We start from the raw sequence: 576,716 nt of genomic DNA on the forward strand, positions 1-576,716 counted from the left end.
TACATCTGTTTAAAAAATTATTTATTTATTTATTTTATTTTTGGTCGTGGTGTGTTTTTATTAATAACTGTGTGGACTTTTCACTAGTTGTGGAGTGTAGGGGCTACTTCCTAGTTACAGTGCATGGGCTTCTCATTGTGGTGACTTCTCTTGTTGCGAAGCATGGGTACATGGTCTCCAGTAGTTGTAGCACATGGGTTCAATAGCTGTGGCCCCAGGGCTCTAGAGCACAGGCTCAGTAGTTGTGGTGCATGGGCTTAGTTGTTCTACAGCATGTGGGATCTTTTCAGACCAGAGATGGAATCCATGTCTCCTGTGTTGGCAGGTGGATTCTTTACCATTGAGCCAACAGGGAAGCCGTTAGTACATACTTCTAAGTAAAACAAAATAAAGCAATCTCTCTGTCTGCATCTTTCAGTTATTACCATTTAGCTCTCAGATCAGTTCAGTTCAGTCTCTCAGTCATGTCCGACTCTTTGCAACCCCATGAATTGCAGCACACCAGGCCTCCCTGTCCATCACCAACTCCCAGAGTTCACTCAAACTCACGTCCATCGAGTCAGTAATGCCATCCAGCCATCTCATCCTCTGTTGTCCCCTTCTCCTCCTGCCCCCAATCCCTCCCAGCATCAGACTCTTTTCCAATGAGTCAACTCTTTGCATCAGGTGGCCAAAGTACTGGAGTTTCAGCTTTAACATCATTCCTTCCAAAGAACACCCAGGGCTGATCTCCTTTAGAATGGATTGGTTGGATCTCCTTGCAATTCAAGGGACTCTCAAGAGTCGTCTCCAACACCACAGTTCAAAAGCATCAATTCTTTGGCGCTCAGCGTTCTTCACAGTCCAACTATCACATCCATACATGACCACAGGAAAAACCATAGCCTTGACTAGACGGACCTTTGTTGGCAAAGTAATGTCTCTGCTTTTCAATATGCTATCTAGGTTGGTCATAACTTTCCTTCCAAGGAGTAAGCGTCTTTTAATTTCATGGCTGCAATCACCATCTGCAGTGAGTTTTGAGCCCCAAAAAAGAAAGTCTGACATTGTTTCTACTGTTTCCCCATCTACTTGCCATGAAGTGATGGGACCAGATGCCATGATCTTAGTTTTCTGAATGTTGATCTTTAAGCCAGCTTTTTCACTCTCCTCTTTCACTTTCATCAAGAGGTGTTTTATTTCCCCTTCACTTTCTGCCATAAGCGTGGTGTCATCTGCATATCTGAGGTTATTGATATTTCTCCCGGCAGTCTTGATTCCAGCATGTGATTCTTCCAGTCCAGCGTTTCTCATGATGTACTCTGCATATAAGTTAAATAAGCAGGGTGACAATATACAGCCTTGACGTACTCCTTTTCCTATTTGGAACCAGTGTGTTGTTCCATGTCCAGTTCTAACTGTTGCTTCCTGACCTGCATATAGATTTCTGCAGAGGCAGGTCGAGTGGTCTGGTATTCCCATCTCTTTCAGAAGTTTCCACAGTTTATTGTGATCCACACAGTCAAAGGCTTTGGTATAGTCAATAAAGCGGAAATAGATGTTTTTCTGGAACTCTCTTGCTTCTTAGATGATCCCTCGGATGTTGGCAATTTGATCTCTGGTTCCTCTGCCTTTTCTAAAACCAGCTTGAACATCTGGATGTTCACGGTTCACGTACTGCTGAAGTCTGGCTTGGAGAATTTTGAGCATTACTTTACCAGCGTGTGAGATGAGTGTAATTGTGCGGTAGTTTGAGCATTCTTTGGCACTGCCTTTCTTTGGGATTTGTCTTACTAATACATAGTCAATCTTTTGAGAGTATTTTATACTTGCTGACTTTCTCATACTCATTTGTTATTCAATTCATAATACACTGCATTTTTCTCTCCTTAATCTATACAACCTGTCTTTATCACAGACATTAATTCTCTGTCTTGCCTAATCCTAGTGTGAATGACAGCCTTGATTTTAATTGAAATCCATAGAATCTTCCATTGTGGATTAACTCTTCATCATCAAAACTTTCCTTTTACTCATCTTTCAAGACAATCCATTCTCTTCCTTTTCCAATCAGAATACCACACCTCAATAGGTATCCTCTGTCTGTCTGTCTTTTTCTCTCTCTCCCTTTATGATTTTGCCCCTCTCCATAATTCAGGAATCATTTTTATGGCCATGATCATTATATCTCTACTTGTATCTTGGCAAAGCCTGAGATGATATCATTGAGATTCATGATGGACCTCTGTAAACCCGTTATACGGCAACTGTTGTAAATTCCGTATGAAGCATGTTGAAAGCAAAAAGTGATCCCATTTGTTATGAAAGAAACATTGGAGATGGAATGACACATTAGTGGTGGCCTAAGGGAAGAGGACTTTTTTTGGTAAAACTAATTTGGGGGCAAAAGCAGAGAAATTTTCCATGTGTATACTTGCATTGACCTTTTTGATATGATTTTCCACAACCTTTCTATCATACTATAAAAGCACAACACCACCTTATAGAACAACTTCACTAAAGAGCCTCTGATATGGGAACAGATTAAACAGTGTGCAAAAGCAACTGGCTGCTCTCTAATGTATTTTTTTTCTTTCTTAAATTTGGCCTTTTGAAACACTGCCTTATTTTTGATGAACTTGTAAGCAGGTGCATATGTGAAGCAGAATCCAAATGAACAGTAGTTAGTTAAAAAAAAAAAAAAGTTACACATTCAAGGGTTTGATAATCAATATGTGCCTGTATACTCTGTTGCTTCAATGGTGTTGGACTCTTTGTGACCCCATGGACTAACCCACAAAGCTCCTCTGTCCTTGAGAGTCTCCAGGCAAGAATACTGGAGTGGGTTGCCGTGCTCTCCTCTAGGGGAGCTCCCCGACCCAGGGTTTGAATCTGCATCTCCTGCATTGCAGGAAAATTCTTTACTAATGAGCTACCGCAGAAGCCCAATAAATCAATATATGTTGCATCTATTTATGAATAAAGTGAAAGAAAGAGTTGAGAATTAAATCTAGAAATCCAGAACCACATCCTGTGACAGAGATTTATAGAACTTGAGAACTAGAATGGATCATTTAATAGAGAATAAGATTGAGGGTTCTGATCTTGCCAACTTCACACTTAAACTGAAGGAACACTGAAATTTATATCCCTTGGACCCCATTTTTAAAAATCTTATTAATCAATGATTGTATTCAATTATTCTCCTTTACTTTATCAAGATAAACACAATGCAATGGGAACAAAATTCCTGAAAAAATTCCATTAGCAAATTTTATCTTATGTGAAGGGACTATATAGATCCAATTATAAGATTTCAGAAATTTCAATAGTTATCAAAACAACGAAAAACTTGAGGGACTTGGCATGCTTTGAATTGTTGGTTTCATGTAACACATTTTACTGTACAAGCTGTAATGAATGTTGATTCTATTTTTTTTTTTCAAATTAGGTATTGGTACCGCTAAAATGTAATAGTAAGCTAGTAAGGAAAAGTGTGATAATTTTATCATAATATAACATATAATTTTATAAGTTGCTATACACTGACAGGTTATATGTGGATTCTATTGAAAAAGAAGTATAATACAAAAGAGAACTGTATGACTGCTTTGAACAGTTGCATTCCAGAATCTTGTACATATTTTCATTTGTAACTTGAACATAATTGAAATAGCATTAGCATATATAAAGAATCTGATGCGATCTCTTTCTTTCTCCTTCTCTCCCTTTTTTATAAATGCCACTTTTATCTTGGAGTCATTATAGTTAGAGTGAAATTACAGCCTTATGACATAGCAACAAATATTTCCTATATCCCCAAATATTATTTCGCTATTGATTTTGCCACCTCATATGTATTATAATTGCATCTCATTTACCAAAGATAATTCTAAATAATTGATCTAAATGTTCCTCTCAACTTTAGGCAATACCATGTTGGCATATTTGTAAAAATGTGCAAAACAAGACAACAGAATTGTCTGAAATAATGTAAAATTCAAGAAGCTTACAGCTTGTTACAACCTACATACTTATTTAAAGTTCAGCTGGTTCCCAGAAAGAAAGAAAAAAAGTGCATGCCAAGTCTGTAGGTTATAAAGCATGTCTAGAAATAGTAAAATAAATCACCACAGGAAGATGAATTGTTGCATGAAAGGTGAAAGAACTTTTCCTTGTACAACAATCAGGAATCCACTGAACAAAACAAATTATCCCCTGTGAACCATTTGAAGAGTGGCCTCAGAGAAATAAAAGGATTTTAAATATAAAAGACTCCTGTGAATGTGTATAGGTAACTGCTTTGCACATGAGACTGCATGATAATAAATTCACATTCCTTAAGCTTATTTTAAATAATGTTTCAATTTTATTAAAATAAAAATGCACTACAGGTTTTTTATAGGAGAACATTTCCTTAAATTTTATTTATTCTTGAATAAATAAATCAAATAGATCTGGAAGAAAGAACTGTTTATGTTGCAAAGGTAATAGTAAGATGAACTAACTCTGAATTCCACCTAACACAAAGTAGTATAATTTTTACTATACCTTATGTTTCTTGTAGTTAAAATAAATTTGGCTAGATCACCTAAAATCATGGAGTTTGAATTTATTAACTATGACCTAGAAATATACTGCAGTTTTAAAATGAATGTAGTAAAATTAGAATTTCTATGAAGGATGAAACATAAGTTTGCAAAAACCTTTGAATTGAAACATGAATGGTCTTTTGTTTATTTCCATTTTTGACCAGTTACTAACAAGTACCTTCTTTTTTATTTTTTCAATTAAACCACATTTTGTCACCTCTGGGAAAAGTAAAATGTTATTTTGTGCACCATTAAAAGATATAAGTTGTACTTGATTCATAAATTAAGCTCACTCATCTCACAGATTCTCCCATATGGGTTTGAATAAGCCTGGACTGTGCAAGCATTCTGTTACTGCACAATAGATCAGGGTTTTCTGCCTTAGATTTAGACTGACCTTGATTTCTACAGGACTCCTGAATAGACGAATCAATTATAGTGCTCTAAAATCACCTTGGCTCCGTCCCACACAATCTTCCTTTCTCTCTTGTTTATGCCCACATATACACAGGCAGCTAGACGGTATACCTTGAGAAGCCAGACACAGGATGTCAGCCAGCCATGGCTCTTTTGAGCTAAGCAGAGAGAGAAGATACATCTCCTGAATACTATGTTAGTCTTGCCAAAAACCTCTTTTATCTTCCTTCTGTCCTGAAATCCATAATCATGTTTCCTTTTTTGGACTTTCCATATTTGTTGCCAGGCCTATCCTTCTCAGCATTTGTACTATCAAAAAACACATATTACGCATATGGAACAATAGGATAAATGGAGGGGCCCTGGCTTTCCTGATTCTTAGAGATTACTATCTCACACTTTGAGAAGCTCTGACTTAGAAAAATGATAAAACAAAAAAATGCAACATATGTATAGATTATTTCACACATAGTGCTCCAATATATTTTTTGAGAGCATCCTCCATATTTTGTTTTTTCCCATATTCACCTATACACTGCTGGTTCCAAAGTAAACAGAGAGAGATTAAATGAACTCCTTTAGTAACTATAACTGGTTCTGCTTCATGGGCACATTATAAATGTTCATTGCTTCCCACAGTTAACACCTGCACTATAAATTTAGAAATCATATTTTTGCATTTATTTTATATCATAATTGGAAAATATAATTTTAATGAATTTTAGTTCGGCTTTATGTAGTCTTAAGAGAAGATTAAGTGCATAGTCTGTATTCAAGTAATACAGATATTACTACACATCAGTATGCTGAATAGGATGATTTCACTGTAAATTGTTATCCTCCCTACCTCTGTCCTCCCCAGTAAGGCTTCTGATAAATGTTTTCACTGAGTTTTCATGGAATTTACACCTTTGATCCTTCTATCAAAACTGATTATATAGTGTGTAATACTCAGAACAATTTTCGTCTGATTATTACAATGACATTTATCAGAATAATGTCCCTTGACATTTACTACAAATTGTACTATTTAAATTCTGTACCATGGATTTTTTTTCAAATAACCCTGAAGTATTTGCTGTCATAGTAAATTGTACATACTGCACATGTACTTTGATTAGTTTTGTAATTTCTTTCTTTTTATTTGGTAACTTTCTATAGGAACCATGGTATAAGATTAGGTAGAATTTTTATTGAAATGAGTATTTCTCTGATAAGCTTCTCTATTACTTAGAATGTGGCCAGCTTTCTTATATACACTAATTGTAAAATGTCTATGAACTGATCTTGCAAGTGTAAAATACAGACAAGATGAAATGTCAAAATTCTCTCTTAAAAGCTATCAAGGAGGAATAATGAGAACCATTTCAGTAGTCCATTCGTTCCATGGCATGATTTCAGAGCTCGTTGCATTTGGCTGTGCTGCTGATTTTCAAAATTTACGATAAAGCTCTGCTTTATTGACAATAAAGGATTTTTATTACATAGCCTTTTATCTCAGCAGTGTACACAGTACGGTGGCATTTTGAACACTTTTGCAAACTTTGACAACAGAGTTTCCCTAAGAGACTCTTAAACATTAAAAATGTTTTCTAGCTAATAATTAATGGCCTGGGCAAGTGACAGTCAACGGGATACAAGAGGAAGAAAAAAGATGAGATCATAAGATATGAACTCCAGATATAGGACTACTTCACTAAATCTTGCAATTTTATCTGAAAAATAGGACTTGGTCACGTGGTCTCCACATTCCTGAAAATCATAAAATTACTTTTCTCCAGAAGACGAAAAAACCTGAACAAATAAAATATATCCTATATATTCTTTCTGCTTAAAGAAAAATGAACAAGTAACTATTCCAGGATGAATAAACAGTTTGTTTCATGGATCTAGGAAGAGCATTCAATTGAGCACATGCCAATTTATAACCTCGTATGCTTAGTGCAGTCAAAGGCATGATATTGGTCTAAGATGCTATTCCAGGGTCCTGGGAAAACTGATCATTCTACTATAAACCTTGTGGATGATTTTAAATAACAGCACCCCCTCCTTTTTTTTTTTTTTCCTGATTTCACTTTTGAAGGATAACGGGAACAATATCAGCTTCTATTTACTCCATAGGAACTGTATGAAAATTCAATAAAGTGGCATGGAAATAAATTTTTAAATGCATTTTGAAGCAATCTGAAATATCCTGTAGAAAAGTAACACTTTTGCTCTGCATACAAATTTTTAAAATTCTCATAATTTTTCCCCAACATTATGGACAAATCATATTTGGATAAAAAAATTAATCAAAGTCCCAAGCTCTTCCCTTACTAGTTGTATGATCTTTGATAATCTGTTTAATTTCTCTGAGCCTCATTTCCTACATCTGTAATAAAAGCTAATGAAAATGTACTCACCACATGGGTGGCCATAAAATATAAGTGCATAAAGCTTTTTATACTTAGTAAATAGCTAGTAAAAGTTCCATCCTCTTTTCCCTTGACTTAAAATTATATGAAAATGGTGAAGGATTCTTTCATTTGTCTCAATTTCAAAGCAGTGTTGGGTAGGCTATTCCACGCCCATTATAGTTTTAGTGACTCCCAGGGGATGTTTACACTCATTTATAGTCACTTGTTTCAGTTTACCAAATCCGAGAAGTAAGCAGTTCTTTTTTTTGCCTAGAATTTAGTGAGTATGCAATAAGAAGAACATACTATTTTTTGGCATTGCCCTCAGGTTGTCAGGTCACACTTTATAATATCTGGTGTTTATTCACCAAGGGATACATTCATACACAATCGTTTTAGTACAGAGTCAGTTTTTGAGGTGGAAGAAAAAAAAAAACAGTAATGAGATAACAGCATCTATATTTGATTTTGGATTCCATTGGCGTTTGCTTTTCTTCAGATTTACATTCTTAATTATATTTTGCTCAGGCTAATATTCAAATTAGGTTGATTCCCTGAGCATAATTATCAAGGGTAGGGAAAGACAGTTTAGGAGAGTACAGGGTGACTGAAAAACATCTATTTTTTCACTAATAATGCAAACATGAAAGAAATGCAATTGCAGGTAACAAACATTAGATAGTCCACATGTAGTGAATGAAAGGTGAATAAATCATCCTTCAAAATGCCGGGCTTCCCAGGTGGTGCTAGTGGTAAAGAACCTGACTGTCAATGTACTTGAGAGACATGGGTTCAATCCCTGGGTCGGGAAGATCCCCTGGAGGAGAGCATTGCAACCCACTCCTGGGAAATCCCATGGACAAAAGAGTCTAGTGGGCTACAGCCCTTGGGGTTTCAGAGTCAGACACAACTGAGCACACACAACACATACACATACACATCAAAATGCCAATAAAATATACATTTCCTCACTTAATTACTCCTAAGAACTCAGAATTCATCTCATGTGATGCTGCAATTATTCCATTATAACAAAAATCCCAAATCTTGGAGATAAACTGTTTATTTGTGCCAGGGGAAAGAAAGATTATCACAGATATATATGTTTCTCTCATATCTGTGGTTGTCTCATACCAACCAATCATATCATAGCTGGTACATCAGAATCAAGCTTTCAACTCACAAGTCCTTGGGCTGCTTCAGAAAAAGCATTTTGGTAGGGGACAAGAAAAGAACTTAAGTTCTGAGACGGGACAGAAAAATAGAAAAGAATGAATGGTTTAAATATTTAAATTGTTTTCTGCATGGCAGATTTTGTTTTGAAAAATTGGCAATGTGTTATGTAGGCAGTAACTAACGGTCACATTGCTGCTCAATAGCCTTTGATCCTAATCAACTAAAAATCTGTCCAATAGGAGAAATGTGATACAGCAAAACACATTTAAAATTTCAGGATCCTGAAAGTCATGTCACACTTAGCTACCATTCCTCTTCTCAGAGTACAAAATGACTGTGCAGCTCCCCTGTCAGTTTGCATTGTTTCTCACTGAATTACTTTGTTTCTCTATGTCCTTGAATGCTTATTCTTTGGACTCCTGCTCTTATCTTAATTGTTCTCTAATGCACTGCAATAAATAATTACAAACAGATAAAAGCAGAAAACTAAGAATTAATCTCACAGTGAAAAGCTGAAGTTGACAGCACAGCCAGGAAAATACTTTGGTCTTTGGAAAGGGACGTCTTAGCTTTTGTCCTAAGGGTAGAGTTCGAATTTCAACCGTATCTTGGCCAGTTGCTTTGACTGCATCACTAATGGTAGGCAAGGGTTGAAGTTTGGTTTCACAAACAGTGAGGTTCAAAAAATTCAAGTGGGCAAAAGCATAATTTTATTTTTCTATAAAGTACACTTAACCTCACTCTTAACATTCTGCACTTGGTCTACTCACAAGTAAATTCAGTCCAAAGGGGCATGACCCACTAAATTTTGTCCTAGGTTAGTCATGAGGTCACAAAGGATTGGACACAACGGGGCATGCATGCAGATGGGTGTTATCAAGATACTGATTCCTTTGGACACTAAGGCCTCTGGAGAAGGTCTGAGGTAAGCTCTGGAGTTACTTGTCTCACCTATGTGCAGTCTTCTCCATTTATATTGGTAAACTGTACAGGTATTATTGTCTTCTACCTGTGATTGATATAATAATATTCTAGAAAGCTCAGGAGAAGGTTTTTTGTTGCTGTTGTTCTAGCAAGATATAATGTCAAGGTTCACTCGCCACAAGGTCAGTGTAAGGTTTGTGTTAAGCTTTTGAAGTTCTTAGCAACTCACATGATCAAGTGAGTTAAATTTGTGTTCCATTAATCACTTGGTAGTCAGTTTAAAGAACTAGATCCAAAAGTCCATGATTTCAAATTGGCTGCAGCCAGCTTTATGAATATTGAACAAAGTAAATCTATTTTAGCACTTCTTTTTCCTCATAGTTCTGGAAGCTGGAAGGCCATGATGATGGTACCAGGAGCGCTGGCTTCCAGTCAGGCCTCTCTCCTTGGCTTACAGACAGTGGCTTCTCACTATATCCTCACATGACTTTTCTTTGTATGCTCAGTAGTTTCAGTCGTGTCTGAGCCTTGCAACTCCATGGACTGCAGCATGCCAGGCTTCCCTACCCTGCACTGTCTCCTGGAAGTTGCTCAAACTCATGTCCATTGAGTTGATGATGCCACTGAACCCTTTACTCCCTTATATTTCTAAGTTACACCCGTAACACACTATATTGATTAGTGTAGCTTTATAATATGTCTTGAAATCACGTAAGGCCAATCTTCAAATTTTGTTACTGTTTTGACTACTTAAATTCCTGTGCCTCACCAAATAAATTAGAGTTAGCAGATAAATTTCTTTAAAAAGCTTAAGATTTTGATAAGCTTTACATTAAATTTATGGATGAATTTGAAGAAAACTGACAAATAATATTGAATTTTTTAAAAGCATGAACATGGTGTATTTCTTGAATTATTAGTTTTCTTTAGTTTTCCTTGACAAGGTTTTGATATATTAAGTGTACATTTCTTGCAAATTTTCCATAAATTCATGTCTAGTTTTTTTATGTTGATAATATAAATGGAATTCTTGTATCCATACTTGTTAATATTATAGAGAAATATAATAGAATTTTAGATATTGACTATGTATCCTGAAAACTTACTAATTTCACTTTTAAGATTTATCAGTGATTTTATAGTTTTACATTTTTCTAAATATACAATCATCATTTATAAATAAAGGCTATTTTTCTTCATGTGTCTAAACTTTACGTAATTTTCTTGTATTGTTCACGGACAAGTCCAGCAGTACAATGTTGCATCAAATGATAAGACTAATCAACTATGCTTTGATCCTCATCTTAGAAAGCAGTCTTTTCCCACTGATCATAATGTTGGCTATAATTTTTCATAGTAGCCTTTTATCAAGAGGCATAAATCTCACTTATTACTAGTTTTTTGAGAATTTTTATCATTAATGGGTTCTGCCTTTTATCAAAAGTCATATACATAAAATAGATTCTTAATTAGTTTTTGATCTTTGAATCTATTAATATGGCAAATTTCAATGACTGATAATATAGATATAAAACGAGTATTTCTTTCTAAAATAAACTTTACTTACTCATTATATATTATCATTTTCATACATTGTTCAACTATATTTCATATTGTACTTTAAGATTATTGCATTTTTGTATAAGGATATTAGTTTATAGTCTTCTCCTTAGGATTAGTGTATAAATTTGGGGGATCAGAGTAACAAAAAGATGTTGATAATATTGCCTTAATATATTTTTCAGGTCTGTAAAATTTGCAGTGATGTTTTTGGCAAATGTTTATTTAGTATTGCTGTGGTTACCTGTTGAATTAACCCTTACAGCATTATGAAGTTCTCCTATTTTCCTCTAATAATACTTTTTAATTTGAAATATTTTTATCTAAAATTAATATACTACTTAGGCTTTCTTATATTTACTTATACTTACTGCTTATATGGTGTGTGTGCTTGTGTGCTAAGTTACTTCAGTCATGTGCAAGTCTGTGCGACACTATGCCCTGCAGCCTGCCAGGCTCCTCTGTCCATGAAGTTTTCCTAGCAAGAATACTGGAGTGGGACGCCACGCCCTCTTTCAGGGGATCTTCTCGACCCTCGGTCCCAGGGATGGAAGTCACATCTCTTGTCTCCTGCATTGGCAGGTGGATACACTAAAAACATGGGAAGTTATTACATAGTGTACCATTTTGTAAATTCTACTTTAATTTTTTTGCCAGCAGAGGATATATTATCTAATATTTCAATAATTTAAAATATTGGATTTATTGAGGATTATATTACAGACATGTTTATGACCTATCTTATTAAATGTCCAGGTATGCTTTAAAATAGTCTGCACTTTTTGGACTTTGTATGTAATATCTTACAGAATTCACTAGTTCACTGAGATTGCTCAAATGTTCTATACACATAGTGATTTTTTTGCCTGTGCATTTTATCCACATATATAAATTAAGAGGATTACATTAAAAAACACTAATAGATCTTGAATCTACTCTTTCTAAGAATATAAACACAACTGAAGGAAGAGGAACAAAGATGGCGACATTCGTTTTTACATGACATTGCGAAGGATCTAGATGTGAGAACACCTCTGCAAATGGAGAGTAGAGGCATTTTGAAGAATTCATTGGGGTACAAGGCTGAGGAATTGATGAAGGTGACATAGCATCTTATTTTTTTGGTAAACTTTACTTATTTTCTCAGATTTATTTAATCTATAACTTAAAAATAGAGTGAGCTCCAAAGCAGGCTGGTGTTGGAGATATGGAGAAGACCGACTAGCTGGGGAGAGACAGCAAAGGGACATTGTTTGTCACCATCACCTAAGGCAGGAATTGGTGATGATGAAAGTCGGTAAAGATAAGGGCCAAAGTGGATTCCTAGTCAGAGTGAGAGTCACTACCTGCTAACAGCTGCTCCACAGATAGGTACCACCTTGTACCAGAACAAACTAAAGGCAAGAAAGACAATGATATAGAATTTCTTATATGGTAGCAAAAAACATACTTTCAAAATGAATAATAGATTCTTCCATCACTTAAACAAATGGGATTAAACTTAAAAGCTTTTGTTCAGAGAAAGAAACCAATGCCAAAATGGAAAGGCAATCTATTGAATGGGGAAAAAAAAATACTTGCAAAAGATACAGCCAATAAGCAGTCAATCCAAAATATATAAATAGCTCATACAACTCAATATCAATAAAACAAACTGATTAAGAAATATGCAGAAGATTTGAATAGACATTTTTCCAAAGAAGACATAGCGAAGGCAATCAGGCACATGATAAGATGCTTAACATCATTAATCATCAGAGAAATACAAATCAAAACCACAATGGGTTATCATCTCTCATCTGTCAGAACGGCTATCATCAAAAAGACCACAAATAACAAGTGTTGACAAGGATGTGGAGAAAAGGAAATCCTCATACACTGCTAGTGGGATTGTAAATTGGTTCAGTCACTGTGGAAAACAGTATGAAGGTGGAAGCATTAGTTGCTCAGTTGTGTCTGACTCTTTGCAACTCAATGGACTGAATTTAGGCCACCAGGCAACTCTGTCTATGGAATTCTCCAGGCAAGAATATTGGAGTGGGTAGTCATTTCCTTCTCCAGGGAATCTTCCCAACCTAGGGATTAAACCTGGGTATCCTACATTGCAGGCAGACTCTTTACCATCTGAGCCACCAGGGAAGCCCTAGAACTAGCCATTCCATATGATCTAGAAATTCCAATCCTGGGTGTGTGTGTATATGTATATATAAATATATAAAGAAAATTCAAACATTAATTTGAGAAGATATACACACCCCAATGTTCATAGCAGCATTATTTATAATAGTCAAGATATGAAAGTGCCCATCAACAGATCAATTGATAAACAAAAGCAAACACATAAACAAACATATATATATATATATATATAAACAAACATACACACATATACGTAATGGAATACTACTCAGCCATAAAAAATAAAGAAATTTTGCCATTTACAACACCATGGATGGACTTAGAGGTTATTACACTTAGTGGCTTAGTAAAATAAGTCAGAGAGAGATAAATACTGTATGATATCACCTCTATCTAAAAAATCTAAATGAGTGAATATAACAAAAAGAAACAGACTCACAGATATAGAGAACCAACTAGAGGTTACCAGTGGGGAGAGAGAAATGGGAAGGGGTCATATAGGGGTTGAGTGTTAAAAGCTGCAAACTGCTATATGTAAAATATATAAGCTATAAGTGTGTATTGTACAGCACAGAAAATAGATAGAGCTAATATTTTATAACTTTTAAATGGAGTATAACCTTTAAAAAGGTATATGATGTACATCTGAAACTCATATATATATATATACTATAAATCAACTACACCTCAAAAATGCTTACAGTTTTAAAAAATATTAATGAGATTCTTCCATATTTAAGTTGTTCCTGTTACTGCATTTAATTCTCAGAAAAAGTATATTAACTGTGTATTTTCAATAACTTATAGAAAAGAAATCCAGAATTCAAGAAGGTTAAGTGCATTAATGTCTATAGCTATTAAATATCAGCACCGAATTTTTTACTTGAACAATGTCAGAGTCCATATTTCATATTTCTTATATAATAAAAAGAATAGCCTTGTAGGCAAAGATCCAAAATGCATTCTACTTCCCAATAATGTTTAACTGTAGAACTAGATCATACTTTGTATCTGTTAACAATCAGTATCATTTCATTAATTATACTTAATAAATTGACAAAATAAAGACAGATTCTTAAGTACGTGATCAATTCTGCCTTAAACAAATGGCACCATTGTCTGTTTTTTTTTTTTTTTAACAGAACATGTAAACAATTGTACATATAAAGTCAAGTAGAGTTAGGTCAGAATAATTCACATGGCAGTATTTGAAGTCTTGGTTTCTTTTCTAAATCAGAAACCTTCTGAAATATCCTTTCAAAAATATTTTATCCACGTATGATTGATATGTAAAAATATTTCATGTATAATACATGATGAATTGGGGGATAAGTATACATCCATGAAATCATCACCGTCATTAAGAACCCAAACATATCCAGCACTTCTCAGACATTCCCACCACCCATTTTCTTCTTCTCCTTCCCCCATCCCCTTTTTCTCTTGCTCTTATTATTTTGCATTAAAAACACTTAAGTTTATGTTTTCTTCAGACATTCTATGTGTAATCAAGCATTTTTAGCTACAGACATTATTTTGTATAGTAGATATCCAGAACTTTTCTATGTTGCACAATTGACCGTACTTTCAGACGATTTACCTCCCCATTTCCTCCCCTCCTCCAGCCCCTGGCAACCACCATTCTACTCTCTGTTTCTATGACTTTGACTACTTTAGATTTCACATATAACTTTCCTGTATATCAATTAAAAAAATTAGGAATTTGAAGGATTATAGGATCAAATTTACAGTAAAGAATTTGCCTGCAATGTGGGAGACCTGGGTTTGACCCTTGGGTTGGGAAGATCCCTTGGAGAAGGGAATGGCTACCCACTCTAGTATTCTTGCCTGGGGAACTCCATGGACAGAGGAGCCTGGTGAGGTACAGTCCATGGGGTCACAAAGAGTCTGACATGACTGAGTGACTAACACTTTCACTTTCTGGTTTCAAAATATTTTAACTGTATTACAAATGTGTGAAGTAATGTCACTATAAGTTGTGTAGCTGGAAAATGCTGAAGTAAGTATGTTAGGAAATTAAGTTCAAATGCCAAAGAATGTATATAAACATTGTATTCTGGCTGACAAACTATCTTCCATAAGGATTTATCTTAATTCTGATACCATTCTACATATATACTGGTTTGAATAATTAAGTAAATGGTGAATGACGGGAACCAGGTTTCTTATTACTGGGGAGGGGCGTGTACAGATAAGCAAGGGGAGAAAACAATAATGATCCATGTAGTAATGGATTAGAGTTAGAGACCTCAGGGTGAACTCATGTTTAAGTTAATATAGATACAGTAGGTTACATATAAAAAATACAGATTTTATATATATATATATATATGTATCCATCTGTTAGCTGAGGGGATCCAGAAGCAACAATATGTCATTAACAATGAATATCCTTGGCAATCAGATTTTGGTTTCTCGTAGTATTCTTCAGTGGGCTTCCCTCATGGCTCAAACAGTAAAGAATCTGCCTTCAATGCCAGGTTTCAATCCCTGGGTCAGGAAGATACTCTGGAGAAGGGCATGGCAACCCACTCCAGTATTCTTGCCTGAAGAATCCCATCTTCAATAAAAGAAGCCAGGACTATTTGGAAATGTGGCTGATTCTAAAAATGGGGCAAGAAATACACAATTTGAGGCCAGAGTTTTTTTCAGCAGCAGAAAGTAAGAAAGTGCTCAAACAAACAAACAAACAAAAACAACCCTCAATGACGAGAAGGTATCAAATGGTCCCAGGATCCAAATGAAAGAGCTTCAGTGGCCAAGGCTGGAAAACTGTAAGCAACCAAATAAATATATTTGGATCATAAAACAAAATATAAATAAATATCCCTGAATCCATAATTATACATAAAAATATAAACCATAATTTTATCATATAATTATAAATTATAAGTATATAAGAAAACATTATTATAAATAAATACTGAATAAATAAATATTCAGCATGTATTCAAATAACAACTATTTTATTATTCAGTATAAATAAATACTGAATAAATGAGTAAACAAATGAAGAAGAAGAGACAAAAATCTTGTGGAAAGTCATCTCCCCCAAAAAATATTTAGAAGTTTCACTCTCAAAGAGTTAGGACATACTCGTGATTCATACAAATGGCTGTACATAGTGAATTTATTCCACAGACTACAGATAAAAGCAGGGTAAAAAGAGAACATTTAGACTAGAGAAACCTGACAAATTATCACTTCAACCAAGAGTTCAAGGTTAACATCCACAGTAATGTCATCTTGACACTATGTGTACTTGCTGTGATTGTGTTCACTTTACTTCTGAGAAATTCCTTCCCAAAACCCACACCCCACCCCACCCCCAATCTGGTCACGAGATAAATAACAGACAAATCTCAACTGAAGCGAAGTGTATGATATACCTGACCAATATCCCCAAACAGTCAAGATCATTAAAAACTAAGAAAGACTGAGAAATAGCACAGCCAAGCAAAACCTAAGGAGACTAGGCTACCACATGTAAAGTGTTCTGTCTAGGATCCTGGAGTAGAAATAAGATGATTAAAAATGTGAAAATCTGTAAAAAGTACTGACTATAGTCAATAATAATTGTCTCATTAATTGTAACAGATTTACATACCAATGAGACAGGCTGGAACCTGGGACCCTTTGCTGCAGTACTGAAATGCTTACACCTGGACAAAGCTCTCCTCCAGCAACAAAATACAAAGACACCACAAGGGATTAAAAATAACTGTACAAAAAAAAAACCAAAAACTGTACACATGGGAGGTTGGGGCAAATGCTGGACAATATAAAAGACCAACTTCCAACCCCCAGGGAGTGAGGCTGGGGCAAATGCTGGACAATATAAAAGACCAACTTCCAACCCCCAGGGAGTGAGCAGCAAGGGAATCTGCTGTCTATTCTCACTCCTCCCTACTGCAGCAGTTGTTCAGTTACTGTGGTGGCCCAACTCTTTCGTGACCCCACGGGCTATAGCCTTCCAGGATCCTCTGTCCAGGGGATTTTCCAGGCAAGAATACTGAAGTGGGTTGACATTTCCTTCTCCAAGGAATCTTCCTGACCCAGGGAACAAACCTGGCAGACGTATTTTTTACCACTAAGTCACCAGGGAAACAGGGATGAATTTCTCGTCTGGCCTCCAGTTGATTTCTATAGACTGGAGAAGGTGGTTGTCCCTAGCATATGATTTGCTAACATGAAAAACTGTATGGGGTATAAAAAACTTTTCTCTTTCTATTATTTTATCCATTTTTCTGTAAATTTAAAACAAACAAAAAAAACTGAAGTAAAATATAATTTATTTAAAAGGAAAGAAGAAGGAAAGAGGGAAGGAAAGAAAAGGCAGGATGGAGGGAAAGTGGCAGAAAGGAAGAAAAATGAGAGAGAGAGAGAGGTTTGGGGAGGCAAAGAATCCCTTTTTTATATCAAGTCTCTTCCTGGGTCTCTTTATAGCACAAGTTCTGGAAGAGTTGCCTATAAATCACTATGTCGATGTCTTAATCTCCCATTTGTTTTTTTAACTTTCTCTAGTTGAGTCCCTTCTTGTCACTACAGTAAATTTTATCTATGGTGTGAGTAACTTGGACTTGACCCTTGGACTGCAAGGAGAGTCCCCTGAGAGTCCCTGGACAGCAAGGATATCAAACCAGTCAATCCTAAAGGAAATCAATCCTGAATATTCATTGGAAGGACTGATGCTGAAGCCGAAGCTCCAATACTTTGGCCACCTGGTGTGAAGAGGCAACTCCTTAGAAAAGATCTTGATGCTGGGAAAGATTGAAGGCAGGAGGAGAAGGGGATGACAGAGGATGAGATGGTTGGATGGCATCACTGACTCGATGGACATGAGTTTGATCAAGCTCTGGGAGATGGTGAAGGATAGGGAAGCCTGGAGTGCTGCAGACTATGGGGTCACAAAGAGTTGGACATGACTGAGCAATAGAACAACAATGAGTACCTTGCATCTGTCCTAAAGGTGTGGGTCCTAAAGGTATGGTTTCTGTCCTTATTGCATTCTTTTGCTGAGCAGCCTTTTGCACTGTTGACTTCTCCCTCCTGGAAGTAGTTTCGTTTGTTTGTTTCCTTGTTCTCATAATCTTTACTTATTTTTGTTCCCCTTTTCAGTGGCCACTCCTTTTGTGTTGTTTTGCAAAATGTATTTTTTTTCCTGCTGGACCAATAACTAGAATCTTCAAACCTCATCTCTTTTATTCATATATGCCCATATTTTCTTTAGATGGGTATTTCCAAATCATATTTATCTCAAGCCCAGATATTTGTCTTGTGCTCCAGAATCTTAGATAAATGTCACCTCTTCAGAAAGATTTTCCCTGACCACCCAATCTGAATGCTTTCCTCAGTATTTCTACTCTATCATGCTATTTTTCTCATTTTTCTTTTAATTTCTCTTTTGACCATACTACATGTTATGTGGGATCTTAGTTGCTCAACAGGGATCCAACCTGTGGTCCCACATTGGAAGCTCAGAGTCTTAACCAATGAAATGCCAGGGAAGCCCCCTCTATTTTTATTGTTTTAAATAGCACTTAACACTGTCTAAAGATGCCTTGTTCCTATATTTCTTATAATGTCTGTCGCCCTCCTTCCTGACACTCCCTCTATCAGTTCCTCACTAACCGTAAACTTCAGATTGCTACAACTTTGTTCATTTCATTCGTAATTGAATTCTTAGGACTAGTGCAATACAAAAAAAGACAATACACTAAGATAAAAAGATAATTAATACACTGAATATACAAGTTTTATATTATTAATATAAATATTTGTGAGCTAAATAAACATTTATTATCAGTAGATATTGATTGAGATAAATTGAGACAAACATATTTATCTATCATATTCTAATTTTCCAAAACTGACTTTTCCAATTAGTAAAATAGTATATTCATTACATTAAAGCTCTTGGTATGGTTTCTAGTATCTGAACTATATCTCACAGACTTTGAATTCTGATGACTATTCTTAGTAGAAATGGAAAAATGTTTGAAAAAGGAATTTAGCTTTGGAGTCAGATACATCACATCAGGTTTATTTTCTGTTAATTCTATGACATGATAGAAAAATAAAATTCTATTTTGTTTAAATCATTGACATTTTTTGGTGTGTTTGGTTGGTTGGTTATAGCATTTTAAAATGTATCATGAACAATATAGAAGGGACAATTCAAAGGATATAAAAAAAGTGGCACACTACTGTTCCAAAATTGAACACCAGGGCCCAAATTTGGAGATGAGAAGATAACAAATACTCCTATGTTCCTAAGGGGTATTTGAAGAAAGCTGTCTAACAATTGGAGTTAGATGTTTCTTCTAGAGTCTATAAAGAAGTAGTATCATAGGGATGCAAAGAGTTGGACAAGACTGAAGCAGCTTAGAATAGCACCACACAGTACTATTGTAATCGTGTACCACTGCTCTAAAGAATCTTAGAGTTTAAACAAAACTGAGAAATAGAGAGGGAGTCAAAGTTTGCTAGCATTGTAGATGATAAGTCTTTTTCTGCCCTGTCTCACAGATTATCCTCACTGAAGCCACAAGAAGATAGAGGCCACCACCCCCGCCCCCTGGCCAAAAAAAAAATTTTTTGGTGTAGGTGAGCCCACTGTAAAAGGTAAAGTTATTATTCTCTGTTGGAATCTGCATAAGGCAGGACACCTGCTTATTTATCTTTAATCTGTCTGAACACAAGTAATCAAACCAATTGTTCACATATACATATTCACAGGAAGCAGAATTTTACCCTAAAAGCATGCTTGTGATTTGCTGTAGACAGTCTTAACTATTTTAATACCTGAAAGTGAAAGTTTCCCAGTCGTGTCCAACTCTTTGCGACCCCATGGACTATACAACCCGTGGAATTCTCCAGGCTAGAATACTGGAGTGGGTAGCCTTTCCCTTCTCCAGGGGACTTTTCCAACCCAGGGATTGAACCCAGGTCTCCCACATTGCCAGTGGATTCTTTACCAGCTGAGCCACACGGGACGCCCAAGAATACTGCAGTGGGTAGCCTATCCTTTCTCCAGTGGATCTTTCTGACCCAGGAATTGAACCAGGGTCACCAGATTGCAAATTCATAAAGTAAATGCAAGGCCTGCATTTTATGGTTGTTTTAAAGTTTGGAAATTTTTTGATCTTATCACATTTCCATATTTTAAAATAAGCCACAAATTAAAGTGTTAAATAACTCAATATTATAAGGATGAAGTTCAAAGAGTTATGCAATGTTTTGTTTGGTAGTTTATTTAAAATTGGAGACTAATTTACACTAAGATTATTGTAAGAGTATTGGTGAGCAAGGTCAATTTAAAAACTACTATTTATTTTAAGAAAATATAAAGGCTAGCATCTTCTTGATTTTAGAGAAAATTAGCAAATATGTTTGCTTTCTGAATTCTGTTTATGATAAAATCATTTCAAGTAGAGAGATAAAAGGTGCTAAAATTTTGGCCCACATCAAAATAAATTGCCCTTGTTTAATTTATTTGGAAATTTAATAGTTGAATTGTATTTATAACCTCAACTTTATTAGTTTCTTCAAAACATTATACAAATTTGCTAAGGTTTTAAAGTACTTTTGAAAATTGATGGTGCATCAAAAAGTATCCACAATGAACAGAAAACATTATTAATTGGCATACACTTGAGAAAAAAGTAATTTAAATGCTGAAGAGAAGAACTTTGAGCAATTAAAAGGCACACAACTAAAATGTTTTATTTCTGTTTAACACATAAACCCTATTTTACTTTGTATTGTATTAATTTATTAAATTTGGGATTTGTTTAATAGTCATTTTGAGCAGTGTTAAAGATTTAAATTTTCTTATCAAACAATTTTAGTGGATATGTGGATATGTGAGCATATCTTAAAACAACAAAAATATTATTAAACATAATGGCTGGCATATACTGGTGTATTTCCACAGCTACCTAAATCTAGAGTGATGTGACTCAGAGAATGTTTGAAAATAAAGTAGGAAATTCTTTCCTCCAGTGATCTATTCTGAGATTTCTGTATTTAAAATCATCAGTGATTTAAGAACAGAGATTTAAAAAACTTATATTTTTACATTTCCACATAAGTTAATCAAAGCCACTGGTATGTTCTTAAATGGAAACTGACAATACAGAATTGAAAGTTGCTCAATTGTGTCTGATTCTTTGTGACCTCATGCACTATACAGTCCATGGAATTCTCCAGGACAGAATACTGGAATGGGTAGCCTTTTCCTTTTCTAGGGGATCTTCCTAACCCAGGAATTGAACCAGGGTCTCCTGCATTGCAGGCGGATTCTTACCAGCTGAGCTACCAGGGAAGCTGGCATTAAAACCTGCTATGAACGAACTTTGCTAGTAAAAATGCACAATGAAGGTGAAGTCGCTCAGTCGTGTCCGACTCTTTGCGACCCCGTGGACTGTAACCTACTAGGCTTCTCCGTCCATGGGATTCTCCAGGCAAGAATACTGGAATGGATTGCCATTTCCTTCTCCAGGGGATCTTCCCGACCCAGGGATTGAACCCGGGTCTCCCGCATTGGAGGTGAACTCTTTAACCTCTGAGTCACCAGGGAAGCCCCAAAAAAGATGCACAATGGAGTACTAAATAAAGAAATTAAGGTTTAAAATCATAGCAAAATGCTTAGTACATCTTTGAATATCAGTAAATAATAAAGAATTCAATGATATTGATCATGTCTTTATATAAACCTTCTCTGATCCAAAGAAGTGTCAGCTTAATTTGGAATAAGCCCATTTTGTGTAGTATATATGAAACCTGTACATTCAATCAGGAAACCCATCATCATCTTTGAAAATATCTGTAGCTATTTCTCTTCATTAGAAATTATACCCTCTGATTACAGCTTTTAAGAGATCCTCTCAGAATTCATCTTGACTAGGACCCAAGAAAAGGCTGAGAAAAACGTGATTCTTTTTCTTTATTTTCATTGTCACTCAGAAATGTATATACATTCTATCTCCCAAAAGGGAGAAAAATATACACTAATTTATATGACTCTGATTTGATACTTACAAATTGATTCCCATTTTATAACCTATATCTTGTATTCTGGGTTCATAATAAACACTGAAAATAAGTCAATGACATTTACTTGAAATCTTCAGTAGGTAAAATAGGACTCCAAATGATAACAACAATTTAATTCAGTGGATATTTAAATAATTACTATAGTAAATGAATATAATATTAATATTAATTAGTTGAAAATTACAACTATATTCATTTATCTTGTTGTTCCTGTTACTACAGGCATTAAGTGTTGATGTTCCATAACCTGAAGAATTTATCTGTTGAAGATCTAAATTGATGGCTGAGACTAGTTTCCATTTATCAATTCCCATTTTCATTATGTTTTGTTTTCAGACAAATTTGATTCAAGATCAGTAGCCTATGGCAATCTCACTGAAATGAAGGTAGATGAAAATAGAAAGATGAAAAATTGAACTGACAATGTTGTATGAAAAGTTTGTGATGCACAGTCACTAAACCCTCTATCAGTGCATTTCCACAAATAGCTCACAGAGAGGTATACAATAGAAGACAAGCAACATTGTTTACTTGGTAGATTATCATATTTAACTTGTACCTTATAATGTTACATTTCAATTCATTTATTAAGTGATCTCACTTCAGAATATTTTGATTATATATAAAACAAATTTGCATTGGAGAAGACAATCAAAGGAAATGTACATCGTCACTAAAGCATTAAATGCTAAATTGCATCTGGAAAGGATAATAACTAGAAATCATAATATGTCAGCACCAGGTTAAAATAAAATCTAGTTAGGAAAGGGTGTGTGTGTGTGTGTGTGTGTGTGTGTGTGTGTGTGTGCATGCATGCATGCACAATTATTTAAGAAATTTCAAAGGAAATACTATATTAACTATTTAGAAAACAAACGAGCATAATTTATTCATTAATTTATTTATTCACTTAACCAATATTTAGAGAGTGCCTAAGACATAAGAAATACTTGGATACCTGGGTTTAGTGGTGTACAAAACTGATGCTGCCCTTGCCACAGTGAACTTGCAGTCCAATGATTGTTACAGAAAGTAAACTATAAATCATGGCCAAGTAGGATAAGTAAAAGGAGAAAAAGAAAGTCATGGTTCAATTTGGGGTGCTCTTCCAGCACCCCATAATCATGGATCATTCCCCCATGATTCAAGTGGAAGGGGGAGGGTTAAGGATATTACCTTGATGAAAATCTGATACTGAAGCTCCAATACTTTGGCCACCTGATATAAAGAGCCAACTCATTGGAAAAGACCCTAATGCTGTAAAAGTTTGAGAACACGAGGGGAAGGGGCAACAGAGGATGAGATGGTTGTATGGTATCACCAACTCAATATACATGAGTTTGAGCAAACTCCAGGAGATAATCAAGGACAGGGAAGCCTGGCGTGCTACAGTCCATGGGTTCACAAAGAGTCAGACATGACTTAGCGACTCAACAACAACATCTGATGAAAACAATTTCTAAATTAAGACTTGAATAGAAGTAAATGTTGACTAGACAAAGTGAGAGGATCCAGTATTTCAAGCATAGCAAAGAAATTGTAGAGCGAGAGCCCAGGGTAAACAAAACCTGACCCAGTGGGAAAAACTGAACCATGCCTTTCTTTTTTGAGAATAAAGGGAGCCAATGGGACCCAGTAGGGGAGACGTAAGAGAAGCACATTTGATCTGTGGGTCAGGAAGATCCCCTGGAGAGGGCATGGCAACTCAGTCCAATATTCTTGCCTGAAGAATCCTACGGCCAGAGAAGCCTGGCAGGCTATGGTCCATATAGTCACAAAGAGTTGGACACGACTGAAGCGACTTAGCTTTCATGCACACATGGGAAAACAAGAAGTTGGAGAATAAGATGAACTAGATCATAAGGGACAAAATTATATTTATTACTTCTGTACTTCTGCTAGAGAGCACATCCACTGAAGTGTTAAAAATTGAGACATACAAATATTTTATTAAAATTATTTTGGTTGCAGTTCAAAAAAGGGACAGGAAATGATATACTCTGATGTCAGGGATATGGGTTGAAAAGTTGTGAAAATTTAAAAGATGATAGCTATCTGACTTTGGCACACTTTATCTGACACACACAAAGAATCGGACACAACTTGGCTACTGACAACATCTAACTTTAAAAAAAAAAGAGAGAGATGGAGAAGCATAAACACATTTAAATGATATGCATTACAATAGATAAGACTTGATAATTTGGTAGACCTGTATGGGATTGAGACAAAATAAGTGAGTGGGTGGCAGAATATAGCCCAGGTTTCCTAGCTAAAAACAACTATAAGATTGTCCTACTGATAATGAACTCTGGATAAAAAGTGGATTAGGGAGGGAAGATGAGAAATCGATTTTTGTGCATATTTTAAGAGGGCCTGTTATGTAGTCTTTCTGGGGCAATGTTGATGAAGATGAAGACATATACAGAGGCCATCAGCCTCAGAAGGTGCCAGGCGGGACAAGAGCCAAGGCAAGGTGGCTTTATCTCATAGTCACAGTTCCCAAAGGGAACCTGATGCTCTCTTCATGTTTCTTTCCTGCTTGCCACTCAAGTTAAGTCAGGCTGGAGAAAAGCAACATAGAATATAGGCTCAGAACAAGCCACGTTCCATTTTCCAAAACCCTACTCCCACCCTATACCCACATACACCCTACTCCCAACACATGCACTCTCCTTTAAGCTGCTTAAGTCTTTGTTGAAGGAAGGGAAAAGATAAAGCCCTGGAACAATCTGAAAACTTACACTTTGAAAATAAACCAGAATATGTCTTAATATAATCTAAAATTGTTCTTCTGTGTATTCTTGAACAATCTTCGTTTATAGGAAGAAAAGCTATGAAAAACCTAGACAGTATATTAAAAAACAGAGACATCACCTTGCTGACAAACGTCTCTATTATCAAAGCAATTATCCAGTAGTCATCAATGGATGTGAGAGTTGGACCATAAAGAAGGCTGAGCACTGAAGAATTGATGCTTTCAAATTTCGGTGCTGGAGAAGAATCTTGAGTGTCCCTTAGACTGCAAGGAGATCAAACCAGTCAATCTTAAAGGAAATCAACCCTGACTTTTCATTGGAAGAACTGATTCTGAAGCTGAATCCCCAATAACTTAGCCAAACTGATGTGAAGAGCTGACTTACTGGAAAAGACCCTGATGCTGGGAAAGATTGAAGGCAGGAGTAGAAGAGGGCAACAGAGGATGAGATGATTGGATGGCATCACTGACTCAATGGACATGAGTCTGAGCAAACTCCAGGAGATAGTGAAATACAGGGAACCCTGGCACCCTGCAGTCCATGGTGTCACAAAGAGTCAGACATGACCGAGCAATTGAACAACAAACAACAAAAACGAACAGTTCTGACTGCCAGAAATTACGTGAAAATAATGGAATTAGACCAATATATAATTTAAGTGGTTGCTACCCTATTGGAAAGGGGAAAGTTCAATAGGGAATAGATGAATAAAATAAACAACAAGGACCTGTTGTATAGCACAGGGAACTATATTAAGTATCTTGTAATAACCTACAAAAAATATGAATAATAGATATTTAATATATATTTGTATATGTGTATCTATCTGCTGCTGTAGCTGCTGCTGCTAAGTCACTTCAGTCGTGTCCGACTCTGTGCAACCCCATAGACGGCAGCCCATGAGGCTCCCCCGTCCCTGGGATTCTCCAGGCAAGAACACTGGAGTGGGTTGCCATTTCCTTCTCCAGTGTATCTATCTATCTATCTATATCTAAATCACTTTGTTGTACATCTGAAACAGTGGATTCCTTACTGTTGAGCCACCATGGAAGCCTGTTCTACATCTGAAACATTATAACTCAACTGTATGTCCATAAAAATAAATGCATAATAAAATTTAAAAAGATTTTAAAAAATGAGCAGATGACAGCAGTATTTAGAGTCAAATGAAACAAGTATTCTTGACTTCATAGAACTTACTGCTTCTCTTCAAAATATATTTTATTTTTTTTAAAAGGAATTCCCTGGTTGTTCAGTGGTTAGAACTTGGCTCTTTCACTGCTATGGACCTGGGTTCAATCCCTGGTAAGGGAATTAAGACACCATGAACCCCAGGGTATGCCCAAAAATAAAATAAAATAAACATATAGTTGAAAATGTTTGTGTTTAGAGATTATAATATTTTTAGATTTGGTAGATTAATCCAATGAAAATGAGAGGAATAAAAACTTGAATTTATACAGCTATATAACATTATTTTATTTAATTGGAGAAAATGCTAAGTGAAATAACTTCATCTTTACATACTTGAAATTTAAATCTGATCTTTTTTATGTCATTTTAACTAAAATAAAAATAAGTAGTAATTTAAATTATACATTCTAATAAACATGAAATACTTTAGTAAAACTAGATATAAATTACTATGTATACATGTATGTGAGTATATATGTGTGTGTGTGTATTATCCAAAATGATAAAGTTATGTTAGTCAAAACCAACAGCCAAACCAAAATAAAAACTAAAATACAAGAACTCAAAGTCAAACATAATGTTTTCTGAAATAACTATGCTAGTTCTTGATCAGAAAACATCATAACATGAAAATAATTAATAATAAACTAGGCCACTTATACCTGTTTTTATAAGTAAGTTAATCTCAAATTTAACTTTGTCTATAAAATAAGATTATAACACATTATGTCATAATTTGGGTTCTGTATATATCAAAGGAAAACCAATTATAAACCATAAATTTATCAGGTGTCTGAATTATAAATTATTGCACAGGATATGTACAGCTTTATCTACTTACAATCATCATTGCAGATGTACATGTTTTAATTCATCTAGAACCTAAATAAAAATGATGAGTACAAAATAGGTTTGCAGTGATATTTTAGTCACTTTTTAAAGCTCTTTTTTTTCCCCATACTCTTCAACATTTAGACTCTTACACACCATTCAACATGTATTTTTCTTCATCATTCTTAGACTAACTGAAAAAGATAGGATAAGGATCATTACTTGACACGGTCTCATTAAAAAAATAAAAATAAAAAAACAAAACTTCCCATCCAAGACCTATGAATTTGCATTATTCAGATGGCTTTTCTCACTTGAATAAGAAAATTGATAATATGCTTTCTTTTTTATAATTTATCATTTATTGCTCCCATTTTTATCATCTTTGAACTTTTCAGAAATGAAAAGATGAACATCCTGGCTCCCATCTTCTGAGAAATGCTATGTGCTATGATATTAGTCTTTGCATTATTTATTATGAATAGTCAGACTGAAGACAATTTTCTGCTAATTGATTTTAGTCTTCTTTGGTTATAACACAATATTGTTGATCATGCAGTTTTGTCAATTAAACATGCTGTGCCTCTCTGTCCCACTGTTTTTCACCTCACTTATTGTAAACACTTAAAAGATAATTATTAACCAAAACACAATCTTTTTGCTTTTCATAATAAACAAGAAACGAGTCTAGAGAGATCTGATTTCTCTCCAACTAGAGTGGGAGAAAATGGGTATGTACCATAATTGTAATATATACTTAGTGACCACAGCTCTTTCTGTTATGAAATAAAGATATTTCTTATTCAGATATCATAGATTTCTTAAAAGTTTTCTATTTCTATACATTTATGATGAAGGGAATTTATAATATATGAGAATAAATACATAAAATAGATTAATAAACACATTTTATTCTCTATATATTCTATACATCATTATTCATATATATTTTACATTCAGTTCAGTTCAGTTCAGCCACTCAGTCGTGTCCGACTCTTTGTGACCCCATGAACTGCAGCATGCCAGGCCTCCCTGTGCATCACCAACACCTGGGGTCCACCCAAACCCATGTCCACTGAGTTGATGATGCCATCTAACCATCTCATCCTCTGCCTCCCCTTCTCCTTCTGCTCTCAATCTTTCCCAGCATCAGGGTCTTTTCAAATGAGTCAGCTCTTTGCATCAGGTGGCCGAAGTATTGGAGTTTCAGCCTCAACATCAGTCCTTCCAATAACACCCAGGACTGATCTCCTTTAGGATGGACTGGATGGATTTCCTTGCAATCCAAGGGACTCTCAAGAGTCTTCTCCAACACCACAGATCAAAAGCATCTATTCTTTGGTGCTCAGCTTTCTTTATAGTCCAACTCTCACATTCATAAATTATCTATATTCTATACATTATTAATATGATGTATTAATAATTCTATCTATAGTTAACAAATTAGGAGACTAAGGCATTAAAGAGGATTACATATACATAATTTTCCTTTTCACCAATGAATGAATTATTATTCCTAAATACTCTATAAAATTTACTGTATTGTATTTTCTTATCCATCATTACTGGGGCTTTTCTGATGGCTCACAGTAAAGAATCCGCCTGCAATGCAGGAGCCACAGCAGACATGAGTTCCATCCCTGAGTCAGGAAGATCCTCTGGAGGAGGAAATGGCAACTCAAGTATTCTTGCCTAGAGAATCCCACAGATATCCCTTTATCTGGCGGTATATAGTCCATAGGCTCGCTAAGAGTCAGACAGGACTGAGCACGCACACACACACACATGATTCACATCAACTTTTGTGGGAAAAAAATAGCAAATGGACTGTCTCCACTATCTTCAGATAACTTCCATGAGAATTTTCATTTCATTCATTTTATCATTTAACTTGAATAACTTGTTGTCTTGGTCTAATGTAAAAAGAAAAGTCTTACCATAAATATTCTATGCAACATAATATAGTTCAAAGATGTTAATGTGTTCTGTTCTATGGTAGAAACTGTTTCTCCCTTTAAAAATGTTAGAGACAGCTCCAAGTAAATGATGTTATGAAAAATAATTGCAAAAAAATTATGAAAAAAATGACTGCATATGAAAAAATACAAAGAATGTGCCACTTTTATTTATGGACTCTCTATTGTGTTCCAATGGTCACATTATCTATCTTTATGAAAACACCTTAGTGTTACTGTGACTTCATAATTAGTCAGATTCAGATAGTATCTAACAGAGGACTTGTTACCAGAATACATGAAGAATACTTCCAATTTGATAAAAATAGCCAAATAACCCAATTTTAAAGATGGACGCAAGATTTGAACAATATACCTTAATCTAGAAAATATACTGATGGTAACTAAACTCATAAAATGATATCCAAAATCATTTGTCATTAGGAGAGTAAAAATTAAAATCACAGTGAGATATCACTACAAACTCACTGCTGCTGCTGCTGCTGCTGCTGCTGCTGCTAAGTAGCTTCAGTCGTGTCCGACTCTATGCGACCCCATAGACGGCAGCCCACCAGGCTCGCCTGTCCCTGGGATTCTCTGGGCAAGAACACTGGAGTGGGTTGCCATTTCCTTCTCCAGTGCATGAAACTGAAAAGTGAAAGTGAAGTCCCTCAGTCGTGTCTGACTCTGCGCAACCCCATGGCCTGTAGCCCACCAGGCTCCTCCATCCATGGGATTTTCCAGGCAAGAGTACTAGAGTGGGGTGCCATTGCCTTCTTCGACAAACTCACTAGAAAGGCTAAAATTGAAAAAGACTGGTACACTGCTGATTGGAAAGTAAAATGATTCAACTATTTTAGTTTAATGGTTTCTTAAACAGTTAAATATACAGCTACAAAATGATATATCAGTTCCATTCCAAGGTATTTACCCAAGAGATTTAAAAATGAAATCATGTGTCTATGGAGACACTAGTGCATAAATATTCATAGCAGCTTTACTTGCAATAATAAAACTTAGATAAAAAAACTAAATGTCCATGAATTTGTAAATATATATATTATGGTTCCTCTGTACAATATAATAACTCAGATCAATAAAGACAAACTATTGATACAGTAAGCAATATGGATGAATCTTACAATAATTGTGTTGACTGAAAGAAGCTAGATGAAAAAAGTGTAGATGCAGTAGGATTCTATGTCTTAAAAATTTCTAGAAAATGCAAACTAGTCTACAATAACAAAGCAGATCAGTGGTTACTTGGGGATGGGAGAAAAGAATGACAAAGGGGCAGGAGGAAAGTTTGGAGGATTATGGTTAATGTCACTATCTTGATTGTGATGATGATTTTATTTTATAGCTATATATATGTCAAAACATGTACAGAGTAATATTATGTGTCACTTTTGTGTCAATAAATCTGTAAAATAGAACAAAATTTTAAAAAATCTAAATATGTTGTATGTTTACTAGTTTATTATTTTAATGCTGGACTTTTCTACTCTAGTGTAAGCTCTATGAAAATGAGTCTTCCTATTTGTTCAGTTTTGTATGCTAGTTATATTGTGGTTGTTCATTAAATACTTGCTCAGTGAATGTATCTTACTATGACATATCAGTGATGATGGCTCACTGAAGGATCTCAATTTTTTATATTCAGTAATATATATTTAGGGATCAAGGCAGACCCAGATCTTGCTCAGAATTTGGAGACATAACTAGAAACATTGCATCCAGGATCTTGATGTTATTTCTTCTGTTGGCAATATGTATACATAAATATATACGTCCATCATGAGTACATCATGAGAAATGCTGGGCTGGAGGAAGCACAAGGCTGGAATCAAGATTGCCGGGAGAAATATCAATAACCTCAGATATGCAGATGACACCACACTTATGGCAGAAAGTGAAGAACTAAAGAGCCTCTTGATGAAAGTGAAAGAGGAGAGTGAAAAAGTTGGCTTAAAGCTCAACATTCAGAAAACTAAGGTCATGGCATCCTGTTCCATCACTTCATGGCAAACAGACGGGGAAACAGTGGAAACAGTGTCAGACTTTATTTTTCTGGGCTCCAAAATCAATGCAGATGGTGATTGCAGCCATGAAATTAAAAGACACTTACTCCTTGGAAGGAAAGTTATGGCCAACCTGGGCAGCATATTCAAAAGCAGAGATATTACTTTGCAGATTAAGGTCTGTCTAGTCAAGGCTATGGTTTTTCCAGTGGTCATGTATGGATGTGAAAGTTGGATTGTGAAGAAAGCTAAGTGCCGAAGAATGGATGCTTTTGAACTGTGGTGTTGGAGAAGACTCTTGAGAGTCCCTTGGACTGCAAGGAGATCCAACCAGTCCATCCTAAAGGAGATCAGTCCTGGGTGTTCATTGGAAGGACTGATGTTGAAGCTGAAACTCCAATATTTTGGCCACCTCATGCAAAGAGCTGACTCATTTGAAAAGACTCTTATGCTGGGAAAGATTGAGGGCAGGCGGAGAAGCGATGACAGAGGATGAGATGGTTGGATGGCATCACCGACTCAATGGACATGGGTTTGGGTGGACTCCAGGTGTTGCTGATGGACAGGGAGGCCTGGTGTGCTGCAGTACATGGGGTCGCAAAGAGTCGGACACGACTGAGCGACTGAACTGAACTGGACTGAAACATATGTGTCCGTAAGTTGAGTGTTAGTCACTCAGTCATGTCTGACTGTTTGTGACCTCATGGACTTTAGCTTGCCAGGCTCCTCTGTCCATCAGGTTCTCCAGGCAAGATACTGGAGTGGGTAGCCATTCCCTTCTCTGGGGAATATTCCAAACCCAGGGATCAAACTCATGTCTCTGCATTGCAGGTGGATTCTTTACTGTCTGAGCCACCAGGGAAGCCCATATAAGTCCATACTATTATATAATTATTACATGTATATCTGTCTTCCAGGCTAACTACAGGTAGTATTTTAAAACTGTGCTATTCATTTTAAATACTTCAAAAACTAGAATAAATCCAGAATATAAGTAATTACAAAAATACTGAATTCAATTAATTTAATCCATCTGATTGTAATTGTATCAGTTGTGTTTCAGTCAAAGAAACACCACCAATAAGAGTGATGTGAGTAGATTTTAATAGGAATGAAATCTTATGGAATTATTTGTGTTGCAGATTGCCTAAGTCCATGGCTCCTGCATCTGCTGCTAGCTTTAAAGTCTCACAGTATCTGCAGTTTGGAAAGAAAGCAGACACGATATGAAGAAGAAGGGAGCAGCAGCAACCTGGAATGTGCAAGAAGGAGCTGGAATCTACAAGTTAAAACTGGAGCCCAAGCTTCCAATATGATAATTTAGGGGACCTGCAAAAATGCCGATGCACTTGACCATGAAAGTCTGACCTGGATTTGGAGAAGTTGAAAGAGGATACTAGACAGGAGGGAAAGGAACTGGAACTTAGCTGCTTCCTCAGGCCTAAAAGGCATGTCAGCATAATCTCAGCAAGACACATGAGCAGCAACATTACCTTAATTCTACCTGCTAAGCATTAGCATGGCTGTTGCTTCGCCTTGCCTTCCAAATCTCCATGTTAGGTCAACATTACACCAGAACTACGCAGAAAATGAAATTCAGGATTTAAACAGAGCTTGAGCTGAGCTAAGTCAGCACACTTTAAAGCCTCCACAATTGTTTGTTGTCTTGGCAGATATATGCACTATATTTACAGAACTTTCAAATATAGGGAATAACAAAAAAAAATACTGTACTATAATTACGCAACCTTGCACCATAACAACTGAAAACACACTAACATATCCTCACAAGGGGATAAACTCATTTTGACAATCTTATTGTAAAACATACTTCTCCTTTAGTTTAACCACACACTCCTTTGATTTAACTGAAATATCAAGATATGATTTCAGCTTCTATGAACACTTCTCACATTTCATAGGAGGGGAATGAAGGATAGAGAGAATGAAGTGTTTTTTTAATATACTCAATATGTTCATAGTAACATAAGGAAGGAATGCAGATAACAAATATAGTCCTTGTCTCTGCAACAGTCATAGCTATTATCTTTACCTATCCATTCCTGACTCTCTGCCTGCACTTACACCTTAACTGCTGCATTTTACTCAGGAGAGTCAAACTTTATTCCTGACGGTTCTGGGTGATGAACAGTCCTACTGACTTTGGGTTGTTATAGGTTTAAACTAATTTTTTGCACAGGATATGGGAATACTTAAAGGAACTCAAAGGAATCACCTACATTCCAAATATAATCTTCCTTAAACCACTGTGAAGGAGCAACCTAATTTCCCAAAATAGCACTGGAACCCTCATCTTAAACATCTCAGCTATCAGAGTAGCTTCTTTCTTTGAAACAATGATTCACTTGCAGAAGAAGCCCAAAGTAGCCAGGTAGCAAAATCAAATTCACTGGAAATATTGTTGAGGTCTCTGGTAAAAGTCTTCTCCCATAGGAACTAATGCCTATATGTGGCAGAGTCCAAAATTCTGGGCCCTTGAGGAGGGAAAGCAAAAATTTCACTAGTGTATCACCAGGGGTAATGGGAAAGATTCTTATTTACATCTGTGGTAAAAGAGTTGGAGCATGAAGCACAAATGTGTTTGTGACCTACAAAATCCAGAGTCTCAATAAACATAGCACTCTCTCTTAGTAACAGGAGGGGCCAGATACTCAATTTAACAGTTTCCCCAGTCTACTAAACTGCTAAAAAGGAATCTGCTAAAAAGGAATATCAAGCAAGTCCCAAACTTTTGCAATTTAAACTTAATTCTTGACACCAAACTTTTAAGGCAGTTAAACAATAACTTAAGTAAACATACATTTTAAGCTCATCCACAATAACTTACAGAATAACTCATACTCATAAAAGTACATGATAAAATTATAAAATATTCTGAAAAAATACCACAAAGTATTTCTACAATTGCTCACAATATATTATTCTAAAGCTTTCTCAGTGAACCCTCAGTGCATTGCCCACTTAAGAAATGAACATAATCTTCATTTGCCATTTTAATAGTTCATAGAATACATTTTCTTCATTCTTGCAACATATTTATAGATTGACTACCTTGTACCCGACATACGCAGTGTTTACAATAGTAGTCAAGAGAGTCATAAAGATAATAATGATAAAGATAAGTAATAAAGATAGCCAATTGCAAAGTACTTTATCCTGGAAAGTAAGGAAGGGGAATAGGGAAAAACAGACAATAAGTAAAAGTTCTTTAGAAAAGTTCAAATAAAGTGCAACTAGTGTCTGCCTGGAATGCGGGAGACCCGGGTTCCATCCCTGGGTCGGGAAGATCCCCCGGAGAAGTAAATGGCACCCCACTCCAATACTCTTGCCTGGAGAATCCCATGGACGAGGAGCCTGGTAGGCTCCTCATCCATGGGGTCGCAAAGAGTCGGACACGACTGAGCGACTTCACTTCACTTCACTTCAAGTAAAGAAAAGAGTAAAAGGGGACAGTGATTCTATCTAAAGGCAGCACTTTTTTCTTTCTTTTTTATTTTTTTTTAAAGGCAGCACTTGGGATAGAATTATCAGGGCCTGCTTTAAGGACATGACATTTGAACAGGAAAATAAATGACAAGACATGCCACTACAGAAAAAAATCTGACATGAGTGCTCCAATAAGATACTAGAAGAAGGACAAGCTTGGGTGTTGAGAAATAAAGAAATCACTGTGAATGGAGTATAATGAGAAAGAGAAAAATGATGTTGAATAAGGTCAGAGAAACAAGCTAGACTCAGAATGTGTAGCTAATCATAGACCATGATAAATAATCAACATTTATGATCTAAATTTGATAAGATATTAGTTGTTTTAAGCAAGGGATAGCATAATATAAGTTACATTAACTGACCCCTGCCTCCTCATATGACTAGAATGAGCCTTCTACCAGTGACCATACGCAGCAACAGAGAGACAAGTCAGGAGAATGCAGTAGCATTCTATTTTTTTTTTTTTTTTTTTTTATTAATCTTCTTTATTTTTATTTATTTTTTTTTAAATTTTAAAATCTTAAATTCTTACATGTGTTCCCAAACATGAACCCCCCTCCCACCTCCCTCCCCACAACATCTCTCTGGGTCATCCCCATGCACCTGCCCCAAGCAAGCTGCACCCTACGTCAGACATGGACTGGCGATTCAATTCTTACATGACAGTATACATGTTAGAATTACAGAGTGAAGTAAGCCAGAAAGAAAAACACCAATACAGTATACTAACACATATATATGGAATTTAGGAAGATGGCAATGACGACCCTGTATGCAAGACAGGAAAAAAGACACAGATGTGTATAACGGACTTTTGGACTCAGTAGCATTCTAGAATGAAAAGTAATGATGCTTTCAACAGAATTTTAATCTTTGCGAAGGAAAGAAGTGGTCATAGGATATGTTAGTGGTAGAAAAAAATAGGGCTTATTATTAATGTGTTATACTTAGAGGCATGAGCTGTGCTCTGCTTAGCTGCTCAGTCCTATCTGGCTCTTTGTGACCCCATGGGCTGTAGCCCGCCAGGCTCCTCTGTCCATGGGGATTCTCCAGGCAGGAATACTGCAGTGGGTTGCCATGCCCTCCTCCAGGGGATCTTCCGAACCCAGGATTGAACCCAGATCTTCCACATTGCAGGTGGATTCTTTACCATCTGAGCCACCAGGAAAGCCCAGAGGTACGTGAGGGAAAAACAAGTCAAGAACCACTCCATGGTTTTGACCATGAACAATTGTGTAAAATATTTTGCCATTTACTAAAATGAAAAGCTTAGATTAGGAACAGTTTGACAAGGAGTTAAAGGCATGGAAAGTCATGAGTTAAGTTTTAGAAATGTTAAATATTGTGATTAAAGATGACTATACAACATCCAAATGAAGATATTGATTAGATTGAGATGTATGAAACTGTCTTTTATCGGTAACCTAAAAACAATAAAATTCATGTAATTTTTATCATCAATTTCACACAATTCTATCACCCAACAGTATGTAGCTATATATATAAGTCTGAGATTCCAATAAAAGTTCTGACAGTGGGAGATTTGGGAAGCACTGGCATGTTGATGCTGTTTAAAGTCGTGAAGCTAGATGAGATCATATAAGACAAAGTGTAAATAAAAAATGAGCCCATAGGTGAGCCTGGAGCACAATAATATTTATAGATCAAGAATAGGTGGCAAGTACTTACAATAAGAAATCTGAGAAAAAGCAACTGAAAAGAGCCAAAGTTTTGTATTCTCTTGAACAAAACAGCGAAACACTTTTTTAGGTCTGATTTTTTGGCATTGTTGCTTTCCATTTCCTGTCACATTACTAAGATAAATACAATTTTCTGAGACACTGTGAGTCTGAAAAGTTGGCTCGTGATCTAACAAAGAACCTCAGTAAGTCTTTTCAAATTTTTACAACCTTAGGATTTATCTACTTGCAATACTCAGTGTTTTATATGCTGCTCCAACTTCTACCAATGATTCCATAAAATACTGACAGTTTAGTGTAGACTTGAAAAGAAATAAACCATCATAATATCTTCCTATATTATATCATGCAATGAATTTGACATAGAATTTCCAAACGCATATTTATTTGATAAATGGTGCAATGTAAACTGAGTGCTTCAACCTTCTCTTTGCTTCAATAGATTGTTGACTTTTTAATCTTTATATTCAGAAGTTCCATCTAGGGCAAGTGTATGCTTGCTATCTACATTTAGACACAGCTCTCAAATTTCTTGTACTTGGTTGCAAAAACAGAAATTAAGAATGGAAATACTTTATTAAGATGACATAGAATTGCTTCTAGGATGAATCTGGATAACCAGACTGAAAAAATAAAATATAAGGAACTTAGAATTTGGGAAATATGGGAAATTGTACTTAGAATTTTTATCTTGCATAGGAGAGAGATATAAAGTTTTCAGAACTACACAAATTGAATAGTGTTATGTACTCTGCACTGATTGCTTTGATGACAGATGGGAGGAAGGCTCTGGAAATAACAGAGGTAACCAAAAGGATAGGAAGTAGCATAACACATGCTTACTTTTTTGAAAAATGGTTTAAAGTAGTGTTTTAACCTATAACCCTAATATGCTAATTGGAGTGCAGTTTTAGGGAATTTATTTCTCAAATATCAAGCAATATGTGCTTATTCTGGTCATCAGTGTGGCCACCTACCTCTGAGATGGTTTCCACTGTCCCTCTGCTTTCTGGTATTTATACACTGTGTATTCGATTCCCAGTTTATACTGGGTTGATCTATGTAACAGACTGTCACAGATTGATGGCATGTTACTTTTGAAATTAGTTTATGATAGACTTTGTGCTTTCCGTTTTTTGGTATCTCTCTCTCTTTTACATCCCTCACTTGGGAAGAAGCCAGCTGCCATGTAGCACAGTTCAGTGGTGGAACCCATGTGATACACAGTTGAGACCATGGGCGCAGTCCCTGTCACACTTTAACGTAACTGGAGTCCTGGCTGACAGCTTGACTAAAACTTTGTAAAAGACCCTAAAACAGGATCAGCTACTTAAACCATTTTTAGATTCCTGATCTCAACAACACACGAGGTCATAAAAGTTCTTTGTTTTAAAGTGCTGGATTTGGGGACAGTTTTACAGAACAATAGCATATTAATTAAATCTGTTTGGTAGACTGTCTTGAAAACTTCATAGAGCTGTTTTGATAACCACTGCTAGGAGCTCATATTTATGCTTATGATTTTTGACTATTGTCTTAGAAGCCTTGTGATATCATGCTTAATGAAGATGACTATTTATTAGCAATAAGAATTAGTTAGAAAGAAAGAAAGTGGGATAAATCCTTTGACAGAAAGTTTCAGTATGTCACAGCAAGAAAAAATTGACACAATTAATAGTGTAAATAGAGGATTTAGAAAATATGCAGTAAAATCAATTGTTACATATAGAAATCATTGGTTAAAAGTTGAACTTCTGGTTGTCACCATGAGGATTTAGGTACTTATTCAGGGTCTTACTGTCCTTACCTAAGTACTGAATTATATCTAAGAAGACAGTTTAACTCATGGATTATTTAATACTAATATGATTTTTAAAAATTCTCTGTGAGGTGAATTTTCTCTCAAAGTAAAGTTAAACACCTGTAGTCAATACATTATACAGAGATACGATTTTCTGTATTTTTTCCTTTTAGTAATGAGAACACAGATTGGTACTCCTACTGTGGATTCATAAGAATGTGCATTAGGCAGTATTTATCTGTGATATTTACCATCTGATGAAGTTCTGCAAATTATACCAATTTAGTTCAGTACTGTAATTAGGCCCGCTGTAAAACCTACTGAATGGAATTTCATTGTAAAACTAACCTTTGATTGATATAGTATTGCTATTATTTTAACAGTTACCATCAACTCCCTTAAATTCCTTTAGGGAAAATATGTTTTCCCAAAGACTGTGTAAAAGAAAATCACCCAAAAGGCAGAACGAATTCTAAAATGGCAACTCCTACAATTTCTAAAGACGTCTTAACTGTTATAAAGAAAAGATATAAATACATCTATCTCTTCCTCTAGCTCTACTGAGCAATGTAACTCTAAAAGTACCTGAAAATGCCTCCTTGATTATGATGAGCTGCTCACTCCTTTACAGATGTGTGCTATGTGTATGTGTGTGCATATGTCTGCTGTAAAAGCTCATAATGAAAAGTCTGCTTTTGGAATTTTTTTCTTGCACATTTTAATATGTGTTTTGAAAATGACATGTAGATATGAGAAATTTTCTGTAAGTAGCAGAGAAACTAAAAATCCTGACAACTTGGAAATACGTGGGGAGAAAAATATTTCATATGACATGGATATCTTGTCATAGACGAAGAGATCATAAATGGCTTAGATTCTTGGAAACAATGGAGAGTGAAAAAAAAAGCCCCAGAAAATTTTGATAAATGGTAAAAGAAAGCACACTAGAATCCAGGTGTTTGCTCTTCTAACCTAGTCTTTGGCTAAACACAAAGATTTGACTGTAGTGGGATGATTAATAAGCTTTTTAATGATTAATAAGCTTAATAAGCTTGAATGCATGCCTGGCAATGAGGGCAATACCAATAAAACAGGCACCTATTATATTGTTGTGATTCTATTTTCTGTGCACGATAATACAGGGAAAGTTTAGAGACAAAATGTTTATTACAAGGATATAATCATAGTAGTGACTAACACCTGGCATTCAGAAGCAATGGCTTCATGCACCTAAACATATGAAAAGCAAATTTTGCATTCTCATAAATGAAAAATATATAGCTTAAGAGAAAATGCTAGGTACATTAATCAGTAGCATTATTCTATACTCCAAAAGCACATGATCATTTCAGTTTCTATTTACTCATGTCAAAGTTTTGCAAGTTGACTTTTTTTTTAACCATAACACCTGCATCTAGAATCTTACAAAATGTTTGTTGTACTAAATATACTTAAGCTTTTCAGGTTTCTACATATATACTCAAGTTATGTGTTCTGTTAAATAGCAGTAGGGACAGGTGTCCCAAATTAGCCTAAGTTTGTCAAGCTTAAAGCAAAATACTGCCATGTGTTTTTTGCATTTTAAAAACCCAACAAATACCATGCTGCAAAGTATTTAATCTGAAAATCTATTTTTAATCTTCCACTTCTTTCATTTGCTTTTCATTTTGAGGGAAATCCTTCCTGTTCCCATTTCCATCAGTACTGCCCCTTGCAGGCCCATGAATGATAATATTTTCTATCTAAAACACATTTTTTTAAAAGGCATTTTGGTTTGAGCTTTCCATAACTCTTGCTGGAATGATTGATAGTAGTTACAAGGCTGGAGTTATGTTGAGAAATTTAATGTATCAATTCACAATTAAATTTCTTCCTGTGTTTCTTTTTATATTTTATATGGACATTTAAGTGCCTTGTTCCCTCAGTTAGGAAAGTTCTCCTAAGGTAACGCAAGGAGACCTTCTGTTGTTGTTGTTCAGTCACTCAGTCATGTCCAGCTGTTTGTGACCCCACAGAGTGCAGCACTTCCCTGTTCTTCACCATCTTCTGGAACTTGCTCAAACTCATGTCCATTGAGTCGGTGATGCCATCCAAGCATCCCATTCCCTGTCACTCCCTTCTCTTCCTGCCTTCAATTTTCCCAGAATCAGTGTCTTTTCAAGTGAGTTGGTTCTTTGCATCAGGTGGCCAAAGTATTGGAGCTTCAGCTTCAGCATTAGTACTTCCAATGACTGACTGGTTTGATCTCCTTGTAGTCCAAAGGACTCTCAAGAGTCTTCTCCAGCACCACAGCTTGAAAGCATCAATTCTTCAGCATTCAGCCTTCTTTATGGTTCAATTCTCACATTCATACATGACTACTGTAAAAAACATAGCTTTAACTATATGGAAAGTGAAAGTGAAAGTCACTCAGTCGTGTCCAACTGTTTGTGACCCCATGGACTGTAGTCCATGGAATTCTCCAGGCCAGTATACTGGAGTGGGTAGCTGTTTCCTTCTCCAGGGGATCCTCCCCACCTAGGGATCCAACCCTGGTCTCCCGCATTGCAGGCAGAGTCTTTACCAGCTGAGCCACAAGGGAAGCCACAAAGAGACCTTTGCGGCAAAGGTCTCTGCTTTTTAATATGCTGTCTAGGTTTGTCATAACTTTTCTTCCAAGGAGCAATCGCCTTTTAATTTCATGGCTGAAGTCACCATATGCAGTGATTTTGGAGCCCTAGAAAAGAAAGTCTGACACTGTTTCCATTGCTTCCCCATCTATTTGCCAAGAAGTGATAGGACTGGATGCTAAGATATTAGGTTTTGAATGTTGAATGTTAAGCCAGCTTTTTCACTCTCTTCTTTCACCTTCATCAAGAGGTTCTTTAGTTCCTCTTTGCTTTCTGTTATAAGTGTTGTATCACCTCCATGTCTGAGGTTGTTGATATTTCTCCTTGCAATCTTGATTCCAGCTTGTGCTTCATCCATTCTGGCATTTCACATGATGAACTCTGCATGTAAGTTAAATAAGCAGGGTGACAATATACAGTTTTGATGTACTTCTTTTCCAGTTTTGAACCAGACGATTGTTTCATGATCTGTACTTTTTTGGCCTGCATTCAGGTTTCTCAGGAGGCAGATAAAGTAGTCTGGTATTCCCATGTCTTTAATAATGTTCCAGTTTTTTGTGATCCACAAAGTTAAAGACTTTAGCATAGTCAATGAAGCAGATATATATATATATATATATATATATATTTAATTCTCTTGCTTTTTATATGATCCAACAGATGCTGGCAATTGGAACTCTGGTTCCTCTGCCTTTTCTGAATCCAGTTTGTACATCTGGAAGTTCTTGGTTCACATACTTTTGAAGCCTAGCTTGGAGGACTTTGAGCATTACTTTGCATGTGAAATGAGTGCAATCATGTGGTAGTCTGAACATTCTTTGGCCTTGCCTTTCTTTAGGATTGGAATGAAAACTGACCTTTTCTAGTCCTGTGGCCGCTGTCATTTTCTAAATTTGCTGGCATGTTGAGTGTAGCTCTTTAACAGCATCATCTTTTAGGATTTGAAATAATTCAGCTGGAATTTCATCACCTCCACTAACTGTTCATAATGATGCTTCCTAAGGCCCATTTGACTTCACAATCCAGGATGTCTGACTCTAGGTGAGTGATCACACCATTGTGGTCATCTATGTCATTAAGTTTTCTTTGGTAGTTCTTCTGTGTATTCTTCCCATCTTTTCTTAATATCTTCTGCTTCTATTAGGTCCATACTGTTTCTGTCCTTTATCGTGGCCTTCTTTGCAAGAAATGTTCCTTTGGCATCTCTAATTTTAAGGATACCATTAGCGTGAATATTTGTACCCACCTAGAGTCTGCATTCTGTGTACCTGATATATTTGAATTTTATTCTTTATGGCAAAAAAAATTGAATCTAATTTTCTGTACTTCTCAATTGTAGTACTGCATTAATGTAAAGATTATATATTATATGCTGCCACGTCATTTCAGTCGTGTCCGACTCTGTGCAACCCCATAGACAGCAGCCCACAAGGCTCCCCCGTCCCTGGGATTCTCCAGGCAAGAACACTGGAGTGGGTTGCCATTTCTTTCTCCCATGCATGAAGGTGAAAAGTGAAAGTGAAGTCTCTCAGTCATGTCCGACCCTCAGCGACCCACGGACTGCAGCCTTCCAGGCTCCTCCGTCCATGGGATTTTCCAGGCAAGAGTACTGGAGTGGGGTGCCATTGCCTTCTCCGTATATATTATATACAAACATATAAATATGTATTATATGTATAATGAGGAATAGAGACGATCTGTAACATATTTATAATCCAAATTATAAATTTTGTCTTCTCACTTTTCCTTCAGCTTTCTTAATTTCATAATTTTCAAAAGCACTCTGTATATTTCATTTTCACTTTCAGGCATCATTTATATGTATGTTTGACCTGCATGTTTCTGAAGCCAGTATTAGATTCTGGCCATATTTAAACTTTACATTTTCTATAAGAATCCAAATATTGAACAAGACTTTTTTGACTCTCAGTAATATTTGACGTAGCAACAACAAGGAAAGTTTCAACTAGAAATTGGTTGTTTCTCCTCAGCTGGCCTTTTACCCACTTAAATGATGTCAACTGAATTGAGTTGGCAAAAGTGTTTTCCTCAGTGGAATGACTGTAGAGTGAATAAGAACAGAAAAGAGAAATCAGAAATGTTGAAAGTGTGACTTTCTGTATTTGCTTCCTTTCAGTGGGTGTAACTCTACACTATAGAACTCTTTCTAAATAACATTTCTATTCAACTGTTTCTTAGATGGGAAATGCTAATTCAATTAGCTGTGCTTAGAGACAAATTTCAGCTCTTGTAGAATTTCAAACAGCACAGAATACAAGGTATGCTGCTGCTGCTGCTGCTGCTAAGTCGCTTCAGTCATGTCTGACTCTGTGAGACCGCAGAGATGACAGCCCACCAGGCTCCCCCGTCCCTGGGATTCTCCAGGCAAGAACACTGGAGTGGGTTGCCATTTCCTTCTCCAATGCATGAAAGTGGAAAGTGAAAGTGAAGTCGCTCAGTCGTGTCCTACCAGGCTCCTCCATTGGTAGAGTTAAATTTAATGGTGAATAAATTTGAAAGTTGAGCAAAACAGGAAAGAAAATGACCTTTAAGGATCAGAATAGAAAGGAGCCTATATACTTCAATTCTCAGACTCTATATATCTGAAAAGAAAGCACTAAGAAAGCAGGTGCTGGATTAGACAAAGAAGAGCAAAGAAAAACCTGGAAGCATGAGATTTTCACTGATTTCAGCCATATATGAATGCCTGGAAAAATTGGGACTGTAGCCAAATAGAATGGAACAAGGCAGCACAACTGAATCATGCTGTGCATCACTAAGGATATTAGCGGTTTGATAATTGTGCCTGAAGTGCTTTCCTTTGTTTCTGTCTAATTGCCATTAAACTCATCATTTCACACAGAAGTTAAGGCCAAAACTGAAGGAACACTTAGAGTCCCGTGAGTTCATTTTAGGACTTGTTTTGTTTGCTTGAAATCAAGCTGATTTTCTACCTTACCAGTCACCCATCTGAAGGAAATGATTAGAAATGACCTGAAAAATTACACAGATGGGTGCTAGTAGATGGTACTGCTGCTTATTTTTCTATTATCCTTTTATTCCTGATGTGAATTTTGAGAAACGTATTTTTCCATTTTAAAGATGGGAATTTAAGTGGGAGAACAATAATATTTTTAATGCATAGCTACTTAAATGGCCACTGAACGCAATATGTCTGATTCTAAATGAGGTATTGTTTCACCTCTTCAGTGCTATTAAACGCATAAATTGTTCACTCACAGACATTTTTGAAACTTTAAATTTACAAGTCAAATAAGAAATTCAAGCGTATATCCAAGGCTTAGAGAAGAAAGGCAGTGTTCTCCTATCTGGGGTGTTGACATTTGATAAAGAAGGCTTCTATACTCAGTAAGTGTGCATAGTAAAATATTCCCTGGAAGTTATACTCTTGGAGAAAGGATAGTGATGACAATTACAGAAAAAAGAAAACTGATATTTTTAGCATCAGATCCATCCATATTTCCCTATGTTCAATAGGAGGAAATATAATTTTGGCCTTAGTAAGAGCAGTGAGTTTCTGGTAGCTGCTTCTCTGTGACATTAACGTAGAATAACGTCTTTTCTTTGTTAAGCAACAGCTGGCCAAGTAAGTCTCTACATCTCTTCTTTAGCTTTTCTCTAATGGAAAAAGTGACTTTAATCAAAGATTAAAGGCTCGTATAAAGAAATACAAAATTTCAGTTGTGATAAGTGCTATGAAGGATACATTCTCATAGCATTATTTGAGTTTGTGATAAAAGATTTCCCTAAGAAAATGATACTTGAATTGTGGTCTTAGAAAAAGCATAATTTAACTAGTTGAAGAAGAATGCATGGGAAGGTTCTTTCAGTAGAACAGACATTGTTGAGAAGAAGAGACAATTAAAGATGCTAGAAACCAAAGAAGATTAAGAAGAATCAATATTCAAAAATGCATCATATTATATACTAGTAGTAAGTAGTACTGGGCTTCCCTGATGGTTCAGATGGTAAAGAATTTGCCTGCAATGCAGGAGAACTGGGTTTGATCCCTGGGTTGGGAAGATCTTCTGAAGAAGAGGATGGCTAAACACTCCAGTATTCTTGCCTGGAGAATTACATGGACAGAGGAGCCTGGTGGGCTACAGTGCCTGGGTTTGCAAAGAGTCAGACACAATTGAGCAACTAACATTTTCACTCACTTTCAGTAAGTGCTGCTTCTGTTGCTAAGTCGCTTCAGTCGTGTCCGACTCTGTGTGACCCCATGGACTCCACTAGGCTCCCCCATCCCTGGGATTCTCCAGGCAAGAACACTGGAGTGGGTTGCCACTTCCTTATCCAATACATGAAAGTGACAAGTGAAAGTGAAGTCTCTCAGTCATGTCTGACTCTTAGCGAACCCATGGAGAGCAGCCTACTAGCCTCCTCTGTCCATGGGATTTTCCAGGCAAGAGTACTGGAGTGGTGTGCCAGCGTCTTCTCCTCTTTCAGTAAGTAACCTATACCAAAAGATGTAGTGGAAAAACAAGAAGACAAACCCAATCCCAAGAAACCAAGATATGCCTGGCACATGGAATGGGTAGACAAGATCAGTTATCAAAGCTAGATTAAATTTTTTTTGTTATTTTTATTTTTCATTGGAATTATATGAGTAATATTTTGATACTAAAGATTATTAGCAAATTGTTTAAAATATATATCCTACCAATCAATTCACTAATTACCTCTGTAAAAATATTACTAAATGAAGTATATAACCAATATGAACAATCTCTAATAGAACAGTGAGCCAGAATTTTTATGAATATATAATTAAAATGCATTACATAATGTATAACACAAGTTAGCCAAATTTTAAGAACAGCACGTATTTCCTACTGTTTTTCTGCATGTTTTTCACCTCACTGAACACAGTGGACATCTGATGACTTCTGCTACATTCACAGTCATATTCAAGTGTTCAGAAAGGTGAAAATTTCTCACAAATTCATTAGTAACACCTGGGACTCCTTGGGTGCCAAGAAAGCGCATTAATCAGAAAGATGGAATGAATCAGGTTAGCTAATAAGGAACAGAGCTGCTTCTTAACAACTTGTTTCAAATCAACTATGAAAAAGTGCTCACTTGTGAACTGATGGCTCTTACCAGATGGAGGGTCTAGAACAGTAGTCTCACATAGGCAGTGGTGATGAATAAACTTTTTATAAAACTGCATTCGACTATGAATGGGACATTTATTTATGAGTGCAACAACTACAAATAAAATACAAATTCTGATTTCATCCTTATCTTTCTTTTTTTGTTGTTTGTTTGTTTCTTAAACTTTTTCAAAACTGGAGATGTTAAGGTGTGATAGTCTTACGTGAAATTTTGACTGTGGATTTCAAGTATCCAGATGATTTTGTGACAACTATAGTGAACTTACTGCACGGAGTGATGGAGCAAATTTCTCAAGGTTCACGCTAACTAAAGAACACATGGATTCTAAGCTACTTTACTTTTAGAGAAATTAGTCAAAATCCGAAGAAGACATGACTAAAATTAACGGAAAGCTATTTTAGTATGAATATGATAATGAGAATATAGCTGTAAGCAAAACCCTCCAGTTGGAAGTGAAAATATTTTAAATTTCAAGGGCAGCTTTATTGTTTTTCTACCGATTTCCATACATCTACTAAGCAATATAGTATATTTCTAATTTAATTAAACTTTGACATCATACATCATCCAAAGCTTTCTGGAAACCTAACAGAGTCAGTCTTAATTCTTTTTATCTTCAGCTTATCAAATCATTAATACTTGCCAATATCATTTAAAAATATCTCTAATTGTCTTCTCCTCTTCACCACCATAACTACCATTTTCCAAGTGACCATTATCTTTCACTTAGATACATCCAATTGTCTATGTTTTTCTGTCTGCATCCTCTATAATTTTTACCCAGTTAACTTTATAAAACATAAAAAATTACATAATTTATATCCCTTCTATACTAAATGCTTCAATAACTTTCCACTGGGATTCCCAGGTGGCCTACTGATAAGAAACCTGCCTGCCAAGGCAGGAGAGGCAGGTTCCATCTCTGGTTTGGGAAGATCCCCTGGAGTAGGAAAGGATAACCTACTCCAGTATTCTTGTCTGGAAAATTCCATGAATAGAGAAGCCTGGCAGGCTATAGTCCATGAGGCTGCAAAGAGTTGGACAAGACTGAGGGAATGAACACACACACACAACAACAAACATACTTTCCACTACATATAAAATAAGATCTTCACTACTTATCATCTCACCATGTTGCTTTGTCTGAAACTTATTATGCCCCTTGACTGGTATGATCAAACCACATTAGTCTTGTTACCATCCTTCCGGTACACCTGTTTCTTCATAATTTTCCAAGTGAATTCCTATAGGTATTATTGTGTGTAGATGCATAGAGTGACTGGAATACATTTTATTAAAATAAATATTCCAGTATTCATATAAGTAAAGCCATGTGAGAAATAGTCTTTACAGAATCCAGTACTGAATATTTTCCTAGTCAAATAATCACACAAAATTGAAGCAGAAAATATGGCAGTTTCACATTATTTAAGCTTAACAAGAAAAAACTATGTTCATTACAGTTGTGTTTTGTTAGATTTTTAATGTTCATGAATGTCTGTTTGTGTTGGTGTGTCTGTCTGAGGTTGGTTCATGTTTTGCCCAAGGACTATTCTCTACCTCTTTCAAATTCTAAAAATTTTTGAAAAGAAGTCTTATTTATTTGAAAAGTTCTAAAAATATCTCTGATGTTCCAATTCTTGAGGATAAAATGTGAATTAAAAATGATGAAGTTGCTCCTCTTAAGAAACATACAGTCTACTGAGGGAGTCAGAGGGAAAAATACACAAAAACATAAATAAAATAAAATGAAATATCTAGTATGAAGGAAAATAAAGAGAGTGCTGGATTAGACCTTCCTTGAGTTGAAACTTGAGCTGGTATCTGAAGGTGTAGGCACTGAGAATAATGAGGGAGGGGGCAGTTTAAGAGAATTTTAGCCATGAAAACTTGTAACAAAGATAGGTGAGAGTGTGATGTACTGGGGGCACATCTATACACACAATAATACCTATCTGAATTAACTTGGAAAATTAGGAAGAAACAGGCTTGTAATACGGAATGGATCCCTATTCAGAACAACAATTATGCATGCATAATACATGTATATATACATAAGTCCTTCTAAGAAACTTTACAAAAATTTTAGCTCCTCTTTCCTAAGGAGTTAGTATTAACCCTATCTATGGAAATTATCTTTGTTTGTGTGTTTTGTTTGATTTTGCTTTTCTGTCTATGATTCATGTTTCTTTTGACTGATGATGTACATTTATATTTTACATTCTATGTCTGGACTGAGTCTTTTATATATATAAGTCTGTATAATATGGCATTTTCAACTTTCTAACCTAAGCAAAAATATCTCTGAAAACAGTTTTCTCTTACTTTTCAAATGATAGAACAATTTGGAAAGCCTCGTTAGCAAACTGGCTTTCAAATTTGTTTTTAACTCAACTCTAAGGCACCTGATACCCGATCATGAAAAACAATGTGGTTTTATTTTTTAAAAATATCCTGTAAATAACATGTAGCTTTCCAATCTCCTAGTTAATGTTTCATCTTCATTCTAAAGCAAGTCCATACAACAATTCTATGGGGGAATATTTCTTCCTTTGTCCTCCCTTCCACAGTAAATAATTATGTCTTCAATGCTATCTGTATTTATAATATTTTTGTCTGTATTACTTATGTGTTGCTGTGTCAAAAATAGCCCCAAACTTAAAGGCTTGAAAATACAAACATTTAGCATTGCATAGTTTGTGTGGATCAGGAATGTGGAGGTGGTTTAGCTGGACAGTTTTGGCTCAGATTCTTTCATAGGTTGCAGTCAAGATGTTCAAGATGTCAGTTGAGCTGCAGTCACCTGAAGTCCTAAATGGCACCAGAGAATCCATCTCTTTGGATTGTTTCTCACAAGACTATTAAGAAGATGCTTTGGCTGTTCTCCATGTAGACCTCTCTATAAGGCTGCTTAATTGTCTTCATAAAAATGGCAGATGGTATCTGTCAGAGTGAGAGATACAAAAGTGAGGACTGAACTTCGGGGCCACATACAGTGTGGGTCCCAAAGCCTCCCGCAATTCCAGCTCATTATGTTTTACGGAACTATGAGAACCACATTCCTCTTCTCCTTGTCATAGTTACAGTCACCTTGGATGTGACAAGTGGATAAGAATGGAGGACATTTACTTTTCTGATATGGGTAAGATTTTACTACTGTTTAGACACAGAGTAATCTTTTGGAGACTAAGTAAATTGTAGATTGAATTGTCCCTACATTTAACATCTTCATCATAGTTTGATTTTTATTTTAAACTCCTGTGGAATGGAGTGAGAAAATTTAAGCCTCAGTAAACTTCCACGTCAAAACTCTTTATTATGTATCAACACACAGACAATGTAGGTTCCATACATTTTTGTCAACACAACAGCAGGTCTTTCATTTTACCTCAGTGATGGATGTCAATTGATTTTAGCAACAGTTATACTGAGGTTCCTATCCATTAGAGATGCGTCATCACAGATGATTTCCTAAGATATTTTCCTGGGGAACAAATATTTTTTGAATAGAAAAAAAGTGATATCCAGCTGCTTTTTTTCATCATATGTTTTCTCATTTGTTCAGGCTTTAATTTTTTTCTGTTTTCTTTTCTCTGAAGTCATGCAATTTACATGAGGTAAAAGGCTGAAGCCTTGGCTCTGCTAATGCAAACCAGGATTCCTGTATGGCCAGCAAACTACAGCTCTCAACTTGCCATTATGGTACTCTATTAAATATTGGTAGCTGCTTCTCACTTGTTCCTTTCTGATATTGTCTCTCAGTGGGATTTTGAATAGCAATGGGCTATATTATTAACCTTAATCATGAAAATATGTCCACTGTATCTAAAGGTAAATGCTTTATTTTGTGATGATACATATGAATCATCAACTTGGCAAAGAATTTCTCTTTAACTTACCAAGCAGTTCTTTTGTTGGGGATCCTAAAGATTTAAATTGCTCATATTTTTAAGAATTATTATTTTAGAAGCAATAATTAAGTCAATCAATTTTTGCTATAACATGATCCCTAATATTGGTGCATCAATATAAATTTCTGGAAAAGGGTGTGAAAGGATTCTTGGCTTTTATAAAGCATGCACTTATTTTCTTTCAAAATGAGAAACTGTATTTATTTTTAAAGCATAAATCAACCTGTGTATAGAAACAAAAATGTAATCTCAAGTTCCTCATAAGATGCTAGACATACCAAAGAATGAAATAAAAATAAAAATATCCTGGCTATGTCACTCTTTGAACCACAGTCATTAAACTTCAGTGGTTAATGTCCAGAGAGGAATTTATGATTGTGTAGAAGAATAATCCAATATATTAACTTCATAATATCTTATAATAAGGTAATCAAACACAATTATATCAACTATGTACTTCACTAATCAATTGTAACTTGTTCTAACAATTGACTATATAATTAGTTATAATTCTGAGTTTCTAAGTTTCTACATCACTTTTTTCCCCCTAATTCTACCTCTGTCTATGTCCATATAACCAAATTTGAAAAATTTTATTTAATTCACATGTATGTTAAGCAAGTAGATTTAAAAATTATGGTTATATAAAGTTATTCTGAGTGGACTTGTTTTCTTCATTAATAATTTTATAGTTCAAAAATAGTTAATATTTTAAAAATATTATCAGTCATTTAGCATGTCTTTATATAGTACAGGGAAGTTTTTGTAGTTAATCATAGTTGATTAGTATATAGATATTTCAAAATAAGTAGTTTCCAAAAGACAATAATTGCAGAAGAAATGGCAGATATTTCCAAAACCTGAGCTATCTTCTAAGATCATACCCATACTGAGACAATTTCAGACATATCACCACTGCCTAAATTGGTCATTTATTGTGTGTGACCTTTCATGACTTGGTACTCCCTCCTAGACAATGATAGACTATTGCCTAGCAAGACATGGATAAACTTCCTTCTTACCTGGTGGTTCAGAGGTTAAAGCATCTGCCTGCAATGCAGGAGACCTGGTTTCGATCCCTGGGTCGGGAAGATCCCCTGGAGAAGGAAATGGCAACCCACTCCAGTATTCTTGCCTGGAGAATCCCATGGACAGCGGAGCCTCATGGACAGCGGAGCCTGGTGGGCTACAGTTCACGAGGTTGCAAAGAGTCGGACACGACTGAGCGACCTCACTTTCACAAGTCAACTAAGCATATATGGAAGTGAACAAAAGCTATGGAAATATATGTTGGAGATGGACAAGATACAAATGTTAAATAAAGAACCAACTTATAAATTGTCAACTAAAAAAGTTATTATTAGTCAATGGCTTAAACTTAAGACATTATAGGAACAAGTTTTCCAGAAAATGTAGCAATGACATGAATTGAACAAAAGTTCAAGAAGACAGAAGATAGGTTGAATGAATGTAGTAGGTAAGTCATTTAAAAGATACACATTTCTAATGGTATTAGTGGCTCATAGGAAGACAGTCTATTGTACTTTGGTGTGCTGTTTTACGATCTCTTGGACATTTTGGCCCCCTTGTCCCAAATATTTTCTCACTAAAGACCATCTTCCTTCCTTAGTTTTATTGACATTCCCGGTCTTGCATCTTCAGTAATGCAAGGAACCATCTACTGATGCCACAATCCTTAAGGCTGACCTTCAAACATTCAATCATTTTCTAAGCTTCTTTGCTTTCAAAAACTTTGTGAACTCACCATGCACCCTGCCGTAGTTGCTAAAATGTTAGTCAGCACTGATTCATTGCATAAATCCAGTGTTGAGTACTTGATATTTTTAAAAAATTGATTCAGTCTCAAGTAGAAGTTGGACAAATGCATAGAGCACGGAAGAATGTTCCATACAGAGGGAACAGTGTGATCAGCATACAGAGGCATATATGACATAGCTGATTGTTTAAGTATGAGTGGGCCTATCAGCAATGGAATAAATCAGGAATGTATACAGGACTCAATCAGAGTCCATTTTTATTTGTCCCAAAGCATGCTTTTTTCCTTCACATAGAATTAAAATATGCAAACATTATCTTCTTATAATTCTTTTTATAACTATATACTGCAATTAAAATTATCCAGTTATTGTAAATCAACTATATGCCAATAAAAATTTAAAAAAATATTCTGTAACCCTCCAAAAAATCTGTAACCAAAGCTGTAATTGATAGATATGTTAAAAAAAAAAATCCAGTTAAAAGCTCTATATATTATATATTTTATGATTCTGAGGAAAATATAGCAAATATTGTTTTACTATTATGTAATTGAAAGCGTATATTAAATATTATAAATAGGCTCTTAATAATTTAACTATATCTTTAAATATAATACATTTGACAATAGTGTACTTCTTTGAAAATATCCTCATAGGTAAATGAGAGATCGCAGATATGAAATTATTTTATGTTTAAGCATATATGGAGGAGGCTTTATAAGATCACTTAAAGCTGGGTGATTTTATTTTAATCTATATTTCACTGTACTACTTACTTTACCCAGAAAAAAATTATTTTATTGTCTGCAGATTAGTCATAGCAGTGATATCTTTTCCATTTATTCTATATTCTACTATAAAAAAGCTGTATATCTTTGCAAATCATTTAACACTTGAGACTTGAATATTTTTGACATAAAAACAGCAATGATGTTTTGAGAAGGAAATGATTGCTTAGCAATATTTATGATCTAGGCTTTAGGTATCATTTAAAGACTTAAAGTATGCATTTGCTTAGAAGTACTCCACAACCTTCAAATAATGCCTAGTCCTCTCATGAGGCTGTATTTTTTAGAAAACACTATTCACCTGTCTGGTGGTATTGTTTTTTTCTCTAGATTGCATAATACCTAGAAAATAAGTGGTATGTAGAAAAGAAGGCAGTTTTGTTGTTTTTTGTTACTGCAGCTATTGCTTCCACTGCTGTATATCCTAGCAGTAATGACATTAAAACAGAACAAACAGAACAGGATATGTATGTATGCGTGTAACTGACAATTGTAACCATACAATTGGCTCTTTTAGAGTATAAAATGCAATGCTTCTTAGCACATACACAGAGTTGTGAAAGTGTCAGTCTAATCAATTTTTGAACATTTTCATCATCCCCCAAAGAAAACCTGTACACATTAACAGTCCTTCCCCAGGGTCACTCCTTTTTACCTTAAACATTCTCAATTTGGAATTAAATTTTCAAGGATACATAATCAGTTCTCCTCTCTGATACAGTTTGCCTTATTTTCTCAGTTTGGTAGATAATACAAATGATTAGCGGCATTTTTAATCCTTTGTTCTCTGGCACAATATACTTAAATTGCTTTTAGCTTTTGAACTGTGGTGTTGGAGAAGACTCTTGAGAGTCCCTTGGACAGCAAGGAGATCCAATCAGTCTATCCTAAGAAATCAGTTCTGAATATTCATTGGAAGGACTGATGCTAAAGCTGAAACTCCAATAGTTGGCCACTTGATGTGAAGAACTGACTCATTTGAAAAGACCCTGATGCTGGGAAAGATTGAAGACAGGAGGAGAAGGGGAGGACAGAGGATGAGATGGTTGGATGGCAACACCGACTCAATGGACATGAGTTTGAGTAAACTCCAGGAGTTGGTAATGGACAGGGAGGCCTGGCGTGCTACAGTCCATGGGGTCACAAAGAGCCGGACATGACTGAGTGGCTGAACTGAACAACCAAAATAGTTTATAAGTAAACTGAATCTTTTGATAGCACTAAAAATGACATGAAAATACAATAAATTTCCTTTAAATCATCTGCTAGCATTTCTGGAGGGATAATATGGATAATTAAGTGTGGCAATGAGTTTATTTAATGAAAAGTTAGCACTTACAATAATGTTAGTCACTACTGAGTGTGATTCATCAGTACAATTAGCAAAATACTCAATAACAATTTCTTTTTTTTTTCTTTTTTTTTAAAAATTTTATTTATTTTTTTATTTTTTAAATTTTAAAATCTTTAAGAACACAAAAGAAGGACTGAAATTTACCTAATATCAGAAAAAGAAAACAAAGAAGTTCATGTTGTTTATCAAGTCAATAGAAAAAAAAAAATGGAGAAGCCTTGTTTCCCAAACAAAAAATAACACACGCTATCCTATATACTATTCATATATCTAAATCTCAGATTTCTTTATCACAGTGATATAAAACTACCTTCAGGGCAGCATTCATTGTGAGGAATGGATGCAAGACTATCTTTCAAATAAGGTTTTTGTGTTAAAGAAGTTAAGTTTTTTTCTCTTGCCTTCTTCCTGAGAAAGCTGTTTTCAGGGCAGAATTCCTAACATTACACTGAACAGTTATGCCTCCCAAGAAGTAAGTAGCTTCTTAATGGTATCTTCATTCTTGAGGAAATATGGAGAAAGTTTCCAGAGGAGAATTGATATATTAAATAAACACAGATGTTTTCTGCTAGACTAATATATCTATGGTGGAGGTGGGTAGTGGTCAGTCTTCTGAATCACAATGAATTTGCATAGTTGTGTTTGCAGGGCAGAATTTGAGGCCCTACAGTTAGAGCTCTGCAAAACACAGTACATATGAGCTGTGGCTGAGTCATTACACCTTGTGTTAATGGCCTAACTCAGTTATTACCTGGGTGGTTTTAGAGACTAAATCACCAATCTAAAATGTATTGGGGACTGCAAATCACATCTTAAAAAAACAAATGTCTATAGAAGCATTGCTGCAATATGGATTATTTTTCAGATTGTTGTGTTAGTCGCTCAGTCACGTCCAACTCTTTGTGATCCCATGCACTGTAGCCCGCCAGGCTCCTCTGTCCATGGAATTCTCCAGGCAAGAATACTGGAGTGGGTTGCCATTCCCTTCTCCGGGGGATCTTCCTGACCTAGAGATCGAAACCAGGTCTCCCACATTGCAGACAGATTCTTTACTGTCTGAGCTACCAGGGAAGACTTTATTTACCATAAAACTTTACGATGAGATTATAAACACTAATTTAGTTTTTCTAAACACTAAACAATAGGACTCCCACAACTACTTGGATTTCCTACTATATCTAGGATTCAACTTGAGACTTTACACCAGGCCTCAGAAAAAGATGCTGACCCCAGGGTATAATTCTTGTCAAGGCAGCCAAGCAGTGTCACCTCTAGGATGAGACACTGCCATCACTGTGGATTATAGACTGCCAGTATGCACAAACTAGCTTGGAAATGGAGTTTTTAGTTTTTCCTTAATTGTGAGCTTTCAGTTGGTAAAAACAACAACAACAACAACAAAACAGTGTGGCATTCTGTTTACATTATATTATGTACAATTATCCATAGACAACAGTCTATGTTTTCATATTTTAGAGTAAATTAATAATAGTGAAAGTGTTAGTCACTCAGTCATGTCCAACACTTTGTGACCCCATGGACTGTAGCCCATCAGGCTCCTCTGTCCATGGAATTCTCAAGGCAAGAATATGGAGTAGGTAGCCATTCTCTTCTCTAGGGGATCTTCCCAAACCAAAGACCAAACTCTGATCTCATAAATAAATGTTATTCAAGTAAACATTCACAAGCTTGGAAGAAAAATAATTTTGGGAAAAGACTTTTTTCAAAGCTATAGAATTCTCTATTTGAAAGTGCTCAGTTTTAAAGGGGCATCAGATTGTTTTGTTAAGTGAGTTGTCACACTATTTGATGAAAAATATTTAATTTCATTATTTAAAAATCTGTATTAAACCATAAAGATGAGTGATAGACACACACAAGAATTTCACAGAAGGAAAAATACAAATGGCAAAATATTGAAGATATTCTTCACTTCATTAATAATCAGGAAAATGAAAACTATAGTGAAACAACATTCACAAGTGCTAAGTAGACCCAAGCCAAAGTATAGGCAAAGAAATGGGAAAGCAGAAACTTTAAGCTTAGACGGTAGAGAGCAACTGGCATAACCATCTTGGGAAATAATTTGAACTTGTCTGATAAAATTAAATACTTGTATAACCTATGACACTGTTACATTCACAGTTACATAATGTAGAAAGATATATTTTTATATTCATAGTTACATTCATAGTCAAATAAAGTAGAAATATATTTTTACATTCATCAACTAATAGGTCAAAGGTGGTTCATGGTATCATTATTTGTCGTACAAAAAAGAAAACATTCATAGCATTAACAGGAAAATTGAGAAAATATGGAATTTAACACAAAAATGGATGGGACAAAACTCCTCTAATCAAAAAAAATCTTTAAGAAAGTGTAGAAGGGACAAAACATGTCATAATTTTTATAAAGTTCAAAACCAAATATAAACTATATTTTTCCTGAATACTTATATATATATATATATATATATATGGCAATGCTCTAAAAAAGAGTGATGAAAAGACAGATGAAAACAATAAAATCAGAACAGAAGTTATTTCTAAGGGACAGCTAGAATGATGGGTTGGTAAGATTGAATTGGTGTATATTTACTTTTGGCTTCTGGGATCATGTCTATACTTTTGAACATATTAATTATTATATAAATCAAGAAATTCTCTAAAAATACAATCTAGTCTTGATTTTCTATCAAATATGTCCTCAAAAAATTATAATGCTATTATTTTATGAAGCCCAACTCAAATTCTTATGTCTAATCATATCAGTGATACAAAAATTAAAAAAACTGGGTCCTCTCATTGTATTCAAGAATATTTGAAAAATGAAATTTCTTAATTATTTTTTTAAAAAGAAATTCCTTGTGCTCTTGATATTGTGATTACCATTTCACTGCCCGCCAATAAATTTTGGCAAGTACTGTAGATCATACACTGAAAATGCTGAAAATTTGAGAATCTTTGCAACATTAACAGCCACTGTTAAAGATGTGGGTACTTTCTTATGACCTAGCACTTTTCCAGAAAATGTATAATGGCATCTGATTTGCATTTTGGAACTAATTCTGTTTTCTTATTTTTGCTTTTGTACCATAAGTACAGATGTTACTATATAGTTTTTCCAGCTTATCTAATGGTGTGTTAAAAATGAATCCAAACTCTTAAAAAGTCCCTTTGTCAAAAGTTTTACAAAGTAATAAATCTTCCTTGTATTTGCCTATCAAAAATGTTATACCAAATAAGCAAATGGAGAGCTTTGCAACATTCACAGTTCGTTAGTTTAATTGCAAACATTTCACATATTTTTAGCATTTGTTAAATCAACTGCATTTGATATGCAATTCTGCACTATACACAATTCTGATTCTAGTCTCACAGCAGTTTTTACCTTAAGAAGTGTTACTGTGTTATTGATAAGAAAGCACGGAGCTTTTTTGATCTTATTATGCCCTTCTCTTTCACATGTTATTCAGTAAAATAAACACATGAAGTGTATATACAGAACATGAAAGGTCTAGAGAGCACAGTTTTGAAAACTGCTATATAACCTTAGGGCTTCCTTGGTGGCTCAGATGGTAAAGAATCTGCCTGCAATGCAGGAGACCTGGGTTTGATCCCTGGGCTGGGAAGATTCCCTGGAGGAGAGAATGGCTACCCACTCCAGTATTTTTGCCTGGAGAATTACATGGATAGAGGAGCCTGGCATGCTATAGTTCATGGGGTCACAAAGAGTCACACATGACTGAGTGACTATCAGTTTCACTTCACTTAACTTCTTACAACCTTAAGTCATGGAAAATACTGATAATTTTCCAGAAAAAAGAACAGAGTTAAATTCTAAAGCAATATTTCATATTCATCATAATTCCTGTCTTTCACAGTTTAATTACAGATTTAATGTTTTAAGCATAATGAAAATATAATGGAAGATATTATTCTGCCTAAAAGAAAGTAATGACCAAGACAAAGCTAACCCACATCCCAAAGCTGTAAGTAGGACACTTGGGTAGTTTGTCCCATTATAGTACGTGGAGAGAGAAAAGGTAAGTGACTATGTCATCTGTTGCTGCATAAGAAACCAGATCAAAACTAGTGATGTAAAACATTATCTCACCGTTCTATAGCTCAGGAATCTATGGCTTATCTGGGTATTTTGCTTCAGAGTTTCTTGGGTACAGAAATCAAAGTATCAACCATGCTGTAGTCATCTTGAGGGTCAATGAGGAAAGAATCACTCACACACACTCACACTCACACACACTCACATTCACATACACTCCGGTTTGTAAGATTCTGTTCTTCACGGGCAGTTGCATAAGGAATTGCAGTTCGTTGCTAGCCACTGGTTGAAGTTAAGCCTCAGTCTCCTGCCGTGTATATATCCCTGTGGAGAAGTTCACAACCTGGCAGCTTGTTTCACCAGAGCTAGCAAGTGAGAAGGCAAGAGACAGTGTAAGCAAGATAGAAGGCAGTCTTTATAACCTGACTTTGGAACTGACAGCCATCATTTTTGCCATATTCTACTTAGTGGAAACAAGTAAGTACTTTTAGCCCACATACAAGGGGAGTGAAATTTTATAGTGCATACCAGGAAGTGGGATTGTGGGAAACCTCAAAATTTTAATGGTCTCAGAATGACACACTTATTTCTGAATTTTCATCCACATCTCAGGTTTCAAAACATGAATACTAATTTCAGAATCTTAACCATAGTAGAAAGATGGATAAATTTTTACAACAGTTTAAGGAAGTTGTAAAAGATATTGAAATATGTGTTTGGTTAATTAACGTTTTAAAAGCTAAAGACAAAAGTTAAGAGGAGATTTAGGCTGAATATTAAGAAGTGTCATGTATGTCAAGTTGTTTTGTTGTTACTGCCATTACATTATAATTTAAAGGTATCCATGTCACATTCCTGATTTTAGGTGAAATGTTGGCCAGTAAACATGACATCTGATTAAGTTTTTGGTAGAGAGCATTGACATAACAAAGAAAATTTCAATCTATTTTTTATATTTTTAAAGTTCTTATATTACATTTGCATTTTGAACTGTCCCACATACATTTTGTTTATATGCAAAAATAATAACATTTCTATAGCTTATGACTGTGATAAATTATATCAAGGGATGTTTTTGATGTTGCACCATCCTTGAATTCCTGGATATACACACATCCAAGAGGAATGGTGGAAAATATTTCAGGTGCATAATTAAAACATATGCAGTATATATCTCATGTGCTATTGATCGGAACATTTATTCCTTCACCAATACAACCCTGTCTTCATTACTGTAGATTAAAATTCTCTTGAAAATACTTAAGCGTAAGTCCCTCTACTTTGTTCTTTTTCAACATTGTTTTGGATAATGTAGGTCATATGAATATATGCATACATTTTAAACCATGCTTCTTTAATTCTAGGAAAATAAACAAACCTTTGATAGTTTTGTTTGGAATGCATTACATCTTCACATCAGTTTAGGAATAGATTTCATCTTAATAATTTTTGTGTCTTTTGGTCAATGAACACAATAAATTTCTCTGGTTATTTAATTTCTCTCAGAAATATGTTAAATTTTTCAGTGTATAGGTCTGACACATATCTTCTTCATGTTTTCTAAGTATTTTGCAGATGCATGATTTAATTTTGGATATCTTATAAATTATATTGTTTATAATGTCAAATTCTTATGTTTGTTGTTAATACAAGAAAAACTTAATGTTAAATTGGTCCTTAATTCCCAAATTTGCTATCTCCATGAATTAGTAGTAGTTGCTTTAAGTTGATCCTTTATTATATTTCTCCCTGGCTTATTATGTCCTCTATTAACACAGATAGTTTTATTTCTTTTTCAAGTCTCTTAAACAAGTTTTATTATAACCTGTTTCTTGGTAATAGAATAACAGGAGAAAAAATGCACAGCTCTCTTTTAGCTTTAATTGTATGGAGATACTTGACCTACCAATAAGAATCTCTGAATTATGCATGACCAGATTGACTTAAGATAATCTTTGTATGTCTTATATTTCCCTTTTCCTCCTAAAATATATACATACATATATATATATGTATGTATATATATATATGATTTTGAGAGAGAAAGAGCATTTTCTTCCAGTTTTCCTTTAGGATTAAAAAATCCCTTATATTCTAATCCAATCATCTATTTTTAACACTGCTGTTGCTGCTGCTGCTGCTGCTGAGTTGCTTCAGTTGTGTCCGATTCTGTGTGACCCCATAGACGGCAGCCCACCAGGCTCCCCTGTTCCTGGGGTTCTCCAGGCAAGAACACTGGAGTGGGTTGCCATTTCTTTCTCCATGCATGAAAGTGAAAGTGAAAGTGAAGTTGCTCAGTCATGTCCGACTCCCAGCGACCCCATGGAGTGCAGCCAACCAGGCTCCTCCATCCACTAGCTTTTATTAATTAACTTCATACTGGTCTGTGTGCTTGCATGATGTATGCAATCATGTGGTTAAAACATAAAAGTGTCTAAGTAACATCCAAAGTCAGATGACTTTTCTTAGCACTGGCCTCCTTCTACAAAGAATTTTTGTGCTAGTAGAGATTCTTATATTATCCCGTATAGTCCCTAAAATGATTTCTCCCCCAAACTGGTTCTTGCTATTGTGGCAATATTCAAAATGTCCCCTTGGTTTAACCAAATTCTCCAGAATTGGAAATAAGGAGGACTTGCATAACAGTCTAAAAATTTTGAGCTCACATATCTTATCACCAGCACTGGAACTGATCGGGAGATCAACCTTTCATCTTTAAGATTCAATTTGTTTGCTTATATAAGCAAAGATGTAGTAAGCATACAACAATCTATCTCTCCTACTTACTACATCTAAAAACTGTACAGAACACAGAAAGTAACTATGGAAGATATCTAAAAGGTAAAGAAAAGAGATGGATTTGAGAGGGTAGTTAAGCCTGGAGATGCAACATATAAGGGGGATAAATTTCCTAAATTTTCTCTCTTCATTCTTGAAGATTGGATCCAAAACTTGATAACCTCAGTCAAAAACTTTTGCCACAAGGGTGGTGGCATAGTCAGCTAAAGCTTAAAAAGATAAATTAGAACCAGTATTAGGGCCAAAGGATCAGGGAAAAATCTTCAACCAGAGATTATGGAAATCTTAGAGAGATGAGAGCTGGAAGATATCTCCTATTGCTATAAATGAGCATGGAAACCTGTGCATGTTCTGGGCTTATCTCTGTGCTGAAGTAAAAAAAAGGACAGACCCAGAGAAGCATAGCTACAGAACTAACCTTCTGTTTACATTTCTACCAAACTGTCGAACTTTTGTACAGTTTGGGAAGACTCAAAAAGTACAGCAAAGAATTTGAGAAATGGACTAAGATTTAAGCAAGTGATCCAAATTCAGACTTATTCCTGAATATCACATGTGAGGAAAAGACTCAAAACAGCTGAACAAAGGTTTTGACAGCTGAAAAAACATTGGGACTACAGACTACAGAAGGCAAGACATAATCTGTCATCTGAACCTAACTGGAGTGAAGGCCTGTTAAAACAAATATATCTATCAAGAGAAGACTCTTGACAAGCTAAACCTCATGGGCCAAGTTCAACTCTCTGCCAGTCTGGTTAAAAAAAGAGAGAGGGGAAAAAAAAGCTTTACTGCACCATATTCACACATGTGTGAATATCATCTATCATGTCACTTGAGTCTCAGAAGGAGAGGAGAAAAAGAAGGTGGAGACAAATATACATAAAGAAATAATGGTTTAGTATTTCCCAAATTTGGTGAACTATCTGAACATTTACAGATTTAAGAAGTTAATTTAACCCAAAACAGATTGAGTTTAAAGAAAAACATGTCCAAATACATGATAATCAAACTGATTAACACAAAGATAATTAAAAACCTAGAAAGAAGCTAGAGAAAAATTACATGTTACATACAAGGAATAAAATTACATACAAGGAATAACCTTTTGAATACTGTGGACTTTTCATCAGAAATCATGGAAGCCAGAAAGCACAGCAATATCATCTCTAAAGCAGCAAAAGAAAAACAAAACAAACAAACAAAAAAAACCCTGCCAGCTCAGAAAAATTAATTATCAGATGAAAGGAAATTCAAAGAATGTGTCACCATCAGACCTGCTCTAAAATAAACATTTTTGATATGAAGGAAATGATACCACAGGGAAAGTCTAAAATTCAAGTAAGAGGAAGAGCAAGAGAAATGTGAAATCTGAGTAAATGTAGAAGAATATCTTTCTCCTCTTAAGTTTAAAAATCTGACTTTTGAAAGCAAATTGGTTTTTAGAGTTTGTAGATACACTACATGTGTCAAATATGGAAAGTGGGAGTAAAAGAATATGGTTATGAGACTTCAACATTTTAGTTGAAGTGGGAAAAATAATTTTAAATGATGAAAACAAAAAACACTATCATCTAACGAGTTTTCAAGTAAGTAGATATAATACATTGGGTGATATTAGCAAATGGAGTGTGGCAAAGTACCTAATTCTGTAGAATTTATACACTTTTCTAGAAATTGTAATATATTAATACTAGTAGACTACACAATTTTGAAGATATAATCTCCCTGAAGCAAAATAAACTAATAGATGATAGAGAAATAAAAATGCAATACTAAAATATATACAACTGATAAAGAGAAATACGGAAACAAACCAAAATAGAAGGTCAAAACAAAAATAATAAAATGATGGAAGTAAATCAAATTACCTCAATAATGATATCATATGTACTCATATGTACCTGAATGGGGAAAAAAAAAAGACCTAAGTGTATGCTATCTGTAAGAAATCTCTTAAGTATAAGAAGACTTAGGTTAGAAGTGAGAGGTTGGAAAGAGGTGAACCGTGAAACACTAATCAGTTGGATGCTGGGAAGATTAATGCTTCTACCAAGATGCAGTAACAGGGCCCAGATTTAATCTCCTTCTTGGAAAAATAAATACAGAAAAAAATGCCTGAAACAATGGTTTTCAAGACACTGGATATCAGGCAACAAAGAATAGCATTCCCTCAGATAAGGGAAAAAAATGAGCTGAGTCCTGTGGTTTCCCCAGCTGAGGGACCTGTCTTACTCTACTTAGGCTGGTACAAAAAAAAATACCACAGACTGGGTGGTTTAAACAACAGAAATTGCTCTTAGTTCTTGAGGCTGTGAAGTCTAAGATCAGGTGCTGGCCAGTTTTACTTTTGATGAGGACTCTCTCCCTGGCTGGCAGACAGCCACCTTCTACTATGCCCTTGCACGGTCAGAGTCAGAGAGCTATGGTATCTGTTCCCTTTCTTAAAAGGGCACCAGCTATTTCAGATTAGAGCTGGGAGAAATATCAATAACCTCAGATATGCAGATGTTACTACTCTTATGGCAAAAGTGAAGAGGAACTAAAGAGCTTCTTGAAGAAGGTGAAAGAAGAGTTAAAAAGCTGGCTTAAAACTCAGTATTCAAAAAATGACTGTCATGGCATCTGGTCCCAATATGTCATGGCATCTGGTCCCAATACGTCATGGCATCTGGTCCCAATACTTAATGGCATATAGATGGGGAAAAAATGGAAACAGTGACAGACTTGATTTGGGGGGGTTCAAAAATCACTGTGGATTGCAGCCATGAAATTAAAAGATGCTTGCTCCTTGAAAAAACCCTATGAAAATCTAGACAGAGTATTAAAAATCAGAGACATCTCTCTGCTGACAAAGGTCCATATAATCAAAGCCATTGTTTTCCCAGTAGTCATGTATGGATGTGAGAGTTGGACCATAAAGAAAGCTGAGCAGCTAAGAACTGATGCTTTTGAACTGTGGTATTGGAGAAGATGCTTGTGAGTCCCTTGGACTGCAAGGAGATCAAACCAGTACCCTAAAGGAAATCAGTCCTGAATATTCATTGGAAGGACTGATGCTGAAGTTGAAGCTCCAATATTTTGGCCACTTGATATGAAGAGCTGACTCTTTGGAAAAGACCCTGATACTGGGAAAGATTGAAGGCAGGAGGAGAAGGGGACAACAGAAGATGAGACGGTTGGATCATACCATAGATTCAATAGATATGAGTTTGAGCAAACTCTGGGAGATAGTGAAGGACAAGGAAGCCTGGTATGCTGCAGTCCATGAGGTTGCAAAGAGTCAGACATGACTTAGTAACTAAACAACAACTTATGACCTCGTTTAATCTTTTTATCACCTCCTGCTAGCTCCTAGGTCTTATCTCTAACCCAATAATACTATGAGTTAGGGCTTCAATATATGAATTTTGGGGGCACACAAACATTCAGTCCATTACAGGCCTTGAGAGACTCTGCAGACCATTGAACAGGGAGAAGACGCCTACATGAAGTCTGGCAGATAAGCAGATGGAGATGAGAGTTTGGCGTGATCAATGTAACAATTTACAGAATGTAGTACTGGGGAGAAGAGAGCTGAATCCTGGAAATATGCACAGGTCACCCTTAAAAAATTTGGCAGAATACTAATCATAGGATACAAGGAAGTTACCCATGACCAGAGACAGAATTTCCTAAAAACGAGCAGAGGGAAGAGTGACTGGCACTCACATAAGGCATGAAAAAGTGCCTGTTCCCACCAATCAAGTTAAAGATTCTAATAATTTAAGGTACATTGAATAGAGTATTCAGGAAGGTCTGGATGGTGAAGAATAATTAGCCTAAGAATAAAAATTGCTTTGATCCGGCCTAACAAATCTTAAAAGCAATACACAATAGGTTTAAACTGTTTACAAGTAAGATGAAAGCTTAGGTAATTCTTTGAAACTTCTCAAGGCACCAAAATTTCACTTAGAGCTCTGTCTTTAAATAAATGTGCTTCTCCTAACATATCTCTGATTTCACAAAATATGAAAGTAGGGAACTCTTTTTCAAGAAAAAATATTTTTGCAATTTCTACAGAATGTTAAAATATTAATTACTTATAAAATAAATTTATGGCTTATCTTGTTATTTAATGATCACACAGATCATTCACACTTCTGGCTCTTAACAAATCCTTATGATTATCTTAATGGAGCAGAAAAAATTTTCAGAATATACTATTATTTGTGATCAATTATATTTTAAAGTATTGTACTAAATATTTTTCTCAAAAAGGAGATTGGCTAAAACTTATCCAATTACATACTTAAAAATTAAACTATTCCATATAATTTAATAATTTCATCTGAGATTTTAAAAGGGAACCAAATAGAATAGTCTCTCATTCATAAGTTCAAAATACAAACCAACCAGAGATTTCTATAATTAAGATGATGAAAAATTAAGATTAAAAGGTGACTAACTGTTTTCACTGGACATGAACAACAGACTGGTTTCAAATAGGAAAAGGAGTACATCAAGGCTGTATATTGTCACCCTGCTTATTTAACTTCTATGCAGAGTACATCATGAGAAATGCTGGACTGGAAGAAACACAAGCCAGAATCAAGATTGCCAGGAGAAATATCAATAACCTCAGATATGCAGATGACACCACCCTTATGGCAGAAAGTGAAGAAGAATTAAAAAGCCTCTTGATGAAAGTGAAAGTGGAGAGTGGAAAAGTTGGCTTAAAGCTCAACATTCAGAAAATGAAGATCATGGCATCCGGTCCCATCACTTCATGGGAAATAGATGGGGAAACAGTGGAAACAGTGTCAGACTATTTTTTTGGGCTCCAAAATCACTGCAGATGGTGATTGCAGCCATGAAATTAAAAGACGCTTACTCCTTGGAAGAAAAGTTATGACCAACCTAGATAGCATATTCAAAAGCAGAGACATTACTTTGACAACAAAGGTCCATCTAGTCAAGGCTATGGTTTTTCCAGTGGTCATGTATGGATGTGAGAGTTGGACTGTGAAGAAGGCTGAGTGCCAAAGAATTGATGCTTTTGAACTGTGATGTTGGAGAAGACTCTTGAAAGTCCCTTGGACTGCAAGGAGATCCAGCCAGTCCATTCTGAAGGAGATCAGCCCTGGGATTTCTTTGGAAGGAATGATGCTAAAGCTGAAACTCCAATACTTTGGCCACCTGATGCGAAGAGTTGACTCATTGGCAAAGACTCTGATGCTGGGAGGGATTGGGGGCAGGAGGAGAAGGGGACGACAGATGGCTGGATGGCATCACTGACTCGATGGACGTGAATCTGAGTGAACTCTGGGAGTTGGTGATGGACAGGGAGGCCTGGCATGCTGTGATTCATGGGGTTGCAGAGTCGGACATGACTGAGTGATGAAATTAACTGAACTACTTTCACATAATGTACCTAATGAGCACACTTTCAAAATATATTATCCTCAAATTGACATTTTTCCTCAAAAGTAAGTTATTTATGGCAGTAGTTTAAGGCTTACAGTAATAATAACCTTTTGCATCTAGACAGAAAAAAATTAATTCCGTGATTCTTATATTAATTAATATATGCTTTTATAAGGTCATTCTTTAATATTACTTTTTAAGAAAACATTAGCAAATGTAATCATAATACAGAATGATTAAATTATAGTGCAAATGCAAAGATAAAACTAAATATTTCTAAAATGGGCACATTTAACATATTATCAATTTTTTGGAATAAGGCTTCAGTTCTATGAAATCATGTAAACCAGAGTCTTTCTTAAAAGCAATAATAAACAAATGGGACCTAATTATACTTAAAATCTTTTGCACAATGAAGGAAACTATAAGCAAGGTGAAAAGACAGCCTTCAGAATGGGAGAAAATAATAGCAAATGAAGCAACTGACAAAGAATTAATCTCAAAAATATACAAGCCACTCCTGCAGCTCAATTCCAGAAAAATAAGAGACCCAATCAAAGAAGGCCAAAGAACTAAACAGATATTTCTCCAAAGAAGACATACAAATGGCTAACAAACATATGAAAAGATGCTCAATATCACTCATTATCAGAGAAACGCAAATCAAAACCACAGTGAAGTACCATCTCACATAGGTCAGAATGGCTGCTATCAAAAAGTCTACAAACAATAAATGGTGGAAAGGGTGCAGAGAAAAAGGAACCCTCTTACACTGTTGGTGGGAATGCAAACTAGTTTAACCACTATGGAGAACAGTGTGGAGATTCCTCAAAAAACTGGAAAGAGAACTGCCATACAACTCAGCAATCCCACTGCTGGGCATACACACTGAGGAAACCAGAATTGAAAGAGACACGTGTACCCCAATGTTCATCATAGTACTGTTTATAGTAGCCAGGACATGGAAGCAATCTAGATGTCCATCAGCAGACGAATGGATAAGAAAGCTGTGGTACATATACACAACAGAATATTACTCAGCTATTAAAAAGAATGCATTTGAATCAGTTCTATTGAGGTGGATGAAACTGGAGCCTATTATACAGAGTGAAGTAAGTCAGAAAGAAAAATACCAATACAGCATATTAACATGTATATATGGAATTTAGAAAGATGGTAATGATGACCCTATATGTAAGACAGCAAGAGACGCAGATGTAAAGAACAGACTGTCGGACTCTGTGGGAGAAGGCGAGGGTGGGATGATTTGAGAGAATAGCATTGAAATATGTATATTATCATATGTGAAATAGATCGCCAGTCCAGGTTTGATGCATGAGGTAGGGTGTTCAGGGCTGGTGCACTGGGATGACCCTGAGGGATGGGATGGGGAGGGAAGTGGGAGGGAGGGTTAGGATGGGGAACACATGTTACACCCCTGGCTGATTCATGTGAATGTATGGCAACATCCACCACAATACTATAATTAGATTCTAATTTTTAAAAAAAAACAGCTCAAATTAAAAAAAAGTGTAAAGTACAATTACAGAGTTAAATTAAGATTTCTTTTTACCATGATTTCCCTTTTTACTTTACTTTAAAAAGGAGAGGTATTCTCATTTTATATAGATTATGGTTTCAGCTTGTTAGAACTCACAGAATTGGTGAAGAAACATATTTAATGTATATATCTAGGTTTATTCTTATGGAATATATATTTTTTTCTTTTGATTTCTGGGAATAAATCTTTTTAAGACTGGCTTATTTTTCAGATCAAATAGAACCTGTTGAATCTGTTGCAGTCTGGAAAATAACATGGCCATTTTGGGAAATGTCATGAAATTCCTGCTAACCAAGAATCCAATCTTCTTCCCACGTGTATTAGTGAAGAAATTTGGTTACAAATAATACAAATCACTGACGATGGGGACTGCAGCCACAAAATTAAAAGACATTTACTCCTTGGAAGAAAAGCTTTGACAAACCTAGACAGCATATTAAAAATCAGAGACATCACTTTGTCAACAAAGGTTCGTCTAGTCAAAGCTACTGTTTTTCCAGTAGTCAGGTATGGATGTGAGAGTTGGACTGTAAAGAAGGCTGAGCACCAAAGAATTGATTTTTTTTTTTAAACTTTATTTTACTTTGCAATACTGTATTGGTTTTGCCATACATTGACATGAATCCACCACGGGTGTACATGCGTTCCCAAACACGATCCCCCCTCCTACCTCCCTCCCCATAACATCTCTCTGGGTCATCCCCATGCACCAGCCCCAAGCATGCTGTGTCCTGCATCGGACATAGACTGGCGATTCAATTCTTACATGATAGTATACATGTTTCAATGCCATTCTCCCAAATCATCCCACCCTCTCCCTCTCCCTCTGAGTCCAAAAGTCCACTATACACATCTGTGTCTTTTTTGCTGTCTTGCATAGAGGGTCATGACCCTGTATGCAAGACAGAATTGATGCTTTTGAACTGTGGTGTTGGAGAAGACTCTTGAGAGTCCCTTGGACTGCAAGGAGATCCAACCAATGATCCTAAAGGAAATCAGTACTGAATATTCATTGGAAGGATTGATGCTGAAGGTGAAGCTCCAATACTTTGGCCACCTGATGCGAAGGCCCGACTCATTAGAAAAGACCCTGATACTGGGAAAGATTGAAGGCAGGAGATGAAGGGGACAACGGAGGATGAGATGGTTGGATGGCATCACTGACTAAATGGATATGAGTCTGAGCAAGCTCTGCGAGATGGTGAAGGACAGGGAAGCCTGGCATGCAAAGAGTCCATGGAGTCACAAAGAGTCAGATACAACTAAGCGACTGAACAACAATAGAAGTCAAATCAATATAACTAATAAAGAGGATTTAGCTTAAAAAAAGAAAATAAAAGTCCTAGACCAGGTCCCAAAGTCTCCTGGATTGAGTGATTGAAACAGAATCTGAATTTGCTGGCTTTGAATCTCCATTTCCTTTCTCTGTTTGTGAGTTGCCTTATCACCACTAGTTCTTTCGTATCAGTTGTAATCAGCTGTACTCATCTGTGTAGAATAATTCTCATAACTTAAGGGAAAAGAGCATGTGCTTTCTGTCAGTTTGAAAAGTATTAGCAGAAGACTGATTTATCTGTATTAATTTGGCTTGTGTCAAATTCCTAATCATTTGCAGCAATTACTGTACCTAGAGGGATAGCTCTGTGGTTGGCTTTTTTTGTATCATGTCCTTTCTTCTGGGTCAAAGGAGGACAGTAAATTATTCTATGTGAATTTGAGATTCTTTTGGTTACTCAAGGCTGGCAAAGAGTTCCCTGATGGTCCAAGGATTAGGACTCTGTACCAGGGCCTGGGTTCAATCTCTGCCAAGGCCATGGGTTCAATCCCTGATCAAGAACTAAGATCTTGCAAGTTGCATGGTGCAGCCAAAAATAGAATTAAAAAAAAAAAAGACTAGTAAGAGGGGCACAAAGAAGATAATTTGATATTACTTACAAAATGAATGTTTAATTAATCAGTGATTTAACATAGACAAACCTTAAAATGTGTTACAAAGACCTCTGAGGGGACCTGAGATATTTCAGGTGAAGCATAAGGTTAAAACTATTTGCAGAATCATACTAAGATGTTATTATATTTGCCTTTTTTCACTATAGTGATATTTGCACTGATTGTTTGAAAGCATTAATGGACAGTGGTAATAGAAGGTGCCTTAGCACAAAGCAAACCAGAGGAAAACTATACTAGTAGCTACTGTATTCTTGATTCCATATACTAGCAGTAAAAAAATCAAATCGAATTAATTTTAAAAGATCAGCTCATGTTGAGGTTTGACAGCAAATAGCAAAATTCTATAAAGCAATTATCCTTCAATAAAAGATAAATAAACTTTAAAAAAGGTTAAAAAAGAGATCAGTTTAAGACTCTTTTTGATGAAACAATAAAAAATGTTCATTGCATTAAATCTCAACAATATACATTTTTCAAACATCCTGTGTGACAAGATGGGAAATGTGCACAAAGCACCTCTGCTTCATACTGAATTGTATCAAGGAAAATCATGTCTGCGATTGTTTCAACTGTTTCTTTTTTTTTTTTTTTCATGGAACACCATTTTTGCTTGAAAGAATGATTAATCCACCAACTGTAGCTATTTGAATATTAGTATTTGGCAGATGTTTTCTAAAAAATTAATGAAGTGAACTTATAACTCCAAGAATAACCATGGTATTACTTGTCAATAATGAAATTTCAGCTTTCAAGTGAAAATCAGAATTTTGGAAAACTTATATCTATTACTATGAACTTTAGAGCATCCCCATATTTAGTTTTCTCATGAAATTAGTGATGATATTAAGGAGTAGAGGGGATATTGTATAATGTAGCATGCTAACATTTGGAAGAGTACATAGTCAAAGAATCAATATTTTCTAAATGATCTATGCATGACACTAGAAACTATGTGTGGATAAAAGATTCTCTCAAAGAATGTAACATAAAATAGATTTTCATGCAACATAACAGCAAAGTTCACTTATGTGGTTTCTTCATTGATGTGACTATCATTTAAGAAATTATCAATTTTTTTTGATTTTTTGGCATCATGTCAAAGAAGACTATCTACAGTTATACAAAGAGACTATCAAAATACTCCTCTATTTTGAAACTGTATATGTTTGACACTAACTTGTCTTGATTTATGTTGGAGGAGGGCATAAAAAAATGTGCCCACAAACTGACCTGTGAGCTAGACTGTGGGCAATGGGAAGATCCCCAACCCTTCCCCTGTCCTTGGCATGTATGTTCTGCTTGCCTTTTCCTTGCCCAGAAGCTGCTTCCAGGATAGAGCCTTGAAATAGAAATGTGTTGTTTAGGTTATCAGATTGGGTATCTGACTAAACCCAGTCAAGGCTTCTATATAAACTATTAAGATTCTGGGGAACAAGGGCAAAATTCTATTCATCTTGCAGGTGATGGAATTCCAGGTGAGCTATTTCAAATTCTGAAAGATGATGCTGTGAAAGTGCTGCACTCAATATGTCAGCAAATTTGGAAAACTCAGCAGTGGCCACAGGACTGGAAAAGTTGTTTTCACTCCAGTACTAAAGAAAGGCAATACCAAAGAATGCTCAAACTACTGCACAATTACACTCATCTCACATGCTAGTAAAGTAACGCTCAAAATTCTCCAAGCCAGACTTCAGCAATACATGAACCGTGAACTTCCTGATGTTCAAGCTGGTTTTAGAAAAGGCAGAAGAACCAGAGATCAAATTGCCAACATCCGCTGGATCATGGAAAAAGCAAGAGAGTTCCAGAAAAACAATTATTTCTGCTTTATTGACTATGCCAAAGCCTTTGACTGTGGATCACAATCAACTGTGGAAAATTCTGAGAGAGATGGGAATACCAGGCCACCTGACCTGCCTCTTGAGAAATCTGTATGCAGGTCAGGAAGCAACAGTTAGAACTGGACATGGAACAACAGACTGGTTCCAAATAGGAAAAGGAGTACGTCAAGGCTGTATATTGCCACCCTGCTTATTTAACTTATATGCAGAGGACATCATGAGAAATGCTGGACTGGAAGAATCACATGCTGGAATCAAGATTGCTGGGAGAAATATCAATAACCTCAGATATGCAGATGACACCACCCTTATGGCAGAAAGTGAAGAAGAACTAAATAGCCTCTTGATGAAAGTGAAAGAGGAGAGTGAAAAAGTTGGCTTAAAGCCCAACATTCAGAAAACGAAGATCATGGCATCTGGTCCCATCACTTCATGGGAAATAGATGGGGAAACAGTGGAAACAGTGTCAGACTTTATTTTGGGGGGGCTCCAAAATCACTGCAGATGGTGATTGCAGCCACGAAATTAAAAGATGCTTACTCCTTGGAAGAAAAGTTATGACCAACCTAGACAGCATATTCAAAAGCAGAGACATTACTTTGACAACAAAGGTCCATCTAGTCAAGGCTATGGTTTTTCCTGTGGTCATGTATGGATGTGAGAATTGGACTGTGAAGAAAGCTGAGCGCTGAAGAATTGATGCTTTTGAACTGTGATGTTGGAGAAGACTCTTGAGAGTCCCTTGGACTGCAAGGAGATCCAACCAGTCCATTCTAAAAGAGATCAGTCCTGGGTGTTCTTTGGAAGGAATGATGCTAAAGTTGAAACTCCACTACTTGGCCAAATGATGTGAAGAGCTGACTCATTTGAAAAGACCCTGATGCTGGGAAAGTTTGAGGGCAGGGGAAGGGGACGACAGAGCATGAGATGGTTGGATGGCATTGCTGACTCAATGGACATGGGTTTGGGTGAACTCCAGGAGTTGGTGATGGACAGGGAGGCCTGGCATGCTGCAGTTCATGGCATCTCAAAGAGTTGGACACTATTGAGGGACTGAACTGAACTGAACTGCCGCTGCCCAAGATAAGCTTTGTAAATTCCTTTCCTTACTAAATTGCCACCTACCAGTCTCGAGGCGTGTACTTCTTTCTTCTACCTCTCCATGACTCTGAATATTGGGGTGGTTTCAGATTACCACTGGGAACCTCTCTAGGAGATTTGTGAACTCAGTTTACTTCCACCAAAATATTACAACTATATAATGCAGAGGCAGACAGAAGATTACAGCTGCCATCTAGTCATCCAAATACCATAGGAATATGTGAAAATGCAAAATAATATTACTTTTCTCTTCTAAACATTTTATTTTGTAAAACATCATTTTTATGAAGTATCTAAATTTCTGTCGATACATAGGAGATTATTGTTATTGTGATATTGAGATTATTTAATAAATATTTTTAAATGTATCACTTTAAATTTGTAATTCAGTCAATGTCAATAGCTATAACACATTAACAAAAGTTTTTGAGTCCTTAGTAATCTTTGGGAGTGTGATGTGATCTCAAGATGAAAAACATTTATAATCACATACCAAAAATAAAACCAAGTGAATATCAATAAATTGCATGTGTATTACTATGCCTGCGTAATTACATTGTACAATGTTGGGGCAGGCAGAACACAATAACAATTCTTTATCTTTCCAGTGCTAGTGCTGATAGCATTCAACAAATAATTCCTCACATCAAATCGGAACACTTTTAAAAATTATATTCTGAAATGGCACAGAAAATGATGCATATATTCTCCTTCATAGGAGGATATGGTTTACCATCTATATTTTTAATATTTTTTTTTAGTTTACAGATGTATAAAGAAATGCCTCCTTCACTTGCTAGTATTTCACAGTTTACTACTCATTATGTCTGATGTTTGGGGTTCATTTCAATCTCCATTTTCTCTAAACCATCTTCCTGCTCTAATTTAGACTAGTCTCTTCATATTTTTAATAAAGTTTGATTTTACATGAGTTTCTAACAGTCTCTCTGTTTCTTGCATTTTAGAACATTATTATATTTAGTTTTTCCATGTCTCAAGCATACCACCTTTTCTTGTAGTCTATTTCATCCCTCCTTGTTCTGTTCACCAAAATGTCATCCTGCTGCTCCTTGAAATGGTTGCTCTCTATCTCTCTTGCTCAGGTGCCATCCTTCTTCCTGAATTGAATGAAATAATCAATTCTTTACTTTTTTCATCCTCTGTATTATACCAGATTTTTATCTTTTGTCTTTAGTTCTATGAATTTTGACTATGATGGTTCTTGATGTTGATGTCTTTAAGTTTTTCCTTGAGTTTGTTCAACTTCCTTGAATCTTAATGTTTAAATGTTTTGCCCAATTAGGAATATTGCCATTCATTAATTTTTTCTGAATAATTTGTATAGCCAAACCCTCTTTCTGCTCTCCTTCTGGGACTTCCAGTGACACAAATCTTAAGACTTTTGTTATAGTTCCACTGGTATTTGTGGCTCAACTCATTTTGGTTTTGGTCTTTTTCCTTTTGTTTGTTTATATTGGGTAATTTCTGTTGTCTTATTTTCAGATTTGCTGATTTTTTCCCCTCTATTTCTGCCATTCTTGTATTGAGCTAATACACTGAGTTTCTAATTTTTATCAGTTATTGTATATTGTTAAGACACTCTATCTCTTTGCTGAGACTATATTTTTCATTCATTTCAGGAATTTTTTGTAATTCCTCATTCAGCATTTTTATCATGGTATTTTAAAATTTTTGTCAGATAATTCTGATGTCTTTATCATCCTGGTGGTGGCCTGTATTGATTGTAATTTTTAACTCAGTTTGAGATCTTTAAGATTCTTTGTATGACAATATTTTGCTGAAGCCTGGACATATGGGAGTATTATGTGATGAGACTCTGGTACTTATTTAAAGCTTCAGTTTCAGCTAGCCTTCTCTGGGAGCATTTCTGCTGGGGGAAGGGAGAATGCTGCCTCATTTTCCAGGAGGACTGGAAGTCCAGAGTTCCCTACTCAGCCTTTGTAGACACACCAAAAAATACTCTTTGCTATGGCCAGGTGGAATTGGGAGTTCTGGCTTTCATTTGACCTTCAATGGTACCCCTTTGACGGGAAGGTTTGTTATTAATGTAACCTACTGATATCTTGAAGGGAAATAGCCTCATAACTGAGTACAGGTAAAATGCTGACTTCTTCCTTTGCCTTTTATGGCATTTTCAGAATTTCATGCTTGTTTTACATTTCGTGTCTAGGGTTTTTAGTTGTGTTTGGTGGGAGAAAGATGGAAGGAGCTTTACACCATTTTTATCAAAAGCAAAGCTCCTCAAATTGTAATAATTTTAGACTTTCTTCTTCAAATTGCAAGTATTTCTTATTGCATGGGTTTCTTGATTTTGTGTGGCTGAAATGTGTACAGTGCTGTCTGATGAATAGGCAAGGTGTTGGCCTTTATAATGTATCACTCTTACATGCCAGAACCAGCTTTCTTGCTGTCTTCTGTGGTGCGCAGACTCACTTGTACTGAGGTTTCCATACCTAGTATGATCAGCGGAGGAAAGGGGTTGAGTCTCATAATATTAATGCATACATTGTCACCAAAGTCTCAATCTTAATATATCAATATTAGTCAGGTTTCTGATGTATTAAAGGTAAATAGCAAATAATACTCAAACCTTGTGGTTTATAACAACAAATGTTTATTTTTCTTGTTCTCTGTTCAGTGGGTAGGTCCAAACTGGTTCTCAGCTGTGAGTCTGGTAAGGTTCTTCTCTACATATCTCATTCTGGACCTAGCAGCAAAACTATGCTCTTCTCATGGAAATAACAGAAATGTAAGATGGCAGAAGTAGAGGAAGCCAAGTTCAATTGCCCGTGCACACCTAAAGCTTCTATTTGCCTCACACTGTTTAACATTATACTGGCCAAAACTAATCATATACCCAAGGGCAATATGAATGAGACTTGGAAATACATTCTGTGTTATATAGAGTCAGAGACACTCTGATGTCAAATTGTAAACAGCCTGGGTATGTGATTCTATAACAGTGAGAAAGAAAAGGCTGGGGACGATTAAACATTCTATCACAATTAACATTATGCCTAGAAGTGAATAAGCAATTTTGAGCTAGAAAATCATTACCATTAGTGTCTGCTCCACCAAATACTTCAAAGAAAAATGACAGAACTATATCAGTTACTGCACATGAAACTACTTGAAAACCCTAAGGCATAGTTCAGATGTAAAGCCATGTACATCTTCAAATCAAAACAAAATGAGTAAATGTTCTTACTAAAAACCATTGGTTATTACATCTTCCAGTATATTTTCACTAAAACAGGAGTCTCAAGAAGTAACCAAGAGGAAAAAAAATGTTTGAAACAAAGCCTGATGTATGATACTCAAATTTCTAAAGCCACCTCCATTGAATCATAGTAAAATACAATGGAAATTTGTCAGTTACCTAGCTTGGCTAAATATATTTTTAAGACTTACTTATATTAATTGCCTAATTCTTAAAGCTTCACTTCACTTACTACTATGGAAAGCCAAATGTGGCACATTCAAGATTAAAAGGCAGACAAAAGTCACACTACATCAAACAGCCCCTTAAAGAAATAGCTCATATATTGACATGTGGAAAATGAAGTGGAAAATTGAGATAATTATTCAGATAAATCAAGCGAAAAAATAATACAAACCTTTGCCCCAACTGCTTGAAATTTCTGGACAATTAAAATGAATTATAAAATGTCAGGGTAGTTGTTTCCAATCTCTTAGACAATTTCTGAATAAATTTAAGTATATTATTATTTATAAAAAGAAATATTGCACTCCTACTTTGTGTTCAATTAGGTTCAGTTGCCCAGTCATGTCCAACTCTTTGCGACCCCATGAATCATGGCACACAGGCCTCCCTGTCCATCACCTACTGCCGGAGTTCACTCAGACTCACGTCCATCGAGTCAGTGATGCCATCCAGCCATCTCATCCTCTGTCGTCCCCTTCTCCTCCTGCCCTCAATCCCTTCCAGCATCAAAATCTTCCAGTGAGTCAACTGTTCGCATGAGGTGGCCAAAGTCCTGGAGTTTTAGCTTTAGCATCATTCCTTCCAAAGAAATCTCAGGGCCGATCTCCTTCAGAATGGACTGGTTGGATCTCCTTGCAGTCCAAGGGACTCTTAACAGCCTTCTCCAACACCATAGTTCAAAAGCATCAATTATCTGGCGCTCAGCCTTCTTCACAGTCAAACTCTCACATCCATACATGACCACAGGAAAAGCCATAGCCTTGACTAGAGGGACCTTAGTCAGCAAAGTAATATCCCTGTTTTTGAATATGCTATCTAGGTTGGTCATAACTTTTCTTCCAAGGAGTAAGCGTCTGTTAATTTCATGGCTGCAGTCACCATATGCAGTGATTTTGGAGCCCAAAAAAATTAAGTCTGACACTGTTTCCACTGTTTCCCCATCTATTTCCCATGAAGTGATGGGGCCGGATGCCATGATCTTCGTTTTCTGAATGTTGGGCTTTAAGCCAACTTTTTCACTCTCCTCTTTTACTTTCATCAAGAGGCTTTTTAGTTCCTCTTCACATTCTGCCATAAGGGTGGTGTCATCTTCATATCTGATGTTATTGAAATTTCTCCCAGCAATCTTGATGCCAGCATATGATTCTTCCAGTCCAGCATTTCTCATGATGTACTCTGCATAGAAGTCAAATAAGCAGGGTGATAATATACAGCCTTGACGTACTCCTTTTCCTATTTGGAACCAGTCTGTTGTTCCATGTCCAGTTCTAACTGTTGCTTCCTGACCTGCATACCGATTTCTCAAGAGGCAGGTCAGGTGGTCTGGTATTCCCATGTCTCTCAGAATTTTCCACAGTTTATTGTGATCCACACAGTCAAAGGCTTTGGCATAGTCAATAAAGCAGAAATAGATGTTTTCCTGGAACTCTCTTGCTTTTTCCATGATCCAACAGATATTGGCAATTTGATCTCTGGTTCCTCTGCCTTTTCAAAAAACCAGCTTGAACATCAGGAAGTTCACGGTTCACGTATTGCTGAAGCCTGGCTTGGAGAATTTTGAGCATTACTTTACTAGCATGTGAGATGAGTGCAATTGTGTGGTAGTTTGAGCATCCTTTGTCATTGCCTTTCTTTGGAGTTGGAATGAAAACTGACCTTTTCCAGTCCTGTGGCCAGTGCTGAGTTTTCCAAATGTGCTGGCATATTGAGTGCAGCACTTTCACAGTATCATCTTTCAGGATTTGAAACAGCTCAACTGGAATTCCATCACCTCCACTAGCTTTGTTCATAGTGATGCTTTCTAAGGCCCACTTGACTTCACATTCCAGGATGTCTGGCTCTAGATGAGTGATCACACCATCGTGATATCTGGGTCATGAAGATCTTTTTTGTACAGTTCTTCTGTGTATTCTTGCCACCTCTTCTTAATATCTTCTGCTTCTGTTAGGTCCATATGATTTCTGTCCTTTATCGAGCCCATCTTTGCATGAAATGTTCCCTTGGTATCTCTAAGTTTCTTGAAGAGATCTCTAGTCTTTCCCATTCTGTTCTTTTCCTCTATTTCTTTGCATTGACTGCTGAGGAACGCTGTCTTATCTCTTCTTGCTATTCTTTGGAACTCTGCATTCAGATGCTTATATCTTTCCTTTTTCTCCTTTTCTTTTCACCTCTCTTCTTTTCACACCTATCTGTAAGACCTCCCCAGATAGTCATTTTGCTTTTTTGCATTTCTTTTCCATGGGGATGGTCTTGATCCCTGTCTCCTGTACAATGTCATGAACCTCATTCCATAGTTCATCAGGCACTCTATCTATCAGATCTAGGCCCTTAAATCTATTTCTCACTTCCACTGTATAATCATAAGGGATTTGATTGAGGTCATACCTGAATGGTCTAGCGGTTTTCCCTACTTTTTTCAATTTGAGTCTGAATTTGGTAATAAGGTGTTCATGATCTGAGCCACAGTCAGCTCCTGGTCTTATTTTTGTTGACTGTATAGAGCTTCTCCATCTTTGGCTGCAAAGAATATAATCAATCTGATTTCAGCGTTGACCATCTGGTGATGTCCATGTTTAGAGTCGTCTCTTGTGTTGTTGGAAGAAGGTGTTTGCTATGACCAGTGCATTATCTTGGCAAAACTCTATTAGTCTTTGCCCTGCTTCATTCCACATTCCAAGGTCAAATTTGCGTCTTACTCCAGGTGTTTCTTGACTTCCTACTTTTGCATTCCAGTCCCCTATAATGAAAAGGACATCTTTTTTGGGTGTTATTTCTAAAAGGTCTTGTAGGTCTTCATAGAACCATTCAACTTCAGCTTCTTCAGTGTTACTGGTTGGGGCATAGGCTTTGATCATCGTGATACTGAATGGTTTGCCTTGGAAACGAACAGAGATCATTCCTTCGTTTTTGAAAGTTCATCCAAGTACTGCATTTTGGACTCTTTTGTTGACCATGATGGGTACTCCATGTCTTCTGAGCGATTCTTGCCCACAGTAGTAGATATAATGGTCATCTGAGTTAAGTTCACCCATTCCAGTCCATTTTAGTTTGCTGATTCCTAGAATGTGGACATTCACTCTTGCTATCTCTTGTTTGACCACTTCCAATTTGCCTTGATTCATGGACCTGACATTTCAGGTTCCTATGCAATATTGCTCTTTATAGTATTGGACCTTGCTTCTATCACCAGTCACATCCACAGCTGGGTATTGTTTTTGCTTTGGCTCCATCCCTTCATTCTTTCTGGAGTTATTTCTCCACTCATCTCCAGTAGTGTGTTGGGCACCTACTGACCTGGGGAGTTCCTCTTGCAGTATCCTATCATTTTGCCTTTTCATACTGTTCATGGGTTTCTCAAAGCAAGAATACTGGTAATACTTTGTGTTACCACAGTTCTTATACACTAAATCTGTCTTTCACTTTACTTTTCTTTTTTCTTTTTATTCAATATGTGCCCCAGACAAAGTTTTCATAATTTTGTCTGTTAGCAATTATTTTCCACTCAGAATATCCATTTTGAAAGTAGGACAGGAATAGCATTGCTGTTATTAGATCACATTCATGGTCTACATTATTGTTTTATACTTTTCACTGTGATTATATGTGATATGTTAAAGAATTCTTTCTCAGCCTCAATCAATGAAATGATTCATTGAAACAAAATTGCCACTACCTTATAAGCAGCCCTACCAAATGGACTTCCCTGGTGGCTAAGATGGTAAAGAATAACCCTGCATTGTGGGAGACCTGGGTTCGATCCCTGTGTTGGAAAGATTTCCTGTAGGAGGATATGGGAACCCACTCCAATATTCTTGACTGGAGAATCCCCTTGGACAGAGGAGCCTGGCAGGCTACAGTCCATGGGGTCACAGTTGGACATGACTGAGCAACTAAGCACACACCTACACATCAAATTAGAAACTGGCCAGAAAATATGTTGAATGCATCATGTACAGTTCATATAATGGTAAATTATACAAATGGAAACTAAAAGACTGCTTCTAAGTCATGTTCACTCAACAATAAGAGCTAATGTACATTGAGTAATTAATATACCAGCTACTATACTAGCTGCTTTACTATTTTCCTCTCCTCCAACAATCTGATAAGCTAAATTCAGTCACTGCCAGCTTATAAATAAGGAAATAAGGCTTAGATTGATAACTATTGAAAGAAAAAAACCTATTTCTTTATTCACAACACTCTGACACCAAATGGGTGGATTTCCCACAAGAATTTCTTCAATTCTTTGTGGACACCAACTGGGTGTCCTACATTTTAATTCAATTCTGAAACTACCTGAAATTACTCCAGACTTCACAGTTGAAAAGCTCAATCACACAGGACTGCCTCCCCCAACACCACCTCAGAGGTCAATCACAAGTAGCAGATTTCTAGGTTTCCTTCACCCTGTCCAATTTGGTACAAAATCAGTGGTTGCCATGAGCCCCTCCTCAGGTTCAATAATTTGCTGCAAGAGCTCACAGGATTCAGCAAGACACTGCGTTTTCAGTGCGTGCATGCTCAGGTGCTCAGTCATGCCTGACTCTTTGCAGTCCCATGTAACCTGTCAGGCTCCTCTTCCACAGAATTTTCCAGGCAAGAATACTAGAGTGGGTTGCATTTCCTACTCCATCGGATCTTCCTGACCTAGGGATTGAACATATGTCTCTTGTGTCTCCTATATCAGCAGGTGTATTCCTTATCACTGCACCACCCAGGAAGCCCAACTGTATTTGCTACTCCCTGTTTATAAAAACACAACTCAGAAACAGTCAAATGAAAGAGATGCATAGGGCAAAATATGGGTAAGGGGTACAGAGCTCCCATGTTCTCTCCAGACAGGCCACTCTCCGGGCACCTTAATCCTTCTGTGTTCACCACCCTGAAAGTTTTCCAAACCCCTTAAGTGTTTCTAGGGAGGTTCCATTAAGTAGGTACAATTAATTAGATCATTCATCACTGGTGATTAACTCAACCCTCAGTCTTTCTCCCTTCTCTAGGGGTTGGGAGTAGGCTGAAATTTCCAACTCTCTAATCACTAGATCATTTCTTCTGGCAACCAGATTCCATCCTGAAGCTATCTAACCATCTACCAAGAGTCACCTGATGAACATAAACTCAAGTGTGATTTTAAAGTAAATTTCATGAATAACAAAAGACACTCTTTTCACTCTCATCACTCAGCATTTCTGAGTGATGCCCCATCTGAGCAACTGGGAGTGATCAAATATATATTTCTTACTATATCATAGTATCACACTTATTAAGATCCATTGAATATATAAAAGGAAGAACCCAAACAGTGATAATCTGGCACTTAAAATACATACGATTTATTATATGTGCACAGGAATTTGGAAGGAGCTACATGACAACACCAGAATGAAGTCCTTTTGCTTCATGTCTACAAGATTTAGAACATTTAGAGACTTTCCTGAGGTTAAAAACTTGTGTGCTAGTGGTAGCTTACTTGGAAGTTTATCTCAGGAAGCACAGTTGAGGCAGTGGAGTGATGAGACAGGAAGAGAAGAAAAATTTTAATTGTTTTATTAAATTAACTTTTGTAATGGACAACTAAGACTCCAGTCCTTAGGAACTCTGTGAATCCCGCCCCCCCCCCGCCCAGGAACTCTGTGAAATATGCCTCAGACTTACATCACCCAAGAATAGGAAGTCCAAGGTTTTTACCGAACCTAGTTGAGGTTTACTATCATGGGTATCAATTTCCCTTAATTTCTAGGTTGTAGTTATCTGTGGTCTAAGTGGCATTCAATGGCTTAGGAAGAAACCCTCAGGTACAAATGCAAACTAACATTAAGGCACAAAGCTTGAGATATGACATTGGTAACACCCATGGAAATGACAGTCTCAGGCTGAATCAGGTAGACTGAGGACATCACGCTGCTGCTAAGTCGCTTCAGTCATGTCTGACTCTGTGCGACCCCATAGACGGCAGCCCACCAGGCTCCCCTGTCCCTGGGATTCTCCAGGCAAGAACACTGGAGTGGGTTGCCATTTCCTTCTCCAATGCATGAAAGTGAAAAGTGAAAGTGAAGTCGCTCAGTTGTATCTGACTCTTCGTGATGCCATGGACTGCAGCCCACCAGGCTTCTCTGCTCGTGGGATTTTCCAGGCAAGAGTCCTGGAGTGGGGGGCCATTGCCTTCTCCGGAGGACATCATATGCATCTACTATTGTCATATTTTTCACATTTCCCAGGATGCCCCAGGGAACTCAAAGAGGCACTCTCAGATATTTTAGATTTTTCAAGGGAAACCCAATAATACCTCTTGGACACTGTTTTACAAACTACTTTCATTTATATGTATTTTTTTCCAAATAGTTACTAAGTTGTCATGATATAAATACTTACACTTATTAAGGTGTTTGTTCACTATTTAATAAATAGCACTGTTAGAATTTTTTGTAGGGAACTAGCAATGGCATGAAAAGTATTGCTGAAGCATTAAGAGCATCCTGAACCAAGAATATTTGGGAACTCCTCTGCTACCGTACTATTACCTGTTGTAAACCACCCTGAAAAGGCAGGGTGGACCCTCATCAAAAGTTTGGTTTGTATATTAAAATTGATAGTGCCATGCAAGTAGCAAGAGAGAATGAAAAGTTTTGTTAAGTCATATAATAAGGCTTTTTTTTTTTTTTCTTTTTTGGCAGGGGAGTGGAGGGAAGTCCAAAAATGGCTTGAGAGAGCAAGGAGAGAAGTCTAGTTTGAAGTTATTATGTTGGTTCAGAACTGGAAGTAGGATGAGTATTTACACATGTGGCTTGAATCTCTCACTAGCTGCAGAGGTCAGAGTGGAGCACCTGGGTGTTTTTTTTGTTTTTTAATCAGCTTGCCCAGATGTGGGACAAAGAGGTGAAAGGGAGGGTGAACCTTAAAAGCTGTCAGCAAATAACAAAATGGAGACATATACGATTATTTATTTCCACACTTTAATAAATTATTACACTTGGATTTAATACATACAGTGAATTAATGCCATATATATATATGTGCCCATGCTCAGTCATTTCAGCTGTGTTCGACTCTTTGTGAACCTATGGACTGTAGCTTACCAGGCTCCTCTGTCTGTGGAATTCTCCAGCCAAGAATACTGCAGTGGGTTCCCATCCCCTCCTCTAGGGGATCTTCCCCACCGAAGGTTCGAACTCACGTCTCCTACATCTCCTTCCTAAATTGCAGGTGCATTCACTTAGACATTTGACTTATAGCTACAAGTGTCCCTCAAAGGTTAGGCATCAAGCTAGATAACCCTGGTATGATATCCCATGATATTTATAATCTAAATGAAGAGAGCTATAAAGGCAAACTAGAAATTGAATTAAAACTGTGGTAAATGACCTGCCTCTTGAGAAACCTTATGCAGGTCAGGAAGCAACAGTTAGAACTGGACATGGAACAACAGACTGGTTCCAAATAGGAAAAGGAGTACATCAAGACTGTATATTGTCACCCTGCTTATTTAAAATATATGCAGAGTATATCATGAGAAATGCTGAACTGGAAGAAGCACAAGCTGGAATCCAGATTGCCAGGAGAAATATCAATAACCTTAGATATGCAGATAACACCACCCTTAAGACAGAAAGTGAAGAAAAACTAAAGAGCCTCTTGATGAAACTGAAAGAGGAGAGTGAAAAAGTTGGTTTAAAACTCAGCATTCAGAAAACTAATATCATGGCATCCGGTCCCATCACTTCATGGCAAATAGTTGGGTAAACAGTGGAAACAGTGTCAGACTTTATTTTGGGGGGGTCCAAAATCACTGCAAATGGTGGTTTCAGCCACGAAATTAAGACACTTATTCCTTGGAAGGAAAGTTATGACCAAGCTAGATAGTATATTAAAAAGCAGAGACATTACTTCATCCACAAAGGTCCGTCTAGTCAAGGCTATGGTTTTCCCAGTCATGTATGGATGTGAGAGTTGGACTATAAAGAAAACTGAACACTGAAGAATTGATGCTTTTAACTGTGGTGTTGGAGAAGACTCTTGAGAGTCCCTTGGACTGCAAGGAGATCCAACTAGTCCATTTTAAAGGAGATCAGTCCTGGGTGTTCATTGGAAGGACTGATGTTGAAGCTGAAACTCCAATACTTTGGCCACCTCATGCGAAGAGCTGACTCATCTGTAAAGACCTTGATGCTAGGAAAGATTGAGGGCGGGAGGAGAAGGGGACAACAGAGGATGAGATGGTTGGATGGCATCACCGACTCAATGGACATGAATTTGGGTAAACTCCGGGAGTTGGTGATGCACGAGGAGGCCTGGCGTGCTGTGGTTCATGTGGTTGCAAAGAGGTGGACAAGACTGAGTGACTGAACTGAACTGAAATGTTATGAAGGCACAAGGAGGATGCTATGTTACAAAGCAACACAGATCTATGTTACAAAGATCTATTTTATAATATGTTGTCTTTTTAAGGCCTCACTAGGGAAAAAAGGACTTCTATGCTCAATCCTAAATGATGAGAAGGAGCTGATCGTATGGTGGAATAAGGGAAAAATTTTCAGGGCAAATTGAATATGGATAGAAGGCAGAGTTTGGAATGAGCAAAGTGAGTTCTGGAACTGAAGGAAATTTGGGATAATTAAAAATTAGTTTTGAGGAGTAGGAATAGCATGCTGTGAGATTTGAGAAACTGGAGAGGAGTTTGGCATTTATTTTGAGTGCCCTGGGAACCATTGAATGCTTTTTAAGCAAAGGAATAGACTGATGTGTTTTTAAAAGACCAAATAGGGTTATAGAAGTCTCTAATTAGTCTCTATATTAGTATTAGTATTAGTATTAGAAGAAAAAAATATGTTGTTGAAGGAAGAAAAATGCTATCATGAGAATGCAGAGAAAAAGTAATAGAAATATAATACATTTTTCAAAATGAGGTATTAATACTGATGATATTTTTAAAGACTATTTTTTTTAATTGCATTGCTCATGACCATCAAATACATGCTTTAGGAAAGATATAGATGGATTGGTAAAGAAGGGGAGATAATTATTTTTTTGTCAAAAAGATAAAGGGATTCCACACTAAAGATTAATGGATGAATGTCTGTTAAATATGTGTACTCTACCTATCTATATAGAAAAAAGTTTGAGAGCTAATTAACTGTAGATATTTTAGTTTGTCTTTAATACTCTATATTTAAAAACACTGACGTTAATTTAAAAAATTTCTTATCAGAAATTAAGAGATTACTCATTGATTTCAGTGTGATCTAATAATAAAATCTCAATACAGTATGCTAATCACCTTTAAAAGATTGAGTTAGAATAGCTTTTATTTTTAATTTGTTGGGGATAATGAAAGGAAAGACAATGAAATTAAGTGTTAACTTGAAATGTTTAATATACACCTGGAGTCATGGTGCAAAAAGATAATTGATAAAAGGCACAACTTTGTTAGATACCTTGATACATTGATTACTTCTCACTTTTAAAATTAAATTAAATTAAAATTTAAAATTAAAGAATAGGAACATATAAAAGTATAAAATTTTAAAAGTATATTTATAAAGCTAACAGAATTTATAAAAGGCCAATTAAAAAACAGAATTACATAGACATTATAATTCAGTAAATTATCTGAATAATTTACAGATTTTATTTTTTAAGTAAGGGAATACATTCAGAGCATTCTTACCTCACCATTGCAAAGGGTATATATATTCAAAGCATTTATTAAGCTTAAATGTTTAATGATTTGATGACATCTATCATATATTTTCCATAATGCTTTCCAAATTTACTTACATGAGAATATGAATATATTTATTTCAAATCCTTTGTCTCAAAAAACAGACATGCAACAAAAACACTTTTTAATATTTATATGTGCAAATGCATTTCATTTGGCATACTAATTTACATTTTAAAGCATCATATACTTACATCATGTTTATTTTTATAAAACATAAGGAGTTGAAGTATAGCTATTAATCTCATCTTTCAAATGAAGGCGTTAAGACTTATACAGATCTGAGGTCTCAAAACAAATTACTGAGAGAGAATCTCAGTCTTGGGCTTTCTAACTTTTTATGGCAACCAGTTAATGTGATGGATAACTTAGTTCCTCAGCTCTACATGTTTCCTTGTATTAAAGGTCTAATTGTTTTATAAAGAATTTTTCTCCTCGAATGCATATTTCCAAATTCTCAGTTTTAACAATCAATCATATAGCAAATGGGGCTTCCCTCATAGCTCAGTCAGTAAAGAATCTGCCTGCAATGCAGGAGACCTGAGTTCGATTCCTGGGTTGGGAAGATCCCCTGGAGAAGGAAATGGCAACCCACTCCAGTATTCTTGCCTAGAGAATTCCATGGAAAGACCATGGGGTCCCAAAGAGTGAGACACGACTGAGTGACTAACACTTTCACTTTCATATAACAAATAGAAACAAAAGCAGAAATTCAAGTTACATTTTCATGAAAACCTTTCAGAAAGTTTGGTGAAGGCATCAGTGAGTAGTAACAGGCTCAGGAGATGAAGAAAATACCAATGTATAAAATGAATATGAGGATAAAAAGTAACCTAATTTTTAAGGGAGAATCCTCAAAAAACTAAAGAAAATGCCAGTACCAGCCATGAGAGAATGGTGCTAAATAAGGATTGGTTGGAACCTGTTTAAGAATTAGTTTGATCCTTAGATTTGATTTCAGATCCATTACATGGATTGATTGCTCTACATACCCCACAGAAAGCTAGGGATTTATTCTTTGTAAAGGTAAAAGGACAGGCTACACATTGGGTACTGTTAGGTAGTTAGAATAAGAAATAGGAGCCCAAAATGTCAGTGGCTAAAAGACAAGGAAGGGAAAAGCTCACAGAAATAGAACAAAGGAAGGTCAAAGGAAGGTCTGAGGACCAGAGTGAGGACCTCAGGTAGAACAAACAGTTCTCCTGGCTAGCCCAGTTTACACAGGGCAGGCCCAGGGGGAGGGAAGAACATAAAGAGAGGAGCCAAAGGGCCAGGGGTCTTTCTCTCCTGCGCACACATGCATTCTCTCTCTCTTTCTCTCTCCCACTTCTCTTCGCGTCTTTGGGTTGGCATGCCCTCACACCTTGAGGATGTATTTTCTAAATAAAACTGATCTGTCCAAGAACTATAACATGGACTGTCCGAGAGCTGTGATGCGCTGAGGGCTTTATCGTCCGTTGCTTCAAATCTTTGTTGTTTAAGACAGAACCGAGGAGATTACACTAGCCTGACAGTACCATAGCCTGAGCTGAGGACATGATTACAGTGCCCAAACAAGGAAATTCAATCAGTGTAAGAATGTCATATGCTGAATCCTAAGAGGGTCTAATCTCTGTGTGGTTGTAAGAACACTGGAAGCTAGTCCTTTACCATTTGGGCAGCACCATTGAGAGGATCTTTGCTAAGCAATAGGAAAAGATCACAAGAAAGTACCAAAAATTATTGATATAAAGAATTTTTAAACAAATACTACAACTAAAGCATCCTCAGTGATGCTCAAATTCAACAGAGACCAGCAACTCATTCAGAGATTTAGATTCGGTTCTTTGGAAAGATTTTGATGAAAGATTGTATTTAGAACATTAATGGGGGTAGGCTTGGTAGTTACATAACAATAAACAAAGGAAGAAGACAGAACTGGACAGGAGAAGTTGATTTCAATGTAGTTGTAATTGATCTCTCAGGAGTTCTTGTAGGTGGGATGACTGAATTGTCTCCAACAAAGACTTAACAGCCATCCTCCCTAAAACATCAATCAATCAGTTCTGCTACTGAGGATAACTGATCCCCAAGTGTCTCTGAACATCTGTGATCATATCCTTCAAGATGATATGACAGTTAATCTGCTGCAGTGAGTTAACTGGAGAGTTCAGAAAACAACCTGAGAGTAAAACTTGCCTTACTGTCACCTCTACCCAAAAATGGAATACTCTTTTCCAAGCAGATGAAAAGCTATGAGTGAGTGCAAGAGGCGTTAGTCTGGCTTTATGATGATGGTGATTTAATGACATTGACATTGATGATTACAGATGTGATGGGAGAGGGGGCACGCACAATATAATCTTGGTTCAGTTCAGTCACTCAATTGTGTCCAACTCTTTGCGACCCCCTGAATCGCAGCACGCCAGGCCTTTTATTTTTGGAAGAACAGAGTATATTCAGAGAGAGTTATTTGCTGATTCAGTTAGAATGTGTAGGACTGCATGAGAGCCAAAAGAGCAATACCTTATCAAATAAAGAGTGCATTGAAGAAAAATGAAAAGATAAAAAAATGGGAAATAAGGTAGAGCTCTTTAGTTGACTTTTGAGAAATGGTTGGGGGAAAAAAAGAAAATGGAGGTGTTTATCCTAGGAGTTATGTAACACATGATCAATGCCTGTTGGGTAGGAATGCTTCTCCTACCACAGCCCCAATGATTAGAGCAAAATGGCAAATTTGACAAATTTGGAAAAATCTATCCTTTTCTATCTTTGATTAGAGGATTTTAGATTCCACTATGATGACTGTGATTTAGATAAAAGATACTTGAACAGTGAGTTGAAATCATCATCCCCTTACATAAGACCATCACATCTGAGAAAGGATGTTTGAAAGGATGTGATTTGCTCATTCTGGGCTTTCCGGATGGCTCAGTGGTAAAGAATCTGCCTGTCAATGTAGGAGACATGGGTTTGATCCCTGGGTTGGGAAGACACCCTGGAGAAGCAAATGACAACCCACTTTACTGTTCTTTTGCCTGCAAAATCCCATGGACAAAGGAGCCTGGTGGCTATCATCCATGGGGTCACAAAAGAGTTGAACATGACTTGGCAACTAAAAATAACAACAACAATAATCTTCTTATTCAACCCCCAGGGTCTTGGCTTATTGTAACGATTTGAGTGAATGACCTAGGAGTGGTATACAAAAATTCTTAGGATTGTGAGATACAGGTACTCAAAGTACAGTAATACTTAAAGAACATAGGAAATGTTGATTTGAAAAGTCTGTATTTGAAACCGTGAGGGTTGGATACACTATGGATGAGAGGAACAATGTAGGGGTAAACATATGAATTGGAATGTGTGTCTGGAGATTTTATTTGGTGGTTATGTTACCTAGAAGAAAAGTTATGACAAACCCAGACAGCATATTAAAAAGCAGAGACATTACTTTGCCAATAAAGGTCCATATAGTCAAAGCTATGGTTTTTCCAGTAGTCTTGTATGGATGTGAGAGTTGGACCATAACAGAGGGTGAGTGCCAAAGAGTTAATGTTTCCAAACTGCAGTGTTGGAGAAGACTCTTAAGAATCCCTTGTACAGCAAGGGGATCAAACCAGTCAATCCTAAAGGAAATCAACCCTGAATATTCAATGGAAGGACTGATGCTGAAGCTGAATCTCCAATACTTTGGCTGTCTGATGCGAAGTGCCCACTCTTTGGAAAAGACCTTGATCCTGGAAAAGATTGAGGGTGGGAAGAGAAGTGGGTACAGAGGATGAGATGGTTGGATGGCATCACTGAGTCAACAGAGTTGAGTTTGAGCAAACTCTGGGAGGTAGTGAAAGACAGTGAAGCGTGGAGTGCTGCAGTCCATGGGGTCGCAGAGTGGGACACAACTGAGCAACTGAACAGCAACATCAAATGATACCTACATCAGTTGTGGTGCATAATTGAGTTGGGTGTAATTTGTGAATGGTGCATAAAGTTTTTGCCCTTTTCTCATAGATATCACCCAAGTTAACCTTCACACAGTTTGGACTGATCAGGCTGAATGGGAGCCACTGGAACTGTCCTAGCTTCCCTCACTAGTAAACATTTGGCTATGTAGAATTTCTGGAGGTCACTAAGAGATCACTGATCTTGTCAAGGAAATTGTGGTGGGAATATTGATTCATAATAATGTCCTGTTGAATGATATCATCTGGCTAGTGCATAACACAGATGGTTCCTAGAAGTTAAAACTAGACTACGTAGTTTTAAGCAAGGTGGTTCTTCTATTTGTGTCAACTCTTTCTGAAGTGATACAAACAAGCTATGTTATAAGTACATAGTTTGGCCAAAAGACCAAAGGGGTTGGTGCAAATTGTAACCTCATGTAAAGGAACTTAGGGGATATTTGCCATAGTAAAATTTGAATTTGCTGACTTATGTTCATAGTCTACTACAGTGCTACTAATAGAACTTTTTGATAATGATGGAAACGTTCTTGAAATTCACTGGCAATAGATTAGGCACTAACTACAAGTGACTATTGTGTATTTGAAGTGTAATTAATAGACTATCTGACTTTTTTTAAATTAAATTTTATTCACTTAAATTTAAAAAGCCACTTGTGGCAGGTGACTTTCATATTGGACAATGCAAATTTGAAGGCACTAAAAATTATCAAAAGCCTGTGCTTAGTTGTTCAGTCATGTCTGACTCTTTGAAACTCTTTGAACTGTAGCCCACTAGGATGCTCTGTCCAGGGGATTTTCCAGGCAAGAATACTGGAGTGGGTTGCCATTTCCTTCTCCAGAGGATGTTTGTAGGAGACAGGAAGAATAAAAGAAAAGCAGGCCCCAGCAAGGGCCACAAAAGAAATTTATAATTATTGATAAACTGGATACTATAAGGCATGAGACTCGGAACAAATCCAGAGGGAATAGTTCATAATCTTGAAAACAAGATATGATCCTGGGGTTAGAAAACCGACCCAGACTGTTTCTCAACTGGTATCTTACATATCTGGTAGAAAATCTATAGATAAGAATATTAGTCTTAGTTACTGATTTGTTATTGATTACCATTTCCTAATTACTCAGTGATTAATGATCATTTTGTTCTTTGGCCCTGAAGGCCACACGAGTTATAGTTTCACTCCCCGCATATTCTTTCATTCATGGCTGAAAGTATAATAAAGCTGGCTTAGATTCACTTTCGTCACCTTCACCTTGGAGTGGTGTTGGACCCCTGATCCTCGCTTTTCTCTAAATTCTTGTGTCTCATTTCTCATTCTCTCACTGTGCATTGCGCTTTTCGAAACCCTGCTTGTTGAGCTGGTCTCGACAGAGGTTTCCAACCCAGGGATCGAACCCATGGCTCTGTGTCTACTGCACTGCAGGCAGACTCTTTACCTGCTGAGCCATCCAGGTTTAGCATCAAGAACATATTTGTACACTCTATTGACTATATTATGATAATTGCATCGTCAGAGGAAGAAACTCAGGAAGAAGAAAAAACTATAGGGACATATATGACAAATAGAGCCAGGTTCATCAATCTAGCTAACATAACAAAGCCCAGACCAATTTGTGCATTCCTGGGAATGATATAGAATAGAGCAGAGACAGTAATCAAGTCATTAAAAATAAATTACCTCTAACATCTTTGCAATAAGCAAGAATTCTGGAAAATTGCAGAGTATTTGAATTTGGCAAAATTCCTTCTCTAGGAATTCTTTTTTACCACAATGTTGAGTCACAATGCCACCAAAGATATATCTAATTTGAAGAAATTTTGAGAGGAAATTAATGATTTAAAATAAAAACAAAAACTAGAGTGATAGTACAAACTGACTTGGAACCTATGAATCAACTGTTCAGATGAAATTTGCCATCTACACAATAAGAATAAATATATAGTAGCCTTTGGCAGAAATTTAATAGGATTCCTTAGGGGAACCTATTTGCTTCTCTCTCTTTCTGAGATAGACTTCCCTGGTGGCTCAGATGGTAAAGTGTCTGCCTACAATGCGGAAGACCCAGGTTTGATCCCTGGGTTCGGAAGATCCTCTGGAGAAGGAAATGGCAACCCCCTCCAGTACTCTTGCCTAGAAAATCCCATGGATGGAGGAGCATGGTAAGCTACAGTCCATGGGGTCGCAAAGAGTTGGACACTTCTTGAGATACCTGCTCATATAACCCATTTGAAATACAATTGATAACTTATAAACCACTCCCACCATTGAAGGACATCAGATAACCTTCAAGATGTCTTGGGTAGTATCAGAAAGGTTTTTGAGGGGAGTGACACAACAAAGCACATTGATAAAATAGAAATGGTGTTGTCAAACAAATACTAAAGGGAAAATTCATCATCTACAGTATATATGACCACTGGTGTTGGAGAAGACTCTTGAGAGTCCCATGGACTGCAAGGAGATCCAACCAGTCCATTCTAAAGGAGATCAGTCTTGGGTGTTCTTTGGAAGGAATGATGCTAAAGCTGAACCTCCAATACTTTGGCTACCTCATGTGAAGAGTTGACTCATTAGAAAAGACTCTGATGCTGGGAGGGATTGGGGGCAGGAGGAGAAGGGGATGAGAGAGGATGAGATGGGTGGATGGCATCAATGACTTGATGGACATGAGTTTGAGTAAACTCCGGGAGTTGGTGATGGACAGGGAGGGCTGGCGTGCTGCAATTCATGGGGTTGCAAAGAGTTGGACATGACTGAGCGACTGAACTGAACTGAACTGACAGTGTATATGAGCAAGTTGTTACTCTGCTCATCAGGCAAGTACTAGATCTCTTTGAGAACTCTCTGTTCCCATTACTCTGTGGTCTGAGTCCCATGACATCTCAAAAGAGATTAAGCAAACTGCTCTGAATTGAAGGTTTCAAAGCTATTTGGAAAATAGCAGTAATAACTGTCTGTGTGTATGTGCACACATGTGCTCAGTTGCTCAGTCATGTCCAACTCTTTGCCACCCCACAGACTGTAACCTGCCAGGCTCCCTAACAGGGGGGATATTTTTGGCAAGAATACTGAAGTGGGTTACCATTTCCTCCTCAAGGGATCTTCCTGACCTAGGGTTCAAGCCCATATCTCCTGCATCTCCTGCATTGGCAGGCAGATTCTTTACCACTGAGTCACCTGGAAAGCTCAGCAGTATTAATAAGCAAATGGCAAAATCTCAATAAGAGCAAGTTGAAAAATGGACAGAGTTGAGAGATATCTATTTAACTGTGAATGAAGGTAGGACCCTACTTTTTGGGTACTATTTATATATTCACCAGATCTTGGTGTGTATGCAGTAGCTTTGTTATGTGGCTAAATGTGAGGTTGTAGATGATGACTAAAAAAAAACAAAAAAACACACACACACAAACAAAAACTCTTACAGGCCACCTAAGTAACAGAACTTAAAGAGTTAAAATAGGTCATGTGGATGTCCACCAAAAGAATCTCAATGGTGACCCAAAAGAGGACTGAAATGCTAAGGCAGATATTTAGTAAGATAGCTGGGTTCATGATATAGGTGTTTATGTAGATATTCAGGCCTTGTACCAGGAGGCTGAAAGAACACTGGGCATCTGAGAAAGAATCTAAACCCAATGACAATAAAAAAGGAAATTGCTTGAAAATGGAACTGGGTGAATTTCCCTGAGGGGAAAAGATGGCATGTTCACAAATAGATTATACTGAAACTTTCTGAGATCACCACAAGCCAGTTAGATGTTACTGAGTTTGACTGTGCTGTGCTTAGTCACTCAGTTGTGTCCAACTCTTTGCGACCCCATGGACTATAGCCTGCCAGGCTTCTCTGTCCTCGGGGTTTAGCAGGCAAGAATACTGGAGTGGGTTGCCATGCCCTTCTCCAGATTTTCCCAACACAGGGATTTCAGGGATTGGATTCATTACTATCTGAGCCAACAGGGAAGCTCACTGATTTTGACACCTATGCCATATTAGGCTCTACTTACTTAGACCCAAAGCACTCTGGAATATACAATTAATGTTTGGGACTATAGTTCTTTATAGATTTTCTTCATTTGATGATTTTTTTTTCCTCTCAAAGTACACATTTTACTGACACTAAATGGTGAGGAAAACATAATATGAGCTGGACATACCATATTCCTTATCACTCTCTGACTGTTGGCCTTGTAGAAAATTGGAATAGATGATTGAAACACTATTTATTCAAAAGAGGTCGTGAAAAGGTTTAGTGCTGAATTAGTAAGTCAGATTAGTATGTTGAATTGGAGAATTTAATGGGAGGAGAAATTAAGTAAGGACTTGACTAGAAGGCAGAAAGTGAAGTGGAACTAAAGATCCTCTTGATGAAGGGAAGGAGGAGAGTGAAAAAGTTGGCTTAAATTTCAACATTCAGAAAACTAAGATAATGGCATCTGGTCCCATCATGTCATGGCAAATAGATGGGGAAACAATGGAAACAGTGACAGACTTTATTTTCTTAGGCTCCAAAATCACTGCAGATGGTGACCACAGCCATAAAATTAAAAGTCACTTACTCCTTGGAAGAAAAACTATGACAAACCCAGACAGCATATTAAAAAGCAGAGACAATTACTTTGCTGAAAAAGGTCTATGTAGTCAAAGATCTGGTTTTCCAGTAGTCATGTATGGATGTGAGAGTTGGACTATAAAGAAAACTGGGTGCTGAAGAACTGATGCTTTTGAACTGTAGTGTTGGAAAAGACTCTTGAGAGTCCCTTGGACTGCAAGGAGATCAAACCAGTCAATCCTAAAGGAAATCAATCCTGAATATTTATTGGAAGAAGTACTGATGCTGAAGCTGAAGCTCCAATGATTTAGTCACCTGGTACAATGATCTGACTCCTTAGAAAAACACTTATGCTGGGAAAGATTGAAGACAGGAGGAGAAGGGGACAACTGAGGACAAGATGATTGGATGGCATCACAGACTCGATGGACATGAGTCAGACATGAGTCACAAAAAGTCAGACACAACTGAGCGATTGAAATGAACTACTAGAAGGGTTTGCAGGGTCAGAAAATAGCAATGAGAGGATGGAAGTGGATTTAGTTTTGCAAGTATGCATATTTTCCACTTCACAACATTTTAGTTTTTTTTGATCTGAGAATCTTGAGCATAAAGTTACCTAAAGAGAATAGCAATGTCCAAAACAGAACACATTATTAAATTCAACAGATCACATTTCTAAAGACATGACCCATATTCACCCCATGTAAACAAATATGCAGATGACACCACCCTTATGGCAGAAAGTGAAGAGGAACTAAAAAGCCTCTTGATGAAAGTGAAAGAGGAGAGTGAAAAAATTGGCTTAAAGCTCAACATTCAGAAAACTAAGATCATGGCATCTGGTCCCATCACTTCATGGGAAATAGATGGGGAAACAGTGTCAGACTTTCTTTTTGGGGGCTCCAAAATCACTGCAGATGGTGATTGAAGCCATGAAATTACAAGACTCTTACTCCTTGGAAGGAAAGTTATGACCAACCTAGATAGCATATTCAAAAGCAGAGACATTACTTTGCCAACAAAGGTCTGTCTAGTTAAGGCTATGGTTTTTCCAATGGTCATGTATGGATATAAGAGTTGGACTGTGAAGAAAGCTGAATGCAGAAGAATTGATGCTTTTGAACTGTGGTGTTGGAGAAGACTCTTGAGAGTCCCTTGGACTGCAAGGAGATCCAAGCAGTCCATTCTAAAGGAGATCAATCGTGGGTGTTCTTTGGAAGGAATGATGCTAAAGCTGAAACTCCAGTACTTTGGCCACCTGATGTGAAGAGCTGACTCATTTGAAAAGACTCTGATGCTGGGAGGGATTGGGGGCAGGAGGAGAAGGGGACAACAGAGGATGAGATGGCTGGATGACATCAATGACTCGATAGACATGAGTTTGAGTGAACTCCGGGAGTTGGTGATGGACAGGGAGGCCTGACATGCTGTGATTCATGGGGTCGCAAAGAGTCGGACACAACTGAGTGACTGAACTGAACTGAAACAAATTAAAGGTAACTGTAAATTTAATTCTATTACCCAGGCATAAGGGTCAGGTCTGTGAGTCTTTACCTTTATAATACCTTGACATCTATCAGGGTGTGAAACCAAAGGATGTATCAGTAAATCTGCTGTTGGATATGGGCTCTGAGGGTAAATTGTATGCCTCTTGATTTAGAAAGGGTTTTCTCAGTGACTGAGCAGTAAAGAATCCTGCAACATAGGAGACACAGGGACATGGGTTCAATCTCTGGGTTGGGAAGATCCCTTGAAGGAGGAAATGGCAACCCACTCCAGTGTTCTTGCCTGGCAAAATTTCAAGGACAGAGGAATCTGGCAGGCAACTGTTTATAGGGTTCAAAAAGTCGGACATGACTGAATGACTGAGCATGTAATTTAGAAAGCCCAACTGTGGGATGATAGTGAAGATGTAAACAGGTAATAAATGGAAAGCAAAGATGGGGAAGAGTATTGCAGAGAGAAAAAGTGCTTATATAACTGGATTTCTATCTAGTAAAGAATGCAATCATTGTTTCTGCATGGAAACATCAAAGCAAGAGAAAGAAAAAAAGAACTTAGCTATATTCTTTGGATCTAGTGTTGACTACTGGCTGATGTATGGAGAAGTCCTTAAACTTATTTATCCAGAAAAGAATATTGAAATCATGTTTACATGTTTATTTTCAAATATTCCCTAAAGTCTCTACTTGAATAATCTGTAGGAAAAAAAATGATACAATACCCCCTGATGACTCAATGTATGTGAAGTCACCTGCAACTATCTCTGATTCACATTTTGTATGTTATGATTATCATTCTAGTTACTCATTATCACGATTTATCACCATTTGCTCAACATTGGGTTTTTTTTTGATAAATATGCATAACTTTTATTTAGTATGTTATTTCTATTTGCGCCACAATGTTTTCCTTAGTTTGTTCTTTCTTTACTTTTTTTTAAGTAGGAAGAACATTCTAAATGACTGTAGTAGATTTATAAAGTATGACCACTATGTCACATCCAGAAAAAAGGAACTTTGAAACGACCATCCTCCAAGTTTCTACTTTAAATGTCTTTTTATAACCATCTGTCTTCCTATTATTTATTACCAGAATGTACCAGAGTGATTCAGTCTCTTGATGATATACTTACTGACTTTCAAATCAGAGAAAGGGAAAGTTCACTAGATTATTCATTTTCAAGTTCTTACATATAGATTTACAAGCAGCTAAATGTTTCATGAAAAGGCCCATCTAGAGCTTCAGGGTACCTGTAACCCCAGGAATGCATTTCATTTTTTTTTTATTTTATTTTTTTTATTTTTTAAATTTTAAAATCTTTAATTCTTACATGCGTTCCCAAACATGAACCCCCCTCCCACCTCCCTCCCCACAACATCTCTCTGGGTCATCCCCATGCACCAGCCCCAAGCAAGCTGCACCCTACGTCAGACATGGACTGGCGATTCAATTCTTACATGACAGTATACATGTTAGAATTCCCATTCTCCTAAATCATCATTTCAAAATATATGTCTGTGGAGTATTCTGCTGAGAAGTAGGGTACCAATCTAGCACCAATAAAGTGCCAAGTTTGACGAGCTCAGTTTCTTTCTCTTTCAGCTTCTGAAAGTCCCAGGTATTCCTTGGCTTGTGGCAGCATAACTACAATGTATGCTTACCTCTGTCTTCGCACAGTATTCTTTTTCTTTTTTTACTCATATAGGAAATTGGCCTATACATTTTAATCTTCTTTGGGACTATAGGATTGGTCACAGGGTAGAAACAGAGTCAATGATTATAATGACTTGCTGAATAGAAGGAAGTAGGTGGATTCTGGAGTCAGATATGCCAGAATTTGGGAGCCTCCACTATATGCTAAGGGCTATATAATTTCTCACAGTTACTTATCTACAGATTCAGAGCTTCAGTTCCCTCTTGTTTAAAAGAGCAATAATAATACTTCCTTCTTATAGTGGCTTCCTTAGTGGCTCAGATGGTAAAGAATCTGCCTACAATGAAGGAAACCCAGGTTTGAGCTCTGGGTCCAGGAGATCCTCTGGAGAAGGGAATGGCAACCCACTCCAGTATTCTTGCCTGGAGAATTCCATGGACAGAGGAGCCTGGTGGGGTATAGTCCATGGGGTCACAAAGAGTCAGACACTGCAGAGTGACTAACACTTAGGTATTATTTAGTAAGCTATTATGTGGGAAAGCTCCAGGTTGCTTTACTGACACCTAATAAGTAGTCAAGTAATAACTATTTTCCTTTTTCCATTCTCTCTCTTTAATAAACATATACATCTTAACAATATCTGAGCAAGAAAGGCAATGCCAAAGAATGCTCAAACTACCGCACAATTGCACTCATCTCACATGCTAGTAATGCTCAAAATTCTCCAAGCCAGGCTTCAGCAATGCATGAACCATGAACTTCCAGATGTTCAAGCTGGTTTTAGAAAAGGCAGAGGAACCAGAGATCAAATTGCCAACATCCACTGGATCATCAAAAAAGCAAGAGATTTCCAGAAAAACATCTCTTATGTCACTATGTGAAGTAATTAAGCCACTGAAACACATTTTTTCTCGTCTCTAAGTATATAGTCTCTTAATCAATAAGATTTACATTTGAACTACCACTGCCCTTGCAAGTAAAGAAAATGGACTAATTAAAGAGGAACTGAACACAAATTTTCAGTTTTGGTAGAGACAAAAAAATACAACAGTTACACTTTGATCAAGTATACCACACACATTGAGTGCCAAGAGTTATAAATATTAAACACTTTAATAACTTACTGGGTGTTCTATTCAAACTTTCTGGTTTTAATTTTTTTTAAAAAATATTACTTCTTTCAATATAAACATTTGTTTCAAAGTTTAGAAAAATCAATAGAGTCAGTTACAAATAATTGCTTGATTTATGGCTGAGTGGCTGATTTTCATTGAAAGTAAGAAAAAATTCAAACAATACAGTTGATTTAGAAAGGACATAATTCCCCACCCTTTATATTTAAGATTTTTTATTATACATAAATCTAAACTCTTTAAATATACCCAAGTTAAGGCTTCTTTATTCTAAAAAAACATTTAAAGGTAGCTCTGAATTCTGAACATTAGATTGATTAAAGAACTATATGAAGGGAAATTTATAAGAATACATCCCAGCTTTATTTCAGCTTTATGTGTAGCATTTTGTTTGTGGGCATAAATTATAAAGCAGTCCATTAGCTAATTAGATAATTTTTAAAGACAAATCTTCTCTCCCTGAGCAAATTTCAAATCATTATACAATTTTAATGTTCAAAATCCTTTGTGAACCAACCAATTGGATCCTATGAGAATTCTAGAATATATATAGTCTTCCTTCTTGAATCAACTAAACATAATTTAGTTATAACTCTATTAATTCAGAAACCAGTAAGAGTCCCCATTTTAACACACATGTTAAACCAGAAGTAAGTAAAAATTATTTTCTTACAAGAGATTGTGTACCTTTGTAAGGAACTTTATAATATTAGTTCAAGCTTGTTTTTACTACATAATCTCATCCAATCCTCAGAGAGACATTATTACACTTGCTTTCATTCTTTTCAATTAAATTGTATCTCATAGGACTTTTTTGAATTGTAGAATTGTGAGTACACAGGTCCCAAATATCTAGAACCCAGTTTTCCCTGTTGTTAACGTTTTACATTCGTAAGAAATCTTTGTGACAGTTCATGACCAAGATTAGCACATTATTATGAACTAAAAGAGTGAAAAAGTTGGCTTAAAGCTCAACATTCAGGAAACGAAGATCATGGCATCCAGTCCCATCACTTCATGGCAAATAGATGGGGAAACAGTGGAAACAGTGTCAGACTTTATTTTGGGGGGCTCAAAAATCACTGCAGATGGTGACTGCAGCCATGAAATTACAAGATGCTTACTCCTTGGAAGAAAAGTTATGGCCAACCTAGACAGCATATTCAAAGGCAGAGACATTACTTTGCCGACTAAGGTCCATCTAGTCAAGGCTATGGTTTTTCCTGTGGTCATGTATGGATGTGAGAGTTGGACTGTGAAGAAGGCTGAGCGCCGAAGAATTGATGCTTTTGAACTGTGGTGTTGGAGAAGACTCTTGAGAGTCCCTTGGACTGCAAGGAGATCCAACCAGTCCATTCTGAAGGAGATCAACCCTGGGATTTATTTGGAAGGAATGATGCTAAGGCTGAAACTCCAATACTTTGGCCACCTCCTGTGAAGAGCTGACTCATTGGAAAAGACTTTGATGCTGGGAGGGACTGGGGGCAGGAGGAGAAGGGGACGACCCAGGATGAGATGGCTGGATGACATCACTGACTCGATGAACGTGAGTCTGAGTGAACTCTGGGAGTTGGTGATGGACAGGGAGGCCTGGCGTGCTGCGATTCATGGGGTCGCAAAGAGTTGGACACGACTGAGCGACTGAACTGAACTGAATGGCTTCTTTAGATTTCATTAATTTGTACTTACTGTCCTTCACAGTTCCAGGATCCTACGTAGGATAACATATTATGTTTAGTTGTCAGGTCTCTTATGTTCCTTTCTCTGTGGCAGTTCTGACATTTTCCTTGTTTCAAATGACCTTGAAAGTTTTTAAGGGTACTAGTCAGAATGTCCTATGATTGGCATATTTCCCTTATGCTAAAGCTAGGGTTACAAGTTATTGTGAGGGAGATCAAATATTCTATGTCTAGATTCATTTGTCTCCATATGGATAATCCAATTTTCCAGGACCATTTGTTAAAAGACTGTCATTTCTTCTCTTTGCTCCTTTCTCAAAGATCAGTTGATTATATCTGTGTGTCTATGTCTCAGCTTTCTATTGTGCTGCATTGATTTATATGCTTGTTCTTTCATCAGTCTGCATCGTCTTAATTACCATAGTTTCAGATGTCTTGAAGTTCAACTTTGTTCCTTTTATAAATGTGCTGGCTCTTTTGTCTTTCCATGTAAACGTTAAAACCAATTTACTGATAACTCATAAAATAGCTTGTTGGTTTTGCCATATATATAACTTTAAATTTAAAAAATTTAAATAAAATAAAAATAGCTTGTTGGGATTTGTATTGTATTGAGATTGACTTGGGAAGAATCAACACGTTAACAACATTGTCTTCTGATTAATGCATGTAATATCTCTTATTTTATTAAGTTCTTTTGACTTTCAGCTTTAGATTTTTTCTTATATTAAATTGGCACATTTTATTATATTTACATGTATTTCAGATAACAGGACATATTATACATGTGTTATTTTTAATTTCAAATTCCAATTGTTCATTCAGCTCAATTCAGTCACTCAGTTGTGTCTGACTCTTTGTTATCCCATGGGCAGCAGCACCCCAGGCTTCCCTGTCCATAACTAACTCCCAGAGCCTACTCAAACTCACGTCCATTGAGTCAGTGATGGCCATTCAACCAAATCATCCTCTGTTGTCCCCTTCTCCTCCTGACTTCAATCCTTCCCACCATCAGGGTCCTTTCCAATGAGTCAGTTCTTCGCCTCAGGTATGTCCATTGCAGGTATTTTTAAAAAGTCGTGCAATTAAAAGACACTTGCTCATTGGAAGAAAAGCTTTGACAAACCTAGACAGCATATTTAAAAGGAGAGACATTACTTAGCCAACAAATGTCTGTCTAGTCAAAGCTACAGTTTTTCCAGTAGTCACGTATGGATGTGAGAGTTGGACTATAAAGAAAGCTGAGTGCCGAAGAATTGATGGTTTTGAACTGTAGTGTTGAAAAAGACTCTTGAGAGTCCCTTGGACTGCAAGGAGATAAAACCAGTCAGTCCTAAAGGAACTAAGTCTAGACCTAGTTAGCTCTAGGTCTTGTTTTTGCTGACTGTATAGAGCTAAAAAATGCTAATAATCATCTGACTTCAGTGAGTTGTAATCTTTCTGTAAAAGTAACATTAAATATCACCGATCACATATCACCATAACAAAAATAATAAGGAAAATTTTTGAGATATTGTGAAAATTACCAAAATGTGATACAGAGACATGAAGTGAGCAAATACTGTTGGAGAAAATGGGGAAGATAGATTTGCATGATGCCGATTTGCCACAGTCCTTCTTTTTGTGGGGGAAAAAAGTACAGCAATGTCTGCAAAGTTCAGTACAACAAAGCACAATAAAACAAGGTATATCTACATTCTGTCTGTAATGGAGTACCTGAAATTCTATATAATAAAAATGTTTATAATATTCTTTTACATTTTCACAATCATTTTCTTTTTGTGTGTGTGCAAACAGTACTGATTTAACATGGCCAATTTTTCCCATTACATGTATTGTGATGTAGACTTCCTGAGATGAAGGTGGCTCTGCCATTAACTGTGTCACTTAAGTAATTTATTTAATCTTTATACACATTGATCTCTTCTTCTATAAGGTAAAGATGATAGTAATACCTGCTTTGTAGGGTTTGTACTGGGATAAAATGCATTAATATATTATACAAAGGCTGTAGCTTCTACTCCATAGAAAATAATATTGACATGTTAACTATTATTGTCTCTAATTGCATGCTAAGAAGAAAAAATTCTTTCTCTTCCAAAAGATTTATAAATAGTCTATTACGCCTGTTGTTTGTTCAGAACTTTATTCTTCATGTGGAAATATTTAATTAGTCCATGCTTCTACATATTTTAATGCATAGAATGATTTCTGAGTTTTCATTCATTGTTTCTCTAAATAGCCAATCCATTTTTTACATGATTTCAGAAAATATTTTTTCATTCATAACTTTCATTTTTGCTTGATTTTACATTAATTCTTAAAAGGTCTTTGGGAAGGTTCAATATTTCTCTAGGTTAAGATAGCTGCAAAATGTGATATAGCAGGGGTCCCCAACTTCTGCACCATGAACCTTACTGTTGGGAACTAGGCCACACAGCCAGAGGTGAGCAGTGAGCAAGTGACCAAGCTTCATCTGTATTTACAACCATTCTCTATGGCTTGCATTACTGCCTGAGCTCTACCTCTTGTCAGATCAGTGGTTGCATTACACTCTCATAGAAGTGTGAACCCTAATCTTAAATTCAATAAAAAATTCTGAGATTGCCACAAAATAAAAATAAAGTGCATGATAAATGTCATGTGCTTATATCATCCTGAAATCACCCCTACCACCCCACCCTGGTCCTTGGAAAATTGTCTTCCTCGAAATCGGTCCCTGGTGCCAAGAAGGTTGGGGATTGCTGTGATAATGGATTCCACCCATTTTCTGACTTGAAATTGAAGTGGAAACTTTAAACACAACTAACAGAATAAAAGAAGTGAAAGCGTTAGTCTCTCAATCCTGTCCTACTCTTTGCAATCCCATGGAGTATAGCCTGCCAGGCTCCTCTGTTCATGGGGTTATCCAGGGAAGAATTCTGGAGTGTGTAGCCATTCCCTTCTCCAGGGGATCTTCTGGACCCAGGAACCGAACCCAGGTCTCCCACATTGCAGGTAGATTCTTTACATAATTATTTGAAAAGTTGTAGTGTAAAATACAATGTCCCAGGTCTGTGTAGTGATCAGTTTGAGACACAATTCTTTACAATCTTTTATTTACAGAATAAAAGCCTTTTCTGTTGGTTCAGCAGGCTTCACTGGTGACTCAGACAGTAAGGAATCCGCCTGCAAATGTGAGAGAACTGGGTTAGATCCCTGGGATGGGAAGATCTCTTGGAGGAAGGCATGGCAACCCATTCCAGTATTCTTGCCTGGAGAAACCCATGGATAGAGGAGCCTGGTGAGCTACAGTCAATAAGGTTGCAAAGAGTTCGAACAACTGAGAGAATAAGCACAGCTGTTGGCTCAGCAGTAAAGAACCTGCCTGCCAATGCAGGAGAGGAGGGTTTGATCCTTGGGTCAGGAAGATCCCTTGGAGAAGGGAATGGCAACCCAATCCAGTATTCTTGCCTGGAGCATCCCGTGGACAGAGGAGCCTGGTTGGCTACAGTCCCTGGAGTCACAAAAGAGTCAGACATGACTTAGAGACTAAACAACAACAACAACAAAATAAAATATAAGACCTGATTTGAGTCTTGATGCTGAGAGGAGAGTCGGCTTCAGTTCTGTTGACCTTTGAACTGAGCATTAGCCAAATGAAAATGAGAGGTCTTAAATTCCTAATCTTATGCTGCCTTACTCTACCTCATTACCTAAAATTCCTAATGTGTTAAATAAACATAATTATTTGAAAAGTTGTAGTGTAAAATACAATGTCCCAGGTCTGTGTAGTGGTCAGTTTGAGACATAATGAGTTTATTTTTATCATGTGTACTTTTTTTTAGCTCTGATAGAAGAGCAGTCTCTTCTTAAATCATGGTAGATATCCTAGATTAATAGCAAAGATTCATTCTAGATCTGAATTATACATCTTTTCCAGTTCTGACTTTTCTCTGTTAACCTCTGAGAATTATGACAAGAAGTTATATAACTTAGTTATGAAGGCATTCCTTTATTCCTGAAAGAGGAGTTGAGGATATTTGACTTGCAAAATCACTCACAGGATCCTTTGTCATGCCATATTTATAAGGCTTGGAAAGATATTCTCAATTTCTAAGTTTGAGCATATTTTTTTTTCATCTAATCTGTACCATAAATAAATAATATTTATTTCTTATGGAAGTAGAGAGAATATTTCCCAAGAAAAATACTCATAGTTTGATGGCAGTAGGGATTTTAGATATGGCAATTGTCAAAAGAACAATACCATATAATTACATTACTGCAGTAACTATATATGGGGATAAAAGATGAAGTGACAGAAACAATCACTTTACATCCTAGGTTTTTGCTGAGTCATTTTAACAATGTACAAAAATAAACAATAAACATGACTCATAAAAACATCCAAACTGTAGGCTCTTTATTTTTCTTCTATGATTTTTCAGTTCAGTTCAGTTGCTCAGTCATGTCCGACTCTTTGCGACCCCATGAATCACAGCACGCCAGGCCTCCCTGTCCATCACCATCTCCCGGAGTTCACTCAGACTCACATCCATTGACTCCATGATGCCATCCAGCCCTCTCATCCTCTGTCGTCTCCTTCTCCTCCTGCCCCTAATCCCTCCCAGCATCAGAGTCTTTTCCAATGAGTCAACTCTTTGCATGAGGTGGCCAAAGTACTGGAGTTTCAGCTTTAGCATCATTCCTTCCAAAGAAATCCCAGGGCTGATCTCTTCAGAATGGACTGGTTGGATCTCCTTGCAGTCCAAGGGACTCTCAAGAGTCTTCTCCAACACCACAGTTCAAAAGCATCAATTCTTTGGCGCTCAGCTTTCTTCACAGTCCAACTCTCACATCCTTACATGACCACTGGAAAAACCACACCTTGACTAGACAGATCTTTGTTGGCAAATAATGTCTCTGCTTTTGCATATGCTATCTAAGTTGGTCATAATCTTTCTTCCAAGGAGTAAGCGTCTTTTAATTTCATGGCTGCAGTCACCATCTGTAGTGATTTTGGAGCCCCACAAAATAAAGTCCGACACTGTTCCCACTGTTTCCCCATCTATTTTAATTGAAGAATTCTCACTAGAATACAAAAAGAATGACCATGTTCCCTAGAAGTCAAATACTTTAACTAAATGTTGATATCATTTTGATGTAAATTCTAATTTTCTTGAATTCCCTGAACTTTCCGAAATAGGGTCAACTTTATACCTGGGTTCAAATGGCTGGGGAGCCTGTGTTGTCACAAGCCAGAAATAGTGGCATTGAGATCAGGGATGTTCCCCAGAGGCCGCAAGGTCTCGTCTTACACCATGGAGACACAGGAAGAAGATTGCTGAGCTGAGCATCAGGATCAGTTCAGTTCAGTTCAGTTGCTCAGTCGTATCTATAATTTTTAGCGTCCTTAATTAGCCTTGTGTGCTAAGTTGCTTCAGTAGTGTCTGACTCTTTGAACCTCATGGGCTAGAGTCTTCCAGGCTCCTCCATCCATGAGACTCTCCAGGCAAGAATACTGGAGTGGGTTGACCATTTCTTTCTCCAGGGGATCTTCCTGACCCAGGGATTGAACCAGGGTCTCCTGGATTGCAAGCAGGAGCTACAGGGAAGTTCCCTAAGTAGCCTTAGAACAATTCAATAGGCAATTAGGAATTTGAACCCTTTCGTATTTCTTTAGAATAAATGTTAAAGACAGAATCTGGCATATAAAGTGGGAATATAAAAAGAAGAAGATATTTTTAAAATAATAAAAGCATACATGTAAATATTTGTAAAATTGTTCAATGTTATATTTAGAAGTGTTCATAACTCCTTTTATGATTAAAAATTATTTATAGTCATAAAACCATTTAGAAGTACCTAGATATTTCAAGTGTAATAAGTACAGGCTCACTATTCTTAAAAAAAACTTCATGTGCACAATATTGCATTTATGCATTAGCATTTGACTGTGCACTTAAGTTCCCAAATGATACATTTTCTTTTCACAAAGTCATTTTACTGCATGAAAATCTCAGTACTATCCTAGAATACGAAAATGCATTAGTTTAAAAATAAAGATGAATCACTAGTGTTTAAAAATCAATTTGAATGTTCTGGGGTAAATTGTATCATTGCTACAATTCACACCTGTCAAAAATCACTGATTTCTCTGAAACAAAAAACAAAACTGACAGATTTGAAGACAATTTCTGTATCTGAATATTCAACTGCATTTTTCTTCCCACTCTGGTTAATCATATCTTAATTTATCATTTAAAATATTTTAATACACCAGTTTGTTATCTTTAGGCACAAATATATTAAATATAATAATTCAAGAAACATTATATTCACGATTCTTTTTTATTCTTGAAAATAATCTGAGAGATGAGTCAATTTGTTACACACTGCATTTTTATATTTGTGAAAAACACTAGTTTTCTGTTTTAAGAAATCTATACATTAGATGCAGTAAGGTAGAATATTAAGAACTTCATATCAGACAGAAATAAATTTGGAAATTTTCAATAAAACATTCTCAGTATATTCCAGCTTTGGTCAAGCACATTGTAAATCCATGATCATTTTTTAATACAAAAGATAATTAAAACTCAAAACAAAGGAAAACACATGATTTTTAGATAATGGATGTGTTCTTTAAGAGTTACTAAGAGTATATACATCCTTGATTTTGATTTTGAAATTAAAAATCATAGAACAAATTCCATGAGGACTGTGTAAAGCTACAGCAGTTCTTGGAAATATATTTATTCCCATCAGTATCTCTTGTTGAAATTGTAACTTTTTTATGCTAATACCTGATCTCAAAATGCTTGGAAAATAAAAGGAATCTGTTTATCAGCCTACAATTGACAGAGGCTAAGTGTTACATTCTCAGTGAGAGGCAGAGCGGGGAATGATCTGGTGTCCATACCTTAGGGGCTCTTAGATTTCAAACTAGGCTGTTTATATCCAAAGACTTGGAGAATGGTAACTAAGTTTTCATAGCTAACAACTCGGCAGTCTCAGAGCCTGAGATGACTGCTTTTACACAAAAGAAAAGAAAGATTTCTCCCTGCTGCTGGGAAGAGTACAGAGATCACACAATATACAGAAGGGTAACACTGAGGTTTAAGTTTCTTATTATGATATTGATTCATAGTTGATGGGGAAGAACCTTTTTGAAGAGCTGGGTAGGAGAGTGTTGCTCACATGGTTTCAAATTTACCCTGTGGGATTCATCCCCATCAAGATGCAGGGCTCTGGAAACCAACCCAATTACTTTCTTAGAAGTTCAATATAGTGAGCTCTCTAATGTTCTCAGGGAGAAACACTACCTGGGGCTTTCAGGTTTTCATGATGGAGGGGAAAGAAAAAATCAGCAAAAGTAACAGGAGGTAAGCCACAGTGGCTGCAGCCATATTTCTAAATACAGCCCCATCAAGTGCACAGCAGTAAGTCAGGCCAACTCCTGACAGACTTCCTGACATACAGATTTAGCCAGTAAAATACAGCAAGACATTTTTAGATTCAGACACTTAATTATTTACATAGCCAACAAAAGAAAAAGTAGCTAAAGCAGACAATTCATCAAGCTCTTTGTCCCACCAAAAAGGGTGAAACTGAAATAAAAGGAGCAAGATGACAAAGCAATGCAAGCTCTGGACACCCTGCTTCTGAGAAGCCAATCCTGGAAGGCATTTATAGACTGCTGTTATAACCCAAGGCGCACAGGGCAGAATGCCTCATACCTCATTAGAACCTGGGAGATAATGAAAAATTGAGGGATTACAACTCTCTATGCAATATAATGAGGTGAATAGAAACTGGCCTTGGAGCAGCTTCTCCTAAGCTTTCCATTCTCTTGTGTTCCAGGGCTGAATGACAAGGTGTTTCTCCACCAGGGCTCAGGAAAGCTGGCGTTCGAACCACGCTGTCTGCATGACCTATGTGAACACATTTGAGGCTACTAGGCTTGTCGCAGGGCAACGTATCCCCTACACCTATGAAATAAAAGTTTTCAACTGTACACATAGTGCCTAGGGCATAATTTTCCCTTTTGTGACATTTCATTTTCTCCTCTACCACCACCAACACTCATACACACAGAGAAAAATATGAGAATAAAGATATTAAAATTGGTTATGAAACAATTGCTGAAACAGCCATGCTACCAGCAACAGTTTCTCCCATGTAAATTAATACATATGATTTTAAATTGCTCAAGTGTATGAATGTAGGTGATTATATTAACACAGATCAATGTTAAAGCCAAATCACACTGTAACAATTTCCCATCTTAGGTATAGTCCTTGGGTATACTGCAAAAAAAGGTCACAATTTTCTCCTTTCTATATCATAACCATCTAAAAATAGAACTACCATCTGAACCAATCCCAATTCTGGGTGCATATCCAAAAGAATTGAAGTCAGAATCTCAAAGACATCTTGCCTTCATTGCACCAATATTCACAATAACCAAGATGTTAAAGTAGTTCAGCATCAACAGAGGGATAAAGAAAATATGTACACACATACAATGGAATATGATTTAGCCTTAAAAAAAGGAAACTACCATTTGCAATAACATGAATGGACCTGGAAGGCATTATGTTAAGTGAAATAAGTCATCACAGAAGGACAAATACTGCATAATTCTACTTATATGAGGTATCTAAAATAGTCAAACTTATAGAAGCAGAAAATAGAATGGTGGTTGCAGGGGATGGGGAGGGGGGAAGTGGAAGTTATTTATCAGTTGATATAAAGTTTATTATACAAGATGAGTAAATTCTAGATGTCTGCTGTAAAACATACATATACATGCTACACACTTGTAGTTAACAATATGATGTTGTACACTAAAAAATGTGTTAAGTTTAGATCTCTTGTTAAATGTTCCCAGAACAATAATAACAAAAAAGCAAAGGGCACAAAGGAGCTTTTGGAGGTGATGGCTATGTTTATAATCTTGATTGTGGTAGTGGTACAATCAATATATGTATATGCCCAAATTAATCAAGCTGTATATATGAATATTAAGTATGTACACTGTTCTGTATATAATTTACACATCAATGAAGCTACAATAAAGTGGGAGGGAGATTTTCAGCTCCTTCCTTAAATATGTAAATCCTATTTCTTAAACCTTTTAGAAAGGGTTAGTGGTTTGACTTACTTTTGCTAATAGAAAAGCAGGAAGAGATAGGTCCCAGTTCTGAGGACAAGAGTCCTTGAATGCTTTTCTCTCTCTTCTTTGGAACTGTATTTAATGTCAACATGTGTGGTCAGATGCCACTGTCACCAAAGACTCCATATGACATCACCCAACAGGCAACCAAATGACATACAGTTGCAGGGGTGAAGAACTGTCCAGCTGAGTCCAGCCACAGATAAAGAGCTAGCTGCATTAGTTGTTCTAAGTCAATAAATTTTGCTTTGGTTCGTTTTGTGGCAAAAAGTAACTGACTTAATTATCTGAGAGACTATGTACATTTTTGTGTTCTGAATTTTATTACTCAACAGTTACAGATAAAATGTTAAGCAAAACATATAGCATATACTTTATCAGGGATTTAATTAAAAAAACTTTTTCTTGACATTTAATTACTTTGAAACATTTATTATACATAATTAAAGACAGGGATAGATTCCTTGAGCTAAGAGCACTTCTGCTTACAATATATGTATATAACTCATGTATCACTGAGAAAAGACATACATTTGAAACTGAAAGCATACAATATCTTTTGCATGAAACCTGATCTACATTATATACAATATGAAGATGAAATGGAAAGTGACTAAATGCCTAGTATTTTCAGTTTAAAATGCACTTAATTTAATTATGTATTTAATTGTGAGAGCTTCCCCAATAGCTCAGTCAGTAAATCATCTGCCTACAATGCAGGAGACCTAGGTTCAATTCCTGGAGAAGGAAATGGCAGCCCTCTCAAGTATTCTTGCCTGGAAAATCCCATGGACAGAGGAGCCTGGCAGGCTACAGTCCACGGTGTCACAAGAGTCAGACATGACTTAGTGACTAGACCACTACCACCACCAAAATCTAATTGTGCAAAACTGGAACATTTTTTGGATCTGTTTAAAAAACTTTAAGTGAATACTTTTCAAACTAAGGAACCACATCTTGCTTTAGGCAATACTAAGCATTACAATAATAAAATGTACCTAAAATTAAGCACACTAAATTATTTTCCTTGAAAATACTATGATTTTTCTGTGAAAGCATTTCATACCCAATATAAAGAATTCAAATAATACAGACACATACAAAGATAAAGTGAAAACAAAATTCTATCACTGAGAAATAAAGTGAGTATTATCGCAGATATACCTCTATATAGACACACAAATAGATTTATCATTTGTCTATTTATCTATTTCTATCACCTCTTACTTCTCTATCTAAATATATGTGTGTGTGTGTGTGTGTGTGTGTGTGTGTGTGTATGTTTGAGGGGATAGCGGAAATATTATATATGTGCTGAGAGAGTCAAATCCTTCCCTCTTTTCACCTATTTCCAGAACTGTTTCTCCCATCCTCTAATTCCTTCTTACTTCAGACCACAAGCAATACATACTTGCTCAGTTTGTTTGCCTCCACATTGTGATAAAAGATTTTACTGCAAATTTTCAGAATTATTTTTATTTTTGCTACTCATGGATGTAGCTCATAGGGAATTATGTCAGAAATTTAACTGGCAATAATTTTCAACATATATGATATTAGGTCAATCTCTTTCCATTATTTGACTGTTTACTGGTGACTATTTTTTTTTTCTTTTTGGCTGTGAGGATCATTTAGTTAAGTATTATGATCAGGTTATTTTTAGTAGAGTTTTAAAACAGTAGACTTTTCAAAACAGAGACTTAAGAGATGCCAGTTCAATGCCTGGGTCAGGAAGATGCCCTGGAGAAGGGCATGGCAATCACTCCAGTATTCTTGCCTAAAGAATCCCATGGACCTGGATGAGCTACAGTGGGGCCTGGTGAGCCACAGTCCATACAGTTGCAGAGTCAGACACGACTACAGCAATTTAGCAGGCAAGCAGTTCGATATGTTTGATAATTGGCTAAGATGCAATCAATATTTATTGAATATAGAAAATTTACTAGGTACAGTGTGGATAAGCTGGGAGATTTGGATTGACATCTACTCACTACTATATATAAAATAGATAACTAATAAGGCTCTACTGTATAGCACAGTGAACTCTACTCAATAATCTATAATGATCTATATGGAAGAAGAATATAAAAAGAGTGGATATGTGTGTGTGTATGTGTGTGTGTGTTTATACCTAAAGCTAACACCTGAAACTAACAAAACATTGTAAATCAACTAACTATACTCCAATACAAATTTAAAAATTTTTAACAATTATTAAAATGAAGTATTACTCTAGATAGAAGCATAATCTAGGCTTGCAGTTTTCCAGAATAAAAAAAATAAAGGTCATACAGTAGAGTATTTGTAGTATGTTCTAATAGGGCTTCCCTGATAGCTCAGTTGGTAAAGAATCCACCTGCAATGCAGGGGATCCCAGTTTGATTCCTGGGTTGGGAATATCCTCTGGAGAAGGGATGGCTACTCACTCCAGTATTCTTGGGCTTCCCTTGTGGCTCAACTGGTAAAGAATCTGCCTGCAATGTGGGAGACCTGGACTGGATCCCTGGGTTGGGAAGAACCCCTGGAGAAGGGAAAGGCTACCCACTCCAGTATTCTGGCCTGGAGAATTCCATAAACTATACAGTCCGTGGGGATGCAAAGAGTCGGACACAACTGAGTGACTTTCACATTCTTTCTTCTAAATATTTAGAAGGCCACTGTCTTTTAATTTTGTGGGAAATTACTGCAAAAATCTATCCATTTATTGTTGTATACTTTTCATTCTCTTTATTTTTCATGGCTGTAGATTGCATTTAGGGGAAATTGAGTTGAGAAATTGCTATCCACCACAGCTAGTTTCACCAAAAAATACTCTTCAGCAACTGAAAGGATAATTAAGTAATTGCTCCTCAAGCAAAAAGAAATATGAGAAATACAGTGTGATAACTGAAATTGAATACTCTACATCCTTGTATGTAAGGAGCTCATTCTGCTAGAAATTATGACAGTTCATCAGGCAAGGCAAATAAGATAAGCTAATCCTTAACCTTTGAGATACTTAACTGCATTTTTTAAAAATAATTTTTTCCTCCTTTTGAAGTAATTTAGATTTTACGCCTTGAACTTTAATTCATTAGAGAATAAGATGCTAATTATGAACTATTTGTGTTATCTCAGAAATGAATGACTTTCTTTCAATTAGTATTCTAATTTAGTAAGAAAGTTATTCAGTTGAGGACTTGATTATGAATGCAATCACAGAACTTTCAAGAACTATGAGACTATATCACAGAACTTTCAAAAATCGGTATGGGTCTAAGGCTTTGCCTTGCATGTAAGCTAATAATTCATGGATCTTGCCAAAGATTTATGGATGTTGAAAGAAGGCAAGGGGATTGTAAGTTAGAGACAAAAGACCTTATTGCTCGCTTCACACAATCATCATGAACTTCATTTTCATGATGTTTTCTCTTATCTTCGAAGTCCCTGGGGGTGATGTGGAGTGACTCATTGGATGTACATACAGTGGGAATGTGTCACAGATAAAGATCTCCAATTCCTAATAATAGGTGTGAGCAAAATGCCTCAGAGGGTGGCATTATTTTTATTTTATTTTATATGTTACATTATTTTAATTTACAAACCTGTCTTCTGATTTACATGAACACTATCTTTACCTTCTAAAATGTCCCACTATATAAGCAACTTTGAAAAGATAGTCCAGAACAAAAGTTGTCAGCGCCTCTGCTGGTAAGAGATGCACAAACACTGGAGATCTATAGAGAATTATCTCTCAAAAAATGTGGCATTTGAGCAGGAAAGATGATACATTTTTATTTAATATATAAGGATAATTTCAATTCTAGCTACTCTGACAGGAACAAGTGTTGAGAACTTTAAATCTTTTGAGATATTACCTCATTTACAAGTACAAAATTTAGACTGACCCATTTCCTTGGATGCTGCTTAAAAACATGAGGCCAGAGAGAAAGGGCCGTTTATTACTCACAGGAAAGCAGAAGACAGTATCAAAATTTTTGAGCTAATTCCCTAAGCTCTAATGTCTATAAGGAGATATAAAAAGACCAAATGACACACATAGCAACATAAGACAGGGACCCTGAGCTTAGGAACTCTGTATTTTATAATGGGCTCTAAGTATGCCATCTATTGCTCCAGAAGGTGATTTTATCTGTTTTTTGACTGTCCAATATATAAATACTTGAAAAGCATCCAGAACAAAGGATTGTTAGTTCCTCACTTGAAAGACATGTAGAAAAATGAAAGACCCATGAAAAATTATTTCCCAAAAGTGAGTTGCGATGAATCATGAAAAAAAGGAAGACTCTAAACCTTAAAGATTCTTGGTATAATTGAGAAAACATTCCTAGAGCAGAAGGTGCTATATTTCTACAGAAATACAAATACTCAGTGACTTGGAGACTTAAACAGTTTTTACCAATTTATTAGAAGGCAGGGAGATAGTAGATGTATTGAAACACACTGTTTATTTTAGTTAGTTTTTTTTTTTTTTTTTGGTTGTTTTGCTTGTAATTTTGGAGGTCTGGAGGTAAATCTCTAAACCTTCTTTCTGTTGAACATTTATGAAATGAGAATTTACTTGTCTGCTATAAGCCAGTAACTTGGTGCTGTGTTGTGCTAAGTCACTTCAGTTATGTCCTACTCTTCGCGACCCTATGGAATATAGCCCACCAGGCTCCTCTGTCCATGGGATTCTCCAGGCAAGAATACTGGAGTGGGTAGCCATGCACTCCTCCAGGGGATCACAAAGAGTTGGACATTACTGGGCAACTTTCACTTTCACTTGGGGAATGTAGGGTCTCTTATCTTCATTTTGGGCCACACAACACAATTCTAGCTCTTTTCATGTAAAGTACACCAGTTTTGCATATTTTCAAATATTTGCTACATTTATATACCTTTTTTCACTTTGGGTGGGACTTTCCTGGTAGCTCAGACAGTAAAGTGTCTGCCTACAATGTGGGAGAACCGGATTCAATCCCTGGGTTGGGAAGATCTCCCGGAGAAGGAAATGGCAACCCAGTTCAGTATTTTTGCCTGGGAAATCCTATGGACAGAGGAGCCTGCCAGGCTACAGTCCATGGGTCACGAAGAGTCGGACATGACTAAGCTACTTTACTTTGACTTTGGGATAGCATTATGTAATATCTATTAGATATGGCTGGAGAAGGGCACGACAACCCACTCCAGTATTCTTGCCTGGAGAATCTCATGGACAGAAGAGCCTTCTGGGCTACTGTCTATGGGTTCACAAAGAGTCAGACATGACTGAGCGACTTGGTGCACACATTAGATACGGCAACTTCTAATTCTGTTCAATCGCATCCAATTATTTGCAACCCCATGGACTGCCACACACCAGGATTCCCTGTCCTTTACCATCTCCCAGAGCTTGCTCAAACTCATGGCAACTTGACTCTCCCAGAATTAAAAATAAATTCATCTCCTTGTTGTTTTCTCCCCATCTTCATTTTGCTCTGAAATTACCAAACTACTGAGCTACAGCTACCAGAGGACCCTGATAATTTTTGACTGAAAGGAAAATTTATAGTTGTAAGTTTAGTTTATTCAGGGTTTTACAGAGGGTTATAGCCCAGGAGACTGTCTCTCAGTAGCTCTGAGAAACTGCTCAGGAGAAGCGTGATTTTCAGTCCAGTTTTATACTTTGTCAGAACAAAGAACATACACCAAACACAATAGGGGTTTATTCCTTCGAGGTTTTAACAGGGGTTAGTGTGTACACAGCCAGGAAGACCTTGGTGTCTGGGAAGGGAAACTTACTTTTGAAGGAGTGTTAGCACTGGTGTCACAGGAAAGGAGGCATTTATCCCTATCTTCAAGTGGACATTCTAAACAATCTGAATAATGCACTATTCTCTTTAATGGTTAAAGCAGGCATACAATGTAAGCTTGACAGGGCATAAGACAGGCTGTTGTAATGCACATAAAGTTCAGGCCAAATCATGTAAGCTGGAATGGCTTTCCTGCACCTCAGTATTAGAAAATTTCTTCCAGCACAGTTTAGATTATATTTTTCTGTCACGCATTATACTGTCCCTCTCTTTTTCATCATCTTATCACTTGATATGATGAAAATTTCTTGACTGTCTGTTCAATACCATTTAAGTGCATGGGATAAGTGATTTTTTGTATGTTTTCTACTTTATTCACCCCACATAGCACAGGCAATTGAGAGAAACCATTCTGAATGGACTAATGATTCTTGATGATCCTCATAAAATCCTCCATTTGTTGGATTGCCCTTTACAGATTCACTCCGGGACTCTATAGATGGCACTGTATTCTTTACTAGCTTCTTTTACTACAATCTTTCAGTCTCCTTATAGCCCATAGGAAACTTTTTTTGATATTCAAATGTTCCTTAAGTTAGCCCAAGAGGAAAACTTCTCAAAATCTCAAATACTGCTGCACTCTGCCACTTATGTTCTCTCTTTTTTTATCCCCCTTAGGTTTAAAGCAGAGCCAGCCACCTTTATCTGCCTCCAAGATTTTCTAGGTCCAAAGAAGAGACACACATAGGCTATAATCAACCTTAAACCTGTAGCAATATATGAGTTACATGAAAGTAAACTATTCAAATTCAACACCTTCCAAAGGGGTGATTATAACAAGCTACACAATTGCAAGAGTGTTCATCCTTCTTGTTTATTATACTTAAAACTCTGACCAATGCTTTAAAGTAAAATTAAAATACAAAAAGAAACAGTAATGCCATGAAGGTCTTCTTAAAAGAGTAACATCTGAGATCTGAAGGATGAATAGGAATTAACCATGACAGATGATAAAAGGACACTAGGCAGAGGTAACAGACATCTAAACGTAATTAGTGGTTAAAAAAAAAAAGACTGGAGGCTGAATAAACAGAGATAAATTCAATAAGAATGGAGCAGAATGGGCAAGAAAAAGCATGGAAGGAGACAAGGATGAGAGGGCTAAAAACTAATTTAAGTTCAGTTTCCTTGTACTATTTCTTTTGTAATTAGTTTCTATTTTTTTGGTAATCATTTTTTTCTAGTCCACTTAGAATAATATATTTTATTACATATTAATAATATGTATTATTATATAATAATAATCAATTGAGACATCATCTCAATTGAGTCTCTGTGTTGTTTGTTTCTTTTTATGATTGGTTTGTTTGAAAATATGCGTCATGTGTTTCTTTGTATGCATGCGTGCATGCTAAGTCACTTCAGTTGTGTCCAACTCTTGGCAACCCTATGGACTATAACCCATCAGGCTCCTCTGTCCATGGGGATTCTCCAGGCAAGAATATTGGAGGCAGTTGGCATGCCCTCCTCCAGGGGATCTTCCTGACCTAGCTTTCTATGTATATTATAAATTAAAGCTGGGGAAAATTAAAACACATCATGTGTGGGGTTCCCAATTCTGGCAAGTTCTCACAGAGAGTTTAGCATACCCATATACTTTTTCTCCTCCCTTAGCATGTGTTAATTTTTAAAGTAAAATTTTAATGAAATATGATGTATAAGGTATACTTAGAGAAAGGTATACACATTTTCAGAATCATACATTTGGAACAATTTTAGGATTGTTAATATATCTGTTTAATCAACATCCTGATCAAAAAACAGAATCAAGAAATTAGCTTCCTGTGGATCAGAGATTTGCTTTTTAAAAACTAAAGCAATAATGAACTAATACAAAAACTCTTTATAATCTGAGAAGAAGAATGTCTTTCCAACTGTGTTTAAGAATCCAGAAGCCATTGCAAATTTGACAAATTTTACTACAGAGAACATTAAATATGAATATCCATGAAAAATTTGATGAAGTCAAATGTGAAAATATATTTATAGCCAATATCATATGTTAAAAACTAATATCCTGAAGTATAAAGAGATCCATAAATAAATATGGAAAATACCAGTAAATCTATAGAAAAGTAGGCAAATGACATGAGGAGACAATTCAGAGAAATTATAATATTAGTATTCATAGTATATTGGGCAATAATTCTCACCTATAATATGATGAAAATAAAAAATTTTGATCACACACTTTATTGCCAAAGCTGCATGGAAAGTGGCATTTTCATCTGAATTTGTGGCAGTACACATTGTTAATCCCCAATGAATGTAGGATGCTGCTGCTGCTGCTGCTAAGTCACTTCAGTCATGTCCGATTCTGTGTGACCCCATAGACGGCAGCCCACCAGGCTCCCCCATCCCTGGGATTCTCCAGGCAAGAACACTGGAGTGGGTTGCCATTTCCTTCTCCAATGCATGAAAGGGAGAAGTGAAAGTGAAGTTGCTCAGTCGTGTCCGACTCTTAGTGACCCTCTGGACTGCAGCACACCAGGCTCCTAGTCCATGGGATTTTCCAGGCAAGAGTACTGGAGTGGGGTGCCATTGCCTCCTCCGATGTAGTATATTTACACACAATTGCTTTTCCCAAGAAATGCTACAATTCTATTTTCAGGAATTATCCTATTGATGGACTGCACACATGTAAAATGACCCATAGGGTTACTTGGTGTAAAAAAAACTAACTGAAGATAGAAAACAAACTATTTCAAAAAGATCTGGAAAGATATAAAAGAGACTTTTGTCAGAGTGACATTATTCAGGGGTTGGTGGGAAAGCAAAGTGTGGAGGAAAAGGAATTGGAAAATAACTTCTATCCTTTTAGTGTGAAATATACATGATATTCACGCCAAAAAATAACATAGGATAAACTGTATGATTTTTTCAAAAATTAACATACCAACCTATCAATAGAGAGACAAACACACATAAAATTACCAGTGACCCTGAAATGCTCCTGTGTTCCCTTGCAGTTCAAAGTCTCACCTGAACTTCTACTACTAATTTGATTTCTGATAATATATTTTAGTTTTCCCTATTTTAAAAAGATTTATAAATGATAGCCTTAGTGTGTAATGTTTGTACTTGGTTCCTTTGACCCAACGTTATGTTTGTGAAAATCTTCTACAAATGTTGTCTTTTGTTGTAGTTGATCATTCCTCTGCATGTTTATTAATTCCCTTGAATGAATGTATTTATCTGTTATAATTTGATAAACACCTGGATAAGTTCGATGGGAATATCTTGATGGATTCCAGTTTGAGGTTATTCTGCCACATATACACCCATGATAATTTCTGGATCTCTACATATACATACATCTGAGCCAAAGGAATGTGTTACTTCCTCAAAACTTAAAATTCAAAGTACACAAATGGAAATAAACAACAGCATGGAAAATGAATAGTGAGATCATATGAGTTCTTGATTTCTACTTTTTCAGGACTTCAGTTTTCAGAAGTCATAGAAAAATTGCTTACTTTTAGGAAAAAGATCTCTACAAATTAGTCTTTTTGAAATGTATCATAATTTTCCCAGTGATTCAACATGTTGATTTTCTTTGTACAGGCCACTGGAGAAACTGATTCATTGTTATTCAAATCCCCACCTAATATTTTGCATGGTATATGGCGACATAATAAATACAAGTTATATTGATAAGTGAACTTATATTCATTTATATAATTTTGGATTTTTAGTGCTGAACTCATTATTTTACTTTAGGATTTTCCAATGTGTTTATTTATATGTTATGTGAGGTCATGGAATTTTCTTTTCTTGTTCTTCAGTTTCTTATCTTCCAAGGGGCTATGAGAATTATTCCTTGGAAAACATATATAGGACTGATTATTCAGGCAGAAGCAACAGTCTATAAAGTATGATGAACATACAGTTTTAGCAACTGTCATCTTTATTGCTTTCGTAAGCAAGATGATAACTTTCAAATCATCCAAAACTTTTCTCTTAAACCTGCCCCTGGAATATGGATTGCTCAGATTCAATTTCTGGAAAATATATGGTAATTTGCTTATCTCTCAGTTCCATCTTTACTTTCAAGTTGTATGTTATAGAAAGTTCTTAATATAAACAAACAAGTCTAACTGTTGAAATAACATAAACGTGAAAATGTAAAGGTGTCAGATGATTATATTAGCTGAAAATTTTTAATATGAAATTAATCCCAACTCTATAAAAACATTAGGAACATATTGTGGCTTGAGACTTTATTGATTGGTTTTCCTGAAACACTGAATGAAATGTAAACCTTTAACTAACATTCATCCAGTCATCCCTTTGCATTTGAAAGAGCACCATGATAAGAAAAAATGAAAAGATATTATAATTACTAAGTCCCCCTCAAATAGTGCTTCAGAACATTTATAGTCTAAATAAAAACAAGCAACTGTAGAATTATATAAACATATGTACTGTATTTTTTGTAACCATTCCATCACCTTTGCTTCTCTCTTATCAGACCAGTATTCAGCTGCCTCTCACTTCCCTTTAATGACTCTAGACACACCACATGGAAGCCAGTGATCACAAGAAATTTAAAAGTGTGTTACTCACTCAGGCATAAGCAAGGCAGAAGGTTCCTGGATGAGGGGTCCCACCAGGTCATGTAGACTCCTGGACTCTCTGATGTCCTGATGGAGCGACAAATGGGACAGGGCAGGAGAGAAGGAGGAAGAGGTATTGGGAGAAAGGGAGGGGGAGGGAAAATGGGGAGATAGACATTTAAAGGGGTGTTTGTATTTATACATATGACAGGAGATAGTAGGCAGGATTTCTGAATATTGCTAAATAGGCTAATTTTAAGTAGCCAGTCAAACTGAGGGGGAAAGAGGAGCCTGAAGAACAGACAGGCAGGGCTGGATACTTCATATATAACTTGCCCCTTGTTCAGCACAACATAATTTGCATAGGGCTGGGGAGATTGATGGGGCCCACTCACACAGGTGTTAATGGTTTAACCAGACTTCATTTTACCTTGTATGGATGACTTATGGCTTTCAATTTTATTTCTCTATAAATATGTGTGTATGTACATACACACATACAAACACAGTATTTCCTTTCTCCCCTTCAATTTTATTAGCTAATTTTTAGAAATCAAAGGTGAAATATGAGAGACTTGTGCTAGCTTATTTTCTTTCATCACAGAAGCAATTTTGAACGAATGTTTCAAATCTAGTGTATTTCCATAGGGTATGGGTCAACAAAGTATTAAAGCATTTAGATGCATTGTATCTGTTAGGCTTTATAAGTATCATTAACCAATTTCGAATTGTACTTTGTGTGTTAACAGTTGTAATTTCTTTTAACTAAAATTCAGAAATATTATATATAATTCCAGAACATAGCACTGCTTTGAGCATCAAAATACTTGTATATTTATTCATATTTTCACCTTTAAGACAGAGTTATTTTCATTTGGAAACCAGCATATGAAGATGAGCTAAGGGGTACTGTTCATAAATTATGAACTCTGGTGACTGCTATTCCATTAAGATGAAAAATGTCATAAATATTATTTATCCTCCTTAATTAGGATGTGCTTGGCTTCTAAATGTAGAAATAATTCAACATTTTCTTTCATGTCCATCTTACACGATGACTTTTGTGCTGTTTGTGATTACTGACTACTCTCTCTTCAAACTCTCCACTCCATTGGCATCTCTCCCTCATGGCTCTCAGAACCCTTTTAATATAGATTGTCTTTCTCTGTCCCTTTAAATATTGAGCACACACATCTATTTTCAACTAACCACTAAATATAGGATATATATGCAAATTCTTTAGGCACCAAATTTGAAATACTTAAGATAATAGTAATTATTTTTCATCTAAAATAGCTTCGTTTATATTCTCTCCTGCCTCTCCTATCAGCAATATGCCTGGGTCAGAAATATCCCCTGGAGAAGGGAATGGCTACTCACTCTAGTACTCTTGCCAGGAGAATCCTATGGGCATAGGAGCCTACCGGGCTACAGTCCATGGGGTAGTAAAGAGCCAGATAGGACTGAGCGACTAAGCACGCAAGTTTAAAAACACAAAGTCTTCCTCAACTCTTCCTACTCCAATCTCTCTATGCCCACCCTCCACCCCCCCGGCCAAAAAAAAAATAGCACACACCCTGCCCCTCAAGCCACAGAGGGCAAATTTTTGTTTTCTATAGATTTATATACTACAATTCAAAGCCTGTCTGATCTACTTGGAATGTCTTCCTTTTCCCCCTCACCTTCCATTGCCTAGTTAATTCGTTCTCACTGAACATTCAAAATACTCCTTTGTGTTAGAATTGTTGTTATCCTGATTTTATAGGTGATGGATCTTTGAGGGATTAAGTAATTGTGACATTCTCATTTTGCAGGCTGATTCTTGACATTGTAAACTTAACCATTATGTAACACTGCCTGGCTTACAAACTCCTCAAGAGAAGTGGCCATGAAAATTATACTACATCCTTGTTTGAATTCCTAGCACCAAGTTTACAGCCTCACACCTAGAAGTCGCTCAGTAAACTTTGGATTATCCAGCTTAAACTACATGCTGCTTCTAGAGTGAGAGAGACCTTTTTTAACAGTGATGCCTCTCACTTGATGTCACTAAACATAGTTTACTCGTATATAAATTTATAATAACATTGATAACTAATAAATTATGTTACTGAAATACATATTTTCTTATGAAAAGAAGATACAGGCTTTGAGGGATCTTAATAGGAGGTACACTGTTGATTTCACTAATATCAGTTGAGGATTTTGCCCATAAGGAGGGTGGCAGCTGATCCAATAGGGGAAAATGATTGCTATTTTTCTATTTTAACATCAACCCTGGTGGCTCAATGGTAAAGAATCTGCCTGTCAAGGTAGGAGATGTAAATGACGTGGGTTCAATCCTTGTTTTGGAAAGATTCTCTGGAGAAGGAAATGGCAACCCATTCCAGTATTCTCGCTGGGGAAACCCTATGGACAGAGGAGCTTGGAGGGCTACAGTCCATGCGATTGCCAAAGAGTTGGACACAATTTAGAGACTAAACAGCAATAGCACACTTCCTATGTCCCTACTTTTGTACAGAATCCTTAACTGGTACTGGTAGAATAAACAGTGTACTTCTTAGTAAGCTTCAAATAGATCGCTCAAAGCCTGTCCCCAGAACCAGTCAATACTCTGCAAATGAAAAGACTCTCCGGGGCATTCAGCTGATAACAGAAAACTATAAGACCCAGGCCCTCATTATAGTCCCTGCTACACCCCTATTTATCTGTAAAGAAACACTGGGGCTAATGATGGAGATTTGTCCAAGACCTCTGAGCTATACACTATATTATTATCCCTCATCACCTTGCTGTTCCCAATCCCCAGACTTTATTAGCTTCCATCCTTACTGAAAGCAAATGATTAACTGTGACTGATGTATATAGTGCCTTCTTTAGTGTTCCTATGAATAAAACTAGTCAACATTTCTGTCTTTATTTGAGAAGGACAATGAAACACCTAGACAGTAAAGCCCCAGCATTAAGCAGAAGTCTTTCCTAGTTTTTCTCAAAACTTAAAAGTTGATTTAGGTAACATAAAATTTCCTGGAGGCTCTAACTGATTGAAATTATAATATAGATGACTTGTTTCTCTGCTGCCATCTTCTAGGTCTCCAATGAGAAGATAGCATCCACCTTTTAAAGCTTTTGGCCTCAGAGGGACATAAATTTTTAAGGAAAAAACTTCACCTTTGTTAAACCTAAGTTTGTTGTTTAGGACACATGATCTCAGAATAAGGGCTGCATCAAGATTCAGATAGGCTTCATGGTATCACAAACTTCCCCAAACCCCAGACCAAGTACCAACCACAAGGTTTTCTTGGGTTGGCTGGATATTGTTGAAATTGGCATTCCAACTTTTCTCTCATCATCAGGCCTTTAAACGCCTTACTAAATACATCAAACCAAATCCCAAAGATGTTACTCCTTATGAATGTTTGATTCTGACAAATTATCTTTTGATCTCTGGAGATGATTTCTAGGAAACTTCCGTAATAATGAGCTTTCACGGCTCTTATTTAAAGGATGAAGATAGTAAATATTGTGCTAGAAAAGCAATTACAATTCTTTTGAAGAAGGCAACTCAGCCAATGAGAAGCTGTCACAATTTCATACTCTGCCTCTTTTCCAGGGATCTCTTACTCAATGGCCTTTCTTCCTTCCATTGTAAAGGAACTCTCCTGTCTTTTGTTCTCTGGATTCGCCTATGGTTTGCATAGATTCAGTTCAGTTCAGTTCAGTTCAGTAGAGTCACTCAGTCGTGTTCAACTCTTTGCGACCCCATGAATTGCAGCACGCCAGGCCTCCCTGTCTATCACCAACTCCTGGAGTTTACCCAAATTCATGTCCATTGAGTCAGTGATGCCATCCAGTCATCTCATCCTCTGTAGTCCCCTTCTCCTCCTGCCCCCAATCCCTTCCAGCATCAGACTCTTTTCCAATGAGTCAACTCTTTGCATGAGGTGGCCAAAGTACTGGAGTTTCAGCTTTAGCATCAGTCCTTCCAATGAACACCCAGGACTGGTCTCCTTTAGAATGGACTGGTTGGATCTCCTTGCAGTCCAAGGGACTCTCAAGAGTCTTCTCTAACACCACAGTTCAAAAGCATCAGTTCTTTGGTGCTCAGCTTTCTTCACAGTCCAACTTTCACATCCATACATGACCACTGGAAAAACCATAGCCTTGACTAGATGGACATTTGTTGGCAAAGTAATGTCTCTGCTTTTCAATATGCTATCTAGGATCTAATTAAAATTAAAAGCTTCTGCACAACAAAGGAAAATATAAGCAAGGTGAAAAGACAGCCTTCCGAATGGGAGAAAATAATAGCAAGTGAAGCAACTGACAAACAACTAATCTCAAAAATATACAAGCAACACCTGCAGCTCAATTCCAGAAAAATAAATGACCCAATCAAAAAATGGGCCAAAGAACTAAATAGACATTTCTCCAAAGAAGACATACAGATGGCTAACAAACACATGAAAAGATGCTCAACATCACTCATTATTAGAGAAATGCAAATCAAAACCACAATGAGGTACCACTTCACACCAGTCAGAATGTCTGCAATCCAAAAGTCTGCAAGCAATAAATGCTGGAGAGGGTGTGGAGAAAAGGGAACCCTCCTACACTGTAGGTGGGAATGCAAACTAGTACAGCCACTATGGAGAACGGTGTGGAGATTCCTTTAAAAATTGCAAATAGAACTGCCTTATGACCCAGAAATCCCCCTGCTGGGCATACACACCAAGGAAACCAGAATTGAAAGAGACACATGCACCCCAATGTTCATTGCAGCACTGTTTATAATAGCCAGGACATGGAAGCAACCTAGATGTCCATCAGCAGATGAATGGATAAGAAAGCTGTGGTACGTATACACAACGGAGTATTACTCAGCCATTGAAAAGAATACATTTGAAACAGTTCTGATGAGATGGATGAAAATGGAGCCTATTATACAGAGTGAAGTAAGCCAGAAAGAAAAACACCAATACAGTATACTAACACATATATATGGAATTTAGAAAGATGGCAATGATGACCCTGTATGCAAGACAGCAAAAAAGACACAGATGTGTATAGCGATTTGGGAGAATGGCATTGAAACATGTATACTATCGTGTAAGAATCAAATCGCCAGTCTATGTCCAATGCAGGATACAGCATGCTTGGGGCTGGTGCACGGGGATGACCCAAAGAGATGTTAGGGGGAGGGAGGTGGGAGGGGGGTTCATGTTTGGGATCGCATGTACACCCGTGGTGGATTCATGTCACTGTATGGCAAAACCAATACAGTATTGTAAAATAAAGTAAAAATAAAAAAATTAAATTAAAAAAAATGCTATCTAGGTTGGTCATAACTTTCCTTCCAAGGAGTAAGCGTCTTTTATTGCATAGATTACATGTCACTAACTGCAAGTCCTTTGTTATTTCCAAATAACTTTGATCTAGCTGGGAAAACCACTTATCTTTTTGTCATAAAGGCTGACACATCTCTTATTTGTATGCGTATGTGTGCGTGCATGTACCTAACCTCTCTTCTGAATAAGGTTTATTTTATAAGTTGTGCATCAAAATAGTTTCTGTGAGGGACTTCCCTGCTGGTCCAGTGGTTAAGACTATGCACTCTAACTGCAGAGGGAATAGGTTCAATCTCTGGTGGAGAACTAAGATCCCACATGCCACACTGCATGGCCAATAAATAGCTAAATAAATAAATGTTTCCTGGATTTAATCTTCAACAACATCCCATAATACTGTAAATCATTTTCTCCATCACAATCCAGCCCATACCAGCCTTTCCATCCTTGTATCTCATAACTCCATGAAACATCAAACTGTCTATGGTTACTTAAAAACATAATAGTTCCATAATACTTAGACAATTATTTTAGTGCATCTTCTTTTAGAAGGAGAGCCTGAGAGAAGTTTTCAGTGCATAGTTTATTTGGGTATTGATATCAGGAAACACACTTTGGAAAATAGGAAAGAGAGACAAAAGAAAGTGCCAATAAAATGTGTGTTATCAATCAGATCATCACTGTGGGTGAAGGTCAATCCCATATGGTGACCAGAGTAACTAACGAAAAGAGAGTGGGGGCTTTTTACATCAACTCCAGTCATCTCCATGACTTAATACCTGAAATTTTAGGTACACTGATAATTTATCAGTGACCAAGAAAGACCTAAGGCAAAAAGTTTCAAAAACTGAACCTCTCTGAAGTGGTCAGGTCCGAGGATATATAGGTGAGTTTCAACAGTATCTGTCTGTGTGTGTATCTATCCCACTAGAAGGGAAATATTAGAAGATACAAACATTTTTCTTTTTCTCTGGATCCACTCATTTCCTGTATGTTCTCAAGCTCAACAAATATGTTATTATGTTCCCTATTATTTTTCTAGCATTGTAGAAGAGCCCACCAGCTAAGACATTACCCCTCACCCCCTGCTCAGGATAAACATATAAAATGAGAGCTGTAATAGAGGACATTCAATTGTAGTTCCTCTTCGGTAATTGGAAGGAATAAAGGATTTATGGTAAATTTATAGTCTAGTTTTGACCTGTGCTAAAACTATGGACTGTGCTAATTTTCAGTTCTGCACCAACTAGATAATATCAGGCAGAGACTGAACTATCTGGCCACAAGATCAATAGACACGTTAGCTCAATTACTTAAACTGATAGTGACCACTGCCTGCTTTTAGCGGAAGAAAATCACTAGCTATAAAGGGATCTGTGACCCAGGATATGTTGCACTGAAGTTTTCATTTATAGAAAAGAATAACTTCAGGCTGAAGGGAAAATAATACCAAAGGAAGAGAACTTTAAAAAACAAATTATGCTAGTTTCTTCTATCAAAGTAGATGTTTAACTTTTAACAACTTTCAACCAATCAGGTCCATATATAATTTGAATGTTATAAATTAAAAAATGCACCTTTTTACAAATTACTTCTTCTACATGTACATAATGGCTATGGAAAAAACTAGGTGTAGAAATAGTGAATAATTTACGGAGTTTTAGTAGAGAGCATATCATGTGACAAAGGAGACACGATTTCCGCTAATTTCTGAAATCAATTCTGTTCTCCCTTTTTTCTCTTTCATATATTGATATTCCCTCAGATTATACTTCTCTCTGTCACTAGAGACTATTTCAGTAAATTAAAAACATACAAAGGAGGTAGGGAGATGAATACACAAAACAATTTGGGACAAAGAAAAATAAAATTTTAAAGTGACTTTAAGTGCCAATAGAATCCTACAATCTTGGCATATGAATAATTTAAATTACATGGATATAAACTGCTGATAGGCATTTGAGAAACTTCAGAATTTATTCAGCTCAGAAAAAGTGAATAAATAAGCAAGGAAAGATCCTAAATTAGATTGCTTTAACAAAATATATACAATGATTTATTTCCACTAGCACTACCTGGGAAGCCCATTTTTATGTCCGGAAATATTTCAATGTGATTTAGTAATTTTCCTTTTTTGAAAAAAATTAAAAGATTAAATGAGTTGTTTCTTTAAAAAAATGTTCCTGGCAGAAAAGTTTTTTGAGAAATAAATTAATAATAGCTTAAGATTTATGTTTAAGAAAGCATTATATAGTTACATGATTTTTGTATTAAATCATAAGCATTTCGGTTTTGCATAAGATTCACTGAAACCTACAATTTTTATTTACCTTTTAGCAATTTCAGATCTAATAATATCACCCCCTTTCCCACAACTGCATCCAGTGGAAAGGTAGTGGAATCAGGCAGGTAAAGACTGAAATGTTTGTTTTATTATGATGGTAGGATTCAGATATGCTGCAGTTTTGGCTTGCCAAAACCACACCCTGAATTAGATATACAGGGTGATATATTAGATATACACCCAGTATATTGTATGACTGGATACCATGGGCCTTTGCAATCTGAAGGCTCACTATAAGAAGAAGAAAAGAGTAATTGTGTTCTATGTCCAAGGTGCTCCAAAGTCAGCCCAATATCCAAACTGAACAAACCATTTTTCTAAATTTGCTAAACAGTACTTGGGTCTTCCCAAGGACTTGGACCAGACGTATTACTCTAGCTAACATTTCAAAACAGGGGTGCTATTTAGAACATAGGAGGAACAATCCCAATGCTGTTCAAGAGTTGTTTGAACACTGCTGGTGATTTAGCATTTTGGACTCAGCCACATAAATGACAATGGTACCCCTAACCAAGCATTGTGACATTACTACACATAATGACAGAAATATGCTCCTTCTTCATATTCCAGTACCACCTATATATTGATAGCATCTATCCGAGTTCATGAACATTTGCTTTTTATTTGTCTTCCTCCTATTGTCTCCAAATTCCTTGAGAACAATGACTATACAATTTGTCCCCATTTCACATTGTAGGGGTTCAAGTATATGTTTAAATAAGTTGATAACTTAATAACCATGTCTCCCCAGTTTCCAAAATCAACTAATTCTTTTTCCTTATGGTTACTTATAGTTATATTGATGTCAGTTACATTTCAAAAACATATCAAAGAATCCCAAAGACTGTCTTTGCCTTAGCTTTTAAAGTTCTATCAAGCAAATATTTTATTTAAAACATTTACGACTCCAGTGTACATATAAATATCTGCCCAATATTATTTACATTTAAAAAGATATTACTTGTTTGGAGTCCCACAGGGGTGGCTCAGATGGTAAAGAATCTGTCTGCCATACAAAATACCCAGGTTTGACCCCTGGGTCAGGAAGATCCCTGGAGGAGAAAACCGCAACCCACTCCACTATTCTTGCCTGGAGCATTCTGTGGATGGGCCATGGGTTACAGTCCATGGGGGTGCAAACAGTTGCACATGACTGAGTGACTCACACACACACAGGGACAGTAATGGGTATGGCATGGTGCTCTCTTGAAAATTCATTGTAATTCTGAACATCTGCTAAAGTGGGAAGTGGATTCCTTAGCAGCAAAAGGAAAATTACAAGTTACATTTAAAAAAAGCACATATGTACCTTAAAGGGATTACGAATTAATGGGCTTTATAGAAAGAGAATGCAATTAGAAGTTCAAAAGTTTATTTTTCCTTTTTCAACTATGAAATTCCACATTATTAGAAAAATCATTAAGAGTTTTACAACCTAGTATTTTTTAAAAATCTCTGTAAAATGAGTATTAATATTTCTTTATAGTTTTCTAGGTTTAAATTTCTGTGATATAAATAACAAAGCTCCTTGCAACACAAACTACACCAAACCAATACAAATAATTTTTGTTGTATTTTATAATGTAAAAGTACATGGGTTAGTTTCTACAGGAGAGAAAAATACATAAATAATTTTTGCCCTCTAGTTATTGTCTTATTCCAAATATTAGTTTAGAAGATTATAATCACCACCCAGTATAATTTTAGAGTAGTTGTCATACATGAGGTCTTCCCTGGTGGTTCAGATGGTAAAGAATCCACCTGCAATGTGGGAGACCTGGGTTCAGTCCCTGGGCTGGGAAGATCTCCTGGAGAAGGGAATGGATACCCACTCCAGTGTTCTTGCTAGTAACATAAAAAGTACTAAAAAACAAAGCATTTTGAATGGAAAGAAAGTTCTAATATATAATACAAAATAATTAGGATAAGAAGCCTAAGTTCTTTAAATAAGTTACTCATTTAATCACTGTAACTTTTTAGTTGTAAACAATATTTCTTTATAAAAAAAAAAACAGTGATGATTTTTGTCAGAAATAACAATTCTAATTCACTGAAGTCAACTTTAACCTGATGCATTTGAATGTATTTTGAGCCAATCATAGGCTGCAGGATTTCCAGGTTAAAAAAAAAATCAAAACATACAATTAATCCCACAAGTCAAGTTAGTTTGACTTTAAACACAAATGCTTACCACCAATTTAGACACTCCTCTGTCTTACAGATGTAAATGCCTGAAAGCCGGATAGACATATTTACTTGATGGTTCTAAAGTTCACTTCTAAAACATGAAACTACAAAGAAGTCATCATTCTCAGACACAACTAAACTATTTCAATTGTGTCTGTCTCAACTGAAATAAAGAATATTAAATGAACACTGTGCTCTTTATTCCAGGCCTTAAATTGGAAGAAAAGAGGAATATCACCTTTTGTGTTCCTATCTCAGTCTTAGCCTTGATTTTTTTCTTGCAACACAAGACTACATTCCTGACCTCATTTCTGGCCTAAAGTTTGAAATGGCACAAGTGGAATGAACCTTTTACTCTAGGAATTATCCAACAAAAAAGGGAGAAAGAGGCAATCCTGTCCCAAGCAAGCTCCAATCTTTGATTTTCTTATGTTAAAACTTTCAACACCACCATCCACCTGTCTGAATCTTACTATAGAAATCCATGGAGCATTTGCTGCTAGGAAGAAAATACAGAATTCAGATTAGCTGCCCTGCTAAGTACTTGAATTCCAAGAAACTGAAAAAACACATGTAATATTAATGGAAAAACTGTAACCAGAATTCAATAAAAAATTATACAATAGAGGGAAAAAAATTAAAGAATAAAAAATAGGGAGAATATGAGTCCTAACTCAAAGATGCATTTACCATGGAAAACTTAAAATTTTAAGGAAAAAGGCTTTATTCACTTTCCGAAAGGAAACACACACACACACACACACACACACACACCAAGGTTGCTAAAGAATTATTCAAATCTTTATCAAAATGTGTCCATACTGCTGAAAGTTGTACTTATGAAATTATTTTCAAATTAGCAGAATATACCTCTATCCTTCAGTTCAGTTCAGTTCAGTTCAGTTGCTCAGTCGTGTCCGACTTTGCGACCCCATGAATCTCAGCACGCCAGGCCTCCCTGTCCATCACCAACTCCCGGAGTTCACTCAGACTCATGTCCATCGAGTCAGTGATGCCATCCAGTCATCTCATCCTCTGTTGTCTCCTTCTCCTCCTGACCCCAATCCCTCCCAGCATCAGAGTCTTTTCCAATGAGTCAACTCTTCGCATCAGGTGGCCAAAGTACTGGAGTTTCAGCTTTAGCATCATTCCTTCCAAAGGAATCCCGGGGCTGATCTCCTTCAGAATGGACTGGTTGGATCTCCTTGCAGTCCAAGGGACTCTCAAGAGTCTTCTCCAACACCACAGTTCAAAAGCATCAATTCTTCGGTGCTCAGCCTTCTTCACAGTCCAACTCTCACATCCATACATGACCACAGGAAAAACCATAGCCTTGACTAGAGGGACCTTAGTCGGCAAAGTAATGTCTCTGCTTTAGAATATGCTATCTAGGTTGGTCATAACTTTTCTTCCAAGGAGTAAGTGTCTTTTAATTTCATGGCTGCAGTCACCATCTGTAGTGATTTTGGAGCCCCAAAAAATAGTCTGACACTGTTTCCACTGTTTCCCCATCTATTTCCCATGAAGTGATGGGACCGGATGCCATGATCTTCGTTTTCTGAATGTTGAGCTTTAAGCCAACTTTTTCAGTCTCCTCTTTCACTTTCATCAAGAGGCTTTTTAGTTCCTCTTCACTTTCTGCCATAAGGGTAGTGTCATCTGCATATCTGAGGTTATTGATATTTCTCCCGGCAATCTTGATTCCAGCATGTGATTCTTCCAGTCCAGCGTTTCTCATGACATACTCTGCATATAAGTTAAATAAGCAGGGTGACAATATACAGCCTTGACATACTCCTTTTCCTATTTGGAACCAGTCTGTTGGTCCATGTCCAGTTCTAACTGTTGCTTCCTGACCTGCATACAGATTTCTCAAGAGGCAGGTCAGGTGGTCTGGTATTCCCATCTCTTTCAGAATTTTCCACAGTTTATTGTGATCCACACAGTCAAAGGCTTTGGCATAGTCAATAAAGCAGAAATTGATGTTTTTCTGGAACTCTCTTGCCTTTTCAATGATCCAGCAGATATTGGCAATTTGATCTCTGGTTCCTCTGTCTTTTCTAAAACCAGCTTGAACATCAGGGAGTTCACAGTTCACGTATTGCTGAAGCCTGGCTTGGATAATTTTGAGCATTACTTTACTAGCATGTGAGATGAGTCCAATTGTGTGGTAGTTTGAGCATTCTTTAGCATTGCCTTTCTTTGGGATTGGAATGAAAACTGACCTTTTCCAGTCTTGTGGCCACCGCTGAGTTTTCCAAATTTGCTGGATATTGAGCGCAGCACTTTCACAGCATCATCTTTCAGTATTTGAAATAGCTCAACTGGAATTCCATCACCTCCACTAGCTTTGTTCATAGTGATGCTTTCTAAGGCCCACTTGACTTCACATTCCAGGATGTCTGGCTCTGGATGAATGATCACACCTCCTGATTATCCGGGTCATGAAGTATCCCCTTTTCCTAAATAGTTCATGAATATTGGTGCTTACCCACTTCAAAATGATGAATTCTGCACCTAAATCTCTGATAGAGAGAAAATTATATTATCTCTTCCAGCCACTGGTAGATTTCATCCTAGTTGTAGGCACTAACCTCAGCATTGATAAAATATTTTCACCCACAAAACCCATTAACTATTCATGGGAAATAAAAAAGACTCTGAGCATTAAAATAAAGTCTTTTTTTTCCTTTGTACTTAGTTTCACATGGGCATAGGGAGCCGCTTGAACAGGCCTCAGAGCTGGTCCTTCCAGACTGGCATTCCTAGTGGGAAATGGCTGCACAGGCGCCTCAGCTCAGGGCCCATTTGCAGAGGCACCGTGCCTGGCACCTCAATTCAAGATGGTGATGGCAGGACGTGTGTAGAGACGCTATACTTGGGCACTGTGATTCCAATCCGTGAGCATCACAGCTGCACCCACTCTCCAGAACTCTGTCCCCTTCCCAACTGTTGTTGTTGTTGTTTAGTTGTGTCTGACTCTTTTGTGACCCCATGGACTGTGGCCCATCAGGCTCCTCTGTCCATTGGATTTCCTAGGCAAGAATACTGGAGTGGGTTGCCATTTCTTTCTCCATACCACGGTGATAAGATATCTGATAAAGCAGCCCATCCTCTGGCCTTTCTAGGAGATCATCTATTCTAGAGCATGAGCTTGCAGCTCTCTATTCTTACATCAGAGCATAAAACTAGCCTTTCCTTCTGACCCAAACCTGGTCTTGTTCTACTGACTCAAAGGACACTAGGCAAGAGGACCCTTGTTGAGGCTCACTTGAGTGGGTCAGTAATGTGATCTTCCAAGGATACTTATGTTGCCTGCTTGAAATATCTCCTACTTGAGTCTTCAGTGATTCACAGCTATCTTACACATATCTAAAATTTTTCCAGAAGCACATCACTTTTGGATGGGCAGGTGGGCATGTGGAAGAGGGTAGGAGTTGATGGCTTTAGGTTCAGCCACTTGCTAAAGCAGAATCAAGTATTACTCTAAGTCATATAGGTCCTAGAGTTGAAACTGAATTATCAGTCCAAATTTCAATTCTGCTTTAATGGATAAGAGCTCGGACCCTGGGGCAGGTTGCTCAAGCTGTTGAGTCCCTTCCTAGCTTTGCAACCTTGGACAGTTTACTTAATCTTTACTCTTAAGTTTCTTTAGCTCTCAAATGAGGACAAGGAGAATCCCAGGGACGGGGGAGCCTGGCGGGCTACCGTCTGTGGGGTCGCACAGAGTCGGACACGACTGAAGCAACTTAGCAGCAGCAGCAGCAGCAGCAGCAGCATAGTACTGCCATGAGGATTAAATGAGTTTATAAAATTAAAGAATTTAGAACTGTACCTTATACACAGGAAGAGCATGTGAATATTAAATTTTAACCACTGAGTTTTCCTTAAGGAATCCTTGGTGAATTTCTTAATCTATTAAAAAGTTCAGCATTTAAATCCCTCTCCTTTCAGGAAGATCCTCATCCCTGTGAAGTTTTTCCCAGTTTTCCTGAGGCCTCTGCATTCCCAGGTATTTTTGAAATGGTAACTTCTGTCTAGACACTAAAATCCAGTTCCTTGTTTAGGCCAGTTGGGAAAATTCTGAGAGATTCCTTTAGATGAATATTCTGAAAATAAAACTCACTGACTCCAAGTTGACAATTTTAAAGAGCAGCTTTTCTAGCAAATGTTCATCCTAAGAAAGTACAGAGCTATGAGAAATTTTACAATATGGACATATTTCAATACATGTTTCAATACATTGCAACTATTCATAAAGTTGAAGGTATGATGTTAATGAAAACACAGAGCTTTGGACAGAGCCCAACCATCTTCGTTTTAGTGGTAGATTAAAAAGATGCTAAAATTTCTATATAAACATCTCAACCCTGCTCAAGAACTTGGATAATTTCTCTGTTGAGAAGGATAAGACAATATATTTATAGCTACTATTCACTTGAGCTATTAAAGAGCTTCACAACAACTCTTTAAAATGTCCAATATTGAGTTTATGGACACACCACCCTGAAAATACCCAATCTTGTGTAAAATATCCAATGTTAAGGCCCTGGAAGTTAAGAGTAAACACTGCACATTTACTTTTTGGATGTAATTATTTAGTACTATTAATATTAGAGCCTATGGACCAGATTTAGCTCATTTGACTATTTTTTATTATATTCAATGGCCAATTTAGTGATTTCTTACAACAAAAGCTATTATTAAAAGTATATCTTTATGATGATGCTTGCTTTCATTTTTGTTAGGTATTCAATTACTTTAAGGATTATAATTAAATTTACTTCAAGAAGGTTCAGTTCAGTTCAGTTCAGTCGCTCAGTCGTGTATGACTCTGTGTGACTCCATGGACCTGCAACACGTGAGGCTTCCTTGTCCATCACCAACTACTGGAACTTGCTCAAACTCATGTTCATCGAGTTGGTGATGCCATCCAACCATCTCATCCTCTGTCATCCCCTTCTCCTTCTGCCTTCAATCTTTCCCCCAGCATCAGGTTTTTTTTCCCCCAATGATTCAGTTCTTTGCATCAGGTGGCCAAAGGAGTTTCACCATCAGCAGCAGTCCTTCCAATGAATATTCAGGACTGATTTCTTTTAGGATGTACTGGTTGGACTCTCCTTGAGAGTCTCTAAGGGACTCTCAAGAGTCTTCTACAACATCACAGTTCAAAAGCATCAATTCTTTGGCACTCAGTTTTCTTTACAGTCCAACTCTCACACCCATACATGACTACTGGAAAAACCATAGTTTGACTAGATGGACCTTTGTTGGGCAAAGTAATGTTTTTGCTTTTTAATATGCTGTCTAGGATGGTCATAGCTTTTCTTCTAAGGAGCAAGAGTCTTTTAATTTCATAGCTGCAGTCACCATCTGCAGTGATTTTGGAGCCCCCAAAAATAAAGTCTGTCACTCTTTCCACTGTTTCCCCATCTATGTGCCATGAAGTCATGGGACCATATGCCAAGATCTTAGTTTTCTGAATGCTGGGTTTTAAGCCAAGTTTTTCATTCTCCTCTTTCACTTTCATCAAGAGGCTCTTTAGTTCTTCTTCATCTGAGAAGAGGTTATCTGAGTATCTGAGGTTATTGATATTTCTCCTGGAAATCTGGATTCCAGCTTGTTCTTCATCCAGCCTAGGATTTCCCATGATATACTCTGCATATAAGTTAAATAAGCATGGTGACAACATACAGTCTTGGCATACTCCTTTCCCAATTTGGAACCAGTTTGTTGTTCCATGTTGGTTCTAACTGTTGCTTTTTGACTCGCTTCTTGATTTCAAGAATACTAACTTTATATCTTATTATTATCAAAATGTATATCATTTCTACCTCTTCCCATACACAAACTCCCCTACCCAGATCATTTCACAGTGCTAAATTCATTTAAACGTAATCAGTCATCCTTTTCCTGTCACCAGTATTCCTGCACAGTCCTACAATATTCAGAGCTATAAAATTATTATGTAAAAATTGGAACAAAACTATGCATTTGACCATTGTTCATCATCATTTACATGGATTTTTATATTCCTTAATTTGCCTTTTCTTTTAAAAATCACAATTTATTTTCTAAAAGAAAAAAAAAACTAACATTCATGAACTAATAGTAGTTTAGCTCCTTTATTTCATAAGCTTCTAAAACAAGCAACTGAAAGCTGAAACTTATAAGGAATTAAGGGTGCAAGCATACTAGGGAGCATGCATCTACTGCCATAATTGGAGTCAGAATTAGGATTCATCTCTATGTTTGTCTGATGTAAATATGTGGGTAACTTTCTCAGCACAGCACAGTTCCCTTAAATACATTTAAAATATCAGATGCCTATAAATGCCAGAATAGATGAAGGGATCTTTCACTTTATATCTGGATAATTAGTTTTAAGTAGACTCAGTCTGCTTTCTAAATTCTCTATTCACAACACAAGGAAGATAAATACATTTTCAGTGTAGATAACATAAGAATTATTTTAAAAAGTCATATCAACTCCCAGTATGAAAAGCTATTAAGTAGCTGTGCCCACAATGTCTTTGCTATCATCATCAACTATGAGTTACTGAGCACTCAAGAGCATATTTTAAACGCTTATTAAGCTTCAGTTAATCTATCCAGATTTACTCCAATGACATACATACTAAGACATTTATTTGAAAAAATGCAATGTACCATCTCTCAGTGCTTATTCCAACAAAGAAAATGTATTTTTTTTTCCAAATCAGTTGATTTGGAAACACTGAAGGAAAAAACAAAACCTAGAAACACAATTGCATTTAATAGCTCCTCTTTAATGCTTCTGTCTCTTTCTAAATGAATTTTGGAAGAACAAAATTAATAGCTGAGAAATACTGGAGGAGAAAATTCAATGAAGGGAAAAAAATAAATGGATTCAAATACTTACATTCCATGATGACACCACAGTGTTCATTGCTTTTATTACTGCATTAAAAAAGCATCATCAAATGACAAAAACATTTTTATTTCTTAGTAAGTTAAGAATGAAATATACTTACTTTTCTAAAGAATACATGAATATTTAGAATTCAGATAAGTCTCAGATCATTCTTTACTTATATCAAACTGTTTTTCCTTAGCATGACTTTTAATAAGTTCATTTTGTAATACCAAGCCATTTAACAAAAGATTTGAGAAAATAAATACACTTTTTAAGGTCCTCCGTTTGAACTCCATTGCCATCCCCTTGAAAAAAATAATCAGTTGGACTGAATATTTAGAGAATTATTACAAATCCCTAAGTCCTAATAAAGGAACTATAAAATAAATATCTTAAGGATATTGAGTTAGGTGTATCTACCAGTCAATACTACCTCTTCTCTGCTTCTGAAAACACAGGAGACTTGTATTTCCTCACCCTTTTGAAGTTATTCATGGCCATTGACCTTTTGGGTAATGATAGATAATCAAAAGTGCATTTCATTTCCAGGTGGAAGCATTTAATTGTCGGCGCTCAGGGCTTCCCCACCTCTCCCTGCAAATTCCTTTATTAATAGTGGAAGCACCTGCTGCTAGGGAAACACAACACTCAATTGCCCTTGGGATGTTGTTTACACCTGCAGTGGACTTTTGAGGGAAAAACAGATTTCAGTTGTTTTAAGCCACTGAGATTTTGGAGTTTGTTTCTATGGTGTAATTAAGCCATTCTGATGAATACAAGTACATGCAATAATTACAGGCAAAAACTACACTTTTAAAATTTTATTTTATTTTTCAATTTGGCCATGCTGCGAGGCTTGTGGGATCCTAATTCCCTACAAGGGATCCAACACTGCCTGATGGTGAAAGTGCTGAGTACTAACCACTGGGCCACCAGAGGATTCCTCAAAACCACACATTCTTAACATGAAACATACATAGTTTATAGTTTGTTAATGACCTGACAATGATGACCAGTATATGCAGGTCATCAGAACTGATCACTTTAATTATAATGGTAATTCCATGTTTATTTTCTTTTGTCAATAAAATTATTAACAAAATTAGGCAACTGGCACTTTTTATTTGGTTTATTAGCACAGAATGATACTTCCTGATATCTATCAATTTATCCATCTATAACTTTTGTCTTATTTGCCAGTCAACATTGCTCTATCCTTTCTTTAAGACCTAATGCAAACTTCTCCACCAGAATTCTGCTACTTCACAAATAATATTATTTTGTCCTTTACACATCATTATATTTAAAATTTTCAATTAGTTTGCTAAAGATATTTGAATTTCTTTGGTTATATCGATACCTCAAAATGTGCCAACAGGTATTCTACATGAAGGAAACAACTAGTCCTTCATGGTCTTACTTTGTGAATCTCTTCTATTCCATCTTGTGAATCTATGTTTTGTCCTGACTGACCTTTATAAATGCCCTCATAATTCTTAACTTTTCTTCTCTCCTAACTGGAACTTGATGTTAGAGTCTATTTTTTACTGCCTAAGGATTTTTTTCCCTGAAACTTAAAATTGAAAGTCCGTTTTGCCTAGCGTGTTCTGCAATATGTTATCATTTCCATCATCATCACTTTTAATTACTCCCTCCATAACTCTCAATTTCGTTGCTCTTGATTTTGGTTTGTTTTACCCACTTGTCTGGTGGCTCAGCAGTAAAGAATCCACATGCAATGCAGGAGAAAGTGGCAGGAGACCTGGGTTCAATCCCTGAGTTAGGAAGATACAGTGGAAAAGGAAATGGCAACCTACTCCTAACCTGCCAGGCTCCTCTGTCCATGGGGATTCTCCAGGCAAGAATACTAGAGTGGGTTGTCATGACCTCCTCCAGGGGACCTTCCCAACCCAGGGATTGAGCCCAGGCCTCCTGTATTGCAGATAATTCTTTACCATCTGAGCCACCAAGGAAGCCCAAGAACGCTGGAGTGAGTAGCCTATCCCTTCTCCAAGGGATCTTCCAGACCCAGGAATCCAGTCGAGGTCTCCTGCATTGCAGGTGGATTCTTTACCAGCTGAGCTACCAGGGAAGTGCTGAGCCACTGGGGAAGCCCCAAAAAGCCCTTATCAAGATCTTTATCTTGCTTGATGTATGGGCAGCATCTGAAGTATTTGTTTTCTCCCTTCTGTAAAACAAGTTCTTCACTTAGTTTCCAGGATACCATTCCCTCCTGGCTTCCCTCCTACCTTTCTGTCCATTTCATAGATTTTCGGACTATTTTTCTTCATCTTACCAACCTGGAAATGTTGGCAAACTCAAGGCTCTGCCCTTTAACTTATTTAGATTTTTAATTTCCACCTTGTCCCTAGCACTTATCAAGATTCATGGCTTTAAATACCAGCTTCATTTTGATATTTAACTACAACCAAATATTTAGTTCAGTCCTCTTCTCTGGGTACTCAGGTAGGCAACTGGTTTCTTGTCATTTTCTCTTGAATGTCTGATAGGAATTCTATGTCAAAAATGCATTGAAATAACATTTTAATATTTCTCTAAACTACCGAACCCAAAGCGTTCTTTCAGAAGTATTCCTATTCAAAGTCAAAGATGATTCCATTCCTGTGGTTTCCTGGGGGTAAAAATAGTGTCAAACTTTTTACTCCTATTACTCCACAAACTGAGGCTGACAACAAATCTCTTCTGCTTGACCACTCGTCACCACCCCAACTGGCACTACCCTCTTCTATACCATCCTCTGCCATCATGAATTTTGCAATAACTTCTGCCAAATTCAGAATTTTAATATGACCATCCAGTGGCCCAAGGCCTTGCAGATTCTTTTTCCTTATTTGTGGAAGAACTTGTAACTTGATGCTAAAAATAGAATATATCGCAAATAATAGAATATCTCAGCTTGCTGTTTAACACTGTAAATTGACATATGACTATGTTACATCTATGGCAAATGTAAAGGGGTTTTGCAGATATAATTAAGATCTCTAATCAACTGAATTAATTAAAAAGAGCATCCTGGTGGGCCTGGCTTAATTGAGTGAAGGCTTTAAAATAGACCTAAAAGTCAGAGACAGAAGTCTAGAGTGTGGCTTCTCTGCTATCCTTAAAGAAGTAAGATGTTGTGTTGTGAGAGGACGATGTGAGGAGTCTCTAGCAGCTGAAAGCAGAACCCAGCTGACAGACAAAAAACAGGCACCTCAGTTCTATTAATCATACTTTCCTATGAATAAAAATTTCTTAATAATCCTGTAACCTAATTAACACCTAAAATAATATTCACACTTACTTATTGATATTAGGAAAGTGACTGATAACATTAATAAGAGTTCTTTGGAATAAGAGTCGCTGGTTGGACCAAGAAAAGAGGGCTTCTCAGGTGGCACAGTGGTAAAACAAATATCCGCCTGCCAGTGCACGAGGTGTAGGTCCAATCCCTGGTCGGGAAGATCCCCTGGAGAAGGAAACAGCAAACCTCTCCAATATTCTTGCCTGGAAAACTCCATGGACAGAGGATCCTGACGGGCTATGATACATGGGGGTGAAAAGAGATGGGACATGACTGAGTGAGTGAGCACACACATGCACGCCAAGAAAAGAATAATGTAAGACAAAAGGATTTTTGACAGAAAACACCAGTTCTGGCAGATCATAAGCAAGGAGTATAAAGAGAAGAGGACAAACAAGGTTAAGTGGAACCTTAGAACAAAGAAAAAAACTGGTCTAGTTCTACTGAAATTTGGGGCCAGATGACACTTTGTTTTCTGAGGTATAGTCTTCTGTATTGCAGTAAGTTTAGCAGCACCCTTGACCTCTATCCACTGGATGCCAGTCTCATTTCCTTTCCAGTTAGAACAACTAAAATGTCTGCTGACACGGCCAAATGTTTCAAAGAACAGACTTTCTCCCTTTTTCTTCCGAATTGAAAATTATTAATATATAAGAATAAAAATAAAGATATTAAAGTTCTAGATCCAGATTATCTGAGGTCATAAAATTCTAAATATATGATCAGCAAAAAACATCAAATTTCTTTGTGTACTCAAAGCGATTTTTTCATTCTTATGAAATTTCCCTCTCCCTGAGATGTGTTGATAAACAAGAACTCAGTGTTTGCGCTTGCTTCAGAGAAAGTGATATACCATCACCTTCTCCACAATGGAGCATTTGTTATAGACTTTGAAGTATATCTTTTATCTGGAATACACAATGAGGGTGATGATAAAAATGTGAAAATAAGAACTGCCTCCAGCCTTAATTATTGTCAGAGTGTTCACCATACATACAGTTATAACATTTGAGAGAGTATGAAGAGAATGGGTGTCTATTGGCTTAAGATAAGAACACTTGAGAAGGAAAAATAAATTTTCAAATTAAATTATTTTTAATTAAAAATTTTAATTAAATAAATAAAAATAAATTTATTTCCCCTGGAAAGGAAATGTCAATACACTCCAGCACTCTTGCCTGGGAAATCCCATAGACAGAGGGTTGCACTGAAGTGACTTAGCAAGCACAAAATAAATTAATTAATTTAAAAACAAAGAAAAACTCTGAAATAAAAAGGCAATGAATTGTCACTAGCCCTGTCAGGTACTGAATATATTATACCAGCCAACTAAGCAGCAAATGGGGCATTACAGTAGTAGTTTAGGACTAGACAGATCTATTTAAGAAGAGCAGTCTGGAAATATAGCTAAGAAATTATATACATTTAATACACAATATCAAAGATCCCCTAGGGGAGAAAATGGCAACCCACTCCAGTATTCTTGCCTGGATTATTTCATGGACAGAAGAGCCTGTTGGGCTACAGTCCATGAGGTCACAGAGTTGGACACAACCAAGCAACTGAAAAATGCACACATGCATTGGGAAAATTTACAAGAATTTTTAAAAGAAAACTCATTAAAATAGTCTTGGGACAATGAATTAATAGTTTAATCAGTTACAACATACACTATTACTGCTTCGAAACATATGAAGGAAAGAGAAAAAGATGATTACTATTTCATTCCTTGATAGAATCCTTGTTCTGTACGCTACCCTGAAATGTCTATTTTTAAAAGCAGCCCATGTGATAATTTAAAAACATATGTTAGATCACGTCAACATCTTTTCAAGTCTTTTTCTCGTCTTTCCATCCCACTCAGCATGAAAACCAAGTCTGTAAATGGTCCATATCAGTTCAGTCGCTCAGTCGTGTATGACTCTTTGTGATCTCATGGACTGCACCACGCCAGGCTTCCCTATCCATCACCAACTCCAGGTATTTGCTCAGATTTATGTCCAATGAGTCGGTGATGCCATCCAACCATCTCATCCTCTGTTGTCCCCTTCTCTTCCTGCCTTCAATCTTTCCCATTATCAGGGTCTTTTCCAATGAGTCAGTTCTTCACATCTGGTGGCCAAAATATTGGAACTCCAGCTTTAGCATCAGTTCTTCCAATGAATATTCAGGACTGATCCCTTTAAGATGGACTGGTTGGATCTCCTTGCAGTCCAAGGGACTCTCAGGAGTCTTCTCCAACACCACAGTTCGAAAGCATCAATTCTTCAGTGCTCAGCTTTCTTCATAGCCCAGCTCTCACATCCATACCCAACTACTGGAAAAACCGTAGCTTTGACTCAATGGACCTTTGTCAACAAAGTAATCTCTCTGCTTTTTAATATACTGTCTAGGTTTGTCCACAAGGCCCTAAATAATTCAGTTGTTCTTCTACCTGTCTGATTTTTTTCTACCACTCCTCCCCACTGCTTCCTTTGGTCCAGCCACTCTGGGCTTATTTCTGTCTGACAAGCATGGCTTGTGTTCTCCTGTCTCAGGGCTTTTTCTGTTTCCTTTACTTGCAATTCTCTCTTCTCAGAGTTCTGTGACTTCTTTTCTCCTTCAGTAATATGTGTAATGCCACCTTCTCAGTGGAAGCATTCCCTTTCCACTCTGACTAGAGTATCCTGTCCTACAAGCCAGGACCATTTTATTCAATGCTATATTCCTAATGCTAATATTAGTGCCCAGAACAGAACAGAGATTCATTTGTTAAATAATATCTGGATAAATAACTACATGAATGAATATATAACTTCATAATTTAAATCTTTCAGCTTTTATATTTCTAAAAACCAGAGTCACTCAGCTTGTTTGAATTTATACAATAATTTTATTTTTGCTGTAATGTTATAAATTCAAGCAAACAATGTAAAATAAAAAAGCTGACTGGTGACTCTTTTTTTTTTTTTCCTGGTTACATTTCTACTAGAAAAACCTTAAATCTAAAGGACTAGAATATTCTAACCCAATGAAGAGTTTGAAAAGTGAAAGTGAAAGTATTATTTGCTCAGTCGAATCTGACTCTTCGTGACCCCACAGACTGTATCCCACCAGGCTCCTCTATCCTTGGACTTTTCCAGACAAGAATACTGGAGTGGTTAGCCATTCCCTTCTTCAGGGGATCTTCCTGTCCCAGGGACTGAACCCAGGTCTCCTTCATTGCACGCAGAGTCCATCTGAGCCATCAGGGAAGATCAGTGAAGAGTATAAAGTGATTGTGGATGAGAAATTACCAAAAAAAAAAAAAAAAAAAGAAGTCAGTGAAAAAACTATCCTGCCCCAAAACTCTTGTTCCTAGTAATATTTTGTATCCCAAAAGAGATATTATTCCCTCCTTGAGACAGTTACCAGTTTGCCTTGGTCCAGAATTTGCTTTCCCAGAGTAGAAATCCCACATAGAAAGCTGCCCTAGACTTGCATAGACTCCAGGTTCAACCAGTGTCCAGTAAGTAAACTTGGACATTTTCAGATACCTTGCCAACCTGGTCTAAGGTATTAGGAATATATTTCTCAGGTTCTTGTCTGTGATGGTGGTCCATTTTCCCATTATTGGAAGATAAAACTTAGTTTTAATTGATTTAATTCTGGATAATTTCTATCTCAAGGATTTAAAACAGAGATTGATATTCTGAGCCAAGAGTAAGTATTGTCTTCTTCATTTTCATTTCCTAGCTCTGCTTCATGGCTCAATATCTGCTTTCTCATGCCCTAGTGAGTTAAAAGTAAATGCTTTCACGGCCTGAATGGCTCACTACTGTTACACTTTGTTCAAACTCCCCTTGATAACACTAGTTTTCCACCTATGTTGCCCTAACAATAGTTTATTTCTGGAAATTGCTTTACTTGTCTAATGGTTTTCCACTCAGTACCCTGTAGACACCTGCACCTCTTCTCCATAAGACAGAGAACTGGGTACTTCAACCCTTTGCCAGAAAATTTTCCCCATTTTGCAGTTTTTGAAACTTTAGTCCAGTAGAGCGACTCTTCTTCCCTGTGTTCTGCCAAGATTTCTATAAATTGAGCTAAGGTTAATTGCATCCTGAGGAAGGCTCTTCAATGCTGTGCCCTTCTTGTCCACTGCAAAACAGAAATAGCTAGTTATCTCAGGTCTTTTTCATGTTTAAAAGAAATAAGTTAATAGCCAGTGGCAAAATTCTTGTTTCAAGGGTGGCAAAAACATTTTGTTTGTTCAATTAAAGTGTCTCTGATACCTTTAGTTCTTTGACTATGGACCAGTTTGCTTTCTCAATCTCTGCACTTCAGTTTGTTGAAATGCATCCTGGAGCAGAGAGCTCACGAACTGCCACTCCTGATATGAGATAATTAGAGGACCATACACAGAACATTGGCAAGAACTTTGCTGATTTTCCCCCACCCCCACTACTTTAGGTGGGATAAGCTTTCACACAAAAAGTGCAGTGATCAATCCAGACACATCTCATTATCATTTCCAAGGGCAGGAAGGAAGTTTCTACTCAGAAACATCAGTGATTTGTTTCCCGGATAAGCTTCCTGAGTGACATGGAATTCAGATATAGATAGAGCACGCATATCTTACATGGACTTGCTTCTTCTGCCAATTAGAAAACAAAAGAAAATGAAAGTGCTTTTTATTTGATAACTGTTGTCTACAAACATCTAGAGAAAACATAATTACTGGTGATTTCTTAGAATTAAGACCATTTTAAAGTCAAGAGCCTAAAAACATCAGTATTATCCAACATCATGCCAGAGGAACTTTATAGCACACTAAAGAGCTTTATAAAAAATCTTTTGTAAATTCAGACTTTATTGTAATATCCACTAAAGGATTACAAATACAAATATACATTGAAAATGGAGGCTTAATTCCCCCTATTGCAAATAAAGAAGATTTTCCTTCTCTCATTTTCCTCAGCTTATTCACTTTGGAAAATCTGTAAGTTTTAAATACTAGCTCCTCCCCTTGAAATGACTGTAAATTATTTTGAAGATGAAGCCGGCATTTATTTAGCTTTATGATCCAGAATTGTCTTTCTCAAAGATCTGAGAGCCACTTCTTTGAAATGTAAACATCAGAGGTGATATTGCCCCAGTCTCCCAGTGTCTATGGGAGTGAAGGATCTAGGATCTAACTTCTTCTGTGTTGTGGTCCTTGGCTTCCCTGGTGGCTCAGAGGTTAAAGCATCTGCCTGCAAGGCGGGAGACCCAGGTTCAATCCTTGGGTTGGAAAGATCCCCTGGAGAAGGAAATGGTAACCCACTCCAGTATTCTTGCCTGGAGAATCCCATGGACAGAGGAGCCTGGTAGCTTACAGTCCATGGGGTCTCAAAGAGTCAGACATGACTGAGAGACTTCACTATCACTAATGGACCGGAATCTGGTGGTCCAGAGTCGACCGAAAAGAAAGTAGAGAGAAAGAGGTTGATAATCCATGGTTTATGCAGAAAGCCAATAAAGCCCCTGGCACGGGGCTTGCTCTGTTCATAGAGGCCTCAGGTACCCTCTCGATGAGGTGAAGGCGCAGAGCGCCTTCTTGAGAGTCTTAGAAACCCGGGCAGGAAAGTGAACTCAGAGAGCCTTTGCGCTCCAAAGAAATAGCCTGAGAGAGAGAGAGAGAGAGAGAAAGAAAGACATGGGGACAAAAGCTCTGATGGAGCAAAGGTGTTTTAATTAACATGGTGTGGGCATATATACTGTAGTTATTCTCAGCAAAGATAAAGATTAAAATTCCAGACTTACAAAACATAGGTGATCCATATTTAAGAGAGAGAGAGTTGTAAATAGTCACTTTTACCTTATGTTCACAAGAAGGAAGAGGGTACTTATTACTGTATTGAAAAACTAACGAAAGAAATGCCTAGATCCCTCAGCCCCAGGAGAGGTTGCCTCTCCTCTTAATTCCTGAATATTGAGGAATTCATAAGGAACAGAGGATTCCTGACAGATCCAAAACAGCACACATAAAGCCTCCTGTTAAATGCTTCTTGACACTTCTGGACACCTTGCTCCCACTTGCAAAACTACTTTTTTTATAAAGATATGAGAAGTTTGTTTTTCCTCTGGATAAAACCTATTAGCAAACACAGATAGTCACCTCAGTTATCAGGGAGATTTAGTTTGTGTGAACATGGGTGACAAATGGTGCCCTCAAGTACTTGTACTTAGGACTTGTTTTCCAGTTGCTAAGTTGTGCCTGACTCTTTGTGACCCCATGGACTGCAGTACACCAGACTTCCCTGTTCTTCACCATCTCTCTGAATTTGCTTAAATTCACGTTCACTGAGTCAGTGATGCCATCCAACCATCTCATCCTCTGTCGCCCCTTCTCCTCCTGCCTTCAATCTTTCCCAATATGGGGTCTTTTCCAATGAGTCAGTTATTAGAATCAGGTAGCCAAAGTATTGGACCTTCAGCTTCAGCATCAGTCCTTCCAATGAATATTCAGGTTTATTTCCTTTAGGATTGAATGGTTTGATCTGCTTGCAGTCCAAGGGACTCTCAAGAATCTTTCCAGCACCACAATTAGAAAGCATTAATTCTTCAGTGTTCAGCCTTCTGTATGGTAGAGATTGTTTATCTTGGAAAAGGTGTATGAAGGGTTGTATCAGCTTGGCTACTGTTATGGACCAAATATTTATGGCCTCTTAAAATTCCTACGTTGAAATCATACTCCCACAATGTGATGTTATTAGGAACTGGGAGTCTTTAACTGATAATTGGAATTTTATGAGGTTATAATGGTGGAGACTTCATGAATGGAGTTAGTGTCCTTGTAAGAGTCATGCAAGGGCTTACTTGCCCTCTCTGCTTTCTGCCATGGGAGGATACAATGAGAAGTCAGTAGTCTGAAAACCAGAAGAGGGTTCTCTCCAGACCCTGACCAAGCTATGACTCTGATCTCAGACTTCCAGTCTCTGAAACTATGAGAAATAAATTTCTGTTTCTTAAAAGTGACCTAACCTATGGCTTATTGATTTCAGTAGCCCACACAGATTAAGACAGCTTTATAAGTGGATGAGATTCCATCCTGTCTTTGCAATCTCTTAGCTGACAGCATGTGTTGCCACATCACATCTGGTTTAATCCTTATTCAATAATCAAATTGTTTTCTTTTGCTATTACCTTTGTGGAGAAGCTTTCCAGGTGGGAAGACCACTTAAAATTCTATTTCCCCAACAGGATGCAATGTCAGCAAACATATTACCAGAGAAATTAGCTGGTAAATATTCCATGACACAGCCTCTTGAAAGTCAGTTCTCCAAGAAGTCATGGTTGGGTTGGTGGTGATGGAATTTTTCCTGAGCAGGAAGCAGTTCTGCCAAGTTCTGCAAAGCTCCATACCTTAAAACTTACAAAGTCTAACTACTTCACCTAAAACCCTAACACCTTTGCTTCATATGGACCCCAAACAAACAAAAGAACCAAAAAACCCTCAAAAACCTTTAGAAGTCTATGGGGATTAAGGGAACAGTTTTCTATTATACTATGAGTACATCTGCTATTTTTTTCTACACAGTTCTTAATATGAAAACTAGACATCACCTATGCAAAACTGCAGTGTAATCTTGCAATGATGACCAAAATGTGGTTATGCACAATCAGTTTAAAAACCTTGAAAGGGGAGATATGGAGATCTGCCAAGGGGTAAATATATAAAGAAATACAAAAAATGAAATGGCATGGTTAATTAAAATTTGAAATATGTATCCATTCAGATTTGATCTAGCTGCAAACAAAAATAATAACACTAAAAAAAATCAGTGGTCTAAATAAATAACAACATCCTTTCTGTCTCACGGAGCATAGGGAAGGTTACTATTCTTAAACCAGACAGGTTCAACACTGCTACTTTTTTTCAGAATTCTGCACACTAAAGGAAGAAAAAAAAATTGCTAGATCTTAGGAAATCCAAAAAGATCTTTTTATACTAATTCTTCAGGGCAAGAATTGCTTCTACTTCCACACTTACATAACTAAAGAAGGTTTTCTTTTTTTTTCCTCGGAATAGAAAACATCCTCAAAATGACTTGGCATTTCCACCTCTAGGCTGAAAACAAACCGGCACAATTGTTTCAAAATTCCAAAGCACCAGAGGCTCAAAACTTTTAATAAGTTGCTCATATTTACTGTAATGTCTAACTCTTATCTTGTAAAATGATCCTTCAGTTCATATTTGTTCTGTTCCCTTGATCCTGCAAGGATTGAACTCATTTGTTCATTCATAATTTAAGATTGTGTCTGTTTGTCTGTTTTGGTGATGACCCTGACATCATACCGCAGATGGGATAATTTTGATAAGGATAATGTACAGCTCGATGTCAAAGTGTTCTAAACAATTGTAGTAGACATCAGATACTTTCATCAGTCCAGAATATTTTCTCCTTTATTTTCAGCAAAGTAGAATCTATCATTTCTTCAGGGAAACAAATTATCCCTGGAACTGAGCAGAATTCTGCATCCCTCCCTGCCCACCCAAGTACAAAGACCCCCTCCATGTCCCCGACCCTTATTTGTAGAAAAGCTGAAGTCTCCTAGGCATCTCTGAAGCACAAAAGAGAATGTTCAGGCAGTTAATGATTAGGACAATAGAATCATAGACTCAAGGTCTGACACACATTCTTGGAATGTTCTACAGATACTATAACATCCATCAGAGGGGAAAGGCTAACTGAATGATGACCAGATTGTAACGATGACATAAGCTGCTCCATTTTGAGCAGTCCTGAATCTATGGTTAGTACAAGTCCAGTAACTGGCCTTAAGAGAGTGGGATTAACACTATGGCCTACAATAATCTATATTTTTGTGAACATCAAAATAACTGTAGCTTTCCCTGCCTATAAATTAAGCAAGCAACTAAAATTGTCAGCAAAGAGAACTACAGACCTATGTCAACATCTTCCATTGTAAGACTATGGCATGCTATGTCAACATGAAGAAGTTACAGATGACAGAATTTGCCCCTAATCCCACAGAAATGGAAAAATGTCTGACAATTGGAGATTTGTAGCCAGCTTTTGGCAGGAAAGCGCTCTTTGCAGGAGACCTCTTTTGTCTTGTCACTTTAGCAAAGCTGTGTTTTACATAATCTTAAACCAAGTATCCCCATGCTCTACTTCTCTCTGGCTCTCTCGTTCAAACCTTTCGAGCACAGGATACCCTTGCCCTAACCTGATGGTTCTTTCCATAGATCAAAAAAGTAGATGACCAGATCTTTCTTCTAACTTCCCCTACAATAATCTCTCCAATAAACTGTGTGAAGAATTAGCATCTAAAGAAAGATCACAATGAGTCAACAAGCCTTCATGTAGTAGGAGATGGGAATGAGTCTGATTTCCTAACTCAATGATTTAACTGAGATTACTTCCCCTTTTCCCTTTAAAAACTTTCATGACCAAGCAGAATCTTTGGAGTTGGATTTGAGACAAGGGTCTGCCTTCTCCCCAGAATGCTGGTTTTCTGATTAAAAGCATTTCCTGCTTAAACAGCACTTGCTTCTCAAGTATTGATTTTCAAGCAACAAGCAGCTGAACCTGAGTTGAGTAACATCCCCACACTTGTGGCTTTAGGATGATCATTGATTGCCAAGCTAAGAGCACCTCCACCCTTCACTCCTGGGAGTAGGAGTGGGCACATGTGACCCAGAGAAGCTAAACAGAATTTCTCTCTCAGTTTCTTTACTTCTTGTTAGAATAAGGCATTTACAGATGTCAGTAAGAGCTCAGCTAGGTTGTGGGCAGGATGCTACCTAAATGAGATTATTTATATGAATTTTAGATTGGGATTTTTCTTACTGTTCTTCCAATTTTTCTAGAGCCTGATATATATAATTTTTGTAATTTTGAAAGCTTACAAGAAGGGTTGATTGAATTGTTAGCCTGGATTCTTTAACTCTTCTATCACCTATGCTCTTGCCACGGCCTTACCTTGGGTTACACATTTCCCTTTATCCTGTGTTCCTCCACACCTCAACCTTGATTTGGGCCATATGAACTGCTTTCACCAAATAAGAATCCTCCTGAGCCTTGAGCTTAAGAAGTTCCCTCCCCCCATGATTCTGCTTACCATTTAGCACCTCTGTCATCACCAAGATAATACTGTACTTAAGAAAATCTGCTGCTCCCAGTAGAATGAAGCAGAACCACCATCAAAAATGAAGATAGCTAAGTGCAACCTAGATCAGCCAACTGTGAGCCATGCTGCAGTAAGTGAATAATAAGTGAATGCTGTTTTAATATACTATATGTTTGGGTGGTTTGTTTCATGATGATATCAGATTGATATACTTAGATCCCTTTGGACAAATTCTCTTTTATCCCTTAAAATATCCAGGTCTCCTTTCAGCTATTGGCACCCATAGAGCACTGATACTGATTTAATCATCAATACAATTATTATGCTAGTTTCCATCCTATAAAGATCTAGGAGGTCCTAGGAAATTCGGAGCAAGAGTGAAAATACCTTTATGATGATATCCTGATTTCAGAAGTAGACTCTCATTCTAAGAGATTTTCCCTACCCTTTGGAAAACCTGGTCTTGGTTCTTGAATTTTCAATATTTTCAACAAATGCTCCTGGAGTTCACCCTGTTATGTGAAACAATGATGATATATATTAACCTGGAAATTAACTGATTATTACATATACCAAGTTTGGGAATAAAAATTCCACTCTTTTTGAAGCAAAACTTATGATCACTGAATGTATTATAAAACAAACAGTTGCTTGGTGAGCTAAACTTCACCAAAACTCATGGAATATCTAAACTCTATTGTGGATAATAGGTACTGATGTGAGTTGTCCAGAAATGTCCAGAATTCTGTACAGAATGGGTCCTGTTTGTTCAGAACCACAAGTTTAACCATCCTTCTGTATCTTTTTCTAAGTATCATATCCCTGTTAAAATATCCTTTATTCTAAGGATAGACAAATCCTTAGAATATAGTAAAACTTCAGTGCTACCTGCCCAGAGAAATGATTGGAGGCAATGAAGGGGATATTCATTCATTGCAAATTATGACCATCAGTAGCACATACTGGGACTTTAGCTTGTAAAGAGAATGTGAGGGTCCCAGCAATTTTCCTTAACCTGCTTGTATAGGCTACTGCTAAGGGAAATTTTCCAATCAGAGCAACCAAGTTAAATACTATTATATTGGCAGGAGAAAAAGAAACAAGTTAAGGCCACTTTAGTGATACACCAGTACGGTTAAGACCACAGACTCCAGAATCACATTATCTGAGTATAAATTTCAATTTGCCACAGACGAGTTTTGTGAATTGGGGTCATTTACTTAATTTTGTTAACTTCCTGATCTGTAAGTGGCATAAAAGTATTATCTACTACATTGGATTTTAGTTACCTGATGCAAAGAACTGACTCTTCGGAAAAGACCCTGATGCTGGGAAGGACAAGTCAGGAGGAGAAGGGGATGACAGAGGATGAGATGGTTGGATGGCATCACTGGCTTGATGGACACGAGTTTGAGCAAGCTCCAGGAATTGGTGATGGACAGGGAGGCTTGGCAGGCTGCAGTCCATGGGGTTGCAAAGAGTTGGACATGACTAAGTGACTGAACAACATGAGAAAGACAGTAAATATATAGAAATTAAAATAAAACATTTTTTCTCTTGATTTACTGTCTTGCAAATTGTTCTTGATGCTCAAGTCAGAAACCTGGGTTTAAATTTGTCTCCTCATTCCTTAACCCTCATATTCAATCATTCAATCACACAGGTACATGTACACACAGACAATTTATGCTGCATCTTCCAGTTGCCACTGCCATTTCTATAGTAGGTGGCTCTATTATCTATAACATGGATTAAGATCACAGCTTTTTAGTGGGTCTATCTATTATCTTATTCCCTTCATTTTCTACAATCCCCTACTTACACACAATATTTTTCCAGGTCACTACTTTCTTCTCTGTTTTCATCTCTAGCCATTCCCTATATTGAACTTCAATAATCCTGAACTTGTCTCAGTTTCTCTCTACATCAAACTCTTCATCTTATCCTTAGGATATTTCTAGCAATTCTCATTTCCATTTCTCTTTTAGATTGTTCATTTTATATTGATGCATAGAGGTGTTTTTCTTAAAATATATTCTAAATGTGACCTATTTATTGATTACGTGTCAGGCAAATATTCTCTTCCACTCTGACTCATCTTTTTTTTTTTTCTTTTTTTAAACTAGAGGTGACTTTTGATGAACATAAGTTACACATTTTAATGTGATCCAATTTATCATTTTTCTAGTTGGGAATATTTGTTTCCAATTTAACAAATATTTTTCTACCCTAATGGCATAAAGTATATGTATATTATCTGTAGATATATAACTCCTCTTTGGAGGCTTATAATTCTAATCTTTATTCCATCAGTACTATGACCCTATCAAAAGCATTTTAATGTGTTCTAATAATTACTTTTAAATCATTAAATCCATCATGGATAGCGATTCTGAAACTTTAGTGTACATCAGAATCACCTAGAGTGTTTGTTAAAATGCAGATTTCTGGACTCCACTCTCATATTTTTCCATTCATTGGATCTAGAGTATTGCTTGAGGATTTGCATTACTCAGAAGTCTGCAGGTGATGCTGATGCTGCTTACCTGGGGCCACACTTTGAGGTCCAATGCTTTTAGAAAAGAAAGCACCAATTTCAGGCTCACATCCATGAAGTTTTCTTCCCTCCCATATTGAATCCTTCAGTTTTTCATTGACATTTTAACTTTCTTAAACTTACAGTTGTGTGCATATGTGTGTGTGCATGTGTGTGTGTTATGTTACCCAGAGGTCCTAGTTCTCAATAAGGGGTGGATTGTTTGCTCCAAAGAACCTAGTCTTCCACAGTCAGCAGAAAGTTTTCTCTTTAGTTTTATATAACAGCAAAGAAAGGAGAAGGAATGAACAATGATAAATAAACTGGTTGGTGGCCCACTAGTTATTATCTTGTGGAATTTTGTGAGAGGATGGCTTTTCCTTACCCATATCCCTCTAACACTGATACTGTATACTTGTTTCAATTAGAGACTTTGCTGTGACCCTTGTTTTTGAATCAGTTTGACTCATTACATGTAAACTCAGACAGTGCTATTTTGGAGACATACTTATTTACCATCAATATTTTCTTTTTATTTTTTATCATTTTAATTTAGCAATTCTATCCTCAGAGACTGTGTTCTGCAGGTTTTCTTGGGTGATCACAGAGCTGAATATCTGATATTTTCTTTATGGCCTTCCCCTACTTGTTTGTCACATTTGGAGATCAGTCAATTTCCTACTGATTACTCTTTTCCCCTTAGTCTTCATTTGCATTCTGGACAAGGATAAATATAAACTTCCTGTCTTTCCCCTCCTTTTGGACTGATATGGTTATAAATCTCTTCTCTGAAAGCATTTGAATATCAGATCCTAATTCCCTCCACTTTTAGGTAACTAATAATTCTTCACTCTTCTCTGACTGCAAGCCAGATTAGAGCCTCTTTTGACCTTTCAGAAGGGCAGAAACAGAACATGTTTTATAATGAAGAATATTTACTTTTGATTACTGATATTATATATATATATATATAATCTCCTTAAGCCTATAATCAAGATTTAAAAATGACCCAGGCATTCTGTTGTTCTTAAAATTCTAAAGTCTTTCTGTGAAGTAATTAGTACTTACACAGACTTGAAATGTCCCTGTTGTGAACCTGCTGACACTGTAAATCCTCTACCATCTTAACTGGAATGGGATCTCATTATTAGTACTTTCACACACAATTACATAGATTAAAAAAATATATATACCAACAATGCTATGAGTTATATTTATGGCTAATATTCTCAATTTCTCACATAATAGTTGGAAAATATAAGAAAGACTGAGAAAACAAAATGTATATAATGCAGATTTACATACCTCAGTGATTTAAAGGGAAGTGAGTGATATTCTTTCTGGATGAACTATTTCTAGAATTAAAAAATAATCTATGAATGGTGAATATATAGGATTTTTAAGAGTATGAACGTCCAGGTTACTACTCTTAGAAATGGGAACTTTATAAACTAAAGAATAATTAAGCAAGAGCTGACTCATTAGAAAATATCCTGATGCTGGGAAAGACTGAGGCAGGAGGAGAAGGGGACAACAGAGGGAAAGATGGTTGCATAGCATCACCGATTCAATGGACATGAGTTTGAGAAAGCTCTGGGAGATGGTGAAGGATAGCGAGGCCTGGCATGCTGCAGTCCATGGGGTCACAAAGAGTTGACTGAGCGACAGAACAACAGCAACAAATTAAGCAATAAATCTGTAATCAAATCCTGTGATCTTAGGTGTCAGGGAACATTTAACAGGAGGATTCCTGCATGCTGTTTTCTATTTCTCAAGGATTCTCTGTTCCTTATCAGTTCTAATTCCGAGAACGAGTAAAGCTGCATGCAGTTCTCAGGACTGAGGTCACAGGCCGAGACATGCAGTGATTCTTTTCAGGGTCAGTGACCTTGTATGTATTAGACTATCCATATTGTGGCTATTAATAAAATTTCATCCAGTGTAATAGCTGAGTAATCATCCTACTAAAGATTTATAAGCCTGCATTTCTGCTAATAAAGCACCCTTGCTCCATCAGAGCTGGGGTCCCCATGTCTTTCTTTCTATCTTTCTTTCTTTCTTCTCTCTCCCTCTCTCTCTTTCACTTTATTATTGTCGACTATGGACTGCCAGGTTCTGGTCCATTTAGTTCAGTTCAGTCGCTCCGTGGTGTCCAACTCTTTGTGACCCTATGAATCGCAGAAAGCCAGGCCTCCCTGTCCATCACCAACTCCCGGAGTTCACTCAAAGTCATCTCCATTGAGTTGGTGATGCCATCCAGCCATCTCATCATCTGTCATCCCCTTCTTCTCCTGCCCCCAATCCCTCCCAGCATCAAAGTCTTTTCCAATGAGTTAACTCTTCACATGAGGTGGCCAAAGTATTGGAGTTTCAGCCTCAGCATCAGTCCTTCCAATGAACATCCAGGACTGGTCTCCTTTAGGATGGACTGGTTGGATCTCCTTGCAGTCCAAGGGATTCTCAAGAGTCCACTCCAACACCACAGTTCAAAAGCATCAATTCTTTGGTGCTCAGCTTTCTTCACAGTCCAACTCTCACATCCATACATGATTACTGGAAAAACCATAGCCTTGACTAGACGGACCTTAGTCGGCAAAGTAATATCTCTGTTTTTAGATATGCTATCTAGGTTGATCATAACTTTCCTTCCAAGAAGTAAGCGTCTTTTCATTTCATGGCTTCAATCACCATCTGCAGTGATTTTGGAGCCCCCCAAAATAAAGTCTGACATGGTTTCCACTGTTTCCCCATCTATTTCCCATGAAGTGATGGGACCAGGTGTCATGATCTTTGTTTTCTGAATGTTGAGCTTGAAGCCAACTTTTTCACTCTCCTCTTTCATTAACAGGGTCTTTAGTTCCTCTTCACTTTCTGCCATAAGGGTGGTGTCATCTGCATATCTGAGGTTACTGATATTTCTCTCAGCACTCCTGATTCCAGCTTGTGCTTCTTCCAGTCCAGCGTTTCTCATGATGTACTCTGCATAGAAGTTAAATAAGCAAGGTGACAATATAAAGCCTTGAAGTACTCCTTTTCCTATTTGGAAGCAGTCTGTTGTTCCATGCCCAGTTCTCACTGTTGCTTCCTGACCTGCATACAGATTTCTCAAGAGGCAGGTCAGGTGATCTGGTATTCCCATCTCTTTCAGAATTTTCCAAAGTTGATTGTGATCCACACAGTCAAAGGCTTTGGCATAGTCAACTAAGCAGAAATAGATGGTTTTCTGGAACTCTCTTGCTTTTTCCATGATCCACCGGATGTTGACAATTCGATCTCTGGTTCCTCTGCCTTTTCTAAAACCAGCTTGAACATCTGGAATTTCACAGTTCATGCACTGCTGAAGCCTGGCTTGCAGAATTTTGAGCATTACTTTACTAGCCTGTGAGATGAGTGCAATTGTGTGGTAGTTTGAGCATTCTTTGGCATTGACTTTCTTTGGGATTGTAATGAAAGTACCCCAACACTTAGGATTCTGATATATGTCACTTTCAATGATTTATTCTAAATAATGGTATTCAAGCTCCCAGTTTAACAAGATACTGTACTAGATGCTATGGAGGATCAAAATATGAACAACAACTTTCCTTTTGTTCTCTAGTTTTAGATTCTAAAACTTGAGATTAGCCACATAGGAAAAGAGATATCAACATATTCTTATCACAGATATAAAACATATGTCCTCAAAATGCAAATATGTAAAAATGCGAAAGCCTAATGAGGGGTGATGGACAGGGAGGCCTGGCGTGCTGCAATTCATGAGGTCGCAAAGATTCAGACACGACTGAGTGACTGAACTGAACTGAACTAAACTGAATGAGGTTTAAACTCCAAATGAGTGATTGACTGATCTCCAAGTGTAGCATAAGTAGGAGAATATCATGAAGAATATCATGATAGAAGTTAGATACAGTTTAGAATTTAAGGAAACTGAGAATTGGGCTTCAAAAACATTTTATTGCTGGTATACAATTTTCTCAAAGGCATTGACAATGTGTAGATTTTTCAAATAGAGAGATGAATGAGCAGAAACATGAAAATAAAGACATACTGAAATTAGCCAGTTCTTCAGTTTAGATAAAGATGAGTTACATGAAATAGTAATAGTTTAAGATTTGAAAGATACATTGAAGTTATATTGAAAAATGACATTATATATTCAATTTTATTTAGGAAACACATCATGATGGAAAGTTATGAGTCAAGGAAGACATGATATTCATTATTTGACATACTACCAACACTTGAAGATTTGGAAATACAGAGATGGATTTCAGAATGTAGCTGAAGCTCAATGAATGACATTGGGTGACTATTCAAAATCAATACAATTAGTAAAAATGAAATATTGAGAGAGAAAAGAGTTTTAGGAATGTCCACATTAAGAGATGCTGGGAGGATGATAAAGATGACTACAGTCAGACTATGAGAAAGAGGCAAGAAAAGTTGGGAAGAACCTCAGAAGAATGAATTAATGAAATTTTGTGGAAAATAGTAAATGATAATATTTCAAGAGGAAAGATAAAATTAAACTATGAAGTGCCGCACATAATTTTATAATTTATAGAGAATAAATTATTCTATAAATAAGAGATTACTGAATACTTTTGAGAAAACTTACAGAATAAGATCTGTATCAGTTAATCTATATTTTAACATTTACACAGCTTAGATGAATATTATACAGATTAAAAATAAATAATCAAATACCTGTTTTAATTCTAAATACAAGCATCACTCTCTTAACTGCCTTCTGCTTTACCTATACCAAAATGCCCAAAGTTTTATTTTTCTCCGACATTTCGATACTGACTGCCCGTGACACATTAATGCTTCCCACTTGTATGCTGATGCTCTTTCTCTTTCATTCACAACTGCTTACCAAAATTCAATGCTTCTTCACAAAATTGTATGTCACTAGACCATTTTATAGCTAATAAACATCTTACTAAGCGTTGTGTAAGTTGATAAAATAACAATATAAAAGGGAAAAGGATGCTTTCCAGATTAAAGCAAAATTACTTAAGAAAAAATGCCAGGGTCCAGCCCCGGTTGATTCAGGGTAATTCAAAGCAGGGATGGTGTGGCGAGAAAAATATATAGATTTAGAGAGAGATAAGGAAAGAGTTTGCAGTTAAGAGAATAGAGGAGAGAAAGAGGCTACATTCCTTGGTTTACATAGAAAGCCAATAAAGCCTCAGACAAGAGACTTACACCATCTACGTAAGGCCACAGGCACCCACTTGAATAGCGGAGGGTGCCTCGCCTTGGGCTCCCTCTCGCGTGGGTCTTAGAAGCCCAGGCAAATAAGTAGACACGATGAGCCTCTATGCTCCAGATGGGAATTCAGCCAGAAAAGGAGAAAAAGATGACATGGGGGAAACCAGTCTTTCCAGGAACTGGTCCATTTCTTTATTTTCCAGGTCTGCTTTTATACTTTTTGTTATACATAGAGATAAATAGAAAATACAAAGTCACGCAGAGTCAGCAGCCCTGACCTTTATTGAGACCAGGCTTTCTCTCTGCATACTTACCTGTATACACAGGTCTTAGGTGGTTTACATCATCTTCTGGTCAGGAGGCCTATTAGCATTTTATGGCCCTTTCCTGATAAGGGTCCATTAACCAAAAAACTTGTTTGCCTTAAAGGTGTTTTTCTTACTGAAGTCTGGTGCCACTCTCAGAAAGCACTAATTAAGGTTACATTCTTACATAGCAAGGACACAACAATTTATAACAAGGAAAGAGCAATACAGTGATTTATAACAAAGAGAAAATTCATTAATTCGAAAGTCTAGTATTGCTAACAGCAAAACTACTATATTCTTTTTCTATATCCCAATTACATTGATTAATATCCTCCAGGTGCCTAAAAGATAAAGGATATGGAGGCCTGGTGGCAGTCATTAACTCCACAATGAAAACCCTCTACCAATATAATTCTTAGCTCTTTAAAAAAGGCTCTGTATCTTTAAGATGTTTTAAGCCTCGTGCCTCTCGCAGTTGGGGGGCTGTAAACAATCACATGCGTAGTTCTAAAAGTCCGGGTAAGGCAGGTTAGAGACCCATCAGAGGGGTTTGAGCTGAAACACTCCTTTTATATGCAGGAGACTGTTAACTGGAGCTCTAAGTTAACTTTTTCCAGAGAAAGGTGGTCGGGGATAGCCCCTGTTAATGTCAGAAACATTGGTGAAAGTCATAAAATAATGACAGACAGATTCTGGTTTTGGGGTAGATGCTCGCGAAGGCCCAGGGGGGTTTCCTCGAGGCCTGATCTTGCCTTTGCCTATTAGGCCTCTTCCTCATGACCTTTGCCACAGGCAGGATTCCCCATGGTGGCTCCCGGCAAAAATCAATGAAATTAAGTCACTAAAATCATATTAATTGGTACTTGGTGGAGACTGCTTTAGCAGTTAAATAATAAATTTCAACAGTTATATTGCTTTACATAGTCTTTTATTCTTTTTGCTTTAAATATTTAGTGGAAATCCTGAAAGTTCCATGAGATTTGTTGCTCAGTTCAGTTCAGTTCAGTTCAGTCACTCAGTCGTGTCTGACTCTTTGCGACCCCATGAATCACAGCACGCCAGGCTTCCCTGTCCATCACCAACTCCCGGAGTTCACTCAGACTCACGTCCATTGAGTCCGTGATGCCATCCAGCCATCTCATCCTGGGTCGTCCCCTTCTCTTCCTGCCTCAAATCCCTCCCAGCATCAGAGTCTTTTACAATGAGTCAACTCTTTGCATAAGGTGGCCAAAGTACTGGAGCCTCAGTACTTTAGCATCATTCCTTCCAAAGAAATCCCAGGGCTGATTTTCAGAATGGACAGGTTGGATCTCCTTGCAGTCCAAGGGACTCTCAAGAGTCTTCTCCAACACCACAGTTCAAATGCATCAATTCCTCGGTGCTCAGCCTTCTTCACAGTCCAACTCTCACATCCATACATGACTACAGGAAAAACCATAGCCTCGACTAGACGGACCTTAGTCAGCAAACTAATGTCTCTGCTTTTGAATATACTATCTAGGTTGGTCATAACTTTTCTTCCAAGGAGTAAGCGTCTTTTAATTTCATGGCTGCAGTCACCATCTGCAGTGATTTTGGAGCCCCCCAAAATAAAGTCTGACACTGTTTCTACTGATGCCCCATGTATTTCCCATGAAGTGATGGGACCAGATGCCATGGTCTTCATTTTCTGAATGTTGAGCTTTAAGCCAACATTTTCACTCTCCTCTTTCACTTTCATCAAGAGGCTTTTTAGTTCCTCTTCACTTTCTACCATAACGGTGGTGTCATCTGCATATCTGAGGTTATTGGTATTTCCCTTGGCAATCTTGATTCCAGCTTGTGTTTCTTCCAGTCCAGCGTTTCTCATGATGTACTCTGCATAGAAGTTAAATAAGCAGGGTGACAATATACAGCCTTGACGTACTCCTTTTCCTATTTGGAACCAGTGTGTTGTTCCATGTCCAGTTCTAACTGTTGCTAGTACGAGGAAAAATAGAAAAGAAAAAATCAGTGGTCACTGGACTCAAAAGAAGTTCAACAAATGAATATGCATTTACATATTTTAATATTTGAGGTAGATACAATGTTTAAGGTAAAATGACATTGGATGTTAACTTTCTTTTTCTTTCAGTTTTGTGCCAAAAGACTCATTTTCGGCTGCCACTGGATATGTAGGAGTTATGGGTAAATCCTGTAATGTCACATGTCATGGGATAACAAATGAATTTTATTGGGAAAATGGAAAACTCAGATCAACATCAGAAAGATAGATATGAATATAATCCTCTAGTCTCCCAGTCTTCCCAAGAAGAAATATGACAGGGCCAGGCCCTGAAAATGGAAAATGGAAATGAATTCCCTTTCTAGGGGAATATCTTTTCCCATTGTGGATTTGTCTTTTGGGGCAAGCAAGCAGGAGAAAATATCTGTCATTGGTATGATAAACAGATTTTTCTTAATCTCCATGGCATACATCTATTTATTAGAAATATCTGAGGAAACTTGAGGAGGTCTATGGAGAATTACTCAATTAATAAAAGTTTCTGCAGAAATTTAGCTAGAACACTACCCTTTCTAGCTGGGAGTAAGGGGATCCCCAGGATTTCAGACTTCAACTAGGCCAGGCAACTAAGTATCAGATAATTTTCAAACTATCCTAAAAATTACAAACTACTGACCCTAATATTGTTAGATATGTTAAGTACTGAATCTAATATATTATTTTGGGGCTTCCATGGTGGCTCAGTGGTAAAGAATCTTCCTAACAATGCAGGAGACAGGGTTCAATCCCTGGATTGGGAAGATCCCCTGGAGAAGGAAATGGCAACCCACTCCAGTATTCTTGCCTGGGAAACCCCATGGACAGAGGAGCCTGGCGGTATACACTCCAGTGAGTCACAACAGAGTCAGTCATGACTTAGTGACTAAACAACAACAGCTAATACATTATTTTACCTGTAGATATTAATTCTTTATCCACTTCCTAAAGAGCTTCTAGTCAAGGCTATGGTTTTTCCAGTGGTCATGTATGGATGTGAGAGTTGGACTGTGAAGAAGGCTGAGCGCCGAGGAATTGATGCTTTTGAATTGTGGTGTTGGAGAAGACTCTTGAGAGTCCCTTGGACTGTAAGGAGATCCAACCAGTCCATTCTGAAGGAGATCAGCCCTGGGATTTCTTTGGAAGGATTGATGCTAAAGCTGAAACCCCAGTACTTTGGCCACCTCATGTGAAGAGTTGACTCATTGGAAAAGTTTGCTGGGAGGGATTGGGGGCAGGAGGAGAACAGGACAACAGAGGATGAGATGGCTGGATGGCATCATGGACTCGATGGATGTGAGTCTGAGTGAACTCTGGGAGTTGGTGATGGACAGGGAGGCCTGGCGTGCTGCAGTTCATGGGGTCACAAAGAGTCGGACACGACTGAGGGACTGAACTGAACTGAACTGAAAGAGATTCCACTTTTTATCATTTACTTCTCTGAGTGTAATATGGTGTAATTTGTTAAAAATAGATCTGTATTTGTTTGAGACAAGACAAATAACCTAGAGGCAACCACTTCATATGATTAGATTATATTTAAAGCTGTCTTTAAAATGATCCCTGATACAGTTTTTCCTGAATTTCTCCATTGGTTTGCTCCATTGGTATGTTCAACTGGTACTCTAATCATACTCAGTTCCTCGCTCTACCAAACCAGTCATATATTACTTACAGTGATCATTCCACAAATATACTTTAACTGAATTACCTCATCATCTACTTCTTGTCAACTGTACAAGGGACTCTTAAAATGGAACGATTTGTAATTTTCAAACCTTTCTGACTGAGTAAATATAATAAAAAATGAACTGTTTAAATATGTTTATGGTAGTTTGATTTCCAGCTAGAAATTTATCTGATGACTTGACTAATAAAGTTTTTGTTTTAAATTCCATTTCCTTAACATTTTCATCAAAGACAAACAAGCCCCTGTTACATGATTTAATGAATAAACTTACATTCTATCAACTGAGAGCAAAGAGCTCAAAAATCCATTAGTGCAAAACTTCCTAATCATGGTAGAATATTGTGAAATAAATTACAAAATGCATCCCCCAGCAAAAGATGAATTTAACAAATCTTCAGTCCTTGGAGATATTCAAGAGATCTCAGTTAGGGAAGGGATATTGTTTCAAGGCAAGAGTTGATAGATATTATCATTTCCAGTGAGAATAGAAGTGACTCTATTGAAACTAAATTCTTTTAAAATCACTTTAACAGTACACTGTCAATATAATTCTAAATTTTATTTTGACAGAATCTTAGGTTATCTCAGCAAATGAAATTTCTTTGTCCCTCATTAGTTGTATGTAACTTGTCTTTGAATGCTGGTCAACACATATCACAATCACTTGTTATGAAATATGGTACAGTGAGCACAGAGCACCCAGCATACTGATCATTCTACCCACATCCAAACCTGCTGTCTTTCTTCTTCATGTAAGTTTCTCCTTCACTTTTAAATGTTGTTCTCTCTGTCAGCATTGCTATAAGCTGAAGAAATCATCTTTAACAAGTCAAGTCACTCTGACTCTCTACACTTTTTTGAGAATTATAGACTTCTTTGTGAAAACACTTCCTTCATACCATTATTTCAAAAAAATTCATAAAATAATATTTAATGTATGATACTTATGCAGTTGTAATGATTACATTTTATAAATATGTCAAAGTAAAAAAAGAGTACATACTGAGTAAGACTGAAATAACAGAAAGTAGAAAGTATTCTAATCTACTTGCTCCTCCTCTAAACCTAAAATTTTATTACTGCTATGCAAATTTTTAGTTTCTCTGCCATTAAGTATTTAGAAAATCCAGATTAGGATATTTATATCTTTTACTGAGATTTGTAATCCATGTGTATCCAATACTATAATTATGATTCACTAGTATGTTTGGTTGGAGAAAGCAATGGCAACCCACTCCAGTACTCTTGCCTGGAAAATCCCATGGACGGAGTAGCCTGGTAGGCTGCAGTCCATGGGGTTGCTAAGAGTGGGACACGACTGAGTGACTGACTTTACTTTCTCTTTTCACTTCATGCACTGGAGAAGGAAATGGCAACCCACTCCAGTGCTCTTGCCTGGAGAATCCCAGGGATGGGGAGCCTGGTGGGTTGCTGTCTATGGGGTCACACAGAGTCAGACACGACTGAAGTGACTTAGCAGCAGCAGCAGCAGGATGTCTGGTATGTTAAATATGCTTATATTGTATAGCTGTTTAACATACAGGATTCTAGTTTTTTTTTTTTTTTTTTAATTTGTTTTCCATGTGAAAGTACACTTATTACAGCTTGTAAAACATACACTCTGGCCCAACACTTTCAATTACAAGTGTCACACAGAGAAATACACCCAGTTTTATTGGTGGATACAAGGACATTTGTGGTAGAATTATTTTGGGTAGCATGAATTTTGGAAACAAAATGGATGCCCCTAAATAGAAGAATGTTTGAATAAAGTAGATACATTTATATATCTAAAAAGTTATAATGCCACTAAATGAATTCATTACAACTTTCTAATTAAAGTACATAGATTTTCATAAATTATAGTCAAGTTAAAAAAAAGAAAGTTGCAGATACATAAAAATAGTGACAAAGATCTACTTATGTTAGAATTTACAACATGGTATGTTGTAGAACTATATTAGCATGGAGAAAAATATGGATGCAAACACAGGGGGTTATTAAAGGGTTATTTTGAGGTTGGCTAAACTGAGAGAGGCATTTGTAGTAAAGAATCCACCTGCCAATGCAGGAGATACAAATTCCACCCCTGGGTCAGGAAGATTTCCTGGAGAAGGAAATGGCAATCCACTCCAATATTCTTGCCTGGAAAATCCCTTGGACAGAGGAGCCTGGTGTGCTACAGTCCCTGGGGCCACAGAGAGTCGGACATGACTGAGTAACTATTATTATTATTAAACTGAGGGAGAGTGGAAGAAAAGGAGAAATAAGCCAAATAAGGTGAAACAATATGAAAAAAAAAGATCACCCTGTTAATAAACATGAACAACAACAATAGGATAGAAAAGAGCCACATAATTAGCCCATTGAGGTAGCTCAGAGAAGAAAAAAATGTGGTACCTTGAGCTCCAAGGGTGGAAATCTGAAGTCTCCATTTTGTTTTTCTTTCTCTATTCCCGAGGAAGAGGATTAACTGACCCCAGTGAGCTTAGTGTTTATTTCTGAATATTCTATTGGCTAGTGCTTACCAGAACTGCTTCCACTAAGCCAGATTTAAGAATTCAGCACCTGGGATATGGTGCTTTTGGATGTGCTTAGTTCCAAGAGCCTGGGGTGATAAGGGACTGTTCCCTGTGGGCAAAGCACTTGCCGACTCTTCCCTCTATTCCTTCTGTTCTTTCCTGTTGGTGACAAGGCTTCTATTAATACTATTAACATCCATTGTCATTCAATTCATTAAAAATCCTTCTCAAAAAAGTATTATTAGTGTTCCCATTTTATACCTGAGAATGAGCTTAGTTATCAAATAAGTTGTTCAAGGTTTTTGTTCTTTATAAATGTTAGAATGGTTGGAACTGTTAGGTAGTTAGGAGAAAGGAGTCCAAAATGGTAGTGGTTAAAAGACAAAGAAGGGAAAAGCCTGTAAAAATAGAACAAAGGAATGTCCAAGGACCAGAGTGAGGACCTCAGGTGAAACAAACGGCTAGCCCAATTTACATAAGGCAGGTTCAAGGGGAGGAGAAAAAACATAAAAAGAGGAGCCAAAATTGAGCCGGGGGCTTCTCTTCTCTTCCCTTCTTTTGGGTTGACCCACCCTCATACCTTGAGGATGTATTTTCCTTTGCATTCTAAATAAAACTAAGCTGTAACACTGATCTGTCCTTCACTTCAAATTTTTGCTGCGGCAAGACAGAATCGAGGAAATTACACACTCCCCTGACAGAACCATGTCTGTTTATCTGAGAAAATCTGGCTCTTAAGAACAAATGAAAGAGAATTTTTTTCTCTTTCTGCCTGCTTTTTTCTTTTTTCTCTGAAACTGTCAGATATGCTTTGGATCAAGATTCAAGACTTGATTTGGGGCTTGTGAACAATAGACTAAATGTTCCTTTCAGCTTGCCATGGGTTCAGCATTCATAGCTTAACTACAGAGTTATGTGACAATAGTACCCTATCCAGCCAACCGCTGAAGTGCCATATTGAGGTTTAAGGGCAAAACCTCAGATACAAACACTTTTACACTTTGTTTTTCTCTCCTATACTCCCCCTGCAGGAATTTCACAGAGTATGATTACTTTGGAGGCATTATTTGAGTATTTTGGGGTCTTCTGGGCAAAATAATCTTAATATAACCCCAAATAAAACACTTTAAATTTATTGATGAAAAATTTTTTCTGTGAAATTCACAAAGCATAAAATTAATCATATTAAAGTAAACAATTCAAAAACATTTCCCATATTCACAATATTGTACAACCAACCACTTTTATGTAGCTCCAAAACACTTTTATCACCCCAAGAAGTTAACACTGTACCCATTAAGCAGTTACTCCCCATTACTCTCTCCTTCCAGATTATAACAAACACTAGTGTTTAACTTTTTTTTCCCCTGCACTAACAAAATGAATGAACAAAGAATATTAAAATCTCTGGGCCTATTTTTTTTTTACCTATATATTTGGGATAGTATACTCATGTCACTATTTAGTGGAGAATAAACAGGGCATGTGGCACAAGATGGTAGACCCTGAGTGAAGATATTGTTTCTCTCATCATATACCTCTACACACATTTATTATTGTGTAGTGAACAAAAGGACCTATCCTTTGCAATACACTGATTTGTCAGTCTTTAACTAGGAACACTTCCCTGCTTATACAAAGTTTTTTTTTGTACAGTATGCAATTCATTCTTTAAAGCTCTTTGAAGGATAAAGAAGAAGAACAAAGAGTATAAGAATGAGAAAGAGGGTAAGGGAGGAAAGCAAGGAAATGTTCTTTTTCTATCACAGGGAATTCAGGGCCACAGAGTGACTGAGTATGCAGAACAAGAGCCAGGACAGAAACCTCATTTCACTGACTTTCAGCTCAACCCCTTTCCACTTGGCTACACTACTCTAAATGAGCTCCTAGACAAAGGGATCTCTAAAATATGAAAGAATGCTAAGGAGGGTGATTCATGGATGGAAAAATTGAAATTTCCTAAAGGACAGTCTCTCAGTCATTAGAAAGTCACTTTCTAAAGTTAGTGCTGCACAGCAGGGAGGCTTTTCAGGCCTTCCATTTACTTATGAATGAAAGTCAGAAAAGCAGAAGAGTAGAAAAGAGCTGGGAAGTTTGAATGCACTGTAAACAATGAGAGGTGTAAACCAGGTTTTTCTGAGAAAAGGAAATCATTGGAAGGATGCCAGGGAAGTGAATAATATTAAAGTGGAAACTATGAAAAAACGCTGTAACTCCAGCTAAAAATCGATTAGAAATACAAGGATGTGTGTGCACGTCTGTGTGTGATCTCTGTCATGAAAGAAGTCATTGTATTTATACTTTCATGGGAAAAATGCTGCTTTTATCTCCTCTTTCTTTTTCTTTATGTATTTTTTTCTTTATCTCACAATTCAAACAATTAGATAATACATATTAATAAGAGTAAAGTGAAGCACAGAGGGAAAACCTCTTTGAATGATTTATATTAATATGTTTTCTTTAAAAATCAAAAATAAGGTAAACTGCCACTAAAGTATTAATACAAATGTGTAAAATTAATGTGTAATATGGTAATGGTACTTAAGTAATCAAAATTAAGGTACATAAATTTACTGCTTTGAGTCTTTTTGAAAATAAGATGGTGATACAAATGAATGTATATCTTTAAAAGTGTATTTCACTTTTTTTAATGTGTTAGACTATTCTCAGATATCACGTAAAATATCACTGTTCCTAAAAATAATGATTTTTGGTATATATTAAATAATGAAGTACCAGAGCATTAAACTGATCAGTGTATATTTTCCTTAAAAAAACGGAAAACAAATTTTGCATTTTAAAGCAAATTTTTTTTCTGAAAACATTATTACATTAATTTTATCATTCCTTCACTTTTATTCTAGGAAATAATTTTCACTACTCTTGGAAAAGTGATACTGTTGAATACCTAAGCCCCATGTACCCACCAAGTACCTCTCTTCAAAACTTTTGTTAAGAGATTTGGCTTAGACTTAGTGTAATGTTTATAAGTAGAATCTATATTGAATTATGTTAGGTAGAGTAATAGCCTTCTGTCTAATCTAAACAATACTACCAAGTAATGATCAGAACTCCCTCCATCTGGAATCTATGCACAATCGATGGAATTAGCAGTAGTTCTTTAATTACGTGACATTAGACTTTGAGAATGGACCAAAAAGATAAGACTATAAATACTTTATTGAGATTAGACAGACCTGGTTTGGGACCATTTTTAAATTATTGTTTAATGTCTCCAAAAAGTAGTTAAGATTTTATTAGTGAGAAGAGGACAATTGATTTTCTTTATATCAATTTCACTATGAAATAACAGTAGACTAATTCATGTCATATTACTGAGGACTACATTAAAAATGATATTTCTGATAGACTAGTCTTTCTTTCTTTTCTCCCCCTCTCTTTTTAAACTTACCCCATTATTAATTACCTTGAAAATGGAGGAAGAAATCTAGGTCCAATTATGGAGAGAAGATTGGGTTACCATCGGTACTTGGTTCCTTCAGGATGAAAGTCTTGTTTAGAAGGTAGTTTTAAATTACAACTAAAATTATCTGAGAAGAATTGGGGTTTGGGATGCATCTAAAATCTTCAAAAAGCATTTAAAAAAACTATAAGAAATTCAAATCCTTAAAAAAATATAAGAATCAAGGGATAGAATTATGTATTTTACATATATATAGGTAGTTTTGAGTGCAGCGTTTTCAAAAGCACTGGTCTTTTACAATGCCAAATTATTTTGGGGGTAGGGAAGTGGGATGAGAGGAAGACATTCATTTTATCATCACAATATCTGAAAATGAGTTTTTTTTTTTTCCTGAGAAATGAGTAGGAATCTTCCTGTTTTTTTTTTTTTTTTTTGGATTAGACTATTCCCTGGAGTTACAAAGCAAGATAACATTTGATGCTAGTTGTAAAATACATAATGAAGGAATAAGAAAACAGTTATGCTATGACATATACATGAACTTTTAGATATTCTTAAAATAACTTTTGCTTTGCTTTGATAGGGAAGATTCAACCAAATCAGTTAAAGGTAGATTTATTTTGATGTCATGATTTATAGTATAGATTAGATTTAACTTTATCTTCAGTATAATTTTTTGTTTCAGCATGAAGAGAAATATAGGCTTTTCCTGGCTTTGCACAAAATACCATGAAGAATTAAGGGCACTTTGTATAAATTGAACTAAAAAGGCTCATTTGCTTCAGATAGCCAGGTAACTCAAGAAAATTACTTTTTAAGCTTAAATTGTCATGATAACTGGCTCAATTTTTCATTTTTTATCAGAGGTTGCACATACTTCAGTGGGTCTTACTCTAACTTATTGCACTCATATTTATTTCTAAATTTCAGAAATGGTAAGAAAATGAATGATTATTTATCTTTCTGAGATTGTTGTGTAGGGACATTTTTAGTAGGATAAAATTATACTACTGAGTTTCTCAGTAGAGACTACTTTGGTTATTTTTATATTCTACACAAGTCTTTCTGTAACTAGTATATATATAGTTATCAAGTTAAACAGAATCATGAAATCATTGGGGAAATCTATGAATGTTTTTTAGGTGATCCTTATGTCCCTAAAATAATACATATTATCTACATTATATTTTGTTAATTATAAATGACTGATATATATTATATAAGAAAAATATTCCTTCTTAAAAATGTAAAGCTGGAAAATATTAAAACAATACATTTGGTATTCACTTATTAAGTTAAAAAAGGAAACTAAGTAATAAACAGATTGTTGGCACCTGGATTAATAAACTGTTATTATACATTGAAGTTAGATTTGGCTCAAGAGGCAGTGGCTAAGCTCACTCAGAATGATTATAGGAAAGTTGTCTAAATATTGGGTGGTGTATATTATAAAGAATTATATTACTGCTTTAGAAGAGATAGTTGGTGATTGATATTTGAAGATCACTGATGGGGTATACAGGTGGCATTAAAATTTTGAATTATCTAATTTGAATTATCTAATTCAGCATGCTTGCTGAATGACTTGAGAGAAACTCTACTAACCCTACTATTGCTTTTTACAAATTTTCTATGCTTAAGATAATGGTTATAGGCATATCTGTATACTTTATCTTGTTTGCTCATTACAATTGAGCTGTGAAGAAGGTAAAACTACTCTACTTGGTAAATTAATCTCTAGAAGTTTTATCTAACAATCTGAAAAGCAAATTAAAGCAATAATTAATTATGATTATTGAGTCAAAAACTGATAAACTACTTGAAAACCCACAATATCTACCAAGTAGTGGGTCAAAATTAATATAAAATATTATACATGGGCTTCCCTGGTGGTTCAGATGGTAAAGAATCCCCCTGCAATGCAGGTGACCCAGGTTCAACCCCTGGGTCTGGAAGATCCCCTGGAAAAGAGAATGGCAACTTACTCCAGTATTTTGCCGTAAAATCCCATGGACAGAGAAGCCTGGCGTGCTACAGTCCATGGGGTCACAAAGAATTGGACATGACTGAGCTACTAACCTATTATACAGCTGTGGAAGGGAGTGTGATTGGTATTATCCATTGATATAGAGGGAAGAACATAGTACATTACTAAAAAAGAACAATATAGGTATGATAAAAAAAAGTACAAAAGCAAAACAGCCTTGTGATATGTGCAACATTTCTCTTTACAAGGAGGAAACTGTGGAAGATACAATTTTGTCAACACTGATTTCTTCAGGCAGTCTGTGGTGGGGAGGAGGACGATATTAGTAATGATTATTTTTTCTTTATTTATTTTATATTGTTTCATTTGCTATGGTGATTGTGTGTGTTAGCTTCGTAATTTTACATTAGAATTTAATAAAGACAAAATAAATGATCAAGAAAGAAAAAAATGTTCAAAATAAAAGACTTTTTAATTGGGAAAATTTAAGAATACTAGATTGTTATGGGCCAGAACAGATCTGAAATTATAATCTAATTTTATACGCTTATCTGTTAAATTTTGAAAATTTGTTTGAAATTTAAATTGCTAACAGATGAAAAGAAAAATCCAGTGACTCATTAGTGCATCATTTAAATACTTGGGCTTTTCATTTGGAAGTTGAAGTGTATGTTTTGTAAGATGCTAAAGAGTAGCCTTTGAGCCAGTGAGTAAAAGTAACAAAAATTCCATTTGTTTTTGAGCTACTTTAAAGCTTCTTTTCAATTTAAGGGAAAACTCTCACTTTGAGACATGAGGTTTTCAAGCTGAGTTTTGTTAAACACTTATCGGAGGTGTTGTATAGAACCATCAAGCACCAAAGAGTCACCTGAACAAAACAGATGTTCATATGTCTTCCAAATCTAAGGTGATGTATTTTCTTGGTACCAGGTTTTAAGTAGTTACCGGGGAACCATATTTAGAATTGTAATAAAAAAGATAACATGGGAGTGGAAGTAGTAACCTGAAAAGTTAATTGTAAACACATTTCAAAAAAAAAAAAAAAAGACAAGGTATATTGTGTATGTGTGTGTATGTATGTTTTATGTTTCACCATACAAGGAGAAGGATTGAGTTTAACAATACAGATGGTAAAATAAAACAGGAGAAACAAGAGAAGGGAAAAGGGACTTAAATTTTCTTGCAGCTTATATTCTGCTGAAAACTGAACATTTCATAAAATTTTGACTTGAATGTTTGACAGTTTCATCTCTCAATAGGATGAGGGATCAAGATGATCTGGACTTTCCTCTATCAACAAGGAAGAGTTAGACGATAAATTGGAAGTAGGGAGAAAGTTGTATAAAAAACTACCTGGTTTAAGTTCATAATAGGCAAGTTGAACAACTTTCCTAGTCTAAAAAGGAAAACAAACAAACAAAAATTTCCATAATACGGGAGTGAAGACAAATCAGAAATTCTAAAGGAAAAGACAGTTCTAAAACTCAGAATCTCATTTAGAAATCTCAAGGAAAAGAAAACTGATAGCACTTCAAAACAAGTAAATAATAAATACAACAAATTTAATTTTATAGTCAAAATTACTGTATATATAATAATAGTGAATTTAAAAATGCTCTGAAATTATTTTCTTTACTGAATTATACTTAAGAAAATTGTCTGTGACAAGAATTTGAGTTATAAAAATGTTATGACAATTCCCGCCAATAAAGATATCACAGTATTGAGATAGATACTTATAACAAAAGTTAAAATTCTTTTAGTAATAGAATGTATTTTTTGCAACAAAAAAACCTCAAATATTTTAGACTGGCTTTGCAGGGTTAGCAAATGCTCAACAGATGAGGTGCAAGGAATTTCTTACAGAGAGCAAAATAGAGATAATATATTTATTTGAGAAAGCTATACATAGTTTGATCAGATTGGACAAAAGACTGATATAGGGACACGTTAGGATGTACAGGTAGATATTTTGACTGATCATGGAAAATATATCACACTAAGGAAGCAGCACTTTTTATCTTAGAAGCGTTGGAAACAGTGCCCTCAGTCCCTATAAGAAATGTGGAGGCTGGAGTAATAAAGACTGAAGACACAGAGAACAATTAACAATAGTCAGACTTGAAATAACGTAATGCCAGTGGCTTTTGAGAAGAGAGACAGGAGAACTATTTTGGATCGAAGTGTTATTATAGGCTTTCAGTAGTTACTGCCAGAGACAATAGCTTATTTAAGGCACAAATTTCTTGAGTTTTTTTTTTTTTCCCTTAAAATTTATAAAAGTACTTGTTAATATGGGGCTTCTCCTGTGGCTCAGTGGTAAAAACCCATCTACCAATGTAGGAGACATAAGAGGCACAAGTTCAATTCTTGGGTTGGGAATATCCCCTGGAGGAGGGCATGGCAACGCACTCCAGTATTTTTGCCTGGAGAATCCCATGGAAAGAGGAGCCTGGTGGGCTATGGCCCATAGGGTTGCAAAGACTTGGACACAACTGAAGCAACTGAGCATGCATGCACTTGTTAATACATACAGATTACTAAATTTTCTTTATTTAGTTCATTGAAGAAACAGGATCAATTCTTGACTTAATAAAATGATATAAAATGGAATAATCTGTATTTCCCATTTGTAGATGAAAAACAGGACAACTGCTGGTAATATCCACAATCATCTGAAATCAAACATCTTATGTCCAGGTTTCATATATTACTAATTTTTCCTTTGCTATTGAGTCAAAGTGCATAATGATATAAATTTAATTCTGTACATCTCATGAAGATATTCCAATATTTAGAAGGAAATGTGAAAATCAAATTTAACAATATGATTTCAGGATATTTGTAGCTATTTTCTTCCTTTGCTGATTTTTAAAAAATTATCTATTATTTAAATAGATACTTGGTGGGCTACAGTTATGGTCGGACATGACTATTTGCCCATCCTTCTATCATTACCTAAATGGCACCGCTTTAGATGCTGGAAACATACATGTGAACAAAACTGACAAAATTCTAGCCCCCATGGAACTGTTTTCTATAATGAGAGGAGAAAGAAAATATATAGTTAAAATATTTATTAATATTATATCAGATGGCTATAGAGACAACTAAAAAACATGGAAGAATGTGCTGGACTGGAATTTGAGATTCTAAAGATAGCAAACATGGAAAACCTTACTGAGAAGGTTGAATTTGAGTACAAGCCAAACAGAATTAAGAAAGTAAGCTATACTAACATTTGGGGCTGGAATATTCCGGTTATAAGAATCAATAAGTGCAACACACCAGAGATAAAATCATGCCCAGTGAGTCAGGAATAAAAAGAAGATAGTGTGGTTGAAGCAAAATGAGCAAGAGGAAGGTTGGTAGGAAGGAAACTAAATAAAAGAGATCTTGGGGGGATCTGTTCACGTAAGGCCTACAGGCAATTGTAAGGACTATCACTTTTAAGTAAAGTGTGAAGTGTATGTAAGGTTTTCATGATTTACATGATCAGATTTACAGAAAGTGAAAATGATCTTGGGAGCATAGTGACAGGTTAGAAAGCCACAGAGATTATGCAGGCAAATTGTACTTGGATAGAAACAGTGGAGGTGCTGGAAAAATTACATTTCCTAAACCAATTTCTTTAAAAAGAACAGGGTTGATTCTTTGGGTAATAACAAATATGGAATCATTTGAACATCTCTCCTTCCAGTTGACCTATAATGATACCAAGATAAACTATTTGCATGGTTCTGTTTTTCAGCCATGGAGTGGATATGATTTGTAGATGGACATTAGTTCACAGAAAATGATGTAGCTGTACTGGGTACCTCATAAACATCTTAGACTTGATTACACACCAGAGAACATCTTTGCTGGAAAGAAGTGTAACAACATAGGTCCACCTCCTGTGCATGGCTGAGTCTTTTTATGTGGTTAGTATCTGACATGGAACAACAGACTGGTTTCAAATAGGAAAAGGAGTACGTCAAGGCTGTATATCATCACCCTGCTTATTTAAATTATATGCAGAGTACATCATGAGAAACGCTGGACTGGAAGAAACAAGCTGGAATCAAGATTGCTGGGAGAAATATCAATAACCTCAGATATGCAGATGACACCACCTTTATGGCAGAAAGTGAAGAGGGACTAAAAAGCCTCTTGATGAAAGTGAAAGTAGAGAGTGAAAAAGTTGGCTTAAAGCTCAACATTCAGAAAACCAAGATCATGGCATCCGGTCCCATCACTTTATGGGAAATAAATAGGGAAACAGTGGAAACAGTGTCAGACTTTATTTTGGGGGGCTCCAAAATCACTGCAGATAGTGATTGCAGCCATGAAATTAAAAGACGCTTACTCCTTGGAAGAAAAGTTATGACCAACCTAGACAGCATATTCAAAAGCAGAGACATTACTTTGCCGACTAAGGTCCATCTAGTCAAGGCTATGGTTTTTCCAGTAGTCATGTATGGATGTGAGAGTTGGACTGTGAAGAAAGCTGAGCGCCGAAGCATTGATGCTTTTGAACTGTGGTGTTGGAGAAGACTCTTGAGAGTCCCTTGGACTGCAAGGAGATCCAACCAGTCCATTCTGAAGGAGTTCAGCCCTGGGATTTCTTTGGAAGGAATGATGCTAAAGCTGAAACTCCAGTTCTTTGCCACCTCATGTGAAGAGTTGACTCATTGGAAAAGACTCTGATGCTGGGAGGGATTAGGGGTAGGAGGAGAAGGGGATGACAGAGGATGAGATGGCTGGATAGCATCACTGACTCAATGGACATGAGTCTGAGTGAACTCCAGGAGATGGTGATGGACAGGGAGGCCTGGAGTGCTGTGATTCATGGGATCGCAAAGAGTTGGACACGACTGAGTGACTGAACTGAACTGATAACCACTAAAACTTGGGTTTGTTCCTTATGGTCCATTTCCACAAGGTTGTTAATCAGGCTTAGGGAGTTATTTCCTATAGGCTTGTTTTCTCCTAAGTGTCTGCTCATTAGATAAGCCTGGCCTAATTATTATTAACTCAATTATTCTATCTTGAGAATAATTTATTTTACTAGGAAATGAAACATTTGTGTCACCAGGTGAACAATAATGAGGATACTTGCAGTTTATAAACAAGTTAGAAATTTACTATTCACTCTTCATCTCACAAATTGTGATAATCACCACGAGAGCCTTTTAGAAAATTTCACCAAACTGCTCCACTTGAGTATGCTTAATTAGAGTTTAATGTTAATCTATTTTTTCCTGATCATCATATACACAAGATTATTTTATAGGTTCCCTTTGTTCCAGATGGCTGTATTTATTCCTATTCTTACTCATGCTATTATCATTTTGCCACATTTGGGGGTTTATATCCCACTCACTTCCTGGGCATCACCTGTCTCAACACCAATCTTCAGAAATCTTTGAAAGCATTCTTATGTCCCCATATCATTATGTTCGAGGATCATTTTGTTTTATCAGTATTTACCCTGGCTGCTTTCCCAGAAGCTCTGAACACTGGTGCTACATTTTTATCAGTCAACATTAATACCATCAGTGGGTATGGTAAAACTGGATAAAGTTTATTTTATTTCAGGATTCATGCATGTATAAAAATTTAGACCTAGTAATCATAAGCTATTTTCTTTCTTACCCTAATACCAGAGATTCTCAATTGATTTGCATTCACTTTTTTATAAGAAATGTTGGTGATTTTTTTCTTTTTTGATTTGTTTCATATGTAGTTTATCAGTGTATATTCTGTATGCCAGCTAACTATTGTCAAAACAAACTCTGCTTTGAATTTCAGGGGTGCCCAAAATTGTGGAACTATCAACATTGAATTAACATATTATGGCTGCTTATCCCACATATCAGTGCATTTCATTCCACATCTGTTTATTTATTTACATGATTAACAAATACTTCCAAAGCTTCTAAACTTTTTTTTTCATTTTGTAAATGTGTTTCAATGAAAGCATATTCCTAAATAAAGTGAAAAGTATAATGAGTTATTATGTACTCATTACTTAGGTCTAATCAGCATCAACATTTAGCCAATTTGGTTTCATCTATAAACCTATTTCCTCCCCACTTTCCTCTGCATAATTTTGAATATATACTCCATCTCATTATTTTATAATACATATTTCAGCATGTATATAACTCTTATAAATAAAAGGACCTTTAAAAGAGCCCAAAGGTAACAATCTTAACTAAAAAAATCCCCAATTCCTTAATACAATCAAATATTCATCAGTGTTCAAATTCCTCTAATTGTCTTCTTCATTTTTGTAAGAGTTTACTTATCAAAATAGATTCACAACAATCATGGATTTTAATCAATGCCAAATTTCACTAACAATTCAAGTGACGCAAGTAAAAAAGAGGCATAGACATAGCATTTCTTTTTTCTTGAGGTGAGTGGCATTCAAATGTAACTTAATTGCCCCATCCCTCTACATACATTTTGATTCAGGACCACACAATTATAGATTGTTCAAATATGTATATGTAGTCAATGTAAGCAGAGAAAGAGGTGCTAAAATCTGTGGTTTCTTGGATATTATACTTGGTGAATTACCTTGGGTAAAGAGATTATATGACTAGCTTAACCTCTTTAGTCATTTATTTTCCATAAATTATACACACACACACACACACACACACACACAGGCAGTCTAGTTAAATCTTGTTTAACTGTTAAAAACAAGGAGTTCTGGTGAAGACCAGCATTCCCCTAGGAGAGAAAGTAGGAGTTAGTTACAGGGCCATTGTTAATTATTTTTCTTCCAGTCATACATGACTTTTGGAGAAGGAAAGGGCAACCTAATCCAATATTCTTACCTGGGAAATCTCATGGATAGAAGAGCCTCGCGTGCTACAGTCCATGGGGTCTTAAAAGAGTTGGATAACTTAGCAACTAAACAACAACATTACACAAATACACACACACACACACACACATATATATATAGTGAAGAAGGAAATGGCAATTCACTCCAGTATTCTTTATTGGAAAATCCCATCGACAGAGGAGCCTGGCAGGCTACCATCCATAAGGTCACAAAGAGTTTGACATGACTGAAGTGACTTAACATAGCATATATGACGTTACAGATCACTTTCCAAATAAAAGTCTGGTATTGCAAGTAGTGGGTTGTCTTATAAAAGGTACTGCTATCTCTTCTCTTTTCTCTTATTTTTCTCTCTTTGCAATTTACTTGTTGAAGAAAACAAGTTACATGTCTTGTATGATTTTGTAGTCTCGATGGTTCTGTTGCCTTTCTGCAGTGTCATTTAATATGTCCTTTTATTTTTTATTGCTGTTGTTTAATTTTTGTATTTCTTATAAATGAGCATTATCAAAGACACTGATTAATTTTAATTTAGTTTTTGTTTTTTTTTTTTAATAAGCAGGGGCTTCCCAGGTGGTGCAATTGGTAAAGAATCTGTCTGTCAACACAGGAGATGCAAGAAATGTGGGTTCAATCCCTGAGTCAGAAAGATTCCCTGGAGTAGGAAATGGCAACCCACTATAGTGTTCTTGCTGGGATAATCCCATGGACAGAGGATCCTGGCGGGCTAGAGTCCATGGGGTTGCAGAGTCAGACACGACTGAATGACTGAGCATGCATACACACTTCATATAGTTTTGCATAGGTACTTTGTAGTTCCATCAGAAGCATTTAACATCTGTGCTATTGATAGTCACTAATGATCATTGCCTAGATACATTTCCTTATCAGGGGATGCAAAATAGTGATTACATAATACTATTATCATTTCTTTATTTATTAACTCTAAACAATTGTATAAGAAAGTCATCCTCATCTAATTCAGTTACTGTGACTGAGATACAGTCCATATAGGAAAGCCAAGATGGAATTAGGTTATTTTTGCTTCAATTACCTGTTTTCAAAATAATGAGTTAGTATATTAAGCATTTTCCAAATGTAGCCCTTGAGAGTTTTATTTTTGTTGGGTCTACTTTATATATTATTACAAACGCATGGATTTAAACATATTTGATGTTTACATATGCTGTGTCCAGTGGCCAGGAGCCAGCGTGGAGGCATCTGTGGGCCCTGGGCACATGGGGCGGATCCAGCCACACTGCCATGCAGCAGGCCTCATTTCTTTCTCCTCCACTCACAGTAACATCACCGTGGCTGCACAAGGAGAACTTGCATTTGTTGGTGATGGCGGTACTGGAAAAACTGCATTCCTGAAATATCATCTGACTGGTGAATTTGAGAAGATGTATGTAGCTTCCTTGGGCTTTCCTGGTGACTCAGTGGTTAAGAACCACCTGCAATGCAGGATCCATAGGAGATGCGGATCAATCTCTGTTCTGTGTTTATACTAACTGGATATATTGTAAACATGCTATTCATTTCATTGATAAGTTTTTAATTTGACTAGATCAAGAAAATTCAATTTCTCAATTGTTTAGTAGAAGTAAAAAAAATGACTTTCCCCTTGGGTATTCTTTAATTCACTATTAGAAAATTCTGTGATGCTAACATAGACATATTACTTTTTTAACAGTGACTCATTCACACAAAATTTTTATCTATTATTCTTAAGATTCAATAATATTACTTAGCATTGTATAGACTTGAATTATTTACAAAGCAAGCTTTAGTGCATGTTCTATTGTTAGAATATATCCTCATTTTGCAGTTCTGGAATATTTATTAGTATATTCAATTTTCAACCATTGCTAATTCTACAAATATTTGGATAACCTATGGTGATGTGATGAAGCAGAAGATTTTTTTCTCATTTTTAAAATACTTTTGAAGGTGAAACACATACACAGGACATGTACACATCATATGTTGATAGTTTAATTATTGCAAAATGAATAAACACATGTAAATATTACCCAGGTCAAGAAATAATGGTATTCTCATGTTCTCCTTTCTTTCCTTCTTAAATTTCACCTCAAATTTACCATTATATTAAAATTTTTTCTACTTCTAAACATTTATAAATTGAATCATAAATATGAATTTTGATTTTTGTTGTTCAAAATGTTTCTGAAAATCTTTTGTGTAGTCATTTGCAATTTGTTAAATTTTCCCTACATTTTCTTTTTCTATTTCATGAATTGCATTTTAAAAAACTTTTTTCTTACTCTTGATGGACAGATTATTTCCAGAAAGATCAATTATGAGCAGTGTTATTGTAAATATAGTCACTTATTTCTTGGTAAATATGCACATAATTTTTTGATAAACACATTCCTAGGAGTAGAATTGCTGGATATGTTCATGTTTAATAGATAATGCAAAAAAAAAAACACACCACACCCATATTTCAAAATAAACTGTAACAGTTTCACTCTCATTAATAATACATGAGAATTCCATGTTTCTTTCCCATCATACCAATGCTTTCTGTTGTCTTTTTTCTTTTTCTTTTTTTCATTTATATTTAGCCACTCCAGAGGATGTAGAGTGGTAGCTACTTGGAAGAGGATTAAAGGTTCTAGGTGTCCAGGCTCAGGAAACAATGAAAATTGGGCAGATAGTAGGAGGAGCAGATGTGGTGGGGCTGTGGCTGGGCATCAAGGGCTCAATTTTAGATAGGTGATGTTTGAAGATTTCATGAAATGTCCAGTTGGAAGTGTTGGATGGATAGTTGCATACAGCAGTCTCCATTCTTGGAAGTTATTTAGGCAAGAAATTAAAATTTGAGGGTAGTCATATTTACAGCCATATATATACAGAATACATCATGAGAAATGCTGGGCTGGATGAAGCACAACCTAGAATCAAGATTGCCTGGAGAAATATCAATAAACTCAGATATGCAGATGACACACCACACCCTTATGGCAGAAAGTGAAGAAGAACTAAAAAGCCTCTTGATGAAAGTGAAAGAGGAGAGTGAAAAAGCTGGCTTAAATCTCAACATTCAGAAAACTAAGATCATGGCATCTGGTCCCATCACTTCATGACAAATAGATGGGGAGACAATGGAAAGAGTGACACACTGTATTTTGGGGGCTCCAAAATCACTGCAGATGGTGACTGCAGCCAGGAAATTAAAAGATGCTTGCTCCTTGGGAAAAAAGTTACGAACACAGACAGCATATTAAAAAGTAGAGACATTACTTCACCAACAAAGGTCCATCTAGCCAAAGCTATAGTTTTTCCAGTAGTCATGTATGGATGTGAGAGCTGGACCATAATGAAAGCTGAGCACTGAAGAACTGATGCTTTTGAACTGTGGTGTTGGAAAAGACTCTTGAGAGTCCCTTGAACTGCAAGGAGATTCAAAAAGGCCATTCTAAAGGAAATCAGTCCTGAATATTCACTAGAAGGACTGATGCTAAAGCTGAAACTCCAATACTTAAGCCATCTGATCTGAAGAACTGACTCATTTGAAAAGGCCCTGATGGCTGGGAAAGATGGAAGGCAGGAGGAGAGGGGATGGCAGAGGATGAAATGGTTAGATGGCATCACCAACTTGATGGACATGAGTTTGAGTAAGCTCCAGGAGTTGGCGATGGACAGGGAAGCCTGGTGTTTTGCAGTTCACTGGGTCGCAAAGAGTCACCGACTGAACTGAACTGAGTCAGAATATTGCCAAGGGAGAGAGGGTTGACTGAAGAGAGATGTACAAGAAACAAGCACTGAACATTCCATGAAGAGAATGGGTAGATGATAAATAATTTAGGAAGGGAGATTTAAAAGGAGTAGCTGATGAGGTAAGAGGAAAATCAGATGTGCATGGTGTCTCAAAAATAAAAAATACATATTTTAGGAATGAGTTGTTGAGTTTTCTCAAATGCTATCGAAACCAAAATGGATTAAAACCAAAGAACTAACCATTAGCTAAAAAAAAATGATAACTACAAGAGACCTTGATATGAAAAGCCATGGTAGGATAGTAGGAAACGGAGCTCAGTTTTGTGAGCTCCAAAAATAAATGAAGGAATAACTGAAAATAGGAGTCTAGGCAACTATTTCTGAGGTATTTTGTCTTCTCTTTTGTATACACCTATTTCCTGTGGTCTGTCAGTAGTAAGATTCAATATTTTCTTAAGTCCCATTCTCATTCTCTTTGGGAAAGTAAATAACCATAAATTATACGCCAAAGCCTTTGACTGTGGATCACAATAAACTGTGGAAAATTCTGAAAGAGATGGGAATACCAGACCACCTGACCTGCCTCTTGAGAAATCTGTATGCAGGTCAGGAAGCAACAGTTAGAACTGGACATGGAACAACAGACTGGTTCCAAATAGGAAAAGGAGTGCGTCAAGGCTGTATATTGTTACCCTGCTTATTTAAATTATATGTAGAGTACATCTTGAGAAATGCTGGACTAGAAGAAACACAAGCCAGAATCAAGATTGCCAGGAGAAATATCAATAACCTCAGATATGCAGGTGACACCACCCTTATGGCAGAAAGTGAAGAGGAACTAAAAAGCCTCTTGATGAAAGTGAAAGTAGAGAGTGAAAAAGTCAGCTTAAAGCTCAACATTCAGAAAACGAAGATTATGGCATCCGGTCCCATCACTTCATGGGGAATTGATGGGGCAACAGTGTCAGACTTAATTTTTTTGGGCTCCAAAATCACTGCAGATGGTGACTGCAGCCATGAAATTAAAAGACGCTTAGTTCTTGGAAGAAAATTTATGACCAACCTAGATAGCATATTCAAAAGCAGAGACATTACTTTGCCGACTAAGGTCCATCTAGTCAAGGCTATGGTTTTACCTGTGGTCATGTATGGATGTGAGAGTTGGACTGTGAAGAAAGCTGAGTGCTGAAGCATTGATGCTTTTGAACTGTGGTGTTGGAGAAGACTCTTGAGAGTCCCTTGGACTGCAAGGAGAACCAACCAGTCCATTCTGAAGGAGACCAGCCGTGGGTGTTCTTTGGAAGGAATGATGCTAAAGTTGAGGCTCCAGTACTTTGGACACCTGATGCGAAGAGCTGACTCACTGGAAAAGACTCTGATGCTGGGAGGGATTGGGGGCAGGAGGAGAAGGGGATGACAGAGGATGAGATGGCTGGATCGCATCACTGACTCAATGGACATGAGTCTGAGTGAACTCCGGGAGTTGGTGATGGACAGGGAGGCCTGGTGTGCTGTGATTCATGGGGTCACAAAGAATTGGACACAACTGAGCGACTGAACTGAACTGAACTGAACTGAAACTTTATTTTAAAAGGAACAAAAACTAGAAAACATGAAAGATAATTTAAGTGATTTTTCCTTATGTCTTTGTCTTTAGTTTAAAAATTTGTCATTGGAGAGTAACTTGGAAGGTCAAAATTTGCACACGTTGTGGTTCCCAGGTGATACAGAATGAAAAGGTTTTAAATCATTCACTGTGAATGTACTCAAGTATTTCTGGAAAAAGACCAAGAGATGCCATTAGAAACTGATATATAGCTACGGCTAAAATCCAAGTCAATAGTGTCTTACATCACAGGAAAAGTTGTAAGTCAATAGTGCAGTAATGCAAAATGTGCTGTCATGTCTTGAGACAAATAGGTTTTATATACATTTAATATGATAATGAATCATATAATAGTTGATGGTTTTAAAGCTCTCACATTTATGCATTGTGTCAAAAAAGAAGAAGAATTAAATACGTTGTAAAATACGAGATAGTGGACAGGTCCTGTGTTAAATATCGTGTTGGGTTTTCAACTTATTGAAATTATTTAGTGACCTCTACCAATAGATAATTAATTGTGGAAACAGAAATGTGTAATTATATTTTGATTTATATTTTCGATTATATACATTTGAGAAATATGATTTTATGTAAACTTATTTGGCACTCGAAAATTACAGTGAATTGCTGTAATTAGAACACATAAACATGTTTGAAGCATATGAAAGCATAAGGAGCATATTATTGGCCAGTAATAATCCATTATCCTACTACCTATTGTGGTATATGGTGTAATCACTGTATCACCCCAATGTGAAAATGGTTTGGTGCTATTCTTGTAATGTTACAATGTAAGTTTAAAAGGTCACTGTGCTTTTAATCTTCAATATTTGGAATAGAAGAGTTAACAAAGCATATCCTCTTGCGAAATCTACTAACAGAATTGACTAAGAGACAAATGAGGTTTTGTAAGTAGTGATCTGACTGGTGATTTAGAAATGCTTTTTCAGGGTACGCTTTTATGTCTTATTTATTGTAAATAAATCTGCAGTTTAAGGGCTGATGCTTGTGTCTGACAAATTCAAGGCTTCTTAAATACTCTAGCCACACATGCTTTGTATATTTACTACTTATTAGTAAAGCCAACTGGTCTTTGTGATGATACAACTACAATGAAAGAAAATATAATAATATCTCTGATTCTTGCTCTTTGTGCACTACCCACTCTTGGTCATTCTCCAGCCTTTTTATACTGCACTATACTTCTGGACTTGAGTCCATTTTCTCCCACTTTTCAAGATGCCAATACTCTGCACATTGTTTGGAAACTATTCATTAATCTATTAATTAATTTACCCAATTACAGTTCTAACATGGATGATAAATTGACAAATACAGCTTAATCAGCTGGCATCTTGCATTGATTGTAACATGACAAATACTTTAGAGTTCATCACAAACAAGACGGAGGCAGTTTAAAAAAAAAAACTGAGAGTATGTTTTAGAACTATTCAGACTAGAACTCTGATTAGACCTCTTTTCTTCTAAATTATATTCAAAAGCAAGATTCTTACTTTCCCTATTCTTATGAACTGAATGTCTTCTAGTCTTCTACAATGACGTCATTTTCTAGCCATTTCCATGTTTCAAAGCTATTAATTTCAAGGTATCTAACAACAATAGAAGTGCAAATACATAAGAACCAAGAAATCTTCTCTTTTACTTAACAGACTATAGGGAGTCTGTGACACTCCCTTCAATAATATGCAGCAGCAGAGATAAATGCCATTGAAACTTAACATTCCTATTCATATATCAATAGCCAAACACTTTATTTTCTCATTTTAATGTTCTTAGAAGTGTAACAGTTGCTCATTACTCTATTCCTAGTGCTTAAAAAATCTTTGCAGAAAGAAAATTTAATAGACAACAAGTGAATGAATAAATATTGAATATTTTCAGACCTCTTGAAAAGGAGTGAGACATAGCCATTACCTAAATGCCAAAACTGTCATGTTAAATTTCTTGGTTGGGGTAGTAATTATGAGTGAGAATATACTGAATGGTACATGAACTTAGAAAGATATTATCTAGGTCATTTATCTCTTGTAAATGACATCTGATATCTTGCCTATATTTTTACAAGAGAATAAAGCATTAGCCTAAAATTTTTCTGGATATACTGGGAACTCATGAGATGCCCAGTTTTACATAACTATTGAGGTATGTCTGCACAATTTTCAAAAATTAAAAAATCATACTGCTTTCAACAACCATACCCTCTAGAGGTTTGTAAGAATTCCTTCTCTGCTCACTCATTGTGTATTCTCTCACTTTCACTAATTGCAGCAACTATTTATACAGCTTTTGCTTCCCATTACTACCTCTCACCCACATCTACTTACAGAATAATAGGCCACACTTGAATTGAAAAAAATTTTCATAAGCAACATCCTACCAAGTTTTCTTACTGGCATATCAACCATGAATATTTCCAATGTGGTCTGAAAAATTCTTTTTTTCACTTCAATTTTATGACTTAGCAGTCTCATTTTGTGGTTGTATAAATGATACACTTTTTAAAAAAGTATTATGGTTGAATATGAGAAACTACACAGCAATAAGTTTTAATTCCATATTTTCCCATTCTATTCACTGTTTCCTTTATTAATCTGAATAACACATAAGCATATGAATTAAGAGCTCTCACAGAAGTTACAGTTACATCAGGGCCTATTACTGGCTGAAGCTTTATGGTTTTGTTAAGAGCACAGAGGCAAAACAATTTTTATGACAACTAATTGCATATAAGTATGATACATAAATGATTTGAGTCATTTCCAATTTTGCTGGCTCTATTTCCACCAGTTAAAATAACTCCCGAAAGCCTGGGACTTGCTATAGCATCTACTGCATTCCAATAAGGAGAACAATATTACAGATATCCTTTCTGGTTGTTCTTTATAGACAAAATGAATGATTTTTACTTATTAAGCTGTCAACAATATTTTACATATGAATAATTTACTAGAATGATGTTAATTATTTTAATTCTCTTCTTGTCTTGTTTATTTTTATTTTAAAAGAAAAATAGTCTTCAAAACAGAAATCTAGCTAGGAGTTATTTAAATTACTACATACTTAAAGAATGACCTACTACTGACTTAACTTTCTACTTATGCAAGATGCTTGTTCAAGAACCAGGAAATACTGACAATTTACCCAACTGCTAACCCAGATGTAAATTTTATCATCATGTAAATTTTAAATGTGCCAAAGTATTCCTCTGGTGGCTCAAATGGTAAAGAACTTGTCTGCAGTGCAGAAGACTGGGGTTTGATACCTGGGCTGGGAAGATCCCCTGGAGAAGGGAATGGCTATCTACTCCAGTATACTTGCTGAAAAATTCCATGGACAGAGGAGCCTGGTGGGTTATAGTTCATGGGGTTGCAAAAAGTCAAATATGACTAACACTTTCACTTTTTCATGTATTTCCAACTATGAATCACCTCTTTTCTAAAGTCATTTAAACTCACATGATAGAGCTAGTCTTGAACTTGAGGCACATGATTAAAATATATATTCAAGAACTACATATTTCCTCACTGCAACAGAAAGAAACTTGGAAGAATATTTGGAGTGAAGGAGGGGAAAATGTGGGTGTGGAAACTCATGGCTCTTATTACTGTTACTGTTATCATTGCAGTTGTTACCTTTAATGATAAAATCAGTATCAAATAACCAATGTATTCAATTTATCATTTTATTCATATGTACAAATGAAATGTTATTCTCTTCTTTTCCTTTTAGAATACTAAAAAGTCTTTGGAAAAAGTGTTCTATAATTTTCCTATTTCAGTATTATTCCCTTCTCTCAAACTGTACAGTTTCTTAAGAAAGAAAATCTAAATAATCACAGAATATCTTTCTTTTTCCCATAAATTTAGGAAATAGATATTCTCTAATATAGGGGAAAGAGTGGAAACAGTGTCAGACTTTTATTTTTTGGGGGCTCCAAAATCACTGCAGATGGTGATTGCAGCCATGAAATTAAAAGACGCTTACTCCTTGGAAGGAAAGTTATGACCAACCTAGACAGCATATTCAAAAGCAGAGACATTACTTTGCCAACAAAGGTCCGTCTAGTCAAGGCTATGGTTTTTCCAGTAGTCATGTATGGATGTGAGAGTTGGACTGTGAAGAAGGCTGAGCGCCGAAGCATTGATGCTTTTGAACTGTGGTGTTGGAGAAGACTCTTGAGAGTCCCTTGGACTGCAAGGAGATCCAACCAGTCCATTCTGAAGGAGATCAGCCCTGGGATTTCTTTGGAAGGAATGATGCTGAAGCTGAAACTCCAGTACTTTGGCCACCTCATGCGAAGAGTTGACTCATTGGAAAAGACTCTGATGCTGGGAGGGATTGGGGGCAGGAGGAGAAGGGGACAACAGAGGATGAGATGGCTGGATGGCATCACCGACTAGATGGACGTGAGTCTGAGTTGGTGATGGACAGGGAGGCCTGGCGTGCTGCGATTCATGGGGTCGCAAAGAGTCGGACATGACTGAGCAACTGAACTGAGCTGAATATAAAAAGAAGTGTTTTTAAAAGACATCTCTTTGATTCAGCTTTCAAATTGTGGTAAAAACTTTGAAACATTTCACTTAAGTGCTTATTACTTTTTGATTTGAGGAAAAAACAATTTCAAATTTTTGCTCCAGTGTGAATTTTCATTCTATCTACCACAAAATGAGCCAAATACTACTTTTCATTTTAATCTCATAGTTTATGAAAACCTAGAGAGTAGGAAATGTAGTTGTTTAGTGGGAGGATAGACAATAAAAGTAGAGTTATGATGTCAAGAACTCAAGAGCTTAAGACCAAAGCTAAAACACATAAGAAGTGAAAAAAACAAATGATACCAACATCCTGTCCTAGCTAACAGGACATAGATTGCATAATTGTTTAATCAAGTAGATTAAGAACTGTACAGCCTTGAGTCTGCTGTTATGTTTGTTATATATTTTAGCAAGTAAAATGAACAATAACAGCATCACATAATTTCTTGAGTTACATAACATGTTTGGGTTCCTTAAATTACTTTAAGTTTTTACCACAATTGTTCCCAAATCATAGCTTTAATTGCTTTGTTCTTTCTTCACTGAATTCTCTTAATACTCAGATATACCATGAAAATAAAACCAAAAATCATACTTTTAATTTTTGTAGTATCTTTTTTATTTTAATTTAAAATTTGAAATTTAAAAACTTACATGTTCAAATGTAAAAATGGAATACTGAACTAGAAAATAATGGCTGAAGCATAAATTTAGGATTGTTGTTTTCAGCATAGTTTGACACCTCAGAGTATTTTATGGATTCTCAAAAAAAAAAAAAAAAACTTGCCTAGGGTTACATTCCCACTCTTGCATTTAAGACCTGTGTATCCTTCATCTCTCTGTTTCTGTTTCCATATTTATAAATTGCAGATTATTACTGTTTTACTAGCATTGTTTTCCAGTTCCTTACAATGAAAGAAGTAGATGACAGCAGCAGCATACATAAATCTAGTCAACTGTTTAAGGATAGTACTGATTTAGATACTAGTTATTGGATATAATTTGATGTTTATTTAAAATTACGTTTCATTGTGAGGATATGCAATCAAGGTGAAATGTGACCTTTCAAATACTGCAAATGAGACAGTCTAATAACTTCATAAGACAATGCAAATGATTGAGATATATTACTCATTTAGTCTTTTATTACATTTACACTATGATATCTAAACTTTTTATTTGCATTGATAAAAAACAATTATGTTTCCTATATTTGCATCTATGATAAAACACATTTTTAAAAGAATGTGTGAGGATTTTAAGCAATGTGATATTTACTAGAAAACATTTACAAATATGAGCACGTATGAAGGTGAAAGCAAACAAAGGGGGATACAACAAGATATCAAAACCACCATGGAACATCCAAAAGGACCAAGATGGATTGCCTGATTCACTGTGAGACACCTAACTTCAAATATTTGCCACTAAAGTCCTGTTACAACCATTTGATGTGGTAAAAATATGGAATTAGCAGATTGTGTAAAACATGTGAAATCTTATCCTGTTACAAAGATACATGCTACAGATAGTTCTAGACAGAATTTTCAAAACTGGGTAGTATTCTTATTTTCAATTATAAAAGCAATTTTAATGAGTTGGATGAAATAAACTCACAGATAAAACAACTCAGAACTTGATTTTATTTTAATAGGATAAAAACTCAAAAACTGGCATAATGTATCACTGACTGTTACAAACAAAGGAAGTGTGAGTAATTCTCAGGGAGAACATGAACACAATCTAGCTGCCTTGGTCTTTTGGCTTTCTCATCTTCTCTGTTTAACTCTCTTCTCCCCACACTGCAGCCTTGAAACTCTTTCCAGGTGGTAGGTGCGGCAATAGTAAAGGTTACTTTGTTTATCTCAAATGATCAGATATACAAAACTGGTAGGCATAAAATTCAGCTCTTACTGATGTCTAATAAAAGTGGAACGTCTTTCTCATTAAGAACATACTCAATAATACATTTATACAATTATAAGTGCACCACACATTCATTTTCCTTTTTGTTAAGAATTGCACAAAATAATTTTTATTATCCCGTGTCTGTGTGTGTGTGAAATTTGTACCAGTATTTAAAACAAGAATATGCTCTTGAAGTGCTTCAGGCTTGGACTCAGGGTTCGGAAGCTCCTCTCTCACTTCAAGCAGAAAGTGAAAGTGAAGTCGTTCAGTCATGCCGGACTCTGCAACACCATAGACTGTAGCCTACCAGGCTCCTCCGTCCATGGGATTTACCAGGCAAGAATACTTGGGCTGCCTTTCCTTCTCCAGGAGATCTTCCCTACCAAGGGATTGAACCTGGGTCTCTTGCATTGTGGGCAGACGCTTTACCGTCTGAGCCACCAGGGAAATCTTTAAGTGCTTATATATGGAGAAAATTTAGCAGAGGTTTTCTAGAATTTGATAATAATTCTAATTTTACCAATAACAAGTAGTGAAGCTGAAACTTTTCTAAATTAAAAAAAAAACAGAATTCATCAGCATATTAAAAATTTTATAGCATGAGCAAGTTGAATTTATCTGTGGAATGCAAGGAGTCAATACATATTGACTGCATTAACAGAACGAAGAAAAATACACACACACACGTAACCACTGCAATTGATTCAGAAACAACTGACAAAATTCCATATCTTTGCATGATGGAAGCACTCAAAATCTAACAATAGAAGAGAGTAACCTGAACATAATAATAATAAAAAAAGTAAAAAGTCACAGCAAACTTCATACCCATGGTGAGATATAGAAAGCTTTCCCTCTTAGATCATGAGAAGCATGCTTCAAGAGAAGCATGTCTGGTGTCATCATTCCTATTTAACATGGTAGTGGAAGTTCTACCAGAGAAATTAAGTAAGATAAAGAAGTAAACAGTATCCAAACTGGGAAAGAAGAAGTAAAAGTATCTCTGATCACAGATGCTTTTATCTTACAGAAAACACTATAGACTCCATCCAGAAGATCTGAATTAATAAGTGAATTTGTCAAAGTAGCAGCCCACAAGGCCAAGCTAGAAAAATGTTTCATTTCTGTTACAAAAACAAATAATAGTCTGAAAGCAAATTAAGAAATCAACTCCACTTACAATAGCATCAAAAATAATTAGTATTTATGAATTAACTGAGAAGATAATAGACGCTTACTCCTTGGAAGAAAAGTTATGACCAACCGCCTAGTCCAAGGCTATGGTTTTTCCTGTCATGTATGGATGTGAGAGTTGGACTGTGAAGAAAGCTGAGCGCTGAAGAATTGATGCTTTTGAACTGTGGTGTTGGAGAAGACTCTTGAGAGTCCCTTGGACTGCAAGGAGATCCAACCAGTCCATCCTGAAGGAGATCAGCCCTGGGTGTTCTTTGGAAGGAATGATGCTAAAGCTGAAACTCCAGTACTTGGCCACCTCATGCAAAGAGTTGACTCATTGGAAAAGACTCTGATGCTGGGAGGGATTGGGGGGTAGGAGGAGAAGGGGATGACAGAGGATGAGATGGCTGGATGGCATCACGGACTCGATGGAGGTGAGTCTGAGTGAACTCCGGGAGTTGGTGATGGACAGGGAGGCCTGGCGTGCTGTGATTCATGGGAGTCGCAAAGAGTTGGACATGACTGAGCGACTGAACTGAACTGAACTGAAGAAGATAATTATGAACAAAGAAAACTATACAACATTGATAACATAAATAATTTAAATAATTAAATTATATACCATTTAAATAAATTAGATACACGGAAACTCGTTGCCCATAAACAGGAGAATAATTAAATCAATGTTGCTTATTCAAAGAATAGAAAATTATATAGTGATCAAACAGAACAAATTATAGCTACACATAATAATATGGATACTTCTCACAATCATAATACTAAGTAAAAGATTTAGGACAGATTACTTCTGTGTGATTTCATTTTATGTAAATATTTAACTCATACAAATATGGAAAAAAAGCCAAGGAATAACATGCAGTTAGAACCATAATTACTTTAGGGGGAAAGAGGAGTTCCTAATTTGGAATATAGAAATAGTAGTTTTCTGCATGGCAAAGCTTCAGGTCATGCTTGGTGGTTGGTAAAATGAAAACCTACCTTAAAAGAAAAAAATAAATTCTAATTTGTTTTTTTCTTTATAGAATTTATCTATGTTATTTTCTCACTCTTTAAGAATTAAATAGGAAATATTTTTTAAGCGGTGTAAGCAAAAAAAAAAAAAGAACATTATGAGAGATAATCTTAGAGTTATAAATAACAGGTCAAAAATTTTAAATATAATAAGAACTTCAGAAAGAAATAATAGTAGGAGAGGGAGATGAAAGATCATTTACTCAAAGTGAAGGCGGTTACAAGCCTTTCAGTCAAACTGCAGATCACAAAACTACAAGTCAAATCTTAGCTCTTGCCTTGGCACAGGGGCCTCTTAAAGAGAAAACAGAAATAAGTCCAAGAAAGGGTAGGCAATACTGGGTGCTGAGTGACTGAAAAAGAAGTACTGACCATAATTTATAAACATTCTCCCTGCTTATTTATAGAAATAAAAGGTAGAGAAATTCCTGGTCATGGGGGATGCGGGGGTGTGTGAGGAGGGACCTGCCTGAGATTAGATGACAATACCAGCCAAATAACAACTTTTAATCTCCCCTTATAGAGGAGCCTGGTGGGCTTCTGTCTATGGGGTTGCACAAAGTCGGACACGACTGAAGCGGCTTAGCATAGCTTCTCACTTCCCTTACTCTATCTCTGGAGAAACCAAAACCTTGGGATAGGTGTCATGTTAAACAGCATTGTCTCATGAAAATTAGAGTTTTGTAGTAGAATTTTGTTTTTTGTTTTTTTACTGTAAAAGTTTGAGCTTTTGGTGGTTATGGACTTATATAGATGGTTCTGTGCACTAACATCTGAAATATATTAATACTAGATTTTTAAAAATATAATTTTGTTAAAATACCTAAGTTACTGATATGGTTGTGAAGGAGATAAAAAATAGGCCAACTCTATATATGTCACTCTGGAGTAAGGACTGATTTGAGCTGAAGACATTTGAGAATCAACAAATGCAGGGACTTTCACCAAACCCCTTTGTCTGCCTTAAAACAGAATCTACCATACAAAAAAAAAAGAAGAAAAAATTGTCTTAAATCCCTTCACTGAGAATTTCATCTACCAGGTAAGATTAACTTTTATCACAGGAGAGGAAATGTCTTGATATGGAGAGTCACCAGACCAAGACAGATATTGTCACAAACTATCATATCTTCCATCTATTCTCTTAAGAGCCCATTTATCTTTCCTAAAAATCATTTTTTCTTCCGTATGTAACCTTTCTCTCAGTCTGTTTCCCTTACTAAAAAATAATAAATATTTATGTCTTTTCTCCTAGTAATCTGTTTTTGTTTTTACAGGCCTTTTAAATTCTGAACCTAAGAGAATCTATCATTGTTGTTTAGTCACTAAATCATGTTGGTCTCTTTTGTGACCCCATGAACTGCAGCCTGTCAGGTCCTCTGTCCATGGAATTTCCTAGGCAAGAATACTGGAGTGGGTTGCCCCTTCCTTCTCCAGGGGATCCTCCCAACCCAGGGATTGAACCTGCGTCTCCTGCATTGGCAGGTAGATTCTTTACCACTGAGCCACCTGGGAAGCCCCAAGAGAAAAAGTTTTTCATCTGCTACAATTAAAAATTCTAAATGATGATAAAAATAATGAATAAATTATTTATGTCATAACTGATAAACCATTTTGTATACAAGTTTTGCCTACAAGTTTTGCTTATAGTTGTATATTCTTTTCTGAGTTACTCAGCAAAAGTAATTTCAGCCATCATGTTTTGCATTACTTTTGCTTTATGGAATAATGGTTTCCAAGTGTAATCTAATTATTTCACCTTAATGACTTCAAATTTGTGGATACATTTTATAAAATAGAAATTGTGATTATACTAGAATTTATGAAAATATAATTTTATCAACTCATGCTAAATCATTTCTTTAATTACAGCTGGGTTAACCATATGCTTAACTTCATAAATGACACAATAATTTAATGATGAGCAATAGTGCTTGTTATAGAGACCTATGAGAATGAAACACAAGAGGCAACTTTGAAAGAAGAAAAAGACCATTTGGCTAAACTTTAATTAACACTTAACATAACAAATGCCAATGAGTCCTGGCAGTAATTGAGTATATTTTCACTGATAAGTATTAATACCCTGAATACAACTTTATTTTAGTTGAGCTTTTCAAATCTGAATTAGCTACTGTCTGTTCTAAATTCCAAAATGTTTATTGCCTATAGTTCTTTTCCTCCACTCTATATTCAACTATTATTTTAAAATTATAATTAAACTCCTTTTTAAGTTCTATGAACATGATATAAAAAAACTTCTGATATGAGTGTCCAGTTAGGTGACAAGTACTATAACATGCTATTAAAAAATTGGCACTGTCTTTGAAGATAGATATGGGATGCTTCACCATCTGCCTCATGTTATCCCAGGCAAAAATTCTAACCATTCTAATGCCACTGTTCTCATCCATAACTGAACTAATCATCAACTAGCAGAGCTCCTTATAAAATGTTGGCATCATGATTACTACCAAAAATAAATGCATTGGAAACAGTAAATTTGGTTCCTCTATGTTTATTCACTCACATGTCTTCACAGATTTACATATTATTACTTCAATTTCATTATCCCTTATTTGAAAAACACTTGAAATCTAGCTGTGTTTTGGATTTCAGGTTCTAAATTAGATGATGCTGTTAGCAGAGTCTGGGAGAGCACCTAGTGTCCATCATATATCTGCACTGAAACATATAATTATTTATACCAAGAGTAATAAATAGACAATAAATCATCTGATCTCTTTTTAGGTTATTCTTTGTACAAAATTCATTTGCTGCAAAATAAAAAAAAGATATCATTTGGGGCTTTATGAATTTCAGAATTATGAATAAATATGGTAGCTGTATGCTTTATTTCAAACTGAGACACTTTTGACAGTAAAAATGGTTATGCCAGGACCACAACTGATTCATAAGTTTGTCCCAGTAAGAAGGGATAGTCATAAATAAAGACTGAGGAACTGATTGATAAAGCATTGTTCTTGGCATTTTGGAAGTACTAATGGTGTATTATGTTTGTTTAGTTACATTATTTATTTTCCTGTCTACTTGTTTATTTATACTACAGCCTGGTTCCTTTAAACAAGTAAATGAATGACAAAGTGATTTACTTCTTATAGATTGGAATCTAAAGACAAATCTGAGTTTGAATTATTGCCTTGCCTATTGCTACATATGTGACACTGGCAAGTTACTATGACTATGTATTGGTTTCCTATAAAACACAGGTTAAAACACTCTCAACTTCATAGGATTGTTTTGAAGACCAAATGAGATAATATATACTAAGACCTTACTGAAATATCTCCCAATAAATACACTCAAAATATGAAGACGAAGTAACAGTATCCTACTTTTCTATACCCGACCCTGATGCTGGGAAAGACTGAAGGCAAGAGAAGGGGACAACAGAGGATGAGATGGTTGCATGGCATCACTGACTTGATGGACATGAGTTTGAGCAAGCTCCAGGAGTTGGTAATGGACAGGGAAGCCTGGCATGCTGCAATCAATGGGGTTGCAAAGAGTTGGACATGAGTGAGTGACTGAACTGACTGAAAGCAACACAAAGCAAAATATAAATTGCAAATGTATAGAAGTAAATTTATTGGATCTACTGTGATCTTCCAAAACTAAATTTCACTTTCCAGGCATATGACTAGATCACACTTTAGTGCAGATTTTGTAACTGTCTTTGAAATTGTATGTGGCCATTTGATTTTATGGCCAATGGAAGATAAGTAGAAGAGCACGTGCCACTTCTGAGCAGAAGGCTTTAAGAGACAGTATATGGTTTGTCACCTTCCTATCCCATGACATGATGACTAATGATGCTCCAGACATAGAAGTTATGTTAGATTAAGTTAATATTAGTTAAGTCCCATGATAGAGTAGCAGATAAACCTTTGTTTTAAGCCTAGAAGATTTGGAAGTTGCTTCCTTCTAGAATATAGACTAGCATTGCATGATAGAAATATATATGTATATACACACACACACACATATATATATATACACATATGGAGAAGGCAATGGCACCCCACTCCAGTACTCTTGCCTGGAAAATCCCATGGACGGAGGAGCCTGGTAGGCTGCAGTCCATGGGGTCACTAAGAGTCGGGCATGACTGAGTGACTTCACTTTTGTATTTCACTTTCATGCATTGGAGAAGGAAATGGCAACCCACTCCAGTATTCTTGCCTGGAGATTCCCAGAGACAGAGGAGCCTGGTGGGCTGCCGTCTATGGGGTCGCACAGAGTCGGACACGACTGAAGCGACAGCAGCAGCATCGAGTGAAGACAAAGTCATCCTGGATTAGGCTGAGCCTTAATTCAGTGAGTTAATGCAATAAATTAATTATATTCTTAAAAGAAAAGGGAAGGAAAAGAAAGGAAGGAAGGGAGGAAAAAAAGGGGGAAAATGTGGAGATAAATTATTTTAAAGAGCAGTGTTAGAGAATAGAGAAAATACAGTTAGAACATTTATCCCTAGGAACAGCAGCGAAAACAAAATAACCCCTTGTTTTCTCACTTTGATCATCACTATGACAGATTATCAATGAACTGCCTAGTATGATCTATAAAAGTTCACCTCAGATTTTCTAGTACTATCTAATCTAATCAAATGAGCTAACCACTAGTAGTTCAAATGACATTACTTTTCAAAGTAACTTTGGATTCTACTGATTTAAGAATGTTCTCTTTTATATAATGATTTTCATTGTCTAAGAGACACTGACAAATTTCAAAATATGTCTTCCTCTCCTACACCTAATTTTCCCCCATTGAAATCCCACTCAGTTTGGCCCACTTGACTCATATCTCACTATAAGTGTAAGAACATCATCTTAAATTGATTGCTAGGTTTGAATGTTTAAATGTTGAATGTAATATTTTCACGGAAATATTTTATATTCATTCCATAACCTCTGACTTTTGGCTTTTTATTAATCCATGTTAAAATAGTTCAGTTCAGTGAGGATATTTCAATATTTTTAAAAATATCAGATCATTGATTAATATCATTTTAATAGAGGTCAAAATTTCCATTTTTGTCCTTTACCACACACAAAACACCAATTTATCAAAAAAGGTTTGCCAGGGTCTAGGATTTTTTTTAAATCCCTGTGCTGGGATTTTGTTTTTTTTTTAACCCCATCCCATTGCCCTCTGCTCTTTAAACGTTATAAGCCAACAGTGTTTTGAGGAGGAGGTTTTTTACAACTTTGCACAATTTTGCCATGGCAGTGGAGTTGTATATTCAGTATAGAGTAGGATCCTATAAAAACTGCCTCAGAAGATAGATTTTGTAAGGTTCATTTTCAAGAAGATGGGTCTAACTTGCTGCTTGAAACTGACAATTCTGTGCCTAATTGAGCATGCAGTTACACTTGAACACACTGCAGCATTTTCATCCAGTATCTTAGACAGCATGAAGCCCCAGGGCATTGAGCAGGTTAGGAGCAGTGTAAAAAAATCTGGCAAAATCTTGACAGTCTGGATTAATTTTCATTCCAGTTACTACTCCAATTCTGCATTTTTTGCCTTTTTTATATCAGCATGCTATAAATCCAAAAGCAATAAAGTCAAGATTAATAAACTAAAATATTATCTTCTAGAAGGCAATGGCACCCCACTCCAGTACTCTTGTCTGGAAAATCCCATGGATGGAGGAGCCTGGTAGGCTACAGTCCATGGGGTCGCTAAGAGTTGGACACGACTGAGCAACTTCACTTTCACTTTTCACTTTCATGCATTGGAGAAGGAAATGGCAACCCACTCCAGTGTTCTTGCCTGGAGAATCCCAAGGACGGGGGAACCTGGTGGGCTGCCGTGTATGGGGTCGCACAGAGTCAGACACAACTGACGTGACTTAGCAGCAGCATAGACTGAATATTATTTAAGATTTGTGTATTTCCATATACTTTCTTATTGTTTAAACCTGTAAAATGGACTCAGCAGTATATGTAAGAATTTGGTGAACTTTTCAATTCTTGAAATTTAGGTAGCAGTAACAATGAGTCCGCATGGGATTTTGTAATAGAAAAGGAGACTGTATTTCACTTCTGCATCACAACTAACAAAATGATATGTCATTTGACATGTAGGCTCATTTGTTTAGTGGTAGCTGCTAACCCACAATGCATTTGATTGTCCTCTGGAACTTGATAAAGTGTTTTAATTCACTGAATGAAAGTTATAATAGTTATTACAGTGCTTCTTATATATTTAGCTATTTTAAATTTAAAGAAAAGGACTTCTCCTTAAACGTAGAAAAGTAATCACAAAAAATTATATCCAATCTGTCATGAAATTTTGCTAATAGTAATATAAGGAAAGAAATAAAAATGATATCAATCCTCATGGACAAAAAGAAAGGGGGAGGGAATGAGAGTAGAGATGTCAATACATTTTGGAAGATCAGGTGAGCAGATAGAAAATTGGTAACTGGCTTATCAGAGTGAAAAATGCAACCTCAGTGCTCACAGAAGGCAATATCAAGAAGAAAGCTGATTCTTTTTGTGGAATCCCAGAAAAGCTTAGCAATGAGTGACACTAAGAACCTTAGAAGGTGAAGATAAAGTGTGGTTATGAAATGGATCATTGCGTGAGAACTTGTGAAAAAAGGAGCTAAAGCACTAAATCTCCACCACCTTACCTGCAAATTCATTGAGCTACTCTTTCAATGTGCGTGTGTGCTCAGTAGCCCGCCAGCTCCTCTGTCAATGGAATTTTCCTGGCAAAAATACTGGATAGGTTGCCATTTCCTCCTCCAAGGGATCTTCCTGATGCATACATACAATTTGCATCTGCTGTGGCTGCTGCATTGGCAGCTGAATTCTTTAGCACTGAGATACCCATACAACACTCTCGAAATACCAGGAAATCATTCCTTAAGGATAACTGATAAAACAAAACAAAACTTAGGACTCAGGGAAATCAGGGGCAAAAATACAAGTGTTTCCATGGCAGCTTCATATGAAAGCATCATCATCATCACAATGTATATACATTTTTGTAACACAAGTCTACTAATGAGAAAAATGTAATTTATTGGGGGGTAATATTTCACAAAAGGAGAAGAGTGTGGCAGAAGATGAGATGGTTAGACAGCATCACCAATTCAATGGACAGGAGTTTCAGCAAACTCCAGGAGATAGTGAAGGACAGGGAAGCCTGGCATGCTGCAGTCCAGAGGTTGCAAAGAGTCGGACACGACTGAGCAACTGAACAACAATATTTCACTTAACTGGAGTTCAAAGTCCTTGTCCCTTATCATCAAAATCCATTGTAAAAGTTCATCAACACTAATCTCTAATGAGATTTTATGTATTTCATTTTTTGAAACATTTTGAAAGTGTCATTTTGCATAGATACTGCCAATTAATGTTACAAATTTACAAGTGTATTATCTTTTAAACCTTTATTTTGAAATATATAGAATCACAAAGAATTGCAAAAATAGTAGAGTTCCTATGTAAATTTCTCACATATTACTCCAATAGCAACACTTCATACTGTACTCTTTGACCTAAAAAGTGGAAGGACTGGAGAAGTGGGGGGCTGGGAAATTAGCTTTTGTATTGTGCTGTGTGCTGTGCTTAGTCTTTCAGTTGTGTCCAACTCTTTGTGACTCCACGGACTGTGGCTTGCCAGGCTCCTCTGTCCACAGGATTCTCCAGGCAAGAATAGGGGAGTGGGTTGCCATGCTCTCCTTCAGGTGATCTTCCCAACCCAGGGATCAAACCCAGGTCCCCCACATTGCAGGTAGATTCTTTACCATCTGAGCCACCAGGGAAGCCCAATAGACCTTTGACCTAAAATACTCATGTCTACTCTTAGGAAACTACACATTAACATAGATATTAGAACTTACCAATACGTTTTCAGTTCTCTGGGATAAAGGCCAAGAGTATGATAGCTAGATTGTTAGCATATAATTAGCATTTTGAAAAATATTTCACTATATTCCAGGGCAGATGTACCTTTTATATGAGAGGTTCTGTTTTTCTGAATTCTCACATAATTTGTTACTGTGACAAATTCAGAAAGTATATGATATCTCATTATGGTTTACATTTCCATTTCCCTAATGTCTAACAATATTGAATCTCTGTGTGCTTTTTTTTAAAAAAAATTGAACTGTAGCTGATTTACAATAGTCTATTAGATTTAGGTGTACAACACAGTGATTGAGTATTTTTATAGACTATACTCAATCATGTGCTTATTTGATATCAGTATATTCTTTTTGCTGAAGTATACTGATGTCTTTTGCTCATAATCTGATTGCGTTGTTTGCTTTTTTACTGACAATTTTTAGAGTTCTTTATTCATTCTAGATCTGAGTCATTGCACAAATAAGCGGTTTGCAAATAATTTCCCCAGTCTTAGTTTGCCTTTTCATCCTTGTAATAAAGTCTTTTTCAAAGTATAGGTTTTTAATTTTGATGAACTCCAGTATATCAAGTTATTTTATGTATTATGAAAATTGAAAGGGAAAGTCACTCAGTTGTGCTTGACTCTTTGTAACCCCATGGACTGTCACCAGCCAGGCTCTTCCATCCATAGAATTCTCCAGTCAAGAATATTGGAGAGGGTGGCCATCTCTTTCTTCATGGCATCTTCCCAATCCAGGGACCGAAGCCCGGGTCTCCTGCAGTGCAGGCAAATTCTAAATCATCTGAGCCACGAGGGAAGTCTTTAATGCATTAGAAAAAAATTTAATAAAGAGAAATTTCAATTAAATAGTTGGGAGAACAGAAGAGGGCATTGTCACATTCTGCAACAATCAGTTCAGATCAGTACAGTTCAGTTCAGCAGTTCAGTTGTATCTGACTCTTTCCATGGACTGCAGTACACCAGGCCTTATGTCCATCACCAACTCCCAGAGCCTACTCAAACTCATGTCCATTGAGTCAGTGATGCCATGAGACCATCTTATCCTCTGTCATTCCCTTCTCCTTTGGCCTTCAGTTTTTCCCAGCATCAGGATCTTTTCAACTGAGTCAGTTCTTCAGATCAGGTGGCCAAAGTATTGCAGCTTCAGCTTCAACATCAGTCCTTAAAATGAATATTCAGGGCTGATTTCCCCTAGGATTGACTAGATGAATCACCTTGCAGTCCAAGGGACTCTCAAGAGTCTTCTCCAACACCACAGTTCAAAAGCATCGATTCTTTGGCCCTCAGCTTTCTTTATAGTGCAAATCTTACATCCATATATGAATACGGGAAAAACCATAGCTTTGACTAGACAGACCTTTGTTGGCAAAGTAATATCTCTGCTTTTTATTATGCTGTCTAGGTTGGTCATAGGTTTTCTTCCAAAGAGCAAGCCTCTTTTAATTTCATGGCTGCAATCACCATCTGTAGTGATTTTGGAGCCCAAAAAAATAAAGTCTGACACTGTTTCCACTGTTTCCATATCTATTTGCCATGAAGTGATGGGACTGGATCCCATGATCTTAGTCTTCTGAATGCTGAGTTTTAAGCCAACTTTTTCACTTTCCTCTTTCACTTTCATCAAGAGGCTCTTCAGTTCTTTTTTGCTTTCTGGCATAAGGGTGGTGTCATCTGAATATCTGAGGTTATTGATATTTCTCCTGGCAATCTTGATTCCAGCTTGTGCTTCGTCCAGCATTTCGCATAATGAACTCTGCATAGAAGTTAAATAAGCAGGCTGACAATATACAGCCTTGACATACTCCTTTCACACTTTGGAACCAGTACATTGTTCAATGCCTAGTTCTAACTGTTGCTTCCTGACCTGCATATAGGTTTCTCAAGAGGTAGGTCAGGTGGTCTGGTATTCCCATCTCTTGAAGAATTTTCCACAGTTTGTTGTGATCCACACAGTTAAAGGATTTTGTGTAGTTAATAAATCAGATGTTTTTCTGGAGCTCTCTTGCTTTTTTGATGATCCAACAGATGTTGACAATTTGATCTCTGGTTCCTCTGTCTTTGGTAAATCTAGCTTGAACATCTGGAAGTTCTCATTTTACATTCTGTTGAAACCTTGCTTGGAGAATTTTGAGCATTACTTCGCTACTGTGTGAGATGAGTGCAATTGTGTGGTAGTTTGAACATTCTTTGGCATTGCCTTTCTTCAGGGTTAGAATTAAAACAGAACCTTAACAGCCCTGTGGCCACTGCTTAATTTTCTAAATTTGCTGGCTTGTTGAGTGCAGCACTTTTACATCATCTTTTAGGACATGAAGTAGCTCAGGTGGAATTCCATCACCTCACCTCCACTAGCTTTGTTTGTAGTGATGGCTTCCTAAGGCCCACTTAACTTTGGACTTCAGGATGTCTGTTTCTAGGTGAGTGATCACACCATCTTGGTTATCTAGGTTATTAAGATCTTTTCTGTTTAGTTCTTCTGTGTATTTTTGCCACCTCTTCTTAATATCTTCTGCTTCTGTTTGGTCCGTACAATTTCTGTCCTTTATTGTGCCCATCTTTGCATGAAGTGTTTCCTTGGTATCTCTAATTTTCTTGAAGAGATCTTTAGTCTTTCCCATTCTATTGTCTTCCTCTATTTCTTTGCATTATTCACTTAAAAAGGTTTATTGTCTCTCCTTGCTATTTTCTCGAACTCTGCATTCAGATGCGTATATCTTTCCTTCTCTCCTTTGCCTTTAGCTACTCTTCCTTTCTTAGCTATTTGTAAGGCCTCCGCAGACAACCATTTTGCATTTTTGCATTTGTTTTTTGGGGATGGTTTTGTACAATGGTCTGCCTCCTGTACAGCATCAAAACTTCCATTCATATTTCTTCAGGCACTCTGTCCATCAGATCTAATCCCTTGAATCTGTCACTTCCACTGTATAATCAGAAGGGATTTAACTTAGGTCATACCTGAATGGTCCAGTGGTTTTCCCTACTTTCTTCAATTTAAGTCTGAATTTGCAATAAGGATTTCATGCTCTGTGCCACAGTCAGCTCCAGGTCATTTTTTTTTTTTTGCTGACTGTATAAGATGTGGGTCAACCCTTGGGCCTCAGGCCAAACAATAGAGAGGGAACACAGCCAGCCCATCAAGAGAAAATTGGATTAAACATTTACCCTGCATGGCCCTGCCCATCAAATCATAACTTAGTTTCTACAGTCAGTATCTCCCATCTGGAAGCTTCCATACAGTCTTTTATCTTTATTCATCAGAGGGCAGAAAGAATGAAAACCACAATCACAGAAAACTAACCAAACTGATCACATGGACCACAGCCTTGTCTAACTCAGTGAAACTATGAGACATGTGGTGTAGGGCCACCCAAGATGGACGGGTTATTGTGTAGAGTTCTGACAAAACGTGGTCCACTGGAGAAGGGAATGGCAAACCACGTCAGTATTCTTGCCTTGAGAACCCCATGAACAGTGCGAAATGGCAAAAAGATAATGACACTGAAAGATGCACTCCCTAGGTTGGTAGGTGCCCGATACACTACTGGAGAAGAGTGGAGAAGTAACTCCAGAAAGAAATAGGAGATGGAGCCAAAGCAAAAACAACACCCAGTTGTGGATGTGACTGGTGATGGAAGTACGATACTAAAAAGAATAATATTGCATAGGAACCTGGAACATTAGGTCCATGAATCAAGGTAAATTAAAAGTGGCCAAACAGGAGATGGCAATGATGAACACCGGAGAGTTTAGGAATCAGTGAAGTAAAATGGACTGGAATGGGCAAATTTAACTCAGATAACCATTATATCTACCACTGTGGACAAGAGTCTCTTAGAAGAAATGGAGTAGCCCTCATAGTCAACAAAAGAGTCCAAAATATAGTACTTTGGTGCAGTCTCAAAAATGACAGAATGATCCCTGTTCATATCCAAGGCAAACCATTTACTATCACAGTAATCCAAGTCTATGCTTTTACCACTAATGCTGAAGAAGCTGAAGTTGAACAGTAATATGATGACCTACAAGATCTCCTAGAACTAATACCAAAAAAGATGTCCTTTTCATCATAGGGGACTGGAATGCAAAAAATAGGAAGTCAAGACATACCTGGAGTAACAGGCAAGTTTGGCCTTGAAGTACGAAATGAAACAGGGCAAAGGCTAACACTTTTGCCAAGAGAACAAAACACATAGCAAACACCCTCTTCCAACAGCACAAGATGACTCTACACATGGACATCACCAGGTAGCTAACACTGAAATCAGATTGATTATATTCTTTGCAGCCAAAGATGGAGAAGCTTTATACAGTGTGTGACAATAGACAAGCTGAACAGGAAGAATACAGACTCTTCTTTCCTGGCAAGTTTTCAGCCAATGAAAAGCCATGAATGCTTTGTTTACTATAGCTTTCTTAATTTTCTTTTCCTTTTTATAAGAGTATTCTTTTCTTGCCATGCAGGAACTTACATCTGAACTTTCATGTTTGCAGATTCCAAATTGCAATTCTCTGCTAATCCCAAATAAACCCATTTTTTTGCTGGAGAAATATTTGGCAGTCTGTTTATGTCAAGTGAACATTTTTGTGACACATTGGGGATCAGAGAAGATCCTCAAAGCCTTCAGGGCTGGTGAGCAAACAAGTGCTTGCACTCAGCATTTCTCAATCAGCTGCTTCACCTCCTGTGAAGTCCTTGTATTAGCAGCTCCTAACATAAGTCTTGGACATTTTAATAACCTTAACCTAGCTACTCTTATCCCTTTCATCATGGATAAAGTCTCTCAAGACTGCTTAACACTGATGAATGACCTCCTGACTATTCATAGTGATCTGCAGGAAATTCACTTGAGAAATAGTGACTTCTCATGTTTCACTGACAGTTCTTTTTTTAAAAGGAAACAATAGCAAATATTGTTCAGGATATGCTATTGGAGCTCCTTTTGATGTTGTTAAGGCAGAATCTTTACTGTGGCTATTTTAGCCCAACAGACTGAATTATATGCAATTACACAGGCCTGTACTTTAGCCAAGGACAGAACTGCCAATATTTATCCTAATAGCAGATATGGTTTTGGAGTAACATGACTTTGGAATGTTGTGAAAGCAGTATGACTACCTTAATTCCAGTAGAAATAAAATTTAAAAAATGGCTCCTATGTCCAAGAATTGTTGGATGCAATATTTTTATCTGCTGCTTTAGCTATTATTAAGCTTCTATGGCATTTTAAACTTGACTCTCAGAAGCTAAGGGTTATTACTTTGCTGACATTTCCACAAGGAATGCTGCCCTTAAAAAGGCCCACAGTGGCCAAAATTCTGTTGTGGTTCAAAGGGATAATTCTCCAAATAATAATTTAGAAAAATCAGCAAGAGAACCCCAACAATTGGCCTCAGAAAAGGAAAACAAGATTGGAAATTGAACAATTGTAGCTTGGCTAAAAAGAAAAAGCTCTGGTTTGGATCAAATAACAACTACTACTATGAGAGACTCAAAAGTTCCCACTTATCACTGTACATGTATAAAACCAATTTCTCTATATAAAAGCATTCTCCTTGCCTTGCCCTGTGGGTATTTCCATGGTTGCAGACCATAGACTGCAGTTCTCTGCTGGTCCCAAATCAATCTATCTTGCTGGAGAAATTATCTGGCAGTTTATTCATCTCAGGTTAACAATATCATGCTTTTGTTGTTATGCCTAAGAATGCTTCACTTAGTTCTGTGTCATAATGAGTTTATCCCATCTTTATAGCTGAAAGTTTTAGAGTATTTTGTTTTATACTTAAACTTATGTGCATATATATATATATATGTATATATATATATATATTTCCTATAGGAAATCAACCTGAATATTCATTGGAAGGACTGATGCTGAAGCTGAAGCTTCAACACTTCGGCTACCTGATGCAAAGAGCCAACTCATTGGAAAAGACTCTGCTGCTGGAAAGACTGAGGACAGGAAGAGAAGGGGGTGACAGGATGAGATGGTTGGATGGCATCATTGACTCAATGGACATGAATTTGAATAACCTCTGGGAGATAGTGAAGGACAGGGAAGCCGGGCATGCTTCAGTCCATGGGGTTGCAAAGCGTCAGACACAACTGTGTGACTAAACAACATTAACAAACATATATTCACACACATGCACACACATCTACCCACCCATACACATATCCCAGAATCTTAGTCCTGAAAAAAGAGGAAATTTTCCAATTTCATCAACATAGATGGACCTTAAGGGCATAAATAAGTCAAAGAGAGAAAGAAAAATATAGTTTGATCTCACTTATATGCAGAATCAAGCAAGTTGAACTTGTAGAAATAGAAAACTGAACAATGACTGTCAAGGACTAGGGGAAAGAGAAAACAGGGAGATGCCAATCAAAGGGTACAAACCTCCAATTATAAAAGAAATAATAAGTCCCAGAGATCTAATATACAGCTTGGTGAGTATAGTTAACAGTACTGTATTATAGACTTGCAAGTTGATATGACAGTAAATTTTAAGCACTCTAACTCTCATTGCTATTGCTAAGTCACTTCAGTCATGTCCAGCTCCGTGCAACCCCATAGACGGCAGCCCACCAGGCTCCCCCGTCCCTGGAATCCTCCAGCCAAGAACACTGGAGTGGGTTGCCATTTTTGTCTCCAATGCATGAAAGTGAAAAGTGAAAGTGAAGTCGCTCAGTCATGTCCAAATTAATAACAACAAAATGGTAATTATGTGACATAAAGGATGAATATTCTTTATGGCGTGTTTTAACCATTTAATTGTTAAAGTGTGCATGGTCAATTAGGTTTCGTTTGGTAACGTTAGGCCCTACTGACCACCTCTTAGCAGCTATATAACTTTTACCTCGTAACTAAGATATTTGTATAACAATTAAAAACTGAAATATTGGCAAAGATGAGACAATATTTGTGATGCCAATACATTCAGCTGATTAATAAAATGTATGATTTTTATCCAGATGTTTCAACTCTATAATGTTATATGTCCCTCTGCTGCTGCTGCTCTTAAGTCGCTTCAGTCGTGTTCGACTCTGTGTGACCCCATAGATGGCAGCCCACCAGGCTCCCCCGTCCCTGGGATTCTCCAGGCAAGAACACTGGAGTGGGTTGCCATTTCCTTCTCCAATGCATGGAAGTGAAAAGTGACAGTGAAGGCGCTCAGTCGTGTCCGACTCTTAGCGGCCCCATGGACTGCAGCCCACCAAGCTCCTCCGTCCGTGGGATTTTCCAGGAAAGAGTACTGGAGTGAGGTGCCATCGCCTTCTCCAATATGTCCCTCTATGTCCCTCTAGGCTTCATTTTTGTTGCTATCGTTGTTTGTTTTTTAACTACTGCAATAGTATAAGAAGGACAGAGAAAAATAGAAAAATACAGTGATGAGAGAGTGTAAGAGGAAGAAAGAATCTAAGGCTATAGGAGAGGCTTTAAAAATTATAGCTCTAGAAGAGGTCAGGATAAGATACTGTAATATGGGCTTACAGGTCTTGATGAACATGAAGTGTAAGAAATTGCGATATGAAAAGAAAAACAAAATTAAATATTAACTGCTTAATAAATAGAATGCTTGTGAAATTGTGAGAGTTATATTAAATTCCTGTTAAGGGAATTAAACTTTAAATATACATCCACATCATATAAAATTTTGAATCTGTAAGTAAATGTCTTAGCTTGATAAATTATTGTTAAAAGCAATTGTGTAAAATCCATGGTTTCACCATGTCACTTTAAAATTTTAAATGTTTCATGTATGAAATAAAGAATTACCCTTTTGAACTTGTTTCTATAATAATGAGATCTATTATTTTGCTCTTATCAGAGTACATAAATTGCATTGCAATTGTTTCCTTGTTATTATAAACTCTAATCTCAGATTCCTTCTCTGCTTATGAAGTATAAAATTGGATTTCCCAATATTAAAAAATAAACTTTATTGACCTTATATAGTGAATATTAATCACTCAAATGCAGCTCTTGGCATCCAAAATTTAGGCTCCAGTGAAGTGACTTACACTGTCATAGTGTTATTAATTAGCCCATTCACTCACTCATTATTTATCATGGCCCAAAGCAGTTTTGATCCTGGACTATTCTCTCATAGTTGAATAGTTTGGCTAATTGGGGCATGAACTAACCTCCTTAAAGTGTTTTGCATTTGTTTCTGAAGTAAGACAGTAGATTGGCTTATTACATTTTTTCCCCAGATAGTCTCAAATCAAAGAGCAAGGCTACATCTGCTCGATTTATGCTTTTGTTCATGTTTTCTAAGCACTATTTAAAGCTCTGTTCTAAAGTTAGAGGAGATACCCTTTTTGTTTGAGCTTGTCTTTATGTGTCTAGTTTTTATTTTTCCCCCCATTTATCAAATGAAAGAATGGAATAGATGATATTTAAGGCTTCCTTGGTGGCTCACATGGTAAAGAATCTGCCTGTGATAGGGGAGACCTGGGTTTTATCTCTGGGATAGGAAAATTCCTTGGAGAAAGGGAAGGGCTACCCACTCCAGTAGTCTTGCCTGGAGAATTTTATAGACAGAGGAGTTTGGTGGGCTACAGTCCATGGGGTCACAAAGAGTCAGATATGACTAAGCAATTAACACTTAAGGTCTTTTTAACCTCCAATGCTTTATGATTTCGGCAATCTCAATATATCTATTATTTTTATACGAATATGTTAATCAATCTATGAACAAAAATAGAAAATTACATTCAGTGTTGTTATTAATGCTGTCAAGTCTTTCTATTTTACTCACAATAAAGTCTTAAACAACATGCATTAACAAATGGCAGAGTTACTTTCATCTTTCTTTTAGATTCCTTAAGCTTGTCCCTACTCTGAAACAGGCACTACTGAATAATCAATGTTCAAAATATAATCTGGAGGTGGAATTTAAAAAATTAAAAGAAACAAAGTCAACTATCAGTCAATAGTTATAAAATATCATGAACTGGTTTTTATCTACTGAATAGATTATTATCATTCCATAGAGAAGCATGATGGGGTTTACAACTGGACCATAAAGAATGAGAATAATTTAGTGAACTGAATGTTTTTTGTCTCTATCTGAGAACTGAGAAAGTAAAAGGAGAGTCTGCAAGTGGACAGTCAATGTTGGTAATTATCACTGGATCTGTTGGAAAAAGGAAAATATTTTCGTAAAAGGCAGTTTCCAATTATAGGTTTCCTATCTCCAAGAGCTGATAAAATCCGAGCTCTAAATCATTACAGCAACAACAATGGCAAAAACATAAAAATATTGTTTGGAAGGAAGCTTACAAAGTCCAAAGATATATTAAAGAGTAATATAATTCCTGTCAGAGTCTGCCCTTTTTAGGGTCAATTATTTCCCAATTCCAACGTTTTCCCTTAAAGAACCATTAACCTGTGTTTTATAAGAAGAGGCAAATGAAGGAACATTATAACATGAAATGAAGTCTAAAATATCTTCATTGCCACATTTGGCCTGAAACATTATCTCCCATTTTCTTCTAAGCTCTTAATGCATTTTTTTACATATAATTTATGAGGACTTATAATAGTCTAGGCTTCACAGAAGTATTATTACTCAGTTTCCTTTTCATACCCGGCATCAACAGATTAGTAGAAGAATACTAGCAAACTACTAATGTTACATATAATCTAGGCTAGAGATTCTTAATCTTGGTTGCATTTTAGAATTACCTGAAGAGATTAAAAAATAAAATACTGATTTCAGCTATATAACCAGACAAATTAAATCAGGAGCTTCTGGTGGGGTACTGATATTTCATGTATTGGTTGTTGTTCAGTTGCTAAGCCATGTCAGACTCTATGTGACCCCTGCACGGCAGCATAGGCTTCCCTGTCCTTCACAATCTCCAAAGTATACCACCTCGATCCAGAATGATTAAACTGGGCTGAAAGTGCAAAGTATTCTAATGTCATTTAAATTATACTGGTAGTCTTTCCTGATGGACAGGTACACAGATAAACTGTAATATAGTTTAATCTAGGAGTTATACTCTGATTTAAGTCTTAAAATGTATATGTGTAAAATACCTATTTCCCCAATTCCAAGATAAGCCACTCTAACAAGCTAATACTTGTAATTTACTTGCTGAAATGTGTCTTTAAAAAACTTGTTGTTTTCTGATTAGTGAGCTAGAAATCACTAATTTTTATTACACACAAAAGGGCAACCCTAGAAATAGGTGAACTTATGAAATGGAATATTTTTATCAACTGTTTCTTCTCTGGTCCTATCTGTCACATTGCTCTCTCTGAAAAAAATTTTTAATTAGTTTATTTTGTATTGAAGGATAATTGCTTTACAGAACTTTGCTGTTTTCTGTCAAACCTCAACATGAATCAGCCATCAGTTCAGTTCAGTTCAGTCGCTCATAGTTGTACATATATCTCCTCCCTTTTGAAGCTCCCTCCCATCTCCCTCCGCATCCAATCCCTCTAGGTTGATATGGAGCCCCTGTTAGAGTTTCCTGAGCCGTACAGCAAATTCCCGTTGGCTATCTATTTTACATATGGTAATGTAAGTTTCCATGTTACTCTTTCCATACATCTCACCCTCTCCCTCCCCTCTCCCCATGTCCATAAGTCTGTTCTCTATGAATGTTTGTCCATTGTTGCCATGTAAATAAATTTTTCATTACCATTTTTCTAGATTCTGTATTTATAAAAAAATAAAAAGTCACATTAAAAAAAAAATAAAGTCCTGAGCCTGATAGTAATTTCTGCTTGATGTACAAAGTTGAATACAATGGTTAGAAAGTGTTTTGCAGGTTCAATAAAGGAAAAAAACATAGTCCCTGACTTCTGGAAATTGATCTCAGGCTCACATCTAGACCTCAGTGTTATTACAAATTTATCTGATGCTTACAGCTAAGCCAGGTTATTCTCCTGTTGAAGATAAACAAGCTCACAAAGCATTTTCTTCAGGCAAGGTAAGAGTATTTTGTAACCCACAAAACATCAAACATCTCCTTTTCCTACTAAATGAAAAACCACTGTTTTTTTTTTCAGTTACAACTATAATCTAGTTTTTCCTGCTTATAGACAAGAATAATTTAGCAAGACATGATAAGCTTTCTCCAGCCTTCTGACAATAATTAATCTAGAGGGAAACCCTGCTTCCTTAGATCCTCCAAAATTACCCAACCAAAGCCGAAAACCTTAAGTGTTCCCTGGAATGCTTGCTTACCAGAACACTCCAAGTTTCCCCATGGTGTGGGTTTTCCCTCATTGAGATGAGTAATAAACCCACCTTGTTTAACTGTTTCAGACATCCACCTGGTGGTCTTTGGCTGAAAATTAGTGATAAATATCTTTCAGAGTGGATGGCTGGCTGACTACAGGCTGGCCCCAGCAGATGGCATCACTTGATAAACTCATTTATTTTAATTAAAAATTTTAATTGGAGTAGAATTGCTTCACAGTATTGTGTTAGCTTTCGCTGCACTACATCGTGAATCAGCTATATGTATACATGTATCCTTTTCCGCTTCAGCCATCTCTGGTACACACCTCCTCGAGCTCATCACAGACCTTGGAGAGGAGCTCCTTGTGCTCTACAGCAGCTATAAATAGAGAGCTAGTGAGAAGCGGCTATATAGCACAGCTCGGTGCTCTGTGATGACCTAGAGGGGAGGTATATGGGAGGTGGGCTTCCTTGGTGGCTCAGACGTTAAAGAATCCACCAGCAATGTGGGAGACCTGGGTTCCATCCCTGGGTTGAGAAGATCCCCTGGAGGAGGGCATGGCAATCCACTCCAGTATTCTTGCTTGGAGAATTCCCATGGACAGAGGAGCCTGGTGGGTTATACTCCATGGGGTGGCAAAGAGTCTGACTGAGACTAAGCACAGCACAGTGTGTAAATACATTTTAATCTTGCAAATTCAGAGACCACAAAGTTGCTCACAAAAATAATTGACCTTATATCGGTTGCAGTCCCTGTCAATTGACAATTCATGACAGTGAATCCTAGAATGATCTCAAAGTACCTGAAACTCAAGTCCTCTGGGTAGATGCTCTTTTCTTTTTTTTTTTTTTCAGCAAGCACGGTTCTATGGGGAGCTGAACCACAAAATTTTACCTAGATGTTTTGATAAAGCATGAAATAATACACAGTAGAAATGGGCATGGGAAAAGCATGCTTAAAAGCATCAAGGAAAAATATAGTCTGATTATTATATCTTTTGAGTGGAGGACACTCTTCTTTGGACATTGCTTGAAAGAGAACTGTCACTATTTTATGTTGAGATTTCTACCTAACCTTGCTTTCCTTTCTGATTGGTATATTTTTCTTTAGATAGTAATGCACTGTCAGGCTAATTCAAATATAACTAGCTTAGACACATGTATTTATCTTAGAAGATTTGCTCCTATCTTCAGAAAATCATTATGCATTGATTTATATATTAAATCTCAGCAGGAATATTATTTCTTTGAAGACACCTAATTTTAGCTATCTCTCCCTTTCATGCTCTATAGTTAAAAAGGATTTTATACATGTTATAACTTAGTGTAGTTTGAGTCTTTGATGTTTCTTTTACTAACCTGATATTTCACTAGACATTTACAAAATTTTTCTCTTCTAGTGTATGTGTCTAGTATGTCAAACTCTAAAATACACAACTGGTTCTTTCAGACTGTTCAATCAGGAAATATATTACTATGTGTGTACACAAAAATATGACATGTTTCTTATTTATCTTTCAATGTATGCAGACCTAATATCCGTTATTTTATTTCTCTGGTCACCTTTTATTTTTATGTTCACACACAGTAACACTCCATCCTATATGACTGGAAGAATTTTTAATTATTTCAGTTTTCTCTAGGCATGTTAATATGCTCTAGTTATCACATTTCACTTTTACTTTATATTGTTCTATGAGACATCCTTCTGATTATACATAACAATTTTGTTATAAGGTCTCTTTTTTTTTTCCTTATAATAAAATTCTTCTTTACCAAGAAAACTATATATAATCAAATTCAAAATATCTACATAATTTGATTTAGCAAGTAAGAAGTAATTGCAATAGTGTATATACATGCACACACATATATATATATATAAACTTCACTGATGATAGAAGAAATACATAGTAATGTCACATAACACTGACATGTTGTAAGAGATTTTCATACATTCCATCACATTAATGCTCCTGAAAACTTTGAAAGGTATTTTTTTCATTTTATAATTAAGATAGCTAATTCTTTAAAAGATTGATTGATCAACCCAATTACAAAGTTACCATGAGACAAAAATTGGATTTTGAGTCAAATGAATTAAATTACTGATTTGTCATAATCACAACAATTTTAATTAATTTAGAAGAGAATCACACATCTTAATAGGGCAATAGAGGAACAAAATACCAGTATAAATAAGTGCATAACAGAATACCCAACTAACAACAATTATCATTATCATTTGTTTAATGTATATGATACACAGAACACAGTGCTGTGTTTTACATTAGTTATCTCCTTTAATCCTAAAAAAAACTATTGTAATCTATTTTATAGGTTAAGAAAGTAATATTTAGAGATCTTAAAGTAATTAAATGTCTACTATAGTAAATTAGTGCATTTGAAGTTTAACTATTTTTTTTCATTTTTCTTTTTCAAATTAATGAAGTATGATAACATATTTAAAGGAGACTTGGAAAATACAAAACAAAGTTATACATAGTCCCACCATATATCACAATATTTTTAAGTAGATAAATTAAGATTTTTAGCTGGAGTTTCAATATCAAACTCTCAAAAATTAACAGAATGAATATATAAAAAAGTAGAAGGATATGATGGGTTTCTCTGGTGGCTCAGATGGCAAAGAATCTGCCTGCAATGCAAGAGACCCAGGTTCAGTCTCTGGGTGGGGAAGATTCACTGGAGAAGAAAATCGCAACCCACTCCCGTATTCTTGCCTGGAGAATACCGTGGACAGAGAAGCCTGGCAAGCTATGCTCCATGGAGTTGCAAAGAGACATGACTGAGCAACTAAACACACACAGAAGGGTATGGTAGATCTGAAAAGCACTATGACCCTATTTAACACAATTAAGATTTATACAATTTTCACACAACAGTATAATACAGATTCTATTCAAATTCCTATAGACTATAAACCAGGAGACACTGGAACATATCCAGGGACATAAGACAAATGCAAAAATTTCATTGTTTAAAGGTAATGAAATCATACAGAGTCCTTAACATTTCTAATTCACTAATTTGAGCACTAAACCACAGTGATTAATCCCTGTGATTCAGTGTGAGTAATGACTTAGACTTCACAAGGAGACAGGCAAATACACAATCAGTTTAGGCATAGCTGGTTAAAAGTAACAAGCACTGTACTGAGTACCTTAAATGCAGTATTTCAGCTAATTCTTATAATTCTCACATTCTGTACTATATAGAGATACTGTTCAGTTCAGTTCAGTTCAGTTGCTCAGTCATGTCTGACTCTTTGCGACCCCATGAATCACAGCAGGCCAGGCCTCCCTGTCCATCACCATCTCCCAGAGTTCACTCAGAGTCACGACCATTGAGTCAGTGATGCCATCCAGCCATCTCATCCTCTGTCGTCCCCTTCTCCTCTTGCCCCCAATCCCTCCCAGCATCAGAGTCTTCTCCAATGAGTCAACTCTTCGCATGAGGTGGCCAAAGTACTGGAGCTTCAGCTTCAGCATCATTCCTTCCAAAGAAATTCCAGGGTTGATCTCCTTCTGAATGGACTGGTTGGACCTCTTTGCAGTCTAAGGGACTCTCAAGAGTCTTCTCCAACACCACAGTTCAAAAGCATCAATTCTTCGGCGCTCAGCCTTCTTCACAGTCCAACTCTCACATCCATACATGACCACAGGCAAAACCATAGCCTTGACTAGACAGACCTTAGTCGGCAAAGTAATGTCTCTGCTTTTGAATATACTATCTAGGTTGGTCATAACTTTTCTTTCAAGGAGTAAGCATCTTTTAATTTCATGGCTGCAGTCACCATCTGCAGTGATTTTGCAGTCCAAAAAAATAAAGTCTGACACTTTAGTCCACTGGAGAAGGGAATGGCAAGCCACTTCAGTATTCCTGCCTTGAGAACCCCATGAACAATATGAAAAGGTAAAATACCAAAAGAGGAACTCCCCAGGTCATTAGGTACCCAATATGCTACTGGAGATCAGTGGGGAGAAATAACTCCAGAAAGAATGAAGGGATGGAGCCAGAGCAAAAACAATACCCAGTTGTGGATGTGACTGGTGATAGAAGCAAGATCCGATGCTGTAAAGAGCAATATTGCATAGGAACCTGGAAAGTCAGGTCCATGAATCAAGGCAAATTGGAAGTGGTCAAACAAGAGATGGCAAGGGTGAATGTCGACATTCTAGCAATCAGCTAACTAAAATGGACTGGAATGGGTGAATTTAACTCAGATGACCATTATATCTACTACTGCGGGCAGGAATCCCTCAGAAGAAATAGAGTAGCCATCATGGTCAACAAAAGAGTCTGAAATGCAGTACTTGGATGCAGTCTCAAAAATGACAGAATGATCTCTGTTCGTCTCCAAGGCAAACCATTCAATATCACAGAGATACTGTTAAAAGCACCATTTTACAGATGAACAAACTGTATATTGGGGAGCTTAAATAAATTGGTCAGAATCACACATAGCATATGGGGGAATTTGTATGTGAATCCAGAAATTTAGGCTGGAAATTATCTAATCTGTATAACAAATATGCTAAATGACATATTAATTCAAATGACTTACATTGAAAGGATGATTAAAAGTGAAAAATATGTTTCAGATTTAATGAAATCACTATAATGGACAAACCCATTTACTTTGGTTTATATATTTATTGGTTAATCCAATATTAACTGAGTACCAACTACGTGTTGGTACTGAGTACCAACTACATGTCTGAGTACTAACAGACCGATGCCAGTCTGTTAGTCACTCAGTCATGTCCAACTCTTTGCAACCCCACAGATTGTAGCCTGCCAGGTTCCTCTGTCCATGGAATTCTCCAGGCAAGATCTCTGGAGTGGGTAGCCATCTCTTCTCCAAGAGATCTTCCTGACCCAGGAATCAGCGGAAAAAAAATGTTAGTTAAACCTCAAAGAATCCCAGGTCTGAGATTCTTTACCATCTGAGCTATGAGGGAAGCCCCCCAGACACTAAGCACAGGTATTACAAGTGATTAAAATAAAGAGAGGCCAGATTTCTCTCCACATGGAACTAATATTTTACTCAGAGAAAACTGATAATTAAAAAACAAACAAACAAAATGATTGTATAGGGTGAATAATAACAATAAATCAAAAAGACTAATTCATACAAAATTGCTAATAGTTTGGAGAGGGGAAAAAAGATGGAAATTAAAAAAAAATCTAGACATAGATCTTGTTGACTGACTAACTGTGGAGGTAAATGGAAAGTAAGGTATATCAAGGATGATTTCCATTTGCATTGAGCAAATGAATGGATTATAGTTCCACTTAGTAATATGGAAGAAGCTAGAAGAAAAACCAGTTTTAGGGGAATGGAAAATTATACATTTTGAAGAAGTTACATTTTAGATAACATGTGTAAATGGTGGGATCAAGTAAATATTTGGGATAGGAGACTGGAGATCAAAAGAGAGGGCATTTTTGAAATATGATTTTTAGAGTCATCAACATAAGACAGTTCATGTTTTATATCCTTTACATGGTTTCTCTAACTACATTATTTTTATATTTAGCTTTCATTTGGTAATCTTCTTTCCTAATTCTCCTTAGAGAACTTTCTTAAAAATTTGGTAGATGGAAAGACACTAGTCTAGGATTTTTATTTTCATTTTTAGCACTTAATTGCACTCTGGCTCCTAATCTAACCAAAGACCAATTAGGATAACTTGGAGGAAAAAAGAGGAAAAGGTTGAAAACAGGAAAACAAAAACAACACAAAATATCAGAGCTTGCAGATAAACTCTAGATTTTTCTTCCTTTGGGAACAGATATAGTAAAGACAATTTCCTTTGTTACAACATGTGGATCTAGGTCCAAGACCTACTCACATACATTTAGAAATTTTCTAGTTCCTCTCACTTTTATCTGTAATTTACATTTACAAATCAATATAATGATGTCATTCTTTTGTCTGTCTTTGAATCAGTTGTTATCTGGAAATAATTGCTATTTAATCCATAAACTAATTTTCTTTCCATGTGAAATACAAAGATCAATTCAGTTCTGTTCAGTCGCTTAGTTGTGTCTATTTGTGACCCCATGGACTGCAGCACGCCAGGCCTCCCTGTCCATCACCAACACTCGGAGTTTACTCAAACTCATGTCCATTGAGTCGGTGATGCCATCCAACCATCTCATCCTCTGTTGTCCCCTTCTCCTCCCACCTTCAATCTTCATCAGGGTCTTTTCAAATAAGTCAGTTTTTCGCATCAGCTAGCCAAAGTACTGGAGTTTCAGCTTCAGCATCAGTCCTTCCAATGAACACTCAGGACTGATCTCCTTTAGGATGGACTGGTTGGATCTCCTTGCAGTCCAAGGGATTCTCAAGAGTATTCTCCAACACCGCAGTTCAAAAGCATCAATTCTTCAGTGCTGAACTTTCTTTATAGTCCAACTCTCACATCCATACATGACTACTGGAAAAAAACACAGTCTTGACTAGACAAAAGTCAAAGATAGAATAGGCTTAATATTTAAGGTAACTGAGAATGAATGAGACTGCCAGGTTAATACTATAGTCTTTTTGAGGAGACACCGATAAATTATCCTCAATGTGAAAATGTAAACTCAGTAATTCTGTTGTCCCTGCTAACATTTTGTTGAATACAAAGCATTCTTGAGTATTATTAGAGGTAAGTAAGCCTATGCACTGACCTAACTTATTAATCAAAATGTGTTAGTCTACAAACAATAAATGCTGGAAAGGGTATGGAGAAAAGGAAACCCTCTTACACTGTTGGTGGGAATGCAAACTAGTACAAGCAAATGTGGAGAATAGTGTGGAGATTCCTTAAAAAACTGGAAATAGAACTGCCACACAACCCAGAAGTGGGATTGCTGGGAAACTAGAATTGAAAGAGGAAACCAGAACTGAAAGAGACATGTGTACCCCAGGGTTCATCAAGCACTATTTACAACAGCCATGATGTGGAAGCAACCTAGATGTCCACTGGCAATGAATGGATAAGAAAGCTGTGGTTCTAATGAGGTGGATGAAAGTGGAGCCTATTATACAGAATGAAGTAAGTCAGAGAGAAAAACACCAATGCAGTATACTAACGCATATGTATGGAATTTAGAAAGATGGTAACAATGACCCTATATGAGAGACAGCAAAAGAGATACAGATGTATAGAACAGTCTTTCTGACTCTATGGGAGCAGGCGAGGGTGAGATGATTTGAGAGAATAGCATTGAAACATGTATATTATCATATATGAAACAGATCGCCAGTCCAGGTTTGATTCATAAGACAGGGTGCTCAGGGCTGATGCATTGGAATGACCCTGAGGGATGGGATGGGGAGGGAAACAGGAGGGAGTTTCAGGATGGGGAACACATGTACACCCATGGCTGATTCATATTAATGTATGGTAAAAATCACTATAATATTGTAAAGTAATTAGCTTCCAATTAAAATAAATAAATAAATTGTAAAAAATAAAATATTTAATTTGTTTTTTGAAATAAATGAATATGAGACAGCAGTGAACATACCTCTGTAGCCTGAAAGTTGTATGAATTAATTAAAATATTAAATAACTGGCTGTATATTCTTCTATTTTTTAAATATAAAATATATTTATTTAATAATCTGATACTATTTTTCAGAACTATTAATGTAAACTGACAAACAATTTTTTGAAAGACCACAGGCAATATAATTAAAAACTGGCTTAATATTGGCAAGTAATCAAACAGCATATATTTTATAAATATATATGCATGTATACATTATATATATGTATATATATACATATATATATAAAGAAAAAGAAATTTTTAAGCCAAATAAACTCTTTCTAAATATTCTGAAGTTCTGAAGGCCAATTTACTACTATGCTTTATGCTTCATCACAAATGGAACCAACAGATTGCTGCAGGAAATCAACTGAATAGAGAACTATTAAAAACTGGGAAATTGTTTTCTACAATTTTACTTAGCTCAGGTGTCTCTCTAATTATGAGATATCATGAACATTCACAGCATTCAATATCTTTCAATATTGTCTTTGAATGAGTTGAGACACTCATTAAATATTATTAAGACAGGATGAAAGTGTTCTCAGTCACGTAACACTTTTAAATTACACTTATCTGTGGGTTCTTTATTTGATTATTGGGAGCACTTTTATTTCCAAGCAGCATATTAACAGAAGAACACTCTTAAATATATGAAGAAATGAACTTCAATCATCATATATTAAAAAAAAAAAATGAACTCCCTGTCTCATTCATTCTAAGACAATTTAAAGACTCCAAAGTGGGGTTGCATGCTACAATTACTGTTGGCCAGACATAAGACCTACAATAGTTTTCTTTGTACATATGCTCACATTCAAGCTTGCAGAGAGTTGTCAGAGGCTACTTGGAAGATAATCCTGGAGTTGGAAGATAATCTGGGAGATGAGAGTGGAGCATTATTTTAAGAAATGTATCATAAACTCTTTAATGATGATGAGATGTACTGAGAAACAAATTGAACTTCCATTATCTAAATTAAAATGAACTCTCAACATGAAGAAGATTTAGAAATATCTTAATTTATCTTTCTTTATATATGTGTCCCAGTAAATAAGTTTTGGCAAAGATGCGGAGAAAAGAGAATTGTGCACGGCTGGTGGTATGCAATTTGGCAAAGCTATTATGGAAAATGGTGTGGGGTTTCTTCAAAAAACTAGAAATAGAACTATCATATGATCCAGCATCTCACTTCTTGGTATATATCTGAAGGATGTGAAAAATGCTATTTCAAATAGATATCTGGATTTCAATGTTTACTGCAGGTTTATTCACAATGGCTGAGACACGGACAGGATCTAAATGTCCATCAACAGATGTGGATGAATAAAGAAGATGTGATATATAAACATAGAATATTATCCAGCCATAAAAAAGAAAAGCCTGCCATTGGTGTCAATATGGATGTAACTTTAGGGCATTAGGCTAAGTGAAAAAAGGTAGACAGAAAGACAAACACTGTATGACTTCACTCACATGTGAAATCTGAAAAAAGCCAAACACAGAAGCAGAGAGTAGAGAGGTGGTTGCTAAAGGCTGTGGGGTAAGAGAAATGATGATGTTTGTCAAAATATACAAACTTCTAGTTATGAGATGAAATAATTCTGGGGAATCTTATGTATAGCATGGTGACTACAGTCAACAATACTGTATTGTATTCTTGAAATCTGCTAAGAGAGTCCATCTTAAACATTTTCACCACACACACACAAACACACACACATACACACAGAAGTAAATGTGTGAAATGATGAGTGTGTTAACTGACCTTATAGTGGTAATCATCTCACAATATATAAATGTGTAAGATCATCACACTGTATACATTAAACTTAAAAAATATATATTAAATCAATCTCAGTAAAAGGGGAAAATAAGTCTTGAGAACTGTTTCAATAAGTATAAAATAAAAATTTTACGTAACAAGAAAAAACTGTATTATTTTTAATTGGCAGTGTTTTTTGTTTATTAGTGGTATACATAATAATGTGTTTGTGACTGAGTCAATAAAACAATTAAATATGGAATTTGATTAGATAAAACTCATTCTCTTCTTCTGCCTTGTCCTTCATCTGGCAGAACATATAGCCCTGTAAATCTGGACCCTACAATTTAAGTTGAAGCACGCCGGAAAACTGTCAATAATTACTACTGCTTTGTTTTTCCATAGTTTCTCCATATCTGTTCCCTGCTTCAGGGCTTTTAGTGTCCACATGTATTTTTTTTTAAATTTTAAAATCTTTAATTCTTACATGTGTTCCCAAACATGCACCCCCCTCCCACCTCCCTCCCCATAACATCTCTCTGGGTCATCCCCATGCACCAGCCCCAAGCATGCTGTATCCTGCGTCAGACATAGACTGGCAATTCGATTCTTACATGATAGTATACATGTTTCAATGCCATTCTCCCAAATCATCCCACCCTCTCCCTCTCCCTCTAAGTCCAAAAGTCCGTTATACACATCTGTGTCTTTTTTGCTGTCTTGCATACAGGGTCGTCATTGCCATCTTTCTAAATTCCATATATATGTGTTAGTATACTGTATCGGTGTTTTTCTTTCTGGCTTACTTCACTCTGTATAATCGGCTCCAGTTTCATCCATCTCATCAGAACTGATTCAAATGAATTCTTTTTAACGGCTGAGTAATACTCCATTGTGTATATGTACCACAGCTTTCTTATCCATTCATCTGCTGATGGACATCTAGGTTGTTTCCATGTCCTGGCTATTATAAACAGTGCCGCGATGAACATTGGGGTACGTGTCTCTTTCAATTCTGGTTTCCTCGGTGTGTATGCCCAGCAGTGGGATTGTTGGGTCATAAGGTAGTTCTATTTGCAATTTTTTAAGGAATCTCCACACTGTTCTCCATAGTGGCTGTACTAGTTTGCATTCCCACCAACAGTGTAGGAGGGTTCCCTTTTCTCCACGCCCTCTCCAGCACTTATTGCTTGCAGATTTTTGGATCGCAGCCATCCTGACTGGTGTGAAGTGGTACCTCATTGTGGTTTTGATTTGCATTTCTCTGATAATGAGTGATGTTGAGCATCTTTTCATGTGTTTGTTAGCCATCCGTATGTCTTCTTTGGAGAAATGTCTATTTAGTTCTTTGGCCCATTTTTTGATTGGGTCGTTTATTTTTCTGGAATTGAGCTGCAGAAGTTGCTTGTATATTTTTGAGATTAGTTGTTTGTCAGTTGCTTCATTTGCTGTTATTTTCTCCCATTCAGAAGGCTGTCTTTTCACCTTGCTTATATTTTCCTTTGTTGTGCAGAAGCTTTTAATTTTAATTAGATCCCATTTGTTTATTTTTGCTTTTATTTCCAGAATTCTGGGAGGTGGATCATAGAGGATCCTGCTGTGATTTATGTCTGAGAGTGTTTTGCCTATGTTCTCCTCTAGGAGTTTTATAGTTTCTGGTCTTACATTTAGATCTTTAATCCATTTTGAGTTTATTTTTGTGTGCGGTGTTAGAAAGTGATCTAGTTTTATTCTTTTACAAGTGGTTGACCAGTTTTCCCAGCACCACTTGTTAAAGAGATTGTCTTTACTCCATTGTATATTCTTGCCTCCTTTGTCAAAGATAAGGTGTCCATATGTGTGTGGATTTATCTCTGGGCTTTCTATTTTGTTCCATTGATCTATATGTCTGTCTTTGTGCCAGTACCATACTGTCTTGATGACTGTGGCTTTGTAGTAGAGCCTGAAGTCAGGCAAGTTGATTCCTCCAGTTCCATTCTTCTTTCTCAAGATTGCTTTGGCAATTTGAGGTTTTTTGTGTTTCCATAAAAATCTTGAAATTATTTGTTCTAGTTCTGTGAAAAATATGGCTGGTAGCTTGATAGGGATTGCATTGAATTTGTAAATTGCTTTGGGTAGTATACTCATTTTCACTACATTGATTCTTCCGATCCATGAACATGGTATATTTCTCCATCTATTAGTGTCCTCTTTGATTTCTTTCATCAGTGTTTTATAGTTTTCTATATATAGGTCTTTAGTTTCTTTAGGTAGATATATTCCTAAGTATTTTATTCTTTTCGTTGAAATGGTGAATGGAATTGTTTCCTTAATTTCTTTTTCTACTTTCTCATTATTAGTGTATAGGAATGCAAGGGATTTCTGTGTGTTGATTTTATATCCTGCAACTTTACTATATTCATTGATGAGCTCTAGTAATTTTCTGGTAGAGTCTTTAGGGTTTTCCATGTAGAGGATCATGTCATCTGCAAACAGTGAGAGTTTTACTTCTTCTTTTCCAATTTGGATTCCTTTTATTTCTTTTTCTGCTCTGATTGCTGTGGCCAAAACTTCCAGAACTATGTTGAATAGTAGCGGTGAAAGTGGACACCCTTGTCTTGTTCCTGACTTTAGGGGAAATGCTTTCAATTTTTCACCATTGAGGATAATGTTTGCTGTGGGTTTGTCATATATAGCTTTTATTATGTTGAGGTATGTTCCTTCTATTCCTGCTTTCTGGAGAGTTTTTATCATAAATGGATGTTGAATTTTGTCAAAGGCCTTCTCTGCATCTATTGAGATAATCATATGGTTTTTATTTTTCAATTTGTTAATGTGGTGAATTACATTGATTGATTTGCGGATATTGAAGAATCCTTGCATCCCTGGGATAGAGCCCACTTGGTCATGGTGTATGATCTTTTTAATGTGTTGTTGGATTCTGATTGCTAGAATTTTGTTGAGGATTTTTGCATCTATGTTCATCAGTGATATTGGCCTATAGTTTTCTTTTGTTGTGACATCTTTGTCAGGTTTTGGTATTAGGGTGATGGTGGCCTCATAGAATGAGTTTGGAAGTTTACCTTCCTCTGCAATTTTCTGGAAGAGTTTGAAGAGGATAGGTGTTAGCTCTTCTCAAAATTTTTGGTAGAATTCAGCTGTGAAGCCGTCTGGACCTGGGCTTTTGTTTGCTGGAAGATTTCTGATTACAGTTTCAATTTCCGTGCTTGTGATGGGTCTGTTAAGATTTTCTATTTCTTCCTGGTTCAGTTTTGGAAAATTGTACTTTTCTAAGAATTTGTCCATTTCTTCCACGTTGTCCATTTTATTGGCATACAACTGCTGATAGTAGTCTCTTATGATCCTTTGTATTTCTGTGTTGTCTGTTGTGATCTCTCCATTTTCATTTCTAATTTTATTGATTTAATTTTTCTCTCTTTGTTTCTTGATGAGTCTGGCTAATGGTTTGTCAATTTTATTTATCCTTTCAAAGAACCAGCTTTTGGCTTTGTTGATTTTTGCTATGGTCTCTTTTGTTTCTTTTGCATTTATTTCTGCCCTAATTTTTAAGATTTCTTTCCTTCTACTGACTCTGGGGTTCTCCAATTCTTCCTTTTCTAGTTGCTTTAGTTGTAGAGTTAGGTTATTTATTTGACTTTTTTCTTGTTTCTTGAGGTATGGCTGTATTGCTATGAACTTTCCTCTTAGCACTGCTTTTATAGTGTCCCACAGGTTTTGGGTTGTTGTGTTTTCATTTTCATTAGTTTCTATGCATATTTTGATTTCTTTTTTTATTTCTTCTGTGATTTGTTGGTTATTCAGAAGTGTGTTGTTCAACCTCCATATGTTGGAATTTTTAATAGTTTTTCTCCTGTAATTGAGATCTAATCTTAATGCATTATGGTCAGAAAAGATGCTTGGAATGATTTCGATTTTTTTGAATTTATCAAGTTTAGATTTATGGCCCAGTTTGTGATCTATCCTGGAGAAGGTTCCATGAGCACTTGAAAAACAGGTGAAATTCATTGTTTTGGGGTGAAATGTCCTATAGATATCAATTAGGTCTAACTGATCTATTGTATCATTTAAAGTTTGCATTTCTTTGTTAATTTTCTGTTTAGTTGATCTGTCCATAGGTGTGAGTGGGGTATTAAAGTCTCCCACTATTATTGTGTTATTGTTGATTTCCCCTTTCATACTTGTTAGCATTTGTCTTACATATTGCGGTGCTCCTATATTGGGTGCATATATATTTATAATTGTTATATCTTCTTCTTGGATTGATCCTTTGATCATTATGTAGTGGCCTTCTTTGTCTCTTTTCACAGCCTTTGTTTTAAAGTCTATTTTATCGGATATGAGTATTGCCACTCCTGCTTTCTTTTGGTCTCTATTTGCGTGGTATATCTTTTTCCAGCCCTTCACTTTCAGTCTGTATGTGTCCCTTGTTTTGAGGTGGGTCTCTTGTAAGCAGCATATAGAGGGGTCTTGTTTTTGTATCCATTCGGCCACTCTTTGCCTTTTGGTTGGGGCGTTCAACCCATTTACGTTTAAGGTAATTATTGATAAGTATGATCCCATTACCATTTACTTAATTGTTTTGGGTTCGGGTTTATACACCCTTTTCGTGTTTCCTGTCTAGAGAATATCCTTTAGAATTTGTTGGAGAGCTGGTTTGGTGGTGCTGAATTATCTCCGCTTTTGCTTGTCTGTAAAGCTTTTGATTTCTCCTTCATATTTGAATGAGATCCTTGCTGGGTACAGTAATCTGGGCTGTAGGTTATTGTCCTTCATCACTTTAAGTATGTCTTGCCATTCCCTCCTGGCCTGAAGAGTTTCTATTGAAAGATCAGCTGTTATCCTTATGGGAATCCCCTTGTGTGTTATTTGTTGTTTTTCCCTTACTGCTTTTAATATTTGTTCTTTGTGTTTGATCTTTGTTAATTTGATTAACATGTGTCTTGGGGTGTTTCGCCTTGGGTTTATCCTATTTGGAACTCTCTGTGTTTCTTGGACTTGGGTGATTATTTCCTTCCCCATTTTAGGGAAGTTTTCAACTATTATCTCCTCAAGGATTTTCTCATGATCTTTCTTTCTGTCTTCTTCTTCTGGGACTCCTATAATTCGAATGTTGGAGCATTTCATATTGTCCTGGAGGTCTCTGAAATTGTCCTCGTTTCTTTTAATTAGTTTTTCTTGTTTCCTCTCTGATTCATTTATTTCTACCATTCTATCTTCTATTTCACTAATCCTATCTTCTGCCTCCGTTATTCTACTATTTGTTGCCTCCAGAGTGTTTCTGATCTCATTTATTGCGTTATTCATTATATTTTGACTTTTTTATTTCTTCTAGATCCTTGTTAAACCTTCCTTGCATCTTCTCAATCCTTGTCTCTAGGTTATTTATCTGTGATTCCATTTTGATTTCAAGATTTTGGATCATTTTCACTATCAATATTCCAAATTCCTTCTCAGGTAGATTCCCTACTTCTTCCTCTTTTGTTTGGTTTGGTGGGCAACTCTCCTGTTCCTTTACCTGCTGAGTATTCCTCTGTGTCTTCATCTTGGTTATATTGCTGCGTTTGGGGTGGCCTTTTTATATTCTGGTAATTTGTGGAGTTCTCTTTATTATGGAGCTTCCTCACTGTGGGTGGGGTTCTATCAGTGGCTTGTCAAGGTTTCCTGGTTAGGGAGGCTTGTGTTGGAGTTCTGGTGGGTGGAGCTGGGCTTCTTCTCTCTGGAGTGCAGTGGAGTGACCAGTTAATGGGTTATGAGACATCAAAGGTTTTGGAATAATTTTGAGCTGCCTGTATATTGAAGCTCAGGGGAGTGTTCCTGTGTTGCTGGAGAATTTGAGTGGTATGTCTTGTTCTGGAACTTGTTGGCCCTTGGGTGGAGCTTGGTTTCAGTGTAAGAATAAAGGCATTTGATGAGCTCCTATTGCTTAATGTTCCCTGAATTCAAGAGTTCTGTAATGTTTTCAGGCTTTGGATTTAAGCCTCCTGCTTCTGGTTTTCAGTTTTATATTTACAGTAGCCTCTAGACTTCTCCATCTATACAGCACCGATGATAAAACATCTAGGTTAAAGATGAAAAGTTTCTCCACATTGAGGGACACTCAGAGAGGTTCAGTGAGTTACAAGGAGAAGAGAAGATGGAGGGGGTAGTTGGAGGTAACTGGAATGAGATGCAGTGAGATCAAACGAGGAGAGAGCAAGCTAGCCAGTAGTCACTTCCTTATGTGCGCTCTATAGTCTGGACCGCTCAGAGGTATTTACGGAGTTATACAGGGAAGAGAAGAGGGAGGAAGTAGACAGAGGTGACCAGGAGGATAAGAGAGAGGAATGAGAAGGAGAGAGACAAATCCTGCCAGTAACCAGTTCCTTAGGTGTTCTCCACCGTCAGGAACACACAGCGATTCACAGAGTTGGATAGAGAAGAGATGGGGGAGAAAAGAGACAGAGGCCACCTGGTGGAGAAAAAGGAGAGTCCAAAGGAGGAGAGACTGGTCAAGCCAGTAATCTCGCTCTCAGGTAAACTTGGGTAGTGAAGTTTCGGTTTTTAAATGTACAAAATTGACAACAAAAACCTAAGAGCAAAGATTAAAAATCTAGAGTAGAGGTTGGATTTTCAAAAATACAATATTAAAGAAAAGAAGCAGAAGGAAAAAGGAAGAGAGAAAAAAAATAACAAGAATTATTAAAAAAACAAAAACAAAAACAAAAAACAAAAAACAAAAACAAAAACAAAAAATCACCAACAACCATCCAAAGACTATATATGGTGTTTGCCTTAAAAAAAAATAAAATCCTTTTTTTTTTAAAATAGTAATAGTAGGTTATAGAAATAAAAATTAGAGGAGAAATAGAAGACTTAACAATTTTAAAAAAAGTTAGAAAAAAACAAAACAAACAAAAAAAGGAATGATTTTAAAAATAGTAAAAATATATCTGGCCCTTCTCTGATGTTGTGGGCCGTGTGGGATCACTTCCAAGGTGGTTCCCTCTGTTTAACTTCTTCTGTTTGCTGGTTTTTTAGGCTCACTAGTTCAGTCGCGCTGTGGGGAGGGGGGATGCTGCAAACAAATAGCACTGTCGTGTGCACACAGTGTCTCAGCCCCGCTTGACCTGTCTCTTCTCGCGGCGCACAAACCGCTCCGGCTCTACGATGCTCAGCCGGGAACTGTCTGGGGCCGGCCCTAGGCTGCGTGCACTTCCCCGGTCCAAGCCGCTCAGGTTCGGCGCTCAGGCAGCCCTCAGAGGCACAGATTCGGCTGGGACTGTGCTTTGTGCCCTTCCCAGGTCCGAGTAGCTCAGGAGTTTGGCGAGCGTGATTGCCGCAGCTTGTCACCTTTTCTGCCGCTGCTGCTCAGCTTTCTGGGTGGACCGCTGGCGCCCCCCCCCCGTGAGGCAGATGGTGACTGTCCAGCACCCCCAGAAGTCTTAGCAAAGAAGCCTGCTTGCAGTTAGGTAAATAAAGTCTCTCCGGGTCTGCAATTGCCCCTTTCCAGTCTTTACGGCTCTGGCTGCCTGTCCCCGGCGGGGGATGGTCTGCAGCCAGCTTTTTTGTCCGTCCTTTGTTCTGTGCTTGGTCCTGGCGGTGTCTTATGTTCAAGCTTTTTGCGTGGCAGCTATCCCACAGTCTGGTTTGCTAGCCCAAGTTAGATCGTTCTGGTTGCGCCTGGGGCGTTCCTGCCCGATTCTTACAAAGCTCTGCAGCCCACGCCTCCCGCGCATCCCTGCCCTGCCCCCACTTCCCAGTGGCAGATGCAGGCGTCTGTGCTGCTTTTCCGCTGGGGGAGTTACTGTTGGGCTTGTAATCTCTTGGTTTTAATTATTTCTCTATTTTTCCTTCCTGTTATGTTGCCCTCTGTGTTTCCAAGGCTTGCCACAGACTCGGCAGGGAGAGTGTTTCCTGGTGTTTGGAAACCTCTCTTCTTAAAATTCCCTTCCCGGGACGGGCTTCCCTTCCCAGGACGGAGCTCCCTCCCCACCTCCTTTGTCTCCTTTTTCATCTTTTATATTTTTTCTACCTGTTTTTGAAGACAATGGTCTGCTTTTCTGGTTGCCTGATGTCCTCTGCCAGCCTACAGAAGTTGTTTTGTGGAGTTTGCTCGGTGTTGAAATGTTCTTTTGAGGAATTTGTGAGGGAGAAAGTGGTCTTCCTGTCCTATTCCTCCACCATCTTTTTCTGGATCCTCCACATGTATTTTTAAATTTATTTTCCATAACATGATAAATTACTAATTTAATGAAAGAGATTAATTAAATTAAATTGAAAATTTTGCAGAATAGTTATATTTTCTGTCTTTGAGTAATCTATTTTCTCCCTCAAAATTTGCTTGTATTTAATGATATTTTAAATATCCTTGGGGCCACTAGGATATGTGTCTGTTTTTAAGCCAGTACTATATAGTTTTGCTTACTATAGCTTTTTGTAATTTTCTAATTCTTTTAATCTTTTTTAAGATTGCTTCAGCTGTTCTGGATCTTTTGTGGTTCCACATTAATTTTAAGATTGTGTATTCTATTTTGTGAAAAATACCATTGGGATTTGAAGAGGATTGAACTTAATTGAATTTAATCTACAGACTGCTTTTGATGGTGAGGACTTTTTAACAGTATTAATTATTGCAATCCATGAATGTGGAATGTCTTTCCATTTATTTATATCTATTGGTTCACAGACTCAGGAGTCCCCAGAGTGAAACCTGAAATGGGCCCACATATAAAGACTCCAGTATTCTTGGGCTTCCCTGGTGGCTCAAATGGTAAAGAATCTGCCTGAACTGCAGAAGACCTGGGTTTGATCCCTGGGTCGGGAAGATTCCCTGGAGGAGGGCATGGCAACCCACTCCAGTATTTTTGCCTGGAGAATTCCCATGGAGGGGAGTCCATGGGGTTGAAAAGAGTTGGATACCACTGAGAGACTAAGCAAACAGGTAGAGAGGGCAAGATTTTTTGGGAGGTGAGGGTTGGTGGAGTCTTCTTTTTTTTTTTTTTTACATAAAACAATCAGGATGACAAAGGCAAGCTATGTACTAGTATTGTGAATTATTTTAGTTATAAGAGGGAAGTGAAGATTATGATACTAGTCTTATGAAAAGAAACACTAAGGCAGATATTGTTGTTACTCATATTCCTATTATTGAATCTAGGTAGTCCAAAAGAAGTGCTATCTATGGCTTTACTATTACTTTTTATAAGATTTTGAACCACTTCTTTATAGCCTTAAGACTTTGTTCTGGAGTTATCTTTTTAGGTAACTATTTTTTTCCTCAGACATATTCCAAAAAAGAAAACAAAAATAAAAACCACCAATTATCTGTCTTGGTCAGGCCATACAAATCAAATTCTTATAAACATTTTCTCACACTTATATAAGATTTATTAGTGATTTCAAACCTCTTTTAGCAAATAATGGATACAAAGTTGCACATTTTAATTGGTTGGATGATTTTTTTTTCTTCTACTGGTGGCTTAGGATAATTCATACATTAATTATTTCTCTGTCTTACTGCTTTCTTAGGCATAGATGGGTTCAAGGAAATATCAGATTCTACTGTCTGCTTTAAATGATTTGGGACAGCAATTTTTTTTGAGGAATGTAAACATGATCACATTTTTACTTATGCGTTGGGTAATTTGTTTGATACAGAGGTAACTTTACTGCAATTATAAATAAACATAAGACTTCAGAACTGATTCAGAGGGAAACTGTTAGGATTTTATGTGCTACAATACGAAAAATACTGATTGAAATAATAAATTCCTTTGTCCCTATAAGTTAGATAGTGAATGAACTGTATAAATGTGCAAATATTTATACACTTACAAATGTTATTTTTTACCCTTATTAATATTTCATTTTTTAGAATACAATAGGTCAAACTTCATGGTAGAGTCTAACTTGCTGATGATTTGTAAGGACCAGCATAACCTTATTAAATCTGAATACAATAGAATAAAAAGAGAAGTGAGAGGATAAGTAACCATTAGGAAAATGTTTCTGTATAATATTCTCCAAAAGAGGGCAGTCTGTTTTAAACAATACTCTTGAACAACTGTAATACATTTTTAGAGTTCTGAGAAAGATAATGGTGTGAGCAGAGAAATCTAGTTCTTTATTTCTTCCTAACCTCTACCAGGAGAAATATCAATAACCTCAGATATGCAGATGACACCAAGCTTATGGCAGAAAGTGAAGAGGAACTAAAAAGCCTCTTGATGAAAATGAAAGAGGAGAGTGAAAAAGTTGGCTTAAAGCTCAACATTCAGGAAATGAAGATCATGGTATCTGGTCCCATCACTTCATGGGAAATAGATGGGGAAACAGTGGAAACAGTGTCAGACTTTATTTTTGTGGGCTCCAAAATCACTGCAGATGGTGATTGCAGCCATGAAATTAAAAGACGCTTATCCTTGGAAGGAAAGTTATGACCAACCTAGACAGCATATTCAAAAGCAGAGACATTACTTTGCCAACAAAAGTCTGTATAGTCGAGGCTATGGTTTTTCCAGTGGTCACGTACGGATGTGCGAATTGGACTGTGAAGAAAGCTGAGTGCCGAAGCATTGATGCTTTTGAACTGTGGTGTTGGAGAAGATGCTTAAGAGTCCCTTGGACTGCAAGGAGATCCACCCTGTCTATTCTAGAGGAGATCAGCCCTGGGTGTTCCTTGGAAGGAATGATGCTGAGGCTGAAGCTCCAGTACTTTGGCCACCTCATGCAAAGAGTTGACTCACTGGAAAAGACCCTGATGCTGGGAGGGATTGAGGGCAGGAGGAGAACGGGACGACAGAGGATGAGATGGCTGGATGGCATCACCAACTCGATGGACATGAGTCTGAGTGAACTCCAGGAGTTGGTGATGGACAGGGAGGCCTGGTGTGCTGCAGTTCACGCGGTCGCAAAGAGTCGGACATGACTGAGCAACTGAACTGAACTGAACTGACTGAACTACTGAAACTGGAGAAATCGTTAAGGGCTTACCTATATTTATGCCAGAAAGAAAGGCTCTAAGATTTCCACAATTGTGAGATTACAAGAAATTTCCATTAATAGTTGGTACATTAAAAATGATATTGAATAATTTAAAAACCTGTGCTAAATGACCCCCCGGTATTCTCCTTTGCTTCTCTGATGGCTCAGTGGTAAAGAATTCACCTGTCAATACCTGCCAATGCAGGGGAGGAGGGTTTGATCCCTCTGTTAGCCAGATCCCCAGGAGAAGGAAATGGCAACCCACCCAGTATTTTTGCCTGGAAAATCCCAAGGACAGAGGAGCCTGTCAGGCTACAGTACATGGGGTCCCAAAGAGTCAGACATGACTTAGCAACTAAACAACAACAATCTTCCTTCAGATAAATCTATCAAGAGAGTGATGTATTTTGATACTGAATGAAGGGAATGTCGGCAGACACACATTAACATTTCTTAGAGGCCTCCTTCTCTAGGAGGACGTTTCATTTGCAAGAGATTATTTCTTAGAAGTCAGTTTATTCCTTCTAACATCTTGAAGACCCTCATAATGGCTCCCTACATCTTCATCTTCCTTTCCATTCCAAGCAGTAGGATACCAAGTACCTAAATTCTAAAAATTAAAGCTATCTTTCCATGTTCATTTGGTCACACATATTCAGACTTTTTAAAATTGAAATATACTTGGCATATAACATTGTTTAACTACAACAGCACTTAATAAGTTGACTAGTATTCCTAAAACTTCATGTCCACTTAGGACCTCAGATTATGACCTAATTTAAAAACAGAATCTTTGTTAATCTCAAGATTAAGTCATACTGGATTAAGCTGTGCCCTAAATACAATGACTATTGTCATTCTAAGGGAAGGAAAGAATATCCGCAGAGGAGAATACCATGTGAAGATGAAGATGGAGACTGAATTGATGTGTCTATGTGTCAAGGAACACCAAAGATCGATGGGAGCAAAAACTGGGCAAAGCCAGAAAGAATTCTTCCCTAAAGCCTTCACAGGAGCATGATCTTTCTAACACTTTAGTTTCAGATTTCTAATCCCCCAAACTGTGAGAAAATTAATTTCTGTTGTTTGAAGCCACTCAGTTTGTGGTTACCTTTTTATAACAGACCCCAAATACCAATACAACAAATTATACCCAACTATGGTTTATTGACATTGACAAATGCGCACCAGCTCAACTACTGCTTCTATATTTTGCATTAATAAAACAATATGCATCAAAAATACCTCCAAAAGGAGAGGGGTGTGTGTGTGTGTGTGTGAAAATTTGGAAAATTATCAAGCACTATAGAATTTAAAGAATCATTCATTCAACTTAAAAAAGAAACAGGTTTTTATATTTGCAAGAGACTAAAACTTATTTCACTACAATCTTTCCAAAATGTACTATAAACATAAAATTTTATAACAGAAATAAATATTTGGGTTTCAGTAAGATAAACAGATAGAATAATATAAAATCTCAACAACACACATAATACTAATAGCATACAATATAATAAAGTTGAGGTACAAGAAGTGAACTGCTTGGAAAAATTTACATAATTAACTAGTGACAGTGCTCACTTATTTCACTGGTTTGACAATAAATATGCTGTGAGTATTTTAGCTGTAATAAATATGCTATAAAGTATTTTCAATTTAATATATGCTCATTTCTATAACTTTCCTTGCAGGTGAATATTCATGAAACTGCCAGATGCAAACAATACATCTTTAAATATACATTTTAGTTAAGCTGCTTGAAGTTTTTAAAAATTGTAAGAATGTTTATGATTCACTAGGCTTCTAATAGAGTGTGTGGAACAATTAAATGATATATAACACATAATGATATAAACACAAAAGTGTTCAAATGGTACTGATTTTTGATTACTAATTAAAGTGTGCTCCTGATTTAATACTTTACGTGAACATCTTACAAGAATGTTCAATTATTAGCATAAACTGAAAAGGAAATTTATTTCATCATGCAAATTTAAACTACAAAAACTTTTAAAAGTTAGACCTAAAATAATATTTATTTTCTTAGAGTGTATTTTGTACTATGGAGAGACACATATATATAATACTTGGTGATATACATACATTTGATGAAAAAAATAAGTCTAAGCCATGATAGCACATGCCTTTGTTCTTATCTTACAAATGCTTTAAAAATGATTAAACTATTTTCTAGTCCTGAGAACTGTTTTTTAACTTTAATTTTATTGGGGGTATAGCTGATTTACAATGATGTGTAGGTTTCAGGTGTTCAGCAAGGTGATACAGTTATACATACACATATATTCATCATTTTTTAGATTCTTCTCTCATATAGGCTATCCCAGAATATTGAGTAGAGTTCCTTGTGGTTTACAGTAGGTCTTTGTGAGTTTCATGAGGATAATTTCCTTATAATTTGAATTTAAAATCCCATTTTATTTTGCTTAGTAAAAGAACTACAGCACTTGAAAAATTACTTCTTTTAGTAAAGTTTATCAACTAGACTTATGAGCCTTTCAAAGAAGACCTTAATGCTGTATAGATTTAGAAACATTTAAGGAATGATGTAATAGTAATAATGTATTGAATAAGATAATCATTTTAATGTCTGCCAACAATATAAACACATTATGTCATTATGTTTAAAAACTCTAAAATTCTATGAATAAATAATATCTACCTTCTTAGTGTTCATATAATTGTTACTGTTCCAATATTTCTTTGATTTTTCTTCTAAAGTAAATTTTTGAAAATATTAATAAGTAGTGACTTCAAAATATAGGATAAGTATAACTTCTTTTTTATTTAGTGTACAAATTCATAATTATTGATTTATTCATGTTTCAAAGTTTCAGATAAATATATTTTTAGAGTCTTAATTTTGTGACACGTTTATTGAATTCAGGAAATTTGTTTTGAATAATTGCAAATGGTAAAAATGGTTAAAATCTCATTTTAATTTATTTTTTCCATTGGGTCAATTTTATTTAAATACCAATTATAGGATCTAGCTATGAAATTGAGCATGCAGTCCAACAAGTACATGATCATTTGTTTTGATCAACATATATTTTGTTATTCATTATGAATCTTTTATTAAAAAAGACAGAAAGTATATGTAACTAAAAGCAAGATTAGTCTTGACCTTCAAGGATCACCAACTTAATTTGAAGAAATTACCCTTTAGTGACCTTTAGACGAACAGAAATATTTTTTAATACTGAATTTCTCAGACACAGAAGCAAGAGTGAAAATAAAAAAAGCAAAATTACAGTCTATTTAAATGAATTAAATGGAGAGTACAATTTAACATATATTATCTTAACTGGATTTAAAACTTTTTAAATAAAAATTAAGTGACTCTATTTAGCAAAAAGCAAACTCTTTAAGGGAAGTATCTAAATATGAATAAGTAGTTGGCACACCTACACTAAAAAGACAGATATTCATTGTCTATACTGCACATGTTGGTAATCTATTTATAGATTTATTTTTTCCATTGATTCTCATGTTCCCTCGGAAGTCAATAAAATCATTAATCCCCATCCTAATGATAAAATAGGAATAAATTGCTTCAAAAAATTGTGCTCTTGCAAAAATGTGCTCAGTTGTATCCCACCCTGGCAACCCTATGAAATTTAACCCATCAGGCTTCTCTATCCATGGGATTTTCCAGGCAAGAATACTGGAGTGGGTTGCTGTTTCCTTCCCCAGGGGATCTGCTGGACCCAAGGATCAAACCCAAGTTTGCTGCATTGGCAGGAAACCAATTACCAGTGAGCCACCTGGGAAGCCCAAATTGTGCAGCTATAGAAATGCTTTCATATTTTAGGGAGAACAATGGTTTCTGATACTTAATGCTATTTTTAACAGAAAATTTATCAATAATCTATTTTGCTTATGTTACTTTTCTTATGATTAGCATGTATATTTCGAGTGTGGTCCAAGTGTGAATTTCATTTTATTTAAGCTGGAAAAGTAACGCTATAATCATTAAGAGTTAAACATTTATCAAGAATAAATAGAGACTGGAGGAGTTTTTACTGAGCTTTGTAGATTGTATGAAGGTTTGACATTACTCACATTACCAAAAAAAAAAAAAAAAAAGAAAAATTACAGGTCAAATATCATATCAACCCATAAATTCTGGATGTATAAGAATAAGCTGGAAAAGAGTTCTGTAATTCAATATAAAATGTTGTGATACTTTCAAATTGTAGAAAATGATCTCTGACAGAAACTGTTTGACAAATTGTGACGAGATGAGCATGTCCTGCTGGTCACACTGCCTTTTGAAGCCTCTGCTATCATTCCAGACAGTATATTTGCAGTACTGCCTCTTTACCTTTCAGTCTGCAAATTCAATCCCTTTAATGAAACAGAATAACCTTTTATCTCTCAGAGTACTTCTTATCATTCCCTTCAGATTTCCCACCAATTGTGAATCTACATTGGGAAATTAGAACCTTGTCTGTTTTCCCAGTATTGATGAGTCAATTGCCTTATAATGACTTCTAAAATGCCATTTTCAAGAAGTTATTTACTATTCAAAACAATTGAGTGGCACTTTGGGAGGTGTCTTGCAAAAGCAGCAAGAAAATACAGCCAAGATCTAAATGAAATAATCTTCCCTTTTATCTATACTTGAAATTCAAGTATAGATAATGTGCAAAATTATTTGCACTTTTATAGATATTTTTCCATAATCTCTTCATTCATTTTAAAAAATACCAAGAAGACAATGTTAGAATTATGTGACCAAGATTTTAAACCAGTATTGATAAAAGTAGTTCCATTCTGAATATGACTGAAATAAAAAAAAATTATAAAGATTCAGCAGAGAAATACACCGAGATATCTTACTAATTCATAAAACAATGAAGAACCAAGCAAAAAGAACAACAAATAATCCGTAAAGTGTAGGGGAAGGGATCAGTATCCAGAGTTGCAACAGTCTATTATGCAATGGGTCCATTTCTGAAATCAGTTTTCCACACTTCAATGATCGTAACATAATTACCTGGGTACAATATATACCTGATATTTTCATCACACCTAATCTTTTCTGTCACTACTCTTTCTTAAAATAGTAAACAAAAATTAATTATGTCTACTATTATTTTTTGTTTCACGTTTACTGGATCCAAGATATATACTAAACACTGTATAACTAGATCAAATGTCTGCTTTTGGACTTAAAATATGCAAATAGAAAACAAAATATAGAAAATCAGAGTAATGTACTGCACAAGAGAGAGAGATGTGAAACAAACAATGCATTCTGATTGGTTTGTTTCTCTTGTTTTGGGAGCAGATTGTGATACTTTCCAGAAAAGACAATAATAGGAAGGTAATGATTATCTTCGGGGAGCAAAAAAAAAAAAAAAAGTTATTTCATAGCATATTTAGGAAATTGCTTATACTAGAAGAAGAAAGTAAGTGGATGTTAAAGCAATGTGTATGAAATGAAGGTAACCAGTAACTATGTGTGATAATAGATAAAGAGTAAAGCAGAGTTTGGCATTCTTGAATTTGAAACCTAGTGTTTCTGTGTACTGACAATTTTGATTATATAAAGATTTTAATGCTTGACTTTTTTTTTAACCAATGAGGATTCACTTTTTGAGTAAGACCCCAATGATATATTTGTCCTGTTAGATCAGACAACATGAGGATATCTACATCAATAAATATTTTGTATGAAAAAATGAAATCAGTATACCATAATTTTCCCAACTTGTAAATTTCTCCCACTGTGAAAACAAATATATCAATTTCAATTTTGCCTTGCTTTTATCTTCAGTTCACTTTGCCAACAGGAAGCCATTATCCTACAATACAAACTAGAAAACTAGCAATCTTTCTTTTTAATTTTTCTTTGCCCTGTCAGAAGTTCATAAATAAAATACTACATTTCTTGAGCTAGGGTAAATTCTTCACAAATAAACACAACCAGAAGGCAAAATATAAAACAGTTGCTAAAGGAAATGAGCCGCTTCTATATATCAAGAATCAATTTAATATTTTCTTAACTCATTTTGGAATCACTCTTTTTGAGAAAGGCAATAATAAAAGAATCATTGTCTTAGGCTGCCATCGTAATATCTTTTGTGTCAGCAGAAATTGCCATCACCTAAACTAACTGCCAAAAATTTTCAGCTTTGCATATGAGCAGAATTAATCTTGGGAAGTGATAGGAAAAATGTAAGATTACATTTTGAGGATAACTATTTGTGTCTACATTTATACCTTTTGCAATATGAAGTATTTTATGGCTCTAAATTTTAATGAATAAATATATGTAGAATGATTATTTTAACAATATTAAATAACCATAACTTATACAGAGATTATATGAAAATATAAATGACATTCTTTTTTAGAGTAGCCTAATTATTTAAGAATACTCCAAAACTTCCTCTAGTACATAATCAAATCTTGATTTGCCCAAAATTTAATATTTACTTTCATAAAGAGTTGAACCTCTAATGCTTATATTCTATTTTAAACCATTCTTCAATTTAAGGTTGTTATTCACCTAACTTCAGTTCATTAAGAGGTTTTAAAATTTGTGTTTGCTTGTCTTCACCAAATAATAACTCATGATTAAAACATATATATTATTCAGATATGAAATGAGTGAATTATCAAGTATAAACACTGATAAATGAATAGATTAAATATTAACTGAAGTGAAATCAATATTAGTGAAAATGTAAGTCTTATATTAATCATCAGTTCAGTTCAGTTCAGTCGCTCTGTCGTGTCCGACTCTTTGAGACCCTGTGAATCGCAGCAGGCCAGGCCTCCCTGTCCATCACCATCTCCCGTAGTTCACTCAGACTCACGTCCATCGAGTCAGTGATGCCATCCAGCCATCCCATCCTCGGTCGTCCCCTTCTCCTCCTGCCCCCAATCCCTCCCAGCATCAAAGTCTTTTCCAATGAGTCAACTCTTTGCATGAGGTGGCCAAAGTACTGGAGTTTCAGCTTCAGCATCATTCCCTCCAAAGAAATCCCAGGGCTGATCTCCTTCAGACTGGACTGGCTGGATCTCCTTGCAGTCCAAAGGACTCTCAAGAGTCTTCTCCAACACCACAGTTCAAAAGCATCAATTCTTCGGCACTCAGCCTTCTTCATAGTCCAACTCTCACATCCATACATGACCACAGGAAAAACCATAATTGCCATCATTTTATTCTTCAGTTATTTTGAGAAATTTTATTATTTAGAGATCATACTTGTATTCCTAAATCTGAAGAGAAAAGGAGGAACAGGAATAATAACTATTGACTATTATTAAATCATACAACATTTTCAATTATCATTAAATGAAAAAAATTAGTATCACTTGTTATGCTTCCTATTCTTTAACATATTCATTGTAAACATCGAGAGAAATGAAATCAGCACACTATGTCTATATTGTCATTATTGTTTGTTCTGATTTAGTTTTTCAGTGAATCAGTTATATCATTAGGTTGTGAATACTGAATAACTGCAGTGTAAGCAGAAACTACTACAATTTTCAAAATTGAATTTGGCTTCTTAGGTTGATGTCATACAGCTAACAAATGTCAGAATCAGGATTTGAAGTAAAGTCTATGAGAACAGGTATCTTTAAATCCTCTAACATCTATATATTTTTTCCCTCCTGATAGTATAGGATCTTTGAATCTTTCTTTCTGTGTCTTAAAAAAAGTGAAGATAGCAATGAATTAAAATAGGAGAGAGAATGCTCTCTGTATTCGTGACTGGCTCTATCACTTGGCACACAGTTTCTGGAAAATCAGAAAATCAAATGTGCTCCAACTATTTAAAATAGTGTTTAGACCTCAACATGACGTCACTCACCTCCTTCAGGTTTTGCTTAAATGTCACTGTTTGATTGAGTTTAAAGAAGGGAGAAGCAGAAATCAAAAATGAACAAATGTATTTTCTTATACATTTCTACCAAGTAAACATCATATGAAATTTTTAAGCTAGTGGTTTCTGAAGTTCGTCTTAGAAAGCTTAAAGTGTTTCTTGGGACGAGGCAGTCTGAAGATCAAACTATTTTTTGTAGAAATATTAAGACAATATTTGACTTTAATGTGATGAAGCTATTACTCTGACAGTTTGTGGAAGATGTGTACTCTTCAGGGCTTCCTTTGTTAGAATTTTCTAAGGTAGCAATTTTAGGATATAAATATATACATTTTCAGATATTAATGTATGTATTACTCAGTACTTCTGATGTACTCTTAATAGCAATCTTCACTTGTATGTGTTATAATTCTGTAATCTCATTTTTATCCAGAATATCGATACTTTGACTCATCACAGTTTTCCTCTAATCCATGCGGAAGTTGTTATTGTTGCTCAGTCATGTCTGACTCTTTGAGAGCTCAGGGACTTTAGCACGCAGGGCTCCTTTGTCCTCCACTATCTCCTGGAGTTTGCACAGATTCACGTTCATTGATTCAGTGGCGTTATATAGTCATTTCATCCTCTGCCTCCCCCTTTTCCTTTTGCCCTCAATCTTTCACAGAAACAGGGTATTTTCCCATGTCAGCTCATCACATCAAGTGGTCAAAGTATTGATGCAAAGCTTCAGCTTCAGCATCAGTCCTTCCAATGAATATTCAGTGTTGATTTCCTTTAGGATTGACTGGTGTGATCTCCTTGCAGTCCAGGGGACTCTCAGGAGTTTTCTACAGCACTGCAATTCAAAAACATCAATTCTTCAGTGCTTCTTTATGGTCCAACTCTCACATCCTAAAATGACTGCTGGGAAAATAATAGCTCTGACTACACAGACCTTTTGTCAGCAAAGGGATGTCTCTGATAGCTTTCCTTCCAAGGAGCAAGTGTCTTGATTTCATGGCTGCAGTCACTGTCCACAGTGATTTTGAAGCACAAGAAAATAAAATCTGTCACTGATTGCACTTTCCCCCTTCTTTTGCCATGAAGTTATGGGAGCAGTTGCCATGATCTTAGTTTTTTCATATTGAGTTTCAAGCCAGCTTTTCACTGTCCTCATTCACCTTCATCAAGAGGCTCTTTAGTTCCTCTACACTTTTTTCAGATTTTTCAGAGTAAAATTTAGATCCATCAAAGCAGAAGTACCATTTTAAGTATCAGTTGTGAACTGGGCGATGATATCTATTGCTTCTGACATAAAAGCTTGGTTAATTTGCATCTACAAGAGATCCAATTTTTATTGACTCTGCTCTTCAGACCACCTTGATGGAAAGTGCGATATCATAATCATTATTTTGAGACAAATAAAATAAAAAAATAAAAATTCTAACCAATGGCAACTACATAGTAGAAGAGAATATATACTTTCTTCTTCATATACAAATATATTCAATTTAGCAACCAGTTTCACATAAGAGGGAGGTGACTGAGATTTGGGGACCAGTATGTGTCTTATAGTCAAAATGAAGATAGATGGTTCCATAACCAATCTATGATATATGTGTATATATATGTATATACACACATACATATTATGCATTATACATACGTTTATGCATGTATAGTATATGCATATTATATATTAACATATAATACATATTATATATAGATGTATTTCTGGGTTTCTGTTTTAAAGATACTACTTTACTTTAAAACTGCAGTTGATAAATCATTAAATATTTTGGAATTTTATCAAATATCATACATTAGGTAAATTGTTTGATAATTTGAAAGTTTATTATATGGTAGTCAAAGGTGATCAAATTACTGCTGCCTGCTGCCAAGTCGTTTCAGTCGTGTCTGACTCTGTGCTACCCCATAGACAGCAGCCCACCAGGCTACCCCGTCCCTGGAATTCTCTAGGCAAGAATACTGGAGTGGGTTGCCATTGCCTTCTCTGATCAAATTACTTAGGTGGGTTTATTATATTTATCCCACATTTTTACTAATAGTTGATATTGCTTAGTAATATTTGAGCAGCAGTAAGTTTAATGAATTTATTATTAATATTAATAATTATGTGGTAGATGACTAAAATTGTTTACTTCTTTCATCTCAACTATGCCTTGATATGTAATGATACAAATTATAAATCTTTATTAACAAAGGATTTGATATTCTATAGTATGTTATATTAGTGATAATATATTTACTCTTTAAAAGAGCCTATCTTATGTTCTACAACATTTCAATAAGTAGTCTTAGACTATTTATGTTTTTATATATTTTCACTACTTGGTTTTAATTTAAGCAGGAGCTTTTTGACACTATCTGTATAAATAAGAAAATAGCTACTTTTAAAACATTAAGATATCCTAGCTTATTCATTGTATGAATAATGACATACTATCTTAAATTTGGAGAAGGCAATGGCAACCCACTCCAGTACTCTTGCCTGGAGAATCCCAGGGATCGCAGAGCCTGGTGGGCTGCTGTCTATGGGGTCGCACAGAGTCGGACATGACTGAAGCGACTTAGCAGCAGCAGCATCTTAAATTGCCTTCAATTATTTCCATGTGTGAATTTGATTTCCCTCACCAGAAACAATTCCTTGAAAGAAAGAAAGGTCATAGTTAATCTTTCATATGATCAAAGGTTAGAATGGTCTAGTGTGCCCCAGATAAAGAAATCATAATCTCTTTTTTGTTCAATATTAGCTGCCTTTTAACTGAATTCCATGACTTCAATCTCGCACTGTACTTTTTTTTTTTTATACTTTAGTCAGTATGATTTTGATAAAATGCAAAGCTATTCATGTCTTCCATCTGTTGAAAATATTTCTGTGGTTCTCATGTGCCTATAAGATAAAAAAACAAAAAACAAAAACCAAACAAAACTGTAGAATGACAACACCTTTAATGATCCAAACATTCACATTTCTGCTATCTCCTAGAACTGATCCTTCTACTTAGAAGGCAGATCTTCTCCAATTTTTGCTCAATTGCTAAGTTGTATCAGACTCTTTGTGACCCCATGAACTACATCACACCAGGCTTCCCTGTCCTTCACTATCTCCTGGAGTTTGCTCAAACACATGCCCACTGAGTCACTGATGCCATCCAACCATTCATCCTGTGTCATTGGCTTCTCCTCTTGCCCTAAGTACTTCCCAGCATCAGCCTCTTTCCCAATGATTTGGCTCTTTGCATTAGGTGGCCAAAGTATTGGAGCTTTAGCTTTAGCATCAGTCCTTCCAATGAACATTCAAGGTTGATTTCCTTTAGCAGTTGTTAGGGGAAGCACACTGATTGAAACCACCCCCCTGGTCAGGCACTATAGTAACTATTCGCTTGAGTTGCTTTATGACAGGAAGTCCTGGAAAGGAACAGGAACTAGAAAGCCTCCACCAACCGGAAGAGTTCAGGAAAGGTCAAAAGGATACACCACGTCTGACCACCTCCCAGAATCCTTCTCTGTAGCATCCATCTTGGCTGAACAAGGTGTGCACCACCAGGAAGGACTCTGAGTCAGAATAACTGGCTAAAGAAAACCCAGAAACTAATCCCATCACCATAAAACCCGAGACTGCAAGCCATGTGACAGAACTGTTCTCCTGGGTCCCCTTACCCTACTGCTCCCCACCTGGGTGCCCTTTCCCAATAAAATATCTCGCTTTGTCAGCACATGTGTCTCCTCAGACAATTCATTTCTGAGTGTTAGACAAAAGCTCAGTTTTGGGACCTGGAAGGGGTCCCCCTTCCTGCAACAGAGTGATTGGTTTGATCTCCTTCCGGTCCAAGGGACTCTCAAGAGTCTTCTCCAGCCTGATAATTTGAAAGCATCAGTTCTTTGGTGCTCAGCCTTCTTTATGGTCTAACTCTCACATTTCTACATGACTATTGGAAAAACAATAGCTTTGACTATATGGGCCTTTGTCAGCAAAGTGATATCTCTGCTTCTTAATACACTGTCTAGATTTGTAATAGCTTTTCTTCTCAAGAGTGTGTCTTTCAGTTTTGTGGCTGCAGTCCCTGTCCACAGTGATTTTTGAGCCCAAGAAAATAAAATCTCTCATTGTTAACACTTCTTCCCCATCTATTTGCCATTAAGAGATGGAATCTGATATCATGATTTCTGTTTTTTGAATGTTGAATTTTAAGCCAGCGTTTTCACTCTCCTCTTTCACTGTCATCAAGAGGCTCTTTAGTTCCTCTTGACTTTGTGACACTAGAGTGGTATCTGCATATCTGAGGCTGTTGATAGTTCTCCTTGCAATCTTGATTCCAGCTTGCGATTCATTCAGCCTGGCATTTCGCATGATGTACTCTGCATATAATTTGAAAAAGAAGGGTGACAACATACAGCCTTAATGTATTCCTTTTCCGATTTTGAACTAGTCCATTTTCCATGTCTGGTTCTAACTTCTGGTTCTGCTTCTTGTCCTGCATACACATTTCACAGGAAACAGGTACAGTGGTCTGGTATTCCCATGTCTTTAAGAATTTTCCACATTTTGTTGTGATCCACACAAAGGATTTAGCATAGTCAATGAAGCAGAAGTAGATGCTTTTCTGAAATTCTCTGCTTTTTCTATGATCCAGCGGATGTTGGCAATTTGATTTCTTGTTCCTCTGCCTTCTCTAAATCCAGCTTGAACATCTGGAAATTCTTGGTTCATGTACTGCTGAAGCCTAGCTGAAGGATTTTGAGCATTACCTTGCTAGTATGTGAAGTGACTGCAATTGTATGATGGTTTGAACATTCTTTGGCATTGCCTTTCTTTGGGATTGGAATGAAAATTGACATTTTCCTGTCCTTTGGCTATGCAGAGTTTTCCAAACTTGCTGGCATATTGAGTGCAGCACTTTAACAATATCATCTTTTAGAATTTTTAATACTATGAATTTCCCTTAAAGAACAAGTTCACATCAGTTGTTCCAAAATGGAGAACAATAATACCAAAGAAGTTACAGCAATGTTTTGAACTTTCTAGGCCCCACATCAGACTTCCCAACCTTAAGTTCCTGCAAAGGACTGGGAATCCCCAGGAATTCTGACTTTGAAGAACAGAGGGATTTGATTACAGAACTCCCACAGGTCGGGGGAAACAGACTCTTGGAGGGCACAAACAAAGGCTTGTGTGCACCAGGACCTGGGGGAAAGGAGTAGTCTCCCACAAGAGACTGAGCCAGACTTGCCATGAATGTTTGAAGATCTCCTCCAGATGTGTGGGTCTCTAGTTGTGGCCTGTCATGGGGATGGGGCAGCAGCAGTCATGGGTGGCATGGTGTGTTGGCATAAGTCCCACTTAGGGAGGTCACTATTAGCCCTACCAAAGCACCTGTAGACTCAATGACTTTGTTGCCCTAGGCCAAACAACCAACAGGGAGGAAGCATCAGCAGACAATTGGATTAAAGATTTACTGAGCATGGCCCTGCCCACCACAGCAAGACTGTTTTTCCTCATAACCCATCCCTCCTATCAGGAAGCAAGAACTATAATCCCACAGCTTCAGAACTAAAACCATAATTACAGAAAGCTAACCAGAATTATCACATGGATCACAGCCTTGTGTAACTCAAGGAAGCTATGAACCATGCCATGTAGGGTCACCCAAGACAGATAGGTCGTGGCGAAAAATTCTGACAAAATGTGGTCTACTGGAGAAGGGAGTGGCAAACCACTTCAGTATTCTTGCCCCAAGAACCCCATGAATAGTATGAAAGAGCAAAAAGATATAACAGCAAATGATGAGCCCCCCAGGTTGGTTGGCATCCAATATGCTACTGGGGAAGAGCAGAGAAATAGCTCCAGAAAGAATGAAGAGGTTGAGTCAAAGGAGAAATGTCACTCTGTTGTGGATGTTTCTGGTGGTGAAAGTCAAGTCAGATGGTGCAAAGAACAATATTTGCATAGGAACCTAGAATGTTAGGGCCATGAATCAAGGTAAATTGGATGTGGTCAAACAGAAAATGGCAAGAGTGAAAATTGACATTTTAGCGATGATCTCCTGACTCCTCAGCAAATTATTAAATTGCTCCTTAGCAGTAACTATCGCCTGCCATTGTTTTTCTCATGTCAAACAAGATGATTATGCTCTTGTTGACATATGTACTTCACTATAACACCTAACTATGAAGTGAAAAAGTAAAAAGGGCTTCCCTGGTGTCTCATGTGGTAAAGAATCTGCCTGCAATGCAGGAGATGTGGGTTCAATCCTGGGTAAGGAAGATCGCCTAGAGAAGGGAATTGCTACCCACTCCAGTATTCTTGCCTGGAGAATACCATGGACAGAGGATCCTGGTGGGCTACAGTCACATGACACAGTAATAGTATATGTGTACATATATGTGGGCATGTACACACACACAAACACACACACCATCACATATTTATATACAGAAAGAATAACAAGATCATACCTGTCTGTCTCACACACAAACACACACAAATGATTCAGAAATTATGAAATTATGAGCCCTATAAGTTAGAGATGTCTTCATTCATATTTTTATCAATGGTTTCTAGTTGTCTAAATCAGTGTTCATTTGTTTTTATAGGAAATATGCTAACTTTAAACTCATAATATTTGTGATTCTTCATTCTTTAACTAATTTACAAATATCCATAGAGTATATACTACATGTCAGGAGCAAAACAGGGTGCAGGAGTTTAAATGGGTCAAAGGCAGACCCCCTCATTTCCTGTGAGAAGCCTGCAGGCCACTGGGGGACTACTGTAAATTAAAAATAAAAATAGTATCACCTATGTATATATGTATATATTCAGTTCAGTTCAGTTGCTCAGTAGTGTCCAACTCTTTGCGACCCCATGAACTGCAGTATGCCTGGCCTCCCCGTCCATCACGAATTCAGAGTCTACCCAAACCCATGTCCATCGAGTAGGTGATGCCATCCAGGCATCTCATCCTCTGTTGTCCCCTTCTCCTCCTGCTCTCAATCTTTCCCAGCAACAAACTCTTTTCCAATGAGTCAGCTCTTCACGTCAGGTGGCCAAAGTACTGGAGTTTCAGCTTCAACATTAGTCTTTCCAATGAACATCCAGGACTGATCTCCTTCAGGATGGACTGATTGAATTTCCTTTAAGTCCAAGGGACTCATAAGAGTCTTCTCCAACACCGCAGTTCAAAAGCATCAATTCTTTGGCACTCAGCTTTCTTCACAGTCCAACACTCACATCCATACATGATCTCTGGAAAAACCATAGCCTTGACTAGACAGACCTTTGTTGGCAAAGTAATGTCTCTACTTTTTAATATGCTGTCTAGGCTGGTCATAATTTTCCTTCCAAGGAGTAAGCATCTTTTAATTTCATGGCTGCAACAATCACCATCTGCAGCAATCTTGGAACCCAGCAAAATAAAGTCAGCCACTTGTTTCCACTGTTTTCCTGATGGGGTCCAGCCTCAGCAGGATCCAGGGATACCCTCAGGATGAACGGCATCGGCGAACAAAAGAATGACACGGGGAGACCAAGCTTTGGTGAGCGAGGCCCATAACTTTATTTTCAAAAGGAGCTTTTATACCCTGACTTGTACATAGAGGAAAATGAAAGATGCAAAGTCATGTAGAGTCAGCTCAAACATTCCAGCAGTTTTGCCCTTATTGAAACGAGGATTTTTTCTGCATACCTTTCCCATAAACAAGGGTCTTATGTTGTGTACATTATCTTCTGGCCTTGGAGGCCTGTTGACATTTTATGACCCTTTTTTGATAAAGGTTGATCAACCAGAAAACTTGTTTTCCCTTGAACTGTTTTTTGTTTATACCTCTAATCTGTGTCAGCCTCAGAAAGTACTAAACAGAGTTACATTCTCATGGAGCAAAGGTGCAATGAATTACAACCAAAAAAGAACTTATTAGCTCAAAGGTCTGATGTGGTTAATACCAAGGCTACTACTTGTTTTTTCTTATATTCTAACTATATTAACTAATGCACTCCCAGGCAAACAATGGATAAGGGATATGGGAACTTGGCAGCAAGCATTGGCTCAACAATAAAACACTTCACCAGTATTATTTTAATAAAACTTTTTCACCCCTCGAAGGGCTCTATATTTTTAGAATGCTTAGGTTTCCCGTGTCATGGTTTGTGAACAATCATATGCGTAGTTGCAAAAGTCTGCATGAACCTGCCAAGCAAGCTAGAATGCTAACAGGGGGGTTTGAATTGAAATGCTCCTTTCACGCCCAGGAGACTTATAAACTAGAGCCCTAAGTTGATTTTCTCCAGAGAAAGGTGGTCAGGGATAGCACCCCGTTAATGTCAGAAGAGTTGGTGAAAGGCATAATATAGTAGACAGACAGATTTTGGTTTGGGGTAGATGCTCGAGCAGGTCCCGGGAGTCCCTCGAGTCCAGATCCGCCTTGCCTGTCAGGTCTCCTCCGCATGACCCTGTCATGGGTGGGATCTCCTGTGCTGGCTCTCGGCATCTCCCCATCTATCTCCCATGAAGTGATGGGACCAGATGCCATGACCTTAGTTTTCTGAATGTTGAGCTTTAAGCCAACTTTTTCACTCTCCTCTTTCACTTTCATCAAGAGGCTCTTTAGTTCTTCTTCACTTTCTGCCATAAATGTGTTGTCATCTGCATATCTGAGGTTATTGATATTTCTCCCAGCAATCTTGATTCCAGCTTGTGCTTCCTCCAGCCTAGTGTTTCTCATGATGTACTGTGCATATAAGTTAAATAAGCAGGGTGAAATATACAGCCTTGACGTACTCCTTTTCCTATTTGGAACCAGTCCATTGTTCCACCTCCAGTTCTAACTGTTGCTTCCTGACCTGTATACAGGTTTCTCAAGAAGCAGGTCAAGTGGTCTGGTATTCCCATCTCTTTCAGAATTTTCCAAAGTTTATTGTGATCCACACAGATGAAAATGAAAGAGGAGAGTGAAAAAGTTGGCTTAAAGCTCAACATTCAGAAAACGAAGATCATGGCATCCAGTCCCATCACTTCATGGGAAATAGATGGGGAAACAGTGGAAACAGTGACAGAGTTTATTTTTTGGGGCTCCAAAATCACTGCAGATGGTGACTGCAGCCATGAAATTAAAAGATGCTTACTCCTTGGAAGGAAAGTTATGACAAACCTAGATACCATACTAAAAAGCAGAGATATTACTTTGCCAACAAAGGTCTGTCTAGTCAAGGCTATGGTTTTTCCAGTGGTCATGTATGGATGTGAGAGTTGGACTGTGAAGAAAGATGAGTGCTGAAGAATTGATGCTTTTGAACTGTGGTGTTGGAGAAGACTCTTGAGAGTCCCTTGGACTGCAAGGAGATCCAACCAGTCCATTCTGAAGGAGATCAGTCCTGGGTGTTCTTTGGAAGGACTGATGCTGAAGCTGAAACTCCAATACTTTGGCCACCTCATGTGAAGAGTTGACTCATTGGAAAAGAGTCTGATGCTGGGGGGGATTGGGGGCAGGAGGAGAAGGGGACAACAGAGAATGAGATGGCTGGATGGCATTACCGACTCGATGGACATGAGTTTGTGTGAACTCCGGGAGTTGGTGATGGACAGGGAGGCCTGGCGTGCTGCAATTCATGGGGTCACAAAAAGCCGGACACAACTGAGCGACTGAACTGAACTGAACACAGTCAAAGGCTTTGGCTTAGTCAATAAAGCAGATATATATATATATAGATAGATAGATATAGATATAGATATAGATATAGATATAGATATATTTTTTAAATTGTCTAATATCTCTTATCTCTGATAAATGTATTTTTTCTCAGTTCTCCCCTCTTGATGCCTTTACTACTTTTTGTACTTTCACTTTTTCTCAATCAACCTTTCTGGCATTATTTAGACTTTTAGTTTTATCTCAACACTAATGGCACTTTCTTCCTCATTAATCATCCTAATGTTTTGTATAGCCACTACTCTCCATCCTCGTTAGATGTGTGGAATCCTAGCATCGCTATCTATTTTCCCATTTTAAAATGCTATATGATCTTTATAAACTGTGTAGCCCAAACAGTTAAAGATGTATATTTTCTTTAAGTATTTTATCATTGATTACCCTCCAGAAATATTTTCAACTGTCATGTTGAAGCATTCTTCGTGGTAAGTAATCTATATGTTCTCTCCTTCCCCCCATTACAAAGCTGTTTACTCTGGATCCCAGTCTTACTAAATGGCTATGCATGGGATTTAATAGAAATATTGAGGACAACCAAAGAAATGAATCCTTAGATGCTTTTATACTCATCTCAAGCACTATCTCTAGTGTCGTTTCCTTTTCCTATTTCAGTGTAAAGTTGCAACTCCTTTACTCTAATGCTACACATTTAAAAATATGGTTCATATCTTCATCTGCCTGTGCTTTCACTGAGCTATAATTATAAAATGAATGAAATATCATCTCAAATCCTTCTTTCAAATAATTTAATGAGGTAAAAAATATGTTGACTTTTATTTGAAAGTATTTTTAATTGAGTCAGGCTCTTTTCATTAATTTAAGTGCGTGTTGTTGTACTATACATTCCTATTAAAATCAGTGTGGATTCAGTTGCAAAAAATAATTGGTTTTTCATGGATAATAGAAAAAAGGAGCTGTATGGAAAAATACATTTCCTTTTTAAACTAATTTAAAGCTTGTCTAGTTGATGTTACAGGTAGAATGCTTGCATGAGATCTGATTATAGAACTCAACAGCGACAACCTAATGTGCTTTTGAAGATTTTCCTTCTTCACTGTATTGAGCTCGCACCAGAAGTTCCTAAAGACAGATCATTTGTCAGTGTCAACTGAGATTCATCTTAAGATGATTTTAAAGAGGTGAAAAAAAAGTTTCCTCATAATTTGTGTTAGTTAACTATTTAGTTGAAACTTTTTATAATTCACAATAAGAGAGGAAATCCAAGCTAGGAATAGAAACAGTTCTTCTTTCCCGGTGATGACTTTCAGAAACACAGCAGGTATACAAGATACAATATGACTGCAGCGATTGATATATATGGAGCACAGTGTTTCTTTCACAATACATATAGTTTTTACAAGGTTAATAAGCCTCTCTCACTAGTTATTAGGTTACTGCACATTCACTCACATTTTCTTGGGTTTCATTTATATAACTTTTCTTGAAAAACAGATTTAAACATACTCCAAGGAATAGTCTCTCCAGTGATGAAAACTTACAGTACATAAAATATCCATGACAGTTAAAGTAGTCCAGGACATTTAGATACATGGTTTCATAGTGTGGTTCTACATCTAACTAACAAGAAATATCTTTTAATAAAAAATAACCTCCAATAATACTGAAAATGAGATATTGTTAAGAGACTAAGAAAGCATTCTCTTAAGGTTTGCAAAATGACCCTTTTAAAATTCACATCTAATTTAGGTATACTTTTTTCTAAATAAAAGAACCTCACACACTGTTACATGCATTATACACTGATATGATGAATGTTAATTTATTGCAAATTCCAGAAAACACAAACTAACAGTATGCACAAACCAACAGTTGCTTGTCTGTTTCCTTTCTCCCATGCTTTTGTGCTCTGCTACGTATTTGGGGGCAGGTAGCTGGGATTCTGGAAAGAATACTTCCCAGAAGCCCTTCCTGATCTCCAACGAAGCTTTGTCAGTGGGAGTTGTTTGTTGGGGGTGGGGAGGCATCTGGAACGAAAATAAGTGTTCTCTATCTACTTCTTCCTTCTGTCAGCTTGGCATCAGTAACAGAAGGAAGCATCACAGAACTTCCTAGGTTCTGGCATCAACACCCTGAAATTTTTGGCTGTGCCTCTACTCTGACTGATCTACTTTCTGTCCTTAGGATTTTGCCATAATTGGGAACATCATATAAATAAAATCATATAGTATGGACCTTCTAAAGACACTTCTTTCACTTATCCTATGCATTTGAAATTCATCCATGTTGTTGCATTTATCAGCAGTTTGTTCCATTTTGTGTCTGGGTTCTATTTCCCTGTAAGATGTGAAATAGTTTTATATATTCACTCACCAGTTTGAGGCAATTATGCATAAAGCTGATATAAATATTCACATAGATATTTTTTGTATGATCACACATTCTTATTATCCTGGTCTAATTACTTTGGAGCAGGATTGCTGAGTCATAAGAACCTGCCTGTCAATGCAGGAGATGTAAGAGAGGTGGGTTCAGTCCCTGGGTTGGGAAGATCCCCTGGAGGAAGGCATGGCAACTCACTCCAATATTCTTGCTTAGAGAATCCCATGGACAGAGGAGCATGGCAGTCTACATTCCATAGGGTCACAAAGAACTGGACATGACTGAAGGGGCTTAGCACAAAGTAAATATATCTCAAACTAAAAAATCTGCTGTTTTCCAAAGTAGCTGTTCCATTTTGCACTTCTGAAAGCAGTGTATGAGGGTTACAGTTACTACTTACCCTCACTGAAACATCATTTTTTTTTTAATTTTAAGCATTAGAATAGTTTTCAATGACCTAAAATAATTTGAAGAAAATATGTGATTAAGTTGGAGGAAAAAAATCATGTTTTTATTTCATTCTTAATCACAATTACTAATGGAATATGGCATTTGTTGAGCACTGTATATATAGGTTCTCAAATGCTGGAATCAAATCCCTGTCACCCATGCTTCCTGTTTCACATAGTGGATATGAGTTCTGAGTAGGTTTTTGTTAAATATTTATTTTTATTTATTTATTTGACTGTGTTGGGTCTTAGTTGAGCATGTGGAATCTTTAATTGTGGCATGAAAACTCTTAGTTGCAGCATGTAAGATCTAGTCCCCTGCTGCTGCTGCTGCGTCGCTTCAGTCCTGTCCGACTCTGTGCTATCCTGACTAGGGGCCAAATCCAGGAGCCCTGCACTGGGAGTTCCAGCGTCTTAGCCTCTAGACTACCAGGGAAATCCCAAGATTTATACAAAATGCATTTTTTAGTACTATTTGTATTAACACATTGTTAAGGAGTTTTGCTTTGTCCAATACACCTGGCATGGTGAGTGCTTGAGGCCAAGTATCTATACACAGGTTGTTACTTAATACCAGAAATGTTTCTAACTTGTTCCCCCTATGTTCTGATCTCAAACAAAAATGGTCAGTGCATTCATTTCATTCCACTGTGTTTTTTGCTAAATTCTTTGCAAAAGAAAAAAGAAAAAAATCACAATGCATTACTTGATGATTTTGATAATGTAGATTAAAACAGAAGTGTTGAATTGATAGAAATATGAAAGGTAAGTCAGGTCTTTAAAAAAAAAGAAAATCTCCTTACATTATTTAACAGCCCAGAGAACTTGCTGTCTAAACAATAAACTTAGTATTGTGCAATTATGCAAATAATTTAAATTCTAAAATTTATTTTCAAAATGGCAATTCAACTAGGACAACCAGTCATGTATATAATAATGTCTATTCTAAGATAAGTACCATTGTTTGGGTATTAAAGATCATGAACACACATTTTTATCACAAGGTATAAAATTGATCAATGTAATTTTAAAACTATGACCATATAAAATTAATTTGAATTGACTAAAGTTGGAAAATTAAAATAGATACTCATAAAATTTTGGTTCTAAACCATTTCATATCTCTTGAACTGCCACCGTGAAAAAGTTAAATAGTCCTTACCACTCTATTTTATTTTTTCATACAATTGTCATGATTCTTATATAAGTATTAAAGTTCTTAGGAGAATGACTTGTACAGGCAACTATCTTCAGTTTGGCATGTCAAAATCCTATTAAATATTTTCAATGGTATTTTTCATTATCTACAAGACAAGTTTCAAGCATATTTATAAATAATTTAATAATTTCCAAGGTCCCACCTCAATCTTTTCAAACTTTTTTTAGCAAGTACACATTAAACAGAATTATACATATTCTCTAAGTACTCATTGTAACTTTATAAATCTCTGTATTTGACATGCCTTTCAAAACTAATTTCTGCACATTCAAATCTAAAAACCCTAGATTAAATGTCAGTTTTTGTAAAAGAAAGTGAGTTCTAATATTGTCTCTTCATTTAGATTCTGCTTTTCTCTTTGGTTTGTCACACGTATCATTTTGTCTGTATCTTCTGTACAGTCTACTCAAAAGTTCATATCTTTTACACATTTGTACTATTTTGTGATTTGAAATGTATTCTTCAGTTAGATTTTAAAACATGCCCCTTTTTAGTACACATGCACTTACTAAATGGGTCAGCTAATTATTAATTGTTTAAATAGATTCATCATTTGGCATATAAATGATTGTATGTTATGATAGAGCAAGTTAATAGCTTATAGTAAAGCAAAGTTTAGTTTTATTGGAGTTGAAACAGTTCATTAAGTTTTGAAGCAGAGAGGGCCAGGGAGACTGAAAAGAGGCAAAAAGATTAACTCCACAGCCACACTGAATATTCAAACATTAGAATGGCTTCTTTGATGAACACACTAAAAGCAGTCACATCATCTTCAGAACTATTTTGAGACAGCCATTGCACATCCTTATCTACTTTTCATCCATAAACCTCCAACTATAAGATACCTCTTTCCACATCCATTCTGGTGAAATGAGATTCTGATATTACAGTGTAGCGAGTCGTATGAGATTAGACCAAGTTTATTGAATTCTCGTATGTGAAATCAGCAAAAAGTATAAACAAATATATCAAAAACATCACCTATGTGTAAGTGTATACACACACACACACAGACACACATTCTGTGTATTTTAACTTTTAACAACTCCCTAAGAGTTAGGTTAACCTCATATCACATGTGTTATAAAACAGGTTTATTTTTAGACAGAGCCACAGATTAAGATTATTCTTTAAATCATGTATTGAGAAAGAGTTATCTGAAGACAGGAAATGAAGAATGCCAGACAGAGAACAAAAAGACACATAAGCAAAAGCAAGGATCTGAATTAACTTTAGCCTGGCTTCATAGAGAACTCTAAAGCTCTAATTTATCATAAAGGTGGTTCTCTGTCAAGGCAAGCAAGGAGACAACTATCATTCACCCAGCCAGTCACTGCCCATTCTCTGTTTATCATGAGTGAGGCAAAGAAATCTTCTTTTCAAGGCAGCTCCTTTACAAAGGAGGGCATTCTTTGTAGAAGGAGACAGCTGCGTATCTTTAGTGTCCAACACAAACAAAAGCTAAGGGATGAGTATACTGACAATGAAAGTGAAAGCAGAGTGAAAAAGCTGACTTGAAACTCAGCATTCATAAAACTAAGATCACGGTATCTGGTCCCATCACTTCATGGCAAATAGATGGGGAAACAGTGAAAGACTTTATATTTGGGGGGCTCCAAAATCACTGTAGATGGTGACTGCAGCCATGAAATTAAAAGACACTTGCTCCTTGGAAGGAAAGCTATGACCAACCTAGATGGCACGTTAAAAAGCAGAGACATTACTTTGCCAACACAGGTCCATCTAGTCAAAACTATGGATTTTCCTGTAGTCATGTATAGATGTGAGAGTTGGACTATAAAGAAAGTGGAGCACTGAAGAATTGATGCTTTTGAACTGCGGTGCTGAGGAAGACTCTTGAGAGTCTCTTGGACTGCAAGGAGATCCAACCTGTTAATCCTAAAGGAAATCAGTCCTGGTTGTTCATTGGAAGGACTGATGTTGAAGCTGAAACTCCAATATTTTGGCCACCTGATACAAAGAACTTACTCATTAGAAAAGACCATGATGCTGGAAAACACTGAAGGTGGGATGAGAAGGGGACGACAGAGGATGAGACAGTTGGATGGCTTCACTGCTGTGATGGACATGTGTTTGAGTAGGCTCCAGGAGTTGGTGATGGACAGGGAAGCCTGGTGTGCTGAAGTCCACAGGGTCACAAAGAGTTGGACATGACTGAGTGACTGAACTGAACTGAAACTGATAAAAAGAGGTGAAAAATTCTTCGCCTTTTTCTCTTTTGAATTACTTTTAGAATTGACTGTTGGGATTCTGACTGCAATTTTATTGACTGTACAACATAACTTGTACTACTGAAAAATTTATGTTAAATAATTACTTTATGCAGGTACACTGTATTTATTTAACTATTCTTCCAATCAACTTTTATAATTTCTTAAACATCTTTGGTTAAATGTACTGTTTTATTTTTTCCCCCTTGGCCCTGCACTGATTTCACAGGATTGCATGCTTAAAGAACAGCGTCTGTCTACAATGCGGGAGACCCGGGTTTGATCCCTGGGTTGGGAAGATCCCCTGGAGAAGGAAATGGCAATCCACTCCAGGACTATTGCCTGGAAAATTCCATGGATAGAGGAGCCTGGTGGGCTGTAGTCCATAGGGTCGCAAAGAGTCGGACACGACTGAGCGACTTCAATTCAATTCAATTCAATAAAGGTGATAGACATAGTACAGCTGCAGAAAACGAACATAAGCAAATATGAGAGTCCCAAGAGATTTCCAGGTATAGCTTCAAATACAGGATCTTTTCTAAGGAATACAAGATGTACTTTGCCTCTGGATTAGCAACCACCAAGAAGAATCTAGATTAAGAAGAAATCAGGTGATGGTTTACAAAAAGTTGTCCAGAATTAACTTTTTGTAGTGGAGAAAGATAAAAGACTTGTCAATCTTTGCATGATTCTGAACATTTATGCTGGATTATACAGTAAATGTAAACGTTTCTTTAAAGCAATCCTTAAACCATTTAAAATAATACAACTAGTATTTTCAATAAATTGATTCAATGTAACAATTAGCTGATTACTGACAAAAGCTAGATCCTCTAACTACTAATTCTCTGATTATTAACTACATCTAGAGTTCCAAAGAATAGCAAGGATAAGAAAGCCTTCCTAGGTGAATAATGCAAAGAAATAGAGGAAAACAATAGAATGGGAGACCAGAGATCTCTTCAAGAAAATGAGAGATACCAAGGGAACATTTCATGCAAAGATGGGCACAATAAAGAATAGAAATGGGATGGGCCTAACAGAAGCAGAAGATATTAAGATGAGGTGGCAAGAATAACCAGAAGAACTATACAAAAAAAGATCTTAATGACCCAGATAATCATGATAGTGTGATCACTCACCTAGAGTCAGACATCCTGGAGTGCAAAGTCACTATGAACAAAGATAGTGGAAGTGATGGAATTCCAGTCGAACTATTTCAAATCCTGAAAGATGATCCTGTGAAAGTGCTGCACTCAATATGCCAGCAAATCTGGAAAACTCAGCAGTGGCCACAGGACTGGAAAAGGTCAGTTTTCATTCCAATGCCAAGAAAGGCAGTGCCAAAAAGGGTTCAAACTACCCTACAATTGCACTCATTTCACATATTAACAAAGTAATGCTCAAAATTCTCCAAGATAGGCTTCAAAAGCATGTGAACTGAGAACTTCCAGATGCTCAAGCTAGATTTAGAAAAGCCAGAAGAACCTGAGATCAAATTATCATCATCCACTGGATCACTGAAAAAGCAAGAGAATTCCAGAAAAACACCTCCTTCTGCTTCATTAAGTATGTTAAAGCATAGTCTATGTGGATCACAATAAGCTGGAAAATTCTTAAAGAGATGGGAATACCAGACCACCTTATCTGCCTTCTGAAGAATCTGTATGCAGGTCAAGAAGCAACAGTTAGAAATAGACATGGAACACTGGACTGGTTCCAAAATGGGAAAGGAGTATATTAAGGCTGTGTATTGTCATCTTGCTTATTTAACTTATACAGAGTACGTCATGTGAAATGTCAGGGTGGATGAAGCACAAAATGGAATTGAGATTGCCAGGAGAAATATCAATAACCTCAGATATGCAGATGACACCACTCTTATGGTAGAAAGCTAAGAGGAACTAAAGAACCTCTGGATGAAAGTGAAAGAGGAGAGTGAAAAAGCTGGCTTAAAATTCAGCATTCAAAAAACGAAGGTCATGGCATTCAGTCACATCACTTCATGGCAAATAGATGGAGAAACAGTGGATACAGTGACAGACTTTATTTTCTTGGGCTCCAAAATCACTTCTGATGGCGTTGCAGCCATGAAATCAAAGATGCTTGGTTCTTGGAAGAAAAGCTATGACCAAGCTAGATAGCATATTAAAAAGCAGAGCCATAACTTTGCTGACAAAATTCTGTATAGTCAAAGCTATGGTTCTTCCAGTAGTCATGTATGGATGTGAGTGCCACAGGATTGATACTTTTGAACTGTGGTGTTGGAGAAGATTCTTGAGGGTCCCTTGGACTGCAAACAGATCAAACCAGTTAGTCTTAAAGGAAATCAATCCTGAATATTCATTTGGAAGGACTGATGCTCAAGCTAAACCTCCAATACTTTGGCCACCAGATGTGAAGAGCTGACTCATTAGAAAAGACCCTGATGCTGGGAAAGATTGAAGGAAGGAGAAGGGAATGACAGCAGACAAGATGGTTGGATGGCATCACCGACTCAATGGACATGAGTTTGAGCAAGCTCTGAGAGATGGTGAAGGACAGGGAAGCCTGGCGTGCTGCAGTCGGTGGGGTCACAAAGAGTCAGACACGACTGAGTGAATGAACAGCAACAGCAGTTTTTTCTGATTATCTTCCATCAGAATAAAATCTTATGAGGTTTTAAATTAAATCTCTTAGGCATTTGACCACTAATATCAGTATTATTGAAGGTTTTATAAAATCAAATTAATCTTAGCAATTGTACAAAAATTATGCCAAATAAGAGATATATTGTGAATTAAGCTGTGATTATTGCAAAATAACTCAGTTGAAATGACAAGGTATGTTCTATGCTGTGTTCAGTCACTCAGTCATATCTGACTCTTTGCAACCCCATGGACTGTAGCCCACAGGGCTCATCTGTCCTTCCAGCCAGAATGCTGGAGTGGGTTGCCATTTCCTCCTCCAGAGGATCTTCCTGACCCAGGAATCAAACCCATGCCTCCTGTGTCTACCACATTGTCAGGCAGATTCTTTACCACTGAGCCAGCTTGGAAGCTTATTATATATTCTAGCCCTTTTAAAAAATGGAATTGTCCATAATACAACTCTTATATATGGACTGATATCAAGGGCAAAGACTAAGTTAACCCTGAATTATAAATCTTTTGTGGGTATAGCCATGTATCTTTGTATTGCCTTCTTCTTCTGAGTAAAAAATTACCACAAACTTAGCTTAAAACAACATCAATTTATTATTTTATCCTGTGGGTCAGAAGTTTGACACCAGTCTCACTGGGCTAAACTTAAGTTGTTGGGAGGTGAGTACTTCTTTCTGGAAGTTCTATGTAAGGGAATTTTCCCTTGCTCCTTCAGGTATTGGTAGAATTCAGTTCCTTGTGGTTGTAGGGTTTCTACAGGCAATCAGCTAAGGACCATTCCCACTTCTTTAGACCACCCACATTACTCAGTTCCTTGTCATCCCCTTCCAGCTTGAAAATCTGTAAAGGCAACGGGTGTTTCTTTCTTTCTTTCTTTTTCACTTTAGAGTTTCCCTTCATTCTCATCTCTCTCTCAAAAAGCCAGAAATAGTTCTCCACTCTTGTAGAGTCAAATAATTAAATTGGTCCCATCTAGATAATTCAGGATGTTATTACCATCTAAAAGCTTGTACCCATATTTACAAAGTCCCTTTGTTTGTGTAAGGTAACATATTTATAAATTCCAAGGATTGGGCACCATTACTTTGCTGACCAAAATCTATTTCACAGTACAAGACTGTAATGATAAGGTTCTCAATGGACCTTATTTTAAGTAATTTTTGTTTTCTTTCCATTGGTAAAATTTGAGTCAAATCTAACAGATTAGTAATTCCTAGTAATTCACTACTGGATGTAGTTTTTGTTTATACACAGAACTTGGTGTTCAGAGAACACCAGTGCAATTTACATTTTATTTTTATGAATTCTCTCAAGCTATGGGATTATTAGTCTCCCACAAATCTGTCTTTGGCTTCAACTGCCAAACTTCTAGGTCACTGTCCTTGAGATGCCACTGCTTGCCTATGAGAAGCACACTTAATAGATCCTCTTGGATCTCTGTGTTTGCTCGTTCCCAAATTTGTCCCCTAGTTTACTGTATCTGTTGAGCTTGACATGTGCTGTACTTCTACACCTGTATTCTATCTCCAAATCTGTATTACATGTGCAAGCTTCTTGTCACTTCTTTTCTTTTGCTTTACTCACAATGGTCTTGCTATTTTTCAATATACCAATCCTTCTTTTTCTTTCAGTTCAGTTCTGTCGCTCAGTAGTGTCCAACTATTGCGACCCCATGAACTGCAGCACACTAGGCCTCCCTGTCCATCACCAACTCCCAGAGTTTACCCAAACTCACGTCCATTGAGTCAGTGATGCCATCCAACCATCTCATCCTCTGTCGTCCCCTTCTCGTCCTGCCCTCAATCTTTCCCAGCATTAGGTGGCCAAAGTATTGGAGTTTCAGCCTCAACATCAGTCTTTCTAATGAACACCCAGGACTGATCTCCTTTAGGATGGACTGGTTAGATTCCCTTGCTGTTTAAGGGACTCTAAACAGTCTTCTCCAACACCACAGTTCAAAAGCATCAATTCTTCAGTGCTCAGCTTTTTTTATAGTCAAATTCTCCATACATGACCACTGAAAAAACCATAGCCTTGACTAAACGGACCTTTGTTGGCAAAGTCTCTGCTTTTTAATATGCTGTCTAGGCTGCTCATAACTTTCTTTCCAAGGAGTAAGGGTCTTTTAATTTCATAACTGCAATCACCATCTGCAGTGATTGGAGCCAAAAAAAAAAAAAAATAAATAAATAAAAATAAAGTCAGCCACTGTTTCCACTGTTTCCCCATCTATTTGCCATGAAGTGATGGGACTGGATGCCATGATCTTAGTTTTCCATATTGAGTTTAAGCCAACTTTTTCACTCTCCTCTTTCACTTTCATCAAGAGGCTTTTTAGTTCTTCACTCTCTGCCATAAGGGTGGTGTCATCTGCATATCTGAAGTTATTGATATTTCTCCTGGAAATCTTGATTCCAGTTTCTGCTTCATCTAGCCCAGCATTTTTCATGATGTATTCTGCATAAAAGTTAAATAAGCAGGGTTACAATATACAGCCTTGACGTACTTCTTTTTCCATAGGGGTTTTCATTGGCTGTTTCTTGAGCCTTCAGTGCTTTTCTACAAATGTAATCTCCATTCAGTTCAAATTTATTCAAGACATGCCCTCAGTGGGGTCTTCATGCATTGTCATCAAGGCAAGTTGTTCACTCATGTCCAACTCTGCAATCCCATGGACTGTAGCCCGCCAGGCTCCTCTGTCATTAGAATTTTCCAGACAAGAATACTGGAATGGGTTGCTATTTCTTACTCCAGGGGATCTTCCTGACTGAGGTATCGAACCCACGTCTCCTGTGTCCCCTGCACTGGCAGGCAGATTCTTTACCACTGTGCCACCTGGGAAATGTCTTTGTTAATTCCTGCTTGGTTTACCCTCCATTTAATTTTAAAATTTATTTTTATGATCCTTTTAGCAATTTTCCCTGGCTTTGGAAGAAACTCGTCTCACTGAGGATAGAACTTCTTAATCTCTTTACTTTATCCTGTTTTACTTTATTTTCCTTTGACATTTAGTGCATCCTGATTATATTTGTGGCTCTATTTTATTTACTTCTATTGTCAACTCCTAGACTTACCCTTGTGAACTTTGTTCCCCTCTAGTGACAGTGCCTAGAACACAGTCTAAGTTCCATTTTATAGTTTTTTTCCTACTTCTGTTTCTAGTGCCTAGAATTATTACCACATCACTACAAATAATTGTTGAACTAAGAGTTTAAATCCTAATTATAATATGCACTATGTATTGTACCTTGGAAGAGTTTCTTATCCCCTCTGAGTTTCATTTTACCTTTCACTAAGAAGAAAAAATAATTCCTCCAAACCACCACAGACTTTTGTAATAATACAATTCACAATATATGTGAAGATTGAAAGTAAAGATAGATGTAAAAAATACTAGTTCCTCTTCTCTTATAAGTCAAATAGTGAGAAAAAACAGACTACTATAATCTCATGGAGGCAACTGATTTGTTATTCAGTTGTTATTCAGTTTGTTATTCAGCAGAAAACTTTCTTAATTTCCAATTCAACAAATATAAAGATTACTGAAAAAAGAAAACATTTGGGTTATGATGGACAGGAAATAAAATCTGAGAATCTAATGAGGTTTGTGTAGCTATTCTCTTTAAACTTAGAGTAACCTGTAAGGTGGTTATTGAGAACATAGTAAACAACTTGGTATGCTCTACTTTGTACAAAACCAGAGTGAAGAAAATTAGCAGATAGTTGTTATGGGTTGTATTGTGTCCTCCCGTTTGTATGTTGAAGCCCTAACCCCAGTACTTCTGAATGTGACCTTATTTGGAGAAAAAAGCTTTACAGAGGTAATCAAACTGAAGTGATGTCATTTGGCTCAGACGGTAAAGTGTCTTCCTGCAATGCGGAAGACCTGGGTTCAATCCCTGGGTTGGGAAGATCTCCTGGAGAAGGAAATGGCAACCCACTCCAGTACTCTTGCCTGGAGAATCCAACGGACGGAGGAGTCTGGTGGGCCACAGTCCATGGGGTCGCAAAGAGTCGGACACGACTTCACTTTCACTTTCACTTTAACCCAGTAAGACTAATGTCCTTATAAGCAGGGGATATATAGAGACAGACAAAAAGACAGTGGGAAGACTGTGTGTACAAAGGAAGAAGATGGCCATGTACATGACGACGACAAACGGCTAGAACAGATCTTCCTTCAGATCCTTCAGGAGGAATTGACACTGTTGACAGGTTGATCCCTGTTAGCATCTAGAACTCAAGACAAAATATTTATGTCATTTAAGCCACCCACTGAAGCCCTAACTAATACAATAGGCCTAAGCACACGCTGTCTCTTTGCAAGACAGTTTTTAAATTGTTGTTAGGAATTTCATGTAAACATTTATTTATGAATAGCCACAATCCTAAGAGTTCCCTGTTTCAGCCTATTGATTAGAGTCCGGCAAAATCTGAATTTATCTTTGTCTTTTCTTTCATTTATTTATTCCTGTTCTCATTCCTTCCCCTGAAAATGTCAGAGCTTTTCTTTATTGAGATGGACACCAATTCAATTGGAAAGGGTATGGAGGCAGGATGGAAGATTAGCCCTGAAGTCACCTGTGGTCACTGGACGAACTTTTATCTCAAATTTGGTTCAAAGAGCAAGACTGATGAAGTCATACATACACCAAGAAATTATCAACTGCTTTATTACTTACAAAATGAAGCATTCTGGTAAGAGCAGGGTATGCCTCCCAAATTGATCTCAAATGGTTTCAGAGGGCAAGGACATGAAACTGATTGACTTGTTTTTTCTTTTTTTCAACTTTTTTTAGGAGTTAGGGCCAGCTTGAGTTCCCACATACAGGCAGGGGCTTTTGTGGTTTGAATTCCCCTATGGCATCAGAAGAGGGAACATTATGTTTTCGCATGTGGAACAGATGCTAAAGAGAGAAAGGTGAGACTTTTAAGCTGACAGCAGTCAATCAGCAAAAAAGGAAGTCTGACTCATTACAATGAGAAAAGAAAGAAGTAGAAAATTTATCATCCTCATTCCTCCCACAGCCTCCTTAGCCTTCTGATCATATTCTATTTTTTTTTCAAGGAAATGGAAGATTTTTTATTTTTAAACTGTAACCTAGTCAACCAGAAAAGGAAACATAACTTGATTGGGAGAAAAAATTTGTAGTGTTAGTAACGAAATGTAAGGAACTATCATGGGTTCCTCAGAAGAAAAGAAACCATTTACAGAAACTAATTCAAACTGAGAATCATAAGTTGAGATAAATTATACTCTTGAAAGAAAAGTTTTCATTAATTTAAATCGCTTGAGGCATGGACCACTGAAATAATAATATTCAATACACTGTTTTCTTGGGTCTTAAAATTTGATATTGTAAAATACTAGCAACCAGGGTGACACATTTAAGTCCTGCATTAAGGAATATATAGGAGCAAATCTCATATGAAGTTTCTAAGTGTTTTATTATATTAACTGTTAAATAATGAAAGCATTGAGAAATGTGTGCACCATAGAGTTAATAAGCAGCTCGCTTATCTTTTTATCAGCTAAAATTTAATGGCAAAATCTCTCTGATGAATAGAAAAAAAACACAGAGATAATCTTAAATCACATCCCAAATATAATGAGATATATGGAAATCTTATGGAAATGTAATATTTAATAACTTAATTGCCACCTTGAGGCAAAATAAATATACCATCACAGATTAAAATGTGTTTATTTTATTTTTCTGTCTTTATTGAGATATAATTGGCATATAACATTAAGTTTAAGATGCACAATGTAATGATTTTATATATGTTATTGCTAATGATTATTATGGTGAAGTTAGTTAACACATCCATCACCTCACATAATTACAGTTAATTACAGTTTTCTGTGTGTGTGTGTGTGTGTGTGTGTGTGTGGTGAGAACTTCTAAAGTTTACTCTCTGAGCATCTTTCCAATATACAATACAATATTATTAACTATAGTTACCATGGTGCACACTACATCCCCCAAACCTAATCATCTTATAACTGGAAATTTGTACCTTTTTACTGCATTCACCCATTCCCTCGTCCTCTACCCTCTACCTCTGGCAACCACAAATATATTCTATATTTCTGTCAGTTGGATTTTTTAAGATTCCACATAAACATGATAAGGGACTCATACAAATCAATAGTTAAAAAAAAAAAAAGGCAGAAAAAAAAGCCCCAAATAACCCAGTTAAAAATGGGCAAAGGACTGAAATACACATTTTTTCCAAAGAAGTTGGTCAAAAGTCCAATAAACACATGAAAAGATGCTCCAAATCACTAATGATTAGGGAAATGAAAATCAAAACCACAATGACATCACACTGTTATCAAAAAGGGAAGAGATAAAAGTGTTGATAAGGATGTGGATCAAAAGGGAACCCTTCTGCACAGCTGGTGGGAATGTAAACTATGTAAATGTATAGTTCGGCCACTATAGAAAATAGGTTGAATGTTCCTCAAAGAGTTAAAAATAGAACTACCGTATGATCCAGCAATTTCACTTCTGGGTATATATCCAAAGAAAATAAAAATAGGATATTAAAGAGACATCTATCTGCACCCCGTGTTCATTGAATCATTATTCACAATAGCTGAAATATGGAAAATACCTAAGTTTCAGTCAATAAGTAAATAAGATGTGTTATATGTGTATATATATGTATACATATAAATACACAACCACACAATGGAACACTATTCAGCTTCTAGAAAGAAGAAAATTCTGCCATTTATGACAACATGGATGGACTTTGAGGGTATTATGCTATATGAAGTGTATTCAAATTTAAATATTATATTCAGATATAACAGATATAAAAACTATTTTTATGTTAAACTGTTGCTGCTTTTCTGTTCATGGCCCATGCTAAAGATATTTATTTCTCTTGGGGAATTTTTCCCCATTCCCAAAGCTACTCAGATTATGAATTCTTCTTTGATTTCCTAGGCATGTGGCTGCTGCTGCTGCTGCTAAGTCGCTTCAGTTGTGTCTGACACTGTGCGACTCCATAGACAGCAGCCCACCAGGCTTCGCCATCCCTGGGATTCTCCAGGCAAGAACACTGGAGTGGGTTGCCACTTCCCTCTCCAATGCATGAAAGTGAAAAGTGAAAGTGAAGTCGCTCAGTCACATCTGACTCTTAGCGACCCCATGGACTGCAGCCTACCAGGCTCCTCCATCCATGGGAATTTCCAGGCAAGAATACTGGAGTGGGTTGCCATTGCCTTCTCTGAGGCATGTGGATAAAAGCATTGAAATCATATTTATATTCCTATTTTTATACAGAATACTTTACCTTCATTTTCTCCTTCTGAAAACAACAAGGATGTGTTTTCTAAATGACTGTTGACAGTTTCCAGCCTTGATATACTATGTTGTGTTTTGTTACCTCATGTGTCGTCATGGTATTAGTCTTCTTGCTTTGCTTTTATTTCTCATTTCCAAAATGGGAGCTTTTTCTCTTCTAAGTGTTGGTAATATTTTTGGATTTTATTAATTCTTTTCTGAATTTAAAAATCTTCCATAAAATCTCATTTCAGTGTTTTCTTCCATAAGTTATTTAACATGACTGGTCATTCCCACACTTCCACTGCAGGAGGCACAGGTTCAATCCCTAGTCTGGGAACTAAGATCCTAAAAACCACATGGTGTAGCCAAACAAAAAGTAAGAAGAGAAGATTGGGCAAAACAATTTTTATTGAGTATGAGAATAGACATGTGATTTTAGAAATATTCACATTTCTTATCTTTCTGTGAATAAATTATCTTTTTCCTTCAGGACACTTCCATAGTTTGTGCTATGTATTCCATGTCATCTACCACTTCCTGAATGTGTCTTTGTTGACATTATTTGTTGGACAGTCACGATAGATTGCAAGTTAAACAAGGACAGTTTCTGTATTGTCTTGTTCACCATTCAGCTGTAGAGCCTGTCACAATGCCTAGCAATCAAGGAGTACATAATAAGTTGAAGCAGACAGTTAACAGCTCATCCTTAGCTTTTCATATTGCTTCAGGAAATATATAGGCGTTTACTGAATATGAGATAAAATGAGAGTCCTGCTTAAGTTTCCATGTACTGAACAAAGTGCCCTATTTGTCAAGATTGTTTATTGAGCATCTGTCACTGATGAATAACTTATAATTCTTGAGTAACCTATAATTAATGAAGGACTTCCACTTGATACAATTACACTCCAGTAAAGGATCAGAGAGTCACATAATCCTGCCATAGAATTTTCATGGGGCTATGTAACTAGAATGATATGAAGTAGGAAGGCCTTCTGATCTGATGACTTTTCTTTATCAGCTCAGACTTATCTCCAAGCCATGAAAACCTAACGTGACAAAATTAATTCAGAACCCTCAGCTAGGAATCTCAAAACTTCCATTATGTGAGTACGATGCATGTGGGCTGCTGTCTACTGTCATTTCTCAAAGCAAGGTAGCCATGATACTGGATGAGGCCCATTTTCTCTCAGGAATTTAATTTTCTAAGAAAAATCAAAGCTCCTGTCACACCATCAAGCAGAAGTATGTGTTGCATAAATATTTTTAAATATTTGGATAAATAAAGCATAGAAAATGTAGCTGTGGTTGCAAAAATAATCATAGCAGTTAACTGACTCAATATATACAATAATAAGAACAGATATATCAAGTTAATTAATAATACTGAATAAAATACATATCTGATCTATTATTTATGCGCTTATTTTAAAATACAGTTTTTTGTTACATGTGGTAAAACAAAATATATAGGTTATTGTTAATGGGTACTATGAGTAGTGGTTACTATTTATTAGTTGAAACTCTTGTACATTTTAAACCTTGCATGGAGAATTTTTTTGGTAATTACATCAAATAAAGCACAGAAAATCTCTGACAGTTTTAGTTGTTACTGTTTTAAGTAGGAAAAAACATAGCTCAGAATATTCAATCAGAGTAAAATAGATTAGACTTGAAAGGGTTAAAATCAAATCCAAGCCTAGTATGACTTGACTCTAGATCTTAGAATCTTTATTGTCACAGTAGTGTATTATCTAGATGACATATTAGGTTTTATAAATGTGTTTTCATTTTAATACTCATTTCTAAATGAATTCCAACCTTAAAATTTACATTATAAGGTCCAAGCTTGTATTTCTATTGCAGAATTATCATAGAATATTATTGGTTATATCATGTCTTTTAAATTTGTTTTGGTTAAATGTAATAAAGTATTACTTCCACAAAGATTTTTTTAAACTGAGTCAATAGGGTTATTTAATATAATTTAATTTAGTTTATAAAATAAAACAAATAAATGAAGCAGACTCAGTCCAATACCATAAAACACCCAAGTGTACATGCATGCACAAATAATGTAGTAAAATAAGTTTCAGTGTGATATTAACATTAACAACAAAATCATGTGCTAACATTAATTTTACTCAGTTCTTAAGAATATTTTTACCACTTTCTGTTCTTTAATTTTGTAAATGGAGAGCTGAATTATTATTGAAAAATTTTATTCTACACCAATCATCTATCAATTAAAGAAAAAGCTCCAAAAATTTTTACTCTTATTAAGATATCCTTTACACTTCTGTTTTTAGACCAGGGTTCGATCCCTGGGTCAGGAAGATCCCCTGGAGAAGGAAATGGCAATCCACTCCAGTACTATTGCCTGGAAAATCCCATGGACAGAGGAGCCTGGTAGGCTACAGTCCATGGGGTCACAAAGAGTCAGACACGGCTGAGCGACTTCACTTCACTTCTGTTTTGAAAGTATTAAATTGTTAGCAAATAAGTCCTTTGTACGATGTAGTGCTACTGGTTTAAGTTTATTACAATTCTATAAATACAGATTGGCATTCTAGAAACTCAAAGATAAAGTCAAGATTTTCTTCATTTTATCAGATAAGATAGCACTTTTCATCAACATACAATGAGTTCAGTTAATAAATCTGTGACCATTTGAGTTGCACAGAACTTTAATGATAACTGACATTGCTGAATTTCTAATAAATATTTATATTTCTATGGTGTACTTTGCAATGACTTTGTTCAATAAATTAATTTCTGGATATGAAAAAGGGCCATGCTGTAACAGCTGAAAGATTACTCTGTTAGTAACAATTGATTATGCTTATAAAGTTGAGCTATTTCAACTCCTGAAAGATGATGCTGTGAAAGTGCTGCACTCAATATCCAGCAAATCTGGAAAACTCAGCAGCGGCCACAGGACTGGAAAAAGTCAGTTTTCATTCCAATCCCAAAGAAAGGCAATGCCAAAGAATGCTCAAACAACCACACAATTGTACTCATCTCACATGCTAGTAAAGTAATGCTCAAAATTCTCCAAGCCAGGCTTTAGCAATACGTGAACCATGAACTTCCTGATGGTCAAGCTGGTTTTAGAAAAGGCAGAGGAACCAGAGATCAAATTGCCAACATCTGCTGGATCATGGAAAAAGCAAGAGAGTTCCATAAAAATATCTATTTCTGCTTTATTGACTATGCCAAAGCCTTTGACTGTATGGATCACAATGAACTGTGCAAAATTCTGAGAGAGATGGGAATACCAGACCACCTAACCTGCCTCTTGAGAAACCTGTATGCAGGTCAGGAAGCAACAGTGAGAACTGGACATGGAACAACAGACTGCTTCCAAATAGGAAAAGGAGTATGTCAAGGCTGTATATTGTCACCCTGCTTATTTAACTTATATGCAGAGTACATCATGAGAAACGCTGGACTGGAAGAAACACAAGCTGGAATCAAGATTGCCAGGAGAAATATCAATAACCTCAGATATGCATATGACACCACCATTATGGCAGAAAGTGAAGAAGAACTAAAAAGCCTCTTGATGAAAGTGAAAGTGGAGAGTGGAAAAGCTGGCTTAAAGCTCAACATTCAGAAAACGAAGATCACGGCATCTGGTCCCATCACTTCATGGGAAATAGATGGGGAAACAGTGGAAACAGTGTCAGACGTTATTTTTTGGGGCTCCAAAATCACTGCAGATGGTGATTGCAGCCATGAAATTAAAAGATGCTTACTCCTTGGAAGAAAAGTTATGACCAACCTAGATAGCATATTCAAAAGCAGAGACATTACTTTGTTGACTAAGGTCCGTCTAGTCAAGGCTATGGTTTTTCCTATGGTCACGTATGGATGTGAGAGTTGGGCTGTGAAGAAGGCTGAGCGCCGAAGAATTGATGCTTTTGAACTGTGGTGTTGGAGAAGACTCTTGAGAGTCCCTTGGACTGCAAGGAGATCCAACCAGTCCATTCTGAAGGAGATCAACCCTGGGATTGCTTTGGAAGGAGTGATGCTAAAGCTGAAACTCCAGTACTTTGGCCACCTTATGCAAAGAGTTGACTCTTGGAAAAGACTCTGATGCTGGGAGGGATTGGGGGCAGGAAGAGAAGGGGATGACAGAGGATGAGATGGCTGAATCGATGGACGCGAGTCTGAGTGAACTCCCAGAGTTGGTGATGGATCGGGAGGCCTGGCGTGCTGCGATTCATGGGGTCGCAAAGAGTCAGACACGACAGAGTGACTGAACTGAACTGATACAGCTTGCATTTGCAAAATTTTGGAATTTTTGCATGTATTTCTTAAGCATGGTGAAATATGTAAATAAGTGACACAGGACTGTAGAAAGCTAACCAAAGATAAATACCAGCTATGTAGGGGAATGTTCTTACTAGCTGAGGTGACAAAAACACACTAAAACAATGTATATTATAGAATCATTAGTTCAGAATCACTTTTTTTTTTAAATTTATAAGCTTATAATAATTTGGTTTTCCTTAGAACTGGCTTAATTCTAAATATAGAAACTAAAACCCTAAAATCTAAAAAAAAATATGAATTACATACTAAATTATAATCATACAAAAATGAATGGGGAATTATGTAAGTTAAAAAAATGATATTTCAATGTTTATAAGTAAATAGATACATATAGGATTCAGACTTAAATAATAATGGGGTTAGAAAGCCTGCATCAATGAGCTTCTTCATGCCATCTACGGGAAACATCTGCTAGATCAAAAATGGCAAGTTAGTATAAAGACAGAAAATGAAAATAAAGAAAATAGAAAAACAGCAAGATAAAAGTTCACTGTTAAGAGCAACTACTCCCAATTATGTTTGCAATGGTTGTAACCATATTTCTCCAGCAAGTAATCTAAAAATTTCTGAGGTGTTAAAATCAGAAAGAAATAAGTAAACATCTACAAAATATCCAGTGTGGTCTGCCTTAGCAACTCAGATCTTACTCAGATAACTCATGTCACATCATGTGTACTAAGTTCCCCTCTACACATGCAATGACAGCTGCAATTGTGAGCACACAATATTTCCTCACAAATATGTAACCTCTTACATTCATTGTATTTCCCTGCCCTCCACAATATTCCCTACTTTCTGGCCTTTGTTGTTTGTGCTCTGTTTAGCAGGCATTCCTATCTTTGAGGAGGTCCAGTTATGGTATAATAGAAATGCACGTTGCACCTTAGGAAAAAAGTGAAGATGCCAAAAGGTACACAGAGAGAATTCTATGTTTAACACTTTTGTCCTTCACTGAAATATAAATTTTATTTAATCAAAGTGAAAAGTGAAAGTGAAGTCACTCAGTCGTGTCAACTCTTTAGGACCCCATGGACTGTAGCCTATCAGGCTCCTCCCTCCATGGGATTTTCCAGACAAGACTGCTGGAGTAGATTGCCATTTCCTTCTCCAGGTGATCTTCCCAACCCAGGAATCAAACCCGGGTCTCCCACATTGCAGGCAGATGCTTTACCATCTGAGCCACCATCAAGGCGAATGCAAATGAAAATCACAATGAGGTATCACTTCACATCTGTCAGAATGCAATTAGCAAAAAGACAACAAATAATAAATGCTAGTGAGTATGTGGGGGAAAGGACACCCTTGTACACTGTTGATGGGAATGTAAATTGGTAGAGTCACTATGGGAAAGTGTATAAAAGTTCCTCACAGAACTGAAAATAGCTATACATGATCCAGCAAGTTCATTCTTACATACATATGGAAGAAAACAAAAACAATAATTGTAAAACACATACACAACCCAATTCCCAATGTTCACAGCAGCATTACTTTCAATATCCAAAATACAGAAGTAACTTATGTGTCCAACAACTGATGAATGAAAAAAGAAGTGGCATACAATTGAATATTGTTGTTTTTTTTACAATACTGTATTGGTTTTGCCATACATGACATGAATTGAATATTGTGTGCATGTGTATTCGCTCAGTCACATCCAAATCTTTTGACCCCTTGGACTGTAGCCCACCAAGCTCCTCTGTCAATGGGATTTCCCAGGAAAGAATACTAGAGTAGGTTGCCATTTCTTCCTTCAGGGGATCTTCCCCACCCAGAGATCAAACCCGTGTCTCCTACATCTCCTGCATTGGAAGGCAGATTCTTTAACCCTGAGCCATCAGGGAGGCCCACAGGTAAATATTTACTCAGACATTTTTCTTTTTAAATGAATCATGGCATCTGCAACAACATGGATGAACCTGCGGGTGTTATGCTTAGTGAAGTAAATCAGACAAAGACAAATACTGTTTGTTTTCAGTCAACTGTGGAATCTAAAAAATGAAAATATCTAAAAATAGTTTGACTGCATGGTTCTTGTACTGGTCTTGTCTGGGTTCACTCATGTGACTACACTCATACCATGAATTAATATTAAAACAAACAAACAACAACAACAAAAACAGAAACAGACTCATCGACACAGAGAATAAACTACTGGTTATCATTAAGGAGGGGCTGGAGGTTGGCAGGATAGGAGGAGATTAAGAGGTTCAAAATAGTAGGCATAAAAAAAAGTAAGATACAAAGATATAATGTACAGAAAGGTATTATAATCAATGTTTTATAATAAATTAAAATGGAGTATTGCTGTTTCTTCTGTTTAGTCAATAAGTTGTATCTGACTCTTTGCAACCTCATGCTCTATATCCCTGCAGGCTCCTCTGCCCATGGAATTTTCTAGGCAAGAATACTGGAATGGGTTGCCATTTCCTCCTCCAGAGGATCTTCCCGACACAGGGACTGAACAAATGTTTCCTGTGTCTCCTGCATTGCAGGTGGATTCTTTACCCACTGAGTCATCAAGTCATCAATTCTACTTCAATTTTTTAAAAAAATATAAATGTATGCAAAATCAGGGCTTAATTTTTAAAGTATAATATGAAGCAAAAGATATAATACTAAAATAATATTTGAAATAAGATTTTGTCCAGGAGGAATTATTTTTCCTTGAGACAACAGATTATAGGTCAAAAAATGTTCATGCTCCAGACAATTCAGAGAGGAAAGGTGAGGACACATGTTGGCTTTTTCTTGCTGTATAAGAAACTACTCCAAAACTTAGTGACTTCAAACAATAATTTTTTTTTTTTTCCCCACAAAGATATAGTTTGACTGCATGGTTCTTGTACTGGTCTTGTCTGGGTTCACTCATGTGACTACATTCATACCATGAGAATATTCCACATGGGTCAAATTTACCCTTTTCTTACTGGAAGCATGAGGGAGGTTTCTCAGATCTTCACCCTGGGAAACTGGAAGAACCCTGGAGTTAAAAATAATCACAGTGACAGCGAAAGCTGAATACCTGGGAGTTTTTTAACGCTTAAGCTACTTCACAGGAAGCCACCAATAGTTCATCAACTACCTTTTAAATTTCTTTTGTTCCTAATAAGTTAGGTTTCTCTGTAGTTCCCTGTCTCTCTGGTTCTAGGGGTGGTGCTTTGTCATGTAATTTTGATTCTCTGATGTATCTAAGAAGAGTTGTTGATTTCAGTTTATTTAGCTGTTTTCATTGATAGAAGAGTAGAAGTGATGACTTCCAAGCTCTTTGTATATTCCAGCAGAAACAGAAATTTTGAAATGTGTATATTTAAATAAAGGTTTTAAAATTTTAAAATGGTTTGGAGAATTTAACACATTTCAAAAATCAAAATCTGCAACTGAAAGTAATTTTAATGGTAAATATAAATACCCCATTCCACACCATTATGATAAGGAAACATTGTACAGGTTGACTGCAGCATTTACGTACATGCTTATGATGTAAGGAATCCTATCTATAGATACAAGACAATGATTTTTAATTTTCCTCAGCCTAAAATCTATTATCACCACAGCAGGAGTCAAATAGCACTTTTCTTTTTTTCCCCATGATCCTTTTGGATGCGATGTAGTGTAAATTCAGCTATTATAAATCTGCCAACTATTAGGAACTAAGCCAGTATCTTACTTCTTGCTTTCAGGCAAGAAAATTTGTGAACCTGGCATATGAAAACATGTTTTAAGAGTGAAAAACATGTATTTAAGTGAATTCATAAAAATATATCACTGAATTATAGTGATTTTAGACAAGGAAAATCAAAATAACTGTACATATTGTACATGATAGCTTTGGGCAAAGTGAAAGTGAGTGAGACATTAAAATTCATAAAGTTTTCATTAAAGGGGAAGGACAGGTAGAAGACAGCAAACTCAGAGTGAAACAACACATAAACAAAAAGTAGCGTTATTTAAAAAACAGCCTTAGAATAATAAAATGAGCAAAGAAGTCAGAGGATCATCTAAGGAAGTCTTTGTTTGCCTTTGATGGTCCAAGAACATGTAAGTTAATTCTTATGGTCCTTCATAGATTGTCATCCATTATTCCAAAGTGTCTCTAATTCCATTCATTTAAAATTTATTTTGGTTTATAATTTAATATTGCCAACTAAAAATTGGCTCTTGCCATCTACCTTTACAAGGATTAGCCACTGCAGCCTTCAACCTTCAATGCCCATGAAAAGAATTCAGGGTGGAGGTCAGGAATGAGGTACTCTGTGCTATGAGAAAACATGACAGAAAACGTCTTTAGACAGCCATTTTTAGAAGATTTCATGAGCCCAATTCTTGCATTTCCTCATATAGAAAAGCACTAAAATCATCCATGGAAACATCTGCTCCTCTTGACTGGCAGTAGCCTTCAATACCTTCACAGCAACCTTCTGCAAAAAATGTGTGCTTGATTGCATGGACCACTCTTCCTTTCACCAAAAGCACATATATACTGACCTCCCCTCTAATTCCATAGAAGTTTCTCAGAGCTATCTGAAATGCTGCCTCCAGAGTTATATTCATTTTGCCCCAAATAAAACTTAAACACTCAGGTTGTGCTTTTTTTCTCTCAGTCAACAACACCTTGAAATATTTAAAATTTAAATTTGTTAATCAGATCCTGAAACCTTAGGGCTAAGAAATTCAAAATGCTATTCAATTAAGCTAACCAATTAATATTTTTGAGAAAATAAGATTTTAGTATTGGATCAAGCTGGTTTTAGAAAAGGCAGAGAAACTAGAGATCAAATTGCCAACATCAGCTGGATCATCAAAAAAGCAACAGAGTTCCAGAAAAACATCTATTTCTACTTTATTGACTATGCCAAAGCCTTTGACTGTGTGGATCACAATACACTGTGGAAAATTCTGAAAGGGATGGGAATACCAGACCACCTGACCTGCCTCTTGAGAAATCTGTATGCAGGTCAGGAAGCAACAGTTAGAACTGGACATGGAACAACAGACTGGTTCCAAAAAAGAAAAGGAGTACATCAAGTCTGTATATTGTCACCCTGCTTATTTAGCTTAGATGCAGAGTACATCATGAGAAACGCTGGGCTGGAAGAAACACAAGCTGGAATCAAGATTGCCTGGAGAAATATCAATAACCTCAGATATGCAGATGACACCACCCTTATGGCAGAAAGTGAAGAGGAACTAAAAAGCCTCTTGTTGAAAGTGAAAGAGGAGAGTGAAACAGTTGGCTTAAAGCTCAACATTCAGAAAAAGAAGATCATGGCATCCGGTCCCATCACTTCATGGGAAATAGATGGGGAAACAGTGGAAACAGTGTAAGACTTTATTTTTTGGGGCTCCAAAATCACTGCAGATGGTGACTGCAGCCATGAAATTAAAAGACGCTTACTGCTTGGAAGAAAAGTTATGAGCAACCTAGATAGTATATTCAAAAGCAGAAACATTCTTTTGCCGACTAAGGTCCGTCTAGTTAAGGCTACGGTTTTACCAGTGTTCCTGTATGGATGTGAGAATTGGACTGTGAAGAAGACTGAGCGCTGAAGAATTGATGCTTTTGAACTGTGGTGTTGGAGAAGGCTCTTGAGAGTCCCTTGCACTGTAAGGAGATCCAACCAGTCCATCCTAAAGGAGATCAGTCCTGGGTGTTCATTGGAAGGACTGATGTTGAAGCTGAAACTCCAGTACTTTGGCCACCTCATGCAAAGAGCTGACTCATTGGAAAAGACTCTGATGCTGGGAGGGATTGGCGGCAGGAGGAGAAAGGACAACAGAGGATGAGATGGCTGGATGGCATCATGGACTCGATGGACGTGAGTCTGAGTGAACTCTGGGAGTTGGTGATGGACAGGGAGGCCTGGTGTGCTGCAATTCATGGGGTCGCAAAAAGTCAGACATGACTGAGCAACTGAACTGAACTGAAACCATTCCTTCAACTGTACATCTTCATCTGTTCTGCACTAATTAATAATTTTAATGTACTACACAGTCCTTGGGCATAGTGAAGTTTGAAGAAATCAAATGTTTTCAGGAAGTCCAATTACTACAACTAAAGGTAACTGTCCCAATGTGATCAGATATAGTTACTAGAAGTTGTGATATAAATAAGAGGCTACAATCTGAGATGAAGAATACAATGCCACCATTTATCTCAACTTCAAGAAATTATAGTTGAGCAAAAGTGGAAGAAATTCACATTATTACATAATCTATTAATAGTATTGGTTCTATCCCTTTTAAGATACAATTGAAAAAACATATTAGAATATAGCTACAACAAAGATGACTATTACCACCACTAGAAAATCCTTAAGTCATTCATACTGGGAATACCAAAATGGAGGGAAAATATTTAGGTGATTGTGTTGTAGTGGATTCAAGTATTCTCATACTTATAGTCTCATAAATTAAAAAGAAAAGCACATGTATGAATAGTTAATCAGACTTGATGAACTTTTTAAATACCAAATTAAATACTAAAAATAAATAAATTAAATAAAAATAATAATAAATAAATTATATACTAATTTGAATGCTTCTTGGTATTTTTTACACATAAAATAATTATTTTCTCAACTTTAGTCAAAGCATCTTTACTCAAGGCATATCACAGTTACAAGATAAGTTTGAAAATAAAAGGACATTTATCATGTAGAGAGAGAGAGAGAGTGAAAAATGATTCAGAATCTTAAAACTCCTGGGGCAACAGTAGCCTTTCCAAAGAGAATTATCTGTAGCTAACTCTACTGTACAGAGAGGGCAGAGGAAAGCTATTTATTAGTAGAAGGTCTGTCACATAAAATATTCTTAATTAACTGGAGTTATGTTTTATTTCCCTAATGCTTCTTCCCAGATGGCCCACAAAAACTTTAAAATATATAAATCTACAGATATTTATCTGAACTGAAATTATGTATGATACTTTGAGCATGTCTAAATTCTCAGAATGAAAGTTTTGCTTTCCTAATGTGTGGTATTGCAGTACAGGCACGTGAGCATAGGTACAAAAATTCAAGAAAATATCTGTAACAGTTTTAGTAAATTACAAGCTGAGAGTCTCCTCAAAGTCTGAAGTCTTGGTGTTTTAATAATTAGGAAATAATTATTTATAATTAACATATTAAATGTTAGTGTGCAAATGCTTTAATTAAAATAACTTTCAGTCAGTTCAGTTGCTCAGGCTCAGTCGTGTCCAACTCTTTGCAACCCCATGAATCGCAGCACACCAGGCCTCCCTGTCCATCACCAACTCCTGGAGTTCACTCAGACTCACGTCCATTGAGTCCATGATGCCTTCCAGCCATCTCATCCTCTGTCATCCCCTTCTCCTGCCCCCAATCCCTCCCAGCATCAGAGTCTTTTCCAATGATTCAGCTCTTCGCATGAGGTGGCCAAAGTATTGGACTTTCAGCTTCAGTGTCAGTCCTTCCAATGAACACCCAGAACTAATCTCCTTTAGAATGGACTGGTTGGATCTCCTTGCAGTCCAAGGGACTCTCAAGAGTTTTCTCCAACACCACAGTTCAAAAGCATCAATTCTTCGGCGCTCAGCTTTCTTCACAGTCCAGCTCTCACATCCATACATGACTACTGGAAAAACAATAGCCTGGACTAGACAGACCTTTGTTGGCAAAGTACCGTCTCTGCTTTTCAATATGCTATCTAGGTTGGTCATAACTTTCCTTCCAAGGAGTAAGCGTCTTTTAATTTCATGGCTGTAGTCACCATCTGCAGTGATTTTGGAGCCAAAAAAATAAAATAAAAAAAATAAAGTCTGACACTGTTTCCACTGTTTCCCCATCTATTTGCCATGATGTGATGGGATCAGATGCCATGATCTTCATTTTCTGAATGTTGAGTTTTAAGCCAACTTTTTCATTCTCCTCTTTCACTTTCATCAAGAGGCTTTTTAGTTCCTCTTCACTTTCTGCCATAACAGTGGTGTCACCTGCATATCTGAGGTTATTAATATTTCTCCTAGCAATCTTTATTCCAGCTGTGCTTCTTCCAGTCCAGTGTTTCTCATGATGTACTCTGTATAGAAGTTAGATAAGCAGGGTGACAATATACAGCCTTGACATACTCCTTTTCTTTTTTGGAACCAGTCTGTTGTTCCATGTCCAGTTCTAACTATTGCTTCCTGACCTGCAAATAGGTTTCTCAAGAGGCAGGTCAGGTGGTCTGGTATTCCCATCTCTTTCAGAATTTTCCACAGTTTATTGTGATCCACACAGTCAAAGGCTTTGGCACCGTCAATAAAGCAGAAATAGATGTTTTTCTGGAACTCTCTTGCTTTTTCCATGATCCAGCAGATGTTGGCAATTTGATTCAATTCAGTTCAGTTCAGTCGCTCAGTCGTGTCCGACTCTTTGCGACCCCATGAATCGCAGCACGCCAGGCCTCCCTGTCCATCACCATCTCCCAGAGTTCACTCAGACTCATGTCCATCAAGTCCGTGATGCCATCCAGCCATCCCATCCTCAGTCGTCCCCTTCTCCTACTGCCCCCAATCCCTCCCAGCATCAGAGTCTTTTCCAATGAGTCAACTCTTCTCATGAGGTGGCCAAAGTACTGGAGTTTTAGCTTCAGCATCATTCCCTCCAAAGAAATCCCAGGACTGATCTCCTTCAGAATGGACTGGTTGGATCTCCTTGCAGTCCATGGGACTCTCAAGAGTCTTCTCCAACACCACAGTTCAAAAGCATCAATTCTTCAGTGCTCAGCCTTCTTCACAGTCCAACTCTCACATCCCTACATGACCACTGGAAAAACCATAGCCTTGACTAGACGGACCTTAGTAGGCAAAGTAATGTCCCTGCTTTTGAATATGCTATCTAGGTTGTAGCTCTTAAATTTCAAGGAATTTAAAGCTTTGCTCAGTGAATGTTCTTCTGCTGGTTAGTCCAACTTTAACATGTAATCTCGCCTGTCAGAATGGATGTTGATTTTCTTTCCTTTTCTCTTTTTGTTTTGCTACATGACAATAGGTACTTCATGACCAATGATATAAGAAAATATGCGGTAAATTTGTTGCAATGAAAATGTATTTAAATTTAACCTCTGGCCATTTCACCTTTCATACCATTACATACTTTTTTCTAAATTTCTAAAGCAGAGACCATATGGGTAGTGACCTAGAAAGGCAGTGGCAAGGTGTGCTTGTGGAAAGGACAGAGATATGATTGAGCTTTCTACAGATTTTAAGTTTTTACAAATAAAATGTGGCTATGAAAATGATCAATTCACCAATAATTTTTTCTTTATATTGGTTTGTACTCTTTTGAAAGATAAAGAATATATCAATTTCAGCTTTTTTTTTTTTCAGAATTTAGAGCATTATGGAATCCAAAATATTTCCCTAGGAATCTTTACAATTTAGGACATCAAAAATATTGCATTTATACATACATATGTATTATATATATTTGTAATACTTATGTAATTATAGTTATATTATTTATACAATGTATATATTTATATTCTTTATTGGAAGTTGTGTGATATACCTTGAAGCTGTAGTAAGTGTAATTTCTATTACTTTTAGCAGAGATTTGTTTTTCTAATAGATGTACATCTGGAAAAATAATAATAATGCAATAAATATACAATAATTTTCCTTAATATGAGTTTTCTGGAAATAATCTAAAACAAGGTTAGCCTTATTAATGAATAATAATATTTATAGAATGTTATAAAATTATTATGATAAAATGTATTAAACTCTCACTCTGATTAGACAGCAATATCACATTTCTACAAATATGAGAGCAATTCAAGTGCTGTCATCATATTTACTGAAAAAAAATTAGTGACATTTCTAAGAAAGAAGATGAAACACTATTTAAAAATTACTTGTACTCCTAACTAAATGTGCATTGATTCTTAATTTTTTAAAGATGTTCATGCAAGTCTACTAAAGACATAGAACATTTTACCACTGAGATTAGATTATCTACAGCTCATTCTTTTAGTGCAAGTGGCATATCTGAACCAACTTTTCTGTAACTTGTTCTATTTTAAACCATACGGTCAATACCCTTCACTATTACATAAGTTTCTGATCAGAAATTTTAATCTGCTTTCTGACAGAAAGAAATTTTTAAAAGTTTGCCATAACTTGAAATAAGGCAGTTAAAATCTTAACAGAACTGAGTTTAAAGTATATGCTTTAAATATGGTAGTAACAATTTTAGAACACAGTCCAGATAACCATCAGGTAGATAACTAAGGAAATTTTTGAAAAGTCAAGTTACTATCCACCAGCAATATTTTACCACATTTCCTCTTTATAGGATATGTCAATTTAATAAAGTACCTTCCAGAAAATCTGGGGAAAAGGCAAGCAAAAATGTGGCCCAATAAATGTCCTTCAATTATTTAAACTACCATATAATATTATACATTTATCCTTAGAATATCATACCTTATTTTAACTATTTAGCAATACAAATTGATATCCAAACCTCTTCACTTTAAAAGACTCTTCTGAATTGCTTTTGCCACAAATAACTATAGCATCACATCGACATATTGCTGCCAAAATTCAGTCCTTGATTTTAGTTATTTTGTGCCATTTAGATTCTGACTGCATGTTTTAAGTTGAACACTCGCACACACACTCTGTTTTTATAGTTATGTGAAGTCAAGTCTCTGAACACATGCACAAATTTCCCAATAGATCTTCCTTTCAGGAAGATTTTAGTCAAATTCTGTACATGAACACATTGTACAACTGAGAACAGTACTTGTTATTTGTACTTGCTTATTATACTTGCTACCCAGAATTTATCACTCAAAGTTTGTTGAATTTGCTCCCAGAGCTGAGACTTGTCTTATAGACAATTTACTTAAGAGCTTTATTTCCTAATCATCATGAAAACATTTAAGAGCTTAAGTTCCTAATTAATATCAAACAATAATACTTAAACAGTGAGGGAAAGACAAAGAATTATCTGGGGAAAAGACTAATTAGTACCACAAAAAGACCTTAAGCAGAAGAACAAGATGATAAATGAAAATGGAAAAGCATATCACACAACTATATGGGCTTTGATACTATAGTCTTAAACCAAGATCAACCTATATGGAATATCTTGAGTCTAGAGGTATAAAAAGTGAAGTCGATCAGTCGTGTCTGACTCTTTGCGAACCCATGAACTGTAGCCCACCAGGCTCCTACATTCATGAGAATCTCCAGGCAAGAGTACTGGAGTGGGTTGCCATTTCCTTCTCCAGGGGAGCTTCCCGACCCAGGGATCGAACCCAGGTGTCCTGCATTGTAGGCAGACACTTTACCATCTGAGCTACCAGGGAAGCATATCTTGAGTCTAATAATTAGTAATTATCTGCTGTGTCACCTAGGGTATGAAGTCTGAGTGTTTTCCTGTCTATTAAAGAAATATAGATACAACTACTTTATAGTAGTACAACTGTTCTCTTGAAATATTGCATGTAAAAAATTCAAGGTCATTTTGTATTTTGGATATTCTTAGATTCTGGTAGAATTTTTTTAATGTTAACTTTTACATGAAAAGCCAGTGATAAGCTGCCTTATCCTTGATTGTGCAGAGTAAATTATATGTGCCTTGAAATAGAAATAGACTTTTCTATTTACTAAACAAGTCAACATGAGAACATTTGATAATTAAAACATGAAGAAGATATGTCCTTTGCCTTCTGTCACTTTGCTCTTAAGAAAGACATTAGTAAGGTGACAGCTTTTTCTGTAAAAGTGAAAATCCTCTTTGGATTGCCTTCAGTTAGCAAAAACAGCTATAGTAATTCTCCCTCATCTCTTGGGTTATGTTTCAAGACCTGCAGGGAATGTCTAAAAGTGTGGGTACACTCAAACCCTCTGTATACTTCTCTATACTTTTATTCTATACTAACAGATGAATAGTGTACACATTGCGGATATGCTAGACAAAGGGATGAATCGCATCCTGGAATGGGACAGAGTGAGTAGGCATGTGATTTCATCATGTGATTCAAAATGGGCTGCAATTTAAAATTATAAAATGTTTATCTCTGGAATTTTTCATTTAATATTTTCTAACTGTAGTTGACTGTGGGTAACTCAAACTGTGGAAAACATAACTGAAGATAACAGATAATTTCTATGCAAATGTAGGTCTTCTGTGAAAGCAAAAACAGTTTTCCCATACAGGAGCATGGGATATCACTTCATTTATTTAATCCTTCTTTGATTTTACCCATCAGAGTTTCTGTTTTTCTCATGTAGATTCTGTATATACTTTTTGTTAGCATTATACTGATTTCATTTGGGGTGTACTAATGTAAATAGCATTCAGTTATAAAGTTAAAATTCCACTTGTTTATCACTGGTATAGAGCAAAATAATTGCCTTTTGTATATTAACCTCATATCCTACAACTTTACTATGATCGCTTACTAGTTTCAAGCGTTTTATTGTCAAATTTTTTGAATTTTCTATGTAGATGATTACGCCATCCATAAATAAGTTTTATTTCTTCTTTCTCAATCTATATTCTCTTTACTTTTCCCATCACATTGTACAATACTTCCACTATGATACAGAAAAGGAATGCTGAGTGGGAAGATCTTTCCTTGTACCTGGTCTTGGTGGGGAAGCTTTGAGTTTCCCACCCTTAGGCAGTTCACTTTAGGTTCTAGTTTACTGAGAGTTTTTATTGTGAATGACTGTTGGTTTTGTCAAAACTTTAATCTGCCTGTAATGCTGGAGACGGAGGTTTGATTCCAGGGTTAGAAAGATACCTTGGAGAAGGGAATGGCAACCCACTCCTGTGTTCTTGCCTGGAAAATCCCAAGGAGAGCATAGCCTGGTGGGCTATAGTCCATACAGTCACAAAGAGTTGGACACGAGTGAGTACGCATACAATATGAATCACATACTTGATTTTTGAATAATGAATCACCCTTGCAAATCTGGGGAAAATCCTGCATGTTTGTAATATATGATTCTTTATACACATTGTTGAATTAAACTTGCTTATATTTTTTTGAGGATTTTTGCATCTTTTTTCATGAGAAATATTGGTGTGTAACTTTCTTTTCTTGTAATCTCTTTGTCTGGTGTTGCTATAAGGTAATGCTGGCTTCATAGAATATGTTATAAATTATTCCCTCTGCATCTTTCTTATAAAGAGATTGTATAGAATTGGCATAATTTCTTCCTTTGGTGTTTGGTAGTATTGACCAGTGAACTCATTTGGCCTGGAGCTTTCTGTTTTAAAGATTATTAATTATTGATTCAATTGAATAGGTCTAACATACAGGGCTATTCAGATTTATTTACTTATTCTTTGTTAGTTGGGCTTCCCTGGAGGCTCAGAGGTTAAAGAGTCTGCCTGCAATGCAGGAGACCTGGGTTCGATCCCCGGGTCAGGAAGATCCCCTGAAGAAGGAAATGACAACTAACTCCAGTATTCTTGCCTGGAGAATCCCATAGACAGAGGAGCTTGGTGGGCTACAGTCCACGGGGTCACAAACAGTCAGACACAACTGAGTGACTTTACTTTCACTTTCGCTTTGTTAGTTTTGGCAGGATGTGTGTTTCAGGTAATTAGTTCAATTCATTATGTGAGTAAAGTTGTGGGTATCAAGTTGTTCATACATTCCTTCATTCAGTCCAGTTTAGTTGCTCAGTCATGTCCGACTCATTGCGACCCCATGAATCGCAGCACGTCAAGCCTCACTGTCCATCAGGATGGAGTTCATTCAGACTCACATTCATCGAGACAGTGATGCCATCCGGCCAGCTCATCCTCGGTCATCCCCTTCTCTTTTTGCCCCCAATCCCTCCCAGCATCAGTCTTTTCCAATGAGTCAACACTTCACATGAGGTGGCCAAAGTACTGGACTTTCAGCTTCAGCATCATTCGTCCAAAGAACACCCAGGACTGATCTCCTTCAGAAAGGACTGGTTGGATCTCCTTGCAGTCCAAGGGACTCTCAAGTCTTCCCCAACACCACAGTTCAAACGCATCAATCCTTCAGTGCTCAGCCTTCTTCACAGTCCAACTCTCACATCCACACATGACCACAGGAAAAACCATAGCCTTGACTAGACGGACCTTAGCCGGCAAAGTAATGCCTCTGCTTTTGAATATGCTATCTAGGTTGGTCATAACTTTTCTTCCAAGGAGTAAGCGTCTTTTAATTTCATGGCTGCAGTCACCATCTGCAGTGATTTTGGAGCCCCAAAAAATAACGTCTGACAGTTTCCACTTTTCCCCATCTATTTCCCATGAAGTGATGGGACCAGATGCCATGAATTTCATTTTCTGAATGTTGAGCTTTAAGCCAACTTTTTCACTCTCCTCTTTTACTTTCATCAAGAGGCTTTTTAGCTCCTCTTCACTTTCTGCCATAAGGGTGGTGTCATCTGCATATCTGAGGTGATTGATATTTCTCCTGGTAATCTTGATTGCAGCTTGTGTTTCTTCCAGTCCAGTGTTTCTCATGACGTACTCTGCATATAAGTTAAATAAGCAGGGTGACAATATACGGACTTGACATACTCCTTTTCCTATTTGGAAGCAGTCTGTTGTTCCATGTCCAGTTCTCACTGTTGCTTCCTGACCTGCATACAGATTTCTCAAGAGGCAGGTCAGGTGGTCTGGTATTCCCATCTCTTTCAGAATTTTCCACAGTTTATTGTGATCCACACAGTCAAAGGCTTTGGCATAGTCAGTAAAGCAGAAATAGATGTTTTTCTGGAACTCTCTTGCTTGTTCCATGATCCAGCAGATATTGGCAATTTGATCTCTGGTTTCTTTGCCTTTTCTAAATACAGCTTGACCTTCAGCAATTTCACAGTTCACGTATTGCTGAAGCCTGGCTTGGAGAATTTTGAGCATTACTTTACTAGCATGTGAGATGAGTGCAATTGTGTGGTAGTTTGAGCATTCTTTGGCATTGCCTTTCTTTGGGATTGGAATGAAAGCTGATATTTTCCAGTCCTGTGGCCACTGTTGAGTTTTGCAAATTTGCTGGATATTGAGTGCAGCACTTTCACAGCATCATCTTTCAGGATTTGAAATAGCTCAACTGGAATTCCATTACCTACACTAGCTTTGTTCGTAGCAATGTTTTCCAAGGCCCACTTGACTTCACATTCCAGGATGTCTGGCTCTAGATGAGTGATCACACCATCATGATTATTTGGGTCGTGAAGATTTTTTTCATACAGTTCTTCAGTGTATTCTTGCCACCTCTTCTTAATATCTTCTGCTTCTGTTAGGTCCATACCATTTCTGTCCTTTATCGAGCCCATCTTTGCATGTAATGTTCCCTTGGTATCTCTAATTTTCTTGAAGAGATCTCTAGTCTTTCCCATTCTGTTCTTTTCCTCTATTTCTTTGCATTGATAACTGAAGAAGGCTTTCTTATCTCTTCTTGCTATTCTCTGGAACTCTGCATTCAGCTGCTTATATCTTTCCTTTTCTCCTTTGCTTTTCACCTCTCTTCTTTTCACAGCTTTTTCTAAGGCCTCCCCAGACAGCCATTTTGCTTTTATGCATTTCTTTTCCATGGGGATGTTCTTGATCCCTGTCTCCTGTACAATGTCACGAACCTCATTCCATAGTTCATCATGCACTCTATCTATCTGATCTAGGCCCTTAAATCTATTTCTCACTTCCACTGTAGAATCACAAGGGATTTGATTGAGGTCACACCTGAATGGTCTAGCAGCTTTCCCTACTTTCTTAAATTTAAGTCTGAATTTGGCAATAAGGAGTTCATGATCTGAGCCACAGTTAGCTCCTGGTCTTGTTTTTGTTGACTCTATAGAGCTTCTCCATTTTCGGCTGCAAAGAATATAATCAATCTGATTTCGGTGTTGACTATCTGGTGATGTCCACGTGTAGAGTCTTCTCTTGTGTTGTTGGAAGAGGGTGTTTGCTATAACCAGTGCATTTTCTTGGCAAAACTCTATTAGTCTTGCTGTGCTTCATTCCTCATTCCAAGGCCAAATTTTCCTGTTACTCCAGGTGTTTCTTGACTTCCTACTTTTGCATTTCAGTCTCCTATAATGAAAAGGACATCTTTTTTGTGTGTTAGTACTAAAAGGTCTTGTAGGTCTTCATACAACCGTTCATCTTCAGCTTCTTCAGCATTACTGGCTGGGGCATAAACTTGGATAACTGTGATATTGAATGGTTTTCCTTGGCGATGAACAGAGATCATTCTGTCGTTTTTGAGATTGCATCCAAGTACTGCATTTCGGACTCTTTTGTTGACCACGATGGCTACTCCATTTGTTCTGAGGGATTCTTGCCCACAGTAGTAGATCTAACGGTCATCTGAGTTAAACTCACCCATTCCAGTCCATTTTAGTTTGCTGATTCCTAGAATGTGGACACTCACTCTTGCTATCTCTTGTTGGACCACTTCCAATTTGCCTTGATTCATGGACCTGACATTCCAGGTTCCTATGCAATATTGCTCTTTATAGTATTGGACCTTGCTTCTATCACCAGTCACATCCAAAGCTGGGTATTGTTTTTGCTTTGGCTCCATCCCTTCATTCTTTCTGAAGTTATTCCTCCACTGATCTCCAGTAGCATATTGGGCACCTACTGACCTGGGGAGTTCCTCTTTCAGTATCCTATCATTTTGCCTTTTCATATTGTTCATGGGGTTCTCAAGGCAAGAATACTGAAGTGGTTTGCCATTCCCTTCTCCAGTGGACCACATTCTGTCATTTTAAGTATACACAAGTTTATGTATATACTATATATAAATGTGCATATATCTAGATATATAATATATAGATATAACATATATCTATGATATATCTTTCATATATACATACACTATCTAATACTTTGTTATTATTTTGAACAAACTGTTTCCTTTTAGATCAATTAAGAATAAAACTATAAGTTTTCTTTTTACCTTTATTTGTTTATTTTTTGATATTTATGAAGACACTAGACTCTGACCTATGCTTTTTTCCTTCTTTCTAAAGGACTTCTTTTAACATTTCTTGACAGGCAGGTCTGTGGTATTGGTATGGGACTGACATTGATTTGGGAAATTATCAGTTATTATTATCTCAATATGTCATTTTGCTGACATTGTCATTACACATATCAGAGAAAGAAATCACACCCCACTCCACTACTCTTGCCTGGAAAATCCCATGGATGGAGGAGCCTGGTGTGCTACAGTCCATGGGTTGCTAGGAGTCGGACACGAATGAGCAACTTCACTTTCACTTTTCACTTTCATGCATTGAAGGAAATGGCAACCCACTCCAGTGTTCTTGCCTGGAGAATCCCAGGGATGGGGGAGCCTGGTGGGCTGCCATCTAAGGGGTCGCACGGAGTCGGACATGACTTCAGTGACTTAGCAGCAGCAGCAGCAGCAGCATTACACATATGTGACAGCTTTTGGAGGAATGTGGAGAGGAGCTACTCCACGTTCAAGGTCAGGAGGGGCGGCAGTGAGGAGATACCTCTCGTCCAAGGTAAGGAGCAGCAGCTGCACGTGCTGGAGGAGCAATGAAGAGATACCCCACATCCAAGATAAGAGAAAAACTCAAGTAAGACGGTAAATGTTGCAAGAAGGCATCAGAGGGCAGACACACTGAAACCATACTCACAGAAAACTAGTCAATCTAATCACATGGACCACAGCCTTGCCTAACTCAATGAAACTAAGCCATGCTCTGTGGGGCCACCTAAGATAGGTGAGTCATAGTGAAGAAGTCTGGCAGAATGTGGTCTACTGGAGAAGGGAATGGCAAACCACTTCAGTATTCTTGCCTTGAGAACCCCTTGAACAGTATGAAAAGGCAAAATGATAGGATACTGAAAGAGGAACTCCCCAGGTCGGTAGGTGCCCAATATGCTACTGGAGATCAGAGGAGAAATAACTCCAGAAAGAATGAAGGGATGGAGCCAAAGCAAAAACAATACCCAGTTGTGGATGTAACTGGTGATAGAAGCAAGGTCCGATGCTGTAAAGAGCAATATTGCATAGGAACCTGGAATGTCAGGTCCATGAATCAAGGCAAATTGGAAGTGGTCAAACAGGAGATGGCAAGAGTGAATGTCGACATTCGAGGAATCAGCAAACTAAAATGGACTGGAATGGGTGAATTTAACTCAGATGACCATTATATCTACTACTGAGGGCAGGAATCCCTTAGAAGAAATGGAGTAGCCATCATGGTCAACAAAAGAGTCCGAAATGCAGTACTTGGATGCAATCTCAAAAACGACAGAATGATCTCTATTCATTTCCAAGGCAAACCATTCAATATCACAGTAATCCAAGTCTACGCCCCAATCAGTAATGCTGAAGAAGCTGAACTTGAATGGCTCCATGAAGACCTACAAGACCTTTTAGAACTAACACACAAAAAAGATGTCCTTTTCGTTATAGGAGACGGGAATGCAAAAGTAGGAAGTCAAGAAACACCTGGAGTGACAGGCAAATTTGGCGTTGGAATATGGAATGAAGCAGGGTAAAGGCTAATAAAGTTTTGCCAAGAGAAAGCACCGGTTATAGCAAACACCCTCTTCCAACAACACAAGAGAAGACTCTACACGTGGACATCACCAGATGGTCAACACCGAAATCAGACTGATTATATTCTTTGCAACAGTTAGCAAAAACAAGGCCGGGAGCTGACTGTGCCTCAGGTCATGAACTCCTTATTGCCCAATTCAGACTGAAATTGAAGAGAGTAGGCAAAACCACTAGATCATTCAGGTATGACCTAAATCAAACCCCTTGTGATTCTACAGTGGAAGTGAGAAAGAGATTTAAGGGCCTAGATCAGATAGATAGAGTGCATCATGAACTATGGACAGAGTTTCATGACATTGTCAGGAGACAGGGATCAAGACCATCCCCATGGAAAAGAAATGCAAAAAAGCAGAATGGCTGTCTGGGGAGGCCTTACAAATAGCTGTGAAAAGAAGAGAAGTGAAAAGCCAAGGAGAAAAGGAAAGATATAATCATCTGAATGCAGAGTTCCAAAGAATAGCAAGAAGAGATAAGCCTTCCTGAGTGAATGCAAAGAAAAGGAGCAAAACAACAGAATGGAAAAGACTAGAGATCTCTTCAAGAAAATTAGAGATACCAAGGGAACATTTCATGCAAAGATGGGCTTGATAAAGGACAGAAATGGCATGGACCTAACAGAAGCAGAAGATACTAAGAAGAGGTGGCAAGGATACACAGAACTGTACAAGAAAGATCTTCAAGATCAGGATAATCACGATGGTGTGATCACTCACCTAGAGCCAGACATCCTGGAATGTGAAGTCAAGTGGGTCTGAGAAAGCATCACTACGAACAAAGCTAGTGGAGGTGATGGAATTCCAATTGATCTATTTCAAATCCTGAAAGATGATGTTGTGAAAGTGCTGCACTCAATATGCCAGCACATTTGGAAAACTCAGCAGTGGCCAACGGACTGGAAAAGGTCAGTTTTCATTCCAATCCCAAAGAAAGGCAATGCCAAAGAATGCTCCAACTACCGCACAACTGCACTCATCTCACATGCTAGTAAAGTAATGCTCAAAATTCTCCAAGCCAGGCTTCAGCAATATGTGAACCATGAACTTCCTGATGGTCAAGCTGGTTTTAGAAAAAGCAGAGGAACCACAGACCAAATTGCCAATATCTGCTGTATCATGGAACAAGCAAGAGAGTTCCAGAAAAACATCTATTTCTGCTTTATTGACTATGCCAAAGCCTTTGACTGTGTGGATCACAATAAACTGTGGAAAATTCTGAAAGAGATGGGAATACCAGACCACCTGACCTGCCTCTTGAAAACATATATGCAGGTCAGGAATCAACAGTGAGAACTGGACATGGAACAACAGACTGGTTCCAAATAGGAAAAGGAGTACGTCAAGGCTGTATATTGTCACCCTGCTTATTTAACTTATATGCAGAGTACATCATGAGAAACACTGGACTGGAAGAAACACAAGCTGGAATCAAGGATGCTGGGAGAAATATCAATACCCTCAGATATGCAGATGACACCACCCTTATGGCAGAAAGTGAAGAGGAACTAAAAAACCTCTTGATGCAAGTAAAAGAGGAGAGTGAAAAGGTTTGCTTAAAGCTCAACATTCAAAAAATGAAGATCATGGCATCTGGTCCCATCACTTCATGGGAAATAGATGGGGAAACAGTGGAAACAGTGTCAGACTTCTTTTTTTAACTCCAAAATCACTGCAGATGGTGATTGCAGCCACAAAATTAAAAGACGCTTATCCTTGGAAGGAAAGGTATGACTAACCTAGATAGCATATTCAAAAGCAGAGACATTACTTTGCCAAAAAGGTCTGTCTAGTCCAGGCTATTCTTTTTCCAGTAGTCATGTATGGATGTGAGAACTGGACTGTGAAGAAAGCTGAGCGTCAAAGTATTGATGCTTTTGAACTGTTGTGTTGGAGAAGACCCTTGAGAGTCCCTTGGACTGCAAGGAGATCCAACCAGTCCACCCTAAAGTAGGTAAGTCCTGGGTGTTTTTGGAAGGAATGATGCTGAAGCTGAAAGTCCAGTACTTTGGCCACCTCATGTGAAGAGTTGACTCATTGGAAAAGACTCTGATGGTGGGAGGGATTGGGGGCAGGAGCTGAAGGTGATGACAGAGGATGAGATGGCTGGATGGTATCAGTGACTTGATGGATGTGAGTTTGAGTGAACTCCACAAATTGGTGATGGACAGGGAGGCCTGGCATGCTGAGATTCATGGGGTCAGAAAGCGTCAGACACGACTGAGAGACTGAAGTGGACTGAACTGATAGGTTTTGTGGTATCTCATGGTGTTTGGATATTCTTACTTTTCTCAGTCTCTCTTTTCTTTCCTTTTTGATTTAGAAGAAACTCTGCTAAATCATCTAGCTCAGAGACCCTTTAGTTGGCCATATTCAGTGTACTAGTGAGCAGTTTCAAAGAAGTGCACCATCAAAGGCATTCTACATTTCTGCCACCCTATTGTTTTTATTTTTAACACTTCTCTTTGTTTCATTTTTAGAATTTCAGTCTATCTGCTTTCATTGCCTATCTGTTATATTGCAGGTCAAAACTAAAACTGAAAAAGGTGTTATCTTCAAGAATATAAGTTCAGAAGTTAAAATTCAAACTACATTTGATGTAATGATGGACGGTCTACTTCAGGAGTGGTGGGATTCAATTCTAAAGTTCACATATTAGTGATAACCGGGCTTCCCTGGTGGCTCAGAGGTTAAAGCGTCTGCCTCCGATGCGGGAGACCCAGGTTCGATCCCCTGGAGAAGGAAATGGCAACCCACTCCAGTACTCTTGCCTAGAGAATCCCATGGACAGAGAAGCCTGGTAGGCTACAGTCCATGGGGTCGCAAAGAGTCGGACATGACTGAGCGACTTCACTTTCACTTTCAAACATAAAACCACAGAATGAATAGTACATTGAATTTAGGTAATGGAGAATAGAATATTATCAAATATTGTACCATAAACTGTATTGAAGATATTTTCTGAATATTTAATGCTTATTTTTACTCAAAATTGACTTCAATAAAATTGGCAGTAGGCTTTGTACTTCACTTTTCAGAATTCATTTCTCTGTAAGATATTGGACATCTTGTGTGTTATTAATTACTGAGATAATAAATTCCATTAAGATGTATGACAAAAGTGAAGAAATAAAAACTGATAGTCACTCTTGCTGTTGTTCAATTGCTAAGTCATGTCTGACTCTTTGCGACCCCATGGACTGCAGCAGACCAGACTTCCCTGTCCTTCACCAGCTCTCAGAGTTTGCTCAAACTCATGTCAATTGAGTTGGTGATGCCACCCAACCATCCTGTCCTGTGTTGCCCCATTCTTCTCCTGCCTTCAATCTTTCCCAGCATCAGGGTCTTTTCCAATGTGTCAGTTCTTCCCATCAGGTGGCCAGAGGACCGGAGCTTTAGCTTCAGCATCAGTCCTTCCAATTAACACTCAGGACTGATCTCCTTTAGGGTTGACTGGTTTGATTTCATTGCTGTCCAAGAGACTCTCAAGAGTCTTCTCCAATACCATATTTTTAAAGCATCAATTCTTTGTTGCTCAGCCTTCTTTATGGTCCAACTCTTACATCTGTACATGACTATTGGAAAAACCAAAGCTTTCACTAGATGGACCATTGTCAGCAAAGTGATGTCTCTGCTTTTTAATACGCTGTCTAGGTTTGTCATGGCTTTTCTTCCAAGGAGTAAGTGTCTTTTAATTTCATGGCTGCAGTCACTACTCACAGTGATTTTGGAGCCCAAGAAAATAAAGTCTGTCACTGTTTCCATCTTTTCCCCATCTATTTGCCATGAAGTGCTACTATGTGTCAAGTAAATACTTACCACTTAAAATCCTAGCAGGTAAGTGGAATCACCTAGTTTATGTAAGTGGAAAAAAGAGAAGCTTAACTTAATGGAAGAGTTAATAAAATATTTATGACTCCAAATCCGGTTTTTTGATTGTTTTGTATGTTTTTTCACTGTGTATTATAGTGTCTGCATCTAAAGATCTATTTTAGCCATCAGTGATTCACAAAAGAGGAATGGATATGTTAATATCAGGAGCACAAATGACTCAGAAGAAAACAAAGTAAAGGACAAAGGTCAAAGATATTGAGAGAGAAAAAAATGAAAAACTACAGGAGGTTGTTTATTGTCACTAGTACAGAAAAAGGATTCAATCACAGTTAAAAAATAAATCTACAGATATTTGCATTTATATAGTAAAAGCCTGTAATTTGAAATTTTATTTGGGTTACATAGGTATGGAATATGCTGGTGACAATGTGACAACCCTTCTTTTGTCACACAAGAACACCTTTAATTATTGCCATTATCAGAATCTTACACACACACACACACACACACACACAGAGGCAATGGTTATATAAGCTGAAAATTTCAGCAAAGACACGTGTAAAATGTGCAGCATAAATAAGAAATTTCAACAAGTGTATTTTTAATTCAACAGCTCAGTAGTCACCTAGAGACTTTTTTCAGAAAAGAAAACGTGTTTATTTGGTGTGGAATGAAGTTAGAGCTGTGGGAGTTATGATGTTTATGTTTGTTACAGCCCCAGAATAAAAGACTCCTCAATTTTTTCAGCTATTATAGGCCCATTCTGAATGATGATTCAGTCTTGCTTTATAATTTAAGGGAATATGCACAGGTTTTATAAAAATAAAAATTTTACTGGAGCATTGAGGAAGCATTATACTCATACTCCAAATGAGAAATCTGAGTTGAATGTTATTGCTGTTAATCCTCTTGCTTACTGAGCAATGGCCATGTCATTTTCATTCTGGGAAAAAAACTCAGTAATCTGGGAGCTAATCTATGACTGAGCTTCTCATCATCAGTCGCTTCTGAAACAGATCAGTCTTTTCCTTTCAGATCCAGAGAGAAAAAATTCACTGAAGAGGCCTGAAAAAATCAATGAAGATAATATCTAATTTACATTTTATATTAATTTCCTTTTCCATGAACATTTTTAAATGTTTGATGCCTGTCTTTTGAAATTCTGAAACTTTCATACATTGCCTAATAAAATAAATTTAGGAGATAGGAAATATAAAGTAATTTCTCAGATAGGAGGCTAGAAATTTCAAAAAGATTGGTATATAAGCTAAGCTGTTTATTCAAATCTGTAAATAATAGAAAGTTTATTTATTTAACTTTCATTTTAAATTATCACCAGAATCCTAAGAAATCTGATTCACTTAATAATAAGAATTGAGGTAATTAATTATTTAAATATGAAAAAACATTAAAGTACAGAAATATTTTATATTATAACCAATTTTAGAGGGAGCAGGATAAAAATTAAAAACAATAATATTATATTTGACAACTATTTACAAATAGTGTATAAATGTCAACAATTAAAAGTTAATATGCAAACTCATTTATATTTAAGTCACTTTTAGAATTAATCAATTTTTAAAAACCTAAGTAAAGAAATAAAGGTATCTGGGCAGGCAATTTCCAAAAATAGAGACAAAATGGTAAGTAGTTATCCATATATCCACTCTTTTCCCAGTCCAGCAATCAAGCCAACTATCCAGCTTATATCTAGTGAGACTCCAGTATGTTTCAGGCAATAATCATGAAATATGCTTATGCTCACTTGTAATGAATTAAATAAAAAATTTAAAATAAAATAACATGGCATAGCAACATATTACCATAATAAAGTGAAATTACAATGAAATGTAGCAAGGCGAAACACTGAACCAGATTTCATAAAATGAGGGAAGGCAAATGGATATTTTCATAAAATGCTCATCTTAAGCTGAATTGGTACAAACTTTCTTTAGGGCTTCCCTGATGGCTCAGCTGGTAAAGAATTCACCTGCAATGTGGGAGACCTGGGTTTGATCCCTGGGTTGGGAAGATCCCCTGGAAAAGGAAATGGCTACCCACTCCAGTATTCTGTCCTGGAGAATTTCATGGACTGTATAGTCTATGGGGTCACAAAGAGTCAGACACAACTAGAGACTTTCACTTTATTTCTTTAGGAAAAATCATCACATTTGATGTTACCATAAAAGAAGTGGGAATTCCCACCTGTCTACAGATGGTATCCAAAAGACTTTCATAGCTCTCCTTCACCTATGCATGGGTTACTTTTGAGGAGTTGCTTCTTGATACTGTTCTAATACTGTTTGTTCATAGGATGAGTTGACTAAGGATACAAATACTGATGGGGAAGAGGAGACAACCACCCCAAGCCAACCACCCTCCTGCCCACTCTCGGAGCCTCACTCCCCACACACCCTTCATGCTCTTCACCTTGACTCTGCCTCTGTCTCAGTGCCCCCAGGCCCCTCAGCACCTGAGAAGGAAGATGAAGAGGATTATGACACATAGCATCCTCCATCTCCCCAGGCTACACCCTGTTTTAGTAGGTTTCAGTTGATCTATGGGGAAGACAGAAGAAGGTAGGGTTGTTCTTAAATTTATTAAGAAAACAACAATAAAATGAAGAAAAACAAAAAGATGGAAATCAGGACATGGAAGGACCAACTCTTAAAATCATGGAAATAAGCATTAAAGACTTATCTTTGGATGCTTCATCTTCGTTATTAATATCCCAAATGGGCAGTTAGGAAAAAAAAATGTCAAAAATAATATATTTCATGTCAGGAAACTAGTCTTAGCAAATATTTTCATATAAGGTCAATGTAGTTTTAAGTATGTTTATCATAGAGATTTGATCTTGCCACATTTAACATGACTGCTAATATATTTTTAATTATAACAACAATATTTTATTTGCTTAACTTCTGTTTTTAAAATTACCCCTTTAATAAATTCATTTCCTTAAGGTTCTATTTTTTAATATTTTAATAATTTTAAGCATGCTAGTATTATATTCATTCTAAATTCATATATGAATGCTAATTACTTTGATTTTTTTCTTGCTTTTTCATAAGTTTATTTCTTGATATTGTTTTAAATCATTTAAAGTAAGCCTTTCTCATCAGAAATCATTTTATTCACTTACAGTATGCTAATCTTTCAGTTGCAGATGTGTTTCAACAGGATGGTATTTTCCTTGCTTCTTTCAGAGTTCAAGAAATGTCACAATTCCAGTATCAGTTTTTATAGTAATTTTCTGACTCTATCACAGCACTTTCTTTATAGCATAAATTCTGAACTCTGGAAAATTCATGTTTGCTTTAGATTTAAGGCTTTGAGTTCTCTAAAAAAGAGTGAAAGAAAGAAAGTGAAAGTCTCTAGTCATGTCCAACTCTGCGAAATCAGAGACTATACAGCCCGTGAAATTCTCCAGGCCAGAATACTGGAGTGGGTAGCCATTTCCTTCTCCAGGGGATCTTCCCAACCCAGGGGACAAACTCAGGTCTCCTGCGTTGCAGGTAGATTCTTTACCAGCTGAGCCACTAGGGAAGCCCAAGAATACTGGTGTGGGTAGCCTATTCCATTTCCAGGGGATCTTCTCAACCTGTGAATAGAACCAGGGTTGCCCAGGAGACTTCTTTACCAGTTGAGCTACCAGGGAAGCTCTAAAAAGAAGTTTTTAACACTCATCATCACAGGTAGATGTCAGACATTATTGTCATCTCCCAAGCTAAAGCTGGGTTGAGAACGTAGTTTCATTTGCTATTTTTTTTTCCTGTCTCAACAAAGTACTTTTAAAAATTGAAAAGTAGTTAATGTGTAATATTATATAGGTTGCAAGTGTACTCAATTTTCTTTCTTTCTTTCTTTCTTTTTTTTTTTCAGGGATCTTCCCCGATCAGGAATTGAACCAGTGTCTCCTGCATTGGAAGGCAGGTTCTTTACTACTGAGCCAAAAGAGAAGTCCATACTCACAATTTTTAAAGTTTATACTCCATTTACAGTTATTATAGAATATCAGTTAATATATCCTTGTAGCTTATTTTATACGCAATAATTTGTATCTCTTAGTCTCTATCCTCTGTCTCTAACACCACTGGTAACTACCGGCCTGCTCTCTGTGAGTCTACTTTTTTTGTTAAATTTACTTATTTGTTGTATTTTTTAGATTCCGCTTATAAATGATATCATATAGCATTTGTCTTTCTCCATCCAACTTAATTCACTTAGCATAATACCCTCAAAGTCTATCCATGTTGCTTCAAATGATAAAATTTCATTTTTTTTAATGTCTGAATAGTATTCCATTTTATTTATATGTATATACCATATGTTTTTTATCCATTCATCCATTGATGGACACTTAGATTGCTTCCATGTCTTGACTACTGTAAATTATACTGTCCTGAACATTGGGGTACATTATCTTTTCAAATTAGTTTTTCAGTTCTTTTTGGCTATATACCCAGGAGTGGAATTGCTGGGTTAGACATCAGTTCCATTTTTGGTTTTCTTGAGAAACCTCTATACTGTTTTCACAGTGGCTTCACCCATTTACATTTCCACTGACAGTGTATGAGGATTCTCTTTTCTCCACATTCTCATCAACATTTGTTATTTGTGTTCTTTTGATGATAACCATTATGACAGATGCGAAGTAATATTTCATTGTAGTTTTAGTTTTCTTTTCCCTGATCATTTTTGAGTATCTCTTTATGCGCCTATTGGCCACATGCATTTCCCCTTTGGAAAAATGCCTATTTCTAAAAAAGATTGTTTTTTGATGTTGAGATATGTATGTATTTTAGAGATTAACCACTTATAGTTCATATTGTTTGCAAATATTTTCTCCCGCTCAGTAAGTTGTCTTTTCATTTTGTCAATGGTTTCCTTTGCTGTACAAAAGTTTTCAGTTTAATTTTCTTCCATTTGTTTATTTTTGCTTTCATTTCCTTTGCTTCAGGAGACAATCTGAACAAATACTGATACAATTTATGTCAAAGAGTGTTCTGCCTATGTTTTCTTCTAGTTTTATGGTTTCCCATCTTATATTTAGGTCTTTAATCCATTTTGAGTTTATTTTTGTATATGGCGTTAGAGAATGTTCTAATTTCATTCTTTTACATGTAGCTGTCCAGTTCTGCAGGCTCCACTTACAGAAGAGACTCTCTTTTCTCCATTGTATATCCTTGCTTCATTTGTCATAGACTAAATAACCATAAGTGTATGCTAATTTCTTTTTAAAGTTGTAGGATAGCATTTCTAGTTTCACGAGTGTCACTACTCTTCATTCCTTTTTTTTTTTTTTTAGGTAAGGATATAAAGTCATCCCAATGCCTCAGTCAATCAGATTCTGTGTTTTATAAACCCAGGCTCTTGTCAGGATGCCAGTTTCTTTTTTTCACTTAGGTTTTGAGTTCCTTTTCTATTTAGGTTTTGAGTTCCTTTTCTATGTCTAGCATTTGTTATTTCATTTTCTTTATTTGTAACTGCAATAAAGAGTCTAACTTTATTTTTGCTATGTGACTGCTGACATCTTGTAAGACCAAGACTTCCTTATATACCTCTTGCCCAAACCTTAGCAAGTCCATTTTAAAATCCATTGGTTCCCTCCATTGGCTCTGGTGAAAAGATCAAACCAGACAAAATCTAGGACCATAAGTGGGAACATTATTGGAAGTCACAGCAATTCCAAGTCAGTTATCCTTCCTTGTTCAAATAAGCCATTTTTGTACTTTTGTGTAAGGCTGCCTTATTGTGCTAAGAAAACCTAATAATAATAGTAATAAATCCTTTCATACCTCTTGGTACTTGGGTGGCATCATCTATTTCAATATCTCAATTAAATTTTGGATTTGGGATTGATATGCCCTCCCTTGAGCAACTACGAGACACTAACCAAGGTATAGGTTAGGAGTGATTTTTATGTTAATTTATATTGTAGCAGGGGCCCATGGGTCATTATATCATTTTGTTAAATGTCAATGTACAAATATTTTCAATTTGAATAGTTACTTTTAGACAGGTAAATAATAAGATGTATTGCATCCATTTAACAAACAAAAAATAAGATAATATGGCAAATAGTTAACATTGTAAAATGACCCCTCTCCTACGCTGTTGACGGAATGGTAAATTAGTACCTTCCTGGAGCCAATTTGCTAAAATTTGAAGGAAGCATTCAGAATAAGAAACACATAACAGATAGGGAAAAATGCTCACAACTGAACCAAGGAAAAGGAGACACTAAGCCTCCAAATATTTTTAAACTTCTATTTAACTTAATTTTTTTTTTAATCAATAAAATGAAAGGAATGTCTTTTAGGCACATGCTAAAATGGATGAGATAATTGAGTTCAATGTTTGTACAATTTAGGAGCTGCTGTTTTAAACCCAATTTTCCACCTTCACACACTCACATGAGCATGCACACATATACACACACACACACACACACACACACACACATACATCAGTTCACTTAGTTGAGTCACTCAGTTGAGTCTGACTCTTTGCGACCCCATGGACTGCAGCACACCAGTCTTACCTGTCCATCACCAACACATGGAGCTTGTTCAAACTCATGTCCATTGAGTCAGTGATACCATCCAACCATCTCATTCTCTGTTGTCCCCTTCTCCTCCTACCTTCAACCTTGCCCATTAGCAGGGTCTTTTACAATGAATCAGTTCTTTGCATCAGGTGGTCAAAGTATTGGAGCTTCAGCATCAGTCCTCTAATGAATATTCTGGACTGATTTCCTTTTTCATTGACTGGTTGGATCTCCTTGCAGTCCAAGGGACTCTTAAGAGTCTTCTCCAACATCATAGTTCAAAAACATCAATTATTCAGCCCTCCGCTTTCTTTATGGTCCAACTCTCACATCCATACATGATTACTGGAAAAACCATAGCTTTGACTAGACAGACCTTTGTCAGCAAAGTAATGTCTCTGCCTTTTAATATGCTATCCAGGTTGGTCATATCTTTTCTTCCAATGAGCAAGCGTCTTTTAATTTCATGGCTGCAGTCAACATCTGCAGTGATTTTGGAGCCCAAGAAAATAAAGTCTGTCACTCTTTCCATTGTTTCCCCATCTATTTGCCATGAAGTAATGGGACCAGATGCCATGATCTTAGTTTTTTGAATGTTGAGCTTTAAGCCCAATTTTTCATTCTCCTCTTCACTTTCATCAAGAGGTTCTTTAGTTCCTCTTCATTTTCTGCCATAATGGTGGTATCTTTTGCATATCTGAGGTACTGCTATTGTAACCATTGCCAAAAGTCCCCCTGATCGTTACTAAACTAGATGGTGGAGTAGAAGGACCTGAACCTATCTTCTCTTGTGAGAATTCCGAAACTGAAACTCACTGCTGAACAACCATCAACAGGAGAATGTTGGATCCCACCAAAAAAAGATACCCAACGTCCAAGGGAAAAGGAGAAGCCCCAATAAGATGGTAGGAGGGGTGAAATAGTGTTTAGAATCAAACCCCATACCTACCAGAGATGCTCAGAGAGCTCAAACAAAACAAAACCTTGTGTGCACCAGGGCCCAGAGATCCCACAGGGACTGAGCCAGATCTACCTTTGAGTGTTGAGTGTCTCCTGTGGAGGCACGGGACAGGGGCTCTGGCTGAAGCAGACCTGGGTCACAGGGTGTGTGACATAAGCCTCCTTGGAGGTCCCACCATAGAGCTACCAAGAAGATGACCCATAAACTGCAGAACAATTATACCAAAGAAATTTTCACACTTTTAAGAAAGTTCTAGGACCCACGACAGATGCCCAACCTGGGGATTCGGCAAAGGGACTGAGAACCCTCAGGGAATTTTATTTTGGAGGCCAGTGGGATTTGATTACAGAACTTCCACAGGACTGGGAAAATGGACACTTGGAGGGCACAAACAAAACCTTGTGTGTACCAGGAGCCAGGAGAAAGGAGTAGTTGCCCCACAAGAGACTGAGCCAGACTTGCCTGTGAGTGTCCAGGAGTCTCTGGCAGAGGCATGGGTCAACAGTGGCCTGCTTCAGGGTCAGGGGCACTGAGTGCAGCAGTGCACAAGTCCTTTTGAAGGAGGTCACCATTACATTCATTACCCGTACCATAGTTTGGCCTCATGCCAAACAACAGGGAGGGAACACAGCCCCATTGTTCAACAGAAAACTAGATTAAATATTTACTAAGCATGGCCCCAACCATCAGAACAAGACCCAGTTTCCCCTACAGTCAGTGTCTTCCATCAGGAAGCTTCCAGAAGCCTCTTATCCTTATTCATTAGAGGGCAGACAGAATGAAAACCACAGTCACAGAAAACTAACCAAACTGACCATATGGATCATAGCCTTGTCTAACTCAGTGAAACTATGAGTCATGCTGTGTAGGGCCATACAAGACGGATGAGTCATAGTGGAGTTCTGACAAAATGTGGTCCACTGGAGCAGGGAATGGCAAACCACTTCAGTATTCTTGCCTTGAGAACCCCACGAACACATACATAGAAGTGGATTAATCAATTATAAAGAAAAAGCCTCAAAATGAATTCTTTGAATTTATGGCTTAGAATAATAACAATAATTTAAAAGTGAATCAAGGAAAAAATATACGTAGTTCCTCTGATAATACCACTCAAAATTGGTCTCCAAATTTCATTTTGTCCAATATAATTTCATACACTGAAACTACTGATGGAAAATTTCAAGGTTTTGTGAAGCAGCAGATGTATTAAATAAATTGTGCTTACATTAAATAATTTGTGCCTTACATTAAATAAGTTGTGCTGCTTGTCAGCTTCTCTGGGAAATAGTCTCTGATGCAGAGATTTGTATGCAAGAAGCTTATTGCTTTAGGTATAATATCTATGAAACAGTAATAAAAACAGGACAAAACAGGGATAATTAGAACTGCATGCCAATGCAGAGAAGATCTCAGACAACCCTGCTAGCGCTAAGATTACCCTTAAGCACTATTGTGAATGGAGGGAGTCTCAACCCATCTAACCACTCCTCTGTTGGCCAGTCACTGGACATGGGTTGCATTTCCAGAAGGACACATAATCTTGCTAAGGTGGTTAGAGTAAATTTCTTCAGAGAGACTCAGCTGAGAGGCTGTACTCTGAAGAGCTGGAAGAATGAGTGCTTTAGTCCTAAAGATGGTTGAGGATTTTTGAATCACTTCAGTTTTTGTGTGATACTTTAAGTTGATAAGCTAAAATATATATATATATATATATATATATATATATATATTTGGATTCATTCCAAGTTCAGTGTAAAAGCACTCAAAGCTTTATCAGACTCATAATACTTCCTAGACCTCAGCTAATCTTTACTGGGGGATAAAAGAGCAGATAAAACAAATTTACAGTTGTGTAGGCTTTGAAATGCCTTAAGACCGATGAGAACAATCTGCAAAGTTTCCCACAATAAAGCCTTTAGCCAACTGAGTTCATATCTTGAGACTGCTGAGACAGGATGCCTGACAGACAGTGTCTGGGAATGGTTTCTTTAGAAAAAGGTCACATCAAAAGCTATGCACTCGTCGTATGTGTATTAGTGACAGATCTATATCCTGAACATAGAGACTCAAAATATTGTATTTTTAAGGAATAGGATAGCAAGAGGGCAAAACTTCTCAGAATAGAGAAATGACCTCTTTTCCTCCATCCTCTGAAAAGAAAACTGGACACATATTTGTTTTGCAATCATAAACATATCCAATGTTTTATCACAATATCAGGTACTTATAAATAATGAACAAAATGAAAATAATACTTCTATAAATGTCATAGGAAACTTAATTTTAAACTAGGAATTTCTCTTTTTTGAACTGTTTGCAGTTGAGAGAAATGTCTTTCAGGGTAAGATGGTCACATGTTCATCCAATGAAAGTAAGTATTTAATTTCTACTAAATTATTTCACAATAGAAACTTGGCATTTTAATATGTGGTCTGATTTATATGACCCATCCACTGAAAAATATAAAATGATGGTTTTGTCCTACCCAGTATAGAGAAACTATATCATTTTCAATTTACTTCACTACCTCATACTCATATCTAGTGACTTAAGTCTGAGAGTTCATGTAAAATACATGCATCAGAAATTAGAACATTAGAAATTTCATGTAACATCAGAACATCTTAGTTACAGTAAGTGGAACAAAGCATATTGTATTCTGTCATAGCTGCCAAATATTTTTAGTAAAGATGGGAAAATTAAGTTAAATGGCAGTGTTTTGTTTCTGTACACAACAATTTGGGGTGTTGAAACTATTATCAAAATGTACTTATATAAAATGAATGAATGTGAATGTGTTTGGTAAAATGAAGCCAATCTAGTTCATTCTGAATATACTAGCACTAAAAAAAAAGTTAAAATAAGAATTGGTTTCACCTCCCTCAAGTAAAAGAGCTAGGAAGAATAGAAAGAGAAAAAAAATATAATTAAAAGAGAGTACAGTATGTTTTAAATCTTGCTTTTGATCTTATATCAACATGTAAAATATTTTAAATTTTACTTTAAAAATGAATAAAGGGAAATGAGAAAGAATTAGAGAGAATAATTTTAAAGTTTATCACCTTTTGGGATTTAGCTTATTTAAAAAAAAAAACGTTTTACAACATATAAGAAACTATTTCATATAAGAATGAATACACTGGAAACAATCTTTGCAGTTCATGGTCATATATGGAACATTTGTCTTATTGATTTATTTATTCAAGAATGCTCTAACTAAAAAATTATTGAGTATCTTCTATGTGTTAGTGTGGGTCTGTCTATATGCATACCATGTTGATTCACATTAGCTTATACTTATGTTAGCTTGTATGTACATACATACACACACGCATATGCACACATTTAAAAAATAATATTTTCCTCAAGGCTGAGTGAACTTCTTATATGAAGGGAAATATCAGAAGGAAGAGTGAACTTGGCTCTGAAAGATTTAAAGTGTTATTCCAATCGTTATATATAAGATTGTTGTATAAAAAACATAAAATGTTATATTTTCCATTTCCTGAGTTACCCTTAATCACACCTGCCATTGAATCATCTGACCACTGACCACTTTGAATTATAGTACTAATGGCTTTCCTCTGCTCTTAAAACTTGCCCCTATGCTATCTTTGATATCAGTACTCCAGTCTTCTTAGGCAGGACGGATGTATTTTCATTTCCTGCAATCTTTCATTCCCTATGGTTGAAAGTCACTATGGCATATCCTTTCCCCCAGATCATAAAGGTAAAGTCATGTCAATCAAGTAGACAACTTATTCTCTTAGCCACAATGTTGGTCTCAAGATTGGGCATACTAATCAAGAAAGTCTAATGAGAAAATTTCAATGTGTAGTGGCAGAGAAAGATAAGCTATTTTAAGCAATTATTTATTTAACCCTTGGAGTATTTCTTGGGTTGCAAACAGTTGTCAGACTTCCCAGGTGTTGAGAACCTCTTAGGGAATAAAGTAAAACAGAGGCAAACAGACCTACAAAACAGAGAGAGAGATAAAAGCACTGCTACCTTCCACGGATATACAGGGTCTAAGCATGAAGCTAGTGACATTAATATGATGTAATCATGCTGAAAATAATTTCTCTGTTGTTTCTTATTGAAGTATACACAAGTCATTAAAAATCAACTGGACATCCCAGAAGGTGGTAGTGGTAAAGAATCTGTCTGCCAATTCAGGAGACACATGAGGTGCGGGTTTGATCTCTAGGTAGGGAAGATCCCCTGGAGTAGGAAATGACAGTCCGCTCCAGTATTCTTGCCTGGAAACTTTCATGGACAGGAGCCTGCTGGGCTACAGTCCATGGGGTCACAAACAGTCGGACATGACTGATTGACTGACTGACTAATGTCCATAGCTCATAAATTTACAAAGACCTAAAACTTTTAAGATGATTCATGATGATGTCTGATGTAATCCTTGTCATGCAAACTTACAAGATAAATTAAATAAGACTTAAGATATGTGGGAAAGTCAATAAAGATTGATAATTTCAATTTACAAAAAGTAAAAATTGCTATTTTGCAATTTTTCTGAAAATAGTAGGCCAAAATAAAAATATAGGGTGATTGTTGGTCATAGATATAAACATTTAAAGTATTCATTAAAATTAAAGAGCTGGTACTATTCTCGTTATCCTAATAATAATGATGATGGTGATGATAACAGATATAAATTTAATTCATTCTGAAAGAAATGCTTTTTAAATGTGAAAAAAATATCAGCAAAACTGTTGGGCTGTAAGCCTCCTGGTTTATTTGCATCTGCTTTAAATTTCTTCCTAATATATGTGAATATAAACACATATATACACACACATAGATATATATGTAAATACATTCAATAACATAATTTTATATCACATTTTCAATAATATAATTCTTCATAAAAATATTGAGTTTATTTCTTTCACAATAACTATAATTTTTTCCCACTTAATTCACAATTTTTACCTTCTCTTCTTTATTCTGTGCCCCAGGAAGATAATCTTTATAGATTGCATCACTGGGAGCCATTACCCTCCAGCTTCTGGTTGAATTAGCAAGGGATGCATCAGCAGAAAAGACTGGAGGACAGGAATGAAAATATATTGTGATATTTCTTCACTTTGCACCATAGTGGTAGACTTGTTGTGTTCTCTCTTCCATGGTTCCATCTACACTTGCATCCAGAGACAGAATTTTTCTACTATCCCTATTGTCTTTCCAGGGCTAGGGAAAAAATGACTTCTGGCTAAAGCTAGTTCTCAGTTTACTCGATAGTTTGTTCTCTTAACCCTTTCCACAACTCTGTAAATAATATCTTCATTGAATTATCTCTATAATTCCAAATGAATATATCCCTGTAATTCTGCTAAGACCCTGACTGATATAACACATTTGGAAGAAAGTTTAATGGTATTACATATAATGAAGCTGATGCTACCAAGGTTATACTGTTTAGATTTCCTAATGTATTAGATGTAGAAGTCAGTTTCAGCAATTTTGCAAATATTAAATATATGCCTATAATGTTCCAGTCTCTGATGATACCTGTTTGAATAAAACACGGTCACTAACTCATGAGAGAACAGACTGTTGAGAAAATTGTTTCCTTCCACATTGTTACATACTTAAGAATATTCAGTAATATGAGAAATTTTATATCATCACTGTAGTGTGAGCAAGGGAATAATATCCAAGTATGATAGTAAGTCACAGTAAATTCCCTGGAGGAGCTGAAATAATTCAAGTTTAAAATTCTGAGGAATACCTGGACTTGGCTCATGCATCTGCATATCTGCACTCTTAAAGCAAACTGGGTTTTTAATTTTAATTTCAATATTTGTCTAGGAAGATATCATTGAAAAATGACATGTAGATTCAAGTAATAAGAGAATCAAAGTAATCTTGATTGGCAAAGCTGTCCTCTCCATTTCAATTTACATGAGACCTTGGAAAGATTGCCAAATCCAAGTCACATGAGAAGAAATGGACTATTACAAGATATTAAACTGACATTGTCAAAGAATATTTAATGATATATTAAGATAATCATGATATAAAACTAACCTTTTTAAATGTCCAAAATAGCATTTCAATGTATAGTTCTTATATACAAAGGATAAAACAAGTAAACAAATAGTAAAGGATGCTTACTTCCATCCCTCATCCCTGTCCAACACAAGATGCCACATGAGAGGAAAGTATGTGAATCTTCAAGCTAAATAAAAACTGTAAAGAAATAATGGGAAATGAAAGCATTGTTGTTAAAGAAGGGGAACATTCCAATTCAGAATGTGGAAGAGTTGGATGCCATATTGGGTTGGGGGGGGAAGGTAGTTTACAGGAAAGCTTTTGCCTCCCTACTAATATACTTAAGAAGGACAAACAGCAGCACCAGTCCAGGGGCATAAGATCTGCCAAAGTTTCAGTACAGCAACAACAGGAGAGGATGAGAAGCAGATTAAACCAAAGCAGGCAGGTCTCCCACCAGAGTTGCTTGTTAAATCCTCTGTCCACCATGGTCTGAAGGCTGGACAGCTACAATTTTAGGAGAATGTCAGTACTAGACATTCAGTTCCAGAGTGAAATACACACAGGTTAGCATGTCTGGTAAGAAAATATCAAATACAGGTAAAGAAAAAGGAAAGATGTGAACTTAGCCCTACTGTGGTACTTTTCAACTCTTGCGCTTTCTCCATCCTTCTACTTGATTCAACAGCAACACTGCTACAAAAAAGCCAAAGGGATGGCAGAATTCAATCCTGATTTTTGGATTTCTGTCTTCCCATGTTATGAACTGATAATTAAAGCTTTATGGGGAAAAAAGTGAGTTAATGTACAAAGATAAACATACGTTGTTCAATGTCAAGGACTGTAATACATGTGAGTCATCAAATCCTTAGTGATAACTTCTACTTTTGCCCTATTAAAAAGAGGTGAAATGAAAATTTCAAAAAATAAATAGTATGTCAGTATTTATTTTAAGCTTCCCTGGTGGCTCAGAGGTTAAAGCGTCTGCCTCCAATGCGGGAAATCCGGGTTCAATCCCTGGGTCGGGAAGATCCCCTGGAGAAGGAAATGACAACCTACTCCAGTATTCTTGCCTGGAGAATCCCATGGACAGAGGAGCTTTGTAGGCTACAGTCCACGGGGTCACAAAATTTATTTTAAATTTCTAAAGTCATTCTATAGAATAACCTCTATCACTCCATCATCTTCCTAATTATCTTTTGTCTAAATGAATAAACATTCAACTTAGAGTTTAAAAATATTTATCACAATGTCCACACATAAAAAAAAATACAAGTGCTAAAACTATGTGCATTCTATTTGCTTATATTAATGTTAGAGGATCAAGGAAAGATGAACAACATGAGAATATTTACTAGCTAAACTAACACAAAACACGCTTCCATAATTTCTCAAACTGTATCAACATGATTAATTTTAATCCTATATTTTTGAGTAGTTAATAAAGTTTTGGGGCTCAGAGAATTATTTCTATATGTTTAATCCTTCATTAATAAGTTTTCCAGCAGTACCTGACCCTTTACCCTACAAAGTGCTTATTTTGCATTTCTTTTTCCTGAGAGTCTCCTTCTCAGCAGTGTCTTAGAACTGACAGTTTTGCCTGTGGTGATAAGAGCTTGAGGGCTCAGTAGCATGCTGAGTACTCCAGGGTTTCCAAAAAACAAACCAAGGCCCCACACCTCTAAAATCAGAAGAGCAAGACTCTGACAAATAGCATGTAGTGCGGTGAGGTAAAAAAGAAATAGCAGGTAAATTAATCATAATCTATCCTTACCTTTGTAAAAGATTCAGGTTCAGCTACTTTGTATAACAGTTGGTTCTTCCATTAATTGCTGGTTTGTCATTAAATTCTGGGTGGCAACCTGTAAGGAGAAATTCTGTTTATTAATGAGTTCTAAAATACGTATAAAACTTTTCTATAACTGTTTCTAGAGCAGGTTTCTAAATGCCTTGCAATCTGTCCAACTGATATATTTAGTAACAGTTAAATTAGGATGGGGAAAGGGCATGAGGGATTAAATGGGGCAGTCATTATCTGCCCTAGCAGCTTGTGGATGCAAATAATTATGAAGAATTTTTTAAAAAGAATTAGGGCTTTATATATACATATATATGATTTTTTCTGTAGAACCAAGAGATGAGTATTTTTTTCCCCACAATGATTAAGGAAAATCTGTTTTTTTTTCAAGCCTCTCCACCTGTGTTTACAGATAGGATGTCATAATAGGATTAACCAGGATGTCATGGCCTCTTTCCTATAACCTCAGATATAAGAAGTGAAGTCTCTCAAAATAAACCTTCTAAATATTTCCAAGGCATCTTACATGTGCTCATAAGCATGGCATCTCCTGTCAGTCATTGCTGCTCAGAAAGGCATGAGCTAAGGACAGCCTTACCCAATAAGCATCTCATCTGCTGAACCATTGTCTTCTAAGTTTCTAAGATGCCAAAGCTATTTCTTTAATTAATTAATAGATTAGTTAATCAGTCAAGTATTTAAATTGGGATCATTCTTTCCATTTGGATAATAAAAAGGCTGATATATATCTCTACATATTATTTATGAAATACTGCTTTATACTTTCTGTTCTTTCTTTTTCTCTTTCATGCCCCTAATCTGCAGAATTTCAGGAATTCCTATATCAAAAATACATAAAATGAATTCTTTATTTAAAATTTAAGAAGCATTAGGAATGACCATTAATTCATAATTAAGAATAGTCAAAAAGTTTAAACAGTTATAAAGATTTTTAAAATGCTATATATATACATCCCCATTTGAAACATTTTGATCATCTTGATTTCACAGTTGATATCTATTTATTCATAGATCATTTGCCTAGTCCTAGTTTAAGTCTATGTCTCTTCATGGTTAGTTCACTAATCTCAACTTCCTCCTTCCACAAATACATGTCACAAGGGCCTCATATGAAGCATGAGGTCCAGTGGAGTAGAAGAAGTTTCAGTCTGGAGAATATCACTATACTGAACTCAGCATCTTCTGTCCCCCTCTGTCATCAGTCTTCTCACTAGGTCATATACAGTGTATCTGAATCTCAGTACACTTCTCAGCCCTGATGTAAATCATATTCTATGGCCTGCTCTGGCAACTGAAGTTTGCCAGACATATTCAAGTCTGCCTGATTCAGCTTACATTTGAATTGTAGACGTATTGATACTAGAGGAATACATTTTATTATGAATTTCAAAGGTCAGGTAAGCTGGTATTTTACTCTAAAAAATGGTGACTAAAAAGTCAATAAGGGACTGGCAGTTTTGTGTTGATTATATGATTTTCCATCCCAACTGAATGTTATTAAAATGTGCAACTCAAAAGAAAATAATCATGAAAGTATTTATTGGCTCACTCATGTTGGACTCATTACATTTTCAGATACTAGGAAAATATGTACAAAATAGTCTAATCAATAACCAGAATCATCAATTCTCACTAGATGTGGTTTTCAAACACTGAATAAGTATAATTGTGTATCATTCAATCATACTCCTCTGCATTCACTGGGAATATTATTACACAATTAAAATCAATCTAAAATGAAAAAAATTCAGGGTCAAAATTCAAGAGGAAAACAGTCACAAAAATAGCAAAGTAGGAGATTTGGGTGGGTGGGGGAAGTTTCTTGTTTTAGGATATGTGGCTGTGCATAATAACTGCTTTGGAACTTTTTAATACCATCTATTGGAACTATGCTAAAGTCTTTGACTGGGTGGATCGCAAAACACTGGAAAATTCTGAAAGAGATGGGAATACCAGACCACCTGACCTGCCTCTTGAGAAATCTATATGCAGGTCAGGAGGCAGCAGTTAGAACTGGACATGGAACACCAGACTGGTTCCAAATAGGAAAAGGAGTATGTCAAGGCTGTATATTTGTCACCCTGCTTATTTAACTTCTATGAAGAGTACATCATGAGAAACGCTGGGCTGGAAGAAGCACAAGCTGTAATCAAAATTGCTGGGAGAAATATCAGTAACCTCAGATATGCAGATGATACCACCCTTATGGCAAAAAGTGAAGAGGAACTAAAAAGCCTCTTGATGAAAATGAAAGAAGAGAGTGAAAAAGTTGGCTTACAGCTCAGCATTCAGAAAACGAAGATCATGGCATCTGGTCCCATCACTTCAGGGGAAATAGATGGGGAAACAGTGGAAACAGTGTCAGACTTTGTTTTTTTGGGCTCCAAAGTCACTGCAGATGGTGATTGCAGCCATGAAATTAAAAGACACTTCTTGGAAGGAAAGGTATGACCAATCTAGATAGCATTTTCAAAAGAAGAGACATTACTTTCCCAACAAAGGTCCATCTAGACAAGGCTATGGTTTTTCCAGCAGTCATGTATGGATGTGAGAGTTGGACTATAAAGAAAGCTGAGCGCTAAAGAAATAATGATTTTGAAATGTGGTGCTGGAAAAGACTCTTGAGAGTCCCTTGGACTGCAAGGAGATCCAACCAGTCCATCCTAAAGGACATCAGTCCTGGGTGTTCATTGAAGGACTGATGCTGAAGCTGAAACTCCAATACTTTGGCCACCTCATGGGAAGAATTGACTCATTAGAAAAGACCATGATGCTGGGAGGGATTAGGGGCAGGAGGAGAAGGGGACGACCGAGGATGAGATGGCTGGATGGCATCACGGACTCAATGGACATGAGTCTGAGTGAACTCTGGGAGTTGGTGATGGACAGGGAGGCCTGGAGTGCTGCGATTCATGGGGTCGCAAAGAGTCGGACAAGACTGAGCGACTGAACTGACCTGAACTGATTGGAGCTATGCTTCTGTATTGTGCTGTTTCTCTCATTGTATTATTTTCCCAAACCAGGTTAGATGAAGAGGTAAATAAAAGATCATGCTCTCAAGCCCATATACAGCATAGTGATACTGAACACAATAGTTTTCCTAACTCTCCTATATTTTTAATGAAATGATTGAAACAATATGTAGCTCAATTCCTTAAAGCTTCCATAATTTACTAATTTTCTTACAATTACTAGCAAAATTGACCTCATTTTGAAAGAGTAAGTCATCTGCCCTAAGCAATATCATTGATGAGTCATATTTAATATCTAACTTAGAGAACAAAAGTTATAGCCTTATGACAATGGCCATAGCAAATTGCACAGAAAATAGATGAAAATCAGAACTGAGATTCATTTCTTCATTTGCTAGAAGAGCTTTGTGTCAGAATCCTGTTTTTTCATTTTTTAAATAATGGTTAAGATAGATAATAGGACTTCTCTAGTGGCTCAGATGGTAAAGTGTCTGCCTACAATGTGGGAGACCCAGGTTCATTCCCTGGGTCAGGAAGATCTCCTGGAGAAGAAAATGGCAACCCACTCCAGTATTCTTGTCTGGAAAATCCCATGGAAGGAGGAGCCTGGTAGGTTACAGTTCATGGAGTCAAAAAGAGTAGGACAGGACTGAACGACTTCACTAAGATAGACAATGACCCAGGTATATTATCTTCAGTTTCTGCCCTGTGGCTCACTACTTTGCAAATGCAGAACTACTTTAAAGGCAAACATTACCATCACTCACTGAGAAAGAGTAACTGAATGATCAAGCAGATTATGCAGATTCAGGAATTTCAATGCAAAAAAAAAAAAAAATGTGTAAAGGGGATCATTTAATTAACACTTTAAAAACATCAGCAATAGAATTTTACCCTTTAATTGAGATGAAGTACTCAAAAGTGTTTAAACGATTATAATGATACATATTTTGAAACAAATACCTTTAAATACTGAAAGATAAGGATACTTAATTCTTTTGATGGTACTTTATCGCTATTGTACTTGAAATAGAATTTTTATATTTGTACATACAAAATACAAAATGTGTATAACTTCTTTATAACCTCTGAATTAGGTCTAAACATTTTTATACAGAATTTTTATTTTTTATTTTTGTCTTATTTTGGAATTGCAAGTGCTGTTTGTTTTCTCCAGTAAATTTCTTTTTCTTTCTTTAAATTTTTTTAAATTTAATTTTATTTTTTTACTTTATAATACTGTATTGGTTTTGCCATACATTGACATGAATCCACCACAGGTGTACATGAGTTCCCAACCCTGAGCCCCCCTCCCACCACCCTCCCCATATCATCTCTCTGGGTCATCCCAGTGCACCAGCCCCAAGCATCATGTATCCTGTATCGAGCCTAGATTAGCGATTCGTTTCTTACATGATAGTATACATGTTTCAATGCCATTCTCCCGAATCATCCCACCCTCTCCCTCTCTCACAGAGTCCAAAAGTCCGTCATTTAAATCTGTGTCTCTTTTGCTGTCTCGCATACAGGGTTATCATTACCATCTTTCTAAATTCCATATATATGTGTTAGTATACTGTATCGGTGTTTTTCTTTCTGGCTTACTTCCAGTTTCATCCACCTCATTAGAACTGATTCAAATGTATTCTTTTTAATGGCTGAGTAATACTCCATTGTGTATATGTAGCTTTCTTATCCATTCATCTGCTGATGGACATCTAGGTTGCTTCCACGTCCTGGCTATTATAAACACTGCTGCGATGAACATTGGGGTACACGTGTCTCTTTCAATTCTGGTTTCCTCGGTGTGTATGCCCAGCAGTGGGATTGCTGGGTCATAAGGCAGTTCTATTTGTAGTTTTTTAAGGAATCCCCACACTGTTCTCCATAGTGGCTGTACTAGTTTGCATTCCCACCAACAGTGCAAGAGGGTTCCCTTTTCTCCACACCCTCTCCAGCATTTATTGCTTGTAGACTTTTGGATCACTGCCATTCTCACTGGTGTGAAATGGTACCTCATTGTGGTTTTGATTTGCATTTCTCTAATAATGAGTGATGTTGAGCATCTTTTCATGTGTTTGTTAGCCATCCGTATGTCTTCTTTGGAGAAATGTCTGTTTAGTTCTTTGGCCCATTTTTTGATTGGGTCATTTATTTTTCTGGAACTGAGCTGCATAAGTTGCTTGTATATTTTTGAGATTAGTTGTTTGTCAGTTGCTTCATTTGCTATTATTTTCTCCCATTCTGAAGGCTGTCTTTTCACCTTGCTTATATTTTCCTTTGTTGTGCAGAAGCTTTTAATTTTAATTAGATCCCATTTGTTTATTTTTGCTTTATTTCCAGTATTCTGGGAGGTGGGTCATAGAGGATCCTGCTGTGATTTATGTCTGAGAGTGTTTTGCCTATGTTCCCCTCTAGGTGTTTTACAGTTTCTGGTCTTACATTTAGATCTTTAACCCATTTTAAGTTTATTTTTGTGAATGGTGTTAGAAAGTGTTCTAGTTTCATTCTTTTACAAGTGGTGGACCAGTTTTCCCAGCACCACTTGTTAAAGAGATTGTCTTTAATCCATTGTATATTCTTGCTTCCTTTGTCAAAGATAAGGTGTCCACAGGTGTGTGGATTTATCTCTGGGCTTTCTATTTTGTTCCATTGATCTATATGTCTGTCTTTGTGCCAGTACCATACTGTCTTGATGACTGTGGCTTTGTAGAGCCTGAAGTCGGGCAGGTTGATTCTTCCAGTTCCATTCTTCTTTCTCAAGATTGCTTTGGCTATTTGAGGTTTTTTGTATTTCCATACAAATTGTGAAATTATTTGTTCTAGCTCTGTGAAAAATGCTGCTGGTAGCTTGATAGGGATTGCACTGAATCTGTAGATTGTTTTGGGTAGTATAGTCATTTTCACTATATTGATTCTTCTGATCCATGAACATGGTTTATTTCTCCATCTATTAGTGTCCTCTTTGATTTCTTTCACCAGTGTTTTATAGTTTCCTATATATAGGTCTTTAGTTTCTTTAGGTAGATATATTCCCAAGTATTTTATTCTTTTCATTGCAATGGTGAATGGAATTGTTTCCTTAATTTCTTTTTCTGCTTTCTAATTATCAGTGTATAGGAATGCAAGGGATTTCTGTGTGTTGATTTTATATCCTGCAACTTTACTATATTCATTGATTAGTTCTAATAATGTTCTGGTGGAGTCTTTAGGGTTTTCTATGTAGAGAATCATGTCATCTGCAAACAGTGAGAGTTTTATTTCTTCTTTTCCAATTTGGATTCCTTTTATTTCTTCTTCTGCTCTGATTGCTGTGGCCAAAACTTCCAGAACTATGTTGAATAGTAGAGGTGAAAGTGGGTACCGGTGTCTTGTTTCCGATTTTAGGGGAAATGCTTTCAATTTTTCACCATTGAGGATAAGGTTTGCTGTGGGTCTGTCATATATAGCTTTTATTATGTTGAGGTATGTTCCTTCTATTCCTGCTTTCTAGAGAGTTTTCATTTAAATGGATGTTGAATTTTGTCAAAGGCTTTCTCTGCATCGATTGAGATAATCATATGGTTTTTATTTCTCAATTTGTTAATGTGGTGAATTACATTGATTGATTTGCGGATATTGAAGAATCCTTGCATCCCTTGGATAAAGCCCACTTGGTCATGGTGTATGATCTTTTTAATGTGTTGTTGGATTCTGATTGCTAGAATTTTGGCTTAATTCTACCAAAAATTTCAAGAAGAGCTAACAACTATCCTACTCAAACTCTTGCAGAAAATTGCAGAGGAAGGTAAACTTCCAAACTCATTCTATGAGGCCACCATCACCCTAATACCAAAACCTGACAAAGATGCCACAAGGAAAGAAAACTACAGGCTGATATCACTGATGAACGTAGATGCAAAAATCCTTAACAGAATTTTTAATGTAATATTATATTTTTCTATAAACCATTTCCAGTGTGTTCATTTGTACACTGGTTAGATTGCACTAAATTTAGTTGTTTTCATAATGAAATACCAATTGATATGCAGCATTATGATAGGCAGAAATCTAAGCTGGCCCTCAAGGTCCTTACCACTTTGGATAGACACTCTGCAACATCCCTAAGAACTGTGAATAAGATGAATTTACAATGATTAGTTACGATCAGATCAGATCAGTCGCTCAGTCGTGTCCGACTCTTTGTGACCCCATGAATCACAGCACACCAGGCCTCCCTGTTCATCACCATCTCCTGGAGTTCACTCAGACTCATGTCCATTGAGTCAATGATGCCATCTAGCCATCTCATCCTCAATCGTCCCCTTCTCCTCCTGCCCCCAATCCCTCCCAGCATCACAGTCTTTTCCAATGAGTCAACTCTTCACATGAGGTGGCCAAAGTACCAGAGCTTCAACTTCAGCATCATTCCTTCCAAAGAAATCCCAGGGCTGATCTCCTTCAGAATGGACTGGTTGGATCTCCTTGCAGTCCAAGGGACCCTCAAGAGTCTTCTCCAACACCACAGATCAAAAGCATCAATTCTTCAGCATCAATTCACAGTCCAACTCTCACATCCATACATGACCACTGGAAAAACCATAGCCTTGATTAGACGGACCTTAGTTGGCAAAGTAATATCTCTGCTTTAGAATATACTATCTAGGTTGGTCATAACCTTTCTTCCAAGGAGTAAGCGTATTTTAATTTCATGGCTTCAATCACCATCTGCAGTGATTTTGGAGCCCCCCAAAATAAAGTCTGACACTGTTTCCACTGTTTCCCCATCTATTTCCCATGAAGTGATGGGACCAGATTCCATAATCTTGGTTTTCTGAATGTTGAGCTTTAAGCCAACTTTTTCGCTCTCCTCTTTCACTTTCATCAAGAGGCTTTTTAGCTCCTCTTCACTTTCTGCCATAAGGGTGGTGTCATCTGCATATCTGAGGTTATTGATATTTCTCCCGGCAATCTTGATTCCAGCTTGTGTTTCTTCCAGTCCAGCGTTTCTCATGATGTACTCTGCATAGAAGTTAAACAAGCAGAGTGACAATATACAGCCTTGACATACTCCTTTTCCTATTTGAAACCAGCCTGTTGTTCCACGTCCAGCTCTAACTGTTGCTTCCTGACTGCATACAGATTTCTCAAGAGGCAGGTTAGGTGGTCTGGTATTCCCATATTTCTTATTGTGATCCACACAGTCAAAGGCTTTGGCATAGGCAATAAAGCAGAAATCGATGTTTTTCTGGAACTCTCTTGCTTTTTCAGTGATCCAGTGGATGTTGGCAATTTGATCTCTGGTTCCTCTGCCTTTTCTAAAACCAGCTTGAACATCAGGGAGTTCACAGTTCATGTATTGCTGAAGCCTGGCTTGGAGAATTTTGAGCATTACCTTACTAGCATGTGAGATGAGTGCAATTGTGCGGTAGTTTGAGCATTCTTTTGCATTTCCTTTCTTTGGGATTGGAATGAAAACTGACCTTTTCCAGTCCGTTGGCCACTGCTGAGTTTTCCAAATGTGCTGGCATATTGAGTGCAGCACTTTTACACCATCATCTTTTAGGATTTGAAACAGTTCAACTGGAATTCCATCACCTCCACTAGCTTTGTTTGTAGTGATGCTTTCCAAGGCCCACTTGACTTCACTTTCCAAGTTGTCTGGCTCTAGATTAGTGATCACATCATCGTGATACACGGCATAAATGACATGACGTGGAGAAAGAAGATTGTCTGGGGTGAGCCTTATTTAATCATTCAAGCCCTTAAAAAGGACTGAGATTTTCCTGAAGGCAAGATTCAAAATGTGAGTGGATCATTCCTCACTGAGTCATTTAACACAACAACACATGACCTCTAGGAAATGACAATGTCAACTTTTGCTAGACTCTTCAGTCTGCAGAGTTTTGGTAGCAGATAATAAAAGCATTATTATTTCAGGATCATCAGATTACAGAGTGTCAGCATGTCCTAGTATTGCCCTAACCCACAAAGTGACAATATTTGGAAATGAGATCTTTGGAGAGTAATTAAATTTAAAATAGAGCATGAGGGTAGACAATGGCACCCCACTCCAGTACTCTTGCCTGGAAAATCCCATGGACAGAGGAGCCTGGTAGGCTGCAGTCCATGGGGTCGCTGAGAGTTGGACACAACTCAGTGACTTCACTTTCACTTTTCACTTTCACGTGTTGGAGAAGGAAATGGCAACCCACTCCAGTGTTCTTGCTTGGAGAATCCCAGGGACGGCAGAGCCTGGTGGGCTGCCATCTATGCATTCGCACAGAGTCGGACACAGCTGAAGCAATTTAGCATGAGTGTGGGGCCCTCCTGATAGAATTATAGGAGGATATACTGGAGATATTGCTTTCCTTTCTCACTCTCCCTAATTTGAGGACAAAGCCGGATATCAGCAGTCTATAAACCAGAAAGAGGGCTCTCATGAGAAAACCCATTTGTTAGCATGTTGATCTTGATCTCTGGAGCCTTTAAAAATGTGAGAAACAAATTTCTGTTGTTTTGACCACCTTGATTAAGGTTTAAAATATTTTTTCCCCCTAGTCTGAGCAGATTAAGAGACTACCTAATTATCCTCTCCTGGTAATATAGCCTTCTCTGGTGGCTCAGATGGTAAAGTGTCTGCCTACAAGGAGGGATACCCGGGTTCAATCCCTGGGTCTGGAAGATTTTCTCTCCACTCCAGTACTCTTGCCTGGAAAATCCCATGGACATAGGAGCCTGGTAGGCTACAGTGCATGGTGTTGCAGAGTCAGACTCAACTGAGCAAATTCACTTTCACTTTGGTAATATAGCCTAGGATTATATATCATGTGATCTAAGAAAGATAAACTTTTTTTCACATGTAATAATCTAGTTGAATCATTTATAATCATCATTAGGTGATTTCTAACTCTGGTTTGTTCTTTAAAAGTGTTTTAGGATATTTGTGCATATGTTTTGTGGTTGTTTGTTTTCAAAATGTTTTATTTATGTATTCTTTGATATTATATTGGTATCATACTAAGTGACAGAAATGGGTATTACTAAATAATTGTCGAAGAATCGAAACACACATAGTTTAAGGGTTTCACTTACAAGATATCTGACTTTCGTCCTGTCTAGTATTATATTATTATAATTAATCTCATTATTTTGAAAGTGGTCTACTGGAGTCAAAACTAGTTTTAGAACTAATAGTCAAAACAATTTAGACAATTTAAAGTTTGGAAAATTCTCAGACTAGCCATTTGAAAGAAATAATAAAAAGGACTAAGAAACCAATCTGCACTTTCTCCCTGTGGATACATGCATACAAACACACACCAAATACTTTGAATTGTTCTTATTCATCTTTCAAATATCAACATTTTTATGAAGACTTCTCTGACACTTATCTACAAATTATTTTTCCTTTTACTGTGCTTGATAGTATTCTATCATTATACTATACTTCTTATCATAATTTAAAGTTGATGAAATATCTCTTTCTAGCACTAGTTTTTGAATCAGCTTCATTCAAATTTATAACATCAATATCTGGGCTCCCTGTTCTCAAGAAATATAATGAAAAATACGTGTTTATATGGGTGTGTATATATATCAGTTCAGTTCAGTCACTCAGTTGTGTCCAACTCTGTGACCCCATTGACTGCAGGATGCCAGTCTTCCCTGTTCATTTCTAACTCCTGGAGCTAGCTCAAACTCATGTTCATCGAGTTAGTAATGCCATCCAACTATCTCATTCTCTGTCATCTCCTTCTTCTGTTTAAATCCTCAATATTATACAAACATAAATAAATATATGTGTGTTGATGTATATATATATGTGTATGTGTGTGTGTATTTTATTTTATTATTAAATACACTAAATTAAGGTTGTTATCTATATTATTTGAGACCAAATAATCCATATATATTAGTGCATTTATGTCACATGCTAGATTAATAATTTGTCATGGAACTATATCTATCCATATCAATAAAAAAATTTAAATCCTTTGTGAGATTGGAACACTTTCTTAGAAAGGAAACAATGGAGGTGTAAAAAAATAGTTATACCAGAAAACAACAAATTAATAGATATCAAAATGATCTGCCTCAAATATTTTAGAAAATGTAGGAAAGCAAACAGTTAATTATGATATAATGAAGTAATTGGATGTTCATTGGTAGGACTGATATTGATGCTAAAACTCCAATACTTTGGCCACCTGATGCAAAGAGTTGACTCATCTGAAAAGACCCTGATGCTGGGAAAGATTAAGGGCATGAGGAGAAGGGGATGACAGGATGAGATGGTTGGATGGCATCACTGACTCAGTGGACATGGGTTTGGGTGAACTCCGGGAGTTGTTGATGGACAGGGAGGCCTGGCATGTTGCAGTTCATTGGGTCACAAAGAGTCGGACACGACTGAGCGACTGAAATGAACTGAACTGAACTGAAGTAATTGGTAAATATGTTTAAATTATAAAGTGTAAATGATCTCTTAACCACAATATCATATAATATTCTCCTTTTATCTGTGAATCAGTGTATATTCTGTATAAATTTTGGTATGTTCCTGATATTAGATTTTTTAAGAGGAAAAAGAGCATACTACTCACCAAACTTCAAAAAAAATTCAGTGTAGCAAATTCTCTTTTAGAAAATATTCACACAGTTGTGCAAAATTTTTAGTGAAAAAGATGGTTATATTTTTTAAATTACCGTATGAGGTTTTTGAGGTCATAGACCAGGGACAGAACTATGAGGAAAAGGTAAACAAACAGTTGTTAACAGATCTGAGTTGTCAGAAATAAGCAATTATTATATGATATCGTTACTGCAGTCTGGCCCTACTAGCAAAATATCTGACCTCTTTTTCAGGTTTATATTTGTGTTTTCGGTCTTTCTATTCCCAGAATGATATTTTTTTTCAAAGTTTGTGTATGCAACACCCTAACAGTTTATCATTTTTCTTTTGTTAAATATATATTCATATCATACATACACAGAACTCTGTATCACAAAATAATTTTTTTTGTCTTGGGGGATAAAAGTTTTTAAAGTATTGTGGTCTGATCTAATAAGCACAACAAAAATCCACAGACAGCATTCTTTTCTGTTTTAAATACCTATATCTCCATTGAACTCACATTATAATTATAAAATGAGTTACTTCTTTTAATATTTCATTTAATTGTTAAAGTCAACACACAGATTTCCAGGAGATAATGACATACTCTTCAGTTTAATTTTCTGTATACATTATTTCCCTACTATGTGCTTCATATGACTGGAAAAGAAGAAAGACTTTTTTGACACAAAAGAGCATCAAGTAGCTTTAGAGATAAAAGATGCCATTCATTACAGGTGGCAAAAATTCATGATACTTCTGAAGAATAGTAAGAAATGAGAATGGAAATTGTTTACTTCATGTAAGACCCCCTTTCACTGATTTCTTCATAGTCTGTCTGATTGTACCTTATGAGCTAACTCTTAGTCTAAACACAGTAGAATGTGACTACTCAACCTAAAAGCAAGGAATTAGAAAGTCACATTAAACTGTGGCAAAAAGCAAAATAAATAAATTTAAAAAATCAGAATATTCAATTATCCTTAAAATAGAAAGGAAAAGCTCATCATGCCAGAACATTTTGCCTTAAGGAACTGGCTTTATTGAATGAGATGCTATGACTTGGTTTTCATGAAGATAATAACCAATGATTTCCGACACACTTCAGTTACAGTTACTTACTCACCTCAGTCTTAAAGTTCTAAAAATCTGGTAGATATTTGCTAATTTCTAAGAAAATAAAAACTTGATTCTAAATTTTAAATAAGGGCAAATAATATTGGTGGTATTGGTTGGTTTAGTTGCTAAGTCCAGTCCGACTCTTCATGACTGTATGCCCTGCAGCCTGCCAATCTCCTCTGTCCATGGGATTTCCCAGGCAAGAATATTGCAGGGGGTTGCCATTTTCTACTCCAGGGGATCCCACGTCTCCTGCATTGGCAGGTAGATTCTTTATCACTGAGCCACCTGGGAAGCTTATATATATATATATATATAAAACTCATATATATATGAGCTAGTGAATGAGTGAAAGTTGCTCAGTTGTGTTCGACTCTTTGCGACCCCATGGACTATATACTCCATGGAATTCTCCAGGCATACTGGAGTGGGTAGCCTTTCCCTTCTCCAGGGATCTTTCCAACCCAGGGATTGAAACTAGGTCTCCTGCATTGCAGGTGGATTCTTTACTAGCTGAGCCACAGGAGAAGCTTAAGAAAACTGGAATGGGAAGCCTATTCCTCCTTCAGTGAATCTTCCCCGCCCAGGAATTAAGCTGGGGCCTCCTGCAGTGCAGGCAGATTCTTAAACCAACTGAGATATCAAGGAAGCCCATATATATATATGCATGCCTGTGTGTGTGTACACATACTTACATACATACTTTTATATATATTTATGTTGTTTGAGAATTATTTACCTTTCATAGAAGCAACTTCTTTCTTCCAGAGAAACTCTGCATTAACAGTGTATGGGAATCCCTTTTTTCCCCAAGTTTATTTAAAATATTATGATATATTCTTGAAAACTTTTTATTCTCCACTGAGGCACCATGGCCGATTAGGTGCCCTTCCTATTTGATCTGTCTTTATAACCCTATAGCTCCCTTTGCCTATATTTTATTATGAAAAAAAAAAAACCCACTGTGTTTATTGAATTATTTGCCTGTTTCAAGTAGGCACTGTAACATTTTAAAAGGAAAGGCTGAAGTGTTGCACTTAAGATCTTCACTGCTTCAGAGCCAAGTGTTGGAAACATGGAAGATTTTGATTTGTTAACTTAGGTACATAAATAAATTGTAGATGCCTCAGATTTCTGTTACTACTTTAACAAAATTCTGTTGTAGGGTTATTTTTGAAGATTTGCCCTGATCATAAATAATACATGTCCAATATCAAATTATCAGTTCATTCTTTGTATGAAAATGATTTTTGTCACTTTATACTAAGTACATGTAAAATCTGAATACCATACTTGATTCATCCCAAGCATTATTATTTTGAATCACAACTATCTTTAAAATTTCCCATCAGCTGTTTTTCTCTAATGTTTAGAAACTAATGTAAAACATCATACATGTATCTGTTTATTATTCTAAGAGCCTTCCAGCTGTTCTCCTTAAGCACAGGGCTTGCTTTCCATTTAATCTATTATTTGTCATAAAATCATATGATTTTTCCTTGTACAGGTAACACTAACTCCCTAATTTAAGATGGCAAACTAAATAAGTACAACATGTCACATTTTAACCCTAAATAACATAAATGGATTAAAATATATTTTAAAAATAAGCAAATTCTGGAATTTAAGAAACCACATTAGCAATTTATAGTAATTTTTAGAAATCTTTAAAAGATAGAAGAGATTACATAAAACATTGGGAGAAAATAAGACTAAAACCAGTAGGTGAGATTTCCAGAATGTTTTGGATAAACAGTAGAAGTGTGAAAAGGGTGAAAGCTCAGAATTAACTAAGACAGGATCCATTACTGCCAATATATTTAAGTTGATGTGGCCCATTTTCAAAGATAATCCAGTCTCATTATTATGACAATGATTACACAACCCCTACACATTCCCTGTTTACAGTAATGTGTATCAGGAGTGAAATTTCATACTGACTATGCAAACACTGGGGTCAGAGAGGCAGCAGGTCATCTCTAAGAAGTTAAACACTGGTAAGCCCAACCAAATCACATGCCATCTTTCCTGCATAATTATTAGAGATCAACAGATACAGTAATCATAATGAGGGAAAAAATAATTAGATTACTTATATGAACATGTAAGTTAGAATCACCATTGATTTGATGAATACCAAAACAAGAAAGAAGAGAAAATAAATTAACAGGTGAAAATTCAATACCTAAATAAAGATAATTGAGAAGAGTTTAAAATTAGCACATAACATAAGAAGGATAAAGTTTGCTTCATTTTCATCAAATACTAGACAGCTGATTATGAGTGCTAAACAGAAACAGACAGAGCTCAGGAAAGGTAAAATGTGACAATTGAAACCCTAAACTCAACAGATTTCCTATGTACCTTAATGGACATAGATAGTGATTTAGTAAGCTGGAAAGTAAATGCATGGGTTTTTTTCAGGATAAAATTAAAATACAAAACAAGAGGAGACATAAAGATATTTTGAGGATATTCCTAGAAATAGTAATACCTGAGAAATGAAAACTGGAACTATAGAAGAAAGAGAAGTAGATAAGAGAAAGGATGTCCATTTACTCTTGAAAAATTGGTAGGAAAATGTTTTCTGAGGTAAGTTAATGAAGTTTTGCTATGTCAGAATAAACAATGAACCACAATATAAGGAAATTATTGTATATAAAAAAAGTGTCAAAAAGAAAAGAAGCTGATAAAAGTAATTGTACTTTTATTCTTATAATTGTTAATGTGCAAATACACAAAATCTTTTAGTTCAATCCTACTGGGTAACTGTGTTTGGAAATTTATAATTATTTAAATTTACAAAGGTAAAAGGAATTATCTTAACACTATACTTTTGAGAAGTAGAGGACCAGGGTAAACTAGATTCAAAAGAGATCATGAGAACATAAATTAATTAAAAGTTAGAGAAGAAAACCAATAAAACTGGAAAAAGGGAAACTAATTTAAAAATTAATAATAGTACAGAATGATTCTAAAAAAAGGTCAATAAAATTTATAAAACTCTAGCCAAGAATACCAGAGCAAAAAGAGAAAAATTACAAGTTAGCAGTATTAATAGTAAAAGAGAAGCTATTATACTGCTCTAGTTGATATTAAAACGATAACAATACTCCAAAAAGTACTGGCATTGGGGGCATCATAACAAAATAAAATAAAGACATTACAAGGAAGGAAAACTAAAGACTGATATCTTCCACGATCTTCCATGAACATAACTGCAAAACACTTCAATAAAATCTTAGTAAATATATGTCCTATATTTAAAAGTGATTATACACCATGACCAAATGGAGTTTATTCTAGGTTTGCAAAACTGGTTCAATATGGGAAATTCAATTAATGAAATCCCGTACAGACTGGACAAGAAAAAATATATATGATCATGTTAATACATAGTTTCCTTTTGCACAACATCCCAAACAGTTATGTTGTAAACTGAATGTTTATGTCTCTCCCAAATGCATACATTGAAACTCTGCCCTCCAGTGTGGTATTACAGAATAGAGGGCCCTTGGGAAGTAATTCAGTCATGGTGGTGAAGCTCATGTAAATGGGATTAATAGTATCTTTATAAATTTGTGAAATAAGAAGCGAGCTCTTATCAGACACCATACCTACTGGAGACTTTAACTTAGATTTCCTAACCACTAGAATTGTGAGAAATAAATTTCTGCGTTTATAAGCCACCTAGTCTATGATATTCTGTTCAGTTTAGTTCAGTCGCCCAGTCATATCCGACTCTTTGCAACCCCATGAATCGCAGCACACCAGGCCTCTCTGTCCATCACCAACTCCCGGAGTTCACACAAACTCACGTCCATCAAGTCGGTGATGCCATCCAGCCATCTCATCCTCTGTCACCCCCTTCTCCTCCTGCCCCCAATCCCTCCCAGCATCAGGGTCTTTTCCAATGAGTCAACTCTTTGCATGAGGTGGCCAAAAAGTACTGGAGTTTCAGCTTTAGCATCATTCCTTCCAAAGAACACCCAGGGCTGATCTCCTTTAGGATGGACTGGTTGGATTTCCTTGCAGTCCAAGGGAGTCTCAAGAGTCTTCTCCAACACCACAGTTCAAAAGGATCAATTCTTCGGTGCTCAGCTTTCTTCACAGTCCAACTATCACATCCATACATGACCACTGGAAAAACCATAGCCTTGACTAGACGGACCTTGGTTGGGAAAGCAATGTCTCTGCTTTTCAATATGCTATTTAGGTTGGTCATAACTTTTCTTCCAAGGAGTAAGCGTCTTTTAATTTAGCCCAAATAAACTAAGAGAGTATCCATGGCAAAAGTTATCAGTGATTATGGATAGAGGAAACCCTTAAATTATCAAAGATTATTTATGTCATACATTTAATAACAAATTTAATAGTGAGAAACTAGGTGCTTTCCTCAAAAGATCATGAACAAAACAAGCTGTCTTCCCTCACTACTCCTAGTTAACACTCAACTAGAATTCATAAGTAGGAAAATACAACAAGAAAGCAAATGTATACAGATTGGAAATCAAAAAACAAAAAAGCAAATAAACAAAACTAACCCCCAAATTATCTTTATTTGCAGATGGCATAAGTGTTTATGAAGAAAATCCTAAAGAATTTATTACCCCAATCTCCTGAAACTATAACTCCTGCAACTAGTTAAGCAAGTACAGTTAGCTCACAAATTATAAGATCATTACGTAGAAGTCAACTGCTTTCCTTTATACTGCCAATGAATAACTGAATTTGAACTTTAAAAACATACATACCTTTTAAAATAACACAAAAAATAGACAACATAAAGAGGTGGAAATATATTCCATGTTCATGGACTTGTTCATTTCAGTTCAGTTGCTCAGTCGTGTCTGACTCTTTGCGACCCCATGAATTGCAGCATGCCAGGCCTCCCTGTCCATCACCAGCTCCCAGAGTTCACTCAAACTCTTGTCCATTGAGTTGGTGATACCATCCAGCCATCTCACCCTCTGTCGTCCCCTTTTCCTCCTGCCCCCAATCCCTCCCAACATAACAGTCTTTTCCAATGAGTCAACTCTTCACATGAGGTGGCCAAAGTATTGGAGTTTCAGCTTTAGCATCAGTCCTTCCAAAGAACATCCAGGACTCATCTCCTTTAGTATGGACTGGTTGGATCTCCTTGCAGTCCAAGGGACTCGCAAGAGTCTTCTCCAACACCACAGTTCAAAAGCTTCAATTCTTCTGTGCTCAGCTTTCTTCACAGTCCAACTTGTTAGGTAGTTAGAATAGGAAACAGGAGTCCAGAATGGTGGTGGCTAAAAGACAAGGAAGGGAAAAGCCTTCGAAAATAAAACAAAGGAAGGTCCGAGGACTGGAGTGAGGACCTCAGGTAGAACAAACAACACTCCTGGCTATCCCAATTTACATAGGGCAGGCCCGGGGAGAGGAGAAAACATATAAAAAGAGGAGCCATAGGGCTGGGGGTCTCTCTCTCCTGCGCTGGCATGTTCCCCGACTCTCTTCTCTTCACGTCTTTGGGTTGACACGACCTCCCGGCTCGAAGATGGATTTTTCTGCTATTTTCTAAATAAAATAGAGCTGTAACAAGAAGCTGTAACACTGATCTGTCTAAGAGCATAACATGATCTTTCCAAAACCTGAGATATGTGATGCACAGAGGGCTTTAATATCCGTCACTCCAAATCTTTGTTGTGATGAGACAGAACCAAGGAGCATACACTTGCCTGACAGACTGATAAGCAAATATGTTAAGACATAAACATATTAAACACTGTTAATATGCAAGTTCTTCCAAAATTGAGCTATAGATTCAGTATAATCTCAATTAAAATATTAGAAAGCTATTTTGTAGATACTGATGAAACAATTCAATGTTTATTTGTAAATAGAATACATAAAATAATCAATATAATACTGGGAAAGTAAAGTAAGTTTGGAGGACCAATTTCATAACTTACTATAAAGCTACTGTAATCAAGCTGGTGTGGCACTGGAAAAAGAATAGATACAATAATCAATGGAATAGAATAGAAATCTGAGAAACAGACCCACACAAATTTGGTTTGTTTCTATATGATAAAGGTACAATGACAATCCAATGGAGAAATGATAGCCTAATAAATGATGCTGGGAAAATTAAATGTACCTACATTAAAAAAAAAAGAATCTAAGCACATGCCTAACATCTTTAATGAAAATTAACTCAACATGGACCTTGGCATTCATGTAAAGTGTAAAACTATATAATTTTAAAAGACAACATAGGAGAAAATTTAGGTAGCCTAAGGTATGTTGATGAATTTTTTTAAATACATTGTGAAAATTTAATCAATGGAAAAAAAATAAGTTGATTTTACCAAAATTCAAATATTTTGTTCTTTAAAAGCTGTAGTTAGAATAGTAAGAACAAAGAGGTGATTAAATAACTAACAGAATTTGTCCAAGGCTCAACCAGAATTATAACTCAGGTTTGCCTGATTGCAAAGTTTTGTCTTCTAACTTACTTTATGTTGTAATAACATTTAAATATATGTCAGTTATTTTTTCAAATATGTTGAGCAATGTGTTTTTATTCACTTTGACTCACTTTAGATTTATATTTCAGCAGATGATGACTGCAGCCATGAAATTAAGAGACACTTACTCCTTGGAAAAAAAGTTATGACCAATCTAGATAGCATATTAAAAAGCAGAGACATTACTTTGCCAAGAAAGGTCCATCTAGTCAAGGCTATGGTTTTTCCAGTGGTCATGTATGGATGTGAGAGTTGGACTGTAAAGAAAGCTGAGCGCCGAAGAATTGATGCTTTTGAATTGTGGTGTTGAAGAAGACTCTTGAGACTCCCTTGGACTGCAAGGAAATCCAACCAGTCCGTTCTAAAGGAGATCAGCCCTGGGTGTTCTTTGGAAGGAATGATGCTAAAGCTGAAACTCCAGTGCTTTGGCCACCTCATGCGAAGAGTTGACTCATTGGAAAAGACTCTGATGCTGGGAGGGATTGGGGGCAGGAGGAAAAGGGGACGACAGAGGGTGAGATGGCTGGATGGCATCACCAACTCGATGGATGTGAGTTTGTGTGAACTCCGGGAGTTGGTGATGGACAGGGAGGCCTGGTGTGCTGCGATTCATGGGGTCGCAAAGAGTTGGACGCAACTGAGCGACTGAACTAAACTGAACTGAACTGAAAGGAAAATGAAGCCTTCCCTGGTGGCTCAATGGTAAAGAATCTGCCTGCCAAGCAGAAGACATGAGTTCAGTCCCTAGACTGGGAAGATCCCCTGGAACAGGAAATGGCAACCCACTCCAGTATTCTTGCCTGGGAAATCCCATGGGCAGAGAAGACTGGCAGACTACAGTTCTTGGGGCTGCAAAGAGTAGGACACAACTTAGCGACTAAACAACAACAACAAAGGAAAATAAAAACCATTCTAGGTATTTTAAAAAGAATGAATTTTACAGAGTTAGATAAGAGCTTATATAAAATAAATAAACTAGAGAAGTAAAAGCCAGGGGTTTGGGGCTGCACTTTGTGGTTGAATCTAGCTACCTAAATGACAGAAAACCTCTGTTCCTCCCAAAGACTAGAGAATTCCAAGAGTTAATGTTGCCCTGCAGTTCTACTGCACCCTGTATATAGGCATAAATGTTTCACAAGAAGAGGGATCTATGCCTCACATCTGCCTCTAAATCTCAAAGTCATCGACAGGGTATGCATTTCTCCTAATGTTTTGGCAATAATGTTTATTTTCTACTTGATTTTTATGCATATTTTCGGAATAGTTCAGGTTACTATGCTCAGCCTGAAAAATATTACTTGCTCAAATCCATGATTCTCTCTGTATCAATACTGCACTATGATTTAAACTTCAAAAGATCTCATAAAGTCTCAGGAGAACATAGATAGTAATGAATATTATACTGATAGGCCCAAGGAATAGAGACTATAAAGAGGGTAAAGTAAGCAAGAGAGTTTTTCCTGTTAAGGTAAGTATTTTCACTAGCACTGGATAATTATGTACATTAACTGGTGACACTTACCATGTTTATTCAGGTAGTAATTAATGGAGATGAGGAATCAACTTTTAAGTTGGCCTTTACTCTGAAACTTTTGCTCCATATTTCTTAAGGTAAAATATATTCATTGAGACTCTCCAAGGGTTGTATTGTTGTAAGTTAGAGATTATAGTGTCTCCAATAATCAAGAACCAGTATCAAGGAAAGGATAAATATTGCTGCTTATGTGGCCGAGGATCAAATATCAAGTTTTCAAATGGTCTAATATTCTTTTTATATTATATTTCAAATGAATGTTTCTTCCTTAGTTTTTCAAATTATGCATATAAAAACATCTTGATGTAAAACCTGATAATGCCTCATCAAATTATATTATGTATTTAATTAAGATATTAATGAGATAACCCTAAAATTGAATGAGAGATTAACCTACTAGTTTATAACTAATAGCCAAAATTATTAGACCTACTGTTCACTTTCTTGCATCACATAGCACTTGGTAAATTAATTTTCACTTACTGTTTAAAATACTCTTTAATTATTTTAGAAATCTCCCTGTATATCTTCTAAGAACCATTAAGAAATGGCTCATTTAACCTTTATAAAACACAATTTAATTTCAAGCATAGCATTTGGCTCATTCTGAAACTGCGATCATTTAACATCCTTCATGTTTAAGTTTAACAGAATCTACTTTATAGAAACAGCTATGTTAAAAATAAAAGACTGGTGTACATAACTTGTTTACAAGCTGTTTCCCTGCTGTCAGTTTTACATTTAAATGGAAACATTAACAATGCTATCACTAAATTCAATTCATATATTTTAAAAGCAAATTGGTTTGACTAAAGAATTATACCTTGACATCAGTAGAAATTAATGTTTTAAAAATAATATAAGACTTCACTTTCACTTTTAAGACTTTTCTTACACTGGGCAAATCTAAGAGATTTTAATAAAAGCAAATTATGGAAATTAGAAACTATAAAATATATATATATATAAGTATTCAAGTTAAAATATAAGACTAAAATAGAAGAAACACAGAAATATACATAAAAGCTTATTGTTTTTAACATAAATCTAAAAATATGATTTAGAAACAGATTAATAACAATTTATTTTATCTTAATTATCTATGCAATTAAGGTGTTTTTTAAATACACAAGGAAAATAATTAGAGAAGAAAACATTCCAACACAATGTAAAGGGTCCAAAATGAAAATTATAAATTGTACACAACTTTTGTAATATGCATCTAATAATCTTGACCTTATAATGCAGAAATCCCACTTCTTGGTATATATTCAGAGAAAATGAAGTTAGGACCTCAAACACGTTTGTACTCTCATTTCCTTTTTAGCATTATTTGTAATGAACAAGATATGAATAAAACCTAAATATCCATCAACATACAAATGAAAAATATATGCAAAAAATAAATATTTATAAACATATAATGAAATATAATTTTTTTCAAAAAGAAGAAAATTTGCCATTTGTAACAACATGGATAAACTTGGAGGACATTATGCTAAGTGAATATGCTTGACACCCAAAGAAAAATATTGTAGGCTTTCCAGGTGGTGCTAGTGGTAAAGAATCTGTCTGCCAGTGCAGGAGACAATAAAAGATGTGAGTTCAATCCTTGAGTTGGGAAGATTCCCCTAAGGATGGCATGGCAACCCACTCCAGTATTCTTGCTTGTAGTATCCCACAGACAGAGGAGCCTGGTGGACTACAGTCCATGGGGCTGTGGGGAGTTGGACACAACAGCACCTCACCTTACCTTATAAGTGGAAACTAAGTCAAACTCATAAAAACAGGAAGTAGTTGGTTATCAGGGATTGTGGGAGGAGAAAGTGGAAAGATGTTGGTCAAGGGATTCAAAGTTTCAGTTTTTCAAGATGAATTTATTCTGCAGATCTAATATACAGGAGTTTGACTGTTGGTTATAATAGTGTATTCTGTAACTGAGATTTGCTGAGAGGGCAGGTCATAAATGATAAAGTAAAATTAAGAAAGAAAAAAGGAAAAAAAGGAAGGATGGAAGAGCAAAAAAGGTAACTGTGAGGTGATTGATATGTTAATTAGCTTGATTCTGATGATTATATCAGATGTGTGTATTATAGCCCCATCTTAAATATGTACAATTTTAATTTGCTGTTTATATTTCAATAAAGTTGGTAAAAAATCAAATTAAAAAGTAGTCAAAAGATATGAACAGACAACTCACTGAAGAAGACAGACAGATGACAAATAAACACATGAAAAGATGCTCACCATCATAAAGCATTTGAGAATAACAAATTTAAACAATGGGATACCATTACACAGCTATTAGAATATCTAACATCCAAAATACTGACAAGATTGAAGACATAGGAGGAACTGGAACAACAGAAACTAATTCATTTGTGAGAATGCAAAATGATACAGCCACTTTGCAACATAGTTTGACAATTTCTTGCCAAGTTAAATATAGTTTTGCCATGTGGTCCAATATTCACAAAAACCTGAACACAAATGTTTAAAATATCTTTATTCATAATTGCTAGAAGCTAGAAGCAATCAAGAGGTCCTTCAGTAGGTGAATAGATAAACTGTGGTACATCAATACAATAGTACATTATTCAGTGATAAAGATAAAAGAACTATTAAGTCACTAAAATGCACAGAGGAACCATAAACACATATTCCTAAGTGAAAGAAGGTCTCCTAAAAAGGTACTGATACTTAGTATGTGATTCCAAACAAATGACACTCTGGAAAAGAGATTGTAGAAGTAGTAAAAATAGCCAAGATTGCAAGGAGAGATGTAGGAGGGATGAAAAGATACAAAACAGGGCATTGTTAAGGCAATGAAACTGTTCTGTACAATACTGTAATTGCAGATACATGACATTATGCATTTATCAAAACCAACAGAATTGTAGCCCAACACAAAAATGAACCCTAATGTAAATTATGCACTTCAGTCAATAATAATGTATCAATATTTGCTCATCATTTTAACACATGTAGCACACAAGAGCAAGTTGTTAATAAATAGTGGAAATCACAAGGATTCAAAATGAGTATCTGGAAATCTCAGCGTTCTCCACTCAATTTTTCTACAAACCAAAAACTACTCTAAAAATTCTTTTAGTAATTAAAAAATATATAAAGGAAATGATTCAACTTTGCTGTATATGCATTTTATCCTTAGAATAAAAAGTGAAACTTTTGAAAATGTTAAGAATCAGACCTAACTGGTGACTAAACCACAGGATGTGACGCAACTTGTAGACTTTCGTTTTGTTCTGACTTTCGTATTTATGAAGGTCTTGCAGAGCTTGCTTACTGTGTTTTCATCTTTACTGCTTTGTATTACACACAAATAAATACTCTTATCCTTGTTTATCATTTGCATAACAGGTGGTTTGAAGATTTTCTTTATGTTTTTTTCCCTTTAGGTGGCAATGAGTTTCCTCTGATTAATCCACATTCTTTTCAATTTTATCTGAAAACTTAAACTAGACATCTGGCTGTTGTTAGGAATGAACCGAAGGCTAATAAATACAGAGCAAAACTGTTTCTCTCTTCAAGTGAATTCTGTTAGGTAGTTAAAGTATGGAATGCTGCTGCTAAGTCGCTTCAGTCATGTCTGACTCTGTGCAACCCCGGAGACGGCAGCCGACCAGGCTCCCCCGTCCCTGGGATTCTCCAGGCAAGAACACTGGAGGGGGTTGCCATTTCCTTCTCCAATGCATGAAAGTGAAAAGTGAAAGTGAAGTCGCTCAGTTGTGTCCGTCCCTCAGCGACCCCATGGACTGCAGCCTACCATGCTCCTCCATCCATGGGATTTTCCAGGCAAGAGTACCGGAGTGGGTCGCCATTGCCTTCTCCGAATAAGGAGTCCAAAATGGTGGCTGAGAAAAACAGTGACTAGGGAAAAACTGACAAAGCAACAAAGAATGCGAGAAGCCCGCAGAAAGGGGAAGCCTTGGACTGGAGTGAGACTCTCTGGTGGGAAAACATGCCCAAATAAGCTCCCTTCCCTGCTTGGTCTTGAATACATGTGGCTATAAGCCCTAATATGCTTGAGGAATAACCAATCAAGCCCCCAGAACCACCAAAGGGAAGAGACAAAAGTATTAAAAGGGAAGTCCAAAAGTTGAGACTACTGCTAAGGGGGCTGATCCACCTTCATGTTTCCTGAGTGTACTGCAGGCCACCTGCTCCTGACTGCTTGAGCTCCAACGAGTCTGCCATTACAATCCTTTGTAAAAACAAGTCAAAGACCTCCAGGAAATACTGCTAGCTGCCTGTTTAGTAAACCCTGCCTGCTTGAGCTATATAACTAGTCTATCGTTCTAATTCCTTACTACAAGGAAACAAAAACTGAGGGCGAAAAACTAACCTGACAATTCTATCTAGGATCTTGCCTTCTTGTTAAAATGGTACGTCAAACCAAGTCATCTGTGAGGAAGTAACTGTTCTTATTCAACATATTTGAGCTGGCCCTTCCATACTTTCTTATCCATACCATAAAATTTGTTAAAAGGAGTGTATGCCTATGTGCTCAGTCACGTCTGACTCTTTGTGACCCCGTGGACTATACCCTGCCAGCTCCTCTATTCACGGAATTTTCCAGGCAAGAATACTGGGGTAGGTTGTCATTTCATCCTCCAGGGGATCTTCCCAACCCAGGGACTGAACTGGTATCTCTTGTGTCTCCCCTGCATTTGCAGGTAGATTCTTTACCAACTGCACCATCTGGGAAGCCCTCAAAAGGCATTTGTCAGTTAGTTAAGGGCTCAAAGAAACAAAATAAACTGGAATTGTTTACAAAACATCTAAGTTTTTGGTGTGTTTTTCTATAGCATTTATATATTGATGTTTAAATCCAGTACCTCCATTGTGGTTTAGATGTTCCATCGTATCTTTACTTGTATGTGTATTTATATTTGCAAGAGAGTGTACCTTTGCGTGAATTTAAAACTTTAAGTGATTGCTTATCAAAACAAGCACCTAAAACATGCAAAACTATTGACTTTATTCTAGAAAATTTCCTAACGTTACAGCTTCAGTGGCTAGATGCTTTGAGCCCCTAAACTGCAAAAGAGAATTATTCAGCTGGCTATATGGATTACCACTTAGGAGGATATATGAAATCTGAAGTCATAGTAACTATTATGTCCTAGCTAAGTTCAGCCACTTGCCACAGTTATCGGACGTCACTTTCTAGAGTAACCAGTCTTCTTTAACATGTGAGAATGACCCTTTTTGATTTAACAAAATAGAAATTTAGTCATTCACATGATTAGAAAAAGAGGGGTTTTGGGTGAGAATGACCTGAAACATTAGATCAATATTTCTTGGACTCTCTCTTTTATCTTTGTTTCTCTCCAAGTATTTATTTCCTACTCTTACTACACTAATCTGGAATGATAGCTACAGGCAACTTATGAACATCTCTATAAAATATTATGACTAAAGAGAAAAGATTATGCACTTCAATTTGAAGAATTTCAGGAGAAATCTGAGTCATAGCCTTTTAGACTCATCACTGTATCCAGAAAGGAGAGGTTCTCTGACTCCTCTAACTAACTTGATCAAAGGAACTATAACTCATTCAGAATCTTATTACTATGTGTAACCAAAAATTTGATAAACTACTGTTTTACCCATAGAGATTTTTGTCTTTAAGATAAAAACTTTGAATTCTGATGAAGTAGAATAAGTACCTTCAGTGAGAGGCACTTTAAGGTTCATCCTAGCACTGATTAAGACAAAACTGAATACTCTATGCAAAATACCTAACCTGAATATTGAACAAGTTTGTTTGAATTGGATGTACATTGCAATTAAAGAACTGGATTTAAGTAGTTGAAACTGAAAACTGTGTAATCAGCTATCCCAATAATAATAATGGTAGCACCCGCCTGGTAAAGATGGCTTCCCATGTGACTCAGTGAATCTGAGTGCCGAATGAAGGAGATGCAGGTAAAGAATCTTCATGGCAATACAGCAGATGCAGGAGACCTGGGTTCAACCCCTGGATCGGGAAGATCCCTGGAGGAGGGCACTGCAACTCATTCCAGAATTCTTGTCTGGGAAATCCCATGGACAGAGGAACCTGACAGGCTACAATTCAGTTCAGTTTAGTTCAGTTCAGTTGCTCAGTTGTGTCTGACTCTTTGCGACCCCATGGAATGCAGCACACCAGGCCTCCCTGTCTGTCACCAACTCCCGGGGTTTACTCAAACTCATGTCCATTGAGTCGGTGATGCCATCCAGCCATCTCATCCTCTGTCGTCCCCTTCCCCTCCTGCCTTCAATCTTTTCCAGCATCAGGGTCTTTTCAAATGAGTCAGTTCTTTGCATCAGGTGGCTGAAGTATTGACTACAGTTCAAGGGGTGGCAAAGAGTCAGACATGACTTAGCGACTAAGCATTCATGCCTGCCTGATAAATTGGCAACTATAGTCTTTCTCACTATTTAGCTTTTGGTCCTAATGTTCTAGCATGAAGAAATAATTATTTTGATGAAGAAGTAATGTTAGTGCTCACAAAACTAGAATTTTATCTTTTCTCTTTCTTCATGCAGAATTTGAAATAAATAAAAAAAATAGAAATGACTTTGTCGACTGAATTCCAAGAGACTTAGCTATAACTGATAACAAAATGAGGGAAAAATACAATAACCAATTTTAAGAAATCTCTATAACATCAATGTTAATGTGTTAAGAAGTTATATTTTAACTTGAAATGACTCATTTATCTGAAAATGTACTATAGTCTTGAATTGCACTTTACAAAGAATTTGTATTTATTTTACTCATATTTTGCTCATTAGGAAAATGCATATAGATGTAATAAGAAAGGTTAACTTTCATTGAATTTCATATTTATAAACAGAATGGCCATTTATTTCTATATCTAAGAGAGAAATTTTCAAAATTCACTGGCTCGGTAACTTATTCTAAACTTTAAAATATACTTCAGTTATAAATGAAAAGATCTGTGGAAATACCACTCACTGGATTAAGTTCACTAAACACATATATTTTTGGTTTGCACAGGGTGAAGTGTTATTCAAGGATGTGGAAAATCAGGTTTTTTTTTTTTTTTTCATTTTAGAAAGGGCTTTGTGATACATTAAAGCTACATCTGATAAATACCACATAACTCTCAACATACTGGACACAAAAGAAGTTCTACTGAATTTAATCAAAATATTATTAAGATGATTTATGTAAATAATGTAACTACACATATTTTTTTTTCTTTCTACTTGGTTGATGTGGTTTACATCACATTCATGAATTTGTTTCATTTTCGAAAAATCGAAACTTCCCTGGGGTGACATGGTGCACTACAAAGAGTTTTACAATAACTTTCAGAAATCGTTAAATATCCAGGACTTGTGTAATTGTAACTCTGCCAGGCTGACCTCATCAACAGAGTTTTTCATTAGCACACAAACGAGTCAAGACTGATAACTGATTCAGGGTTCAGTACAGTTCAGTCGCTCAGTCGTCTCTGACTCTTTGCGACCCCATGAATCACAGCACACCAGGACTCCCTGTCCATCACCAACTCCCGGAGTTCAGTCAGACTCCTGTCCATTGAGTCAGTGATACCATCCAGCCATCTCATCCTCTGTCATCCCCTTTTCCTCCTGCCCCCAATCCCTCCCAGCATCACAGTCTTTTCCAATGAGTCAACTCTTCACATGAGGTGGCCAAAATATTGGCGTTTCAGCTTTAGCATCAGTCCTTCCAAAGAAATCCCAAGGCTGATCTCCTTCAGAATGGACTGGTTGGATCTCCTTGCAGTGCAAGGGACTCTCAAGAGTCTTCTCCAACACCATAGTTCAAAAGCATCAATTCCTTGGCACTCAGCTTTCTTCATAGTCCAACTCTCACATCCATACATGACCACTGGAAAAACCATAGCCTTGACTAGAAAGACCTTTGTTGGCAAAGTACTGTCTCTGCTTTTCAATATGCTATCTAGTTTGGTCATAACTTTCCTTCCAAGGAGTAAGCGTCTTTTAATTTCATGGCTGCAATCACCATCTGCAGTGATTTTGGAGCCCCCCAAAATTTAGACACTGGCAAATGTTACTCTAGGGATGATGACTCAAGGATCTAGATCAAGTGAACTTTCAACTTCTGAAAGAGCATGCCATTACTGAAAACTATAAAATATATATATATATATATAATTGCAAATGACTGGATATATCTCTCTTTACCTCCCAATCATTCTAGCCTACTTAATATTTCTTTGAAGTTCTGTACTCAGTGCAGATTTTGATAATGAGAAACTTCTATTCTAAGAATCTAGAGTAATGGATTTATTGCAACTTGTAACTAATTCAAGAGTGAACAGAAGACATGAATAGTTATTTTTACAAAGAAAATAGACAGATGGACAACAGGCAAATAAAAAGATGTTCAACATTGCTAATCATCAAGGAAATGCATTTTAAAACCACAATGAGGTATCACCTCAAACATGTCAGAATTACTATCATTAAAAGGTCTACAAATAACAAATGTTAGTGAGGATGTGGAGAAAAGGGAATCCTATTACACTGTTAGTAAGGATGTAAATTAGTGCAACTACTCTGAAAAATTGTATGGAAGATTTCTTAAAAAGAAAATAAATAAATAAAAATAGAATTACAATATGATCCAGCAGTTCCATTCCTGGATATTTATCTACAGAAAATGAAAACACTAATTCAAAAAGATACACACTCTCAGTGTTCATAGTAGCATTATTTACAATAGTCAAAATAATAATGAATAAAGAGGACATGGTGTATATTTATAACATATACAATGGAATAAAAACATGGATGAACCTACTGAGTATTACTCTTAGCAAAATAAGTCAGACAGAGAAAGACAAATATTGTTACCACTTACATATGCAATCTAAAAAAGATAAAACAAATGAAGACATATAACAAAACAGATTCATAGATATAGAGCACAAACTAGTAATTATCAGTGGGGAGAAGGAAAGGGGGCATAATAGGGATGGGGATAAAGAGGTACAAACTTTTATAAAATAAACTACAAGGAGCCAACATTAATCTAGCATTTCATGATTTTTTTCCTTCACTATTCATGCCAATGAAATGAGATTGAACTCATGTATGGTATCCCATGTATGGCAGAGGTAGTATCATCAATGACTTCTACCACAATTATTGATATGTATCTTTTAGTCTTTTCTGTATAATTTGTGTGTTTCATTTATGGGAACAATACTCTAATTTTTTCACATAAACAATGTCAGTAATTTAGGTAGCTTTCCTGAACAATCAAGAATGGTCTCAATTTGGAGCACACAGCTGAGACATTAGTTCCAGGTTGGTTATTTATATGATGAGAGTTGTGTGCATACAACAGTAACACTATTCAAAAAGTGCATGAGGTATTAGTCTGAGGCAAATAGGACCAGGTGTCCTGACCATGAAGGAAATATTTATCCAGCAGAGGCACATGGAAATCCAGAAAAAAAAAAAAAAAAAAAGACTTGTTCATAGCATGAGGTCTAAACCATAGCCAGACATTAACTGGGTAACATATTAAATTTGCTATTCATCTTTTCCAGATGGCAAATATTTGGCCTATTGTCATAGACAGGGTGCTAAATTTAAGCTGCAACCTTTTAGTAACTAAAATGTTGCTTGATTTTGTTTCTAACATAGGACATACTGATTTTCATATGAGGTTATCAAGACACACTTTACGTGATCCATTATAAAAGAACTCTGTAAGATGTTACCTGTTACTACACTGTCCTTAACACACACAGTCCCAGAAAAGTTGAAAGGACCAATGACATTGTTAAATTTATAAAAGTTAAAAAAAAATTTTTTTAATAAAGATAAAAGCCTCGATGTTTGACAAATGATTCCTGTGAAGTGGAATAAAAAAAAAAAAAGCCTTTCATTAAAAAACACAAAAACTTTCAGAACCCCTTGGGTTCTCTTTATCAAATGTACTCCCATTAGTACTTATGGCATTCTGGTCTACTCCCTCAAGTATATAAAATTTATGCTCCTATGAACTGGTAACAGGAAGGCCCATATTTTCAAGAACTTCACTTCTGATACAAGAAATGCTGCAAACCATCTTGAAAGCAGGAATAAGCTATATAAAATCCAACTTAAGTTGTTCAAGGACTCTTGAGGCTGTGGGTCTTGATTGTGTCCCATCATTTCAGTTTTTCTAGGTTATGTGGTTGATAGGTAACATATGATATCTCAAAAAACTTCAGCTGTTTTTTAGCTTCCCTACCAGTGCTTACAAATCAATAACCAGTTGTCCATACTGCAATGAGTAGTTTCATGGAGAAATTTAGCAACTATCTTTTTGAAATCATTTGATGCCACCAAGCAGGTATCTTCAGAGTGTCTTATAAATATTGTTTTATAACAGTCTCTTTGAATTGCTTCAGATAAATTAACCCTTATAGAATCATAAACTTGATTAATCCTGATTAATTTTGGCATGGTAATCTGCTAAAGTATTTCTTTTAGCATTCTTTTTATGTCTTTGTGCATGAGCCCCAATATTTATAATAGTCGCTTCTCTATGAAGTAGGATTGCATCCAAAGTGAAAGTGAAGTCACTCAGTCGTGTCCGACTCTTTGTGACCCATGGACTGTAGTCGGCCAGGCTCCTCTGTCCATGGGATTTTCCAGGCAAGAATACTGGAGTGGGTTGCCATTTCCTTCTCCAGGAAATCTTTCTGACCCAGGGATCAAACATGGGTCTCCCACATTACAGGCAGATTCTTTACCATCTGAGCCACCAAGGAATCCAAGTACTCCCTTAAACTTACTGTCTGTCTATCTTTGCTGAGAATTCCTGCAGAGGTGAGAAATCCCTTTTTTATCCCAAAGCATTCCAATATCATGTACTACTCTGAAAGCACACCTTCTATCTGCATATATATTTACTCTCTAGACTTTGGCTAATTAGCAAGATCTAGTAAATAAGCTCTGTTACCTGGGATGATTTTATTTCAAGTAAAGAATCATATTCTAAACATGAGTTTAAATTAGTGATGGTATATGTTTCTTGATATCCTCCAAGTTGTATTTTGAAATACAGTCTATCAACAAATAATTCTAGATCAGGGTTATCAACAGGAGTCTCTATAAATCCAAATAACGTACAGAACATCCCCTAAGGAAGGTAAGGCAAACATGATGTTCCTCTTTGTCTGGTAAAGAGAGGAGAATGACGGGATTTAGAATATAGTTGGTCCTCTGTGTCTAAGACTTCCCTTGTGGCTCAGATGGTAAAGCGTCTGTCTACAATGTGGGAGACCTGGGTTCGATCCCTGGGTCAGGAAAATTTCCTGGAGAAGGAAATGGCAACCCACTCCAGTACTCTTGCCTAGAAAATCCCATGGATGGAGGAGCCTGGTGCAGGCTACTGTCCATGGGGTTCCAAAGAGTCAGACAAGACTGAGCGACTTCACTTTCACCTTTCTGTGTCTAAGAGTTTTGCATATGTAGATTCAATCAACAACAGGTAGAAAATATTCTAAAAAAAAATCAGAATGGCTCTCCAAAAACAAAACATTAATTTACCACTCAACAACAACAATTTCTATAGTATTTTCATTGTATTTATAACTACTTACATAGCATTTATATTGTATGAAGTACTATAAACAATCTAGAGGGGATATGCATGTTATGTGCAAATACCATGCTATTTTATGTAAGTGATTTAGCATCTGTGGATTTTCGTATGGTAGAGAGAAGCCTGAAGCCAATTCTTCATGGATACAGAGGGATGAATGTATTGCAGCGGTGAATAAATAAAAAGGTGACAGTAAGAGAGTAACAGAATCTCATAAGAAGTTAATTGGCTGGCTGAAAAAGTGTTGTGTTCAATCAATATTAATGTCTGTACTACACAGGAACCCATGAGTTCAGGCAGGGGAATAGCAGAAGGGTAGCTCAGCAGAAGTACACTATCAACAGGTTTGGCAGTGACAGCTACTGCCCCAAAACACAGGAGATAAAGAATTCCAACCAGGCCAAGGATGAAACTATTATAAGCAACGGGTTTTTGATGTTTCCCATGAGGCTGAATTAAAAACCTAAGTCATTGTTCAGATCGCTCATGCACAAAGAGAGAAAATGGATTTTAATAGCTAGTGAAATTTAGAGAAGATTGTTGAAGAGACTTCTTTAGGCTACAGAATGTCTGTTCATATTTTGGCTCCCAAAAGAGAGGTTCTGTTACTGAAGGCTTGATTAATTCTCAAGGAGGTATTGCCAGAAAAATTTGTTACACATTTGTTGAAATAACCAGTTAAACCCATATATTTCCTTCAATTATTGTTTTATAAGGGTCCTAGGATAAGAATGGATAGTCTTCAGTCCATCAGGAGAGATGTTTTGACCTTCTGAGATATGTCATGACCTAAATAATAGACTAGACCTTGAAGAAATTACGTTTATCTTTCAAAATTTATAAAAGTGCCTTTTCTTCTAGGGCTAAGCACAAATAATTGGAATGTTTTTGAAGAACATTCCTCATTGTCTGAACAAATTAAGAGATCATCTACATGTTACACCATAACTGAATCAGAGGAGAATTTAGATTCTTTAAGTCTTAATTGAGCCAAGGAAAAAACAAGAGTGGTCTTCAGTGAACTTCTGGAAATGGATATCCAGGTATATTGTCCTTTCCAGGAGAAGGTGAAAGATATTGATTCTTCTGCTCTAGAGGCATACCAAGATAGAGCAAACATGCAATGAAACAAGTTTCTTACAGAAGGAATTAATTGCTCAGAGGATGCTATTAACTCCTGCTGTCTTTGCTCCATCTTCCTCTGTATAAACATACCACACAGGCGGTAGGTACTTAAATAACCCACAGAGTTTCCCTATTATCCTCAACGGTGATCCTGGACCTCTGATTGGAAATCATTCTTTCGTGCTCTGTGATATCATTCCTGCAAGTTGCCTCAGGAGGAAATGATAAAGACTGCTATTTGGGTTAGGTACTACTACTGAGAAAAGATGGATAATAAGTTTGTTGATAGCCTTGATCTTTAACAAACTGATACCCTCATTCAATTGTTTTATTTACTGGCAGGATGAGAGTGTTACCAGAGCTAGTACTGGATATGAGACCTTTGTATATGTCTTGCAACTACAGATTTGAACCCTTCTTTGCTTCTGGCTTCAAGGGATATTGGGAGAAGTTTGGGTATCAGTTTTGTAGAATCTATTTGAACTTTAATAGGTTATTCTATCTCTGATGTCATTGAAATTTTTAGTTCAGGAGTGTCAGGTAGAGGAGCAAGATATTTACTTGGGATGTGAATCAAAAATTAAGAAGGCAAGATATATACAATGCAGACACAATTCTTATGGATAGAGTAATCCTCTGGAACCATGAGAAACAGCCCCATTGATGTACATTTAATGTTACAATTCCATTTGCAAAGAAAATAACTTCCTATTAAAACTTCCTATTAAATCACAAAGCAGGAAGGAATATTTTCCAGTAAGGGACTCAGAGGTCACAATTAGGGACAAGAGGGAAAATCTGAGGGTTGTTTGAAACACCTACCACCTGCTTGTCATGCCTACTCAGAGGAAGGTTGAACAAAGCTGGCAGGCTTTATTGTAGAAAGAATGGCACCTGTATCTACCAGGAGTCAATGAGCTTGACTCTATCAGTGAGCTTGAGCTGCTGTAATAAAACAGCATAGAGTAACTTAAAAAATAAATTTCTCACAGTTCTGGAAGCTGGGAAGTCCAAGATCAAGGTACAAGTGATTTCAGTTTCTGGTGAGAGCTGTCTTCCTGGTTTGCAATTGACCACTTTCTCCCATGGTGTGGGAGAAATGATGCTGTGTGTTGACATGGTTTTTCCTTGTTGTGTCTATGGGATGGTGTGTGATGAGGAGCTGGGAGTGGTAAGGGGAACAGAAAGGGAGAACTCTGATGTTTCCTCTTATAAGGACACTAATCCTGTCAGACTGAACCACATTCTTATAACTACCTAACTTTTATTGCCTCCTTATAAGTTCAGTTCAGTCGCTCAATCATGTCCATCTCTTTGCAACCCCATGAATCGAAGCATGCCAGGCATCTCTGTCCATCACCAATCCCCGGAGTTCACTCAGACTCATGGCCATCGAGTCAGTGATGCCATCCAGCCATCTCATCCTCTGTCATCCCCTTCTCTTCCTGCCCCCAATGCCTCCTAGCATCAGAGTCTTTTCCAATGAGTCAACTCTTCGCATGAGGTGGCCAAAGTACTGGAGTTTCAACTTCAGCATCATTCCCTCCAAAGAAATCCCAGGGCTGATATCCTTCAGAATGGACTGGTTGGATCTCCTTGCAGTCCAAGGGACTCTCAAGAGTCTTCTCTAACATTGCAGTTCAAAAGCATCAATTTTTCGGCACTCAGCTTTCTTCACAGTCCCACTCTCACATCCATACATGACCACTGGAAAAACCATAGCCTTGACTAGACAGACCTTTGTTGGCAAAGTAATGTCTCTGCTTTTCAATATGCCATCGAGGTTGGTCATAACTTTTCTTCCAAGGAGTAAGCGTCTTTTAATTTCATTGCTGCAATCACAATCTGCAGTGATTTTGGAGCCCAAAAAAATAAGTATGACAATGTTTCCACTCTTTACCCATCTATTTCCCATGAAGTGATAGAACCAGATGCCATGATCATAGTTTTCTGAATGTTGAGCTTTAAGCCAACTTTTTGACTCTCCTCTTTCACTTTCATCAAGAGGCTTTTTAGCTCCTCTTCACTTTCTGCCATAAGGGTGGTGTCATCTGCATAAATGAGGTTATTGATATTTCTCCAGGCAATTTTGATTCCAGCTTGTGCTTCTTCCAGCCCGGCTTTCTCATGATGTACTCTGCATATAAGTTAAATAAGCAGGGTGACAATATACAGACTTGATGTACTCCTTTTCCTATGTGGAATCAGTCTGTTGTTCTATGTCCAGTTCTAACTGTTGCTTCCTGACCTGCCTACAGGTTTCCCAAGAGGCAGGTCAGGTGGTCTGGTATTCCCATCTCTTTCAGAATTCTCCACAGTTTATTGTGATCCACACAGTCAAAGGCTTTGGCATAGTCAATAAAGCAGAAATAGATGTTTTTCTGGAACTCTCTTGCTTTTTCCATGATCCAGCAGATGTTGGCAATTCGATCTCTAGTTCCTCTGCCTTTTCTAAAACCAGCTTGAACATCTGGAAGTTCACAGTTCACATAGTGCTGAAGCCTGGCTTGGAGAATTTTGAGCATTACTAGCATGTGAGGTGAGTGCAACTGTGCGGTAGTTTGAGCATCCTTTGGCATTGCCTTTCTTTGGGATTGGAATGAAAACTGACCTTTTCCAGTCCTGTGGCTATTGCTGGCATATTGAGTGTAGCAGTTTCACAGCATCATCTTTCAGGATTTCAAACAGGTCAGCTGGAATTCCATCACCTCCACTAGCTTTGTTCATAGTGGTGCTTTCCAAGGCCCACTTGACTTCACATTCCAGGATGTCTGGCTCTAGGTGAGTGATCATACCGTCATGATTATCTTGGTCGTGAAGATCTTTTTTGTACAGTTCTTCCATGTATTCTTGCCACCTCTTCTTAATATCTTCTGCTTCTGTTAGGTCCAGACCATTTCTGTCTTTATCGAGCTCATCTTTGCAATGTTCCCTTGGTATCTCTGATTTTCTTGAGATCATCTCTGGTCTTTCCCATTCTGTTTTTTTCCTCTATTTCTTTGCATTGATAGCTAAGGAAGGCTTTCTTATCCCTTCTTGCTATTCTTTGGAACTCTGCATTCAGATGCTTATATCTTTCCTTTTCTCCTTTGCTTTTCACTTCTCTTCTTTTCACAGCCTTTTGTAAGGCCTCCTTAGACAGTCATTTTGCCTTTTTGTATTTCTTTTCCATGGGGATGGTCTTGATCCCTGTCTCCTGTACAATGTCACTAACCTCAATCCATAGTTCATCATGCACTCTATCTATCAGATCTAGGCCCTTAAATCTATTTCTCGCTTCCACTGTATAACTATAAGGGATTTGACTTAGGTCATACCTGAATGGTCCAGTGGTTTTCCCTACTTTCTTCAATTCAGTCTTAATTTGGCAATAAGCAGTTCATGATCTGAGCCACAGTCAGCTCCTGGTCTTGTTTTTGTTGACTCTATAGAGATTCTTCATCTTTGGCTGCAAAGAATATAATCAATCTGACTTTGGTGTTGACCATTTGGTTATGTCCATGTGTAGAGTCTTCTCTTGTGTTGTTGGAAGAGGGCGTTTGCTATGACCAGTGCATTTTCTTGGCAAAACTCTATTAGTCTTTGCCCTGCTTCATTCTGCATTCCAAGGCCAAATTTGCCTGTTATTCCAGGTGTTTCTTGACTTCCTACTTTTGCATTCCAGTCCCCTATAATGAAAAGGACATCTTTTTTGGGTGTTAGTTTTGAAGGTCTTGTAGGTCTTCATAGAACCATTCAACTTCAGCTTCTTCATCATTAGTGGTTGGGGCATAAACTTGGATTACTGTGATATTGAATGGTTTGCCTTGGAAACGAAGAGAGATCATTCTGTCGTTTTTGAGATTGCATCCAAGTAATGCATTTTGGACTCTTCTGTTGACCATGATGGCTACTCCATTTCTTCCAAGGAATTCCTGCCCGTAGTAGTAGATATAATGATCATCTGAGTTAAATTCACCCATTCCAGTCCATTTCAGTTCACTGATTCCTAGAATGTTGACATTCACTCTTGCCATCTCTTGTATGACCACTTCCAATTTGCTCTGATTCATGGACCTGACATTCCAGGTTCCTATGCAATATTGCTCTTTACAGCATCGGACTTTGCTTCTATCAACAGTCACATCCACAGCTGGGTATTGTTTTTGCTTTGGCTCCATCCCTTCATTCTTTCTGGAGTTATTTCTGCCTCCTTATAGGTAATTCTTTCTGCCTCCTTATAGGTAATTCAAATTTGAAACCTGTTTACAAATGCAGTTACATTGGGAGTTAGGGCTTCAACATATGGATTGGGGGCACAGTTCAGGGCATCAGTTCAGTTCAGTTGCTCAGTCGTGTCCAACTCTTTGTGACCCCTGGACTGCAGCACGCCAGGCTTCCCAGTCCATCACCAACATCCTCTATATTTATAATTAATTCACTTTGAGTATTTAAGGGTAAGGCAGAATATTGGGCACTTTTTCCTTCCCTAGCACACCCCATTGATCTGAAGGATTTTTCTTTGTGCCTTGTCTTTTATTTGAAGATAGGACAATATTTTTTTCCATTACCCCTTTTATTAGTAATACCTCAAAGGTCCCTGACAATATATAGTTGATTAGGAAGTGGACCACCTAGTTGTTTGATCTGCAGGGCAACAGGTTTAAGTTCTTAATTTTTTATTCTAATACTCTCTTGAAGTGTTCTATATTCTAGGTGTTTTACTTTAGGTAAATGAGCTATTTTCCATTTTGATTTTTGTTTTCCAACTAGGTCTTTAATTTTAGATTTAACTCCACTGACAAAATTAGGTGAAAGGGCTAGTCTGTTATATAAGCATCTCTTTAAACTCCAAATGTCAGAAGAATTTTAATTTATCCTGAAAATTTCCTATAATTTGATTTTTCATCTGTGTGGTTTTATTATGATACGATTTTGTTAGAAATGTTTTGGGCATCACTTTTAGAATAATTTGCTCTACTTTTGGGGGGGGGGCATGCTACATAGCTAGCAGGATCTCAGCTCCCCAGTCAGGGATTGAACCCAGGCTGTGGCAGTGAATGCACCAAGTCCTAACCACTAGGCAACCAGGGAACTCTGCTCTATTTTTTGTCTCTCTCTCCCTGCCCCATGATGAAGTTTATTGTTAAAAAGGTATCCTATAGGTTCCTTTTCAAGGCAATCCAATCAAATTCTGCCTTTCAGGATTTAGCAACTGAGATTCTGACCAATATGTGTACAGATATAGATCGGTCTAGTCATGGAGGAGCCTGGAAAGCTGCAGTCCATGGGGTCACTAAGAGTCGGACATGGCTGAGCGACTTCACTTTCACTTTTTCACTTTCATGCCTTGGAGAAGGAAATGGCAACTCACTCCAGTGTTCTTGCCTGGAGAATCCCAGGGATGGGGGAACCTGGTGGGCCGCCATCTATGGGGTCACACAGAGTTGGACACTACTGAAGCAACTTAGCAGCAGCAGCAGCAGTCAAAGCTATGATTTCTCCAGTAGTCATGTATGGATGTGAGAGTTGGACTATAAAGAAATCTGAGCACAGAAGAATTGATGCTTTTGAACTGTGGTGTTGGAGAAGACTCTTAACAGTCCCCTGGACTGCAAAGAGATCCAATCAGTCCATCCTAAAGGAGATCAGAACTGAATATTCATTGGAAGGACTGATGTTTAAGCTGAAACTCCAATACTTTGGCTACCTGATGCGAAGAGCTGACAGATTTGAAAAGACCCTGGTGTTGAGAAAGATTGAGGGCAGGAGGAGAAGGGGATGACAGAGGATGAGATGGTTGGATGGCATCACTGACTCAATGGACATGAGTTTGGGTGAACTCTGGGAGTTGGTGATGGACAGGGAGGCCTGGCGTGCTGTGGTTCATGGGGTTGCAAAGAGTTGGACATGACTGAGTGACTGAAGTGAACTGGACTGATAGTTAATTTTATGTGTAAACTTGACTGGGCTGAATAACCCCCGGATAGCTGATGAAACTTATTTCTGGTGTTGTCTACAAGGGTGTTTGAAAAAGAGATTAGCAATTGAGTCAGTAGATTAGATGATCCCCCTCACCAGTGTGAGTGGGCATCACTCAGTATAAAAGCCCACATGGAACAAAAAAATAAAGGAAGGCAAATTTACTCTGCCTCAGTCTGGATATCCATTTTGCCCTGCACTCTGAAATCAGTGTTTGTAGTTCTCTGATCTTTGGACTTGAACTGAAATACCACTGGCTTTTCATCTCAGATTAAGACTTACACTTTGGCCCCTCTTGTTCTCAGGCCCTCAGACTTGAAATGAATTACACCAATGAGTTTTCTGAACCACTTACTATAATAAATCTATCTATCTAATCTATCTATCTACCTACCTACCTACCTACCTATCTACAGTGGTAAGATAATTTTTGGAAAAGCCTAGGAAGTCTGCACATGAAAAAAAAGGGGGGGGTGGACAGAGGACCAACAGAGATATAATAGAAGAGAGATTATAAACATAAAGAGGCAGAGGGAGAGCTTGACACAGGGAGGCAACCTAAGGATGCATAACAACTTTGTTTGATTCAAATGTTCTCCCTACTTACTACTGAAGATCCAAATCATAATTGCTGAAATCATGCTATTTTAGAAAGACAGATGTGTGATTAGGACTATAATGAGAGCACATATGAGAAGCAGGCATTTTTCCTGGAAGAGAGGATTTCAATTTAGGTAACTCCAGGAAACTGGCAACAGTGAGAAGAAATGTAATTCCTATGGACTTCATGTCCAACTTGAAGGTGGTCATCTCTAAATGTAGGCCCCAAAGCTGTGCTCCTCAAACAGGTGGAAAACTTTGATCATTCTCTGGATCACTGCCAAGTTCTCAGCACAGAAAAAATAATCAACAGAGAAGGAGAATCTCATCTGGTTTTCTTGATGTCCCATCTAAATAGATGGGTCCAGTGAGAATTGCAAATTCACTGTTCTAGGAGGCTGGCTCCAACAATAGGTTTAAAAGTGCTATGCCTGTGTTCTACCCTGTGATTCTCCTTTTAGGAGAAACAACACTTAAACAGTAAAATAGTAATAAAATACAGTAAAAAGGAATTTAGAGGAATTTCCTGCCAAACTGAAAATTAATAGCCAAAGAACTCAATGCAAAGAGGGCAGAGTTCAGATCTGGGGCTGACTTAGCACAAGGCACCTTATTGAAGGCTGAGGTCCATGGTGACAAGCAGTGTTGACCACACCTTATTAAAACCTCCAGGAAAACTGTGAAAATAAACAAAGATCACTCAAATGAGAATTTAAAAAAAAAAGATATTTATTCAGAGTTTGCAACAGAAAGGGAGTCAGCATCACTTGCAAATGGCAGAGACTCAAAAGCAAGCAGGAAAATGTAAGAGCCTTACGGTGGAAAAGGGAAGTCCTCAGATATACCATAATTGCAGATTGCTGGCATGGCAAAACTGAAAGTGCACTAGCTACAAGTAGGACATCCTAAGCTACTGGTTAAAGGTGCATATTTTGCTTTCTCTTATTAGTCCTGAGTTGGAGGTAGTGAAGATGGCAGTTATTGACCCACAACTGGCCATTTTAAGCTGAATGCTGCAGAGGTGGAGGTTTAGATTCTTGGGCAGATTGCTGCAGAGGTCAAAGTTCAATTTTTATGTGGTCTGGGCTTCTATATTAAACCTCTCAAGACCATGGTGGATGGCTAAAAGGTACGTTGTGACTGTCTTGTTCTTGTTGAATAGCCTTTTGTTCATAATTGATAATAAAGTATACATTGAGACAATTTTTCTCCTGATCTCTGTGCACTATGCCTGTGTACTGTCACGTCTGACTCTGCGAGAGTATAGACTATAGCCCACCAGACTCCTTGCTCATGGGATTATCCAGGCAAGAATAATGGAGTAGGTGGCCATTTCCTTCTCCAGGGGATTTTTCTGACCAGGGATCAAACCCACATCTCCTGCATCTCCTATATTGGTGTGCATGCTGTCACTTCAGTCATGTACAACTCTGTGCCACCCTATGGACTGTAGCCCTCCAGGCTCCTCTGTCCATGGGGATTCTCTAGGCAAGAATACTAGTGTGGAAGGCCATTACCTTCTCCATGGGATCTTACCACCAGGGACTGAACCCACATCTCTGATGTCTCTTGCAGTGGCAGGTGGGTACTTTACCACTAATGCCACCTGGGAAGCCTATATTGACAGGTGGATTCTTTACCACTGAGCTACCTGGGAAGTCCCTTTGTATAATATACCAGTGTTGAAAGAAACTGAAACCCAGTGACATATTCCCCAGTATTTTGTGGAAATAGCCCATTCCTCATTATCATGGCATATTTTAGAGGGATAAGTAATATCTTGAGGGCATGACAGGCTAAAACAAGATTTATTTAAACATCATGTGGGTTTATGCTCAGTGTTTTGCAGCAAAGCATAGGAAATAATATTTAAATACTATTGAAAGTAAACTGAGGAAACAATAACAGAATATCTGTGTAGAGCGTCTTTGATATTTGAGGGGTCTGATAGGGCTAGTTCCTGAATGCAAATGGGGAGCACTAAGGAAAAATGTTGATAGAGTGCTGAGTGATGGTTTTGGTATGTAGGAGAGAACGTGTTTCACAACTGATATTTGATAGGAGTGCTAAGATTAAAAGAAAAAAATCATTAAATCCAACTTTTAAATTAGTGAAATCGAGAATTCAAAAAAATGTTCTCTGAGTGTTGTCTCCAAAAGAGACAAACATGGTCCCTGAGTACCAGAGGACATATTAATTTAAAATGCGTCATATGTTTTAAGTACTCTACAGGTTGACTTAACAAGATGATTATACTGAGTAGAAAAAAATAAACATACAAACTTGAAACTAGATAGATCAATTAAACAATAATGGACTTTCCTATTGTTGATTTTACTAACATTTTAATCTTACTAATTTTAACTGAATTCTAATATTTTCTACTGTATTTATACAAATATTGTTAAATTAATTTTATAGACATGTGAAATTACTTAATATTTGAAAAAGAACATTATATAGAGTACAAATTCCTTCAATATTTTATATTTAATAGTTCTAAGAAGACTTTCCTTCAATACGTTTTTGGTTTCCTTTGTACTCAAATTTGTGCCAAGGTAAATATTTTCTATCTACATTAATATCACACTCAAGAAAACATTCTCTTTTCTTTAGCTTTTGGTCTAAATTCCATTACAAGAAATCCATTTAACTTTACCCCACATAAACATTATCATAATACATTTAATATATTTTTCATGTCATTGCTCTTAGTTAATTGTGCAATTTACAGCACTCTAAATGTTTCTGAGTTTTAAATAGTACTCTTCAGTACATTAGGAAAACAATTTAACATTTCCAAAGCAATTTTGGTATGCAAGATTCCTCAGATTCAAACAGAACAAATAGCTTAAATAATTATAACACCATTTTAAAAATTCATTTACATAGTGTACCATAAAATCCATTTTATTAATTGGCAAGCAGCTCCTGGAATGCTATGGCAAACACAAATTCCTGTGTTTAGTTGCTCAGCTGTGACTGACTCTTTGCAATCCTAGGGATTGTAGCCCACCAGGCTCTTTCATCCATGGGATTTTCTGAGCAAGAATACTGGAGTGGGTTGCTGTTTTCTTCTCCAAGGGATCTTCCAGACCCAGGGATCCAACCAGCATCTCTTGCATCTCCTGCATGGCTGGTGGATTCCTTTACCTCTGAGCCATTAGCTTCCCTTATAGAATACTGGAGTGGGTTGCCATGCCCTCCTCCAGGGGATTTTCCCAACCCAGGGACTGAACCCAGGTCTCCCACATTGCAGGTGGATTCTTTACCATCTGAACCACAGGGAAGCCCAAGAATACTGGAGTGGTTAGCCTATCCATTCTCCAGGGGACCTTCCCAACCCACAAATTGAACCAGGGTCTCCTGCGTTGCAAGCAGATTCTTTACCAGCTGAGCTACCAGGGAAACCCAAAAATACCTTGAATCAATGGAAAATGGATCATTTTATATTAAAAAGCAACTTTTGCTTGTTATTAAATTTAGATGATCTTGGCTCAAGGGGGCAGTGTACACTGAAGTATATACTGAAGAGTTATAGAATATCCTTAGCCCAAGAAGAATTTCTGACTTTTTAGGATAAGATTTCTTTTTTTCCTAAATCATGTTTTAGAAGATAACAGCATTGTAAAACAGAATATATTTACAAATAATATAATCAATACATGTAACAAATGTGTTCCATTTAAAAAGTGTACAGTGATTACTAAAATGCCTGCTAATACTAAACAGTTAGGAAACATAAAATTTAAAGGACATATAAATAGTAGATTGAACAAAAAAAGATGAATCCCTAGGCTGGCCTAAAAGGCCAACAGAAAAGAATATAACTTTTGAGAGACAGTTGAGCTCATGCTAATATACCATATATATCAAGTTATTTCATAGCTATATCCTACATTAATTAGGAAAGATCAATTAGGAAATGTTTCCAAAGCACTTGTAAATCAATAACTGTGTTGAATGAATCGTCTGAATACAAAGAAAGCTACCATTTGGCATGTGGTGGAAAAAATCAGATAATAGAGCTACTCAGTTTTAGGATTTCAAAAGCTCTTTTACAGATTGTTTCATAATTTGTACCAAACATATTTTCAAATGCCTTCTTATACAGTAACTGGTCAAATGATGGCTTTCATAGAAGTGGAAAGAGTCAGGAATGATTTGGCAGCTGAGAAGAAAGTATTTGAAACTACACCACATGAAGTCACCATTATCTTTGCCCCTTTATACTAGCTAAGTTATTTTGGAAAAATTTACATTTTTTTTGAAACCTCAGTTTCTAGACTGGCAAATAGAAGCTAAACATATTTACCTTGAAGAAGTAAAATATTCAGTTCAGTTCAGTCGCTCAGTCATGTCCGACTCTTTGCGACCCCATGAATCACAGCATGCCAGGCCTCCCTGTCCATCACCAACTCCCGGAGTTCACTCAGACTCATGTCCATCGAGTCAGTGATGCCATCCAGCCATCTAATCCTCTGTCGTCCCCATCTCCTCCTGCCCCCAATCCCTCCCAGCATCAGTCTTTTCCAATGAGTCAATTCTTCTATCTAGCTATGTCTAAATTCCATTAATAGGAAATATATTTAGAATTAATCCATAGCTACATATTAGTACCCTGGGGCTGTTTCTTAATAAAGTTCCATAAACTGGGTGATTTAAAGAATAGAAATTAACTGCTTCACATTTCTGGAGGTTGGAAGTCTGAAATCAAGGTATCATCAGGGTTGGTTCCTTGTGAGGGCTGTGAGGGAGATCTGTCCTATGCCTCTCTCCTAGTTTCTGGAAGCCTCAGGCATTCTTTGGTTTGTACATGGTGTTCTCAGTGTATCTTCACATCAGCTTCCCTCTGCCCATGTCTATCTCTGTGGTCCAAATGACCCCAATTAAACAACCCTCCCTAATGACCTGCTCTTAATCTGATCACCTGAAAAGACCCTAGTTTGAACTAAGTTCATATATACAGGTGTTGAGGGTTAGAATATGCTTTTTGAGACACATAGAAGAATGTGATATATTTCCATTTTCAAAAACTGTTTCTTACTCTATTTAAATTTAAATGGTATAAAAATGATGTCGGTATCTTATATAAGTACATTTAGGTGAAAAGAGAAAAAACAGACATATGGAGTAACACATACATTTAATTTATTTGTTTTAGCACTTAAATTAAGGTTTTTAGTTATAGTGTAACAAAGTTAAGAAAGGCCAACTATAGAGAGGTTTGTGTGTTAGTTGCTCAGTCATGTGCAACTCTTTGTGACCCCATGGACTGCTCTGTCCATAGGATTCTCAAGGCAAGATCACTGCAGTGGGTTGCCATTTTCTACCTCTAACAATAGAGAGGTACTGTTACTTAATAGTTCATTCCTCCCTCAACGGCTCACATTTTACCTCCTATATTTGCCTGGCACAGATAGTAACTCAAAGAAAAATGCCTGACATCCACTTCAAATTAGAAACTTCATGTTAGTTGACTGCAAGCACTATAAGCAAAAATGAAATCAGTTAGGTTGAGAGTTGCTGTAAGAGTCAAAAGATCATGGCATTACAGAAAGCAAAGACCTAGGAGGGACACTAGAGACTATGAATTCCACGGACCGTGAATAAAATATACCATCTTTCTTAAGATCAGAATTTTTTCTTCAGTTTTGAGAAGGAATAAAGGTCTCAAATAATTCAATTTTACTTGTGTTCTGATCTCAAATAATTGCAAAATGAAAGGAGACTCAGAATTCAGCAAGATGGAAATCATCTTGCTTCACCTCCAGTGAAGCTTAAAGATTATCTATGAAAGGAATTCAAATATACTATCTCTTCTTTATGAAGAAGTAAGAAAGATATGTTTTATCTTAAAATATGTATGTGTTAAAATGTACAGGGTAAATAATAATTTGGAACACCATATTACCTATGATGTGCATTGTTATGAAAAAACTATATGAATAAAACACAGGAAATTTTTACAGTTCTTTTAAAAATTATCAACAGTACTTGCCTATGTGTTGTTATTTTTATATCACAGAAATTCATGTTTTAAAAAATCTCAAATGCCAACTGATCCAAAGTAATCAACAGAAACATTCTACAATATGAATTTCAACGTATCATTCTGTTGACATAAACCCATCTTCAAAATACTTCAAATATCTTTCTTAGATAGCCTCACATAGTAAGGTCAGATATATCTGCACTTTGAAAAAAAATATGTAAGACTGAAGGATAGAATGTGGGAGTATAATTTCAGCGATATAGCAAAGCTGAGCCATGGTGATTATATGGCATGGCTGTGTGTATTGGTGATTGAGGTGAACTGAAGATTCAGAACACTGAAAAATATAATTTGAAAAACATCAGTTTTATTAAAGATATTATTTTTTAGAGCAATCGTACATCCACAGCAAAATTGAGATGAATGGACAGGGATTTACCTTATAGCCCTTGGTCCCACATGTACATAGCTTCCCCCTTTATCCATTACTCCGATCACAGCAGTTCATCTGTTACATTTGATGAACTAACATTGACATATAATAATTGCTCAAAGTCCACAGTTTACATTACTGTTCACTCACAGTGATGTATGTTCTATGGATTTAGACAAATTTATAATGACATATATCTACCATTATAATACCACAGAGAGTATTTACAACTATTTACATAAAGTTTATATTAACAATGATTTACATTGTATGTACAGTATATTAGGTATTAAAAGCAAACTAGAGAATATTTAAAGTATATGGGAAGATACACAGAGTTTATATGTAAATACTACACTCTTTTATTAAGGGACTCTCTGGCCTTTAATCCTTTTTGTAAAAAGAGTGAGTTTGGCAATAACAAAGCTCATGACACATCTTCAGCAGATGCAAAGAGTGCCCTTGAATGTCTTCCTGTTTACTTCTCTGTGAAGGCATGGTACCTTAATCCTTAGCTCTCTCGCTCACCCAAAAAAAGGGATTTGAACATCTGTAGATTTTTGGCTTCTGATGGGTGTCCTGCAACTAAACTCCTTCCGTTACCAAAGTATGACTGTGGTTGGAATCATACAGTAGGTAGCCTTTTCAGATTGGCCTCTTTCACTCGATAAATCTTCAGTTGAAGTTCCTCCATGTCTTTTCATGGCTTGATAGCCCACTTGGCATTAGCACACAATATTATTCCTTTGTCTAGATGTACCACAGTTTGTTTATCTATTTACTGACTGAAGGACATTTTGGTTACTTCCAAGTTTCAGCATTTATGAATAGGATAACAAAAACATTTCTGTGCAGGCTTTTGTGTGAATATAAGTTTTCAATTCCTTTCAGTTAATACTAAGGAGCATGACTGTGGGATTATATGGGAATAGTATGTTTACTTTTGGAAGAAACAGTCAAAGTATCTCCCAAAGTGGCTGTATTATTTTGTATTTTCATCAGCAATGAATGAGAGTTCTTGATGCTTCACATCCCCACTAGCACTGGTGTTTCCAGTGTTCCAGATTTTGGATATTCTAATACATGTAGTTATTCTACTCCTGGTAGGTCTCATTGCTGCTTTAATTTGTATTTTACTGATAGTATATGTTGTGGATATGCTTATTTGCCATCAGTATATATGCTTGAATAAAGTATCTCTTAAAGTTTCTGCTGTTGTTGTCTAGCTGCAGCTGCTTAGTCATGTACGACTCTTTGTGACCCCATGGACTGCAGCACACCAGGCTTCCCTGTCCTTCACCATCTCCCAGAAATTGTTCAAACTCATGTCCATTGAGTCAGTGATGTCATCCAACTACCTCATCCCCTTCTCCTCCTACCTTCAGTATTTCCCAGCATCAAGGTCTTTTCCAATGAGTCTTCACATCAGGAGGCCCAAGTATTGGAGCTTCAGTTTCAGCATCAGTCCTTCCAATGAATATTCAGGGTTGATTTCCTTTAGGGTTGACTGGTTTGATCTCCTTGCAGTCCAAGGGACTCTCAAGAGTCTTCTCCAGCACCACAATTTGAAGGCATAAGTTCTTCTGGACTCAGCCTTTTTCATTGTCCAGCTCTCACATCTGTACATGACTACTGGAAAAACCATAGCTTTATCTATAAAGACCTTTGTAGGCAAAGTAATGTCTCTGCTTTTCAATACATTGTCTAGGTTTGTATTTGCTCTTCCTCCAAAGAGCAAGCATCTTTTAATTTCATGGTTGCAGTCATTGTCCACAGTGATTTTGAAGCCAAAGAAAATAAATTCTGTACTGTTTCCATTGTTTCCCCATCTATTTGCCATGAAGTGATAGGACCGTATGCCGAGATCTTCATTTTTTGAATGTTGAGTCTTAAGCCAGCTTTTTCACTCTCCTCCTTCATCTTCATCAAGAGGCTCTTTAATTCCTTTTTGCTTCCTGCCATAATGGTGGTGTCATCTGCACATATGAGGTCATTTATTCCTCCCTGCAATCTTGATTTCAGCTTGTGCTTCATCCGTCCCAGCATTTCACATGATGTACTCTGCATATAAGTTAAACAAGCAGGGTGATAATATACAGCCTTGATGTACTCCTTTCCCAATTTGGAACCAGTCTGTTGTTCCATGTTTGGTTCTAACCGTTGCTTCTTGAGCTGCATACAGGTTTCACAGGAGGCAGGGAGCGTGGTCTGGTATTACCATCTCTAAGAATTTCCCACAATTTTGTTGTGATATACACAGGCAAAGGCTTTAGTGTAGTCAATGAAGCAGAAGTAGCTGTTTTTCTGACATTCTCTAGCTTTTCCTATGATTCAATGGATATTTGCAATTTGATTTCTGGTTCCTCAGCCTTGTCTAAGTCCAGCTTGTACATCTGGAAGTTCTTGGATCACATACTACTGAAGTCTAGATTGAAGGATTTTGAGCATACTTTGCTAAGAAGTGAAATCAGTGCAACTGTGCCACGGTTTGAACAATTCTTTGGCATTGCCCTTCTTTGTGGTTGTAATGAAAACTATGGTTTCTGACCCATTTTTTTAAATCAGATTTTCAAATGTTTTCATTGTTGAGATGGTTTATATACTAGTTATATGTGCCTGACGTACAGGCAGAATGAGAGCTGCCATCTAGGAGTCAAGAAGCCAGGAAGTTTAAAATAGCCCTTGAGAAAAAAGAACCTCAGCTTCTTAAGAGTCTTGAGAATATTTAAGAATATTTCATACCATCAGGCAAAAAAAACAGTTGACCATTGTAGAGATTTTAGGAGTAACCAACTTTGTGTCTCTGCCTGGAATTCACCATTTTTTGCGGTCTTCTCTGAGCAAATAGGCTTCCCTGATGACTCAGTGGGTAAAGAATCCACCTGCAATGTAGGAGATATAGCAGACGCTCATTCAATCACTGGGTTGGGAAGATACCCTGGAGGAGGAAATGATAACCTGCTCCAGTATTCTTGCCTGAAAAATCCCATGGACAGAGAAGCAAGGGGGGCGCTATAGTCCATGCGGTCGCAAAGAATTGGACATGACTGAGCATGCATATGAAGCACTGAGCAGATAAATTCCTGTGTCCTTTACTTAAAGAAAGTTGAGTCTTAACTTTTTCCAGTATGTTGTTGCTGTCCAGTCACTCAGTCATGTCTGACTCTTTGCAGCCCCATAGACTGTAGCACACCAGGCTTCTCTGTCCTTCACTAATACACAGAGCTTGTTCAAATTCAAGTTCCATTGAGTCAGTGATGCCATCCAACCATCTCATCCTCTGTCATCCCCTTCTCCTCCTGCCTTTAATCTTTCCCAGCATCAGGGTCTTTTCCAATGAGTTGGCTCTTTTCATCAGGTGGCCAAAGTATTGGAGCTTCAGCTTCAGCATCAGTCTGAAGCTGGGGTAGGACAGAGAATTCTTTTTCTAAAAAGGGAATCAGCCACACAGGCACCTAGATTTTCAGTTTGAGTCAATCATATTTCAATTAATCACCATTATCCTAAAATAGTTACAGAATTCTATAACAGATATGTACTTCTCATCTCACTATTAATGGATTTTGCTGTTATATACATTCTCACTCAAGCACATTTTCTTTCTCTTACTGAATTTTTGACTACCACCCCAAAATAAGCCCAATTTAAAGTTTCTATGCCATTTTCATAACTCTTTTCAAATACCTTTTAACTCCTTTATATTTCTCAAATTTGATGACAAAAAGGTTTAACTTGTTTTTGAATATTAGATATATGGCAATGAGCAAACTCACAAGATTTCTTATTTCTTTATATTACCAACTCCTTTCCAATTCTCAAATTAGTTGTGATAAAAGTATACAGAAACTTTTGGATATCTCTGTTGACTGGTGACATGATGTTCCCTGTTTATTTACTGTAACCTACCGACCTGGCAATTTCTCTGGAGTCAACTCCTGAATTTATAAAAGTCTTATTCTTATTAATATATATTTAGTACTCTTTCCTTTCCCACATGTTTCTAGATGTAATTAGCAAAGATTATGCCTTGAATTTGTATCTCAATATATGGTAGATACACATAGCTTGAGTGAACTGTAAGAAGGAGAAACATCTAATGGGAATAATAATAATAACCATAAGATAATTATATGGTGATAGCTCAGTTGGTAAAGCATCTGCCTGCAATGCGAGAGACCTAGGTTCAATTCCTGGGTCAGGAAGTTCCTCTGGGGAAGGAAATGGCAACCCACTCCAGTATTCTTGCCTGGAGAGTCCCGTGGACAGAAGCGCCTGGTGGGCTGCAGTCCATGGTATTGCAGAAGTAGGACATGACTTGGTGCTATCTTTGGCATAATAATCAGTGTGATTCTACATGCTGCATTTTATTGGCACTGCAGATTGTTTGAGTTACAATGTTAGTCTCTCAATTTATAGAAAGATAAAAGATCAGAAAGTGTAAGTGATTTTTCCAAAATCATAATAGACAATGAGTTAAACTGAGAACTCAAACATCACTTATCAAACTCTGTGCTTAGGAGTATATAATATACATAAAATTCCTTTTCTTGAAAGGTACATGCTATCAAGTAGATATGAACAACACTGCATAGACTTTTTTTTGAAATAGAACAAAATATACTTGATTTGGGAATGAGGTGTATTAAACTTAGAATTGTGATCTTCATAGGCAGTTATTTAAAGTAGTACTATCTCTTTGCTTTTATAATTGGGCATCTGATTAGATCCTAGGAGATTTTCCTTGGTTATCTCTAGGACTAAAGGAATAAGAAAAAAAATGTAATTGTTTCTACTCATTTTTTTTTTGTTATTGTGGCCAAATATAAACCTTTGTGATGTTTTCACTGTTTATTCAATTAAATATAAAAAATTTAAACATTATTCTTATATTTCCTATATTAATAAAAACCCTATTTATGCATGCTATCACTCATATATTAGTGTTATAAATAAGAAGGTTATTCTTAGGATGTCCTCCAAACCATTCTTTTTCTATGATTTATTAGTGGGAATTCAAATCTTGCCCTCAAGCAGATACACTCTTACATTTTTCCTACAATAAGGTAAAACTTGATTCATAGTCAACACAGTTTCTATTTTAAAGCATATCATCTGTGACAGCTCTGTTTTGAACCTCAGAATTATGCTGACATTACATTACTAAAATGAATGATTCCTGACACAAGAAGTCCCAGGAAAAAGCTGGCTCTTTGTCATCTTGTTTTGTTTCTCTCAGTTACTGAGAAAAACACAATATCAAATGCTATTAACAATCAATTTCTAAAACCTACCATGTTATTTTGATATCTCTTCAAGCTTCCCAAGACTCCCAAAGATTAACAGAAGCTGTTGGCAGAATTCTGTTATTGGGTACTGTACTGAAAAGCATTTGGAACCTATGTGAAAATATCAAAGATATGAAGAATCTTTGGGAAAAAGGTCATACATATCTCTTATTAATTTAACACATCAGTTGTAAGAATGGTAGTTTCCAAATAAGATAGTATAACTGAAAGTTTTTCAAGTATGATTAGAAGAGCAGGAAAAGCATGGAATACAGGTAACTAAAGTGATGGACAGGGAGGCCTGGCGTGCTGTGATTCATGGGGTTGCAAAGAGTCAGACACGACTGACTGACTGAACTGAACTGAACTGAAAGATAGGTTCGTTCCCAAAACTACATTTTAACCAAATGAAACCCTCCCACAATCAAATTATAACACTTTCATATACAGAATGCTTTTCAAATAGTAAACTAAAATTGTTTGATACTAATTTCTGTTTTAAATGTTTTCATTACTGATAATATCTTACAACTTAAAATTTTTTATAGAGTAACTTTATATTGGATTGTTTTTAATTTTGTTCAGGTTTTTATAATGTATTTTTCATTGTAACTTGACAAAGTAATTTAATAAACCATATTTGGTTTATAAAACTAAACAATTAAATTTAAATGCTTTCTTTCATATTTAAAGATATGAATGGGTTTACAAGTCCTTTTATATACAAAGTAGCATAAAATATCTCATATATATTAAAACAAATAAACATAAGTGAATAACAGCTACAGAGAAGATTAAAAATATCAAGTGTACATAAGATATTTAAAATAGAGAAGCTATAGTAAAAATAATATCCACAGCTGTTCTGCAGCTAGTGCTGCCAAAATATGGAATGAATTCAGCATATATATAAACCTGTGCACATATAATTAAATGTGATAAATATAACTTTTCAAATTCTATTTGCAAACTTCATAATAATTAAAATACTACAAATTTAAGTCTTCTTTAGTGTATTTTTCAGTGTCATGTGCATTTAATCAAATCAGTATAAATACATTCATTAGGAATCTATTTTATATACAAACATAGTCTAAGTGGTAAAGGGAAACTAAGGCAGTGAAATTAAATATTTGGTTGGATAAATGAATGAATGAATAAAAATGTTTTGCATCATCAGGAACCACATAATATTGTTGGAAAGCAAAACTAAACATACACAAGAGAAATCAGATGTGAGATTTCCGAGGGGACAACATAAACATTTCAAAATATTGCCAATATCCCACAATACATATTAAGAATTGTCATAGTCAGAAAAACTTAAAGCCACATTCATATTTTAAAAACTTGAGATTACTTCTCTTGAATTTAATTTATTATGCCTGGGTCCATGGCTTCCATTTGATGTTTGACATTTCCTTCCTTCTTTTCCAATTTAAGCCTTTATCTGAACCACAAAGAATGAACATTCTAGCAGTCCTTGTCAGGAACTAAGTTCAATGATAGAGCAGAGAATCCAATTTCCCGTTGAGGTCTAGAAGCCAAGGGCATGATCAGTTTATTTCCAAAGGGTCAACTTTGAATGGGTGTCCTTTGAGCGGTGTTGCCGAAAGCAGGAACTTATCAGATTTCTCAATCTAACACATCCTTACAAAAGAAAACGGGACGGAAAGTATCTTTCATTCTTACCAACCAAGGTTGATGGTTTTCAAAATACTCTGGTTCTCTCACATATGCTACATTTATACTGAGCTATTTAAGGGGAAGCTGTAATATTTTAACCAGGATCAAATATCATGTCACCAGCACTGTTTGTTTCTATTTCATCATGTTTAAGTTCTCAAATCAAGATCTTAATTGAAATGAATAGTCATAAACCATGAAAAGATTAGTTTGGCAGAGGGGGACATACATTACTGTGTCATCAAACATATTGAGGCACACTGACAGAAGAGTAGGTAATTGTGGCTAAAGTGACAGAGGTCTGGAGATGGCCAAGTTAACTGGATTGCTAAAAATATATCCCCAAACACTCGGAAACTGGAATGTCATAAACAGCTTGATTGTGAAAACTTTCAAAGGAAATCTAGTGGTGAAAGCCAGATTGCATAGGACTGAACAATGAGTACAGTGTAAGAAGTGGTAACTTCAAGAAACTCCAAGAATTTTTTAATAACTTTAGATATGAAGGTGATAATACATACTAAGCAATGGTTAGGTAAGAATGTAGGGCTCAAGGACAGTGATTTTATTTTACTTTTTAGGATAATGCAGACTTGAATACATAAATATAACGTTGAATAGATCCATGGAGAGGAATACAGTGAAGTATTACTTATGGAAATGGGTTTCTGAGAGTATGGTGTGTAGTCACAGGGATAAATTTAGAGACTGACTTTTAAAAAGGAGAATGAAAATGATGTTTGTTAATAGTGGGATTGGAGAACATGCTAAGAAGAAGGTGAAAGTCAATTAGGACATGTAGAATTTCTAATGACATTTTTGCACAATTTTGTACATTTCTCCAGAAGTTTTTTCAGGATTCAGAGCAACTAAAAGAAAAAAGAAAAATCTAGGAGTTTTAGCACTGGTCCTAGGTGGCTACGCGAGGAAGGAGATCCAATAGAGTATGTAATGACACTGCTGCTGCTGCTGCTGCTGAGTCGCTTCAGTCGTGTCCGACTCTGTGCGACCCCACAGATGGCAGGCCACCAGGCTCCCGTGTCCCTGGGATTCTCCAGGCAAGAACACTGGAGTGGGTTGCCATTTCCTTCTCCAGTGCATGAAAGGGAAAAGTGAAAGTGAAGTCACTCAGTCGTGTCCAACTCTTAGCGACCTCATGGACTGCAGCCCACCAGGCTCCTCTGTCCATGGGATTTCCAGGCAAGAGTACTAGAGTGGGGTGCCATTGCCTTCTCCTGTAATGACACTGAAGTAGCTACAAAGAAAGAAACTATGTGGTTGACCATCAAATGCAAATTAAATAGAAGAAGAAACCCAGTTAGTTACTATCAGATAAAATGATCCTTACAGGAGGGTAAATGCACAAAATGATGAGGTTAAAGAAACATGAAGCGGTACATGGAAAGACCTACATGGATACAGAGCCCTGACTGAAGATTTTGATATTGACATTTGTTATTTCTGAGAGTGATTTCAAAGCTGAATTTTAGCAAAGAAATTGAGCAGTTGAATTTTAGAGCTGGTAAGCATAGTTAATTTGAAGAGACAATGAAAATTGTTTTTATGGTGTTTTATTCATGGATTTATATGGACATTAAAAGCTCATTGTTGTTGTTTACTTAATAAGTCATGTCCAACTCTGTGATCCCATAGACGGTAGCCTGTCAGACTCCTCTGTCTATGGGATTTCCTGGCAAGAATACTAGAGTGGGTTGCTATTGCCTTCTCCAGGGGAATCTTTCTGACCAACAGATTGAACCCACAACTCATGCATTGGGAGGTATTTGCAGGTGGATTATTTACTGCTGAGTCACCAGGGAAGCCTAGAATGATGATGCATGCAGCTCACATGATAACAAAAGGTGAAAGGTAGAGAAAGAATATGAATCTAAGTGGCAAAGTCTTCAATGAGTGTGAAAAGTGACCTAAAATTAGGTGTATACTGGGACAAGGCATTAGAGAAGTTTTTATAATTTATGCTTCCTAGTGAAGCCAAGATGCTACAAGTATATGAAAAGTATATATATGCATTTGACACTGAGATAGCTAGTAAGACATATAGATATGTATATGTATATATGGGCTTCCCTGGTGACTCAGATGATAAAGAATCCACCTGTAATGTAAGAGGGCTGAGTTCATATATATACATATATATATACTTTAAAAGTATATCTGTATATTAAAGCAAAATAATAGGATATATATATTTGAAATATATATTTCACAACTTTTTAAAAAGAGAAACTAATAATTAACACTGATTATGTCAATTTCTTCTCTCTTCTTCTTATCACCATGACTTTTGCCTATTTCATTGCAGTACTCCTCATCATCAAAGGTAGTTATTTCAAACTGTACTAAAATTAGCAGAATATATATAATATAGAGCTTCTGCTAGGATATAAACATTTCTGGAAAACTGTTTATACAAACTTCATCAAGATCAATAGCTTTAGTTATTAATCTCTCAAATGTCCCAAATGACTTATTAAACTTTTTGCCTGAGCATCCTCATTGAAAACACTTTTTGTATTGATCATATTGAACAGGGCCGGTCACAAAGCAATTTTTATTTAGCTTTGCTTATTTTTCGGCCGTGTCACACAGCATATGGGATCTCAGTTCCCCGACCAGAGATCAAACTTGTGTACCCTGGTTTGGAAGTGTTGAGTCTTAACCACTGTACTGCCAGGAAAGTCCCTAGAAAGCAATTAATAATTGTTATTTAATAAGATTTTAGCAACTAACCCAATGCCATTATAATGTTAGTATAAAATTAAACATACAGTGATGAGGGGTCTTCCCTGATGGCTCAGAGGTAAAAAATCTGCCTGCAGTTCAGGGGCCGTGGGAGACGTGGGTTCGATCCCTGGGTCGGGAAGATCCCTTGGAGGACAGCATGGCAACCCACTCTAGTAAGTATTCTTGCCTGGAGAATCCCATAGACAGAAGAGTCTGGCAGGCTACAGTCTACAGGGTTGCAGAGTCGGACACGACTGAAGCGATTGAGCAGGAGAACACAGTGCTGAGCAGTCTGGATATAAGGACACTTTTAACTCATACTAGAGAAAAATAAACCTCTTATTTATTACTCCATCCAAGAAAGACAGAGAGAGAATGAAAAGTAGAGACAGAAAGAAGTCTATTGCCAATTACTTTTATTTTTTGTTCATGCCAACAAAATATTCTCAAATTAAGGTACAGCCTGAGGACAAAGATCAAATCAAAAGCAATGCCACTAAAGTACAGCCTACTGGCATGGACCAAAACAAAGATGTTTTCATGGCACCCTTTATTAAAATCTGTGAGAAAATTAAGAAAATTCCTAACAGATCTTACCAGCCAGAAAAAAACAAAAAAGTTTCTAGAAAGATTAAGTGCATTCCAATGCACCTGTAATTAAGTCTAGAGAATCATGTCTGAACAAATAATTTTAGTCTGACTTTTGAAGCATGGATCAGAATGGAACCACATAGTAAAAAAAAATCACATGGACAGGGTTGCACTTATAATAGTGATGACAGATCAGATTGGAAGAGAGTGAGAAACTTTATTATGAAAAAGACTTCTGTTCCCCAACAGTTTATATTCAGGGAGTAAGCTGGTAAAGTAGTTGAGCTATTAAAATGGGGATATAGTCTATAACGGCTTTTGCAGAAGTGACCAAGAAGAGCAGAAAACTTTAGACCTTGCAGAGGAATAACTGAGACCCTTGGCAACATACTGGGGAACAAATTCCAAGAAGCAGACTTGAGGCAAAATCAGGAAATAATACATGCCTACTGTGAAGGAGAAATGGAACCATTTTCCCAGCAAGATTTCCTAAATATGAACCACTAACTGCTCTGTAACTTTCATTCTTACCTTTTTAAATAAGTGTTGCTTACAGTTAACCTGTTTCTGCTCCATTATTAGAGTGAGTAAGTGAGTGTGAGTGAAGTCGCTCAGTCGTGTCCAACTCTTTGCAACCCCATGGAGTATAGCCCACCAGGCTCCTCCCCCATGGGATTCTCCAAGCAAGCGTACTGGAGTGGGTTGCCATTTCCTTCTCCAGGGGATCTTCCCGACTCAGGGATGGAACCCGGGTCTCCTGCATTCCAGGCAGACGCTTTAACCTCTGAGCCACCAGGGAAGCCCCTCGATTATTAGATGTGGTTAGCAAATAACTAGTCTTTTCATAGATCTTCAGATCATGAAGACTCATAACCAGCCCTAATGTAGAACATGGTATGTTGGACTTCAAGCATAATTATTAATAATATTAGTGGATGAGATTTTGGGAGACATAGGTATGGTTCAATATAGTTTGCATATGGGAGAGATATGAATAATTATAAACAAGTGTATAAATGTAATATATTAGATTATTATGATTATGTACTATTCATTAATCTTTTCTTATCACTGTATCTGTGGTCTTTGCCATGCTGTTTTGTATTTCTTCCCACAAAAGGAATAGAGTAATTCTTCCTCAAACTTGATTTTGATCTCAACTGTGAGACTATTTCAGCTAAAGAAAACAGTGGTGGAAGTTACATGTATTAGTTTAAACCCTAGGCTTTAAGCGGCATAGCATGTTTCTCCCACAATGACAACGCCATAGGAAAAGCTTCTCCTGGCTATCTGCTATCCCTTCAGCCTGGGTCTTAAAATAAATATTCATGATGTATGTGTGTGTTTGTGTCTTCCTTACATACTTAAACGACAGAGTTCAATATGCACTGAGGAGCCATGCCTGGAGGTGATGTAGCTAGTCCTGCACCCAGCTGAGCCCAGCATGGATCCAAAGGTCTGCAGTAGACCTGGAGAACAATCAGGGTGATTCAATGTCTGCTTTTCTAAACTATGTGATTTGTAGTGGTTTGTGATGGAGACATATAACACTGTCAAATCTAGGAGCTGGCAAATTCAACTGCTGATGAAGAGTGGCCTCCTGCTTTATTAGAAGGTTGTTTTTTTGCTGTGTCCTCACATAGTAGAAGGGGGAAAGGGAGATATCTGTGGTCTCCTTTATAAGGACTAATCCTATTCATGGGAACTTCAGCCTCATGACCTAATCACCTTCCAACAGCCCCACCTTCAAATACAGTCACACTGGGAATTAGACTTTAATAACTGAATTTGGAAAGATACAAACATTTAGTCCATAGCAGCACGTAATATGCATCTGTATTTGAATTGTTCTTTAAGGTTTAATAACAAGGGAAATTTTATGCTTTAACGATTTTTCTTAACTTGTTAAGTACAATGTTTAATTGTATTAAATGTTCCTTTTCTATTTTGCTATAGGAAACATTTTATAAAAGAATGTGTACATAATAATAATAGTTTTTGATGATATTTGAAGGGCTAATCACAATTATAAGAAATGCACGGGTGATTATTTTCTGGAGAGGGATTACAGTGAGTAATGGTGAGACATCAAATGGATTCTCGGTGATAGTGACAGCCAAGCTCAACAAGGAGGATCACTGAGACTCACAGAGTTTAAATAACAGTTAATAAGTTCTCTTTCTCTGACCTTGGCCTGTAACATTGGATACCAATGCCTTGCCAAATGACAGAATATACTATAGCAACATAAAGAGTAGAAATGCCGGAAGACATACAAAGGGCTCTTTCCACGTAGCAGCTACTAAAGGGTAAACATCTGAGTGGAGATGTTGGCAGCCTTGTGGTGATGGTAAAAGAGAGAAACAAGTGAATTTCAGAAACTCTCTTGAATTTCAGAAACACCCAATGAGGAGATGCCTTGATTAATTCTTTATATTTTCAATAGAAAATTCTAAAACACTATGCCTTATAAGCAATAGATAAAAGAAAACCACACTTGACTAGACCAAGGTGACCTTCCTGTCTTATATTTACCAATAGGTAAATATAGTGAATACTTTTCACAGTTATGTTAGTAAAGTTTCAGACAGGACATATAGAATGGGGCTGAAGCAACAGTTTAGGAAATACAGGCCAAGAATTTTAAAAAACTGGTAACAACCATTAAATTATATATTAAATGATCTATGTAAATATAAAAAAATATTACAAATTCACATTTAAAAACATAATAGTAAATTTCTGGAACCAATAGAAAAAATGACAAGATTAGCCACAAAAAAGGAAGAAGAGAGCAAAAAGGAAAGACAAATTTACATCTCCCAATATGTTAAAGGAGAAATAATGATACTGAGACATGATTTAAAAAAAAAAAAAGGAAGCCTGAATAAAAAGCTCTGGTAAAGAAATCTATATGAGATATTCCAACTAAAAAGGCACAAAAATAAAACCAGAATGGAAAAGACTCAAAACCATTAACATAAAGATCATAAGGTCAAGAATCTGTAACGAAAAAGGAGGGGGGGCATCCTAAAATACCAAAAGAACTTATTTCTGTAGAAGACACTGAAGCAAAAATGCAAGTAAGTATATTAAGAAGGCAGGAGGACAAGGGGTGACAGAGGATGTGATGGTTGGGTGGCATCACCAACTCGATGGACGTGAATTTGAGTAAGCTCTGAGAGTTGGTGATGGACAGGGAAGCCAGGCGTGCTGCAATCCATGGGGTTGAAAAGAGTCAGGACTCGATGGAGCAACTGACCTGAGCTGATATTAAGAAGTGCATCCAATAATCCTGAGCACTACTGGTGCCCAAGTGGTAGAGTGGTAAAGAATCTGCCTGTCAATGCAAGTGATGCAAGAGACATGGTTTCAATTCCTGGGTTGGGAAGATCCCTTGGAGTAGGAAATGTCAATTTACTCCATTATTCTTGCCTGGAAAATCCTATGGACAAAGGAGTTAGGCAAGATACAGTCCACAGGGTCCCAAAGAGTCAGATACAACTAAGTGTGCGCGCACACACACACATACAGACACACGTAAATTACACCCAGAAAGGAAAAGAAGAAACAAATATGGTGGAAAGCGAACAACATCAACAATTTTGACTGAAGTCTTCTATTTTACTCTCAGTCCCCTTTCCTGCTTTGCCACTCACCTACATCCTCTTCCAGGATGGAAGCATCTCACTCTTATCTCCTAAAGTACTTTCTTTTGATTGCTGTGATTCAGTGAACCTTACACTTTCCTTTCTATTACTTGGGCATTTGCCTCATCTCTTTGACCATGGTTTAATCACCTTTGTATCTCCTTAACTGCTTAATAAATATTTGAATATAAAATAATAAAGAGTTTACAGTGTTAGAACATAAGAAAAATCATAGTAATGAGAATGAGGGGCCATTCCCTTACTAAACTGCTTTTTAAAATAATTCAACAGAGATTTTTAACTACTGCAGTCTAACAATCTGAGAGTTTTTTGAAACAATGTGGAGTTTAATTGAAAGAGTCCGTTTCTCTAATTTATATAAGTAGTACAGACTTGTTAACTAAATTCAACATTTCCCTTGAAGCAATCCTTACAAAGCAACAGAGACATTAGTAGATTTTATATGAAGACTTAAATTCCTGGTTTTCTAGTGTTTTTTTTTTTCCACAAATGTAAAATAAAATCAAATAAACCATTCATATAGTTAATTAAAGCTTTCTTTTAGTATATTAAAGAAAGTAGTATTTGAGGAGATCAAGGGAAATTTTATAAAATTTTGTCAAAGGCTAACTTGCTTAAAGTTGCTTTCTTCTCTTAGATTGCCAAGATCTTCAAAAAGGTATATCATATGGAGGTTTCTGAAGGAGTAACCAGAAGTTCACATACCATATATTTACTTGGATATCAAACAATCTGGAAGTTGAAGACCAAACTGGAGGTTAAATAATGTAACTATAATATCCTTAATTACATGTTTCTATTACTATTTTTGGTCTTGTTTTCCTTTACCTCTGTTTATCCTCCCTTGATCAAGTTACCTATCATCTATCTATCTATCCTCTGATTGTGCTTATCCTTCTTGTAACTTCAAATCTGTATGTAATGAGGCAGAAACAAACAAACAAAAAAAAACTCAGAAAAATCCTTTAGTATTAAGTGTTTAATGAGAAATTTATATGGACTTTTCAAAATCTATTCCATTAATACGCTTTCACAGTTGAAGCTGTGAAGCTCGCTCAGTTGTGTCCGACTCTTTGTGACCCCATGGACTGCAGCCTACCATACTTCTCCATCCCTGGAATTCTCGAGGCAAGAATATTGGAGTGGGTTGCCATTTCCTTCTCCAGGAGATCTTCCCAACCCAGGGATGGAACCCGGGTCTCCCGCATTGTAGGCAGACGCTTTACCATCTGAGCCACCATAACACAATTCACTGAAGTTTGTTATAATTAAAAATGTCTTGATCTCATTATATTCTTCTGAATACACTGTACTCAAGACGCTAAGACCAACTTTTGGTTGTGTTAGGGATGATACGCATGTGTGTGTGCATGCTAAGTCTCTTCGGTCATGTCCCAGACTTTGTGACCCTACAAACAGTAGCCCACCAGCCTCCCTGTCTATGGAGTTCTCCAGGCAAGAACACTGGAGTTGCCTGCCATTTCCTTCTCCAGGGGAATATTCCCAACCCAGGGATCAAACATGTGTCTCCTGAGGTTCTCGCATTACAGGCAGATTCTTTACCACTGAGCCTCAGTGGAAGCCTTAGGGATGATGATCTCATGCAAATGAACATTGATTTGTAAATATCATGTAAAAACAGATGTAGCAAAATTTCCCAATTAATTGCAATCATCTTTGAAAGAGAATGATGATTATAGTTTAGTTTTTCAACTAAAGAATACTTTAATATAAATGATGCTACCTTCCTAAAAGTTAAATTAAGAAATTAACATAAACTAATATACTAATTGATATCAAATCAGTCGTTCAGACTTCTTAGGTAATCTATAAGATTTGTTTTACTTGAATTACTATCAATAAATATGTGAATAAGAATAAAATCTTAGAAACCTGTTCTTTTAAATCAGTTAAGGTTAAAATGAAATGTTAAAAACTGCATATAGTTGACAAATTTGATTTAATGAGATAATAAAAATATTTGAATTATACCTTTTATGGATGATATAATCACAAAATACAATATGGGATTGGAAGTTTTCCCCCAAAAGCTTGCTATACGGTAAAATATATTACACATTAAGAAGCAGTGATTCTATGATTAGAATTTTCTGAATATCTAATGTGTGCCACCATGTTCGTCTCTTGTGATAATTTCTATAATGTCAGCTTTTCTTTCTTTATTTCTTCCTTTTCTCCTTCCCTTCTCTCTCCCTCCCTCCCTTATTCCTTTCTTGGCCCATTGTAAAGTAGTATTTCATTAGCTTACAACTTCTGGTGCTTTTTCTTTTTAATCTTTTTTTTTTTTTTAATCTACCAGATAGTCTTTGTAATTTAATTGCTGCATTTAACAACAATTACCTTAAAGTCATTCTTGATATGATTCATATTAAAGTCAGTCTTGATATAGTTAGATTAGTATCTATAATATTATTTGTAACTATTTTCAGTTCACTACCTTTGTTTTTTTTGTTTTTCCTTTTTTGTGTTCTACTGGTTTCTGGCCTTATCTGGTTTTAACTGAGCAATTTTTTAGATTTCATTTTCTCTTATCTCATAGTGTATTAAGTATATTTAATCATTTTTTTCGTGATTGACCTAGAGTTTGCTATACACATTTATAAATTAATCAAAATCTACTTTCAAATGACATAGTGCTTCACGAGTTGTGAAGGCACGTTACAGCAGAATGCTCTCATTTCTTATAATACTATTGTCATTTTTTTGCTTATTTATAATCTATCATGCAATATATTATTACTATTATTTTGAACAAAATTTTCTCTGTTAGACCAGTTTAGAATTAGAAAAATGAAAATTTTCTCTTTACTTTCATTATTCCTCTTTAAATACTCTCCCCTTTTTATGTGCATCTGAGATTCTGATCTTATCGCTGTTCAAATAACTTTCAACATTTTTTGCAAGGCAAGTATACTCTCTATAAATCCTCCCAATTTAGTTTTTCTGACAGTTTTTATTTCTCCTTTACTTTTGAAGAATAGTTTTGATGGATACAGAAATCCAAGTAGTTCTTTTTCAATACTTTGTTAAATAATACAGGAAGGGATGGGTAATTACAATACAGTTACTGACATGTCTAAATTATTTGTCACTACGGAGTAACAGTGCAAACCATCAGAATGGCCATTTTTTAATATCATCTTAAATTCTGCTGTCATGGAAAGCCTAGAGCCATTCCTTTTTTCCAGTGTTTACTTGTTAGTTTTTAGCTCAGTCCAAGGTTGGGCAAAATTCATCATTGTTCTATTCCAGAGTCATTTGGTGCTTGTGAAGTATTATGTTATTGTTTCTATGTATTGGATAGATTTGCAATGCTTGCATTTTGTTTGAGACTGTAGTTGAACTGAATCCCCAAATGCAAAGTAAAAAAGTCAGCAAAACCTGACAAGTTTTCCCTAGCTTTGGGTTGAAATAGGTAAAGTCAGAAAATTTTCAAATCAAATTTGGAAAAGTGAAAAAAAGCCTAAGGGCAATAAAACCCTTAACTAAAAGAGTAGCTGGAGGTATCATCACAAAATTTGGGGCAACAATGAGTTATACACCGAGTACACAGAATATCAAATATTCCCTAATATAAGAACTGAATGTCACTCATTTTATGTTCTTCCATTTTCACTGCACTGTTCAACAAATATTTTTGCCTGTCACAAAGATGAGTCAAAACAAACTATATGTGGTACAGAATATGCCTACCCACTTGTTTTCCAATAACAAATACATTCTCTTCATAAACTTTTCTATCCTTAGTTCATTTTTAAAATGATGCATGACTTAGTCAAAAATTCTCAGAAGTCTTAAGTTAGTGAAAATCCGTATTCCAAAATAATTATCAAAAAACATATTTGTTACATACTATCTCTTTTAGATTTAATACCAGTCTGCTACTGTTACAAAACTAATAAAAAAAATAAACAGAAATAGCAAAACTATGAACAGTCCCTCAGCTATGAAAACTTTTCTGATTTATTTCTGCACCAATTTTTGATCTGCTGTCAGGATAGCTCAAACCCATTCTCACAATAGTAGGAGAGAAGCAGGAGAGAGAGCAAAAATATGTAAGCCCTTTTGTGGCTTAACAGATCCTGGCAACATGTCATTTCCACCTCATTCTTTTGGCTAATGCATATCTCATATATGCAACTCAAAGAGCAACCTGGAATTAAGGGATAAGAAAATAGGTTCCAGCTCTCTATGGTAGAAGAATAAAAGTCATAGTTCAAAAGGTGAGAATACTGGAAGGGGCGCAGAATTGGGTTCATTTTTTTTGCAATCAATCTACCAGAGCAATCTAGGAACAAAATTTCAGAGGGAGAATATAAAATCAAACTTCAAATACTACTATACAGTGGACCAAGAGCATTTAATTCAGGAATAAATAGTATACTATATCTCAATAACACATATCCCAAATTGGAGCCTAGTAAAGTAACACAGTTTCATAAAATCATACAAATGCAGGAACTTTTTCAGTACTTGAATGGTATTCTAGCATACCTTTTCTCTCCTTTGTCATTTCCCAAATTTATCTTATTAAAGAAGTACATAAAAGCAGGAACGGTGAACCATTAGAGTTTTTGAAGACTAATCAGAAGTAGATATTATTTGCTTGACATTTATTCATTTATTCACTAACTTGGCAAATTGTTACCTACTTACTTAAAGGGAGATGAAAGAGGATAGAGTTAGAATATACTTGGAACCACTAGCATCTAGTAGTTTTGTAGAAGAGATCTAAAAAGAAAAAAAAAAATAGAAGAATTTAAAATAGAAGGTGTTGTCTAAAGAACACAGGTGAAAATCAGCATCACTTGATTGAGCCTAGAATTCATTGATCAGGAAATGTAAACAAGTTTTTGGACTCACTTACTCTCAATATGCTATGGAAAGACAGACTTTCACCTGGATGAAACTGGATGCACCATGAAATGGACCTTGGTAAGTCGAGTATGTTTGTAAACAGAAAAGTCAGCCTATGTTTTCACATGAAAGCATTTGAGCTCAGACACTAGCAGTTTATAGGTATTACTGGGAATGGCCACTGTTCAACATTTGAACCCTTGGGGTAGTTCACTTTGGTCCAAGCTCCCTGCTATGTGGAAGAGAACCCTATTTTCTGGCTAGCTAGTTTCCAAGCAATATGGGGAATTCTCTGAGTAAATTACCAACCAATTATTCTTGTCTTTTATAGTAGAAAAATATTAAACAAATTATATAGAGCATAAATTATCCTTTATATCAACTCCTATATAGGAATAATAATAAACATGTTGTAGGTAATAATAAACATATTAGAATAATATTTTTCTCAGAACACTTGAGCTTTGTCAGGCTTTGCACATAGGTAATTTTTAAAAGCCAAATCTTCTAGGTGTATATTATCTCCCCTATTTCAAGAGTGGGGAAATTAAGACTATATAATTTCTAAGCATCTCAAAATCACCAAATGAAAGTTGAGCTCCAAACCCTCATCTTTATAAACTCTAAATCAAAATGATTACCACCCTAAGATCTCATGGATACGGAAGATACCATGCCCAACTTTGTACCACAGAGAGATGCAAATATATTTCCTATTATATTTTTTATTAAATAAAATGTTAACAAGATGAATTTTAGTAAAGAAAATTACAGAAGTTTCTTTATTGACTGAAATGATATATTGCAAGATAAAGAAATATAATCAGGAATAGCATTTCAAGAAAGAAAAACAACAGAAGGTAAGAGATGACTATAATTAGTTATATCTAAATTCCTTTTCAGTATTGCATGGTCTAGTAAAATAATTATTTTCAAAGCATATGTGATAGTTCAGCCATCCAGATATTTATCATACATTATACCTCCCAACCATTCCACTCCCTATCTTATTATTATTAACATTATCCACATGAATATGAATGGCATGAGTTGATATCATATCAGTATAGAGCCTGGTAGTGAAATGATCTGGTTGAAAGAGAGCTTCCAAAATGATTTTTGTGATATGATAAGAAGGATTTCAAAGTAATCACTCAAAATGATCTGCTATTGTTCAGGATGGAGTAACAGAGCTCTTCTGCTCACCAAAACATCTAAAAATGGAGAAAACATAAAAAACTACTAGTTTTCAGATACTGGACATTGAAGAGTGAAAAGTAATGATACCTGAGAGAGAGTAAGCAAATTAAGATCAATGTTTGTCCCACTTCATTGCCTGGAAAGAGTTCCCTGACCACAGTGGAATCAAGGGAAAAGCCTAGAGGGCCTCACTGGGTTTAAGAGATCAGCCTGGGTTATAGAGCCTAAGGCAGCTTGAGTTGTACGGAATAGTACTGGAGAGTAGATAGTAGGACAGAGACAGATCTAAGGGGTCTACAGAGGGCTCTCCTTAACTCTTCACCTACATACAGGTTAGCTAACGCCTGTGATGAAACTACTTGAGGTGGGAAAACACGACCTAAGAGGAGTCAAGAGAACAATACCTAGTGCTTTCCTCTGGTTTTGAAAGAGTTCCTGTTTACCAGCCAATGTAGTCACCACCTAATCCCTAGGGCAAATGAGTAGAGTTCCCAGAAGGGTACCCCCCTCAGCCCACTGAGACTGTGGGCTCAGTCACATCTGACTCTTTGCAGCCCCAGGGACTGTAGCCTGCCAGGCTCCTCTGTCCATGGGATTTTTCCAGGCAAGAATACTGGAATGGGTTGTCACTTTCTGCTTCAAGAAATCTTCCTGACCTAGGGGTCAAATTCTCATCTCTCATGTCTGCTGCCATTGGCAGGGGGATTCTTTTACCACTGGCAGCATCTGGGAAGCCTTTAGCACCAGGTCAAATTAACCCTAAGTTAAAGGCTACTCTTTTCCCACCTAAAAATCTTCAAAACAAGCCTGAAGAAACTCAAACATAATCACATCTCATAGCAAAGATCAGAAACATATAGAAATATAAAAATTGGCCAGCACTCACAAAGGAAAATACACAAACTTGGGATCATATATTTAAAATAAAATTGCAAAGAATACAAAAAGGAAAATACAACTGTAATAAAAAAAATCCAAATCATTCAAATCAGGCCAGAAATAATAGAAATGATATAACAATAAATAATTGGGTTTTTTCCTTTTGTTCTGTTTTGTTCTGTCTTTCCAAGTATCTGACCAACCAACAAAATCATTAACCATTTTCAAGGATTTAGTATTTATGTATCTGCATTAGTTTCCTCAAATGCATCTTTAACAGATGACTTCAAATTTAGTGTCTTAAAGCAACATATATTTATTTTCTTAATTGTATGGATGTAAGAAGTCTGCAATGGGTCATAAGGGGTTAAAGTTAAGGGCTGTTTATCTTCTGGAGGTTCTAGGAAAGAATTCTTTTTCTTTCTTTTTTTTTTTTCTTTTAACTTTTCCAGTTTCCAGAGGCTTCTATGGCCCATTCTTTCATCTTCACATCTATAGAAGTGCCTCTACTCTGACCTTCTACCTCCCCCTTATAAGAAACTTTGTAATTACATTGGGCTGTCTCAAAAAATCCAGCATAAACTTCCCATCTTGAAGTCTTTAACCACATCTGCAAAGTCCCTTTTGCCATATAAGGTACATATTTATAGGTTCCTAAGATTAGCATGCTAAAGCTGAAACTCCAGTACTTTGGCCACCTCATGCGAAGAGTTGACTCATTGGAAAAGACTCTGATGCTGGGAGGGATTGGGGGCAGGAGGAGAAGGGGACGACAGAAGATGAGATGGCTGGATGGCATCACCGACTCGATGGACATGAATCTGAGTGAACTCTGGGAGTTGGTGATGGACAGGGAGGCCTGGCGTGCTGTGATTCATGGGGTCTCAAAGAGTCAGACACGACTGAGCGACTGAACCGGACTGGACTGAAGATTAGCATGTAGATATCTGCAGGGGGCATTATTCTGTCAATCAACTCCAGCACCTTTCCTTCCAGGCAAAGTAATCATTTGGATATAGTTGACAACATGTTCCCCACTTGGAGGATTTCATGTTACTCTTCTCTCCTTTAGTGCCACTGCAGACAGCAGCTGAACTGCTTCAGCAGTCCACTTCCAACTGGTGCCAGCATAGTGTACAAAACAGGTTCAATTTATTTCCATCCCCTAATCACCAGTCTTAGAGAACTCCTTACTAGGCAATATGCAGGTACAGAAGGCAAGGTGGTTAGAGAGGACAGACCATGAGAGTCTGAGCCTGCCCAACTCAGCTTATTTATTACTTCCCAATGTATTCCAGCCAAACTACACATAGACTTGCACGCGCACGCACACACACACACACACACACACACACACACACACACACACAATCATTATTTTATCACCTATGTATTATCTAACTATCTAACTTAAATCTGATAGACAATGCCTGCTGCACATTATGGCTTGGTGCCTCATGATGGCAGTTCAGGTTTTAGGATCACTTGGTGCCCCATTATTAAGAATTCAATCTTTGGCAGGGTTTTGTATCATGAGGCTAATGTATCATAGACTCTTTGTGGAAGGGTGGTTTACACTGCTGTGTAGACATACTGCAGAGGTTTCATTCGCTCTGAACCTCTCTCATTCTTAGCAGGAAATGGGTCAGAATAGCATTATGCTAAGTGAAATAAGCTAGCTACAGAATAACAAATACTGCATGACTCCACTTAAATGAGGTATCTAAAGTAGTCAAACTCATGGAAGCAGAGAATACAATAGTGGTTGCCAAAGACTGAGGGCTGGAGGAGTTGGGGAATTATTATTTAAAAGATATAAAGTTGTAATAGTGCTGGATGGACAAATTCTAGACATCTGTTGTAAAGTATAATGCTTACAAATAAAGTATTGTGTACTTCAAAATTTGTTAAGGGATAGCTCTCTTGTTAAGTGTTCTTACCACAAAAAATAAAAAACAACCAAACAAAAATTCAAAGGGACACAAGAAAACTCTGGGAAGTGTTGGACATGTCTATCTCCCTGATATTGGTGATGGTATTGTGGGTCTATGCATATCACCAAACTCATCAAAATGAAACCAGTAAATATGTTCAGTTGTTTGTACATCAATTATACCTTAATAGAGCTGTTCAAAGAATTAAAAAAAATAAATAAAAACTCAACCAAGAAGCTGAATTTGTTCCAAATTTTCTACTAAAAGTAAGGTGTCTTAATGTATGAATTGCTCATTGTCCTTTCATTTGCACGAAATCATCCTAAATAACATTTCCTAGCATTAATTAATTATTTGATATTTGCCTTTTCTGCTAGCAGTAGTATTCAACTTTGAATAGGTAGTATTCCATAGTGTGCTAGGATGGTGAGCTCTCTATGGAGAGTGATCTAGCATGAAAAAAGACTGCGATTGACGTCACCTTAAAGCTTTCAGGTATAAGCAAAATGACACTTGAGAAGCAAGCATGAACATAGATTGACCAATCTTTTCTCTCTGGTTACTTAGCTGAATGCTATTCCAAACATAGGTCTTATGACTGAGCCAACTGTTGACAAAAATAATCAGCATTTGCTTGGGGACACAAGCAAGGGGAAGGGGAGAAGTCGTATCAACAGAACATTAATCTGAGTGGATCCTGTCCATCAAAAAGGGGCCAGAATTCTTTGTCCTACCAACTGAAGAGCCATCAGAATAAAAGATGACACACACATTTGAAATTCCTTCTAATGTTTGATGCCTGATACTCACTAACCCTTCTTTGTATTCATTTGGTCTGGTGACCAACTTTATGTTTTTCTGGTCTCAAGTTCTGATCAGGATAAGGGACGTCTCTGTCTTCATGCCAAAGCTTTTACATCTTCCTATCACTACTGTGTTCTACCTTTCTTCTTTTTAAGGTTTTAGCCCTGTTTCCTGCCTCTGATTCCTAAACAGACACATATTCTTTAATTTACCCTTTAAATTTAATTTAAATTTAGCAGTTTAGAGAGCTGCCTGAGAGGTAGCCACTCAGTTACAAGTCATATGCACTCTTTTAGTTTTATCTCTGAAAGCTTTAGGTGGGATTTATTAAATATTTCTTCTTAAGTCACTATTTGACATCACTTAGCAAAAATGTCTGTATATTTATTGGTTCATCTTCTACCTAGGTAATTCTTTCTTCTTTGACACCCTTGCCCTTATTTTCAGATGTTTTCCAAGCCCCTACTTTTTTTCGTATTTTCTCTTTTTTCTCCTGAAAATTCCATCTGCTCTGAAAGCCTTCTCTGATATATATCACCAATCTAGATTAGGGCTCTCAAATATGCTAATACAATACCTATCTTTATTTCTAAACAATTACCACAAATGTATTTCAATTGCCTGTTCACTTATCTACATTCTCTATTTTATAGTAGAACTCCTGATAGCCTACAAGGTGTCTATCTATTTCATTTCTACACTTGCAATATCTAACTTAGAGCTCAGAGGAGAGTAGGTGATTAAATATTTCTAAATGACTTAATCAATGGATATAAATTCTATTCAGAAGACATACAAAGCCACAATAACCGTTAGGATCCCTCTCCAATGTTCTGTTCACATCTTTTAAAATATTTTTTGTCTATTTCATAAAACTATGTTTAAGACAGTCCCACCATTTTTTACCCAAACCAACACTGTTCCTCAGGCCATCATCTCTGAGCAGATGATTCATTTTGTGGAATTTGGTCTACCTTCTCTATGCGTGTGATAATACTATAGATAAGATCTCATGTCCTTATTTCATGAACTAGTGCAATGGTGTATATTCTGGCCATTGCACTGTCAACATATCTTTCACATGTGTAAATCCTCCTCAAGTAACACTGTCACTTTATAAGCCACAGTCACACTCATAATATGCATAAGTCTCAAAATCTTCCATATCCTCTTTACAAATTTCAAGGTATCCAGGTTGTATATAGGGGCTTCCCTCATAGCTCAGTTGGCAAAAATCCGCCTGCAATGCAGGAGACACTGGTTCAATTCCTGGGTCAGGAAGATCCACTGGAGAAGGGATAGGCTACCCACTTCAGTATTCTTGGGCTTCCCTTGTTGTTCAGCTGGTAGAGAATCCATCTGCAATGCGGGACACCTGCAATGCAGGAGACATGGGTTTGACCCCTGGGTTGGGAAGATCCCTTGGAGAAGGGAAAGGCTACCGTAACTCCAGTATTCTGGCCTGGAGAATTCCTTGGACTATATAGTCCATGGGGTCACAAAGAGTCAGACACAACTGAGCTGCTTTCACTTTCACTTTTCAGGCTGTATATAATGTGCTTCAACCTGGTCTCTGTGCATTTCTCTTCACAATTCCAGAACAGAAAGAGTTTTGGTAATGGAGATGGTACTAATTTTGGTAACAAGAATAAACTCTATGGACTTTGTTCTCCAACTAAACGTATACATATTTGTAAACTTTGGTCAATCTCTTACTTGTCAGCAGCTTGGCTTCTTTCTATAAAAATAAAATAATGCCATTTTTATTCTAGATTTTGTGTGTGTGTCCAAAGAACATTTGATAATGCATGTAAAGCACTTGGAAAAGTGTTTTATCGCATACTGCCTGCTCACTTGGTAGTAGCTGCTATTACATCCACCAATGATCTTAGCAAGCTGAACTATTCCTCCATCCACCTACTATATTGTGCTTTAGACACTCTGCATAGGGAAATAGACTGTTTCTAAGTCTGTACTGATTCACACAACTATCTAAATGTAAACATGAATGTTTCTAAATTCTCCATTGTTCCCCTTTAGGAAGCTTTAAGCTTCTTCTAAAAGTTGTCTACACTCTCTATCTGTTTCCTCCTCACTTCTTCCCATTCCCTCTTAAATCTGCTCCAATCTGGCCTTTGCCTCCAGTACTCACCAAACTACTCTTCTCCAGGTCACCAATGATAAGAAATATTCCACATAAAATATTTAAAACATGGTACAATATGACTCTGTATCCAAGTGCTCTTAGCTTTATAGGGAATGCAACAGAATTTCCAAAAAATTTTAAATAATGAGGGCACAGTAAGGTCTCTCCACCTTGAAGTACTTGAGTGAAACAAGGCATTCGGACTCAAAGTAGTGCACATTCTGTGTTATCTAGGAATTGACATATTTTTCATGAAGATTGTCAAAAACCTGAGTTATTTGATAGCTATTCAAACTTTTATGCCTTCTTTCATAGCAGACTTTAACAATGATAAAACAGGAACCTTTTTCATCTATCATACGATCACATAAAGTTTTCTTTTTCACATGGTGCTCTATCAGCCTTGAACTAGATGACGTTTACTCAGATTGAATGAAAATTGAGCAATTTTGTATGAAATTTGATGATTGTTGATAGCTATGAAGAATGATGATACACGCTCCATATTGCAACATCTCCAAATGGCAAAATATTTGCAGTATTTGTACAAATAAATAAACCTATTCTTCTGTGTCAGTAAGAGTCCAAAGCTTTCTGTTTATGAGAAAAATTGCTTTCAAACAAAATTATATTTCCAATATTTTTAAAACAAGGAGATATTTCATTAAGTTAATTTAATACAATGTAAGTGCCAAATGTAGGAACTTCTCCATTCCTTTTTTTCTGAAATGTGCTGGGTCTTAATTTATAAAGGTGACTGAGTGATGACATGGAGAGGTCAATGAATTGAAAGAAAATGTAAATGTTCATAGTTGCCCTAGAAACAAGAGGCATAGCTCCAAACACAGGGTCACAGTGGGAACACCAAGTTTGGGTTAAGGATTAGAAACAGGATAAAGCAATAGCTCTAGGCTAGAGCTTTATTAGGGTTTACACAGGAAAGGTAAAAAAGGGCAGGGTGACTGAGGATTGTCTTGTCTGAATAATATCACTAGGCTAGATAGTGGTGGTCCCTAGTTGCCCAGTGCCTGGCCCAGAGATGATTAAGATAGAGAAACATTACCTCCTAGGGTACCAGAACCAGAGGAGGTTTGTCTCTGTACTGGTTAGTTTGCATATCAAAGACATGTTTCCTGAGTCATGCTGTCTGGAAGAACTGATTAACTGGTTCACCCAGGGAGGAGCAATCTGTACCTAAACTGAAAGGTTTTTTTTTTTTTTTTTTTTTTCTGTTGTTGTTGTTTTTGTTTTGGGGTTGTCTTTTTTAAAGATGTCAAAACATCATAATATACAGAAAATTAAAATTCTAAAAAATGATGAATATTCACAACTATTCATACCTGTAACTCAGGCAATTATCTGTTTTTACATGCTTTAACAGACCTGTCTTGGCGGTATATAAAACAGGGCTTCAGGGACTAAGAAATAGACTTATTGGACTTGGGAAAATTGAAGTAGATGAAGAACTATTAAGGGTCCTTTGGAAGAAATAGATTCTACTTCAGGGAATGCAATAGGACACTGTCCTAAATTGGTTCATCCTTGGGGTGTTGAATGGGTAATCAGAGAGAAACAATGCCCTGACTGTAACCATTCCATGTAGCTCTCACTATCCTAAAGTAACCAGAGTAAAGCATTTCTGCTATAATTCAGTGCATCAGCCAAAAATTTCAGTAACTTGTTGGGTTAAATTTTCAAATAGAACATTAAAAAATATAATGAATCAATTAGCCATTTCTGCCACAAAATAAAAGGAATAGAAGAAAGTTATTTTGGTTTAGAATATTACAACCCTGAATATCCATTGGAAGGACTGATGCAGAAACTGAAGCTCCAATATTTTGGCCACCTAATGTGAAGTGCTGACTCATTGGAAAAGACCCTGATGCTGGGAAAAGATTGATGGCAGGAGGAGAAAGGGATGACAGAGGATGAAATGCTTGTATGGCATCACCAACTCAATAGACATGAGTTTGAGCAAACTCTGGGAGATGGTGAAGAACACATACAATTATTTTCTTTAAGTCATGGTCATACTGAGTAACTATATATTTCAGTGATCCTCTATTTAATAGATGCCTTTTATCACTAGATTATAGAGTTCTGGGGCCATAATCTCCTTTCACTTTCCATAGTGCAACTCAATGCTTAGTATATGTCTACATGATCTATCTATCCATCTATTATCTATCTATAACCGACTTTCTGATTTTTCATTGTTCAACTTTAGCATGCCATCCCTGATAACCTTGGAACACAGTGATAAACTGTGTTCCAAAGAAACCATTGTAAGATAAATATTGACTTTCTATTTTCTTATTTTTTTGGCCCCATCAGAAGAATAAAAATTAAAACTTTTGAATAATTGTTTTCAATGTTGTTTTCGGCCCCAAGCTGTTTTCAGTGTTTTTATACTCCTTCATATCAGATTGAAAGTGCTGATTGGAACGATGTCTTTTCAGCATCTAGACACAGTATGCTCAAGGAAAAGAAGATCTGGGGAAAATAAAGGCGATTTTATGTTATATATATGTCAATAGATGCCACATTGCACTGTGACAACCCGCTATGTTCTGGCAACAAAGGACAGTCTTCATTCTTTGCTCCACCCTCCTACTAGAGAATGCCCAAGTATGAATTAAGTAGATACAGTTTAGGAGATACACACCATACATGATTTTTCTCTGCTCTTGTAGTAGAGATGAAAAGTTAAATTTTCAAGGAAGAACATTTCCTGTTGATGTTGAATGTATTGCTGCTACCCTTATAGCTGAAATATAACCAGGCTGACAATATTGCTTGCAATTATTCTAAACCTCTTAGGAATCAAATTGTATCCATTATTGAATAAAATCTAAAAAAAAACAAAAAAACAAAAAAACACAAAAAGCCCACATCAGATGTATTTCTCCTGTTTGCTTTATACATCCTGTTTGGCTCTTAAAGTATTTAAAACTTCATCTTTGTTTTAAATTTTACAATAGAAATTTACAAATATTATATAAAGCCACTTAACAATGCTGTATGAACTATTTATAAGAAAAATCCCATTAGGTCATGAACCTGGGAACTAAAACTTTAAATACAAAGAAAGAATACCTAATCATTACAAATAATTTTCTCTTCTGTGTTAGTGAATACATCCAATTTATGTGCCATTGTATTAAAGGGTAACATTTCTGGTTCCTTCATTTCCTTTTCTTATAATTCTTGATAAGATTAATTTGTGATTTATAGTTCACTTCTTTCTGAACAATTCTACTGACTGGATTCTAATTAGTGATTTGTGCTACCATTAGTGAAATTCATTACTATTTCTATAGTTTTCAAATGATGCTGAAATAAAAATTTTTCTGAATTTATCTATACCTGGAGCACCCCATTCCAAGCTATTATTCCTACTGCTAAACCTTAACTTACAGCATACTTGTGAGGGACTTGTTTTAATAGAGTGAACAAAAATGTATTCTACACTTCTTCCTGTTTCAGTTTTTATAGAACCCAACTCTATTGTTCAAATTAGTACACTTATTCTTTTTTAAAAGAAAATTTCTTCTTTTAATTTCACATAATGTAATAGGTCAGTGGTGAAAAGTAGAGATAAGAAAATAACTTTTCTTTCAGTTAATACAATATCAGACCATATAAAATGACATCTAGACTTGCATTAACTGAGTTCTTTCGCTGTCACCAATATACCGTAACTGATAGAACACATAATTTTCTTCCTTGGAAAGGATAAACTCAAAAAGGCAATGACAAGAGTCACCATAGCAGTGATTGCTACCTGCTGACCATGCTCAAATGTCCATTATGTACATCTGCACCCTCTCTCTCTCTACTTCTCTCTCTTCCTACAGTGTCTTGGTACCTCAGGATACTCTTAGCAAAAATGTGCTTTGGTGGCATATGGATTTTTTTGAATTAAGTTAATACAAATTTCCTGTCTCTAGTGCTAAGAGTGTCCTTTTACCTCCAACCCCAAACTCTGTTTAGATTCTGCACTAATTAAGCACCAAAGCCTAAGTTTCTTTGTCCTGTCAATTCTTCATACATTTATTGTTTCTTCAGCTAAAAAAGTATAAAAGTTGCTTGTTTTGGCATCTTCTTAGGTCTCATATGAGACTTCCATATGCATGAATTAGAACTTGATGCTGAGAAAGATTGAGGGGAAAGAGGAAAAGGGGGCAACAAAGGATGAGAAGGTTGGATGGCAACATTGACTCAATGGACATGAGTTTGAGCAAACTTCCCTGTTTGGACAGGGAAGCCTGACATGGTGCAATTCATGGGGCTGCAAAGAGTCGGACACAACTTAGAGACTGAACAACAACAGCAATGCATTAAGGTTCAAAATGATTTTATTTTCTTCTAAAACAGGCATGATGTTTTGGAACCCAATATATTTTAAATTAATAAGTCTTATAAATGCATATCCCTAATGAACTTAACATCAGAATGTGCAAATTTTCTGAAATAATGTGAAGGTTTTGATGCTAGTCAAAAATTTTATTTGAAATCCTAGGAAGAGTTATTTTGCTCTTTTTATGAATCTGAAGGCACTAAAAGCATATCACTTAAAGCATCACTATAAACAAAGCTAGTGGAACTGATGGAATTCCAGTTGAGCTATTTCAAATCCTAAACGAATGTGTTGTGAAAGTGCTACACTCAATATGCCAGCAAATTTGGAAAACTCAGCAGAGGCCACAGGACTGGAAAAGGTCAGTTTTTATTCCAATCCCAAAGAAAGTCAAAGTCAAAGAATGCTCAAACTACCACACAATTGCACTCATCTCACATGCTAGTAAAGTAATGCTCAAAAATCTCCAAGTCAGGTTTCAACAGTACGTGAACCGTGAACTTCCAAAAGTTCAAGCTGGATTTAGAAAAGGCAGAGGAACCAGAGATCTAATTGCCAACATCCGCTGGACCATCGAAAAAGGAAGAGAGTTCCAGAAAAACATCTACTTCTGCTTTATTGACTATGTCAAAGCCTTTGACTGTGTGGATCATAGCAAACTGTGGAAAATTCTGAAAGAGATGGGAATACCAGACCACCTGACCTGCCTCTTGAGAAACCTGTATTCAGGTCAGGAAGCAACAGTTAGAACTAGACATGGAACAACAGACTGGTTCCAAATAGGAAAAGGAGTACATCAAGGCTGTATATTGTCACCCTGCTTATTTAACTTATATGCAGAGTACATCATGAGGAATGCTGGGCTGGAAGAAGCACAAGCTGGAATCAAGTTTGCTGTGAGAAATATCAATAACCTCATTTATGCAGATGACACCACCCTTATGGCAGAAAGTGGAGAAGAACTGAAGAGCCTCTTGATGAAAGTGAAAGAGGAGAGTGAAAAAGTTGGCTTAAAACTCAACATTCAGAAAACTGAAGTCAAGGCATCTGGTCCCATCACTTCATGGGAAATAGATGGGGAAACAGTGGAAACAGTGACATACTTTATTTTTGGGGGCTCCAAATTCACTGCAGATGGTGACTGCAGTGATTATTTGAATGCACATCACGCTGTAGGAACCCTGCTCAATCCTGGAGTTAAGGAAAAAATAGGATGCTTCCTACTGTCAGAAAGCTTTCTTTTAGAAAACAAATACTGCCATAAATGTATGTTTGTATAAAGTCTTGTCATAAAAAATATCCTCACACACTTAACTCTATTTGAGTCTAAAAAATAAAAATCTCTATGATTCATGATAATCACCCTCATTTGGAAACAAAGTCACAAAGACTCAGAGGGGAAAAAAAGTCTGTTCACAACAACTTGTAAGAAACATCCAAATATGTATAATATGTTGGTTATATTTCCATATCTAATATCATTATTATTTCATCACACTGCTCTCATTTTACTTTTCCTTTCTTTTTAAAAAGCTTTTTATTTTATACTGGAGTATAGCCAATTAACGCTCTGATAATTTCAGCTGGACAGTAAAAGGACTCAATTCAGTCACTCAGTCATGCCTGACTCTTTGTGATCCCATGGACTTCAGCACAGCAGGCTTCCCTGTCCATCACCAACTCCTGGAGCTTACTCAAACTCATATCCTTCAAGTTGGTGATGCTATCAAACCATCTCACCCTCTGTCATCCCCTCTCCTCTCACTTTCAATCTTTCCCAGAACCAGGGTCTTTTCCAATGAGTCAGTTCTTCACAACAGGTGGCCAAAATGTTGGAGCTTCAGCTTAAGCATCAGTGCTTCCAATGAATAGGACTCAGCAATACATATATACACATATCCATTCTCCCTGAAACTCATATGGTCTAATATCATCCTACTGGAGGCTTCTTTAAATTGGCTTTTTAAAACCTATTGCACGTCTTATCATCTTTTCAGTAATTCCATACTCTGGCATGTCTCATTTTGGTTCCAGTATCATTTTGAAGATTTATGCCCTAGCTCTGAAATTATCCATTTTTTTTCAGGGAGTCTAGGTTTCTTCCACAGAATGGAATTCATAAACTAAGACCCAGGTCTTAGGCATATTCATTGTTACTAGAGTGTCACTGCTTATAGTTACTCACAGAGGACCAAGTTAAATTATTTCTATGTCTATACCAATATCCATATCTATGTTTATATCTATATTGATAAATATATATATACTCATATAAACATATTGTCTTTTCTTTCTAGCAATATTTCTACCAATCTTTCACTTAACTTTTGTTTAGAATTCCTACTCATATAATCTTTAACATTGGTGAATTTGACATTTAAAATAAGATAATGGCATCAAACGCCCTACATCTGTTCATCCATCCATCTATCTATATTTATCTATTGCCTGAGTTCACAGTGACACTTCCAATTCCAGTAAACACAAAAGGGTTAATATGCTTTGCCTTACTTTTTATCTCCTTTATGACAGTAAGAAACCTGCTTCTCAATATCCATGAAACATGTATTAGCTCAGTCCTAGAATGTACATGAAATAGATGTGAAATTGCTATCCCGAAACCTTGTGCCAAACACACTACTGGCTACAGCCACATGTTTGCTTATGGTTCTTACTTTTATTGTTATAGAATATAGACAAAATACTGTTTTGTAAAGTATCTTGCTAAGTCACTTCAGTTGTGTCCGACTCTGTGCGACCCCATAGACGGCAGCCCACCAGGCTCCCCCGTCCCTGGGATTCTCCAGGCAAGAACACTGGAGTGGGTTGCCATTTCCTTCTCCAATGCATGAAAGTGAAGAGTGAAAGTGAAAAGTAAAATTGAAGTCACTCAGTCGTGTCCGACCCTCAGCGACCCCATGGACTGCAGCCTTCCAGGCTCCTCTATCCATGGGATCTTCCAGGCAAGAGTACTGGAGTAGGGTGCCGTTGTCTTCTCCATGTAAAGTATCTTAGGTTAGTTCTTTTCTGTGCCTTTTCTTTAGGATGAAGTATTCATTTGCAGTACACTTAGGTTCGTTTCTTTTGCTGTTTTCAATTTGGATCCCCTTCTCCATCTTACTGATTTTAAGTATTCATTCTTCGAGTAAAACATTAACCATTTTATTTTTTTAAACTATCCATGGATTTTATAATTTTTTTCCAGAAATGTAAAAAACCCTGAAAATTCATAATAAACCACAAGGAGAGAAATTTCTTTCTCATTGTTATGGAGCCTGACCGTCAGCTGGTCAGAATGTAGTAAGAATTCTCTTACTTCATTGTATCCTCACATGGTAGGAAGCAGAGAAGAGAAGCCAGCTCTCTATTGATGATTACAAGAGAACTAATTTGATTCATGATATTTTAATCTCATTATGTCATCTAATCCTAATTGCCTCTTAAAGCCCCATCTCCTAATTCCAGGAGGCAGACTTTAACATATAAATTTGAGGGGAATACAATCAGATCAGTCTGTATTATTCTCCCTCTGGTCAACCAAAATTCATAAGCAAAACACATTAATTACATTACAAAAACCCTGAAAATCTTAACTCTTTCCAGCACTGACTCTAAAGTCTTAAAATTCAAAATGTTATCTAAATATCATCTAAAACAGACAAGGATGAGACTCAAAGTATGATTTATCCTGAAACAAAATTCCTCTCTAGCTGTGACCTGGGAAATCAAACATGTTAAGTACCTGCACAATACAAAATTGGGGCAGGCATAGAATAGACATCTCAGGAACTACTAGATGTGATAACATTGGATGTTATATGACAAACAAAAAAGCATGCTACACACTCAGCCATATCACCACTACCAATTCTTTGTTTATCAAAGTTAGTTGAGAAAGAGTGGGTGACTGTCAGCATTAAAAATAATAATGATAATAATATATCTTTTCAAAATTGCTACTGAAAAAAACTGAAAATTCTTTCAGAGGTTGTCAAACGGTTTTCTATTGCAAATGGCCACCTATTAACTTGAAGAGGAATTTGAATGATATTCCAAATAATAATGAGGTGATTATTTAGAAATAAGAGAATATGCTAACTTAATGATCACTTACTTTTCCCCATAAAATTGACTCACACACTGTTAAAGACCAAGTCTATGTTAGTATAAATGAGTTTTAAAAAAAAAAAAAAACATGAAAAGGATTTTCTAATCCTTTTATACACTTAAATCAATGGACTTAATTTTTCATAAAAATAACACAGCTTTTAATTGATACTATGAGAATTAATGCTAATCATCCTACAACTAATATTAGGCCAACCACCCACATTATCATTCATCTATTTGTGAATTCATTCAGTTCTTATGGAATGCCCACTGTATGTGAGGGCACTGACTTGATTCACTGAAGTATAGAAATCATCATATTTTAGGATTTGAAATAGTTCAGCTGGAATTCTATCACCTCCACTAGCTTTTTCACAGTGACGTTTCCTAAGGCCCACTTTACTTCACACTCCAGGATATAACATATAACATATATAACATAGTGATGCACAATTTTTAAAATTATACTATATTATAGTTATAAAAACTTGGTTATATTTTTTGTGTTATAAAACATATACTATAGCTTATTTATCTTATACATAATAGCTCTAACCTCAATACCTTAATCCTAACTTGCTCCTTCCCTTTCCTCTCTCCACCCATGACCACTAGGTTATTCTCTATATCTGTGGGTGCTTTGTTGTTGTTATATTTACTAGGTTTTTTTTTTGGTATATATATTTCACACATAAGTAATATCATACAGTGTTTGTGTTTGTCTGACATTTCAGTTAGCATAATGCCTTCTAGGTTCATCCATGTTGTTGCAAATGGAAAAATTTCATTCTTTTATATGGCTGAGTAATATTTTGTTGTGTGTACATACCACTCTCCTTTATCAGGTCATCTGTTTATGGTTACTTAGGTTGCTTCCATATCTTGGCATTTGTAAACAATGCTGCTATTAACACTGGGGTATACCTATATTTTTACAGTTGGGTTTTTTGTTCATGGTTTGCTATTAATATTTGGAAATATGTATATTTTCATGTTAGAGCCATTTGTTTTTGTACCCAGGATTGCAATCACTGGGTCATAATGGTAGTTCTGCCTCAGAAAACAAGAAAAATCTTAAAGAAGGATCTTAGTAGAATCCAAGAATAACTATTTCTAAAAAACGTTAATTTCAAATTTAAAAGTTTCATTTAACCTTGGTTTTCAAAACTGATGTATTTGTATTTTAAAATAGAATCATACACCTTCTTTTTTAATATATTTATTTTAATTGGAGGTTAATTACTTTACAATAATGTGGGCTCATCTTCACATTGGTCTGAAGAAATTTTGTAAAGAATTTAATCATTACTAGTTAAAGTAATCTAGGGTCATCAAATTCTTTAAAAAATCAAAGAAAAAATGACTGAAAATAAAAGTTGAGCTGCCTTTAAAGGAGAAAATGAAATTTTCATAGGTTCTTTGTGATTCAGTCTTATGATAACATTTGTTCTTGGTTACTACATATATGATATATCAATAACAAATGTGAAATTCTTATAAATCTTCCTCTTTGAAGATACCATACTCCCACTGAATTATTTCTTAAAAATGAACATGAGCAAAGAATTAAGCGCTGTACTCAATATGTTAGCAAATTTGGAAAACTCAGCAGTTGCCACAGGACTGGAAAAGGTAGGACACAATGGAGCAACTGAACTGAACTGAACTGAAAATTAATCTCAAAAATATACAAGCAGCTCATGCAGCTCAATTCCAGAAAAATAAACGACCCAATCCAAAAATGGGCCAAAGAACTAAACTGACATTTCTCCAAAGAAAACATACAGATGGCTAACAAACACATGATAAGATGCTCAACATTATTCATTATCAGAGAAATGTAAATCAAAACCACAATGTGGTACCATCTCATGCCAGTCAGAATGGCTGCTATCAAAAAGTCTACAAATAATAAATGCTGGAGAGGTGCAGATAAAAGGGAACCCTCTTACACTGTTGGTGGGAATGCAATCTAGTCCAAGCCACTATGGAGAACAGTGTGGAGATTCTTTAAATAACTGGAAACAGAACTGCCATATGACCCAGCAATCCCACTTCTGGGCATACACATCAAGGAAACCAGAACTCAAAGAGACACATGTACCCCAATGTTCATTGCAGCACTGTTGACAATAGCTAGGACATGGGACCAAATTAGATGTCCATCAGTAGATGAATGGATAAGAAAGCTGTGGTACATATATACAATGGAATATTACTCAGCCATTAAAAAGAATGCATTTGAATCAGTTCTAACGAGGTGGATGAAACCGGAGCCTATTACACAGAGTGAAGTAAGTCAGAAAGAAAAACACCAATACAGTGTATTAGTGCATATATATGGAATTTATAAAGATGGTAATGATGATCCTATATGCGAGACAGCAAAAGAGACACAGAGATAAAGAACAGACTTTGGGACTCTGTGGAAGAATGCAAGGGTGTGATGATTTGAGAGAATAGCATTGAAACATACATATTACCATATATAAAATAGATCACCAGCCCATTTTCAATGCATGAGACAGGACTCTCAGGGTTTGTGCACTGGGACACATCTGAGGGATGGGATAGGATGGGAGGTGGGAGAGGGGTTGGGGATGGGGGATGCATGGGTACTCCTGGCTGACTCGTGTCGATGTGTGCTGAAGGCCAGTACAGTGCTGTGAGGTGGTCAGCCTCCGATTAAAATAATTAATTAACTTAAAAAAAGAGAAAAATGTGAACTTTGCTATACAGTAGCAATAAACAATTGGAAAATGTTTTAAAAATGAACATGAGCTCTGTGATTCTAGTCACTTTCAAATATTTTATCCATGTTTTCCACTATGCTTATTTTTTTGTCCATTTTTGGTTCTTTCACTATTTCACCTTATTTTACAATTTCTCATTTATAAAAATGTTTCTAACTTTGCCATAAGTCCTTCTTGCCATTTTCTTTTTCTGGTTCTGTCTTTTCTCAATTCTCATCTAATTCATTTTCTTAAATGTACTGGATAAACATGTTGTGTAACAGCATTTATTGACAAATGGTCTAATTTTTTTGCTCATCTTTATATGTTATTAAAAGAGATAATGTCCCAAAAAGTGATTTTATGAAAATAAAATAATAAAAAGTTACTTGTATAAATATTCAAACATTTTGCTCTTAGATAATTTCAATAACCATAATGTTTTATACATTCATTAGTAAATCTAAATGTTATTCTTTAAATAACTTTTAATTTTATGAACTCCCTGTCATTTCATATTAAAGATGTAAGTTATTCCAGATATAAATTTTTACAATTTCTTCATTTTACATATGATGAAAATAAAGTTCAAAGATATACTATGCTTTGCTTACAGTCACACAGACTGTTGGTCCTCAAACCCCAAGACTCTTAATTTCCAGATTCCCCTCTTCAGTTGAGAGTAACAAGATGATATAGGGAGATGGAGATATTGTGTTACTGTGTAGAAAACCAGGTCAGAATTTGGAAGTGGCTGAGGCTACATCATATGTAGAGAAATTACTCTGCAGTTTACATTGCAAGTCACTGGTACGTACAAATGCTCTCATCTATGTCAAAAAAAAAAATTTAATGAGATGAATTTCCTATTTTCATATGACTTTAATTGAACTCTTCCTGTTGAAAGACCCAGTGCTTTTGTTTATCTCAGTCTGCCAGCCTCCTCTGTCCACAGAATTCTCCAAGAAAGCATACTGGAGTGGGTTGCCATTTCCTATTCCAGGGGATATTCCTGACCTAGAAATTGAACAGGGGTATCTCTCATTGTGGGCAGATTCTTTACCACCTGAGTCACCAGGTAAGCCCAATATATACACATTTATTTCCAAATACATACATATATTTCCAAAACTTGCTTTCCAAAAAAATCACAGAGATAACAAGAGTCAGGGTGATGACCTAAGTCTGTTCTTTTACTCTGTGTCTCATATTGTTTGTAGGCTGTCATGTTTTCTGGTAAATCTGAAGAGCTTGTTCACAGTAAACCAGTTAAGTTTATTGTCAGGGATTGGATAGGCTAATAATTTTTAGAAGAGGAGATGGAGATGTAATAGTGTGTAAGACGTAATAATCTTACATTAATAAGATTATTACATCTTAAATAACTGAGCCATTAAATGTGCTGCGTCTGTAGGCTACTGTGCTGTAGTCCTTATCTCTCCCTCATCCTATCTTGGAACATTGAATAAAGCACTATAGTTAAGAGCCAAACTCTGTTGGATATTAACTACCTGAGTGAACTTAGTCAAGTCACTTAAATTTGTGTGACTAGTTTCCTCATTTGGCAATGAGAATAATACTTGCACCTTCATAAGATCAGAAACATGTTTTAATTGAATTAAACCACATGCTAGAATAGTGCCTAACACATATTAAGTGCTACAGAGTGATAATTATTATTTTCATTATCTCTCTCCTTCTAGTTATATTTCTCCCCTCCACATCTGTCTCTATTTTTTTTTTGTTCATACACACATAGACCTAGTAATGTTCAGTAGTTAATTTTCTATTAATAGATCGAAATTTAAACCAGTATTTTCATAAGAAAACGTAAATAAAGTTGGTTCAGAGTGCATGCTCTAAAAATTGCCTCTTATTCTAACAGCATACTTCATGGAATGGATTAATTACAAAATAAAGAAATCAACACGTTTGCTTTCCAAAATTTTAAAGTTTGAATTATATCACTAGTTTTACACATAAAACACTAGAATCCTCAAATAATGTTCAGTTCAGTTCAGTTCAGTCGCACAGTCGTGTCCAACTCTTTGCGACCCCATGAACTGCAGCATGCCAGGCCTCCCTGTCCATCACCAACTCCTGGAGTTCACTCAGATTCACGTCCATCGAGCCAGTGATGCCATCCAGCCATCTCATCCTCTGTCGTCCCCTTCTCCTCCTGCCCCAATCCCTCTCAGCATAAGAGTCTTTTCCAATGAGTCAACTTTTCGCATGAGGTGGCCAAAGTACGGGAGTTTCAACTTTAGCATCATTCCTTCCAAAGAACACCCAGGGCTGATCTCCTTCAGAATAGACTGGTTGGATCTCCTTGCAGTCCAAGGGACTCTCAAAAGTCTTCTCCAACACCACAGTTCAAAAGCATCAATTCTTCAGCATTCAGTCTTCTTCACAGTCTGACTCTCACATCCACACATGACCACAGGAAAAACCATAGCTTTGACTAGACAGACCTCAGTCGGCAAAGTAATGTCTCTGCTTTTCAATATGCTATCTAGGTTGGTCATTTTCTTCCCAGGAGTAAGCGTCTTTTAATTTCATGGCTACAGTCACCATCTGCAGTGATTTTGGAGCCCCCCAAAATAAAGTCTGACACTGTTTCCACTGTTTCCCCATCTATCTGCCATGAAGTGATAGGACCAGATGCCATGATCTTTGTTTTCTGAATGTTGAGCTTTAAGCCAACTTTTTCACTCTCCTCTTTCACTTTCATCAAGAGGCTTTTTAGCTCCTCTTCACTTTCTGCCATAAGGGTGGTGTCATCTGCATATCTGAGGTTATTGATATTTCTCCTGGCAATCTTGATTCTAGCATGTGCTTCTTCCAGCCCAGCGTTTCTCATGATGTACTCTGCATAGAAGTTAAATAAGCAGAGTGACAATATACAGCCTTGACGTACTCCTTTTCCTATTTGGAACCAGTCTGTTGTTCCATGTCCAGTTCTACTGTTGATTCCTGACCTGCATACAGATTTTTCAAGAGGCAGGTCAGGTGGTCTGGTATTCCCATCTCTTTCAGAATTTTCCACAGTTTATTGTGATCCACACATTCAAAGGCTTTGGCATAGTCAATAAAGCAGAAGTAGATGTTCTTCTGGAACTCTCTTGCTTTTTCCATGATCCAGTAGATGTTGGCAATTTGATCTCTGGTTCCTCTGCCTTTTCTAAAACCAGCTTGAACATCAGGATATTCACAGTTCACATATTGCTGAAGCCCGGCTTGGAGAATTTTGAGCATTACTTTACTAGCATGTGAGATGAGTGCAACTGTGCAGTAGTTTGAGCATTCTTTGCAATTGCCTTTCTTTGGGATTGGAATGAAAACTGACATTATCCAGCCCTGTGGCCACTGCTGAGTTTTCCCAATTTGCTGGCATATTGAGTGCAGCACTTTCACAGCATCATCTTTCAGGATTTGAAATAGCTCCACTGGAATGCCATCACCTCCACTAGCTTTTTTCATAGTTATCATTTCTAAGGCCCACTTGACTTCACATTCCAGGATGTCTGGCTCTAGATGAGTGATCATACCATCGTGATGATCCAGGTCGTGAAGATCTTTTTTGTAGTGTTCTTCTGTGTATTCTTGCCCCCTCTTCTTAATATCTTCTGCTTCTGTTAGGTCCATACCATTTCTGTCCTTTATTGAGCCCATCTTTGCATGAAATGTTCCCTTGGTATCTCTAATTTTCTTGAAGAGATCTCTAGTCTTTCCCATTCTGTTGTTTTCCTCTATTTCTTTGCAGAATTCAGAGTTCCAAAGAATAGCAAGAAGAGATAAGAAAGCCTTCTTCAAATAATGTTAGAAATGTACATAAAACTATATAGGCTGATAAATCTCAGTAGTATTTAGCAAGTACTCTACATTTTCTATTTTAGCTTGAAATCATTTGTGCATGACAAGGGAACTTTAGAAAACCCCATGGTACATAGCTATTGTATCTTCAGATACAGAAGCAAAAATAAAATGACACTATTTGTACTGTGTGTGATGATAATGAGGATATTTTCACAAGAACCAAAAATAAAATACATTCTTTGCTCTAATTACTTTAGGATGAATGTTAGAACAAAGTGCCCAAGGAAGATGCACAGTTTATCTATCCCTGAAGGATAAATAGCTGAAACAGCAGAAGCCAAAATCCTGACAATTTGTCTACTAAATCACTCACCTGCTACATGCGGATAAATTGTATTTTAGAATTTGCCATGGCCAAGGAAGTTTTATTCAAAAGTCAGAACCAATCTATTGCCTTCTCCATGTATAGCAAACTATCTGTCAAGTTTCTTTCAGAATTATGAGCTATGAACATATGGAATAGTGTCAGACATAATAAAAAATTGAGACAGGCATGTTTCTACAAAAACCTTCTTTTCTGTTAGAAGGCACTCGTTGCTATATGCATTCCTTAAAATAATCTTAAATGTCTGTTGTAAGAATTTCCAGCTTATATATGGGAATCTTAAAAACGGTGACTTTATGCTTTTAAACAGTATTCCTTATATTAAAGTAGCACAATGTCATTAAGATAAACTGGTTGCTACAATTTCCCTTTGTGAGTCATTCTAGATGGCATTCAGTATTAGAGTTTGAGTTTTAGAATGTAATTATAATGTTTGATCAGTAATTCACACCAACTTGGATATAAAATATTTGCTTTAGTTTGGGTCACTTATTGAATTTAATTTATTGTACTTAAGCCAATGTGCTATTTATTTCACATTAACAAATTATATTTCAATGAAAATTAAACAGTGGTAGATACCAATTTTTTTCCTAACCTTAATTTTTTTATAATATAGCCCAAATAATACTGCTTTAAGATATAATACTTTCTTAAGTATTATTTATATTGTCTGTGGTGATCATACTTAATGATTTTCATGTAGTGATAGAGGATGGCAAACAAAGAAACTGAAATTCAAAGTCAAGTAACCTGCGTTTCTTCATCAAGCACTATTTCAATGCATATTACTAATGTTAAATTTTGTTATTAAAAATGTCAACCCTAAGAACCTCAATTTCTTTACTTATGGACTAACATTATTAATGATAGTTAAAATTTTGAATATGCCTTTTATGGTAGATATAGGGCTCAAACACATGTATCTATTAACTATATAGGGTAAATAAATAGTCTTAATAGGTCCATTTATTAAAATAAAGAAACAGGCTTAGATGTGTTAGTAATTTGCATAAAGTAACAGAGCTCATAGTAGAGGCAGGATGTGTACCCAGGAATTCTATATACAGAGTTTAAAATCTTGGCAAATGGAGTGTCCTACCTATAGTAGAATAATTATACTGACAACTCCAAATTTTCACTCCTCCTTATGTCCTTTGGTAAGTGAGGAATAATTTTCTTCACCCCAACTTGGCCATGTGATCTGCTATAGCCAATGTAGGGGTAAGCATAGCAAACATGACATCAGTAGAGTTTTGAAAATCAATTATATATGTGCGCTTGTGCTTCTGCCATCATAAAAAGAAGCTCATGTCCCAGTCTAACCAGCTTGTCCCATTAGAAGGTGAGAGACATGGGCACTGAGGTCAGCTGTCCCAGTTCAGTAGTCTAAGGTAACTAGCTGATCTAAGCCCCACCGAGACCAGTAGAATTTCACCCTGACCTATAATTATAAACTGTTGTATTATGATTGGGTTTATAAACAATAGTTTGTCATAAATAGTTACATGATATACTGCTTTTCTAAATGTAAATTGAGAAAAAACATATATATCATCATTTTATGGAAGGTCCTAAACTTTGAAAATATCTATACATGGAAAGAGTCTTAACAAATTGTTGTTTTTACTAACCCTGCCCTATCTAACTTTCTAAAATCAGTCCCTCTGGTGGTTTCACGTGGTAAAATAAACTAAACTGTTGGGCCCTTCTCCATTCCACGTGAACATGATTCATGATGGATTATTTTACGTTATCTCCAAAAACTTAAGGACCAGATATTTAACATTTTCTCTGAAATCTTCATTCACAATAAACACCCCATCAATCACTATCTTTATTCTACCTTCAAATTGTCTTCCCTAAGACTTTTTCTCTCCATTCCTACTTACACTGGCATACCACAAACATTCATCATCTCTCTTTCCAGGATTCATTTAGCAGCTTCCAGACCTAAACAAGAGACTATCAAGAAGTTAATGCCTCTAGCTAATCCCTCTGGAGCTCATTCTCAACATTCCCACCAGTGTGATATTTATGGCACACAGAAATGAAAATCAACAAAGATACTTTCAGTGACTATGAACTTCTTAAAGGGTTAATTCTCAATTTCTTTGCATTACACAAATATACCTGTGTCTTTCTCTTTTTTCTCAATTACCAATAATTATCCAGGAGAAATATCAACAACCTCAGATATGCAGATGATATCACTTTAGTGGCAGACCGAAGAGGAACTAAAAAGCCTCTTGAGGAAAGTGAAAGAGGAGAGTGAAAAAGCTGGCTAAAAACTCAACATTCAGAAAACGAAGATAATGGCATCTGGTCTCATCACTTCATGGCAAATAGATGGGGATACAATGGAAACAGTGAGAGACTTTATTTTCTTTGGCTCCAAAATCTCTGTGGATGGTGACTGCAATCATGAAATTAAAAGAGGCTTGCTCCTTGGAAAAAAAAGCAATGACAAACCTAGACAGCATATTAAAAAGCAGAAACATTACTTTGCCTACAAAAGTCTTTATTGCCAAAGCTACGGTTTTTCCAGCAGTCATGTATTTATGTGACAGCTGGACAATAAAGAAAGCTGAGAGCCAAAGAATCAATGCTTTTGAACTGTGGTGCTGGAGAAGACTCTTGAGAATACCTTGGTCTGCAAGGAGATCAAATCAGTCAATCCTAAAGGATATCAGTCCTGAATATTCACTGGAAGGACTGATGCTGAAGCTGAAGCTCCAATAATTTGTCCACCTGATGAGAAAAGCTGACTCACTGGAAAAGACTCTGATGCTGGGGAAAATTGAGGGCAATAGGAGAAGGGGCAACAGAGGATGGGAAGGCTGGATGGCATCACTGACTCAGTGAACATGAGTTTAGGCAATCTCAGGGAGATACTGATGGACAGAGAAGACTGGCATTCATGGGGTCACAAAAAGCTGGACATGACTAGTGACTGAACAGTGACAACATATCCATATCACACATCAGTTCTTCCACCTTCCAAAAACAAAGACAAAGAAATCACTAGATTCTGAAACAAAAGTTTCTTAACTATTATATATGCCAGCAAATAGTAAATTTTCACTAAGTTTGCATATACCAATGTATCTACCTGGAATTTTTTTCACTTTCATGGACTCCAGGAAAACTACAATTCTTCCTGCTAAGTCTCTACTCAAGTGATTGTTTCTCAAGACATATTCTCTCACTACACTTCTTTAGTGTTTTGACTACAACTCCACTCAGAAAATATCTTTTACCAGTAACTATTTTTCATCTTCTCTAGAATACAAATTCCTTAAGAATAATATCCATATATTTTCTTTCTTTTTATAATCAGCATATAGTACTTGATCCTGATGATATAGCAACTACTGATTAAGCACATTAAAAACTGATTTTATGATTCATAGACAATATCCTTATTATCTTTAGTCAATCTTTTTACTTCCTTAAACAAAAGAATTAGATTCCTTCTGCTATGGATTTGATAAATCAAAAATCATTTGAAGTATACTGACCACAGAGCTGCATCAAATATTATCCTAGCTTAAAATCTCTAAAATGATTTCAAAGACTCATACAATCACCTAGGAGAAAATTATAACTGATATTAACTGTTGAGGGAATATGCAGAGACAAAATAAAAATTTCAACTGCATTATTTGAATGGGTTTAATTTACATGCTTGCAAAGGTATTATACATTATAAAGTGATTAACTTCATCTTAATGTTATTTTGAGGTAAAGCAGTCTTTCTAGTGCTGGACTGTCTCAGGTCAGATCAGTTCACTTCAGTCACTCATTTGTGTCCTACTCTTAGCAACCCCATGAATCGCAGCACACCAGGCCTCCCTGTCCATCACCAACTCCCAGAGTCCACCCAAACCCATGTCCATCGAGTCAATGATGCCATCCAACTATCTCATCCTATGTCGTCCCCTTCTCCTCCTGTCCTCAATCTTCAGGCCCTCAAGCATCAAGGTCTTTTCCAATGAGTCAGCTCTTCGCATCAGGTGGCCAAAGTATTGGAGTTTTAGCCTCAACATTACTCCTTCCAATGAACACCCAGGACTGATCTCCTTTCAGATGGACTGGTTGGTTCTCCTTGAAGTCCAAGGGACTCTCAAGAGTCTTCTCCAACACCACAGTTCAAAAGCATCAATTCTTTCGTGCTCAGCTTTCTTTATAGTCCAACTCTCACATCCATACATGACCAATGGAAAAACCATAGCCTTGACTAGACAGACCTCTGTTGACAAAGTAATGTCTCTGCTTTTTAATATGCTGTGTAGGTTAGTCATAACTTTCCTTCCAAAGAGTAATCATCTTTTAATTTCATTGCTGCAATCGCCATCTGCAGTGATTTTGGAGCCCAGAAAAATAGTCAGCCACTGTTTCCACTGTTTCCCCATCTATCTGCCATGAAGTAACGGTACTGGATGCCATGAACTTAGTTTTCTGAATGTTGAGCTTTAAGCCAACTTTTTCACTCTCCTCTTTCACTTTCATCAAGAGGCTTTTTAGTTCCTCATCATTTTCTGCCATAAGGGTGGTGTCATCAGCATATCTGAGGTTACTGATATTTCTCCCAGCAATCTTGATTCCAACTTGCGCTTCCTCCAGCCCAGAGTTTCTCATGATGTACTCTGCATAGAAGTTAAATAAGCAGGGTGACAATATACAGCCTTGACGTACTCCTTTTCCTATTTGGAACCAGTCTGTTGTTCCATGTCCAGTTCTAATGGTTGCTTCCTGACCTGCTGGACTGCCTAATATATTTTTAAACATCAATTTTCTTGAAATTTATGGAATTATTTATGGCAATTAGATTTTCTAATCCATGGTATAATTTGACCAAGTTAACATTTAAGCTTCCCTTGATAAACAGAAAAGCCAAAAGAAAGTATTAAAAGCAGAGACATTACTTTGCCAACAAAGGTCCATCTAGTCAAGGCTATGATTTTTCCAGTGGTCATGTGTGGATGTGAGAGTTGGACTGTGAAGAAGTCTGAGCGCCGAAGAATTGATGCTTTTGAACTGTGGTGTTGGAGAAGACTCTTGAGAGTCCCTTGGACCGCAAGATCCAACCAGTCCATTCAGAAGGAGATCAGTCCTGGGATTTCTTTGGAGGGAATGATGCTAAAGCTGAAACTCCAGTACTTTGGCCACCTCATGAGAAGAGTTGACTCTTTGGAAGACTCTGATGCTGGGAGGGATTGGGGGCAGGAGGAGAAGGGGACGACAGAGGATGAGATGGCTGGATGGCATCACTGACTCAATGGACTTGAGTCTGAGTGAATTCTGAGAATTGGTGATGGACAGGGAAGCCTGGTGTGCTGCGATTCATGGGGTCACAAAGAGTCAGACACTACTGAACGACTGAACTGAAACATCAGTTTACTCTATTACTGCTGGACACTGCCTATTTTTATATATATTTCATACTAAATTAAAAAAAAAGCATAACCTTAGTTTTAGTGAAGCAATGTCACAGTAGCAAAAATTAAATCAAGGTAGTGATTCTATTTAGTAGGAACTAATTTATTTTTTAACAAGTTTACTGAGCACTCTCTCCATCCTTGCAAGGGTGATGTAGAATAATCACAAGTAAAATAAATAGAGAAGGCTTGTAATAAATGGTGAAGGATGGTTGATATTCAAATAAGACTACGTGGTAAAAAGTGATTTAAAAAATTATATAGGAAAGCTATAGTCCTTAAAAAATCACGTTTAGAGCTATCACACAGAACCTCCTGCACTTAGGGAAATCATTAAGGACATAAAAATAGACAGTGAAGTGACTGTACATTCTCTCCCTGTTCTATTCTGGATAAAAAATATATTAGAAGAAGAGAAAGGCCTGACACCTTTGACAATTTCCTAATTATATAAGCAGCTGCTAAACTTATAAGAGGGAGTATGAAATCTGAGCAATAATGAAAGTAGCCAGCATCAACATTTCAAAAAAAGAACAAAGACTTTGTAGTGTGTGCTGATTTTTAAAACCTCATTTCAAAACATAGAAATAGAATAGCTTGAACTGCAGTTATAGTTTATCCCACCAAGGAAGCCAAAATTAGACAAGCAAACAGGCTTTTTAGCATGGAGAATCTAACTCAAACTGAGGGATTATTTTTATATCTAGAAGATACAGTATGATTTGAATACAAATAAGCTATTACATCAGTTCCAAGATGGTGGAGGAGAAGGACATACACTCCTTCTCCTGCTGCTGTTGCTGCTAAGTCACTTCAGTCGTGTCTGATTCGAAAGGGAATCCCAAAATTACAACTCGCTGAACAACCATCGACAGGAGAATGTTGGATCCCAACACAAAGATACCCCACATCCAAGGGAAAAGGTGAAGCCCCAGCAAGATGGTAGAGAGGTGAAATCATCTTTAAAATCAAACTCCATATGTGCCAGAGATGCTCGGAGGGCTCAAACAAATCTTGTGTGCACCAGGACCCAAAGGCCCCACAGAGACAGAGCCGGAACTGTGTTTGAGTGTCTCCTGTGGAGGTGCAGGTCAGCAGTGGACTGCTGCAGGGGCAGGGGCTCTGGGTGCAGTAGACCTGAGTATGGCATAAGCCCTCTTAGAGGAGGCCGCCATTAACCTACCATGGGGCTATCAGAACTTACACGTAGGACTGGGGAAACAGACTCTTGAAGGGCACAAGCAAAACCTTATGCACACCATGACGCATGAGAAAGGAGCAGTGATACCACAGGAGACTGACCCAGACTTCCGTGAGTGTGCAGGACTCTCCAGCAGAGCCATGGGTTGGCAGTGCCCTGCTACATGGTGGGAGCACTGAGTGCAGCACTGCCTGCACGGGACCTTCTGAAGAACTTGGCCAGTATCTTCCTTACCTCCACCATAGATTGGCCTCAGGTCAAACAACAGGAAGGGAACACAGCCCCACCCATCAACAGACAATTGGATTCAAGATTTACTGAGCATGACCCCACCCATTAGAACAGACCCAGTTTCCCCCTCAGTCAGTCTCTCCCATGAGGAACCTTCCATAAGCCTCTTATCATTCTCCATCAGAGGGCAGACAGAATGAAAACCACAATTACAGAAAACTAGTCAATCTGATCACATGGACCACAGCCTTGTCTAACTGACTGAAACTATGAGCCATGCCATGTAGGGCCAATGGAGATGGACAGGTCATGGTGGAGAGTTCTGACAACGTTGTCCACTGGAGGAGGGAATGACAAACCATTTCAGTATTCTTGCCTTGAGAACCCCATGGACAGTATGAAAAAGCAAAAAGATAGGACACTTAAAGATGAACTCCCCAGGTCGACAGGTGCCCAATATGCTAGTGGAGTAGAGTGGAGAAATAACTCCAGAAGGAAGGAAGAGACAGAGCCAAAGCAAAAACAGTACCCAGTTGTGGATGTGAATGGTGATGGAAGTAAAGTCCGATGCTATAAAGGGCAATATTGAATAGGAACCTGGAATGTTAGGTCAACGAATCAAGGCAAATTGGAAGTTGTCAAACAGGAGATGGCAAGAGCGAACATCGACATTTTAGCAATCAGTGAACTAAAATGGACTGGAATGGGTGAATTTAACTCAGATGAGATCTACTACTGCGGGCAAGTATACCTAAGAAGAAATGGAGTAGCCATCATAGTTAACAAAAGAGTCCAAGGTGCAATACTTCGATGCAATCTCAAAAACGACAGAATGATCTCTGTTCGTTTCCAAGGAAAACCATTCAATATCACAGTAATCCAAGTCTATGCCCTGACCAGTAATGCTGAAGAAGCTGAAGTTGATTGATTATATGAAGACCTACAAGACCTTCTAGAACTAACACCCCAAAATATGTCCTGTTCATTATAGGGGACTGGAATGCAAAAGTAGGGAGTCAAGAAACACCTGGGGTAACAGGCAAATTTGGCCATGGATTACAAAATGAAACAGGTCAAAGGCTAACATAGTTTGCCAAGAGAATGTATTGGTCATAGCAAATACCCTCTTCCAACAACAGAAGAAAAGACTCTACACATGGACGTCACCAGATGGTCAATACTGAAATCAAATTGATTATATTCTTTGCAGCCAAAGATGGAGAAGCTCTATACAAAAAAAAAGAAAACTGGGAGCTGACTGTGGCTCAGATCATGAACTCCATATTGCCAAATTCATACTTAAATTGAAGAAAGTGGGGAAAACTACTAGACCATTCAGGTATGACCTAAATCAAATCTGTTACGATTATACAGTAGAAGTGAGAAATAGATTCAAAGGATTAGATCTGATAGACAGAAAGCCTAAAGAACTTTGGAAGGAGGTTCATGACATTGTACAGGAGGCACTGATCAAGACCATCTTTAAGAAAAAGAAATACAAACAGGCAAAATGATTGTTTGAGGAGGCCTTACAAATAGCTGAGAAAAGAAGAGACACAAAAGGCAAAGGAGAAGAGGAAAGATATAAGCATCTGAATGCAGAGTTCCGAAGAATACCAAGGAGAGATAAGAAAGCCCTCCTCAGTGATCAGTGCATAGAAATAGAGGAAACAATATAATGGGAAAGACTAGAGATCTCTTCAGTAAAATTAGAGATACCAAGGGAATATTTCATGCAAAGATGGGCACAATAAATGACCAAAATGGTATGGACCTAACAGAAGCAGAAGATACTAACAAGAGGAGGCAAAAATACACAGAAGAACTATACAAAAAAGATCTTCATGACCAAGGTAATCATGATGGTGTGATCACTCACCTAGAGCCAGACATCCTGGAATGTGAAGGCAAGTGGGCCTTAGGAAGCATCACTATGAACACAGCTAGAGGAGGTGATGGAATTCCAGTTGAGCTATTTAAAATCCTAAAATAGAGTGCTGTGAAGTTGTTGCACTCAATATGCCAGCAAATTTTGAAAACTCAGCAGTGGCCACAGGACTGGAAAAGGTCAGTTTTCATTCCAATCCCAAAGAAAGGCAATACCAAAGAATGCTCAAACTACTGCACAAATGCACTCATCTCATACGCCAGTAAAGTAATGCTCAACATTCTCCAAGCCAAGCTTCAGCAATACGTGAACTGTGAACTTCCAGATGTTCAAGCTGGGTTTAGAAAAGGCAGAGGAACCTGAGATCAAATTCCCAACATCCGCTGGATCATTGAAAAAGCAAGAGAGTTCCAGAAAAACATCTACTTCTGCTTTACTGACTATGCCAAAGCCTTTGACTGGGTGGATCACAACAAAGTGTGGAAAATTTTTAAGATATGGAAATACCAGACCACTTGACCCACCTCCTGAGAAATCTGTATGCAGTTCAAGAAGCAACAGTTAGAACTAGACATGGAACAACAGACTGGTTCCAAATTGGGAAAGGAGTACATCAAGGATGTATACTGTCACCCTACTTATTTACTTTATGTGAGGAGTAGATCATGAGAAATGGTGGACTGGATGAAGCACAAGCTGGAATCAAGATTGCCAGGAGAAATATCAATAAACTCAGATATGTACATGACACCACCCTTATGGCAGACAGCAAAGAGGAACTAAATAAACTCTTGATGAAAGTGAAAGAGGAGAGCGAAAAAGCTGGCTTAAAAATTTACATTCAGAAAACTATGATCATAGCATCTGGTCCCATCACTTCATGACAAATAGAGGAGGAAACAATGGAAACAGTAGAGGCTTTATTTTCTTGGGCTGGAAAATCACTGCAGATGGAGACTGCAGCCATGAAATTAAAAGATACTTGCTCCTTGGAAGAAAAGCTATGACATACCTAGACAGTGTATTAAAAAGCAGAGACAAAAAAAAAAAAAAAAAGCAGAGACATTACTTTGCTGACAAAGGTCCCTATAGTCAAAGCTATGGTTTCCCCAGTAGTCATGTACAGATGTGAGAGTTGGATCATATAGAAGGCCGAGCACCAAAGAACTGATGCTTTTGAACTTGGTGTTGGAGAAGACTCTTAAGAGTCCCTTGGACTGCAAGGAGATCAACAGTCCATCCTAAAGAAAATCAGTCCTGAATATTCATTGGAAGGACTGATGCTGAAGCTGAAGTTCCAATACTTTGGCCATCTGATGCAAAGAACTGACTCATTAGAAAAGACCCTGATGCTGGGAAAGATTGAAAGGAGGAAAAGGGGACAACAGAGGATGAGATAGTTTCATGGCATAACTGACTCAATGCACATGAGTTTGAGGGAGCTCTGGGAGTTGGTGATGGACAGGGAAGCCTGGCATGCTGCCATCCATGGGATCACAGAGAGGAAGACCTGACTGAATGGCTGATCTGAGCTAAATTAATGTCTTTGCTCTTTCAGCTAATAGGGCCTAGGAACAAGTATACACCAGAGGCAAAAAGCACACCTAGTGTTCAGATCTAGGTTTTTAATATCAAAACAACCAAGAGAAAAGGCTGATCTTACGACAAAGACAGGAAATACATAAGATGAGTTTGGTAGTGTAATACATATTGAGTTCATTAAAAGAGTTTAGTTACCAAAAAAAAGCACGGTAAATTCATGAAAAGGTTCCAATGACTACAGGCAGAAGTTTAGAATAACTAGGATAAGGAGAAAATCTTTACCAAATGTGTAGCCAACAACAACAACAAAATTAACCAAGCAAAAATCATTAAGAAAAAACAAACCAAAACAAAATCCAAAAGACCTCAAACAAAACATAATGTCCAGCAATCCCACTTCTGGGCATACACACCGAGGAAACCAGAATTGAAAGAGACACATGTACCCCAATGTTCATCTCAGCACTGTTTACAATAGCCAGGACATGGAAACAACCTAGATGTCCATCAGCAGATGAATGGATAAGAAAGCTGTGGTACATATACACAATGGAGTATTACTCAGCCGTTAAAAAGAATTCATTTGAATCAGTTCTGATGAGATGGGTGAAACTGGAGCCAATTATACAGAGTGAAGTAAGCCAGAAAGAAAAACACCAATACAGTATACTAACACATATATATGGAATTTAGGAAGATGGCAATGACGACCCTGTATGCAAGACAGGAAAAAAGACACAGATGTGTATACCAGACTTTTGGACTCAGAGGGAGAGGGAGAGGGTGGGATGATTTGGGAGAATGGGAATTATAACATGTATACTGTCATGTAAGAATTGAATCGCCAGTCCATGTCTGACATAGGGTGCAGCTTGCTTGGGGCTGGTGCATGGGGATGACCCAGAGAGATGTTGTGGGGAGGGAGGTGGGAGGGGGGTTCATGTTTGGGAATGCATGTAAGAATTAAAGATTTTAAAATTTAAAAAAAAATAAAAAATTAAAAAAAAAAAAAAAAAAAAAAAGAAGTCAAACTAAAAATGTATCCAGAATTTTTCTGTGTACTAAAAGATTCTGGAAGACAAAAGAGAATGAATCTTTACAGTTTTAGGAGAAATACATTTTGACCTAAATTATTTAAAAACAACAATCTAGGATTATATGGTGGTATGTTGCTTTCCTTTCTAAAACCATCAAATGTTCCAATTCTCTTTCCTTTCAGTAGAAGGCATACATTATTTCTTACCACATCTATCTGGTCAGGGCCACCTTTCCCCAACATTTCTTTCCTTGCTTTTAGAGTGACATATATTAAAGTGTATAGAAAAATAGTTTGGAGAAAATAATCTCAGAATGCCCTATTAGGTATGTGTCCATTGAAGTACAATTGTCATCAGGTAGTGTAATTTTTTCATTGCCATATTCCACATCATGAAGTTTAGTGCCAGGCGGTACTCCAGTACTTACATTTTGTTGGATTTTGTTCAAGAAAATAATGTTTATTATAGCAAGGTGAGCCAGTGCTGGAGAAAAGAACCATGATAGATGAAATGTCATAAATAATTTCTTGAAATGATGTTTATCTTGTGTTTATATAATCAACAGACTTAACTACTGTAAAGTTAAAACAACAATTGCTTAGTGAGATAAGTAATCATAATATCAACCATGCTATCTCTGTTAGTGTATGAGAACCCCCCTTCCTGCAAAGAAGATCTCAAATGTGATAAACATAACTAATAATAATTAAAATATAATATATGAAGTAGCATGTTACAAAAAGGCTCATATTTTTATGAAGCCAGATAAAACCTTACAGTGAAGTCTCAGAATAAAATGCATTTATATACATCACAGTGCCTCTTTGTCCTATCCTCTGCAGCAAGCTCACTAAGGCATTCTTTTGCTGGCATTATGTCAGAGATTTGCAGCAATTTGTATCCTATAAAATCAAGAAGTCCTATCAGTATAAACCATGCTTTGGCCTATGTCTTAGGTGATAAATGGGGCTTAAACAGGTGGAAAGACACTTAAATATGCTCACGTTAAGAGATGTAGAAAAGACACATGTGTTTTCATTGAAGGGCACTTTGATTTCTCTGTGCAAAGTATAGTTTTGGTTAAGGAAACAATAGGATGTTAGGTTGGAATAGAGAGAGAGCCATCTTGTGAAATGCTTTGCTTTACTATAAGGGGTTTGATTGTCACTATGAAGTTATCAATGCTTTTTTATCCAAACCAAAGAAAAGAAGGAAGGAAAGAAGGAATAAAATGTATGATTAAAGAGAGAAGAGACAATACATAAAAGACTGCAAGCAGGGAAATTTCTTCTTCTGTTAATATACTATCTTAGTAGTCTAGGCAAGATATTGAAGGACTAAAATGTCAGTGCCAATAAGGAGGAAATCAGGGTGGTAAGAAATTACTTGGAAATATGACTAAATATATATAATACAAATAATTGAAGCTGGATTAAATAGTAACTAGTGTGGAGGTAAAGAGATTCCCATGTAACTCAGTGGTTAAGAATCCACCTGCCATTGCAGGAGACGCAGGAGATGTGGGTTCAAACACTGGGTTGGGAAGATCCCCTGGAGAAGGAAATGGCAACCCACTCTTGCCTAGAAACTTCCACAGGCAAAGGAGTCTTGTGGGCTACAGTCCATAGGGTTGCAAAGAGTTGGACATGATTGAGCATGCATGCATGTGGACATAAAAATGCCTTAAATATAAGAGAATGTAGGAGAGAAACAATTTTGTGGAACATGATAATCAAGTAGGTTTTGAAAGAGGTTACAATGAATTGGAAAACATAAAATAGGTATATGATTTCAAGTCTCAGATCTGCTTATTTCGATATCTAGCATAAAGTGGGCAGTTGAAGCCAAGTCATAAGAATACCAGATCTGTCAAGGGAAGGAGTTCTTTCGGGAAGCAGAAAAAAATTCAGGAAATATATTGCTTTTACAGTATTTTTGTTCCTCTATGTGTATTTTAATAAAGAATTACTAAGAAAAATGAAATTATATCTTAACCACTAAGTAATTGTTCTATTTTCATCATGACAATTGCAAAAGAAGAGCTTTCTGTCTGCCCATGCATCTGTTTGCCAAAAGAGCTACAATGAGATATTATTAATTTCCATCAGTTACTACCCAAAGTATGTTTGCTTGTCAGCCTGCCTAGTTATTTGATCCCTCAGTTAACAGAGTTAAAATGAGGGGGGAAATTGAATTAGATGACACATAATGACTCCATTAAAATCCAAAACCCAAAGTGTTTATCAAGATATTGATTTCAGTGATATTCACCTTCACATCTGATAATGACATGAAACTTCATTCATGATATTTACTTTCCTTTCAAAGGGTACAAATTATATTTACTATTTTTCAACTGGAAGTTTTGAGAACAGTTGTAATAATTAATATCACATTGTCTCTGACAATTAAAGGAAAGCCCAACTTTTTTTCAGCTTTCCTTAAGTAAAATTGACATGGAAAACCCAACAGTCTATTAGAGATATAGGATTTTATTTTTCTGATATAACAAGTAACGTGATGATAAAAGGTACTGCTAGTGTTGGTTTCATGGTTCAACGATATTAAAGCTAAGCACTTAATGTTTTAAAAGCTTCTCATATAGTTACAAGATGGCTATTGCCACTCCAGCCATCCATTCACCTTCAAAAATGGAACTTGGAAAAACAGGGAAGGGCTGCTTTAACCACCATTGTCTCTTTCCACAAACACTAAAAATTCTCTAACTTACTCCTAGCATTGGTTTCCATGTAAAGCAAGTAAAACTGAGAAAATAAGCTTTTGGATTTCCATTTTGCCAATGAAACAAATTCCATGGACTGTATAGTACATAGGATCACAGAGTCAGACACGACTGACCAACTTTCATTTTCACTTTTACATTTTACCTTTAGAAGGAAACTAAATAAAGGAGTTGGGAAAGGTTTTGAATAGCAAACTAAAAGTATCTTTACAGCAACATAAAACATGAAAATATTTGGAAGGTTTAAATCTTGTTCTAAGTAAGTTTTAGAAGTATAACTTGTATAAACTAAATTCATCAAATAAAAGATATGGTATTATATATAAATGTAAACAAGTATACATGACTAAATAATATATAAAATATATAAATAATAATTGATATAATAACATATACATTATTAATGTCACTTTTATAGTATTCCCTCATTAGTTTATTAGAAATCAAAGACATTTATCTTTTAAACTATCATCCTCATCTTCTGCTAAATTTTACATCTCATGCATTTTTAATCTTAAATGTTAACCACACATAGTTATTCCATGCGATGATGGCACTCACAGTTAAAAGCACACCGGGCACAGAATCAGGAAGTCCATATGTGAATTCTAGACTTTGCATTCAAGCAGATGTATGAAACTTATAGCACATCAATAGAACTCTCTGTACTCATTTTCCTCATTTACACAAATAGAATGTTAGTATCTCTATTCATCTGAGGGTTTCCCTGTTAATTAAAGGAGATAATATATGGAAACTGTATTGTGAAATGTAAGGTGCTAAACAAAATTTTGATCCTATTTTGGAACAAGTATTAATATTTACTATTTTAAGTTATTAATAAAAGTATGTTAACTTTTTCAGGGGACACAGTATTCTTCCATAGCAGAGGTACACTACTTTGAGTTAAAATAATGCATTTTTCCATATTATTAGTTAGCAGGCACAAATGGGAACTGGCTATTATGGGCACCTAAACAGATTCAGAACGGATGTGCAGAGTGACGGTGGGAATCACAGATATAAAATCCTGCACACAGTAGAGAAACAGATATCTGGAGCAATTTTGTGGCATAAATCATGTTAAGTTTTGAGTTGCAAGAAAGTCTGTTAGAGGGAGTGACAGTGAAATGCTGATGAGTAAAGATCTAGTTTAATATACATTTTGCCTAGGATTGTCACTATTTTGATTTTCTCATATCATAATCAAAACAGATGAATAAATGAAAATCTTTTAATACTGTGAATTTTAATAAAATACTTTGTTAAACCTTTGATATTAGTAAAGGATAGCATATGATTTTAAGCATATTAACATTCATTTAAATGAGGGTTTGCTGAGTCTTTATTATGAAATTATACATACATTAGGGCTTGTGAATTCAAAACATACTACAAAATTCATTTATGACAAACTCATAGTAAATATAATGTTTACTTATGAAAGCTCACATAAAAATATCTAAGACTGCTGTTCAAATACTGTGTAAGACATTTCTTTCCCAAACTATTAAATTGATTTCAAAAGTATCCTTAGACTTTATCAATGTCTTTATGAGCAATTAGAATAACTAAGTATTTAAAGCTTTTATGTAGAAAAGGAAACTGCTAATATTGCTGAGTGATAAATTATCTATGACTAAGCTAGAAAGCTAAGCACTGAAGAATTGATGCTTTTGAACTATGGTGTTGGAGAAGACTCCTAAGAGTCCCTTGGACTGCAAGGAGATCCAACCAGCCCATTCTAAAGGAGATCAGCCCTGGGTATTCTTTGGAAGAAGTGATGCTAAAGCTGAAACTCCAGTAATTTGGCCACCTCATGCGAAGAGTTGACTCACTGGAAAAGACTCTGATGCTGGGAGGGATTGGGGGCAGGAAGAAAAGGGGATGACAGAGGATGAGATGGCTGGATGGCATCACCGACTCGATGGATACGAGTCTGAGTGAACTCTGGGAGTTGGGGATGGAGAGAGAGGCCTGGCGTGCTGTGATTCATGGGGTTGCAAAGAGTCGGACACGACTGAGCAACTGAACTGGAACTGGAACTGGAAGTTAGTAATTAAATGTACGGTTTTAAGAATAGTATTTTTCTTTTCTTTTACTGTAAAAATCAACATTAAAATCCCTTACATAGGCATCAAGCTAGAAATGCACAGAATATCACTCAGTAAGTCTGAAACAGCCACTTTTCTTACAACAGGAAAATACTTCTTTGTAAAAGCACATGATAGGTAGTTGTCTTGTATTAAGGCTAAGTGATATTAAAAGTAAGCACCGTTCTTTTAAATAGTAGAATCATATTCAGATAGAGGAGAACTCAAAAAACAGAGGCATCTACAAGTGCTTCTTAAACTCATTTCTCTGAAAGATAAGATTACTCTCCCCTTGGCCTTTTGCTTTGTATTTCAGTCTTAGATTTAAACCTTTAATCCCAACTGATCCCTTTGACAAGAGAAGATTTATAGAACAATGCCAGACAAATGCTTGAAAATTACCTAAGTTATGTAGCAATGCATATGTATCAACATTTAAATTAGAGATTTTTAAAACATGTTTTTATATTCTGGTTCATTTTTGTGTAAATTGCATGTAACTTTTTGCAGGTTTTGTTATTGCCACCATGACACTACATAGTAACTCCGTCATGTGTGTATGTATGCACAGACATATGTATTATGTACATATCCTCCATTACTTCTGCACTTTTCTGACTTTAGGAGAGTTACACTAACTCCTACATTAAAGAGGAAGGGATTACACACAGGAGTGAGCACTAGGGGACATTTTAAAAACTGTCTTCACAAGCATTAAGTTGATGGAAATTTACATTTTTAACATTGGATATAGGATAGATTCAGGTAACAAATAGACATCATAGGCTCATGGAGTCACACTGTAAAACTTTTTCTTTTTCCCAAAGAGAAGAAATAACATGAAGTACTAGATTTTCATACCTAGTACAGACATCTGAAATTTGCTTCAGAAACTTTGATTACAGATGTATAATGAGGAAAGTGAACTTCATCCTCTGGGGTCTGGGTCTGTAGCTCAAAGTAATATTGGTAAGTGTAAAATGCATTTGAAGTCTTATATTTTATTTGAACACTAATGCAATTATCTTAAATAATATATCTGGGTTTTTAATATTAATTCAGCTTCCCAAACTTTCAGTAAAAGTTGATACTACTAGAAAAGTGCATATGTACTCATGTATTCTGGGGACATATTTTTCTAAAATGAATAAATCCAAAGGAATATAGATTTTTAGGAGTCCAACTCTGTGAGACCCATAGGGGAGAATGGAAGAACATGTAAAGTTCATGGGAGAACCTCTTAAAAATTATACTTTTTGTAATATGCTAAAAATGTCTTAAATATAAAAAGCAATAATAAGAGTATTATATTTTAGAACGTTATATATGTCTTAATCTTCAAAGCATATGTACTCTAATAAAGTATTATGACTTTAATAATTCCATTCTTGATAAGGATGAAGGTATGGTGACATATCAGAACTTAGTGAACAGTTATGTTACTATATGGAATTATTAATAGCTGTTATAACATTTATATTATATACAAACATATCCAAAGAGTTGTACATGACTGAGGAACTGAATATGCACATGAGAAGTTATAACATTTATGTGCTTAATTGTTCACTCATGTCCAATTCTTTGCAACCCTATGGCTCTATGCAACCCTGTTGCCTGACAGGCTCCTCTGTCCATGGGATTCTCTAGACAAGAATACCGGAATGGATTGCCATGGCCACCTCCTGGGGATCTTCCTGACTCAGGGATCGAACCCAGGTCTCCTCTGTCTCCTGCATTGGCAGGAAGATTCCTTACCACTGAGCCACGCAGGGGGAATTAGCTATTAGGCGAGGCATTAGTTAAGTTTTTTTTTTTTTTAAATTTATTTTACTTTACAATACTGTATTGGTTTTGCCATACATTGACATGAATCCACCACAGAAGTTTTGATTATTGTTCTAAGTTTAGAATTATAATTCTGAGATTATGAAATTTATGAAGTAAGGGTTAGAGTTTACACTATTTTTTCCTCAAGACTTTTGTGATAAGGGAGAAAAGGTAAAGGATCATTTTTATTTAAAAAGATCAGTGGTTGAGAACAGAAACATATCATTAGTAAATATCAATTAGAGTTAAACTAAGGGGGCATGGGATGTGCAAAGCTGTAAACTTTAACTGGAATAGACAACAATGGTTGTCTTTCTTAGCGGTAAAAGAGTATAATGCAAAATACTTTGTTTTTTCATCTTGGAAGGAATATGCCAAACCACTCAGATCACTGAACTCCTAAAATCTTCACAAACAGAACAGCCATTTCTGGAAAGTTTATTATCACTTCTGCAAAAATGGGTATTTTTACTAGAACATCTGTCATAACTGTCACTTCTGGTCAACCAGTTCTGATTAATATGCTGTTACTGAATACTAAAACTGTGTTACTATGTTAAAGGTCTCTACAGCCTACAGAATGATGAGTAACGTTGAAATTAATTAACCTGTAACAAAAAACAATAGTCCATTGGAAATGGGAACTGGGTTTTGAAATAGTTTCATTACATCCCCCGGAAATTAAAAAAAAAAAAAATATTGTGGTAAGAACACGTAACAAAAGAACTCCCCTTTTAACAGATTTTTAAGTGCACAATATAGCATTGTTTTCTGTAAGTATAATGCTGTACAGTAGATGTCTAGAACTTAATCATCTTGTATAACTGAAATTTTATACCTGCTGATTAGCAGCTCCTTGTTTCCCCCCATCCCCAGCTCCTGGCAACTGCCATTTTACTGTCTGTTTCTATGAATGTGATTATTTTAGGTACTTTATATGAGTGGAATCATGTAGTATTTGTCCTTCTGTGACTGGTTTATTTCACTTATACCATCCTCAAGTTTCATCCATGTGGTCACATTGTAGAAATTCCTTCTTTTTTAAGGCTGAAAAGTATTCCATATTATGTATATACTTCTTTTTAAATGCATTCATTTATCAATGGACATTTATTTCCATAACTTGGCTACTATGACTAGTGGTTGCAGTGAACATGAGAGTGCTAATATCTCTTTAAGATTCTGCTTTTAACTCTTTTAGGTAGATACCCAGTAGTATTAATATTTGGGATTTTTCTTAATTAAGGAAAAAGATTAATATTTTACTCCTACTGGGCATCTTAGTGTATTAAGTGTGAAATAGTGCACAGACATATTTAACATCATCTTCTAGACATAAATATTAGTTTAAACTATTATATCAACATGTAAGCAAAAATAAATAATGTTGCTATATCTAGGAAGTACAAAATGTAATGTGGTATCAAACATCAAATTCCAAATGTAATGACTTTTCTAGTTACTGAGTTCCTAGATTAAGAATGCAAATTTGAAATGTTTGTAAATAAGGCACTTTATACTCGTTGTAAAGGCTCAAAAGGATGGAACCAATTTGTATTATAAACATTTGCTTTTTCTTTTATGTTTCTATAAAGATTATAATTCTGTAGTACTATAATGCAATTTTACATGCTTTCCCTTGATATGCCTACATAAAGAAACCTTAGGAATTCATTTAATAGAAGCAGTCATTTAGCAATGGCATTGTTTCAGGAAGAAGAACCCTTATAAGTACCATAAATGCTCCAGAATTCCACTTGGCAGGGGTATAAGGGAGGTTAGGATTCATTTGTTTTGTTTTTTTTTTTCCCTCAGAGGACAGCTGAGTTAAGTATTTCTTTAACATTCAACTGTGGCTAATTTGCAGTCTTCTCATATTGCCAATATTGCACTGAATATAAAGTTTTCTCTCCCTGTGATGGTAATATTTATAAAATTAAGACAAGGGATGCAATAAAATGCTGTATAACAACAATCACAAACTGACAGTTGAAAACTAAATAGGTTGAAGTTGCTCCAATTTGCACCTCCTTTCAGCTACTGAATTTTCTTTATTTTCAGTCTGTTTTCACACAAGAGTAGCTTATACTGACTGTTGCTGTTTTCTCACAGCCCCCACTCTGCATTCTCTCCTTTGTTTTTCAGTTGCTCAGTCCTATCTGACTCTGTGACCCCATGGACTGCAGCATACCAGGGTTCCCTGTCCTTCACCATCCCCCAGAGCTTGCTCAAACTCATGTCTATTGAGTCAGTGATGCCATCCAACCATCTTGTCCTCTGTTGTCCCTTTGCTCCTCCTGCTTTCAATCTTTCCCAGCATCAGGGTTTTTTCCAATGAGTCAGCTCTTTGTATCAGGTGGCCAAAGTATTGGAACTTCAGCTTCAGTATCAGTCCTTCCAATGAATATCCAGGGTTGATTTCCTTTAGGATGGACTGGTTGGATCTCCTTGCAGTCCAAGGGACTCTCAAGAGTCTTCTCTAACACCACAGTTCAAAAGCATCAATTCTTCAGCACTCAGCTTTCTTTATGGTCCAATTCTCACATCTATATGTGACTACTGGAAAAAACATAGCTTTGACTATATGGACCTTTGTCAACAAAGTAATGGACCTAACAGAAGCAGAAGATTCTCTCCTTACCTTAGGATAATTGAGTGTGTTAGAGCCAACCATAACTGTAATTTTCTGCTCTTAAACTTTCCCTCTCTGAAGCATTGAACAAAGATATTCTTCCATTCCATCCTAGAAGTCTGTCTTTTTGTGGCTTGTTATCCTAAACTTTATAGACATCCCCCTTTCTTTTGCCATACTATTTACATACACCTTCCTTACTCCCTTAAGTGTTGTTTTCCCAGAAGATGCTGAAACAGGGCCCTCTACTTTTATTTTACTTTTGTCTTCTGAAAAAGTTAATGTTTCCATGAATTTAAGAATAGGTGGGGAAAATTCAAAACACTATTTTCAGCCCTGACCATTCAACTTGGCTCTGAATGTCTATTCAGTTCAGTTCAGTGGCTCAGTCGTGTCCGCGTCTTTGCGAACCCATGAATCGCAGCACGCCAGGTCTCCATGTACATCAACAACTCCCGGAGTTCACTCGAACTCAAGTCCATCGAGTAGGTGATGCCCTCCAGCCATCTCATCCTCTGTCGCCCCCTTTTCTTCCTGCCCCCAATCCCTCCCAGCATCAGAGGGACTCTTTGACTCTTTTCCAATGAGTCAGCTCTTCACATGAGGTGGCCAAAGTACTGGACTTTCAGCTTTAGCATCATTCCTTCCAAAGAACACTTAGGACTGATCTCCTTTAGAATGGACTGGTTGGATCTCCTTGCAGTCCAAGGGACTCTCAAGAGTCTTCTCCAACACCACAGTTCAAAAACATCAATTCTTCAGTGCTCAGCTTTCTTCACAGTCCAACTCTCACATCCATACATGACCACTGGAAAAACCATAGCCTTGACTAGATAGACTTGTTGGCAAAGTAATGTCTCTGCTTTTGAATATGCTGTCTAGGTTGGTCATAACTTTCCTTCCAAAGAGTAAGCGTCTTTTCATTTCATGGCTACAATTATCATTTGCACTGACTTTGGAGCCCAAAAATTAAAGTCTGACACTGTTTCCATTGTTTCCCCCATTTAAAGTGATGGGACCAGATGCCATGATCTTTGTTTTCTGAATGTTGAGCTTTAAACCAACTTTTTCACTCTCCTCTTTCACTTTCATCAAGAGGCTTATTAGTTCCTCTTCACTTTCTGCCATAAGGGTGGTGTCCTCTGTATATCTGAGGTTATTGATATTTCCCCCGGCAATCTTGATTTCAGCCTGTGCTTCTTCCATTACCCACTCAATATTTCTAAATGCCACCAGAGCCTTTACCAGTCAACCAATCAAAATCAACAAATTCACATATACACACATGGTCAAATGAACAATTCTTCATGAATTCCATAACAGAATTCCAAAATTTGAGCAGTCCAAAATATGAGGGATGTGTATATATAATTTAAATTTTTTCTCATGTAGACCATTTTTATAGTCTTTACTGAATTTGTTACAATGTTGCTTTTGTTTTATGTTTTGTTTTTTTGTCTGCGAGGCATGTGGGTCATAGCCCCCTGATCAGGGATTGAACCTGCACCCCCTGTATTGGAAGTCCATTCTTCACTACTGGAATGGCCAGTAAACTCCAAGGGGTGTGGTTAGATTTAACATATGCATGACACTCCCTCCTCAAGTTACTCTTATTTCCTTTAAAGTTACTGAATAAGCCCTTTCTAAAACTAAAGATACAGAAATTCAGACTAGGCAGGTTCTTACCTATGTTATTTTTACCAAAGGAGTTTTCTAAATAGATTGTTTCATAGCAGTCTGATGCTAATACATCTTGCCCAGATCGCTAGCTGACTGCTACGTCCTTGATTAACTTCCCTTTGGCTTCTTTTTATTGTCTGTGAAATGGGAATATCAATAACCAAAAGGACAATTTTAATGATTATCAGTAGGGCTCCCTTGGTGGCTCCATGATAAAGAATCTGCATGTCAACGCAGGAAATGCTGGAGACTTAGATTTGATCCCTGGGTCAGGAAGATCCTCTGGAGAAGAAAGCAGCTACTCACTCCAGTATTTTTGCCTGGGAAATCCCCTGGACAGAGGAGCTGGGTGGGCTACAGCCCAGGGGGTTGCAAAAGTGTCCAATTAAAGAACAATAACAGCAAGATAATCAATAAAATCTCAGTGTAATAATGATATAATCCACTGTAACAGTACATACTATTTTGTCTCACTGTTTGATCAGTCTCTATCTCATGGACATTGATCTATCTTGTGAGACACATAAATGCTTAGAGTTTTTATGTCCTCTCAGGGAATTAACACATTTCATGATGCAATGCCCTCTTTATCCCCAGTAATCTGCTTAATTATGAAATCTGTTTTTTCTAAAATTAATATAGCTATCTCAGCTTTGTCTTATTCTTACTGTTTGGAAGCCTTCTAGTCTTATGCCATTGAATATAACATTGCATGAATGCATGTTCAGTTGTTCAGACTTGTCTGAATCTTTGTAAACCCCACAGAATCCAACTCACCAGGTTCCTCTGCCAATGGGATTCCCCAGCAAGAATACTGGATGTGTTGCCATTTCCTACTCCAGGGGATCTTCCCAACCCAGGGACTTAACCCATATCTCCAGTGATTCCAGAATTGGCCGGGGGATTCTTTATCACTGAGTCACCTGGGAAGCCCCAGATATAATGATGCTGCTGCTGCTACTGCTGCTAAGTCACTTCAGTTATGTCGGACTCTGTGTGACGCCATAGAGGGCAGCCCACCAGGCTCCTCTGTCCCTGGGATTCTCCATGCAAAAATGCTGGAGTGGGTTGCCATTTCCTTTTCCAATGCATGAAAGTGAAAAGTGAAAGTGAAGTGGCTCAGCCTTGTCCGACTCTTCACGACCCCATGGACTGCAGCCTACCAGGCTCTACGGTCCATGGGAGTTTACAGGCAAAGGTACTGGAGTGAAATTATAATGTTAGCTATAGGTTTTTCCCTAAATTCCTTTAATCAGGTTGAGGAAATTACTTCCTATTACTATATTGTTAGGTATTTCTATCACATATCATATCATATATCATATCAAACCACATTATAGAGTTCTGGTTTTGTCAAATGATTTTTCATCAACTGAAATGACCATGTGATTTTTTTTTGATCATTAATTCTACTAATGTGGTGAAAAATTGTGGTTTAAGGCCTCCAAATTTGCTGCTTGGGCTTTTATGATTTGGCAATGGATTCTTGGATATGACATCAAACACAAGCCACAAAATTCTTGAACTTTTGATGACTCTGAAATGAAAAATATGAACTATCTACTCAGAAGGTCAAGTAGGTTTAGTAGCAGTCTTTCATACAAAAGGTTTCATACAAAGAGATTGTTCATAAAAAGATTCATTCTTTAAATGATTACAATAGCATTTAAACATGCAGCATTAGTTTTAAGAATCTAATACATATTGTTATTTATTATTTAACTTTTCAGATAATACAAAAACTCTGTAATACTTTAAATCCATAAATCCATATACCTTGTCAAATCTGATATGCTACACGTATTTTCACCTGTGTCTTTTAAAACCCTTAAAAGGTTTTTTTTAGTCCAATCAACACTCATTTTATATCTACATATTTACTATTTATTTAAATTTCTTTCTGGACAAGTCTGTATAAAACAATTGCCTTGGATTTTGTTTTCCACATAATATATGTATTATGGGCTTCCCCGGTTGCTCACATGGTAAAGAATCTGCCTGCTATGTGTGAGACCTGGGTTTGATCTCTGATTTGGGAAGATTCCCTGGAGAAGGAAATAGCAACCCACTCCAGTATTCTGGCCTGGAGAATTCCATGGACAGAGGAGCCTGGTAGGTTAGTCTATAGGGTCGTAAAGGGTTGCACACGACTGAGCGACTTTCATTTACTTACTTACATATATGTATTATACTTTATTGTTAAAGGACATGTTTATCCTTCATAAGAGAAGACAATTCTTATTTTACTTTGATATATTAAAGCTACCCCTGCTTTTTCTGGCATCTACTTTTCCTGTAGAAAAGGATGTTATCAGTATAATTTCTGGTTATTTTAAGGTAATGTATGTATTTTTGTCCTCTGGTTGATTTTTAAATTTTATATTTGCTTTGACTCTCAGATATTTTAATATAATATACATAGGAGGCTTTTCCTCTGGTGTCATGTGAGGACCCAGCGAGTAGGTGGCCATCTGCAAGCTAAGGAGAGACCAAACCTGCCAACATCTTGATCTGGAAACTTTAGGCTCCAGAACTGTGAGAAATAAATTTCTGTTCAGATATCCAATCTGAGTGGTGTTTTACTGCAGCAAACCTAATAGACTAATACACACTATATCTCCTATTATCTTTACATTTTTTACTTTCCCCCTCTGTATTCAATGTTGTCCTTTTACTTTTCAAGTTTTCTTGAGGGATTGTGGTAAATCTACTACAAAAATCATCTATTGAACTCATGTTTCTTTCTTTAATAAGTTTTGCTTGATTTTTTTCTCTTTTTTAAGACTGTACCTTTTTTTTCTTAAGAGCAGTTTTAGATTTGCAAGCTTTACAACAAAATTGAGAGTTAGAAATGATGATTTCCCATAGCCTCCCTGCTCTCATACATGCACAGCCTCCCGCTTATTGAAATCACTTTACAAAGAAAATATACAGATGGCAAATAAGCACATGAAAAGATGCTCCTCCACATCATCTATCATCAGGGAAATGCAAATTAAAACAACTTTTTTTTCATGTTTCACAACTTTAATAGAATATACAGATGACACCACCCTTATGGTAGAAGGTGAAGAGGAACTAAAAAGCCTCTTGATGAAAGTGAAAGAGGAGAGTCAAAAAGTTGGCTTAAAGCTCAACATTCAGAAAACTAAGACCATGGCATCTGGTCCCATCACTTCACGGGAACTAGATGGGGAAACAGTGGAAACAGTGTCAGATTTTTTTTTTTTTTTCTTTTTGGCTCCAAAATCACTGCAGATGGTGACTGCAGCCATGAAATTAAAAGATGCTTACTCCTTGGAAGGAAAGTTATGACCAACCTAGATGGCATATTAAAAAGCAAAGACATTACTTTGCCAACAAAGGTCTGTCTAGTCAAGGCTATGGTTTTTCCAGTGGTCATGTAAGGATGTGAGAGTTGGACTGTGAAGAAAGCTGAGTGCTGAAGAATTGATGCTTTTGAACTGTGGTGTTGGAGAACACTCTTGAGAGTCCCTTGGACTTCAAGGGGATCCAACCAGTCCATTCTAAGGGAAATCAGTCCTGAATATTCATTGGAAGGATTGATGCTGATGCTGGAGCTGAAACTCCAATACTTTGGCCACTTGATGGGAAGAACTGACTCATTAGAAAAGACCTTGATGCTGGGAAGGATTGAAGGCAGGAGGAGAAGGAGATGACAGAGGATAAGATGGTTGGATGACATCACAAACGTAATGGACATGAGTTCAGGAAGCTCAGGGAGTTGGTGATGGACAGGGAATCATGGCATGCTGCAGCCCATGAGGTCACAAAAAGTCAGACACGACTGAGCAATTAAACCGAGCTGAAGACAGGTGTGTTGAAGTTTCCAACTATGATACTGAGTTACTCTGTTTCTTTGAAGTTCTATCAACTTTTGCCAAATGAAGTTTATGGCTCTGTTTCTAGGTGCTACATGTTAAGAAATGTTATGACTTCTTGGAGAATTTAGCTTACTACCATTATATAATGTGCTTTTTACCCCCACTGATAACTTTTCTTTGACGTCTTCTCTGTTTGCAATTATTAGATCTATTCCATTTTCTTTTGATTAGTGTTAGCATCATATATTTTTTCCCCATCCATTTACTTTTAATCTATATTTGACAAGAGTGAGCTGGACTGGAGCACTTTACTTCCCTAGATCATTTAGGGTCTGATATTTCCCCAACTAATTAGGTTCTGATTAACTAACTTCCTGTGAAGGCAGGCCTTGTTAAGAACAGAATGCTCTGACGTATCTTATAATAGCTCTTTTCCCCTTCCACTGGCAGAAAGTCTGAGGAAATTTTTCTCCATTATTTACTGTGGTAATTTAGTAGAATTCCTGGAGACAAATCTTGCAGTATTGCCAGGCACTCCCATCTGACTGGGTTCCCCTGGAGTCTTAACTCTCACTGTTGTCCAGAGTGAGACTCCAGGAGTTTATCAATTATGGAAAGGCTTCCCTACCTAAACACTGGTTCCTATAGCAGTTTCTGCTGTGGAATCTCTGTTCAGGAATTCTGTGACTTCCTATATTCACCTGGCTCTTTAATCTTGGGGGTGAATATTTCCCCTGTGACCATACTTCTCTTATGGTTCTGAGAAGAGTTGGTTTTTCAGTCTGCTCAGGATTTTACTTGCTGTTAGAATGGAGTAACTTCCAACCCTCATATGTGGAAGTGGAAATCAGAAAGTCCTGGGGGTTTTTTTAATAGTTGTTTTTTTTTTTTATAAAATTATGTCGTTTGTTGAAACATATTAAGCATAGTTACAATGTTAAGGTTTCTCAACTTCAATTGTTAGAATACTGTGTAGCTATTCAATTTTACTTCTTTTGTTTTCTCATGTCTTAGAAAGGTTATTTAAAATTGAGGTCTGGATCATCCCAGTGCACCAGCTCCAAGCATCCTGTATCCTGTATCGAACTCATGTACACCTGTTGCAGATTCATGTCAATGTATGGCAAAACCAATACAGTATTGTAAAGCAAAATAAAGTAAAAATAAAAATTTAAAATTTAAAAAAATAGAAAAGAAAAAATAAAAAAAAAAAAAGGAAAAAGAAAAAAAAAATAAATTGAGGTCTGGGCTGCACTTGGTCACTCAGCTGTGTCTGACTCTCTGTGACCCCATGGACTATACCCCACCAGGCTCCTCTGTCCATGGGGATTCTAATGCTATATATTCCAGGTCTTGGATAAAAAGTGCACACAGAAAACATTTACATTTTCAGAAGTCTAAGGGCAGTACCAGTACCAGATCATCTTAAGCTACTGTGTAGATTGAGATAGTTCCTATAGAGGTGATTTCCTATCATTATTTCATGTAACTTTAAGGCTATAGTCTTTAGGATCCTGTTGAAAAATACATAGGTTCAATATACCTGGGGGACTCCAATTTTATTTATCTCACCCCTAAAGAGTCGAAAAATCTTCCAATATTAACACCCACCACTTTGATAATTGTCAGGCCTCCAGAAGTCACAGATGTGGTATAGTCAAGACCCTGGGTAGGTAGCCCAGAAACAAAGGGATAAACACAACTGCAGAAATTCCCCCGAAAAGACAGAGTGATCCAACTTCACATCAGTCTTCCCAGACCCGGGGTTATGCACCAGGAATACAAGCCCCCAGATATCTGGCTTTGAAGGGAGTGGAACTTGCATTCTCATTCCTACTGTAGGAAACAGAAAAAGGCTGTGGGAAACAGACTGCTGTTAAAGAGCACATACGAAAACCTCACATGCACCAAGACCCAGCACAAGAGCATTATAGTCTGAAAGGAACCTGGGTCAGACACACTTACTGATCTTAGTCTCCTGGGGACACAGACAATAGCCATTTTGGGGATCACATTCTACATCAAGGACACCGGGGCTGGGAAGTGCCATTTTAGAGTTCTCCCTTTAGCTTATCAGGGATGAGTCACTGCACTGCCAACTTTGATACAGTTTTTTTTTTTTTAATTAAAAAAAACAACAGCAACAAAACTTTGTTTGTTTTATACCAGAGCTTTGTTTGTTTTATACCAAAGCTGTTTATACTAGCTTTGGTACAGCAGGTCCAGGGCTGGTACTAGCTTTGGGACTCCTAGGGGCCTGAAAACTAGCCACCTTAGGACATGGTCTTTTCCACCAGGGGACCAGCACCAGTTCTGGGACCCCATCTTAGGCTCTAGCCCCATCCACCAGTGGGGCATCAAAGCTCCAGCAGTCTCTGAGACCAGCAGGCAGTCAACACAGGACCCAACTCCACCCACCACTGCCAGTGGCCTAAGCATTAGGCACAGCCTAGAAGCTAAGTGGTAGGAATCAACTCCATGCACCTGAATGCCCACAGTAGTCAGTCCCACCACACAAAAATGCCCTAAGAGCTCAGAGAGGAGGCACTCCTATAGTATTAACTCTGATGAACACAGGGAGTATTTTCCTGGGCCCCACAGGACATCTTCCACATAAGGCCATTTCTCCAAGATCAGAAAGTATAACCAACTTAGAATGAGGCAAAATGAGATAACAGGGAAATATTTTCCAGCAAAGGAAATAAGATAAAACCCAGAAGCACTAAACTGAGATAAGCAAGCTTCCTGATAAAAATTCAAGTTAGTGATCGATAAATTCTCAGCAGACTCAGCAGAAGAATAGATGACTACATTGAGATGTTTAACAAAAAGTTAGAAAATATGAAAATGAACAAAACAGAGCTGAAGAATATAGTAATGAAATTTAAAATGCACTAGAAGAAGTCAACTGTAGATTAGAGGATAAAGAACAATGAATCATTGAAGAGGAAGACAGAGTCCTAGAAATTATCCCAGATGAAAAGATAAAAGAAAAAAAAAGATTTAAAAAAATGAGGACGTTTTAAGAGAACTCTGAAACAACATCATGCACATTAACACTCACATTATAGGGGTCTCAAAAAGAGAAGACAGAGGAAAGGGCATAAAATACATTTGAAGAAATATTAGCTGAAGATATCCCTAACCTGTGAAAGGAAACAGACATGCAGGTCCAGAAATCACAGAGTCCCAGACAAGACTGATCCAAAGAGATTCACAACAAGACCCAATGCAATTAACATAGCAAAATTAAGGATAAAGAAAGAATATTTAAAACAACAAAGGAAAAACAACCAGATAGTTACAAAGGAACTCCCAGATGATTATCAGCTGACTTTTCAGAAGAAATTTTGTAGGCCACAAGGAAGTGCCAAAATAATACTGCCTACTCATTTTTAATTCTTAACTCATGTACTATACCCTCCAGGAAATCTTTACTTGCATCCATAACCATGACTGCAACTCCCATCTGTACAAAGTGTCATCTCTCTATCTGATTAGTATTAGACACTTATTTCTATCCTGGAAGTAATAATTTTTATTTATAAAATTCAGTTCTTTCTGTCTCTTCTATTTAAGAATAGAAAATATATATTAGTCTTAAGAACATTTATTGTTGAATGACTAATGGATAGATTGGTGGGAAAATACTGAATTAACAAAATTATGAAATCTGAGAGAGAATGTGTTTTCAGAAACAAGGCAGTTTAGAGAAGAATAGTGTAAATGCGACTAAGAAATCTTTGCAGTTGATTAATAAGTCTATACTTTGGATTGAGGATATCAATGATGTATCAGAGGAACACAAATCACCTTACTGGATAAGTAAATATAAGCCAGTAATTGAGTCTACAGGAATAGACTATTTTTTGAGAAACTTAGTTGTATATCTAAATCCACTCAACCAGAATGGAAGCACAAGATAAATGATATTCAAAAGTCTTTGTGAAGAGAGGATAAGAATATGACAGATGAAGACATTGAAGAAAGGTATTGCTTATGTTATTATCATGTCTAATTTTAACACAAATAGAATAAACATACTAATTTTGATGACTTCCTCCAATGATTACAATTAAGATTATGGCCATTTTTCCTTTCGATAGAGAAGGCAATGTCTTGGATTTGTAATAACAGAGCAAGAAAAATGCATGTCAATAAAGTAAAGTAAAATCTATTGTAATTATAGATAACATCAAGGGGGAAAATGTTATTCCTAAACACTGTGAGTTTATTGTGGATTTTACATAAGAGTTGTTGTATATTAGTCATAAAACTGTTTTCTCTATTTGCTAATTTATATAGGCAGCTACTGTTGGACTTGAAACCTCAACTGAGCAAAACAACAAAACATATTTAGAAAATTATGTTTCTGTGGGTATATTCAAGGAATATTTATAGGTGCTCCTCTTCCACTTGGCTTGATTTTCACTTTCTATTGCTTTATCATTGTATTAGAGAGCTGCACATTTTTAGGCTGCAAATGACGTGTTGTTATCTTTCCAGAATTTCCTATGCAGTACGAGAGAAGAATGATAACATTTTATGCTTGAAAAACACTTTAGAAGAAAAAAATATTCTATTCAGTCTCTTTGATTTTTAATGTATTCTAAGAAAAAATTGTTTGGCATTATGTAAATAGTGAGCACAGTAATTTGATTAAAGCATGTACTATTCTATTGGCTTTGCTTTTATTGTTTAGAATGTGAATTCTCTTGAATTAGTTTAGCTGTATTTATATAAAACTACATCATTTTTCTTCCTCACAAGAGCACATTTTTCTCTTATTATTTACTTTGCATAATATTTAATTGTTTAAATAACTTATTCACTTTTCTGAACTCTTCAATAACTAGCACAATCTTGAACCTATTTGGAAAATTAAAAATGTATACTCAAATGAAATGATGGTCATGAACAGTAGAAAATCCTTAAAACTATAATCTTGTTTATATAAATCAGAACAATATTGTTTTAAAATTTTTTCACAGTGAATTCACATTTTTAATATTAGTTTTTAAGAGTTTTTAAATTATTTTCTGAGAAAATTATTTATATCTCTGCCCTAAACTTGTAAATTTACTTGAAATATGTTTTGCTTGCATCTGATTCTCCAAAAAATTCATTAAGTCTCACCTGTCACAAACACATGCACATATACATGCACATTCCTTTTTTGAGTAGAACCCACTGTCAGATCAAAATGGTGTCCTACTTCTTTTCACAATCCACATCTTAGGATTTCACACATAATGCTACTATTCTCACTGAGCTGTTACTCTTTTCTAAAGTGATTATTCATACATGGGTTCACCTGTCATATGGCTGTGCATTGAGAATTCACTATGAAAATGTATCTATGACATGCTTTTATAGTCTAATATATATTTAATGGGAAATACTTTCTATATTAATTCAAAGTATATGTTTGAAGATTATGTTAATTAACTTTTCAATAAAATAAATAAGTTTCAGACCTGGAAACTGAAGCTCAGGTCAACTCCACAGATTGCCACTACTTCGAGTATACTGTCACACTTAGGAAGATGACACAGTCTGAGCATGATGTAAAATTCTTGTTTGGAGGCTTCCCTGACTTTTCCCTTTCTGTTTCCTCTTTTGGCTGATTTTAATGTATATTGTTTCCTTATAATCAATGTAACTGTTTTCAGTAATTTCTGTTTCTGGCAAATTAAAAAAACATGAGCATTCTTAGGGGAAGAAAACAAACCTGCAGTTGATATTAGAATCCTTTTCTTTCATTTATGTCTACTAATTCTTTAACTTTGCCAAAAAGTTCTACTACATGTCATAGTATTGCAGGAAAATATTGGTAACCTTATTTAACAAATTCTCAAAATTTTCACTAATTCATATTCATGATAATCCATCATATAATTTAAATTTACTAATCATTGGTTGTAGCTTTTACCTTTGTCCCCAGTTTAAATGTCAGAATTCTCAGGCAGACTTGGCAATTTGGAGGACTTGCCTCTAACCTGGCAGTTTGGCTAACCCTAGGTACATTCCTAGACACATTCTAGGGTCATAAACACAGATGCCTTCCAACTCTCCCCTGGATAATTATTATTATTATTATTTTTCATTTCAGGTAACTAATAAACTTTCTCTCTAAAGGGCAGGACAGACAGGAGCCCTATAAAAGACCAGTCTCCTAATTATGGTATTCCTGGCTCCTGCTTCAATCACTACATGTGCAGTTAAATATCTGTTCCTCCTCCTGAACACCCAAATAACACTGTACTGATCTGGCTGCTCCGTTATTCCGTGAGTAATAAACACCTTTCTGACCGAAGAGTCTTATTTTCTTTCTTACTATATGTATGTGAAACTGTGGCAGGCTAACTTGTTAACTTGCAAGTAAGGAAGATTTGCCCTGGAGAAGGAAATGGCAACCTACTCCAGCATTTTTGCCTGAAGAATCCCATGCACAGAAGAGCCTGGCGGGCTACTATCCTTGGGGTCACAAAGAGTCAGACACGAATGAGTGACTGAGCACAAGGTAGATTTCCAGACACTGAACACCTTCAGATTTAAGCATTGTGTAAAATTCCCAAATATGAAATATATATAATATTCCTTTTTAAAAATAGGAATACTAACAAAAATGAAGCTTTAAAGAAAATAATCAGTTTGAAGAATTCTACATACAAAATTTATAAAGACATTCATTATAATACCTTGCTTTGTTTCCAAGGATTCCAAATTTGGCTAAGCTTAATTTTCTAGTTTTATTTTTTACCTTTATTCAACATAAACAATAAACTCTAAGAATATATAAAAAGAAACTCAAAGTCTTTAAATAGACTTTAAAATGTCTATATTGCTTGATCTTTTATCAATCTGTCTTATTGAAAATTCTGAACTTCTTTGTTCTCCAATTTAAATATCACCTATCCTTAAAAGCACAACTTAATAATGTACCGACTTGTCCTGTCAGAAATGTTTTGTAAAGCGTGTGAGTCACTTGAGTCAAAGCCCACTGATATCAAATTCTTCTTCACTACTTACTAAATATCCAGACCACTATTAATTCTTCTTTTGAAAATGATGATCAGAGTACACTTAGAAGTCTTTTAATAGGAGAGGAAAATCAAAGGCGTTACTCTAAATGGAGTGCTCAGCACAGCCCATGGTTAACAGCAATAATCATAAGAGCTAACTCTGACAAAGAGCGTGTGTCCCAGAATTATTCAGAGTAGTTTACAGGTATTGAATACTAGCTCATTTAATGTTAATTTTACAGAAGTCATCCTCATTTCAGTTTTCATAGCTGGATGCCACAGTTCCTTCTAAACTTATACAACACTCATTTTCTGAAATGTAGATGCTGCTATACTTGCATACCACTAAGTTTCATTTTATATAGATTATTTCAATAAAGATATATGAGTTCCTTTAAGGGTATGGTGCTAATATCATACTTTTTACTCTGCTGGACTCCTTACAGTGATGCAAATGTAGCAGAGACCAATCTATATTGTTACATTTTACCTCATTGATTGCCCTTAAGCTAAACAAATGAATGACAGTCATCGTCATACTAACAACCTAGCACCAGACTAACAGGTTTCATTGTTGCTGTTCAAACCCAGTTGTGTCCAACCCTAGACTATTAGGCTTTGCTGTTGATGTTCAATCCCTCAGTTGTATTTGACTCTTTGAGATCCCATGGACTGTAGCATTCCAGGCTTTCCTATCCTTCACCATCTCCCGGAGTTTGCTCAGACTTATATCCATTGAGTTGCTGATGCCATCCAACCATCTCATACTCTGTCACCCTTTCACCTCCTGCCTTCAATCTTTTGCAGAATCAGGGTCTTTCCCAATGAGTCAGCTCTTTGCATTAGGCAACCAAATTATTGGAGCTTTAGCTTCAGCATCAGTCCATCCAATGAATATTCAGAGTTGATTTCCTTTAGGATTCACTGGTTTGATCTTGCTGTACAAGAGAACCCAAGGATCTTCTCCAACACCACAGTTCGAAACCATCCGTTCTTCAGAGCTCAGCCTTCTTTATTTTCCAGCACACACATCCTTACATGACTACTGGAAAAACCATAGCTTTCACTAGATGGATCTCTGTCAGCAAAGTCTCTGCTTTTTAATACACTGTCTAGGTCTGTCATAGCTTTTCTTCCAAGGAGTAAGTGTCTTTTAATTTCATGGCTGAATTCACCATCCACAGTGATTTTGGAGCCCAAGAAAATAAAGCCTGTACTGTTTCCATTGTATCCCCATCTATTTGCCATGAAGTGATGGGACAGGATGCCATGATCTTAGGTTTTTGAATACTGACTTTTTGCCAGCTTTTTCACTCTCCTCTATCACCTTCATCGAGAGACTCTTTAGTTTGTCTCCACTTTTTGCCATATGATTGATGTCATCTGCATATCTGAAGTTACTGACATTTCACCTGTCAATCTTGATTCCAGCTTGTACCTCATCCAGCCAAACATTTCACATGGTGTACTATGCATATAAGTTAAATAAGTAGGGTGACAATATACAGCTTTGATGTACTCCTTTCCTAATTCTGAATCAATCCATAGTTCCATGTGCGATTCTAAATGTTGTTTCTTGACTTATACAGGTTTCTCAGGAGGCAGGTAAAGAGGTCTAGTATTCCCATCTCTTGAAGAATTTTCCACAGTTTGTTGTGATCTACACATTCAAAGGCTTTAGTGTAGTCAATGAAGCAGGAAAGTGAGTTGCTTAGTCATGTCCAACCCTTTGACCCCGTGGAAAATACAGTCCATGGAATATTCCAGTCCAGAATACTGGAGTAGGTAGTCTTTCCCTTCTCCAGGGGATCTCTCAACCCAGGGATTGAACCCATCTCCAACCTTGCAAGAGGATTCTTTACCGGCTGAACCACAAGGGAAGTCCAAGAATACTGGAGTGGGTAGCCTATCCCTTCTCTAGAGGATCTTCCCAACCCAGGAATCGAACCAGGGTCTCCTGAATTGCAGGTGGATTCTTAACCAACTGAGATATCAGGGAAGCCCCAATGAAGCAGAATTAGATGTTTTTCTAGAGTTCTGTAGTTTTTTCTATGATCCAACAAATGTTGGCAATTTGATCCCTGGTTCCTCTGCCTTTTCTAAATCCAGCTGGTACATCTGGAAGTTCTTGGTTCACATACTGTTAAAGCCTAGTTTGAAGGATTTTGAGCATTACTTTGCTAGCATGTGAAATGGGTGCTACTGTATGGTAGTTTGAACATTCTTTGCCATTGCCTTTCTTTGGGATTGGAATGAAACCTGACCTTTTCCAGTCCTGTGGGCACTGCTGAATTTTCCAAATTTGTTGGCCTACTGAGTGCAACACTTTAATAGCATCATCTTTTAGGATCTGATACAGCTCAACTGGAATTCCATCACCTCCATTAGCTTTGTTTGTAAGTGTTGCTTCCTAAGGCCCATTTGACTTCACATTCCAGGATGTCTGGCTCTAGATGAGTCATCACACCATCATGGTTATCCAGGTCATTAAGATCTTTTTTGTATAGTTCTTTTGTGTATTCTTGTCACCTCTTCTTAATATCTGCTGCTTTATTAAGTCCATACTGTTTCTGTCCTTTATTGTGCCCATCTTTGCGTGAAATGTTCTCTTGGTATCTCTGATCTTCTTGAAGAGATCTCTAGTCTCTCCCATTCTATTGTTCTCTTCTATTTCTTTGTATTTTTCACTTTAAAAGGCTTTATTGTCTCTCCTTGCTGATCTCTGGAACTCTTCACTCAGGTGGGTATAACTTTCCTTTACTCCTTTGCCTTTGGCTTCTCTTTTCTTAGCTATTTATAATGCCTCCTCAGATAGCCATTTTGCATTTTTGCATTTCTTTTTCTTGGGAATGGTTTTGATCACCACCTCCTGTAATTAGCCCTAGACAGACAGGCTAATTATGGCTAATGAGACAGTTTAGTTATCTCACAAAGAATGCTCTATAGAAAAATTTTAGTAGAGTTTCCCTGGTGGCCAGTAATTAATACTCCACACTCTCAAGGTGGGAGGCATGAGCTCCACCCCTTATCAAGGAAGTTTTTCACACCAAGGAGGGCAGCATGGACCAAAAAAAAAAAAAAGAGAGAGAGAGAGACATTTTAGTGCTTGCCACTCTTTTAGGTTCTTGTATTGGAATCTTCTCTGCCCTTTGAAATGATATCTATGATTTCTCTTCTATCTCTTCTATGTGATGTTAATTTTGGTTCTAGTTGACTTGTGTAGGAATAGACATCTTTCTAGGAAATACAGCCTATACCATGCAAATGTGCTGTGGGGTAGGTTGGCACAAAAAAATTAATAGTTATTAACTTTTACTAGCCATATCTAATTATTCACAAAATACAGTTAATTTAGTATTTTTCTTTTCCCCTTCTGCAGTCCAAATGTAAGATACTTTTATTTATGAAGTAAGCAATTGCCAAATTCAGCACACAGGGCTCTAGCTTTAGCAACACCTTACATAAGGCATGTTGACTATTATAAGTAATTGGTATTTATTCTAAATTCCATAGTTTATTCTTAAGAATATGTGTTTGTGTGTTATGTGGAGGTGATACCTGCTCCAAATATAATTTAAAATCACCCCTTACTTTCATAAGGCAATTGACATCTTCTCAATTAGATTTTAAAAAAAGGCAAAAAAACTGTAAACATGATTCTAAACCTGGCCTCCAAAAAGCCTTCTACCCATTCTAGTTAATGACTCCACATATAAACCCACTTGTTTAATACTTTACTAGTCTCCCAGTCAATGGCACCCCACTCTAGTACTCTTGCCTGGAAAATCCCATGGATGGAGGAGCCTGGTAGGCTGCAGTCCATGGGGTCGCTAAGAGTCAGACACCACTGAGCGACTTCACTTTGACTTTTCACTTTCCTGCATTGCAGAAGGAAATGGCAACCCACTCCAGTATTCTTGCCTACAGAATCCCAGGGATGGGGGAGCCCAGTGGGCTGCCGTCTATGGGGTCGCACAGAGTCAGACACGACTGAAGTGACTTAGCAGCAGCAGTCTCCAGTCAGAAGGCTATTTTATTTTTATTCATTTTTTCCATGAATTGTCCAGTGAGTATTTTCTCTTTCCCAAGTCCTCTAATGGAAACACGAAATCCCTCAGTGAACAAGATGCAAATGATCTTAACCCCCATGAAATTTAAAGTCTATGAAATATGATATATACTAATTACATATGCATATATATACATAATTGTTTCAAAATATAATAGAGCTTGAAATTTTGATAAATGTCAGAAAGTGACAAATGAACATTTCACTAACTTGATTAAATTCTGCAATTATGTTTCCAGTGCTCTCAGATCGTATAGTCCCAAATCCTGTTGCTTTCTACTTTGCAGGCCTTATATTTTACTAGTACTTCTTTTACATTATATGTTTTAATCATATGAATTTTTTTCTCTTGATGAATAGGCTATGACTGCATTTCTACTTCACAACCTCCAAATATGCACACCAAAAAAACACAAACATAAAACACAAACATATATACAGAAACTTTGCAGCTGAAGTCTATTAACCCTTCAGGCCTCTACTTAAATGTTACCTTTTGTAGTCTTTTCCTGGATCTCCAGAGTAGGTTAAACACTCCATTTTAAACTCGTTTTCAACTTTGCTCTTCTTCATAGCACTGACAAGAACAGTAAACAATAGAACATTTATGTAACTGTGTTTTAAAGAATACTTGAAACTATACTGCATGCTTGGTGGATAAACTGCAATTACAGCTTCTAGGATGGTCTCTGGCAATGGCTAGTTTTAAATGAACAAAATAATATATAATAACATTGCCTAGAGGAATGCTGATAAATCAGCGTGCCCAAAAAAGTTCTCTCTACCAGAAATTCGCTAATGATATATGGACATGGTCAGGTAGTTAGTACCAGAAATAGAACTCAAAAGGAGATTTTGAAATAGGCAGAACACACGAAGCAATAAATAATGAAAGTATTAAAGAGTAGAGGAAGAATTTGAGGAAGCATATCACTTCATGGGAAACAGATGGGCAAACAGTGGAAACCGTGTCAGACTTTATTTTTTGGGCTCCATAATCACTGCAGATGGTGACTGCAGCCAAGAAATGAAAAGACACTTACTCCTTGGAAGGAAAGTTATGACCAACCTAGATAGCATATTCAAAAGCAGAGACATTACTTTGCCAACAACGGTCCATATAGTCAAGGCTATGGTTTTTCCAGTGGTCATGTATGGATGTGAGAGTTGGACTGTGAAGAAAGCTGAGCACCGAAGAATTAATGTTTTTGAACTGTGGTGTTGGAGAAGACTCTTGAGAGTCCCTTGGACTGCAAGGAAATCCAACCAGTCCATTCTAAAGGAGATCAGTCCTGGGTGTTCTTTGGAAGGAATGATGCTAAAGCTGAAACTCCAGTACTTTGGCCACCTCATGAGAAGAGGCGACTCATTGGAAAAGACTCTGATGCTGGGAAGGATTGGGGGCAGGAGGAAAAGGGGACGACAGAGGATGAGATGGCTGGATGGCATCACCAACTCAGTTTGAGTGAACTCCAGGAGTTGGTGATGGACTGGGAGGCCTGGCATGCTGCAATTCATGGGGTCGCAAAGAAGTGGATGCAACTGAGAGACTGAACTGAACTGAACCGAAAGAGTTTGAGTAAGCCTAAATAAAAAATATATGCAGAGGAGAAATGATCTGTTTCTTGATGTTAATTTTGTGATGTTTCATAGAGATGCATGCTTATACAGTGTGAATTTTTCTACAGCTGTATATTCAATGAAAATGTATTAATGGATGAGTTAAAAAAAATAGCTTACTTTTTGAAAGGATTAATACAGACAGTCATATTTAGAGACTTGTTTTGCTGTAAAGGAGCAAGAACAATCAACCACTGATAAGGAAGAAGGGTAGTTTGTTTGCTACTGCTTCTTAGATCCTAAAACATCTCCTGATCCTAACCTATGCCTTATTCTGAGAATCTAGCCTCATGGCTCATCCTGGACTTCTGTGAGATTCTTGCTTTAATCATGTTCATGCATCATATTCTGATCTCCCATTTGTATAAATCAATTTGTTCTGGAATACATACACATGAAAATAAATAATAACCTTATAACAAATTACCCTTTCGTTATAATTTGGGGATGTGAATGTCTTCTTGTTATCAGCAAGCTCTTCTATCACACAGTGATAACACTATCACCATATATATTTACTAACTATACAAAAATCATGAGTAATATAGGTGAACAGCTGACCATATAAAATCTCTTATTTCTAATGCAAAATGTTATTTGCAGAAAATAAATTAATCATTTTGTTTAAAAGAGGTTATAGGTAGAGAAGTTTTTCAAAGTTCCCTTTAGTTGACTTATATTACACTTTTATTTAGAATTTTGAACTTGGTACTGAAAATCCTTTTTGCATTTTGATGAGAAGTTGGTGAAATTTAATGGGAAAGAAAAATACAATTCTTAAGTAATGTTAATTTTAGGCAAATGTAAGTGTTGGTAATAGTTTTAAAATTCATTTTCTTAGAATGATAGTAAACATCTTTAGCACTTGCTAGTTGAAAAATAAGAAGCTCTGCTTCAAATTTTCCTTAGTCATGGACTAAGTCATGAACAATTTGCTTTACACAATATGACATCTTTTAATTCATGATTTTATATGCTTTAAGCATAGTAAATCTTTGAATTTTAAAAATAGATATTTCCTAAATGTCTTTGTGTCAATTTAATTGATATGAAAATACAAATTCTATAGGAATAATAAGCTAAAGATGCAACGTAAACTGGACATGATAAGTAGTCTCTGTCTTAAAGCTCAATATTAATAAAATGATACAACCCATAGTTATGGAACTTTAAAAATATATTTTATTGTATTGGAGAGCAATTATTTGAGGTTCTTTCCTCAGATCACTTCCTGATGAGGGAAAAAAAGAAAAAGTTGATTTTCAATCATGTCAGGAAGATTTATACTACAGATATATAGATCAAAATATTTCTCTTTTCTCATTAGCTTTTCAAAGGTGCTTTACCTTTCATATATGCTTGGCTTAATATCTTTTGCTATAGATTTACTTGTCATGAAAGTTCTAAAGATTGATGATCATGCAAAAATATAAATAATTTAACTGTTTTCTTCTTTTGTTTCATTTGATTTTAACAATGTTTTTCAAAGACGGGAATAAAAAAGGTATTGTAAGCAAGTTAGGGCTGAAACAGAATGACAGTCTTGAAGAATAAAACATAGGGGACCAAGTTTTCTTCATAAATAATACATAGGCAGGGGTTTATTGCACACTTTGTGGGATTTGCATGAACTTGCTCTATCTCTGAGAGAAAGCAATTTCCTCAGTACAGTAAAAATAGTAAGTTTAGACTAAAGGACAAAAAGAGACATCCCAGAATAATTCCCTCGCTTTCAGAAAGGACCTTATCCTATGGGAATTTCCAACAGTAAGTTATAATCTTTCTCCAATTCACAATCTCCTTCTGGTAAAGTTAAAACATTCAAGAGGCAAAGCAATCAAAGAATAAGTTTTTGTTGAAACAAAACAGAATTCCAAAAGTTATTACATTAATTACAGTGTCTATCATTTAGACAAAAATCTGAGTTTACAGAGGCTAGAGCTAGGCCAAAGACTGAAAGACCCTAGAAGTAGGATCTGGCTGCATTATCACTCTGGACCTAGACACAGATAACTAGTTTCATTTCTAAGGAAGCAGTGATTCATTACATGATTTGATAGTAAAAAATATGTTACCTGAGGATGGTATTATAAACAGAGCTCCCATTACCAGATAGAAGCAACAGAAAGTGACTCCATTTTTCCCTCTAAAATTAAAACAAATAGTTGAATAAAACTATGTAGATGGATATGAAGATGTGCTCTCCATACCCCCTTTCCATTAATGACAGTTCTCTAGCTGTGAGGAGTAAGGTCATGTCCTTCCCTCGGAAGCCCACAACTCGACTCACAACTGAGCAAGGGGAGAGTACTAGGGTTTGACAATTGCAGAGTGACAACATAGAATGCTTTTATGGACAATAGTGGCTACAGAGCTTCCCACTGATTTGGTCAAGGCTTTGTGCAACAAGTATTTCTGCCAAGTTATTTCATGCCCAATCCTGCTTCCCCCACCTCCATTCACAGGTGTTAATTCTAATAAAAATCTTACAATCCAAGTATATCTCAGTGTCAGATTCTGAAAAATGAAAGAAATTTCCTAGACTGATTGCCAAAAAATAAAACAAAGTCATATTCTGGTGTTCAATACTGTCAAAATAGGGAGCTCGCCTTTACAAATATGTGTAAGTACTAACTACTATAACATTATAAAATACTAAAGCATAAAAATCATGTCTATATATTAGCAATAAAAATCCAAAAATTAAAGTTAAAACAATAATTCCATGTATGATAATATCAAAAAGAATAACATCCTTTTTGGAATAAGCTTACCAACAGAAGTATAAATGCTATATATTAAATATTACACAACATGCTGAAAACAATTAAGATCTAAGTAAATGCAGGCTACCCAGGTGGCTCACTGGTAAACAATCTACCTGCCAATGCAGGAGACACAGGTTCAACTCCTGGGTTGGGAAAATCCCAAGGAGAAGGAAATGGCAACCCACTCCAGTATTCTTGCCTGGGAAATCCCATGGACCGAGGAGCATGGTGGGTTATATGGTCCATGGGGTAGCAAAAGACTTGGACATGACTTAGTAACTGAAAAACAATGAACAACAAGGTAAATCCAGTGATATTTCTTCTTGGTTTCAAGATTCAATATTAACAATATGGACGTTCTCCACAAATTGCTCTTTAGAGTCAAGGCAATATCTCTAAAAATAGTAATACCAGAAGACTTTTGGGGAGAAAGTAACAAGTTCTTGCTAAAATTTAGATATAAATGCAAAGGCCCCAGAATATCCAAAATAAACCTGAAAAGGAGAATAAACTTAGAAAACTTATGCTTACTGATTTCAAAATTTAACATAATGTCAGAATCAAAGCGTGTTACTGCCATAAGAATACAGATATAAATCAGTGGAATTTAACAGAGAATTTAGAAATAAACCTTTACATTTATAGACAATTTCAGTTTTGACACAGATGTCAGGGCAAGTAAATGAGGAAATAATAATCTTGGAAAACTGGATATCCACATATAAAAGATGAATCAATATCTTTAATATATACCATATAAAAAATTATCCTTACCATTATAGGTCAATAAATAAATAAATGAAACAAAATAACTGTATTAGGTCCATACAATGGAATATTACTTAAAAACAAAGAGAAAAAAATTACTAATACATAGTGAGATACATCTGAACCTCAAAAAACATATGCTATGTTAAAAAAAAAACCTAGATTCCATATGTATGAACTATTTAGAAAAGGCAAATGGAGACTGAAAATAGTATCTGAGTATGTGAGTAGGGACATGAAAAATTACAAATTAGCAGGAAGAAGCTCTTGGAGTTATCCGCGCTGTTGTTTAGTCACTAAGCCATTTCTTACTTTTGTAACCCCATGGATGGTAGCCTGTCAGGCTTCTCTGTCCATGAGATTTTCCAGGCAAGAAAACTGAAGTGGGTTGCCATTCCTTTCTCAAGGGGATCTTCCAGGGAACAAACCCACATCTCCTGCCTTGGCAGGTGGATTCTTTACTACTGAAACACTAGGGATTGATACAAATCGAAAATTGGACTATAGTGAAGGTTGTAAAATTGTGTCGGTTTCCAAAAATCACCGAGGTTTATACTTGAAACAATTAGATTTTGTGGTTATAAATTATATCTCAAGAAAGTTGCATGAACAGTTTTATATAATATAATCTCAATTGTGATATATATACACATATATAAGCATAGATATACACACGTAAAAATGGTTTATGAAACAACATGGGTCCGGTTAATATTTTAATTACAAAGTTGGAAAGACAACATTTAGTAAGCTCTTTCCTTATAAGCTGTTAATATGAATCAAAAAGTGAAAAATATGAAAATTGATATAAAATCAAAATTTCATTTAGCCTAATCTAATTCATTTTACATCTCATGCATATTTTCTGGCCCCTCCAGACATCCTTTCAATGGACAGCTTTTCCACGTAAAAGCCTTGATGTTTAGTAGCCTGAGTAGATGCTGAAAGAGTTTAGGATAAAGGAGGGAAAGAAAATCACATTCACTTATTCATGAGAGGGACAGTTACTCCCATTTCATGGCTGATATATAACTGACTCTTTATGTTAGGAGAGAAAAGCTACGGATGAAAAGTTATAAAAGTGTCACCCTCTCTACTTTGAATAAAGCAAGATTATTTTGCTTTACAAGATTATACAGTGGATGTCTTATATAATATGTTAATATTTTTAATTCTCAAAGATATTGTAAGTTTCATGTCTAACCACCACTCTTTACCATCTTTTTATATGTTTTTGCAGAAAGTCCTAGAATTGGAATAAAGTGATACTTAAAAATTTTAACTGAGTTAGCCCAATAAAATTCTGTCCGTATTTTCACTTTTTCATTAACTCATCGAGGCCTCAAGGAGTATACTTCCTGGAAGACATCCACAGTAATATAAGTTAGTAGGGAATAAAAGAAATCAATCAATTATGATCTTGACCAGTAACCTGGCTGCTCCTCCTGTATTCTGTATTTCAGTTAGCAATAGCCTGTAAATTAGAAATCTCTGGTCTGTACTTCATAATTCTGTTCTATGGATTCAACCTTTTTATGAATTATTTTATTCCTTAATTTTTACTCCCAACATATTTCTCAACATTGTCCCATGAGATAGTTACCATACGGTTTTCTGTTTAACTTTTCCAACTATCTTACATGTCTTGCATTCAAGACCTGCCCTCACCTCTTTTAACAAGCCTATCACCAACTGCTAAGTCCTTTCACCTCCTACCACTAAATTTTGTTTAGGTCACTGTGTCAAATGACTTGTGCACTCCACCACCTTTCTCTGCCCTCATCCCCCAGTTCTTGCCCTTTGTTCTTCAACTTCCGCACTTCTCATTTACAACATTCACTGTCTTTACGCTATGTGTCTGTGCCTGTGGAATGGTTTACTGGTTTACCTAAAAAATTCCAAATTTCACCCAAGACCCAATATAAATGATAACTCACTTGAAATAAAACTTTCCAGATTAATTAAGGCAAACTAATTATTCCACCTTATTATTCCCAAATACTCGTATTCTCTTAAATTCCTTAGTATTTCCAAATACTCTTATATTATCCTAAAACTATTACCATTTCACAGTTAAACTGCGAATCTAAGTGTTTTCTAAGTCCATTACAAGCAAGGCCTATTCTGTATTTTTTAATCATAGTGCTCAGTACAAAGTCTTTCTTATGTTAATAAATGAATATTCATTAAAATAGGTGAATGTGAATTATTTCTATAACCAGCAATTTAAAAATTGATATCCTATATGATAAAGGATGTTTAGTTCATTAAGACAAGGAAGGGAAAAGCCCATGAAAATAGAACAAAGGAAGGTCAGAGGACCACAGTGAGAACCTCAGGTAAAACAAACAGCCCTCCTGGTTAGCCCAATTTACATAGAGCAGGCTTACAGGGAGGAGAAAAATGTATTTTCCTTTGCATGGCAAATGAAACTGAGCTGTAACACGGAGCTGTAAAGCTGGTCCCTCCATCGCTTCAAATTTTTGCTGCGTTGAGACAAAACCGGGGAAATTACACACTCCCCCAACACCTGTGGTGTTGTTTCTAGTATTTAATGTAACTGAAACAACCTTGGCTCAGCCCCTACGAGGCAGAAGCCAAGCACAGTAGAAGCCAACTCAGCAAAAGCTCCCCTCCCACAGTGGAAGCTGAATCAGAAGAAACCCAGCTCAGTGGAAGTGACAAGAAGCTCAGTGTGTTAGAAACCTGGACAGCAAAAACAAACTCAGCAGAAAGCTTACATAGCTCAGTCCCAGATTTCAGAAGACTTCCAGCTGGGGTAGGAAGTCCTCTGCCCTATGGCTGGAAGGACATATGGCTAACAAAATCTTTAATTCCTTTACAGTCTCTCATTTCTTGTTTCCTGGAACAGGTGAGCAGCAGTGGGTGCAGCTGAGGGACTCTGGAGAGGCTACTCCCCAGTGTGTCTTGAAAGCTCCACTATCCTCTGCCCTCTAGTAGCTGTTGCCCAAGCAAGTGGGGGTTCTTCTGTCCTTAATCTTTGCGCCAAGTATCAGGCCAATGAAAACAGTGAGCACAGGTCAGGTATTTAGCAGATTTTCTGGCAAGTTATGAAAGGGATTCCTCAGCACATTTCTCCCACTGCTTTTTCATCCTGTCCTTCAGCTCCCCTCTCCTGGGACTTCAGCCCAGAAAAAATCCATGGTGCCTGGTTTTAGGACCTAATGAAGCTCAAGCTCATTGTAAAAAAATCAGTGAGAGACTCAGCAATAGGTAAGAGGTAGCTTTGTTCAGATTCAGAGAGAAGCACACTCCGAGAGTGTGGGCCATCACAGAGGGTGAGTGCAGTGGCCATGGAATGTGGTGTGGTTAGTTTTTGCAGCCTGGGTAATGTCATATGCTAATGAGTGGGAGGATCATTCCAACAATTGGGGAACCACCCACTCCTCAGTCTTCTGACAGTGCCTTGGAACTGTCCTGGTTCCTTTGGGTGTGTCAGTTAACTTGCAGATTGAGGATCAAGGATTCGTTGAATTTGATTTGTCATCTTGGACCCATTTGATTTTAATTGGTTTATGTTATGCCCTCGGGCTATGTCATTCTTTCAAAAGTTGTGCCCTGCCCCCTTCCCTCCTATTTCATGCTCTTCTCCTGAGCCTGGTCCTGGCCCACAATGTTGCCTTTACAATCTTCAGGAGGGACAGCCAGAAAATAGCTGGCCCTTGGGAGAGAAATGCTATATAATTCCAATCTCTCTAGATATTCAGGCCTTCATCTTTCATGTTTCCTACAACATATACAACAACAGCATCTCTCAGTGAACTCACTAGGGAGGGTGACAGGCACGCAATGCCTACTAGAAGTTCATCTGTTGGTGGCATCCCTTCAAGGGCAGTTGGCCTTCCAGGGATAATGTCTGCCAATTTGGGAGTCAGCCCTGCAGGCCGTTTGGGCCCAAGCTCTTACTACCCTTCTCCTAAAGTTACAAACATATCCCCTGGATCAAATCTCCATTCCACTTCTATGGAACATCTGGATTGTTGTCTCTTATCAATTTGTTCTTAAGACGCTTACAAACTCCTACAATAAGGACTTTGACCCCTTGTAGCAACATCCTCCACCTCACCTACTATTAAAATACTCTTATTTCCCCTAATACCGTTTCCCTGGTGGCTCAGAGGTTAAAGCATCTGACTGCAATGCAGGAGACCTGGGTTCGATCCCTGGGTTGGGAAGATCCCCTGGAGAAGGAAATGGCAACCCACTCCAGTATTCTTGCCCGGGGAATCTCATGGATGGAGGAGCCTGGTGAGATACAGTCCATGGGGTCGCAAATAGTCAGACACGACTAAGCGACTTCACTTCACTTCCAACACCCCTAACAGGACCAGATAACCCACTCCTTTGTCATTACTTCTCCTGTTACCTAAAGTGGGTCTATGACAATGAAATATTTACCACTGGAAACACCCTAAACTGCTCATATGGAAGACTAGGGGAAGAAATAAGCCACTTACATTCCCTCAGAGCAATAAGAGGATAAGGCTTATGGCTATTACCCAGGATCTCAGTCTCAGGGCACAGGCTTGGATTTCTTTACATCATGGTATCTATTCCAATCAGCAGTGGACAAACCAGCAGAGTTAGGATTACAACCCCTTAATCCTACCTAGCACTTGTCATGCTGAAGACCTTGGGGATGCCCAACTCCAGTCCGGGGGGCCCAGGAGGTCGATCTGCCTAGGGATCTGGTCCTCAGGAGGTTGTCATGCCTCAGTCTGCCTGAGGATCTGCACCCTGACCTGGGAACACCAGGCTCTCAGGTTGCAACAGTACTGGGTAGGATAAGCTTCAGAAAGATTCACCTCTAAGGAAGTCCACCATGGAAACAGAGGGAAGCCTATGACTTGTGGGACTGTGCCTGGTCTCAGCAGTAACTCAGGAGCCAAATGAGAACCCTATTGCCTTTCTGGAAAGGCTAAAAGAGGCCCTCCAAAAGTTTACCAATCTGGACTTAGACTCTTACGAGCAACAGGAGATTTTAAAGGACAAATTCCTGTCTCAATGTGCATTAGACATCAAGATAAAGTCACACCTCCAGAAGTAGGACCCTGCTGACTCTTTAGATGAGATGGTCCAGATAGCCACCAATACCTTTTATAGAAGAGAACAGGAAAGGGGGGCCAAGGCCCAGAAAAGGGCGAAAAGGAAAGAGATAAGGCATGCCCAGATGCTGGCCATCCCCAGGGAAGCCCTATGGTAAACCCCGAGTCCTTAAAGGACAAGGCAAGAGACAAATGCCTAAGATAGGCGGGACATTGGGCCAAAGAGTGACCAAACCGTGTCAAGTCTCCTAAACCAGCTTGCTACAAATGTCATCAACTGGGACATTGGGCAGCACTCTGCCTTCAGGACTCAAGAGCTTCAAGGTCAAGCACCAAGCCTTCCATCATGATGATTCAACATGACTGAAGTGGCTCACTCCAGCCAGTCCACGTGTCACAGATAACCATCATGGGGTAGAGCCAAGGGTGCACCTGGATGTGGCAGGTAGGTCTGAGAATTCTTAGTTGACACATAGGCTACCTACTCTGTCCTGACCTCCTATTCTGGAGCCTTCTCCTCCCAAACCTGTACCGTTTTGGGTGCTATAGGAAAAACAATTACAAACAGATTTACCTGAACACTTCTTTATTGCTGGGATGGAAAAATATTTTCCCACTAGTTTCTGGTGGTCTCTGAGTGTCCTACTCCCTTATTGGGAAGAGATCTTTCCCTGCCTTTGAAATGTTGCAACTATTGCTGTCCTGATAGAAGATGCTTTGAAACTCTGTCTTGAGGCAAACTAACTACTTTTACCAGCTACCAAGGGAAACAACTCCTGAATGAGAGAGGCCATTTATGGATGTCTGATCAAAGAATCCTCAGATATCAAGTAGTGCTGATGGAAAATCCAAGCCTGTCTATCCCCTCGTTAGGTTCTTAACCCAGTTACCCTCCTGCCTACCCTGAGGGCTATCTCCCCTTTCACTCTTACCCATAAACTTTGGACCATTAGGCAAAATCCCGAGAAGGATTGTCAGAAGGTCCTCTGACCAATTCTGTGGAAATCTGGTACACTGATGGAGCAGCTTTGTTTTGATGCAAACAAGAAGAGTTGGATATGCAATAGTCTCCAATTTTGAGACCATGGAGGCTAAACTTTTGCCACCAGGTACCTCAGCCCAATTAGCTGAGCTCATAGCCCTGATTCGAGTCTTAGAGCTGGGAAAAGGAAAAAGAGTAGCCATTTACACTGACTCCAAGTGTGCCTTTCTGGTGCTACATGCACAAACTGATATCTGAAAAGAAGAGGCCACTTGACACCCCAAGGGTCCCCAGTCAAATATGATGATCATATCCTTAGGCTCTTGTAGTCAGTACATCTGCCTGCCAAGGTTTCACTATCCCATTGTAAAGGACACCAAAAAGGGAGCAGGGAAGTGGCACGAGGGAACCCAAGCAGCTGATCAGGCAGCTAAGAGAGCAACATAAAGAACTATGATCTAATAGGGGTTGCCACCTTAGTACCACAGACTAATTTATCAGAAGTGAAGTGAAGTGAAGTGAATTCGCTCAGTCGTGTCCAACTCTTTGTGACCCGGTGGACTATAGCCCACCAGTCTCCTCCATCCATGGGATTCTCCAGACAAGAATACTGGAGTGGTTGCCATTTCCTTCTCCAGGGGAATCTTCCAGACCTAGGGATCAAACCCAGGTCTCCCGCATTGCAGGCAGATGCTTTAACCTCTGAGTTACCAGGGAAGCCCATAATTTACCAGAAACTCCTTCATATACTGAAAGTGAAACTCTTAAAGCTAAAAGTGAGGGCTTTCAAGATCATATGGGGTGGTTCAACATGGAGGGACTCCTTTTTCTTCCTGGGAACCTCCAATGGAAGTTGGTTAACTCCTTACATGCCATCACTTGTTTAGGGGAAAAGGCCCTCCAAAGATTACTAGAAAGGTCCTTCAGAGGAACAGGCCTCCAAACAACTAAAAAGCAAGTGGTCTCCTCTTGTCCCACTTGCCAATTAAACAACCCTCAAGGAGCTCAAAGGCCCCAGCTGGCCCAGCCTGTCCAATGGCATGAGACCTACACAGGAGAGGGCTGGCAGATGGACTTCACCCAGATGCCAGTTTCTCAAGGATATAAATACCTATTAGTAATGATAGATCCATTCACATGGTAGATTGAAGGCTTTCCCACCCAGAAGGCTGAGGAGGTGGTAAAAAAAAAAAAAAAAGAAAAGAAAAAAAACACTGCTCAATGAGATCATTCTGAGATTTGTTCTGCCCAGGTCATTACAAAGCGACAATGAAACATCATTTACTTCTAAAGTCACCCAAGAGGTCTCTAAAGCATTGGACATTACTTATATCTATTGTGTCTGGAGGCCTCAGTCTTCAGGAAAAGTAGAAAGAGCCAACCAATTCTTAAAATCAGTGATAAAAAAGGTAACCCAGGAGACCTCCCTGGGATGGAAGGAGGCTTTACCAATAGCTCTCCTCCACACCCGTATTGACCCTAAGGAACAGGTTGGTCTTAGTCCTTATGAGATGCTATATGGAAAACCTTTTGTTTATGTCAATGACCTCTTCCTAGATCCAGAGGCTCTGATCCTCCAGTCTTATACCATGGCCACTGGGCAATTCCAATAGGAAACACACTTGTGGGGCATCAACCAGGACCCAAAAGATTCTAAAGAGCTACCACTATGTGCTCCAGGGACACAAGTCCTAATTAAAGTCTGGAAAGATTGTACCCAAAGGCTCAACTCCAGCCCACATGGAAGGGCCCCTACCCTGTAATACTTTCTACCCCTACAGCAGTCAAGGTACCAGGACACGACTCCTGGATTCACTACTCACAAGTCAAGCCATGGAAGAAAACAGAAAAAATACTCCAAATACCTGTAAGCCCCTGGGAGATCTTAGATACTTATTCAGGACTGTAAATGAGTGTCTTTCTAATGAACACTCCCAAAATTAAGTTTCTGGGGATAAGATTTCTCTGGACAGCTCTAAAAAGCCAACACAGTTTGGCTGGGGTTGTACTCCAAAATAGAAAGGAGATAGATCTCCTGATCCCTGAACAAGGAGGGACTTGAGCTATCTTGAATGAGACATGTTGTTTCTGGGTAAATACCTCCAGCTAAGTTAAAGAAAGTCTCACAGTCCTCAAGAAAAATATTCAGATCCTACTGGATCTCAGAGAATGAGCTGGAGAGTTCTCAGGGTGGCTATAATCTCTCTTTGTGGGATCCTTCTGGTGAGGGGAAATTTGGAGTTGGCTAATGCCCCTACTAATCCCTGTCATCACCATAGTGATGCTGCTTATGGTTGCTCCCTGTATTATCAATTGTCTAAGCCTTTTTGCCTCTGCTGAGGTCAACAAGCTACAACATGCAGTGCCAGTTCAACAAGGATATATAAAACTACAGCTAACCCCAGAAACTATCACTCACCCTCAGATGGACACCGATATAAGGACTCTGAGGCTTGAGACTAGCAAGAATGGGAAGCCCAGTGCCTTTCGCCATCATAGTTCAGCAGGAAGTAGCCAGAGAGACCTCAGCATCCTGTTCCCAAAGAATTGGGCCTCCCATCTCTTGAGAGGAGAATGTTAGGTAGTTAGAATAGGAAAAACGAGTCCAGAATGGCAGTAGCTAAAAGACAAAGGAGGGAAAAGCCCATGAAAATAGAACAAAGGAAGTTCTGAGGATCAGAGTGAGAACCTCAGGTAAAACAAACAGCCCTCTTGGCTAGCCTAATTTACATAAGGCAGGCTCATAGGGAGGAGTAAAAACATATAAAAAGAGGAGCCAAAATTGATCCGGGGGTGGGGGTGGGGGTGGGGGGGCTTCTCTTCTCTTTTTGTCTTTTGTGTTGGCGTGCCCTCATGCCTTGAGGATATATTTTCTCATTACTACTACTACTAAGTCGCTTCTGTCATGTCCGACTCTGTGCGACCCCATAGACGGCAGCCCACCAGGCTCCCCCGTCCCTGGGATTCTCCAGGCAAGAACACTGGAGTGGGTTGCCATTTCCTTCTCCAATTACTTGCCAAATAAAACTGAGCTGTAACAAGGAGCTGTAACACTGGTCACTTCAAATTTTTGCTGCAGTGAGACACAGCTAAGGAAATTACACACTCCCCTGACAATTACATTATTTTTTAACTACAAATTGTGTTGTTTTGGTTTTTTACTATCACAGAATAATTTTAAATAGAGTAGGTTCCACAAACACTGAAATTTATTTCACTGATTAATTCATTAAAGTATATTATGTCCTGTATATTTTTGGGTGGAGCAGAGATCTATTAAAATCATAAATATATCAGTTATTCATGGCCTAGGTTGAAATACTTATTCTATAAGAATGTCTGCTAGTTAGTATTAGAAACATGCTTTCACCTTATCAATGTCATTAAATCAGTCCAAGTTAACTAGCAAAAAACCACTTCATGCAATCACAGTGCTGAATTCAATATGGTCAGATGTATTATTTGGAAAAATAAGTAAATATATGAATAAAAAGGTAGGTTTCAAAATACCAGATTAAACCTCCCCTCTTCAGTGTTGTCAAAGTTTGGAATTCAAAACTATAAATTAATCAGTAAGAAAATATAGATATATTCCCTATCAAATAAAAGGGTAGAGTACCTCAGCCTGACATTCTGTCTTGCACCTGATAGGCAGTCAAAAAATATCAGTTGAATAAATGAATGATGATTAAAACATTTTGCATTTAAAATAGTTACCAAATACCTGAGTAATCAAAAAATCATCTTCCAGAGACATCAGATTTCCTTGAATTATAAATGCAAGATTAAAATGACAGGAGAGAAAATTCCCACGCTGCTGACAAGTCAATAAAAGGAAGTTCCCTCATCTCTAGTCATTTTAAGGTTATTTTTAATTTTACTAAGTTTCACCTTTCATAAAATTTAGTGGAAGCATTATACATTGCCTTGGGATATTCTATCTGAAACCCTATTCCACTATTTTTAGTTACACTATAAAAACACTCTGTGTTAGTTTTATGAAGTTCTTATTTTTCTATTGAGGAATGAAGGTAAAATCAATAGCACATGCCTACCTCACAAAATCATATGATATATTGTATTTGAAAAGTTATCATCAACCTAGATATTATATAGAAAAGCAGAGACATTACTTTGCCAACAACGGTCCATATAGTCAAGGCTATGGATTTTCCAGTAGTCATGTATGGATGTGAGAGTTGGACTGTGAAGAAAGCTGAGCGCCAAAGAATTGATGCTTTTGAACCTGTGGTGTTGGAGAAGACTCTTGAGAGTCCCTTGGACTACAAGGAGATCCAACCAGTCCATTGTGAAGGAGATCAGCTCTGGGTGTTCTTTGGAAGGAATGATGCTAAAGCTGAAACTCCAGTACTTTGGCCACCTCATGCGAAGAGTTGACTTATTGGAAAAGACTCTGATGCTGGGAGGGATTGGGGGCAGGAGGAGAAGGGGACAACAGAGGATGAGATGGCTGGATGGCATCACTGACTCGATGGAAGTGAGTCTGAGTGAACTCCAGAAGTTGGTGACGGACAGGGAGGCCTGGCGTGCTGTGATTCATGGGGTCGCAAAGAGTCGGACATGACTGAGTGATTTAACTGAACTTAACTGCGGAATATAAGTCTAGAAAGTATGAAATTCTTTATAATTGAGTTGAAATCTAATATTTTATAATGTTATATTAATACAAGAAATTATAATCAATAGAAGAAAACATATAAAGTATATAATAGCTATGAAATTTTTATACTGTATATCTGTGCTCAGCTGTGTATGACTCTTTGAGACCCCATGGGCTTTAGCCTGCCTGGTTCCTCTGTCCATGGAATTTTCCAGGCAAGAATACTGGAGCAGGTTGCCATTACCTCAACCAGGGGTTGACCCACGGACTGAACCCATGTCTCTTGCAGCTCCTGAACTGGCAAGTGGATTCTTTACCACTAGCACCACCTGGGAAGCCCATGAAATTAATTATAAGTACACATGTATTTTGTTTAGTCACTAGGAAGGGAATATTGAAAAGACAGCAATGATCAAGTAGAAAAAGTAGATTTGTTGTTTTAATTATTATGTAGGAATATATTTATAATATCTTGTCAGAAATTACTTCTCTAGAGTGTTACTTAAAATGATTTCTAAGACTAGCTAACTATAAAACTGATATTAACTTTTTCTTATTTAAATGTTTACTAGGTTTTAATTTCTGTGTAGAACATTACCATGAACTTAGCATTCTAAATAAAGCATTTATTATCTCATAATTTCTGTGGATCGGGAATCTGGGTATGACTTAACTGGGTCCTATGCAAAGCTTCTATGTGCCAGACTGGGTTCTCCTTTGGAGGGTTGACAAGGGATGGATTCTCCTGTTAGCTTATTCAGCCTATTTGCAAATTCCCTTTGCAATTGTAGGCATAAGGTCCCAATAACGTGCTAGCTGCTGTCCAGGGCTTACTATGAGCTCCTAGAAGCTTCTCAAAGTTTCTTTACGATGAGTCATCTCTACAGATCCTCTCACACCATGGCTGCTTAATGTTTCAAAGGCCAGTAAAGGAGAAAGTGTTTAGTCTGAATCTTCTAGTGAAATGAAATCTTATAAAATAGGACATGACTATAGGAATAATTTTCCATAATGGTTTACATATTCTATTGGTTAGAAACAACTCTCACTGCATGTCCACACTCAGGGAGAGAAAATTATACAAAGGCATGAGCATTAGAAGATAAGATCATTTTAGGGTCTGTCCAAAACAGTTGTGAACTATGAAGTGACATAATTTGACTGTTTTCTCTCTTAAGTTATCATGGTCAATCTGAATTGCTGATTAAATAAACATATGTACGTCAGTTAAAGTAAAAATCCATATATGAATGTGAAATAGAAGATTCTAAGAATGAAAATATAATTTGTACAGCTAAAATAAGATACATTCTTAAAAATCAAACCATTTTGAAAAACTTTTAAGGCAGAATTTTGACTTACGACAACTGTTTAATAATGACTGCTTTATTCTAATTAACATTCATGCAGCAAGCAAATGCTCTCTTAATGTTTCTAGAGTACCCATGCATCTTGACTCCTGACTCTGAAAAACTAAAAACTTTTTTTTTTTACTTCTAAACTATAAAAGAGATCTTATTTTAGATCCAGAGTAAAAGAAAAACATGAGCCTTTAAAATATTTATCTTTGACCTTTATATCTAGATTGAGTTTTAAATGTCATCTATTTTGTAAGTTAATAAGAAAGAATACCAGTGCTTATTTTAAATTAGTCTCCCTGTATTATCCCATTATGGAATGTAATAGGAAATGATGATGTTTGAAACTATCCTCATACCTTTGAAAATTTTCAAGACTATCTTTACATACACATTTTATTCAACCACACAAAATTGATACTTTTCTCCATACTAAAACTAATTTTATATCAGTCATCCTAATAAAATAATGATTCTCATATACTTGGCTGTATGTATATGTGTGTGTGTGTATATATATATATACACACACACATATACATGTTTTAAAGTAAGCCAAGTACTTGATGACTTTGCAAATGATATAAAGATAAATAGATATACTTTTCTTATTACATTGTGAAAACATTGTGTGCATTTACAAATGTGTGAATGTGTGTGTGCTTTCCTTCTGTTATTGTCTTTAAAAAATGTATCCTGAAAAATATACTTCTAAAGTTTTTTAATAGTTTCTCCTCTTTTAATTCAAGTTTACCACAGTAATTACAAGCTTTTCAGGCTTTGGATATCCTAATTAGTAGCAATAACAGATGTGACAAATTTCTAGCAGCTAAAAGAAAAATTAAATTGACTGACAAATGTCACCCTAGTCACAAATACCAACTCCAATCATGCTTGACTAGGAGCAAGAGAAAGGGCAAGCAGGATTAAGAGAGCAAATCTCACTTTATGGCAGCTGCTATCTTCCCCTTGAAGTGTTTCTATATGAAATGCAAGCATGAAAAGTACAAGTTAAAATAAAAGCTCTCTCATAAGCTTCTCCTTACTTATAAGCTCCTTATGATATAGAGATAGGATGAAAAGAGAGAGGTCATTACATAGCCTGTTGCTGCTGCTGCTGCTAAGTCACTTCAGTTGTGTCTGACTCTGTGCAACCCCATTGATGGCAGCCCACCAGGCTCCTCTGTCCCTGGGATTCCCCAGGCAAGAATACTGGAGTGGGTTGCCACTTCCTTCTCCAATGCATGCATGCATACTAAGTCACTTCATTCGTGTCTGACTCTGTGTGACCCCATGGACAGCAGCCCACCAGGCTCCTCTGTCCACAGGATTCTCTTGACAAGAATCCTGGAGTGGGTTGCCATTTCCTTCTGTATTACATAGCCTACCCTTTGCTCCAGGATCTCTGAGTCTTGTTTAGCCCTTTTTGCTTGCTCAGTTGCTCAGTCATGTCCGACTCTCTGCGGCTCTATGGACTGTAGGCTGCCAGGCTCCTCTGTCCATGAGATTTTCTAGGCAAGAATACTGCAGCAGGTTGCCATTTCCTACTCCAAGGGATCTTCTTGATCCAAGGATCGAATTTGTGTTTCCTGTGCTTCCTGCACTGGCAGATGGATTCTGTACCACTAGCACCACCAGAGAAGCCTGGTTATCCAGCTTTTAAATAGGGTCTGAAATGTATCTTTGGAAGCCAAATGTGATTCCAGAAAGTTTGACAGAATGTTGATCAAGTCAAAAACATACCACAGACTGATTCTAAACTCTATGAGTTTTGACTTCCTGATCATACACAATTTTTGTGAGAGAATGAAGTAAGTACACAAAATACATGACGTGTTTTGTAGGTATCATGAAATAGAACTATTAGTAATATTAGGATTGCCTTTCCTTCTTAAATTTTTATCCTTGAAATGGCCATGGAATGGTTTTGATAGTAAAGGAAGCAAATTGGTCAAGGAATATTTGTTTCATTGTTTTGGTGAATGACTATAGTTATTTTCTTAAAGGTTGTATGTATGTAGGTAGGTAGGAAGGTATATATTAGGCTGTGTTACGGGGTTTGTGGACTCCTAGTTCCCTGACCAGGGACTGAACTTGTGCTCCTTGTAGTGGAAGCAGAGTCTCAACCATTGGACCATCAGGAAAGTCCCCAAAGGCTGCATTAAACTCACACAGAGACAGACGATAGACAAAGATACTATAGCATCAAAGTGAGTGAGAATCACTGAGAAAAACTAATTGTGAAGACTTGGAAGAAATAAGATCGAAGGTACAAGTGAGATTTAAAGCCTTTGTAGGGATCTTTGGAGGAATCTTCATGGTATTATTTGGTACCTGAGTACAAAAATTGTCTTCTACCTCTTGGTCTCATCTTCCAATCTGTCTCTTGATCATGATGGTCAAGCTGTGTGCCTGTCCTCTGCCTCTCCAACAGAGCAGGCATATTCCTGCTCCAGTGAATTTTTACTTACCTTCTCTCTGTCTGAATATCTTATCATCCAGCATGACCATTCCAAGTCTTTTAAGGAAATTCTACCTTCTTAATACAGTCAATTAATTTAAAATAGTATAATCAATATACTTAGCAATCTCTTTACTTTTATGCTCTTTCTTCTTCTATACTTTTTAATAATTTTCTTTCCTCTCTTACTGGAACTTGATTTTCTTTCTGTATATTCCCTTGAAGACCCTCCAAACGTTAGAATGATAGATGCTACATAGCAAGATCATAATAAATACATTCTGAACTTAAGGGATATGGAAACATGGATATTTGAACTTAATGAAATGCCATTTACCACTCTGAATTAATTGGCCTCATAATCAGCCAGAAGAAAGGAACAAAGTGTAGCATTATAGTCTATATAGTCATGTTACTTAGGCCACTGCTTATTTTTAACAAGGTTAAACACACCTAAGTAAAGCAATCAGTCCAACAGATGACAAGCTACCTATTACCTATTGTTTTCTCTCTGAAAACTGTCCACTGCTATAACTCCTTAGTAGTGGCCACTTGAATGTGGGTTTGTATTTACTTAGGGCCAAGGGTCGTGTTTGGGCTTCCCCGGTAGCTCAGTAGTAAAGAATCTCAGTGCAATGCAGGAGACACAGAGATGTGGGTTCCATCTCTGGGTGGGGAAGATCCCCTGGAGGAGGAAATGGGAACCCACTCCAGTATTCTTGCCTGGAGAATTCCATGGACAGAGGAGCCTTGTGGGTTACTGTCCATGGTGTCTCAGAAGAGTTGGACACAACTGAGTGACTAAGCAATAACATTAGGGTCATACTGGGCTACAAGCAAGAAAATTATCTTCCAAGAAAACAATGAGTTAGTGAAGAAATGAGGATATGAGAGACTGTAAAAAGCATGAGAGACGACAGGAAAAGAAAAAGCATGCCCTGAGAAAGGAGAATGGATCTTGGCAACTAAGACTGTGTAGCTTCTCTTCCTCTAAAGATAAACACTGATTTGAAATCCTGGGGGATTACTTTATGTTCTTATGTGTTCCTCTATTCCTTTATTTGAGTTAGCTAGATGACTCACTGTACCTGACAATCAAAATTGTTTGGAACATTATGACTTTAGAAGAAATTAACAAAAAATCAATGTTAATAGTTCATTTACCTTAATATCTTCTTATAAGAATGCCTGAAAAAATTTCTCCAAACTTTACTGTGAAACTGATTTTGTATGCACTAAAATGTCACTTCTTTATAAATATCTCTTATGATAAACCTTTCTATTAATGCCTCCATTTTTCTATTCTTTTAATTAATGTTAGCTCCATTTATTACTTCAGAGGTGTCTCAGTGATAAAGAGCCCTGAGTCGGGAAGATTCCCTGGAGTGGGAAATGGCAACCCACTCCAGTATTCTTGCATGGAAAATTCCATGGAGAGAGGAGCCTGGTAGGCTTCAGTCCATAGGGGTCACAAAGAGTTGGACATGACTGAGTGCACATACTGAGTTCAATTCCTGGGTGGGGAAGATGCCCTGGAGGAGGAAATGGCAACCCACTTCAGCCTGGAAAATCCCATAGACAAAGAAGCCTGGTGGACTACAGTCCATAGGGTCACAAAGAGTTGGACACACCTGAAGTGACTCAGCATGTGCACACCAGCCTGATCTGTTCCTAGCCTATATATGCAATAGGTGGCCTACCGCTGTTTACCTAGAGCACTATACTCCAGATGGTTTTGTTCCTGACTTCTAGAAACTGACTTCTAGAAACTGTTAAACACTTCCCTATTCAGAGTTCTTATGGTTATCAGGGAAGATGTGCCCTTCAGGTCTTCTCATCCCTGGCTCATTCTCATGTATACAGAAACATTCTAAGTGCCTTACACTTTGGTTTCTTCATCAAAATCCCTAATTTATGCCTTTCTTTGCACAGTGGCAATTTTACTTTATGGCACCAGTGACATTTACATCTTTCATTGATTTTCTCCTTCTCTCATTAAAATGTGATTTAGACAAGAGCAGAGTCTCCATTTACCATGTTCTCTATTGTCATATCTAATGAAACAGTGTGTGGCACATCTGAATGTGTGTGTGTGTGTGTGCGCACGTACACTTGCTCAGTCATGTCTTACTCTGCAAACCCAAGGACTGTAGACTGCCAGATTCCTGCATGGAATTTTTCAGGCAAGAATACTAGAGTGGGTTGCCATTTCCTATTCCAGGGAATCTTCCCCACCCAGGGATCAAACCTGTGTCTCCTGCATTGGCTGGTGGATTGTTTACCACTGTGCCACCTGGGTACAACTGTATATAAGTATGATAAATATTGAATGATTTAATGATTAGTGGGAAGAAAACATGAAATATTAAGCATCTGAACATGGAGGATTTTTTGACTCTATAATCTCAACCTGTCCAAAGTTTTAGGTGGTTTTAGAGGAATCACCCTTCTAAGTATATGGAAAAGGTTACACGTAGTTAATGGGAAGGGCAACAAACTAAACATATTAAAATAATTATTATGTAGCAAAAAGTGCTTAACATGTACTTCAAGGTTGTACTAGTTTATAGACTGTGACATTATTTGAAGATCATAAGTCTGTGTGAAACTTTTAATAATCATATAGTAAATAATACAGATATTATACAAATGATTTTCTTCTTAATAAGAAACAGCAGTGATAGAAACTAAGTATTCACTTATATTACATTACATATGAATATTAGTAAAAACTGATAGAATTCCTAAGTAAAAGAAGATATTATTAGTAGTGTTACAAGGGACTTAAAGACAGATGTTTTGCTCTAACCATTAGAACATCATGAAATAAATTACTATATGGTCTACTTTTATCCCTGGGTCAGATGGAGAAGGAAATGGCAACCCACTCCTGTATTCTTGCCTGGAGATCCCATAGACAGAGGAGCCTCGCAGACTATAGACCATGGGGTCACAAAGAGTCGGACATGACTGAGCAACTCTCACTTCAATTCGTATGTAAAAAGGTTAGTAGTCAATCTGTTCAATTGTTTAGTAGTGTCCCATTCCTTGCGACCCCATGGACTGCAGCATGCCCAGCCTCCCTGTCCATCACAAATTCCCAGAGCTGGTTCAAACTCACATCCTTCGAGTCAGCAATGCCATCCAACCATCTTGTTCCCTGTTGTCCATCTCCTGCCTTCAATCTTTCCCAGCATCTGGGTCTTTTCTAATGAGTCAGTTCTTTGCATTGGGTGGCCAAAGTACTGGAGGTTCAGCTTCAGCATCAGTATTTGCAATCAATATTCAGGACTGATTTTCTTTAGGATTGACTGCTCTCATCTCCTTGTGGTCCAAGGGACTCTCAAGAGTCTTCTCCAACACCACAGTTCAAAAGCATGAATTCTTTGGCACTCAGCCTTCTTTATGGTCCAGCTCTCAAATCTGTACATGACTACTGGGAAAACCATAGCTTTCACTAGACATTTTTTGTCAGCAAAGTGATTTCTCTGTTTTTTAATATGCTGTCTAGGTTGGTCAATAACTTTTCTTCCAAGGAGCAAGTGTGTTTTAATTTCATGGCTGCAGTCACCATCTGCAGTGATTTTGAAGCCCAAGAAAAAGTCTGTCACTGGTTCCCCATCTATTTGCGATGAAGTGATGGGACTGGATGCCATGATCTTCATTTTATGAATGTTGAGTTTTATGCTAGCTTTTTCACTCTCCTCTTTCACCTTCACCAAGAAGTTCCTCTTTGCTTCCTGCCACAAGGGTGGTGTCATCTGCATATCTGAGGCTATTGATATTTCTCCTGGCAATTGAGTCTAGCTTGTGCTTCATCCAGCCCAGTATTTCTCATGATGTACTCTGTATATAAGTTAAATAAGCAGGGTGACAGTATACAGCCTTGATGTACTCCTTTCCCAATTTGGAACCAGTTGGTTGTTCCATGTCCGGTTCTAACTATTGCTTCTTAACCCGCATGCAGATTTCTCAGGAAGCAGGTAAGGTGGTCTGGTATACCCATCTCTTGAAGAATTTTCCACAGTTTGTTGTGATCTACACAGTCAAAGGCTTTGGCATAGTCAATAAAGCAGAAGTAGATGTTAAGGCATTGCTAATATGCTGTCTATTTATCTAAGTTCTGCTCTTTCATAATTTTGATACATTGAGAGTTTTTATTGTGTGTTTTGTTTACTGATTAGGTATAATCACAGAGATTAAAAATAAAGTAAGTATGGTGCTTTCTGAAGCAAAATTTTCCTTTAGCTGTTGTGAAACAAGGAGGGATCTATAAATATCTGGAATCTATGAATTTAGACCACTGGAAAATGTTTGCTTTTGAGTTAATTCTTTACAAATGGTGAAGATAACACTAGGATAACAAATCCCTTTCATTTTGAAAAAATAATTAAATCTTGAAACTTTGTAGAAATGTTATCTCTGAAACACTTCATTTATTTCATACATGTTTCCCAGAAGAATTCAAAATTCTAAGAAAACAGACTTAGTGAGCATATTCCAAGAACAGGTGTTACATCTCCAGATTAATCTGCTAGTGCATGCATTTTCACTTAAATCTGAAAATTACTATATGTCTAAATTAGGAGGATTTCAAATTAGTACACAAAAAATATAACATATACTTCCTATTCACTTTTCTCTAGTGACTCTTCCCCCATCATACATCCTTTGGTTGTATAATATTTCTACTTTTTGTCTTTTCTACCTAGTTCACATGGAATTATGTCAGGATCAATGATCAAAAATGGAAACTATCACGTCTTCCCCCTAGAATTAATAACAAACAAACAAACAAAAAAAAAGACTACTGTCAGGAAGTCAAGAGCTTAGATGGTAATATTTTCCAGAACTTTTGAAGTGGATTTACAGTATGACCATGTAATAAGAGAAAAAAAAAAGGATCAGTGTTTGTTCTTTCATAATGTAGGTTCTAGGAAACATTACAAAGAATAAATGAAACAAAAACTTTAAAAATACCTATTTCAAAGATTATATTTGTGTCCAATCTTAGAGTCCCATAATTATAAGCTTATGAAAACAATCATAAACAAAATTATTAAAACTGTTTATTTTAAGCTATATCAACTTATATATCTGATACAAAGGAAAAACATCCAAAAATGTTAGATTAAAAATTAATAATATCTTATATGTTAAAAGTATCCTAGGTTCTGTTTATAGAATACTTCTTGAATTTTTTCACTGAATTCTTAAAAACTGAGATTAGCTTTATTATTATTATTATTATTATTATTATCATGTCCACTTTATTGTTGAGAAAATTAACACACAGAGTGGTTCAGTGACTACATAATCCAAGTACCCAGTATGTAATTTTTCAGGCTTAGAGACCAATTCAATTACAAAGACCACACTCTTTAAACTGTGACAGTTTCATTCATCAAATAGGTAGAAAAATATTTATTCTTTCTTAAATCTATACATATATAATGATTACCTACCACTTGTCAGGTACAAATCTAGGTGCTATGATATAGCACTAAACAAAGCAGACAAAATCTTCTATCCTTAAAAATATACATTCTACTTGAGGGAGTATGGATATTATTTATATAGAATTTCCATTTTTATCACTAAGGTATGGAAATTAGATAATATTAACAAAAGTTTGGTCACAGAAATTTCTTGTCATTCCTAGCATTTCATTCTTTTAAGGAAAAAAGTGAATAATATTCATCTTTAATTCAAATAAATGGCAGTGAGAGTCTCATACTACATTAGTAGTTTTCAGAATAGATGAGCATCCAAGTGAAATCACAAATAGAGACAGATTTGGGTTTCATTGCTTGAAAATACTGTAAATATATACAATGCTTGCACAGGAAGAGGTTTTGAAATTTTTGGTACTCCCCAAAGAGAAAGTCTTGGAGTTAGGAAAAAAAAAAAAAAAAAAAAAAACAACTAGCAGATTGCTGGAGTAGATCCTAACAATGACCACATTAGAAGCATTTTTATATAAACCATGATATAATGCACAGGTAAATAAGTAAAATATTGTGTACATTACGATTGACAAATGTCATGGCCAGAAATTAAGTAGAGAAAGAAAGGCTTTGGGATTGCCAAAGATAGTGATTTTATACAGCTGCTGCTGCTGTTGCTAAGTTGCTTTAGTCGTGTCCAACTCTGTGCCACCCCATAGATGAGAGACCAGCAGGCTCCCCTATCCCTGAAATTTTCCAGGCAAGAACACTGGAGTGGGTTGCCATTTCCTTCTCCAATGCATGAAAGTGAAAAGTGAAAGTGAAGTCACTCAGTCATGTCCAACTTTAAGCAACCCTATGGACTGCAGCCTACCAGACTCCTCCATTCTTGGGATTTTCCAGGCAAGAGTACTGGAGTGGGGTGCCATTGCCTTCTCCGGATTTTATATAGAATGGTGTATTAATTAAAAAAACATTGCTTTAAGAAATATACTATAAAGTATGCAGCCCAAATGATATGAAAGTTGTTTGCTCGTATAGATTTCAAATTAATTGTCCTTATGAGTGGTAATATTACTCGAAATGATGATTTAGATGCCTTTTTATATCTAGAGGCTCTGATGATTTGAGCACCTGCACCAACCATAAAAGGGGAAAGGGAAAATAATGCATAGGGAGTTTTAACAGCACAAAAATTATGTAGTCTATTTGGCCACCCAGGGATATAAGGGAAACTCATTATTAGTTGTAAATATACTAAACCACCACCACCTATAAGTAGGTTTTTAAAATGTGCACTAGCTAAAATGTGTAGTTGAAACTATATGAAAATAGATTCTTACATAAAAATTATTAGAAAGAAGTGAAAAACTGAGGAGGTAAGGAACTGAGACTTTCAGATATTTAGTGTAAGAACATCTAAAGTCAAGAAAACGACCAGTGCAAAGGCCCTGAGATGAAATTGAAATGGCACTTTTTTTCAGATGAGTATGTAAACATAAAAGCAGACATTTAGGGAAATAACAAGAGCCAGATCCTACAGAACCTAAAGTTCATTTTAGGATTTTGTTTTTATGCAACGGGGAGACATTGGCATGATATAATTGATTGAAGTTATATCACAATCACTTTTACTGCTTGTTGAGTATAGACGGAAAAAGCCAAGATTATTAAAAGGTGGAGTAACTTGGAATCTACTGCAGTAATGCAAGTAAACAAAGATGTCAGCTTGGCCACAGTTCAGTTCAGCTCAGCCGCTCAGTCGTGTCTGACTCTTTGCGACTCCATGAATCACAGCACGCCAGGCCTCCCTGTCCATCACCAATTCCTGGAGTTCATCCAAACTTATGTGCATTGAGTCGGTGATACCATCCAGCCATCTCATCCTTTGTCATCCCCTTCTCCTCCTGCCCCTAATCCCTCCCAGCATCAGGGTCTTTTGCAATGAGTCAACTCTTCACATGAGGTGGTCAAAGTACTGGAGTTTCAGCCTCAGCATCAGTCCTTCCAATGAACACCCAGGACTGATCTCCTTTAGGATGGACTGGTTGGATCTCCTTGCAGTCCAAGGGACTCTCAATGTCATCTGCAACACCACAGTTCAAAAGCATCAATTTTTTGGCACTCAGTTTGTTGCAAGCGAAATGACACAAAGACAAAACACATGAGACACACAAGAGACAGACAATACACTACTCCGGCCAGAGGAAAAAAACTGCACAAAACTAATTGATTTTTATAAAGCCCCCTAGGCAGAATTCTAGACTGCATGAATAAGCCTTTTCAGTACAGCGCAGGTGCATACATGTTATCGTACAGCAAGGGGAGTGAAATCCCTGTCTACTGCAGAGTCTGTCCAGAGCCCTTTCTTTCTCCTTATCACAAGAAAGGAATGTTCCCTCGATTGCAAGGGACCATTAAACTCAAGGCTGTGTCCAGACTCCTTGGCAGAACGCCTCGTTTGCAAGCACGTTCAGCCGGAGCAGAGAGTCCCGTTTGCACGCACATCTCAGCTACCCTATTGTGGCTGCATTAACCCTTCACATTCTTCACAGTCCAACTCTCACATCCATACATGACCACTGGAAAAACTATAGCCTTGACCAGAAAGGAGCTTTGTTGGCAAAATAATATCTCTGCTTTTTAATATGCTATCTAGGTTGGTCATAAGAGTTGTACGTAAGTATAAGTTCTGAAAAATGATCAGATTCTGGGTATATTTTGGGAATAGAGTTGGAAGTATTAGAGAGCAGATTAGATGTGACCTATGAGGGAAAATATTAAACAAGATAATTCCAACTATTTTGGCTTAAATACCTAATAAAACAATTCCTGAGAAAGAGAAGGTTGCTTACAAGTACAGTTTTGTATATACGAGTTCAAAAAGTCTGACACACAAATAATGTTGAAATAGGTAGTTGAAAATAAATTTCACGATCAGAGATGTGAACTTGGGTGTCAACAGCACATTTTTATAGCCATGAAAGAGACCAGAATCACCAAGAGAGCATAATATGTTGCATAATGTAAAAAAAAAAAAGTTGTCAAAAAAACTAGATATAAACACGAAACAGTAGGACAATCCAATTGATTTCATTTCTATTAGAAATTCATTGATTTTGGTCTTATCAATTTTACTTCAAATAACAAATGATATAAAATGCCAGCATTTCTTAATGTAATCAGGTTAAAATAAACACTATTATCTGACTAAAACAATTACTGCAGTGTGGAATTAACATTGACATTCTCATCATCAATTACAGCTTTTATAATTTTACTGATGTCATTTCTTTAGGACATTAATAATAGTTAATTTAATTTAAAAAACCAGACTCATGAACTGTGATGCAGGTAATTCTCTCTAACATATTACAAATTCTGCCACGTCATACTATAAAAATAAATTTATTATTTTGTAGTACATGACTACTTAACATTCTTATTTTATAATTTTTCAAATGAATAACATTCAAATAACATTTAAAATTGAATACTCATTTAACATTTTTTCTCATTTTAATGGATTACATTTTTTTATGGAAAAGTGCGTCATTCTATAGCAATTAAAATCCTTTAGAAACAGTTTTAAGTTTAAATGCACAATGAAAGTGAAAGTTGCTCAGTCCTGTTTGACTCTTTGTGACCCCATGGACTATACAGTCCATGGAATTCTCCAGGCCAGAATACTGGAGTGGGCAGACATTCCCTTCTCCAAGGGATCTTCCCAACCCAGGGTTCAAACCCAGGTCTCCTGCATTGCAGGCAGATTCTTTACCAACTGAGCTATCAGGGAGGCCCCTAAATGCACAATAAATACATAGTATTAGTATGTTTTCCATTTTATTTTCTTTCATATAGTTGCAGCCCTTTAATTATAAAGCAATAATATTTAAATCAAATCACAAAAACATAAATTTTAATTATTCTTATGTTTAAGAATATATTAATGAGTATAGTATGCTCACTACTGTATCTACTCTTCAGAGTCAGAATGGATTCCAAAATTTGGTTCAAATGTTGACAATGATAATGCCCCTCACACCAACATGCATATCCCAAGAGGTTTGTGAAAGGTTTATTATTAAAATGATAAGGCTTTCTGGGGAGAGTAGTGCAGACTTTCTAAACTGCTCTGAAAACTGGCTTGTAGAAGAGAAAGGAGGAAAAGAGGACTGTCTTTAGGTTTTTATAAAGTTTAAGGATGGAACCTAGATGAGGGTTTCTGTGGAATTAGGATTTATATGGCTTGAACTTTCCACTGTAGCAAAGAATCCAGCAGCCAGTTGCTGGGAGCCAGTGTGAGGAATCCCACCCGTGACAAGGTCATGCAGAAGGAAGCCTGACAAAACGCAAGGACGTGATCGGCTTCAGGGATTCCCCCTGGAAATTCCTGAGCATCCACCCCCCAAGACCAGAATCTGCCTGCTTTACTGTGTTATGCTTTCCACCTACTCTTCTGTCATTAACAGGGGACTGTCCCCACCCCACCCCCACCTTTTTCTGGAAAAAATTAGAGCTTTTAGATAATAAATCTCCTGGGCATAATACGAGTGTTTCAATCCAAAAACCCTCTGATGGCTTTTTAGCCTGCCTGCAGGACTCGTACAGCTGCGCATGTGATTGTTTGAGGCCTCCTGACTGCGGGAGGCACATGAAGCTTAAAAGATCCTAGGAATGTAGGGGCTTCCGAGGAGTCAAAATCATTAGAATAGGACTGATTAAAGGTTTCATTTGTTGAGCCAATACTTGCTGCCAAATTTTCATATCCTCTATTTTTAGATATAGTTTGTATATAGAAAAACAGGTAGTAGACCTGGCATTAGCAACATTAGCTCCTTGAGTTAAGTACTTTCTTTGTTATAACCCACTGCACCTTTGTTCTACAGGAATGTAACTTTATTTAGTACTTTGAGGGTGATGCAGAGTAAAGAAAAAACACTTCTGGGAAAAGGAGTTTTCTGGTTGATAGACAATTATCCAGGAAGAGAGCCATAAAAATGTTAACAAGCCTCTTGGCCAGAAGATAATGTAAACCACCTGAGACCTTTTGTATATGGGAAGGTATGCAAAAAGAAAGCCTTGTCTCAATGAGGGTCAGGACTGCTGCCCCTGCATAACTCTGCATATTCCATTATGTACAACTTTGAGTATATAAGCTGATTTTGAAAAATAGTTTTTGAAGTCTTGCACCAATGCTGGGCTTCCCCATGTTGTTCTTTTCTTTTTCCGGCTGAATTCCCACCTGGAGCGGGGAGGCTCACCATGTTTACTTACTTGTCCTGGCTTCTAAGATCTGTAAGAGAGAGAGCCCAAGGCGGGGCACTCTCCGATATGCAAACGGATGCCTGTGGCCTAACGTAGATGGTGCAAATTCCTTGTCTGGAGTTTTATTGGTTTTCCCCGTAAGCCAAGTTAATTCAACCTCTTTTCTCCGCCTAAATTTTCCTACTACACTATTTCTTCCTAATCTAATCTTATATCTCTAAATAAATAAGTTTTTCCTCACCAACGCCGTCCCCGCTTTGAATTCCCTGGATCCATCGGGGCTGGACCCCGGCAGCCAGTCTTTCACATTACCTTTCTTAGATGTGGGGGAAATGGGGAAGAAAAAGGAATGAAGTTTAAAGGATATTCCTGCTGCTGCTGCTGCTGCTGCTGCTAAGTCGCTTCAGTCGTGTCTGACTCTGTGAGACCCCAGAGAAGGCAGCCCACCAGGCTCCCCTGTCCCTGGGATTCTCCAGGCAAGAACACTGGAGTGGGTTGCCATTTCCTTCTCCAATGCATGAAAGTGAAAAGTGAAAGTCAAGTCACTCAGTCATGTCTGACTCTTAGCTATCCCATGGACTGCAGCTGACCAGGCTCTGCCCATGGGATTTGCCAGGCAAGAGTACTGGAGTGGGTTGCCATTGCCTTTTCCGTTAATATACTCTACGGAAAGCAATAATATTGTACTAAAATTGATTTTAGAATTAGAATGCTTCTATCACAAAGACAAGGAATTCTAAGACCAAATCTGTAGACTAATTTAAGCATTTCTTTAGAAAATGTTACTAATGGTACATTTTTTTAGTGTATTTGTTTCAAAAATTGTTTTTATAAGGAAGAGAAGATTGAAAATGCATGTTGTTAAAAAATAAAACATCTTTATCTCTATAAATATGCATGTGTTGTGCTGTTCTTAGTTGCTCAGTTGTTCCCACAAGCCTTGTGACCTCATGGACTGCAGCCAGCCAGGCTCCTCTGTTCATGGAATTCTGGAAGCAAGAATACTAAAGCGGGTTGCCATGCCCTTGTCCAGGATATCTGTGCAATCCAGGGATTGAACCCAGGTCTCCTGCACTGCAGACGGATTCTTTATAGCTGAGCTACCAGGGAAGCCCATCTAAAATGAGAGCTGGACATATAGACAATTTCCCTCCTTTTAATTTATCTTTACAAAGTCTTACTTTTTAGTCCTATTGTTTTGAACCATTTACATTCTTTCTAATCTGAATTCTGTGCAGCTACTTACACACACATGCATACATGGTATTCTTAACATTTATGTAATTCAATGGTAATTTACTTTAAACTTTAAACGTGATTGCTCACTGAGTTCTGGAAGTCTCAGAAGTCTGCAGGAAAAAGTGCATAATGGTAAATCAAAAGCATAAGCAAACTTACAATAAACAGAAACATAGTTCCTGCTTTCATGAAGCAGATTGTTTCTCATTTGTCTCCAAATCTTGTGGTATTGATTAGAGAACTGTTCTGTGTGTGCACATATATATTTGATATCTTTGGTTGAAATTTTCACAATGGAGAAAGCTTGTGAAATATAGACATGTCTACAAAAACCAATTTGCTTACTGGTAATTGGGTATACTCCCCTTCTATTATTGAAGTTGTGTGTGTGAATAAAAACTTCTCCCCTGTATCTCAGCCTTTCTTTCATGATTTGTTGCCAAGAAGTGATAGTAACACCATCAATTTACTGTTATGACCGAAGAATTCAGAAGGCATTCAAATGCAGTTTGATACAGGCATCTTTTAAAAAATCCTTTAGTACATTTTATTATAGATTTATAAATCCTATATCCATTTAAAATTGACAATGCAACAATGGCATACTGGGTGCAATACTATCAACCATAATTTAAGAGAGGTGATATTTCAAAATTTAATAAAATTACCAGTCACCTCTTTTTTTTTTTCATTTTACACTTAGAAACTGATCATCAAACTGTAATGCTAAGAAAAGATGAATTAAGCTAATGCATATTACTGATATAAATTTCATAAATTTTACATTCCTTCTAGACTTTCTGAATTATCTGGAATTCAGTTTTGTTTTCCCACTGTGTAAAGGACCACAGTAATGTCTGATCATTAAGATGCTCACTTTATTTTCCCTAATTTTAGTTTTATTAAGAATTTATGTATTCGGAGTAATATTACCAATGTTTTTATGTCTCTAATGATATAGTATTTAGAACTAGTCATAATTTCAGAAGGATGATACGTCCATTTTCTTTTGGCATCTAATGCCATGGAGATTCACTAATAATATACTCACAGTATATAGCTCCTAAGAAGTGTATCTGACCTTCATAAGAGGGTGCTTTTCCTATCTATGTTGGAAAATGGATACAGTCTAGAAGAGACACCTATTTAATGTTAGTGTGATTCAAAAGATTCTGAAAGTTTCCACTTACTGAAAATATTCTCTTCCCTTTAGCCTGAGAAGTACTGCTTCAGAACAGAAAATTCTCAAAGTAAAAAACCAAACTAAAGATTAATTCCTCATTATTTACTGTCATGGATATATGAATCTGAGAGCATCTATTAGTGAAATAGATAATGAGGGAATACTAACATGGTTGTAATTTCACAGGTCTTCACACATATTTTAAATAAGTGATCATAAATGAGATCAGTCACTTTCGTAACTATTCTTTTATCCCAGGAGGAAATCATTCAGAAAATCATGCTTTCACAGTAATCTACATTTTGCACTTATTCAGTTGCTGCTTCACGTATTTCTGCAGTATATTTAAAAATAATACAATGCTTGATCATCTTTATAGAGTACCACAATTTCCAAGTCTGCCTCAAAAGAATTTTGAAACAAATTTTATAAATATAGGTAAGAATGAAAGATTTACTCATGCCCACAATGTAACAAAATATTCAAAATCCCTTTAAAATATTATTTTTAAAATTGCAGTTCCTCTGCAATTTAATGTTACTTTAAAAAAAAAAAAGCTCATATTTGTAGGCAAACAGAGAATTGCCTACAAGCCAGTAAAAAATTTGCTTTACTGAGATGAGGAAAATAAAGTTCCAGAAAAAGTACCTGCTCATTCAGTCAGTCAGTTCAGTCGCTCAGTTGTGTCTGACTCAGCAATCCCATTAATCACAGCATGCCAGGCCCCCTGTCCATCACCAACTCCCGGAGTTTACTCAAACTTATGTCCATCGAGTTGGTGATGCCATCCAGCCATCTCATCCTCTGTCGTCCTCTTCTCCTCCTTCCCCCAATCCCTCCCAGCATCAGGGTCTTTTCCAATGAGTCAACTCTTCACATGAGGTGGCCAAAGTATTGAAGTTTCAGCTTTAGCATCAGTCCTTCCAAGGAACACACAGGACTGATCTCCTTCAGAATGGACTGGTTGGATCTCCTTGCAGTCCAAGGGACTCTCAAGAGTTTTCTCCAACACCAAGCTCAAAAGCAACAATTCTTCAGCGCTCAGCTTTCTTCACAGTCCAACTGTCACATCCATACATGACCAATGGAAAAACCATAGCTTTGACTAGACGGACCTTTGTTGGCAAAGTAATGTCTCTGCTTTTAAATATGCTATCTAGGTTGGTCATAACTTTCCTTCCAAGGAGTAAGTGTCTTTTAATTTCATGGCTGCAATCACCATCTGCAGTGATTTTGGAGCCCCCAAAAATAAAGGCTGACACTGTTTTCACTGTTGCCCCATCTATTTCCCATGAAGTGAAGGGACCAGATGCCATGATCTTCATTTTCTGAATGTTGAGCTTTAAGCCAACTTTTCCACTCTCCTCTTTCACTTTCATCAAGAGGTGTTTTAGTTCCTCTTCACTTTCTGCCATAAGGGTGGTGTCATCTGCATATCTGAGCTTATGGATATTTCTCCTGGCAATCTTGATTACAGCTTGTGCTTCTTCCAGCCTAGCATTTCTCATGATGTACCCTGCATATAAGTTAAATAAGCAGGGTGACAATATACAGACTTGACGTACTCCTTTTCCTACTTGGAACCAGTCTGTTGTTCCATGTCCAGTTCTAACTGTTGCTTCCTGACCTGCATACAGGTTTCTCAAGAGGCAGGTCAGGTGGTCTGGTATTACCATCTCTTTCAGAAACTTCCCCAGTTTATTGTGATCAACACAGTCAAAGGCTTTGGAGGTGGAAAAAGTAGAATCAGTCCTTCTGACTCTACTGCTACTGCTGCCAAGTCGCTTCTGTCGTGTCCGACTCTATGCGAACCCATAGACGGCAGCCCACCAGGCTCCCCTGTCCCTGGGATTCTCCAGGCAAGAACACTGGTGTGGGTTGCCATTCCTTCTCCAATGCATGAAAGTGAAAAATCAAAGTGAAGTCGCTCAGTTGTGTCCGACTCCTAGTGACCCCATGGACTGCAGCCTACCAGGCTCATCCGTCCATGGGATTTTCTAGGCAAGAGTACTGGATTGGGTCCCCGTGAAATTTCTAGGTAGAGAATTGTGAACTGAAGTCCTGAAGTTAGTTCAGAATGACTGGAAGAAATAGTTTGAAATTGGAAAGAAAGTGAAAGTCGCTCAGTCATGTCCAACTCTTTGCAACCCCATGGATTTTACAGTCCATGGAATTCTCTAGGCCAGAATACTAGAGTAGGTAGCTGTTCCATTCTCCAGGGGATCTTCCCAACCTAGGGATCAAACCCAGGTTTTCCACATTGCAGGCGGATTCTTTAGCAGCTGAGCCACAAGGGAAGCCCAAGAATACTGGAGTGGGTAGCCTTCTCTAGTGGATCTTCCCAACCCAGGAAATGAACTGGGGTCTCCTGCATTGCAGGAGGATTCTTTACCAAGTGAGCTATGAGGAAAGCCCCAAAAGAGAATGGAAAAGCAATGAAGTTGCTCAGTTGTGTGCAACTCTTTGCAATTTTATGCACTGCAGTTTACCAGGCTCCTCCATCCATGGAATTTTCCAGGCAAGAGTACTGGAGTGGGTTGCAACTTCCTTCTCCAGGGGATCTTCCCCATCCCAGGATCGAACTTGGGTCTCCCACATAGCAGGCAGATGCTTTATCTTGTGAGCCACCAGGGAAGCCCAAAAATATGGAACACTTCACGGATTTGCATGTCATCCCGTATTGTTCCAATTTTAGTTTATGTGCTACCGAAGCGAAAAATAAACAAATGCAAGATCAGGCAGGTTCTTGGACCCACAGAGATTTTAAAAACCTGCAGAGTTAACAGCTCACATGATGAATGCCTGCCATAGCAAGTATAGCTGATAGGTGGACTGGAGGCAGTAGAAAGGCAATGAATGGTTTTAACAATAGAGTTACATGATCACATTTGCTATATAAACTGCTGACTTTGGAAATGAACAAGGCAAGACGAAAGCAAATATTTGAGTTGGGAGGATTTTATTCTAATCTAAATGAGACATGATGATAGCCATTTAGAAGCTAAAGTAGATAAGAATATCACTGATGCAGGTCTTATTTATTGTTATGCTCTTATGTTAAACAATGTAGCAATTTTCAATAGCATTTTCTATTTCCTTATCTTTCTTCCTTACTTTGCTAAAACTCAGATTCCTCTTGTGGCTGTACTACATTCACATGCTCTGAGCATGTAGTTTATCTCCAAAGATCCTTCAGTTCATCAATGGGCCAAGCAGAGTACAGCTTTGATTAGTTTAACTCAGTTATGCAAGTGAGTACTGGGCAGAAGGCTGTATTCAGAAACATTACCATAGAAATCACAAGTCTTGGTGATATATTATGACTTCTAGAAGGCTCACAGAGGTAGGGTACTTTAACATGACATAAAGTTAGACATGACTATTGAAGATCAAAGACTTCCCTGGTGGCTCAGATGGTAAAGCATCTGCCTATAATGCAGGAGACCCAGGTTCGATCCCTGGGTTGGGAAGATCTTCTGGAGAAGGAAATGGCAACCCAATCCAGTACTCTTGCCTGGAAAATCTCATGGACAGAGGAACGTGGTAGGCTACAGTCCATGCAGTTACAAAGAGTCAGACACGACTGAGAGACTTCACTTCTTCACTGAAGATGAAAGGAGGTAAAATACGTGGTCCAGGTATGAAAGCAAGAGAGTCCCCAGTTATCATTAGTTCCAGTGATCTACTGGGGAAATTTGTGCTTCCAAGCTTTCAACCAGTATCTGTACTCAGTCGCTTCAATCGTGTCTGACCCTTCGTGACCTTATGAACTGTAGCCCACCAGGCTCCTCTGTCCATGGGATTCTCTAGTTAAGAATACTGGAGTGGGTTGCCATGCCTTACCCCAGGAAATCTTTCCAACCCAGAGATCAAACCCATGTCTCCTGCATCTCCTGCACTGCAGGCAGATTCTTTACTGCTGAGCCACAGGGGAAGGCCTAAACTTTCAACACTAGCCTCTATGAAGTTAGAGGATACGGTCCAAAATGATGAGGGGTCACTCTTTGCCAAGAGATAAAGTGAAAGTCACTCAGTCATGTCCAACTCTTTGTAACCCTTGTACTGCAGCCTGCCAGGTTCCTCTGTCCATAGAATTCTCCAGACAAGAATACTGGAGTGGGTTGCCATTCCCTTCTCCAGGAGATCTTCCTGACCCACCCCAGGGATTGAGCCCGGGTCTGCCATATTGCAGGCAAAGTCTTTACCAGGGAAGCCCAAGAGATAAAGTAAAGTTTAATCAACTGCCTACTACACCTTCTACCTGAACATTCTGAATGCCTGGTTTCCAGAGACTAGCAAGGGATAGCAAAACAATTATTCTGGCAGGGATATTCTATGCAGATTAACAGGAGACAGTGATACTTTTTTTTTTTTTTAAGACAATGGTAGCAGAGATGAGTGTTGGTGAGACCCTACTTTGCTAACATTTGCTGTTACCTTGCCAAATTATGAATGTCAATGATCGTGTGCAGCAGTCCCCTTGTCTATGAGAAGATTTTCACCACCAGGATACAGACCCTACAGAAACAAGCATTTAGCTCATAGTGCCAGATTAACAAAATCATGGAAATGAAAGTAAGAGTGAGGAAAATTTAGAATGTATGAATGGAAGAAAAGAAAGTGAATACCAGTTGTAGCCCTGAGGTCAACTGCAGTGGTGGGGCCTATAGTTTATCTAACTAAATTCCTTCTTCTAAGCTTTCCATAGTAACAGTGAAAGAACTGTTCCAAAAATATAGACAGAGAAGTGAATTTATACTATGCAAAGGATGAGCCATGGAAACCATGGATGTATGTCACCCATATCTCCATTTAAGAGGGAAACTACTATAAGGAATGTAGTAAACTGATAGCAGCTTCCTGCTGCTGCACCACTGAAATCTGTCATTAATCCTCTTGCCACTATTTCCAGGATGCTGCCAGTCAACAACTGAATGAAATTACAAGAACTGGTTAATTCATATACATCATGGAACTTCTCTAATTGATAGTTTGTTTTTGAACTCATTAGGGGTCTTGTTAATATTCTTTCAGAGTCACACTGCAGTTTAAGCCTTTTTCTATTCAATTTGGGCTTCCCTTGTGGCTCAGCTGGTAAAGAATCCATCTGCAATGCAGGAGACCTGGGTTCAGTTCCTGGGTTGGGAAGATCCCCTGGAGAAGGGAAAGGCTACCCACTCCAGTATTCTGGCCTGGAGAATTCCATGGACTGTATAGTCGATGGGGTTGCAGAGTCGGATACAACTGAGTGACTTTCACTTTCTACCCAATCCTTCCTCACCCATTTCCCTTTAAATGTGTCAAATTTTACTATGATCTGGAAGTTTTCCTCAGATTCCTGCTGCCTTAAATGTAAACAGGCATTTCCCCTAACAAATCTCTTTTATTTCCTATTCCATCACAGCATCTGCTTCTTAAAGGACCTAAACTGCCATACAGAGGTACTAGGGCTCTTGATAATAGCCCTAAAACTCGAAGAATTGGATAAGGAACTTAAGAAAATCTCAAAAATGTATAGCTGGTAGATAAAAAGAGATAGCCTTTTCTTTATAATACTCATTGAGTAAGTTTATCCTTATTTAGGATTCAGCTAACCTAATTCCTCCATAAATTTGAAGTGATAAAGTGTTACTGTATCAACAAATTGCTCATACAAGAAAATTAAAATAAAATAGTCAACATATTGCACGATTACTTCAGAATATTTTTCTTCTCAGATTTTTTTTGGGAGGTAGAATAATGGGGAATTTTCAGTTGATAGTATAAAAATACATTAATATGGTCTTCCCCTGACACATCTTAACTGTCCAAGAAAAGAAAAGGCAATGGTATCTTTGATGGAATGTGTAATTGGATTTCCCCAAACCTGAATTTTTTATTAAACATTTATCTTTTTTCTTGTCATCAGAGTCACCATTTAATGTTTATGTAAGTATTCTAAAATGTTTTCTTCTTTTAAAATATTGATATTATAATTAGAAGAAGCACATCTGAGCAACATGCACACAGACACTATGAAAATGCAAATCAAAACCACAATAAGAGGCCATTACATCCACCAGGTTGTCTGCAAGTACTGGAGACAAAAGTATTGGAGAGAATCTGGACAAATTGGAATACTCACACATTATTAATGTGACTGTAAAATGGCACAATAATTTTAGAAAATTGGTGATTCATCAAAACGTTAAGCATAGTCTACTCCTAAGAATATACTCAAACGAAAGGAAATCTGTCCACACAAAACTTTTACACAAACGCTCACAGGAAAGTTATTCATAATAGGAAAAAGTGGAACCACTTAAATATTCATATGTGATAAATGGATAAACAAAATATTATATACTCAAAAATGAGGTACCATTTGACAAATAACAACAATAGAATACCAATGCATGGTACAACATGAACTTTGAAAACATTACGTTGAATGAAAGCAGTCAGTCATGAAAGACCACACATTACATGATTCAATTTATATAAAATGTCCAGAATAGAGAAATCTATATACAGACAATAATAGTCAACAAAACTGTGTATTTTGGGTAGCAGGGAGAAGGGCTGAGGTAACAAAGAATGACTGCTGATGAGTATGGAGTTTATTTTTGAGGTGATAAAAGTGTTTTATAATTAGAATGTGGCAATAGGTGCCCTTTCTGAATATATTTTTTTTAAAACATTGAGTGTACACTTTAAACGTGTAAATTATATGATATATGAATTATATATCAGTAAAATTACAAACTCTGATAGGAGCATATAATTTGAATTAACAGTTTTATGCCTACAGGTGAGGTATGTTCTTTAGTCTTCTCTTTGAAAAGTCTTTAATATAAAATTATTTGCTGAATAATTTAGCATATTTCAACTTTTCTTTCATAGTTATTTTTAGCTTAAAATCTTTAAATCTGTCTCACTTGGAGTATTTTGACTAAATATCATTTTGATCTTTTGTTTAATTTTTTATTTTAAATTTCAAATGTTGGAGGATAATTATTTTTATTACAAAGAGTATAATTTAAATGTTCTTATTAAAAATGCATGCTTCTTATCCACTCTTAAAAAAAAAAAAGTAGATGCTTTTTTATTATACTGCTGGGCTTATATTGCTCAACCACATACAATTTATCATTATCAAATCATTGTTTTATGTTTTCAAGTTCACCACAGTCTACTAGTGATTTTCAATTATTTCGTTATCAAAACCAATGAATCAGGAATGTAAGTGATTATACTAAATATTTATTATGCACATTCTTGGACATAATACTCATTTACAAATTGTTCGTTTAAGAGAAGTAATCCACTCACACTTAAGCTATACATAGCAATTGGTGTGATTGTGAACAGGGTTGTTGCTAACTAAAGTTATGCCAATATGAGAATTTTAATAAACTTTAATAGAGCTTGAAAAAGGAATAAGAAAAAGACATGTCAAATTCTCCAATTACAGTTGTATGTTTGTGTATTTATCAGTCAGTTCAGTTCAGTCACTCAGTTGTGTCCGATTATTTGTGGCCCAATGGACTACAGCATGCCAGGCCTCCCTGTCCATCAACAACTCCCAGAGTTTACCCAAACTCATGTCCACTGAGTCGGTGATGCCATCCGACCATCTCGTCCTCTGTTGTCCCCTTCTCCTCCTGCCCTCTATCTTTCCCAGCATCACGGTCTTTTCAAATGAGTCAGCTCTTTGCATCCGGTGGCCAAAGTATTGAAGTTTGACCTTCAACATCAAGTCTTTCCAATGAACGCCCAGGACTGATCTCCTTTAGGATGGACTGGTTGGATCTCCTTGCAGTCCAAGGGACTCTCAAGAGTCTTCTCCAATACCACAGTTCAAAAGCATCAATTCTTCAGCACTCAGCTTTCTTTAGTGTACAACTGTCACATTCATACATGACTACTGGAAAAACAATAGCCTGCAGTCACCATCTGCAGTGATTTTGGAGCACAGAAAAAATAAAGTCAGCCACTGTTTACACTTGTTTCCTCATCTATTTGCCATGAAGTGATGGGACCAGATGCCATGATCTTCGTTTTCTGAGTGTTGAGCTTTAAGCCAACTTTTTCACTCTCCTCTTTCACTTTCATCAAGAGGCCCTTTAGTTCTTCACTTTCTGCCATAATGGTGGTGTCATCTGCATATCTGAGGTTATTGATCTTTCTCCTGGCAATCTTCATTCCAGCTTATGTTTCATCCAGCCCAGTGTTTCTCATGATGTACTCTGCATATAAGTTAAATAAGCAGAGAGACAATATATAGCCTTGATGTCCTCCTTTTCCTATTTGGAACCAGTCTGTTGCTCCATGTCCAGTTCTAACTGTTGCTTCCTGACCTGCATACAGGTTTCTCAAGAGGCAGGTCAGGTGGTCTGGTATTCCCATCTCTTTCAGAATTTTCCACAGTTTATTGTGATCCACACAGTCAAAGGCTCTGGCATAGTCAATAAAGCAGAAGCAGATGTTTTTTCTGGAACTCTCTTGCTTTTTGGATGATCCAGCAGATGTTGGCAATTTGATCTGTGGTTCCTCTGCCTTTTCTAAAACCAGCTTGAACATCTGGAAGTTCACGGTTTATATATTGCTGATGCCTGGCTTGGAGAATTTTGAGCATTATTTTGCTAGCATGTGAGATGAGGTCAATTGTATGGTAGTCTAAGCATTCTTTGGCATTGCCTTTCTTTGGAACTGGAATGAAAAGTTACTTTTTCCAGTCCCATGGCCACTGTTGAGTTTTCCAAATTTGCTGGCATATTGAGTGCAGCACTTTCACAGCATCATCTTTTAGGATCTGAAATAGCTCAACTGGAATTCCATCACCTCCTCTAGCTGTGCTTGTAGTGATGCTTCCTAAGGCCCACTTGACTTCACATTCCTAGATGTCTGGATCTAGGTGAGTGATCACACCATCGTGACTATCTGCATCATATGATCTTTTTGGTATAGTTCGTCTGTGTATTCTTGCCTCCTCTTCTTAATATCTTCTGCTTCTGTTAGGTCTATACTATTCTGTCCTTTATTGAGCCCATCTTTGCATGAAATGTTCCCTTGGCATCTCTAATTTTCTTGAAGAGATCTCTAGTCTTTCCCATTCTGTTGTTTTCCTCTCTTTCTTTGCATTGATTGCTGAGGAAGGCTTTCTTATCTCTCCTTGCTATTCTTTGGAATTCTGCATTCAAATGGGTCTATCTTTCCTTTTTTTCCTTTCCTTTTTACTTCTCTTTTTTTCACAGCTATTTGTAAGGCCTCCTCAGACAGCCATTTTGCTTTTTTGCATTTCTTTTTCTTGGGGATGATCTCACTCCCTGTCTCCTGTACAAACCTTGGTCCATAATTCATCAGGTACTCTGTCTATCAGATGTAGTCCCTTAAATCTACTTCTCACTTTCATTGTATAATCATAAGATATTGATTCATCCTTCTATCTAATTAGGTTTTGTGTCATGTATTTAGGGTCTCACATTTGGTGAATATGCAATTAAAACCTTTATGGCTTTTCAGTGAGTTGATCATTGTATTAGTGTATATTGATCGCTTTTGTTTCTAGCAATTTTATTTGTTCTGAGGTCTACTTCTCTGCATGTATTTCCTTAATATTTGTATGGTATATCTTTTTCCACCAGTTTGCTTTGAATCTACCTTTGTTATTAAATTTGAAGTGAGTCACATGTACATGGCGTTTGGTCATATTTTTTCCTCCATTCTATTTAAGGCAATTGTTGATAATATCAGCTCTTAAACCTGTCATTTTATTTGTCTTCTCCTAGTTTCCTCTGATTGTTTTTCTTCTGTTCCTTTTGTCTTCCCAAGTTACTTAACAGTTCTTGTGTTTTTGAATATATCTTTGCATATTTTGCTTATTGGTTGTTCTGGATATTGTAATAGATATATTTATTAGCAGTCTACTGACAAAAACATTTTGAGTAAAGTGTGAAAGCTTTGCTTCCTCCCCTTTTCTGTCTCTACTTTTCATCAATCCTCAGTACTATTTAGGGGAAGTCTTAACCCTCTATGCCCTGATTGTCCAGGTTGAAACTTGCCCCATGGTCAAATCAAATGATACTACAGTTTCAGTAGACTAACACTCTGAGAAATTGCTGTGTTTTTTTTTTCCCCCTACAAATGTAAAGATATAAAATTTCCAAGAGATTCCAACTACTTTTGACTCAGGAAATATAGTAAGGAAGTGACTAAAATTGTAGAAACAGCAGCTGAAGTAATCCCTCATTCCCCTAGAGAGCCCATTACAATAGTATCACTTTCAGAGGGTACTAATATTGCTCAGAGAAGTGGTAATAGTATCATAGTCGAATAGGAAAGAAAAGGAAGTACTGAAGTAGTCCCATTAATATAACTGCTTATCTCAACAAAATAAGAGTTATAGCTTCACAAGTCTATCTCTGCATAAATATTATTCATTTACAAGAAATTAATATTATTAAATAATTATCCTCCGCTAAGTCAATTCAGCCATGTTCGACTCTGTGCGACCCCACAGACGGCAGCCCACCAGGCTCCCCATCCCTGGGATTCTCCAGGCAAGAACACTGGAGTGGGTTGCCATTTCCTTCTCCAATGCATGAAAGTGCAAAGTGAAAGTGAAGTCACTTAGTCGTGTCCAACAGTTAGCGACCCCATGGACTGCAGCCTTCCAGGCTTCTCCATCCATGGGATTTTCCAGGCAAGAGTACTGGAGTGGGGTGCCATTGCCTTCTCCAATTATCCTCTAAATGACTTTAATGACTATTATATTTAGCAAGGTATCTTTCATTAAGCAGAAAAAAATTAAGCTGAATTAATGGTTTAAAGATTGCTTATTTTTTGTTTCTTTAGTTTTTACTATAGTTTTATGACTTATCTGGGGCTTCCCAGGTAGCACTAGTGTAAGGATCCTGTCTACCAATGCAGGATACATACGAGACATTGGTTCAATTCATGGGTTGAGAAGATCTCCTAGAGGAAGGCAAGGCAACTCACTCCAGTATTCTTGCCTGGAGAATGTCATGGACAGAGGAGCCTGGTGGGCTACAGTACATGAGGTCACACAGTCAGATGACTGAAATGACTTAGCACACACACACATATACTCTTCTCTAGGGTCCTGGGTTTTAGTCAAACCATGCACTGCATTACTTAGGGAGAAGGCAATGGCAACCCACTCTAGTACTCTTGCCTGGAAAATCCCATGGACAGAGGAGCCTGGTAGGCTGCAGTCCATGGGGTCACAAAGAGTAAGACACTTACTGAGCGACTTCACTTTCACTGTTCACTTTCATGCATTGGAGAAGAAAATGGCAACCCACTCTAGTACTCTTGCCTGGAAAATCCCATGGACGGAGGAGCCTGGAAGGCTGCAGTCCATGGGGTCACAAAGAGTAAGACACTTACTGAGCAACTTCACTTTCACTTTTCACTTTCATGCATTGGAGAAGCAAATGGCAACCCACTCTAGTGTTCTTGCCTGGAGAATCCCAGGGACGGCAGAGCCTGGTGGGCTGCCATCTATGGGGTCACACAGAGTTGGACACAACTGAAGCAACTTAGCAGCAGCAGCAGCAGCAGCACTAACTTAGAACTTATTATCATTCTTTCTCCTCTAAACCCTGCTAAGGCTTTGTTTATTAAGCTAAATATATGCACTTAAAAAAAATTTCCAATCATGTTTCTTCAGAGAAAACTTAATTCATGAAAGAAAAATTCATTCTACTATTCCAGAGACCTACTGCAGAAACTCTACCTCCATATTTCTTTTCTGATTCTTAGGTGAAGGGTAATTTGAAAGACCATTTGTAAATCACTGTATGAACTGGAAAAACACCATTCCTTCTAAAAGACATCATTCATACATATATTTATCATTGATTCAGTAAAAATGTATGAATGGCTACTCTACACCAGAGGCTTTTCTCTGTGCTTGTGCCATGCTCAGTTGTGTCTGACTCTTTTCAACCCCATGGACTGTAGCTTGCCAGGCTCCTCTCTCCGGGGAATTTTCCAGGCAAGAATACTGGAGCAGGTTGCCATTTCCTACTCTAGGGGATCTTCCCAACTCAGGGACCAAACTCACATCTCTTACACTTCCTGCAGGTAGATTCTTTACCAGTGTCACCTGGGAAGCCCTTTTCTCTGTGCTTTGGATTCATCAATGAGTAAAACATCAAAGAAAATTCCTCTCTTTATGATATTTAACCCTACTGAAATGGACAGACATGAAATAGTAAATACATCTATAAAATAAATTGCATTTATAACAATTTAGTATGATAATGAGAGCCACAGAAAATAATTGAAATGTTGGAGACTTGCTAAGATTGAATATTAATTATGCCTCACTAAGAAGGTAACATACGAACAATGATTTAAAAGAGGTGAAGTTATAACCTTAGTTGATATGTAGGAAAATAATATTGTAGGCAAAGAATACAGCAAAATCCTTAGTTTTATTGTGTTGTTTGTATCTTTAGAAATTTAAGAGTCCAGAGCAGCTGAAACATTGAGCAAAATGTGTATGGGACAACCCAGAGGGATGGAATGGGCAGGGAGGTGGGAGGCAGGTTCAGGACGGGGGAACACACGTACACCTGTGGCTAATTCATGTCAATGTATGGCAAAAACCACCACAGTATTATAAAGTAATTAGCCTCCAATTAAAATTAATTAATTAATTTTTAAAAAATGACCCTCGAGACTTCTCTGGTGATCCAGCAGTTAAGACTCCACTTTCTGAAGCGGAGTTAGCTCTTGAGTTGGTAGTCTCACTAAAGTGATTTGCCCTGCCCAATTGTTTGGGTATCACTGAATGCAAAGAAATAGAGGAAAACAACAGAATGGGAAAGGCTAGAGATCTCTTCAAGAAAATTAGAGATACCAAGGGAACATTTCATGCAAATGGGCTCAATAAAAGACAGAAATGGTATGGACCTAACAGAAGCAGAAGATATTAAGAAGAGGTGACAAGAATACACGGAAGAACTGTACAAAAAAGATCTTCACGACCCAGATAATCATGATGAGGTGATCACTAATCTAGAGCCAGACTTCTAGGAATGTGAAGTCAAGTGGGCCTTAGAAAGCATCACTATGAACAAAGCTAGTGGAGGTGATGGAATTCCAGTTGAGCTGTTTCAAATCCTGAAAGATGATACTGTGAAAGTGCTGCACTCAATATGCCAGCACATTTGGAAAACTCAGCAGGGGCCACAGGAATGGAAAAGGTCAGTTTTCATTCCAATTCCAAAGAAAGGCAATGCAAAAGAATGCTCCAGCTACAGCACAATTGCACTCATCTCATATGCTAATAAAGTAACGCTCAAAATTCTCCAAGCCAGGCTTCAGCAATATGTGAACTGTGAACTCCCTGATGCTCAAGCTGGTTTTAGAAAAGGCAGAGGAACCAGAGATCCAATTGCCAACATCCGCTGGATCATGGAAAAAGCAAGAGAGTTCCAGAAAATCATCTATTCCTGCTTTATTGACTATGCCAAAGCCTTTGACTGTGTGGATCACAAGAAACTGAGGAAAATTCTGAAAGAGATGGGAATACAAGACCACCTGACCTGCCTCTTGAAAAATCTGTATGCAGGGCAGGAAGCAACAGTTAGAACTGGACATGGAACAACAGACTGGTTCCAAGTAGGAAAAGGAGTACATCAAGGCTGTATATTGTCAACCCTGCTTATTCAACCTATATGCAGAGTACACCATGAGAAACGCTGGACTGGAAGAAACACAAGCTGGAATCAAGATTGCCGGGAGAAATATCAGTAACCTCAGATATGCAGATGATACCACCATTATGGCAGAAAGTGAAGAGGAACAAAAAAGCCTCTTGATGAAAGTGAAAGAGGAGAGTTAAAAAGTTGGCTTAAAGCTCAACATTCAGAAAACGAAGATCATGGCATCTGGTCCCATCACTTCATGGGAAATAGATGGGGAAACAGTGGAAACAGTGTCAGACTTTATTTTGGGGGGCTCCAAAATCACTGCAGATGGTGACTGCAGCCATGAAATTAAAAGACGCTTACTTCTTGGAAGAAAAGTTATGATCAACCTAGATAGTATATTCAAAAGCAGAGATATTACTTTGCCGAGTAAGGTCCATCTAGTCAAGGCTATGGTTTTTCCTGCGGTCATGTATGGATGTGAGAGTTGGACTGTGAAGAAGGCTGAGTGCCGAATAATTGATGCTTTTGAACTGCGGTGTTGGAGAAGACTCTTGAGAGTTCCTTGAACTGCAAGATCCAACCAGTCCATTCTGAAGGAGATCAACCCTGGGATTTCTTTGGAAGGAATGATGCCAAAGCTGAAGCTCCAGTACTTTGGCCACCTCATGTGAAGAGTTGACTCATTGGAAAAGATTCTGATGCTGCGAGGGATTGGGAGCAGGAGGAGAAGGGGACGACTAAGGATGAGATGGCTGGATGGCATCACTGGCTCAATGGACGTGAGTCTGAGTGAACTCCGGGAGTTGGTGATGGACAGGGAGGCCTGGCGTGCTGCGATTCATGGGGTCACAAAGAGTTGGACATGACTGAGCGACTGAACTGAACTGAACTGAATCCTTTAAGGACTTGAATGTAACAAAAAGGTAGAGGGAGGAAGAACTCCTTCCTCTGCCTTTTGCTGAGATGGGGCATTGTTCTTCTGCTCTTGGTGTCTTGGTTCTCAGGGCTTAGGACCTGAACTGGAATGTATTCCCTCAGATCTCACGCTTCTCAGACCTTTAGACTCCTACTGAATCATAGCTCCATCTCCTAGGTCTCCAGCAGACACCAGATGATGGGACTTCTCAGCTTCCATAATTTTCTGAGACAATTTAAACAATTTCTTATAATAAATATCTTCACACACATTTAATTGGTTCTGTTTCCCTACAGAACCCTCACTAGTACAGGGGCATATCATTACTGGGTCTTGACGACCATTATTTGCTTCTCTTCTAATTGAAATAGGAGACACAGTGGGATTTTGAGCATAGAATGACATAGTTTAAATTTACAATAGTCATCCTTGCTTTTTAAGAATGGACTATTAGGAAACAAAGGAAAAAAAATAATAGAAAGACCTGTTGGGAGTTTATTGAAGTAAACTACAATTATCTAACAGAGAGAGAATTGCATGTGAGAGGTGGATGTTAGTGGTGGAGTACGCAAGATGATATTTTGGATACACTACAAAGGTAGAACCATTAGCATTTTTTTTAATAAACCGCATGTCAAGTGTTAGAAAAAGAGATGAGTCAAGGTAACACCAGGTATCTTGGTCAGAAGAACTGGAGGGAGTGAATTAGCCCCTCATAGAGAAGGGAAGGCAAATGAAAAATATTTTTCTAAAAGATTCCTAAAAGATCAGGAATACTGTAGCTCAGGCTGATATACAGAATGGGGTCCTTTTTAATATGCAAGCTGCATGTGTACTTAGAGGGAGAAAAAATATTAATGCCTGACAACTCCTCCCCTATCACTGTTTTAGGAAACCATTTCACTCTTGGCTATCTATGCTTCCATGGCTTATGGGAAAAATTCAAAAATTAATTTGACTGAACTTCTCAATATTGTGGATTGGACTAAAGTAACTCAAAAGTTTAGATGACCTCCCTACTTTTCTAGATAGATCACCTTATAATTTCTACAGAGTACTGGAAGTGGTTATAACTTTTCTGACAGGGTCTTAGTTTTTTAAGTGAATAGTATCTGCTAAAAAGAACATTCAAAAGAATATAATCTTTACACAGGAGACTGGAAGCAATGGTTGACCACTAACTGCTATCTGATATTACATTTGCTTGGGCAGCACTCGCCAAATTTCACAGCATCCATCCATATGAAATGATGCTACAGGAACTCCTAACTGCAATAAATTACAGAGAATGTAGGGGAATCTATATAGAACTTGGAAACTTAATAACAGTTTTTTCCCATACCATATGACTATAATAAATGTGAAGCATTTAAATAGCTATTAAAATAGAATTTATGCATGTCCAAATAAAACCTTTTGAAATTTATAAGTATATTTGTTTCCATTAAAATTTTTATATCAATTATTACATTTGAATTAGATTCACACAATTATTTTTCTAGACTTTTTGTTAATAGTCTCCTGAATACCTTGAGAATCATCCTTGATGAGAGACATTTTTTGTCTCATAATAGGTTATAAAAGGTTTAAAGCTGTTTTACAGCCATTCTGTGTGATACAATTTATATTTAAGGACTTAACAGTTCATTCCTTCTTTCATTGGCAATTATGTTATCAGTGTTTCTTGTAATAATTATAAAAGTTATAATATGAAACATTTAAAAACAATAGTGAAGTTCTAATTTTCAGATACATACACTTTAGTCAGAATACCATGTAACAATTTGGCAAATGGAGAGAAACAGCTGGTATAAATGGCTACAGTATATAACTGCTGCTTGCAATTCACCTACCAGATGTCTAGCCTAGCCCCATTGCTCCCAAATCCAGCATCTTGGCCAGTGTATTATGTTCTTTGGGAACTTGCAATAAAACCCCCTACAGCAGTGAAGTCAGTCTTTGGTCCACTCTGGGCTGTGGCACACCCTCCAGCTGTTTGCCAAGACAGATATTCAAGTGGCTACATTTTGTATTTAAAAGCCAGGTACGGAGCATAAGACATTGTTTATCATTCTTGCTGTCTGGCTACTCTTTACCTTTGTTGTTCAGGTAACCAATCAAGTGGCTGCACACAATGCTGGTAGAGGCTAGTAGCAAAGAATCTAGGAGCTTCGGAAACTCTAGGTTCTGTTCAGATGCTACACATACACACACACATATATCAAAGTCTCTCCACATCTGTAAACGATTTGTTAATCAGTAGTGTGGCACAGCACAAAATGAGATTTCAGTTAGAGACTAAACACATGTGCATTTCTGAAATTGTTGTCTCATTTCCCTTACATATAAAATCTTACTGTGGCTTTAAAAGAATCAAATGTAGTATATATACCAGGTAAAAGTAGCATTTTAAAATCTGGTAATACCTATAATAAATACTAAAGCATGAGCTGAGAGAAAACACACACACACACACACACACATATTGTAGAAATTTAATGAATGCATGTATATATCTATATTTAAACACAAAATTATAGTTCACAGAAAAAATTAAGTGACCATCATAATTTTATTGATTATAATGTTGTAAGTACTTTTAATGTGTATGTTTGAATAAAATTTGATACATATATATACTCCTATGAAACCATCACCACCAACCAATCAAAGATACATAAAAGGAATATTGGCAAGGATTTCGAGTAACTGAAACTCTAATGCACTGCAGTGAGGATTTTGAGTGGCACAATCACTTTGGAAAACTATTTGGTGAATCTTAAAATACTAATATTATGCAAAAACTAAATTATAAAACCTAGCCACTAAACTCCTTGATATTTACCCAAGATAAATGAAAGCATACGCCCATTTAAAAAAATACTTGTTTGCAATGGTTATACAAGATTCAATTGGAATAATCCAAAACTGGATACAAACCAAAGGTCAATCAATAGGTAAAGGACTAAATAATGGTAAAATGATCAAAATGAAAACATAGCAATAAAAAGGAGTAAACTAGTGACACATACAGCCACATGAATTTATCACATAACAAGTATGCTGAGTGAAATAAACCAGATTAAAAAAATACTGTATTAATATTTTTAATAAAATTCCTAAAAATACAGCCTAATCGCTAGTGATAGAAAGCAGAACAATATATCTCTGGGACAGGAGAACAAAAAAGGTAGAGGATATTTAAGGAACATGAAGAAATTTTTAGGTGACTTTATGTGTATTTGCTTGATTATGGTGAGAGTTTTATGGATTTATACATATGCCACAACTTGTTAAGATATACACTTCAAATATATCATATTTTCTTGTGTCAATAAACCTTTAAAAAGTATGAAAGTATGGTCTGGAAGAAAAAATTAAAAAAATTTTTTCAGTAATGCCAAAGGAGAATAATGATGATGGGAATATCCCATGAAAACAAAGGTAAAAACTGGAGGAAAAAGTTAGACGTTGGAAAGTGTCCAAAACACAACAGAAGCTTGCTAACAGCTTAATTTTGAAAAACACATGTAACTGGATAGGGCATTTATTGAATGCTTGTGGTTTACCTGCTTGAGAGTAACACTCAACTGTTTACAACGTCAACAGAAACAGTGGTGGGATAAGCTACAGTCTTACATATTAAAGGCAGCAGATTAGAATTCTGCATTTGGAAGTAGTATGAAAAGCTATGCAGAAACCCTGGCTGGGAGATAATCCAAGAAAGTGTGAAAATAAAAATAGAGTATCTGTCATTGCTTTTCAGTCACTAGGTCATGTCCCAGTCATTGTGACCCTATGGATAGCAGCACACCAGGCTTCTCTATCCTTCAATATCACCCAGAGTTTGCGCAAACACATGTTCATTGAGCAATGATGTCCTTTGCTGCAACCCTTTCCTTTTACCTTCAATCATTCCCAGAATCAGAGTCATTTCCATTGAGCTGGCTATTCCCATCAGGTGACAAAAGTACTGAAGCTTTAGCTTCAGCATCAGTCATCCCGTTGCATATCTAGGAATTATTTCCTTTACGACTGACTGGTTTGATCTCCTTGCAGTCCAAGGGACTCTGAAGAGTCTTCTCCAGCACCACAGTTCAAAAGCATCAATTCTTTAGCACTCAGCCTTCTTCATGGTCCAACTCTCATATCTGTACATGACTACTGAAAAGAACCATAGCTTTGACTATATAGACATTTGTCAGCAAAGTGATTTCTCTGCTCTTTAATATGTTGTCTACGTTGGTCATAGTTTTTCTTCCAAAAAGCAAGTGTCTTTTAATCTCATGGCTTCAGTCACCATCTGCAATGATTTTTGAGCCCCCAAAATAAACTCTCTTACTGTTTCCATTGTTTCCCATCTATTTGCTATGAGATAAGGGACCAGATGCCATGATTTATTTTTCTGAATGTGGAGTTTTAAGCCAACTTTTCACTCTCTTTCACTTTCATCAAGAGGTTCTTTAGTTCTTCTTCACTTTCTGCCATGAGGGTCATGTCATCTGCATATCTGAGGTTATTAATATTTCTCTCAGCAATCTTTTTTCCAGCTTGTGTTTCATCCAGCTCAGCAATTTGCATAATATATACTGCATATAAGTTAAATAAGCAGGGTGACAATATACAGCCTTGACGTACTCCTTTTCCTGATTTGGAACCAGTCTGCTGTTCTCTGTTCGGTTTTAACTGTTGCTTCCTGACTTGCACACAGATTTCTCAGGAGGCAGGTAAGGTGGTATAGTATTCCCATCTCTTTAAGGATTTTCCACCGTTTGTTGTGATCCACACAATCGAAGGCTTTGGCATAGTCAATAAAGCAGAAGCAGATGTTTTTCTGGAACTCTCTTGCTTTTTCGATGATCCAACAGATGCTGTCAATTTACTCTCTGGTTGCTCTGACTTTTCTAAATCCCACTTGAGCATCTGGAAATTCACCGTTCACATACTGTTGAAGCCTGGCTTGGAGAATTTTGAGCATTACTTTACTAGCGTGTGAAATGAGTGCAATTGTGCGGTAGTTTGAGCATTCTTTAGTATTGCCTGTCTTTGGGATTGGAATGAAAACTGACCTTTTCCAGTCCTGTGGCCACTGCTGAGTTTTCCAAATTGGCTGGCATATTGAAAAAAGCACTTGCACAGCATCATCTTTCAGGATTTGAAACAGCTCAGCTGGAATTCCATCACCTCCACTAGGTTTGTTTGTAGTGATGCCTCCTAAGTCCCACTTGACGGTATTCCAGGATGTCTGGCTCTAGGTGAGTGATCACACCATTGTGGTTATCTGGGTCATGAAGATCTTTTTTGTATAGTTCTTCTGTGTATTCTTGCCACCTCTTAATATCTTCTGCTTGTTAGGTCCATACCATTTCTGTCCTTTATTGTGTCCATCTTTGCATGAAATGTTCCCTTGGTATCTCTAATTTTCTTGAAGAGATTTCTAGTCTTTCTCATTCTATCGTTTTCCTCGATTTTTCTGCATTGATCACTGAGGAAGGCTTTCTTATCTCTCCTTGCTATTCTTTGGAACTCTGTATTCAGATGGGTATATCTTTCCTTTTTTCCTTTGCCTTTAGATTCTCTTCCTTTCTCAGCTATTTGTAAGACCGCCTCAGACAAACATTTTGCCTTTTTGTATTTCTTTTTCTTGGGGATGGTCTTGATCACTGCCTACAATATCACAAACCTCCGTCCATAGTTCTTCAGGCACTTTATCAGATCTAATCCCTTGAATCTATCTGTCATTGCCACGGACTATATATAGCCTATGAGATGAGTGCAATTGTGTGGTAGTTGGAACATTCTTTGGCATTATTAGAAATTACAATATCTGAAGAATAGAAAGAAAAAGGGTAATACTATATACAGTGAATTAGGTAATATTTCTTTTTCATTTTCTGGAAAGCTATATAGAACTGATATTATCTAGTCTTATAATATTTGTAAGATTTCACTAGTGAAGCCATCTGGGCCTGACAGTTTGTGTGTATGTTTTTAAGATAGCATCTGTGTGTACATGCATTTATATTAAGATTTTTTAATGAAAGACTTCAATTTTTCAATATATATAAAGCTCTTCAGTTATCTATTTTTTCCTTGAGTAAACTGATATTTTATGTCTTTCAAGGAATTTATTCATTTGTCTAAGATAGCAATTTTATTAAATTTGTTGGCATGAAGTCTTATATAATAGTCCTTTATAATTCTTGATGTCTATACAACCTATATGGATGTTTTGTCTTTCATTATTAATATTGGTCATCTCTTTCCTCCCTCTCCCTCTTGTTTGCTCTCTCCTCTCTTGCCAATGTAGCTAAAGCTTTATCAATTTTATTTTTATATTCAAAGCATCAATATTTGGATTGATGAATCCATCTACATTATTTTTTACAATGTTATTGATTCCTGCTCTTTATCATCTTCTTCCTTCTGCTTGCTTTGAGTTTAATTTGCTTTTTGTTATATCAAGAACACTAGGACTTTGATGTCAGCCCCATCCTTCCTTTTTGAATATAAGCATTTAATGCTGAAAATATTCCTCTAAGCACTGCTTTAGGTTATTTCACAAATTTTGATATATTTAAAAACTTTTATTTAATTACAATATTTAAATTCAATATTTTAGTACATAGCATATTTTAAAAGAGCTACATGATAACTTTCTGAGATAAACACAATATTTTATATTTTGATTGAGATGACACTATTAAAACTCACTAAATACTATACATTAGATCTGTGCATTGCATTGTACATAAAGGTTATATTGATTATAAAAATGTAAATATATGAAATTGATGGGAAAACTGAAGGGAATGAAGAGTTTTATCCTGTAGAATAAAGAGTGGAAGAAATATAGTGTCTCTTTTAGAATCCTAAAGAAGACCATTATTTAAGTGACAGATAAAGGAATTACAGCCCGTAAAAGAGACAACAGAGAATTATTACGCACAAATGTATAAGAACTAGGAGCAGGTAGGGCCATAGATACCATGGAGTAGAAGTACAGAATGAGTATGTGACATTCTGTAATCTGGCAGTGATATTACATAGGAAAAGCTGATACTTGCTGATCCCACATTCCATTCCACAGACACTGTGGCTGCTGTTAAATGGGAATTATTCCAGAGAAAAATCCAGAGATAAATACAAGAAATGGAAGTGAATCCATAGAGAATTCTACTTATGGTACAATCTCTAGAAATATGTGTTAGTGATGTGGGATCACAAAAACCTTGCAGGATGATGGTTGAGAATGATGACACTTGAATATGTGCATGAGTTAAGTAAGCAAAGTACATGAGCAAAATGTATAGAAACATAGAAAATAGAGAAGGCAAATGACTGAGGAACAAAGACGTGGCGAAGGTATGAAAATGTTATCCAGGGTGTAGGTGAATGATCCTTCTTTCAACGATGAGATACATCATACTCTTAAACTGAAGAGAATTGTAGAAAAATGGAGAGTCAATATTCTCAATGAAGCAGAAAGTGGGATTTATTAATAGAAGAGTTTTGAAAGTTTGTTTAGTAGTACAGAGGCAGGCAAATAATTTATATACTATTGAAGACCAAAAATGAAGTATATTTCCATAACACAATCTTGTTTTCTCAAAGATGATGCTAATTACATTAATAGTAACCACTCATAAACTGCCTACTGTATATCATGTGCTATTCGAAATTTACTGTATGAAAAAAATTGAACTCTCACAAAAATCTCATAAGGTAAGTAGTATTATAAAGCTTTACAGACAGAAACTAAACTGTGATGCAAAAAGGAAAAGTAATTTGCTAAGTCTCATTGTTGATAAGTGACAAGGTTGGCTTTGAACCCAGGTGCTTTGATTCAGGGTCTCTACACAACCACTGAATCATACTGCTCTCCTGTAAACAAACACAAATTTCTTTCCTTAAAAATATTATTTATTAAACTAAAAATGGTGACTACTTTTCAAGGTACAATATAAGGAACTGTAGTTAAGGCTGATTTTAATACATGGTGACATTTTTTGTTGTTTGCGCGTGTGCGTGCTAAGTCACTTCAGTCATGTCCAACTCTTTGTGACCTCATGGACTGTAGCCTCCAGGCTTCTCTGTCCATGGGATTCACCAGGCAAGAATACTGGAGTGGGCTGTCATGCCCTCTTCCAGAGGATCTTCCCTACCCAAGAATTGAACCGGCATCTCTTGCAGCTCCTGTACTACAGGAGGATTCTTTACCACTGAGCCACCAGGGAAGCCTTTTTGTTGTTACTTGATTTAATATCTAAGGCTATATTCTGTTTACCATAAATCTGATTTGATGAGTAATAGCTACAAAGAAACTGAGGTTTATTTGTAATAATAGAAATGTGATCTAGGAATGACCTTAGAATACTAATACCGTATTCTCCTATGAACTTGGTAGTATAATTTATATAAAAATAATGAAAAGACACAAGTATCTTTGGCAAAAATACTGCCAATTAGTGTTTAATGGAAAGACATTATCTAAAATGAAAAAACATTATGTGCTTTGTAAGCATTAATTCTGAGCAAGCTAGTTCTGTTTTGTTAACAATAGACGAGCTTTCTTTAGGGTTGATCTGTATGTTTCTAAAAGTACGAAATAAAGATATAAATTGTACTTTCTTGTATATTTTTTATCTTTTCTATATTATTTAATGGTTTTCTTTATGTTTCTTATCACCACAAATATCAACCCTGGAGGGAGGAATCTGTGAAGGTCTGGAGGACCTGTTAGACAAATCTGCCTTATAATAGACTGCTTCCCACAGAGACTGAACTTGAGAAATGCTAAATGATAAAAATGTATTTTAAAGCTTTCACAAAAGTGAGCATCTCTTCCCATCAAGCCAATTTTCTTACAAAATATATTTTAACAAATAGCATGATAGGTTGCCAATAATAATGACTATTTTATTTAAAGAACAGTAACAGATCAACACCGTTAGTTTCCTTGCTCAACAGAAGGGAAGTGCAGAGGATGTGTTGGTTATAACTATTTTCAGTCTCTAGTTTCCTCCTCCATATTTCTTATATTGCATAATATAGGGATGATCATGACAAGTCAGCTACCTACTTCTTCATGATAGCCTTCTCTTTTATATTTTTAAGCTTCTTGAGTAGTCAGGCTATACTTCTTTCATTCTGATGTATAGTTTTCACTCTCCCTACCCAAATGGAGATAAATGAATTGATTATCGTATACACCATCTCAGAATCCCTTTCTTCTTCTGTACCTTTTGGAGTTTAGGAATCCCAGATTATCCAGGAGTAACAGGACTAAGAGGACTGTCAGGACTTACACCCATATGTCCAACTTCAGCAATATCTACTTTTGCTATGAAGCACAATGAATCTAGTTTCTTCCTACCCTGCTGTCTTCAAGGAAGCCCACATTAGAGTTAGTGAAGAAAATGTTTTCTCTTCACTTTAAATGAGTGAAGGATCCTCAAGAGACCTACTTAAACTGCTTGTTCTGCATCTCATGAGTGTGAGTGTCACAGGAATGGGGGGCAGATATTCTGTCTATTTTTCAAAAATAATCTAAAAGTAAGAAGATGGCTTTTGCTGTTAGAAAAAAAGAGCTACAACAGAGAAGAGCTGCGTTTGTAATTATGATAGGGCAGGATTAAATGTTCTAAATGAACTGTATGTAAGCCCTTGCTGAATGGAGCTATTAATAGTTTTGCCTGGAATCCTGTTAAGTCCTTCCTCAGGAGGTCTAACTAGAGGTAGTTTTGGACGTCTCCCCTCCCGACCCCCGCCACCCCCGCCACCCCCGCCACCCCCAAATGCATGAAGCAACAAAAGCCCGAAGGCTAAGGTGAAGTCAAACCAGACAGCTTGAGAAGAAATCAGCTTTGTAGGAAAATGCAGGTGTAGGACTTAAATAGGAAATCTTTAACTGATGTACAAAACTAGCCCATGAAAAGAAAGCCCAAACTAGCATATTCAACAATAAAGGTTATCCAAACTAGATTTTAACTAGGTTAAACTTCAATCAGATCTTTTCCATCTATTACCTCTCCTTCATTATCCTAGGGTGTGAAAAAGCTTAAAGCAGTATACAGAGAAAAAGTGGACTGTAAAATGTAGAATGGAAACCAAGATAAGCAGGTTCCCTTTAACCTATGCCACTAAAGATTTTCAAACTGAAGTCACCCTAAATTATTGCAATGGGGAGATTTTATTGGAAAACGTGGATACTTTGATATAATTAATATTTTACTGGAATATAACTATTTTGTATTACCTGAAAAAATAAAAATTATTAAAGTGGGAAGAGTACCTACTCAAGATTTTGAATGAGACAGTCAAGGATTCACTAACAGAACAAATCTGAAGGAGACTTGAGAGAAAAATGCTGATTTTCTGTTTATACCTATGGAGTCCAACTATTTCAATGATCTGGTTACAATTACACTACGCAGTTAAATTATTTCAAATGTACAGACAGACACTAGAAGTTCACATTTATTACAAACTTATGTTTGTAAGACACTTCACACTTGGTCTATTTTCCTGGACATGTCTTGGTCAAATATTCTACTGCTCATGAGGTAACTTGTCCTTTTAATTTCTAAGGTTATGGGGAGGATGCTATCCAAATACAGCTTTTATTAATATTATTTTTTATATATCTGGAACATTATTGTGATTAGTGAGATTCCTCTGATTTAAGTAGGCATACTATAAAATATCAAGCATGCAATGATTGTCCATACCACACTTCCCAAGTGAAAGTTGCTCAGTAGTGTCTGACTCTTTGCAACCTCATGAGCTATACAGTCCATGGATTTCTCTAGGCCAGAATACTGGAATGGGTAGCAGTTCCCTTCTCCAGGGGATCTTTCCAACCCAGGGATCAAACAGAAATCTCCTGCATTGTAAGTGAATTCTTTATCAGCTGAGCTACCAAGGAAGCCCACATTGTCCAAAGCCCAGAGTAAAACTGAAAAACTAAAAAAAAAATAAAAAAATTCATCCTTTTATCTCCTTCTCTGTGCAGCCCCAGGAGGGCCGAGAGGAGCTACTCCATGTTCAAGGTCAAGAGGGGCAGCCGTGAGGAGATGCCCCTCGTCCAAGGTAAGGAACAGCCGTGAAGAGATACCCCACGTCCAAGGTAAGAGAAACACAAGTAAGATGGTAGGTGTTACAAGAGGGCATCAGAGGGCAGACACACTAAAACCATAATCACAGAAAACTAGTCAATCTGATCACATGGACCACAGCCTTGTCTAACTCAATGAAACAAGCCATGCCATGTCGAGCCACCCAAGATGGGCGGGTCATGGTGGAGAGGTCTGACAGAATGTGGTCCACTGGAGAAGGGAATGGCAAACCACTTTAGGATTCTTGCCTTGAGAACCCCATGAACAGTATGAAAAGGCAAAATGATAGGATACTAAAAGAGGAACTCCCCAGGTCGGTAGGTGCCCAATATGCTACTGGAGATCAGTGGAAAAATAACTCCAGAAAGAATGAAGGGATGGAGCCAAAGCATAAAACAATATCCAGTTGTGATAGAAGCAAGGTCCGATACTATAAAGAGCAATATTGCATAGGAACCTGGATGTTACGTCCATGAATCAATGCATATTGGAAGTGGTCAAACAGGAGATGGCAAGAGTGAATGTCAACATTCTAGGAATTAGTAAACTAAAATGGACTGGAATGGGTGAATTTAACTCAGATGACGATTATATCTACTACTGCGGGTAGGAGTCCCTTAGAAGAAATGGAGCAGCCATCATGGTCAACAAAAGAGTCTGAAATGCAGTAATTCGATGCAATCTCAAAAACGACAGAATGATCTCTGTCTATTTCCAAGGCAAACCATTCAATACTACGGTAATCCAAGCCTATGCCCCAACCAGTAACACTGAAGAAGCTGAAGTTGAACAGTTCTATGAAGACCTACAAGGCCTTTTAGAACTAACACCCAAAAAAGATGTCCTTTTCATTATAAGGGACTGGAATGCAAAAGTAGGAAGTCAAGAAACACTTGGGGTACAGGCAAATTTGGCCTTGGAATACGGAATGAAGCAGGGCAAAGGCTAATAGAGTTTTGCCAAGAGAATGCACTGGTCATAGCAAACACCCTCTTCCAACAACACAAGAGAAGACTCTACACATGGACACCAACAGATGGTCAACACCGAAATCAGACTGATTATATTCTTTGCAGCCAAAGATGGAGAAGCTCTATACAGTCAGTAAAAACAAGACTGGGAGCTGACTGTGGCTCAGATCATGAACACCTTATTGCCAAATTCAGATGTAAATTGAAGAAAGTAGGGAAAACCACTAGACCATTCAGGTATGACATAAATCAAATCCATTATGATTATACAGTGGAAGTGATAAATAGATTTAAGAGACTAGATCTGATAGATTGAATGCCTGAGGAACTAGGGACAGAGGTTCATGAACTTGTATAGGAGATAGGGATCAAGACCATCCGCATGGGAAAGAAATCCAAAAAAGCAAAATGGCTCTCTGAGGAGGCCTTGCAAATAGCTGTGAAAAGAAGAGAAGTGAAAAGCAAAGGAGAAAAGGAAAAATCTAAGCACCTGAATGCAGAGTTCCAAAGAATAGCAAGGAGAGATAAGAAAGCCTTCCTCAGCAATCAATGCAAAGAAAGAGAGGAAAAAAACAGAATGGGAAAGACTAGAGATCTCTTCAAGAAAATCAGAGATCCCAAGGGAACATTTCATGCAAAGATGGGCTCAATAAAGGACAGAAATTGTATGGACCTAACAGAAGCAGAAGATATTAAGAAGAGGTGGCAAGAATACACAGAAGAACTGTATAAAAAAGATCTTCATGAGGCAGATAATCACGATGGTGTGATCACTAATCTAGAGTCAGACATCCTGGAATGTGAAGTCAAGTGGGCCTTAGAAAGCATCACTACAAACAAAGCTAGTGGAGGTGATGGAATTCCAGTGGAGCTATTTCAAATCCGGAAAGATGATGCTGTGGAAGTGCTGCACTCAATATGCCAGCAAATTTGGGAAATTCAGCAGTGGCCACAGGACTGGAAAAGGTCAGTTTTCATTCCAATCCCTTAGAAAGTCAATGCAAAAGAGTGCTCAAACTATCGCACAATTGCACTCATCTCACACATTAGTAAAGTAATGCTCAAAATTTTCCAAGCCAGGCTTCAGCAATACGTGAACCGTGAACTTCCAGATGTTTAAGCTGGTTTTAGAAGAGGCAGAGGAACCAGAGATCAAATTGCCAATATATGCTGGACCACCAAAAACGTGAGAGAGTTCCAGAAAAACATCTATCTCTGCTTATTGACTATGCCAAAGCCTTTGACTGTGTGGATCACAGTAAACTGTGGAAAATTCTGAGAGAGATGGGAATACCAGAACACCTGACCTGCCCCTTGAGAAACCTGTATGCAGGTCAGGAAGCAACAGTTAGACCTGGACATGGAACGACAGACTGGTTCCAAATAAGAAAAGGAGTCAAGGCTGTATATTGTCTCTCTGCTTATTTAACTTACATGCAGAGTACACCATGAGAAACGCTGGGCTGGAAGATGCACAATCTGGAATCAAGATTGCCAGGAAAAATATCAATAACTTCAGATATGCTACTGACATCACCCTTATGGCAGAAAGTGAAGAGGAACTAAAGAGCCTCTTGATGAAAGTGAAAGAGGAGAGTGAAAAAGTTGGCTTAAAGCTCAACATTCAGAAAACGAAGATCATGGCATCTGGTCCCATCACTTCATGGGAAATAGATGGGGAAACAATGGAAACAGTATCACACTACTTTTTTGGGCTCCAAAATCACTGCAGATGGTAATTGCACCCATGAAATTAAAAGATGCTTACTCCTTAGAAGGAAAGCTATGACCAACCTAGATAGCATATTAAAAAGCAGAGACATTACTTTGTCAACAAAGGTCCATCTAGCAAGGCTATGGTTTTTCCTGTGGTCATGTATGGATGTGAGAGTTGGACTGTGAAGAAAGCTGAGAGGCGAAGAATTGATGCTTTTAAACTGTGGTATTGGATAAAACTCTTGAGACTCCCTTGGACTGCAAGGAGATCCAACCAGTCCATTCTAAAGGAGATCAATCCTGGGTGTCCATTTGAAGGACTGATGCTTAATCTGAAACTCCAGTACTTTAGCCACCTCATGCGAAGAGCTGACTCACTGGAAAAGACTCTGATGCTTGGAGGGATTGGAGGCAAGAGGAGAAGGGGACGACAGAGGATAAGATGGCTTGATAGCATTACCAACTCAATGGACATGAGTTTGAGTGAACTCTGGGAGTTGGTGATAGACAGGGAGGCCTGGTGTGCTTCGATTCATGGGGTCGCAAAGAGTTGGACATGACTCAGCAACTGAATTGAACTGAACTGAAGTTTTATCTAGGGAATAAGCCAGTCTAACTTTTATGGAATTTGCTCTCTCCTACAAATGTCCCTCCCCTCCATTTCTAAGATAAAGATTGCATCATGACACAGAGGCATATTAGGTCTCAGAGTTTTCGTGACAATTAAATGAAATAATGGCATGTAAAAAGAGTAGACTAGTAAAAAGCACTAAATTGTCAATAAAAGAACATATAATTAATCGTACTACTGTTACATGCCAAGGCATATGCTCTCATGGATCTTAGTATTTTAATCTGAACTCTGAAAGTCTACCTTTAAGATCCCTTTAATGGTAGCAAATGGACAAACAAAATACATTACTAGTTTACATTAATAACAGAAGCAAAAAAGAATTCATAATAACTATACATTTGTTTTCCCCAGTTTTCGGTTGAATCCAATTTTTCTTGCTTCCTGTCCCATAGACACTATAAAAAATCTTCTGAAAATCAGAGATAAAATATATAAAGTTTAATGCCAGATGATAGATTTTTATTGAAAATTCAGTATTGGTAATTCAATATTAATTATTTCTTCTGTTTTTTTTTTTTCTTTTCTTTCTTTTAATGAGGACCATTTTTAAAGTCTTTAATGAAGTTGTTACAATATTGCTTCTGTTTTATGTTTTGTTCTTTTGGTGGCGAAGCATGTGAGCTCGTAGCTTCCCAACCAGGGATCGAGCTGGCACCCTCTATACTAGAAGGTAAAGTCTTAACCACTGGGAGAGCTGCAAAGTTTTCCTTGTGGTTTTTCTAAATAGTACTAATATTATGTATATTCACTTCATAAACAAATTTGTATTCCAAAGTTTTAAGTGCTCTTCACCCAAAAACTACCCACAGCCTATATTAAATTTTCTCAATTTAAAATAGCCACATGTTGATGTTTCTCTATATATTGTTTAATTATTACTGGAATTCTTGGACCTCCAGCATCTTATTTATTATTTTCTGTTTCTTGTATCTGGCCCAAGTTCTGCCTTTTATCTGATCCTTTGATTTAGATATACAGCATCAAGCCTGCTAAATTCAGAAATAATATGCATCATGCTGGCATCTTTTTAACTGCTGTACTTATGCAACTGTTTGAATATAAGGCAAAAGTTTTATATTGCATTTTCACATTGTTCTAAGAATATTCAAGCTGTCTCAATAGAAAGTTCTCAAAATATGTTGTTTACTATTATATCTATAACATGATTCATTATAATTCTACTATATTTTCATTAAGCAATTTTCTTGGAAATTCACTTCCAATTTCAGTTCTACACTCAGTCACAATTTTTAGACTTGTTGAATATTCCTGCTTTTTTCTATATTTGAAATAACTTTTACTCACCACTTCAGTTCTTTCAAACAAATCCAAATTGTCTACTTTCATACATAATGAGACTTTGAGACTACATCTAATATTACCCCTGCTGCTGCTGTTAAGTCACTTCAGTCGTGTCCAACTCTGTGCAACCCCATAGACGGCAGCCCACCAGGCTTCCCCGTCCCTGGGATTTTCCAGGCAAGAACACCGGTGTGGGCTGCCATTTCCTTCTCTAGTGCCTATCTTCAGACAAATAGAAATGGAGTTTTTCCATATATTAAAGATTTCTAGTTTTTGTATCATCCAAAAATCTGAGATTTCCTTATTCTTAAATTCACAAATGCTTAGAGACTACAAAGCCTATAAAGAAATATAGAAATAAATACTTTTACATTAACAAAATTAAAGAGTTCATTGCCAGCACACACTTGGATTAACATAAAGAAATAAGAGTGTGCTAGAATGAATTAAGTGAAAGTAAAATAAAATTATTTTCATTTTTTCTTAAAGCCATTTTTAATAGCTTTAAAAGATAATGGGTTAAGAGAAAAATAATTTATTTTGTGCTTATATACATAAAGGTAAAATGTATGCATATATAAAGGTAAAATGCATGACAAAAAACAATATAAGGATATGTAAAAGAATTTAAAAATACAGTGTTATAGGAAACTTAAATTACATAGGAAGTGGTATAATATTCTTTTCAGGTATACTGATGAATAAGTGACAGATTAGTTGAAGCCCAGCAAGAGGAACAGAATAAAGAAAGATTTTTAATTCCATCTTCTTGGCCTAAAATGAACTGATAAGAATCATTCTACAGATATGACTCAGAAGGGAAAAGGCAGCATAGTGTTAAAGTACAGCATATTATGTTAGTATAAGCATTTATAGAAGGGTGAGTATATAGCAAGGAAAATACATAGGGATATACAGAAAAGTAAAATATAGGAAAATCTTGAGGTATTTATCAAAAGAACACAACTTTTCAAAGAACTTACCCTTCTATAATTGTGAATTAAGTCAAAATAACAATAATAGGATGAACTTTAAGTTACTAAACTTATTTTGTCAGCTGCTAATGTCTTTTTATTCAAAATTAGTCTATAATCCAGTAACATCTGATCATCAATGAGTTTGCTAGAAATGTGAAATCTCAGGCCCCAATCCAGACCTACAGTTTCACCAACCTCTAGTTGGTTTGTATGCAATTACATTTAAGAATCATTGTTCTAATGTATTTCTAAATATATTTAGATAGTACGTTTTATGCACAAATGAATGAGTCTATTCTGTTGGCACCACAGTTTTTTGCCAATTAGTCACACCACCTAAGATAATACTTGCCTGCTAAATGCATGCATGCTGAATGATTGTGTCAAGAAATGAATGAATGATCTACTTGGAAATTAACTCTTGGAATAGCAGTAAATTATCTCCAATTTCCAAGCCCAATGTAATTTTCAACAATAGAAATAAATAAATTATTTCATTTTAATTCTGATAATTAAAACTTGGTTTCCTTTTACTTAGAAATATCCAATAGTAAATTAAAAATCAAAAATATATGTACTAAAGTATCTGAAAAGTATTTTTATGTTTTAAAATTTTTTATGATATTTTAGGCTTAAATACTAAATATATTTTTCTGTCATCATTCATTTTGCAACATTTTGTATGTATTTGCTAATTAGTAGTTAATGCTCCCACCTGGTTCCAAGAGAGATTTGAATAGCTGGCAACAAAAAACAAACCCGTATACTCAGTATAAGCAACTGGTTCACAAATTATATAAAGAGTTTTCATGTTATTGTGGCCATGAGGTAGAACTGTTTGATATTCTCTTTTTAAGATTTACTTTAAAAATCCAGAATTTAAAGACACAATAGCAATGTCAAATAATTATCACAATTCATATTATCATCATTTACATCAATCATAAAATCAGTCAGCTTGGTTTGATTTTCCTAATTAATGACTATACAGAATTAATGATTATACAGGAAACAAATGGTAATATCTCTGTTCTCAAAGAACCGTCTCACTATTTAGACTGAGCCACATGTGTAATAGATTCTGAAGTGTTTAAGTATAAAAGCCGTTAAGGAAGGAAAATTAGAATGGTACTCTACATAAAACGGAAAGGTAACAATGTACATATATGAGATTTTAAATGTATTCCTTAATATTTTTTAGAGTTAACTTCTCTAGGCTCTTTACTTCCGAACATACAAAAGCAACTCATTATCCTAAATCTAATAAAGTTACAAAAATGATAAATGCATTTGAACTCTGGAAACCATGCTTATGAATAGTTTGTTCTACCTATTCACAATGTGAAATTAATGACTTGCTTGAAATATGAGTCTCAATGGCTTGCTCTGAAAAGCATAATCACTGATTTTCAAGAATGTTATAAATATCTAATAAGGAAGCAAATGGTAAAAAAAAAAAAAAACTGTCAGAAAATTCTTAACTAGTGAATAATTTCAGATGATTTTTGCAAATATTTTCATTTCAGTTATTTCATGTAATAGCTTTAGAAAAGGAGAAAATGTACTGCAAGTCAGTAGAGCACAACTATGACCACAATGTTTTAAACATGGCATTTAAAAATTAGTTTAAAAATCATAGTAAACTAATATTAATCTAATTACAGAACCAAATTAGCATATCAGAATATTAAAATTTTAAGCAAAATAGCTAATAATTTAGAGACAGTTTTAATTTTCAATTCTACTGAAGATGAGAAACAGATATTTTAAATAATTTACAATAAAGTTAAAACAAAAAAATGTAACACCCAGCAAGACCCATTATATCAATATAAATGGATTTAATCAAGAAACAGATGTTCTTTCCACCATTCAATTTTATTTATAAATCTTAAGTTATATGTCAAAAATATATAAGGGATTAGTAATTACAGAGGTATAATTTATTCATATAATTTTCTATTTACTCATTTTTCTAAATATGTCTTCAATTCCTGATATTATCTTAAAAGCATTAAAATCCAAATCAAAATATATAGATAAAATGTCAATGTAATAGAGAACAAAAAGTAAACATGTTGTAAAACATGATTTGGGGGACTATATGCAATTATATATAAATATATATAAAATAATATATATGCAATTATATGTATATGGATTTTAAAGTATATATTAAATATAATAAGGAAAATAATCATGACAGGGCATGCTAACTTTTTTTTTTCCCTAGAAGCTTAGATAATGGGAGGAATCTATATTATTACCTAATGTCTTCAGAGTAACAAAATATATTTCAGGTTAAGAAAACAAAACGGCTTTTACAAGAAATAAAAGAAGTCCTATTCAACCATACTCTAAAGTTATATACAGTTATATATGTATTTGATATTACCACTGCTAATATATTCATTACTGTTTTTTGGTCCTTTTTCCAATGCTTATAAAGCGCCACGCTCTAACCTGAGTGCTGGAGGTACATTAGTTAGCAAGGTTAACGTGACCCCTCCTTCCTAGAGGTGAAAGAGCATACTAGTAAAAAGCATGTCCTATGGATTCAGGTTCCTGAATCCCAATTAGGATCAGCCTCTCACTGGCTTTTGACTTGGGAAAATGATTTAACTTCTCTTTGCCTCAATTTCTCCAGCAGAGATAGCGGAAGGGACACGATTCCCCCAGAGGGCTGTTGAAGGATTAAATTATTCAACATGGAAGCTCATGAAGAGTATCAGGCACACAGGGAGTTCTCTATACCTGTGAGCTATTTTCAGTTGAGACACTGAACAGGACAATGATCAAAACCATAGAATTTGAAGTTGAACTGATCGGGATAATTAAAAGTCCACCCTCACCTACTGGTGGTGGAGTGAATCAGAGCTTGTTTTTTAACCCTGGTGAGCCTCCTCCAGTTTTCCTCTGAAAAATGGACATGATTAGTACCTGTCTTAGATCGGTGCCGAGAGTTTTGCCTTAGTTTCTGTATATAAAGAACTTTTAAAAATGCCAGCCACTGAGTAGGCATTCTGAAGAGTCATCATGGTCATCATCACCTTTATGGAGATAGATGATATTAAATAAAGTTATTAAAATATAAGCAATAAAATATCACATAGAAAAAATATGCAATTCGGAGAATAAAATAGGTTGTTATGGTGAAGAATGACAGGATGAGCTGATATGGACTAAGGCTCAGAGAAGCCTATCTCTGGAGGTGACGGCAGTGAGGTTAGGGTGTCAAGAAATATCCACAGTAAAAGAGGGGAAAAGAGGTCTCCAGGGAATTTACCATGCACCAGGATAATTACTACCATGTGCAAATGCCCTTGGAGTGCTTGTTAGGGCAACAGGAGGTAGAGTCAGGATCTGGGGAGTAAATGGGAGGATACAGTGATGGGAGTGGTTCTGAGAAACTTGAGACTTTTTTCAGCATAGATTTCTTACCAATGAACTGATACTTCTTTTCACACATTCTAAAGATTTTGAGCCAAACAATACTTCACTCTGAAACACTGGCAGTGTAGCTAAGACAAAAGAACTAAATTTAAGACAGAAAAACAGAGAGCAGAACTTCAGTATCTCAAATCAGCTGAAATTTACAACCAGGGCATTAAGAGAGATGGGAGTTGTGAAGAGTAATGGATACCAGCAGTCTGTGTGGTCATTCACTGTAGTCTGAGCCTGTGACACAGACATAAATACAAGAATTTACTTAGAACTACCAATTAGAAATTAACCTAACTGGAATAGAGAGAAACTCCTAAAAACCTTGGTTATTCAGTTGGAATGCAGAAAAGCCATACAAAGGAAAAAAGACGATGAGTAAAGAAGCACAAGTCATAGTTACATACAAAAATAGACTGACATTCTCTATGAAAGAATAACTCTACGCCTGGCAGGATAAAATGGATCTACCAGTAATGTATCTGCTTGCCAGAACAAAACTCAGTTACTTTTAAAAGAAGAAAACATAATTTGGATGCTCTACCAACTATGATCCATAATGCCCTATGAGCTACATGCTAAGTTGCTTCAGTCATGTCCAACTCCTTGTGACCCCATGGACTATAGCCCACCAGGTTCTTCTGTCCATGGGATTCTCCAGGCAAGAATAGCGTAGTGGGTTGTCATGCTCTTCTCCAGGGGATCTTCCTGACCCAGGGATCGAACCCATGTCTCCTGCACCTCCTGCATTGGCAGGTGGGTTCTTTACCACTAGCATCACCTGGAAAGAAAACATAATTTGGACTCCCTACCAACTATGATCCATAATGCCATACAGAAGCAAATAAATAGGAAAACTGATTCCTATTCCTGCAGGTGGGTTCTTTTCCACTTAGTGCCACCTGGAAAGCCCAATAACAGCAGACTGAAGAAGTTAAAAAAAAAAAAAAGCCTGAAGACTTTAAGATAGATGAATAAGAAGTATTCACTATGTAACACAAAGAGAAACAAATTAAACAGTATGCATTTGTTGTGTGATTAATAGGGTTTGAATACATTTTATACTTAAATTTACAATAAGGCCTTGTACTACCCAGCTTTCCCACAGAAACAACTTTGGGACTATAGTGACACAAACCAACTTCTACATACACAGAGAATAATACTACACGCTAGTAAAGTAATGCTCAAAATTCTCCAAGCCAGGCTTCAACAATACGTGAACCATGAAATTCCAGATGTTCAAGCTGATTTTAGAAAAGTCAGAGGAACCAGAGATCAAATTGCCAACACCTGCTAGATCGTTGAAAAAGCAAGAGAGTTCCAGAAAAACATCTATTTCTGCTTTATTGACTATGCCAAAGCCTTGATTGTGTGGACCACAATAAACTGTGGAAAATTCTGAGAGAGATGGGAATACCAGACCACCTGACCTGCCTCTTGAGAAACCTATACAGGTCAGGAAGCAACAGTTAGAACTGGACATGGAACAACAGACTGGTTCCAAATAGGGAAAGGAGTCAAGGCTGTACATTGTCACCCTGCTTATTTAACTTCTATGCAGAGTACATCATGAGAAACGCTGGGCTAGAAGAAGCACAAGCAGGAATGAAGTTTTCCAGGAGAAATATCAATAACCTCAGATATGCAGATAATACCACCCTTATGGCAGAAAGTGAAGAGGAACTAAAAAGCCTCTTGATGAAAGTGAAAGAGGAGAGTGAAAAAGTTGGCTTAAAGCTCAACATTCAGAAAACGAAGATCATGGCATCTGGTCCCATCACTTCATGGGAAATAGATGGGGAAACAGTGTAAACAGTGTCAGACTTTATTTTTGGGGCTCCAAAATCACTGCAGATGGTGACTGCAGCCATGAAATTAAAAGACGCTTACTCCTTGGAAGAAAAGTTATGACCAACCTAGATGGCATATTCAAAAGCAGAGACATTACTTTGCCAGTCGAGGTCCATCTAGTCAAGGCTATGGTTTTTCCTGTGGTCATGTATGGATGTGAGAGTTGGACTGTGAAGAAAGCTGAGAGGCGAAGAATTGATGCTTTTGAACTGTGGTGTTGGAGAAGACTTGAGAGTCCCTTGGACTGCAAGGAGATCCAACCAGTCCATTCTAAAGGAGATCAGCCCTGAGTGTTCTTTGGAAGGACTGATGCTAAAGCTGAAACTCCAGTACTTTGACCACCTCATGTGAAGAGTTGACTCATTGGAAAAGACTGTGATGCTGGGAGGGATTGGTGCAGGAGAAGGGGATGACAGAGGATGAGATGGCTGGATGGCATCACCAACTCGATGGATGTGAGTTTGAGTAAACTCCGGGAGTTAGTGATGGACAGGGAGGCCTGGCGTGCTGTGATTCATGGGGTCGCAAAGAGTCGGACACGACTGAGTGAACTGAACTGAACTGAAGGAAAATGAAAAGGGGAAAAATGATTTGATCATTTGTCCCCATTATGTTTCAATTCAGATGGTGAGCTCAACTGATACTACGACTATATTCAGTCAGTAGCTCTCTGGGGCTCTTAAGAAAGTATGTTTTTCTCCTGGAATATAGAGGTAAATTTTAAAGGAAATCCTTACCTATGTAATACTTTTAATTACTTACTTCAAAATAAAGCTGATAACCAGAACTCAAGTCTTTAATTCATAGCTTTCATTCTATCAACAGGCACCTAATCTTTCTGGGGAAAGAGGGTTCCTTTTTCTTTTTAATCTCTAGTCTGGGCCTCCAGTCTAAACAAAGCATTTTCACTCGTGTTACAGAATATTTTTTCCCTCTTAGCAAACCTCTGTCAATATCAGTGTGTAGCTTATTTTACCAATGCTGTTTTCTTCAACAAAGCTAGTTATTTTAGATGAACACACATTATATATCATGTATATTTACTTAAATGTATTAAAAATATAGATAGATACAGGATAATTTAATATCCACAACCATACTCATAATTATTACACAGAACTTTTGAACAAATCATTTAGAAAGCAGAAAGGAGAGAATTAGAATTTCTCTGCCATGGAAGTGGTAAATTGGCTTGTTTTCTGACTTCCAAGTATCCCTTGAATATTTTTGCTTCTTTTAGAGGATGACTTGTCTTATATGGCCTGATTTATCAAGGTAGAAATTAAAAAAATTCACTCTTTTATCATTTCTGCAAAGGAACTAATAAGTGACATGAGTTTCACCACTATGATATATCTGTGTGAGCTGTCAATACAAAAAATAAACATAAGACAAATTTGGATTTGAAGAATTTATCCTTTGCCTATTTCAGTCAATGTAAGTGTTCATCACATAAAAGGCTGTAGAAACGCTTCTGGCATCTAGGTGCAGAGGTTATCAGTTTCCACACTGCAGTATTTTGAGTTGTTAAACTGATGTTTAGTGGCAGATGTAAAAATTCAGCAGTACACTCCCTGTATAAGGAGCTTGTTCCTTGTAGCATTGACTTTCTGCTTCCCAGAAATTTTTGCCCATAATATTGCTAAGTAAAAATTTCCTTACATTACCTCCTTATACTATCATTTGTCCCCACCTTTTCAACTGTCCTTTAAACAATTCTACAATTATATTGTCCATCTACAACTGGTGAAACTGCGCCACAAGAAAAATCTAAGCCTTGTATGAGTTATCTTGCATGTCTTAATCTAAAGATAATGGAATTCAGCTAACATTAAAGGATGAGACTCTGGAGATGGTAACAAGCATTGTTAAGACTGTCAGTTCAGTAAATCAACTATATCAGGGCCTGTATCTGCCTGATTCCCTTTTTCTTTTCTTATTTTTATTATGTGGCCTCAATATGGAGACTATATCTCTGTTGCAATATCTGTATTGCAATAGGAATAAGGGAGAGGAAAAGGGGTATGGATATCTTAGGAAAATTAAAATACAATCCAAGAAAAGTATATCAGAACTGGTCAGCCAAAGACCTAGTACTTGGGCATCTCTTGCTTGAAGGGAAGTAAAAAAAAAAGACTTAAAAACATTGGATTAGGGCTTGATAAAGTGGTGTTTGACATATATTTCCACAAATTATATCCTCTAGAAATTTATGTTTATTCATGTGAACAACAATGGGTAGATTCAGTCAAGACTCATTTCTACATGTCATACAATTTGCTTTTTACCCGTTATTCTCCATTTCACTGGTAACTCAGTTTTTCTGCATGTTAGATTTTAAAATAGACTTTAAGACCTTTTAGTTCTCTATGTAGATGCATTTACAGTGCAACTATATTATAGAGATCTAATTTATCCTGAAGTCCAACCTTCTATCATTTCTTGATTTAAAATACCTTTGTTTTCTCAGAGTTCCTTCATTTTATGCATTTTTGACGTACATGTAAATTCAATGTGAACAGTACTATGTATAGAATAACTTCATTGTGATATATAAATGGCATTTTTTTCTTTTAAATTTTCTTACAATATCACAGCTATCTATATTTAATTGAAATGCACTGCAGTAAGAAAGAAAGAAAGCAGACAGAAAGCAGTAAGAACCTCTGCTGAGGCTGCTGCTTACCTCTGGGTTCTAAAAATGCATCAAGCATCCACTGCAGAGAAGTCTGACTTTCTCCTGTTGTGATTCACTATCAAAGGGAAATGAACAATTGATGAAGCATATTATCCTTTATTTTTCCCAGGTCAAATATCAGTGACTTACTATTCATAATTCATATGTCTCCCTCTTTCAAAGATTATTTAATTTTATCTTTACTAACATGCTTTCTGAAAATAAATTGATTTCTCATATTTAGAATGTTTCCTATATCTAGTGGTTGAAAGAAAGGATCTGTCATATTATGCCAACTTTTCCTCTCTGATCTCTTAGGGGTAAGTTATAAATCATTAGTTTATAATCAGTTTTTGTTTTTAATTAAATATCAGCCATATTACTGAGTCAGAGAGAAATAGGATTTTGCTCTTGGTCTCCCAAATAAATAGATTTATGGAAATAATGTTTATAAGAATATATGATAGGCTAATGGAATAAATTTTAAAAGAAAAACATCATTCAGATCTTCTGATAAATAAAATACTTCTCAGTTCAGTTCAGTTCAGTCACTCAGTCATGTCCAACTCTTTGCGACGCCATGAGCTGCAGCATGCCAGGCCTCCCTGTCCAACACCAACTCTTGGAGCCCACCCAAACTCATGTCCATTGAGTCAGTGATGCCATCCAACCATCTCATCCTCTGTCATCCCCTTATCCCACCTTCAATCTTTCCTAGCATCAGGGTCTTTTCCAATGAGTCGGTTCTTCACATCAGATGGCCAAAGCATTGGAGTTTCAGCTTCAGCATCAGTCCTTCCAGTAAATATTCAGGACTGATTTCCTTTAAGGATGGACTGGCTGGATCACCTTGCAGTCTAAGGGACTCTCAAGAGTCTTCTCCAACACCACAGTTCAAAAGCATTAATTCTTTGGCACTGAGCTTTCTTTATAGCCCAACTCTCACATGACTACTGGAAAAAACCATAGCTTTCACTAGATTGACCTTTGTTGGCAAAGTAATTCTCTGCTTTTTAATATGCTGTCTAGGTTGGTCCATAGCTTTACTTCCAAGGAGCAAGCGTCTTTTAATTTCATGGCTGCAGTCACCATCTGCAGTGATTTTCCAGCCCAAAAAAATAAAGTCTGTCTTTGTTTCCCCATTTATTTGCCATGAAGTGATAGAACCGGATACCAAGATCTTCATTTTTTGAAAGCTGAGTTTTAGGCCAGTTTTTTCACTCTACTCTTTCATCAAGAAGCTCTTCAGTTCCTCTTTGCATTCTGCCATAAGGGTGGTGTCATCTGAATATCTGAGGATATTGACTTTTCTCCTGGCAATCTTTATTCCATCTTGTGTTTCATCCAGCCCAGCATTTCGCATGATGTACTCTGCATATAAGTTAAATAAACAGGGTGACAATATACAGCCTTGACATACTCCTTTCCCAATTTGGAACCAGTCTGTCGTTCCATGTCTGGTGCTAACTGTTACTTCTTGATCTGCATTCATATATTTCAACAGGCAGGTAAGGTGGTCTGGTATTCCCGTCTCTTTAAAATTTTCCAGTTTGTTGTGATCCACACAGTCAAAGGCTTCAGCATAGTCAATAAAGCAGAAGTAGATGCTTTTCCGGAACTCTCTTGCTTTTTATATGATCCAACGGATGTTGGCAATTTGATCTCTGGTTCGTCTGCCTTTTGGAAATCCACATTTCTGGTTTAGTTGCTAAGTCATGTCCGATTTTTACGACCCCATGGACTGCAGCCCACCAGGGTCCTCTGTCCATAGGGTTTTCCAGGCAAGAATACTGGAGTAGGTTGCCATTTCCTTCTCCAGGGGAATCTTCCCAACCTACTTATCAAACTTGGGTCTCCTGCACTGCAGGCAGATTTTTTACCAACTGAGCTATCAGGGAAGTCCAAATCCAGCTTGAACATCTGGATGTTCTTGGTTCACATACTGTTGAAGCCTTACTCGGAGAATTTTGAGCATTACTTTGCCAGTGTGTGAGATATTTACATACATTCAAGATATATTTGCTGCTAAGTTGTTTCAGTTGTGTCTGACTCTGTGCGACCCCATAGACGGCAGCCCACCAGGCTCCCCCATCCCTGGGATTCTCCAGGCAAGAATACTGGAGTGAGTTGCCATTTCCTTCTCCAATGCATGGAAGTGCAAAGTGAAAGTGAAGTCGCTCAGTCGTGTTCGACTCTTAGCGACTCCATGGACTGCAGCCCACCAGGCTCCTCCGTCCATGGGATTTTCCAGGCAAGAGTACTGGAGTGGGGTGCCATGCATTCAAAAGGTGCAGGTCAATTCTAAATTAGTATAAATTGCACCGCACTAGTGAAGACGGCAAGGCACCATCTACTAGTAAAAGCCTCCTTAGATATAACTTTTATTTGGCTCAGTTTAAATATGAACACAAAATCCTATTAAGTTTTGTACTTAATGAAAAGTAAAACATAGAAATTTGCGGGGGGATTTCCTGGAGAAGGAAATGGCAACCCATTCCAGTATTCTTGCCAGGAAAATCCCATGGACAGAGGAGTCTGGCGAGCTAGAGTCAACAAGGTTACAAAGAGTTGGACAAGATTGTGCAAATGAGCATGCATGCATCCAATCAAAAATATATTTAAGGGAATTTATTTGTAAGATATTTTTGAATATGGTCATCAACGTATTTGGGTTCCCAGGTGGCTCAGTGGCAGAGAATCTGTCTGCTAATGCAAGAGATGCAGATTCTATCCCTGAATCAGGAAGATACCCTAGAGAAGGAAATGGCAGCCCACTCCAGTATTCTTGCTAGATAAACCATCGACAGAGGAACCTGTCTAGGACTATGGCAGACTACAGTCCATAGGGTCATAGCTGGACCCAAGAGAGCAGAATGCATGTATCAACATATTTATTGATCTTGGGGTAGATTAATTTTATTGACATATGATAAAATATTATGCAAGTGATGGTCATTTAGTTGCTAAGTCATGTCCTACTCTTTGCAACCCCATGGACTATAGTCCACCAGCCTCCTCTGTCCATGGAATTTTCCAGGAAAGAATACTGGAGTGGGTTGCCATTTCCTTCTCCAGAAAATCATGGTAGAAATTGGTAAATTAGAAGAGAGAATTTTTCAAATATCTTATTCTGTATAAAGATCAAACTGAAAAATGTCTGATTTAAGTAAAAATAAAAAGCATAAGAAATTCTAGTATACACTGTTAGGAATGAAACATGTTACATAATTGCAAACAAAGATGAAAAAGAATATTTACTCAATTCTATATTAAATTCAAAAGTCAAATAACTCTATTTTTCTCAGAAAATAAAATGAATAAAGCCAACTCAATATGAGTTATAAAATAAAAACACCAAGGCCCTTGAAGAAAATTATTTTTCCACAAATTGTTTTGGTGGTCTTTGGGTCTTTTATGTTCATAGTAAATTACTTCTAAAACATTATGTGTGCTTACAAAATATGATTTAGTATAATAAGACTGTTTAGTCTATATAATACCACAGCATAATTACTACTTTCCTCAATTTTTGCTAATATATAGAAAATTAATATTTTTTCACTTTATTAAAAAGATAAATCTTTTTAAAATCCCCATATATCTGTGCTATGTTCTGGGAGAACTCCTATGATCCATCTGCTACTAAATAGCTTATTTTTCATCTGTATCCATTCTAAGATCTATTGTAACAAGTGTTGTTTCCATTTCTGGTACAGATAAGATACTATCAACCTTGAGAAATAGTAACTGGCATAATCATGCCTCCAAGTTCCCATTTCCTCCTCAAGCTTTGTTTTACATTTGTTTGCTTATTTATCTTTGTTTTATGTTGCTCTTCTCTTCAGTATCAGCATGATTTTAAGCTTGTTTTTCACAGATGATTTGAAAATGGCAGCCAGTAGAGGTTAGGGTGAAATACTTCAAGTCCAGAAGGAAAAAGACAGGGAAGTAAATCAGTAAGACAAAATAAGAAGCAAACGTAAGTGTCACTCTAATACCTCAGGAGATGAACTTTAGAGCTTCCCACTAAAGCAGATTACAAAGGATGAAGTTACCTTTCTAAAATAATTAGCATGGATGAACGAAAAACATCCTAGATAAAGAAATGGGCTGTCTTCCTCTCAGTCACCTGAGAAAACAGCTGAATGAGTATGTTTCCCTGTTAGGAGATAAAACAGCTCTTTTTTAAAAGGTGATTGTTCTTGTTTCTAGAATAAGGTATCACCTTATTTCTCTGGGGCTTCCCTGATAGCTCAGTTGACAAAGAATCTGCTTGCAATGCAGGAGACCCCAGTTCGATTCCTGGGTCAGGAAGATCTGCTGGAGAAGGGATAGGCTACCCACTCCAGTATTCTTGGGCTTCCCTTGTGGCTCAGTTGGTAAAGAATCCACCTGCAAAGAGGGAGACCTGGGTTCAATCCCTGGGTTGGGAAGATCCCCTGAAGAAGGGAAAGGCTATTCACTCCTGTATTCTGGCCTGGAGAATTCCATGGACTACAGTTGCAAAAAGTCAGACAGGATAGAGAGACTTTCACAGTATACTTATTTCTGATCATATTAATTATGCTCATTTTAATGCCTTACAATCCTATTTCTTAAGATTTATTTTGTTACTGTTGTCAATATTGCTTTGTGTTAATTTATTTTCCCTTGGAGGACTACTGATTTGTTTCATATTGGTCTATATTTGTAGAGTCAGCCATTGCTGCCAGTGTTTCTTTGAGAGAAAATCCTAACACCTATGCACAAGGGGTTGTCAGATTGCAGAACCTCTATACAACATCAGAGCACAAAGGACTTACAGAATTGTTTTTACAATAGATTCTCAGAAGAACAGTAATTTTTACTTCTCAGAACAAAAGTATTTATAAATAAAGAATAGATATGGCTAAACTTGAGAAAATATCCCAAAGCAGAATTTAAAAAAGAAAGAGAAAAGCAGGTAGAAAAGTAGGTACAAGGCCAAAAGAGTTTACAATTATTGGAGAAACGAGGAGATTTCAAAGCAGAAGGAAGAATCAATAATGCCAAATGTTATGCAGATTGACAAAGAATAAAATCACTAAATGATCATTCATCTTGGTCTTTGGAAATCACTGGTGTTCATTTAAAGCACTGTTTCATTCAGTCATGGCCAGAGGTCCTGTTTATAAAGAACTCTTTAAGGATAACTACGAAAAAGTATGAAGTATTATTTACCATCTACACAAATGAAAATCTGGCAACAAAGCAAGGAAAATCCAAATAATATCCTGATAGGGTGACAGAATTATAAATATTGCATTTAGAACAAGACAGAGAGTCTACTGAAATATGATAGTCAATAAGGAAAGAACATAGGAGACAAATTTCTAAAATATATGGTTTAAAATAGAGTAGACTTGTATATTAAAGCCTCAGGGAAGGGTTTGGACAGATATTCTCCATGGAGAATATATATAATACATAAAATCACTGTATAATTTGCCATAGATAACAACCATTTTAGAAAGTGGGACTATTAATTATGACAATAAGATAAGCATGGCCCTGGATTGTGCATGTAACCCAGGCCATAAGGTTCTTTACTAATACATCACAATGATCTCTGATATATCTCACATTTAATTTGACAGTGAAGAGCTAACTGGTCAACAAACTTTTCCATTTTTCCTTAGTACAACTGTTTCAGGTATCCTTTAGAATTGTTGGCTTGAGGTCTTGCAATGATGAGTTGTGAGAAGAAATGTTATGACCGTCCAAAATTGGTCCATAAAAATCTAATGGATCTCCTCCATGTTCTCTCCCATTTGATGGCTTGGGGTTTTTTTGAAACCCCAAGGGGTTTTTTCATGTTACTATGGTGGATTCACTAGACTGAAATGGCATGGGTTATGAATAAAACATGAGAGGTAAACTCATTTTGAAAGGTAGGTTAATTATAAGGAATCTTCTACCAGTTTCAGAGACATTATAATATTTAGAAATTTAAGCAATTATTATCCTAAACAATACAGAGTTTTTCTGAATACATTTCAGTCACTATTAGTGGATTGAAGTAAACCTAGAGTAAAATTTCATTAACTATTTTGGTAATAATGTGTAAGATAGAAAGCAGATTAATTTTGAAAAAGGAAACAGGCATCTTGTTTAGAATACAGCAAGAGCAGAGAGCAAAGGGTATAGAGAAAAGATAACAGAGGCTAAGATTAGGGAACAGCAAGTGGGAACATAAAATAGACTGAGATTAAGGTTATTACGCAAATAATTGAAATTTTAGGGGTTTATTCTACAGGCATAAACAGGTTGTTTTTGTTTTTTTAATTTGTTTGCATCTTAAACATTAAGCTTCCCTCCTGGCTCAGACAGTAAAGAAACTGCCTGCAATGCAGAAGCCCCGGGTTCAATCCTTGGGTCAACAAGATCCCCTGGAGAAGGGAATGGCATCTAACATCTGAAACATCTAGTTCTATTCCCTCACACTTTTGACAATTTAGGTGCAATCTGGTAGAACACCTTAAACTTAAACCTTACATCAATACTTGTATCAATGAGGGAGGGAGGGATAAACAGCCAAAGCACAGAGGATTTTTATGGTAGTGAAATTATTCTGTATGTATAATGATGGATTGGAGAAGGAAACAGCAACCCACTCCAGTATTCTTGCCTGGGGAATCCCGCGGTCAGAGGAGCCGGGTGGGTTGCTGACCATGAGGTCGCACAGAGTTGGACATGACTGAAGCAACTTAGCATGTATGCATGCATTGGAGAAGGAAATGGGAACCCACTCCAGTGTTCTTGCCTGGAGAATCCCTGGGACGGATGAGTCTGGTGGGTTGCTGTCTACGAGGTGCAGAGTTGGACCCATCTTTAGCGACTTAGCAGCAGCAGCAATGATGGATTATGTCACTACAAATTTGTCAAAAGCCAAAGAATGACCACCATCAAGAGAGGGACCGAATGGAAACTGTGGACTTTGTGTGATAATAATGTGTCCTTGTTAATCAATTGTAAAAAAGGTACATCTTGAGTAGGGGATGCAGATAGCAGGGAAGGTTGTTAGAGAGGGACACAGAGGGTATATAGGAATCTTTCACTTTCTGTTCAATTTTGTTGGGAACCTAAAACTGTTCTACTGAAAGTCAGTATGCTAAGTGAAAGAAGCTACACAGAAATGACTATATATTGCATGAATCCATTTGCCCAAAGAAAGGAAAGCTACATAGAAAGAAAGTACAGACAGATGAGTAATTATCTAAGTTTGGGAGGATTAGGAAGTGATGGTTAAGGAATACGAGGCTTCTTTTGGACATGGTGAGAATGTTCTAAAATCAATTGTGATGATGCTTGCACAATTCTCTAAATATACTAAAAACCACTGAACTGTATGAATTAAATCAGTTAGTTGTATGATGAGTGAATTATATCTTAATACACTCATTTTTAAAAAGAGAAAACTGTTCTTAAAAGTCTATTAAAATATTTTAAAATGCATGACAGATAAAAAGAAGTAACTATAAAAGTTGTCAATTGAATAGAATTTTACAGTTGCTTAATGTATTCAATAGTTTATAAAAACCAGTAGGTGTCTCTCATGCTCTATATATTTTTAAAAAATATAATAACCTCAAGAACAGATGCATATGTATAGAAGAATCAGCATAATGGTTGGCAAAGTAAAAATAATGACATCTTTTTCTTCAGTTTATTTTTAGCTAAGAGGGCAGGTTTGCTTATTATCTTTCAATATGCACAAATAATATACTATATATTCAATAAAGTAGTAGCTTAAGCAATCCTTCACTTGTGTAATACATTTGGAGATCTCCAATTTCACATTTGTAATCACATTACTTCTGTTAAAATTAATGGCACTCCATAAGAATTTGCAGCATTTTGGAAATCATTGAGGTAACCCATGATCCATGCATATATTCTTAAGATGCCTGTCACATTTAATCAAGGTCATCACATTTCACAGAGACATAACCTTATTAATTTCTTTTTTGCTACATGCCTCATTTGAATAAATCATCTTTAAGCTAAACAGACACAACTACATCCATGAAATTTACCAATATTCATTGGGCTGTAAAGAAGGGTCTGTTTTCAAATGAAGAGGTATTTTTGCTTACCCAATAGGTACCTAAATACGTGGAGTTAATTCCAAATTCTATCACTAGGCACCCATCACCACATGCATTTGGAGATGTAGTGCAAAGAAATATTAGAACAGATGCCAAGAATTTAGACAAAAAGTAAAATTGAATTAAATGTTATTAATGAAGTATAGTGAAAAGTATGGATATTTAATTAAAACTAAGGACATGAAATTAGAAAGGAATTTACTCTTTTTCCTTTGTCTGAGTGGCACTTTTCTCCACACTTTTGTAGGTACCAGTTCAGTTCAGTCACTCAGTCGGGTCCAACTCCTTGAGACCCCATGAATCGTAGCACGCCAGGCCACTCTGTTCATCACCATCTCCTAGAGTTCACTCAAATCATGTCCATCGAGTCGGTGCTCCTTATTGCCAAATTCAGACTTAAACTGAAGAAATAAGGGAAAACCACTAGACCATTCAGGTATGACCTAAATCAAATCCCTTATGATTATACAGTGGAAGTGAGAAATAGATTTAAGGGACTAGATCTGACAGAGAGTGCCTGATGAACTATAGACGGAGGTTCGTGACATTGTACAGGAGACAGGGATCAAGACCATCCCCATGGAAAAGAAATGCGAAAAAGCAAAATGGCTGTCTGGGGAGGCCTTACAAATACCTGTGAAAAGAAGAGAAGCGAAAAGCAAAGAAGAAAAGGAAAGATATAAGCATCTGAATGCAGAGTTCCAAAGAATAGCAATAGGAGATAAGAAAGCCTTCCTCAGCAATCAATGCAAAGAAAGAGAGGAAAATAACAGAATGGGAAAGACTAGAGATCTCTTCAAGAAACTTAGAGATATCAAGGGAACATTTCATGCAAAGATGGGCTCAATAAAGGACAGAAATGGCATGGACCTAACAGAAGCAGAAGATATTAAGAAGAGGTGGCAAGAATACACAGAAGAACTATACAAAAAAAAATCTTCATGACCAAGATAATCATGATGGTATGATCACTTACCTAGAGCCAGACATCCTGGAATGTGAAGTCAAGTGGGCCTTAGAAAGCATCACTATGAACAAAGCTAGTGGAGGTGATGGGATTCCAATTGAGCTATTTCAAATCGTGAAAGATGATGCTGTGAAAGTGGTGCACTCAATATGCCAGCAAATTTGGAAAACTCAGCAGTGGCCACAGGACTGGAAAAGGTCAGTTTTCATTCCGATCCCAAAGAAAGGAAATGCCAAAGAATGCTCAAACTACCGTACAATTGCTCACATCTCACATGCTAGTAAAGTAATGCTTAAAATTCTCCAAGCATCTGGAAGTTCATGGTTCATGTATTGCTAAAGCCTGGCTTGGAGAATTTTGAGCATTACTCTTCTGGCATGTGAGATGAGTGCAATTGTGCAGTAGTTTGAACGTTCTTTGACATTGCTTTTCTTTGGGATTAGAATGAAAACTGACCTTTTCCATTCCTGTGGCCACTGCTGAGTTTTCCAAATTTGCTGGCATATTGAGTGCAGCACTTTCACAACATCATCTTTCATGATTTGAAATAGCTCCACTGGAATTCCATCACCTCCACTAGCTTTGTTCGTAGTGATGCTTTCTAAGGCCAACTAGACTTCACATTCCAGGATGTCTGGCTCTAGATGAGTGATCACACCATCGTGATTATCTGCCTCATGAAGATCTTTTTTGTACAGTTCTTCTATGTATTCTTGCCATCTCTTCTTAATATCTCTGCTTCTGTTAGGTCCATACAATTTCTGTCCTTTATCCAGCCCATCTTTGCATGAAATCTTCCCTTGGTATCTCTAATTTTCTTGAAGAGATCTCTAGTCTTTCCCATTCTGTTGTTTTCCTCTATTTCTTTGTACTGATCATTGAGGAAGGCTTTCTTATCTCTCCTTGCTATTCTTTGGAAATCTGCATAAATATGGGAATATCTTTCTTTTTCTCCTTTGCTTTTCACTTCTCTTCTTTTCACAGGTATTTGCAAGGCCTCCCCAGACAGCCACTTTGCTTTTTCACATTTCTTTACCATGGGGATGGTCTTGATCCCTGTCTCCTGTACATTGTCACAAACCTCCATCCATAGTTCATCATACTCTGTCTATCAGATCTAAACCCTTGAATCTATTTCTCACTTCCACTGCATAATCATAAGGGATTTGATTTAGGTCATACCTGAATGGTCTAGCGGTTTTCCCTACTTTCTTCAATTTACGTCTGAATGTGGCAATAAGGTGTTCATGATCTGAGCCACAGTCAGCTCCCAGTCTTGTTTTTGCTGACTGTATAGATCCATCTTTGGCTGCAAAAAATATAATCAATCTAATTTCAGTGTTGACCATCTGGTGATGTCCATTTGTAGAGTCTTCTCTTGTGTTGTTGGAAGAGGGTGTTTGCTATGACCAGTGCATTCTCTTGGCAAAACTCTATTAGCCTTTGCCCTGCTTCATTCTGTACTCTAAGGCCAAATTTGTCTGTTACTCCAGGTGTTTTTTGACTTCCTACTTTTGCATTCCAGTCCCTTATAATGAAAAGGACATCTTTTTTGGGTGTTAGTTCTAAAATGTCTTGTAGGTCTTTATAGAACTGTTCAACTTCAGCTTCGTCAGTGTTACTGGTTGGGGCATAGGCTTGGATTATCGTGATTTTGAATGGTTTGCCTTGGAAACGAACAAAGATCATTCTGTCGTTTTTGAGATTGCATCGAATTACTGCATTTCAGACTCTTTTGTTGACCATGATGGCTGCTCCATTTCTTCTAAGGGATTCCTTCCTGCAGTAGTAGATACAATGGTCATCTGAGTTAAATTCACCGATTCCAGTCCATTTTACTTCGCTGATTCCTAGAATGTCGATGTTCACTCTTGCCATCTCCTGTTTGACCACTTCCAATTTGCCTTGATTCATGGACCTAACATTCCAGGTTCCTATGCAATATTGCTCTTTACATCATTGGACCTTGCTTCTCTCACCAGTCACATCTACAACTGGGTATAGTTTTATGCTTTGGCTCCATCCTTTCATTCTTTCTGGAGTTATTTCTCCACTGATCTCCCATATTGGGCACCTACCGACCTGGGGAGTTCCTCTTTCAGTATCCTATCATTTTGCCTTTTCATACTGTTCATGGGGTTCTCAAGGCCAGAATACTGAAGTGGTTTGCCATTCCCTTCTCCAGTGGACCCCGCAAAACAACAACTAGCTGACTTTTTTGAGTGTGTGCGCATGTGTGTGTACTTTATAATTAAGAAGATTGACTTGTGTGTGTGTGTACTTTAAGAAGACTGACTACAACCTCAAAGTTTCTATCTCCCACCCTAATATCTCATCTCCTAATATTATTATGCTTTCAAGAAGGAAAGGGATGAAGAGAAGGAGGAAGTGAGAATATAGGAGGATAACAGGGAAGGGAAGAGGAAAAGGGAGAGGAAAGAGAAAGAAACAAAGCAAAATGCTTTAATCCATTGTTTAATATTTAAAAATCTTTTTAATTGAAAATGTTTAAATAATGGTGTATCAATCATAATCTATTAATAACTGCTTATCAGTATCTTCCCCGATTTCAAAGATAAGAAGTATAAAATAAGCAAAGCATAGCACATTCTATTTGAAATTGATATTAGCAATCTTATAGCAGGAAACAAAGGAGAGACTGTACATGGACAATAAAATTCAAAGACCTCATAAGTTTCCCTTGGGTTGACTGTGTTTGCTTGAATTGGCCCCTAACAAATAGACGCTCCTGATTAAAAATCTTTTTTCATGCAGTTGCACAGCAGTCTGCTTCATCAGAATTACGAAGAATTTTTTTTTTCAGCTCACTTACTGTGAAAGGATATTTTCTACAGAGAACACACTAATTGAAGCATTACTACACAGTTCCTATTTAAAATCTTTCTATGTCTCACAATAGTGGAGACATCCATATATATTTGGCAGTTTCTCAATAAGGCCCTTTTAATCATTAAGCAAAAAATGACCCACCAATTAACATTAAAAATGTTTGAAGGGTTTACTTTCATTATTTTCCCTTAATTTTTGTATTTGTTTTATTCACCACTGCTTTCAATAGCTCATCAAAACGTAATAGTTGTTTCCCTTGACTTTGATTGAAACACTTCATAAAAATACTAAGGTAAATGTTTTTTGAATTAGGGAATGAATACTCATGGAGGCTTTATTTTATAAAGAAATAATTAAGCCCATGAAATATCACATGATCAAGGGAGATTTCAGGGATTTCAACAATTCATATAAGTTTGGATAAATTTAGAGAACCAAACAGGGTACTTAAGAAAGTTGGAAACAGATCATTCACAGAACATAAGAAATTCCTTATTCATCACGAGAGAAAATTCTGAAATAAGAAACAGAATAGTCAAAGACATATATTTAAGGATGGAATAAAATTAAGTCTTGATAGCCATGATTAATAGAAAATATGAATCAGTTGGAGGTAGTTTCAAAGAGCCGGACTACTCAAAGAGCATACATTTAACTTGAGGATAATGTGCTGTAGAGATTTGATATAATTTAATTACATATAGTGGACGTCTCTTCCCAGTCTCTTCCCAGAAATGTAATGGACTGGACTAGATAAATTTGTGACATTGTGTCCACTGTTAATTGTATGAACAAATCAGAATTAAAAGTAGCAGGCTTAATTATCTTTTGAAAATAAGAGAAAATATTCCCCTTCCCTAGTTTTCCTTAGAGAATTTACATAAGACTTAAAATTATAAATAATTCTTCCTTTCTTTGACATGCATAGAAATTATTTGAAAACAAACTAGGCTTTTTGTTAGCTCTGTGAACCAGGAATGTCTTTTTCAAGGGCCTAGGAACCAACATTTTGAAATAGAAATGTTAAGGAAAATGGCATCCCTATTTTCCAGTCTGCGGGATAGTTAGCAGCTGGCAGTCTTCAACAGAAATGTTTATCCAAGCTGCAAAATTACCTCTTATCATAAAGATATGAGATATCCATTTCTCATCTGGATAGAGTCAACAAGCTAACTTGGATGGTTACTTACAATTACTAAGTTTGTAGGAACTAAGTGTGACAGAGAATGCTGTGAGGTCCTCAGAGGAACTAGCTATTGTTTGTCATGAAAACAGATATGTAATGGCTTAGATAAAGCTTGGCTCTATACAAGGCAGTGAAATTCCTGTCTATAGTCTCTGAGTGGATTGCCAGTGATATGCATCACATTCTGGTTCAATCTTAATAATAATAGTGTTTTCTTTCTCTACTACATTTGTTAAGTGTTGACAGTTGGGAGAAGATTTTGTTTTTGTTTTTTATATAAATTTACTTATTTTAATTGGAGGTTAATTACTTTACAATATTGTATAGGTTTTGCCATGCATCAACAAGAATCCGCCACAGGTATACATGTGTTCCCCATCCTGAAACCCCCTCCCACGTCCCTCCCCGTACCATCCCTCTGGGTCATCCCAGTGCACCAGCCCCAAGCATCCAGTATCATGCATCGAACCTAGACTGGTGATTCGTTTCATATATGATAGTATACATGTTTCAGTGCCATTCTCCCAAATCATCCCACCCTCTCCCTCTCCCACAGAGTCCAAAAGACTTTTATACATCTGTGTCTCTTTTGCTGTCTCGCATACAGGGTTATTGTTACCATCTTTCTAAATTCCATATATATGCGTTAGTATACTGTATTGGTGCACTGTTTATAATAGCCAGGACATGGAAGCAACCTAGATGTCCATCAGTAGATGAATGGATAAGAAAGCAATGGTACATATACACAATGGAGTATTACTCAGCCATTAAAAAGGATACATTTGAATCAGTTCTAATGAGGTGGATGAAACTGGAGCCTATTATACAGAGTGAAGTAAGTCAGAAAGAAGATTTTGTTTTTAATTACAATTCCCCAACGTAATCAAATGAAAAGCTTCAACCTCGCCTTTTGTCTACCCTCTTCACAGCTTAAGTTCAGCATATCAAAGAAACCTTGAATCTGAGCTGAGATTACTAATTTACCTTGACCGATAAATTAGAGAAGGAGTGACATCTGGGACTTAAGTTTACAAACACTTAAAAATAAACACTATTCTAGGAATTCTGGCATCATTTAAGAAAACATCATGGGCAGCAGCAATAGCTGAGCATCTGACTGACATTCAATATCAACTGCCAACCATGTAATGATTACCTCATGCTTCTAACTCAGACACTATGGTCTTTGCTTCTCACTGAAATCACATGTGAATCCTCCTTTGGAGTCCACTTAACAACAGAATTGTGGGGAATGTCTTTAAATGTCTTGTTTTGTGTTTTAGTGTCTAAAATTTGAGATGGTCTATTTCAGGTGAATAGATAGCCAGAATATTGCCAAAAGTATAATATAACTTTCTTTCACCAACTATTTAAGGAATATATTATACCAATTCTTTCTAAACTCTTCCAGAAGACACAGCAGAGGAAATACTTCCTAACTCATTCTATGAGATCAATATTGTCCTAACCTGAAACAAAGACATTACAAGAAAATAAAACTACAGACCAATATCTTTGATGAACATAGATGCAAAAACAGATCTTCAGTAAAACACTAGCAAATCAAATCTGAGAATGTATAAAAAAAATTATATATCAAAACCAAGTGGAACTTATCCCAAATACACAATTATGGTTCAACATTGTAACACTCTTGAGAAACCTATATGCAGTTCAGGAAGCAACAGTTAGACCTGGACATGGAACAGACTGGTTCCAAATAGGAAAAGGAGGACGTCAAGGTTGTATATTGTCACCCTGCTTATTTAACTTATATGCAGAGTACATCATGAGAAACGCTGGGCCAGAAGAAGCACAAGCTGGAATGAAGACTGCCGAGAGAAATATCAATAACCTCAGATATGCAGATGACACCACCTTTATGGCAGAAAGTGAAAAGGAACTAAAAAGCCTCTTGATGAAAGTGAAAGTGGAGAGTGAAAAAGTTGGTTTGAAGCCCAACATTCAGAAAACGAAGATCATGGCATCTAGTCCCATCACTTCATAGGAAATACTATGGAAACAGTGTCAGACTTTATTTTGGGGGGGCTCCAAAATCACTGCAGATGGTAATTGCACCCATGAAATTAAAAGACCCTTATGCCTTGGAAGAAAAGTTATGACCAACCTAGATAGCATATTCAAAAGCAGAGACATTACTTTGCCAACAAAGGTCTGTCTAGTCAAGGCTATGATTTTTCCAGTGGTCATGTATGGATGTGAGAGTCGGACTGTGAAGAAGGCTGAGTGCCAAAGAATTGATGCTTTTGAACTGTGGTGTTGGAGAAGACTCTTGAGAGTCCCTTGGACTGCAAGAAGATCCAACCAGTCCATTCTGAAGGAGAGCAGCCCTGGGATTTCTTTGGAGGGAATGATGCTGCAGCTGAAACTCCAGTACTTTGGCCACCTCATGTGAAGAGTTGACTCATTGGAAAAGACTCTGATGCTGGGAGGGATTGGGGGCAGGAGGAGAAGGGGACGACAGAGGATGAGATGGCTGGATGGCATCACTGACTCGATGGACATGAGTCTGAGTGAACTCCGGGAGTTGGTGATGGACAGGGAGGCCTGGTGTGCTGCAATTCATGGGGTCACAAAGTCAGACACGATTGAGTGACTGAACTTAACTGATTAAAGCACTGATTAATGTAATTCATTACAACAACATTCTAAAAAAAAATCACATTTATGTAGCAATACTATATCAACAGATGTAGAACAACTATTTGACAAAATCCAACACTCATTTGTAATAAAATTTCTTAGTAATCTAGGAAAGCAAAACAGGAGAACTTTCTCAGCTTGAATAAGAACATGTGGAAAAAAAAAACTAGTTAATATCATACTTAAAGGTCAGTGAACAAATATTTATCACTAAAATAATGAAATAAGACAATAAAAAATAAATATATACTATATACATTGGTACCTTCAAAAATTAAATGGTTAGGTATAAATCTAAGAAGTGAGGAAAACTATAAAACTCTAATGAAGGAAATCAAAGAAGAACTAAACAGAGAGATATTCCCTGTTCTTGGACAGGAAGGCTCAATATTGTCAAGATCTCAGAACTTTCCAACTTGGTCTACAGATTCAATGCAATTCCAATCAAAATCCTAGCAAGTTATTTTGTTAATTTTGACAAACTGGTTCTGAAGTTTATATGGAAAGGGAAAGGACTCAGAATAATCAACACAAACACTGAAGGACAAGAATAGTTAAGAGGATTGACACTGCCCAACTTTAAGACTTAAAGACTAATCATAAAGCTGTATTAATCATGACAGTGTGGTGTTAGAAAATAATAGACAAACAGATCAATAGAATGGAATAGAGCCCAGACACAGACATGCAGTAATACCATCTGCTGATCTATGACAAATGAGCAAAGGCAATACAATGGAGCAAAGCCAGTCTTCTCAATAAATGGTGTGAGAAAAGCTAAAAAAAAAGAAAAAAAAGGAAAGAAAAGTAGACAAAGACCTTAGAGTCTTTACAAAAATTAACTTAAAATGGACTACAGACCTAAATTCAGTTTGCAAAACAATAAAATAACATAGGTGAAATCTAGATGACATTGCCTTTGGCAATGGGTTTCTAGAAAACAACAAAGGCTCAATCCTGAAAAGAATTGACCTAATTTAACTTAATTTCTTTTCCTTTCTTTTAAAGACATTGTTACAAGAATGAAAACAGAGTAACAGACTGGGAGAAAATATTCACAAAAGACACATCCAATACGGGACTGCTACTCAAAATACAGAAAGAATTCTTAATACTCAACAAGAAAACAAAAAATCTAATTAAAAAAAAAATTAGTCAAAGACCTTAACAGGCCCCACATTCAAGAAAATACACTTATGAAATGATGTTCCTCATCATTTGTCATCAGTGAAATGCAAAATTAAAATACTGAGGTACCATGACACACCTATTAGAGTAGCCAACATCAGGAACACTGACAACACCAAACACTGGCAAGGATATGGAAAAAACAAGGACACTCATTCATTGCTGATGAGAATGCACAATGGTAAGCCACTTTGGAAGACAGTTTGGCAGTTTCTTACAAAAACTAAACATACTCTTACCGTTTAATCCATCAATCACACTCAACCAAAAGGAGTTAAAAACATGGGTCCACACAAAAATCTGCACACTTACGTTTATAACAGTTTTATTTTCAATCGCCAATGTTTGGAACCAAACAAGATGTTCTTCAGTAAAAAAAATAAACTGTAGTATAAAGAGAAATGACATTTTATTCAGTGCTGGAAAGAAATGAGTTATCAAGACATGACAAGTCACTGAGTAACTTTAAATACATATTACTAAGTGAAATATGCCTATCTGAGACAATTACATATTGTATGATTCCAACTGTATGACACGGGAAAAGGCAAACCTATGGAGACAGTAACATTCATTCATGTTGGGGGAGTTCAGTTTAGTTTAGCTGCTCAGTCATGTCTGACTCTTTGTGACTCCATGGAGAGCAGCACGCCAGGCTTCCTTCAACATCTCCCAGAGCTCGTTCAAACTCATGTCCAATGAGTCAGTGATGCCATCCAACCATCTCATCCTCTGTTGTCCCCTTCTCCTCCTGCCTTCAATCTTTCCCAGCATCAGGGTTTTTTCCAATGAGTCAGTTCTTCACATCAAGGTGGACAAAGTATTAGAGCTTCAGCTTCAGCATCAGTCCTTCCAATGAAGATTCAGGACTAATTTCCTTTAAGATTCACTGGTTTGATCTCATTGCAGTCCAAGGGAGTATATACATAACAGTCTTTTTAGGGTAGTAAAAATACAATGCATTATACTATAAACACACAATGTACAACAGCAAGAGTGAACTGTATTGTAAACTATAAACTTTGTTGATGATGGTGTTTCAATGTAGATTCATCGACTGTAACAAATGTATCACTCTGGTGAGGGCTGTAATTAATTGGGGAGATTTTTCATGTGTGGGACAAGGGGAAATATGAAATATCTCTGTACTCTTATCTCAATTTTGTTGTGAATCTAAAATTTCTCTAAAAAAAACATAATATATATGTAGTGTAACCATAAAAATCAGCAAATAATATTGATAATCATCCTACAAATCATCCTACAATGATAATCATCCACCTGTAACACTGGAAACCTGGGTTCGAATCCTGGGTTGGGAAGATCCCCTGGAGGAGAGCATGGCAACCCACTCCAATATCTTTTGTCTGGAGACTCCCCATGGACAGAGGTGCCTGGAGGGCTACAGTCCATGGGGTCACAAAGAGCCAGACAAGACTGAGTGACTAAGCACAGCATCATCTAATCTATAACCTTCATTCAAATTTTAACTCCAATCTGGTAATTCCACCAGTCTCTAAACATTTTACCCATTCATTCATTCAATAGAGTACAGACTCATGAATCTTACTTTCTTCAGTAGATTATAATCTCTCACTGTTATTACATATGCTGATACTCAAATTGTCCCATACTTGGCAATTACATATCATGCAAGCTTTCTTATGTAGCATTATAATATCTATACCACTCCTCAAGCACTTATTTTTTGGCCTGTAGACGATGTAGGTCTCCAAGACTATGACCAGTGCAGATACCATCATTTTCTGCTTGTTTAGTAATAAGCCCTGTGTTCTGGGTACACTCTGATGAATGTCATATGCACCAAGTCAATCTCTTTCCCTTAGGGAACTGACCAGTTCATTGTGTGGAAAAACAGGAGTGGTGGTGATCTTCTAGGGAGAGATTTCTAGAAGAGATGGCATTTAAGCTGAGTCTCACCTAAAATGAGTGGGTGCTTGTCACGTGCATGTGTTGGTGTCAAAAAGGACAGCCAGCTTGGGCAGAAGGGGCCGGGCATTTCAGACTTGAAGGATAATCAGAGGGCAAGATGTGCTGGAAACAGCAGCATCAGGATACGATCAGGAGAAAGAATAAATGCTTTGATTATAATATTCTGTGTTAAAATTTTCTTTGAATGTGATCCTTTGGAATACATTGGTGGTTTTCAAAATTACGGTTCAGACAGTCTACCATGTCACAGAAAAATAATGACAGTGTAGTAGGTTTTATATACATTTGGTTACATACTTGAGTATTGAGAAGAGATGGTTCTGTTTGGTGTTCACTAATCTTTTAGAAAATTACTCTTAGAGTGTACAGTTTTGTTTAATTTAAAAGGTTGGCAGCCCTATGTGAGACAATGCAGATAGAGGATGGGAAGCCACGGAAAGAGAGTAAGCTGAAGTGATACATTATTTGAACTCTAAATTTTTAGCTTATTCTCCTTCCCTATTGTGCTTATTACCAATTGTTTTGTCAGTCCCACAGACATCTCAACATCAGTAAATTTTAAGTTTATAATCATCTCCCTTCCATTCCATACTGCCTTGATATATGTTCACATAACCAGAGGTAGAGGTCTCAATTCACCCTCAACTCCAGCACCCTGACTTCTACATGGACAGTCTGCCCAGTTCCAGGTTAGCCTTGTTTCTCCCTTCATTTTTGCCTTCTTCCCCAGCAGTCCCTGTCAGGCCCCTCTGCTGCTTCATGTCTTTCCCCCTTTGCTGGGATGTTTTCCCATCCTCTCATCCTACTGAACACATCCTTCCAAGATTTCCTTTGTATTCACCTTTCTTCTGAGCATTCTTGGAGTCACTGGGGTAGAGTACCTTCTTTTTCTCCATTGCGTTATGCTCTGTGCATACTTCTATTAAAATGTGAGTCACAAGAGAAAGGACCACCACTGTTTTATTCAGGATTCTAGTACTAAAATCATGTCCGACCTACAGGGGGTATTCAGTAAATAAGCTGCTTCTCTCACCAATGCTTTACTTACTTCCAAAATATTTTTACTTGGAAACAAATGCTTTATTTACTTTCAAAATATCTAGCATTTCATTTATATGTGGAATCTAAAAAATAAAATAATTGGCAAATATAATAAAACAGGAATAAACTCACAGATACAGGAAATAAATTAGTAGTTAACAGTGGGCAAGTGATGATAGGAGGGGCAAAATAAGGCAAGAGGACTAAGAAACAAAAACTATTAGGTATTAAAAAAAAAGATACAAGGATAGCACAGGGAATATAGACAAATGCTTTATAATAACTTTATATAGAGTATAATCATATAAAACAAATCATAGTATACCTGAAACTAATAAAATATTGTGTCAATTATACTTCAAAATTCTTTTTTTTTTTAATTTTCAAAAGAACAGGTACACAAAGGTTACCATAAAAAGCCAATTCATCACAGGAAAAAAAAAGTGTGACGGAGTACATAATTGAGGTCTATAAATTATAAATTATCACTATGTAGCACCTAAATTTGTACCAAATTCTGGATCAGAACAAGAGTCTCTTCTCCATCTTAGAGAACCTCTCCATTCAAAAGATATTCCAATGAGGTACATGAAATGAATTTATTCTTTCAACAAATATTTATGAATTCATGTACCTTCTTTTCTGAGCACTGTGGTAGGACAAAGAGAATGAAAATGTAAATGTAAAAGTAGAAACTAGTGGTGAAAAGCACCCTAATTGCTAAAAAATTTTATTTGACTTTGGAATAGTTTAGCCACTTAAAACCTGTGAGCTTCTTACTTCCCATCTACAGCTTTATAAATAAGAAGTTTTACTGATCCTTTCCAGCTTCAAAATTCAATGAGCCAAAGGTTCTCCAAAATATTCTGTTTCATCTCTGAGTGAGACTGAGATATCAAGAATCAGAAAGAACACAGATTCATCAGGGATTTTAAGATTCAGAAATGGAAGTTGACGTGTCAGTCACAGGAAACAGACAAAGCAAGTCATGGTATTTAAGGACTATGTGCTGTCTATGAGGTTCACATAAAGTTGTCAAAGTTGAATCATTAATAAAGGTGTTTCCTACAGATAATAACTAAATTTCCTCTTGGCAAGTTTTAAAACAAATTTTCTTTAATCCCTATGTGAGGAAAAACATCATATTTATATTAATTTTCCAGAAAGGCTTGGTATTATATACCATCAAGTAAATTATATTTTACCCTTTTCAAATTTTATACTTTCATATGAAATCAACACTAAATATAGTTTAAAGAAAGGAATTTTTCCCCAAAATAAAACTAAAAATCTCACAAGTTGTGAATGACTAGATAATTTTAAACATTTAAATATATTAATGTTTTGAAGTTTGAAGTACAGATAATAATATACTCTAATCTTCTATTTGTCCTTAACTTCAAAACAACTGCCTTTTCAAATTCAGATATATTTCTTAACCTAAACTAGGTGTTGACACTTATATTCTATACAAAATTTACATGAATGCATGTTTTTCCAACATCTCTTTTGTTGATAATTAAAAGTATTTTTAAATTTTTAGTATTAACTTACAAAGAAAAAGGAGAAACATAATAAAATATTAACAATATACTGTATATTCTGAAAGAGATGGGAATACCAGACCACCTGACCTGCCTCTTGAGAAATCTATATGCAGGTCAGGAAGCAACAGTTAGAACTGGACATGGAACAACAGACTGGTTCCAAATAGGAAAAGGAGGACATCAAGGCTGTATACTGTCACCCTGCTTATTTAACTTCTATGCAGAGAACATCATGAGAAACGCTGGACTGGAAGAAACACTAGCTGGAATCAAGATTGCCGGGAGAAATATCAATAACCTCAGATATGCAGATGACACCACCCTTATGGCAGAAAGTGAAAAGGAGCTAAAAAGTCTCTTGATGAAAGTGAAAGAGGAGAGTGAAAAAGTCGGCCTAAAGCTCAACATTCAGAAAACGAAGATCATGGCATCCGGTCCCATCACTTCATGGGAAATAGATGGGGCAACAGTGGAAACAGTGTCAGACTTTATTTTGGGGGGCTCCAAAATCACTGCAGATGGTGATTGCAGCCATGAACTTAAAAGACGCTTACTCCTTGGAAGAAAAGTTATAACTAACCTAGATAGTATATTGAAAAGCAGAGACATTACTTTGCCGACTGAAGTCCGTCTAGTCAAGGCTATGGTTTTTCCTGTGGTCATGTATGGATGTGAGAGTTGGACTGTGAAGAAGGCTGAGCGCAGAAGAACTGATGCGTTTGAACTGTGGTGTTGGAGAAGACTCTTGAGGGTCCCTTGGACTGCAAGAAGATCCAACCAGTCCATTCTGAAGGAGATCAGCCCTGGGATTTCTTTGGAAGGAATGATGCTAAAGCTGAAGCTCCAGTACTTTGGCCACCTCATGCGAAGAGTTGACTCATTGGAAAAGACTCTGATGCTGGGAGAGATTGGGGGCAGGAGGAGAAGGGGACGACCCGGGATGAGATGGCTGGATGGCATCATGGACTCGATGGACCTGAGTCTGAGTGAACTCTGGGAGTTGGTGATGGACAGGGAGGCCTGGCGTGCTGCGATTCATGGGGTTGCAAAGAGTCGGACACGACTGAGCGACTGAACTGAACTGAACTTATACCTTATGACTACTATTTCATTAAAAATGTTAATATACAAAAGACAAGTGAAACCATTCCATAAAATACATTGCCCTAAGAAGAAAACATCTATTAGAAAATCATTGATTTTCTCTTCAAGTAACAAATACAACAATTTTATTCTGTTCTATTCTACTTTCCTTGATTTTACTACTAGAAAGATGATATTTTTCTTTTGGTACCTGTATCTCTCAAGCTATTCACTGGTGCAGTGTTGGACTTTCAAACTACAGCTAGTTGAACTGGGATTTCAAGTTGGTCTTTAATGTATATGATTAAATGTTTTCACCATTACAGATGACAATTTTATATTACTGTTTGGCAACAAATATTTCTTTAAATGTTTCATTTTAAATATTCAGAAATCAATAAATAAGTCAGTTAATATATTAATACATTAAACAGACAAATGAATAAGTTTGGTGAACTATATTGGTAATCATGTGGGGCTTATTTATTTGACATATTTCTTGTTTTTCTCATATCTCACTTCTATTTTTAACTAAGCTTTGTTATATATCCCTAATCCTTGATATTTTATACATTCTATTTAGTTTCCAAAAATAATTTTTCTTTTCCTATCATGAGTTTTTACTACATAAATACCTTCTAATTTTACAAAAGTATTTTTAACTTTTAGCATCTATATTCTTCTAAGAATACAGCACTGTTTTTAATCTCAAAAGTAGAATTTTCTCAGAATAACACAGTTTAAGTTTCTCTAATTTTTACAATATTTTTCCTTTATTTTGAAAAATATTTAATAACTTAATATGAATTTTAGTCTGACCTCATCAGAGGGCAAGTCTTAAAAGCAACCTCTATCATGTAATTTTTAAGTTCCTCAAGTATTTCTAAGTCAGTATGCATCCCCACCCAACTAAGCCAGGGTATTAGAATTTCCTGAGAAAATTATTTTGCCTAAGCGCTAATTTTGGGAAAATGCTATTAAAGCAAAATATATCAAATGGAAATATTAAAACATAGAATGTCATATCAAGTTTCATCCCTCAATAACTAGAAAATAATAAATATTATTCAGATTAATTTATAAATGAGAATCTCTTAAAATAAATTAAAAGTATAAAGTATACCTTGAAGCTGAGTTGAAAAAATAAGAATTTAGAAAAGTATTATAAATATGGGTGAAAAATTCACTAAATTTTGAATGGTAGTCTTGCACACTAATGCAATGGATAGTGGATGCTCTATTTGAACTAAACATGCATTTTAACGCTGCAGTGGAGTTCCCCTAGCTCTTTACAGAACTTCAGTATTAACTTTCTCAATAAATTCCCTAGTCTTCTGGATGGTGAGATATATGGTACTTAAACGGCTTTCATGGTTGTGGGTCCACTCCAATCCCAATGGTGTTTTTCATTCCTTCTATTTCAGCCTTCATTTTCCTAAAATCACACATTATATACACAGATATAATACATATAATTTTAGTTATATATATACATAAATACAAAATTTTTTCTACAAAAGTTTTATCTGAGTTTTGTCAACTTCTTTACAATTCATTTTTTGTCATATCTCATTTCTTAAATTTTGTAATTTTTATTTGTTTTTAAAAAATATTTTTTGGTAAATTCTTATTTTTCTTTGAGTATGTGTTTTGGGGACACATCACTCTGATGTGACTTCACTGTTAGGGGAATTACTTATTAATAATTCTCATTTTCTTTTTGTTTCACACAACTTATATGAAATTCAACCACAGTTCTTTTCTATCATTCATGAGGTGAGATGAGCTCCCAAACAGGGATGATCTCATCACCACAGGGACACCTGGAAATGTCTTGACATTTTTGGTTATTATAACTGGTGGGTTGCCACTGATATCTACTGAGTAAGACTAAGAATATGGCTAAAAATTCTGCAATGCATAGGACAGTTTCCCTCAATAAACAACTGTCTGGTCCAAAATGTCAATGGTATGTAGACTGGGAACCTCTGGATCCACATTCTGATAAAGGAATAATCAAGATTCCAGAGAAGATAGTTTTCATGAGCTTCATAGCTCTAATATTGCTTCTTCTGTTGTAATCATAAACTACTCAAAACGGTCTTCATAATTTCTGCAATGTACTTTATCTTTTTCCCACATGTATTTTCATGAGTACTTTTCTTTTGATTGCCCTTCATCTTTCTTGTCTTTTCAATCTTAATTTTACTCCCAAGAGTCTGTTCTTAGTACAAGTAGTTATGTTAAGAATTACAACCTGCAAAGCCCCTTCCAGTCGGGGCTGCTTTTATCAGATTGGCTTTCTAAGGTTTCCATAAGCATTTATGATCTTTCATTTTTGAGGTGAGTATCTACTGGAAAAAGCTGGCTTAAAAAACTAAGATCATGATGTCTGGTCCCATCATTTCATGGCAAACAGAAGAGGGAAAAGTGGAAGCAGTGACAGATTTTATTTCTTGGGCTCCAAAATCACTGCAGATGGTGACTGCAGCAGCCGTGAAATCAGAAGATGTTTGTTCTTTGGAAGGAAAACTATGACAAACCTAGACATCATACTAAAAAGGAGAGACATCACTTTGCCAACAAATGTCCACACAGTCAAAGCTATGGTTTTTCCAGTAGTCATCTATGGATATGAGAGTTGAATCATAAAGAAGGCTGAGCTCCGAAGAACTGGTGCTTTTGAACTATGGTGCTGAAGAATACTCTTGAGAGTCCCCTGGACTACAAGATCAAACCAGTCAATCCTAAAGGAAATCAACTCTGAATATTCATCGGAAGGATTGATGCTGAAGCTGAAGCTCCAATACTTTGGCCACCTGACGCAAAGAACTGAGTCACTGGAAAATACCCTGATGCTGGGCAAGATTGAAGGCAAAAGGAGAAGAGGGCGGCAGAGGACGAGATGGTTCGATGGTACCAACAACTCAATGAACATGAATCTGAGCATACTCCAGGAGATAGTCTGGGAGAAGGACAACGGAGCCTGGTACACCGCAGTCCATGGGGCTGGAATAAGTCAGACATGACTTAGTGACTACAAGGTCTCCAGTTATCAAGCCCATCAGAAGTCTCTACTTTCTTGCTACTTCCTCTTCACAGATGCTGATACATGATATACCACCTTGGTGCCCAATGTTTAACTCACATTTTCTTTTCTTAATATTGTCATGTATATATTTTCACTTAAGTTTTCTTAGATGCTTTCCATGACACTTTTTAACCAATGATTTAATTTCTATATGAGCATCATGTTTCAATTATATGAATTCAAAATTCTTAAAAGAATCTTGCTATTTCTTCTTAAAAATGCTTGACAATCTATACTTTAAAACTAGGTTGCTAGTTTAAAGTTTTAAATTTACAGGCAACATCATAGTTCTATTTTTCTTTTAATGTCTTTTAATCTGTCCTTCATTTGTAGCTATGTCATTCTGTAGCTATGTCACTATGCCACTGTTTTCTTTTTCTATATATTAAATGCCTATTTACATATATAATGTATATATTAAATTTTTCAAAATAATGTCAAAGAACCAATAAACAATTCTGGTCTTATTTTTATCTTTTATATCCCTCTATTTTCTTTCATTTGCTATGTTGGGCTTTCTAAATTATTAGGTTAGATCTTTTGGTCATCACCTCTTACCTCTTTTATATTCATTTATATGAACATAAATTTAAATTACTTCTTTTAAATAGATCTTACTATTTAAAAGAATCCTACTAATTTGAAAAGTTTCCATTAAATTTTAAATTAATTTCCAAACTAATGTTATTATAGTTATAAAATTGTGGTTTTGTATCCTTTCAACTAAGCGTGAGTTCTTGATTATTATGTGCTTGAAAATAAGTTTATTTTATTGTGTAAGTATATATGTATATGTCTTTAGAGCAAGTTCATTAATTAAATATTTTTAAAATCCTTTGATCCTTACTAAGCTATTTATTCTACCAATGGTTCCAGAGAAAAATTTAAATCTCCACACATGAAGGTGGATGTGTCAATTTTTGCACTCTTTTGGAACGTTTGTCTTACATAATTTGTGGCTATTTTTATGCTTTATAAAATTTTAAATTATAGTATGCTTTTTGGTGAAGTTTTAAATGTAGTTTCTTACTGTATTAACTTTTTCATTAAGCAGGCACTCTCTGTATCCCTTTTAATGCCTTTACCCACAATATCTCTTTTTCTCATTATTAGTGTCTGCCTTGTATATGTATATATTTTTTTCCATTCTTTAACTCATATTCTACCATCCATATGTAGAAATTCTAACATCTAAACTCCTTGCAGACTGAATTCCCTTTGTTCTGTTTATAGTAACTTGTTTCCCCATGTTTTAAAATCTTTTACTATGAACTCACATTTGACGTTAATGTCAGGGATCACAGGGGCTTGAACAGATCTGTGTTTTTCTAGAGAGGATTTGCTCTTGCATTATTTAGGTGCATGTGCTTACTATCAACCTGAAACCACTTTAGTTTCTCAGATAGACCACTCAGGTAGAAGAATATTAAACCTTACACCAGTGTGAATGCAGCATAAAAATTACAGATTTATAAAGGAATCTTTCATTGCCACCATTTTTTTTTCTTTATAGACAAGTCTGAAAAGGTCATCTCCCTTTCTCAGAGTGCCAAGATTTTTCTGCTCACTCTTTCACTGATGCTCTGTCCATTCAAGGTTCATACTGACAAAAAAGTCTCATTTTTCCAGTTTAGAAAACTGATTCTGGTTTGCTTTTAATCTGTGACCATTTCACTTACTTTACTGCAAGTTTATCTAAAAGGGATGTGAGACTATGCCCAGAATTTATGGTGTTCTACAGTTGGATACTTTGTCAGTTTTCATAATTCATCCAAATTACTATGGAATTACTACTACCTGGAATTTCTTACTATCCTCTTCCATTTATTAATTCTTTAGAGAATTTTTGGAAATACTTAACTATTTTTATCTTCCTCTGGATGATACTCTACTCTACTCTGCATAGGACCTCACATATTAGAAATTTCTGAATCAGCCTTAGTGGAGATGCATCGCAGCCTATTAGGGCATAAAGTTGCTTCACACTTCCAAAGGAATCCGTTTAGGTCTTTGCTATTTCCAAACCATCCATAATGCAATCCTATAGGAAATATTTCTATATGTTTCTAGGTATTCCTTATGAATGTACACCCTATTTGTCCATCTTCAGGTTTTTCTTTTTTTCCTCCTTCTATCAGAACTCACTTCAGAATGCTTCACACTGTTACAGAGTTAATATATAATAATTTTAATAGCACTCTTGACCAAAGGATTTTTTCCTACCTGTTTGGATGAACCTTTTCCTCACCTAAATCTAAATATCTTTATATCATCATATGTATTGGAACAGCAAGCACTAATTTAAAAGTCACACCGTAAAAGAAGTCTACTTACATACTTGGCTCTCAAGAATATCTTTCAATATTATATTGATTTACATCATTTAAAAAATACTACTTCAGGTGAAGTAGTCCACTGGTGAAGCGTCCACTTGCCAATGCAGAGGACATGGGTTTGATCCCATGTGCCATGGGGCAACTAAGCCATGTGCCGTAACTACTGAGCCTGCACTCTATAGCCCACAAGCAGCAACTACTGGAGCCCGTGAACCCTGGTGCCCCTGCTCTGCAACAAGAAAAGCCACCCCAATGAGCAGCCCACAAACCACAACTACAGTAGCCACACCTCACGAAAACTACAGAAAAGCCTAGGCAGCAACAAAGATCCAGCACAGATGCAAATAAATAAGCATTTTTTCAAAGTACTACTTCTCATATTTTCTATTGTTCTCACTTCCTACAACAGTTATTTTCCTAACTCCTTTCTACCCTAATTGTATACTTTTAGCAAATACAAGTAACAAGCGAATGAAAACAACAAAAACAGTCAAAAATCCCTTATTTTCTCAATGCCAAGCTATAAACTGAAAAGAATCTATCTATATATTCTTAGTTTTAATAAGTGGCTGTCTACTATCCTATTTGAGAACAGAATGACATCCTGTCCTGAGGCTTCCATTATTTTTTCAGAAGAACTAAAATGCATTTCTTCTTTATTTATACCAAGATACTCTTTCATTTTGATTCCTCAGGTTAACTTTTTTTCACATATAAGTTTTTGTTATTAACTAATAAAACAATAAAATAGAAAATAAATTCACATATCCTTTCCAGTACAGTCTTTCTGGTCTCCTCAAAACCTAATTCAGAGAGCCCATATTTTCCAATTCGTATTTCCTAACTTCCTATTCAGTCCTCAAGCACTTTGATTTCCTCACCGATCTTTCCACAGGTATAGCTTGCTGTGATCATACTAAGCCAGTGTTTTAATTCACACATTTTGTTAATCATTAAGTATGTATGTTGTGCTAGTTGTTGGTGCTGCAAGATTATGCTAAAAAAATTTAGCATGAATTCACTGCTTTCATTAATACTATTTATTATAATTCAGAAAGAGTCTGATTCTTATTTTTTTATTGTCTCAGTAATTTTTTTTAGAAAATTTAGTATTTACAATGCTATTAAGCTAAGATATCCACTATGCACTTAAGATCTCCACTATAACAGTGGAGCTTTCAAAGATAATCCTGTGTGTAACTTCATGCTTTTTTCACGTCTTTTATCAAGAGGTCATTAAAATTATGTAATATAACTTTAGGCATATATTATACATCTAAAATGCAAATTTTAGTATTATGATGTTTTACACTACCAGAATATGATACCAAGATCTCATATCTGCTTTATGCTTCAAATTAGTGCAGATAATATCTTCTGCTTTATCCTAATTTGTTCTTAACATTTATCATGCTTTCCTACCCATAAAAATTAAAATCTGCATTATGAACTTTGTAGCTAAGAAATATTCCTGAAAAGGTGTTTTAGCCTTTAGTACTAAATATTCAAAGCAGTCATGGATCTTTCATTTGATGTGTTATTACCCATTATACTTCTGCCACCTTCAATCCCTCAAAATGATGGGTAATGGGACCAAGAATTATGTTAATTTTCAAATCTTTGGTCATTTTCTTCAGTTTATAAAGTAAAATCATGTTCATTATAAAAGTGAGATGACAAGAATTTCTAAATACAGTACTGAATTAATATTTTTAGAGTTGATTTACTATATCAATTACACTGAAGCAATATTTTAAGAAGCAAAGATCAAACTGAGTAAAGGTTAGCAGTACTGGGTAATTTGATACCTTCACAGAAAATTCATTTCATTTCAGTTCAGTTCAGTCGCTCAGTCATGTCCGACTCTTTGCGACCCCATGAATTGCAGCACGCCAGGCCTCCCTGTCCATCACCAACTCCCGGAAGACTAAATATTTGGTTTTTAGGGTGTGGTTATTTGCTTTAGGATGTTTTCATTTTAAAACTTTGACAGAGCTTTGTAAATGTGTATATTGCAACAAAATTGAAGAATTTTAAACAAAATGGTCAATCTCTTTATGCCTGTCTCCCACTTCTAGTAAGCCAGGTATTTCAAGACCATGCAATTATTAACTCCAGAATTCTTGCCTGGCTACTGGCCCAATGAATCAGTATTGGCTGGCAATATAGTTTTTTGGAATAAGACAGTTTTAGGAGCATTTTGAATTTTAAATAACTTTCCAAATAAATTGGTATCAGTTATATAAATTGTCTATGTCATATAGGATTTTTTGATACTTTTGTTGCTTCAATATTATATAACAGTTCTCTAAGAAGGGAACTATCATCAAAAGAGGAAGCAAAAACAAAAGAAAATGTAGAGAGGACTGGATTTTGATATGAAATGATTATGAATTGAGACTACTAAAAAATGAATTAATGTTATTTAATGTAGTGGTCTGGCTTCCCAGGTGGCTCAATGGTAAAGAAACTGCCTGCCAATGCAGGAGCCATTGGAGACACGGGTTGTATAACTAGGTCAGGAAGATTCCTTGGAGGAGGAAATCGCAACTCACTCCAGTATTCTTGCCTAGATAATCCCATGGACAGAGGAGCCTGATGGGCTATAGTCCACAGGGTCACAAATAGTTGGACATAACTGAGGAAGAATGTAATTTAGTGGTCTATATACTCTACTAATTAGAGTAGAGTACAACTCTCTTGACTTGTTTCTTAATAGTATTTTGCTAAATTAAATCCTTATAAAAAGGAAGATTCTGCATGATCATGTATTTATTACCTTAAAATATTTTAGTCAAATTAGGGAGTATGTAATTGGCTGGTTGATTCTAACTGTGGTGAGAAAGTGGATAATGAAAAGAATACTCTCAGCTTTAACTCTGCATTAGTCCACCTAAAAATCCTCTCTTTGTGCCCTGAAAGAAATCCTTATCTCCTGCAACTGATGGGTCAAAATTTCTGAAAAACCAGTTCCAGAATATCATCCTGTGAGTGGCTGAATTACAACAGAAATTGAATTCTAATCCTATAGCATATCTGCTGCTAAAGTGAAGTTACTGTTTAGGAAGGAATGGGATTCTAAAAAACTGGAATAGGATACTGAGTGGATCCTGATGAACCTGGGACAGAAAACCCATCAATTCTGCTTAGTCTTCTTTACCAACAGAAGCAGCTATTCTTCCTCTGTCTGAGTGGGTTAGTCCTCTTTTGCCTGAAGAAACTGTAATTGCATCCTCTATGGCAGTTTCCCAGCAAGCTACTGCTGATTCCTTTCCATCTCTCTTTGCTTTTAGACTAAAAGTAGACTCAAATCTTATCAGGCCCCAAAGGGTAAGATACAAAGTTAGACTCATAAGGAAGGGAACTACTCACCAAAGTCACTGAATTTTTTAAACTATTATGCAGAATAAAGTCTGGGAATATGTATGGGACTCGGTCATAAACATGTTGAATCATGATGAAAAGAATATAAAGTTGGGTCAGGCTTAATTTATTGATATTGGCCACTAAAGAGAAATTCTGGATTTGATCTTTAACTTGACACACTTTAAAGGGCAAACATAGCCTGTAATAAATGAAGTTAAAATGCTATTAATAAAACTGCTATAGTATAACGTTGAGGTGGGTATCCAGAGACAAGGGATATTTTAATGTTAGGGTTACATAACATGTAGATTTGCTCAATTTCTCCTGGAATGTCCAAAAGGACATATCTTTCACTTGACTATGAGAGATATATCTATGAGAGCAGCCCCAACATCCTTGAAAAATTCGGTAACAGCTCTTGCTTGTAGACTAGACATTAGAGCGGGAACTACTATCATCAAATTGTGGCCCATAAAATGTAATGGTAATAATGGGAGCCTTGATGGCAGTAGCTTAGTGACTATGCTTAATTGCCATAAATAAGGTGGGCATGATTACTGTAATGGACTACATACAGAACCAAGGCTGTAATCAGAACACTGATATACAGAGGCCTATGGTGTTGGCTGTTTTGTCATGGTGTGCCTAGAAGGCATCTCAGAAGCACATGAATTCTACAAATTTAGTCCATAGTCTAGTCAGTAGGGACAGTGTTCCCCTTTCCCTTCCACAAGACATCACATTGGTCCACTACAATAGTGAGATTATGTTGACTGGACCTAGTAATCAGGAAGTATACCTAGTCTAGACAAACTGCTAAGTCATTTTTGTGTAACTGGTGGAAAATAAATACAACAAAAACTCAGGGGTCTTTAACCAACCTCACAAAAGTTTCTAGAGGCCCAGTAGTGTGGACATGTCAAGTTCTCCCTTCTATAGTCATGAATAAATTGCTGTATCTGGCCCCTCCTACCAAAAAAAAAAAAAAAAAGAGAGAGAGAGAGAAAGAGAGAAGAAAAACAACAGAACAAAACGGACTTGTGGGTCTCAGGATTTTGAGGCAATATAATCCTCATTCAGGACTGCTACTCTCGTGCATCTTCTGACTAAGCCGAAAAGCAGCTAGTTTTGAGTAGAGCCTGGAACAAAAGAAAACTCTGCAACAGCTACAAGTTGCCGTGTTAACAGAAGTCCCATAAATGCCTGGAAAAAAAAGCAAGAAAATACATACCTTTCCTGTCCTTGTGGGGTCGCACAGAGTCGGACACGACTGAAGCGACTTAGCAGCAGCAGCCTGTCCTTGCCGATCGGCTCTATCAAGTTGTTCTGATGCTTTACAAGGCCGCTCACCGCTCCAGTCGGCAGCACGAAGTTTCCCGCCTTGAGCGGGAAGATCAGGCCAGGATGAAAGCTCCCGAGTTCCCCCCAGGTCTTGTCTGAGCATGCGCCTAGTCCTGGGCGTGCGCGTGGCTTTTAAACCCCTTGTGTGCCGGCGATTTCTCATAACCCGCTTCACCGAAAGAAACACTATTTTCGGCTTTTTCCTCCCAGAGTTACTCAAGTTTCCTGTTTTCTTTGCTGGGAATCTTTTGTCCCGGGTCGCAGAGAGGTTTTTCATTTGTCTTTCAATGTTTCGAGGACGCCCGCTACGTAGAAACTTTTCCTCTCACAGAGAGTTCCAGTTTCCCTGTAGGAGAGCAGTTCTTCAGGCAACTTCTAGAAAAACTAATGCAGTTTCACGAGAAGACCTGCTCTGCTCTTTATGGAGCACGCTGGGAATCTGGGCTGCCCTTTTTCCAGACTGCTGGTGAGTCGGGGCCGCCGGTGGCTTTTATTTGATACGGCGTTCACTTGGTTCCTGTAAACCTCCCAAGGGAACCCTCCTACACTGTTGGTGGGAATGCAAACTAGTACAGCCACTATGGAGAACAGTGTGGAGATTCCTTAAAAAATTGCAAATAGAACTACCTTATGACCCAGCAATCCCACTGCTGGGCATACACACTGAGGAAACCAGAATTGAAAGAGACACATGTACCCCAATGTTCATCGCAGCACTGTTTATAATAGCCAGGACATGGAAACAACCTAGATGTCCATCAGCAGATGAATGGATAAGAAAGCTGTGGTACATATACACAATGGAGTTACTCAGCCGTTAAAAAGAATTCATTTGAATCAGTTCTGATGAGATGGATGAAACTGGAGCCAATTATACAGAGTGAAGTAAGCCAGAAAGAAAAACACCAATACAGTATACTAACACATATATATGGAATTTAGGAAGATGGCAATGACGACCCTGTATGCAAGACAGGAAAAAAGACACAGATGTGTATAACGGACTTTTGGACTCAGAGGGAGAGGGAGAGGGTGGGATGATTTGGGAGAATGGGAATTCTAACATGTATACTGTCATGTAAGAATTGAATCACCAGTCCATGTCTGACGTAGGGTGCAGCTTGCTTGGGGCTGGTGCATGGGGATGACCCACAGAGATGTTATGGGGAGGGAGGTGGGAGGGGGGTTCATGTTTGGGAACGCATGTAAGAATTAAAGATTTTAAAATTTAAAAAATTAAAAAATAAATAAATAAATAAACCTCCCAGTTTTCCAGAGTTCCCACAAGTTGTTTCTGACACTTTTTGCTCATTCCCCTCTCCCTGTTTTTGTGGAGAAATGAACCCCAAAAGTTACCTACACTGCCACTGTTGCTAATGCCATACCTCTTTTATAAAGACTTTTGAAGTCAGGCAGTGAAAGTTCTTTTTTTTTTTTTTTTTTTTAAGGCTGTATTTTACTTTTTGTATCTTTTGCTTTTCGTATTTTAGGAATATTTTATAACTTTTGAAATATTCTGCTTAGACTTAATTACCATGAGCTTATGAAAGAGTGGACACAAAATTTTTCATAGTTAGATTTTTTTAAATTACCTCAAAATTTTGTGGGTTTGTGTGTGTCTCTTTTTCCACTTCTTTTGTCAACTATAATTTTAAGTATTCTTTTTTTACAATGCATATACTTACTTTCTTAATTTCATTTTTTGCGTTTTTTAAGGGGTTATTTATTGCTAGTGTATGAAAATACATTTGGTTTCTGTATGTCGATCTTTATTCTGAGTTTTTATTTAGCTCATTAGTTTTCATAGATTTGTTTTGTGTGTAATTCTTAAGATTTTCTTTATCCATGTTCATACTACCTGTGAATAAAACAGTTTTAAACGTGGACTTTTTTTTTTTTTTTTTATCTTGCCAGATGGGCTACTTGCTCTGGCTAGAACCTCATGTGTCATCCTGAATAGAAGTGGTGATGGAAGACATTTTGTCATGTTCCTGATTGTAGGAAGAAAAAGTCATTCACTATTTTAGTTTGTTGAGACACTTTCCCAGAAAAACAGATTTTTCTTGAGCCATTTCCTTATTAATTACAAGTGGCATAGTTTCGTGTGTCTGATGATTGTTTAAAAAAGCACAGTAAACACTCTTGTTCTTTCACCAGCCAAAAATAATAGACATATTTGCATTTAGAGACTGTGGATATTAAAAATGTACTTATTAGTTATTAACGGGAGTGTCAGTTTAATTGCCAAGAAATATCAGTAATTATCCATTTATTCTAAAGCTCATATAAATTACTTGAATTATCAGATTTTATTTAATAAGCCTGAATAATAAACCATCTACTGTTATTTTTCACCAAGCCTCTTTTCATATTCTCTTAGAGTTGGGTCCACTGAGATATAATCTTTACAGATTAATACGTTGCTCTTTGCCTGACATAGTGTCAAATATGCAAGTAAAAATTATTGTAAAGAAATAAGTTGTAATGTTAGTTGAAGTTATCTCTGAGTGGATAGACAATCATATATCAAATGACTAGGAAGGAATACACTAAAAAGTTAACTATAGTTATGTATCAGTGTTGGATTATGATTAATTTTGGTATTTTATATGCATATTTTAAATTTTATTTTTGAACTATTTTAATATTTAAATAGGTTAAGTAATTCAGCTTGATTTTAGCAAAGAATAACACCTCAGATCTTGTCCCCAGGCTATCATTATTGCATGGATAATTTTTTTCACAGATTTTACACATTTTTTTTAAGTTGTCTTCCTTTTAGTCATCTAAATGTCATAGGAATATTAAGTGATAGGAGCGGATAAAAAGGAATAAGTCTGAAATGTATCATAAGAGAGAGATGACACCCAGGAGAATTCTAGGTGGTGTGTAAACAAGCATAGGAAAAATCGAACATTTAACTTAACCTTATTTGCTATTTGTATTGTAGTGCTATTTTCCCATAGATCTTGAGTATTTTTTGCTATCTGGGTGTAACATAAATACACCTATATTTTTTAATTAATTTATAGGAGACATCATGTGAAAATTGTATGTTCCATGTTTGAATCAGTACTGGGCAGGGAAATGAAACTTGGCAACAGTGAGTAAGGGAAGAGTAGAACTGGAACCAGGGGGTAACATGAAATCATAAGCCATAGTATTTTTCAGCATACTGTAAAGTATATTGAACTTCCACAAGACTAAGGAGATATTTAAATCACCTATAATTTTATTGATTCATGGATCCACCTGGATTAAAGTTGGATCTCTTCACACATAAAGCTATTTGAACTGTGTTATAACAGTCCAAACCAGCCAACCTCTCCTTGTATTGTGCTTGTGATTTATTTGTACAATTTTCAAAGTTTGGAATATTTTGAGTCTCTCTGAATTATTCACCATCTGCTTGTCTCCTTTGAGTGCAGAAGTCACCATTTGCTCTATTGTTGCTCAGGAGCCAATTTGCTTGTATGATACTCCAAGGTTTACTGTGCGTCTGCACTATTGCATATTGGAGTTCAGAAAAATATGTCTCTAAAGCTTAGTTTATATAGTCAACCAAATGCAATTATTTGGAAAGTACAGATCTGTACTAAAATTGATCTGCTTTAATCTGGAGAGAGTTAATATATTCAGTGATCAATTCCATGCAAGGAGTGTAAATTTAACATAGACTAACACTAACAGATTGCAAGGTTTCTAATGAATGAGTTTCTATGTCTTCTAGGACCTATACAAATATGCAGCCAAAATAAATTAGAAGAGCTGGATAAAAGAAAAAAAAAAGAGGTACGCACATTGTTCACATGGTAATTACCCAAGTAGAGATTATATTAAAATAGGTATTTTACTCAATTTCTAAAATAAATTCACACATTTTTTTACCTTAAGAATGGTAACATACCTGGAATATTGCCTGAATATAAAATCATTATACAGGTGTTTTCACTACAGTGAGGGGATGTTGAGAGAGAATATTCAATTGAATAATTCAGGAAGTTTCAAAAGGTATTACGGTAACCTAGAGTTGGCAGTTATGCATAATTTTCATATGCAGTTGCATAAAACTTCCTAATTCTAGGCATCAACTCAAATTCTGAGAGCTTATAATTTGAGTTTTATTGAAACCAGCACCTTGGTAATAATGTATGTTATAGCAATATATCTGAGTAACATTTATACATGAGATATCAAAGTGACTAAAAATATTATTAACAAGAAGTCTGAATTTCCTTTCTCCTGAAAGGCATAGAATAAAAGTACTTTCTTTCACTGGTTTGTCTACTCTTTTCCAAATGTTCACAAAATAATGCAAAGATAATCCTCCAAAGAGAAAAGAAGTGCTGTTTTCAATATCAATAAAAGAGATGAAGTAATTGAACATTAAATGTTGCTTTTAGAATTTATGTCTAGGTTGAGCAGTTAACCAAATTGCTTTCTGTTATAAAAGATAGCTGTGACTGCTATCTATATGAGCCATATTGCCCCATTTGCACAGTGTTGAAAATTCAGTAGTACTGGACTTTGCAGTGTCTAATTTGTGTAACTGTCAGGGTGAGGGGCCAGGATCTTAGACGGTGCATTTTAAGATGTTGCTAATTCTCGACACCAAATCCTCCAAAAATTTCAATTTTACTATTTTTATCATTTGTGGTATTGAATGCTCTTACTTGTTTTCCAGTATTCTGGGTTTCAAGTTTTCAAGACAAATTTATTATATCACTCATACAGCCTACAGTCCTCCCATGGAATAAGGATACATAACCAAAGCTGTTACAAACTCCAATATTGTTGCAAATTTCTAGGTGGCAGTTAAATGTTCCAATTAGAGTAGTTAAAGTGACCTCCTAAAATAGTGCAAACTGACAAAAATACTCTGATTTATACATTGCCTCACTTTATTTCTAGTATCCTGCTTCTCTTTATGGCCTGGAAAAAGATGGGTAATCCAGCATCATTTTTTCTTCTTTAAAATGGAAATAAAAATATTAAAAATAGAATACAAGGCGGCTTTTCAACAGTTTAACTTGACTTTAAAGACACACAACACCCCTTATATGGGTTATCTGATTTCCAAAGACAATGTGAAACCTATCCACCATTCCCTTCACTGTCTACCATCAGAAGAGGGAATGCTTCTCTCCTTGAATCTGAACTACTTGTGACAGTTTCTGACCCAGTCATTAAGAAGACCTAGCAGCCTAAGGTCTCCATCCTAGAGTCCTAAGCTGCCAAGAAGTCCAAGTTGTCCTGCTAGAAAGAGCATATGATGAGGTCTTGGAAGATTAGCTACAACAGAGAGAGACCAAAAAGAATAGTACAGAAGCAACAGACAGCCCAGCCACTATCTAATTATACCTGCTTAAGAGAACTCAAGCCAAATAGATAAAACAATCTATACTAGCTCATTCTCAGAATCATAGAATAGAATAAAATGGTTGTTGAATGAACCACCAAATTTGAAGTTACCTGTTACTTGACAATATTGAAGTGAAATAACATATTGCTATCACACCAAAAAAAAAAAAAAATCTTACAGTGTGTGTCATTCATTTGGGGATAACATGATGGGTAGAATCTGGAAGCTCCTTGATAAGATTTAGGATTGAAGGAAAGAAGGAAATTATTTGAGCTGAAAAGAAAGGGACCTAAGTTATAGTAAATAAAGCAGTCAATGAAGGCATCATGAAAGATGAAAGGAAATCTAAAAAACTTGTTGATCTGGTTAATGAGATATCTAGGCAGAATGTTAAGAATGTAAACTGTTGTATGGTTTTGTTTGGTTTAAAACAAAAATCTGTCAATGATAAAATATAGGAGAAGCCAGATGAGCTAAAAAGGAACTACTCAATTTGGCAGGATAACTGAGAGGAAACATACACAAGCAAGGATGTTCTGACTTCAAAAATAAAACTTTTTCTTATTTTCAGTTTTTCTAGAAGACCAAAAAGGATAGAAAGTAGGCAATAGCCTCAGAGCAAAGGTCAAATCTAGGCCATTGCCAGTAAAATTCAACCTCGAGATAAATTTTAAATCAAGGATTAGTGTAAACTCCTTTGTTAAACATTAAAAAAAAAATGTTATTTCTAAACATTTTCCCCTAGACATAAAAGTCTCTTGATCAAAAGTATGATTTCTAAGAATCTTAAGGATACTTTACCCCAACAGCCTCACAGGAGAAAATGATGGTGAAGGTTTCACCTTTGGAAGAAATGAATGGTATTTTTAATCTAAATAATTTTATTATAATTTGACGCTTATTGTTAAAGGAATTATACCACCTTATACTGAAAGGAATAGATGAAGTTTATAATGGCAGAAGTTGCCCTGGGACCAAATCTATAAGCAGGATGCAGGCTGAAGAAGTTAATGAGCTGCAAATTGAGTCTTTTCTTAGACAAAAGTGAAGTTAATCAGAGGACAAAGTAAGGGCTGGAGATTGGAGCCAACATCTGTGGGGAGCCACTTCAAAGGAGGTGGAAGTTCCAATCAAGGAAATATGTATAGGTATCCAATCGGCTTTGGGATGCTTATTCCTCTCTTCCTACTACTTTCTGCTTACTTGAGTGAGAGCCTATAATGGATTATTTGTTCCCGTTCACTGTTGTATGTTGGGTGAATGGAGTACAGAAAACCTGTCCCTATTTCAAAAGTCCCTAGCTCAAAAATGTCAGTATCCAAGGAGGTAGAACAGAGATCACACCAGAGGACCCTCATCGACACTGTTCATGTTTTAAAGTAGGGATTTCTAGAGTTGAAGCTGATACTGTAAAGGGACGATACTTTTGGGGGTCTAGGGGCTTCCCAGGTGGCTCAGTGGTAAAGAGTAGGCCTACCAGTGCAGGAGACACAGGAGACATGGGTTCAATCCCTGGGTTAGGAAGATCCCTTGGAGGAGGAAATTGCAACCTACTCCAGCATTCTTGCCTGGAGAATCCCATGGACAGAGAACCATGGTGGGCTACAGCCCATGAGATCACAAAGTGTCCAACATGACTGAACACTCACACATGCACACACACAAGGGAATGGATATACTTGCCACATGGAAGGAAATAAATTATTAAGTCCTGGAGGTGGATGGTTTCAAAATGTCTGACCCTTACAATAGGAAGATGATATTCTATAAATTGGGAGGTGGGACTTATGTCTTTCCACTTGAATTCAGGCTAGAATTGTGACTAATTTGATAAATAAAATGCAGAGAAAGTGGCATTCTGGAAGTTCTTATCCCAGGCATTAAGAAGAGCATCAAGTAAGAATAGGATAAAATCTTGGCAGATGATGTGACCTGCAAGAGATTAGTCTCCAAAATTTACAAACATCTCAAGCTGCTTTATATCAATCAAAATATGGTAGAAGACCTAAATAGACATTCCTGCAAAGAAGACATACAAATGGCCAAGAGACACATGAAGAGATGTTCAACATTGCTAATTATTAGAGAAATGGAAATGAAAAGTATAATGAGATATCACCTCACATCAGTCAATATGACTGTTATCAAAAAATCCACAAACAATAAATGCTACAGAGAGAGAGAGGAGAGAATGGAACCATCCTTCACTTTTGGTGAGAATGTAAATTAGTACAACTACTGTGGAGAACAGTATGGAGGTTCCTTACAAAACTAGAGAGCTGCCAGATAATCTAGCAATCTCACTCTTGGGCATATATCTGGAGAAATACATGGTCCAAAAGGATACATGCACCTGTGTTCATTGCAGCATAGTTTACAGTAGCCAAGACATGGAAGCAACCTAAATGTCCATTGAAAGAGGAATGGATAAAGAGGCGGTGCATATATACAATGGAATATTTAGTTCAGTTCAGTTCAGTTGCTCAGTCATGTCCGACTCTTTGTGACCCCATGAATCGCAGCATGCCAGGCCTCCCTGTCCATCACCATCTCCTGGAGTTCACTCAGACTCACGTCCATCGAGTTGGTGATGCCATCCAGCCATCTCATCCTCTGTCGTCCCCTTCTCCTCCTGCCCCCAATCCCTCCCAGTATCAGGGTCTTTTCCAACGAGTCAACTCTTCGCATGAGGTGGCCAAAGTACTGGAGTTTCAGCTTTAGCATCATTCCTTCCAAAGAACACCCAGGACTGATCACCTTTATTTATTTATTTTTTTTTTTAATCTTCTTTATTTTTATTTATTTTTTTTTTAAATTTTAAAATCTTAAATTCTTACATGCGTTCCCAAACATGAACCCCCCTCCCACCTCCCTCCCCACAACATGTATACTGTCATGTAAGAATTGAATCGCCAGTCCATGTCTGACGTAGGGTGCAGCTTGCTTGGGGCAGGTGCATGGGGATGACCCAGAGAGATGATCACCTTTAGAATGGACTGGTTGGATCTCCTTGCAGTCCAAGGGACTCTCAAGAGTCTTCTCCAACACCACAGTTCAAAAGCATCAATTTTTTGGCGCTCAGCTTTCTTCACAGTCCAACTCTCACATCCATTCATGACTACTGGAAAAACCATTAAAAAGAATGAAACAATGCCATCTGCAGCAACGTGGATAGACCTAGAGATTGTCATACTGAGAGAAGTCAAAGAAAGAAATACCACATGATACTGCTTAAATGCAGAATCTAAAAAAGAAAATGATATACAAATCAATTTATTTACAAAACAGAAACAGACTCAACAGACCTAGAAAATGAAATTATGGTTATTAGGGGGTGAATGGTATAGGTTAGGAGTAGTTAGAGAGTTTGGGATTGACATGTGCATACTGCTGTATTTAAAATAAATGACCAACAAGGTAAAAAAAAAAAAAAAAAGGAGTACAGGGAAGGTCTTCAACCATCCCAACCTCCCAAAAAATATATATATTGTTAAGGCAGCCTCCTCTTCTATACTCTTGTGGCTCCAAGACATCAGGCAGGAAATTCAGGCTACTCATGTAGAGAGGTCCTGGATGATGAGGTATCAACTAGAGAGAAAAACCACTTGGAGAAGTACAAGATTTTAATTAACCAGCTTCAGCTTTAATCCCAGCTCCCATTTGAGAGACTGCAACCACTTGAGATACCTGAAGCAAGATAACTGAGTCAGTCAGCTGAGCCCCATTCAGATTTGTGACATAAGAAAATGGTGGTTTGTTTAAGCTAGATATTGACAACCATTTTTGCAAAGGATCATGTATTAAATGTTTTAGGATTTGTGGTCCACATATGGTCCCTGGCCTTACAAACCTTTAAGAGTATGAAAATCATGCTTAACTTGCAGGTTTACAATCAAGGCCACAGGGTGTGGGTACTTTTTCGGCACATAATTTAAGCCATTACATCTTAGGCTTGTTTGTTATGGTGCAGGATGTAACCAAAATAATTTATGCTGCTGCTAAGTCGCTTCAGTAGTGTCCAACTCTGTGCAACCCCAGAGATGGCAGCCACCAAGCTCCCCCGTCCTTGGGATTGTCCAGGCAAGAACACTGGAATGGGTTGCCATTTCCTTCTCCAATGCATGAAAGTGAAAAGTGAAAGTGAAGTCAATCAGTCGTGTCCGACTCTTAGCGACCCCATGGACTGCAGCCTACCAGGCTCCTTTGTCCATGGGATTTTCCAGGCAAGAGTACTGGAGTGGGGTGCCATTGCCTTCTCCGAAATAATTTATAACCATAGTTAAATCATAAGAGGAAAATTTAACAGCTCATTTAAGAAGTTAATACATGATAGCAGCAGATGGAACAATACACTTTTGTTACATTTTTAAAACAAAATAAACTCATACCTAGAAGGTAATATTCTTTGATTTGATTTCTCAAACAGTAACACAAAAGAGAAAAGTGTGTTAAAAAGTAAATAACCACTATTTCTGGGAATAAAAAGTAACATTACAATTTTAGTTTAAATATATTCTAGTTGATCGAATAGATTGAATCTCTGAATTCCAACTTGCTGCCTATAAATTTCAAAACAGTTCTTTACCAAAAGCATATGTTTCATTTTACCTGGCCAAAGTCCATCATATTAACTGACAAGAACTGTCTAACCCACATGTATACCAATATTTGTATTTAAGACCCTGTGACTCCTTATTTGTCTGGTTATAAAACAAATTATTTTAGACATAGTGGCTCAGACAGTAAACCGTCTGCCCGCAATGTCGGGAGACCCAGGTTCGATCCCCGGGTCGGGAAGATCCCCTGGGAGGGAAATGGCAACCCACTCCAGTATTCTTGCCTAGAAAATCCCATGGATGGAAGAGCCTGGTGGGCTACAGTCCATGGGGTCCCAAAGAGTCAGACACGACTGCAACTTCATTCATTCATTCATGGGATATAGCAGTTGTTTAGTTCCTATGTGGGGGAAAAAATGTCTACAACATGTACTTTGATGGAGAATGATCATCTTAAGGAAATAAAAGTAAGTGGGAAACAATTTTTAACTTGTGTTTATGTCCACATGGTCATTTTTATAGAGTAACTAACTACTCAGAATATTTGCCAGTTGACTGTAAATAAGGTGTCAAGTGGATGTTATGATTGGAAGTTTAGAAGAAGGGTATTTATTGCTAAACTTTTAAAAAGTTGATTTGTTACTCATCTTCTATATTTGTTATTTTTGGTATAGATTTAAGTATTCTTAAAAATTGGAATATTTCATTTGTTGTGCCATTAGTTATTCAGATTTTTTATTTCATGGCAAAAATGGATAGATTAGTAATCAAAGAAAAATATATATAGTAGAATAAAATGAAAATTTGGATGCTTGCTTCTTGAAGGGAATGTACAGAATATTTAGAATATATTTAACATAAGTGAAATTCAGAATTAAGATTAGTAGTTTTGTTTTTTATAATGATGTGTGTTAATTGATGCACAGCTAAATAAAACTCATTTTACGAGTCTTCATTTGGAATTTTGCTTCAATGTTATTTCTTAAGTATGTAGTCACAAAACCATTTCATTTTCCTCTTATAAATAGCATACAATATACCAGACATTTTTGTTCATCATTGTTGCATAATAATTTGCATTGTTATAGCCCTATAGCATCAATTTCAATCTGGACCCTACCTGATAAACATGCCAAATTGTAGATGATCCTTTCCCTACATTCTCTTGCCCATACAATAGTACAACATGCCAGATTCCTATTAGATTTAAAAACTTTGTAAAGAGAATAAATGTGCAGCCCTTGAGATTTTCATAAAAGCGCACAAGACACTTCAAGACACCTACTCTAGCCACTGTAAAATTTATGCTCCTAGTTACATTTATTAGACAATATGAAAGAAATGTCCTTTCCTGTTTTTCACAAGGAAAGAGGACAAAAACTGTATTATCATAACTAACAAAAAGGGAAAGAAAATGCATATATTGTTTGATCTACATTTAGACTGCTTATCAGCCACAAAGTTTTCCACATTTCACTTCTCTAGTATTATCCACATCTAGATCAAACTGTCAGATTGATTTATTTTTAGTTTGTACATTCTGACTAGTAAAATTTGAGAGTTATAATCAAGACAGCAAATTACTTTATCTCAATTCTGAGAAAAAGAGGATCACTGATTCCATTACCTAACTTTTCGATTCTAAGATTTCCCACATCACCTTCGACAGACTTCAATGTGATATTCCTCAGATATTCATCTGGTGCTAGTAAACATTTCTCATGGAAGACCCAACGTCACACACCTATCTCTTTTAATCAGGTCACTGTTTATTAGTGCCAGCCCATGTGAACCAGACTGTATTGTAACAATTAAGTTTTATAATTTAGAATTCAGTACTTCCTCTGAGCAGACTTTTTAATTCATCTGCACAAAATACTTCATTATTTTTCCATTGTTTTTTTCTTTTTGTTTGTTCTTCCTGTTTCAGGAATTCCTTGTAATTCCCCTTGTTAGAATTGTTGATACATTGCTTGAGTAGAAAGAATTGTAGCAACATTTCTGAGAAAAGAAAGCCCACTTAAAAAAAAAAACAAACTGACATTGATTTCACTAATTGCATGTTTTATGGTGATAAAGCAATGTAGACATTTTCAAGTAATATTTTTAAAACTATTAATTATTTTAAACTATTATTCTTTTACCAAGTACAAGTGCTTTAAGAAAAATTTCATTGTAATTCACTTGTATCTTTCATGTTGCCAGTAAAAAACTGAGCATTGCTACTGCTGCTACTACTACTACTACTACTACTACTACTACTACTACTACTACTAAGTCACTTCAGTCGTGTCCAACTCTGTGTGACCCCATAGATGGCAGCCCACCAGGCTCCCCCGTCCCTGGGATTCTCCAGGCAAGAACACTGGAGTGGGTTGCCATTTCCTTCTCCAAAAAAAACTAAGCATAAATAGTACTTAATACATATCTGTGAATCAATAAAATCATGTTTTTATACTTTAACATATGTCATTTGCCCTTATATATATGTAAGAGTAAGCTTTCAGTACCTAATCTTTATTTTTTTTTGCATATTCTGGCCTTTCTCTTTGAATTCTGAAACCATTGTTTAAGGTTTGAACAAAATAAGCACTTTAAAAAATAAAATATGAATAGCCAAAGTTGTTTCACCACTGTCAGGGAATCTTCTACGTGAAAAGTAAAACACTAATCAAAATTATTATTATCATCAACACATGTAATTATAATTTTTTTCTAAAACAAAAACATAACTTTAACCAATATGAAGCAAGAGTTAATATATTTGATATATTTATAGCTTACAAATCTAAATGAGAAAAAAGTTAAAATACAATCCGAATGCTTAAAAGACATCAACAGAAGACTAAAAATACACATGGATAATAAAATATGAATGCAAATAAAATATAAACAAATTTAAAAAGATTAACTGTAAGGTAGCAGTTTTCACCCATCAGATTGACATTTTTTAATGATAATCAGTGCTTTTGAAGGTAAGGCAGTATGCAAGACATTCAAAGCCAATCAGAGTTGTGTAAATTGATGACATTTATGAAAACATTTAAATATCCCATGTACTTTAGTATTCCCCATAGTAAGTAAACCTTGGGAATCTATCTGATGAGAAAAAGATTTTAAAATGTTAACCAATCCTGTATATGCCAAAACATTTATGCAAACACCAAACACTTAAGAATAACTGAAGTTTCAAACCATAGCAAAATACTAAATAAACCACCTCTTCTATCCTGAGATAGTTACATCTCTCCCTCATACTTGCTAGAATATGCAGCCACAACTTCATGTTGCCCACTTTTGAATTAAAACCTCAGTGGGTTGCTTTGAACTGGCAGTACCTAAGAATGATGCATGCACCTCAGAAGGATAATAATCTGGAACTGTTTATTGTCTAGTTTTTACCTTAGGTAGCCCAGGCCAACAATGTGGAAAATTACTGAGTTATAGAGTGCTTGCCCTACAATGTCAGAGACAATATGTGTTCACTGTAAATGTCTTCTTTCTATGTTATTTATATAAATGTGTACTTTTTAATACATATGGAAAATGCCAGTTCTTCCTTTGGTAGTCACCATTCTCCTTTTATTGCCTGAGCAAATAGGTTTTTATTGACTTGTTATGCAAGGTAAGCATTGCAGAACATCTTTTATATAATTTGATTTATTATTTTGATGGCAAAACTTTCTCAGTCACCCGTGTTTTAGCAAAAATAGAATAATTTTAACCATAGTCACAGTAAGTATATATAAAACTTGGTTATATATACATAAATCCTGTCTGCACCATTTATTAGCTATATGCTTTGAGTAGTGATATTACTATTTAATTGTTTCTTCATCTGTAAAATTATAGTAAATAATAATGTTGTGAGAACTGATTCACTTGATGTATATAAAGAATTTAGAACAGTGCCTGGCAGAGAGTGGGCACCATATAAATGTTATTAACGCAGTAACTCTCACGAAAATACATATTGCTTGCTACACACTTTTTTTTTTTTTTCCCACGTGTGGAACTTTTACTCAAACAGGCATACAGAGAGCTATGATTTGACTAGCTTTATTGTCCCTGTGGCTTATCCAGTGGCCTACCCACATACACATTTCTTTCAATACTATTTTGCAGAAGTGGGAGTTACTTCCTTCTGTTTATCAGCTATTTATTTCTTTTTTGTTGTTGTTTGTTTTTTATTTTTTAAATTTTAAAATCTTTAATTCTTACATGCGTTCCCAAACATGAACCCCCCTCCCGCCTCCCTCCCCATAACATCTCTGTGGGTCATCCGCGTGCACCAGCCCCAAGCATGCTGTATCCTGCGTCAGACATAGACTGGCGATTCAATTCTTACATGATAGTATACATGTTAGAATGCCATTCTCCCAAATCATCCCACCCTCTCCCTCTCCCTCTGAGTCCAAAAGTCCGTTATACACATCTGTGTCTTTTTTCCTGTCTTGCATACAGGGTCGTCATTGCCATCTTCCTAAATTCCATATGTATGTGTTAGTATACTGTATTGGTATTTTTCTTTCTGGCTTACTTCACTCTGTATAATCGGCTCCAGTTTCATCCATCTCATCAGAACTGATTCAAATGAATTCTTTTTAATGGCCGAGTAATACTCCATTGTGTATATGTACCACAGCTTTCTTATCCATTCATCTGCTGATGGACATCTAGGTTGTTTCCATGTCCTGGCTATTATAAACAGTGCTGCGATGAACATTGGGGTACATGTGTCTCTTTCAATTCTGGTTTCCTCGGTGTGTATGCCCAGCAGTGGGATTGCTGGGTCATACGGCAGTTCTATTTGCAATTTTTTAAGGAATCTCCATACTGTTCTCCATAGTGGCTGTACTAGTTTGCATTCCCACCAACAGTGTAGGAGGGTTCCCTTTTCTCCACACCCTCTCCAGCATTTATTGCTTGCAGATTTTTGGATCGCAGCCATTCTGACTGGTGTGAAGTGGTACCTCATTGTGGTTTTGATTTGCATTTCTCTAATAATGAGTGATGTTGAGCATCTTTTCATGCGTTTGTTAGCCATCTGTATGTCTTCTTTGGAGAAATGTCTATTTAGTTCTTCGGCCCATTTTTTGAGTGGGTCATTTATTTTTCTGGAATTGAGCTGTAGGAGTTGCTTGTATATTTTTGAGATTAGTTGTTTGTCAGTTGCTTCATTTGCTATTATTTTCTCCCATTCAGAAGGCTGTCTTTTCACCTTGCTTATATTTTCCTTTGTTGTGCAGAAGCTTTTAATTTTAATTAGATCCCATTTGTTTATTTTTGCTTTTATTTCCAGAATTCTGGGAGGTGGATCAAAGAGGATCCTGCTGTGATTTATGTCGGAGAGTGTTTTGCCTATGTTCTCCTCTAGGAGTTTTATAGTTTCTGGTCTTACATTTAGATCTTTAATCCATTTTGAGTTTATTTTTGTGTGTGGTGTTAGAAAGTGATCTAGTTTCATTCTTTTACAAGTGGTTGACCAGTTTTCCCAGCACCACTTGTTAAAGAGATTGTCTTTACTCCATTGTATATTCTTGCCTCCTTTGTCAAAGGTGTCCATATGTGTGTGGATTTATCTCTGGGCTTTCTATTTTGTTCCATTGATCTATATGTCTGTCTTTGTGCCAGTACCATACTGTCTTGATGACTGTGGCTTTGTAGTAGAGCCTGAAGTCAGGCAGGTTGATACCTCCAGTTCCATTCTTCTTTCTCAAGATTGTTTTGGCTATTCGAGGTTTTTTTGTTTTTCCATACAAATCTTGAAATTATTTGTTCTAGTTCTGTGAAAAATGTGGCTGGTAGCTTGATAGGGATTGCATTGATTTTGTAAATTGCTTTGGGTAGTATACTCATTTTCACTATATTGATTCTTCCGATCCATGAACATGGTATATTTCTCCAGCTATTAGTGTCCTCTTTGATTTCTTTCATGAGTGTTTTATAGTTTTCTATATATAGGTCTTTAGTTTCTTTAGGTAGATATATTCCTAAGTATTTTATTCTTTTCATTGCAATGGTGAATGGAATTGTTTCCTTAATTTCTTTTTCTACTTTCTCATTATTCGTGTATAGGAATGCAAGGGATTTCTGTGTGTTGATTTTATATCCTGCAACTTTACTATATTCATTGATTAGTTCTAGTAATTTTCTGGTGGAGTCTTTAGGGTTTTCCATGTAGAGGATTATGTCATCTGCAAACAGTGAGAGTTTGACTTCTTCTTTTCCAATTCGGATTCCTTTTATTTCTTTTTCTGCTCTGATTGCTGTGGCCAAAACTTCCAGAACTATGTTGAATAGTAGCGGTGAAAGTGGACACCCTTGTCTTGTTTCCGATTTTAGCGGAAATGCTTTCAATTTTTCACCATTGAGGATAATGTTTGCTGTGGGTTTGTCATATATAGCTTTTATTATGTTGAGGTATGTTCCTTCTATTCCTGCTTTCTGGAGAGTTTTTATCATAAATGGATGTTGAATTTTGTCAAAGGCCTTCTCTGCATCTATTGTGATAATCATATGGCTTTTATTTTTCAATTTGTTAATGTGGTGAATTACATTGATTGATTTGCAGATATTGAAGAATCCTTGCATCCCTGCGATAAAGCCCACTTGGTCATGGTGTATGATCTTTTTAATGTGTTGTTGGATTCTGATTGCTAGAATTTTGTTGAGGATTTTGCATCTATGTTCATCAGTGATATTGGCCTGTAGTTTTCCTTTTTTGTGACATCTTTGTCAGGTTTTGGTATTAGGGCGATGGTGGCCTCATAGAATGAGTTTGGAAGTTTACCTTCCTCTGCAATTTTCTGGAAGAGTTTGAGGAGGATAGGTGTTAGCTCTTCTCGAAATTTTTGGTAGAATTCAGCTGTGAAGCCGTCTGGACCTGGGCTTTTGTTTGCTGGAAGATTTCTGATTACAGTTTCAATTTCCATGCTTGTGATGGGTCTTTAAGATTGTCTATTTCTTCCTGGTTCAGTTTTGGAAAATGTACTTTTCTAAGAATTTGTCCATTTCTTCCACGTTGTCCATTTTATTGGCATACAACTGCTGATAGTAGTCTCTTATGATCCTTTGTATTTCTGTGTTGTCTGTTGTGATCTCTCCATTTTCATTTCTAATTTTATTGATTTGATTTTTCTCTCTTTGCTTCTTGATGAGTCTGGCTAATGGTTTGTCAATTTATTTCTAACTATAACTCACACACACACACATGCTTTTTGTATACTTACTGGAGGAAAATCACAGTGTTCCCAGTTTTAGGATGTTGTGGAGACAAATATACATGAAACTTTATTTCAAATATTATATATATTCAAACAAGAGTGTAAATTGCTTTTATAAAAGATGTATTGGTTAAAATCATAGCAGGACGATGTTGTTTCAGCTTTTTCACCTGAGGGTATTAGTGAAAATTCACTAAAAGGAAAAAGAAAGCAACACCGTATACCATTGCTGTTATAGGACTTGTATTTATTATTAAAGGTTCGTGAGGGTAAAATTTGGAGATTCATTCCTTCCACATTGTTGCATGCTCAAACCCTCCTTATACTTGCAGATTTTGTGGTCTTCTATCCATCTTGATGTACTAAAATCCTGCCTTGATAGAATGCTGTGACAGGCATAAATTGATATTATGTGTTTCCTGGCAATATGTTTTCTCTCTGTGTCTTGATGGTCATAGGATTATCTGATCCTAAGAAAATTATGCTAAATCCTGCTCAAATCTGCCTATGGAAGACAATCTCCTAGACAATCTCCTATCATAAGCTTCTCTGTTGAAATGCTTTGAAAAGTAAAATGTTCCTGTTATATGGCCTTTTACTGTTACAAATTTCCTAATATCTTTTCTCATTGATCATTTTGCATAAGCCAAACTTAAAACTCAGGATTTTAAACCCATCCTTTAACTTGTATGAATTACACTCACTGCCATGATTATTATTCATTCATGGCACCTCACACTGACATAGTATTTTACCCTACAACCAAGAATGCTCTTAACACCTCATAATAGTTACTTTCCACAGTAGCATAGTATTAGCTTTAATGTCTTCATCTGAAGACAGTATATAAAGTGACCTGAATGTGATTCTGTTTAATATATCATCAGGGAGCTGTACAGTAGTTTTAAGATGACAAATAGTAACTGTGTGGTTATATACCAAACATTTCCTTTCGTAAAATTAGCTGTTTCTTCAAAAGTAGCTATAGCCTATCCCATCATTATCCTGTTTAATGAATTCTTTAAATTTTTCTGAAAATCAAATTCCTGTTACAATTATTTTCTTGATGGCTTAGAATTAAGATTATTTTTAAAATCCCAGTTTATCATGAGAAAACACTGCCATACCATAAAATCTCATTCTGAACAAGTTAATTTATTGGTTTCAGTATTTATGTTTGAATCTGTTATGGTCCAACCAGGAGACAGAAACCGCATAACAGTTGTTTTAACAGACAACATTTATCATAAAGGTTAGTTCTTAAAGTACTAAAAAGGCTTTATCAATTATATGCTACTATGTAACCAACTACTCCTTTACCTGATGACTTAAAACAATCATGATTTACTTTTTCTCATGATTCTGTTGGTTGCCAGGGATCATCTGGTCTGTTTTTCTATTCCAAATGGTCCAACTTAGATAATTCATACAACTTCATACTTCTGGGAGCACAGCTAGAGCTAATCAGTCTTAACAGCTCAGAATGTCTCTGATATCTCAGGGTAGCTGAAATGTCAGGGTCTGCTTCTCTCAAAGCAGCATAGTTGTACTTCTTACATGGTAGTTCAAGACTTCAAATGAGCAAGTATAAAGTCTCCAGGCTTCATTCCTGTCCCATGCTATTGGTCAAGGTATGTTGTAGTGCCAACTCAGATCCAACAGGAGGGGAAACAAACTCCACCTAATGGGAAGAATTGCAAAATGTACAAGAATGGGAGAATAGTTCACAATTACCATTGAAGACAAGGCATTAAAAAGAAATATGAGGTACATGGAGGTTGTCTGGTGGAACAAAGAGAAGATGGGGATAATTAAAACTTAAAAGATTACAACAGAAGCCACATAAGGCTAGTACTCAGACACCTAATAAGAAGGTACCACTCAGCTGGTACTGTCTTCTCAAAGCCAGCAGAGGGACCCATGGATGAGACCAGACATTTTACATATTTACACATCAACTCTTAACTGAATCTCATTCCGTCTTCCATGAATCCTGGCATCTCTGAAAGTAAATGATAAGGATGGTTTTGTTGACTTTTTTAGAAAAGGAATCATGTTCTTACTGGAACAAATTGTCCACTATGTGTCACAGTTGTGAATCTACATAGCACATAAAGAAAAGTCAACAGGTAGAAAACAGAGAGTCTATTCTCTCTCTAGCTTTTCTCTTCCCTCTTGTACCCCCTCTACATGAGCCTGACCAAATGGCAGCAGACAGAGCAGAAATGTGGCTTATGGACTCTCTGCCCCGGCATTGCAAAGTCCAGTGTGTCTCGATGAGTTGAAATCTGAGTACCAGTTCTAGATATAAAAGTCACAGTACTTCAGTGGATAATTAAAGGTGAAACATCATAAATTAATTTGCTACGAAGTTTTAAAGCTAATAAAAGACACACTCCCTGATGTTGACTTTCATAATCTCTCCAATGTTTAATGACCCTTACCTAAATATATTATTAAAAAGTTACATGATTTTCTTGTGCTAAAAAACATTAAGTCCTATGAGTCTCACAAGTCTGAAGGCAATGTCAAAATTAAGTTCAGTGATCACATTATTTTAATAAATTCATAGACCCCAAGGATGGCTACTTATAAAGATGTATTTGCATATTTAAAGTCTGTATATATTTTTGTTTTTTTTTTTTCTTATCAGTATCATTAATTTATACCATGGATATATAATGCACAACACAAAGAGTTCAATTCTACCACAGAATTATGAGAAATATTTTACTTGTGCATATTTTATTTTAATGAATATTTAGATATGCTCAAATCCTTAAAAATGTGTTTGCAGAATATTTGCAGTAAATAATTCTTGGTTGTGGATAGCAGACCCACCTTGTTTATCTTTAGAAAAACAAATGAAGCCTCCTCACATTTGTTTCAGCACAGGTATTACGGTCAGTCCTCTGTTCTCTTTTCACTGTTTAGTTTGCTCTTACTATTAAGGAAAGGAGAGTTCCGCAAACAGTTGAATAGGTTGTAGAAAATTTCTTTTATGTAACAACCTGTAGGTAGATAACTAGAATTTCAGTATTTTAAGAAATTAATTATTATACCTATTTGAAATTAGGATAAGAAAGAATTTGGGATGTGAATGACTTTAACATAAACCTTGTAGCTGAGCAATGAGACTAGAAAAATAAAAGTTTAGACTGCATACCTAAGGCTCTCATCATATAGTATTCTTCATGCAGACTGAATTACTTTTAGAACAGGTGTGCCTTTTCTAGTGGCATTCTGACTAAATGGACTGCTGGCCGGCATGGCTATAATTACATGATGTCAGTATTTCCTGCACTAGGTAGAGATTTTCATTTCATACATCATTCAGAAAGAGCAGCAGGGATTCCACAGGCATCAGTTCACATTTCAATTGTTTTAAACTCTAGGAGTTGTTTTTCAGTTAAAAAGAATCAAAGATCATGTAGTCAGTCATTATGACCTGTATCTGAATAATTTTAAACCAGGAGATTTGCCACTCACTTGGGACAAGACACAGCAAGTGTTCTTGTAAGAACAATGGAAAGAGGAAAGAAGCTACTATCACAATGCCTCAGTCTTTTAGGAAGAAACATTTTTTGTTTGTTTTATTGTTCTATGTGAAATACTGCACAATAAATGATGCTTTCACATGTGTTATCTCTGATCCTCTGAATACTTAAGGGGGGAAGAGGTACAATGTATTCTCCATCAAAATGCTTTCACATCAACACATTTACAAAGGAAGTCATAGCACAGTCTCTTCTGGTGAATTCTTTTGGTGCCTTGCAGCAAGCAATGGGAATGCTGCACTCAGTAATTTAGAAAATCCCTCTATTAGCTATCTTTGATTTTGTGTAGCCATAGAGAAATTGTAAAGTAGGCTAAGTTCATATTCTATATCCAAATATTCTTATTGCCCTTATGGTGCCCCCCCCATCTCCGTGTAACATTTAATTTACAATACTGTTTTCTGGTTCTGATTCTTTGTTCTCACCATCTGAAAATTTTAAAAACTGAGGTGTAGAAACATTCCCTAGAAGTTCTCTATTTTATTGCTCATAAAATTCAGTATGCTTTTGTACAACATTAATAATGCATGGATGCATGGCCATCCACTTATGTTTGAAATGATTTTTATATTGGGGGTAATTAACAAATTTATGCTAAGTGTTTGAAATTTTCTAAATTTTAATATGTAAACCCTGTAAGATTTTTTAAATTTTCTTCAATGTTATGGTTATCTTTATTTATGGTATGAAGAAAGGATAGAAACTATAAGCATGAAAAGATTGATTAGAATTAAGGAGAAGGTACCCTGAGCCCAGAATGCTTGGTTAGAATCCTGGCTCTATGGTTTGTGCCTGAAGAACTTCAACCTCCCTGTCTTTCCATTTCTTATCTCAGTGGGAGAGTCAGTAATATTCACCCCATAGAGTTTTATGAGGTTTAATGTATTAGTGTTTTTAAAGTGTATTGGAGATGATTTTTCAAGGTTTCTGTGGTTGCAAGGAACAAAGAAATCATCTTGGGACCAGAGTAGAAATTTGATCAGAATAATCCAAACAATATTTGTCTACCTCTTTACAGACTCACAGGTTGCCTATTTTGAGGGGGCTCTTACAAAGTGTACCCAAGCATTCAGTATACCCAATCATCACAAGTGTGTTGAAAACAAGTTGGTCAGTTAGAGGATTTAGAATTTTCAGCACAAGTTTGTATGCATTTTAATAAATTTAGTATGTTTTCTGGAAAAAAAAAATGTATTGGTATATTTATAGTAATTTTGAGTAACTGGTATGTGTTAAGTACTACATATAATCCTCCCAAGGACAAGGAATTAGTTGATTTTGTTTATTGCTGAATTCCTATTATTAACACTTAAAAGAGTGCCTGGTACATAGTTGAAATTTGAACCAGTTTTTATTGCTTGAATTTCAATTCCTTACTGTTCTCCTGAAAATCTATTTTCTAGTGATTTTTTGTTTGTTTCTTTTTGTTTTGCTCAGTGAGGCACTATTTAGCTGTTAAGGGACTATTTGACAATGAAAGGTAGGAGAGGAGAAAACAGGGTATTCCTCTTTCTTTAGCTCTCCCAAGTTAATTTTTCTGCAGTGGGTGCGTGTTCTTTGTTCTCCTGGTTGCTTGTGCAACTCCTTCCTGGGAGTTCCTGTATTGTTACAGATGGTCTGGCTTCTGAGTCCTAGTAATACTATTTCATTTCTCTGTCTATCCTATCCTGGATGTTAACTATCCTCCCAGTTGCTGTTCGTTATGGCACTTCACCATCTCCTCTTTGCCTTTTCAGCTCCTGTATTATCTAAACAGTTACCTCTGTAAAATTGTGACTGAACAAAATACCTAGAATGTTTATTTCCTTTCAAGACACTTACTGATACATTGTTCAATAAATAAATGCTGCCCAAATGAGTTAATAAAGCAGCAGTTACAGTGATACACTATACGTTCTGATTACTGAGATTGTGACATGTTCACTCAATGAGGAGAAAGTTGTAATTCAATGTGGGAGTCTTTAAATGAAAGGTGTCTTAGAAATGAGACATTCTTCCTAATATTACAATTTAGAGAGTAATAAAGGAGAGAGAAATCAGACTCTATTTCTACAGACTGAAATTTAAAAAAAAAAAAAAAAAAGGATAAGAAGATCTCAGACTGGAACAGTTATAGTAAAGACTTTTACATGTGTGTATGGTACTTTGAGACTGGTCCAGGCTCATCATCTTACTCAAATAAAGAGAAGAAGGAGAAGGAAGTCCTTCTTGACTGTCCAGTGGTTAAGACCCTATGCTCCCAATGCATGGGGAATGGGTTCAGTCCCTGGCTGGGGAACTACGATCCCACATGCCACAGACCCCAGCCAAAACAAACAAACAACAGCAACAAAAACAAGCAAAACAAAACAAAACAAAAAAACCAGAGGAGGGGAAGGAGAAAGGAGGAGAACAATGAGCTTTATAGAAGTAAAGCCATATGGCAAGAAGAACAACCACTATAATACATGTCACTAGTGCATCAGTTCAAGTGGAGGATGAATAGAGTGTGAGGCTAATGCAAGACATTAGGGATGTAGTGAAATTTCTTTCTCCTTTATTCTTTCCGGTGCCCTAATAGAGTAGATTCCCTACTTCCTAGAATGTGCCTTTTCTTTGAATGAGCACCTTTGTGTGAATTAGAGTTTAAGGTTTGGTTTTCTTTTGTTTCTCTTCTGTATTATTCAGGTACCATCTTATAAAGAAACACTCCCATTTTAATAGAGAAGAGTAAGTTAAAAGTAAATCGATAATTTTTAGCAGTGAAATTTCACATACAGGAAAATTCTCCTGAGAAAAAATAGTGTAGGGACCAGGAGCTTTCCCATCACTCGTAAAGTCATATAAAGTAAGAAACTTTCTACATATTTTTCATAGAAGCTATATTTTGTTGCTAAATTAACTTTTGACATATCTAATAACTTCATAGTAAACATTGTGTTTACTGCATAAACATTCTTACTATCCTCATAGCATCTTCATAAAATTATCCTTTTATGTAAACAGAATTGAAATAAGCATATTCCTTATTCCTTTCTCTAAATACAGCATTAACTACCCATGTACCAAAACTAGTATTACGTTAATGCTCAATCTTTGATTGACTTAGGCTATCACTATGATAGCTGCATGACTTAGAAATAACAAGCTTCAGTGCACCTCCCGTAACTGAAAAATAGGATAGGATTTGCTTTCAGGCAAATTCCTAATACTCCTACGGACTCAAGGATTGTCCTTCGAATGACTGTATTTCAAGGCATCTGTATACACAAGTGAATCATTTAATGTGATGTTTCCCAGAGCTCACTGATATTATTTTGAATGTGGCAGCAGTAGTACCAAAAAAAAAAAAGAAAAAAAAAAAGAGAGAGAGAGAGAGAGAGAGCATTTACTACAACTCTCAGAATCCACACATGACCACTGGAAAAACCATAACCTTGACTAAATAGACCTTTGTTAGCAAAGTAATATCTCTGTTTTTTACTATGCTATCTAGGTTGGTCATAACTTTCCTTCCAAGGAGTAAGCATCTTTTAATTTCATGGCTGCAGTCACCATCTGCAGTGATTTTGGAGCCCAAAAAAGTAAAGTCTGACACTGTCCACTGTTTCCCCATCTGCTTGCCATGAAGTGATGGGACCAGATGCCATGATCTTCATTTTCTGAATGTTGAGCTTTAAGCCAACTTTTTCACTCTCCTCTTTCACTTTCATCAAGAGGCCCTTTAGTTCTTCTTCACTTTCTGCCATAAAGGTGATGTCATCTGCATATCTGAGGTTATTGATATTTCTCCCGGCAATCTTGATTCCAGCTTGTGCTTCGTCCAGCCCAGCGTTTCTCAGGATGTTCTCTGCATATAAGTTAAATAAGCAGGGTGACAATATACAGCCCTGATGTACTCCTTTTCCTATTTGGAACCAGCCTGTTGTTCCATGTCCAGTTCTAACTGTTGCTTCCTGACCTGCATACAGGTTTCTCAAGAGACAGGTCAGGTGGTCTGGTATTCCCATCTCTTTCAGAATTTTCCACAGTTTATTGTGATCCACACAGTCAAAGGCTTTGGCATAGTCAGTAAAGCAGAAATAGATGTTTTTCTGGAACTCTCTTGCTTTTTCGATGATCCAGTGGATGTTGGCAATTAGATCTCTGGTTCCTCTGACATTTCTAAAACCAACTTGAACATCTGAAGTTCATGGTTCACATATTGCTGAAGCCTGGCTTGGAGAATTTTGAACTTTAATAAATATCAATAGGAAAGATTTTAGGTTTTGAAAGACTGATAAGCAACTAACCATTTCTTCCCAAATGGAATTAACCATTCATCATAAAAGTATGCTTATTTATGGATACAATCACTATTTCTCAGAAAAGATCCTCCCAGCATCTCCTGTAAGTTAAATCAATCAGTATGAGTAATTTAGGATCCACATGTAGATATAAAGTATAAGGTTGAATTTTATCAAATACTTGCTTTGACTTACAGGTATAATTAATGCAAATAAATTAGCCCATAACTTGTTTACATAAATTTTCTTTAAAAATACGGTTCTTAGTTTTAGTGATTATTAGTGATTGTTATATATTTAGCAATATAGTATATTAGTAAATATTTAATCTTTTTTTTTGCTTTAAATGAGATCTAAAATTCGAAGATGCTGTTTGTTGTACATGCACCAGTTTGTGAGCTTTTAAGCGATACTGTTTATCACTCTCCTCAAATATATGTAACAAAATAGTCCCACACAGCTTCTTCCCTTTCACGTTCCACCTTATTTTACTTATTTTACTCAAGAAAAGGTAGGTTCATTTGCCTTTTGTAAAAAGTCAGCTGGATATCTTTCAGTTCTGGACATCCTCAGTTCAGCTATACCTTTGTCTCTACTGAATAGCTTCCCCTTGTCCTCGAAAAGACTGCCTCTCCTCCACCATGTGGGAATCCCTTCCCTGCCACCATAGCATTGCCTCTGTGTATCTGGGTGGACTCTCTTCCTGATCTGGGGTTCAGTTTTAAGACCCATTTTAAGCTACAAAGCAACACTGCCAATTAAACTATTAGCAACAAGAATAACATTTGAAACACCATCTTTTATTCCTTTATTTCTCAACTCTGTCAGAGAATAGAGGGACTATTTTGGGTGTCGCCACAAAGTTCTCAACATTTGGATGTTCATCAAAAAAGGCAAGAAAAAATAGGGAATAGACTTTCAGATCAAAATAATATGTCAGTGCCCTGTGATGAGGCAGAGTATATAAACATTGGTTAATATGTGGAAGGAGCATTTTTAAGTTAGCAGTTTATAGAGGCTTCTGCATGGCTAAGCAGGTTGTTGCAGTGATTCAGTTTAGTTCAGTTGCTCAGTTGTGTCCGACTTTCTACGACCCCATAAATTGCAGCATGCCAGGCCTCCCTGTCCATCACCAGCTCCTGGAGTCCACCCAAACTCATGTGCATCAAGTTGGTGATGCCATCCAGCCATCTCATCCTCTGTCGTCCCCTTCTCCTCCTGCCCCCAATCCCTCCCAGCATCAGGGTCTTTTCCAATGAGTCAACTCTTCGCATGAGGTGGCCAAGGTACTGGAGTTTCAGCTTTAGCATCATTCCTTCCAAAGAACACCCAGGGCTGATCTCCTTCAGAATGGACTTGTTGGATCTCTTTGGAGTCCAAGGGACTCTCAAGAGTCTTCTCCAACACCACAGTTCAAAAGCATCAATTCTTCAGCGCTCAGCTTTCTTCACAGTCCAACTCTCACATCCATACATGACCACTGGAAAAACCATAGCCTTGACTAGATGGACCTTTGTTGACAAAGTAATGTCTCTGCTTTTTAATATGCTATCTAGGTTAGTCATAACTTTCCTTCCAAGGAGTAACCATCTTTTAATTTCATGGCTGCAGTCACCATCTGCAGTGATTTTGGAGCCCAAAAAAATAAAGGCTGACACTGTTTCCACGGTTTCCCAATCTATTTCCCATGAAGTGATGGGACCAGATGCCATGATCTTCGTTTTCTGAATGTTGAGCTTTAAGCCAACTTTTTCACTCTCCTCTTTCACTTTCATCAAGAGGCTTTTGTGTTCCACTTCATTTTCTGCCATAAGGGTGATGTCAGCAGCATATCTGAAGTTATTGATATTTTCACTAGAAATCTTGATTCCAGCTTGTGTTTCTTCCAACCCAGCGTTTCTCAGGATGTTCTTTGCATATAAGCTAAATAAGCAGGGTGACAATATACAGCTTTGACGTACTCCTTTTCCTATTTGGAACCAGTCTGTTGTTCCATGTCCAGTTCTAACTGTTGCTTCCTGACCTGCATATAGGTTTCTCAAGAGGAAGGTCAGGTGGTCTGGTGTTCCCATCTGAGTTTAAACTGTTCTGACTTAAAGAAAGAGCCACCCGGTATTTTGACTCCTTCTTCTAGTAAGGCTATTCACTGAGTCACCTTGAATACAGGTAGTAAATTTTAAACCTTATCAGCAGTGAAGGTTGTGTGTCCAGTCTTGGCAAATTTCTGGATAATGTCAGTAGACTGCTGCAGTGTCAAGCAGCATATACTACCAACAGAAACTCCAGCAAAGAACCAGTCTGGAGGGCCTGTTTCAGAGGCATGCAACTTCATAATGCAAGGCTGCTACTTTTCTCTACACAGATATGTTTTTCTGGTAGGCATGGATTTATTTTTGAAATAGTGCAATCTTTCTAGACCTACTGAGCTAATGAGTTTTGCTTGTGTTCGAGAGCACTACTGAAAAATTATCTGCATGAGATTTAGGTAGATAAATTTAGATCCATTCCTTTAAATTTGAATAGGCATAAAAAGAAAAGGAAATCTTTAGAAAGACTAACCTTAAATGCATGTAGCTTGATCATGACATTAAGAGTAGGGAAAAATGATTATTTAATTTCAAGCTGCTAACATTTATGCATGTGGATTTGCAAGTTTGCCTACCAAAATATAAAAATCTAATGAAAAGATGTTCCTGAAGGAGCCAAGATAGAAATACTGGTTCTAAGCAGGTTGAATGGACCTAAGATTCAGATTTTAAATATTAGCTTTAGTTATGTTCTCCTAAATGCTGTCATTACTTTGCCAACAAAGGTCTTCTAGTCAAAGCTTTGGTTTTTCCAGTAGTCATGTATGGATGTGAGAGTTGGACCATAAAGAAAGCGCCGGAGAATTGATGCTTTTGAACTGTGTTGGAGAAGACTGTTGAAAGTCCCTTGGACTACAAGGAGATCAATACTAAAGTCAATCCTAAAGGAAATCAGTCATGAATATTCATTGGAAGGACTGATGCTGAAGCTGAAGTTCCAATACCTTGGCCACCTGATGTGAAGGACTGACTCACTGGAAAAGACCTTGATGCTGGGAAAGATTGAAGGCGGGAGAAGGGGATGACTGAGGATGAGGTGGTTGGATGGCATCACCAACTTGATGGACACGAGTGTGAGAAAGCTCCAGGAGTTGGTGATGGAAAGGGAAGCCTGGAGTGCTGCAGTCCATGGGGTTGCAAAGAGTCGGACACGACTTAGTGACTGAACTGAACTGAAATGCTGTTTACTAGCTGTTTACTGTTTAATAGCTGTTTACTTCATTACATGATACATGAATGTTACATGAAAGTCTTCTCTAGGAGGCAGGGTTCTTGGAACTAAGAGATTTAAGTATATTTTTAGCCTAGGTATAGAAAATACATAAAGCTAAACAAAAGTCTATGTATAGTTTAATAACACTTGTTGCTCAATGAGTTCAACTCAAGTTAATTTTTAATTCTGAACATATTGTTAATTATGAAGAAAACTCATTAGCCAATTTAATACACAGATGCACTTGAATACAGAAATCTTCATAGGCTTTTGCTCCCTCAGATACCTCTGAATCTTTGATACAGTGTTGGGCATCACACAGAGCTTGATTCTGAAAACATAATTTTGCCCAAAGTTAATTCCTCTCAGAGTGGAATAAGCTTGCTTTTAAACTTCATTGTTGTGAGCTCTCTAATATTTCTGCCCTTTTAAATAACAGTATGAGGTACCTCAAGACTTGGCCTTAATCTCATTCAACTTTTGGGTCTCTAAAAGAACTGTGATAGTTCCTACAAAAGATACCTCATATCCAAACAGCTGACAGAACTCAACCACCACCTGAGGTTGAAGAACCACTTTGTCTAAGACAAAGTGCTATAACAAATTGGAACATTTTGATTCCTTTCGATTGTTAACATACTAAGGCAGAATATTTTTATTTCAGACTTGAATTCCTTTGAAATTTAACTAGTGAGAGGATTTAATCTTTGAACTTTAATACCTCCATGTAAAGTTCATATTGCTAAGGGGCTTATATTCAAGTTTTTGGCATGTCTATGGTGTTGACATTTTATTATTGAATGGCCTTATGTATCTTATTATTAAATTTCTTAATGGAGTCATTTAAACTCATTGTATAATTCCTAATAGGCTATGTTGTAATCTGAATAAACCTAATTTGAGATGAGGAATGAAATAGAGAATACATTTTCAGCCTTAGAGCAGAGTAGATTTGACATGAAATTTAATTAGTGCATTATTCATATTTATTTCAGAGGCCCAGACAGCAAAATGCTAACCATTCTCAAAGAAGGAGAGGTTATTTTGGGAGAGGCAGTATCAGGAAGAGGGGAGCAGGCTTGTACAAGACAGATAACCTCATCTTGGTGTGAAGTGAAGTGAAGTCGCTCAGCGTGTCCGACTCTTTGCGACCCCATGGACTGTAGCCTACCAGGCTCCTCCCTCCATGGGATTCTCCAGGCAAGAGTACTGGAGTAGGGTGCCATTGCCTTCTCCAGGGGATCTTCCCAACCCAGGGGTCGAACCCGGGTCTCCCGCATTCCAGGTGGATGCTTTAACCTCTAAGCCACTAGGGTCATGGTCTTAATGATCAAGTCAAATAGTTTAAGGAAAAGCAGCGGAGGAATGATTGTGGGAGCATTATCTAGTCTGTCTTCTTGATGATTCTTCCCAGGTAGTCAGAATTCTCTTATAACTCTTCTCACTTTAACCTCCTTTAACTAATTTCACCAAAGAAAACTTGGAAATGATTTTAAACTAACCCTTAATTAACACTGTTATGTCCATCTTTCCCTTGAGCACGAGTTTCGCACAGGACAGGGCTCTAATCCTGAAGACTGGGGAAACTACTTTCATTTAGTTATACAATGACAAAATGTATTTTATTTAGAGATTTATCTAGAAGGTCAGTTTGTCTGACAAGTATAATTGTAACCTTCACATGAGGATGAATCATAAATAAAATTTACATCTTTCTGTTTGCTTTCTCATATTTTTTTCCTGGTATGAAGGTGGGGATGTTGACTGGATATTACTTTTGGATATGTAATACATATTTTTAAAATTTACTGATCATGGCCACAATAAGAAATGTTACAATATTTTTCATCCTATAGCAATATAAGTTTAATCTTCCGAGGCTTTGTTATTTGGGGCCAAATATACACAAACATCAAAGATACACACATAACATATGTATGGAAGCTCTTGAAAATAGAAGATATTGAAAAAGGGAAATCTGCTTTTTACAGAGTCATTAGGTGTGTTTCAAATAAATTAGCCCTTGTGGTGGTGCTCAGTTTTGTGTCCAACTCTTTGACACCCCATAGGCTATAGCCTGCCAGGATCCTCAGTTCAGTTCAGTCGCTCACTCGTGTCTGACTCTTTGCAACCCCATGAATCGCAGCACGCCAGGCCTCCCTGTCCATCACCAACTCCCGGAGTTCACTCAGACTCACGTCCATCGAGTCAGTGATGCCATCCAGCCATCTCATCCTCTGTTGTCCCCTTCTCCTCCTGCCCCTAATCCCTCCCAGCATCAGAGTCTTTTCCAATGAGTCAACTCTTTGCATGAGGTGACCAAAGTACTGGAGTTTCAGCTTCAGCATCATTCCTTCCAAAGAACACCCAGGGCTGATCTCCTTCAGAATGGCCTGGTTGGATCTCCTTGGAGTCCAAGGGACTCTCAAGAGTCTTCTCCAATACCACAGTTCAAAAGCATCAATTCTTCAGCGCTCGGCCGGCCTTCTTCACAGTCCAACTCTCACATCCATACATGACCAAAGGAAAAACCAGAGCCTTGACAAGACGGACCTTAGTCAGCAAAGTAATGTCTCTGCTTTTGAATATACTGTTTAGATTGGTCGTAACTTTTCTTCCAAGGAGTAAGCGTCTTTTAATTTCGTGGCTGCAATCACCATCTGCAGTGATTTTGGAGCTTAAAAAAATAACGTCTGACACTGTTTCCACTGTTTCCCCATCTATTTCCCATGAAGTGATGGGACCGGATGCCATGATCTTCGTTTTCTGAATGTTGAGCTTTAAGCCAACTTTTTCACTCTCCTCTTTCGCTTTCATCAAGAGGCTTTTGAGTTCCTCTTCACTCTCTGCCATAACGGTGGTGACGTCCGCCTATCTGAGGTTATTGATATTTCTCCCGGCAATCTTGATTCCAGCTTGTGCTTCTTCCAGTCCAGCGTTTCTCATGATGTACTCTGCATATAAGTTAAATAAGCAGAGTGACAATATACAGCCTTGACGTACTCCTTTTCCTATTTGAAACCAGACTGTTGTTCTATGTCCAGTTCTAACTGTTGCTTCCTGACCTGCATACAGATTTCTCAAGAGGCAGGTCAGATGATCTGGTATTCCCATCTCTTTCAGAATTTTCCACAGTTTATCGTGATGCACACAGTCAAAGGCTTTGGCATAGTCAATAAAACAGAAATAGATGTTTTTCTGGAACTCTCTTGTTTTTTCCATGATCCAGTGGATGTTGGCAATTTGATCTCTGGTTCCTCTGACTTTTGTAAAACCAGCTTGAACATCAGGAAGTTCACGGTTCATGTTTTGCTGAAGGCTGGCTTGGAGAATTTTGAGCATTACTTTACTAGCATGTGAGATGAGTGCAACTGTGCGCCAGGATCTTATATCCATGATATTTTCCAGGCAAAAATACTGGAGGGGGTACCATTTCCTACTCCAGGGGATCTTCTGACCCAGGCATCAAACCCACATCTCCTGAGTCTCCTGCATTGGTATGCAGATTCTTTACCACTGAGCTACATGGGAAGCCCCTTGTCGGTCATTTCCTAATTCAATTGTTTTATCAGCTGAGTAAAGAAAATATGCAAGAATAGGTACCATCAAAAATCCAGATTACTATTATAAAGTGGTATGGATGTGAGAGTTGGACTGTGAAGAAAGCTGAGCTCTGAAGAATTGGTGCTTTTGAACCGTGGTATTGGAAAAGACTTTTGAGAGTCCCTTGGACTGCAAAGGAGATAGAACCAGTCCATTCTGAAGGAGATCAGCCCTGGGATTTCTTTGGAGGCAATGATGCTGAAGCTGAAACTCCAGTACTTTGGCCACCTCATGCGAAGAGTTGACTCATTGGAAAAGACTCTGATGCTGGGAGGGATTGGGGGCAGGAGGAGAACAGGACGACAGGATGAGATGGCTGGATGGCATCACTGACTCAATGGACGTGAGTCTGAGTGAACTCCGGGAGTTGGTGATGGACAGGGAGGCCTAGCGTGCTGCGATTCATGGGGTTGCAAAGAGTCGGACATGACTGAGTGACTGAATTGAACTGAACTAAGAAATTACTTTGTAATAGCATATAAGAAATTGACTAACCTATTTAATTAACAAAAGCAATGCTGTTAGTAAGTATTAATTCTGTATTTTAGCAAGGAATAAACAGAGGCTCTTATAAATTAAAGTCATGTAACTAGATTTTAATCTAATGTTAGATTCAGATTTTGATTCCACGTTCAGTGATTCCACACAATACTCTTAATTAAAGCTATGGTGTTTTAATAAAAATCAAGCTGGGTAATGAGGAAAGGATAAAGATAAAGCCTAGCTTTTTTTTTCTTTTCCTCTGATTGTTTTCCTTTTTCACTTAGGAATAATGCTTCCCCCATAGAATGGCATTTAATTCTTATTTCCAATATTATGCCTACTAATGGATGATTGAGTAGTTGTTTGATAAAGGCTCATTATATTAAACAAACTTAAGCTTATAATTAACAAATACATAATGAGTGGTTACTATACATTTTTATGTAGCAACTATTGATAAAAATTCATCTAAGATAATTCATATTCTAAGAAGCAATCAGCCTTGATGAAATAAATATGAAAATAATTTTTAAACCATCTTATTAAGGTATGATTGGCATACAAAATCTCTCCATATATAATGTGTACAGTTTGATGAGTTTGGAGATGAATATACAGTCTTGAAACTGTCACCGTAATCTATTCTATAAACATATCCATAATCTCCAAAAGTTTCCTTCTGCTCTATTTATTGTTTAAAAAGAAAAATATTTACTTAAATGGAAGAATATTGAAATGCAGAATAATGAGGTGATTTTTTTGTTAATTTAGCAAGAGTTTATCTTATCCTCTGTGTATTCAATTTAACTTTAAATAATTTGTATCCAGGGTGTCACTATTGAACTGGTTGGTTAGTAATCTTTCTGAATTATTTTTATTGGTTTTTTGCAATTGATCTTATTCTACATTTTAAAGGACTATAGTTATATCTTGTAAAATATTAAAATCACAAAGTGAAGCTTTACTACCGTCTTGACCTTTATATATTTCCTGTTCTATCATTTCTTAGCCATTTCTTATCCTTCATTCTACAGCATTTCATTTCATACATTTATATTCAGAAACTTTTTCAACTTCCATTTTATGGCTTTCAAATTGATTTATGGTATTTTTTAATAATTAACTAGTTAAATCATTTCTGATAAGTAATCATAAGAATAATACCAAAAGTTTTCATTAAAATTTCCATCATATAAATTCCATTAATATCAAATGAACATTTGCACAACACAATAGTTTCCCTTTGGATGTATAGGTCAGTAGTCATTTGCTATTTGGAAAATTTTATATAGCTTCAATTTAAAATATCATATTTGACTATGATGGTTTAAAACACAGTGGTGAAGATCCAGTTCTAGAATGAAGAAGTGAAGAACTCCACTTAGCTGCTCATCAAAAAAACAACCTTAACTGGTAGAAAATATTTTTGAAAGCCATCACACACAGGTTTAAGGTGTCTAGAATTTGTCCTAAATGTGTACACAAAAGTAAACACCTGAGAAAATCTACTGCTGCTGCTGATGCTAAGTCGCTTCAGTCATGTCCGACTCTGTGCGACACAGCAAGTCTGTGGGGCTTGAGTCACAACATGCTGCCTCCTGCCTTTTGATCTCTCAGCACAGAATGATGAAAGATCCACTCCAGGTGGTTATGTCCAAGGAGTGGGGGCTTCCGCTTGCCCAACTGCAATTCTCCAAGATTTCGTTACGGGGACTATATGTCAGGTGAGAGGTTGTAGGCTTTATCCTTCCATCTGCCTTCCTTGCTCACTCAGCCCTGTTTTTAAGGTAGAGGCTATATCCCAGACACAGCAGGCCATCCCATCAAAATCCAAGCTAGTCTTTGCTGGCAAACTGATCAAAAAATTTATACAAAAATTCAAGGGACCCAGAATAAACAAAACAATCTTTAAAATAATAATTTTGAAAATAACAAAGTTGAAGGACTCACACTTCCTGATATCTAAATTTACTACAAAACAGTAGTAATCAGTGACAGACTTTATTTTCTTGGGCTCCAAAATCACTAGAGATGGTGACTGCAGCCATGAAGTTAAAAGACACTTGCTCTTTGGGAGAAAAGCTATGACCAACTTAGACAGTATATTAAAAAGCAGAGACATTACTTTGCCAACAAAGGTCTGTCTATCAAAGCTATGGTTTCTCCAGTAGTTAAGTATGGATGTGAGAGCTGGACCATAAAGAAAGCTGAGCAGTGAAGAATGGTGCTTTTGAACTGTTGTGTTGGAGAAGACTCTTGAGAGCCCCTTGGATTGCAAGGGAATCAAACCAGTCCATCCTAAACGAAATCAGTCCTGAATATTCATTGGAAGCACTGATGCTGAAGTTGAAGCTCCAATATTTTGGCCACCTGATGTGAAGGACTGACTCATTGGAAAAGACCCTGATGCTGGGAAAGATTGAAGGCAGGAGGAGAAGGGGATGACCAAGGATGAGATGGTAGGATGGCATCATCGACTCAATGGATGTGAATTTGAGCAAGCTCCGGGAGTTGGTGATAGACAGGGAAGCCTGGCATGCATCAGTCCATGGGGTCTGCAGTCTATGGGGTCCAGGCCTCCCTGTCCATCACCAAATCCCGGAGTTTACTCAAACTCATCTCCATTGAGTCAGTGATGCCATCCAACCATCTCATCCTCTGTCGTCCCCTTCTTCTCTTGCCTTCAATCTTTTCCAGCATCAGTCTTTTCCAATGAGTCAGTTCTTCGCATCAAGTGGCCAAAGTATTGGAGTTTCAGCTTCAACATCAGTCCTTCCAATGAACACTCATGACTGATGTCCTTTAGGATGGACTGGTTGGATCTCCTTGCTGTCCAAGGGACTCTCAAGAGTCTTCTCTAATACCACAGTTCAAAAGCATCATTCTCCACTGCTCAGCTTTCTTTATCATCCAACTCTCACATCCATACATGACTACTGGAAAAACCATAGCCTTGATGAGATGGACCTTTGTTGGCAAAGTCATGTCTCTGCTTTTTAATATGCTATCTAAGTTGATCATAACTTTTCTTCCAAGGAGTAAGTGTCTTTTAAATTAATAGATAACATAAAAAAATTTTGTATTAGCAATGGTAATGAGATTATACATAGATAAAATCTTGTACACTTCAATATATTAACTTTCTTTGATGTAAGTTATACACCAATCAGTAAACTGTTAAACAAAATAATGTACATATGTCATTCATAGGATATTTTCCAAACCTGATCTTATGTGAGGCACAAAGATTATTTCATGGCATATTAAACCACAGAGTTAAACAAATGGGTAATATCAATTAATAATTATATCTTATATTTAAAGTGTTAATTATGACAAAAAACAAAAACAAGGATAGCTGTTTGTAAGACAAAAATTGGATTAAAATGATGAGATACAAGAAATGGGTCTAAACTCAGTGTATCTAAGATAACGTTTTTGGGGCTTTTTTGTTTTTTAAATATGTGGTTTCCCTGGAGTTAAATGGAAACCTGTCTTTGTTAGGCTTACTTTTATATGTACCTTTCACTGACTATTCCTAATCACCTACTGCAGCTCAGAAACTTGATTCAGTATAGGTTGAGAACATCATATCACTATTATCCATCAGTCTTCTCCCTACCTCGCTTACCTCTGCCATTCATTGTGTAACCCTCTGTCCTTCCCAGTTTAGAATGTTTGCTCACTATGTCTTCTCTACATTAGGCCTCCTAGCTTATTCCTTAATCATCCTTCATAGAATTCTCTAAATATCCCTCTTAAAGTATTTCCTTGCTCTCACATATTTCTATTGTTTTTTGAGATGTGTGTGTGTGTGTGTGTGTTTCCCGCCCTTGGTTTACTACAGATTTCTTTTGACTATATCTTTTGTGCATTTTTTTTTTCCTGTCTCCTATTTAGCTATAAGTGTAATTTAAATGATTCCTAGGACACAAAACTAGAATTGGAAAAGATCCTTTATCATGGAAATCCCAAAGCTCACACTAAATAATTGATAGGTTCAACATCAAAAGCAATGTAACCAGGTGTAGCCCTTGTTTTTGTTCTCTTTTTAGCTTTTGATTCCCGTCACTCATTTCTCCCACTCTGCATCCCCACATCTCGCAATCCCCAATCTGTCCTCTGTATCTATGAGCTCTTTATTGTTGTGATTTTTTTTTCCTATTGCACGTATAAGGTAGGTCATATGACATTTGTCTTTTCTGTTCTGATTCATCTCACTTAGCATAATGTCTTAAGATCTATTCATGTCGTTCCAAATGGCAAGATTTCATTCTTTTTTTATGGCTTAGTAATCTCTCAGTTCAGTTCAGTTCAGTTGTTCAGTCATGTCCGACTCTTTACAGCCCCATGAATCCCAGGACGCCAGGCCTCCCTGTCCATCACCAACTCCCGGAGTTCACCCAAACTCATGTCCATCAAGTCGGAGATGACATCCAGCCATCTCATCCTGTCATCCCCTTCTCCTCCTGCCCCCAATCCCTCCCAGCATTCATATACAAATATATTTTCTTCATTCATCCATCAATGGACATTGAGCTTGTTCCATGTCTTGGCTATTATAAATAATGCTGCAGTGAACATGAGCATGCATGCCTTTTTGATTTAGTGTTTTAATTTTCCTTGGATAAATATCCAGAAGTGGAATCGTTTATCATACTTTTAGTTTCTTGAGGAACTTTATATGATTTTCCAAAGTGACTGCACCAATTAGCATTCCCATCAACAGTGCACAAAGTGAAAGTGAAGTTGCTCAGTCGTGTCCGACTCTTTGTGACTCCATGGACTGTAACCTATCAAGCTCCTCTGTCCATGGGATTTTCCAGGCAATAGCCCTGGAGTGGATTGCCATTTCTTTCTCCAGCAGATCTTCCTGACCCAGGGATCGAACCCAGGTCTCCCGCATTGTAAACAGACGCTTTACCGTCTGAGCCACCAGGGAAGTCCAACAGTGCACAAGGGTTCCCTTTTCTCCACATCCTTGCCTACACTTGATTATTTCTTGTCTTTTTGATAACAGTCATTCTAACATGTGTGAGGTGGTATGTTATTGTCATTTTGATTTGCATTTCCCTGATGATTAATTATATTGAGCATCTTTTAATGTACTGTTGGCTATCTATCTGTGTGTCTTCTTTGGAAAATTGTCTGTTCAGGTCTTCTGCCTATATTTTAATCAGAATTTATATTGGTATTGAGTTTTACATGTATTTATGTATTTTTGATATTAACCCCTATTCAGGTATATGACTTTCAAGTATTTTCTCCCATTCAATTGGTTGCCTTTTCATTTTTTTTTTTTTATGATTTCCTTTGCTGTGTAAAAACTTTTTACTGTGATGTCATCCTAATTATTTATTTTTGCTTTTGTTGTTTTTGCTTTTGGAGTCAGATTTAAGAAATCATCTCCAAGACCAATGTTAAGGACCTTACTGTCTGTGTTTTCTTATAAGGGTTTTATAGTCTCAAGTCTTAGTCAAGGCTTTGGTGTACTTGGAATTGCTTTTTCTGTATAGTATAAAATAGTGGTCAGGTTTCATTCTTTTGTGTGTGGCTATCCAGTTCTCCCAACACTATTGAAGAGATTGTATTATATGTTCTTGGCTTATTTGTATAAGTTAATTGATCATATATGCATGGGTTTATTTCTTTCCCCCCCCCCCCACTGATCTATGTGTCCATTTTTATGCCAGTACCAGCTATTTTAATTATTGTGCTGTGCTTTTCACTTAGTCCTGTCTGACTCTTTGTGACCCCATGGATTATAGCCTGCCAGGCTCCTCTGTCCATGGGGATTCTTCAGGCAAGAATACTGGAGTGGGTTGCCATTCCTTTCTCCATATATCAAACCCAGGTCTCCCTATTGCGGGTGCATTTACCATCTGAGCCACCAGGGAAGCATATTATAGCTTTGTAATTTGTAGTTTGAAATCTGGTCCTGTGATTCATCCAACTTTGATCCCTCAAAAGGGAGATTTTGTTTGTTTGTTTGTTTCTGGGCTCTTCAGGTACTTCTTATATCTTTGGTTCTCTGATAATTAATTATTAAACACATTGGTGTGAATCTTTATTCATCTTATTGGATGAGCCATTCACTATGATAACTTTTCTTTTTTGACCTTGGGCTTTTTAAAAAACTATTTATTTGATCATTGTTTTTATTTTCCTGCTGTTTTTCTGTGTTGTCTGTCCTACAGATTAATTCTCTAACTTTGTTAATTTTCCTCCTGTATATTTTTGTGTTTTTTTTTTTTTTTTTTTTTACGCTTACTTGTGACACAGTTAATTCCTAGGCAGGTTAATAAGAAGTCCCAGGTCCCCAAGGAGGAAAAAGGGATCTGGGGCTCTCAAGGAGGAGATAGGGATCTGAAATTCTCAAGGAGAACAGGACAAAAGGACATTTTTTTCTACATTCCTTAGTAAGGATTATATAACAATAATATGTCCTGCTTGAGAACATGTTTCTCCTTCCTGAAAACCTTCTGACTAATTCTGTTATCTTAAAATTTATATTATGGGAGTGGGTCTAGTAAAATCTTTACAACCTTGAGACATTCTTTTGATTTATTATAATAACCAGTTAAAAAGTGTATAACTCCCTTGCTTAGGGGCACTCTCCATCCCCCTTCTGATGTCTAGGTCAGAAGCTTTTTCTGTACCTTTTCATACTTTAATAAAACTCTGCTACACAAAAGCTCTTGAGTGATCAAGCCTGGTCCCTGTTCCTGAAGCTAAATCTTTTTCTTCGGAGATAACAAATCTGACTTCCTTCACCATAAACTTATCACTTAGAAGTTTTCTCACTTTATCTTCCACTCTTCATAATCACTTTCTATTGTTATTATATATATTTGATATATATAAGAATATAATTATGATTGTATTAATGTAGGAGATCAGTCCTGGGTGTTCATTGGAAGGACTGATGCTGAAGCTGAAACTCCAATACTTTGGCAACCTCATGCAAAAAGTTGACTCATTGGGAAAGTCCCTGATGCTGGGAGGGATTGGGGGCAGGAGGAGAAGGGGACAACAGAGGATGAGATGGCTGGATGGCATCATTGACTCGACGGACGTGAGTCCGAGTGAACTCCAGGAGTTGGTGATGGACAGGGAGGCCTGGTGTGCTGCGATCCATGGGGTCGCAAAGAGTCAGACACAACTGAGTGACTGAACTGAACTGAAATATGTATTCATATTTATAAGTATGCTTTTATTCTACTATTGGTATTTTTATGTAATAATTATAGTTTTTTTATAACTTTTTTTGGTTACTGTAATAACTCTTTCCTTTTTCTTTTGCTATTTTTCTCTTTTATTCAGAAGCTTTGTTTCTACTGCACTCCTGACTGTACATTTCCCTGTGTAATTTAAAACAATATTAAAATATGTATTGACTTATGATCTTCACAAATTTGGTATGAAACAGCAAGACACTTTTCATTATGCATTCCTTAAGTCGTTTTATTGATAGGTTTGTTTTCTTGTTTTGGTTAGTTGCTCAGAGAGATATATATCAGACTTTTACTTAGAGGATTTGAGAGTGGTTATCAGAATTCTGGGACCTGATAAATAAAAGATGGACTGGAGTTATCAGAGTACAACATTTCTTTTAATTATCTTATTTTTATATGCTAGTTTATACTTTCCTTGGGTTTGCAAAAATTTACAGAGACCAAAAAGTAATTCCTCTCTACCCTACCACTCAGATTCTTATCTGGTACAGATGTTCACTCATATGCTATGTAATGTACAAAAAAGAATTTAAACATTTAACTTCTCATAAATCTTTCCACCAATCTTGTTTTTGGCCCCACTTTGCATCCCTGGCTTCTGAGGTAAATGGTGTCTCCATGTCCAAGAATTTTTTTAAATTCTTAAGAAAAATATTTTGCTTATTGGCTTTTTCTTAGTTTTCCTCAACTCCTCAAAAAATTATAATACATTCCACATTGTTTGATTTTTCAGAATGTTTTCATGTTTTGTTTGTTTGTTTGTTTTTATTTTGGTTTCTAAGATATTTGTTCACCAATTTTTTTCATTGATTTAACAATATTTTATATGTTGTTCAATCTGCCATTAATTACAAGTTTACAAAAAGGGTAAAATATAAGATTATATATATATAATCATGTCATTCACTGCTTTGAACAATTCACCTTCTAACTCCTAAAAATTAACATAATGTTACCACTTTTTCAGAGAATATTTATTTTTTGGCTTGTTCAATTTTCTGAAGTATTAGTCATGGTATACTTCTCATGTACTTCTTACTGCTTTGACTGGTACTGTGTGTAATACTTTGGGAAAAGAAATATTCTGGAATAATAAAATTCTGATTATTAAAAGGAAAAGCGACAATAATGATTCCCCCTACAATATTTTATGCTTTGTAAAAAATTTACCTTCTCTAGGGAAGGCTAGCCACTACTTCCTTTATTATAATATAATCATTTTATTTTATCTACCTTATCTTTTATGACAATATCTTTCTAGTTTTTTGTAGAGAAGTCTGCTCACTTAATAGTTAACTGTTTTAGCTATAAACCTAGCAATAATTATGGTTTTTCTCTAGTGCTTAGCTGTTTCTCACGTACATAAATCTTCAACAAATTATTTTTGAATTTGTGTTATAATTTTAGGTTTAAAGTACTGGAGTATATATTTTTTTATTTCATTAGTGAAATGAAATAACAATGTAGCATATTTTTTTCAGATGTTTATTTGGTGGCTATGGATTAGAAAGCCTTGAATGTTCTATATATATAGAATTTATATATTATTGTATACTATATGTATCAGATATATTAGTTTATAAGTAATTATAATTTAATAAGAATTACATTGTATAAATTATTAATTTATATTAATATTTTCTAAATCTAAAAATTTATAAAGGCATTTATATATATTTCTAAATATAAATATAATTATACTAATACTATGTATTATTATTTTAGAATTATAATTTAATATGTAATTATATTGTAAATATACCATATTAATTATGTATTAAGTTATAAATAATAATTTATAGTTTAATATAATTGTTATAATATGTTATAAGTAATTATAATTTATAAGTTTTAGGTAAGCTATGAATAGTTGTAGTT

At 36.7% G+C, this 576,716-nt stretch overlaps 1 non-coding gene across 1 annotated transcript; it reads left to right on the forward strand.

The window, feature by feature from the left end:
• Window positions 466,636–466,707, forward strand: TRNAY-AUA. Its single transcript has one exon. It is a non-coding gene; the product is annotated as a tRNA-Tyr (tRNA).

This window comes from Capra hircus, chromosome 14, assembly GCF_001704415.2.
Source record: "Capra hircus breed San Clemente chromosome 14, ASM170441v1, whole genome shotgun sequence".
Lineage (NCBI taxonomy): Eukaryota > Metazoa > Chordata > Mammalia > Artiodactyla > Bovidae > Capra > Capra hircus.